A 576,716-nucleotide genomic window follows, 5' to 3' on the forward strand; every position below is an offset into this window, starting at 1 on the left:
CTTCTAACCAACCCAAGACCATCAGTGCAACCGAGGCAGCACCAGCTTTCATCAGAAAACGCAACAGACCTTCATCCTGTCCAACAATGAGCTCCCCCTTGGCACCACTGAATTCGACAATGGAAGAGGTTTTGGGGTAACTGGAATGCTCGCTACTTGGTCGTCTGGCTCGGAGCTGTCTTTGAAGTAAACGATTTGTAACATTTCGTTGCGTCACTGTGGTGCCAACTGCTGCTGAAATCGTTGCTGCAGATGTGGTACGATACTCCAGAGCCATACGACGAACACGATGGTCTTTCTTCTCGGTAGTGCTCAGTGGCCGTTCAGAGTCCGATCATCTTGTGATCGTACATTCTCGTGACACCGCTTCCAGCAATCATGTTCAGTGACTACATTCCTGTCAAGTCTTTCTGCAGTATCGCAGAAAGAACATCCAGCTTTTCGTAACCCTATTACATGACCTCGTCTAAACTCAGCGATGTGTTGACAATGGCCTGCCGCGCGCGATTAGCCGAGCAGTCTAAGGCGGTGCAGTCATGGACTGTGCGGCTGGTGCCGGCGGAAGTTCGAGTCCTCCCTCGGGCATGGGTGTGTGTGTTTGTCCTTAGGATGATTTAGATTAAGTGGTGTGTAAGCTTAGGGACTGATGACCTTAGCAGTTAAGTCCTATAAGATTTCACACACATTTGAACATTTGAACAGTGGCCTCTTTGTCGCCTTAAAGGCGCATCAAATATTCACTTCTTGTCTCATAAGTAACTAATGCCCACGAGCGTCGCAGCGTGTATTTAAAGCAAACCTGATCCTTTGACGGGTTTTGATGAATATCGTTTAAACAGCATCAGTGTGCTCGAGAACTGGCAAATGGGATAACTGTGATCACACCACCACCATGAGACGTGGCCGAGCGGTTCTAGGCGCTTCAGTCTGGAACCACGAGACCGCTACGGTCGTAGGTTCGAATCCTGCCTCGGGCATGGATGTGTGTGATGTCCTTAGGTTAGTTAGGTTTCAGTAGTTCTAAGTTATAGGGAAGTGATGACCTCAGATGTTAAGTCCCATAGTGCTCAGAGCCATTTGAACCATGAGACATTTGCATGCAATAGGGAATGTACCGCATGCTCTAAGCCAACATCACGAAAATCAGCGGGTGGCGGCCATGGGTGCAGCTCTGCTTGTTCGTCATCAATTGGCTCGTGGACAACACTGACCTTTCCTATACCGCTTCGTTACTGGTGACGAGAAATGGTGTTTTTATGCTAACATGAAGAACAAAAAGGAATGGGTGAGCCAAAACAAAGCAACAATTCCCCGTACAAAGACCTGTGCCCATCCACAAAAGATAATGTTATGCAACTGGTGGAAAAGTTACAACTGAGACGTTTTGCAGACGCAGTCCAAGAGCAACAAAAAGGAAGACTGCGTGAAGTCGTCGTACTCCATGATAACGAACGTCCGATTCTGCTGTATTCACAGAACACACCATTCAGGGGTTGAGTTGGAAAGTCACTCCGACCCTTATTATTCACCTGATCTTGCACCCTCAACTTTCGCCTTTTCCGCTCTCTATCCAACATTATTCAAGAAACTTCCTGTCCGGATGAAAATGCACTACGAACATGGCTCGACGAGTTCTTCGCTTCAAAGCCATGAGATTTCTACAATTGCGAAATCGAAAAGTCAATCCAGCGCTGGCAGACTTGCAAATAGCGAAGGAGAGTATATTATTGATGCCTAAATTTCTGTTGTGTTTATTAAACTTAGGAAAAACGCTACGAACTTATGCACCAACATAATACATAAAAAATAAAAAAAGTAGACTTTATGAAATTTTCGAAGAGGACTACCTCTTAAGTGAAGAATGTAGACGCATTCTTCAGTTCGCTCCGTATCACTCACCTAGGTTCCGTGATGACAAGATTAGACTAATTACAGGGCACACAGAGACATTCGAGGATGTGTTCTTCCCTCCATACAACGTTAGAACTGGAGGAAACTCTAAAATGTAATACGCTGCTCAGTACTCTCTCCCATACACTCCACTGTGAATTGCAAAGAATGTATATACATGTAGATATAAAATGGTGGATAATGTGTTGTTACAGCAGGACTGTGCCCTAGCACGCTTTATTATTGAGGTAAGTGAGTCCACCGCTGAATAGTTTCATGGCCACTGAATTGGGCGTGGTTCAGTGACACCTCTAGCCGCATTGAACTGGTCACCACGAAGTCCGGACCTTAACACGATAGGCAACCCAGAATAATTAACAAGTGTGCAAAAATATCGAGGAAGCCATTCGAAGCGTAACACCTGAGATGCTCCGCTAGAAGCCAAAGATATGGAGAAACACAGATTTCTGGTAAGGCGCGATGGCGTAGATATAAATCTGTTAGATACAAACACTGACTAGCCAAGATATTATGGCGACTGCCCACCCCAATACTGAATGCCCCCGGTGGCGTTGGGGGAATCTTGACGCGTAAGAAACGTACGTAAGCGGAGCAGAGACCAGTAGGGAATCATTCTAGCGACGATTATTATTTATTATGTAGCATTATGCCTAGTAAAAAGTCCGTGTCCTCATAGGGAGAATTTCTCATGTCAGTGTTACCTGTCTTTAGCATCATCGTTCTGTCTGCTGTATCAGTTCCATCTTTCATGTCATCCAGATGTTGAATTCTTCTTCTTCCTCGTCCTGTAGTTCCTTTGGTCTTCCCTTCGATAAAGTCGTGTATGAGATCCTCCTGTACAAGTATGTGTCCGATCACTTGAACTTTATCTGAAGAATTGTACGAGGGGCTTTCTATAAGCAATGCAACACATTTTTTTAAAGCATCTTGGTTTTATTCAGGGTTCCAATACACCATATTATTACTCACCCTTTTGGCTATAAAACCCTATTTTTCAATATAATCTCCGTTCAGTGCGACGGCCTTGTGCTACCTTACTAGAGGTTCTGTATAATCGTGTGGTACCACTCTATTGGTTGACGATGGAGCCAGCGTCTTCCTGTATCAATCACCTCCCCATCATCCACGTACTGCTTCCTGCGGAGTCCATCCTTGATTGGGCCAAACAGCTGGCAGTCGGAAGGTGCGAGCTCCAGACTGTAGGGTGGGTGAGGAAGAACAGTCCTTTGAAGTTTTGTGAGCTCCTCTCGGGTGCTCAAACTTGTGTGAGGCCTTGCGTTGTCATGGATAAGGTAAATTCGATTAATTTTTTTGTGGCGACGAACACGCTGAAGGAGAGCGTCCACAAGTTCCAACATTGCAGGAGTCACAACTGTCTGCAACTGACAGGCGCGCGGGAGATCGGACAGGTTTGTGCAACCTTGTTGCAATGATGACAGAGGCCTCGTCCAAAGACTCACCGTGCTTTTGTTAACTGACACGTCTCCGTAAACATTCTGCAAGCACCTATAAATGCCTACGACGCTCGTGTCTCCCGCAAAAAGAAACTGAATGGCAGCTTTCTGTTTGGAACTCACCTCTGTTGTTGTTGTTGTGGTCTTCAGTCCAGAGACTGGTTTGATGCAGCTCTCCATGCTACTCTATCCAGTGCAAGCTTCTTCATCTCCCAGTACCTCCTGCAACCTACATCCTTCTGAATCTGCTTAGTGTATTCATCTCTTGGTCCCTCTCTTCTATTTTTACCCTCCACGCTGCCCTCTAATACTAAATTTGTGATCCCTTGATGCCTCAGATACAGACGCCATTTTGAAGGCTACGTACAACGCCGCCACCTTTCGGAACTTCATGAAACTATAGGGGCTGAAGCGGGAATATTCCACGATGTCTCACAACGAACTCCGCAATTTTCAACCAAAACTGTGGCCATAAAGTTTTGACTTATAAGCGCAGTTTTTATATTTAAGTACTCCACTATGAAATATAAAGTTCTCACCCAAGGGTACGGGACTTCTCGGACGCACTGTAGGTTACTATATCGTTCGTAAGTGAGAGACGATATTTGGGGCACCAAATCATCCCATGTAAACGTCATCCACAAGAGAATACCTCTACATCTGCACAAATGGAGCCCTGTTAGCACCGGGATGCATCGTCTCGTGGCTTACTAAAAACGTGTAGGGTAAAGTCTCGTAAACTGTACAGCTTTCTGCTGTTTCCTGATTTTAATGAAATCTAATACACATTATCTAACTGTAAATACTAGCGATGTGTAGTTCAGTGTGTCGGGCACATATGCCGAAAGGTTCGAAAATAAATTTTCTGCAATTTAAAAGATATATCACAGCATGTGTAGAGGTCAAAGTGCTACAATTTACAAGCAGGTCTTCTAAATTGTACCACTAGTACTATCGATTATATCACAAAAAACATTCTCAGCCATAGCAAGAAACACAGAACTCGGGAGATTAAGATTAACATTTATTTTTGTTTTTAAGACATTAGCAAATAAATTTTAACCCTCGATACATATTCGTTATCTAAAAAATTAGTCTACTTTTAAACTCACAATGAACAGTTTCAGCGATAGCTACTTACTCAGGTTTATTCAGGTTTGTAGATATCACAATATAATGCATTTTTCGTCGCACTTACTTTCATATACCGTGAACAGAATCACACACAACATTTGACGAACTTAATAATTTCATCATACTGCTCAGCTTCGCAGATCTTTCAGAACAAGGATGAAGAGCTATTGCGACTACTTTTGGCAGTTTTAATTTTGTTACGCCTGATTTTGTTTTTCTCAGATTCTTTGCCAGGGAGGAGACGCTTGTAAGGACTGCCGGTGATGTCAGCAGCAGATGCTTTATAGAGTTAGGGTAGGGAAGGCTTTTTGTAGGCCTACTGCCTCTCCCACTACATTCTTGTGGGAAATGAAGCATTCAGGAGTCCATTACTTCGATTAGTTTGTCTTGATTTTCCTGGGAGTTCTTGACTTGTCTGTCCACTCATTTATTCTTCCTCATTTCTAGCTTTTTTAGTCGCCATAAAGCCTGAATCTTGGAAAATGTGTGGATCCAATGGCAAGACTGAAGTATTGGCCTAGCCACTGATAGTATTTTGTATGGTCGCAGGTCTGACATTTGATACTCCTAACAGCTGAGCATCCTTATCTGACTAACATTGCTGTGAGGACTTGTTCGGAGCCGTTTGTCAGCTGATTGGTTGTAATAAGCTGCAAGTGCCTTAAAAATGGAACATCTAGTGGCAGTGCTGGAGATAGGATAAGTGTGATTACACCAGTATCTCTAGCTTAAGTTACAAACTCATGTAGCAGTGCTATTATTAGATCAATTCAACTGTTAAAACACTTATAGTGAACATTGTTTTAAAATGTACCCGTACAATGTATAAAAAGTGGTGGTACAATTTATCCTTTTCTAGATATATGCTATGTAAATTACAAAGAGACTTTGCATACCAGTAAGGTACAGATACTTAGCATCGAGAACAAATATTTGCGTCCTCAGAGCACAAAATAAACAGGACCCACTCCACACAAAAATTCTCAGCTGTCTGTCGAGCTGACATGTGTAACAGCTAGATACAATCTAATACACATTTTTTTCCCAGCACGTGGCATCACCATGTAGATAGTCAACTAGATATTTCAGTGTTACAGCTTAAAAGGCGATAAGATTTATAAGACTTTTTCTTACTTAGCCACATGCATGTAGCCACACGTACCGCACCTCCTCAGTTCAGTCGACTGTTTACCATACCTCGAGCATTCAGCTGCTACCACGTTAATATCTGCAAAATGTCGTAGAGGAAGTGTTGGGCAATCGCTGGGTTTTATATATCAAAACAACCTTCGATGAAATTAAAACCTACGATGGTAACATTAAGAGTCCAATGACAATTCCTCTGTTAAACGCAGACGAGAGGGAATGAAAGGAAAGAGAACATTGAAGATCTCTGTTAAGGGGAGTGCTTGTCTGATGACGTGATAGAAAAAGAAACAGGAATCGGAAGGGAAGAGCTAGGGGAACCCGTATTAGAATCAGAATTTAAAAGAGCTCTAGATGAGTTAAGATCAGATAAGACAGAAGGCATGGATAGCATTCCATCGGATTTTCTGAAATTGTTGGGACAAGTGGCAACCAAACGACTATTCACGTTAGTGTGCAGAGTTTGTGAGGCTGTCGATATGCCGTCAGACTTTCGGAAAAGCATCATCCACACAATACCGAAGGTACCAAGAGCCGACAACTGCGAGAATTATAGCACAATCCGCTTAACAGCTCATGCGTCCAAGTTGTTGGCAAGAAGAATATACAGAAGAATGGAAAATAATATATTAAGAATCGATTGATGTCGATCAGTTTGGCTTTCGGAAAGGTAACGGCACCAGAGAGGCATTTCTGACGTTGCAGTTGATAATGGAAGCAAGACTGAAGAAAAATCAACAAATGTTTATGGGATTTGTCGACCTGGAAAAAGCATTCGACAATGTCAAGTGGCGCAAGATGTTCGAAATTCAGAGAAAAATAGGGGTAAACTACAGCGGAATATGGATAATATACACTGTGTACAATAATCAAGAGGGAGCAATAAGAGTGGAAGAACGAAGCGCTCTGATTAAAAAGGGCGTAAGACAAGGATGTAGTATTTCGCACTAGTGTTCAATTTATACATCGAAGAGGCAATGACCGAAATAAAATAACGGTTCAAGAATGAGATTAAAACTCAAGATTGAAGGAAATCAGTGATAATATACGCTGTGACATTGCTAATCTCAGTGAAAGTGAAGAAGAATTACAGGATCTGCTGAATAGAATGAACAGTCTACGAGTACAGAGTATGGGCTGAGAGTAAATCGAAGAAAGACGAGAGTAATGAGAATTACGAGAAAAGAGAGCAGCGAGGAACCCAACATATGAATTGGGGATCTCTCAATAGATGAAGGTAAAGAATTCTGCTACCCAGCCAACGAAATAACCCATAACAGACGGAACAAGGAGAACGTAAAAAGCAGGCTAACACTGGCAAAACGGCATTCTTGATCAAGAGAAGTCTACTAGTGACAAACATAGGCCTTAAGTTGAGGAAGAAATTTCTGAGAATGTACGTTTGTACATTGTATAGTAGTGAAACTTGGACTGTGGGAAAGCCGTAACAGAAGAGAATCGAAGCATTTGAGATGTGGTGGCACAAAAGAATGTTGAAAATGAGGGGAGCGGTTACAGCAGGGAATGAGGAGGTTCTCCGCGGAATCAGTGAGGAAAAGAATATATAGGAAACAGACAAGACCAAGGGGCAGGGTGATAGAACATCTGTTAAGACATCAGGGTATCACTTCCATTGTACTAGAAACAGCTGGAGAGGGCAAAAATGTAGAGGAAGACAGAGACTGAAATAAATTCAGCAAATAATTGAGGATGTAGGCTGATCAGAGCTACTCTGAGATGAAAATACTGGCATAGGAAAGGAATTATGGCTTTTTATATAAAAAATAAGACTAAAGTAAAATAAGAAGTCGTAGTGAGGAAGTATTTCTGGATGGCATAGTTGCTTCCCATTTGACTTCTAGCGTTGAACAGACAAGTGATTTGATGCCTTGTGAGGCATCTGTGGCCGAAATATCAGCTGTTTGAAACACCAATAGCAAGCAACGACCACTGTCATAAACACGTTGTGGCCAGTGTAAGTTAACTTTAGCACCGTCGATTTTCCCAGAATCGTGTTATTCAGGCTACGCCCTTGACAGGGTGTTACGTGAAATACTCGCTGTCTGCACTACACAGGAGATCGTGTGTCCAATGCGTCATGTACCAGCGATCTGGTCGCGATGGAATGCACTAGTATCGCATGTCTTGCTTACCCTGCGCTCGGCCACGATGTCGCCGGCTAGCACAAGGTATAATGGCAATCCAGACTTGTGAGTTACGTACCCAATTATTGCACTCTCCGTGGTGAGAAGCACTCCCTCTCCCTCCAGCGGCTATCTCTGTTTCAGTTTCTCATCAGTGCATCTCACTGCTGATACCAACTAACACAGGTGTCAATATTAACTTACTGGAGTTTCACTGTGCCTTTTACTGAGAAGATCGCGTGTGTGGACATTCGATACAGTTGTTGGATTTTACAAACAGTACATCAGCTATGCGATAAAACATCTGACAAGACTTTTCTTTCACTAATAGAAACACAAACAGAAACCTGGAGACGTCAACTCAACGGTGTATCAACGGTATGTTTCTCAGTTAAACAGAGTGGCAAGGTATTAACAGTGGCTGTGTTGTTATTGAATTACCTTAGTCATTGTTTTTCTCTCGTATTATCTCTCGTGGTTATTTCTAGCGCTTCCTCTGCTACTCATCACGGAGCTGTAGTTTTGGTTACCTGTTTAGAAACGGGAGTCATAAAAACACAATATTAACGAAGAATCTTTCTAGTTACAAAATTTGTATTATGATTTCTGCTTCCGATCTATATTTGCTTCAGTCGCCGCTAGCGTCTAGTATGGCAGGAATGGCGTCTTTCTCCTCCGGTACCGCACTGTTGTTTCTCCATAGAGACTCGGACTTAAACTGACTGGTACGAATGTAGTACTGTATCTTCAGCAATAGGCCATATAGAATTAAATAACGTAGTACTATCGGTTAGTATGGATACGTATTGTAATTTACATGAAGTCACTTCACATTCATTTCACAGGGCATTCGTAACTTCACAGTTAGAATCGCCGGGACTCTAACTCTATTAATAACCTCCAGATGGAAGTTCCTCCTTGTCTTATTTATATGGAAGGAAACTGAAATTGTTTCACATCGTCACACAACAGAAAATAAAGTGCAGTCATGCTTTCTTTCACACATTCTCGAAAAGATGCGATAAACATACAGCTACAAAAGCACTCACGTATTCGGTCTTAATTATGAAGTATTTCCATTAACCACAAAAAAATATGTGTACGTAGGCGATAGAGGGCAACTTTTAGTGTCGCATATTGTTCATTTTAAACAAGTACAAGCTGTCAAAAAGAGAATCAGTCAGAGTTAAATGTATTATGTTAGCAGTGTAAATATCACCGGCTCATTAAATACCGGTCTACATGAATTTCGTGATTTTACATATGGTGCGCTTCAGCCTTGAAAATATTCTTGGTGCCTGAACTGAGTCGCCCAGTACATAGTAATAACAAACATAGAAATGGAAGCATACAATGGTTCAAATGGCTCTGAGCGCTATGGGACTTAACAGCTGTGGTCATCAGTCCCCTAGAACTTAGAACTACTTAAATCTAACTAACCTAAGGACATCACACACATCCATGCCCGAGGCAGGATTCGAACCTGCGACCGTAGCAGTCGCACGGTTCCGGACTGCGCGCCTAGAACCGCGAGACCACCGCGGCCGGCAAGCATACAATGAAAACCGGTTATATACATAACCGATTTTGACACTGGAGTATATTCTATTAGTTAAAGTAAGTGCTTTCAGCTTGTACAGACGATCATGAATGTGTACCTGGAGTGGGGTTCACCATGTTTCTAAATTTCTAGAAATCGGATATACTCCATTTCACTAATCTTACGCGGGTTGTAAACGATTGAGGTGCCACTTGTGACAGAATTATGTTTGAGAAACTAGGTATGTAAAGCTTTATTGTTATTGGGAGTCAGCCTATCAGCTTTGAACTAGCTCTGTAATACATATTTACTTTGATATTCAGCTCCTGAAATAAATGTACAATACTTACGCTTATACCACCGGTCAATAAAAATACATTTGAGATGTTTGGTACACTCAGTGGTAAGCCACTGATGCATATTAGGGAAGAAAGTGGCCCACACACATTAAATCATAAGGAACTCCTCAAGTTACGAACCCTCAAGACAATCTGCACTTAATTTCTTGTTGTGTAGCGTTGTGAAACAGTTTCAGTTTCCTTCCATATAAGTAAGAGTTAAACAAACTCTGGCTACTGCTCTTGGGCACTCAGCCAGGTTGCATCATGCAGATGGTGTGACATTTCAACAAGGTGACTTGTTTGCCAGCCTTCAGCCGTCCTGATGACATCAGGACGCTACTAAATTTCGAGAGCTGATAACGATCTTTATATGCCGGAAAAGTCCGATATACGTCAGACTGCAAGGTTTCCCCTAATCTCATACTGCAGTAATTTGTTAGCCAGTTTACTGCAGCGTAAATAATCAAAAGTCCCTCTTAAGTTTGGAATGATATCAAGTAACAACTGTATATGCACTGAGTGGCCAGAAGTCACGGGAAGGAATTGGATGTGATTTTAATCGCGATCACTTCTCCATAGATATTGATCCTCATATCTTGCAGTGCTACTCACAAATGTTCCTATGTAATTGGCGCTGAGTTCATCGAACGTACAGGGGTTTCAACAGCATCTCAAAAAAGGTGTATTGGCTTACGATCATGTGATCTGAGGGTCAAAACCATGGTCGGTATTTACTAGAGTGTTCATCAAGCCACCTGTGCATAAGAAAGGCCTGTTGCATGTAGAATCCTCATGGTGAACTATGGTGTCTCCGTAAGGGTACTCTAATGCCAAAGTACCCAGCTCGTGGTCTCGCTGTCGCGTTCTCGCTTCGCGAGCAAGGGATCCCGGGTTCTATTCCCGGCGGGGGCAGTGATTTTCACCTCCATCGAGATGTCTGGGTGTTTGTGTTGTCCTCATAATTTCAACAACATTCCTGAAAGTGGCGAAATTGGACTGAGAAAAGGTTGGAAATTTGTACAGGCGTTGATAACCACGTAGTTGAGCCAAACATCATCACCATCAAATGCCAAAGAAGGATGCATATGGTCTGTAAGAACGTACAAATAATCTGCACCCCTCTTTAGTCTCTGTATCGCGACAACGGAGCTTATGTGCGACCACAAGGGGCATTGAAATCGGCGGCTATTTGTCTATTACTCACACGACTCTACATAGAGTATTCAAGACAACTTGCTCCTCATTTTTTGTAGTAGCAGTGTGTTCAATAGGTCGCTGGAGGAGCGAAACATTCCTAATGTTTGAAAAAAAGAGCGTGTCACTCCCGTTTTCAAGAAGTGTCGTCGAACAGACCTGTAGGCCTGTATCTCTAAAGTCTATCTGTTGCAGAATTTCGGAACATGTTTTACGCTCGCGTGTTATGACATTTCTGAAGACCGGAGATCTGCTCTAAAAATAACGATCGTGTGAAATACAGCCCAATCTGTTCGTTCACGAGACACAAAAAGCAGAAAATAGCAACACCGAGACTCATACCATGTTTATTGACTTCCGGAAGGTGTTCGATACAAAAGTGGTCCAACTAAAAGATTCATATTTCTTTACGTACTACACGAATATGTAATAAAAATGGGGGTTCCTATTTAAAAAAACGCAGATGGTAGCCGTTTGACCTATGGCAGCGCCATCTAGCGGGCCAACCACAGCGCCAACTGGTTTCCCCCTTCAAGCTAGACAAGTTTCATTCTTTGTAGTTTTTTCGTTTGACGCTTATTTCGTGAGATATTTGGCCCGGTCGAGATCAATGGACCACCCTGTATACCTGGCAGGTGATGGCTGGTGACTGGGGCACGTCAGTGCTACTGCTGAGTCGACTCTGCGCAGTATTGGCTATTATGTACCCAACAGGTGCTCGCAGGTGATGGGGGCATATCAGAGCTGCTGAACTGGCGCATCAGTGATTGATCTGCATGTACCTGGCAGGTGATAGCAGGGGCTCGGAATGTGTCAGTGCTGCTGAAGTGTCTCGGCGCATTATTGGTGTGTATGTACCCACCAGGTGATGGCTGGGGACGGGGGCGTGTCGGTGCTGCTGAACCGGCGCAGCTCGCAGCTGCAGCTGAGCGCCCCGCTGGGCGGCCTGCCGGAGCTGCGCTGCGGGCTGTCGGTGGGCGGCAGGTGGTGCGCGCCGCGCTGGCTGCAGCCGCTCGCCTGCCGCGCCGCGCTCGCCGCCCTGCTCGCCGCCCACGCGCTGCTGCACCGCGCTGCCGCCGGCGTGCTCGCCGCCAACCACAGGCTGCTTCACCACCGGCTCGGCCTGCCCAACGTCGCCACCGGTGAGTCCTCGTACGTCGCGCTGGCAAGTGTATCATTGGCATTATTTAGACTACTAACACCACGACTCGACAGTGTACAGTACAAAACATTCCTAGTGATTAAAATTTAACACCATGAAGGGGCAAGCAAAAACGTGGAACTGGTATGAAGTGTACTAAATAAATTTACATGAAAAACTTGGGCACTGCAGTGAAACTGTACAATGTAGATAGGAGTAACGCAATCTTCGTTCTCCGTACAGGGTGTTTAAAAAATTGTCACATATTCCTCCAGTAGATAGTATTAGTCGAAGGTAGAAGAAAATTTTGATTCGCTAAAACTAAAACTCTCCCTACAGCGTGGGGTTTGAGAGAGAGGAATTGGAGTTCAACAAATGGTGACCCAAACTTATCCGAATCTGCAGAAAAAATAATATTTGGGTCAACATTTGTAAAACTCTAATTCCTCTCCCTCAGACCCCACGCTATGGGGAGAGAGGGAGATTTTTAGTTTTAGCGAATCAAAATTTAGGAAGTAAATAAGTATTTTTTATTTATCTGTAACCATTTTCCACGCAGAAATGAGAACATGGATTTTATTGGACTACAGCGCCAACTACCAAGAATCAGAACAAATGTTTAAGACAAAATGTACGTTGTTTTTTTATGTAGAATCTGATTCTGCGATAAAAAATGGGGGCTCCCATTTGAAATTTCAAAGTTGCCTCCCACCCCACCCCCAGGGGGCTGGGGTGATGGGCAAATTTTAGCACCAGCAGATGTCCCCATCGAAAATAATCAACTTTGGATTCTACATATTTTTTCGTGTGAAGCTTATTTTTCGATTTATTCTGGTTTGTCAGCTTAAAATTTACGCCCTGTATATTACGTATGTTTGATTACTTTTGGTTGTGCATAACTTTTCGATCACCCTGTATTGCTGACATCTATTAGCTCGTGTAGAGACGTAGCACCGCCCTGTGCTGCAGACTGGCTGCTGGCGGCCGGTGACGTGGTGCAGGCGCTGTCGGCGCTCCCGCTGTCGCGCGTGGGCGGCGGCACGCGGCCGCAGTGGGTGGGCGGCATGGCGCTGCTGCAGGCCGTGGCGTGCGCGCTGCTCGCCCTGCCACACACCACGCACTGGGCGGCTGCCGGCGGCGACCAGCCGGCCAACGCCACGCGCTCGCTCGTCGAGACGCAACTCCTCATGGGTACGTACCGGCACTCGCCGTTCATAACTTACATTCTCCGACCAAAAGTATCCAGACATCCATTAGCGGACATTAATATGGGTTCTGAATGAATTTTCACTCTGCAGCGGAGTGTGCGCTGATGTGAAACTTCCTGGCAGATTAAAACTGTGTGCCGCAGCGAGACTCGAACTCGGGACTCGAATCGTAGAGCACTTGCCCGCGAAAGGCTAAGGTCCCGAGTTAGAGTTTCGGTCCGGCACACAGTTTTAATCTGCCAGGATGTTTCATTGATATGGGTTCTTTACAAAAATGTTTGCAAAAACGTCCCATAGTGTTCTGAGCACTATGGACTTTACATCTGAGGTCATCAGTCCCCTAGAACTTAGAACTACTTAAACCTAACTAACCTAAGGACATCACAAACATCCATGTCCGAGGCAGGATTCGAAACTGCGACTGTAGCGGTCGCGCGGTACAAGACTGAAGCGCCTAGAACCCCTCGGCCACAGCGGCCGGCTGGTTGTTTACACCGTTCGCTCTAATGACGGCTTGCACACTGTTCGGGACACTCTCTGTGAGGTGTCTGGGAGTCTGTGAAGGACTGGGAGCCCATTCTTCTTCAAGAGGTGAAACAAGAGAAGGTTGTGGTGTTGAGTTCTGGTTTATAAAACGGTTGACGTTCTAACTCTCAACAAGTGTTCTGTTCGGTTCAGGTCGGGTCTCTGGGGTGGCCAGAACATTTCAAGGACGTTAATGTCCTCAGACCGTTGCCTCACAGATGCTACTTTATGACACTGTCATGCTGATGCAAACAATCATCGGTCAGAGCTGTTCCTCTACTGTACACAGTGCTCATTTCTCTCAGATCATTTAGCGAATTCGAAGGCGCAATAACGTTACCACAGCTTAACCATGGAAAACAGCCCCTTAACAGAATACCACCTCCTCCATGCTTCATATGATGACAGGCAACTATCTCCAGGTCTTCACTAAACCCAAAATCCTTCCGTCGAATTTCCCCTGGTTATAGCATAATTCATCACTCCGAATCACTCGTTTCCTGCCAGCCTGTATAGCAGATTCGCTCATTACACCACATCAACGGCCGCTTAGCTCAGAAATGTATGGCTTACGAGAAGCTGCTGGATCACTGTGCCCCATTCTTTTTAATTCCCATCGAACAACGAGCTACCTGGACAGCTGTCAGCTCTCTCGAACTCACGACTGATTCCTTCCGCTGATTTCATGCGATTTTTTACAAGCACCTTCCGTAATTTTGTCCGTCAGTACACGAGAACTGGCTGATCCTGGTTCAGGTACGGTTGTTCCTTAACGTTTATACTTCACCTAGTGACCTCACCGACAGCCGACTTCGTCAGCTTCACAAGGTTTGAAATGACCCTAATGGACCTTGAAGGTCACATCCAATGATTAGTCCACGTTCGAAGTCACCAAGCTGTTCTGAAGGACCCATTGTGCTGTTACTGCTTCTGTGCTGACTCTACACGCCTCCTCCTCTTATAGTGACGAGTCGTTCTCTGGTGACATCCAGTGATCGATTCCGCATTAAACAGGGGTGTCCAGACACTTTAGATCAGGGTGAGACAGTTGAAAACGTTAAATTTGTAATAAAAAATCGAAATTTCGCGCCGTTATCCTGTAAGTTGGTAAGCGTGCTACAAATATCGTGCAGAATGGCCTGTAGGCGGAGCATAGTGCAGATGCACACATAGGGCCGCAGTATCAGTATAAAGATGGCCGCCCCACTTGCGACTTGCACCAGGGAAGAACAGCGTTCTGTTATTCGGTTTTTGCGTAGTGAAGGTGTGAAACCTACTGAGATTCATAGTCGAATGAAGGTTCAGTACGGTGATTCATGTTTGTCACAGCAGCATGTCTATGAGTGGAGTAATAAGTTCGCAGATAGTGTGACTTCAGTGGAAGATGCTCCTCGTCCAGGTCAGTCACAACGAGTTGTGTGAAGCCATAGTGAAGGAAAAACGCCGAGTGACACTGAATGACATTGCAGCATGTTTACAGATTAGTCATGGGTCAGCGCACCACATTGTGCATGATGTGCTCCAGTTTCGCAAAGTGTCTGCAAGATGGGTGCCACGGCAGGTGACTCCTGAAATGAGATAACGACGTGTTGATGCTTGTGAAGAACTACTTCGGCGCTTTGAACGAGAAGGTGATTGCTTCCTTGCAAGAATCGTTACTGGGGACGAAACCTGGGTTCACTTCCACCAACCGGAAACAAAGAGAGCGAGCAAGGAATGGCGCCATTCCTCATCACCAAAACCAAAGAAGTTTCGAACAGAACCATCAGCAGGGAAGGTTATGCTGACACTCTTTTGGGACGAAAAAGGCGTCATTTTTGTGCATTAGATGCAGACGCAATTTGAATCGCGCGCCAAAAACACATCAACCAATCAGAGACTGTGCTCGACATCTATTGAGCTTCCCAGGGTGACACAGACAGCATCCCAGAGTGCCCCAGAGAGCTACAACACTAAGAAGAATCGCTTCTCGGCTTTTGGCAAGATGCCTGTCACCAGTGCATCATACACAGATCTCCTAAAAAATCATCTGCGGCTTGCAATCAAACCAAAGCGACGTGGATTGCTGTCAGCAGGTGTCCTTTTGCAACATGATAATGCAAGGTCCCACACTGCCCGTACAACAGTTGCAACAATCACAGACCTGCATTTTGAGTGTCTTTCTCATCCACCATACTTTGCCCCAAGTGATTTCCATACGTTTGGACCACTCAAAGATGCAATGGGAGGAAAGAAGTTCCTTTCTGATGAAGAGGTACGCCACGCGGTGCATGAGTGGTTGCGCGGACTACCAAAAGATTTTTTTTGTGAAGGAATTTATGCACATTGTAAGCGCTGGAGGACTTGTATTGAGCGTGGGGGAGATTATGTTGAAAAGTGATACAGCTTTTTACCACTTCTGCACAATAAATAATATTTAGAAAAATATTTAAGGTTTCCATTTGACTCACCCTCGTAGTATAGACGCTGCGGTAGTGCAAGTAGCGTTACTTAATTCTCCTCTCCAGAACATCTCACGAAGCTTCGATGAATTGCTTCTAGCTACACTGATCATGACTAGCACTGGTGTTGACATTAGCCTTCCTGGTGACTTCCGTAATTTGTCTGCCTCCGTTGTTGGGCGGTCTTCACACGACCCTCCAAGTCGTTTTCAGTTTTCCAACCCTTCGAACCGCTACTTGTAATTGAAGTAGTTCCTCAGTTAGCATCACTGGGTTAAGTACATCCATTTACAGTCGTAGAGGTAAACGTGGATAAATGGGCCCCCCACTTTGTTTTCTTATATAACACCTTTTATTTTTCGTATAATCACCTGAAATTAACATAAAACATTTCTCTAGTATGTCCTGCAAAAGTTACATGTTTTGGTTCAAGTATTTAATATTTAAAACAAAATTTTATTTTTTTCCTGGTAGTCTGCATTTTGTTGCGTCAAGAATTTGTGCTGGTAATATGGGCCCCAAGGTAGTTTGAAATAAAAAGAAACAAAAATTTGAAAAAAATAATTTTATTTAATTTTTGTGCATAATGAAAGAAAGATTCACTCTGAACATTGTTAATTAGTCGTGGGATTATTTTCACAGTCTGTGCCTAGTCTATTTACAATGGTCACACACATAAGCATCTTTTTCGCATCCAGCGCATTCGTTGTGAGCCCACATCTCACAGGCTATACACTGGACCCAAAGCTCACATTTTGTGTCCTTTGAAAAAACCCCTTCACAAAATAGACATACAGCGTCGTCAACATCAGGCACAGAAACACCAACTTCAATGTCTGGGAGGGATTCTCCCGAATCAAAACCTACACTTGCCTCTTCACCTTCTTCATTTGATTCATGTTCATACACTAACTTATTTTTCCTACTTGTTCCAGAATTTGTTTTTCTTTCATTGCCGCCGTTCTTCGTTGTACTGCTCTTTCCTTTTCCGTCTTTTTTCTTCTTAGTTTTATTATTTTTCTTTTCTTCTGCCTCTTCTAGTGCACGTTTATAAAGAAAAGAAGTTACAACAGCACAAGTAATGGGTATAGGGCCTTTGTTTGTCAATTTTCTTTTTGGTCTTGGTATCGGTAATACGTCTTGGGGAGAAACATGACCAAAACGTTGTTGGGAAGAGAATCCTGAGGGCCCAGCTTCTGCCAAGTCTCTTGCAGATGGTGTAGTTAATGTCGATGATGTGCCAGGATGAATGCATTGAGCTAATTGTCTTGAAGGCTTGTCCTTAGGAGTTCGCCCTTTACTGGCTTTCAGAGCATCTACAGTCAGACTTAGAACGTCAATATCTTCAGAGGGAGCAAAGTCAATATCATTAAACACTTTGCGATTTACAGGAAAAATTCCTGTGACTCTGAACCCTGAAATGGCTATTTCATCTGTTTGATATTTCAGGAATGCATTACCAAGTAGCTCAGCAATATCGTATGGTCCAAGAGGCCTATTGTTGTGCAGCATCCATTGCCTTATGTAGTCATTATAATGATTCTTAAGGGGTCCCATGAAGCTCCTATCTAGTGGTTGCAGCTTGTGTGTAGTGTGCGGAGGCAAGCTAACTATTGTAACGTGGTGTTCACGAGCTGTGTCAATTACGTCAATATTCTTTGTGTCGGTATGGCGGCCATATAAAATAAGCAAAATAGGATCATCTTTTGATGGCTTTGTTTTAGAGATAAAATGGATTAACCAATCAGCGAGAAGTTTGCTCTGAATCCAACCAGAGGGATGACACCTTTCTGTAGAGCCAGGCAGAGCCCCTTTCATCAGTGTATCCGTCATATTTTTCCTGGGGAAAATTAGCATTGGTGGGACGAAAGTACCAGACGCATTCATGCAGAACACACACGTTACAAGTGATCCTCTTTCAGCTGCAGATAATGCACCAACTTGCCTTTTTCCTCTCAGGCCGATGACACGAGAAATTTTGCTTTGAACGACACTAAGGCCTGACTAGTGTACATTAAAAACTCTGTCCGCAGGATATTTGTAGTTACTGAAGGCAGCTTCAAGTAAATTGAAGAAATTGTCGACAGCTTGTTTGTTAAACCCATTAGCACGTGAAATCGAAGTTGCGGATGGCTTCAAAATAGACAAAATATTTTTGTGCCGTGACATAAAATGGTCAAACCAAGCTCGACCAGCAACTTCGCCCTTTACAAATGGATGAGGTATTTTATTTCTTGTGCAAAGCTGGTAGGCCATGCGCGCCTGACGTCATTTATGGTAAGGTCGTAGAATTTGGATTCCATAATGAGAAGATATTTAACCAGTCCGCCCTCAGGTCCCTGTGGTAAAACCGGTGGACGATCCAATTTAATGTTAATTATTTCTTCGACCGTTTTATCGATTCATGAAAGCCTTTGGATCGTAGAACGAGGCACAGAGTACACTTTAACCGCTTTTTTCAACCCCATTTTTTTCTCTTTAATAGCTACAATAGCATTTGCCATATTTGCTTTGTCCCATGATTGCCGTTTCGATTTTTTGGGGGGTACAAGATGTCTTAGAGGCATCTGAAACATAAAGAGTAGCAATATTTGTAAATGGTCCCATAAAATCTGATTTTACGGGGCCCATAATACCAGCAGCAAAACGGGCCCATATATCCACCCTCGACATCTAGGGAAAATCGATTATGCCTACGGTTAGTTTGGTTTGCAACCGACGTTAATTAATGTAAAACGGCATCCCAACAAGAAGCCAAATACGTACCTTACCTTAGTTTTACTAATAACATGTTAGAAGTTTGAGTTTTATTCAAGTAAACACTAACCTTTCAAACTTCTGATGACAGCGAAAAAATTCACAGCACAACTACTCACAAACCATGGCAGCTACTACGTCTGTGCACTCTACAGTGAAGTTTGGCAACTAGTTCTACTAGTTCGTGTGCTCTCTGCTAGAATTCGTGGCCTGTACTTCCAGATATGTAGGGGGCCCATAATACCAACAGGGGCCCATTTTTCCACCTTTGCCTCTACCATTAAATACCTCGGGGAGGAACGCGGGGTGAGCCCTGTTCCTACACACGGCTTTCAGAGGCTCTATGGTGGCAGACGAAATTAACTCGTTTTTTAAAATTTAATTTAGTTATCTTTTGATATACGTACTATAAAACCAGCACAATGAAGTGAAGCACTGTGCTCTAAGCGGTCTTGATGGTTATCCGAGAGTTTTCTAACACAAAAACGCCGGTGTTTGCTGCAGAGAGAGAACGTCTTCTGACTCCATTATAGAGCGAACGTATACATACCGGCTAATTCCACGACGATGTTACAAACTTTCATGGATGTTAAAAAAGGGCAAATGTATAAATTTGAGGTAACGGATCCTGTTCTGATACCTCTGACAGTGGAGTAAATGTGAAGTGTCAGTGGATGCCCCAGGATAAAGAAACAACTAAAAGAGCATGGGAAAGGTGCAGGCCATTTATCACAAGTCTTTTGTTATTTCGCAAAAGTCCAACAATCTTCTATTGTATACCAAAATAACTAATAAAATACAAATGATTCAGGCAGTTACTCAAAAATTTCTTCAGTTGAACCAATCGATGATTAATTAGTTAATTTAAACGAATAAAATGCACTAATTTAGGAATGACTGACAAGCAAGTAGTACAATCACAGCCCGCATCTCGTGGTCGTGCGGTAGCGTTCTCGCTTCCCACGCCCGGGTTCCCGGGTTCGATTCCCGGCGGGGTCAGGGATTTTCTCTGCCTCGTGATGGCTGGGTGTTGTGTGCTGTCCTTAGGTTAGTTAGGTTTAAGTAGTTCTAAGTTCTAGGGGACTTATGACCACAGCAGTTGAGTCCCATAGTGCTCAGAGCCATTTTTGAAGTACAATCAAATATAATTCAAACACGGGCTTAGCGCTGGGCAAACAATGACAGCAGTGAGGCTAAAGATTACAATTCCAACATTTGGCTGGCCAGAGGGGGTGCTTGACATTAACGAATATAACTTAACAAGATGTGTAGCAACATAAATTTACGCAAGCCTGGTATCAACACAAATATCCCATATTTGATCGATCGGAGAAGCCTCTTGGGTTTAATTAAGATACTGACGTTGAACAATAATAAAATATCATTTAACAAATTGAGCATTACACCAATAATGAAACTATTAGGTTAAAACCAAATTTCAGTCAGGGAAAACAGGGAAGGGGCAGGTAAGCAGGGCACGTCTGATTAAGATGGTTTAGAGTAACGGGCACTGCTGATTAAATTAACGCACGATTGCTGCGAGATAGAAACTCAGTTTATGAGGGATGCCGTAGCAAGCGAGAAAGCCGTAACGCCTGAGGCTACGGTGAGACGGGAAGCGGCGCGCCGCCGCGCGCACGTACACAGCGGCCGATGCGGACAGGCTACACTCGGTGAACCAGTGGGTAACAGACAACACCCCAGGATAGCGTCTCTAATCGCTACGAAAGTTCGGAAAGCCAATAGCAAACAAGCAGACATATAATTCATCCACAATAATCATAGAACAAATGAAAACCCGCCAGGTTAGCCGAGAGCGCTAATGCGCTGCTTCCTGGACTCGGGTAGGCGCGCCGGCCCCGGATCGAATCCGCCCGGCGGATTAATGACATGGGCCGGTGTGTCGGCCAGCCTCGATGTGGTTTTTAGGCGGTTTTCTACGTCCCGCTAGGTGAATACCGGGCTGGTCCCCACATCCCGCCTCAGTTACAGGTCACGCACACATTTGTAACACGTCCGCACTGTTTCATGGTTTACACAAGACGCAGACGGTTGGTGTACACTGCTTCCGCCCTGGGGGGTATGGGGTGGCGGCAGGAAGGGCATCCGGCCACCCCTTTAAATTAAACTTGCCAAATCCGTTGTTATCGCGCCGACCCTGCGAATATTGCGGGACAAAGGCGTAATTGAAAGAAAGAAAGAGGGTTAGGTTGGGTTGTTTGGGGAAGGAGACCAGACAGCGAGGTCGTCGGTCTCATCGGAATAGGGAAGGATGGGGAAGGAAGTCGGCCGTGCCCTTTGAAAGGAATCATCCTGGCATTTGCCTGGAGCGATTTAGGGAAATCACGGAAAACCTAAGTCAGGTTGGCCGGACGCGGGATTGAACCGTCGTCCTCCAGAGTGCGAGTCCAGTGTCTAACCAGTGCGCCACCTCGCTCGATAAAGAAAGAAAGAAGGAATCATAGCACAAATGAAAATGCTTAGACCAAGACAAGCAACTCAATGTGACTGTCGCCCCAAATCCCAACTAACCCTTACATATTACGACAAGAATATTACAATAAGAATTACTAAAAGCATTAACCGGTTAATCTTACAATGAAATCTAACAACATGTAATAGCCAAGAAAACACAAGATATTTAACACATTAATTTAAGTGACTTAAAATGTAACGGCATATGTTGAGGGCTAACTCTCAGACAACTACAATCGTAATTATATTTAAAACAATAAATATTACTTTTCTCGAAAGGGCAAAATCTCACTAGAGTTACGGAACTATATTACCCAAATGATCCAAGATTCCCTGGGCCGCTAGCGTTTGCTTACCACGGCCGTAGGCAATTTTGTAGTGGCTACATGAGTCAGGGAAGCAACAACTTCCAATACAAATAATACTCAGTCCCGACCTCAGTGGTCACTAATACACATACAGGTCTAGAACATGTGACACAACTAATTTCAGGCCCAACTCACACGACAAGCAGACATTGAACAAGTTGCACTGAAAAGGACACAAATATGGCACTCAGATAATTTCAGACACAGGCATAAAAAGGTAAATTTAACGCTTGAAACAGAGGGATGGAGAACCACAAGTAATCCACCGTAGCGGGAGCAACTTCAGCACGGGAGCACATGTGTCGATCAAGTAAGGAGTACCTAATCCCCCAAGGACAGAACAGAAGGCACCGGAAAATGAACAGCACTCCAACACCCACATCAGCAACTATGCCTCCCTAATCCAGGGTAAACCGGGTGCGCCGACATTAGGACGGGGTACTGTCAAACAACACAACTGCATCGACCAACGGCCGATTAGGCAGTCGTGCACCCGTAAGCTCCGTGAACAGCTTACCGTACGTCACATGTGCCTCTTGTCTCTCTCTCCCTGATCGCGACCGACTGCCTGCCCATGTGCTCAACAAGTTTCCCCCAGAAACTACAGCCAAGGACTCAACTAACAGGCGACAGAAACCCCATCCGGCCCTAGACAGAGGTGGATCGCGCCAGTAGGCAAAGATGTAAAATATAGAACGAGCCGTTACGGCTCAACATGTACGGGTACTGTTGTTATTGAGATTGTTGTGTAGGCAATTTTGAGAGGCGGTAGTGTGGGCCAGAACATGGAAAAAGTGTGGTAAACGTGGGATCCAAAGCGCATACCTTAAGAGCTATGAGTATTTGTTCGTCTTCGATACTGTGATACACACGTTTTCTAGTGCAAGTGATTTCTTTTTATTTTTAGAGAGGTTGGTATGGACCAAAACGTGGGCACTTGTTCAATAGAAGAGATGTAGAGTACGTCCAGGAGAGTTGGAATACCGGACAAGACGGACCATTGTCATGTTTTATAAATCAGTCACTGGAGAGCAGCTCCAGCTACTTGCAAGGAAGCTCTTCTGTGAAATTACGTGGTGCAGAAGTGCTGCTGTCATTTTCCTGTTAGTTCTGGAAAAAAGTCACTCTCTGTTCTGGTAATTTTTATCTTATAGTTACACAATTCTAGTCTTAATACTTTGCACAATATTGATTCAGTGTTTTATTGAGAGTTTGGCCACCGGCTTAGCTGCTCAGAGACAAAAGTCGGGGTGGTCCATATCTCCCAGACAATCGGGAGAGATGGATCAGTGTTATTTGGAAGAGATGGACCACGTGTTGTAATGTGAGAGACGGACCACTCCTAAGCATACAAAATTTTTGGAAAAATATAATTCGTTCCTCCTATTGATAAAACCCCGAATTTTAGGAGGAAGGCAGCAACTATATCCAAAGAGCTAAACTCTGCTGAAAATGTTGAAACTGTAAAGAAAAAGTCGGAAAGAAAATAAAGGAAACAGAAAAAGGCCCAAAAAGATCACCGTAGAGAAATGCTAGTGAAGAGAAGAACAAACTGAAGAAACTCAGTAAGAAAAATACTCCAAACAGGCCACTGCGTTCATCAGATGCAGACATTGTAGAAGATTACGAAAGTAACTTTGATAAATGAGAAGTGGATGAATGTGTTTTTCCGTGAAATCATAGTCTGAACAGGTATGGCGGTTACTTTTGAAATAATATACAGTTTACTTATTTTTTCCATATGTGAAGCCGCGCGGGGTAGTCGCGCGGTCTTGGGCGCCTTGACTCAGTGCGCGCGACTGCCCCGTCAGAGGTTCGAGTCCTGCCTCGGGCATGTGTGTGTTTGTTGTCCTTATATAACACTGTAACTGCATTTACGTAGCTTGTGCTACCTATTTACCAAATTTGGTATACTACGCACTCTGCCCTAACAAAACAAAATAGTCCTGTCACGGAAAAGCCACGTATAACACTACCACTGCTCTTTATTTACGTTCTGAAACTATATTGGTGACCAGTTATGGTATACAGGAACAGTGCAGTGTTACCCTCTAAAAGGAATTTTGTTATGAAGACCGTGATGTACCTAACGGAGATGGCTTATCGGAAGTGAAAGTCAGAATTACGTAAATATTTAAACAGTAACAAACAATATTTTACCTATCCACATTGTTTAAAGAATAAAGAAAAACGTTCGCCAGCCTAATTAAGCATAGAAATGTGTAACATCTCTTTTCAAAAAGTAAAATATAAACAACTTTAACGGACAGACACAGCCTACACTTTTTCACACGAGAGTGCAATGAACTCTGTCACTAGCAGATGTCGACGTTAAAGAAAGGGCTAACAGTTATAGAAGAACAAAGCTATTTGCGTAACTACAACAGATTATGACACACACTATTGCCTTCAGGGCTTAGTCAAACTGAATGGTTTCAATAATGTTGCTGTTAATAATTACTATAAAATTATAAATTGGACGTACTCGTAGATTTACTATCACTTTTCAAACACTTTCCTATCTGACATGAAATGTGAATAAAGTTCACTGCAAAATTATAAATTGGGCATAGGTTTAATCTCTCTTTTACCAATTGCTTTTCTATCTGACATGGGAATAACAAAAGAGTTCACTAGCAAACTATTTCTCACTGTGCTCTGAATAAAAGAAGTTACTGTTCTCGTAGATAGTGGTCTTTCTGTTAATTGTTATCTAGCACAAGCACAATAGACAAACTGTGGATCCCATGACATTATTAATATGCACTTTCAATACACAAGAGGAGCAAGCACTTAGCAAGCATGAGTATATCACTTTCCACAGTTACAGTTCTCAATCTTTACTGCAGTGAGACACAAAAGTTGACATATTTATAAATACTGACTTTACTTTTGCAATTGACAAAAGGCAGCACTATGATCATTTACTAAGCAAAACTTCATAGGCCTCAGTTTTGAGAACTTTTAATTTTGAAGTTAACAGCAACTGTTTTAATACCTGTTTGTACTACTTTATTACTTTGAATTCTATTTTTCACTTTAGCTTTTTAGCAAGCCCACAAGCTTTTAATAAGCAGTGTCAATTGCAAAATTACTTTCAGAAAACATTATTTACTTTAGCTCACTCTTTTGCCACATTAACTTTAACTTTATTTTTACTATGTTCAAGAGGCATTAATTAGTAAAACACTGGTCTTTAATGTTCGTTCAATAAAGACACTCGGTAATCACTTTGGCATGGGAAGGGTCCTAAGTGGAAATATGACAGAGGATAAATCAAAGTAAGTTTTCATAAATAGTCTTTTTATCTTCCTTATAACTGAAAACAAACAAATCACCCACATAAGCTGATCCTTCACTGTACATTTCTACAATTCCTTGGTTTCGTTACAGTGATTGCGCAACGTGGTGGCGAGTGCATGTTGGTGAGTGGATTTGCAGGCGAAAATGCTGGACTCTGTCATTTCTTTGTGGCGATTATAGATACCAATTCCAGAATGGTTCCAGCTCTTTATCCACCCATCCGAGGCTTTTGCACATTGGAAAACGGCATGAAAAGCCTCTCTCGGCCCCAGCACAATACAAAACTTTTACGTGAGCAGTTGACAGTTAGGTAGCTCGTTCCCGACTGACTCTTGGCTCCACCTTTCTATCCATGCCAACCACATTTTGCGCACGCTACACAGTTCCGTTCCCGAGGGGAAGCACACCACCTTTTACATACAAAATAACTAAGAAACCTAAGTGAAGGTCAGCAGTTTACGTAACAGCAAACAATCACTTTAAACAAAACATATCGTTTGCACATATTGTTAATTTTACACAAAATTATTTAAATAAAATTACAATTATATGCAATAAGTTTTGTTCCCTTCAAATGAGGCAAAGAATTTAAATAATAAAGGCAATACATTGCACAGTATTTTATCGAGACATCAAAGTTTTTACAAAGAAAGAAGTATACAATTTTTATACAGTACCGAATTAATCGTAGAATAATTACAGAAGTTGAACGATGGAATGTTGAATAAAACAGAAAGCAAAATACATCAGCAAGAAAAAGTTGGTAGGTTCTGGGCTGTGGTATTACACTTAGCGTAAATTAGTTTAAGTTAGATCGAGTAGTGCGTAAGCCTAGGGACCGATGAGCTCAGCAGTCCGGTCCCACCACCATAGGTCCAGTTTTCATTTGACTGTCCCTTATAGAACAGTGCCCGGTATCTAATCGGTTTCACTGAAAGCTTCAGTCTGTTAGTATCTTTGGAACAATGGTGCCCGGTACCCCGTCTGAATCATCTCAGCGCTTTTGCCTGGATGCACTGCTCTTTTGTTGCCGTGAGACGAGATGCGGTGTGGCGCCTGTTGCAGCGGACGGGGTGAACGCGACTCTGTGCGGCCAGACCCCTGCAGTGGCGGTGGAGCACCCGTGCTACATTACGGTGACGCTGCTGGCGATCCTGCAGCTGTCCCGCGGACTGGGAGGGGCGTCCAGTTTGGTGCACGGGCTCGTCTACCTCGACGACAACGTCGTCTCGGAGGCGGCGCCTGCACTCATAGGTAAGCTCTTCATTCACACTTTACATCACACTCCCCTAACTCTGCCTTAACTGTTTATACGCTCAAGCCATTCACTACAAATTTTGATGGTTTTTATTGCTATATCATCTTCAATTAAAAGGAAGGTCAGCGTTGGCCGTAATATTAATGTTTTATTGATAGCAGAATCGATTTTCGATCACATAGTGATCATCTTCAGTGCTGTACAAATTAAACACAGACACTGGTATCAAGTTATCAATAACCAAAACTGAGAAGCGAGTTTTTGTGATCGAGAGGGAAGGCCGTCGTGTTTGGCGTATGGCTCTAGGGCATCGTACTGCAACTGCAGCAGCAATATGAACAGCAGTTGGCTCGACATTGGCACAACGAACTGCTGCAAATCGGTTACTTCAAGGACACCGCCGAGACCGACGCCCTGCAGCGTGCATTTCACTGATCCCAAATCAACGCCATTTGCGAATTCAGTGGTGTCAATCGAGAGTTCATTGGAGGGCAGGGAGAAGGTCTGTTGTGTTTTCTGATGAAAGCTGGTTCTACTTCGGTGCAAGTGACGGTTGAGTGCTGGTTAGAGGGAGGGTAGTCGGAGGCCTGCAGTCAGCCTTTCTGCGTGCTATACGCACTGGACCTACTCTTGGATTTACGGTCTCGGGCGCGATTTCGTATGACAGCAGGAGCACTCTCATGATTATCCCACGCGCCACGCACCGTCTGTGAGTCTGGTGATTCGACCTGTTGTGCCGCAATTCATTAACAGTATTCCAAGGGGTGTTATCCAACAGGATAACGGCACACCCACATACCGCTGTTATAACCCAGTATGCTCTACAAAGTGTCGACATGTTACCTTAGTCTGCTACATCACCAAGTCTGTCTCCTGTCAGGAACATATGGAACTCGGACGACAACTCCAGCGTTGTCCACAAACAGCACTAACCGTCCATATTTTGACCGACCAGGTAGAGTAGGCAAGGAACTCCATCCCACAAACTGATATCCAGCACCTGTACTATGCAACGCATGCGCGTTTGTTTGCATGCTTGCAATGAACATTCTGGCGGTTACACCAACTTTTAATGTACCATCATTTTGCATTTGCAATGACGTATCTCGTGCTTACATTAACCTGTGATCTTACTATGTTAATTACTTAAATATGTTACCTAGACTAATGTATTCTCAAAATTTCATTACTCTACATTAAGTGTTTTTTGTTGTTGCAATTTTTTCCCGTCAGTGAATTTTATCCAAATTGGCCAGTTTATGATGAATTGAAGTCCCTACCATTGATGAAATAATGCCATTGCCGTCTAGCTGTGAACGGCAGAAGTCGGTGGAATCACCGATACTTGTTATAAAATAAAGTCTCCAGTCGCTATTTCTCTCTGTATGTGAAAGCTAATCTGAGGAACTATAGAAGCGATTTTGATACAGTGTTCATTAACAGGAACTAATGTAGGGTTTTTGATACGGTTTTCGCTAATAGGAAGACTGATTCACAAGAAAGATTTTGTTGGCACAGGAGGGACTGGTTCAAATGGCTCTGAGCACTATGCGACTTAACTTATGAGGTCATCAGTCACCTAGAACTTAGAACTACTTCAACGTAACTAACCTAAGGACATCGCACACATCCATGCCCGAGGCAGGATTCGAACCTGCGACCGTAGCGGTCGCTCGGTTCCAGACTGTAGCGCCTAGAACCGCACGGCCACTCCGGCCGGCCAGAAGGGACTGTGAGCCATCTGACTGCCGTGCCAAGCCGACTCGAGCTACTGCTACTGGCCGCATGTACGAGCTGCTGCTGGCTTCTTAAACGATCTGCGATCCAGAACATATCAAGCCGATAAGAACAGATTTTCTGTACTGAGTTGATGATTAGGGCGTATGAAGGGAAATGTGAGTTATGGATGCACAGAAAATGCAAGTCGTATTAGGCTTGGAGTGGATTCAGGCGGTCAGCAAGTGGCCGCAACTTGCACTGGTGCTGCGGTCAGGCGGATCGGCTGGCAATGTAGTTCGCATCTCACACGGGAGGTCATTCCAAATGCCAATTAAATGTCCAACAGATAACGTCCGTGCATCCTGAGAACTTCCCTGGCGTGTGCTGCTTAAACTTTTGAAGTTACGTAAAGGTAATGATACTTGGTTACCTAACGTCGTTCTTTGAATTTTAATCGTAACTCTACGCAGCTCCCCGTAAACAAAAGTACTGCTTCGTCAGCAGGGTCGTCCAGTCGCGGTTACATAGCACTATCCATGCGAAGCCTGGGGCAGATCGCTAGTAATCTAATAACAACTAGACGAAAACCACATTCGGTTGAATAGCAACCTCCGTTGATCTACTGAAACAAACACAATAATTGCCAGAATGAGATTTTCACTCTGCAGCGGAGTGTGCGCTGATATGAAACTTCCTGGCAGATTAAAACTGTGTGCCCGACCGAGACTCGAACTCGGGACCTTTTCCTTTCGCGGGCAAGTGCTCTACCAACTGAGCTACCGAAGCACGACTCACGCCCGGTACTCACAGCTGTACTTCTGCCAGTACCTCGTCTCCTACCTTCCAAACTTTACAGAAGCTCTCCTGCGAACCTGTTGGTTGTAATGGCATACTATAGTGGTCAACGGCAAGCATGCGCAACGATTAGCCTTCTACTGGTTTTGTACGTCACCCAACAGTCATGCTCTGACCAGTCTTTGCATATTCACAATTTACGCTCAGTAAAGATGAGGTTAACACTACACGTAGGTATCAGTTATAATGTGAACACAGCAGGTACTTTACTGTTTTTAATCCCTTAATATTTTAATAAAAATTATGTATTGTTAAAATGGTTAGATTTGTACATGAACTGCGAGGCAGTCTCTGCAGATCTGAGAGTGGTTGCTAGTCTACCGAAACCATTAATTTCCTACACTGCTCACCCAGAACATTATGAGCACCGACCTACTATCGGCATAAACCCATCCAAGCGATAACAGCGTCACCTGGCGAGGAATAACTGTTAGTGAGACACATGCACGGTCCATGCAGTATCAGTGGCGCGTGCTGTCCTTGTGTAGAATGGGGAAGGCGCATGATCTATCTGAGTTTGACCGAGGGCAGATAGTGATGCCCTAGAGCCTCGGCAGGAACACTTCGGAAACTGCACGACTTGTCGGGATTTCGAGGATTGCTGTGGTGAGTGTCTTCAACAACAAAGGTGAAATCACATCCAGACGTCGTGTTCGTTCTTACTGCCAACCATAATATGTCTGTAACTTGTCAGTTTCTGCGTCCCGTCAGTCGCCCTCTTCCTTTTATACCCTTCCCATCAGATGATTTCTTTCCTGGCAAATCTTGTCTCAATCTTCTAAGTCTACTGGCAAGTCTTTTCTGTACAAGTTGCACACATTCTAACTTCTGCACAATAGTTTCAGGTCCATAAGGAGCATATTTTTGAATCTCAAGGAAAGCTTTAGTACCACCATTACCAAGGTACTTCACATATCGCAGGCCACGGGAGGCAACAGATCTGGTAAACACCCTGACAGCTCCCAGTACTTCCATACCTCCTGTTGAGCCTTTATAGTTCATATTACATTCGTGATCTGGAATCCAAATGGTTCAAATGGCTCTGAGCACTATGGGACTCAACTGCTGAGGTCATTAGTCCCCTAGAACTTAGAACTAGTTAAACCTAACTAACCTAAGGACATCACAAACATCCATGCCCGAGGCAGGATTCGAACCTGCGACCGTAGCGGTCTTGCGGTTCCAGACTGCAGCGCCTTTAACCGCACGGCCACTTCGGCCGGCATCTGGAATCCCTTTCACACAAATACGACAAAATTTGCTCAACACTTCAACGTCTAGTGCTTTGCCGGTGTCAACAGATGTTGTTGTAACAACACTATTCAATGAAGTGTGCCCTCATTTTTGCCAGGTACGATCAAAAGCGGCCACTATGTTCCTGTCACCATCATTTTCGATAACAGATTCTTCTGCAGCACATTTCATTGATGATTCTGCAACTTCTTTTACAGCCCCAAGCAGTAAGCCATAATATATCTCAAATCTTGCTTGGGGAGGTGGAAGATTCATCATTGCACAAAGTGTTCTTGCTGCCTTCTGTCCCCTACCAAAACAGCGGATGCCATATGCTACCCTCCGATTCAAATCATAAACTTTGTTTGCGATCTTAGATGTCATGCAAGACGCACGAACGTTGCATTTGCTGCATATCAAAGATAAGCTCGTAGCAAGGCCTTTCCTGGCACTCTCATCTTCCACACAGAAACACACTGCACATCAGAGCAGTGCTTGCACATAACAGTGTCCAATATTAACTGTGACAGTATGTTAATATCAACAATAATATTACACGAACCTTCACCAGATTCACAGCCTCCATTTTCATTAGCACCAAAAACAAGTTTCCTTCTTGAAGCACTCGGCGGTGGTTTGTTACCGGCTCTGAGAGGTTGCAGTCTTGAGCCACTGATGTAACACTTTGTTGTGGTACCCTTTGCTCCGTATCTGTTGCCCTGGTGACATTGTTTACGGTTGAAGCAACGAATTCTAGGCATCTTGTGCGATAATACGCCACCGACGAACACAAAACAACACAGCCAAATGAAAATCGTTTCGAAAATCACAACACCACATTGCAGTTCTTTCAAAACAGAGAACAAACAAAATCAGCGATCAAAACAGTGCGCGTTGATAGCAGCAGAGAAAGTATCGATATCAAGAGTCCTATGTTTCACGTATGACAATCTCTGCCGCGAATGTAAACATTCGAATTCTACATAGCGAAATACACTTACATATGACAGAAGTATGCTGTCCAAAGGGGTGTGGCGCTGCATCTTGGTACATTAAGACCAAATAACGTGCCTTATAATCTCTCAAATATAATATATTATTCAGATGTGCGCTACAAAATAGAAATATTTTTGAAAAATCGATTTTTTAAAAAAAATTTTGAAGGTTAACTCTTATATGCTGCTGAACGTCGTCAGCATTTAAGAAGGTAATACAGATAAAATATCATTTATTACAGGAAGTAGCAATGGTATAACACACGTGACCACAAAATGTGACGGCAGAATTGTGGTCAGAAAAATGTCGTGAAAGGGGAACCGCAGACGCGTTTCATTGTTTGTGTATCAAAATCGCTTCCAAACCCGACAGGAATTCCTGCAGGCAGTGACTGGCGGTTCATCCCAACTTATTCGCGACAGAACATTGCGACAGGAGTCGCATGAAATGAACATTTGCAGTCGATCACCTTGCAAGAGGCCTTTGCTCGCACAGACACATACAGCTGCGCGTTTCCGATGGACTAGAAATCATCTAATGTCCACAGCAGGTGACTGGTGGAACGTAATGTGGTGTGACGAATCACGTTTTTACTTATATTCAGATGATGCATGTCGCTGAGTGCACGGAAAACCAAGTGAAGCATTTCACCCTGAATATGTGCAAGGTCAGGTGCAAGCCGGAGGTGAGTATGTGATGTTTAGGGGTTGTTTTTCTTATTACGAACTCGGCCTCTCACTGAAGTGGCTACTAAAATGAACCAGCATGTTTATTTAACATGCTAAATGATCACGTGTTGCCTTTCAGTCGCCATCTGCATGATTATGTTATTGACACCACTATTTTTCAAGACGACAACACCAAAGTTCATTGGGCTAGAAGGTAATGTGACTGGTTTTCTGAGCACTCCTCCAGCTTATTACATCTCGACTGACTCGCAGATTCATCTGCATCGAATCCCATAGGAAATCTGTGGAACATGAGGGAACAGTGGGATAAACACCGACATCAGCATGCTCGCAATTTGGTGAATTTGGTGGAACTGCACGATCAGACTTTCAGCGAGTAGTTTAACCTGGATATGAAGTACCTGCACAACCTTCAGGACTCACTTCCTAACGGAACCCAGGCGTTTATCAAGGCCAGGAACGGAATTACGCGCTATTAAATGGTGACTCTGATGATTTCTGTACGGGTAACTAATTTCTTGTCCGGTGAGTTTATCATTACAGTTAAGCGGTTATTCCATTCTTATCAATCGTCTCAACTTCTGTATCTGCGTGTGGTCGACTGCAGTTGGCAATTTTCTTTCAACAGACGCTTTTAGTTCGCGTTCAGAACGAAAAGAGTACCTGTTGTCATATTCATCAAGACACAAAGGAACTCATTTACATCAGTGGGAAAACTGAAGATCTGTGCGGTCCGGGATTCGAAGTCGTGTGTCTTGCTCACTAGGCAGACGCTCTGACCACTATGGCATCCGGGCACTGTGATCATTGTAGCTCCACGGACTACCCTAGCATGCTTCCCGTCAGACCCAAATCCGCAACTTATATCACAGACTACTGATGTTGTGTCCCTGTTCATTAGCCTTAATTACTCGCGGCATCTCTCTACACGGAAGGGGTTATTGGACAGCGTCACCTTAATTAGTGTGTTGTTTCGGACATGTCTGAAAGAGCTGACACCACATGTATCATATTCAGAATATATGGCTATCCGCTGATATTCTTGCACATACAGCTGACAACCATTGTCACATTATAAAGTTTAAAGGTAAACAACAAATAAATGATCTTTTACTTACCTACCTGTCTTTATTTTATTATGTGTTACCTATAACTCGTCGTCAGAAACCGAACAAAGTAGTTTTAATGGCACTAAACACTAGTCACGTCCAGCTGCAAGTGTTTTCTCCCCGTAAACGGCACTTTACAAGGCGCTTTGTGCTACTGCGTAAGCTCTCTTCTGTACCTGCTTAGAACACAGACAGGAAGAAATACAAGATTCGGATACTAAGGATAAATTTTGTCGAAAGCGAGGTCTCCAAATGTCTGTCTCGTTTTAAAACTTTAACAGGAAAAGTTCACCAATCCTTTTCTCTCAGTGCCACCTACACTTCAGTAAAAATGATATAATCGTATTTCTTTATTTGCCGTTGTACGGCCGCAAGTCTGTCCATTAAACGCCACTCTGACGACTCGGATCAAGTCACCGACCCGGCCAGGAATGTAACCCAGGGCCCCGCGATCCAGAGGCAGCACGCTAACCACTAGACCACGAGCTGCTGACGACGTGTCTTGGTGGTTGTGGGAAACCCACTAGCTAGTCATGCCGGTATCCGTGGTACGCATAACAGTATCGGTAAACTTCGGATACGTCAAAAGAGGGCCCCACTACAAAGACACTAACCAGCGCTGAAAACGATACGCGTGTGCAGTATAACTTTGGCGGCAACCGGAAAGAGGGAGTCACTTGAAAGTGATAATTTGCTAAAAGCTTCTCCAAACACTGTTACGTCGCGATACTCCTCGAAGGCTGTGCGTCTTCTTCATGTTCTCAGACATGTTAACATGAGAAGCGGCTTCTACGGCGGCGTGAAGTACTCATTAGAATTACAACTTACCTTCTCTCCATTATACCAATATTAATAATGTTTCCTAAAGATCTCATGATGGTGTATTTGAAATACAGAGACAAAATACAGTTAGGACATACAGGCTGGGCAAACGAAAACTTGAGTGGAAAATATTTGCAATGAGAATGACCTTAGTTAAGCTTTTTATTCTCTACAGAGCCCGATCACGTAATTTTGCCACTAAGTTTTGCACTACATACTTTGCTGGAGGTTTTGCTAAAACACTTCCAGTCTGAAACCCTTGCGCAAACAGTGTCGCACAAGTTTTTCACGAAGTGTGGTTCCCGTAACACTCAACAAGGAAGACGCACTCTTTTACCGTGAGCACCAATACTAGTCACTAAACACGTCTCCTCCTATTGCTCTCTCAACTATAAGGACACCGCGAAGAAACCTAGCTGGGACACAGCGTGCTAGAGATACGCGTGCTCAGACATGTGGCAGTACCCTACTGGAGCATCGAAAGTCGTTGGTTCCATCATTTTCTGTGGTGGGCAGCCCTCCTGTTCATTAACTAGGGTCACATCCGCATCATTCTTATAAATATTTTCCGCGTCATTTCTAGTTTGCTCATCCTGAATAAACACAAAATGAATGAATGCTTTTTTTTTTTTTAACTGACATTTGAGATTGATTCCTACGGCCATCAATGTAACATTGATAACGAATAATACAGTTGAATCAGATAAACAGGTTACATCTTATAACCAACCGCCCCAATAAGAGAGATATTACTGAAGTAGGCTGTGTACAGTTTATTTTTATTAAGACCTCACAACAGAACTTTTGTAGAGGTGCACCAAATTGTCCAGCCGAAGAAGATATTCTTAGAGTCCTCCTCTCCACTACATTCACGCTGTGTGGATAATGTAAAACCGATGTGATTCAAATATTTCTGGAAGCAACCGTTGTTGAATCCGAGACGTTGGACTGTGATTTTGAAACTCCTTAAACTTAGAGGCTTAAAGACTGTTAACTGTTGTATTAGCATGGACTCTTTATTTCAAAATTCCTTGACCTATTGTTTGACTCTCTAATGGAAGTCGGTAAATGGGGTTCTGCAATGACTTATCAGTCTATGATGACTGTCTTTACTCAAAAGGAGTTCAGTTTCGCTTCTCCCAATGCCGCAATCTGCCCAGTAAATGCTGGCCTCCTGCTAGCAGTTACAGTACGTCGTACGTAGCGGGGTAGTTACTACTTCCTATGTATAAATTCTTAATGAGGAAACGTGCTGATCTGGATTCACTAATATTAGTCGGTAAACATTTTTGAGACAATGTAGATGGCTGTCCGTTCCGCAGTTATTGTAGTCAAGTCCGGTGAAAGCATAACCACTCATAACCCAGACTGCCATACTGTACCCAGATTGAAGCCGCCATCTTGATTAAATAAATTCTTCACCGAAGGGCTTTCTTTAGCTTTCTTGACGAACGAGTGACAGTAAACTGATGTTCACGGCCTGTCCAAAAGGTTCCGAGACTGATTTTATTCCCTGCGTATTAGCGATGTCAGCGCAGTAGCTGCGGTGGTGTTTTGAACTAACAACTGTAAGCAGTAGATATACATTCGAGCAATCAGCTGTGAGCAGGCAGTGTTAGGTAGTGGACGTGCGGCCGTAGTGTGTCAATGTTGTTGTGTCACAAATCGCAATGGAGTAACATCTCTAAATCAATTGTTCAAGGCATTCTTCAAAAAGCTTTGAAGAAGAGAAAAGTGTGGTCAATGTTGGTCCCACACCCCTTGACTCCCACACAAAAACAGCGACGTGTGGACGCTTTGCCCGACTTGATTGAAAGGCGAAACGCGGAAAATTCTTTTCTGGAAAAACTCATCACAGGAGACGAGACTTGATGTTATCAATAGGAATACGAACCTTTCATAAAACCACAAGGTGCATTAATTTGCATGTGGGGTCAACGCTCAACGCTTTGACGGTATAAATGCAATTTTAAAACCACCATCATAACTTTTTGCAATTTTTTATTAATCCGGTCTGATGGGGTTACACACCAAATTTTGGGCATTATCGTCCTCTATAGAGACGTCCGTATTCAGTGTTCAGCTGCCTCTTAACTTTGCTATTTGTAAGACGTCTTACATCTTTTGGCTGTTAATCAGAAAATTTTGTCACAGCATAATTAATTCAATTATGAATGACTTTTTGTCAAATCTTTGACTGTAGAAATTATTATTCGTTTTGAACTAGGATAGGGTATTTAAAATAAAAATCATAAGCGATTATATGTAGTGGGGACTAGCAGTTAAAATACCTAACTCGTTTAAAAAGTGTCTCTGTGATTGCCGTAGATGGGTACTGCCAAATGTCCTTATGAAGCGGTTTGGTATTACGAAAACTTTCTTTTAGAGGATTTATACGAGAAAATTATTCCATATGACATAATGGTGTGATTATAAGGGAAATGTACTGATTTGTCTCCAAAACGTACAACGGCACGAACGAACATCGCTAAACTACGTTGTCCAGCTAAGGTGTTCAATCGTTCTTGGGTCGTTAAACCATAATTTACTTGTTTTTATTTTTCTCTGTTTCAAGTGTTTTAATAGGGTGGAGTACGTGTTTAGAGGCATAACATAGAGTTCTTTCAGTAGACTGTGACAAATACAATTAGGTTTGGTGTATCCAAATTTGAAACTGATTCTTGCTTGGAACGAAGTCGTGTGCTAACATTGTTAGCGCCAGTAGCGTTGTTAGTTGCACAACGAACGCTTTATATTTCGGCTTCCAAATGACATCTTGTCCCAGAATGAAGAAATTCATCCATGAAAGGAAGCATCCATCCTTCCCCAGCTCCTTGGTAAACTGGATATTACCGTGAATGGAATTCAGATGGTCCAAAAATTTATGAAGTTTCTCTTCACCACGCTACAAAAGTGTCATCCACATACTTCCAAAAGATGAGAGGTTTAAAATTTGTATAATTCAAAGCCGTGTCTTCAAAATTTTCCATAAAAAAGTTGTTCACAAAGGGTAACAAGGGCCTTACCATTACAACCCGTCAACTTGTTAATAAAACTCATTATTAAATAAAAAATTGAGGAAGGTATGAGGTGGAGGAAGGTCATAACGTGTTTCTTAAATTGTTTTTCAAACAACCATTAGGACATTGCGAGCGGAAATTTTGTAAATAATGTAAACTAAACAGCAAATCTGAGCTGCCGAGTCTCGTAATCTTAGCCTGTTGATAAAATCTGATAAACTCCCGATCTGGTGAGGAGACTTTCGAAAAGAAGGTCACATGAGTGAACCTTATATGTTTAGCAATGTAATACGAAGGCTGTTCGGAAAGTAAGGTCAGATCGATCGCGAAATGGAAACCACAATGAAAATCCGAGAAAGTTTTGCGTAGGTGTGTTGGACAGAATATCCAGTATACCCGTCGATCGCGTCACGACGCTCTCTTCAGTTCCGAGCGCACATTGAGCACGTAAAGATGCCTAGATAAATAGTGTCAGCTATCAAGTATGGGTCCCAGTGAGAGATTTCGCCTTATTTCGTGCAGTCCACACAACGGAACTGTCATGTATTTCATTGTTCGAGACAATCTCGGCTGCACACTTCAGGGGTAATGACGATGCTCCGATGGGATCATCCACCATACAGCCCGGACTAGGTTCCCTCTGATTTCCATCTCTGCTCACATGAACCGCTGGCTATGAAGACAGCATTTTGGGACATACACTCCTGGAAATTGAAATAAGAACACCGTGAATTCATTGTCCCAGGAAGGGGAAACTTTATTGACACATTCCTGGGGTCAGATACATCACCTGATCACACTGACAGAACCACAGGCACATAGACACAGGCAACAGAGCATGCACAATGTCGGCACTAGTACAGTGTATATCCACCTTTCGCAGCAATGCAGGCTGCTATTCTCCCATGGAGACGATCGTAGAGATGCTGGATGTAGTCCTGTGGAACGGCTTGCCATGCCATTTCCACCTGGCGCCTCAGTTGGACCAGCGTTCGTGCTGGACGTGCAGACCGCGTGAGACGACGCTTCATCCAGTCCCAAACAAGCTCAATGGGGGACAGATCCGGAGATCTTGCTGGCCAGGGTAGTTGACTTACACCTTCTAGAGCACGTTGGGTGGCACGGGATACATGCGGACGTGCATTGTCCTGTTGGAACAGCAAGTTCCCTTGCCGGTCTAGGAATGGTAGAACGATGGGTTCGATGACGGTTTGGATGTACCGTGCACTATTCAGTGTCCCCTCGACGATCACCAGTGGTGTACGGCCAGTGTAGGATATCGCTCCCCACACCATGATGCCGGGTGTTGGCCCTGTGTGCCTCGGTCGTATGCAGTCCTGATTGTGGCGCTCACCTGCACGGCGCCAAACACGCATACGACCATCATTGGCACCAAGGCAGAAGCGACTCTCATCGCTGAAGACGACACGTCTCCATTCGTCCCTCCATTCACGCCTGTCGCGACACCACTGGAGGCGGGCTGCACGATGTTGGGGCGTGAGCGGAAGACGGCCTAACGGTGTGCGGGACCGTAGCCCAGCTTCATGGAGACGGTTGTGAATGGTCCTCGCCGATACCCCAGGAGCAACAGTGTCCCTAATTTGCTGGGAAGTGGCGGTGCGGTCCCCTACGGCACTGCGTAGGATCCTACGGTCTTGGCGTGCATCCGTGCGTCGCTGCGGTCCGGTCCCAAGTCGACGGGCACGTGCACCTTCCGCCGACCACTGGCGACAACATCGATGTACTGTGGAGACCTCACGCCCCACGTGTTGAGCAATTCGGCGGTACGTCCACCCGGCCTCCCACATGCCCACTATACGCCCTCGCTCAAAGTCCGTCAACTGCACATACGGTTCACGTCCACGCTGTCGCGGCATGCTACCAGTGTTAAAGACTGCGATGGAGCTCCGTATGCCACGGCAAACTGGCTGACATTGACGGCGGCGGTGCACAAATGCTGCGCAGCTAGCGCCATTCGACGGCCAACACCGCGGTTCCTGGTGTGTCCGCTGTGCCGTGCGTGTGATCATTGCTTGTACAGCCCTCTCGCAGTGTCCGGAGCAAGTATGGTGGGTCTGACACACCGGTGTCAATGTGTTCTTTTTTCCATTTCCAGGAGTGTATGTAGATAGGCGTAGAGAATTTGCGGAAAGCACAGGCGGCAGCCTTCTATGACGAAGGTATTGGAAAGTTGGTACAATGCTGACAAATGTCTCAATCGGAGCGGCATCTGTATAGTTAAGTAGCTGGAAGGTGTAGCTAACTACTGCAAATAAAACAATTTTGATTTTCATTATGGTTTCCATTTCGCGACCGATCGGACCTTACTTTCCGAATAACCCTCGTATGTAGAAGACCCCACGTTACTTAATATCGGCCGCAGAGGTACATCTTTCTTGTGTCTCTTAGGAAGCCCATGTAATCTCGGAGGAACCGCGCCTCGTCTTTTCACGACTTCTTTAGGTAAGCAGGAGGATTTCAGGCGCTGGACCTTGTTCCGAACTACTGAGCTCGTAGAACGCTTTTGAACTTATGTGGTAACGTCCAACATTCTGCACATATTAGAATTGTAGGCGTAACGTGACAAGAACACAGCGGATCTTCCTTTATCAGCATAGAGAACAGCTGCGTTTGTACCGTCACTAAGCCTTCGTAGTGCCGCGCTCTCTGCACAGGAGATATTACTTCATTGAGGACGAGACAATCGCCCGACAAGCTTCCTACCTTACACTGGAAAAGGAGCATGCAGCTTCTTTCAAGGCAGTGATGACAATTGATATGGGCACAGTTGTTGGAGTGGGTGTAAAATTTTAACCCCTCCCTAGGACAGCCCATGTACCGTCGTCAAACTCTTTTATCTGTCAAATCAATAAGGCCGGCCGGAGTGGCCGTGCTGTTCTAGGCGCTACAGTCTGGAACCGAGCGACCGCTACGGACGCAGGTTCGAATCCTGCCTCGGGCATTGATGTGTATGATGTCCTTAGGTTAGTTTGGTTTAATTGGTTCTACGTTCTAGGCGACTGATGACCTCAGAAGGTAAGTCGCATAGTGCTCAGAGCCATTTGAACCAAATTAATAAGGAAAGTCCGGTAATCGTTCATTGCTGAGACGAAGTCACAAGACGGTCAAACTTTGCGGTTTGTGTAATTGTAGCCACCCGATGCGCCCTATCTGCTGTGGCACAAATATAACGATCAGTCTCATCCCATAAATAAAAAGACATATCGGTTTTCTAAATTGATACAGTACATATGTAATGAAATGGAACATCTGTAGCCATCCTTATGATGTCATTTATTATATGGCTAACAGTTTCGGTGCTTCAGTGTAACATCTTCAGGCCATAGCTGACGCTGAGGGGGTTAACACTATCCGTATACACGATGCATTACTGCATTACTGGTTTCGCAGACTACCTGTTGTAGCAATCGGCTATCAAGTTCCTTAGACCTCCAATCACAAGGAAGGACACACAAAGGTAAATGATACAGTTCTAAAGGAACAGAGTCCATTTTCCATCGAAAGAACCTGATCCTCACTTTATCAACACTAGCACCAGCTTTTCTTAACATTCTTCCAATTCTTTCAAAAATAATAATGTGGCTCTGATCAGACGGTCAGTTGTTGAGACGGAGTAACTATAATCCTTGCATTTTGCTGCCCCAAACGCCAGCTGCCTGCCTGTTCCTCAGAGGAGGCTTGTGTTGCAGGAGCGGTGCTGGCCGTGCAGCAGCTGGGCTTCCGCCTCGGCCACGCCCTGGCCTACCTCACTACAGGCGGCGCCGAAGACCCCATCAACGGCTGGTGGATTGGTGAGTGCATCAAATTCTGAAACATGCCTCTTTTTACATTGCTGCTGGCTGTTTTGTGGGACTAAGTTTAACAGGGGATAACTAAAGTCGGATAGTTCTCGACGAATGCGTCTCTTGATGTCAGTTGGTGAAGTTACGCAATGCGAGCAACGTACGATAAACAGACAGATGCAGAACTGGGAAGAGCGAGCACAGAATTGATCCAAATGAGTGTGATGATTAGACTCCCCTTGTCAGAGAAGCAGTTGAAAATGGGAATTGGGCCACGCGGAGTGGCAGCACGGTTAGAGGTGCCATGTCACTGACTGTGCGGCCCCTCCCACCGGAGGTTCGAGTCGTCCCTCGGGCATGGGTTTGTGTGTTGTTCTTAGCATAAGTTAGTTTAAGTTAATTTAAATAGTGTGTAAGATTAGGGACCGATGACGTAAGCAGTTTTGTCCCTTAGAAATTCACACACATTTGAACATTTTGAACAATGGGAATTGGAAAACAATATTCGCATTGTTAACACACACCACATAACATGAAAAATATATGTATCTCTCTCTGTCTCTGAATGTGTGTGGCTGGCAGGGCGTGAGCCAGTAGTGAGAGAGAGAGAGTGAGAGAGAGAGAGAGAGAGAGGGAGAGAGAGAGATAAAGGGAGAAAGGGAGAGAGGGACGACATCTACATCTACATCTATACTCCGCGAGCCACCTTACGGTGTGTGGCGGAGGGTACTTATTGTACCACTATCTGATCCCCCCTTCCCTGTTCCATTCACGAATTGTGCGTGGGAAGAACGACTGCTTGTAAGTCTCCGTATTTGCTCTAATTTCTCGGATCTTTTCGTTGTGATCATTACGCGAGATATATGTGGGCGGTAGTAATATGTTGCCCATCTCTTGCCGGAATGTGCTCTCTCGTAATTTCGATAATAAACCCCTGCGTATTGCGTAACGCCTTTCTTGAAGTGTCCGCCACTGGAGCTTGTTCAGCATCTCCGTAACGCTCTCGCGCTGACTAAATGTCCCCATGACGAATCGCGCTGCTTTTCGCTGGATCATGTCTATCTCTTCTATTAATCCAACCTGGTAAGGGTCCCATACTGATGAGCAATACTCAAGAATCGGACGAACAAGCGTTTTGTAAGCTACTTCTTTCGTCGATGAGTCACATTTTCTTAGAATTCTTCCTATGAATCTCAACCTGGCGCCTGCTTTTCCCACTATTTGTTTTATGTGATCATTCCACTTCAGATCGCTCCGGATAGTAACTCCTAAGTATTTTACGGTCGTTACCGCTTCCAATGATTTACCACCTATGGAATAATCGTACTGGAATGGATTTCTGCCCCTATGTATGCGCATTATATTACATTTATCTACGTTTAGGGAAAGCTGCCAGCTGTCGCACCATTCATTAATCCTCTGCAGGTCTTCCTGGAGTACGTACGAGTCTTCTGATGTTGCTACTTTCTTGTAGACAACCGTGTCATCTGCAAATAGCCTCACGGAGCTACCGATGTTGTCAACTAAGTCATTTATGTATATTGTAAACAATAAAGGTCCGATCACGCTTCCTTGCGGTACTCCCGAAATTACCTCTACATCTGCAGATTTTGAACCGTTAAGAATGACATGTTGTGTTCTTTCTTCTAGGAAATCCTGAATCCAATCACAAACCTGGTCCGATATTCCGTAAGCTCGTATTTTTTTCACTAAACGTAAGTGCGGAACCGTATCAAATGCCTTCCTGAAGTCCAGGAATACGGCATCAATCTGCTCGGCAGTGTCTACGGCACTGTGAATTTCTTGGGCAAATAGGGCGAGCTGAGTTTCACATGATCTCTGTTTGCGGAATCCATGTTGGTTATGATGAAGGAGATTTGTATTATCTAAGAACGTCATAATACGAGAACACAAAACATGTTCCATTATTCTACAACAGATTGACGTAAGCGAAATAGGCCTATAATTATTCGCATCTGATTTATGACCCTTCTTGAAAATGGGAACGACCTGCGCTTTCTTCCAGTCGCTAGGTACTTTACGTTCTTCCAGAGATCTACGATAAATTGCTGATAGAAAGGAGGCAAGTTCTTTAGCATAATCACTGTAGAATCTTAAGGGTATCTCGTCTGGTCCGGATGCTTTTCCGCTACTAAGTGATAGCAGTTGTTTTTCAATTCCGATATCGTTTATTTCAATATTTTCCATTTTGGCGTCCGTGCGACGGCTGAAGTCAGAGACCGTGTTACGATTTTCCGCAGTGAAACAGTTTCGGAACACTGAATTCAGTATTTCTGCCTTTCTTCGGTCGTCCTCTGTTTCGGTGCCATCGTGGTCAACGAGTGACTGAATAGGGGATTTAGATCCGCTTACCGATTTTACATATGACCAAAACTTTTTAGGGTTCTTGTTTAGATTGTTTGCCAATGTTTTATGTTCGAATTCGTTGAATGCTTCTCTCATTGCTCTCTTTACGCTCTTTTTCGCTTCGTTCAGCTTTTCCTTATCAGCTATGATTCGACTACTCTTAAACCTATGATGAAGCTTTCTTTGTTTCCGTAGTACCTTTCGTACATGATTGTTATACCACGTTGGATCTTTCCCCTCGCTTTGGACCTTAGTCGGTACGAACTTATCTAAGGCGTACTGGACGATGTTTCTGAATTTTTTCCATTTTTGTTCCACATCCTCTTCCTCAGAAATGAACGTTTGATGGTGGTCACTCAGATATTCTGCGATTTGTGCCCTATCACTCTTGTTAAGCAAATATATTTTCCTTCCTTTCTTGGCATTTCTTATTACACTTGTAGTCATTGATGCAACCACTGACTTATGATCACTGATACCCTCTTCTACATTCACGGAGTCGAAAAGTTCCGGTCTATTTGTTGCTATGAGGTCTAAAACGTTAGCTTCACGAGTTGGTTCTCTAACTATCTGCTCGAAGTAATTCTCGGACAAGGAAGTCAGGATAATGTCACAAGAGTCTCTGTCCCTGGCTCCAGTTCTGATTGTGTGACTATCCCATTCTATACCTGGTAGATTGAAGTCTCCCCCTATTACAATAGTATGATCACGAAACTTCTTCACGACGTTCTGCAGGTTCTCTCTGAGGCGCTCAACTACTACGGTTGCTGATGCAGGTGGTCTATAGAAGCATCCGACTATCATATCTGACCCATCTTTGATACTTAACTTAACCCAGATTATTTCACATTCGCATTCGCTAATAACTTCACTGGATATTATTGAATTCTTTACTGCTATAAATACTCCTCCACCATTGGCGTTTATCCTATCCTTGCGGTATATATTCCATTCTGTGTCTAGGATTTCGTTACTGTTCACTTCCGGTTTTAACCAACTTTCCGTTCCTAATACTATATGCGCACTATTTCCTTCAATAAGAGATACTAATTCAGGAACCTTGCCCTGGATACTCCTGCAGTTTACCAATATTACGTTAAATTTTCCTGTTTTTGGTCTCTGAGGACGGACGTTCTTTATCAACGATGATAATGTTCTCTCTGGTAAGCCGTCAGGTATTTTATCGTTTCGCCCAAGGGGGGGTCCCTCTAACCTAAAAAACCCCCGTGTGCACGCCACACGTACTCTGCTACCCTAGTAGCTGCTTCCGGTGTGTAGTGCACGCCTGACCTGTCTAGGGGGGCCCTACAGTTCTCCACCCAATAACGGAGGTCGATGTATTTGCAACCATTATAGTCGCAGAGTCGTCTGAGCCTCTGGTTTAGACCGTCCACACGGCTCCAAACCAGAGGACCGCGATCGACTCTGGGCACTATGCTGCAGATATTAAGCTCAGCTTGCACTCCGCGTGCGATGCTGGTTGTCTTCACCAAATCAGCCAGCCGCCGGAAGGAACCAAGGATGGCCTCAGAACCCAAGCGGCAGGCGTCATTCGTTCCGACATGTGCTACTATCTGCAGCCGGTCACACCCAGTGCGTTCAATAGCTGCCGGAAGGGCCTCCTCCACATTACGGACGAGACCCCCCGGCAAGCACACCGAGTGCACACTGGCATTCTTCCCCGACCTACCCGCTATTTTCCTGAGGGGCTCCATAACCCGCCTAACGTTGGAGCTCCCTATAACTAATAGGCCCGCCCTCTGTGACTGTCGGGACCTTGCCGGAGAATCGGCCACTGGCCCAACAGGCGAGGCATCCTGTGGTGGCTCGGAAACGATGTCATCACCACTAGGAAGCACCCCGTACCTGTTGGAAAGGGGTAAGGCAGCTGCCACGCGGCCAGATCCCACCTTCGCCTTTCGGCCAGGCACGCGCGAGCCCACCACTGTCCGCCATTCACCCTGGAGTGATGGCTGACCGGTAAGATGCTCACTGCCGGAAGACACAGCGACATCAGGGGTTCCATGTGATTCCAAGGCCACCGAAGTAGGCATAGGTCTCACCACAGTTGCCCCAACGCCACTACGAGCCGACGTCTGCGCCTCGAGCTCGATGAGCCTAACAGACAAAGCCTCCACCTGCCCCCGAAGAGTGGCCAATTCTCCTTGCGTCCGCTCACAACAACCACAGTCCCTACACATGACTATGTTTACCCTACTCTATACGGTGACAAATTCCCAAGATAATCTTCTGAGACGGGGGAAGGTAGGGTGACGATGAGCCTTGAGTAGATGACACAAATGTCAGCGTATGGTCAGAGATCGGTCCTATGTTCAGTCTTTTCTACCTGTTAAGTAGCTCATAAGCGACCACTTTCCGAATAAACGGAAGGATTATTCCAAACACCAATGAATTTGTGTATACGGCAGGAATATAGAGGGCACACAGTAGATACCATTTTCCAGATTTCTTTCATTTCTCATCTTATTGGAGTTGTTTGTCGGAAAAAAATTTGCTGTTTGGAAGTCTTGGACAGGTAAATATTTATATCTGATCTGGCACAGTTGCGGCGTCTTTCGTGTCAATTTCGTCGCTTGTTTATTCGAATAGCTTCTCATTGGGTCATATGAGGCTGAGAGGTTCTTTTTATCGTTGTTGATAGTGACTGAAGTGATAGTGGCTGGTTGTTGCTGTCGAGTAACATGTGTTGAAGTACTGCAGCTGCATTTGTAGGCTGTGTGAAGCTACTAGTAATGATTTTACATTATGTAAAATATTGCAGTACCTGTGTTATTCCGAATTACTATGTGAAGTTCCTTCGGTCAGGGGCGACCAGAGTCGTTATGAAATATATAAAATATATTCGCAGTTGTGAATGTGGACTACCGTCAACTGTTTAATGGAAAGACCATAATGAAAATTTGTGCCAGTCAGGGATTCGAACCCGGATTTATCGCTTATCGCGAGTGGTCGTCTTAGCATTTGGCTACCCGAGCGTAACTCACGGCCAGACCCAAACTTCCATATGTCGTCATCCCTGTGTCTACAACGTGTACTCGCACATTCATTATGCATATTCCAATACAGGGAAGATATTATAAATGAAAGTCGCTTGCCCGGTGTCCGTGAATAAGTACGACATTGCAGTGCCTGTGTTATTCCCAATTAAGATGTAAAGTTCCTTCGGGCATGCTGCGTTACCAGCAGCTTCACACAGCATACAGAAGCAGCAGCAGTACTTCAACACACATTAGTCAACAGCAGAAACCAGCCACTATCACTTCAGCCACAATCAACAACGATAAAAAGGACCTCTCAGCCTCATATGAGCCAACGAGAAGCTGTTTGAATAAACACGCAGCGAAACTGACGCGTAACGTGCCGTAACTGTGTCAGATCAAGGGAGCTCCACAAAAATTGTTTAATTTTATCCGATACAAATATTTACCTGCTCTGGATCTCTAACCAGCAAATTATTTGGCGACAAACCACTCCAGGAAGACGGAGAATGAAAGAAATGTGGAAAGTGTCATCTACTGTATCCCCTCCATTTTCTTGCCCTACACGCACACAAAGGGGTGTCCTTTGAACATACGTTGTCACATGTGTCATCTGCTCAAGTCTCATCGTCATGCATGCAAGTCCGAAGGAACTTTCCATCGTAATTCGGAATAACACAGGCACTGCAAAATCATACACTCCTGGAAATGGAAAAAAGAACACATTGACACCGGTGTGTCAGACCCACCATACTTGCTCCGGACACTGCGAGAGGGCTGTACAAGCAATGATCACACGCACGGCACAGCGGACACACCAGGAACCGCGGTGTTGGCCGTCGAATGGCGCTAGCTGCGCAGCATTTGTGCACCGCCGCCGTCAGTGTCAGCCAGTTTGCCGTGACATACGGAGCTCCATCGCAGTCTTTAACACTGATAGCATGCCGCGACAGCGTGGACGTGAACCGTATGTGCAGTTGACGGACTTTGAGCGAGGGCATATAGTGGGCATGCGGGAGGCCGGGTGGACGTACCGCCGAATTGCTCAACACGTGGGGCGTGAGGTCTCCACAGTACATCGATGTTATCGCCAGTGGTCGGCGGAAGGTGCACGTGCCCGTCGACCTGGGACCGGACCGCAGCGACGCACGGATGCACGCCAAGACCGTAGGATCCTACGCAGTGCCGTAGGGAACCGCACCGCCACTTCCCAGCAAATTAGGGACACTGTTGCTCCTGGGGTATCGGCGAGGACCATTCGCAACCGTCTCCATGAAGCTGGGCTACGGTCCCGCACACCGTTAGGCCGTCTTCCGCTCACGCCCCAACATCGTGCAGCCCGCCTCCAGTGGTGTCGCGACAGGCGTGAATGGAGGGACGAATGGAGACGTGTCGTCTTCAGCGATGAGACTCGCTTCTGCCTTGGTGCCAATGATGGTCGTATGCATGTTTGGCGCCGTGCAGGTGAGCGCCACAATCAGGACTGCATACGACCGAGGCACACAGGACCAACACCCGGCATCATGGTGTGGGGAGCGATCTCCTACACTGGCCGTACACCACTGGTGATCGTCGAGGGGACACTGAATAGTGCACGGTACATCCAAACCGTCATCGAACCCATCGTTCTACCATTCCTAGACCGGCAAGGGAACTTGCTGTTCCAACAGGACAATGCACGTCCGCAAGTATCCCGTGCCACCCAACGTGCTCTAGAAGGTGTAAGTCAACTACCCTGGCCAGCAAGATCTCCGGATCTGTCCCCCATTGAGCATGTTTGGGACTGGATGAAGCGTCGTCTCACGCGGTCTGCACGTCCAGCACGAACGCTGGTCCAACTGAGGCGCCAGGTGGAAATGGCATGGCAAGCCGTTCCACAGGACTACATCCAGCATCTCTACGATCGTCTCCATGGGAGAATAGCAGCCTGCATTGCTGCGAAAGGTGGATATACACTGTACTAGTGCCGACATTGTGCATGCTCTGTTGCCTGTGTCTATGTGCCTGTGGTTCTGTCAGTGTGATCATGTGATGTATCTGACCCCAGGAATGTGTCAACAAAGTTTCCCCTTCCTGGGACAATGAATTCACGGTGTTCTTATTTCAATTTCCAGGAGTGTATTTATCTGACGACATTGGGCAAGCGACTCTCAAATAAAATGTCTCCACTATTCGGCAATATACATAATGGGTTTACGAATACAGGTCGCAGACACATGGTTGACAACATAGGGAAGTTTGGGTCTGGCCGTGAGTCACGCACAGGTAGTCTCATCCTGTAACAGCAACAAATAACGTGAGGCTACAAAAAAGCGGCCAGAGAATTTAAAAAAAAAGTGTAGACGCTGACGGTAAAAAGAAATAAATAAACTTAAGCTCACCGAAAAAAAAAGCCAAATGGTAAGGCGAAATCCGGGTTCGAGTCTCTGTCCGACACAAATTTTCATTGTCGTCATTCCATTATACACCAGACGGTAGTCCACATTCGCAACGGCGAATACATTTCGTGCTAGTAATGAAGTGGCATTTGAGGCCAAGCGAAGCTGAGTTCGGAGATAGAGCTGTTGCTGTAATCAAAAAGAAGTGCGAATGTGTGAGGCTCATTAGACTAGATGGCACGCTGGTGGGAGTTAGATAATGGAATGTGTAAGGAGGAAAGATAAAGGAAACGTGTGTGAATACGGTTGCATGTTATAAACGCGAAAGGACAGTACGTATGGTTAGCGTGCTCATTCGGAAGTAACGTTCGGCGTCTGTGAGTCTGTCGAAATTTTCTTAAGAGAAGCCGGGCCTAATTGTCTAGTGCTAAGGCGCTTGCCTGGAAACCGAAAGGTCTCGGGGTCGAATCTAAGTCGGACACAGAATACCTGCATTTCCGTCTGGCTGTAATCTAGATTTCACCTCTCAATGAGAAGAAGATTCACCGGGAACGACACGTGGTTCGGACTCCACCTGAAACTGCACGTCTCCTTTCTCCGGTAGAGTTACTGGGGTTAGGATAGAGAAAAGTGAGTCCCAGAAGTGGCGTCGTAGCTTAAGAGTTGCACCAGGCCCTTGAGTCACACGACATTACTGTTCTTCCTCGAGAGAGAATGTGGATGTGATAGAGATGATGGCAGTGCATTTGTGGTGATGGGAGGAATATAGCGAATGCGACTGTCACGACTGCGGAAGGTGCTGGACTAGATGACACGTTGTTAAGCTAGTTTTGAGATACTAGCATCGTCGAGGAAGGAGAGGTTCTGGTACATCAGCGTACCTATACTATCGAACAGTAGACGAATGCTATACCCTTTGGTATAGGGTGGACCGTTTTGTATGTGCTGCTGACGGCGTGCGAAGTGCCGCTAGTGTTGTTTCCGCCTTCACCAGCTGTCAGCTGTGGGCGATAATTGCCGCAGAGGACGCTTTTGGGCCGTCTGTCTGGTGCCAATCGTGCTGCTAGATGAGTGCAGAGTGTTGATAGTCATGTAGCCCTCCCCCTCCCCCGTCCCCCCTTCCCTTGCCCCCTCTAATAATGGACTGTTATGGATGTAATTTATTACGGTGGACACCGCTGGGCTTGACAGATAATTCTTGTGCTCAGCTGACTCCATATTTGGTGATGAAATTAATGTATCCCCTCTAGTAGTAGACACGTGTAAAATTGATGTGGAGGAGACTGTTGGGCACGTAGTCTGTTTCGCTGCACGTCTCGGCGTGCTGCTGGTGATAACACTTCCATCCTTAGTCGTGAAAAACTGTGGCTGAATCTTCGTGGAGCCTTCCGAAATTCCTTCACCAAGACGACGAAGTAAATATTCCAGAATTCGAATCAAGAACAGCTGCCAACATGAGTAACTTAGAATTGTATATCCTCGGAGTAGGGAAGCAACTTGAATCAGTAAAAGCAAGTCTTCCGGTCCGGACTGTGTACCAGTTGGGTTCCCTTCGGAGTAGGCTGATGCAATAGCTAACAATCGCATACAACGCCTCGCTCGACGAAAGATCGTACCCAAAGACTGGAAAGGCGCACAGGTCACACCGATATTCGAGAAAGGCAATAAGAGCAATCCATTGAATTACTGGCCCATATCATTGACGTGGATATGCAGCAGGATTCTAGAACATATATTGTGTTCGAAAATTATGAATTACCTCGAAGAGGACCGTCTATTGACACATAGTCAACTCTGATTCAGAAAATATCGTTCTTGTGAAGCACTACTAGCTCCTTGGTCACATGAAGTGTCGAATGCTCTCGACAAGATATTTCAGATGGATTCTGTACTTTAGATTTACATAAAGTTTTTGACACCGCACCTCACAAGCGGCTTGTAATCAAATTACGTGCTTGTGGAATATCGTCTCCGTTATGTGACTAGATTCGCGATTTCCTGTCAGAGAGGTCACAGTTCGTAGCAACTGACGGAAAGTCATTGAGTAAAACAGAAGTGATTTCTGGCGTTCTCCAAGGTAGTAGGCCCTTTGCTGTTCCTTATCTGTATAACCGATTTAGGAGAGAATCTGAGGAGCCGCCTTAGGTTGTTTGCAGATGATGCTGTCGTTTATCGTCTAATAAAGTGATTGGAAGATCAAAACAAATTGCATAACGACTTAGATAAGCTATCTGTGTAGTGCAAAAATTGGCAGTTAATCGTAAATAATAAAACGTATGTGGTCATTCATATGTGTGCTAAAAGGAGTCCGTTAAACTTCGATTACACGATAAATCAATCAAATCTGAAGGTCGTAAATGCAGTTAAATACTTAGGAATCACAATTACGAACAGCTTGAATTGGAAAGAACACACAGACAATGTTGAGGAGAAGGCGAACCAAAGACTGCGTTCCATAAGCAGAACACTTGTAGAAGCAACACATCTGGTAAAGAGACTACCTACAATGCGCTTGTCGTCCTCATTTGGAGTACTGCTGCGCGGTGTGGGGTCCTTGCCAGATAGGATTAACGGGTACATCGAGAAACGTCAAAGAAGAGCAGCATGTTTTGTATTATCAAGAAATAGGGGAAAGAGTCTCACGGACATAATGCAGCATTTGGGGTTGAAATCATGAAAACAAAGGCGTTTCTCGTTGCGGCGGGATCTTATCACGAAATTTAAGTCACCAACTTCTCCTCCGAATGCGAAAATATTTTGTTGGTGCCGATCTACGTAGGGAGAAACGATCACCTTAATAAAATATGCGAAATCAGAACTCGCATGGAAAGATGTAAGTGTTCGTTTTTTCCGCCCTGTGTTCGAGAGTGGTATAACAGACAATTGGTGTGAAGGTGGTTCGATGAACCCTCTGCCAAGCACTTAAGTGTGATTCTCAGAGTAGGCAAGTAGATGTAGTTGAAAATTTAGACGCTGTTGGAAAACAGGAAATCACTTGTAACCATCTCATTTAGACAATGAACTGCAGTCATTTAGTTCTAGCACGATGGACGTAGAGGAATTATAGGAAAATTTTAGACTGCTTGTAAATGGTGCTCTGGACAAGTATGTGTCTAGTAAGTGGATTAAGGACGGAAAAGGCCCATCGTGGTTTAGCAACGAATTCAGAAAATGCTGAAGAAGCAAAGGTTGTTGTACTCTCGGTACAACAGAGAACGAACAAATGACGACAGACACGAGTTAGTGGAAATTCGTGCGTCTGTGAAAAGAGCTATGCGCGAAGGATACGAATATCACCGTCATACCTTAGCAAACTATCTGGCCGAGAAGGCTACAAAACTTTGGTCTTGTGAAAATTGCAAAGCGGATCTAAGGCATCCATCTAGTCACTCGTCGACCAGTCTGGTGTGGCAGATGAAGCATAACGAAAGCCGAAGTTTTAAATTACGCGTCTAAGAGGTTTTTAACGCAGGAGAATTGTACAGACATACTCTATCGTAGATTCACCAACACACGGAATGCCTTAAGGACTACATATTGCATCCCTGACATCCCTGGCGTAGAGAAACAACTGAAACAGTTGAAAACAAGTAAGTAGACAGGTCCGGCTGGAATCCCAGTTCGGTTTTATGCAATGTGCACTATGCCATTCGCCCCTCAGTCAGCTATCATTTACCGAGAATCTCTCTCCGAGCACAAAGTCCCTAGCCACTGGAAGAAAGTACAGGTGAGTCCTTATACAAAAATGGTAAAAGGACGGATCCACAAAATTTCACACCAGTCTTCTGAACATCGGTTTGCTGGAGAATTCTAGAACATATTGTTAGTTCGAATATAATAATTTTCCTAGAGATCTAAAAGCTTATGTCCGCGAGTCAGCATGGTCTTAGAAAGCATCACTAGTGCGAAACTCAGGTTTCCCTTTTCTCGTATGATATATGCGAACCGTTGATGAATTGTAAGAGGCAGAATCTATATTTCTAGATTTCCAAAAAGTCATTTGACCCGTTACCCAACTGCAGTCTGTTAACGAAGGTACGAGCATATGGAATAAGTTCACAGATACATGAGTGGCTCGAGGACTTCTTAAATAATACAATCCAAAATGTTGCCCTCGATGACAAGTGTTCATCAGAGACAATGGTATCGTCAGGATGGGCCCAGGGAAGTGTAAGAGGACCGCTATTATTTTCCAAATATATAAATGATCTGACGGACAGGATTGGCAGTAATGTGCGGTTGTCTGCTGATAATACTGTGGTGTACAGAAAGATGTCGAAAATAAGTAAATATAAAATGACTTAAACAAGATTTCTAGTTGGTGTGATGAATGGCAGCAGGCTCTAAGTGTAGAAAACTGTAAGTTAAGGGGACATTGCCGGCCGGTGTGGCTGAGCGGTTGCCGGCCGCGGTGGCCGTGCGGTTCTAGACGCTTCAGTCTGGAACCGCGCGACCGCTATGGTGCAGGTTCGAATCCTGCCTCGGGCATCGATGTGTGTGATGTCCTTAGGTTAGTTAGGTTTAAGTAGTTCTAAGTTCTAGTGGACTGATGACCTCAGATGTTAAGTTCCATAGTGCTCAGAGCCATTTGAACCATTTGAACGGGACATTGTACGTGAAATTCGTTGAAATTTGACATTTTCTGTTTTCTACTCCATAACGTACTTTCGACTTCCCTGAACATTTTGGTATATAATACATTAAAATCAGACAATTGTGAGACCTTCAAATAATATTTTAAATGTTGATGTGTTGCTGTCAAATGTCACAGCTACGCATATACTGCCACAGTTGAGCAGTCATATCTTTGGAACTACACAGTCTAGAAGGCTGTGAATTGCTTTGTTTTGTGCCTACTGCTACGTCTCAGAAGATGGCATTACGAATAAACAAACCAGTCCTTTTTTTCTGATACTAATTTTCGTTGAAAGTAGTTTGATTACCAGCTGTTTCTGTAGTAAGGTGACTTCTATTGCTTTTTATACTTAAATAAAATGACTAAGCCTAAAGGTAGCTTCAAGAAACGCAAATTTGTGGGTAACAGATATGTGAGACCTGCATTTTCTTGAAAACACGTGTGATGGCAGTGAAAGAAACTACAATAATGTTTCTGACGTGACCATGCCCCCTAGTGCATCGAAAAGGAAAGTAGCTTTAAAAACGGGTGACAGGGGTAAAAGTAATGATATTATGGACAACTTCATTATTAATCCGAAATGCTTGCACAAGTTCTTTCTGAAACTGTCTCTTTCTGTCTTTGTGGTGGTGAAGTTAAACTTTATTAGGTTATTGGAGCTAGAATAGGTGTTGTGTCTAAATTAATTATATTAAATGTCAGAAGTGCAGAAACGAAAAAGCATTTCATACTTCATCAAAGTGTCCAGGTAATGAATTGTATGAAACTAATGTGAGACTGTTCTACGGGCTTAGATGCATTGGTAAAGGTGCAAGCGCTGGTAATGTTCTCTGCACTGTGTTGAATTGTGTAAATATAGGCAAGCTCAATTTTCTGGCACCCTGCATGAATTTACACATAAACATTCTCTTCCTTTGGCAGTAATGGAGACAATCAAATCTATTTACAGAAATTTGGCAAATACTGAGCTACTAAAGTAATATTTACATGGGAAGACCCAGAATGTGAATGAGTCCTTCAATAATGTTGTGTGGTGCTGTGTGCCTAAAAATGTATTTGTTGGCCTTATGACTCTAAAGTTGGTAGTGTCTGATGCTGTAATAACTTTTAATGGTAGGAACTATGAAAGACTTAAGGTTCTGGAGAAGTTAAGGGTAAGATTTAGACAAAACACAGCTAAAGAACTGCGGAAACTGGATGAGGTTCATGTACAGAGTTATCTGCTCAGCAAATCACAAAAGAAGCAAGAAAGAAAAGGAGGTGGCAAGCACTGGGCTGTTGTGCACTGAAAAAGACACAGACTATGGGCTGGGGCAATTGTAGTGCATAAAAGACGCAGAAATGTAATTTGTATAAGAATTTGTAATAAAAAAGTTTTAAACCTCAGTATTGTAAGGTGTCAGGCAAATCCAACACCTTCCATGAAAACCCTGACATGATAAGCAATTCCAGTAGTATGTCACATAGCTCCGAATAAATCGTGACATTAAATTAACCAAAGTAATACGAGTAACGAGTGAGAAAATGGAATACCACAGACTAACACAAGAATGCCTAAATGCATGTCATACGTTCCCACCGTTTGACAGACGCAGTTCCGAGGGGAGAAACGAGAACAGAAGCCGAGAGCAGAACCGTGTTAAGCTAGAAGGCCCTACGATAAGGGACGGACACCCACGTCGCCTGCTAACCGCCAGGACCCCCCCCCCCCCCCCCAGCCCATGTTAAAAGCTAGAGCCCTCCAGAAGAACAGTATAGATCTTACGATAACACTAAAAGGGCCACACCAGCCGCAAGTTTTAGCGTGAGACTTTTTCGCGTCTCTGTTACGTTGCAAGCGTTAAAAACATTGCTCCACCACGAAAAGTAACCACCAGGACCAACCCCCAGCCCATGTTAAAAGCTAGAGCCCTCCAGAAGAACAGTATAGATCTTACAATAACACTAAAAGGGCCACACCAGCTGCAAGTTTTAGCGTGAGACTTTTTCGCGTCTCTGTTACGTTGCAAACTTTAAAAACATTGCCCCACCACGAAAAGTATAACGTTTCTCATTGGATAGACATAATTTTTGTAGGCGGAGCTTAAGGTTAACATTGAGACCCTGATTGGTCACATGAAAACACAGCCATATATATTTTTTTAAACCAACTTCGGTAAATTGTAGTAAGGAGAAGTTAGGACAGAGTTGCTTCCGAGTCGGCGAGGTGCGTGGAACTGTGCCGAACGACGCCCCCTGACACTGCCTAACCAACGACAAGGTAAAGAACGCGCGCGATGCCGCATAACAGCGCATAAAGCTTCACTCAGAACTGCAAAAGTCTCATCTGTTACACCCCCGTTTTGCGAAATACTAGTGTCGATCGTCAATTAAAGCTCATGGTATTCACATTTTCTACGTAAGTTAAAATCTGAAACGCAATGATTTTTCTGTTATATAATTATTGAGAAGCCACATCAGCCACTGTAATTTACGACAAGTTAGATAAGTAATTAAAGATAATTGAGGGTCACTATAGACCATTTGATAGTTTTCTCTTTTGTGAAACTTAATTTAAACCTAGATTATAGATGTGATATGGCATAGGTCATCCTTCGATCCATTGTAGAACTTGGAAACCCATTCAGGGAATATTCGTTCACATTTTTGTTGAACGCAGTTGGTTTTTATCATCCTGTATTAAAACATTTCCTTTTATCAATAGTGCAATTTATAAACAATGTTTTGTGAGTAGAATAAAATTTCCAATGGTAAACTTAACTGCTTTTTCGACGTTATTTTACCAGCTAACTAAAAATAGGAAAGCCTTGAACCCCTTCCACTAAATTTAGTTATTATTAAGATTCTTTTACAGGGAGTGCAGTGGAGCTGACGCTGAAATCATTAAGTATTTGGTTATATCATCGCTAGTCTCACTGAACTCTTCTGAATTCTACATGTCATGTGTGGTCTGGCGTCTCCTTACCAGCAACAGGTCCCAGGTTCAAACTAGTCAATTCCCTAAAAGACACGCTCAGAGCGTCGTTACGCGAAAGTGGTAGGGAGACACGACATAGAACAACAGACACCACGCAGAATGTTAGAGTATCTCTGAACTACATTTTTTACGATAAATGACCCGTTTTCTAAAAAAGAAGTGATGGTAGAGATATGAAATTTTCACAGCATGCCAAGTGCGAGATTCAACACATATGAAACTAGAATAATTAAAATATCCTGAGTTATTTATTTACAAATTCTGTCAAAAAATTGAGTGTTTGAAGAACAAAGATAACATGCCCTACAATAAAATTTTAGTAATGATTCTAGTTCAGTGTATCGAGAAAGGTGCATTCAATAATTATGAAAAATTGTATGTTAGTGTCTTAAAAAGTTTCCAAGGTAATGGGTGACAAAATTCGATGATTTAACGTTGGCGTCATAGGACATATAATTTCGCCTTAATGTGGAGAAGCACGAAAAACAAATTCTGTACTGTTCTGACACAGTACATACAGTATTACAAGTGTCCTGCTTGACACAGTCACATGGTTTAAATATCAGTGGGAAACGTTGTAAAGCGATATGAAATGGAACGAGCGTATGAGGACTGTGATAGGGATGGTGAATGGTGGACTTCGGTTTATAGGGAGAATTTTAGGAAAGTGTGGTTCATCTGTAAAGGAGGCCGCATGTAGGACGCTAGTGCGACCTATTCTTGAGTAATGCTCGAATGTTTGAGATCCGCACCCTGTCGTATTGAAAGAGGACATCGAAGCAATTCAGAGACGAATCGCTAGATTTGGTGGCTGTTGGTTCGAACATCAGACAAGTGTTACGGTAACTCAAATGGGGATCACTGGAGGAAGGCGACGTTGCTTTCGAGGAACACTTAAAGCGAAAATTCAGAGAACCGTCATTTGAAGCTGATTACAGAGCGATTCTACTGCCGCCAACATACATTTTACATAAGGACCACGAGGATTAGAAATTAGGGCTCGTATGGAAGTGTAGTCAGTCGTTGTTCCGTCGCTCTTGGTTCAAATGGCTCTGAGCAATATGGGACTTAACATCGGAGGTCATCAGTCCCCTAGAACTTAGAACTACTTAAACCTAACTAACCCAAGGACATCACACACATCCATGCCCGAGGCAAGATTCGAACCTGCGACCATAGCGGTAGCGCGGTTCCAGACTGAAGCGCCTAGAACCGCTCGGCCACACCGGCCGTCTCCGTCGCTCTATTTACGGGTGGAACAGGAAAGGAAACGAATAGCTGTGCTGCTGTGCTGCTACAGGTACTCTCTCCACTCACTGCACGGTGGCTTGCGGAATATGTGTGCAGATGTAGATGTAGATGTAAAAGCTTGGACACCACTGTGCCTTGTGTTCACTGTATGAGGTTTGGTGCTGATAATGTTCCTGACCCCAGTAGTGGATGGCTGTGGAGGGTAATATTGGCGGTGGTCGTTGTCGGCCAGGCTGGACGGTGCTGTCCGTGCTGCTGTGTGTGTGCGGCCTACTGCTCGTGATGTTCCCGGCGCGGCTGCCCGCGGCCGCCGTGCGCGACCGGGTGGACCACATCCTGAGCGAGGCCACCGCCGCTGCGCGGACGGCTCCACCGGACGGCGCACGCGTGCAGATCTCCAACAAGCGCTACGTCATCAGGGAGCCACCGGACACTTGTAAGTACCCAGAGCCAGTAGTTTGCTGCACTTACTCTGCTCGGTCGACCATTGCTGGTCGAATTATGGTGGTAAAAGAAATAATTTTCTAACGAGGGGAGCAGAGGTGATGGTGCTTACAAGGGAACCTCCCCCTCGCACCCCCCTCAGATTTAATTATAAGTTGGCACAGTGGATAGGCCTTGAAAAACTGAACACAGATCAATCGAGAAAACAGGAAGAAGTTGTGTAGAACTATGAAAAAAATAAGCAAAATAACAAACTGAGCAGTCCATGCGCAACATAGGCAACATCAAGAATCGCATGAGCTGAGGAGCGCCGTGGTCCCGTGGTTAGCGTGAGCAGCTGCGGAAAGAGAGGTCCTTGGTTCAAGTCTTCCCTCGAGTGAAAAGTTTACTTTCTTTATTTTCGCAAAGTTATGCTCTGTCCGTTCGTTCATTGACCTTGTTATTGAAGTCGCGAGCTAATTTGCTGGATTCATATTGCCCACGGAATACATCTCACGCATTTAATGCACTCTCGTCCAAAGTAGCGAACAGTCAACTGCCAGCCAGGGAGCCTCGTTAGCAGGAATACTCTCTCTTCCGTGCGCTGTAGTCGACTGACGTCGTGTGTTTCGATGTTTTTTTAGGTGTAGCGTCCCCATACTACGGCGCAGTTACCTCGCATCGGACAGACGGACAGATAATAATTGTCTGAAAATAAAAAATTAAACTTTTCACTCGAGGGAAGACTTATAGCTAAATCTGAGGGGGGTGCGATGGGGAGGTTCCTTTGTTAGTACAAGATCACCATGGCATTCCAAACCCTTGGGTTAAATCCAAACGTCTCTGCAACGTCTCATTGAGTGAGGGCGTGTGACAATTCATGATGACCGTCTACTTGCACGATGGAAGATGTGAGGGTGGTTCGTAAATCGTGCTTAGATAACTCATCGTCAAGATGACTGCCCACAGGAGACAAACTTGCTTGCAAGCGTACCGCTCCTGCGAGGAAGTTTTAAAATGGGGTGCACTACTCCGTGGAGCGAACGTCGTATTTTGGAGAGACTCTCAAGGCTATGGATAAATCATTTAACAGTAAACTGTAGTTCTTGGTACTAGGTCTGTGCTAGGAAACGGTCTGGAACATAGTGTCGTGGCTAAGAACAGATGTAGTGCTTCCATATCTTGTCTATTTTCTTTTTTGTTACAAGAGCTGTAACCTGAGGCATGCAAAACAGAAACAGTAGTCTTCACCTACGAGGATTGTGAAGACCATTTACTGAGAACTTATCAATAATTTTGCTGAATATTTCCGTCTTTCTATCTCCTTTGGCATTAATTACTTCTCAGCAAATGGTCTGTCACTGAGTAGAAAGACAGTTAATTGTGTTCTGTTTTGGAAGAACATATCGCCATCAATAACAACAGAGCAATGGAGAAAGGAAACATGTAAAACTGAATGTTAAAAATTCCTTGTTGTGTATATTGATCAGAACTGATTCCATCTTAATCTACTACTGTACGCACTGAAACTGCTAGGTCATCAGTTGTTTGTGAATGCGGAAAACGAACCAACTGGAGGAAGATAAACGACACGCAACGTCTCACCAGGGTTGTGAACTAGCAGAGTCAATGCGTCGTTCAGTCGCGACTCGACATCAAAAATTGTATTGCGTAAGCTCCCACGTCTCCAAAGCAACTTACACAACGAATGTTTGTGCCAGCTAATCAACGGTCGACACCTAGCTCTGGGTTATTTTTGCCTTCAACAAAATTTGTATTAAGAAGAAAAGGCTGAATTTCAAATTACTTAATTGTGCACTACCGATTTCGGGCCCGGCCCATTCGCAAATGTATTTGTTACAAGCGAAGTGGACATATCATCCATGCCTCGTCAACTAGAGAATGGGGCCGTGCTCGAAACCGGTAGTGCACAATGAACTAATTTGAATTACAGCCTGGTGAAACAATATCTTTCTTCAAATTTTCTGAAGCTGCGGTGCCCACCTAGAAGAAAATGACTAATTTATAACGTGCTGCGGCATTTACAGGAGAATGATCTTTCTGAGACCTCAGAACAGATGATTGCCTCCCTCGAGAACATTAGAAAAACGCAACTGTTGCGTTGCCGAAGACGTTTAAAAGCTTCACCATTGAAGCTATATGTGATATAGCAGAGTCCATTTGCAAAAATATTTGCAAGTTGTTATGAAAAGTGTATTTTCCGCTTTCGCATGTTGTGTCATCGAGGTAAGAATTAGCCGCACCGCGACGGTTACGCAATTAACCGGAATGGACTTGACCAAAATTCAGTGGAGATACTAATTGAGAGAGACGGAGATCTTTAAACTGTGTTCTGTTCAAATTCGTAAGTTGAGGTACTTTTGTTTGTATCTTTCGTTCGAATATCGTGTCGCGAGATCAACAGCCAGTCTCGTGAAACAATTACACGTACCCTCATGAATGTGATTGGTAACATCATTAGGATGAACTATTGTTAATTACAAGAAACTGTGCCATCTATTGAAAGTAGAAATAATTATGTGAACAGTGATTTTTGAGTGACTGAGGTGTTAGTAAACGAACAACGTGACAGAAAAACACGACTCTGAGTTTCAGTGTGCTCGAACAGACCACTGTGACTGAAGCACTAATTGCAACTGAAGTCTATTGGATGAACAAAACAGTTCGTCCACACTGCAACCCTCATTAACGTTTTCTACGAGTAGAATATACGTGGGTCTTTACTAAATATTTGTGGTGCTCATCATGCACATGCTCCCCTACATACAGCTAATGAAATACGTAATTATAGGATTAAAGTTTAATTGATGCTTGCGGAATTGAGAAGATAAGCACCGAGGGCGAACAGGTACGTGCGAATTAGGCACGTGCACATTAAATATTCCATCCACGTGCCAATACTGAATCGTGTAACGTTAGCTGGTGTGACTGAATGATACTTTTAACCCTTTGGGCCGCTTATGACTAAACGTTTTCACTAGATCAACTTGTTACAGCGATGTGCCATTTACAAGTGCTTATTCATATCCTCATAATTTTGTAAAGTCACCTTGTTTGTACACTAATCAGTCAGAACATTATGACCACCGAACTACTATCGATACGTGGAATGACTGCTACTCAGAGACCAGCACGGTGCATGTAGTGTCAGTGAGCGTGCTGGTCGTGTGTAGAAGCGGGAAGGCGCGCGATCTATCTGAGTTTTTCTATCCAGGACATACTGTGACGGTCCGGAGGCTCTGCACGAGCATTTAGAAAACTCCACGATTTGTAGGCTGTTCGAGGAGTGATGTGGTGAGTTGCTTTCAACTCGTGGCGAAACCAAGGTGAAAAGACGTCCAGACGTCGTGGGGTTGGACGGCCAGCTCCTCATTTCAGATGTCGGACGTAGTAGGCTGGTCAGAATGGTAAAACAGAGCAGGCGGAGAATTGTGGCGGAACGAACATCAGACTTTAAATGCTGGGCAGAGTACTAGTGTGTCTGAACGCATAGTGTTCAAAACATTCCTAACGGTGCGCCTCCGCAGCCGACAACCCATGCATGTGCCTATGTTAACACCACGACACAGGCAATTTCAACTGATATGAGCACGTGACCATCGGCACTGGACGCTTGCGCCGTGGCAGAGCGTTGTATGGTTTGATGAATCCCGATACATTCTTCACCATGCCGATGGGGTTGCACGAATCCTCGTCTTTCAGGGGAACAATCCTTGACACTTGTACGAGGGGCGCTTGAAATGTCAGCGCAAAAATAAAAACTACTTACGTGTTTGGGGTAAACCTTTTTTCTTTTTCGACATAGACTCCTTTCAGAATTATACACTTCGTCCAACGCTGTTCTAATTTGTTGATCCCTTCCGAATAATAGGAATTGTCCAAGCCTGTAAAATAGCTGTTAGTTGCTGCAATCACCTCCTAGTTTGAATAAAATCTTTGTCCCGCCAGCCATTTCTTCAAATTGGCGAACAAATAATGGTCCGAGGGAGGCAAGTCTGGAGAATAGGGGGTACGTGAAACGAGTTGGCATCCTACTTCCATTAATTTTGCGACCACAACTGCTGAGGTGTGTGCTGGTGCATTGTCGTCATGGAAAAGGACTTATTTGCGGTCCAATCACCAGTGTTTTTCTTGCAGCTCGGTGTTCAAACGGTCCAATAACGATGAATAATATGCACCTGTAGTAGTTTTACCCTTTTCCAGATAGTCGATGAGGATTATCCCTTGCGGATCCCAAAAGACAGTCCCATTACCTTTTCGGCCGAAGTACTCGTCTTCTCCTTTTGGTGCAGATTCTCCCTTGGTAACCCATTGTTTAGAGTATTGTTTGGTCTCATGAGTTAAGTAACGTATCCATGTTTCATCCACAGTGAGGAAACGTCCCTTAAAGTCCTGCCGGCCGAAGTGGCCGCGCGGTTCTGGCGCTGCAGTCTGGAACCGCGAGACCGCTACGGTCGCAGGTTCGAATCCTGCCTCGGGCATGGATGTGTGTGATGTCCTTAGGTTAGTTAGGTTTAACTAGTTCTAAGTTCTAGGGGACTAATGACCTCAGCAGTTGAGTCCCATAGTGCTCAGAGCCTTAAAGTCCTGCGGTTTCTTTCTGAACAGCTGCAAACCGTCGTTGCAACATTTCACACGATTCCGTTTTTGGTCAAGTGTGAGCAATCGCGGAACCCATCTTGCGGATAGCTTTTCCATGTCCTAATGTCTATGCAAAATATTATGTACCCGTTCATTCGAGATGCCCACAGCACTAGCAATCTCACAGACCTTAACTCTTCTGTCATCCATCACCATATCATGGATTTTACCAATGATTTCTGGGGTCGTAACCACCACAGGGCGTCCAGAACGTGTAGCATCACTTGTGCCCATATGGCCACTCCGAAAATTTTGAAACCACTTATAAACTGTTCTAATTGAATGTGCAGAGTCACCGTAATGTTTATCAAGCTTGTCTTTAGTCTCCTGAAGCGTTTTTCCTTTCATGAAGAAATGTTTAATCACCACACGAAATTCTTCTTCGTCAATTTTTTGACAATCACTCGACTTCCTTGATTCACACGAATGCCAAACACAAAGAAACAGACCAATATGGCTGAAACTTGGTGTGAATTCTTTCTAAAGATGCTACTAACTAAACATGATTTCGATACGCGCCAACTCTCGGATTTTGCACGGACTTTTCAAACGCCCCTCTCACTGCGGGACGGAGACAAGGTGGCGGCGGCTCCATTATGCTCTAGGGACGTTCACGTGGGCATCCATGGCTCCAGAGGAGCTCGTGCAAGGCACCATGACGGCCAAGGGATGTCGAACCCATTCATGACGATCATGTTTCCTGACACAGTGGCATTTTTCAACGAGATAATGCCAAGAATGTGATGGAGTGGTTCGAGGAACACAGTGGCGAGTTCCAATTGATATGCTGAGACCTGCCCCCTTGCCCCCCCCCCCCCCGTCCAGATCTGAACCCGGTCGAATACGTGATTAAACGTGGAGTCAGAGCTGACCGCCCCTCTCCCAGGAATTTACTGGAATTAGGTGACGTGCGTGTAGATGTGGTGACAACTCCCTGCAGCGATCTACTAACACTTCATTGTTTCCATACGCCGCTGTTATCCGTGGCAAAAGTGGACATGCCGGATGTTAGATAGGTGGTCATAATGTCCTGCTTGAGCAGTGCATGTATACAATTTATATATCTCATTTACATATACAGGGTGAGTCACCTAACGTTACCGCTGGATATATTTCCTAAACCACATCAAATACTGATGAACCGATTCCACAGACCGAACGTGAGGAGAGGGGCTTCTGTAATTGTTTAATACAAACCATACAAAAATGCACGGAAGTATGTTTTTTAACATAAACCTACGTTTTTTTAATGGAACGCCGTTAGTTTTGTTAGCACATCTGAACATATAAACAAATACGCAATCAGTGTCGTTTGTTGCATTCTAAAATGTTAATTACATCCGGAGATATTGTAACCTAAAGTTGACGCTTGAGTACCACTCCTCCGCTGTTCGATCGTGTGTATCGGAGAGCACCGAATTACGTAGGGATCCAAAGGGAACGGTGATGGACCTTAGGTACAGAAGAGACTGAAACAGCACATTACGTCCACATGCTAACACCTTTTTATTGGTCTTTTTCACTGACGCACATGTACATTACCATGAGGGGTGAGGTACACGTACACACGTGGTTTCCGTTTTCAATTACGAAGTGGAATAGAGTGTGTCCCGATATGTCAGGCCAATAGATGTTCAATGTAGTGGCCATCATTTGCTGCACACAATTGCAATCTCTGGCGTAATGAATATCGTACACGCCGCAGTATTTCTGGTGTACTGTCGCCGCAGGCTGCCACAATACGTTGTTTCATATCCTCTGGGGTTGTAGGCACATCACGGTACACATTCTCCTTTAACGTACCCCACATAAAGAAGTCCAGAGGTGTAAGATCAGGAGAACGGGCTGGCCAATTTATGCGTCCTCCACGTCCTATGAAACGCCCGTCGAACATCCTGTCAAGGGTCAGCCTAGTGTTAATTGCGGAATGTGCAGGTGCACCATCATTCTGATACCACATACGTCGACGCGTTTGCAGTGGGACATTTTCGAGCAACGTTGGCAGATCATTCTGTAGAAACGCGATGTATGTTGCAGTGCTCACCGATACACACGATCGAACAGCGGAGGAGTGGTACTCAAGCGTCAACTTTAGGTTACAATATCTCCGGATGTAATTAACATTTTACAATGCAACAAACGGCACTGAACACGTATTTGTTTATATGTTAAAATGTGCTAACAAAACTAACGTTGTTCCATCTAAAAAACGTAGGTTTGTGTTAAAAAACATACTTCCGTGCATTTTTGTATGGTTTGTATTAAACAATTATAGTAGCCCCTCTCCTCACGTTCGGTCTGTGGAATCGGTTCGTCAGTATTTGATGTGGTTTAGGAAATATATCCAGCGGTAACGTTAGGTGACTCACCCTGTATAACAGCTGTTGTAGTACACTTAAGAAAGAACAACAACATTTCACGCTTTTCAACGATTTAAGTAACACTATAGCTGTAGAAAAGTTTAAGTACGTATCACTTTATCTAAATGGTTGAAAAGCATGGCATGTTATTCCTATTTGAGTCTACTATGACAGCAGTTATATATTTAAGTGACAGACGTACATTCACTGACACAGGGTGACTTTGTAAAATTACGAGTAAGCTCTTGTAAATGCCAAAACACCGAAATAAGCTGATCGTGTATAACAGATGACTGTGATCATACTACAGCCAAAGTGGAAAATGAAATTATCTTCTGGAATGACTTGGCAAGAGACAGACCATCTTTGTCTGTTTATTTTGAATTAATATAATACTCTCTTCATAAATTCCTGTAGTGCAGGATTCCACTCGTCTGTGTACGAGTTAGTCTGGCTCCAAAACTCTTTGGCTTAAATGTGCACCTTTCACTCCCGAACGAGGTTCGCACCATTTTTTAGCGAAAACATAGCAGATGATATTAAACTGGTTGTCTCCTTTGTTATGTGTTCCATTCCATTAAAATTTCCGACATATGTTCCCTGTCAATGGCAGGAAGTAACCAAACAGTGTACTAAGTTGCAATAAAGTAAATGTCTTGAAATCTTACATCCGTGAAAATTGCTACGGGACAACAGATTTGCCAAATTATGTTCCAGGCTGCCTACAAAGCGTTGTCAGAGGGATTATGATCACGAAATGATAGCCCATCAATTTTAGACTCATAAAGGCCTTGCCACCGATATATGTGCAATAGAAGAAAGAAAAGTGTAACACCAAGTCAGAAAAAAGTTGCTGGTACAAAGGGTTCTGTGGTCAGCATTCTGGATATCGTGGGAGGCTTATAACTCGCGAATAGATCAAAACATAGACCAACTGGTGAAAAGAAACAGATCTGCCAATATGGCAATAAATGCTTCACATTTCGCCAGTGGTTCAGTCAGCCACGTCTCACTACACATTTTAACTATATTTGCGTTACGTCCATGCGGTTCCTACCACCAACTCTATCCTCCGTCGTATAAGACCGAAGTCGTACATCGGACCTCTTGATTGGCTTCAACAGTACGAGACGAATTAAAGTTCAGTGGAACGAATGATTCAGGGCAGGGGGAATCAGGAAAAAATTTGTGATAAAAAATACTGTTATCTAACAGTTACTGTGAACGTCCACGAATATGTGTATATTCACCAAACAGTCTCAACAAAAGCACTTACTTTAAGAGCACGTTATATTGTTTACCTTCGAAACTATATTGAGCTGTAGCTGTGGTATTTATACACAATTTGTTATCTGTAACTAATAAGGCTTTTCACGTTACTGCACTTTCTACTAAATGAAACTTTTGATTAAAAATTGAGTTAATGAGAACTCAGATACTTCTCACTTTGTTGTGGATATGTAACAGAACACTACCGTTTACTTGTTACCACTTCTGCCAAACCGCTTTATTAATTACGTTCACGATTTTCTAACAGATTAGGTGATCTGATGTTTAAACAGTGTCCATGAAAAGAAATGTAATTTCAGTATAGCTTCTCTGCGTATGGAACGGACGTGAGTGGATGTGTAACACAAAAATGTGCGCACTGTAGCCACACGTGTGCGATTGTAAATAAATAATTATTATGGTTGATAATCATGTTATTATAAAATGAAATTAAAATGTCTCTTTAATTATAACGTAACTTTATCCGTTTCAGCTTTCTGTCCGTCCCTGGGTCGTGTATTTAGTAATGCGGTGGCGCTCTGCAAGATGTTAGCCATTCTGTTTGCTGTCGCTGCGTTTCTCAACATGGAGGCTTTCCGGGACAAGTATCTGGAGTCCATTTACCACATTCCGTTGCCCAAAGACTTGTTGCAGGACCCCTGGCTATCAAGGATCACGACAAGTAAGTACAGAGTTCTACTGTAACGTCACAAACCACATTAAATCAGTTTCTCAGTTTTATTGTATTCATAATGGCACGGTGAAACATCTTGACTGTAGAATAACGAGTAACAAAATAAACTGCACCTACTCATATTTTACCATTTATTCCGATGGTTAATAACCCTATAACGGCTCCGAGATCTTTTAGCTCATCTATAGTGCTGAAACATACACATATTGTAAAAACATTGCGATATTTATGTTGTCTCACATTTCAGTGTTTTTTAAAGAAGTGATATTGTAAGTAGAGAGGAACTATGATAGCGATATTTTCCCAGGCAATCATGTGAGTTGTGATATCCAATGTATTATTGGATGGACTTCGGTACATAATCAATTTTTAATGGTTCTGAAGCGCTTTAGCGCGCCACAATTAAAATCAAAACACACTGCGCGATATATTTTCGGATTTTATTTTAGTTTATGCCATATGCTAAGGCACTTCATAACTGCTTGAAATTGCTTTTTATGTCGAAGTCGCAGGTGGTGTATAATGGGTATCATACTGTTACAGTCGTCTGGGCAAAAATGTTGCGATTTCATAAATACAGCGTGATAGTGTTAGCCAATAGACTGGGGCTCAATGAAGCAACCTATGTATACAGGCTATTCAAAAGTCATGTCCGACAGGACAAAGTCTGTGTTGGTGATAGAGTAGCCTTGGGCCATAGGACAAAGTCGTGTTCAGGGATATGACAGGAACGATTATTCAGAGCAGGAATGTAAACATGGGCTTCAAGATGCATGTCTGAAAAGCCAGGAGCACTTGTTCAGTAGAAGAGATGTGTTTTGCAACAGTGAAGGTGAACAAGTGCTCATAGCTTTTCAGGTACGTACTTTAGAGCCCATGTCTACGAGACGTTTTTTCTTGTTTTGGTCCATAGTGTCAGGTCTCAAAATATGGAAAACAAGAAGCTTGCTATAGATGACATTTGTTTCACAGTATCGAAGATGAATAAGTGGTCACAGCTCTTAAGGTATGCGTTTTAGAGCCCATGTTTACTACACTTTTTGCCTCGAATGATGGCTACTGTCATATCGAAGACTACTACTTTGTCCTATTGGTCAAGACTTTTGAGCCACCAATGTAGAGCTTTGTACTAAGGTGCGTGACTTTTGAATCGCCTTGTATGCAGGTTTATTCATAAGCCCCTCCGGGCTTTCAGAAGACGATTGCGTGAAAATTAAAAGACATACAGGAAACAGACAAATATCATTACTGCAGTTGCGCTCTACCAAAACTACATAAATGACATAGTAAATGTTAGGATTACCGGTGCTATTGGTTGCATTGTTAGGGAAAGAAACACAAACGAGAGTGTAAGAGAGAAACTGAGAACGGACGACTTCTCTTTGTTTTGCACATAAATAGAACCACACGTTATTGGGTGTTAGTTCATTCTATATATTACATTCTTACGGAATATGAATTGCGTTTTGTAAGTAATAAAAATTATTTGGCAGCGTAACTTCTGCGCTTTTATGTAACCAAAACAATTTCTTTTGCAACAAGTACAGTTTACATGCACAAATATATATGTACATATAATTGTTGTTTTTTGTATTCAGTAGAATGTTCTTCATCATGACCAAAGGTAAGAGATTCCTGTTATTATTGATAAATGTGAAAGGTGTTTATGAATAACAGAAACATGTTTTATGAAGTTCGACGAAGTATTGAAGCGATGGTAGATGTATTGTTGATTTGCAGTGCTTTATTTTATCTTCCTGTTGAGGAAATTGCGCTTTCTGGCGTTATACTATAAATATGTATTGTTCCCCTTATTTTTACTACAACATCCCGCTGTTTCACGTTACAGCTTAACAATGTTTGAATAAAACCTTATTTAAACGTTGACTATTTCAGTTTTGCTATAAATACTGTTTATTTTTAAGTAACAGACAGTAGGATAACTACATAGTACAAGAATATTCCATAGCCTGGCTCTCTACATACTCTCATTCAGTTTATAGCCGGTCTTTCAATTTGACGCCACTTCCGCGACCTGCAGTCGATGAGGATGATAGTATGATGATGAGGACAGCACAACACCCAGTCCCCGGGCGGAGAAACTTCCCCGTCAGGGAATCTAACCCGGGCCCAGAGGACGCTGACCATTCAGCTACCGGGGGCGGACATGATTGGTCATGAGTACCTCATGAAAGTCAGGATTTGAAAACAAATTTAGGGCTTTAGTTTTTAATCTACTGACTGATTTCAGTTCTCGAATGGTCGTCAACGGAGAAGCGACAGATATTTTATCGATCAAATGCTCAGTACAGATCTGCAGGCTTTCGTTGCTAGTTAGACCAACACGCAGGCACACAATCACACCTCGAATGGCCTGCTATGTAGGATATAATCATCAACGAGTGCTTTCAGCTGTATGTGGTGTACCTGAAGATTTTTGTGGACTCTCTTTCTCACTGAATAGATTCCGTTATGTAGGATAGAGGGCCCTTCCCTCAAGAAAACGACTATTCAAGTATGAATGAGTCTGGTGATATATCATCTGATTTTGCTGATAACAACATTCGCATAATTTCGACGATTTCAAGAGCCGACAAGTGCGAAATTTATCACACAATCAGCTTAACAGCTCATGCATCCAAGTTGCTGGCAAAAATAATATACAAAGAATGGAAAAGAAAAATGTATTACATGACCATCAATTTGCTTTAGGAAAAGTAAAGACATCACCAGGCAGTTCCGACATTGCTGTTGATAGTGGAAGCAAGACTGAAGAAATATCAACACACGTTCATAGGATTTATCGACCTGGAAAAAGGTTTAGACAATGTAAAATGGTGCAGGATGTTCGCAATTCAGAGAAAAATAGGGGTAAGCTATAGTGAAAGACGGGTAATACACAATACGCACGAAAGTTAAGAGGGATCAATAAAAGTGAAAGACCAAGGACGAAGTGCTTGAATTAAAAGGGTGTAAGATAGGGATGTAGAATTTCGCAGTACTATACGACCTATACACCAAAAGAGCAATGATGGATATAAAAGAAAAATTAAAGAGTGGAGTTAAAACTGAAAGTGAAATATATCAGTGATAAGATTCGCTTATGATATTGCTATCGTTAGTCAGTGCTGACCCTACGGCTACTCTTAGAAGATAGGTTGAGGAAAGACAAACGTACGTTTATAGCGTTTGGAGAATTAGATAAGGCTTTGGCATTGTTGACTGGAATCTCTCTTTGAAATGCTGAAAATAACAGGGGTAAAACACAGCGAGCGAAAGGCTGTTTACAACTTGTACAGAAACCTCAGAGCAGTTATAAGAGTCACGGACCATGAAAGAAAAGCAGTGGTTGAGAAGGGAGTGAGGCAGGGTTGTAGACTATCCACGACGTTACTTAATCTGTACATTGAGAAAGCAGTAAAGGAAACTAATGAAAACTTTGGAGAATAAATTTAGTTCCTGGGAGAAGGAATAAAAACTTTGAGGAAAGTAGTAGCTGAGTTTTTCTATTTGGGCAGCAAAATCACTGATGATGGGCGAAGTGGAGAGGATGTAAAATGTAGACTGGGAATGGCAAAAAAAGAAGAAAGAAAAACGCTTCTGAAGAAGAGAGATTCGTTAACATCAAATATAGATTTAAGTTTCAGGAAATCATATCTGAAAGGATTTGTATGCAATTTAGCCATATATTGAAGTGAAAGATGGATGATAAACAATTTAGAGAAGAAGAGAATAGAAGCCATAAAAAAGTGGTGCTACAGAAGAATGCTGAAGATCACAACGGTAGATAACGTAACTAGTCAGGAGGTACTGAATAGAACTGGGGAGAAAATAGAGTTGTAACACAACGTGACGAGAAGAAGGGATAGGTTGATAGGACACATTCTGAGACGTCAAGGGATCACCAGTTTACTACTGGAGGAAAGTGTGAGGGGTAAAAATCGTAGAGAGAGACCAAGAGATGATTACAGTAAACAGTTCAGGTAGGTTGCAGTAATTATTCGGTGCTAAAGAGGGTTGTACAGAATAGAGTAGCACGGAGAGCTGCAGCCTTCGGGCTGAAAACGACGACACAGTTTCCGGGAAGTGACATGTTTTTTGCCCAATGTTCCTGTATGTGGAAGAAATCTGTCTGTAGAGAGGTAGTTGCAGGCACAGTTTGTTCGCAGTTTTGTAGCATTACAGTTCCATGCACAGGTCACGTAATTCGCGGTGATGGCGCCACATAGCAACCCAGATGGGTTCCATAGGTTTTACATCAGGCGAATTTGGTCACCGAGATATCAACGTGAGTTCACTATAGAGGTCCTCGAACCACTGTAACACCATTGTGATTCCGAGACATGGACAGTAATACTGCTGAAAGATAACTTCACTGTCGGGGAAAGACATAAAACATGAAGGGATGCAGGTAGCTCACAGCTACACTATGTGATCAAAAGTATCCGGACACCCCCAAAAACATACGTTTTTCATATTAGGTGAATTGTGCTGCCACCTACTGCCAGGTACTCCGTATTTGCGACCTCAGTAGTCATTAGACATTGTGAGAGAGGAGAATGGGACGCTCCGCGGAACTCACGGACTTCGAACGTGGTCAGGTGATTGGATGTCACTTGTGTCATACGTCTGAACGCGAGAATTCCACACTCCTGAACATCCCTAGGTCCACTGTTTCCGATGTGATAGTGCAGTGGATACGTGACGGGACACGTGCAGCGTAAAAGCGTACAGGCCGACCTCGTCAATTGACTGGCAGAGACCGCCGACTGTTGAAGAGGGTCGTAATGTGTAATGTGCACACATCTATCCAGACCATCGCACAGGAATTCCAAAGTGCATCAGGATCCACTGCAAGTACTATGACAATTAGGCGGGTGGTGATAAAACTTGGATTTCATGGCCGAACGGGTGCTCATAAGCCATACATTACGCCAGTAAGTGCCAAACGACGCCTAGCTTGGTGTAAGGAGCGTAAACGTTGGACGATTGATCAGTGGAAAAGCGTTGTGTGGACTGGCAAATCAAGGTACACAATGTGGCGATCCGATCGCAGGGTGTGGGTATGGCGAATGCCCGGTAAACGTCACCTGCCCGAGTGTGTAGTGCCAACAGTAAAATTCGGAGGCAGTAGTGTTATGGTGTGATCGTGTTTTTCATGGAGGGGCTTGCATCCCATGTTGTTTTGCCTGGCACTATCACAGCACAGTGCTACATTGATATTTTAAGCATGGTCTTGCTTCCCACGTTTGAAGAGCAGCTCTGAGATGGTGATTGCATCTTTCAACACGGTCGAGCACATGTTCATAATGCACTTCCAGTGGCAGAGTGGTTACACGACAATAACATTCCTGTAATGGACTGACCCGCAAGGAGTCCTAACCTGAATCCTATGTGTGGGATGTTGTGGAACGCCGACTTCGTGCCAGGTCCCACCGACCGACATCGATACCTCTCCTCACTGCAGCATTCCGTGAAGAATGGGCTGCCATTCCCCAAGAAATCTTCCAGCACCTGAATGAACGTATGCCTGCGAGAGTGGAAGCTGTCATCAAGGCTAAGGGTGAGCCAACACCATATTGAATTCTAGCATTACAGATGGAGGGTGCTACGAACTTGTAAGTCATTTTCAGCTAGATGTCCGGATATTTTTGATCACGTAGTGTCTTCGATTACTGCCACAGGTGCCATGCAAGTGCAGGAGAATGTTTCCCATAGCATAATACTGCGTCCACCGGTCTGCGTCCGTGGCGCACTGCGCGTTTCGAGCCACCGTTCATCTCGGTGACGACGTTTGTGGAGACGACTAGTGACCCGCAGAGCCCAGACGTTTTCATTGAGCCGGCCGAAGTGTCCGTGCGGTTAAAGGCGCTGCAGTCTGGAACCGCAGGACCGCTACGGTCGCAGGTTCGAATCCTGCCTCGGGCATGGATGTTTGTGATGTCCTTAGGTTAGTTAGGTTTAACTAGTTCTAAGTTCTAGGGGACTAATGACCTCAGCAGTTGAGTCCCATAGTGCTCAGAGAAATTTGAAAATTTCGTTTTCATTGACCGCCGGTCGAGTCCTGATGGTCGTGTGCTCACTGCAGTCGTAGCTGACGACGTCGTGGGTCAACAAGCGAACATCTAGAAGTAGTCTGCTGTGGAGCTCCATGCTCAGCACTGTACAACGAGCGGTATGCTCTGAAACACATTTGAGTGCACCACCTTGTGCTCTTTTGGCAGAGATGCCACATCATCATCTGTCCTACTTTGCAGAGCAGACAAGCGTCTGAAGCGAGCCGTGGATGCATTCAGTACCTAGTTGTAGTTTCACTGTCCTTCCACCTCATTCTGTAGATACTCAAGAGTTACTCGTTCACAAGCTCTGCATAATAATAATATATGTTTTGATGAAGTCGCTTGTCTCAGTGGACTTCTGCATTTGCGACCCATATCTTCCCTAGGGTGACCCCCATCCGCGTCTGCTGCGCTTACATACTTTTCATAGAGCATTACGTGCCCACAACGTCACCAGGCTTACTTTAGTTTAGTTATGTCATGTTCCGTAGATCATTTTTACGATTATTTTATCAATATGATGTGGAACAAGTCAGAATACAAGATATACAGGGTGGTCCATTGATCGTGACGGGGCCAAATATCTCACGAAATAAGTGTCAAACGATACAAAGAACGAAACTCGTCTAGCTTGAAGGGGGAAACCATATGGCGCTATGGTTGGCCCACTACATGGCGCTTCCATAGGTCAAACGGATAGCAAATGTGTTTTTTTTTAATAGGAACCCCCATTGTTTATTACATATTCGTGTAGTACGTAAAGAAATATGAATGCTTTAGTTGGACCACTTTCTTCGCTTTGTGATAGATGGCGCTGTAACAGTCACAAACATATGGCTCATTATTTTAGACGAACAGTTGGTAACAGGTAGGTTTTCTAAATTAAAATACAGAACTTAGATACGTTTGAACATTTTATTTCGGTTGTTCCAGTGTGATACAACTACCTTTGTGAACTTACCACTTCTGAGATCGCATGCTGTTTTAGCGTGATTACCTGTAAATACCACATTAACGCAATAAATGCTCAAAATGATGTCCGTCAACCTCAATGCATTTGGCAATACGTGTAACGACATTCCTCTCAACAGCGAGTAGTTCGCCTTCCGTAATGTTCGCACATGCATTGACAATGCGCTGACGCATGTTGTCAGGCGTTGTCGGTGGATGACGATAGTAGATATCCTTCAACTTTCCCCACAGAAAGAAATCCTGGGACGTCAGATCCGGTGAACGTGCTGGCCATGGTATGGTGCTTCGACGACCAATCCACCTGTCATGAAATATGCTGTGTAACACCGCTTCAACCGCACGCGAGCTATGTACCGGACATCCATCATGTTAGAAGTACATCGCCATTCTGTCCTGCAGTGAAACATCTTGTAGTAACATCGGTAGAACATTACGTAGGAAATCAGCATACATTGCACCATTTAGATTGCCATCTATATAATGGGGGCCAATTATCCTTCCTCCCATAATGCCACACCATACATTAACCCGCCAATAAAATGGGAGCCAATTATCGTTCCTCCCATAATGCCACACCATACATTAACCCGCCAAGGTCGATGATGTTCCACTTGTCGCAGCCATCGTGGATTTTCCGTTCCCCAGTAGTGCATATTATGCCGGTTTACGTTACCGCTGTTGGTGAATGACGCTTCGTCGCTAAATAGAACGCGTGCAAACAATCTGTCACCGTCCCGTAATTTCTCTTGTGCCCAGTGGCAGAACTGTACACGACGTTCAGAGTTGTCGCCATGCAATTCCTGGTGCATAGAAATATGGTACGGGTGCAATCGATGTTGATACAGCATTATCAACGCCGACGTATTTGAGCTTCCCGATTTTCGCTTAGTTTCTCTGCTAATGATGTGCGGATTAGCCGCGACAGCAACTAAAAGACCTACTTGGGCATCATCATTTGTTGCAGGTCGTGGTTGACGTTTCACACGGGGCTGAACACTTCCTGTCTCCTTAAATAACGTAACTATCCGGTGAACGGTCCGGACACTTGGATGATGTCGTCCAGGATACCGAGAAGCATACATAGCACACACCCGTTGGACATTTTGATCAAAATAGCCATACATCAACACGATATCGGCCTTTTCGCAATTGGTAAACGGTCCATTTTAACACGGGTAATGTATCACGAATCAGATAACAAAAAATACCAACTGGCGATAATTTGTTATTTACAGCTTGTGCTATTTGATGGGTAAATGTGTAGAGTCAGTCGAGTAACCCTTCCGGAATCCGAATTGTGACATGCTGAGTAAATTATTTTCACTTAAGTGGGGTAGGACGTCAAACGGCCCGAGTTTGCGCAGGAGAGGCACCACAGGACATTTTAATTTCCACTGTCTATACTTTTACAAATAAATTCATGAACATTTATCAGCATGACCAGGAAGGATTCAGAATTCATGCTCATGTCATTCGAAGTTCAAAAACATAAGAATAAACTTTTTTTTACATGTGACATTTCCTCATATTTTCACTTACTATTGGCGGGCCGACTTTGAACAGGACAGGCACCACAGGACATGTTAATTTCCACTGTCTTTACTTTTACAAATAAATTCATAAAACTTTGTCAAATTGACCAGGAAGGATTGAGCATTCACAATCATAGCAGTGGGAGTTCAAAAACATAACAAAACTTTTTTTTTTTCACATGTGAAATTTCACCATTTTTTTGCTTACGATCGGTTGCATTTGTTGCCTTAGGTACAGTTTTCTTCATGAGTAAGAGAGATTCTTCAGTGAATTTTGCACAGGATACAAACCATACTTACAGCTGTATGAAACTCTAGAATTTATTTAATTTATGAATAAATGAATGAGCTGTTACATTTTAAACTTCATGTTTATAAAAAACTCAAATTTTATAGGTAATTAACTCAATTTTTACCACCATTTTTAATAGACTTGGAATATTCTAGATTTTCATGCACATGTAAGTATGGTTTGTATGCTGTGCTAAATTCATCGAACAACCTCTCTTACTCATGAAGAAAAGTGTACCTATAGCAACAAATGCAGCCGATCGTAAGCAAAAAAATGTTGAAATTTCACATGTGAAGAAAATTTATTTTGTTATATTTTTGAACTCCCACTGCTATGATTGTGAATGCTCAATCCTTCCTGGTCAATTTGACAAAGTTTTATGAATTTATTTGTAAAAGTAAAGACAGTGGAAATTAAAATGTCCTGTGGTGCCTGTCCTGTTCAAAGTCGGCCCGCTTGACGTCCTACCCCCATTAAATGTGAGACTACTCTTGAATACATAAGTTTTTCGAATATTTTAGAAAATGAAGTCAGCAATGAGATTGGTCTATAATTACTTAAGTCCCTCTTCTCGCCTTTCTTATGAAGGCGGTATCTAACCTCGCGGTGGGCAGTGGTCATAATGTTTTGGCTGATCACTGTACGTGCGGCAGGCCTGCTGGAGCCGGTGGTGTGCGCGCTGGTGGTGTCGTGCGCGGGCCTGGTGGTGTCATGGCGGCAGCCGGGCGCGCGCTGCCTGTCGGGCTGGGTGTGCGCGGCTCTGACCGGCTGCGCACTGCTGTCGCTGTCGCAGCTGTGGCTGGGCTGCCACCAGCTGTCGGTGAGCGGCGAGCGCGATGGCGCCCCGGCAGAGTTCCTGCAGCCCTGCAACTCCGCCTGCCGCTGCTCCAGGGACGCAGACTTCGCGCCCGTCTGCAGCGTCACCACCCGCCACACCTACTACTCTGCCTGCCTCGCCGGCTGCACCGAGATCGGCGCGTACACTGGTGTGAGTCGCTCAGCAGCCTCAGACTAACCTAGCTCTGCCAAGCTATTCCATTCCTCACATGCTCAGCATCAGACACTTTGTAATATATCGTTTCTGAATGCTCCCAAGGCTCATCCTCTTGGCTGTTGCAAACACCACAGGTGGTTTGTGTTATTATTTGGAAGATGGCTGTGTCCAGCATGTAGCTGATGTTTCAATCTTCGTTTAATCTTTCTACATTGTTTCTGTTCAGCGCATACTATCCTGGCTTAAAGGCTAATGAAATAGCATGAAGGCCGGTGCTTGTCAGACAGAGATCCTGGCAGGGTCGCCGGATGAAACATTCCTTATACTTGGTTCTCGAAGAACTTGAGGGATCACTCGAAGTCTCACTAGGGGCTGTGGCTACAATACATGCACTCCTAGTGATGAGCTGCATGTGAGACAAAATGTTAGATGTATGGACCCAAAGACTTAGTTTGAAATGCTTATTGACAGACCCAGATTATTCTCTGCACTGTTGCCCTGTTAAAAACGGCCTGTATCAGTTTGCTAGCATCACTTTCACTTATTCCAAATTGATAATTAATGTCCTTCAACTGTCCACGTGCATTCAGCAAGATTTCAAGGTCCAGTCACAGGACTAGAGAACATACAGGACTAGCAGCCATTACTTTGTCTCCAGATGACTTCTGTAAATGTCCACAGGTAAAATCCATAAAAAACTAGACATTATAACTGTTTCAAAGTCAAGAGATAAATAGTCACACAAAAATAATACTTTTCAGGTCTCTACCTAATCAAAAGTAATCAGTTACACTACTTTTATTAAACACCAACTCCAGCTAATGGCTTCACAGTCTGACACAAGGCCTCTTGCCAAATATGACCGTGCTTACTAAACTGCAACACTGGCCTAGGAAACTAGAAAATGACAAAGCAGATTTCTATGTCCACTGGAAAATGACGAAGCAGAATTCAACAACCACATAAGAGAACGCGCTTTCAAACTTTTATATCCTCCTCAACTTAGAAAAGCCACTAAGAATGACTTCTAACTTCAGAAATGTTAAGCACTTGAAAATACCACCTCCATCCCAGATAAAATATGACTTGCTTCCAACACCTGTGGTGGCTGCCAGCCGTACCTCAATTTTGCGATCTACTAGCAGCTTTTTGAAATTGGTTTAACATCCATGCCTTTTAGTCAGTTGCTATCAGGAGTAGTATGCAGGACACTTCATTCGCCATTTCCTGCTCCCATTAATAGCATTCCTTTGCAAGTACTGCTTCGTCCTACAGTCTCTTGCAAGTAAGTTTACTTTCAACCTCTTCTAGGAAAAATGTACCTTCATCAGAAAGTCACTAACACTTAAGCGATCAATTAGGCCCTGACCACAACCAACTTATGTAAAGACTCACCCATCATCTGCATCCTGGACGAACCATATTTTCCATGGAGTCCCCAACAACAGAAAAAAAACACACACACACACACACACACACACACACACACACACACACACACACACAAACACATGTATATACATAAAATGAGGAAAAATTATGTAGTTACATGCTGGTCATTTCTCAGAAATTTTATTTCAAAAATGGTTCAAATGGCTCTGAGCACTATGGGACTCAACTGCTGTGGTTATCAGTCCCCTAGAACTTAGAACTACTTAAACCTAACTAACCTAAGGACATAACACACATCCATGCCCGAGGCAGGATTCGAACCTGCGACCGTAGCAGTCGCACGGTTCCGGACTGCGCGCCTAGAACCGCGAGACCACCGCGGCCGGCTTTTATTTCTGTGGGTAGATTTCAGAGAATTTCTTAGCTGCATATTTGACCGCTTCCTTTGACGGAGTGAGATTCTTTAAAGAGTAGTGCATATCATTTTTCCTTCTAGAGTTGTAATTACGAATATCTCTTTTACTCTCAAACTCAGATGGATTGTTGATAACGGGATGTGTGTCAGGTAGAAGAAGCGTTTTCAGAAGTTTCTCCTTGGATTGGTGATAACATATATAGCAACTCGAGAACATCGTTCCTCAGCCTTTCTGAAATTTTTGTTTTTGTGTTCTGGAGAGCTTTACTTTCCTGGACACACTGGCCCTTAGAACGAGTTTACGTCCTAGCTGGCCCCTCACATCATCAACCGCAAACTGGTCTGGGGGTCTTATTGGCTTCAGGAGCACCTTAACATCACGCAGGCATTTCATAGTCAGATGTGCCGCGTGTGGACGAGCATTTCCTGCTAAAACATGGCACGGAGATACTGTCGCATTAGAAGCAACAAGTGAGGATACAGGATGTCTGCGACGTGCCGTTGTGCTCTCACAGTTCCCTCAGTCATCACTAGCCGTGACCTGAAGTTAAACCCGATTGCTTCCCACACTATGACCTTAGGAATAACTCTGCTGTGCCTCTCCAATACTTAAGAAGAAAGCAGCCTCTTACCCAATGGCCACCATAGCCACTGACGATAGTCATCTGGGGTAGCGCAGAACAGCGATTCGTCGCTGAACACAGTCCGACGCAATTCATCAAATTGATCGGCAGTCCATGCTTCCCTGTCGCGGCACCATCCAACGCCGTCCTTTTGTGTTGTGGTGTTAACGGCAGGCAAAGAGTGCAAGATGACTCAGAATATTCCAGGAATCCATTACATTCTCGGAATGCAGGCATACATACGAAGGAGTTGCAGTCTTCTTTGTGCACAATACGGCGATCGTCCCTTGTGTCGATCAGAAATGGGCGACCGGGACCTCGACGACTAGTGTATATGCCCTCGCGTCCCCATTCACTCCATTATTGGGCCACTGTCACAGTCGAATGCCATACAAATCTGGATATTGCATGATTCGACCAGCCTGCTATATGGAGACCGACTAAGAGGCGCTTATAGCGCTGTCTCACGACCGGCATCTTCGTGTCCTTGACAGTGATCAGGCAGCATTGCAGCTCCAACCACGTACCTACCCGCCAACGGTTTATATGTATGCGTATGAAATTGCATTCATATCCAACCATGTCTTCTGAGTAATTTGCTTTTTTTCTCGGGCAGTGCATTTTTTCAGATACACACTAGTAAAAATTTTTCCATCCCTCTCAACTGCCTTACGCTATCTTGGAACCAGCGCCTGTATACCTGCACAGTAAAATTCTGGACCAACCTGTTGGAACCACTGTTTGGCAGCGTGCGCAAGGGAGTCATCATCTTCAAACCTTGTTCCACGACGAGGGTCTTTCAGTTTCCCAAAGAGATGATAGTCACATGGAGCCAGTTCAGAACTGTAAGGCGGGTGTTTCAGTGTTGTCCATCCAAGCTTTTTGATCGCTTCCATGGTTTTTTGACTGACATGTGGCCGTGCATTGTCGTGCAACTGCAAAACATCCTGCTTTTGCCGATGTGGTGCAACACGACTCAGGCGAGCTTGAAGTTTCTTTAGTGTCGTCACATATGCATCAGAATTTATGGTGGTTCCACTTGGCATGATGTCCACAAGCAAGAGTCCTTCGGAATCGAAAAATATTGTAGCCATAACTTTTCCAGCGGAAGGTGTGGTTTTGAATTTTTTTTCTTCTTGGATCAATTTGCATGATGCCACTCCACTGATTGCCTCTTCGTCTCTGGTGAAAAATGATGGAGCCATGTTTCATCACGTGTCACAATTCTTCCAAGAAATATATCTCCACCATTCTCGTACTGTTCCAAAAGTTCGCTTCATACCGTTTTTTCTTGTTTCTTTGTGAGGCACTGTCAACATCCTGGGAACCCACCTGGCACAAACCTTTTCTGACACCAACACTTTCAGTATTCTGCAAACACTTCCTTCCCCTATTCCAACGTAGCGTGACAATTCGTTCACTGTGATGCGCCTGTCAGCAGTCACCAATTCGTTAACTCTCTGCACATTGTCTGGAGTGTGTGCAGTACGAGGCCTGCTACTGCGAGGACAATCATCAATATTGCCGTGCCCGCTTTCATCACGTAACCTGCTTGCCCACCGATTAACTGTACTGCGATCGACAGCAGCATCTCCATACACCTTTTTCAACCTCTTGTGGATATTTCCCACTGTCTCGTTTTCACGGCACAGGAATTCTATGACAGCACGTTGCTTCTGACGAACGTCAAGTGTAGCAGCCATCTCGAAGACATGCTGTGACTACGCCACTCAAGGGAATAGGTTGAACTAAGTTTGAAAACAAGTGGGAAGGGTGTATCTACACACTGTAAAACTTTCACAAATACAGAATGAAAACTATATTTTTACAAAAATAGTGTGCATTTCTTTTGGAGTGACCCTCGTATTTTTTCGGAAATACGTACTTTCTGATCACGCTACTCATAAAGTGATGGATAACGTTGTTACTGAAACTGATGTCTCTTGAGTTCATTGGATATGGCTGATCTTTAACAGCCGCGAACCTGCCCAGAGATAGTAACCAGCTGCTAGGGGTACTTTGCAGTTCCTGAAGAGCTGCTCGTGCATATCCGGCGGCGGCTTCGCGCAGCTGGGCTCCTGCGACTACGAACAGTGTTCGTCTCGCTGGGTGGTGCTGCAAGTGCTGTGGGTGCTCGCCGCCGTGCTGCGAAGCACCACCTACGTCGCCAGTGTCCTCATGGTGCTCAGGTAATGCCCGCAACCAGCGCTCGTAACTAGTGGCATCGTGGTACTCAGGTAACACCCACAGCCAGTGTCCCGATAGTACCCATAAGTAGTGACGTCATAGTATTAAGCTAAGGCGAGTAACAACTGCCATCATAGTACTCAGATAAAGTTCATAACCAGTGGTATCATAGTACTGTAATCAGTGTCCTCATGGTACTTAAGTAGGTCTCTAAGGCCCTAAGCAAAGTCCACGTAGCATGTTGCTAACACCCATAAACAATTCTCCAAAGTACTCAAGTAATACCCAGAACTTGTGTTCACATAGTACATAGCTAATACCAATAAAAAGTGGCTTCATAGCTCTGAGGTAAGACCCATAGCCATTGTCTTGGTGGTACCTGCGGGAGAGCCATAAACAGCGTCCTGAGAGTACTCAGTTAATACCCATAAACAGTGCTCTCATAACACTAAGCCAAGACCCATAACCAGTGTCCTCTAACTGGTAAAGTACGACCCATAACCACTATCGTCATATTACTTGGGTAACAACTGTAAATAGGGTCATCGTAGTACACAGGTGAGACCCATATCCATTGCCCCCGTAGTACTCCGGTAAGTGTCATAAACAGAGTCCTCACAGTCCTCAGGCAAGTACTGTAACCAGTATCCTCCACGAAGCCCTTAAACCATTGTCTTTACAGTGCAGAGTTAAGATCAATAATTGCAGTATTTCACCTGCAGCACTTATTTCGTTTAGTGGGACATTACTAGAAAGGCATGACAGAGACTGGACGATAGCATCCTTACATTGCCGAGTGGAGCATTCAGGAAATTAAATCATGGGAAAGAAGTCCCTCAGAACGACAGATACAGAGGGCGTTAATTATATTACAGATCGTTGCTAAACGTCCATCTCAAGACGATACAGAGAATCATGCGACGAGACATTTCACAGTAGTGATTCTGGACAGTGTTCAGAGCGACACTATTATTCCTCGTGTAACTACTCGGAGAGATCTTCCAGCGCCTGGAACGTTAGCTCGTGTTGAAGTAAACATCCTCCCAAAATTTGTTCGTTTGTTACCATGGCCAGAGAAATCTGACAACACTTGAGCTGGGCTGTTGTGTTGTCTTTGACCTAAGTAAACTGTAGCAGTCGTCTGCACAAAACATTGCGCTAATTCATCGTCGGATGAATGTTCGTTGCAAGGACTGACAATTAACCCGTAACATAAGCCACTGTGACGTACTGAACACAGACACCCGCAGACAACCATTATTTCTCGATTGCACGAATGACAAGCAGTCACTGGGAAATATAAAAACTATAAAAAACCTAGGAGCAAGCGTCTGTAGCAGTCCAAAACTGAACACACTCATAAAAGCAGTTGTAGGATAAAGAGATGCTAGACTGCGATGCGTTTGAAGAACCTTAACAAACATGTAACTTTTGATTTACGAAACCATGGTTTCCCGGCAGTCTACGACCGTTACCAAATAGATTAAAGGAGGAAACAGAAAGGGTTCGAAGAAGAGCAGCACCTTTTGCAAGGAGTTCGTCCAGGAAGTGCGAGAGCACACCCTTGATACTCCCCGGCTACCAGTGGCAGACAGTACAAGACAAGAGTCTTATCGTTCAACTTTGGACAGTTTGCGTTACAAGATGAGACACGCAACACGTAAATCTCACGAAATGATCATGACGAGAAAATCATGTAAATCAAAAAATGTTCAAATGTGTGTGAAACCATGTGGGACCTAACTGCTAAGGTCATCAGTCCCTACGCTTACACACTACTTAACCTAAATTATCCTAAGGACAAACACACACACACACACACACCCATGGATTGGAACCTCCGCCGGGACCAACCGCACAGTCCATGACTGCAGCGCCTGGGAAAAATCGTGTAAATTCTAGCTCGTACAGCGGTATAAAGACCTTCGTCATTCCTGTGCATGAAACAGCAAAAGTCGGGTGCGATAGAGGTACCAGAAATATTTGTAATGTTTCCGTTTGTTTTGTGGTTACAGGCCATAAATGTAGTAATGTATAATGTAATTAAACTACGCGTATGAAGGCGGAAGCATCAGCAATGATCGGCGACAGGAGGATGCAGAAAGCAATGGAAACCACTGCAACAAAGACACGTAATGTATATCGGCAGGGCATGAGGCATGTAGCTGAAAAAGTGTCATGATGATCTCTCCATTGGCAAAAGATTCCAGACTAGTCCCCCATTCGGAACACCGGGAAGAGACTGCCAAGGAGGAGGTGACCATGAGAAAGAGACTGAATAACTAACGCCTACGAGTAGGCACGTGAAGTGTCAAATTTTGAACGTGGTACGGAAGCTAGAAGATCTGAAAATGGAAATGTTAACGATCAATCTAGGTAGAGTGGGGGTCGGTGAAGTGAAATGGATAGAAGACAAGGATTTCTGCTCAGATGAGTATAGGGTAATATAAATAGCAGCAGGAAATGGTAGGATTCGTTATAAATAGGAAGGTAGAACAGCGAGTGAGTTACTGTGGTCAATTCAGTGATAGGGTTGTTCTCATGAGAATCGGCAGCAAACCAACACCGACAACGATAGTTGAGGTACACACGCCGACGCCGCAAACCGAAGTTGAAGAGATAGAGAAATTATATGAGGATATTGAACGGCTAATTCAGTACGTATAGGGACATGAAAATCTAATAATCATGTGGAATTGCAATGTGGTTGAAGGGGAAGGAATAGAAGACACGGCTACAGGAGACTATGGGCTTGGTAATAGGAATGAGAGAGGAGAAAGACTGAATTCTGCAATAAATTTCAGCTATGGTAGCGGATACTTTGTTCAGGAATCACAACAGGAGGAGGCATACTTGGGAAAGACCAGGAGAGACGGAAGGATTTCAGTTAGATTAAATCGTGGTCAGACAGAGATTCCGAAATGAAATACCACATTGTAAAGCGTACCCAAGGGCAGATATAGACTCAGATCGCTGTTTAGTAGTGATGAAGAGTAGGCTGAAGTTTAAAAGACTAGTCACGAAGAATCAAAGCACAAAGAGGAGGGGTACGGAAGTACTATGGAGTGACGAGATACACTTGAAGTTATCTGAGGATACAGATAATGCGATAGGGAATTGCTTAGTAGGTATTTTAATTGAAGGGGAATGGACATCTCTGTTAAGGGCAGTCACCGAAGTTGGAAAGAAATACGTAGGATCAAAGAAGGTAACTACAAAACAAACCATGGGTAACAGAAGAAATACTTAATTTGATCAATGAATGAAGGAAATACAAAAATGTTCAGGGAAATTCAGGAATACAGAAATACAAGTCATATAGGTATGAAATAAATAGGAAGTGCGGGGAAACTAAAGTGAAATGACTGCATGAGAAATGTTTAGAAATCGAAAAAGGAACGATTGTCGGAAGGACTGACTCAGCATACAGAAAAGTCAAAACCACCTTAGGTGGAATTAAAATCAAGGATGGTAGAATTAAGAGCGCAGTGAGAATTCCACTGTTAAATTCAGAGGAGTAGTGAAGACGTTCCCGATGAGGCCCTTACAACAGCACCAAATAGTCGCATTTCCTCTGTGGAAGAAACATGTAAGTGCTTGGGTGATCGTAAAGAGCCGTCCATTTCAGCAACAATCTTCACACCATCAATTGATAGCTTTCTAAGGGTGCGAAACTTGACGACGCCTGTGAAGAGAACATCCTCATATGGTGGTAAACAGAAAAGAGTAAAACGGAAGTCAAAGAACAATAAAATTAAAGACATCTACTCCGCTTGCAATAAGAGCTACTGCTGTGGAAAGAAAATTGATTGGATTGAGTGTCGGGGAGTGTTCTGTGAAAGATAGTCCATCGATTTACCCGATGCTACTACATTTACGTGTAACATTTATGCGTATTTTAGTAGCAATGACGCCGGTAGTGAAAATGAATGAGAAGTGTAGCACGTGAACTGTAATAATCCAAAATAAAGATAACACGGAATTAAGCACATAACCACAAAGTTAAATGTATAAGGTCACGGAATTTGGCATGCTATAACGAAATTTGGTAGCATACCCATTTCAATCAAAGAATTTCATAATCTCAACATTTATACATTTCTTGAATATTTTTGATCGTAGATTAGTAGAACAATGTCTTGCTTTCTTACATGTAAAACATAAAATTTCTAGATTGAATAATTTCTTTGGTTATTATTCACAATTCCTAATATCACGAAGCTAGATAGATTTACAAACCTTGTGTCTAAACACGCTGTCATCTATCTGTCTTCTCTATTAGCCCTGTCTAATATGTGTCCCAGACTGAGCACCAGTGTCGCAGTGTTGGTCGAACGAGTGTTTTGTAAGCTACCTCCGCGTGTGCACTACGTTTCGTGAGCATTGTTCAATGAAACTCATTCTGGCATCTGCCTTTCTTGTGACTGATTTTAAGTGTGCGCTCCACTTCTAATTGTTCCATATATTTACTACCAGGTATTTAACGGACATGACTACTTCCAGCGACTGTTTGGCGATGGTGAAATCATACACAAACGAAGACTTTTGCCTGTTTATGCGCCCTACGTTACATTTGTTTACGCGGAAGGCAAGATGCCGCTTCTTCCACCAAGCGTAGATTGTCTGCATGTCTTTCTGAATTTCGTTACGATTTTCTAATGATGCGAATTTGTAGATACAACAGCATCATCAGTGAACAGCCACAAACATTCAGATGATGCTGATGGCCTACTATTTGAACGATGTATTTCAGTCCGCTATTAAAAGTCTCCTCTCTGTAAAACTTCGACAGTACTTCCTTTAGGCTAATCCTGTAGAAAGGTATTCCTAAAAACTCAATAAGCTGTTACATTTTGCTTTCAACTTTTTATTTTTTCGTCTGCATTACAATGTCTATTTCCCCAGTCTTCTTGGTTATGGTGTTTTGGTATCAGTAAGCTTGCATACATTACCTGAAACAATCTTTGTGTGAGTTGCTGTGCTGGAGTGGGCTTTACCTGTTGCAGATGCCTTGAACCGGAGGACAAGGCCATCGGCCTGGGAAGTCTCAACACTGTGGTGGGCCTCCTAGCGCTGCTACCCATCTCCTTTGGTTTCAGAGCGTTAGTTGGTGAGTGACGACCCAACGCGCACATTTTATTTGACTTTTGGAAAAGATAATAAATCTGTCTTTGTGCTAATTAACTGTATCAAGATGATTTAGTAGGCACTATGAGCGAAATTAGGAGATTCGATCTCGTCTTAATGGATTAATAATAATTATTAGTTCAACATATGATCTAGGATGTGCAGTTTTTAGTTTGTTTTCTACATGTATTTTATCATCGAGTGTTGCATGAATCCCATTATAGCTTGTAAGATACAGTGTGACTAGTTGTATACGCTACACGGCAAAACGTAGCAAAAATATTTCACAGTTTCAGAAGTTGTCCATTAGGAGAATTTAAACCGTCAAATGTCGATCATGAAGAGTGAGATGCAGCGTTTTGGAGACTGTTATGGAGAACTGGCAGACAGCAGTAACGAAGAAGGAAGGAAGAATAATTTCCTGAATGCATCGGAAACGAGAAAACGACCAGGAAATTTGAAACTCAGAGCTCTCCATCTTCGGAACAGAACAGGAACATCAACTAAGGCAGGGAAAGCTGCTGTTTTCATTAGGGAGAGTTCCAGTAGCCACGACGTATCAGGCCCAGTACTGGCTGCCATCGTGATGGACGTAGCGGAAAGGTCAATACGTACGGTGTACCGTAGGTCTCTAGAAGAGCGTAGCGTTCCAAAAGATTGGAGAAGGGCACAGGTCATCCCCGTTTTCAGCAAGGGACGTCGAACAGATGTGCAGAACTATAGACCTATATCTCTAACGTCGATCAGTTGTAGAATTTTGGAACATGTATTATGTTTTCTGGAGACTAGAAATCTACTCTGTGGGAATCAGCATGGGTTTTGAAAAAGGCGATCGTGTGAAACCAAGCTCGCGCTATTCTTCCACGAGACTCATAGGGACAAAGACACGGGTTCCCAGGTAGATGCCGTGTTTCTTGGCTTCCGCAAGGAGTTTGATACAGTTCCCCACAGTCGTTTAATGAACAAAGTAAGACCATATGGACTATCAGACCAATTGGATTGAAGAGTTCCTAGAAAACTGAACGCAGCACGTCATTCTCAGTGGAGAGAAGTCTTCCGATGTACGAGTGATTTCCGGTGCGCCGCAGGGGAGTGTAGTAGGACTGTTGCTATTCACAATCTATATAAATGACCTTGTGGATAATATCGGAAATTCACTGAGGCTTTTTGCGGATGATGCTGTAGTATATCGAGAGGTTGCACAATGGAAATTTGTTCTGAAATGCAGGAGGATCTGCAACGAATTGTCGCATGGTGCAGGGAATGGAAATTGAATCTCAATACAGACAAGTCTAATGTGCTGCGAATACGTAGAAAGAAAGATCCTTTATCATTTAGCTACAATATAGCAGGTTAGCAACTGGAAGTAGTTAATTCCATAAATTATCTGGGAGTAGGCATTAGGAGTGATTTAAACTGGAATGACCATATAAAATTAATCGTCGGTAAAGTAGATGCCAGACTGAGATTCATTGGAAGAATCCTAAGGAAATGCAATCCGAAAACAAAGGAAGTAGGTTACAGTACACTTGTTCGCTCACTGCTTGAATACTGTTCACCTGTGTGGGATCCGTACCAGATAGGGTTGATAGAAGAGATAGAGAAGATCCAACTGCGAGCAGCGCGCTTCGTTACAGGATCATTTAGTAATCGCGAAAGCGTTACGGAGATGATAGATAAACTCCAGTGGAAGACTCTGCAAGAGAGACGCTCAGTAGCTCGGTACCGGCTTTTGTTGAAGTTCCGGGAAAATACCTTCATCGAGTAGTCAAGCAATATATTGCTCCCTCCGATGTATATCTCGCGAAGAGACCATGAGGATAAAATCAGAGAGATTAGAGCCTACACAGAGGCATACCGACAATCTTTCTTTCCACGAACAATATGAGACTGGAATAGAAGGGAGAGCCAATAGAGGTACTCAGGGTACCCTCCGCCACACACCGTCAGATGGGTTGCGGAGTATGAATGTAGATGTAGATGTACCTTTAAATCTAGACTCCACCTCATAATGGCTGGCACACAGTACATTTGTTACAGCTATCATATCCCTCGCCCTACACGCCCCCTTTTCCGGTTCCATTAGGAAACAACGTACACTAGGAACCACACCCGGTAAGCTCCCATATAGGCTTCAATCTCTGATTTGTTCGTCATTACCGTTCCATGAAATGTATGTAGCAAGACGTAATAAGTCGCTTGGCTCTCCTCCACCCTGCAGAACACTTCTCCTCTAGCCTCTACCGTTGGATTTCTACGAGCATCTCCGTAAAACACTTGCGTTATTAAACAAACCAGTACCGGAACGTGCTGCTCTTCTTTGGACCTTTTCTATTTTGTCCATTAGCTGTATCTGGTAAGTGTCCCAGACTGACGGACAACACTCAGTAATCGGTGAAGAATGGAACCTCGCCGGATCTTATAGCGGTGAGGTCGTGGGCGCTCGATGTACACTCTGTCTCCAGTGTTACGAGGTATGTGAAAAAATGATGGACTGATTTTTTGACTTCTAGAGTTTTTAGTTTTCAAACAACAATATTGTTCCCTTCACAGTAGTTCCTTTCAGCAGCTATACACTGGCGCAGTCGTTGTCCCCACTCTTGGTATCAGCGCTGAAAGGCTTCAACTGGTAGGGCGTTTAACATGTCGGTCGCATTCTTCTGAATGTTCTTCAGAGTCCCAGAATGACGTCCTTTTAAGAGATTTTTCAATTTCTGGAAACAAAAAAAGTCACATGGACTATGATAGTGGGGGGGGGGGGGGGACAACAACAACAACAACAATGCGTCTTGAGCTCAGAAATTTCACGATGGAAGTGGCCGTATGACATGGGCGTTGTCACGATGCAGCATCAACTTGTTCGCAATGTCTGGTCTCATTGGATTCACCCTTTTCCTGAGCCTTTCAAGCACGTCTTTGTAGGTTGTCCTGGAGGAACAAATTCTTTATGCACTATACCCTTACTATCAGCAATTCACCATAATTTTGATATTTGATTTGCTCATTCGAGCTTTTTTCGGTCGACATGTCTCAGTGTGGTATTCCTCACTTTACTGCTCTGTCTCAGCATCGTACTCAAGAACGCAGAATTCACCACCTGTGACCAAACGCCTCTACCATACGTGGTCATTGGCAGTCCGCTCAAGAAGATCTACACACACGTTTCTCCGATAGTCCTTCAGCTCAGTTGTGAGGTTTTTCGGCTCTGTTTTGGTACAAGCTATTCACATGTGCAAAACGTGGGTCAAAATTTGGTGTACGGTGGAAGCGTTTAAGTTTAACCGGTCACCCAATATACTTATTTTTAACGTCACTCTGATATCACAAGAGCACGCTACATTCTACGTTTTCGTCGGTTTTTGAAGGTGAAGCGAAGTTCACCTTCAACGTGTTCTTGGTCTCCAAAAAATGATTTGTGTCAGCGAAAAACGTGTGCTCTTGATGAGGAATGTTCCCCGTAGGCTTGCTTCAACTTTTCAGAGGTCATACTCGCGGATTCCCAAGTTTAACACAAAACTTGATGGCGTAACGTTGCTCTAAATTCCGCTGTTCCACTTTCGTAACACACAACAAAAATACAACTTCACTAATGGCGCTCTCAAAAATCAGGTGATGGTTGTACTGAGCTAAAACTCGGACTAAGCATCTGAAATGGATGGACACACCGAACTCAAGCAGAACAAGCAGCGTAGACAGACCCCTCCATGTATTTCAGTCTCATTACATTTCTCTCACACCTCGTATGCGGAAAATCACCCTCTTCCCACGGCTTTTGTGGCTTCGTTTCCTTCCTCCTCCTACTCCTTCTGTTACGTAATATTTCGCATGTTATTGTGATTCTGTTACGTTACTGTAATATCTTCCTGTTGAAATGCTGCTAAGATCTGCTACCTTTCCCCTTTTTTTGCTGTATACAGAGTTTCTCTATCTTCCAATACTTATCCGCATTTATACAATGATTTAGTCTGGCACTTTGCCGTTTATTTTCACGTTTATTTGTGACCTGTGCCCCGCTGAGTTGGTTCCCCTGGCTCCGCGCATGCACTGCTGTGCATTTTTGCTAGGACGGGATTTGTTAATCCAGTTTTTGCATAAGAGAAGACGTACCACGTATGTTCGGTAAGGTTAGGGGTTCTTCTCAACGTTTCATGATGCCGGTTGTTATTGAAAAAAATTATTTCTAGTGTTATGTCTTTCTCTAATTCAACCAATTTTGAGCACAAGAGACTTTTATTTTTTTATCCTTATGAAAAATTTCAGTACATTGTGTGTTGAAAGGTCCGTATACCTCACATGCAAATCTGTATTATATTAATTCTGTAGTTACTGTTTGAAGATAGTTCTAATTACGATTCAGCAGTTTGTCATCTGAAGAAGTGACTAAAGTGTCATGAATGTAGTCGTCATTAATAAATCATTTTGACGCAGCTAGTGCGGATTTCATCTTTTGAAATATACCATCACAGCTGTGGTTGCCACTCATACCAAGTGATTTGAAACAAAACAAAAAAAAAAAAAAAACCTTGTTGCGCTTCATTTTTATTGATGTTCCTGATTCGAATTAAAGACAAGCTAGGTATTGTCATGTAGGGGACGTTTACGTATGATAAAATGATACCACTGGTGCTTCTGACACTGTATCTCGCCGGCGAGCCATGTAAGATTAACGTTGTCAGAAACGTAATTAATTGGCATCCATTCATTCGCCTGCAGTGCGATACATAATGACTTGTGACGGAATGGTTTTATAAACACTTTACGCCCATCACAACGCTTTCGTAACTCTCTCCCCGTCACCCTCGCACCGCCGCTCCTCACGTCTCCCTTTCCCTCCCTCGGTAACGTCACGTCAGTCGTGTTCAACATTTCTGGCACGCATTTGAACGAGATTTGCGCGCCGTGATCAGTTTCCGAGAACTGTGGGCGGTGACTGACTGACACCAGGGCAGGATGTTCCGCAATGTTTTCGGTGCCTGTATCTGTATCAAGAAGCGCCAATGGCGTTATTACCCCCCGCCAAGAAAAGAGGACACTACACGATAGGTTTCTTCAGTTCACTTGACGTAACTCTAAATTGTTACTGATAACGATCAATAATACCTTGTGGTATGGCAACAAAGGCTGGGAATAAAGATATATTCCACCGTGGTTACACGTGCCGAAGATCTCGCGTTTGCCAACATGGCTTCTGGCATGTGGCATTTGACACAGCTACGCCGCACTCCTCTGGTCGTAAAGTTTACAGCGAGGCCATTTCCTGTAGTGTCGACAGTACATTCCTGGGCCACTGCTGCCCGTCATGAGGACGCAATTAAAGTTATGGCCTAGCCATCCTGCAAGCCAACCTCTGTTTACTTTTGTGCCAATCCCTCTGTATGTGATGCAAGTGTCAACGAGTTAATGAGATACCTGCAGACGCCGGCAGCAAGAGTAATTAGCTCTTTCTATGTTTGAGGTTTTAAAGTCATCTTTGGTTTGCGGTTGCTGGTGAAATTCTAGCGCTTACATCAACATAGCTGAGGCGGAACAGTGGCATTTCCCCATACAGTAACATTACGCAGGTGCGTCCCTATCCTACCAGGAAGTGTGAGATCATCGCAAGCATGGTACGCCTACCACTACAATTGTTCGTCCAAAGGGTTCGATGAGGCGTAAAGTAACGGAAATATGAATTAAAAGGCACTGGACACAAAAAATTAATAAATAAAATTAAAATTGAATTCGTAGATGCAAATGACAGAATGAATTCTGTTGTTCCACAAAATTTCATGGGAACTGCCGGATGTTTGCAACTTCCTTCCACAATATTTCGGCGCAGAGTCTTCTGGCCATCTTCAGGTGATACTGGCAAAAACTCTCTGAGCTCTCGTATTTAAGGCCCCTCCGGCACATGCGTAGTGGATTCACTTGGCGTTGCGTGTGCCCTACTTAAGCGCGTTTGATTCTGCTGCGCCGCGCGCTCTCCGTGGTCAAAACTCGCCGCATCGATATCAGTTCGATTGTCTCCCTGCGGTTCCATCACAGAACTACGCCGGCTACGGCGGACACGAAGAGTTTCGACGGCTGGATTCCATGCCGAATTCAACTGGCAACCGCCGTCACGATTAATGAGACTCATTGGCAGACATCCGTATTTCCACGGATTCATTAATAATAGAACTCCAAAAGTTAGACGTATGGGCCACAATTTTTGTCTCATCGTAATTCTTGCCACGACCAGTGGAAATTCAGTGTTCGGCGATGGCAGACTTACAAGGCTGAAGAAGGCGAGCATGCCGCTGATGTTCTACAACGCGATCCTGCACAGTAGGCGTCGTTTGCCCTATATAAGATTTGCCGCATTCACACGGAATCCTGTAAACACCAGCCTTGCGCAGCTCTAGGTCGTCTTTGACAGATCAAAACAACGATGAAATTTTTGCAGGAGGGCGAAAGATTGCTTTCACTTTATATTTTCATAGTATTCTGCCTATTTGCGCTGAAATATTACCAATATATGCTAAATAGGCAGTCGTTTTAAAGGCCTCTTCCTCTTCATTACTCCGTCGTTTACAGGTCTGCACTTCTGTCTCCACTTGCTGGGACGAATACCCATTGTTCAGAAATACGGTCTGCTGGTGCTCCAGTCCCGTTTGCAAACTATCGGTGTCAGAGATGACGTCGGCTCAGTGAATCAATGTCTTCAAAACACCCATCGTTTGTGCTGGATGTTGGCAACTAGCGGCTTGCAAGTAGAAGTCTGTGTGAGTGAGCGTTCTATATACCGAACGACCAAGTGTGCCATCGCTCTTACATCGCACCATTACGTCTAAGAACGGCTGGCAACCCTCCTTCTCAAACTCCATAGTAAATTTTATGTTTTCGTGTATGGATTTCAGATGTTGTAGGAACTCTCGCAGACGATCCAAACCATGAGGCCAAACTATAAAAGTATCGTCAACGTATCGCCAAAATACTGTTGGTTTAAAAGTGGCTGGGCGAGTGATCGCTCCTCAAAATCTTCCATAAAAAGATCGGCCACCAGGGGAGACAAAGGACTCACCATGGCGACGGCCGTCTGATTGTTCATAAAACTCGTTGTTAAATAAAAAATATGTAGAGGAGAGGGTGTGTTCAAACAGCGCTGCAATGTCAGCTCCAAACCTATTGCCAATGAGGTGTAGTGAGTCCACAAGAGGTACATTTATAAAAAAGTGGATCTACGTCAAAGCTGACCAACAAGTTATAACTTTGCAGCTCTAATAACTTAAGTCTGCTGATAAAATCACTAGAATTCTTTATGTGATGTGGATACTTTCCTACCATTGGTTTGAGCAAAGACGCCAAATACTTTGCTAAGTCGTAAGTGGCTGCTCCAATGTTACTCACAATTGGACGTAATGGCACGTTACCCTTGTGGATCTTCGGCAATCCGTATAGCCTAGGTGGAACTGAATTATTTGGTTTTAGTTTCTTCATTACCTCCTTTGGTAAGGAACTGTTAGTCAGAAGGTCTGCTATTTTCCTCACCACTCGGGTAGTAGGATCCTTATCTATTTTGCGATATGTTGAGTCGCTTAATAAAACATTAATCTAATTAATATAGTCCTCCCTCCTACTGCAAAAAATGGACCGAGAAATGGTTATCGTCTCTGCAAAAGAAGCATCTGGCATTTTCCTACAGTGATTTGGGGAGGGTTCCTGAAATTGAAGTCTGTATGCCTGGATGAAAATTTCAGTTGCATAAAGGATTTGTGAAAGAGACTGAATAAATTGCAAAGGTTTATAAGTTAGTACTGTTCGAAAAATTAGGATTGTAATAAATCTACGTCTACATCTACATCCATACTCCGCAAGCCACCTGACGGGGTGTGGCGGAGGGTACCTTGAGTACCTCTATCGTTTCTCCCTTCTATTCCCGTCTCGTATTGTTCGCGGAAAGAAAGATTGTCGATGTGCCTCTGTGTGGGCTCTAATCTCTCTGATTTTATCCTCATGGTCTCTTCGCGAGATATACTTAGGAGGGAACAATATACTGCTTGACTCCTCGGTGTAGGTATGTTCTCGAAAATTCAACAATAGTCCGTACCGAGCTACTGAGCGTCTCTCTTGCAGAGTCTTCCACTGGAGTTCATCTATCATCTCCGTAACGCTTTCGCGATTACTAAATGATCCTGTAACGAAGTACGCTGCTCTCCATTGGATCTTCTCTATCTCTTCTATCAACTCTATCTGGTACGGATCCCACACAGGTGAACAGTATTCAAGCAGTGAGCGAACAAGTGTACTGTAACCTACTCCCTTTGTTTTCGGACTACATTTCCTTGGGATTCTTCCAAAGAATCTCAGTCTGGCATCTGCTTTACCGACGATTAATTTTATATGGTCATTCCATTTTAAATCACTCCTAATGCCTACTCCCAGATATTGGGTGTATGACTTTTCTAGCGATGTAAATTTTCGTAGGGTAGACTGTATATTGTACGACTTCGTATAGTCGGAATTAATATGTCAACAAGAAAATAAAAAACTTCCTGATTAGACATTTGCTTTCATTAGAGCGGAAACTGGTTCTTCGTCTTCTTGAATATTATTCCATAATTCATCGTTGCATGTAAGATCATTCCTAATTTTTTCTGTTTAATTCCTGTTTCGCGTCGATAAGCGGTCAGTAGTTTTAGCCAAAAATCATAGTGTTGTGTATGTATTACTGTTCTAGATTCTCACTGTGAATTCTGGGACGAAGGAGAATACTCGTGTAAGCTGTACCACTCGAGAGGACTGGAGCTCAGCGTGACGTTCTTCGTCTTTGGTGAGTTTTGTGCTGCAAAACGTTAGCATTGCTAGCGCACTGCAGCCAGCCATTCTAAATGGTTGATAAAATTATGAGACCTAAAAATGAAAAGAAACGATGGAGTACACTCTCTAACTATCTTTGACATACCACTAAACAACATGCTTTGTCTTAAGAGTGCTGCGATTCGCCTGGTATCGTCAACATCGTAAATTATTCTCGTAGATTTTACAGCTTTTATTTTGTAGATTTTACAGTTTTTTACAGAGCTGGCGATAACTATTGTAACACCAGTAGCAGATGCTTATTGTGTGTGTACTGTATAACAGGAAGAATACATCTGTAGATGATTTGAGGGTACTCAGGGTGCGAAATTTAGTACACAGAGCTGCCATCTCGGGCAGACACGGGTACGCTTTATCCACACTGCTTCAGCTGTACGCCACACTCCATCAGTCGTAGCGGCTGGAATGCGGTGGCGTGCCTGTTATCTCGGCAATCCATGACCAGACGTTTTCGATTTTTTAATGGATGTGACATCAGGAGAAGGTGCTCTCCAGGGTGACAATCGAACACTATTTTTATATGCGTAGGTCAGACGGACACGTGCAACAGGCAGTCTTGTGTTACCTTGTTGAAAGATAAGGGCACTGAGCTCGGAGAGACACCGGTCCTAACATGTCAGATATGTAAATCTTGCTGACCAAATAACAGGCTATGCAAACTAGACGTGATCTTGAAAGTCTCTTCGGGTTTGCTGCCGGATCCTAAAATCAGCTTGATATTTCGGCGATCCAACTGGTCGCTATCTTCAGTAGAATGCTGCTTCTGCTGATGAGTCCCGCTGAGAACTGACGCCAGGCTGCAAAGCGACGTCCTTTATAGCCACGGTTCAGTACACGGGGCACGCCGCCCATCACGGGTACTGCCCAACAAGACAGGGAGGTGGCGCTGCCCTTAGTGAAACACTGCTGGCAACGATATATCGCACTCAGGGCCGCACCGAAGAACGTTCAGTTTTGATGCGGGACAATACAGGATTCCACGTCTTGCTAAGAGGAAACCCATTGTCGCTGTTGATCAAATTATCTGCCGACCTAATTTCGCTCGCCTCTTTATAGAAACTGTTCCAAAAACTGGAAATGTTGACAACTACCAGAGTTTCATCAAATTTCATACTGTGTCCCTCATTTAAGCAGTGTTCTGCTACTGTCGATTTTTCTGGCTGTTGTAGCCTCGTATGGCGGCGATGTTCCACACACCTGTCATGCACTGTGCGAATCGAACGGCCTATGTAAGCCTTCCCACAGTGACACGGAATTTCTACACACCGGATTTCCTAAGCCCCAAATCATCTTTCACAGAGCCGAGTAGTGCCCTAATCTTAGAAGGTGGACGGAACACACTCTTAATGTTAAAATTCCTTAAAATTAGTCCACTCTTAAACGATATGCCTCCAACATAAGGAAGAAAGTCCGCCGATGTATGCTCCTCTCCATGCACCTCCATAGATGGTCCAAACTCCATAGTCCGACGAATCTGCTTCTCGGAGTATCCAGAAGCAGCATTCTCCTGAAGATGCGACAAGTTGGATCGCCGAAATATCGAGTCAAGTTGATTTTAGGATCCGGCAGCAAACCCGAAGAGACGTTCTAGACTTATTACGCCGGGAAAGCCTATGTTATCACATAGACATGATTTTAGTTGCCCAGTGTCAGCTACACCATCAATCTAGTTGCTCTGCCCCTGTGGAAATGACGGAAGTAATCTGACAACATTCTTTCTCCCCGAGGGCTGCACAAACGGATACGGTCAGCGTGATGCCGTTCGCAGAATCGGGATTCATTTGAAGAGACGACGTGGTGCCAATCGTGTGTCCAGTGTTGTTGCTGATCGCACCAGTATAGACGTCAAAGAGAGCCGCAACAACGGTCGCCCTGCTGACCGTCCATGGTGCTATAGGCGTCGTCGCAATGTTATGTTTGGATGGGTATGTAGGTATGTATGTATTAAACCGGGGACCTAGAAACGACGGAGAGGCTCCGTCCCGCCGTAGCCCTCAGTGGTTCACAACAGGGCACAACAGTCCTGTGCAGTTCGGCTCCCAGTGGACCTTCCCCCGCCTCTGAGATGTCTCCAGCATCAGGAGACGAAACGATGCATAGAAGAATACACTTTTTGGCACAAAAGAAAAATCAACACGAACGCAACGGTTTGAAGCGGCGTCATACTCAAGCTTTCAGCAGCTGTCTCCGTCATCATCATTAAAAGTATAAACCACCGGCTGCCTGGGCTGGCACGGTGTTCTGATTATATAGGCGCAGCAGTAGCTTCTGGAACTTAGGTCTGGTACCACGCGCCGTGGAATTTGAATCCGCGCCAGACGGCATGGAGATCGAAGACCCCTAGAGGTCTCCACCAATAGCGGCGCCCCTGATCATGTATTTAAGTGCATGCCTCTCGCTCACTGGGTCCCCCCTTCCTTCCTCTTTTTTTTTCCCCACCTACCCTCTCTCTGCCCCCCTGCTCTCCCCCGAGTCCTTTTGCATTTCCCTCGTCTGTCTTTTCCCATTCCCTCTCGCGTCTGCTCTGCCCCTCTCCCCCCTTATGAGTCCTCTCCCTCCTTTGGTCCCCCCCCTTTCGTTTTTTCCTCTCCTCCCTCCTTGTTTTCCCCCTCATTCAGGCCCCACCCCCATCTGCCCTTGGCTAGGGAGTGTCATCTTTGTGCCGACTTTTTCGTGCAGTGTTTTACAGTGAGTGTTTTACAGTGAGTGTTCAGTGTTGTGTGTCTTTTGGGAAGTGTAGCGAACGGCCATCATACTGTAGCTGGGTGTGATTTTTTTATCTCTTGCGAACAGAAACCAGACTATCGCCATGTTTTTTTAATTGTGTGTCTACTATGTTATTTGTCTGATTCCTGTGTATTTTATTAACATTGCCAACCTCTTTGCTTTATGTTTTAACTTTCCACAATTTTCCGCCGTTTTACAATTTAAGTCACCGTTTTATCGCCTGTTTTTCTTGTTTCTTTTCTACTTACGTTTTTAAAAAGTCTGTAGGCTGCTTAGCAGCGTACTGAGCTGCTTCCAGCCCGCCCCCTTCGGGGGGAATCGAAATTCAATAAAAAAAAGCTCATTGGGTTTTACAAATGCCTTCAAATCCTAGAATGCAATGCGCTCTGCCTTGCTTATCGCATCCGTCTCCCCTCCCCCACACGGATCCTGTATGACCTTATTCCATTCCCTCACCTCCTCCTTTTCCTCGAACAGATACGGATCCTTTACACCTCCCGTAAACTTGATCCCCCTCACCCGCTTGTCTATCCCATCCTTTCCCACCCCCCTCCACTGCTGCGCCTGTATTCCCACATCCCACCTGCTCTCCATCTCTCCACTCTCCATACCCTCGCCCAAGATGGCTTCCACCAACTCCCCCTCCCTGATGATGCCCTCATTCCCTCCATCTACCCCTCCTACCAACTTTGATCCTCCCCTTATACACCCTGTGTTTTTTCCATAGGGCACCCTCTCTCCCTTCTCTCCCTCCTCCCTTCCTCCCTTCCTCACCCCTCCTCCCCCAGGCTTCCCCTACCCCCCATACCTTCTTTCCTCCCCCTCCCATCTCCTCTGCCACTGGCATCTACACCCTCCCCTCTCCCTCCTCCCCCACATTTTCCCCTTTTGGCAGGTCCCTGGACTCGTGCACGTGAAGTGAACATTAGCGCGCCGGAGATCATCGCCATCGTTTCTTTGTGTGTGCCATCGTGTTAGTGTTTCACCGCCGACGCTCCATCGTTTACGTGTATCATTTCAATCATCAGTGGTCCTGTACAAGTGCTGAACGTTTTTTATTTTACTACACCTGTGAACGGCTCTGTGTTTTTTACTCGTGTGTCTTCTGTTTTTTTTTGTCCACTATTATGTTTTGTTTTTCTGTATCTTCCTTGTATCTATATGTACTGTCTGTGGCCGAAGAGCGGCGTAATATTGCCGCTGCCAGCCCACCTTTTGTATAAGGTGTTAAAATAACAATAAAGAAAAAAAAAGCTCACAGGGCCAGTCTAATCTTGCTTGCGTCTCTGGACATACCGCCTCGCCTTAGACAGCGTATTAACTTTCTTGCTCTGTGGACGAGTGAATGTGGTTGTCTAGTTAGGTTTGCTTGTGACTCTGTTGTTCGTTTGGTCCTTCGTTGGTCGTGTCCGTTCTCTCCCGTTTGTATTGTCGTTCGCGGGCCAATCCGTGGGTCCCGCCGCGCTTTCCGTCACGTCAACACCGCGACCGTTCCGGTCGCAGATACAACATTAGGAGTGATGTTACAGAAGAAAACAGCTTATTCATAACAGTTGTGGTACTAACATTTACCACCATGGCCACAGTCAGTCACTTTGTTGAAACAGGAATTTCCAGAAAATTGATTTAATTTATCCAGTATCTAATATGATTGTTTCTGGAGTCATTCCCCTGTAGCGAACAAATGGTTCAAATTGCTCTGAGCACTATGGGACTTAACATCTGTGGTCATCAGTCCCCTAGACCTTAGAACTACTTAAACCTAACTAACCTAAGGACATCACACACATCCATGCCCGAGGCAGGATTCGAACCTGCGACCTGTAGCGAACACAGCGCTGTTGTTGTAGTGAAGCATTAGTGTGGTGATATTTGCAGTGCTGCTGCTGTGTTCCTCGGTGATGGACGCAGTGGTGTGCGTGCTGGCGCGACGCGTACGGATCTACCCGGACATGGAGGCGGAGGAGACCGAGTCTGGCAGGGGCGGCGGAGGCAGCGAGCTGAGCGCCAGCCAGCGCCAGAAGCTGCTGCGGCGGCGCGCCACGCCCCTGCCCAGGCGGCGCCGCGACGCCCCGGAGGTGCAGCTGCGGCGCCGCGCCGCCACCGGCGCCGAAGACGAGGACGACGACGACGGCGACGACGACGACGACGACGACGACGAGGTGCAGGAGCTGCGCGCCGTGCAGAGCCTGATGGCGCGAGGCAACGGCCAGCCGGGGCTCGCCACCACCGCCTTCTAGCAAGCCATCCGTAGCGGTCCGACTGTGGAAGGTCGCCGCTGTCCAAGAACTAGCGAGATACCGAAGAGGTGGCTCCGAGTGTTGGAGGTCCTCAGAGGGGAAGAGACTCATCGTACGTCGTGCTATTTGAGTCCATCGTGTTCTCAAGTGTCAACTTCCCATTACTGTGTTGTTATTTCTCTGAGGAGTACTCATAAAGTTTTAATTACCACCTTGAAAAATTAAAAATACGTAGTTACTGTTTTGTTTGTATGCAGGCAGATGTCGCCAGTGTTGGTCCAGACTGAAATACTTCCGCCACAGTACCGTAGCACGCCACTAGAGGAGCCCAAAGAAAATGGCTCAGGCGTGTAGTGGCGGTGGCTCCTCTAGCGGAGTTCTGCTGCACTGTGTGACGCATGGATTTCAATCTGGACCGTTACCGGACATGTACCCGCACATAAACAAAACGTTAATTACGTAAGTTTCAACACTCCCAGTGCGTTAGCAAGACCAGTCACAGAACCTATTGGTGACTCGGCGTGGTTGCTAGTGGGGACACGTACGTCTGTCGCATCTCGCTGTAGGTACCTGAAATACTGTGTCCTGTGTCTTTCTGATGATGGTGTCCCCTTTGCACAGTGGAAGTGCTGGTCGTGGATTCGCCAGACTTAGAATCAGGATGAATGGCTGTAATGGTATAGAACGATGTGAAGTATGTCAGGACTTAGTAGTCGAATAAAGAGCGCACGTTTTTTAAAGAGATTTACGAAATACGATTACACAATGACTTATTATCCATCTGCGCCGTATGCAGATTACACCGGTGTTACACTAGCGTATCGTGCCAAAACAATGACACTTACATTAAAAAAAAAACTCTAAACAGTGCAACAATTTAATTGATAAGGCATGTTGTACCGTGATCAGCTGGTTCTATACCCGACACGCAGCCGCTCACATCCGCCGTCCCTTCTCGCTTTGTTACTTTATCACACAGCCTTCTGGGGTGACCAGTGGCCGTCTTCTTACGTGGCTGATGTAATGCCACATCACCTAGGACGCTACGCAGGGCAGTCCTTGTCCCCCAGTTCATCTACCCTCTCTCTCACACACACAATCCACTGGGAACATATTGTCCAACAGTGCGTAATCTTAGGTATTACTCATTGAGTACCCCTAAAAACATAAACTTTATAAAGTTTAAAGTTTACGTTTTCGGGGTGAATATTAAACTTTTATGACAGCCCCTCGTGACATCACTACATGCCAGTGTCCACAGCACAATCGAATAGTTTGGCTTCACACGCGTGCATTACTAAAAGACTGTTTACACAAAGTGAGGCATCTTCGCTTCCGGTTATTTGATTTACAGTTTGATGGCGTACTGGGGACTAGTGCGTAGGTTTCTTCTTCATCTCTGTTCCTGTAGCTAGACTGAGGAGTAAAGCGGGAAAAAAACGTCGGTACTTGATGTAGAAGAGTCAAAGTGGGTGAAGCGTGCTGTTTTACATGCTGTAATCTCAATTCATCGTTCTACCCCTTGCATTTTAACTGTAAATTTTTCACGCTCTAACTACTAGCTAGTCAGTCATCGTTAAACGATACCGTAAGTAATAATACAAACTGTGCTCCAAAAAAATTTTCTGAATGAAAACCGGTCGCTCAATTTTTCTCATCTTATTGCGTTGATTGTGTCTGTCCTTCATAAAGCCATGTAGAAGCATGTAAAACAGAAGAAACAATTCGGATGGGAATGACACAGTTCTCACCGACCTGTTCATCAATATCAAGTGACACAACGTGGTTGAGATGTGGGAAGGATCAAGGTCCGGTCACATCTGAAAATATGTCATGGGCGAAAGTGCACCTATTTACAATGAAAATACATATTAGCAGACCTGTAGCTAACATTGCTGTACAAAAAGTTAAAGAGCATAGTTTTGGGTTTTCGTTGCTGTTTCCATCAATTTCAACACTCAAAGAAAGGAACAGGACGTTATAACAGAAGAGAGTAAATAATTTAGCGGATGTATCATGAAGCAATAATCTTTCTTTGCTTTGTAATGTTGAAGCTCTAGCATACTGTTGGACAGACGTGTAAGTTAACTGGCACTATACTTGGTTGCAAGTTTCGCAGCGCTTGTTTATTTTAGCCAGTACTGATAGATACTCTTAATTAGGACCAAAATACTGAAAGTAATTCATATACGTAGAAGCATCACGACAATATTTCGATGGGGTGGTTGGTGTGTCTGCGTCACATGGAGAAGAAAAATATGCGGCTAACATAAAATGAACAATCTACGTTAATTAAAAGATTGTAAGTATGAAGAAGAACATGCCCACAGGGATTGCCAAGAACCGATACTGCTGTTACATACTGTTATTCCAGGCGAAATAAAGGAAGGAAGGAATAATGCTCTTTAATGTCTCTTGTTCGTCAGCCTGATAACAATATACAGCTTCAAGCCCGTATGACTTATGTAGCTGCACGAGCCTTCCAGACTATGGCAACTGAAGGTGATCTCACTGAAATAATTGCCATCAGTAACGACTGATTCAAGATTACTGACCCCCTGAGATGGATTAGAGTAGGAAACTATTCATTTGCTGCCACAGTTGTCAATAAGTGGCGGTAAATATGACTGTAAAAATCATTTACGACAGTTATGATATGATTTAAAAGGCGTATGAATATTTCGTGAGCACTATACCCACACGATCGTGACATAATTATTTGTGGAATATAATGTGTGAACATAGTTGCTAAGACAGTACAAGGTAAACAATATACGGAGTGGACGAAGATGCTAAAAAGCAAATAATGCAATGAGTGGACGAAGTTTCTAAGACAATGCGAACTTAATCCAATTCACAATAGTTGAGATACTCATTTTCATATTCATATTTCTATATTTTTGAGAGGCGTCGAATTATAAAATGAAATACATTCGACTTTTAATTAACTTTTGACGAAGGAGACACATGTTAGATGAAAAAACTATACTTAAGGTAATCATTCCTACTGTTGGACAATAATGAGATATACATCAGTTCTGGTCAGGAAACAATTATTTTAGATAAAATTTTAGTGACTGTAAGTATCAGATCTCAGCCACTGTCTCCATCGTCTCGTTTACAAGCACGCAACTCATTGTTAGACATTTATTTATTATGTACTGTGATTAGCTGCAACACTAGGTCACACAGACAGTATCGAATATCCATTTGATACGATAAAATAACACTGAATAGAAATATTAGTCAAGTGAATCGAAAGTCTTCCGTGCTAAAACTAGCGTGTTTGTATGCCAAAATCTGCTAGCTTTTCAACGAGTTCCCGTTCCCAATAATTTATTTCATTACGTCTCACGGAAAAGGACAATAATTTGATACCTTGTTTGTAGAAAGAAATAGTGGATGACTGATGTGTATTGCTATGACATTTTAAATCTCTGGAGATGAAATGTAATTGCTCTTTTAATAAAAATTTTATTTTTCAGACTTACATATATAAACGTTTAACGACTTTCTCTTGCAAAACTGTATGCTTTATCCTTACAATAACACTTCCTTTTTAGTTACTGACTATTCCGTTGGGTGTCTGTTATGGGGACATATGATTACTGCAGTAATTACTCGAGCAGTGTTGTATATGGTAAGATTACAAGAATTTTGCGGTGTCGCACTTAAACTTTGATATGTTGACTGAGTCCTTTGCAAAGTCGTTTAACATAAGCATTTCATTTTAGTTATAAATAGTATCTGTCCTACATTTCATCAATACAATATTTTGGAGAGAGACAAGACAGTTGCAGAGACTTTGCTACTCGATAATTCTGCCTTCTGCCAAGCACTTCTTGACTCAAAATAAACGTAATTTCCAGTTGCTTCAGCTGTGATGGTTACAGACGGTAATGATCAAAGGTATTTTCTCCCACGGTTTCGTATAACCGTCATTCTTCCAAGACGATCTTCTCTTGCACCTCCTCCACTTCTTTCGGTTTCACTTCCTCGTCAAATATCTTCAGGTCCTTCACGAAGTACCACACACCAGCGTCAAACAGCGTCCCAATAGCTACAAAACCTGTCAAAGAAATAATAGGTTAGCATCAGCGTAAATTTGTCTTCTGTGCTAGATTTATTCATTTTCAACCAAACTATACAACGTCGGAAGTACCTCTAGACTTGTTTAACACAGGAATTTCCCAAATATAATTTAAAATCCTTGTACGTACGAAGGCTACAACTATTTTCTCGAATCCGCACTCATGGAGAGGTAACATTTCCTTTCCTCTCGAGCTTAGGGTATTGTTGGGTACGAACTAGTAGTGTGTTTCATTTTATTATCTCACGATGTACTGAACATTGACAGGATGGAGTCTATGTTTGAGAGAAGACATCCACTAGTTATCGCACTATCAAATCAAACTCCAAGGCGATAATTAAGCAGTAACACCTCGTTTCAAAAAAATTCTCCTAGGTGTGAGATCGCTTCGTAATTTACAATAAAATGACATTAGTTTCATGAGACTTCTAGCAGTATTTGCTTACTGTTGTATGTGTACCATATATATATATATGTACGACTGGATCCGCAAAGACGTTGTTAATGACAAGGTCTTCTTGGCAGCCCGAGGTATGTTTGCTTGTCAGGATCCACGTGGAGAAGGGACTATATACAGGGTGAAAATTAGTAACACCGACAAATTGCAGGGACGGATGGCTGACTGGAAATGGAGGAAAAAAGTTCTACGAATATTTGTCGCGAAATGGCCGGTATGCTGTAACAACAAAAAATCGTCCCGGAACAAAGGACAGAGGCGCATAGCATCCAAGTCACAACAGATGTTTCATGGGATTGCAGGTGACAGGGTTAGTAGCGTTTGTCATGCAAGATACTCATAACCGTACTTTGGTTATACCATGTTGGCGGGCCACTCGCCTAGAGCTTGTGTTAGGTTTCGTCTCAATATCCTGTAGAACATTGTCCTCCAAATCTGGTGTACGCACAGTCCGCCAACTCCACGGATGTTCGTCTGTCTGAAAGGACCCATAATAACATAAACGCCGTAGAAAGGGCTTGAAATATTGGGTGATGTGGTTGGTGTTTGCGAGGGTACTTGTTTTGGTACAGCAGTGCTGCGTCTCCGCCGGTTTCATCGGCATGGCCATACACAAACACCATCTCGGCTTGTTCCCAGCATGAACACCGGATCATATATATATATATATATATATATATATATATATATATATATATATATAGGGAAATGTAGCCTCATTTAATCATCCAGACACTTAGACACTTACCTTTCTTAATAACTGACAATAATAGTAGTAATGATAATAGTAACAGTAATAATAATAACTGTTTGTCTGAAAGTGCTGTTTATGATGCTTCCACATACAAAATATGCAGGCCGAAAATAAGTAAAAGAATCGTCGAATCTTTACAGTGCTTCGGTATTCGTAGGGATACTCTATATTAGTAACAAGAGTATAAACAGGTATTTCTTTTCGATGTCTACTGTTTCGGTATCCACATCAACTTCTCAATAGATTTTTAGACTACTAAGGCAAGAAATAATAAAGTACCGGCTTTGAAAGTATCAGATGATGCGCAGAAAAATATTTAATAGAAAAAATACTCGTATTTGTTACAGTTGTATTAACTGCACTTGAAAATATCTCTATTAAACATTTTCAACAAATTTTATGACAATTAAAGAGCTTGTAATTTCTATGTAGTATACTGGACAGATCAGCGCAGTAGTAAAGAGTAAATGCACATGCAGCCTCTAACTAACTTACCATATTTCAAGCACATATAGCGGGTTACATACGTTCTTTTTTTTGTGTAAACTCAGAAAATTTGGTGGATATTTCGTATGTATTTGAATTACATTCAGTTACTAGAAATCAGTAATAATTGAATGTTGTTTGTTACGTTCTGTTTTGGAATACGGTTTAAATAATTCGGAGTATGAAGACAAGGTGAACTGAACTTATTATATGACTGATACATTCCTAGACTTCGTGAGCATCGATTAAAGAAAATACGTATTTAGAATCGAGTTCCATGTGTAAAAGCAGTTAGTGAAATGAAAATATTTATTCTGCAATATGTTCTTCTGGTGAGTTTATATAAACGTACCCACAAAAGATTTTGATTTTAGGAAAATGTGTTACAATGTTTTCGATCGCAAGAAGCGTACCTATCTCTAATTTTAGAGAAATTTGTAAGTTCTCTGAAATAAATGACTGTGGCAAGAGCTAAACAACCAGGCAAGAATATATTTTCTCTACAAAGAACTTGTCTTGTTCAAGACAGGACCACATTCACTCGACAAATAAACTGGACTTCTGGCTAAACCATTAAAAGTATTAATTTTAGGCGATGTGTGGTAAGAGTCGTAGCCCAAGTAGACACGAGGTTTCATTATAAATATGTTTGCATTGCTGCAGCATAAAATCTATGTCAGGACCCTTATTTCTCTTTGTACTTGGAATATTAGAACCTTACTGCTGATTTTTATTTCATAATTCGCATATTTTGGCCTGCATTCTAGATTAGTACTTATCTACTATACAAAACATTGACAATTCAGTAAAGGACAGTCGGTGCCGTGCGATACGGCTGCTATCGATACTTTAATTGCAACTTTTTCAAAGTGTATGTGTCAACATCGATAGGAAATATTGCACCTGAGCGAACTGCGCTACGTCTTAGTTGCAGAGTGCCATTGTGCTGACTACGTGAATGACTGCGACTTACCTGCAGCCGTGAAGTTGAGCGTGTATCTCAGCGTCTCTCCGTTGTACAGCCAGCAATTGCCCGTACCCGAACACGTCTTACCCCATACCAGGCATGTAGAGTCTGCAACAACGACACAGTTTTTTATCCAAGATCGTTAACGAATATTTCTATATTTGAATATAAAAGAATTCACATGCACATCGATCTATAAACGACGAATCAATTTTTAGCGAGTTTAAGAGTATGAGTCAGCAATTCGAATATGACAACGAGAGAGAGAGAGAGTGTGTGAATATCCTGTCGAGGTTTATCTCAACAGTTCCTCCTAGGTTTCACTCGTAGATGACAGTCAAGGGTGCAGAAAGTGTTGCGGTTTATTGCTGTTAGACATTTTTCGTTAGATGGCGAGACGTTTAGTTGAAGTGGACATTTGGTGTGACAGCAACTCTGAGCGGGAACACAAGAGCGTATATTTCGGCAGAACTGCCATTTTCAAATCTGAGAGTTTAGGTGATAGCACGAAATATCGTGCGTGTATGCTGCCTATTCGTCCTTGTTACGCTACGAGTGACGGAGGGCGTGACAAAAACTCTGTATGTCTGATTTACAGCTGACAGTTGCTGCGTATGACAGACTGCACACGCCGATTAAGAAACGAAGTGTGGACTAAAGAAGCCCGGAGAAGAACGTTATATCACACCTTTATTTAATCTTTCCCCAGTGGTATTGCATAGTCGCGTTAGTGTCAAAAATTGATTGTTAATCTGTGTCTCTATGCTGGTGGCTTCGCTCACATTACATCTAGGATGAACTATTTTGTCCATTCATTACGCTTTACATCGATTCATTTTAAATCACTATAATACAAGTTTTGAGCTGTACATTAAAGGACAGGAAATCTGAACACGCAATGAACAATCTGATATCTTCTCTCAAAGACCGCTTTTTCTGTCTCTGTTTTCGATAACTGAAACCTTCATAGATGACGGAAGGCTAGAAGTTTCTCCGCATGGTGAAAGCAGTACAGTACTGCTCCCAGAAGGGGTTGAATGCGTCAGAAGTGTGAGAGCTATTCCCAACAATACTAATGCACGCAAATAAATCATCAACGGGTGTGCCTCATGACCCACTGGTAATGCATGTGGGCCTGTTAGTAGACAATGATGAAAACGACACCCCGCTTGTACACAAGTATCAAAGTGAGGAATAACAGCTAATACAGACTGATCTTTTAGAAAGTAAAATCTTCCAGGCTAAGATCAATCGATACAAGAACGAATTGAGTAATGTGATGTCGGAATGTGCTTCGGTGCCGTCAGAAACATCGGCTGCTGTTACAAAAGATTTACAAACAGTTCTGGGAACTTCTCTCTCCTATAGAATTTACAAGACTCTTGAAAGCTACTACGCATTCTAAAACTGTCCTGTAAGTGGAAAAGCCGGCCGAAGTGGCCGTACGGTTAAAGGCGCTGCAGTCTGGAACCGCAAGACCGCTACAGTCGCAGGTTCGAATCCTGCCTCGGGCATGGATGTTTGTGATGTCCTTAGGTTAGTTAGGTTTAACTAGTTCTAAGTTCTAGGGGACTAATGACCTCAGCAGTTGAGTCCCATAGTGCTCAGAGCCATTTGAACCATTTTTGTAAGTGGAAAAACTCTTCGAAACGGACATACTTGCCCTAAATCTGGAGGAAGAAAAGATAAACTGCAGAATGAAAGCTATCAAAACAAACCGAAATTGCAACTGTGTCGTGCCTTGGAAACAGAAAGTTCATCATGCCAGAAATCTGGTGCATTCAGATCATCCTGTAAAGATCCCACGCCGAAACATATTGTATTTTGCACCTTGTACGAGAAAACAATATAGATTTAGGTTTTGTTCGGGAGCCATATTGTACAAAAATAAAATATCTAGAATTATGTGGAAGTACCGAACTCTCAGTGCAGGAAACGAAAGGGAACTCGCCGCTGTTAACAATTATCAACAGAGGAGTAGACGCATTAATGTAAACCAGTATTCATACTAGTGTACTGTGGTGGTAGGAAAAGCAACTGTATGCTTACGATTCTATTCCGTTAGCATTTACTTCTATATGGCAAAGAATATACCATCTGATTTAGGAAAGTTTGATAAAATTTTGTCTATTAAGAACGAGGTTGCTATTTTAATTGCCACCGACAGTAATCCAAGGTTGAGTCTGCAGCATGATTCAGTAAGCGATAACAGAGGTAGAAATACGGAACAGGACTAAGAAGACACAGTCACTTACATGCTTGATTATTTTGCAACATCAGACGAGGAAACAGCAGATAGTGAGCACTAAAAACAAATACGGCGACAGACACAGAATCTATCAAATGACGGAACAAGAAATTCTTGAAATAATAAAAGGAACGAATCCAACTAAGAGCCCTGGCGAAAACGAAATCAGCAGGAAAGATTCCTTCGAATGTTCCGACTTGTTTTAGAGTATGTAACGATAGTGTACAGCATTTGTTTAGAATCATAGTTCTTTTCCTAACTAGTGGAAGACGGACAAAATAATACCAATAGCAAAACCTGCAAAGAAGTATAGTATAAAAATTACTAAATATCGCCATCAGACTCCTGTATACGGAGGAAAACTGTCAATAAACAAATGTATGCACTATGTTTCTTCAAAGGACTTTCTTCACATCAACCGATATTTGTTCACTCCGCATAAAAGCACTGTAGAGGCTTTAGAAGCAGCAAAAAAATTTTTCAAACCGTCTGGTGCTTGGCCTATTTGTATTAATGGTAAGCATGGAGGTACGAGAGGTTTTCGATACTGCTAGGTAGCCTTATATTCTCATTGCTCTACGGAAATTGTAGTTTCCCTGAAATTTACACAATTTAGTTAAACGTTATTTTGACGAGCTGATGCCGTTTCAGCCTGTCAACAACGTCAAGAGTGAGAGGTAAATAACGGAAGGGTGCTCAAAAGGCTTCTGTAGTGCACCAAGATTCTGGAACGTACAACACACCGTATTGTTAAAAATAAATTACACAACACAAACGATCTCCTCTGCTGACGATTTGGTGATACTGACAAAAGGAAGCAGCGACTAGGCACCTGAGAGCGCTTCTAATATTGAATTACGAAAAGTCGAAGAATGGGATGAAAATACAAATTTATTTCAGTGGGCAGGAATCGAAAGTACACTACTGGCCATTAAAATTGCTACACCAAGAAGAAATGCAGATGATAAACGGGTATTCATCTGACAAATATATTATACTAGAACTGACATGTGATTACGTTTTCACGCAATTCGGGTGCATAGATCCTGAGAAATCAGTGCCCAGAACAACCACCTCTGGACGTAATAACGGCCTTGATACGCCTGGGCATTGAGTCAAACAGAGATGGCGTGTACAGGTACAGCTGCCCATGCAGCTTCAACACGATACCACAGTTCATCAAGAGTAGTGACTGGCGTATTGTGACGAGCCAGTTGCTCGGCCACCGTTGACCAGACGTTTTCAGTTGGTGAGAGATCTGGAGAATGCGCTGGCCAAGGCAGCAGTCGGACATTTTCTGTATCCAGAAAGGCCCGTACGGGACCTGCAACATGCGATCGTGCATTATCCTGCTGAAATGTAGGGTTTCGCAGGGATCGAATGAAGGGTAGAGCCACAGTTCGTAAGACATCTGAAATGTAGCGTCCACTGTTCAAAGTGCCGTCAATGCGAACAAGAGGTGAACGAGACGTGTAACCAATGGCACCCCATACCATCACGCTGGGTTATACGCCAGTATGGCGATGACGAATACACGCTTCCAATGTGCGTTCACCGCGATGTCGCCATACACGGATGCGACCATCATGATGCTATAAGCAGAACCTGGATTCATCCGAAAAAATGACGTTTTGTCATTCGTGCACCCAGGAACGTCGTTGAGTACACCATCGCAGACGCTCCTGTCCGTGATGCAGCGTCAGGGGTAACCGCAGCCATGGTCTCCGAGCTGATAGTCAATGCTGCACCAAACGTCGTCGAACTGTTCGTGCAGATGGTTGTTGTCTTGCAAACGTCCCGATCTGTTGACTCAGGGTTCGAGACGTGGCTGCACGATCCGTTCCAGGCATTGGGATCCTGCACGGCGTTCCGTATTACCCTCCTGAACCTACCGATTCCATATTCTGCTAACAGTCATTGGATCTCGACCAACGCGAGCAATAATGTCGCGGTACGATAAACCGCAATCGCGACAGGGCTACAATCCGACCTTTATCAAAGTCGGAAACGTGATGGTACGCATTTCTCCTCCTTACACGAGGTATCACAACAACGTTTCACCAGGCAACGCCGGTCAACTGCTGTTTGTGTATGAGAAATCGGTTGGAAACTTTCCTCATGTCAGCACGTTTTAGGTGTCGCCACCGGCGCCAAACTCGTGTGAATGCTCTGAAAAGCTAATCATTTGCATATCACAGCATCTTCTTCGTGTCGGTTAAATTTCGCGTCTGTAGCACGTCATCTTCGCGGTGTAGCAATTTTAATGGCCAGTAGTGTAATACTAATAACAAGAAAAAGATAAAGGAGCAAAATAAAAGTTAGAGTTTTCTTGAACAAAAAAGAATTGGACAAGTTGATTTTCTAAAGTATCGTGGAATAACTACTGTCGTTAATTTCAGATTCAGTGACACACACACACACGCACACACACACACACACACACACGCACACACACACACACACACACACAGTAGTAATGAGAGGATAAAGACTAATTAAGTTGTGCAATAAATTTCAGCTAGTAGTAGCAAATAAACTGTTCAAACATTTCAAGAGGAGGAACTATACGTAGAAAACACCGGGAGGTCCGGGAAGATTCCAGCTGGATTACATCTTGTTCAAACAGTAATCGTGAAACAAAATATTGAAATGTAATGTGTATCCAGAAGCATATGTAGAATCAGATTAAAATTTAATAATGGTGAAGAATAGACTAAAATGTAAGAGAGTCGTTCGGAAGGTTCGGTGTGGAAAGAAATGGGATGTAGAAGTACTGAGAAATGATGAAACACATTTAACGTTCGCTGAAGACGTGGATACTGCGACAACAAATACCACAGTACGCTGTTCAATTCAAGAGAACCGGACATCTCTAAAAAATGTAATGTTGGAAAGACAAACGTAAATAATAGGAAGCTAACTGCGAAGAAACCTTCGGTAACAGATAAAATATTTCAATTGATCGACGAGAGGAGGAAGTGCAAAAATGTTTAGGGAAACACTGAAATACGGCAACATAAATTGCTCAGAAATTAAATAAATAAAAAGTACAAAGAAGCCACGGGGATAAGGCTGCAGGATGAATTTGAAGAAATCGAAAAAGAAATGGTTGTCAGAAGGAATGACTCAGCATATAGAGAAGTCAAAACAATTCTACTGTCAAACGCAGAGCAGAGAGCGGATACAAGGAAAGGGTACATTGAAGACCTCTGTGAGGGGATGAATACTTGTCTGAGGACGTGATAGAAGAAGAAATTGGAGTCGATATGGAAGATATAGCGGATCAAGTGTTAGAACCAGAATTTAAAATAGCTTTGGTACACTTGAGATGAAATAAGACAGAAGGTACAGATTGCACCTCACCGGAATTTCTAAAATCGTTGGCGGAAGTGGTAACCAAACGACTATTCGAGTTGATGTGTTGAATCTATGAGACTGGCGATACAGAATCAGACTTTTGGTATAGTAATGAAATGAAACACCCACAGCCGTCATTTAGATGTTATTTTATTATATGACAACCAGTTTCGGTGACTCATACACCATCTTCAGGTCTGTATTCGTAAACAGTAATGATACCATCATCAACTTACCAACCACGCAAATACGAAAGACAGATTAAAAACAGAATAATAATCAAGGACAATACTCTATAAGCGAATTTACAGTAATCACTTGACAAAATGTAAATGTCGTGTGTGACTAGAGCTTCCCGTCGGGTGTAGGTGTGTAAGATTTGACGCCACTTCGGCGACTTGCGAGTCGATGGGGATGAAATGATGATGTCTAGGACAACACAACATCCAGCCCCGGAGCGCAGAAAATCTCCGACCCTGCCGGGAATCGAACCCCGGCACGTTATTTTTTTTTTAATCTTATTTTGTTCGTTTTTGTTCGTTGTATCTGCTCGGGGCGGACGTCGCAAGACACCCGTTTCAGTTCGTCGTTGATCCATTAACTCAGTTTTTTTTATTACAGAGGGCAGATAACCCTCTGGCCGAACACGCTGAGTTACCGTGCCGGCATTCTATCCACTGCACCAACTGTACAGCACAGCCCTTAGGATTGACATTCTGTCGCGCTGACCACTCAGCTACCGGGGGCGGACAGCATTTGATAAAAATCAACAGATACATCGATCGATCGCCTCATATTTAAAACAGAATTATCTCATAACGAATTTCCACTATACGTTGTGAAAATGTTATTTATTAATAAAATCGTTAATTAAATATTTCATGGTTATAAATTTGTAAGGTAGGTGATACACTAAACTGAAAAATCCTGATGTAACCTACCTATGTACTAAAATGGCTGTAGAAAATGTAAGTAGGCTGTTTAGGTTTTTTTTTAATTGGTAACGCCACCTCTGTATGAAAATCACTGGCTGTGCTGTGTGCAGCCTGTGGCTGCTTTGCATTGTTGTAATACTCGCCATCGTAGTGTTAGGCAGCTGGCTGTGAACAGCGCGTAGCGTTGCGCAGTTGGAGGTGAGCCTTTAGCAGTGGTGGATGTGGGGAGAGAGATGGCGGAGTTTTGTAAAATTGTCCAATGGGGATATGATGATATCAAGGTAAATACATTGTTTGTTCTCTATTAATATCTTTCATTTGCTAACTATCCCTATCAGTAGTTAGTGCCTTCCATAGTTTGAATCTTTTATTTAGCTGGCAGTAGTGGCGCTTGCTGTATTGCAGTAGTGGGAGTAACGAAGATTTTTGTGAGGTAAGTGATTTAGTGATTTGTGAAAGGTATAGTTTAATGTTAGTCAGGGCCATTCTTTTGTAGGGATTTTGTGAAAGTCAGATCGCGTTGCGCTAAAAATATTGTGTGTCAGGTTAAGCACAGTCTTGTATAAATTTTTCAAAAGGGGACGTTTCAGAAATAATAGATATATGAAAGAAGCTAGAACATCAGAACTTAGTGATACCACACAGGATATAAGACGAGATTAGTGCTGGACTTGAACTTCTCTCCACTGAGAGATGCGCTTGAAAAACTGTAATTCGTTACAATGACAACTACGTGGTAATTCCTACATGTAGATATCATTTTTTCGAGGAAGCTGAAAGCTATTAATTTAGAGATACGTATGCCATTTATAGTAAGGGCAACTAAATCACCTGATTTTTATTTTCGTGAAACAACGTGTTCAGCAGTGAAAAACATGCATTTGTGATGCCAGTTGAAGGTCGTATGTGGTACCCTGCAGGCGACACCATGATTACCTGCGGCGCCCATCAGCCTTGAGTGTTGCCGTCCTATAAGGGGTTCCCCGTATGCACCTCTATCAACGTGCCGGCAGTGGTGTAACAGAGTTCATTTTGGTAGTCGTATATTTGACTGTGCATTGTGTGTTATAGTGTACTGCATTAGTACCTTTAAGTAAATCCTCCTGAAAAGAAAGATCGAGTTCCCATTTTTCTGACGTGCTTTTTGGCTTCGAACTTCACAGAAACACGATCTCTATTTCGTTAAGGAATGTCGAATTTGAGACGTATCTCTAACCACAACGAACACAGTATTTTGTTTTCCATGGTTCCGACTTTCCAATGCGCGAACGAAATTTTTTCTCTATGTTTCCGATTTTCCAGTATGCGAATGGTAGTGAGTGCGACATATTAACAAAAAACGATATATACAGCATTCTACAACTTTGTATAGTGTCAGTATATGAAAACACGTTTTTTTACCGAATCGTGAGGTAAGTGCTAGTTCACACCAAATAACGAAGTATCGGTTCCTGCTGATGTGTGTTACGTATGGTAGTCTTCAACTATGCAAGTTACCTGCAGTTCACTTTGAAATGTCTACGCGCATACATTAACTATTTGCTTCTGTGTTACACTATAACCACTGCATTCGTTTACTTGGATGAAAATATTTTAGTTGCCTTTTGTAACTTAATTTAGTTTACAGGTGAAACCCAGCATTTTTCAGATTTTGATTCAATGCAAGTAAGAAACAGCGATCTCATTTTGCTACTGCAATCGTGTACGCACAATGTCTTGATAATACAGCAGTTGTTAGCGTACATTCAGCCACCTTCAGTAACGGCCTGGTGCAAATTGTATTCAAATATTTGTGACGTGACACATAGTATACCACAGAAATGACGATGGGTAATGTAGGCCTGAAATCCTGTCAAGATATTATATAAATACGCCGCCTTTAATGACAATAAAAGTCCATAAATAATTCGTTCAACTGCGTTTTAGTCTTCCGGATTTCTCGCTGTTGTTGTCATTTCCCGATGGAACTTGGTCTTATGAAGTGTTAATGCAAATGTTCTATGTAGCATTTATCTACTTCTTATGATTATCGTCCTATTCACATTTACGTCTTATGTATGACAGTTATAATTTAAGCATTTATCTACTTCTTATGATTATCGTCCAATTCACATTTACATCTCATGTATGGCAGTTATAATTTAAGCATTTATCTACTTCTTATGATTATCGTCCTGTTCACATTCGTCTCCTGTATGGCAGTTGTAATTTAAGAGTATTTGATTTACTGTGAATTTCCTGTGGCTGTGAATTGAGTGTGCTATTTCATACACTTTCAGTTACTGCAGTTACGTGCTATCATGGAAGCGGAAATACAAGTGAAAATGTATTGTGTTTGTCATTGCAGAAATATGCATTTGTTAACTGGATTACACACAACTTAACAAAGAAAAAAAAACTCAATATTCTTCTCTACAGAGCGAAGTTTCGCTTCTGCTTGTCTGTAGCTGTAAGTTTTCTAAGCGAATAATGTTTACAGGAAGGCAGTGATTTTAGGACAGGACCATTATCACCTTTTTCACATCTCCACGATTTCTCTTAGTCATTCGATAGGTCATTCGTAAACTGTGTCAACTGAAGAAGGATGACTTAATTTTTAGTGAAAATTATGACTTCAGGAAACAAGAAAATTACTTAAAGATAGATAATTTTTTTTGTTAAAAGTAATATCATTTTTTAATCACTGTAAACGGCATGAAGTATTTAAGCTCTGTGGTATGTTAGTTTTGAGCAGGCTAAAGATTACGTTGAGTAAGCTGAATATTCTGTTGCTCTCTCAACACTGGTCTTACTGTACTCAAACTTTGATCTCCCTCTACAATATGTAACCCACATACTTCCCTACGTTATATAATTTGACCATTCATCGATATCTCAGGATGTGTCCAATCAAACGGTCTCTTCCTGTGTTTAAGTTGTGTCATAAATTTCTTTTCTCTTAAATTCGCCTGAATGTCTCAGAATCAGTTAGCCGATCTATCCACCTAATCTACCGCATTATAATGTGGCAACATACTGTAAAATTTTCTATTCTCTTCTTGTCTGAACTATTTACCGTCTATGTTTCACTTCCTAACACATGAATTTATACTTGACGTTAGAAAATTTCTCTTTTGTTGTTAATCTACATTTTATATCATCTCTTATTCGGCCATTGCCAAATATTTTTCGGCTCCTAATAACAAACCTCACTGACTACTTTCAGTGTCTCATTTCCTAACATAGTTCTCTCGGCATAATCTGATTTAGTTCGACTACATTGCGTTATACTTGTTTTAGTTTATCTTCTGAAGATACTAGCCACCCCGTTCAACTGACCCTCCAAGTTCTTTGCCATCTGTGACAGAGCTAGAATTTCATCGACAAACCTGAAAGAATGTTTGTTTTTTTTATTCCTGATTTTTAACATCTTTTCCAATTCTCTCCTTGATTTCCTTCAGTATTAGCTCAATGTATAAACTGAATAACATCGGGGATAGGCTACAACCTTGTCTCACTCCCTTCTCAACTGTTGCTTCCTCCTCGTGTTCTCGGTTTTCATAATTGCGTTCTTGTTTCCGCAAAAGCTGTAGATAACCTTTCTCTCCCCGTACTTTTTCCTTGCTACATTCAGAGTGTATTCCAGTCAAATCATCAAAACATTTCTCTAAATGTGTAGATGTTATAAACTTCGGCTGGGCTCTCTTCACTCTATCTTTTAAAAATCTCGTAGGGCTACTATTGCCCCGTCTTTGTGTGTCCATCTTTGTAGAAGATGATGGCTGCGACGTTGGCTGGTCAATTTGACTTAAACAGCCTTCAGCTGTAAATGATGAACTGTTTATTGAGCTACCGGTTTTAATGTTACATTACGACTTCATCAGGCCCCTGTACAAACAATGTAATCCAGCGTAATAATCAAAAATAATAAAAAGGTCAATAATCTGATGATGATGGGACAAGTAAATATTGCCAATGGGTCATGCCCAAAAGGTATATAAGAACATATAAAAATATATATGATCAACAAAATTCAGTTCAAGCAAGGTATCTCACCAATGCGAATGTCATAATTAGTAATATTAAAGTGGAATCAATGTAACGTAATTAAAAGTAATAGGGATCAAGTATACATGGTACCCATGCCATATAAAAAGTATAGAATAACAAGGATCAACACATATCAGTTGAAAGTTCACAGACGGTAAATGACAAGTTTCAAACAATATAGGGTGTTTCATTTCTGTAATAATAAAATAATTTGAAACGGACTGCCAGAGGTGGCTTTAACTAACTTCCAATACGTAAACTACCTGAGTAGCATGTAAAAGATAAATACGACGTTCACAAAAAAAATCATAACTACATAATACTATATTCATTAAGTGAATAAACCATGTGTGGGCATGTAGGCACTCGATCACGTTAAAACTGTTTGCACATGAAGTGACAACTTGATGTTGTACCTACGTACCCACCCATGCCTCATTTACTTCTACATCTACATCTACATCTATACTCCGCGAGCCACCTTACGGTGTGTGGCGGAGGGTACTTATTGTACCACTATCTGATCCCCCCTTCCCTGTTCCATTCACGAATTGTGCGTGGGAAGAACGACTGCTTGTAAGTCTCCGTATTTGCTCTAATTTCTCGGATCTTTTCATTGTGATCATTACGCGAGATATATGTGGGCGGTAGTAATATGTTACCCATCTCTTCCCGGAATGTGCTCTCTCGTAATTTCGATAATAAACCTCTCCGTATTGCGTAACGCCTTTCTTGAAGTGTCCGCCACTGGAGCTTGTTCAGCATCTCCGTAACGTTCTCGCGCTGACTAAATGTCCCCATGACGAATCGCGCTGCTTTTCGCTGGATCATGTCTATCTCTTCTATTAATCCAACCTGGTAAGGGTCCCATACTGATGAGCAATACTCAAGAATCGGACGAACAAGCGTTTTGTAAGCTACTTCTTTCGTCGATGAGTCACATTTTCTTAGAATTCTTCCTATGAATCTCAACCTGGCGCCTGCTTTTCCCACTATTTGTTTTATGTGATCATTCCACTTCAGATCGCTCCGGATAGTAACTCCTAAGTATTTTACGGTCGTTACCGCTTCCAATGATTTACCACCTATGGCATAATCGTACTGGAATGGATTTCTGCCCCTATGTATGCGCATTATATTACATTTATCTACGTTTAGGGAAAGCTGCCAGCTGTCGCACCATTCATTAATCCTCTGCAGGTCTTCCTGGAGTACGTACGAGTCTTCTGATGTTGCTACTTTCTTGTAGACAACCGTGTCATCTGCAAATAGCCTCACGGAGCTACCGATGTTGTCAACTAAGTCATTTATGTATATTGTAAACAATAAAGGTCCTATCACGCTTCCTTGCGGTACTCCCGAAATTACCTCTACATCTGCATATTTTGAACCGTTAAGAATGACATACTCTTTACCTAGTTATGATTTTATTCGTGATTCGTCTTTAACATGTTCCTTAGGTATTTTAAATAGTGGAAGTTCGGTACATTTAACTCTGGCAGACTGTTTCAGATTATTTTATTAGTACAGAAGTGAAAGACCATACATTGTTTCAGATTTGTCATTTACTGTCCCTTAACATCCAATACATTTGGGTTGATTGTTATTATTCAATAATTTCCATCTGATTTGGGTATAATATATACTTTTTCTCTATTGCTTTGAATTATTTTATACGGACTCCACTTTAATATTACTGATTATTACGTCCACATTGTGAGACACCCGGCTTAAATTGAATTTTGGAAATTACTTTCTTTTAACCTGCCTATTACATTAAGTTATTCTTATGTGTCTATTGTATGACCCGTCGACAATACTTACTTGCCCCAAACTGTCGTTCGTTCATCAGATAACACATAGATTACACACGTTACACAAATACACGCTGGAAACACGGTCTTGGTGAATAACGACCTCAGCATTTCACAGTGTCATTGCATTACCAAAGCTCTAAAATTTTATATAAGGGAAAAGTGAAAATTTTCTGTTCTCTTCATTATGGTTGATAGTTAGAGCCCAAATAGCAAAATTAATCTACTAGAAATGGTTCAAATGGCTCTGAGCACTACGGGACTTAACTTCTGAGGTCGTCAGTCCACTAGAACTCAGAACTACTTAAACCTAACAAACCTAAGGACATTACACACATCCATGCCCGAGGCAGGATTCGAACCTGCGACCGTAGAGGTCGCGCAGTTCCAGACTGAAGCGCCTAGAACCGATCGGCCACTCCGGCCGGCCTATCTACTCGTATATTATTTTTTATACAGCGCCTGATGACAATGTAATGCATCATCGGAACCGGTAGCTTAATAAAAAATTTAAAATTCACGACTGAAGGTGTACTGCTGTTTACTATTGCCTCTCGTGTCCCTAAATTTCTGCAGAATCCGAAATGATGTTCATCAAATCTGGCTTCTATCAGGCTTTCCATTCGTCTGAAAATAATTCGTGAATATTGTGAAACTCAAACCGGAGAAGAATGCCGAAACAGGATTTAGTGGAATGATATAAACGTGGAGAAGAGTCTGTTACGAATGATTTGGTCTGTGATGCTCTATGTACAGGTACGGACAGCACAAAGACAGGAGCCGATCTGTGAAACGTGAAAACACCCTCAGACTATACGGAAGCAACTGTGGGCGATGAAATCCAGAATGGCTGCAACGTTTTTATTTCCAAGTTGAAGAGTATGTGAAAGCAAAGTGGTGTTACTCACCGAGGAGGTTACCATAGAATATGGGGGCGGGAAGGAAGGCGAACAGGCTTATCAGGACGATGCCGACTCCCATGGCAGCAGACTTGTCCTTTTCGTCGACGCACCTGAAAACGTTAAAACAACGAAACAAATGTAAGATGTTTGGGCTTACGCATGACACCTTCTTTCTTACACTCAGACTAAGAGTCCAATAAAGATTTGTGCGAAATACACTGACGGAAAAGAAACCGCACCACCAGGAAGGAGCCGGCCGGAGTGGCCGAGCGGTTCTAGGCGCTACAGTCCGGAACCGCGCGACCGCTACGGTCGCAGGTTCGAATCCTGCCTCGGGCATAGATGTGTGTGATGTCCTTAGGTTAGTTAGGTTTAAGTAGTTCTAAGTTCTATGGGACTGATGACCTCAGACGTTAGGTCCCATAGTGGTTGAAATGGCTCTGAGCACTATGGGACTTAACATCTGTGGTCATCAGTCCCCTAGAACTTAGAACGACTTAAACCTAACTAACCTAAGGACATCACACACATCCATGTTCGAGGCAGGATTCGAACCTGCGACCGTAGCAGTCGCGCGGTTCCGGACTGAGCGCCTAGAACCGCGAGACCACCGCGGCCGCCGGTCCCATAGTGCTCAGAGCCATTTGAACCAAGAAGGAATTGTGTGACATAAACGGAAGTTGTTACGGATGTTTCTGCACCTGACGGATGATATCTCTTCAAATTTCGCTCCAGTCGCATAACAGTGGCGCCAGAATGCCTTTAAGACGACAAAGACACCATTGTCCACACCTCACTGAGTTTGAACGAGGTCGCGTAATAGGGCTACGAGAAGCTGGATGTTCCTTCTGCGATACTGCAGAAAGACTTGGCAGGAACGTAGCCGCTGTACATAACTGCTGTCCGCGGTGGTCACAAGAATGTACGGTCGCAAGAAGTACGGGCTCCGGATGGACACATGCCGGGAAAGAAGACCATAGTTTTCGGCGTATGGCTCTGGCGCATTGTATTACATCTGCAGCAGCAGTCTGGGCTGGCGCCACAGTGATACAACGAACTGTAACGAATCGGTTACTTCATGGACAGCTCCGATACAACCGCCCCATAGCGTGCATTCGACTGAACCCAGACCACCGCCATTTGTGACTGCAGTGGTGTCAAGCGATAGATCATTGGAAGGCAGGGTGGAGGTTTATTGTGTTTTCGGATGAAAGCTGGTTCTGCCTCGGTACTAGTGATGGCAGTGCAATGGTTCAAAGGAGACCAGTTGAGAGCCCAAACCAACCTGCCACCGGCCGCTGTGGCCGAACTGTTCTAAGCGCTTCAGTCTGGAACTGCACTGCTGCTACGGTCGCAGGTTCGAATCCTGCCTCGGGCATGGATGTGTGTGATGTCCTTAGGTTAGTTAGGTTTAAGTAGTTCTAAGTCTAGGGTACTGATGACCTCAGGTGTTAAGTCCCATTGTGCTTAGAGCCATTTGAACCAACCTGCCTGCGTGCAAAACGCACTGGGCCTACATCAGGATTTATGGTCTGTGGTGCGATTTTGTACTACAGCAGGTGTACTTTCGCGGTTATTTCGCGCACCCTGACTGCAAATTTGTACGTCAAGCGGTTATTCGACCTGTTGTACTGTAATTCAGAACAGCATTTCAAGGGTTGTTTTCCAACAGGAGAACTCTCGTCCACATGCATTTGCAGTGGCTTATCTCACGCTTACATTAACCTGTGACCTTGCTATGTTAATCACTTAAATATATTATCTGCACAACTATATTCCCAAAATTTCATTACTCTACATTAATAATTTTTTGGTGCTGCGATTTTTTTTCTGTCTACGTACTTATAACACAAAACAGCTCAACTATTGTCAATAACAAGAACGATGAAAGGTAATAAATAAATATAAAATGATAATTGCATTCATTAATTTATTTTGTCAAATGACCATGCATCAAGTAACTAACGTTCTCAAGGAAAAAAAATGAGATAAAGGAAGTCTTTGCTCAGAAGTATTCTGAGAGTGTAAGTCTGAATCGAATTTGCTGGTGTGCCTGGTGCATTTAGTAAAGAGTTAAAGCGCGTCCCTCCGTAACATCACGGCAGCATCACTTAGATGGACACTAACACGTGCATCGTAGACAAATTTTTAACTAGTGCTTTTAGAAGATCACTGTTAAAAGAAGACTCGAGACGCGACATACAGTGATATTAACGTCATCTTGTTGTGGTTACCGATAATTTAGTCTTTTACATTCTAGTTAAGAACAATCACGGTATGCGTAGCCTAACTATTTCTGTTTTCGAGACAGTTATTATATTATATGTAAATGAAATTAACTCAACCCTCTTTATTCTTTTAAATACATCCTACAAATTATCATTATCTTACCATTTCATTGTGAGGCTATCTAGTAATTATTCACTAAAACCGGGTTGATACCGTAGCCTACACAATATTGCAAATTATATATGAGTCACTCCTGTCCTTTTATGCACATACATAGACAGAATCAAAAATTTTAGAAAGAGATAAATGAAATAATAGTTACACAAATTAACTTAAACAAATAAAAAACCATTGTTTTGCAATTCTTCAGATCACTCAATACAAATAAAACAGTTATATATGAGACACAACAGGAATGATTAAGATGGAGAATAAACCAGTAACAAGCCTGAAATTTCCCGTATGACAACAAATACAGATAAAAGAGTGTAAGTGAGATAGCAACAAAACTAAAGTCATGCGTGTAAGCATAAAAGACAGCGGCGCTTATTCGTCTGACCTGTTTCAAGTTTAATAATACACGCAATTAATTGTGACATTAATTTAGTAATCACTGAATTAATCATGATATATGTTTACCAGGAACCGGCCTTCTTAATTCCATCGTTCTACTGTACTGCACAGAAATACACTGAATTTTTTTTTCTCTCAATTCAGTAGCTTCGTTCCCCGTGAATGGAGTTACTCTAGAGCAGCCTCTGTTAATTATAACTCACGCTGGATGAGTGTGATCAGCCGAATTCATCATTTTGACAAAAATCTTCTCGTTCTTCAAACGGATGACGCAGAGCATCCCTTCAATAATATGATTCTACACAAGTGAACCTTACGCAATGAAATTTAGGTAGCTACATGTTGGAATGACGAAACACAGTGATGGAAATTAGTATAAAGAGACGTTGTTATTTATGAAAAAAAATGTTTGTTCAAGTATTTGGTATTGCACGCATTTTTCTCGTACAGTTTATAACAAAGAAAAACAAAATACATTCCCATTTTACCATTAGTACTGGTACTTTAGAAATTTAATGAAACAAGACAACTTTAGAAGTGGAAGTTGATATAAACGCACTTCTGAATGTTGTTAGAATAATTTAACGTATACAATATACAATTATGAGCTAGTATTTAGTCGAACCTTTAACATTAGTACTGGTACTTAAGAAATTTAATGAAACAAGACAGCTGTAGAGGCGGACATTGATATAAAGGCACTTACGAAACCGAGCGAGGTGGCGCAATGGTTAGCACGCTGGACTCGCATTCGGAAGGACGATGGTTCAGACTCGCGCCCGGCCATCCTGATTTGGGTTTTCCATGATTTCCCTAAATTACTTCAGGCAAATGCCGGGATGGATCCTTTGAAAGGCCACTGCCGAATTCCTTCGCCATCCTTCCCTAATCCGATGGGACCTATTACCTCGCTGTTTGGTGCCCTCCCTCAAATCAACCAGCACTTACGAATGTTGTTAGAACAATCTAACATATACAGTGTGTATACCACAACTATCACCTACTAATTAGTCGAACCTCTATTGTTCTTAATAACTGCGGAACTCGTCTTAAACTACGACTGTATGAGGACAGTGATCTCATCTTCCGTGATTGAGGTCCACTCCACTCGAATTGTAGTTTTCAGCTCGGTCACAGTCCCAAATTGTCGTCAAACGAGTAAACACGTCGTGCAAGGATTCTACATAGATTCTTCATGGCATTCTTCTAGTCAGCTCAGGAGTGGAACTCCTTTATCATGAAACCACGACAGCCGTGCGGTTAAAGGCGCTGCAGTTTGAAACCGCAAGACCGCTACGGTCGCAGGTTCGAATCCTGCCTCGGGCATGGATGTTTGTGATGTCCTTAGGTTAGTTAGGTTTAACTAGTTCTAAGTTCTAGGGGACTAATGACCTCAGCAGTTGAGTCCCATAGTGCTCAGAGCCATTTGAACCATTTTTGAAACCACGACTGTGTCTTGGCAGACCTGTGACTCCCAGCGTTATTGTACTGGCATAGTAAACTGTCATCGTCGAATTCCTCATACATACGAACGAATTCAATGTCAAGCATTCCTGTATAATGATCGTACTTCATCTTGCAGTGCAGCCATGCTATGTTGGACGTACCATTAACACAAGATGCTTCCCAGATCTTAGCTTTGTCACCGCCAATATTTCTGCTCATCCGAACGTGCTCCTCTGTTTGGAGATCATGACAGTAATACCGAAAACCATCTGGCACATGGAAATTAAACTTCTTCTGATCACTAAAAATTACTTCGTTCCATTCTGCGGTCCACGGTATACGTTCTTCTTCAAACTTCATTCGAGCCTCCTTATGCGCATTGTTTAAAGGTGACTTACGTTGCTGTTTCTTGATTCGCATCTTGAACCAGGATTTGTCTAACATGTCTGGAAGTGACTGATAACTGCAGATCAGCCAAAATTTGAAAGGAGCACAAGCCGTCGACTTTTCATTTATGACAATCAAACGTGTATCTGATGCTGACAGTTTTCGTCTCCGGCCATATTTGCCATTTTTGCCAAACTGTGCACCCAATCGGACAAAATAATCAATAACACAAATGGAACGCCCTAATTTCTTAGCAATCTGGTGATTAGACAGGCCCACTTCTTTGTACGCCTTAATACTTGCTTGCTCGTTACCCGATAGAGGCTTTCCACGTGGCATTATCACAATAATTACCCCACGACGTTAGCAGACACACCTCCAAATTGTAACTCTAGCGACATGTTGACATTCACAATTGTGTGTGTCACCTAGTGGACCTGCCCTTATGCCACATCCCGCCCCTCCCCACCCGAAAGACCGAGTTTTTTTCAATTTTTAAGTACTCGGCCTAATTCTCATGGTGAAATGAGAATGTATTTTTTTTTGTTCTGTTGTGAACTGTACCGGAAAAATGCGCGCAATACCAAATAAGTATTTTAATTACAACCTTGGAGGCGGGGGGGTTGTGACCATGAAACTTTTAGTTGTTTTAGCACTTTTCCACACATTATCCCTTAGATGTGCCTAACTTTTCCAACGATGGTTGACTTGTCGATGACCTTGATGCAGAAGTCTGAACTTGGGTTATCCAGGAAACATTCCCCTTGAAAATCATCTCGCAGTCGTTCTGGAAATGTTTACCTCACAGTTGTTTCTGTGTACTGGATTACACCGATTACGCTGCGTAGTTTCCACGAGGTGCATTGTCTTGACAGCCTTCCTTCACCTTCTCCGGCATTAGTTAATCCACGTTTCCACTGCTTGCTTTGTTCCTTTGGCTCTCGGTCATAGTGACGAAGGACTGCTAATTCATGATGATTACGCTGCTAAAGAAGTCATCGGGATTCGCATGACAAGGCAGTAAAATTTCCGCTCGGTTTGGCGACCGTCTTCAGTGAGTATGAGCAGCCACGGAACCCAGCTGCCGGTGACTTTTGCTATGTTCAAAACGTCATACAAAATGTTGAAAACTGATTCATGACCGATTTCCACTCTTTGCACTCTAGTTTCTATTGTGATACGCCGGTATTCGAGTATCGGAGTCTCTTGTGTATGAGATGTTCTGTCACTTGAATGCTCATCATTCATCCTTTCTTTGGCGGCATCGGAACCGTTTGTGAAACTTAGCAGCTGTGTCATATTTAAACGAGCCTGCTATAATGAGATCAAAAAACATCGTGAGAAATTTCCCTTGCTTACTATTGTGCAGCGTAACTATGGGATACCGAGATGAACGCGTTCGAGACTATTGTTCAGTACATGCAGATATAGTGGGGCGATCTTCTGTCTAAAACAGAGAGAGACTCCCTTTCTTGTATTAAACCTTTAAACTATCGGTTGTTATAAGTACACTGACGGAAAACCAATAGCAACACCAAGAAGGAGCTGTGCGACAAAAGCGGAAGTTGGTAGGCGTGTTTCTACGTATGAAAGGTGACGTTTATTCAGATTCGTGCCAGCCGCAGTGGCCGAGCGGTTCTAGGCGCTTCAGTCTGGAATCGCGCGACCCCCACGGTCGCAGGTTAGAATCCCGCCTCGGGCATGAATGTGTGTGATGTCCTTAGGTTAGTTAGGTTTAAGTAGTTCTAAGTTCTAGGGGACTGATGACCTCAGATGTTCAGTCCCATAGTGCTCAGAGCCATTTTTCAGATTCGCGCCAATCGCATAAGAATGGCGGTATTAGCATCACTACGAGGATGCAAATCACAATACCTTACTGAGTTTGAACTAGGTCTTGTAATAGGGCTATGAGAAGTTGGATGTTCCTTCTGCGATACTGCAGAAAGACTTGGCAGGAATGCAGCCACTGTACAAACTCTTGTGGTTATCTCACGCACCCTGACTGCAAATTTGTACATTAATCTCGTGATTCGACCTGCTGAGCTGCAATTCATGAACAACATTCCAGATGTTTCCAACAGGATAACACTCTCTCACAACCGCTGTTGTAACCCAACATGATCTACAGAGTGTCGCCATGTTGCCTTGACCTGCTCGACCACCAGATCTGTCTCCAATCGAGCACATATGGGACAACATCGGGCGTCAACTCCAGCGTCATTCACAAACAGCGTTAACCGTTCCTGTACTGACTTACGAAGTGCAACAGGCATGGAAATCCATCGGACAAACTGACTTCTGGCACTTGTACAATACAATTCAACATTCTGGCGGCTACACGGGTTATTAATGTAGCACCACATCACATTTGCAATGGCTTATCTCGCACTTACATTAACCTGTGATCTTGTAATGTTAATCGCTTAAATATGTTACCTAGACAAATGTATTCCCTAAACTTCATTACTATATATTAATTATTTTTCGGTGTCGCCGCTGTTTGCAGCCCCAGTATTTATCTTATAGATATAGAACGTTAAATTACTCAGAGATTCTCCGCTGCCAATAGGGAGACTGTCGTAGTCAACTCGCCAAACTCACTGCCAAGAAGACGTGTATAAGCAGACTAGTTGAAAACATTTCCATAAGACTTTGCGTAGCTAGGACATTAAACTATAGTAGTATGAGCGGTTAAGATGTTCTTCCTACTTAAATAACCTTGTCACTTCATTTATGTGCTGCTGGAACACAGATACATTTTTACAGGTAAAATGCTTTTTTTTTGTTCTGAATAGGCGTTAGTTGCTAACCTCAGTAGACAACATTTATTATGTTCTGTTGTATTGTTAATTGCGATCGACTTCTTGCGCCATGAGAATCGTCTTGCAGCATTGTTGTAGAAAGTATTGCGCTTACTCCTCAGGTAAATCTGGAGTAATAGTACGAGTATAACAACTTTTATTTTCCTACAAGACAGTGCTAAACGCCAAGGCCAAACGTTAGGGTTGGAGGAATCTAGCAGGGAGTGAAGGTAAGGGTGCTCCCACAAACCTTGGCCGTTTGACAGGGTCAAATATTAGTTGCCCAACCTCGGGACGTGGCAGGGAATCTGAAACTCCACATGTTTACGTAGAACACGAGTTTCTATCGTCAATAACTTTTTTCGCATATGAGCACAAAGACGTCAACTCTGTTTGAATAACATAACCAAAACTACGTCTGATTACCCTATTATTATTGCGACCGTAGTAAGAAAAGAATTTAGTAACATTTTAACGATTGGTGAAGCCAGAAAATTAAGACTGGGAGTAGCTGGGCCTTTTTATCACCAACATGAAGATGTTTGAGGGGAAAACCAGAGACCATTGCAGAAGGTTCAAGGATATAGGTGTAGGGCAACATGTGATCGGAATAGCTGGGAGTACCGAGTTTATTACGGGTAGTGAAACGTTATCTCATCTACCGACATTCAGAGGGTACCTGTTTGCGATTGTACACTAATCGGTTTGTACGTAACCCAGAGTCTTCCGCTATTTCTGCGTTGAAAGAGAGGCAACCACAAGCGCCAACAGGTTGCAAAGGTTGCCTATCTCTCGGGCTTCGGGCATCAACTCCATGCGTTCCGTCCGTGCGCTCGAAGTTTTGAGGCGGTAAATTTCGGCGGAACGCTTTAATACGTTGACACAGCATTAGAATAAATGCCTGAAGTTGTTGATCTAAAGAAGGAGATTAGTCACGTAAATTTTACCAAATGGAAATTAAGTACATATGGAAACATACGGGGAATCCCAAGCCTCTATTGTTAAAATTATGCGGTCGGTAGATCCCATTTGGACTCTTAGGAAGTAATAGTCGGAAATTAATATTTATTTAATTACTGACATGAAAAATAGACATATTATAGCAAAAATTTAACCTTTTAGCAACTCTTGTAAGTGCTGGCTGCTAGTCACAATGAGTGCATTCCACCATAACAACTGACGCAACTGAGTACAAACACATTTGGCTTCATTGTTTGCATGCGTTTTGAACAATGTAGGTTTAGTTACAAGACTACTAGTTTCCTCTGCATTGCATTTTTTGAAGTGTGCATTCAACGCGCGAGCTGAAGCGTGCTTGTTGATTAATCTCCTCCGACAAGGTCCAATACCATTTCATCAAATTAGACTGTGCGAACAGTTCTATCTCGGCAGCTTCGGCCTCCTCTCTGTGTCTCGAAGGGTCCAATTTTGCCGTAAGCTTCAACCTGCGACGGTAAACACGTCTTCCAGAACCTCACTGCGAAAGTTCAAATGGCTCTGAGCACTATGCGACTTAACTTCTGGGGTCATCAGTCGCCTAGAACTTAGAACTAATTAAACCTAACTAACCTAAGGACATCACACACATCCGTGCCCGAGGCAGGATTCGAACCTGCGACCGTAGCGGTCACGCGGTTCCAGACTGAAGCGCCTAGAACCGCACGGCCACACCGGCCGGCCTCACTGCGAAAGTTACCCCTGCAAACTCGTTAGGATTTCTGGGTTGTACATCTTGCTGCTTGATTCAGTAAACGAATCCTGGAATCTCCTGTAAGGAGTGATTAACTATAAAGTGTTGTGAAATTCCACTGTGGGCATATTAAAGACCATTGTGTATTTTTTTTTAAGCAGTGTTGGCAACTTCGATGCAGAAACCAGCTGTTTGTTATGAAACCGGAGCAATTTACCATCACGAATCTCTCACACTCGTTCTCGTACAAGTCCTCGTAGCGCGTAAAATATCTACTACCCATTTCCTTCACTCACAATATTCAATTTGGGGGCTCTGTAACAACAGTATAATTTAGACCCTAAAACTTTGATATATCCCGTATGAAGATATTTTCAATAACTTAGCGCTGCGATACCGGTTTCATATGACGTAAGGACCAATCGTCATGCAGTTACAGAGTTTAGCATACAAATATTAGATCGCAGTTTTCGGATTGGCTTATGAAGGTACATCCATAATCTATCTTTGCAGACAAAAAGTAATTATTTTAAACTGTTTATTGCCATACATGTACGGTAGCGTAGAAACCTATTGTCATATTATAAGGGAAAAACATCGTGTCCTGTTATGCGAAGAAGCCCGTAAGTACCTGCTGCATGTCCTCGTGCGGCAGAAATTGCCAATTCTTCAAGGCCTTTTTGAAGGGTCGAAGGCGTGGTAATAACGTGGAGAAGGATCAGAACTATAGAGGGTGCTAGAGTGTCTGTCTACCACTTGAGTTGACGTAACTTCTGCGTTACGACATTTGCGATATGGGGAGGTGCGCTATCATGAAGCAACAGCGCCCCTTGGCGTACCATTCGAAAACGATGGTTTTCGACAGACCTTCTACCGTATACAAATCCCTCTTTCTCCGATAGATATCTACCGTTCTTTGCTCTTCGGCAGCCAAGAAAGGAACAGCAGCACGTTGAATGTGTTTGGACGCATTTGACAGTAATATCGCCATAGTTCACGAATCCGCATTTGCGACACGCACGTCGCAAAGACACGAATGCCTCACTAATCCCTTTCCTACATGGGAATACACGCATCGGAGTCTCGTATGTCGTATATACCCTCAAAGGAGTGATTAACTGCCGAGACAGAACCGTTCACATAGTGAAATTTCCCTCAAACGGAAACTTCTTGATCCGCCCTTATATATAAAACCAAATTACTGTGACTTTTCTTTTCATGTCAAAATAAAATTTTGCAGTTTATTTACTGATTTCAGCTGTAGTTTTAATGCAATTACTGACTGAATAAAAGTACTGGTTTTAGGCGTTATGTGGTAGAGAATATGGCGGGCCTCTACGTAGTGCTATCACCATTATTAGCGCTTCTGTGGTACCAGTACACCCCCCACTCTTTAAAGAATTGAAGTCTGGTGCATAAAATAGCTTCAAACCTCTGTTAAGTATTTGAGAAAACGTGTATTCCTAAACTACGAGCACAGCTTACACTACGTCGTCCTGTTAGTAATACAGCGGAAATACGCAGTTTAAGTTTTACCTTATTGGTTTTGTACAGCATCCTATGGGATGTTACTGGCCGGGCTCATTCAGCAGTAATGCTGTATAAATTTTGACAAGTATCCTTTGAGTGTATTTAGTTTTATTGTGACATCACACCATTGTGGTTCAACTGACAACGCCGATAACTTCCCGAAACCTGGAACTCCGTAATTGTCCATCTACGTTATGGAAATATAACCATTACAAACCTGAAGACGCGCCTGTGCCGACGTGAAATGAGTAGTTGCCCTCCCCAGAAAGTTGTTTGATAAATATTTGAATTTAAGCATGCCAACGATACAAAATTTAGGGACGGTTTGACATTACGCTTAGAATTTATTAGAAATCGCCAAATGGTGTGTAATTTGCACACCATTTTAAGCAAAAGCTTGTTTGTCACGCATCTCAATGTTTATGGCGTCGTATCTCCAAAGCTATGTGTCGTACAATGACATAATTTTGCAGTTAAGGTCAGTGGTTATGTGGAGACTGTGTGGAAACAGTGTTGCGTGTAGAGTCTGTAGGACAGAAGTAATAAATTAAAACATCCTGCCTGATCCTAAAGTTTGACTGCATGAACAGCGAACATATAGTAAGCGATAAACTTCATTCACATTGGTTCAAATGGCTCTGAGCACTATGGGACTTAACATCTGAGGGCATCAGTCCCCTAGACTTAGACCTACTTAAACCTAACTAACCTAAGGACATCACACACACCCATGCCCGAGGCAGGATTCGAACCTGCGACCGTAGCAGCAGCGCGGTTCTGGACTAAAGCGCCTAAAACCGCTAGGCCACAGCGGCCAGCAAACTTATTTCCTTTCATCATTTTGTGGAAGGGAGCTAATGTAAGCGACAAAAAGTTTTGTGAAGATTTGAAATTATGTGTAAAGTTTCTTGGAAGTCACTGAGTGCTCTGTTCCTCCAATAATGCATGAATAAATACGTGATATTTGCGTGTTGTCAGTTACGCTGTCCCAAGACAAACATACAGGTTCTTACTGTAATAATTGTCTTAGTGTGTTAATTTTTAATATGCGATTATACCTCTTCATAAGGAGATTATGATACAATTTTGAATTTTTAGCTTCGGTCAATAATTACGAAAAATATTGAAAATCAAATCTACATTGCCCCTGAAAGCCGTTAGATAGGTGGCCTGCACCTCGTATTGGGTTCTGGATGAGAGTTTAGTAATGAAGACGAATAATTTTAGACAGGAAGTCGTTGATTTTTATCGACCAACTACATTTATTCTATTTTGGGATTGCATCTGTGATTCAACAGTAAGCAAATGCAGACGTCCCGGCTTCGATGTCCGGTGATCCAGTTAGCGTTTACTGCAGTGATATCGTCTCATCTTCCTGATGTCAAACGAGAAATTGATGAATTAAACAGGCAGTGGTATTGGCACTCACGTTCCCGAAGTGGCGTCAGCTACATCATAAATGCTTTTATTTCCAAATGACGTACCCATTTTATAACTCGACTAGCTTACAAAACTTCTTAATATATTGCTCTGAAGTGTTCAAAATGAACCTAATAACATACTTAAAGAACAAGGAGGAACAAGTAAACAATGAAGTGCCCATTCTATTAATAGAAATCTCAGGGCTCCTTTCTTGGAAGGTGCTTATTTATGATTTCGAGGAAAACTTAGCACTGGTAAGTGGATGTACTGGGATATCTTAGAATACGTCATTATTAAACAGTGATTGGCTTGTTGGTGAGGTCGCCATCGCACGGTTCCTGGTTGCGTCACGCTGTGCTAAGATATGCAGCCGGCTTGACAGGACAAGAGCAATGGCTCTGACTCATTGCCGTCGCTTACTCTCGTGACAAAAGACTTCTGCAGACTTGCAACCGAGTGTAGTACTAATGTTTCATATGACGCACACCTGTTCTCAAGTTTTCCACAGTAGAGGTCTGTCGTGTCCCAGGTGCTATGCGAATCTTTCTCTGGACGCGACCAGCTAAGGGTTTGAGTTCTGTCATTAGAATTGAGTGTTAGCAATAATAGTTATTCTTTTCTCGCGATAAGAAGACAGATACTTGCAGAAAAATGTTACCTTCCAATGTATTTCATAGTTGGCCTAATAATTCGTTTGTCTTCATCTCTCCCAGAAACTTCAAGTCCTACTCCCCTCTGGCTTGCAATGATTCTGTCCCTTTGACAGAGTTCTCGTTCGTCCATTGTACCCTATCACTGACTCTCAGACGAGCACTGTGCGGCTCTCTCTCACAGTTGCCATCATGGCGGTCGGGATGTATCTGGGGTGTCACTAACTATGAAAGTCATCAGACGTGGTAACCATCAGCAGTTTTACATCGCTAGACAAACATAAAGACATTTTGCATAATTAGGCAGCGCTTACACTCTTTGCTTGCTTTTAAATGTGCTGAGACCCATCACCAGCTAGATCTGCATAGTTGACAGACAGCAACCCAAGAGGTGACGTCACACTGCTCGCTATGACGGGCAACAGTCGCAGCCGGTTGCAAAAGTAAGGGAAGGTAGGCATTCTATCCCCTGCTGTCACAGCCTCAGTGTCGTCAACATCTCGCTATCGTTGGATCCACAGTAATTTACCATGTTTTACACCCTTTTCAATCTGAGCACTTCGTTCTTGGTCTTCCAAGCTTTTTGTTCCCTACTGGCTCTTGTACATATCGCATATTACCAGTATTTCCCTACAGCCTATGCCTATTTTCACAGAATTTTGAACATCTTGCAGCGTTTGTCATTGTCAAACGCTTTTTCGAGGTCGACAAATCGTATGAACGTGTCTTGATTTTTCTTTAGCCTTGCTTCCATTAACAACCGTAATCTGAGAATTGCCTTTCTGGTGACTTTACCTTTCCTAAAGCCAAACTGATCGTCATCTAACACATCCTCAGTTTTCTTTTCCGTTCTTCTGTATATTATTCATGTCAGCAACTTAGATGCATGAGCTGTTAACCTGATTGTACGATAATTCTCAAACTTGTCAGTTCGTGCAGTCTTCAGAATTGTGCGGATCATATTTTTCCAAAAGCCAGATGATATGTCGCGAGATTCATGCATTATACACACCAACATGAATAGTCGTTTTGTTGCCACTTCCCCAATGATGTTAGAAATCCTGGTGGAGTGTTATTTATCCCTTTGGCTTATTTGATATTAAGGGGAGCCGGAGGTGCCTATGCTGCCCATGTTAAAATCACTAAGTTTGAGGAACATTTGTGAATAAACTACCAAATCGAAAAATTTGAATTTTTTTTTTACATATAGAGTGGTTTAGTATTGCAGTTATGACAGAGGGATTTTGGAGTATCTTTTCTAGTTTCCTTCCAATTATTTTTTTTATTAATGACCCAATTTTTTTACAAATAATTGCTTTATAATTAAACTGAAATGAAACTAATGAACATATTGCCAAATGGCTGTGTTACAAAGTAAGTTTGACCACTAGGAGTGCTGTATAAAAATTTCATCTCTCTAGCTTGAGTGGATTTTGAGAAAATCTTCCTTATATTCGAAAAATTCTAATTCACGGGAAATGGCTATCAAAGTTTCTCAATACATTCCTGCACTATAGGATAGATTATCAGGGTCTTCTTCTTCATCCTCCAAAAGTTTCCTCTTCTGTCTTCTTTTCTGGCCTGTTGTTCCATCATACTTCATATGCCTTTCTCTTCTTTCTGCTCCTCTTATCCTTTCTCTGTCAATATTTCTTAGTGCTCGTACAGTGTTCACCCCAGCTGTAAATCCTAATGCCTTCAGAACATCACATTTCACACTGTTCCCTTGGTTGTAGGTTGCTATTGCAACATGAATGCCAAAGTGCAGTGTTTTTATGCTTACAAACACCCTATTAGGAATCACTTTCCAAATCAAATCGTTTACGCTCTCATTAGGATTCTGCGTCTTTCCATGTAGACATTTGTGTAACAATTCTGGCTGTGCTAAGTCACGAAAAATTGGTTTTATTGTTCTCTACTGATTCTTGTACATACTGCATATTACCCGCTTTACACAAGAAGTATAACACTACCAACAACAGGCGCAACACTGAACTAATTCGAAACGGTAAACAGCAAAGAGACGATGTTCCGCGCTCTTATTCATTGTAGTATCGCAACTTGGTATTAGTGTTAATTTTCTTTTCCCTACGTTCTTCCTCTTCTTATATACACGGTTACTAAAACGTGGCATCGTAACCAGAACAAAAGTGTACGACAATATTAAATGGAGCAGGATGTTCGAAATTCTGAGGAAAATAGGAGTAAGCTGTAAGGAAATACGGGTAATATTTGTCACAGAAAACAATGTAGCCAACTTTTGCACACTCGCTGTATGCGTAACAGGCCGAGAAAATCCCAAGCAGTTCGCCAGGAAGTCACGAGAGGGTGTTAGATGCATTCAGCGGCCGCCCATTTCCTCTGCAGGCGTGGGGGAGAATGGTAATAACTCCACATCTAGGGCGAGTAGAACAATAATTCAAAGTTTACATTAAAGAGGAATGTTCCAATTAATTTTCGGTAGCAAAAAAAAAAAAACGTAATTTTTTGGATTTGACCACCTCCGGCTCCCCTTAAGTCCTCCAAAGCTCTCTTAAATTCTATTTCTAATACTGGATATCCTATCGCTTCTAAATCGACTAATGTTTCTTCTTTTATCGTGTCAGACAAATATTCCCCCTCATGGAGGCCTTCAATGTACTCTTTCAACCTATCTGCCGTCTCCTCTGCACTTGACAGTGGGATTCCCGTTACAGTTTTAATGTTGCCGCCCTTGCTTTTAATTTCACTGAAGGTTGTTTCGACTTTTCTATATGCTCAATCGGTCCTTTTGACAATAATTTCTTTTTCGATTTCTTCACATTTTTCATGGAGCCATTTCGTTTTAGCTTCCCTGCACTTCCTATTTATTTCATTCCTCAGCGACTTGTATTTGTGTACTCCTGAATCCCCTGAACATTTTTGTACTTCCTTCTTCCATCGACCAATTAAAATATTTCTTCTGTTACCCATGGTTTCTTCGCAATTATCTTCTTTGTACCTATGTTTTTCTTTCCAACTTCCGTGAGCGCTCTTTTTAGAGATGTCCATTCCTTTTCAACTGTACTGCCTACGAGCGGTTCCTTATTGCTGTATTTTTAGCCTTACAGATATTCAAGCGTATCTCTTCATTGCTTAGCACTTCCTTACCCCACTTCTTTGCATATTGTCTCTTCATGACTAATCTCTTAAACTTCAGGCTACTCTTCATCATTACTATATTGTGATCTCAATCAGTATCTGCTTCTGGGTACGCCTTACCATCCAGTAACTGATTTCGGAATCCCTGTGTGACCATGATGTAATCTAACTGAACTCCTCCGGTATCACCCGGCCTTTTCCTATTATTCTTCCTCCTCTTGTAATTCTTGAACAGAGTAATTGCTAATACTAGCTAGAATTTACTACAGAACTCAGACAGTCTTTCTCGTCTCTCATTCCTTGTCCCAAGCCCATATTCTCCTGTAATCTTTTCTTCGACTCCCGCTACAATTCCATTCCAGTCCCCCATGGCTATTAGATTTTCATCTCCCTTTAGGTACTGTACTACACTTCCGCTACTATACTTCCTCTATCTTTTATCTTCAGCTTGCGACGTCGGCATATACACCTGAACTGTCGTTATCGGGGTTGGTTTGCTGTCGATTCTGATAAGAACACCCCTGTCACCGAACTGTTCATAGTAACACACACTGTGCCCTACCTTCCTATTCATAACAAGTTCTGCTCTCATTATACCATTTTCTGATTCTATTGATTTTACCCTATGTTCATCTGACCAAAAACCCTTGTCTTCTTTCCATTTCACTTCACTGGCTCCTACTATATGTAGATTGAGTATTTGCATTTCCCTTTTCATATTTTCTAGGTTCCCTAAAACTTTGAAGCTTGTGACATTCCACGCCACGACTTATAGAACGCTATCCTTTCTTTGCTTATTCCATCTTTTTCTCATGGTCACCTATCACTTGCCAATCCTCTCCCGCAGATTCGAATTGGGGACTATTCCGGAATCTTTTGCCAATGGAGAGATCATCAGGACACGTTTTTTCAATTACTAGCCACATGCCCTATGTACACACGATATGTCTCTTTCATGCAATGGTTTCCAATCCCTTCTGCATCCTCATGACATTGATCATTGCTGATTGTTCTGCCAATAGGGGCAGTTTCCTACCCCACGGACAAGAGAGTATCCTGAACTTCTGTCTCCTACTCCACCCTCTTTGAAAAGGCCGTTGGCAGAATGAGGTTGACTTCTTATGCCGGAAGTCTTCGGGCGCCAATACAGATTATTATTCAAGATTTAAGCCGTGGTGGGTTTCGAACCCGGGACCGAGGACGTTTTGTTTACTAAACCCCTAGACCACGGGTGCAGTCCACATGAACTCACGAAAATTCAAAGAATTATTTATTGGCCATGTTGCTAATATATAATTCAGGCCGATGAAATAAAAACTTTGAGGTTTGTTGAAGACATTTCAATTTTGTCAGAGACAGCAAAGAACCTGGAAGCGCAGTTGAATGGAATGAACAGTGTTTTGAAAGGAGGATAAAAGATAAACATCAACGAAAGCAAAACAGGCATAATGGAACGTAGTCGAATTAAATCAAGTGATGCTAAGGAAATCAGATTAGGAAACGAGTTACATTAAGTAGTAGATGAGTTTTGCTATTTGTGTAGCAAAACAACTGATGACGGCCGAAGTAGAGAGGATATAAATTGTAGACTGGCAGTGATAAGAAAAGCATTTATGAAGAAGAGAAATTTGTTAACATCGATAGATTTAAGCAAAATGGTTCAAATGGCTCTGAGCACTATGGGACTTAACATCTGAGGTCATCAGTCCCCTAGAACTTAGAACTACTTAAACCTAACTAACCTAAGGACATCACACACATCCATACCCGAGGCAGGATTCGAAACTGCGACCGTAACGGTCGCGCGGTTCCAGACTGTTGCGCCTAGAACCGCTCGGACCCTCCGGCCGGCTGGATTTAAGCGTTGGGAAGTTTTTCCTGAAGGTATTTGTCTGAAGTGTAGCCATATATGGAAGTGAAACATGGACGATAAAGAGTTTAGTTAAAAGAGAATAGAAGCTTTCGAAATGTGGTGCTACAGAAGAATGCTGAAGAATAGATGGGTCGATCACGTAACTAATGAAGAAGTACTGATTAGAATTGGAGAGACAAGAAATTTGTGGCACACCTTGACATGAACAAGAGCTAGGTTGATAGGACACATTCTAAGACATCAAGGGATCACCAGTTTAGTACTGGAGGGAGTCTGGGGGGTAAAAATCGTAGAGGGAGACAGCAACAACAACAGTGTTGGACCAGTAACATTTGTAATTCTTGCACTTTTTACAAACGGTGAAGTACTCCCCCAAATTCTTTAAAGACTCGAACTCCCATTTATGAAATAGCTATAAGATTACTTTACAAATGAGTTAATGTGTTGAACATTTGACGTAAAGTATGTCAGTGAGAAAGAGTTTATAAAATGTTTGAAATAATGTTTAAAATTAAAGTGCAAAGTCGTTAAGTGTTATCACTATTAAACATTGGATTAATATAGTCTGCGCAAGTTACGCTCCATTTTATGCAAAAGCTAGTTTTTCACACATCTCTACATTTTCGTCGTTATATCTCCTGAACTGTGTGTCGTAAAATGATACAATTTTGCAGTCACATTCAGTAATTTATAGAAACACTTTCTGCAAAGTGTGTTGCGAAATTAGTTAGTAATAAGAAGTAATCAATTAATAAGTCATCCTTGCTGCTGAAGTTTTACCGTGCTCCACTAGCAAAAGCTAGTTTTTCACGCATCTCCTTGCTATGACGCCATAAATATAAATTATATAATTTTCATTACTCTAGCAGCTACAGTGCCGTCTCTCCCAAACGTCAGCTAGCTATTCACTCGACTGAGCATCAGCCATCATTTTGCCAATGACCTCGTATCGTGGCTTACCTGACGGAGACGAGGAAGTTGGAGGCGCGTCCGGTCGATCCGACGAACTTGAGTAGGCAGACGGTGCACAGGAAGATGATGAAGGGCCGCATGCAGTCGACGGGGCACGCCCCCTGCAGCACCTCGCCACCGCTCTCGGAGATAAGCGATCCGTTGACGCCGACTCGCGGCACGCACGAGCAGTCACTGAACACCTGCGGTGGACATTACAAGCTTCTCTACGACTGAAGACATCACCAACTCTTTTCCTCCAAGAAACATTGTAAACCAGAAACAGAAATGATACCTAGCTACAAACATTTATACGGTGTCGTGTTTGTCGTTTTTTTTTTTTTTTGTGCTAACACGGTACACAGGTGGTTGAAGGGTACAGTGATTATAGTGGTAAACACTTTTCTTTAGCTTTATTCGTTTTATGCTTGTTCATCGATCAGTGAAAGCTATTATCGGAGGCAACAGGGAAAAACTTAGGATCGACGGCGAGTGCTCTGTGGTAATAAGAAAATCCTTTGACCTTGGAACTGGAGACATTGATCTCGCACGTTATTTCTCGAAGCATCGTTAGGAACATGTTCATAAGAAACAGCTAAACAGAAATGGCGGAAGTTATTTCCACAAGTTGCACATGTCACTCCTATACCACGACAAATACACCGGTGAGCCAAGACGTGCTTAAAAGGGTGTTGGTCCAGCTTTGGAACGCATTGTAGCAGCGGTTCTGGCTCGTATTGACTCAATAACTTCCTGATAGGTTTCTGGAAGTACGCGGTATCAGATGTTTACATATAGGTCATGCACGTCAGGTAACATACGAGGTCGGTAGTTTGTGAGCGCGGAACCGGCGCCCGAGACTGCCCTAGATGTAGCCTATCTGGTACAGATCAGGCGAACTTTGTGGCCAAGACAATAGCGTGAGTTCAGTATCATGCTACTCAAATCACGGCAGCATGATTCTGACCTTGTGACAGGGACAGTTAGCCTTCCGGAAGATGCCATCGTCGTCGCGGAACGCATCAAGCCTGACGAAACACCTCCCGTAATTCATCGCTGCCATGGTGCCCTCGAGTACTACCAAATGTCTAACGGAAAACATGAAACTGCCCACGTCCGTGATGCGATGGATGTTTCAGGCAGCCTTTAACCTGAATGACGGCGTATGCGGACACGACCATGGACCTAGAGTAACAATAAAAGTGGGTCATCGAACCAGGCAACAAGTTTCCATTGATTCACTGTTCAATTTCAATGATCTCGTGTCCACTGCAATCGTAATTGTTGATGTCGTTGGGTCTTGGGAATACGTAGGGGTGATCTGCTATGGATCTCCACGTTCAACAATATGCACTAAACGGTGTATCTCAGAAGATACTTGTGCTTTCAACCACTTTACAGCGACGATTACGACAGAAGCACGCCGGTAGCCGAACAGCTCAGCCCAGATGGTTGTTCGTAGGCACCATGGCATGACGATCTACCCTTTGCCGTAGTCGCTTATGTCGGTAGATTTCACTATTTCCGGCCCGTGTAGTCGCTAGGATGATACCCCATTCGAATCTGCTCTGCTTACCACGTCACGTGCCCGAAACACCACGAGGAGAATTTAATTGTCGCGGTGGTCATTTTTTCTGCTCTTACGTGTAATTTCCCAGTTAAACGGGCAGTCTCGTTTCTTTGGCGTCGAGATAGTATGTACAATGCACAACTGAAGACGCAGGCAGTAAAATATTTGAAAAGTTGAAGAGTTAACCAGGAGACAGAAGGTAAAAGAAGGAGATATCAAACCAGTGCTTAGACAGACGACTACAAATTCTTGTCATTAAAGACATGTGCATAGATGGAGGCGTCCGGCGGCGGTCAGTGGTGTGCGGAACTCACCCTGGTGCCGTTGTCGTTGACGTAGGAGGAGAGGCAGCCGGCGTGGCATGCGGACACGAAGCTGGCGCGGCCGTCGGCGGTGCACACCGGGGAGTACGTGACGTAGTCGCAGTGGCACGCCGCGTTGCACTCCGTTAGCGTCGACAGCCTGTCAACAGCGTCCCGCTCAAAAGCCTGCCCACCTACATAGTTACTATGACGGTTTTAATGCTTCAGGTGTACAATGCATAAACGGTCATTAAACCACGCGAAACTGCCAGAGAAGCCGTTCTTTGGCGTGTCGTCAGATAGTTGAAGCTTAATTTCAGGTTGCGCACTTTATCGTTGTGTGGCAGGTTCGTAAGGATAACATCAAATCTCGCTACCCGTGACGATTCACAAAACAACCGTTTGCTTTCCGTGTATCAGTCAAGTCGCGGTAGGCGTGCACGCGTCGTTCTTCTTTTTCGGGAATCAAGGTGACAAAATTTGCACACACTTATCTCTTCTTAAAAACTTTCTGAAGAATATCTTAAACACTAAATTTAGAAACGATACTCCAACGCGATTTCTGATACAACACCTCTGACACACTACGGTCGCACGTCCACTGCTGAACACTGCCTGCTCGCAACTGACTGGTCGAATCCACATCCTTTGTTTACAACTGTTAGCTCACGTAGTTACAGAGTACATGTCACTCATACGCCACAAATAAAACGACTCTTGGAACTTTCTAGACGGTCGGTGTATAACTCAGTTGTCTACAGAGAACGTTACGTTATTTACGACGATCACGTTGATGCCTATTGAATACAGTGAATAACATCTATAGTGTAGGTATGAAGCCCAAGTTGATGGTAATTTTGGGCATACATTATTTCCTAAAGTTATTGAAGTTTAACTAATTGTGTTACGAGTGTGTAATCCACTGAGACGGACACAACAGTATTCACTAGGGTACATGTATTTGTGCTTTGGGATCATTTTGACCATCGCCAACTTAAGTTGTCGTTTGCAATGACTTGAAACAGCACGTATTCAGGTTTCTTATCATAAACTTACCATTTTCATTACTTTCTTATTATGCACCGGTTTAGCAGTCCTCGGGCTGAAGACAACAACAACAACAATAACCGTCTGTCGCAGGAGACCTATTGCATTCAGCATATACTTGATCCGACACCAAATGAGAATCATCCAAGTTATGACCAATCGATATAATGAATATAACTTACCTGTAGAGGCTAAGCTATGCACTGAATTAACCTGATGTAAATATAGCTACTACCAATAAAAACTGACAATTATTTTGTTGTTAATCGACCCGGAAATGTAAGATACGAAAGAGTAAGCTTCACGTTTCCTCGAGTCCGATCATACGTCAATGACGTTATTCAGGATCTGGCGGGACGGTAGCTTTAATTAGAGGTCATACGAGGGGGGCAGATAAATAAAATTCTTCTGGAATATTCATTTTTCAGAAAAGTTGGAGAAAGTTTCCCAGCAATTTGAGAATGTTTGTCAGACCGTTACTAGAACCCGGGACGTCGCCTTTCGCGAGCTATGCTCGTGCCTAATGAGCTCTCCAAACAGTAATAAAAGATCGTATTAAATTGTATGAACACTCCACACATCTGAAGCAAAACATTAAATCTTCAGTGACTGAGCAATATGAATTCTATTATCACGATGTAGATTTACGTTAAGGTAGTAATTACAGGCCGTCGAAATCTGTTAGAAAGAGCCAAATTCCAACGGATGTTACTGCTACAGGCTCCAGGGTTTATGGATTTCAGCTAGCATGCAACGGATAGTGGGGACAGTAAACAACTCTCTTGGAGCTGCCTTGGCCGTATTTTTGTTTTTGTACTGCCCATCACCCAACGGGAAATGACATAAAGGCAATATTATGAAAATGGAAGAAGAAATATATGAAGAGGAGACGAGAGGTATTGCGAGAATAAATTGACACAGAAGTGAAAGAGCGAAGTGAAAATTAGGTCCCTTTGGGTAGACAACATTCCCCCAGAATTACTGAATCCTTGGGAGAGCCCGCAAACACAAAACTATTTGTCGTGGTGTGCATGATATGTGAGAAAGGCGGATCACCCTCGGATTAAGAATGTAACAATTCCGATTACAGAGATAGCGGGAGGTGAATGTTTGGGAACCATCAATCTAATAAGTCATTGTAGCAAGACAGTGACAGGAATTAAATACAGAAGAATGGAATGATCAGTAGATACCGACGTCGGGGAGGATCAGTTTGGGTTCCGGAGAAATGTAGGAACATGCGAGGCAATACTGACCGTGTAACTTATCTTAGAACATGGACTGAGGAAAGATAAACCCATATTTATAGCTGAACCTATATTTATAGCTTTGGAGAAGGCTTTGACGGTGCTGATTGGACTACACGCTTTGAAATTTTGAAGAAAACAGTGGCAAAATACAGGGTGCGAAACGTTATTTATGATTTGTACAGAAACCAGACTGAAGTTATAAGAGTCGAACAACATGAAAGCGAAGCAGTGGTTCAGATGGGAACGAGTAGATTTGTAGCTTCAACCTGTACATTGAGCAACCAGTAAAGAAAATTAAGGAGAAATTAGGAAAAGAATTTAAAGTACTGGGAAAGAAATAAAAATTGAGAATTCCTGATGACACTGATTAAAAGCAATTGAAAAAGCAGTTGAAGGGAATGGACAGTGAAAGTAGATTATGAATGACCATCAACAAACGCAAAAAAAGGTAATGGAATTTAGTCAAATGTATCAAGCGATGCTGAGAGAATTAAATTAAGAAATGAGATAATAGGAGTAATAGATTAGTTTTTACTATTTGAGCTGCAAAATAAGTGATGATTGTCGAAGTAGAGAGGATAAAAAATTCAGGTTGGTAATAACAGAGAACGCATTTCTGAAAATGAGGGATCTGTTAATATTCAACACAAATTTAAGTGTTGGGAAGTCTTTTCTGAAGTTATTTGTCTACATTGTTAGCCCTGTACGGAAGTGAAACGTTGTCGATAAACAGTTCAGATTAGAAGAGAGTACAAGCTTTTGAAATGTGGTGTTGCAGAAAAATTCCTGGAAATCATATGGATAGATCGAACTGAGGGAAAAAGAATTTTACAGCACTATTTGACTGAAGGAAATGAACAGTTATTAGGACACGTCCTAAAGCATTAGGGAGTAGTCATCTTAGTAGTAGAGGTAGGTGTCGGGCAACAACTGTAGAGGGAGACTCGTAGATGAATACAGTAAGGAGGTCGAAGAGGATGTAGATTCCAGTAGTTATTCAGAGATGAAGACGTTTGCACAGGCTAATCAAACTAGTCTTTTGATGTAAACCACAACAATTACAAAAATTCTTAGTCTATCTGTAGTTTCTGCCATCCCTCTCTAACCAAATACCGATGACATGGTAATGGCAGCCTGAGAGATTTTTACACTACAGTTCAACTTCTTCGCGAAAAGCGCGCGAGAACCCGAAGCCGACTTTCGGCTGTATTAAACCCACTCCGTCAGCATTTGGCTACTACGAAACTCCTAAAGAAAATCCTAAAAGTGGCTCAAAACATGAAATTTGTTGAACAATTAAAAGAGGAAATTGTCGTGGTCTAAAAAAAACAGAACATTTTGCTCTCAAATAGAAGTGAATTTGTACCGCAATATTTCACCATAAAATAAAGCTGTCATCAAACCTATTGTTTGCTTGAATATTACTGTGGTTCAGCAGACATGATTCTGTTGTAAGCAGTATGCCCTTTCCTTCCTCTGAACTTCGAAATGACGTACCTAACCAGTTATCTGCTTAACGTGGACCCCTAACCACGTTGGAACTTGACGTTTCTCAACTGTACAAATCAAAGGTGAAAGACGCAGCAACTGACAGAAAAAATCCTCAATATCCGCCTAAGTACGTACCCAGAGTCTGGCACCCACCTGAGCACTTAGCGACTTACAGTACAGCTCAAGGAAATGATAAATGGGCTCACTCACTCTCCAGTGGGCAGCAAGGTCTTGTGCGTGTCCTCGCTGGTGTTGCAGCCGAGGAAGACGTAGGAGATCATGCCCATGACGGTGATGATGCCCACGAGCACGTTCCAGGCGGCCAGGTAGCGCGCGCGCGGCCGGAACTTGGAGATGACCAGCCCCGAGGTGAGGATGCCCACGGCCGAGAACAGCAGCCCCACCGTGCCCGTCACCAGGCTCGAGACGCTGGCCGACTGCCGGAACTGCGTCTCGATGTACTTGGGCATGAAGATCCAGTACGGCGCGTAGCCCACGAAGTAGAAGATGCCCGCCAGGTTGTTGCACATCAGCGTCGCGTTTCTCAGCAACCGCCAGAAAGTCTTCACCATGTCTGTTGGGTACACGAGAAGCAAGTAACAGCTTTATAGCTATATTACTGTTGATAGATTTAGCTATCACGTTTTGAATATGATGTACCTCACGAACGCATAGTAGGACCTATGGTCTTGACGTGCTTATTGTATTGAGCAAGCCGCAGACAGTAGGAGCAAAGTAAGGAGAAAACGGTACTTACTTCGTCCGTCCATGTTACTCAGAGATGTACAGAATGTAATTGTTGATTTACTGGTCCTTAAACATTTTCTCACACTGAACACATCTAAAGATATGTGCCCCATATACTAGAGGACTTGAAAAAGTGAGTTACACGTTACACTGAGGTGAAAAAAGTCATGGGATACATCCAAATATCGTATTGGACCTCCTTCTGCCAGACGCAGTGCAATAATTAGACGTGGCGTGGACTCAACAAGCCGCTGGAAGTCTCCTACAGAAATACTGAGTCATGCTGCCTCCATAGCCGTCCACAATTGCGTATGTGTTGCCAGTAATGGATGTTCTGCACGAACGGACCTCTCGATTATGTCCCATAAACGTTAGATGGGATTCATATCGGGCGATGTGGATGGCCAAATCATTCGCCGAATTTTCCATTCGTTCTTCAAACTAATCGTGAAAAATTGTGGCCCGATGACATGTCATCGTTGTTTGAGAACGTGAAGTCCATGAATGGCTGCAAATGGGAGTACAAGTAGCCGCGTAAACAGTTCCACTCAGTGATTGGTCCAGTTAGACCAGACGACTCCGTCCTTTCCATGTACAGGGTGTTTCAAAAATGACCGGTATATTTGAAACGGCAATAAAAACTAAACGAGCAGCGATAGAAATACACCGTTTGTTGCAATATGCTTGGGACAACAGTACATTTTCAGGCAGACAAACTTTCGAAATTACAGTAGTTACAATTTTCAACAACAGATGGCGCTGCGGTCTGGGAAACTCTATAGTACGATATTTTCCACATATCCACCATGCGTAGCAATAATATGGCGTAGTCTCTGAATGAAATTACCCGAAACCTTTGACGACGTGTCTGGCGGAATGGCTTCACATGCAGATGAGATGTACTGCTTCAGCTGTTCAATTGTTTCTGGATTCTGGCGGTACACCTGGTCTTTCAAGTGTCCCCACAGAAAGAAGTCACAGGGGTTCATGTCTGGCGAATAGGGAGGCCAATCCACGCCGCCTCCTGTATGTTTCGGATAGCCCAAAGCAATCACACGATCATCGAAATATTCATTCAGGAAATTAAAGACGTCGGCCGTGCGATGTGGCCGGGCACCATCTTGCATAAACCACGAGGTGTTCGCAGTGTCGTCTAAGGCAGTTTGTACCGCCACAAATTCACGAAGAATGTCCAGATAGCGTGATGCAGTAATCGTTTCGGATCTGAAAAATGGGCCAATGATTCCTTTGGAAGAAATGGCGGCCCAGACCAGTACTTTTTGAGGATGCAGGGACGAAGGGACTGCAACATGGGGCTTTTCGGTTCCCCATATGCGCCAGTTCTGTTTATTGACGAAGCCGTCCAGGTAAAAATAAGCTTCGTCAGTAAACCAAATGCTGCCCACATGCATATCGCCGTCATCAATCCTGTGCACTATATCGTTAGCGAATGTCTCTCGTGCAGCAATGGTAGCGGCGCTGAGGGGTTGCCGCGTTTGAATTTTGTATGGATAGAGGTGTAAACTCTGGCGCATGAGACGATACGTGGACGTTGACGTCATTTGGACCGCAGCTGCAACACGGAGAACGGAAACCCGAGGCCGCTGTTGGATCACCTGCTGCACTAGCTGCGCGTTGCCCTCTGTGGTTGCCGTACGCGGTCGCCCTACCTTTCCAGCACGTTCATCCGTCACGTTGTCAGTCCGTTGAAATTTTTCAAACAGATCCTTTATTGTATCGCTTTTCGGTCCTTTGGTTACATTAAACCTCCGTTGAAAAGTTCGTCTTGTTACAACAACACTGTGTTCTAGGCGGTGGAATTCCAACACCAGAAAAATCCTCTGTTCTAAGGAATAAACCATGTTGTCTACAGCACACTTGCACGTTGTGAACAGCACACGCTTACAGCAGAAAGACGACATACAGAATGGCGCACCCACAGACTGCGTTGTCTTCTATATCTTTCACATCACTTGCAGCGCCATCTGTTGTTGAAAATTGTAACTACTGTAATTTCGAAAGTTTGTCCGCCTGAAAATGTACTGTTGTCCCAAGCATATTGCAACAAACGGTGTATTTCTATCGCTGCTCGTTTAGTTTTTATTGCCGTTTCAAATATACCGGTCATTTTTGAAACACCCTGTAAACACAGCCCACACCATTATGGAACCACCAACACCTTGCGTAGTGCAGTTGGACCAGAGTGCCCGGTCCATTCCATCATCAGTTCTTAACAACTGAAAAAGGAACTCATCTGAGCAGGCCAAAGTTTTCCAGTTGTCTAGGGTCCAACCGATTTGGTCACGACCCCACGAGAGGCGCTGTAGGCGATGTGTTCTTAGCAAAGGCTCTCGCGTCTTGCGTCTACTGCCATAGCCGATTAACGCCAAATTTCGCCGCACTGTCCTAACGGATACATTCGTCGTACCTCCTACAATGTTTTCTACGGTTTTTTCACCCAGTGCTGCTTGCCTCTTAGCACTGACAACTCTACGTAGGCACCGTCGCTCTCGGTTGTTAAGTGAAGGCAGTCGGCCACTGCGTTGTCCATGGTGACATCTAAAGCCTGAAATTTGGTGTTCCTGGTACACTCGAGACACTGTGGATCTCCGAATACTGAGTTCCCTAACGATTTCTAAAATGGAATGTCCAGTGCGTCTAGGTCCAACTACTATTCGGTGTTCAACATCTGTTAATTCAGTCATGCAAGCATAACCACGTCGTAAACCTTTTCACATGAAATCACCTGAATAAAAATGACAGCTCCGCCAATGCACTGCCCTTTTATATCTTGTGTACACGATACTACCGCCATCCCTGTAAGTGCATATCGTTATACCAAGACATTTCTCACCTCAGTATAAGACACACATGAAATAACTAATCATGCTCATTATCCACAAATAAAATCGTTGTACACTAATTAAGATTGTAAAAACTGTCGTACATATTTCACAAATCAAATTACTCATCCTAAGCTCAATTGTTCTGCTTGCGTAGGCGCGATCTTGTATGTACACAGACATCCATTCGAATGTACTGTTCGTCGTATTACTAGCACGTTTGTAGCACAACTAGCTACTGAGATGGATTACATGAATCGCTTCCCTAGACTGTCATTCGACGGTAAGCTGATGGCCCAGGAAGTGATTTGGCTCCGTTTCATTTTTCAAATATACTCCAAAAATTAATATAAAAATGAAGTTTTGACAACTTGGTGAAAGTTTATTATTCAAATGGATCTGAGCACTATGCGACTTAACTTCTGAGGTCATCAGTCGCTTAGAACTTAGAACTAATTAAACCTAACTAACCTAAGGACATCACACACATCCATGCCCGAGGCAGGATTCGAACCTGCGACCGTAGCGGTCACGCGGTTCCAGACTGAAGCGCCTTTAACCGCACGGCCACACCGGCCGGCTTAGTTTATTATTGAGAAGTTTTTCCCTATGATTATAAAAGAAACCTGAAATATTCAGTATTAATAATTAAATAATGAACCCGCCGGGGTAACCGAGGGCGCTAATGCGCTGCTTCCTGGACTCGGGTAGGCGCGCCGGCCCCGGATCGGATCCGCCCGGTGGATTAACGACGAGGGCCGTTATCCTGGCCAGCCTGTATGTGGTTTTTAGGCGGTTTTCCACAGACCGCTAGGTGAATACCGGGCTGGTCCCCAAGTTCCGCCTCAGTTACACGACTCACAGACATTTGAAAACGTTCGCACTGTTTCATGACTTACACTAGACGCAGACAGCTGGGGTACACTACTTCCGTCACACGGGGTCGGGGTGGCGGCAGGATGGCCATCCGACCACCCTCTGCAAATAACACTGCCAAATCCGTCATAACACAGCCGACACCGCGTTGGAGCGGGACAAAGCCCCGAGAAAGAAAGAAAGAAAGAAAGAAAGAATTAAATAATGAAATTGCAGGATTTGACGCCCTGATCTGAGGATAATCACCTTCTACGACGGTAGCCACTCAGATTAAAAGACTCTTAAGTTGACACAATTTTTCACGGTTGTTGTACTAGTGCCGGCCACGGTGGTCTAGCGGTTCTAGGCGCTGAGTCCGGAACCGCGCGACTGCTACGGTCGCAGGTTCGAATCCTGCCTCGGGCATGGATGTGTGTGATGTCCTTAGGTTAGTTAGGTTTAACTAGTTCTAAGTTCTAGGGGACTAATGACCTCAGAAGTTGAGTCCCATAGTGCTCAGAGCCATTTGAACCATTTGTTGTACTAGTAGTAAAAATGGTTCAAATGGCTCTGAACACTATGGGACAACTTCTGAGGTTATCAGTCCCCTAGAACTTAGAACTATTTAAACGTAACTAACCTAAGGACATCACATACATCCATGCCATCGAGCGAGCGCAGCGGTTAGCACACTGGAGTCGCATTCGGAAGGACGACGGTACAATCCAACGTCCCGCCATCCTGATTTAGGTTTTTCGTTTTTTTTCTAAATCGCTCCAGGCAAATTCCGGGATGGTTCTTTTGAAAGGGCACGGCCGACATCCTTCCCCATCGTTCCCTAATCCGATGAGACCGATGACCTCGCTGTCTGGTCTCCTCCCCCAGAACAACCCCCCCAACATCCATGCCCGAGGCAGGATTCGAACCTGCGACCGTAGCCACAACGGCCGGCGTACTCGTAGTACCAGCTGTAGTTCGTTCCTAGTCCACTTCATTATGTCATGCATCAGTCACCGCAACTTCGTTCCACAGTGATATAAAGGGTGGGAATAAATCTTGTGACCCCCAGCGTAAGGGCTGTTTCGAAGTGTTACATGGCTTAACGACTTACTAGGATCTTCGCGATGCAACACCTGCCGTTGTGTTCGAGAACCGTGCCGGAGCGCCATGCGATGAACACACGCAACAACCTGTAGGTGTATGGGTTACCGCTCAATGTCGGACATAGTGCTTCAGTCACACGTGAAAAACCTCGCACTTTGGTGTAAACGGAATCACTGCCGCCTCAGTGATGTACCGAGGTGAACAGGCCTCTGTTTTCGCCAGCTGCGACCAGTGAGTGAAGGGCGGCTCACCTGAGAGCGACGTCCGGTGCGGCTGCTGCGCCGCCCTCAGCGCCTCCTTGTCGCCCTGCGCCTTCAGCCTCTCCTGCTCGATGAGGCGGCGCACGGCGGCCCGCGGCAGCTGCTTGGGGAACATGCCGGTCAGCGTCGACATCACGAACAGCACGCCCGCCATGATGATCCACCCTGCAACAGCAAACAGCCAGCTCGCTCCAGTCGCCGCAGTCGGCAAACAGTTTTGCTGCGCTGTACAGATACATAGCGGCAACCTATTGTTGTTCGTAGCCCTTCCCGACAGATAGAAGAATGATTTTCCAATGCAAAACATCCAGCTCTACCTCTGAGCTCTCGTTGGGACTGCCTTTTGGATGTCTTGGTGAGCCACCTATTTTATCCAATAGATAATATCAGGTTAGCATAGCGCTACTGACAAGGGAACCTCCCCATCGCACCCCCCTCAGATTTAGTTATAAGTCGGCACAGTGGATAGGCCTCGAAAAACTGAACACAGATCAATTGAGAAAACAGGAAGAAGTTTTGTGGAACTGTGAAAAAATAAGCAAAATATACAAACTGAGTAGTTCATGGGAAGATATGCAATATCTATGACATTACGAACGCAGGAGCGCTGTGGTCTCGTGGTAACGTGAGAAGCTGCGGAACGAAAGGTCCTTGGTTCAAATCTTCCATCGAGTGAAAATTTTAATTTTTTATTTTCAGTTTATGTGACAAACTCTTATGTTTTCATCACTTTTTTGGGAGTGATTATCACATCCACAAGAAAACCTAAATCGGGCAAGGTAGAAGAATCTTTTTAACCATTCGCCAAGTGTACAAGTTAGGTGGGTCGACAACATATTCCTGTCATGTGACGCACATGCCGTCACCAATGTCGTATAGAATATATCAGACATGTTTTCCTGTGGAGGAATCGGTTGACCTATGACCTTGCGATCAAATGTTTTCGGTTCCCATTGGAGAGGCACGTCCTTTCGTCTACTAATCGCACGGTTTTGCGATGCGGTCGCAAAACAAAGACACTAAACTTATTACAGTGAACAGAGACGTCAGTGAACGAACGGACAGATAATAACTATGCAAAAATAAAGAAAGTAAAATTTTCACTCGAGGGAAGACTTGAACCAAGGACCACTCGTACTGCAGCCGCTCACGCTACCACTGGACCACGCCGCTCCTGAGCTCACACTGTCGTGATGTTGCCCATGTGGTCCATGGACTACTCAGTTTGTGTATTTTGCTTATTTTTTCACAGTTCCACACAACTTCTTCCTGTTTTCTCAATTGATCTGTGTTCAGTTTATCAAGGCCTATCCACTGCGCCAACTTATAACTAAATCTGAGGGGGGTGCGATGGGGAGGTTCCCTTGTGAGGAACAAACGTGACCACCCACAACACCAAGAAGATAAGGAGATGTTCAGGTCTAGGGCGTTCCTTACATACGTCGGCAACCTTTCGTCTAAAGTAGGCTGGATCCTAAGAAAACATCAAGTTAAAATAGTATTCTGGTCATCGGTGAAGATTGGTGCCTTCCTCGGTTCGGTAAAGGACGATCCATGTCTGCGGAAGGCCGGAATTTGCAAAATTCCTTGTGGTCGAGCGGTTTCAGGCGCTTCAGTCTGGAACCGCGTGACCGCTACTGTCGCAGGTTCGAATCCTGCCTCGGGTATGGATGTATGTGATGTCCTTAGGTTAGTTAGGTTTAAGTAGCTTTACGTTCTAGGGGACTGATGACCTCAGATGTTAAGTCCCATAGTGCTCACAGCCATTTTTTTGAAAAATTCCTTGCCTGTTGGGCAAAGCTTACATGCATCAGATGATATGGACAGTGCATGAAAGGTACTTTGAATATGAGCTCCACACTCGCCGTTCGCAGCCCAGTAAGTTGGCCGTAGCTGATCATTGTATTAGCACATGACATTATGTGGGTCATCCTGCCACAAAAATCTTGACCCCGGCGAGATCCCTTTGGGACTCAGTAATTAAAGAATCTGTGGAAATACGGCAAGCACAAAATCTCATAAATTGGGTCGGCGGCTTTCAGCTGGGCATGGCTTAGGACCCAGTGAGCTCCTTAATTTCTTCTGAGAGAAAACATTTTATTCATAATGACACGTCTGAGGACGTCTGACGTTTGGTTTTAGCGACACGAGCGCGCACGCCGACAGAGGCGGTCATGTAGTTTCGTCTTCATGCATGTGCCTCCGCGCCGCAGATGGAACGGTTTTTGCAGAGGGCGCGGATTTTGGTAGAGGACGCTCCTAGACGGCCGCCAGTGCGCATGCGTTTCCGCGCCAATTTTTGCTATGAAGCCGACATCGTCTTCCCCCTCCTAAATTCCTATATTCTATAAAGCCCACCAAATCCTTGAACACAATGCGCTCCATCTCGCTTTCTGCATCCATCTCCCGTTCCCCACGAGGAACCTCCCATCCCCTTCCACTTTTCCTTGAACACGTCCGTATCCTCTACACCAGCCACCACCTCGATGCCCCTCACACCCTGGTGTCTCCTTTCCTCTTCACTCTCCGTCTGCTGCCGCGCCCCTACGGATGTGTCCCACCCACTCTCCATCTCCACATCCTCTCCCAAAGAAACTTCCGTCTTCCCGTCCCCGATGATGTACTTCGCCCCGATATTTATCCTTTCTTCCAACTGTAACCCTCCTCTTCCCCTCCCCTCCTCCCTAGGGATGCCTCCCCTTCCCCCTTCCCTGTGCTGTTTCCTCCCTCCTCCTCCCTGTCCTTCTCACTTCTCCTTTCCCAGTCTTTGCGCTCCTTTCCGCCGATCTCACTTCTCTCTTTCCACTCTCCTTCCCCTCTGGCCTCCCCTCCCTTGGAAGGTCCTTCCAATTTTAATCCAGTTACTTGGTCGTGTTTTGGTGCCCGCCATGCATGTAACATACGTGCAGTGTGTGTTCAGTGTCGCCGTCCCGTATGACTGCCACTACTGTGACGCCGTTTTTTAATTGTGCTCTTCGTGCCGCCAGGGTTTATGTGCTACGTCTTCGACGAGTATCATTTTAATTATATGTGGATTTTATGTAAACATGCCTCGTGAAACTACTCTTTTTCTTTTTTTGTATATTTTAACACCCATTGTACCCCCTTTTCGTGTGGAAACTTAATATTTTATCCCAGTCTTTTATTATTTAAACTGTAAGGTTTTATTTTATACAGTCTCTTGTCTGACCAGCGGCGAATTCTGCCGCTGCCATCCCACCCTGCCCACATGGGGCAGGGGCATTAAATAGAGATAAAGAAAGAAAAAAAAACTAGTAGTCTCCAGTGGCGGACACTCACCTGAAGATGGCTGGACGCTTTCCAGCCGAAATATTGTGGCAAGAAGTCAATATTATCCGACTGCAATCCCGAAACCTCATAGAAGATAAAAATCTGCTTTGAGAATCGTAGAACTTAATGAAATGCAGTCGGGTCACGTTGTCGACAACTGCCGATATTTCGACAAGAGCACGTCTTGCCATTTTCAAGGCTAAACGGTAGCAAGTAAGCGCTGTACAAGGGACTTTAAAACCTCGGTTTTCAGAGAAACTACGGGAAGGTAGCACACACACACACACACACACACACACACACACACACACACTGTAAACACTAGCGCCATTACAAACCAAAGGTGACCGAAGTCAGAAATTATGGATAGCCAAATTAATAATCAACGGATGAGATAGCATAAACTCTGTCCCTCTGTTCCTTGAGAACGGAGAGAAGATCATCGAAGATCAGGGTGCAGCGCCGCAATCTGCCTGTCTAAATATCTCTGTATTTGAATACGCATGCCTATACCAATTTCTTTGGCGCTTCAGTGTACAACGTGATGACAACTAAATACGAATATTCTGTAAACGCCAATATGACGTTTTCCATAGTGTTATTACAACAAATCGTACCAATAACGATTCGTCTTAGAATCATTCAGTGTGCTGCTGCTTAGTAACAGTATGGGGTGGAAAGTATAATATAAAACCTACCGTATATGGGCTTCTGCTGAACAAGACAACTACAATAGGGTGTCTTGCTTCCTCTTTCCGTGGGCCTCAAGATTTCTGCTTTTGCCGTAGGGAGCGTTCTTGCTTCTTATTGGTTCTGCTCTACATGACAATTCTCCGAAATATCGTATAAATTATTTGGTGTTTCATGTGACGAAATGGCTCCACATCGTGAAATATCCGGAAGAAACGTCACAAAACACGTAGAGCGCCACGTGAATGTTAGCTAATTCGTCCGTATGCTGACGGTTTAAGACAGGTGTCTACCGTACTCCATGCAGTCGTGGCATCTCGTATATTGGTAAGACTATCAGTACTATGCAGAACTTGTGTACTGAGCAGCACACACGTTTACAACAGCCGAGCAAAACCGCCATTGCAGAACATTGTCTTGGCACCGGTCGTCCTACGCAGTATAACAACACGAAGGTTCTGGCATGCACTTCCAGCTATTGAGACAGTGTTGCTGTTTAAATTAAATTAGCAGGTAACTTTATAAATAGACAGGGCGGTTTTTGTTTAAATTATGCATGGAATCTTGCTGTCATCCTGGTCAATGAATAGAGGGATAGAGTTTATGCTTGCTCACCTGTTGATTATTAATTCCATTGTCGATAACTTCTGACGTCGATCATCTTTGGTTTGTGATGACGCTAGAGTTTACAGTGCATGTGTGTTACCTAGGTTTTAAATTCCATTGCACAGCGCCTACTTCATGCATTTTTTGCCTTGAAAATGGCAGAGTGTGCTCCTGCCGAAATATCGGCTGTTGTCGACGTCACCCGGCTGCAATGCCGTAAGTTATTTGAACATTATATACGCCGCGAGAAACTCAGGTCTCACTTCACATTGTTCCTGCGTGTTCCTCCCGTAGTGGTTGGAGAAAGGTACAGAGTTCAGATATGTATCAAATGAGCATATGACGATTATTGCCACAGGTGTGGGGGTGCATTAGAAAAGACTTCGCGGAGTACATTTCGGAGGAGTGGACATCCTTCCGCGACCAATATACAAATTATGCGAGTCGTCTACAGGAGCAAAAGCTGTTATGTCGTATGCTAGCAGAGGAGCAGCTCAGTACGAAAACCTCTGTCCACATAATTTTGGGCGAGGTCAAGTGTAGCAAACATTTTGCGCAAAATATGTATAGCATTTTCCTGCCATAGGAAAGATCCAATTATAGTTGAAAAGTGCATTAATCTCAACGAAATAACAAAGATCGAAACCACTATCTTAACGTCGCCCTTTACTGGCGACGAAATGTTTTGTTTAGAGTTCAGACTGTAATCCACTCACGTAAGGACTAAGAAGCCAATGCGTGTGCCCGGAGAAACCAAAGCACACACGGGTGAGAACTCTGAAAGAGAAAATTAGAATGATACTCGTACTGTTGATAGATTACTACAGATGCAGAGAATTTACGTTCGAAGGACAAATTTTCGCCGGCTGTTTCTACAAAGACAAGTATGTCGTCCGATCTACAACGCAGCAAAAAGAGGTTGCTGCTCTACCTGAAAGCTGTACGACTTTTAAACTCTTTATGACCGAAATGTAATTGACAAAACTGCTTCATCTCCTACCATCACCGAATGGCGTTGGCGAATATCTTTTACTTCCTGAAAGTAGAATGTGTCCCATACGACTCCATGACTTCACATACAAAGATTAGTGACTGACCACCAGAAAGCTATTTGAAAAGAATATATCTCAGATTTGTTCCAAGTATTAGTTGACGTAAGCAAAGCACGTATTGACGGACTAGGTAAGTATGTAAAAAGTTAAATGACTAAAAGATTTTGCACATACACATGCGAGTCATTATTCGCAAATCCGCGAACTTTCCACGCAGATTGTGTAGTGAAGTAGGATATCGAACTGGGTTAAATAAAAGGCATTTTGTTTCTGTGGCGTAAATATTACGTACCTATGGAGTATAGTCTCAGTTGTGTGACCGGATTCGTGACTGCATGTCAGAGAGGTCACATTTCGTAATGACTGAAGGAAAGTCATTGAGCAGAACAGAAGTAATATCCGGCGTTCCCAAGAAGTGTCATGGACCCTCTGTTCTTACTGATCTAAATAATCGATTTCGGAAACAATCTAGGCAGCCCTCTTAGATTGTTTGCAGACGATGCTGTCATTTACCGTCATTTAAAGTCCTCAGATGATCAAAACGAATTGCAGAATGATTCAAACAACATCTCTGCAAGGTGCAAAAAGTGGCAGTTGACTGTAAGTCATGAAGTCATTCATATGAACACTAAAAATAATCCACTAATTTTCAATTACATGATGAATTAAACAAATATAAAGGCTGTAAACTCAACTAAAGTCTTAGGGAATACAATTACGAATGACTTAAATTGGAACGATCATATAAGAAACGTCGTGGGGAAAGCAAACCGAAAACTGCGGTTTATTGGCAGAACACTTAGAAAATGTAACAGGTCCACTAAAGGCACTGCTTACACTAAGCTTTTCCTCTCTCTTCTGGAGTACAGCTGTTCTGTGTGAGATGTGCATTAGTTAGGAATGACGGAGGACATCGAAAAGGATCAAAGAAGGGCTGCCCGTTTTGCATTACCGCAAAATAGAGGAGAGGGTACCACGGATATGATATAAGAATTGTGGTGACAGTTATTAAAGCAAATGCGTTTCTCGCTGCGGTAGAACTTTTTCATAATTTTTCAATCACCAAGTTTCTTCTCTGAGTGTGAAAATATTTTGTTGGCGCCCACGTACATAGGGTGAAATGATCATCGTAACAAAATAAGAGAAAGCAGAGCTCGCAGGAAAGATTTGAGTGTTGGTTTTTCTGTGTGCTGTTCGAGAATGGAACAACAGAGAAGTAGTTTAAAGGTGGTTCGATGAACGCTCTTCCAGGCACGTACTTTGAATTCCGGCGTAATCACGTAGACGTAGGTGCATATCATAATCATCTTCGTCATTATTCAGCAATCACCAGCCCTGTATACCAAGTGCTACCTCAATAAGTTATCTCCATCTCTGTGGGTTTGGATACTCTTTTGTTAACATGCTCTTGAACTGTCCTATCTTTTTACAGCTCAGCCCGCCAGCGTGCTCTTGGTCTGCTAAGTGGGCGTTTTTTAGTAGTACTTCCTTCACTATAACACACGGCATAGACCCGTGGGGCATTCTTGCCAAAGGGCCAGCCTCTCACTCCTCAATATATCTTTGATGATGATCTTCAATCACCATACTTCTCTTCGTTTTTCTAGTGTCTTCACTCTTTCCCAATCTTTCATTGAAACTACGAGCTGCTTTCAAAATTGTCCGGCTTCTTTTTATCTTCCTACTTGGTTGTTCACGTACGCTATAAAACAACAAGTGGTAGAATGGTGCCTTGTTGTATCTTGGCCTTACTGCTGCTTGAGAGCACACTGGATGCGATTATACTTCGCAGGCTGAAATAATACCAGACTCCTGTCTCCTAAATATTGCATAGGAACACAAAATATGTTGAATCACAGACGTGCTAGATGTATTCATGTGTACACTGGGTTGTAACTCTGTCTCTTCGGAGCTGGACTTCACGTTCTACACATATTACGCATTATTCTGACCTTCCAGTTTCTTTTGTAACGCCTTATTCTTTCGTGCATAAACGTCCATACCACATACCGTGTGTTAGACAGATGCTGCCAACGGATTTGTATAATTTTACCATCAACTAGGAGACTTTTTGACAGATATATTCCATGTTGTAAGACAACTGCAAGAAGGTAGCCATGCAACATCGGTAGCAGCATTGTTTGCGAACACGGCTCAGGCACAAATATAGAAAAAGATATTTTAGTTCACTTGAACAGTTTGGACGCAAATTCACTACCAACAAGAGCGCGGAACACTCTCATATCCTCATAAGATGGAACTGCGATCCGCGAGTCATACGCAAGGTCGGTATGAGCCTCGAGTCCTAATTACCAAGTTTAAAACTACAAATATAATGAACGAAGTATTATTACGTTGAAGCAGAAAATCAGTACCGTGCCGTTCGAAGCTCCAGGCATTTATAGAAGTTGTAGAACAGTGACTATGGAAATTCTATGAGAATATGGCAATAGACCTGATGTATCTGGTTATACCGCTTAAAACAATTTTTAAGAAGTGAACAGTGCAGATATGAAAGCACGACTCGGCTCTCAGAACACACCTAGATTAGCTATTCTGTAATAAGAGACTGGAGTGCTGTGCTCCTACCCTGCTGGTGGTTCACTGATAGTTCTGCCCTGTGCGCCAAGCGGCCGAGGGAGCAGGTTGTTGTTTACGTATTCGCTCCGCCGCAGCGTGGCAAGTGTTTGGGAGTTAAATGCTTCAGTGGTGTTTGTGCCTTAACGTCTGTGACATCGTCGTTGTCTCGTCCTTCGTTCGGTGTATGTCTGACAGCGGCCTAGTCCGCTCCTGTTTGTTCCTCATGGCGTCCAAGAGTTAAAAAATGGTTCAAATGGCTCTGAGCACTATGGGACTTAACATCTGAGGTCATCAGTCCCCTAGAACTTAGAACTACTTAAACCTAACTAACCTAAGGACATCACACACATCCATGCCCGAGACAGGATTAGAACCTGAGACCGAACTTCCAGACTGAAGTGCCGAGAACCGCTCGGCCACAACGACCGGTCGTCCAAGAGTGTTCCACGTAAAGGTACTGTGAGTTTTTCGTTTGAAGTGCAGCCTGTCCCTTCAGAAACCCATGACTGGTTAGTTGAAACTTTCCATGTTACTGCGGACCAAGTGCATACCGCAGACTTTGATACTGAGAATTGAGAGTTCTTCGTGAATTTCGAAGATGCCCTACAAGCTGACACGTTCCTATTCGAGCACGGTACTCACGTTCGTTTCCGGCATATCTACATCTACATCTACATGGATACTCTGCAAATCACATTTAAGTGCCTGGCAGAGGTTTCATGGAACCACCATCACAATTCTCTGTTATTCTAATCTCGTATAGCGCGCGGAAATAATGAACACCTATATCTTTCCGTACGAGCTCTGATTTCCCTTATTTGATCGTGGTGATCGTTCCTTCCTATGTAGGTCGGTGTCAACAAAATATTTTCGTATTCGGAGGAGAAAGTTGGTGATTGGAATTTCGTGAAGAGATTCCGTCGCAACGAAAAACGTCTTTCTTTTAATGATGTCCAGAAATGATTCTGTGAGTATGGTGCTGCTTGTGAATGTGTACATTGAATCTACATTTAATTTTCATCCTGAGGTAGAAGATATTTATCTTAAGGAAGATTCGGTGCCATATGATGACGCGAGAGGCATTAGCCGTGAACGTTGGCGAAGTCAACGCAAATTTGAAAATTTGTGGTATGGTCTTATGGGACAAAACTACTGAGTCATCGGTCTCTAAGCCTAACTTAAACTAACCTACGCTAAGGACGACACATACAGCTATGCCCGAGGGAGGACTCGAACCTCTGACGGGGGAAGTCCCGTGGACCGTGACAAGACGCCCTAGACCGCGCGGCTACCACGCGCGTCTGAAGTCAACACAAGCTACAATGTTATGGCGTGATACGCTCGGTGCAAATGCGAATCAAAAAGAACATTCCTTCTCATTTACATGCATTCTGGCTATAGTATTCCTGTTACGTATGGGGGACACGTGGGGACCTGTTTTCTGTACAAAGAAAGTGGCCATCTCTGAACCAACTGCCCGAGGTGAGTTTTTGTTTTACCGTCTTCCTTGGAACAGCGCCACAAGTTAACAGTTGCTGACCTTGTTCTCTCTAGAAACAACCTTGGGGCTAGACCTTCCCTCCTTTCTGGACATCATCTGACAGTTCCCACTATCACTGAGGGTGATTGTCCGCCGTTCCAAACAAAGCCTGGACCTGAGCCCATTCCTGCTCCTGCTTTGGCGGCGGTGCGCGCGATTCATAATAAGCGGCGCCACACTCAAGATGATGCTGAGTTAGTTGTGCCTTCCCCTGTCCCACCTTCCCCTGAGCCATGTTTGTCTGTTATTCCTACCAGGAGTGTTGTACCATTTGTCCTTGGCGAGGTGAAGATCGGGGAGGCAGTATCAGGTATTCCTGCCGCTGCAGGGTGGCTCCCATGGTGCCGTCTCGGTGCGAGTGTGTGTCAGAGTTGTCTCTTCCGCAACCTCCACTGTATGTCCAACCGGTAATACAGCAATGCCCTCCTGCTCCTCTGTGTGCTCTCGGCGATGGATTTGCCGCTCATTGCGACTCCGGCCGCTGGTGGCCGAGCGGTTCTGGCGCTACAGTCTGGAACCGCGCGACCGCTACGGTCGCAGGTTCGAATCCTGCCTCGGGCATGGATGTGTGTGTTGTCCTTAGGTTAGTTAGGTTTAAGTAGTTCTAAGTTCTAGGGGACTTATGACCTCAGCAGTTGAGTCCCATAGTGCTCAGAGCCATTTGAACCATTGCGACTCCCGTTGCGGAAGCTGTTATCCCAGAGTTGCCTCCCGCTATATTTGGGATTCACTTTGATTCCCCTCCATTAGGAAAGCATGCCTTGCAACGTGAACCTTCTGTCAGGCAGGCCTTGGACCCTGGTTAGTTACAGACTGATATGAATGTGGTGTATGATCCGCCTACGCCGCTACTGTAGAGGTTATTACGCCTCGCAGCCGACTTAAACAACGTGTACTGCCGAAACGTGCAGTGGCGCAAAAAACAGCCTTAGGTAAACATTCAGTTGTGGCCGGTACCGGCTCCCCGCTCTCGGATTAGTTATTGGTTTTCGCAATGGATTATGCCGGCTGACAGTACTGCTCTGTTTTTCTTTCTGTGTTCTTTCCTTTGACTAATGGCTCAGGCGTATACATCTGTCATACTAATTATTAACAGAGTGGTTTCAGAGCTGCCCCTAGATTCGCTGCGTCAGTGTGTATATGACTTCTGTGCAGATATAGTGTTTCTGAAAGAGATTTTATTTACTAGTTTCCTTCTTCGTGGATTTCGAATGTTTTTAATGTGGTGCCGGAGTTTTCTACGAAAACTGCCTTATTATTTCGAGAAGCCATTCCCATTGATGAGATAGAGGTTCTTGAATCTGATCTTGTTGACCTCACCTCGGTTGTCTTATATGCTCCGTCTGGAGACGCAGTGCAACTTTCGTCTTTATAAAGAGGAGATCATTAATTTTTTAAATAGGAGTTCGTGGGTCTTTTGTTGGGAGGTGATTTTGTCTATGTTCTGCGTCGTAATTATCAGTCTCTCCATTTTAATTATTGTTGAGATTTAAACGAATGATACGCTCGAAGCACTTGAAAGATGTTTGGTAGCGTAAATATCCGACGTTGGTTAAATTTACGCATTTTACTGCGATTTTTAGTAGCAGGATTGACCGATTCTAATCAGACTGGACGCGCGACCGCATTCTTGCAGTCGACGTTATCCCTGCTAGCTTTTTAGATCACTGTACTTTGGCCGCCACTCTCCAACTTGATCGGCAACGGGTGAAACTATTTCGTTCCCCGGGGATGTTAAATGTAGCTCAGCTGGGAGTTCCTTCTCTCTATGATGTGATACACAATGTGTGGGACCGTAATCCTCGATCCGCTGCGAGGTACTCTACCACTCTGGAATCGTCGTCTGCCCTGGCTAAACCGAAGCTCCGTCAAACTTTATTACTTATTGTACAGCTAGGGCAAGTAATTTTTGGAGAACATCTGAATTTTATTATTCTCTCTTGCGCGAATTGTATGACGGTGCGGATCGTAGCCCCCCCCCCCCCCACCCCCGCCACTGAGGATTGCAGATGTGCGATGCTTGAAAGCTAAGTTGTTGCAGTTGCAACGGCGGCAGGGTTGCGTGTACGGTCGAAACCACGGTCACTAGTGGCGGAGCAACTGGCTTCGTTACACCGTTTGCTTCGACATCAAGCTCGGCGTCACCGCTTTTGCACTACTTCTTTCACAGCAGCTGGCGGCCGTCAGCTAACAGCGCGAGCTGGCATACTTCACGCCTTTCATCAGTGCTATGTGGATCTTTACGACGTGAATGCACCTAGCGACTTTCCCTTCGACCTGGCTATTGGAACCCTAAGTACGCCACTAACACCTGAGCATAACACCGATTCTTGGCCACCTTTCACTCAGATAATGTACACGATCTTATAGTTACTTCTCCCTCTCACAAATCGCGAGGTATGGAAGCGCTCCATAAAGAATTTTATGTGCATTTTTAGCTCCTCTTGGGCGTCAAATTTATGTCCATGTTGAACGAGGTTACCGAGGGGGAAGGGGGACAGTTTGCCCATTCCATTCAAGCTGGGGAAAATTGTGTTGATACCTAAACATCCTGGTGGTAATGCTGTTGATAATTTTCGTCCTCTCACGTTACTGAATATTGGTTATAAGACAGTGGGGAGGGCGGTTAATCGATGATGTCTGCCTTGCTCGCAGCTGTTGGCCAGTATTAGAGTTGTCTCCCTGGTCGCTCTATTCTTACCCCTGTGACCGAACACCGTCATGTGGTTTCGGTTGCTGCCGTTACTTCTGTCCATCGTGCCTTTGCCTGTTTTGAATCTTAATAAATCTTTCGATCGTGTAAATCATAGCTTTCTGCTTCGAACTTTGGAGATGATCGGGTTTATTGTTGAGCCTAATAGAGTGTTATCGAACATGTTCAAGGGCATTGCAGATTCGGTGGTTGTGAATGGGAAACTAACACCCCCGATTCCCATCTGTGGGGAGTACCACAGGGGAGCCCATTCTCAATGTCTTTGTGTTATTTTTAGAGCCACTGCTTCTGAAAGTTGCATCCCATCTTCAGGGTTGGACGCTTTCTGGAAGGACCCTCGCTGATCGCGCGTACGCAAATGATGTGGTGGTTTTACTCCGTCGACGTGCAGAGACCTCTGCTAAAGACGATCACCGATGATTATTGCCTTGTCTCGGGAGCGCGACTTATCGAGGGTAAAAGTCAAGTCCTTAATTTAGGCGGTTTCGATGGAGCAGTAATCACGTGAGTCACTGCTGTGGAAAGTCACACGTCACTAGGATTGTTACTGATACTTGTCCGCTCTAAATGGCGACTCTCAATTGAAAATAGCCTAGTCATAAAATTCTGGGGGAACTACTGGAACATGAACGACTCTCTCTTGCGCTTCTTCAGAGGGTATGAATTTTGGATGCATATGTGCTGTGCAAGGCTTATTACACAGCACAATTTTCCCTCTTCCTTCTTTGATGGCTAAGAAACTGAAGCAGTTGTCTGGTCGCTTTTTATGGAAGCTTCATATCCTCAGATTGTGGTGAAGCCACATTCCCTCGGCAGATTGGGCCTTTCTAATATTAAGAGGAAGGCGCCTGTCTTATATGTTCGGCGCACCATTTTGACGATTACTCAGGAGTTACATACCTTTACATCTCGGCTGTTCGTCTTATTGCGTTCAGCGAGTCATGATCCCCTGTTGATGTTGGTCGTCTACATTTTACACTGATACACATTCGAGAGTTCTACTTAGCTGTGAGCTGTTTGGGAGCTGACGTGTTGCAGCGGCCGATGCTCACGACCAAGTTTTTGTTGACTCTCTGGTAAGGGATTCAATGCCCCAATACTGTTGAACAATTATCACCGCATATTTCCTGGGAAACTGTGTGGGCCAACATCAGCCTCTCAGTTCTATCAATGGCAGTAGTCTCCTCCTGGTACAGGGTGATCAGCAACTTGATTTCCACCAACGAGCATTTATATCATTTAGGGATGACACTGATAAAGGCAGTAGATGTGCGTTCCTAGATACGCTGCAGCACAGGTTTACTTGTCGTGTTCACCTAACGAACTGGTGTTGCATCAGGAAGCAATTGGCTTTCCTCACTCGCTCTGTTGAAGCTGCATGTTCCACTGATATCATTTTGCAGCTGGCTATTTCGTTTTACCGAGGACGAAGAATAATACGGTAATTTGTCTGGTTGGTCATTTTGTACATTTTGTCGTTGCTAGTGAGCGTTGACGGCCTTTCGTCTTTTACCCAATTTATGTCTACGGCTTACTGGTCTTTCTTGCAAATGCTCAGATTTCGAGAACTCTTTGCCAACATGCTGAATCTTACCTTTCAAAGACAGGACGTCGGATAGTTTCAGCAGCAGCTGCTATCCTCATTGTGCTTGTGTTTTCTCATCTCTGTTTTTCCTCTGTATTCCTTCCTTTCGCGCTACTGGTATTATTTACTTTTTACTTACTTACTTACTAACTAATAAAAATGTCGTGTGACTAGAGCCTTCCGTCGGGTAGACCGTTCGCCGGGTGCAAGTCTTTCGATTTGACGCCACATCGGCGATTTGCGCGTCGATGGGGATGAAATGATGATGATTAGGACAACACAACACCCAGTCCCTCAGCGGAGAAAAGCTCCGACCCAGCCGGGAATCGAACCCGGGCCCTTAGGATTGACATTCTGTCGCGCTGACCACTCAGCTACCGGGGGCGGACACTACTTACTTACTTACTTACTTTTTACTTACACAACACAAAGAAAACGGAAGATATCAAACTATCTATGTAAGGGGGCAGCTCAGTGACAGAAGAGTAGCTCAGTGACAGAGGAGGGAAAGGCATTCTGGCCAGGCCTCGGGGTTCGACGCCTGCCCACCTTGTCTCCACCAGCCTGAAGCTGCCTGTGACCGTTATTGCCAGCTTTTTGTAAAAACTATTACCTGTTTGCTGTAACGTCTCTTAGCAAAAGACATATTATGTAATAAAGAGAAAACATTGTGTATCATGTTTTGGTCTTGTATGGAATTATGTACTTTTTTTTTATTATTTATCTTAGATAATATCTGTGTCGGCGAGTACTGAAACCGCCACAGACGATAAATATCAAACAAAGATGAGAATATGTGACTAGTATAAATAATACAGAACGAACATTAATTTCTCTGTCTTCCTCTTGGAGTTACGTGAGAAGGATAGCCTGTGACGTGATATTGTATGCTAGCGTAGCATTCTTTTGTCAAGTTTCTAAGAGGGACGCCATTAAGCGAGATGTTAAAAAGGGGTGTAATAATTAAGATATTTAACTGTTTTGAATAGAGTTATTTAGTGAAACCTTGCATTATAATTTCTGTCAAGCTTGCCTGGTGTTTTATCCCATCTCTTTAAGACATTTTCAGTTGTTTAAATATTATTCGTGGTGCAGAGCGGCGCTACGAACGAGGCAGCCGCTGCCGCGGTTCATTTAAATTGCAGTAAATGAAATCTATCATACCGCAAAGAAGCGGTCAGGTAATAGTGAAGTAAAAAATTATTTCTTTCAGCTTTCGAAGTTGCAGAGCAGAGCAGCAGATTTTATGATGTGTTTTACAGGTTGACGCGGGCTGCTGATAATATAGTACTAATAGTGAAAAGAGATAATTTATTTTCATCACATAAAAGAAATCTTGCTGTGCGTAGTTCTGGTCTGGCAACCTTATAGTAAAAACATCATTTTTCTCACATAATAGTCTCATGTTCTCGTGTTAGCCGTGGTACTTACTGTTGTTTTACTATTAACAAAAATCCACTGCAGAATTATGATGTTGAACAATCATTGCGTACTATAACTGCTTAATAGAAAGCCAGATACATAACAATTGGAACATAATACATTTTGTTTTGTTGAAAATTAATGATCTAAAGAAAGGCATAGCACAGCATCACTAAAAGGTATTTCGGGTCTCTTTTCGTAGTAACATATTTCATTTAATATATGAGTTGTTACGCGAGTAATAATAATAATAATAAAATCAAACAAATAATAAAAGAGACGAGAAGAGAAATTGCACGAATATTCAGACTGAGCATTTTCTAATTAATTCTAATTTCCTATATTTAAACTTTGTCGAGCTCTTGTTTATAACCATTATTTCAATGTAAGTTAACTGTACATGTCACCTACTCAAAACATTCCTGTTATTAATTAAAAAAACTGGGAAAGGTACCTGCTTGGAAACCGGAAAGTCACGAGATCGAATCCCTGTCATACAGTCTGCATTTACCGTAGCTTTCACGTTTTAATGATGTGAAGATTTATCAGGAACAGCATTTGGTTAGAATTCTGCGTCAAGTTATGTATCACCTTTCCCAGACAGGATTATTAGGGTACGTTAGGGAGTCCAATTGAAAGACATGACCAGGTCATTGAGCCACGTCGAAGTGTTATTATAGTTCTGTGAAAGTTAGATTGTACGCGATGTTGATGTAGTGTTTAGAGCCGATGTAGCATGATGACAGCACGTGTGGATTGTAGGAGATAGATGAGATCCAAATAAAAGAGTGTAGCGTTTCATTACTGAACCGTGAAGCGAGCGCGAGAACGTTACGACAGTGCTCTCTCTGCTCGCAGGCTACAAGAGAGGCATTGTGTATAAGAGAAATGTTTATTGTTAAAAGTACGAAAGTTTGCTGTCTAAAAAGAGTCAGGCGACATATTGCTCTCAACTACCCACATCATGCGAATAATTACGATGAGAAACTCAGAGAAGTTTGCGCTCAGACAAAGATTTAATGTACCCTTCGCCACACGACTTGATTCCTGAGTGGAGGAGAAATAATATGTACGGTGCTATGAGTTACTCCTTTATTTCAAACGTGGGCTGATATTATTCCTATTATATCTCGGTGCTGATGCAGTTCGGACACCTAATTTCTTCAGTTCCATCATCGTAGAAGACTACAAAAAAATGGCTCTGAGCACTATGGGACTTAACATCTGTGGTCATTAGTCCCCTAGAACTTAGAACTACTTAAACCTAACTAACCTAAGGACATCACACACATCCATGCCCGAGGCAGGATTCGAACCTGCGACCGTAGCAGTCGCGCGGTTCCGGACTGCGCGCCTAGAACCGCTAGACCACCGCGGCCGGCAGTAGAAGACTACAATACTCATTAGAATACCGCCTAGAAGTAAAAACTGTTACTGTGTTTGTTTCCCGGAATTTGTCCATTACCAGTTCAATACCATGCCGGTGACATTATCACTGCTAATCTTCATGGTCTCTTTGCCGTCTTGCTTAAATGTGAAAATTTCATGTACTATAATTTTAAAATTTTTTATGTTTTTCGATATTAATAAACTGTAATCTTTAGACGAATAACCTCCCTATTTTCGACTTCTACAATCATATACATTTAGTTGTGGGTAGTTTTTAACGATATTAATAGTTTTTACAAGTACGACATACGTAAGTCAAAGTCCGGAATAAATGGCAGTTTTCTTTTCTGTTTTATGTTGACTTAAAAGGTATTTATAGCCAATAATTAATTTTAGAAATGTGTTCATACACGTAAAAATCAGCAACTCTTTACCATTTTTATGACGTCAGCAGAGCCAACATGAATGGTCTTCCTAATTTCCGTCTGGTTTAAATACGAAATTCCCTTCCAGTTTCAAATGTGTTACCTTCGTGGGCATAAGCAGATACGTACATGTACAAATATGTGATTTGTATATGTATATGTATGTTTTAAACACTTTAATCTCCATGTACCGCATTCCAACAGTTGTAGATGTGAGAAGAATTGTGCCACCACGTATGAATGGTACGTTTAATCTGCGTTATTATAGGTCAGTCTTAATGACATTAATAATATGTTATGCACATGACACGCGTGTTCACGCCTGTAAAAGTGGCAATTATAATTTTAATTTGTAATTTTACTATGTAGCCATAAAATTGTTTTAATAATTGTGTATGTTTTTTAGACTCGTATGTATGAACGCCCGAAAAAGCGGAGGATGTTTGCCATACTTTACTAATATTAGTGGTTTCTTTGTTACGCAGCGCTACATAGGGCTTCATGAGGTAGTTTCAACGATGCGCATATCGATAGAGCTTTGACTTTCTAGAGAAGAAATGGTATCTCTTGCTGTTTAATATCAAAATGCACCTGACAAGAGAATTTACTTCAACTGCACACAACCAAGTTACTCCGTTTTATGTGTAACGGTAGCGCTATACACATCCAGATATTTGTAACGAGGGAGCCTCAGCCACGTGATATGACTTACGTGGTTGTAAGTTGAATCTGTTGATTTATCGTATTGTACTGTGGTGTAACACATTGTAGTTCCACAGTTCTGAAGATCCTCGCATTGGGTAAGTGGAACACGTAAAATAAAGCTTCTGGCACCTCTAAAATATTAATTATCAATCACGTCAGTGAAACGCGACGTTAGCATTTCGACATTGTCAGCAGTTTTGTGGCTCGCTTGAGACTGAATGTTTCATTTACAAATTAGAAGAGATATCCGCCTCACACGCAACAGTCTTCTGAAGTAAACACGGCATTAAAACGCTGTTTAATTAAAAAGAGTGAATAGGGCTAAGACAAAAGGGAGCACTTACGAAGTCTTATCTTGGCCACGGGGATACCCGTAACGACAAGAAGCTTCCTGAAAATTTACAGCTCGTTGTCTATTCTCAAACTTATATAACGGCTCAAGGTCTCATTTTAACTCTCAAGTTGCGTATACAACAACAACGTTTCGTAGAGATGGAACAGTGCACAGTAATGGCATCAAAATATTCTTGTTGTACAGTTGTGAAAGTAAACACGTACGTAATGAAGAAAAGCACTACGACAATTGTTGCAGCAAGAGAGCGTCATTTGAGTATCTTTTTGAAAGTAAATCAGTTACCAGAAGATCGTTCCCAAACTGGGCTTGATCCTAATGAATTTAGTGTGTTTTCTCTTCCTCCGACATATAAATCTGCTTATACAGGGTGCAAATGTTAACAAAACAGAATAACTCGAAAAATAAGCTTCACAAGAAAAAATGTATAGAATCCAAAGTTGATTACTTTCGAAGAGGACATCTGCTGGTTCTAAAATTTGACCGCCCCCCCCCCCCCCGCCCTCCAGCCCCCTGGGGGTGGGGAGGGGGGAAACTTTAAAATCTCAAATGGGAACACCCATTTTCATTGCAGAATCAGATTCTGCGTAAGAAACTACCTACATTTTCTCTTAAACATTTGTTTTGATTCTTGGTAGTTGGCGCTGTAATTCAAGAAAATATATGTTCTTATTTTTGCATAGGATATGGCTACGAATAAATAAAAAATACTTATTTACTTCGTAAATTTTGAATCGCTAAAACTAAAAATCTCTCTCTCTCTCTCCATAGGGTGAGGTTTGAGAGAGAGGGATTAGAGTTCTACAAATGTTGACCCAAATATTAACTTAATATTTGGGTCAACATTTGTAAGTATTTTTAGGTATTTTTTATTTATCCGTAACCATATCCCACGCAAAAATAAGAACATGGATTTTCTTGAATTATAGTGCCAACTACCAAGAATCAAAACAAATATTTAAGACAAAATGTAGGTAGTTTGGTATGTAGAATCTGATTCTGCAACAAAAAATAGGGGTTACCATTTGAAATTTTAAAGTTACCTCCCGCCCCAGCCCCAGGGGACTGGGATGGTCGGCTAATCTTAGCAATAGCAGATGTCCTCTTCGAAAATAACCAATTTTGGGTTCTACACTTTTTTCGTGTGAAGCTTATTTTTCGAGTTATTCTGGTTTGTCAATTTAAAATTTACATCCTGTATAACAGAGCGCCCCTAATAACCTGTTAACGAGTATTCCGAATCACAGTGTGATATTGTATTTGACATATGTTTGTGACGCTTCCAGAATGAAAGCTATGTTTAAGCTCGTAAATAGCACTTGCATCAATGGTATATCAACTGCAGTTTTGTCGCTCATCACCATCATCATCTTCCATCTGACAGCATTGCTCCCGGCGTTCCCCAAGGAAGTGCTATAGGCCCTCTGTTGCTCCCGATCCATAATAACGAAATAGGAGACAATCTCAGTAGTCGTCTTAGATTGTTTGCAGATGACGCTGTCATTTACCATCTTGTAAAGTCATCAGATGACCAAAACGAATTGCAAAATGATTTAGATAAGATATCTGCATGGTGCGAAAAGTGGCAATTGACCCTGAATAAAGACAAGTGGGAGGTTATTCACATGAATACTAAAAGAAATCCGCTAAATTTCGATTAGAGATCAGGACCCGCACAGAAAAATTTAAGTGCTCGTTTTTCCAGCGCTCCGTTCGAGAGTGGAATGGTATAGAGACAGCTTGAAGGTGTTTCATTGAACCCTCTGCAAGGCACTTTATTGTGAACAGCAGAGTAATCATCTAGATGTAGATGTAGATGAAGCCTCCTTTAGATATTTGTATGTAAGTGGGGCGTTCAATAAGTAGCGGAACACTTTTTTTTTCTTTTTGTAAAAGCAGATTTGTTTTGTGTAGCATTCCCCATTCTTTTGGCTACAAAACCCTATTTTTGAATACTATCTCCGCTCAATGCGACGGCCTTACGTCATCTTACTGGGACGGCCTGTGTGCTCGTATGGTATCACTCAAATGGGTTACGTCGAAGCCAACGTCTTGATGCATCAATAACCTCCCATCCCTCATGTACTGCTTCCCGTGGAATGCATCCTTCATTGGGCCAAAGAGATGGAGGTCAGAGTGTGTGATGTCCGGGCTGCAGATGAATCAGGGGGAACAGACCAGTGAAGTTTTGTGAGCTCCTCTCAGGTACGCAGACTTGTGTGTAGCCTTGCGTTGTCATGGAAAAGGAGAAGTTCGTTTGCATGTTTGTGGCGAGAAACACGCTGAAGCGTTTCTTCAGTATCCTGAAGGTAGCGCGATACACTTTGGAGTTGATAATTGTACGATGAGGGACAACATCAAACAGCGTGACCCCTTTAGAGTCCTAGAGGACCGTCACCATTACTCTACCGCCTGAGGGTGCGGCTTTTCACTGTTTCTTTGGAGAAGAGGTGGTGTGGATTGCCGTTTTGTTTCCGGTTCGAAGTGGTGAACCCATATTTCATTAACGTGACGATGTGAAATTTTCACCATCATCCTCGTAATGGCAAGCAATTCCATACAGATGGTCCTTCATTGCTCTTTGTAGTTTTCTGTTAGGAGGAGAGGAAGCCGGAGGGCACAATCTTTTGAGTGCCCCAAGTGGTGGATGAGTTTGTCACCACTACTAACAGAAACATCAATTCAATCAGCGAGGTGTTTGATTGTGATCCGTTGATCAGAAGCCTTTGAGAGTGTCCACACGTTCCACGCACGAGGAGTCACAACTGTGTGTTGTCAGTCGGCACGCAGCACATCGGACAGGTTTGCGCTACCTTGTTGCGATGATGATAGACGCCTAACCCAACGACTCCCCGTGCTTTTGTTCACTGGCAGGTCATCGTAGACATTCTGAAAGAGCCTATGAACATGTACAATTCTCTGGTTGTCCGCCAAGAGAAACTCAATGACATTTCTCTGCTTGGAACTCATCTCCGTTACAGACGCCATTTTTAAGGCCACCTATGGTGAGTGGCTGAAGCGGGAATATTCCGCGATGTCTCAAAACAAATTCCGTATTTTTTCGACCTAAAGTGGCCGACAAAAATATGTTGCATTACATACTGAAAGCCCCTCGAACAACAGGCTGGAGATACACGCACCCGTGTTGCTCGTCCATTACTTCCACAGTCAGCTATCCCACTGCATTTACGTTGTGAGTGAACGAGGTGGTACAGTGTCTGAGACACTGGTCTCGCATGCGGGAGGACAGCGGTTCAAATCACGTCCATTGGTCCATGCATTCCGTAAATCACTTAAATCCAGTGCAGGGATAATCCCGTCGAAAGAGACACAGCCGGCTACCTTCGTTATCGGTCCCCAATAGGAGATTGTGCTACATCTCCAATGATCTCATCGTCGAAGGGACCATCAACCCCAGTATGCATGGATCTCTTAAAACCCAGCAAAGAGCTTCTCTGGTCCATCTACCATCTACTCAAATTACTGCAGTCTGATAAGTGGTCCCAAACCTTTCCACTCAGCGAAGAAGACACTCGTCGACCTTGCATCGCACTGAAATGAGTGGACACTAAAAAAAGGTAACAGTAAATCTCTGATGGTTTTGTTTGTGAAATATTCTAATAGAATATCACACCGTCACATATTGAACAATTTTTTTTTAGGTACGTTTCCGTTGTGATTCAGTCTTCAGGAATTCCTATGTTCGTGCAGTTAGAGGAAGAACACTGCTCCGTCACAGAAACCAGAAAATTACTTGAGAACGGAGTAGCTCATGGTATGTTCCCATACAACACTTGCCTACTCGTACAGCGCAACGCCCAGCGTGCTATCTTGAAATCCAAAAGGAGTGCCAGGCCCGCATCGAATCTGCACGACGGATTAGCGACCGTCATTGATGCAGTGCCGGGCCTGAGAGCGGTTTTTCAGCGGTTCCCCACGCTTCTTTAGGGAAATACTGGGCTGGTCCCCGATTTCCGCCTCACGATACACATACAGTTAAAATACGATCGCGCACATAACAAAGCTGGAGAAGGATGGAACCAGGGGTTTACATTGGCTGCAAATTAATGCACTAAATAATCACTTTCAGACACTATTGCCCAAGCGACAAGCATGGTGAAAAGTCATTGTAGAGGAGTTTGTCCTTAATTGTTGTGTCAGTAACATGTTTGCGCTTGTTTCCGCGCACATCGCAACATTAATAACTGTTTATCTGCAAGGTAAGCGAAAGTGCCTTACCTATTTGTTTTCTCTTTCATAAAATCTCTGAACACATGTTAAGTGTTTTATTTTAGTGCGTTTGGAGGACGTTTATTTTTTCAAAAGGCTTTGTGAATTCTGAACTGTACTTCACCTCAGAGGTCGGGGCGAAACGGAACGAAGTTCTGTTGTGCCCCAGGTAGCGTACCATTCTTCACTGATGTTTATTTATTAGTATTCATATTTATTGTAACACTTCTAAGATACGTTACTATATTTTCAGGTTTTTCGTATTGCTGATAGTGACAGTACTTCTTTCATAGATGGTTAGCAGATACGAACGCAAAACTAATCGTCAAAGTTGGTCTATAGAAAACATGGTGAAGGCAGTGACAGCTATTCTGAAAAAGGAAAGTCGATTTAGGAAAGCCAGTATTCAGCGCAGCCTTCCTAAAACAACTCTTCAGAGGGCAGTTCTGAACGAACTTCAAAATGAGACTTTCCAAACTGATAACTGAATGGGAAAATTTCGTTGTGTTATCTGGAGTGAGCTACTGTTAGAGAATGTCTGTTATTTAAAACACATAGATGGCAGATTGTTTGAATTGACAATGGAGGAGTTCACAGCGTTAGCTATTCAGTTGGCAGAGAAAAAGAAACAAAAGCACTCCTTTAATAACGAAATGAAACTGCCGGGTGATCAATGGATGCTTCAGTTTCTGTCGAGGAATCTAGAACTCTGCGGCTTGTAAATTCATATGCTTATTGTGTTTTTGCTAACTGTAGGAAATATGATTAGGTTTTAGTGTTTAACTCACACTACATTGGAGTTATGAATCAGGTTCCGTTCTGCCACCGGTATGGGGACCAGTTCTCATCCTGTTTCAATTTTTTTATACTATGTGCCATTGCGACTTTACACCTCATTCCTCTGTTTCACTGTTTAAAGTATGCATTAAATGTCATGCAGATTTTTTTGGCTTCTTCTCTGCTGTTTTAATTGAACTGCGGTCATTTTAATATTAGCGTCACCGTCCCACCCAGGGTCACCCTGCACAATTCACAGACTGGCGGAACACTCGACTTACATGCCTCAGGTTGTGGCGACAGGAAAAGCATCCGTCCTCAAAGTTAAATATTTAAAAAAAATTGCCAAATCTTGAGTGTAGCGAGCCCATCCTAGATGAGTAACCGTTAAGACGAAGAAGAACAAGGAGAAGAAGAACAAGAAGAAGATGAAGACTGTACTCGTATAACACTTAAAGACGAAAAAGTGCAAAAGCAAAAAACCCATGACAGGTTGTATGGTGTTTGTGCGGTGTCAAGTAATAAACTAACACCATTCACCGTACATGGTATCCGCCACGTTTATGAGTCAGATTTGTATAGATACATTTAGGGGTACGTTGCAGTATTGAATAAGGGATTTAGCCCACTAGAATTCAACATGCTAAGTTATCTGTTGATAATGCACAAATCAAAAAAAGTTTTGAATCAGCTCGGTTCCGAGAGTTCCGGAACCTCTATAGAAAATTGGAATAGAGGTCAACATAAACATCATTTCCGCCCTTTTTATTGCTCATGAAAACCACACATTGCATGTTATACCACCATACAGGGAGACCTTTAGAGATGGTGGTCCAGATTGCTGTGCACACCGGTACCTCTAATACCCCGTAGCACGTCCTCTTGCATTGATGCATGCCTGTATTCGCCGTGGTATACTATCCACAAGTTCATCAAGGTACTGTTGGTCCAGATCGTCCCACTCCTCAACGGCGATTCGGCGTAGATCCCTCAGAGTGGTTCGTGGATCACATCGTCCATAAACACCCCTTTTCAATCTATCACAGGCATGTTCCATAGGGTTCATGTCTGGAGAAGATGCCGGGCACTCTAGTCGAGCGATATCGTTATCCTGAAGGAAGTCATTCACAAGATATGCACAATGGGGGCGCTAATTCTCGTCCATGAAGACGAATGCCTCGCCAATATGCTGCCGATATGGTTGCACTATCGGTCGGAGGATGGTATTCACGTATCGTACAGCCGTTACGGCGCCTTCCATGACCACCAGCGGCGTACGTTGGCCCCACATAATGCCACCCCAAAACAGGAGGGAACCTCCACCTTGCTGCATTCGCTGGACAGTGTGTCTAAGACGTTCAGCCTGACCGGGTTGCCTCCAAACACGTCCCCAACGATTGTCTGGTAGAAGTCATATGCGACACTCATCAGGTGAAGAGAACTTGATGCCAATCCTGAGCGTTCCATTCGACATGTTGTTGGGCCCATCTGTACCGCGCTGCATGGTGTCGTGGTTGCAGAGATGGACTTCACCATGGACGTCGGGAGTGAAGCTGCGCATCATGCAGCCTAGCGCACAGTTTGAGTCGTAACACGACAACCTGTGGCTGCACGAAAAGCATTATTCAACATGGTGGCGTTGCTGTCAGGGTTCCTCCGAGCCATAATCCGTAGACAGCGGTCATCCTCTGCAGTAATAGCCCTTGGGCGGCCTGAGCGAGGCATGTCATCGACAGTTTCTATCTCTCTGTATCTCCTCCATGTCCGAACAACATCGCTTTGGTTCACTCCGGGACACTTCCCTTGTTGAAAGCCCTTCCTGGCACAAACCAGCAATGCGGACGCGATTGAACCGTTGGATTGACCGTCTAGGCATGGTTGATCTACAAACACGAGCCGTGTACCTCCTTCTTGGTCGAATGACTGGAACTAATCGGCTGTCGGACCCCCTTTGTCTAATAGGCGCTGCTAAAGCATGGTTGTTTACATCTTTGGACGGGTTTAGTGACGTCTCTGAACAGTCAAAGGGACTGTGTCTGCGATGAAATATCAACTGTCAACATCTATCTTCGGAAGTTCTGAGAACCGGGGTGATGCAAAACTTTTTTTGATGTGTGTATTTCAAATACCCTCTACAACCAGGTAGAGGCGGTGAGATAACCGACAGCAAAATCTTCCCCAGATGAGTACTAGTTCTTGTAAAAGTTCATACGGCAGTCCTTCCCTGCCATTAGTTTTTATTGTACTGAGAATTTCTTATTTGCATATCTTCTTTGAATTGATGGACGGTGATCGTAAATAAGAATGAGTTCACAAATGACAAGAGCGAGGGGCGTTCAATGAGGAATGCAACACCTTTCTTTTCTCGGAAAATCTGGGTTCAAATAATGCATAATTTGTTGTGAGAGATGGTGGCATATTCCCGCTTCATCCCCTATAGTTCCATGAAGTTCCGATAGGTGGTGGCGCTATAATTAGCTTTCACTATGACGTCTGTAGCGGAGGTGCGTTCGAAGTAGATAGCTGTCACCGAGTTTCTTTTCACAGAAAACCAGAGCGTTTCAGATATTCATAGCCGCTTGCAGAATGTCTACGGAGACCTGGCAGTGAACAAAAGAACGGTGTATCGTGTTGCTAGGTGCCTGTCATCATCGCAACAAGGTTGCGCAGACCTGTCTAATCTTCCGCGTGTCGACCGACCACGCGCAGAAGTGACTCCTGCAGTGTTAGAACGTGTGGTCCTCGACGGATCATAATCAGACGCCTCGTCGCACAACCTCTCAGTTGGTAATGCTGACATACTCGTCCATCATTTGCTGTACTCAAAGGGGTGTGCCCTCTGGTTTACTCGCCGCCTAAAAGAAGACCATAAAGAGCAACAACGCTTTTATGAACCAAATCGTTGATGTATCATATAGAGAAGTAGGCTACTTCATCGTTTGTATCTCTAGGAGCGAGCGACAACCACATTCTAAACATCTTCTTATTCTTTGTGACTCTCTTAAACAATTTTTCGGATTCGTTGAGATGTGTTCCGTCTATGCAACTAATTGAAGGCAGTTTATTCCCATAAGCGTTTCGCTTCTTTTATTTGTGACGCATGATCACAAATAAAGGAAGCGAAACGCATATGGCAATAAATAAACTGCCTTCAGTTAGTTGCATAGACGGAATGTACCTCCATGAATTTTCAAGCGACTAGGGAACGACGGAAAACAGAAAAAAATTACGAATTTTTCGGGCGTTTCTATAGATGTATTTGTACAATGTGGTACTACACTCCATTCATAACTCATATTCAGAAACGTAAAATCCAAAACAACACGTCGTCTGAATGAGAATAAAATGGCATAATGTGACATTTGCGACAGTTCCAATAACACAGAGAATACTGTGTCGTTATCATGCATTCATGGAAGCCCGTGGCCAGCGAAATCTAACAGTATTACATACTCTAATCACACTTTTCGGTACTGTGAAAAATGGTATGCCTGTGTCGGCCGCTAGCCGCTTCGAGTTCGTGCCGCTGTGGCGCTGCAGTGCGCATGCGCGGATCTGAGGCAGATTGCTTTTCATTGGCTGGCGCGAGGAGAATTGACAATAGCGTTTCGGTTCGCTAGGACCGTTCGGCATCGCTTTAGAAATGCTTACTGAATCATGTTGGGACTCTGTTTCGAAAACAAGACTGTTCGGTTCGGTCGAGTACCGAAACTATCGGCAAAATAGTGGAAAGGTCCAGAATAGGGCCCAAGGATATTGAAGAAAGGACTTCAGCCTGTTCGTCGCCACAAACATGCAAACAAGCTCCTCCTTCTGTAGAAAACGCGAGGCCTCACACAAGTCTGCGCACCCAAGAGGAGCTCACAAATCTTCATTGGACTGTTCTCCCTCATGCATCCAACCGCCTAAATCTCACACCCTCTGACCTCCATCTGTTTGGCCCAATGAAGGACACTCTCCATGGGAAGCAGTTCGTGGATGATGGGGACGTTATTGATGCAACAAGACGGTGGCTCCGACTTCGACCAGCAGAGTGGTACAGGAGGGCATACAGGGTCTCCCAGTAAGGTGGCTCGCACTGAAGGACGTTGAAAAAGAAGGTTTGGTTGCCTAATGATTGGTCAATAATATGATGTCTTGGGATCCTGAATAAAACCAATCTGCTTCAGAAAAGTGAGTTGCATTACTTCTTTATTACTGAATGGAGTGATTCCCACTAAATGGGATTTAAAATAAAAGAAATATTTTTGAACGGCAAAGCAACCATAATAACTCTATACAGTTGACGGCAACTGAACAGCTACTTATACTCTGATACTGACAATCGCAAGTTGCTAACAGAAGTACATTGGATTGACACTGCCATCATCAAACTCAGATAGCTCTCGAAACTTTTGGTGCGACCCCCATAGAGACGCTGGTTACTTACCAACCCACCAGGCACCGAGCCAGCGTGGGTCCTTAGTGGTGATGGTAGGCGTCAGGGCGGGCGCGATGAAAACTCTCAGGCACGCTGACGCCAGCGCGTAGCCGATGGCTGGTCCCAGCATTCGCAGGAAATACGAAAAACCTGCACATCGAAAACCAGCACACGTCAGAGGCTATTACAGTGAAGGAAGCTGAAGTCAGGACATCTGTAATGTTGCAATACTTAACCTTGACGAAACGCTTTTCAGATAATTGTGATTCAATTTTCTCCAGTAGGAAGCATGCTATTATCTAAACCGTTTTCATATGCCGCTAGTTTCTCTTTTCCGATGTATTTATTACGCCTCATGACCCTACCACTTCGGTAAATGCACATTCATTTTTAATTTTTATTGTAAGAAACACTAAAAATAAATTAAATTAGGATCAGTAGTCTTTTTCAATATATTTTTGTTTCTGAATCTAACAAAACTATCATCAAAAGCAAATATTTTTAAAAATACAAATACAGAATATGTTAGGGAAATTGATGTACGTTTTTATTTTCCAGTACAACTCTGGCACATCTAGAACAGTTGTTACATATATGATGTACTACTCTGGAAAGAACTGCTGGTAAGGTTCTTCTAGCATTCCTACATGTAAGGGTGAGAGTGAAATCACAGATTCCTGGAGTAATTCTAACCATACTCGACGCACGTATAATATACTGTCTTAAATAAAATGCTGCTGGAACGAGACCCCTAGCAGCTCTAGGTGTGGGAGTAATGGCGGAAGGAGATGACATATAAAAGCAAGAATAATTCTGGAACGTCTGGAACAATTTCTAAGACAAGTGATACACATTTCACACTCTAAATGGAAAAGAATAAATATGGAATAAAAGACTCCTAGCATGGCTAGAAGGGTATGGGGAGCAATAAAATCTCTGCAACAGGTACACAAATGACTTAATGCCAGGAAAAAATTAGTGTGGTAGTACGACATGTGGTGGCCCGCCCGGATAGTCGCACGGTCTCACGCATTGCTTCCCGACCGGGAAGGCGTGCCGGTCCCCGGTACGAATCTTCCCCGGCGGATTAGTGTCGAGGTCCGGTGTGCCGGCCAGCCTGTTGATGCTTTTTAAGGCTTGTTCCCCTTATTCCGCCTCAGTTACACTATGTCGGCGATTGCTGCGCAAACACTGTCTCCACGTACGAGTACACCATAATTACTCTACCACGCAAACATTTGGGTTTACACTCGTCTGGTATGAGACGGTCATGGGGGGGGGGGGGGGGGGGGAGGTGGTCCACTGTCGGCCGAACCGCACAATAACACTGATCTGGTGTGGGGCGGCGGTGGGGTGGGTGGACTGCTGTGGCCTGTTGTGGGGTTATGAAACACTGAGGGCTATGGCGGGACGAAGCCTCTCCATCGTTTCTATGTGCCCGGTTCAATACACCATACACACAACACATGCGGACCACTTCTAACGGTGGGAACTCAGGAGTCTGCGAGTAATTTCAACTAAAATTGTTTTACTGACTTGAGTGATAAGAAGAGAATTCAGTGAGGGTTATCACTCCATCGCCCTTACGTTAGGGGTGTGATGAGAAGGTAGTGAGATTCCGCTTCATAAAGTCCACAGTATAATAATCAGAAATAACAAATATCTGTATTGAACTCAAAGTATTATGTGTTGATAAGCTGATCGGTGACAGTCGCGATGTCACATTTGTTAAATTAATAGTAGGTAATTAATTTAGAGTTCATTTTATCACTGTTCGTCAGAGTTGCAAGTAAACAGATCAGAGATCTTAAAAATTCGACAGCCATCTGGCTTTGATCACTATCTATGAATAGTGAGGTTCGCTGCAAACTATAACTACTGTGGAAATAGGGTTCTGTTTCGAGTACACTTTTCTAATTAAACTTGTATACATGTTGGGAAAGGAGTGAGACAGGGTTGTAGCCTCTCCCCGATGTTATTCAATCTGTATATTGAGCAAGCAGTAAAGGAAACAAAAGAAAAATTCGGAGTAGGTATTAAAATTCATGGAGAAGAAGTAAAAACTTTGAGGTTCGCCGATGACATTGTAATTCTGTCAGAGACAGCAAAGGACTTGGAAGAGCAGTTGAACGGAATGGACAGTGTCTTGAAAGCAGGATATAAGATGAACATCAACAAAAGCAAAACGAGGATAATGGAATGTAGTCTAATTAAATCGGGTGACGCTGAGGGGATTAGATTAGGAAGTGAGACACTTAAAGTAGTAAAGGAGTTTTGCTATTTAGGGAGTAAAATAACTGATGATGGTCGAAGTAGAGAGGATATAAAATGTAGACTGGCAATGGCAAGGAAATCGTTTCTGAAGAAGAGAAATTTGTTAACATCGAGTATAGATTTAAGTGTCAGGAAGTCGTTTCTGAAAGTATTTGTATGGAGTGTAGCCATGTATGGAAGTGAAACATGGACGATAACCAGTTTGGACAAGAAGAGAATAGAAGCTTTCGAAATGTGGTGCTACAGAAGAATGCTGAAGATAAGGTGGGTAGATCACGTAACTAATGAGGAGGTATTGAATAGGATTGGGGAGAAGAGAAGTTTGTGGCACAACTTGACTAGAAGAAGGGATCGGTTGGTAGGACATGTTTTGAGGCATCAAGGGATCACAAATTTAGCATTGGAGGGCAGCGTGGAGGGTAAAAATCGTAGAGGGAGACCAAGAGATCAATACACTAAGCAGATTCAGAAGGATGTAGGTTGCAGTAGGTACTGGGAGATGAAGAAGCTTGCACAGGATAGAGTAGCATGGAGAGCTGCATCAAACCAGTCTCAGGACTGAAGACTACAACAACAACATGTTTCGGTGAAGTTTTATCAGACTCAGACACACGCACAAAGACACACACACCACAGAGCCTGCTGTCAATATAAAGTTCGAAATTACCGCCCATAGCATTTACAGATGAATACCTCGTAAACAGTTTTGCAGTGTGGCACGACAAAGTGGAAACAACAAAACGTGAGTGCACAGAAAAAAAAATGACTCTGAGCACTATGGGACTTAACAGCTGAAGTCATCAGTCCCCTAGAACTTAGGAATACTTAAACCTAATCAATCTAAGGACATCACACACATCCATGCCCGAGGCAGGATTCGAACCTGCGACCGTAACGGTCGAGTGCACAGAAATTACACTCACACTCTCCCACCATTCACCAATTTACAAAGCCCGTCACAAATAACATGCTCTCAAAACATTTTTGAAAGCTGTTACATTAACCAAGCAACAAACAGTTGAAGCAGGGCTGGCCACGGCTTGCCAAACTTCATGTGTGAAGCGTGTGCGGGCCCCATACGGGTCAACGCCTGCTACTCGGCTTTGTTCGGTCATTCTCGGTGGCAACCTCAAGAGCGCGACATTTCATTTAGCATTTCGATGCGGCATTTTTCTGTCAACACGACTCTGTGAGTTCGGCAGAATCGTGGTATCAGCGCTGTTCACATTTCGCTTTTTCTTCGTGTTATGAAGAACATTCACAGATCCAGTAGCTGTTTGCATAAAAAGAGGCAGTCCAGCGACCTACCGTGACAAGCCTTTAAAGTGAATGGGAATGACAGAAGTGACAGATGAGCATTCACAATTCACATAAGCGACGGGTACTGCATTTTTGCTGTGAAATGACATTACAACATCATGCAGATAGCATTTAAAGATTCATTTGACAATGAAATAGCAAAAAATTACAACCATCAACAGATTGTGTTCGTTGTCCTGTACGCAAGAAGAGCACTGAGCTAAATTTACAAGCATGCAGCATGTGAAGAAATTGGTGGTACGAATAGCAAAATTTCTGAAGTCGCACGCATTATTGTCACTTGCAACAGTTTTCAGTAGAACTGAATGAAGGGTATGAAGACTTCATTATGTTACTACACAGTACGTTGGTCAAGTCAACGGGCATGCCTGGAATGATTTTTCGATTTAAAACTCACTTTTGTTGACCTATTGAAGGAAAAACGAATTAACGAATTAACAGCCTTTGAACCCGGATGGTACTTGGAGCTAGATGCATGGGACATTTCATTTCGGAAATCGGTAGCGAAATCAGAGTACCGAGATCCACAGTGCCAAAAGTGTGCCGAGAGTACCAAATTTCAGGTGTTACCTCTCACCACGGACACCGCATTGGCCGACGGCCTTCACCTAACGACCGTGAGCAGCAGCATTTGTATAGAGTTATCAGAGCTAACAGACAAGTGACACTGTTAGAAATAACCGCAGAAATCAATGTGGGACATACGACGAACGTGTCATTTAGGAGAGTGCGGCAAAAATGGGTGTTAATGGGCTATGGCAGCAGATGAGAGACGCGAATGCCTTTGCTAACAGCACGATATAGTCAACAGCACCTCTCCTGGGTGGGTGTCCATATCGGTCGGACCCTAGACAAGTTCAAAACGGTGGCATTGGCAGATGAGTCCCGATTTCAGGTAGGGTTAGAGTGTGGTTCAAGCCCCACGAAGGCATGGACCCAGCTTGCCAGTAAGGTACTGTGCAAGCTGATGGTGACTCCACAAAGGTGTGCGCTGTGTTCACATGAAATGAACTGAGTCCTCTGGTCGAACTGAACCACTCATTGACCCTAAATGGTTATGTTCGGCTACCTGGAGACCGTTTGCACCTATTCATGGACTTTATGTTCCAACCAACGATGGAATTTTTATGGACGACAAAACGCCACGTCACTAGGCCAGAGTAGTTTGCGAATAGTTTGTCGAACATTCTGGAAAATACGGGCAAATGCTTTGGCCATCCACTTCGCCCGACATGAATCCCATCGAAGATTTATGGGACATAATCGAGAGGTCAATTCGCGCACAAAATCCTGCTCCTGCAACACTTTTGGCTATGGAGGTCGCGTCGTTCACTATTTCTTCAGGGGACAAAAAACGACTTGTTGACTCCATGCCACGTCGAAGTGCTGCTCTACGTCGGGAAAAATGAGGTTCGACCCGATATTAAGAGGTATCCCACGACTTTTGTCACCTCGGTGTATTTCACATACGTGCAAATACAACCTTGTGGTACTTTTAACAGTTAAGTTTGGGACCAAAATTTTCTTTTACCTTTCACAGTTGTTCAATGTATTCAGCCCGGATGTACACATAGAGTTCCTCACAAAAGAAAAAAAAAAAAAAAAAAAAAAAAAAAAAAAAAAAACTCCTACGGCTTACGGTGAGATCAGGCGACCTTGGTGGCCAGTGGTACAAAACAAGGCTCATACGCCGCTTACAGGCGATCCATCACTGAGACCGCTCGTTGTCAGGAAATATTCTTACAGGAATGCGTAACTGACTTCCACATGTTGAAATGGGGAACGCAAGATGTCTTTTGTTGCCGTGTTGATGTCATATCGAATCAACGGACATTGATAATGAACGATCAAGAGAACGAGCCAGCCGCACCAGAGAGATTGCAACTTACTATTCGTGCCAAGATAAACTTTTAATTTCCATGAGTAAGTTCAAATTCAGTCCAGATTTCTTTCTCGTTCATGTGGAAGATGTAGTCCTGTGAAATCAGATGCTTCTACTTAAAACAAATTTTAGTAAATAGCACTTGTAAATTATAGTTTTGGGACATCAGTTGCTCTAACAATAATTGATACCTGTGAAACTTTACTGACATACTGTATATATAGGCGTAGATTTTAGAGTGAATGCAGAGTAACATAAGCGCTTGTTTCTGTGTGACTCACTGATGAGCGCCGGCGTCTTGGACTTCTTGATGTTGTCGTCCATGTAGGTGGTGCCCAGCGTGTAGTAGACGGGGTTGCCGAGTCCGCCCAGCAGGCTGGCTGCGAACATGATGGCCTGCGGCGCGAAGCTGCCCGCCGTGTCGTCACAGGGCACGCCCCCCTCTGGCTGGCACAGCGCCTTGCGCCGCTCCTGCTCTGCAACAAGGCAGAGGCTATCACTTCACCACACCTGGCGTGTCCAAGCTGTCAGTAACCACAGGTGCCTATGCATCGGGTGTTAAGATGTAGGGCTGGTGGCGTCCGTATGGTGACTGTGGACAGGTGATTTTTCACAGTGATGGCACTGTGCAATACCTGTATTTCTCACCGAATATCGTATGGAAATCAATATGCATCATGGATGAGTCGTTTGAAGTGTGGGGCCTTTCATGTACATGGAGTCATCGGAATTGGTGAGCCCTTCCGGGCCATGACGAAGTCCCAAGGCAGATCGCAGAGTGTTTGTCGTTGCAACTGTATTCGGACTTTCCAATACTACACATGGTGGTAACGCATGTATGACGGCAACAGGGGCGTATGGTAGCATGAACGTGTAAGCATGCTTCCTGCGGAGTTGTCACATAAAATGAAAGGACTCATTCCGACACAAATATAACGTGGCCTTTGGTGAATGCTGAGACTGTCTTTTGGGGATTTCGCATTTGCTAGCAACCGATGTGCCACCGGGATTGTAACGTAGCCTCTAGTCAGACTGCAAAGAGTTTACCCTAAACGTACCTCTGGATTTGCCAGTTAAGTGTGTACTGACAGTGAAAGTGTGGTGTAGACGTAACGCAAAAATGTTCTCAACGGCGGCTCTTCTAGCGCGGGGAATGAAATCTCCGAAGATGAGTAATTCAGTATGAAAACCAAGGATTCCTAAGAAGTGTCAGAAGGCATGGGGTAGCGGGGTCTCAACAGTGGGGGGTGGGGACGGAGAGGGGAGAGGGGATGAGTGGGGAAGGGAGAGGGCTACGTTGAATGAAATCGCCGTGACAAGGGACTGGGATAACCTCAGACTTGGCATTAGTTGGGGAGTGCGTAGGACACTTCATCTCCAAGATCGCACGTCGCTTATAACGGACTAAGGTGACTTGAGTGGTGCTTGGACTAAAACGGGACATTACAAATCCCTAATGTGAGAGCTTGAGCACCAACCCGCTGACACGTTCGCAATGTAGTTTTATAATTAGAACTGAACCACTACAAGTTGTATGTCCGTTTTCTCATAAAATTCCGAGTGTCGAGCTAAAAGTAGAAGTATTTGATTTTTTTTCAGTTATGTATGTCTTGACGGATTGTCTTATAAATCATTGACTCAAAAGTACCAGACACGCAGAGTAAGTGCCTAAAATCCTTGAGGATCCTGGCAAGACGAAACCTGATGCAGAAAGTTGCACACACACACACACACACACACATATATATATATATACACACACAAACACATACACATGCACGTTGCGTTTCAGGTATCAGTTCAACAGTTCCCATAATGATTATAAAGCGATTGGTTGCAGAAGAAGCGTGCATGCGAGCAACGAGAATTTGATACTTACAAGGGAACCTCCCCATCGCACCCCCCTCAGATTTAGTTATAAATTGACACAGTGGATAGGCCTTGAAAAACTGAACACAGATCAATCGAGAAAACAGGAAGAAGTTGTGTGGAACTATGAAAAAATAAGCAAAATATACAAACTGAGTAGTCCATGTGCAAGATAGGCAACATAAAGGAGAACATTAGCCGATGAGCGCCATGGTCTCGTGGTTAGAGTGAGCAACTGCGGAACGAAAGGTCCTTGGTTCGAGTCTTCCCTCGAGTGAAAGTTTTACTTTCTTTATTTTCGCAAAGTTACGATCTGTCCGTTCATTCATTGACGTCTCTGTTCACTGTAATAAGTTTAGTGTCTGTGTTTTGCGACCGCACCGCAAAACCGTGCGATTAGTAGACGAAAGGACGTTCCTCTCCAATAGGAACCGAAAACATTTGATCGCAAGGTCATAGGTCAACCGATTCCTCCACAGGAAAACACGTCTGATATATTCTTTACGACACTGGTGACGGCATGTGCGTCACATGACAGGAATATGTTGTCGACCCACCTAACTTGCACACTTGTCGAATGGGTAAAAAGATTCTTCTACCTTGCCCGATTTAGGTTTTCTTGTGGATGTGATAATCACTCCAAAAAAAGTGATGAAAACATAAGAGTTTGTCACATAAACTGCATCAAATGAATGCAACAGTTTCGGAGTCGCACAGTTTTCCCTGTGCTCTGTCAAAACATATGTTTTTTACGTTTTCAAATGTTTCCGTGCGTAGACCGTCAAATTCTGTATATGTCCAAGCAAATCCGATCATGTCCTGGAATTTTGGAGAGCGAAGTTGATTATGTGTGAGTGCCTGAACTTTGATAATTATCTGAAAATAAGAAATTAAAATTTTCACCCGAGAGAAGATTTGAAGCAAGGATCTGTTGTTCCACAGCTGCTCACGCTAACCACGGGACCACGGCGCTCGTAAGCCAACGCTCTCCTTGATGTTGCCTACCTTGTGCATGGACTACTCAGTTTGTATATTTTGCTTATTTTTTTCATAGTTCCACACAACTTATTCCTGTTTTCTCGATTGATCTGTGTTCAGTTTTTCAAGGCCTATCCCTGTGCCAACTTATAACTAAATCTGAGGGGGGTGCGATGGGAAGGTTCCCTTGTTAGCTCGAGAATTCATAATTCCGTAGGAAAATTTGACACGTCGCCGTAATAATATTTTTTTAAGGTGAAAACGTACCGGCATCGACAAAACTGCAGAAGTTACACATCGCTTGAAAGAAAGAAGTATATTTGTTTCAAATTTTACTTACTCGTTCGGTTCGTACTTTTCTGATGTTTCTGATGGACTCTAGTTTGTCATCCCGTGTACTGAGTGTCTTAAGTGCGATTCTTTTTGGTGACGGGTTCGTACGGAGTGTAATGAACTGTGATGATGTCGAGGGAGATGATTGATGGTATGATTCATTGATTGCCATATTCATCCCAAACTGACAAAACGCAAGTTCCAAACAACATGATGACGAGAAATGTAGGAATATATTACAACTATTGCTCCTGTCATTATTGCAAAAAAGAATTAGGCTACTGTTAATTCTTGCAGCTGTCTTCAAAAAAACATAGAACCAATATAGCCTTCCAGACCGATAGCGCAATACAAAAAAATTAAAGTCTGTGACAGAAGAGGGAGATAAATGCTATTGTTCAGGGGTATATGGATTAAAATGTTATTGCTCCAACCATAAACATACTGGAAACTCTGTAATAAATTTTAATATCAGATACAAAGACCATATAGGGCCACTCTACATATACGGAACATCTAATGAAATAAAATCATCGCCTCTTTGGGGTAAAAAGAGACGTGCCAGTCTTACACCGTAATAAAAAAGGAGAAGGAATGCTCGCTTTCCGGGTCGAGTACTTCATACAGAAATCCATAAAGAAAAATGAAACTATGTTAAATGACGAAAAAGCAAAACCGGAGGACTATGTTGTCACTTAAAACGAAAGAAAATAAAACCTGGTTGAAACACGCAGAAAGAAAGAAAGAAAGAAACAAACAAACAAACACACACACACACACACACAGTGCCCCCACAACCCACCCTCCCAGCACGTCCACCCGAGCACATCGCTCCACTCTCAACCTCTACAGCTCCCATGATGCCTCAGTCAGGCACAGAGCAAGTGAGCGAGAGCATGTACAGTACATATCAGGACAGGTTATGTGTATTGAATTGTACAAATGTGACCTATCAATTAGAAAATTATACTCAGTGCAGCTGCTGCCTACAGAATAACTCATGGATACAAGGAAAGAATAGGAAAATGAAAGAGCGATAAATCACAACTGTATATTTGCAAATACTCATTGTCAGCTAATTTAAATGTGCATCTAAGAAATCCTACAGATCTCTTAATAAGGTACATAAAATTAAATAATTTTCTTTGTATTATAGATCACCGACGATATACATTTACTTAGAAACAAAATAAACAGTCATTGGCAAAGGATGAAATTTTTATTACACTTATAATAAACATAATTCAAGATTAAATTACAGCATGCACAGAGACATTTAAATAATCGTTTTGCCCTTTGCCCGCATGTGAAGGAACGGGAAGAAGCCATTTATTAAATAGCACAATTGGAAACGTGATCTGGCATGCACTTTAGAGAGTATAAAGGTGGACATCAGCAGCGGACGTGCTTACCGATGAGCTGCAAGGTCTCGCTGACGTTGATGGTGGCGCCGTACTCTTCGGTGAGCCTCAGCGACTCGTCGCCCGCGCCGTACAGCATGTGTGGCAGGGCGTTGAGCAGGCACGAGCCCACCACCAGGTACATGCCCAGCGTGATCCAGCGCGGCCGGTGCCCGCTGCCCCCGTAGTACGTCACCACCCCCGACACCAGCACAGTGCCGAGGTCGCCCGCGACGAAGATGATACCTGCCACGACAACATCACGTCTTCGTTACTCCCAACAATGTACGCAGTTGCCGTATATATACACGAACGGCGTGAGAAAATCAATCTGCAACTGCTTGCTGATGATGCCGTAATGTATGGTTATGTGTTCCCATTGAATTACTGTAGGATTGTAAAGGATGATTTAGAATTTCTATTCCGTATCATGAACGACAGCGTGCTCGGAATGTAGGGAAAATGAATAGGAAAAACTATCCCATAATTTTCGATTACAATATTAGTAAAGTGCCACTTGCCATAGTCACGTCAATTGAATATATATGTGTAACATTGCAAAAGCGACACGAAAGGGAACGAGTTCGTAAGATCAGCTACGGCGAATGCCCTATTTCCGTTTATTCGGAGAATTCTAGAAAAAGATCAGCTACGGCGAATGCCCTATTTCCGTTTATTCGGAGAATTCTAGAAAAATGTATCTAAGCCGGCCTACGGAACACTCGTGTGAATGAACATTTAAGGAGAGAAGAATAAGAAAGTGTACTTCATTTATAAAGGACAATACTTGTGCGACCTATTCTTGAGTACTGCTCGAGTGTTTGGGATCTCCACGAGGTCGGATGAAAGGAAGGCATCGGAGCAATTCAGCTACGTTTAGGTTTGAGCAATATGCGAGTCTTACTGAAATGCTCTGTGTACACAAATGAGAATCTCCGGAGGGAGGAAGACGTTCTTTTCACACAACCGTGTTCACAAAGTTTGGAGAACCGATATTTTTGATAGACTGCAGAACGATTCCACTCCACCAATATACATCTCGAGTAAGACAAGATAACAGATACCAAGGTTCGTACAGAACTATAAAGACACTTCTTTTTCTTTTGCTTTATTTGCGAGTGGAACAAGAAAAGGAACGACAAGTAGTGATACAAGCTACTTTCCGCCATGCGCCGTACGGTGGCTTGCGAGGTATGTAAGCAGATGGAAAGAACAGCTCTACGAAAAACAGGTTCAGCACCTACGGTATCAGCTTTCGGACTCCATGTCGAGAAACTCGTATTCATTTCCAACCACATTTTATTAATGACACAAGTTTAATTCGATGCACTTCCCCCCAGTTCACGTCACGATGGGAGGCCAATTTCATTTTACGGATGTCTTTAAATGAACGCCAAGAAATCCGGTGGCTCTTGCGGATTCGCGAGATGTTTACTATCGCTTCAAAAACCCTCGAAAAACGTGTGATAGTAATGAAATGTCTGATGCTTATATTGAAACGCGGCAGTCAATCCACCTTTCATAAGATTTTGTAGTTTTATACAGTTCGGTAGAGCGTCTTTTCTCTGCCTATGTTTTCTCGTACTTCTATCATACCGAGAGGGGGAAATCACTCTAAGAACTGAGATACGTGAGTGTTATTTTCATTATTATTATTATTGGTGGCCACCATCCCATTAAACTTTAACTACCTTTCCTAAATATGGGTGACTGTTTAATTGTATGAATGTGGGTGTAGTTGCAAACGCATGCACGTTAGTGAGTTCAGGTGGGCTTTCTTGGTTCAGCCTTGTAGCAGGGCCTGTGGAACGACCGCGGTGTTTGATTTTCGATCTTGGGTTGAGGCGCCAGTCTGTCGTGGTATTTATCTACCCGAGCTTTCTTCTCTCTTTACATGCAGCTTTGAGAATCGTTGCTTCAGACTCACGTGTAAAGCAAACACTTGTTCAAATTTTAGACATTTAACCGTTGAAAAATTTTGAGCAAAGGAGACAGATGTTGTTTCTCCTACCTTCTGACTGGAGGAGACACCGGGTATCACTAAAAAATCCGAGTTTTTTCGGTCTCTGCGCATGGAGGCGAGGCAGGTTGAATTTTCTGCGGGGTTACTTCGTAGCTGAGTAGACGCTGTGCTGGTGACTGATGAGTATGACATCTCGCTTCTGTACGCAATTGAGAAATAATTTTGGAGGCGAATTAGTTTAAGTTATTCGTGTTAGGAATTTTTTATAGTTTTTAAAGTCACTTACTAGAAGCATTATGGGTTTCTCATCAGAGATAATTTTGCTATGGTTTAAGTAGATTCAAAGCCGCCGACTTTGATCATTATAGAGTCACGGTTCATCTCATGTCGCTCCCAATTAAATTTCGTGCTTTGTTAGGCTGCAAGTCACAAGCAACGTTTGATTACTCAAGTTTTGCTAGAAAATGGTGAATTTTGCCGTCGGTTATTCTGTAAATGTTTGAACCTTGTGAATGAGCGTCCATGTTGCATTCCTTAGTCAATTGAATCCACGCTGAATAATGATGATAGCTTCTCAATTAAGGACTAAAAGTGTTAGGATTTTATTCATGTTAAATTTTTACTGAAGTTGAAGAGTACACTTCATAAATGTCAACTGGGAATCAACTCAGTTCGTTAAAAGTCTCCCTAATGTGCTTACCAGCGTGTCATCTCACCTCCTGTAGTCATTGACCTCTTGTACCAGTAAGAGAAAGATGCTACGAAGTATTTAGTAAAGTTTAATCCCAGATCGGACGATCTGAAGTCCAGTACTTACAATCATCTTGTGGTGTAGTTCTTCTTGTTACGTCCGTGCCTGCTACGAAAATAGGACGAGGTATTCCACCTTACGCAAGACATCTTTTTTCTGTTTTATTTACCCAGAAATGTTTCAGCGCTTTTTGTGCTATCTTCAGTGGGTTATTATTTTTATTTTCTGACTTACATGATGCTATTGGACATTTATTTTGGTAGCTATTCTGTTACACAATCTACAACTTCTCGTGGTTTTGATGTTGTATTGCTCTCTCATATTTGTTGGCGAAGTGAATAGGCTGATTTAGTGACCTATGGTCGCTTGACACTGCTCTTTCGCCGATTTTTCAAAACATAGACAAAGTTTTCGCCGCAATTACGTGTTGTTGTGGACGTAATTGCGGCGAAAACTCTGTCTATGTTTTGAAAAATATTGACTGAATGGCCGATGTGGGAAGATCGAGTTCGCTGAAAAGTCGGTAGAGGGCGAGAAACCTCTCGCTTCCGCAGTAATCGAAAATTTGTCCACGTACTGTTTAGCTGCCCACGTACGGTGTCGACAGGGCAGCATCTACAAGTACGTTGTTGCGGGGAGCAGGCGACTTCGAGGCATCGCCAGCAGTCGTGGGCAGTGGGCGCCTACGAGACAACGCCTACGGTCTTCGGCATACGACAGAGAGCAGCCGTCGGCAGTCCACCTGACTGCGGCGAGTCGGAGGCAGCAGGGTGGCGGTCATTGGCATCGTGAAACCAACTCACCGCAGTAGTAAAATATAACGGTGAGTCGTTTTCAAACCGGCAGCGACATTTATTACTGAAGTGCAAAAAGCTGTTTCTTGTAAACTTGACTGTTATGGGTATTAGTAATTCGCGTTGATAGACAAGAATGATATTTGTCTTATTTGTTATTAGCGCATGGTGCAGTATATTAATTAAAAATGGAATCCGATAGAATCCAGATGTTCAAAGAATTAAGAGGACAACTTGAAAAAGATCGAAGAGAAATGCGAAAAGAAAATAAGACATTTGAAAAGAAAACTCTCTCAGCAAATGTCCAATAATAATAGAGATTTAAAAAGGCAAATCTCTGAGCTAATATCTTGTCAGATATCTGAACAAATGTCTAATAGTTGTCAGGCTCTTTCCAAGCAATTATCTAATAAGATCTCAGAGCATGTGCCTGATAAGATCTATGAGATAACATTTAATAGTAATAATGCTGTTATTTAGAAAGTAACTGCTAAGAGCTCAGCGAAAACATCTAATGGTAATTTAATTTTGAAATTAGAGATTTCTGAGAATATATCCGAGGCTGGTGCTCAACTCCATTTTCACATTAATGAACCTCGAGCTGACAAAGCGAAGCTGCGTAATGACGTAAAGAAATCAGCATAGTATCTTCCCAGTTTAAGATTAAACCTGATCAACGATGTCCGAAAAGATAAAGACAATCTACGTACTGGAATAAATGCAAATATAAATATAGCTAGATGAGACGCCCTGACATACATTGACAGAGTAAAACTCACTTTTGGTAAGAAGCGAGAAAAAGGCTTGTCTAATTGGAGGAAAGAATTCCGAGCAGAAAGCGGTAGCCATTGATTTTGTAGTCTTCTAAGATTCAAACAGGTGGTTGTAGTACACTTGATAATTCACATAAGGGTGGTTAAGTACGTTAGGAGTGTCTCACGGAACTGGACAAAGAGAAGGAAGACCGTGAAGTGTAGAGAAATCCGGTTAGATCCTGAATGTAATCTCAGAGAGTTCATACTCTGAGTGAACATATAGGTGACGATTACATAATCCAGAGGCGTTTGGTGTATTTCTTCTTCCTTCTCTCTTATTTTTTGATGTTTTTACAGATCTCTTAACATCTTGTCCCTTCTTCTTGTCAGTGTTTTGCCGATTCTGCGCAGAACCTCATGCTTCGTATCTTATCACTCCACCTTATTTTCGACATTCGTCTGTAGCAGCACATCCCAAATGCTTCGATTCTCTTCTCTCTCTCTCTCTCACTCTCTCTCTCTCTCTCCCTCTCTGTGTGTGTGTGTGTGTGAATTCCTAAGGGAACAAACTGCTGAGGTCATGTGTCGATAGACTTACACACTACTTAACCTAACTGAAACTAACTTATGCCCTAGGGAGGACTCGAACCTCTGGCGGGAGGGGACACGCAATCCATGACATGGCGCCTCTAACCACGCGGCCACTCCGCGCGGCTCGATTCTCTTCTATTCCGGTTGTGCCACTGTCCATGTTTCACTACCTTACAATTCTATGCTCTCAACGTACATTCTCAGAAATTTATTCCTCAAATTATCATCTATATTCGACACTATCAGATTTTTCTTGGCCAGGCATGGCTTTTTCGCCAGTGCTAGTCTGCTTCTTACATCTTCCTTGCCCCGTCTGTCACGGGTTATTTTGCTGTCTAGGTATCAAATTTCCTTAACTTTCATCCACTTCGTTATCCCCAATTGCGATGTTAAGTTTCTCACTGTTTCTCATTTCTGCTACTTCTCATTAATTTCCTCTTCCTTTGATTTATTGTCAATCTGTATTCTGTACTCATTGGAATTTTAATTCCATTCAAAAGAGTCTGTAATTCTTCTTCACGTTCATAGAGTCCGCCCCCGGTAGCTTAGTGGCGCCGGCACGGTAGCGCAGCGTGTTCGGTCAGAGGGCTCTGTGCTCTCTGTAATAAAAAAACTGAGTCAAGAAATCAACGATCAACTTGAACGGATGTCTTGTGACGTCCACCCAGACCAAACATAACGAATTATATCGAAAAAAAAAATGTGGTCAGCGTGACAGAATGTCAATCCTAAGGGCCTGGGTTCGATTCCCGGCTGGGTCGAAGATTTTTCTCCTCTCAGAGACTAGGTGTTGTGTTGTCCTAATCATCATCATTTCATCCCCATCGACGCGCAAGTCGCCGAAGTGGCGTCAAATCGAAAGACTTGCAACCGGCGAACGGTCTATCCGACGGGAGGCCCCAGTCACACGACATTTACGTTTTTTACTTTCACAGAGAGTAGCAATGTCATCAACTAATCTTATCATTGATATTCTTTAACCTTTAATTTTAGTCGCACTCTTGAACCTTTCTTTTATTTCCGTATAGCTTCTTCGATGGATACACTGAACAATAGGAGCGAAAGACTACATTTCTGTTTTAAACCCTTTTTAATCCGTGACCATCGTTTTTGGTCTCCCACTCTTACTCTTCCTTCTTGTTTCTTGTACATATTGTACATTATCCGTCTTTCCCTATAGCTTACCCCAAGTTTTTCTCAGAATTTCTAACATATTGCATAATATTGCACTGGCGCTTTTCGAAGACGACAAATGCTATCAATGTCTTGATTTTTCTTCAGTCAACCGCAACGTGAGAACTGCCTCCCTGGTGTATCGTTCCTAACACCAAACTGGTGGTCGTCTAATAGTTCCTCAATTTTTTCCACTCTTCTGTATATTGCTCTTTTTCCATACTCCACCATGCTCCACTGATATCCTCTAAATATCATATATCAACTATCTGTAGTTTCTTCGACTATCCGAGGAAAAGATCAGTATGCAAGAAATAAAGCCCTCGTAAACCTACTGGCATACTGAATTGTAACCAAACAATATTATTGAGGAATAGATAACTAAATGAGTCATAATGCCCAAATATAAGTACGTTTATATTCAATTACGAGAAAGTAACACACACATCAAAAAAGGTGTTGCATCACTCCGGTTCCAGAACTCCTGAAGTTAGACGTTGACTGTGGATATGTCATCACAGACACAGTCCCTTTGAATGTTGGGAGATTCACTAAACCCGCTAAAAGATGTAAACAACCTTGCATGAGCAGCGCCTATTAGACGGAGGGAGTCCGACAGCCGACCAGTTCCAGTTATTCGACCAGGAAGGAGGTACACGGCTCGTGTTGTCTGTAGTTCAACCATGCCTAGACGGTCAATACCGCGGTTCGGTCGCGTCCGCATTGTTACTTTGTGCCAGTAAGGGCTCTCAACAAGGAAACTGTCCAGGCGTCTCGGAGTGAACCAAAGGGATGTTCTTCGGACATGGAAGAGATACAGAAAGACAGGAACTGTCGATGATGCCTCGCTCAGGCCGCCCAAGGGCTACTACTACCGTGGATGACCGCTACCTACGGATTATGGCCTGGAGGAACCCTGACAGCAACGCCACCATGTTGAATAATGCTTCTCTTGGAGCCACAGGACGTCTCGTTACGACCCAAACTGTACGCAGTAGGCTGCATGATGCCCACTTTCACTCCCAGCGTCCATGGCGAGGTCCATCTTTGCAACCATGACACCATGCAGCGCGGTACAGTAGGACTCAACGACATGTCGAATGGACCGCTCAGGATTGGCATCACGTTCTCTTCACCGATGAGTGTCGCATATGCCATCAACAAGATAATCGTCGGAGACGTATTTGGAGGCAACCCGGTCAGGCTGAACGCCTTAGGCACACTGTTCAGCTAGTGCAGCACGGTGGAGGTTCCCTGCTGTTTTGGGGTGGCATTATGTGGGGCCGACGCATGCCGCTGGTGGTCATGGAAGGCGCCGTAGTGGCTGTACCTTACGTGAATGCCATCCTCCGGCCGATAATGCAACCATATCGGCAGCATACTGAAAAAGCATTCGTCTTCATGGACGACAATTCGCGCCCACATCGTACACATCTTGTGAATGGCTTCCTTGAGGATAACGATATCGCTCGTCTAGAGTGGCCAGCATGCTCTCCAGACATGAACCTTATCGCACATGCCTGGGATGGATTGAAAAGGGCTGTTTATGGAAGAGGTGGCCCACCAAACACTCTGAGGGATCTACGCGGAATCTCCGTTGAGGAGTGGGACGATCTGGACCAACAGTGCATTGATGAACTAGAGGACATTACGCCACGACGAATAAAGGCATGCAACAATGCAAGAGGAGATGCTATTGAGTATTAGAGGTACCGTTGTGTACAGCAATCTCGACCATCACCTCTGAAGTTCCCACTGTATGGCGGTACAACACACAATTGTGATTTTCACGAGCAATAAAAAGGGCGGAAATGATGTTTATATTGATCTCTATCCCAGTTGACTGTACTGGTGCCGGAACTCTCGGAACCGAGGTGATGCAAAACTTTTCTGTAGTGTGTATTACCGAGATGTAACTTACATAAAAAAAGTAGTGCTCAACAGAGACTTAGACATAACGAAGTAGCTATAGATCCTTTGTTCCACGTTAGGGATAAAGATACGTTACAGACTCATGCTAGAGTTCTAAGCTCCATAAAGAAGTAGGAAAGTTTCCTCATTTATTTCAAGGAGCTTGGGAGGTAATAAGCATTCCGCAACCAAAGGCCTTACATTTATATTATGGTATGAGTCAGTCTATTAAAGGACTATGCTTTGCATCACACGTGCGGAATTATTTTGAGGCAGAATTTACAAGATACCTAGTTACGAAACAATGTAAAGAAAATAAAAAGCTCAACAGCATAGTAAAGACAATTTCTTTTGTAATTTCGTAGGTCCTTTACTGACCATAGTCAATATAGAAAACATTTAATTTTTTAAAAGGTATTGTTGGTGTAAAAAGAGCAAATAGTGGCCAGTACCACCAGTGGTCGATGGAAGTATGTAGTAGAAATAACGAAAAGTAGATGAGGTCTACATTAGAGTAATTAAGCCAAACACGGAGGAGTGAAAGCTAGTAACGACCCTGAATTTACCTTTTTTCTGGTAGGCTGTGCAGAAACCGGTTTTAAGCCTTTTACACAATTGTTCTTATTGCTAGGATCTTTCTTATTTCCATCATTGTACACAACTACACAGCAGAATAAGCAGCTGCTTCCAACCTGATAGCCAAGTAGGATTGGAGAATGTCGTAACATTCTGTCGCAAAGGCAGGAAAGTGAGAAATAAGAATGACTGAATTCTAAGAACTGTTGCCAGGCTTGATTAATGATCGTAATTAGTCACCCTGTAAGGAAGCGAAAAGAAAACTATGCCTATGCTTAATAATAATCGAGGTGAAAGTTAGGTAAAATAAGAATAATTCGAATATGTACATTAAAGTGTGCAAGAAAGAGGGGAGAAGGTTAGTTGGAAGTTGCCAAGTGCTCATATCCTCAAATACTGGACTGGAAAATTTGCCTGCCGAGTGTTACGCTGCCTCAAGAAACAAATACGATTTCCAACTTTAATACTTGACTTAATGCGTTAAACTTTTAACGTAACATTATTCCTCTTAATGAGTAGATTATGACAGCATTTAAAATGTCTAGATATGGTCACTCGTGTCAGAATATCTGAAAAAAAAATTGTTGGCCCTGAAAGCTGCTAGAGAGGCAATCTGCAGCTGTGATTTAGTGACCGCGTGACCGTTTTAGCGGTTTAGTAACATAGGTTCTTCAAATCCTCAGATAATCTGTTGGTAGCGTTCACGTTGATCCTGTGTGTTTGGAAATACTTTTCTCTTTATATCCACCAGTATGAAGTGAAAGTTTCATTCTGGAAGTATCCCGTAGCATATTTTCGTCATATGCGTGCTGCCTGGAGTTCTACAGTGCAGGAGGTCCTCAGTGTAGTTTGGAAGAAGGGGAGGCATAGAGGAAAGTCGGGTAGTACAGGATTCGTAGACTTTCTAAATACTGTTTTAAGTTTTTGAAGGTCTGTATCGGACATAAAAACTGTAATGTTTAAGTAACCATTTCGTTGCAAAAAAAAGTATTAATTCGATTGCATCCTACGATCCTATCGAGGAAACCGAAAGCCTTCTGTTTGGCGAACAAGTGCCAGGCACTTGAATGTGATTTGCAGAGTATCAGTGTAGATGTACACTCCTGGAAATGGAAAAAAGAACACATTGACACCGGTGTATCAGACCCACCATACTTGCTCCGGACACTGCGAGAGGGCTGTACAAGCAATGATCACACGCACGGCACAGCGGACACACCAGGAACCGTGGTGTTGGCCGTCGAATGGCGCTAGCTGCGCAGCATTTGTGCACCGCCGCCGTCAGTGTCAGCCAGTTTGCCGTGGCATACGGAGCTCCATCGCAGTCTTTAACACTGGTAGCATGCCGCGACAGCGTGGACGTGAACCGTATGTGCAGTTGACGGACTTTGAGCGAGGGCGTACAGTGGGCATGCGGGAGGCCGGGTGGACGTACCGCCGAATTGCTCAACACGTGGGGCGTGAGGTCTCCACAGTACATCGATGTTGTCGCCAGTGGTCGGCGGAAGGTGCACGTGCCCGTCGACCTGGGACCGGACCGCAGCGACGCACGGATGCACGCCAAGACCGTAGGATCCTACGCAGTGCCGTAGGGGACCGCACCGCCACTTCCCAGCAAATTAGGGACACTGTTGCTCCTGGGGTATCGGCGAGGACCATTCGCAACCGTCTCCATGAAGCTGGGCTACGGTCCCGCACACCGTTAGGCGCCGGCCGAAGTGGCCGTGCGGTTAAAGGCGCTGCAGTCTGGAACCGCAAGACCGCTACGGTCGCAGGTTCGAATCCTGCCTCGGGCATGGATGTTTGTGATGTCCTTAGGTTAGTTAGGTTTAACTAGTTCTAAGTTCTAGGGGACTAATGACCTCAGCAGTTGAGTCCCGTAGTGCTCAGAGCCATTTGAACACCGTTAGGCCGTCTTCCGCTCACGCCCCAACATGGTGCAGCCCGCCTCCAGTGGTGTCGCGACAGGCGTGAATGGAGGGACGAATGGAGACGTGTCGTCTTCAGCGATGAGAGTCGCTTCTGCCTTGGTGCCAATGATGGTCGTATGCGTGTTTGGCGCCGTGCAGGTGAGCGCCACAATCAGGACTGCATACGACCGAGGCACACAGGGCCAACACCCGGCATCATGGTGTGGGGAGCGATCTCCTACACTGGCCGTACACCACTGGTGATCGTCGAGGGGACACTGAATAGTGCACGGTACATCCAAACCGTCATCGAATCCATCGTTCTACCATTCCTAGACCGGCAAGGGAACTTGCTGTTCCAACAGGACAATGCACGTCCGCATGTATCCCGTGCCACCCAACGTGCTCTAGAAGGTGTAAGTCAACTACCCTGGCCAGCAAGATCTCCGGATCTGTCCCCCATTGAGCATGTTTGGGACTGGATGAAGCGTCGTCTCACGCGGTCTGCACGTCCAGCACGAACGCTGGTCCAACTGAGGCGCCAGGTGGAAATGGCGTGGCAAGCCGTTCCACAGGACTACATCCAGCATCTCTACGATCGTCTCCATGGGAGAATAGCAGCCTGCATTGCTGCGAAAGGTGGATATACACTGTACTAGTGCCGACATTGTGCATGCTCTGTTGCCTGTGTCTATGTGCCTGTGGTTCTGTCAGTGTGATCATGTGATGTATCTGACCCCAGGAATGTGTCAATAAAGTTTCCCTTTCCAGGGACAATGAATTCACGGTGTTCTTATTTCAATTTCCAGGAGTGTAGATATGCAGGAAGGTGGACTGCACCGGATCACTGCAGGGGTGTCGTCAGTGAGAGGGTGTTATGCTCTATAAACATTAACTTGTCCATCAGCTGACCCAGTCTGTCAAAGAACCTGACAACTTGTTCCTTAATGAAAACTGCTTCTCGCTGCAAACTGAAGGGTCCACCTGTTATCAGCCTTAATTCTTACTGTCTTTAAAAAAAGCTTAGGAATAGTTTTGCCACCATTTCCATTTCGTATAACCGAAGTTTCATGGATTCCTGTTTGTACTCATTTGGGTGACTTCACACTTTTCATAATTTCGAGTGAACTGGTATTTTTCGCTTCAGACAGATATCGTAACAGAATCGTTTTGCAATTTGTTTTTATTATTTGATGACTTTGTTAGACGTTAAACGACAGCATCATCTGCTAAAAATGCGTGAGTGCTCCATCCGCAGCTCGTGGTCGTGCGGTAGCGTTCTCGCTTCCCACGCCCGGGTTCCCGGGTTCGATTCCCGGCGGGGTCAGGGATTTTCTCTGCCTCGTGATGACTGCGTGTTGTGTGCTGTCCTTAGGTTAGTTAGGTTTAAGTAGTTCTAAGTCCTAGGGGACTGATGACCATAGATGTTAAGTCCCATAGTGCTCGGAGCCATTTGAACCATTTTTTGAGAGTGCTCCTCGGATTGTCTGCTAAACCGTTTATGTAGATAAGGAACAGCAGATGGCGTATAATACTATTTTGGGAACGCCAGAGATTACTTTCGTTGTATTCCATGACTTTCCGTCAGTTACTACGAACCGTGACTTTATTGACAGGAAATCACGTATCCAGTCTCACAACTGAGACGACAGTCCATAGGCACGTAATGTTATTAGAAATCGCTTGTGAGGTTCTGTGTCAAAAGCCTTCTAGAAATCTAAAAATATGGAATCAATTTAACATCCTCTGTCAATAGCACTCATTACTTCGTGAGAATAAAGAGCTACTTGTGTTTCACAAGAACGATATTGTCTGAATCCACGTTGGCTGTTAGTCGATAAATCGCTTTCTTGGACATAATACACAATTTTCAAATACACTATATGATCGAAATCCTACTGCAAATCGACGTTAGTGATATGGGTCTCTAATTCAGGAGATTACTCCTATTTTCTTTCTGGGGTATTGGCGTGACTTGTGCAAATTTCCAGTCTTTAGGTATGGGTCTTTCAACGAGCGCATCACCAAAACTGGCAAAGTTTTATAGAAGTTCGAATTACAGCGCGTACTTCAAGGCGCGGTGCATTTAATCATATCCACGACGAAACTCTGTTTCGAAATCTGGCAGAAAACCCAGAGTTTCTGGTCATGCATAAAGCACATTAAAGGCAAGACGCAATCAATACCTTCGCTGCGCGATAACAACGGTGAAGTCACTGATGACAGTGCCACTAAAGCAGAGTTATCAAACACGATTTTCCGAAACTCCTTCACCAAAGAAGACGAAGTAAATATTCCAGTGTAGAACAACCACCAAGATGAGAAACATAGAAGTAGATATCCTCGGTGTAGCAAAACAGCTTAAATCGCTTAATAAGGGCAAGGCCTCCGGTCCAGATCGTATACCAGTCAGGTACCTCTCAAGGTGTTCTGATACAATAGCTCCATGTTTAGCACTGACATACAACCGCTTGCTCACAGAAAGATCCGTACCTAAGGACTGTAAAATTGGTCAAGTCGCACCAATACCCAAAAAGGGAAGTAGGAGTAATCCGCTGAGTTACAGGCCCATATCACTAACGTCGATTTGCAGTAGGGTTTTGGAACATATACTGTATTCGAACATTATGAAGAACCTCGAAGAAAACGATTTATTGACACATATTCAGCACGAATTCAGAAAATATCGTTCTTGCGAAACACAACTAGCTCTTTATACTCATGAAGTACTGAGCGCTATCGACAGAGGATGTCAAATTGATTCCATATTTTTCTATTTCCAGAAGGCTTTCGACACAAGCGTCTTCTAACCAAATGCCTACGGAATATCGCCCCAGTTGTGCGACTGGATTCGTGATTTCCTATCAGAAACGTCACAGTTCGTAGTAATACACTGAAAGTCATTGAGCAAAACAGAAGTAATATCCGGCGTTCCCCAAGGAAGCGTTATAGGCCCTCTATTGTTCCTGATCTATATTAACGACATAGGAGACAATCTGAGTAGCCGTCTTAGACTGTTTGCAGATGATGCTGTCATTTACCGTCTTGTAAAGTCATCCGATGACCAAAACGAATTGCAAAATGAGATAGATAAGATATCTGTATGGTGCGAAAAGTGGCAGTTGACCCTGAATAAAGAAAAGTGTGAAGTTATTCACATGAGTACTAAAAGAAATGCGATAAATTTCGATTACACGATAGGTTACACAAATCTGAAGACTGTAAATTCAATTAAATACTTAGGGCTTACAACTACAGATAACCTAAATTGGAACGATCACATAGATAATTTTGTGGGTAGAGCAAACCAAAGACTGCGATTCATTGACAGAACACTTAGAAGGTGCAACAGGTCTCCTAAAGAGAATGCTTACACCGCGCTTGTCCGCCCTATTCTGGAGTATTACTGTGCGGTGTGGGATCCGCATCCGGTGGGACTGTTGGATGACATCGAAAAAGTACAGAGAAGGGCAGCTCATTTTGTATTATCGCGAAGTAGGGAAGATAGTGCCATAGACATGATACAGGGATTGGAGTGGCAATCATTAAAACAAAGGGGTTTTCCGTTGGGACGGGATCTTCTCATCAAATTTCAATCACCAGTTTTCTCCTTTGATTGCGAAGACATTCTGTTGGCACCCACCTATATAGGGAGAATTGATCATCACTATAAAATAAGAGAAATCAGGGCTCGCACAGAAAAATGTAAGTGCTCGTTTTTCCGCGAGCCGTTCGAGAGTGGAAAGGTGGTTCATCGAACCCTCTGCCAGGCACTTTATTGGGAATAGCAGAGTAATCACGTAGATGGAGATGTAGTTGTAGATCGGTTGTATATGATTGATAAATATGGAACTATTGTATCAGAACACCTTGAGAGGTACCTGACTCATATACAAACAGAACCGAAGACCTTGCCTTTAGTAAGTGATTTAAGCTGCTTTGCCACACCGAAAACATCTCCTTCCAAATTATTGATTTTGGCCGTTATTCTTGTTCCGAATTCTAGAATATTTACTTCGTCTTCTTTCGTGATGGAATTTCAGAAAACCGTATTTATTATCATTACTTTAGTGTCACTGTTGTCAGTAACATCACCATTGTTATCGCACAGCGAAGGTATTGATTGTGCCTTTCCGCCGGTGTACTTTACATGCGACCAGAAACTCTTTGGATTTTCTACCAGATTTCGAGCGTCGTAAGTAACTGATAACGCATTCGAACATAAGAAACTGAGAACACTCATATGTATGCCTCTGCACTTGAAGGAGAGATCTACGAAGCGTGTTTTTTAAGTAAGTACCGTTTTGAAATTTAAAAAAGACGTTCTAAGACATCTCAATAATTTTATTTTTACATGAAAGCCTGTACCATAATCTACTTTTCTACATAATGTCCGTCAATATTGGGGCACTTGTCATAACGTTGCACCAGTTTTGCAATACCCTCCTATAGAAGTCTGCTGACTGACTTGTTAACCACTGCATCACCACTTTTTTGACTTCGTCATAGTCTTGAAGACGCTGACCGTCCAGGTATTTCTTCAAGTGCATGAAAAGATGGGTAGTCACTGGGCGCAAGATCGGGGCTGTACGGAGGATGATCTAGAGCGCCCCATCGAAAAGATGTGATGAGATCTTTGGTCTGATTCGCCACATGCGGACGGGTATTGTCTTGCAGCAAAACGATGCCCTTGCTCAACTTCCATGGACTGTTGCTTTGACTCTGCTATGACGTAGGCCACTCATGTTTCATCACCCTCAACAATTTGGCTTAAGAAATCATCACCGTCGGTGTGGTACCGCTCAAGGAAAGCCAATGCACTGTCTAAACGTTTGGTTTTGTGCACATCCGTCAACATTTTCGGTACCCAACGTGCGCACAATTTTCGGTAATTCAAGTGGTCGGTCACAGTGCCATACAAGATGGTTCAAATGGCTCTGAGCACTATGGGACTTAACTTCTGAGGTCATCGGTCCCCTAGAACTTAGAACTACTTAAACTTAGCTACCCTAAGGACATCACACACATCCATGCCCGAGGAAGGATTCGAACCTGCGACCGTAGCAGTCGCGTGGTCCCATACTGTAGCTCCTAGAACCGTTCGGCTACATCGGCCGGCACAATGCCATGCAAAACACTACGAGAAACATTAGAAAAGTCATCCTGCAAAGAGGAAATCGTAAAGCGTCTGTTTTCTCTCATCTTATTGTTCACTTCCTACACCAAACTTTCGTTGCACATTGCGCGGCCGTCTTTAAATGCTCTCACCCACTTTCTTACCATTCCATCCCTCATAATGTTTTCTCCGCAAACTGCACAGATCTCACGATGAATATCGATCGCTTTTAGGCCTTTAGCACTAAGAAATCTTATAACAGCCCGTACTTCACAGTCGGCGGGACTCACGATTGTCGGAGGCAACTTAAACACTCAGTACACAACGTAAGCAAGGAAGAACCAGACTGTAATGGCGTCAGTGAGTAGTTTAAGGTACAGGCTTTCAAGTAAAAATAAAATTATTGAGATAGCTTAGCACGTCTTTTTTAATTTCAAAACGGTACTTATTTAAAAAACACGTCTCATATTACAACACAAAGGTCCTCGTCTACCTACCTATGTTGCGACTGGGTATCTTGAACCGCTTCTCCAGGGTGGTGATGGTGCCATTGTAGTAGGCGAATGTGGCAGACAGAATGCACCCCACGATGCCGTTGAGGAAGACGAAGGCCTTCTTGTTGGCGAACTTCTGCAGGAAGGCGGACCGCAGTGGACCGTAGCCGCACGTTGTGTCGTCGGTGAGGGGGTGGTCACGGTAGAGCTGTTCCTCCTCCTCGGCCGTCATTTCGCCCGGCCGTTTCTTGGTGGCTCCATTCGGCTCTGCCATTTTCCTGACAGGGAAAACTGTAACCTGTGGGAGAGGCCTCTAGCGGGATGCTGCTGCTTGTGCCACAATGAAATGGGTGTTCACAGGCAGCGGAGGTCCATGGTCTTTCTGAGGACCGGTGTAGGCGTGGTTCCCAAACGGAGCCGCAGAGAGCCCGAGGTACTTTGACACCGTTCTTATACCGTGTTGTCGGTTGTCGACGCACGGTAGGAGATAACGGGGCGCTGATCTCCTCTGCGTGTGGTGCCAACAAATCCTGCGAGATAATGCATCTTCCCGTGAAAGGCGGTGATGTCACAGGAGCTAACACACTAGTAACCTTGAAGATTATTCCAAATGAAATAGGGCACAAAAGTGGAGATCTTACATGTGGAATGACTCATCGACCCATCCAAACCATTCTGTATAGCTTTTGGAAACTAGTAACTGAAAGAGGAAGCGTATTCGATAATCAAGATGGGATTTTCAACGTACTTCCAAGCAGCAGGACAAAGCTGTCGCCGGCCGCTGTGGCAGAGCGGTTCTAGGTGCTTCAGTCCGGAACCGCGCTGCTGCTGCGGCCGCAGGTTCGAATCCTGCCTCGGGCATGGATGTGTGTGATGTCCTTCGGTTAGTTAGGTTTAAGTAGTTCTAAGTCTAGGGGACTGATGACCTCAGATGTTAAGTCCCATCGTGCTTAGAGCCATTTTTGAGCAAAGCTGTGACGTGGGCAACGGCACTTGTGTTACAATACCAGATATATGATTTACTAACGAGAAGATAAGGACATGTTATACACATGTACTGTCCAGAAACTGCAACAGATGATAATGTTTACTCACTGTTCCATTTATTCTTCGTCGGCGATGTTAAATGCAATCAAATTTCTTGCAGATAACTTTGAGAAATGAAAGGGACTGGTTGATGTTACGTTACGACAGCGCTTAATTTAACTTAATCGTCACTTCCTGCTTGTTTTTACGCCAGGACCATAAGTCGACAAAACAATGGAACCCTACTAAGCCCTTCATCTTGTGCGGCAGATTTATTTGCTTCAACTTGTTCTCGCTCTCAAGTGAATACCCCTGTTTATTAAATGAAAACCACAAGGTGTATTTTTGAGGGATGATTAAACAGCGCACATGAACAGGAAACAGATAATGCTCTGTTGAACAGTTTTAAAAATCGAAAGTTAGATTGAGGCTCTGCTTAAGAAGATACCGACATATGTATCCCTAGCAACATTCCGAAATGCTCTCCACAGTATTTAATTAAGTTTAATTCCACTCCGTTCACTTACTATATATAGTGAAGTATACACAGTACTCTATCTGATCAAAAGTATCCGTTACTTTTTAGTGAACATTAATACAAGGTGAGTCCGCCCTTCACCTTTATGATGGCTTGAACTCTGTTGGGGACACTTTCAGTGAGGTATCTGGGGGCTGCGGAGGAATGGCGGCTAATTCTTCATCAAGAGACGAAACCCGTAAAGATACTGATATAGGACGTCGGGGTCTGCGTTGAAGACGACTTAACTCATTGGTAAAGGATTCCATTGGATTCAGCACGGGACTCTGGGCAGATTAGTGCAAGGCAGGAATCATATTATCCGCAAACCATTGCCTCGCAGACACCACTTTACGACAGGGTACGTTGTCGTGCTAGTACAACCCCCATCAGCATTGTCCCTCTACTGTATACAATACACAGTGCTATAAACTGTACAATAGTTCATATCCTTCTGCATTTAAGGTTTTCTTAAGTGCAATAATGGGACCACTCCATGAAGATGAAAGAAAAAAAAAAAACGCTTCCGGTAATACCACCTCCTCCGTACTCACTGTTGGCACCACACTTGATGGCAGATAACACTCTCCAGGCATTCACCAAAACCACATGGTATAGAGTGATTTATCTTTCCGAATCACTCATTACCAGTCATCCACTGTCTTGTGAGGCGCTCTTTACATCACGTCAAGCCTCACTTAGCATTGACTACAGAGATTTGTGACTAATGAAGAGCTGTTCGTCCACTGTACCCCGTTTCTTTTAACTGCCTACATACAGTAACTGTGCTAGCTGGACTGCTGGTGGCACTTTGCGACTCGTGAGTGATTCCTTCTACTGATTTCAAGCCATTTTTTAGAAGTATCTACCGCAGTGCTCGACTGTCGCTGTCCGTCAGTATATGAGATCTGCCTGGTCTTGGTGAAGCAGGGGCATTCGACAAAGTCGGGTATGATGGCTTAATATACAAGTTATCCCAGTTAGGCAGTCCAGGACATATCATCAGCATGATTGACTCGTTTCTGGCGGGGAGGCAATACCGCGTCAGGTGCGGCAAATATGTAAGCGCGATCAGGGACACTGTGGCAGGAGTTCCGCAGGGCTCAGTTCTTCGCCCCATATTATACTCGCTATACACAAACGACGTGCCAAAGTCAGCAGGAGGTGAGATAGCGCTGTATGCCGATGACACGGCGATTTATAGGAGTAGCAGCAACCTCAGTTTCATAACAAAAAAGCTGCAGGAGCACTTGGACTAGATCGTAAAATGGCGCAATATTTGGAAAATAAAGGTAAATCCTGAAAAGGCCGTAGCAGTGATGTTTACAGGGAAACTGACCCCGCAAACAGACGTATTTTCGTAGCTGAAAAGGAAATAGAATGGAGTGGCTGAGCTACATACCTAGGCCTTGAACTAGACAAACGCTTAACCTTCGCAAAGCAGATAAACAGATCCAAAGGTAGAGGCTACACTGCTTTCATTCAAGCGCAGCCACTCGTAAAAGGTGGAGGACTCAGCATAGAAACGAAACTTAGATTATACAGGGCAGTTATCCTGCCAAGTATGTTATATGGATCGGAAGTTTGGTCCATGGCAGCAGACGGACATCTGCAAAAAATTCAGAGACTCCAAAACAGAATCCTCCGCGTCATCGCCGACGCAGACCGCTACACACCAAACACACACATTAAGGACCTCTTAGAGGAACCATCCATCTATACCTATGTTAAAAGAAAATCAGAAAATATGAAAAGGCACCTACCTCGACCCACCAACTAATAAATCAGTTAGGGTCCCATTATCCTGATGATGCAGACAAGCGTCCAATATCAACATTAACCAGAGAATACAGGGCATAAGAGTTACAGACAAAACAGGCAGACATGCAAACATGATTTAGATAAACTACAAAAGCTATTCCTCTAAATATCATAACGCCGTATTAGAAGTCAGACGGGCAAAGCCCTGTGGTGCTTCGGTGGAACATTAATGTAGATAAGCAAGTCTACGTGAAGCAGGGGTTGTTCCCTCGCGTCTACAGTTCGCAGTTACACTGCCAACAATCGACTTGGACGGCTTTAAAAGGGCTGAAGTGTCCCTGATATATTTGATACCCACGTGACATCCCCTGACTAGCCCACATTTGAAGTCGCTGAGCTCTCCGAGCCACTCTGCTGTTGAGTAGATTGATAAATGTATTTCAGCTGTAAGTGATGAAATTCATTGCACCACTAGTTTCCCAGACGATAGCTCCATCATCGGGTTCCACACACTGCAGAAAGAAGGGGAGGGCGTTGTACAAGACAGCGTTAACTTTACAAGAAAAACTGGTAAAGCATCGATTAATCGCAAATGATGTAACTCGCGCATACGCGTCATTAGGAGTTGCAACAGAAAACGCTACGCTAATGGGAGGGACACTGCGGAGATCCAATGCAGAAATATGAAAATGCGCACTTACACACAGGAACAGCGAGAGGAGCATCTGCCTCACCAGTACGCGGGAAACTATGTTGTTGTTGTTGTGGTCTTCAGTACTGAGACTGGTTTGATGCAGCTCTCCATGCTACTCCATCCTGTGCAAGCGTCTTCATCTCCCAGTACTTACTGCAACCTACATCCTTCTGAATCTGCTTAGTGTATTCATCTCTCTGTCTCCCTCTGCGATTTTTATCCTCCACGCTGCCCTCCAGTGCTAAATTTGTGATCCCTCAGCATTCTTCTGTAGCACCACTTTTCGAAAGCTTATATTCTCTTCTTGTCCAAACTACTTATCGTCCATGTTTCACTTCCATTCATGGCTACACTCCATACACATATTTTCAGAAACGACTTCCTGACACTTAAATCTATACTCGATGTTAACAAATTTCTCTTCTTCAGAAACGCTTTCCTTGCCGTTGCCAGTCTACATTTTATATCCTCTCTACTTCGACCATCATCAGTTATTTAGCTCCCCAAATGGCAAAACTCCTTTACTACTTTAAGTGTCTCATTTCCTAATCTAATTCCCTCAGCATCACCCGACTTAATTCGACCACATTCCATTATCCTCGTTTTGCTTTTGTTGATGTTCATCTTATATCCTCCTTTCAAGACACTGTCCATTCTGTTCAACTGCTCTTCCAAGTCCTTTGCTGTCTCTGACAGAAAATCAATGTGATCGGCGAACCTCAGAGTTTTTATTTCTTCTCCATGGATTTTAATTCATACTCCGAATTTTTCTTTTGTTTCCTCGGGAAGCTATAGTCTGTCCAAAATTTCTTTAAGTTTAACAGTTCGCCAAGAGCAGCTAGAGGCGCGGACATGGGTTGCCACGTCCTGCATGGAACGCACACGTAATCTTACCTTTCATTCAATTCGCTCAAACTCGCAACTTACTGTCTTCTGGAAGAGCTGCACTGTGTTTTCACTTTAGTTTTATTTGCTGCAACAAATTAATAAGACAATTTAAGGACAGTTTACGAAAATGCATTTTCTGAGGGCTGTTCCGAATTTCAACACGCGAAAACGTTTCCTTTCTTTAAAAAACTGTATTTCAATTGTAGTCAAGTGTACACATTCAATGAATGACACCTTGATAATACATCAAATTTTCATCTACTCCAAATCAAATTTCTGTCAGACTTTTCTAACACGAAATAATTTCAGTTAAATGTGATGCACAACGGACGGGTTGCTCGTCGAGTACTAAATGGTCGCCTGCATGGTTTCGTTATAAGAAATGTATTTGTAACACAGTAAAATATAAGACTTATACATGTTTATCACGGTGAGAAAACGTATTTTAAATAAGTCAACCATTATTAAGAGAAAGAACAAAAGCGATACAAATAACATTACTTAAGTACTGCAACAATTATGTTGTAAATAGTAATATTTATTTTGGGTGATGTAGACTGAATTCCTGAATCTAACTTCACATGGAGTTATTTATTTATAATGCTGTCTTATTAAATTGTAGAAACGTATGAAAATGCAATTTCGTAAATCGCGCACTGCAAGCATGTAGCAGCTGAATCCGCCTTAGCTTCATTTCTGTGTTGGTGATGGAAAATCTCCATGACATCACTTTCTTCGGTATAACAAGTGCCTAAAGTATCACTATAACTGTCGCTGCTGCTATTTAATGAAATGACAAACTGTGTGCGGCTGCCTTGAAAAAGACCCGATTCCTTGAGAGTGAAAACTAACTTGCCGAGTGACGGATATTCCTTTCTGCAATAATACTCGTAAACATGATGAGGAATCACATTCTCAGCAGATTCAACTACGTATACAGCTAATCCGGTTATCCGTAGACGTTTTTTCCCCAAGAGTTTCAAGCTTCGATATTACACCACCATACTTTTTATCTGGAAGCTATCCTTGCCAATCTTCTCAACAGAGTTTTCTTTATGTTCAGAGTGACTGCAGTTCTGTCGATTGCACCGTTAACGGAGGGCAGCGGGCCACTGTTAAGTATTTCAGTCTCACAAGGGGAGGCCGCCAATTGTGAAATTCAGATTCGATTCATATTGCGCATAATAAAAGCTCATAGCCAGAGGTGTAATGTGGCAAAGCACCAAGATGCACTTGTCAGCCGCTGTCGAGAAAATCGACAGTTAAAAGAAACCGTTGAGGTGGAATACTCTCTACGATTTGTAACTTCCTACAGCGTCGTGGCGCAGCGGTAAGCGCTCGGGTTCGTAATCCGAAGGTCGCCGGATCGAATCTCGCGCCATGCAACTTTTTTTTAGTATTTGTTATTTGTATAATACGTTGTTGAAAGTCGTTTGTCGTGGAAAAACTGGCGACTTCGAACATGATTATGTTTTGTGCAAACAAAGTTGTGTTTCACAAATGTTATTAATTGTCTTCATAATGTTTACACGTGTAGTTAACGGAAGACGTAGAAACGATATTCCGAAACGAATACGTATAGTGTAAGTCAAACGTTCGAATTAGAGACCCCATGATTATTTATATATATATATATATATATATATATATATATATATATATATATATATATATATATATATATTTGAATTACAAAAAACAAATACTAAAAAAAAAATTGCATGGCGCGAGGTTCGATCCGCCGACCTTTGACTTACGAACCCAAGCACTTACCGCTGCGCCACGACGCTATAGGAAGTCATATATCGTAGAGAGTATGTCACCACAACGGTTTCTATTAACTGTTGATTTTCTCGACAACGGCTGAGAAGTGCATCTTGGTGCTTTGCCACATTACACCTCTGGCCATGAACTTTTATTATGCGCTGTATGAATCGAATCTGAATTTCACAATTGGCGGCCTCCCCTTGTCAGAGTAGGTACGTAACGCGCAAACCATTTTTCTCGACCGATCTAGTACGGCAATTCACTGGTCAAGAGAAAGACGCGTAACTTTTCCGTCCATAGATTACGAAAATATTCTGACTCTGTTCAGTACCACACAACAAATAACAGGAACAGGAAATAAAATAATAGCTCCTGCAACAATAATAACGACAACAAATAAAATCTGAGAGTGCAGCCATCACACAGAACAGCCAAGCACCTTGAAACTCAAGTATGGAGCAAGCGGGAGGAGGTGTGGCGGTGGGTTGAGTGTTCGGCTGCTTCTGGTGGCTTCTGCGGCTACACGTATTGTGGGATTGAGATGAGCCTGTTGACTTACCGGATGGGCGTGGCGGTGCAGGCGACCAGCATATGTAATAGTGCGTTTTGAGGTGGAAAGGAAACCGCGGGAATTGCGAAGGCGCAGGACTAACTGGACCTTCCGCTTCCATTAATGTAAGATTCAGACAATAAAGATGAGGCAGAACGTTGGTGCTATGCAAAACATATAGCGGAAATATATGTGGAAAAAGCTTAATAGTTAAATAAGAACATCATATTTCGGCAATAAAATAAGGAGAGTGTGGTGAGATCATACAATGTATAGCAAACCTGTCTGCAGTGCTCATATGGACAATAAAGTTTAATAAAAAGCAGCTAATAACCAACAGCGACAAAAAAAGAAAAAAAAACAGAGGCCAGATCTGTGTTAAGAAGCACGTGAAGGATGCGCTAGGATTGTAAAACCTGGTGTGAGTCAAAATGTACATATTCGAAAATAAAACAGATACCAAAACACACAAGATTGAAAAGTATAAACCTAAACGTAAACTGGCCTGTCTTCGCATAAAACAGGTACAGATAAAACTAGAGTCAGCAAAGGTGTCCACAATCCTATATAAGTCAAAATAAAGGAATGCAAACATTAGAAAGATTTAACATAATAGCTAAAATACACACTTTATAGCGAAAGAAACTTTCGTGTGATCTGTAACAGCCAAGTAACATAGCTGTATAAAACCATACATAGGTGGAAGCATAAGCCGCCAAAGACACTACTAGCTAGGGCAAAACCGCCTATTGCAAGATAACATACACCAATAAGCGACAAACGTCGGTAAGCCCCTGCATATCAACAACGTTGACTGGATATACCAGCTGCTATTAAGGACGACCTGCAGGCTACGCCAGGGAAACCGACGAGATCGCTCACTAACGCACAAACAAATCGTCAACATCACCTTACACTGTGCATCTGATGTATGACCTATCGGACACAAAACAGTGATGAACCTGTTACAGGTATGCTGACGCTGACCGAGAGATCAACATCGGTACGCAGCGGCAGCCGCCGAGTAACAGCACCGCACAACGTCAAAGGTATCGACATGCATGATACCCACTACTAACTGAAACCTTCCCGTCTCCTCTATACCTCTTGTGGTTTTGATAACCTTCCCTTTTACAACAAACTATGTAACATTTTCTTAGGATTACTATCTCTTGCTTAATAATAACAAATGAAATCTTCCCTTTGAAATTCATTCTCTTTCTCTATCTTCGCATACAAATTTAATTGCTGCTTATTAAAAGTGATTTTCTGATTATTTCGACGAAACATAGAATGTATCGTCGTCGTGGCCCTCAGTCGTTATCTGCAATAACCCAAAATTGTTCCTTACCTTTTTTACTGTTACTGGATCGCCATCTGACTGCTACATCGAACTGCGACATGAATATACTTACTCTGTTTTACTATACTCTATTAGCTGCTGGTGGGCTTTCATAATGAGTCGCTGTATTTATTACCAAAGCTGACGTTATTCTTTAATAGCAAATCTGACGTTATTCTATAATTAATTTGACTGAAATTGCGTAATTCATAGTTAAACTTTTTCTTGACAACAATAAAATTTTGCAAAGTTTTACGTTGATGGTTTTTGGGATGGATTATAATTGGAAATGCAATATTGCTGGCAAAAGTTAATTATATTCTGAATGAAATGATTTTACAAACGTTCAAATGGGACTTACTTTTTACAATAATCTTACAACTAGCAATGCGCAAACATACCTTCAGTAGTCTTGAGTTTCTCAAAAAATTAATTCAATAATATTAGTTCCTCTTATTATAATAGTTAGCTGATGTCTCTGTACATCCGTTTATAATCTCTTGTAAATCATAGCTAGTGGTTGGCAGGCACACCGCTCCTCTCAACCTCTCGCTTCAGACCTATTACCTACTCACTTCACTTCTCGCTTACTACTGACTTTCTAAGAACGTTATTTTTTTTTAAGTGCGGTCTCTCCTGCCAACAATGTTTTCTGGTGCAGACATTCTCTGCTACCACAGTTATTTCCAACATGACAAATATTAATTATTCCTACGTAATCCTATTAATAAAATATAAGCATCTTTCATAAATTGTGGATTGACAATAGACAACAGAAATATACACGTCTTACATAACAAAGCCTACACTTGTATGATCTGTCGCAGGCAGCAAGACATCCGCTACTGCTCTTACTATCCGACCTAACTATAGCAGAGGTTTTTTTCCCTCGACTCTTGCCTTAGCACTTTTTCCCTTCTGCCCTTCAAACCGCTACTCTTCGTTCGACTTTCGACCCAATCTATCTCCAGATGAGCGCGTATTAATGGTTGACCTTAACCAGACGTACGCAAACATCGCAGTGCCCACATCCTGCGACACCTCACTTTAGAGAAAACTAACCCTTATGCAGAGAAGACAGTAGACCTTTTGAGTTGGCCATCATGCCAGTGTGGGCGTGGAGGGACTCCACCTCTTGGAAAAAAAAACTCTTGAAAAAAAGGAAAGAACTGCTACAGTATAATACAGAAGGCGACTGAAAGAAATACGCCATAAGACTATCAGAAATTACGCTTTAGGGCAAAGACAAAAATTAGACTGAAGTCACCATCATTACGTACATTCACGTGGCGGGAGGTGGGAACGAGTACTGCATCAGGGGCAATGTCGATCACGACTGTCTTGGTGGATCGGATGTTATGTCGGTGGCGCGCAAAATGACTCATGGGCGTACCGATGAATTCAAGTCTTTGAACGCAGTACACTGTAGAAGAGAGTTATAAAAAATTCGGTTTACGGATCAGACCGGGCACCTCCAAATCTCTGTGGCAAGTGCTGACATTAGTCTGGTAATCTTCGAAACTACTAACAACCGCCATTTCGCGGAGTTTTAGATAATCGTCGTTAGCGGATTCCTATTTCTTTGCTTTCAAGACTTTTTCGTGTTTCAGCTGAAATGTTCTTCGATATTTTTTAATTTATTGGCTTTCACGACGTGACCATATAGCCAATCTCAATAGTGAAATGTCAGGCATGTGGCGTAGTCTTCGCCTCCAATCACGTTTATTCACTGAGTGTTCCAGGTGCATACCTATGAATGTCTGAGAAGTTGCATTGAAAAGAGTTTTCCTTTGTTATTAAATCTTTATACTGTGGTAATGATAAATCCTTGTTTATCTGTGTCTTATTATGGCTTATCAACCGTTTCCCCGTGCTAGATATAGCAACAACATTCCAATTTGGTTGTAGATTCGTATTCTGCAGGAAAATAAGAGTAATTTTTGTATGTAAAACGTTTGCCATTCCATGATAGATGGTACTGATATCGACAAATAACACATTTGAGATCCAAAACGATATTATCTCAAGAAAAATGTATTGGATCAAAAAGAGAAAACCAGTAACCATTCATAAAGCCTGTTTGAAGAGTGCCCTCTCACCTCTCACCCACGGAGTGTCCGTTTGACGTTTTGCTCAAAAATGTTGCCGCCCACTTCAGTGCACTTACTTATCCAAACATAGTATGATTTGACACAACTAAGAAATGTTTTGAATGTAATCTGCTGACAAGTATATGCGGTATGCTGAATCATTTTATCATATGTTGTTAGCTATTAATTATAAACTTCACTCTTCAAGCAACCCTACAAACAAAAGTCAGATGAAGTAACAACATACGGCGATCCTGCAGGCTAAGACACTGGACCGCCTCTTTCGATCCACTGGCAATTGTACACGCTGTCTAGTACTACCCATGCTTCTACAGAATAATGCGCTGGACGATCATCACGTTGAAGCTACATTTTTTGTCGGAAATTCAAGCGAATAACGTCAAGCAATTCTAGAGGACTGCGCTCCAAGAACGTTCGATATTTATCACCATTTAAGTTGTCATCGATAAAGAATGGACCAATGAATTTATCATCAATTATTACAAACGAAATATTCAGGTTCCACAAACGCTGATGTTCTGCTTGGTGTAAATAATGTTCGAATAATCCATGTTCCGTCAATCAGTCACGCAGTGGTTCGTGAAAGTCGACTCGTTAGAAAACAATTCTTGAGCAGATATATTGGGGTCTCTCTGTATTTCCTGAAGCGACCATTGGCAAAATGTCATTCGATTCTGAAAATCACTGCCATAAACTTCCTGATGGAGGAAAATGTGAAAAGTATGATATTTGCCACGTTTCAAGATTCTCTACACAGTAGGTTCACGACTTAACTGCCAAGTGCTAATGTGCTAAAGTGCGCGTCATATATGTTGGCGGCCGAGTTTAGGTTCGTTCTGCGCATCTGACGTCACAAAACACAGTCAGCCAGTGAACAGAGAACGACATTGCCAGATCTCGACTGCAGTGCAGAGCACAGACGAGTGTCTCCAGTTTTAGAAACATTATCTTCAGTCATAAATAAAGTAATAGAACAAAAGCAATGTCTTGATAGCAGACTTTCTTTTATAGAAAGTTTGGAAAGAGCATTCTTTATACCAATTGCTTCATATTACATTAATTACTTAAACCAAACAAGCAATAAGACTCCTAACTCAGGCGATAGCAAGGAAAGGTGTTTGTATCAATTTCACGAACCGCTTTTTCGCAATAAAGAACAGCGGTAACTGTTTATTTCCTATTGTACTTCGACGAAGCATGAGTAATTCATAGTCATACAAACAGTGTTTGTCAGTATTTTGCGTAACGTGTTAGACTCCTCATGGATCATTGCAGCCCGACGAGTAACGTTAGCGTAACGGAAAAGGTGTTGGGCTACAAAGCGAAAGGTTAAGACTTCAAACCTTGTGCAGTGCATAATATTTTCTTTATTTAAAAACAATATCGAAGTGTCTTACTTCACGAATTTTATTCGTTTGAATACAGTTTTTTGAAATTTCTACTGCTTTGTCTCTTCATTAACCCTTTCGCTGCTGCAGACATGTGCTCCCCGCATTCCGCGCTGTGCGCGATTTTGTCATCACTGCACTGCTCGCCTGTGCAGACACATAGTGTTCCCATTCGATTTCACAAAAAGCATTTGGCCCAAAAATTTGATTTTTACACATCTTCTTGACTGATACCTTCCCCCATAAATGACTTAATTTTGAAGAGTTTGCAGAGGTAAAAGTCCATAGCGTATACTTTCCGTATGGTCGATTTTAGTTGCCATAATGTTGAGAATGAAGTGTGGACAAGACACCTAAATTTCATATAAAATTTACTGTATAACAATATCTCATTTAATCTAAGTACCACATAGGTGTCGTGTAATATTCCGTCTTTCGCGACTATAATAAAAGTTTTATTTACACTGGGCGCGTTTGGCTTTATTTTAAAGCATTTCAATCAATAGAAGGTATGGCACATACACAATGGTACTCATGTTCTCTTTCTTGTTTTTGTTCCACAGTCGCAGTTTTACCAATGGTATTGAAATATATTCCTCTTCTGCAACTGTAATAAGCGGCTTATTTAGACCAGACGCGTTTCTCTCTCTCGAAGCATCTTCAGTGGACAGTATTTTGCCTCCTCCATTGCCAAGTCACCTTTCGTAGTTTTGTGCTGCGGTAACACAATATTCAACGTTTGTGTCGGCTGATCAGTGTTTTAGAAAATAAATGCTGTTCGTGTGTGCCACACACAAAAATTATATTTGACATAGCTCAGAGCACTTCACTGATAGACGGTATATTCAAGTCCTAATGTTTTTGTAAGTCCACAGTTTTGTTTAATGTATTTTGTCTACTTCCTTTTGATTGATTGAAGTGCTTTAAAATAAAGCCAAACGTGCCCGGTGTAAATAAAACTTTTGTTACAGTTGCGAAAGATTGAATATTTCTCAATATTACATACGACACCTATGTGATACTTAAAATAAATGAGATAGTGTTATACAGTAAATTTTATATGAAATCTAGGTATCTTGTCCACATTTCATTCTCAACATCGTGGCAACTAAAATCGACCATATGGAAAGTATACTCTATGGACTATTACCTCTGCAAACTCTTCAAAATTTCGTGCATGGTTTACCATATTTAATGCTGCATAATAACTGCGTTGAACATCGAAACAAAATTAAGTCATTTATGGGGGAAGGTATCAGTCAAGAAGATGTGTAAAAATCGAATTTTTGGGCCAAATAGTTTTTGTGTAATCAAGTGATAAGAGTGTCAAAGCAGTCGGAACACCACGTGTCTGCACAGGCGAGCAGTGCAGTGAGAAAATCGCGCACAGCGCGAAGTGCACGGAGCACGTCTTTGTAGCAGCGAAAGGGTTAATGCGGCCGTGGTGGCTTTACTTTATGAACTGCGCGCTCCCCCCTAAACGTAAGCTTGCGAACTATACTATGGAGCTGCTTCTCTCGACGCGTGCGTCGTGTGCAACTGGCAACGCAGCAATCTCCCGCGTCTGGACGGGCATGCGCGAGCCGCCAAGATAAAAGAATTGAACTATAGTGTGCTAATGTGCTAATATCACAATTTCATTATTCTCTCTAGCAATTGTTCTTCGATGGCTTCTTTTTTATGGTTGTACAGTTCGTTCAGTGGAAAGCTGTCGGCTGACTTTACAAAAATAAGTGCATCATCTCATTCTGTTTGGAAAACGTTGCGCATAAAGGCTTACAGCATTTTAACATTCTTCCCACTTCTCCATTTCAGTTTCCTCTTCTATCGTAATAGCCTGCATTGTAATTCATAACGCAGTCTGGTTATAAATGAGCGCATGTAAGTAACGGGGGACGACATGCATACAGTGAGATCAAGTCAAATAATAAATAAGGAAAGCGGAAATAATAAATAGGGTTGAAACTTCAAAATTCTTTGATGTCTACGTTGATGAGATTTTGAACCGGTAAAAGCACTGCTTAGAACTGCTAAAGTAGCATAGTTCAGCATATCTGCATTTAGAGTCAGTGTAAATATTGGGAACAGACAAATCAGTAATTTGACGTACTTTGCACATTTTCATGCATTAATTTCATGCAGAGTGATGTTCTGGGGCAACTCATCTTTAAGAAAGAAATTCTTTGTTGCTCAAAAACGTGCTGTAAGTATAATATGTGATGCTCACCTGCGATCATCTTGTAGGTATCTATTTAAGGAATTGGAAATTCTGATTACTGCTTCACAGTATATTTGATCCTGCATGAAATTTGTTGTAAAAATCCACTACAATTCAAAAGGATCAATGATGTACATAATTACAACAGTAGAGGAAAAAATGACAGTCAGTAGACCACATTAAGTTTGCCAGCAGCACAAAAAGATGCGCATAATGCTTTGATTATTTAGCCAGAGAAAAAAATATCTGACAGACAGCAAAGAAAAATTCGAAAGCAAACAAAAATTGCTTCCTCTTCAAAATATCTTCTGTTCTGTAGAAGAATTTCCATTTCTGTAATGTGTAAAATGAGGGGGATAAGAACTGATAAGTCATATATGTATGTTAAAAAAATATATTAATAAAAATAAACCTATAAATTTTCAGCATATAGCCGTATCCACAAATTAGTTTGCAATGGCATGTACAATGACTTCATCCACATCATTAAGGTTTATTGTGAAAAACGATACATGGAATATGTAACTGAGTAACTAATTAATAATGAATGGATTTTGTTTCAAAACAGCTACATGAAGAAAAGTGAACAACAATGTCTTTTCCACACATGTCTGTTATTCTGTTTGTGATCAAACGCATTTGTTTCGAGATAATACCGTTTACGAAATCTACTGTGTTATTTGTCGATTACAGCGCCACTTATCGTACGACAAAAGTGTTACATACAAAAATTACGTATTTTTTCTCATACAATTCATATCTGCAATAAAAATGGACAGTACCTATTTTAGATTTAAAAGTTGCCTCCTGCACCATCACCTGTGGTGTCAACATTTTTATCACTGGACAGCATTTTCAGAAATATTGAAAAAGTAGTTTTTGAGTTAGTTCGTTGTCTCCGGATAAAAAAAATCACCCTGTGTATTAACAGTTATCGATAAATCGTAATATGATGTTCTTTCTTTTTTATATACAGGTGCAGTGAACGCACCGCAGCGGCAGCTAGCTAACGTGCAAATAACGTTCTTTAACTTCAGTGATAGTCTAAACAGCAGTGTCTGTAACATGTCAGCATGCGAATGATGTCGGATCATGAAATCTATCTGGTGTTGTTATTCGAAAATTGGTGTCACCAAACTAATATTATCCTGGATGTGTGGATTAGCCTATGTGGTGCTTCAATGCAGATTTCTGCTGTATTCCACAGAAAAACTCACTCTCCCTCAGTTTTACGGGGTGAGCATCCTGATCACTGCAAAGGACTTCCTGCAAACATTTAAACTATTTAACGAGACACAGTGCTCTCATATGTAGGAGAACACCTTTAAAAGTCTTATATATGCCAGTTATGCAGTCCCGCATGCTGTAGACTGTTCACTCTGCTGGCAACCACACGTCTTTCGATTCTACAGAGAGTGTGGGGCAGTCAGTTGTAGATGGTGCGCGAAACTCTTCACCCAATAGAAGAAACCATCGTTCAGCTTTACAGTTTATGTTGTGTGTCGATTCAAACAGACAGATGTAATACTGAACTACGATATTAATTCAGTATATTCATATACCCTGCTATTTGTAAGAGTTTATAAATAAACAAACAAGTGTAGGAGCTACAAGTGTGTTTTTAATTTGTATATAAACGTCCGCCCCCCCCCCCCCCCCCCTCTTTCCGTGTGCTAATGAAAACACACAGTCCTCAGCATGGCTGAGTGAACGAAACATTCTGATCACAATTTCCTTGTACCATCTAACGGGTCCTGCAGTGGTACTGGAAACTGGGAGAAAAGAATAATGGATTGCTACTTCCCGATAATGTACATGCTATAATTAATGGGCCAGACACCTAGGGAAGACTAAATTTAGTATCACAGTTAACACATTCTTACAGAATGTATTTCGAGCATGTATATATATTATTAAAAAGGCTATTTCAACCATAATACCAGCTTTTACAGCAGATTTTTCATTGCATTGATAGATTTACTTACCTTTCCATGGCATTGTTAGAGTTACCTATCTTTCAGTGAAAGCAGCGATATCCCACCAACCGAAAAAAATAAGGGCAAATAGTGTGTTCGTGTTTGATGATGTTGCAGTGAAAAACCAGGATCAGATACGCAAATATCTGGCGTTCCACATATCAGAGCGTGGAATGTTAGATCTCTTATTTAGGCAGGTAGGTTGTAAGATTTAAAATGGGAAATGGATAGGTTCAAGTTAGATGCAGTGGGAATAAGTGAAGTTCTATGGTGGCTCGAAAAGGACTTCTGGACAATTAAAGTGAGGGTCATAAATACAAAATCAAATAAGGATAATGCAGGAGTGGTTCAAAAATGAATTAGAAAATAGGAGTGCGGGAAGCTACTATGAACATCATAATTAATGCATTATTGTAGTGAAGATAGATGAGAAGGCCATATACATGACAGCAGAACAAGTTCAGATGTCATCTAGCTCTGCAGATCATAAAGAGATTGAAGAAATGTTTGATGAGACAAAAGAAATTCTTCAGGTAGTTAAGGGGGATGAAAATTTTATTGTGATGGGCGACTAGAATTCTATGGCAGGAAAAGAGAAAGAGAAAATGTAGGTGAATATGATCTGGGGTAAAGGGATAAAAGAGGAATTTGCCTGGTAGAATTTTGCACAGAGCATAACGTAATCATCGCTAACACATGGTTTAAGAATCATGGATGAAAGTTGTATATGTGGAAGAGACCTGGAGACACCAGAAGGTTTCAGACTGGTTATATAATTGTAAGACAGAGATTTCAGAACCATATTTTAAATTGTAAAACATTGACAGGGCCAGATCTTGAGTCTGACCACACTTCATTGGTTATGAGCTACAGATTAAAACTAAAGAAATTTCAAAAACGTAGGAAATTAAGGAGATGAGACCTGAATAAGTTGAAAGAACCAGAGGTTGTTTAGATTTTCAGAGGGAGTATTGAGTATGACTGACAAGAAGAGGGCAAAGGAATACAATAGAAGGTAAATAATTAGCTTTAAAAGATGAAATAGTCAAGACAGCAGAGGATCAAATAGGTAAAAAGACAAGCCCCAGTAAAATCCTTGGATAACATAGGAGATTCTGAATGTAACTGATGAAAGGAGCAAATATAAAAATGCATCAAATGAAGCTGACAAAAGAAAGTGCAAATGTCAAAAAGAAATGAGACTGATATGAAGTGCAAAATGGCTAAGCAAGAATGGATAGAGGACCAATTTAAGGGTATAGTAGGATATATCACTAGGGGAAAGACAGATACTGCCTATAGAACAATTAAAAAGGCCTTTGGAGAAAAGAGAAGCAGCTGTGTGATTACCAAGAGCTCAGATGGAAAACTAGTCCTAATCAAAGAAGGGAAAGCTGAAAAGTGGGAGGGTATATAGATAGTCTCTTCGAGGGAGATGAACTTGTAGGCGCTATTATAGAAATGGTAGAGTACATAGATGAAGATGAGATGGGAGACATGATACTACCAGAAGAATTTGAAAGAGCACTGAAAGATCTAAGTCAAAACATAGCCCTGAGAGTAGACGACACTCCGTCATACCTACTGAATAGCCTTGGGAGAGCTAGCCATAACAAAACCATTCCATCTGATGTGTGAGACACTTGAGACAGGTGAAATACTTTCGGAATTCCCAAGGAGAATGTAATTATTCCATTTCCAAAGAAAGCAGGTGCTGACGGGTATGAATATCGAACTATCAGTTTAGTAAATCATGGTTGCCAAATACTAACATGAATTCTATACAGAAGAATGGAAAAATTGGTAGAATCCTACCTCGGGGAAGTTCAGTTTGGATTCTGGAGAAATGTGGATACGAGCGAGACAACAGTGACCCTATGAGTTATCTTCTAAGGTAGGTTAAGGAAAGGCAAACCAACGTTTACAGCATTTGTGGACTTAGGGAAAGCATTTGACAATGTTGACTGAAATATTCTCTTAGAGATTATGAAGGTAGCAGGGGTAAATTACAGGGAGCAAAAGGCTATTTACAACTTGTACAGAAATGAGACTGCAGTTATAAGAGTCGAGGAGCACGTGAAGGAAGCAGTGATTGACAAAGGTGTGACACAGGGCTGTAGCTTATACCGATGTTATTCAACCTGTACATTGAGCATGAAGTAAACAAACCAAAGGAAACTTTAGAGAAGGAATTAAAATTAAGGGAGAAGAAATAAAAACTTTGAGGTTTACAGATGACACTGTAATTCTGTCAGAGACAGCAAAAGACTTGGAACAGCAGTTGAACAGATGGGACAATGTCTTCAAAGTTTGGTGTAAAATGAACATTAAACAAAAGCAAAACGAGGATAATGGTATGTAGTCGATTTAAATTAGGCGGTGCTGAGTGAATTAAATTAGGAAACGAGACAGTTGAAGTAGTAGATGAGTTTTGTTATTTGGGCAGAATATTAAGTGATGGTGGCCCCAGTAGAGAGGATGTAAAGTACAGGCTGACAATGGGAAGAAAAAGTTTCTGAAGAAAAAAAACTCTGAATATAGATTTAAGTGTTTGGAGGTCTTTTGTAAAATTATTTATATGGAGTGTTGCCGTGTATGAAAGTGAAACATGGGCAAGAATAGTTTAGACAGGAAGAGAAATGAAGCTTTTGAAATGTGATGCTACAGAAGAATACTGAAGATTATATTGGTAAATCACGTGACTAATGAGGAAGCACTGAATACAAATGGGGAGAGAAGAAATTTGTGGTACAACCCGAGTAGAAGAAGGGATCGGTTGATAGGACACATTCTGAGATATCAAGGGATCACCAGTTTAGTGTTGGAAGGAAATGTGGCGGAGGGGGGGGGGGGGGGGCAAAAGTTGTCGAGGGAGATCAGGAGATAACTACAATAAGCAAAATCAGAAGGCGTAAGTTGCATTCTCCCAGATTAAAGGGATCGTGGAATCATCCCGTTTCCAATTTCTGTGCTTCCGTGGCTATCAGCTGTTTAGTCGTTAGCAGGAGGGGCTACTGCCATAGTTTGAACAGGATGATAAAAGACCGTAAGTGGACGATATTTGGTCTTTGAGGATCATACAAATGGCTAGATGTTCTTCTACAAATTATTAGGGAGTACAATCGAAATAAAAATACGATTAAAATGAGGTTAGTTGATGTTCACGGTAATATGCTTATAAATAAAGTATGCAGTTGTAGTAAGATGGTAGATCCACGCCAACAGAAATTCAGTGTAGGTGCTTAAGGGGATAGTTCGAAATAAAAAGTGCATTTGAGAAATCATGCCTGCCAAACTGGTCAACAGAAATATTTGCAGTTTCCAAAACGCAGTGTACAAACCCGAGAACTTCCATCTTAAAGGACAGTGAAGGTGGAAGTTTTTACACAGAGGAATTACGTAATAACTCTGAACCAAACATGTTTTTCATAGAGAACGTCATAATACTCATAAAGGAAACAAGATTTTAGTTTTTTGGTCTAGTTTCCCATTAGGGCACAAGACTTGCGTGGAAGTTCATAATTTCTTATATAACATGGCACACAAACCTCAAATCATGGAGTAGCATGACATGAGTGTTACGATGTGCAGAGGTTGTGGCGGTATTCCGACTAAGTTATTAGTTGAATTGCGTAGCCATGAATAGAACTTCCGCGGATTTGCATTGAAGCTAAAAAAAGCATCTGCCTCGTAGTGATAACAGAATTAATATACTCGATGAAGCCCGGCAGCACCATATTTTATAGTATGCTGCACATCAAGATTTGGCAAAAGCCACACTGTAGATCGAATTTTAGCTGATAAATCAGTCAAATATATCGAAGAAAGGACATAGGCTGTAAGGTGTCAGGCAAATCCAACACCTTCCATGAAAACCCTGACATGATAAGCAAATCCAGTAGTATGCAATATAGCTCCGAATAAATTGTGACATTAAATTAACCAAAGTAATACGAGTAACGAGTGAGCAAATGGAATACCACAGACTAAAACAAGAATGCCTAAATGCATGTCATACCTTCCCACCATGAGACAGATGCAGTTCCGAGGGAAGAAACGAGAACACAAGCCGAGAGCAGAACCGTGATAAGCTGGAAGGCCCTACGATAAGGGACGGACGGACACCCACGTCGCCAGCTAACCGCTAGGACCACACCACCTGCAAGTTTAATCGTGAGACTTTTTCGCGTCTCTGTTACGTTAGGACCACCCCCCAGCCCATGTTAAAAGCTAGAGCCCTCGAGAAGAACAGTATAGATCTTACGATAACACAAAAAGGGCCACACCACCCGCAAGTTTTTAGCGTGAGACTTTTTCGCGTCTCTGTTACATCAGGACCACCCCCAGCCCATGTTAAAATATAGAGCCCTCCAGAAGAACGGTATAGATCTTACGATAACGCTAAAAGGACCACACCAGCTGCAAGTTTTAGCGTGAGACTTTTTCGCGTCTCTGTTGCGTTGCAAACGTTAAAAACATTGCCCCACCACGAAAAGTATAACGTTTCTCATTGGATAGACAGAATTTTTGTAGGCGAAGCTTAAGGTTAACATTGAGACCCTGATTGGTCAGATGAAAACACAGCCAGATAGTTTTTTTTAAACCAACTTCGGTAAATTGTAGTAAGGAGAAGTTAGGACAGAGTTGCTTCGGAGACGGCGAGGTGAGCGGAGCTGTGCTGCCCGCCGTCCCCTGACGAACACCGACAAGGTAATGAACGCACGCGATGCCGCATAACAGCGCATAAAGCTTCACTCAGAACTGCAGATGTCTCATCTGTTACACCCCCTTTTTGCGTAATACTAGTGACGATCGTCAATTAAAGCTCATGGTGTTCACATTTGCTACTTTTCTGTTATATAGTTATTGAGAAGCCACATCAGCCACTGTAATTTACGACAAGTTAGATAAGTAATTAAAGATAATTGAGGGTTACTGTAGACCATTTTGATAGTTTTCTCTTTTGTGAAACTTAATTTAAACCTAGATTATAGATGTGATATGGCATAGGTCATCCTTCGATCCATTGTAGAACTTGGAAACCCATTCAGCAAATATTCGTTCACATTTTTGTTGAACGCAGTTGGTTTTTACCATCCTGTATTAAAACATTTCCTTTTATCAATAGTGCAATTTATAAACAATGTTTTGTGAGTAGAATAAAATTTCCAATGGTAAACTTAACTGCTTTTTCGACGTTATTTTACCAGCTAACTAAAAGTAGGAAAGCCTTGAACCACTTCCACTAAATTTAGTCGGTATTAAGATTCTTTTACAGGGAGTGCAGTGGAGCTGACGCTGAAATCATTAAGTATTTGGTTATATCATCGCTAGTCTCACTGAACTCTTCTGAATTCTACATGTCATGTGTGGTCTGGCGTCTTCTTACCAGCAACAGGTCCCAGGTTCAAACTAGTCAATTCCCTAAAAAACACGCTCAGAGCGTCGTTGCGCGAAAGTGGTAGGGAGACACGATATAGAACAGACACCACGCAGAATGTTAGAAGGCATAGTGCACCGTACTGCAGCTATCCTACTTGATAAAGCAAAGCACTCTAAACCTAAATTGGGTATTGTCATAAATTTCCAACGAATTGTGAATTCAGCGCGTCATACACCAAAGAAACAGAGGAAAAAATCCGTAGCATGTTAAAAAATTGCGTGTAGTTAGAGGTGTAGCGGCTAAAAGTGTGTTGAGGCAGAAAGGAGTATGAAGAAAAATACATGCTAAAATGCCATCAGTTACTCACTCATTAGTCGGAGGGGATACTGCCATAGTGTGAAAAGTAAAAAAAAACGCACAAAATTCCGGGAAGAAACTACAGGTGGCTAAAAGGCATAACAGCTTGATGGTGGCTGTCACTATCAGTAAAGAATTCTATGAAGACAGTACAGCAAAAGGCTCGTTCTGTTCATTAAAAAACTCGTAGTGATACTACCCAACAGGCCACTTATAAATACAGATCTGCCTAAATGCTAAAAACTATTCCATTCCATTGTGGCGTGGTGATACTGACTGTAACCTTATTACAGCTAATACTGAAAGTAGTAACAGGCTGCACAATGTTCTTTGTTAATTCTATATATTTCGTTCATTACTATTTTAAGACTTTTTTGCTATTATCGAACCACACCGGGTCATCTTACATTGCCACCTAATGCCTCATTACTAATAGCCAATCAATTGCCCGTGTACTTATCTTTCATATCTTTCATATGTATGCTTTGTTTGTATGCAGAGGGGCCCTCCACCGCCGTTTCTGTCTGGGGCCATATTCACGGCTTACGAGCGTGTTCTTTTTCTGTGCTGATATGTCGTCACCAATGCAGTAACTCAGCTCTCTCATTTTCCCCTTCTGTTCTCTACTGCTTCCTGTTCCCGACGTGTTTCTCCAATCTGTTTTCCGTTTATTCCATTTGGTATCGTACCTATAACTGACACGTGTCTCTTGGCAGTAACTTTAGAACTTTTTATGGGCGTTATATATTTATACGCTATTTCATTCGGCCTGTTTTCTCGTTCTCACTTTGCTGTTGCATTGATACGGGATAGCACCACATCACGTTAATTGTAATGTCATCCTCTCTTAATATTTCCAGATGAGAAATCTTAATTATTGGGTGACACGTATGGTTGTCCAGTACCCTGTTGCAATATCACCGTCGGCAAGCTCCGAAGGTGTGGGACGACACAGATACCAGAACTTCAGGGATGTAGCGCTGGCTGGTTAGTGTACCGGCAATGCGTTCTAGGACGGCGCAGTAATGGAATCCAATACCACCCCAAACCATAGTACCCAGTGTAGGATCAGTATGGCGATGCGTAAGACAATAGTTAAACAGTCTCTCGTCACGGTGTCTCCAGACTCTAATCCGACCATCGTGGTAGTTCCATTCCGTTATGCGTATCCGTCGTTCATCGCGCCTTTGCCGGCGCAGACTCCTGTGGCTTTGACTCAGTGGTAAACGCAACAATGGACGCCTTACCGGGGGTCCACTCTGCTGCAAACGACATCGAAATGGTACACACGGACACTGCTTGTTGTTCAACAGACCGAATTTATTGTGCTATGGTTCGTGACGTGGCAGAGCGATGCATCACTGCCATGCACACAATATGCCTGTCATCACGTGTGGTGGTGCAACAATGTGGGTGCAATCGGTCCCGTAGGACCATCGTTCTTCCTGAACCCAGCGATTACAAGTCAGCATCCCCGTTGCTAGGTTCCGTCCGACACGATCAACGATTTCTCTGGAAGATAACACCCAATCCCTAAAGGCAACTATTCTTCCCCAATGGAACTCCGAAAAGTGCTCTAAAGACGCTCGTTGTCTTTGCAAGGCACACTGGAGCTGCTTACGCTAAACAACAGCACGAAATACAATTCAAGTGCGTCCACATGGTCGCCTGTTCCCCTTTATATAGCGCTTGCAGGTAACGACCGTGATGTGCGCCTACGCTGAAATGTTAATCATACGCATCTCTCGTCGCTGCAGCGCACGCTACAAATTTCAGCAGATCTACACGCTTCCTTCAGGATGTAGCTTTCCTAGTGGCCAGCAGCCTATGTCCGTCAAAGTTATTACTTCAAAGCTGACCGTCATGACTGTGTTTAGTGTCAGCGAATGAGAAGAAAATAAAAATTAAACTTGATAGTGCTGTTTACAATTATTTAAAAATTGTTTAAAACAGCAAATAATCATCAGCTAAAAGCCTGTCACTCATTTATAAACTGAACTTCAGTAATTACATACAATTGTGAACCTCGTTTCTGCTCTGAAATATATCGCCAGACACTGAACATGGCCCATCACCAATGCAGTCCGACTTCTGTTAAAGTTACCACTCGCGTTAAGCGAGAGATACGTGTTGGAGGCCCGGACTAGCACAAATTTTCAACTTTCACTATCGAATTATTTCGTCACCCGATTGCGACTGACATCGGTGTTTCCTTAGAGATTTGTTAATCACACATTCTATGTGAATATGTATTTTGAGATTTCTGTTTTCATTGCATTGCAATAATAAATCCTGTATCATTATGAGACAATCACTGGATCTATAAAATAAACAAAAATACATGAAACTGTAACTTTGCGCTTTCCGTATTGAACGTAAACAAACAGGATTAAACTGAAGTCATGAGACGCTTCCAGCTTGTTGCTGGCGGCACGTGCAGTACGCTTTGCCTACGCCGTAGGTATCTCTACTACATGGTGACTGCTGCACCACTGTAGCTTAAACCAAGGAGAAGGTAATAATTTTGCAGTTGTGGTGTTCATCAGTACGCATAAGGCCAGTTCTAAGGAAAATCTGTTTATTGTAGCCTCACTTGTATAAAAATATAATAAGAACAGCACATGGTCCCAGACATTACTGTTTGTACCACATTAAATACGAAACAGTCGCAACAATCGTATCACAAATCTCGTAACCGTTATATTACAGCAAGGAAACGGTTTCGGTAACATACGATTCTAATGTATTATGTTACAAAAACTATTTGTACAGATTCATTGCAGTAGATATTTGGCACTTTGGTATTATTGCTTACAAGTCTTACAATACAAATATGTACATGAATTTCAAAAAAAGCAACACAGAGGTACACTGTAAAGTCTCAGTTATGCTGCTCACGACCTGGGCAGAAACTCAAGCCTGTGTGGGTGTCTGCTTCGTGAAAGCTTCTTCAAGGTGGGAACTTATCGAGAGCGATGTCTTGCTTGTTTATTTTTCAGGTACGCTGTCTCCAAGAGTATCACTCCTCCAGAACTATTTTCTCTTGAACGTCCTCCACTTCTTTTGGCTTTACTTCTTCGTCAAATATCTTCAGGTCCTTCACGAAGTACCAGACGCCAACATCAAATATAGTGCCCACGGTCACAAAAGCTGTTAGAAATGAAGACTCTCATTAATGCAGTCATAAGAATATTTTTTTCTCAATTGAAGTCATTGAAACAATAACCAGATAAGTAAAGTTTACGTTATGTCGACTAAAACACAAAAAACTGTCCACAAGTTGGAAAAAGTTTTTCAGTCGGTCTTGTCTTTACTCAACCTCTATTTAGGCCATCAACACTTCGTAATACCTTATTACATAGGTAAGCAATATTTTATTATGATACTTATTAAATTTTTTAAAAAACGGACTTTTCTCCGTCTTGAACCAAACATCTTGTTCTATAGTCTTGATGTCAACTTAATAAGCAAATAACTAAGGAAACAACAACTGTTCACATTCTACAGATTACTGAGTATTATGAGTAGTCTGAAAATTACAAAGAAATGGATATCCTAATAAAAGTCACAGCTGTGGAAAGTTGACGTAGTCATTGAACTTCTACTTCCGATGAACTGTGTGTAGAATGTGTAACAGTTCTGTCACAGATCAGCTTATTATAAAATTCAATGTCTGAGGCTGATATATATTTCTTGACAAGCTTCAAGAAATCTTTATATTCCTCATATTTAACTGTCGGGGGCGCTTTACAATGTTTCTCCCTATGAAAAGTCAGTGAAGTTGAGCCTTTCTGGATGACGATACCAATGATAGAGAAGTTGCGACAGTGATACACTATAGCGAACAAGACGCTTGTGTTCAGTGGAGTATTTAAAGAACCTTTACTCTCAGATGGTAACTTCTCATTATCGGAATTCGTGATGTTAAACCGAATCGACTTTTTTAAGTGGGAAGAGAATAATCTTGTGTAATATCAACCACAGTGAACTTACTAGGTTTGGTTCTGACGAATTTTTTCCAGTAACTTGGAAGTACGATCTCTGAAGACTTGAGATGTCACTAGGAAGTGAAAACTCGCATTGCTGTAGAGAAGGAGGTATTCAGTACAAAGAAGAGATTATTATGTGGCAAAATAGATAAAAGTGCGAGGAAAAGAGTTGGCAAGTGTTTTGTCTGGAACGTGACACTCTATCGGGCAGGAACGTGGACACATCTGATGAAAGGATGGAGAAAAGCATTGGAGATGTCGATGTGAAAGAGAATGGAGAGGATAAGATGGAGGAAAAGAGTGACTAACGAATGATCCCCTGTGGTACACAAAACAGGTCCGAACGCTGTTGCAGAGGCAACGGAGAAAGCATGCGAAGTTCAGAAGAACGCGAAATCCCGAAGATTGGCTAAAATTTACAGACGCGCGAAATTTGGCACGGACTTCAATGCGAGATGCCTTTAATAGGTTCCACAACGAAACATTGTCTCGAAATTTGGTAGAATGAGTGTTGTAAAGGGTTGGTGAGAGGAAAGACTGTTGCATGTTGTAAGAGAAAGGAAGAAGAACTGGATGGGACCTTCGTGGAGACGGGAATGCTTGCTAACAGACGCTTTGGAAGGTCTAGTTTGTGGAACGAGATTGAGAGGACGGAGATACAAGATGATAGATGACCTCAAGGGAAGCGGAAATTACGCGGACCTGAAGACGATGGGAGAAGGCAAGAGAGCATGGAGAGTTACAAAATGAAAACCACCCTATGACAGAAAACTGATGATGATGATGATAGCGATGGTAGGTATAACCGATCATGTTTCCTTCTCTTCTTTTCAACTAACCCAAAGCTTCGTCCACAAGGTAAAAAGTTTTGTCCTGGGACAGGAAATGTATGACTATGTGTACAGATACTGCACCATGATATGATTTTCGTTTCGGGCAGTGAAGTTGTCAACAAATAAAAGCAAATTTTCCACATTTTTGTCAAGTGTGTTATTGATGAAATCGTGAGACAATTTATCGCTTCACTTGGCCCTTTTCTCTCACAAGTCTCATCGCACCGGTAGAAGTAACGGCTGCAAACTCTTTACAAGTTGCTATATTACATAAATTCAACAAAAATAAATAAATAAATGTTTTTTGTCTAGGAACCCCATTCTACACACAGAGATGTCACTAAAGAAATAACGTTGTACTCCCTTCGCGTGCCAGAATCTGACTACTGTTTGGGGCAATGGCAAGGCAAGTAACGGACATCTCTGGTTCTTGCCCTAAATAGACGACGTCTGTATTCTGAATTGGTCTCATGGACAGGTCTCATTCTCGCGCCATACGATCGAACAATTTTCAGACAATGAAATGGCAGTAAAATCTCATTTTCGGCCAAAGGTTGACGTATCTAGTTATTGTATCAATGCCTTCAATTCTTACAACCATCATTCACAACGAATACAAATGCGAGGTGAGTTAAACAACACAAAGTTGAAGCCGCCATTTTTAGGAGCTTCCAGAGTGAGAGGTTAGCCTCTTGAACTGACTTCATTGAACTGCTAAAATTTCTACCTGTACTTAGACTACTAATCTGAACCAACGTCAAAAAAATGTTGGATACGTATCAGTTACATTCTTATTTTCTTCCTCATCCTTATAATAATTTGCTTATAATTATACGCACAGACAGACAGCCACACATGCACACAAACACACACACACACACGCATACACACACAAATATGGATGCACAATACATCAGCAGACGAACGACTTCGGCTACAGGAAAAAGAGAAGAAGTCTGAATTTTCACCTGTACGGCACATCGTACCACAGTGAATTTTGTGTTACAAATTCATAGACCCAATATCAGAGAAAATCTGATTTGAATTCGAGTTAAAGCTACATCCGAACTCCCTTTAACTCGGACCATCATTTCTTGGGAAACTTACCGGCGGATGTGAGGTTGAGCATATAACGCAGGGATTCGCCATTGTACAACCAGCAGTTGCCCGTTCCGGCGCATGTCTTGCCCCACACCAGACACGTGGAATCTGTAACAGTATGCGTTCATTCTGCAGTTAACAGTCACAATGTTCAGTCTTAACTGCGGTTGAGTGTAAGTTTACTTCCACAGCTTTAATTCATTCTGATTTTATTGTCCTCATTAACTTATGTTACATTCACTAATGGACGCATTGATGAGAAGTCAGCTATTATAACTGTAACTGAAACGTAAGTACACAGGGTGTTCAATAATTCGATGCCCAAACTTGCATATATGATGACGAAGACGACAAATATACCTTGTTAAGCAACTAGGTGTTATAAACTCGTACTGACTGAGTGCTAAACATATGTAGGACATCTGTGGCAAGTAAATTTTTTAAATATCGTTATACAAAGTAGATCTAAGATACATCGTGCTGTGTAGTCTCAATGTCGCTTTGAGTCAGTAAACAGCACGTAACACTGTTGTGCGTACGCTACATGAAGTAAGTATACCGATGAGCTCAAACCCGTTTAATAATGTACTGGTCCACTTTTGAAAACCCAGTACAGCAGTGATTCTGCTTGGCACGGATTCTACAAGTCCTTGATAGATTTCCTGAACTATGTGGCACCAGATGTCTATTCACAAGTCTCTAAATTCCTGCAAATTCTGGGACGGTGGTTTGTGGGCACACAGTTCATATGTGCTCCATTGGGCACAGATCAGGGGAATCTGCTGCCTAAAACATCAATGTGAGTTCACTATCATGCTACTCAAACCACTGCATCACGATTTTGGCCCTGTTTCGTTAAGAGTTATCCTGCTGGAAGGTGTCATCGGCATCAGAGAAGACTGCTGTCATGGTGTCTTCGAGTACTACCATAGAGACCCAACTTAGTGTACCCCATAGTAGCGGCACCTCCGTTTAAGATAGGTAAGTTAGATTCAGTGCAATATTTCTGGGTGCACAAGTTACAGCCAGGTGCGGGCCTGTTGACAGTAAGTTACGGTGACCAGCGGTTGCGAAGTAGAATGGAGGCCACAGGGGCCGTTGAGCCACTGAAAAGAGGAAACGTAGCAGTTTGCATGGCGCAAGTTACAGACAGAAGGGGCCCTCTGGGCAACATAGGTGTTATGACTACGTAACTCGGAGTGGTGCGTTAGCAAAATAGAGGTGCACAGCCACATATAAATAGGCTCTAACGAAGAGGATTCAAGTGTGGCAGGTCTCTTGGACGGTGGAGCGTGTCACACCACCGGCTACACGCAGCAGCAGATGGGGCGCCAGCGTTCCAGTTCATGGCGGGTCACTGGTTCGACCCTCTGCTCTCACCACCCTGCTTCTGTCGTGCGGTGCACTTTTCAAGCAGCCATTCGCCTGGATGAAGGCATGTAAGGACTCAGCCATCGACCTGGTATAACAAGAAATGCGATTCATTCGACAGGCAATATGTTTTATTGATCCCAGGCGAAAACTCACTGACGCAGTGCCCACTGCAATCGTAAATGAAGATGTCGCTGGATCAACACAAGAACACCTAGGTGTCATGTGATGTGGAGCTCCATCTTCAACAATGGCCTTTGAAGGGTGTGCTCTGGAACACTTGTGCCTGCACCAGCATTGTACTCTGTCATCAGACCTGCCACAGATCGCTGTCTAAATGTTCAATTGTGTGTGAATTCCTAAGGGACAAAACTGCTTTGGTCACCGGTCCCTACACTTACACACTACTTAAACTAACCTATGCTAAGAACAATACACACCCATGCCCGAGGGAGGACTCGAACCTTCGGCAGGTGGGGCTGTGCAGTCCGTGACATGACGCCTCAAACCGCTAGGTCACTCCGGGCGGCGATCGCTGTCTGTCCTGGATTATATAGTGTGCGGTGGAGGGGGGGGGGGGCTGTTCCTCCGACCTCTACGTTTTGTGATGTGACATGGTCGTTATGGCCTACTCGTTATTTCATCATCCCTCAACTACTTTACACATGTGCTCACGACAGTAGTACACCAACAGGCCATCAGTTTCGCCTCGTCAGTGGATCTCTTTTTAATCTGCATCACAACAAGGATGTGCCCTTTGTCAAAACTGCTTATATCAGTGTGTTTCCGCATTTGCGGTCCGTATCTTCGCTGTAATGACTTCCCACTCGTTCACTCCCGCTAACATTGTTTCCTTGCTGCGTCACGTGCGCGAAACACCACCAGGAGGCATTCATCCTCGCGGTGGGCAGTGGTCATGGTGTTTTGACCCATCAGTGTAAAGTGGAGGTCTGCACATGGTCCTCAAGATTGACAGTCCCCATTGCACTGGACTTCTTTGGCTAGTGTTACATAAAAACTGAAGTGTGTTCTACCTCTATGGACCCAGAAGGAAAATAAATTGCAAGAAGTGTTGCAGCAGCCACAGATATAAAGAACATGTCACTCATTTTCCATCAAACATGGGGTGCCCTGTTACGTCGGTACCGCCTTTGTGCTGAAGTAGTTGTGCTCATTTTGAACAGTTACTGAAACACTGATCACAAGAATATAGTCTTCTGGGACGCATAATGGACTCGGGAAAGTGGCTGATCAGACAGTATATAGAACAAAAGCCAAACAACAGCCGCATTTCAATGTTTTATTTATTCTTCTTTAAGCTACCGGTTTCAGCATTGCACTAGTGCATGTGGATGGCATCAGTGAAGTGCCGAAGCTGATAGCTTAAAGAAAAGTAATCTATAACTGCTTTACATATGGCTGCTGTCTGTTGTTAGTCTATATACAAGAATAAAGGTCTGAAACAAATTATCTTGTTTTATTCTCCATCACATCCAATGCTCCTCATTCAATAGGTATTTCCAACACCGAGTTGCTTATCGAAATATATTTGACGTCGTCTCTCTTATCACATCTCCCATTTTGGCTACACAGTTTTTGAACACTCTTTACAAAGAATGAATTTTAGTTCTGCAATGGAGTGCAGCTGATCTGAAAATTGTTGGCAGATTAAAACTATGTGCCGGATAGGGATTCGAACCCGGGACATCGCCTTTTGTGTCGAAGTGCTCTGTCGACAGGGCATTCACAGCACGACCCACGACCCTCGCTCACATCTTCTGGCCCTCCATTACTTCATCTTTTACAATACAAACTTCACAGAAGTTCTCCTGCATACTTTGCGGGTCTAGCAATCCTGAAATAAACGGGATTAATGGTCCCAATTTTAAGCTCATATCCGGAACACAGTTCTAATCTGCCAGGAAATTTCTCCCTGTATACAGTCGAAGAGGGAACAGCGAGTTTTTTTGTTACCTGCCATAATCACGTCGGATACCATTTCACATTGATCACCCGAGTAGAAAAGACTGTTCTCCCAATACACTACACTTTTATATCGTATGTACGCGGTATTAACGCCATCTGTATGTGTGCATATCGCTATCCCATTACTCCGGTTGTCTCAGTGTAAGAAACGCATTCGCTGAATCCACTGGACTCAGTAATTACAGTAAAATATACTTTGAAAGCTGATTATCATTATAGTTGTTTAAGGAGCACGACTGTAAAGTCCAATTGGTGCCGTGACCCCTAATGCTACCATGTATCAGCTCAATCGAGCACATCTACGATGTCATTAGGCGCAAATTAGCAGCTGAAAGAGGGTCACCTTGTTGCCTCTAAAGCAATCGTGTTACATGTGATTAACATTATGTTGTCTGGTATCGGTCACGGTCACTTACCATATGTTTGTGAGATCCACGCCGCGCTGAAATTGTTTGTATGTTTTAGAGACCATCATGCAAGTAGCTGCGTTCTCATGATGTTTCTTGTAGTCCTGTGTATTTGTTTTGTGGATGGTTTCAATCATTTGGTATTTTATGCTGCAGCTCTGCTAACTTTATGAACTTTTTTGTGGCGTATTTTGTTTTTTTTTCCTTGTGCCTTGGTCTGTTATTTTAATATAGGTTAATATTATTAGCAGACACGAAAACGTTATAATATTTGTGCATCTTCATGTTTTCGCGTGGCAATGACTGCTCCATTAAATGCCGGGTGTGCAGCCGTATAAATTCCATTTCTTCTTCTGATATTTCAGCGCCTATCTTTCAGCCAGCTTCAGAGTGACCGAATGGTTCAATCATCTCAAGAGTGAGCAGAATGACGGCTCACTCTGAAGATGACAGAATCATACACAGTCGAAATATCAGAAGAAGAAATGGAATATATGCCGCTGCACGCCCGAAATGTAATGGAGCACTATAATATTTGAGCAATTATGACGAGAATAGCTAAAAGTAAGTCGAACATCTTGCTTAGGCAATGGTCAACAGCATGAACAAATTTTACAAAACGCGTAACACTGTGCTGTCTGTAATAATATTATTTCATTTTGCTATCGGTTTCGTTTCTGAACCATCATAAACGGCAGCTGCACAACATACAAAAGTGAACTGTAGTGGACTGTTAAGGCAGCCAGTCCACAGTGAAGTAGCCGAAAGGGCACGCGTCAACTCACGCCGTCGGGCGTTAAGTCTGGAACAGGATTCGTAATGAATGTGATAAAGAAAAGAACGTAGCTACTAGAACACTTAACTTTTATATCGTCCTTTGGTATACAGCATTCTTGATGATACAAGTGAGACTCTATCTTGAGGTACATGCAATGGTACAAATGGCGCCTTGCTAGGTCGTAGCCATTAACTTAGCTGAAGGCTATTCTAACTGTCTCTCGGCAAATGAGAGAAAGGCTTCGTACGTGTAGTCGCTAGCAATGCCGTCCGTACAACTGGGGCGAGTGCTCGTACGTCTCTCGAGACCTGCCATGTGGTGGCGCTCGGTCTGCGATCACACAGTGGCGACACGCGGGTCCGACATGTGCTAATGAACCGCGGCCGATTTAAGCTACCACCTAGCAAGTGTGGTGTCTGGCGGTGACACCACATGAACAATGTGACAATGCCAAACGAAATAAGAAACACAGAAGAAGTGTACAATCGATCAAAATACTCTATAAAATTATCACAGACTTATCAAGTGTCATACATGTTTTAAAAAAAGTTATCACAGGAAACCATAATTGCCAAGATAATATAAAATCAAAAATTATAACAAGATAAAAATATTATTGCACATTGACACGAGGACAGAAAGTGATGTACAACAACTTAGAGGTCAAAGATGACAATCTTGACCGAATCCAAAGAGGTTGCCGTTAAATAATTATTTGATAATCAAATTCAGAACTGAAGTATTAACAGCTCTATACCTGATTAACATTACGTAAACACACCAGTAAAATAGAATATAAAGTAGCAAACAGCCAAGATTTATGACATATTTTATATGCTTACATTTATCAGTCTTCTTTGTTACTTTATATTTTGTTTTATCAGTGTTTTTATGTAATGTCAGTCAAGTATATAATTATTTGTTTTGTAAATAAAACCGCCTTTTTTTGCTGCAACTTAATTTATTTTTCCCAGACGCGTTTCGCCTTTTTCTTGCTCTAAGGCATCTTCAGTGGGATCTATAACGATACAGTTTTCTTATTTTCAGATTATCAAACAATTCACGTCGCATTTTTTATGTAATTAAGTAATTACTTACAGTTTGCTGTGAACTGCATTTCCTTTCATCTGGTCTGGAGGTCGCACTACCACTTTATTTTCGATACATAAACACAATTTTGTATTCCGAACTTTGTCACAGTGTTCACCATGTTCCTCCTTTTTTTGGTGTACAATTATTCTTTTGCGATTATATATAGCTATTTGTTCGAACACTGTGCTTTTAACAACATAACTATTGTAACTCCATTGTTATCGTTGTTAAAAGCACAGTGTTCGAACAAATAGCTATATATAATGGCAAAAGAATTATTGTACACCAAAAAAAAAAAAAAAAAAAAAAAAGAAGGAGAAACATGGTGAACAGTGTGAAAAAGTTCGGAATACAAAACTGTGCTTATGTTTCGAAAATAAAGTGATAGTGCAACCTCCAGACCAAATGAGAGGAAAATACAGATGACGGCAAACTCTAAGTAATTGCTTAATTACACAAAAAAGCGACGTGAACTGTTTAATAATATAAAAATTACAGAACTGTATCGTTATAGGTTCCAATGGAGATGCCTTAGAGAAGGAAAAGACGAAACGCTTCTGGGAAAAATAAATTAAGGTGCAGAAAGAAAAAGAGGTTAAATTAAAAAACAAGTATTTCTGTGTTTGCTAAGGAGGATGGTCGCGGAAACAAACTTGTGTGTAGAATTATTAATACTTCAATTCTGAATTTGATTATCACACGATTATTTAATAGCAGCATCTTTGGACCCGGTCAAGATTTCATCTTTATCCTCGAAGTTCTTGGACTTGTATTGCTGTATATTGCTTACTGTCCTCGTCTCAATGTGCCATAACATTTTTATCTTGTTACAATTTTTGATTTTGTATTATTGGCAATTATGGTTTCCTGTAATAACTTATTTTTATAGCATGTATGACATGAGAGTATTTTGATCTATTAACACTTTTTCTGTTTTTCTTATTTCGTTTGGCATTGCCACATTATCCATTTTTGTATGTTGCACAGCTGCCGTTTATAATGGTTCAGAACCGAAACCGGTAGAAAAATAAAATAAAATTATTACTAACAGCACAGCGTTATGCGTTTTGTAAAAGAGAAGAAAGTTGTTTATAAAGCATCCGCTGGACAATTTCAAAGTCTTGTGACTGAAAATCGGCAGTTACCGAGCCATCATGTGTGTGCCACTTACCTAGGAGGTAGCCGAAGAATATGGGCGCTGGTACGAATGCTAGAAGGCTCATCAAGGTGAGACCGAACCCCATCGCAACTGGTTTGTCCTTCTCGTCCACGCATCTGAAAGAAGTCATGTTGTCAGACAGATATAAAAGTTCCGTTAGACTATAATTATGATCTTGGAAGGAGTAATAGTGCATCACATAACTACTGAAGCGAATGAAGTTCTAGTTTGTACTGATGAAATGAGAAATTATCAGTACTCTCGAGCTCGTCCATTATATTTTTTCCAATAACAGAATCGGACAAGAATGGTAGCTGTGTCTTCTCGCACTACTGGTTCTCTAAAAAATATGTTTTGGGAAATGTTTATCAGAAAAAAAGTTCATCTTCTGTGTACGTCATTAATATTTTATACAAGTTTGCTAGACTATCCTTGCTCGGGTCCACTATTCTTTAGGTAGTTTCAACAAGGAAGAATACGTAACTTAGGGAAAACGAAATATGTTCTATGCGTAATGTATTCTGATATACTCTGATGACTACAAAATGAAATAACGTTTTTTCCAAAAACAACACTACAGATTATGCTTTGCACAAGGGTCGCTATTATCTGTGTAGCGAAACCGAATTAGTTGGTTGAATTTGTTTCCTGATAAACTGGATGAGAGTTACTGTACTGTAGTGCCATCTGATAAAACTTTCTTGTCTGTTCCATTAGTATTGCAAAGGACGTAGCCATTATGATAGATATTATACAAGTAGTCAACTGATTTGGTACTCTCTTCTTTCCTCTATTGATTTTGTAAGCAATTGCCGTATCTGAGCGCCACATCACTTTCGAAGTGAAATAACGCTTGTTTGTATTACTATTTCGTTTTATTGTACGAACTTTCATAAATTAATTAGTCACAGAATTTTTTATGGTGTGCCGCTACAGTTACTTGCAAACAGATAGTACAGGTTAGTGAATAGTAATTTCTCTTTCGCAATATTTCAGAGCTCATTTGACAATACTTGCAGACAATACGGAGTCAAGGCCAGACACCCATCTCTTTAGCTCACAGAATATAGACTCAATGTCAACCATATGTCTGTTATTGGCTCGTAGCCAGCCAGCCCTGGAGATGACTCATGTGACCATATGCGCCTGACGTGCAGCTCATGATGCTTGCGGCTGAGAAATGAATGGTGGGAAGCGAGTAATATGGATGAAATCAATGCAAGCAGCCTGGTTTAAAATAAATCGACCGAATACTTGCACGTTGCCGGTATCAACGTTTACTACGCTGGAAACTAATCGACAGTCTAAAGTACCGGTATATAGCAAATTAAACTTCCTTTCTCGATTCCCTCGTACATAAACAAATTACATAATACAATATTTATTAATATTAAGTCGCTGCATTGTATTATGTTTAAATAAGATGTACAACACTGACTGCTTTCCACATCGCAGTGATTCCTCTCAGCGGGATTCTAGGATCAAAAGACCTTGTTTAATGCGTTATGTACTGATTTTATTCTAAGCGCAGCAGGCTGATGATAAAGACAGCAAGCCGTACTTTCCGTCTTCGCATTTCCTTGTAAGAGGACACCACATCATATTCTTCCTGTCTATACTGCCTGTAAGCGTGCGAACATTTAATACACGCGTAAATGTGACCAAGTCATGCAGGAGGCAGGCGACGATATTTATAATAATCAGTGGTTCTGTGTTGAGACTGACAGGGTATATCAGACAACGAAATGACTTTATTGCTCTTATGACGCATTTCGGAATTTATACAGGGTGGTCAGAAAATGTCTGAAACCCTGTAGCGATGTTGCAGGGCAGGTTGAACTGAGACATATATGTTAAGAAAAAATTTGATATGTTGTGCCGTTTCCTTGTTATTTAGCATTGAAATTAGTCAACCGGGGCGTCGCACTCTAGCATTCAGACGGTGTAGGACGGCGAGTGCTTTGTTTGGTTAGCTAAAACTTGAATTTGCGGGCGCAACGACCTGATTGGCTAACTTCAGTGCTAAATAACTCGAAAACGGCGCAACGCCTGGAATTTTTTTCTTAACATCTATGTTCCAGTACACTCTCCAGCATCCCTACAAGCGTTTGAGAGCCGGCCGAAGTGGCCGTGCGGTTACAGGCGCTGCAGTCTGGAACCGCAAGACCGCTACGGTCGCAGGTTCGAATCCTGCCTCGGGCATGGATGTTTGTGATGTCCTTAGGTTAGTTAGGTTTAACTAGTTCTAAGTTCTAGGGGACTAATGATCTCAGAAGTTGAGTCCCATAGTGCTCAGAGCCATTTTTTTTTTGAAGCGTTTGAGACATTTTCTGATACCCTGTATACCATCAAATATCAACAAAATATCAGATAAAAACTATTTTATAAAATCATCTAGTACAAACTGTGCTACACCTACCCAGGAACCATTTCCGCACATAGATATGACGTTTCAAGCTGTATGTGAAACGAACATTCGCAGACTATAGACACATTTCTACAGACAGCGGACCAGTACAAAATGTACAGTGGCACTAAGGCGCATCAACTTATGTACATTTATTACATCGTGTGCCTGATGGCTGTGAAGAGACTTCACAGTGATAAAGGGTTACTCAAAATATTTGTCTAAATTCGGGAGTATTATGTGGTGCTACACATCGTCAAAAGCTACAATTACAACTGTGCGGTATGTCAAACGACATAAAATGAAATATGAAATAGCACTGCAAATATATGTCACAAATTTAAATACAGGCAGTAAGGGAATTGGAACACAATATTTTTGTTAAAATTGGGATAGTCAATATGTCAGACACAAATCCGGCACCAGAAAGTACCCAATATGTTGTTTAGCGTACAAAATAGAAGAAAAATTTTCTGCTAGTGGCACAACAAGTTTTTTATGAAACATAAGAAATATTTTAGTACAACCAAATTCAGTCGTGGGGGATCACGCATCATGTCCATATAAAAGTAATAAATATTACCTGATTCCATGCACTGTCAAACGTTAAAATAGGAGCGCCTTGTGAGGCTTAACAAAAACTATTAACTAAAATCATAAAATACATAGTGTAAGCGTACACCCCAAACCATAAAACATAAAACACAGACAGTAGAAATTGGAGGGAGCTGGAGGGGGATGAAGAGAAGGGCAGAAGAGGTGCACTAACCGAAAATTATACGGAAACAGGAGCTTTCAGTGATGATGAGCCACAGTCATGCTATTGTTTAATTTTTTGTTCTTATTTTATTTTGTTTCATTGTATTTTGGTATATTTTAACAGCTGTGACAGGTTAATGATCCAAGAACTTTTACTATTGTACTTGATAATGGCATAAAAGCCGACATATAGGCAGTACAGAATATAAATACATTAGGCAGACTGGGCGTGATTTTTAACCTTATTCAGAGAACTCTGTAACAAAAACACTACTGCTATGGGTTGTCACTTCAGTAACAAGAGCATCGTTTCGACATGACTGAAAAATCTCTAACGAAGTTACGCACCGAGACAGAAGCCTTAGACTTTGACATTTTGGGAGAAACAGAAATTTATAAGTATTTTAGTACTAAGTAACATGGAATCTCGAATGAACAGAACCGCTCGCAGGGGACTTGGTTTTTCGATATTTTCCAGGATTTGTTTTGGGCGTGGCTGTGTGGTGCCAATGTTTGGTTCCAATTAAGCTCCTGTTTCCGAGTAATATTTATATAGTGCATCTCCCCTGTCGCCCTTAACCCTCTAATTTCTACTGTCTGTGTTTTTTTTTATTAACTGTTTAGGATTTACGATTACACTGCATATTTTATACTTTTAGTTTACAACTTTTGTAGCGTGTCATAAGACGTTACGATTTTAAAGCTTGACGGTGCATGGCACCAAGCAACGTTTCTTAGCTTTATGTGGATATAATGTTCAATTTTTGTCTGTACTAAAATAATGTTTCCTATGTTTTATAAACTATTGGTTTCCTCCTGAGAGAAGTCTGACGCACAAACAGAGAAGGAGAGTGTGTGATCTAGGTTATACTTCAGTCGTATTATTCGCTGCACTCGTGGTAGTCAGATATACACTTTCTGATCAAAAATATACGGACACAGCTACGTAATGCGGAATTGAGCACTAGATGTCACGAGAGGTTAGCCTGCCAGGATAAAAGGAGGCGGGCAGTAATGGGCACCAAGTAGAGAAGAAGTAACAAGACAATAGGTCGGCCACGAGAGCTCAGCGACTTCGAACGTGAACTAGTCATTGGATGTCACCTAACAAATCTATAAGGGACACTTCAACACTTATAAAGCCGCCAAAGCCGACTGTCGGTGGTGTGTGTGTGAAGTGGAAAATCGAAGGAAGAACCATAACTAAATCGAGACCCCGTAGACATCATGTACTGGTGGACACGGACTGAGGACCAGAACAGAAGGTTGCTGTAAAAATTCACAATAAATCGGCAAAACGAATCCCTCGGAAATTCCAAAGTTCTGCCAGCAGTTCAGCTAGCACAATGGCTATGCATCAGGAACCCAATAAATAAATAAATAAATGGGATACAGTGATCGAGCAGCTCCATGTAAGCCACACATTCTTGTAGTCAGTGCTAAGTGACGCGGATGTCTGGAAACGAGAGATCTCTGAGATGAATCACCCTGTACCCTGTGGCAGTCTGAAGGAAGGGATTGGGTTTAGCGAATTCCTAGAAAACGTTACCGGCTGTCATGTGTAACGCCTTCAGCGAAGTACCGGCGCTTGTTTGGCCCATTCTGGAGTACTGTTCTCGAGGAGGGGATTCTTACCAAGTAGGACTGATATAAGAGATACAGCAGATCCAACAAAGAGTGGCGTATGCCGTCTGAAATCGTTTTGTCGGTGGGGGAGCGTTAACGGATGCTCAACATTATCAGGTGTTACAAGAGAGGCGTTGTGCGTCACGGAGAGACGCACTTTTCGAGAAATGTCGGACAACATATTACTTCGTCCCACATAAATCTCTGGTAATGAGCACGGAGAGAAAATTCGAGAAATTAGAGCCAATATATAGGCCTACCGACAGTCATTCTTCATACGCGCCATTCAGGAGTGGACCAGGGTAGGAGGGATCAATTAGTGGTACTAGAAGTACCCCTCGTCACACACCACTAGGTGGCTTGCGGGGTACTGATACAGATGTGTGGATGTACAGAGGAAGTAGTGTTACAGTATGGGGCGGGGGGCAGTCCCCTTACTGCCCTTAAGAAAAGGTTAAATGAAGAAGGATATCAACACGTTTTACAGCATTGAAGACTGTGTACTGTTGAGGAAGAGCTAAGATACTATGGCTTTAAAGCAGTTGTCAGGTAATGGCTGTGAGCACTATGGGACTTAACTTCTTAGGTCATCAGTCCCCTAGAACTTAGAACTACTTAAACCTAACTAACATAAGGACATCACACACATCCATGCCCGAGGCAGTCTCCAGACTGTAGCGCCTAGAACCGCTCGGCCACTCCGACCGGCTGTGAGGTAATGATTTGTGGATAACAATAGTCCCGAAATTAATTGGCCTGAATCCAATAGAAGAGCTTTGAGATTAGTAAGAACGTCGACTTCGCTCCAGCCCCAAGGACTAACATCACTATCTACCCTGGATTCGGCTCCCGAGGGTGAATGGGCTGCCATTCCTCCAGAAACATTCCACCACCTCATTGAAAGTGTCCTCAGCCAAATTTAAGCCATCATAATGTTCACTAGCAGGTGTCCAGATACATTTGACCAGACTGTGGATGCACGTTGTAACAAGGTGCCATCAATGGATCAGGACCGAATATTAAACTTCAGGGGTCACTCAGTCTCCAGCAGATATTTCAGAGCAGCGATTGTTGTCAAGAGGAAGAATGAGCCATGATGTGTGTCTGCAGCTACTAACTGTCAACTACAATATCTCTCCTCTTGAATGGCACCAACAAAATGAAGTGTACTACGTCAAGACACCTGCGGTCTCGACATTTCTCAGGCGATACAAACAGGAGCTACAGAACTCCTTTATAATAAAGACAGGCGATATCTAGTTTGACCGTCTGGCGGGATCCCTTGTAGTCTGTAGAGCGCTCTGAGGATGTTGCTATGGAAGTTGCGGTAAGAGAAGAGGTTGACTCACCTGACAGAGACGAGGAAGTTGGAAGCCCGGCCGGTGGAGCCGACGAACTTGAGCAGGCAGACGATGGCCAGGAAGGTGATGAAGGGCCGCATGCAGTCGACGGGGCACGACCCCGCCAGCACCTCGCCGCCGCCCCCGCTGACCCAAGAGCCGTTCACGTTACCCCGCGACACGCACGAGCATTCGGTATACACCTGCAACAACAAGCAAAGAAATCAGTACATTAGTCTCTCGACTGTAATTAACGGCACTGATGTCTACGAAGTGAATCAAAAATATTTCATCATTGCTTCTACCTGCTTGTAGTACTATGGCGTAGGGTAGATTGCGGTTAGGATATGCCTTTGGTTGTGATTAAAATGAAGGGTAGGAGACCTCAAGACACATTTACTCCATGTGCAACATGTCTTTACAGGTCATATCGTTGATTTATCCTTTGGCTATCGTGGACTCTTGTGCTGGTTTTCGGTATCTGCGGGGAGGAAGCCTTGTCCAGCCCCTCGAGATGATGGGTCAGGCTATCTGCTGTCCTAAATGGGTTGTGGTCGGAGTCTAGTAGAGTGACTTACGGGCTTGTGACTTTCCATGACGGGCAGCGCTGTTCAGCACCTCCTGGAAAGAAACTTATGAAAAGCACTGGTAGTGAGCAACGTCTTCTGCAGTTGTTCTGTTTTCAGGAGAAGGAAAGGGCCAACGAAGGTGCCTACAGTCTGCCCTGTAGGCTGACTGGCTGGAAGTTGTAGATATTAAAACAATTTCGTGGATTGATTTTTGATCTCGAAGTGGAAAGTTGGCTGACAGCTTCTGGGCATGAGGAGCAAGACGTGGGATCGTTGAGTGTATCTACTTGCTGTCCCTCGCTACGTGATATTGATTTATTTAGAGTGTGCTGAGCGCATTTGCTATGAAGAAAGATTTGCGTTTTTCTCACTGGTAAGGTGTTCTCCCAGTGTGGTCTTTGGGTCCGCTTTTTCGGTAAGAGACAGTCAGTGAATTTCATTAGGAAGGGTTAACGTCCCGTGGGAGCTGGAAAATTTTCGCGGAATTGAGGTTGTGGCCCCCTTCATACTTTTTTCGGCAGAGCTGGCGCCTCGGCTAGCCCTGAACAGAAGGCGTGCTCCATCTTCATAGAATTTTTCCGCGTGACAATTTTGCCCATTCAGTTTGGACATCAAAAGACGACACACTGAGTTCTGTGCTGTGGGAGTTTTTGAAAAAGTTCGCCAGTGCGTTCCACTGTGCAGGTGTCGAATCAGATTTGCAGGCCTGCTGGGCGCTTGTTGCAATTTCGTGAATGCTGGTTAGGCAGAGGCCATGCAGAGCGTGGAGCCATTAGGTAGAAGGGTTGTCCTTGACTGAGTGAGCTGGACTTGTTGAGGTCAAATAAAAGACAATAAATTCCATTCTTTTCAGTAGAAACTAGAAGACTCGTGTTTATGTGTGTGCCCATCCATTTTGTCTCTAGAATGCTATCCTGTTTTGTTTATGAGGAGGTTATTTGGTGACCCCTATTTAGACTGATTTAATAGTGTAACAGTACTGAGGATTCGTCCAGACCTGTCAATAAAGGTATCTCAGTAAATCTGCGCGCGGATATTGTCTCACACGTCTCACGTCTCTAGGAAGTACGTAGACTCTGGCCCCAGCTGCGACTGATACATCTCGCGACACCACTGAAGCTCTCAGGATGAGGCAAAAGCAACGTTTCAGTTGTAATATTTAGTACATCCTCCCCCCATGAACCATGGACCTTGCCGTTGGTGGGGGGCTTGCGTGCCTCAGCGATACAGATGGCCGTACCATAGGTGCAACCACAACGGAGGGGTATCTGTTGAGAGGCCAGACAAACGTGTGGTTCCTGAAGAGAGGCAGCAGCCTTTTCAGTAGTTACAGGGGCAACAGTCTGGATGATTGACTGATCTGGCCTTGAAACACTTACCAAAACAGCCTTGCTGTGCTGGTACAGCGAACGGCTGAAAGCAAGGGGAAACTACTGCCGTAATTTTTTCCCGAAGGTATGCAGCTTTACTCTATGGATTAATGGTGATGGCGTCCTCTTGAGTAAAATATTCCAGAGGTAAAATAGTCCCCCCATTCGGATCTCCGGGTGGGGACTATTCGTGAGGACGTTATCAGGTTCAAAAATGGTTCAAATGGCTCTGAGCACTATGGGACTCAACTGCTGAGGTCATTAGTCCCCTTGAACTTAGAACTAGTTAAACCGAACTAACCTAAGGACATCACAAACATCCATGCCCGAGGCAGGATTCGAACCTGCGACAGTAGCGGTCTTGCGGTTCCAGACTGCAGCGCCTTTAACCGCACGGCCACTTCGGCCGGCGACGTTATCAGGAGAAAGGAAACTGGCGTTCTACGGATCGGAGCGTGGAATGTCAGATCCCTTAATCGGGCAGTAAGGTTAGAAAATTTAAGTAGGAAAGTGGATAGGTTAAAGTTAGATGTAGTGGGAATTAGTGACGTTCGGTGGCAGGAGGAACAAGACTTTTGGTCAGGTGAACACAGGGTTATAAATAAAAAAATCAAATAGGGGTAATACAGGAGTAGGTTTAATAATGAATAGGAAAATAGGAATGAATAGGAATGAATAGGAAAATAGGAATGCGGGTAAGCTGCTACAAACAGCACAGCGAACGCATTATTGTGACCAAGATAGATACGGAGCCCACACCTACTACAGTAGTACAAGTTAATATGCCAACTAGGTCCGCAGATGACGAAGAGATTGATGAAATGTATGATGAGATAAAAGAAATTATTCAGATAGTGAAGGGAGAAGAAAAGTTAATACTCATGGGTGACTGGAACTCGACAGTAGGAAAAGGAAGAGACGGAAACGTAGTAGGTGAATATGGATGATGGGGAAGGAATGAAAGAGGAAGCCGCCTGGTAGAACTTTGCACAAAGCATAACTTAATCGTAGTTAACACTTGGTTCACGAATCATAAAAGAAGGTTGTATACATGGAAGAAGCCTGGAGATACTAGAAGGTATCAGATGGATTTCATAATGGTAAGACAAAGATTGAGGAACCAGGTTTTAAAATGTAGGACATTTCCAGGGGCAGATGTGGACTCTGACCACAATCTATTGGTTATGAACTGTAGTTTAAACCGAAGAAATTGCAAACAGGTGGGAAATTGAGGAGATGGGACCTGGATAAACTGAAAGAACCAGAGGTTGTAGAGAGCTTCAGGGAGAGCATTAGGGAACGATTGACAAAAATGGGGAAAGAAATACAGTAGAAGAAGAATGGGTAGCTTTGAGACAAGGTAGCAGAGGTAGGGCTAGTAGAAATCCTTGGGTAACAGAAGAGATATTGAATTTAATTGATGAAAGGAGAAAATACAAAAATGCAGTAAATGAAGCAGGCAACAAGGAATACAAACGTCTCAAAAATGAGATCGACAGGAAGTGCAAAATGGCTAAGCAGGGATGGCTAGAGACCAAATGTAAGGCTGTAGAGGCACATATCACTAAGGGTAAGATAGATACTGCCAACAGGAAAATTAAAGAGACCTTTGGAGAAAAGAGAACCACTTGCTTGAATATCAGGAGCTCAGATGGAAACCCAGTTCTAAGCAAAGAAGGGAAAGCAGAAAGGTGGAAGGAGTATATAGAGGGTCTATACAAGCGCGATGTTCTTGAGGACAATATTACAGAAATGGAAGAGAATGTAGATGAAGATGAAATGGGAGATATGATACTGCGTGAAGAGTTTGACAGAGCACAGAAAGATCTAAGTCGAAACAAGGCCTCGGGAGTAGACAACATTCCATTAGAACTACTGATGGCCTTGGGAGAGCCAGTCCTAACAAAACTCTACCATCTGGTGGGCAAGATGTATGAGACAGGCGATATTCCCTCCGACTTCAAGAAGAATGTAATAATTCCAATCCCAAAGAAAGCAGGTGTTGACAGATGTGAAAATTACCGAACTATCAGTATAATAAGCCACGGCTGCAAAATACTAACACGAATTCTTTACAGACGAATGGAAAAACTGGTAGAAGCCGACCTCGGGGAAGGTCAGTTTGGATTCCGCAGATATGTTGGAACACGTGAGGCAATACTGACCTTACGACATACCTTAGAAAACAGATTAAGGAAAGGCAAACCTACGTTTCTAACATTTGTAGACTTAGAGAAAGCTTTTGACAATATTGAGTGGGATACTTTCTTTCAAAATTCTGAAGGTGGCAGGGGTAAAACACAGGGAGCGAAAGGCTATTCACAATTTGTACAGAAACCAGATGGCAGTTATAAGAGTCGAGGGGCATCAAAGGGAAGCAGTGGTTGGGTAGGGACTGAGACAGGGTTGTAGCCTATCCCCGATGTTATTCAATCTGTATATTGAACAAGCAGTAAAGGAAACAAAAGAAAAATTTTGAGTAGGTATTAAAATCCATGGAGAAGAAATAAAAACATTGAGGTTCACCAATGACATTGTAATTCTGTCAGAGACAGCAAAGGACCTGGAAGAGCAGTTGAACGGATTGGACAATGTCTTGAAAGGAGGATATAAGATGAACATCAACAAAAGCAAAACGAGGATAATGGAATGTAGTCGAATTAAGTCGGGCGATGCTGCCGGAATTAGATTAGAAAATGAGACACTTAAATTAGTAAAGGAGTTATTCTACACTCCTGGAAATGGAAAAAAGAACACATTGACACCGGTGTGTCAGACCCACCATACTTGCTCCGGACACTGCGAGAGGGCTGTACAAGCAATGATCACACGCACGGCACAGCGGACACACCAGGACCCGCGGTGTTGGCCGTCGAATGGCGCTAGCTGCGCAGCATTTGTGCACCGCCGCAGTCAGTGTCAGCCAGTTTGCCGTGGCATACGGAGCTCCATCGCAGTCTTTAACACTGGTAGCATGCCGCGACAGCGTGGACGTGAACCGTATGTGCAGTTGACGGACTTTGAGCGAGGGCGTATAGTGGGCATGCGGGAGGCCGTGTGGACGTACCACCGAATTGCTCAACACGTGGGGCGTGAGGTCTCCAGAGTACATCGATGTTGTCACCAGTGGTCGGCGGAAGGTGCACGTGCCCGTCGACCTGGGACCGGACCGCAGCGACGCACGGATGCACGCCAAGACCGTAGGATCCTACGCAGTGCCGTAGGGGACCGCACCGCCACTTCCCAGCAAATTAGGGACACTGTTGCTCCTGGGGTATCGGCGAGGACCATTCGCAACCGTCTCCATGAAGCTGGGCTACGGTCCCGCACACCGTTAGGCTGTCTTCCGCTCACGCCCCAACATCGTGCAGCCCGCCTCCAGTGGTGTCGCGACAGGCGTGAATGGAGGGACGAATGGAGACGTGTCGTCTTCAGCGATGAGAGTCGCTTCTGCCTTGGTGCCAATGATGGTCGTATGCGTGTTTGGCGCCGTGCAGGTGAGCGCCACAATCAGGACTGCATACGACCGAGGCACACAGGGCCAACACCCGGCATCATGGTGTGTGGAGCGATCTCCTACACTGGCCGTACACCACTGGTGATCGTCGAGGGGACACTGAATAGCGCACGGTACATCCAAACCGTCATCGAACCCATCGTTCTACCATTCCTAGACCGGCAAGGGAACTTGCTGTTCCAACAGAACAATGCACGTCCGCATGTATCCAGTGCCACCCAACGTGCTCTAGAAGGTGTAAGTCAACTACCCTGGCCAGCAAGATCTCCGGATCTGTCCCCCATTGAGCATGTTTGGGACTGGATGAAGCGTCGTCTCACGCGGTCTGCACGTCCAGCACGAACGCTGGTCCAACTGAGGCGCCAGGTGGAAATGGCATGGCAAGCCGTTCCACAGGACTACATCCAGCATCTCTACGATCGTCTCCATGGGAGAATAGCAGCCTGCATTGCTGCGAAAGGTGGATATACACTGTACTAGTGCCGACATTGTGCATGCTCTGTTGCCTGTGTCTATGTGCCTGTGGTTCTGTCAGTGTGATCATGTGATGTATCTGACCCCAGGAATGTGTCAATAAAGTTTCCCCTTCCTGGGACAATGAATTCACGGTGTTCTTATTTCAATTTCCAGGAGTGTATTTGGGGAGCAAAATAACTGATGATGGTCGAAGTTGAGAGGATATAAAATGTAGACTGGCAATGGCAAGGAAAGCGTTTCTGAAGAAGAGAAATTTGCTAACATCGAGTATACATTTAAGTGTCAGGAAGTCGTTTCTGAAAGTACTTGTATTGAGTTTAGCCATGTATGGAAGTGAAACATGGACGATAAATAGTTTGGACACGAAGAGAATAGAAGCGTTCGAAATGTGGTGCTACAGAAGAATGCTGAAGATTAGGTGGGTAGATCACATAACCAATGAGGAGGTATTGAACAGAACTGGGGAAAAGAGGAGCTTGTGGCACAACTTGGCAATAAGAAGGGACCGGTTGGGAGGGCATATTCTGAAGCATCAAGTGATCACCAATTTAGTATTGGGCGGCAACGTGGAGGGAAAAAATCGTAGACGGAGACCAAGGGAAGAGTACACTAAACAGATTGAGGAGGATGTAGGTTACAGTGGGTACTGGGAGATGAAGAAGCTTGCACGGGATAGAGTAGCATGGAGAGCTGCATCAAACCAGTCTCTGGACTGAAGACCACAACAACGTTTAGTACATTGTGACAGTAATGAAACATTTCGCTGTCACATATCGCTACGTGATATTGATTTATTTAGTGTGTGCTGGGCGCATTTTCTATGAAGAAAGCTTTGCGTTTTTCTCACTGGTAAGGTGCTCTCCGTGTGGTCTCTGGGTCCGCTTTTTCGGTAAGAGGCAGTCAGCGCTTCATGCTTTTTTCGGCAGAGCTGGTACCTGGCCTAGCCCTTAACAGAAGGCACCGCGCCACCATTGCCATCTTCAGAGAATTGTTCCCCATGACAGTTTTGCTCATTCTGTTTGGACATCAAAGGACGAGACACTGAGACGTCACACCACGAGTGTGGAAACGTCCGTTGCTTTCGCTCCAAATTTGGTTTACCCAAGCGACTTCAGTTCCCTCACTATTGCGCTTGGTGTGAGGAAGATGGCCATTCTCTTAGCAGCTCGCTACTTGTTTACCTTGCCATGCAACTTGTAATGCTTAATTTAGTTATAATTTGTGGAGTGTTTTATTGTTAAGTTTATTTTGCGAATTGTCCAGATAAACAGGTCCTGTTACACTTTCTCCAAACAATCTTCCATACTTTCTGGCACCTCTGTACAGTGTTAGTGTCATTTTATAATTTGATTTCAGTTTTAGAGAATTACGTTCTCCAGTAATTTTTATTGTGATTTTTGTCAGTCATGAGAGCATATAAATGTCTGTTAATCTTAGTCTTGGCTTAGATTTCAAGACCTCTTAGGTTGTCCTAAAAATTTTCCATGGTTGAGCTCTGCTCCGTCCGAACAGACCTCGGAAGCCCCAACGGTACCGTTCGACCGCCATGTCATACTCAACCGGTAATGTCATTGGATGCGGGGATGGAGGGACATGTGGTCAGCACACTGCTCTCCTGGCCACCGTCAGTTTTCGTGAACGAAGTAGCTGCTTCTCATTGACGTACTTCCTCCATTGACTTCACAAGGGCTGAGTGCACCCCATTTGCCAACAGCTCTCGTCAGACCTGGATGGTCACCCATCCAAATGTTAGCCAAGCCCGACAGCGCTTAACTTCCGTGTTCAGACGGCGACTGGTGCCACCACTGCGGCAAGCCCCTTGGCTTTCCAAGGTTAGGCGACCCAGTTAGGCGACCCACTATTAATAAACATAACCTCGTGCAAACCTCAGCTCGTTGTTCTCACTGTGATGGTGTTATCGTTCTGCACAGTGGCCAAACTGAATGATCAGTTATATTAAGAATTTGGAGAAAAGAACGAGCATTACACTCGTTCGTCTTTTTGTATGACCAAATATTTACTTTATAACGACCACTGAACTTACACTCCTCGATTGTAACACAGACTAGGATGCAACTATCAACATAAATAAATCAGTATATTATGGAATGATACAAGGAAGAAACGAGATTGATCACATTACTGACGAATTATTTGTCAGAGCTTAAGACTACCACTGTGCGACTGCTTTTCGTCCTTGACTGTGCTCTTGCACTACAATAAAATTCATTCTGTTTTATAGCTTCAGCCGCAATGGATCAGAACTTTGCTATAGACATAGACATAGTCTAGACCTTCATCGGACGGCAAATCCTCCAGCACAGCCTGGTGTAAAACCGTATCCGTAAACGTACTGACCATTGAAAGGAATGAATGTCGAATTTGCGGACTCAAATGGGTCCAATTCTGAAAGTGACCACAACCTAATGAACATATTTAATAAGAAAATTTTGCAGCACAAGCCTATCTTACTTCGTATCAGACGTCGTACACCTTTTTCAGAGGAGCACAAGAGAACATATATAGTAAATTCCTCGTCCATTGCCAATGAGTACATCGAGCCATTATGAACTGGACAGTGTTCCAGTCCAGAAACAGACACACTCTAACCCAACAAACAATTATTTTGTAATGCAAGGAATCGTTTATTTTTTTTAGAGCTTATGTTTACAGCTTAAAGTTCCTAAACGAACAAATTAGGACGCAGTTGTTGTTGAAAAAGTTTATACAGAAACTAAAAATTGACCTTATTCTTAAATAAGTCACTGCACCGATTTTATTGTCTATTACGTTATAATCTTTCATTTATTCGTTCCATATTCCTGGAGTAGCAGATCCATTCCACTGTCTTCAGTAAATATACTCATGATATTTACAAAACCTGTTGCAGCTGTATTTAAGGCTCGGATCACCCTTAGACGATATGGTATGCAGCACGACATCTTGAAAAAGAGGTCTGCCATGCGATGTTTGTCGGTGCGACACTTGTGTTCCCACTGAGAAGAGGGATATGCGTCAAGATGTGCAATGCGGCTCGCCATACGACAGGCAACAAGACAACACGAATCACATTTCTGTTTAAGTTTCGGTTGCAATCGTGAACTCTTCTGAGAGGATGTTGTTATGGCTTATTATTATTTAACGCTCAAGATACTGAAAAAGAAAGGTAAGTACTGGGAGCATCAGTGAAATGCTATAAATGTGAAACATTGTTGAGCTGTGGTTTCTCGCGAGCTGTCCAAGAAAGAATACAAATTCCACAAATTGTACAGGATGAGTCCGGACAGTTTCCAATCTTTGGAGCAACTACACTCTGACAAAAAAAAAAAAAAAAAAAAAAAGCTTGCACCACGACGGAGCTATGCAAATCCGTCACAAAATGATACTGATTCACGTATCGACCGAAATGCAAAACTGTGAACTTTGGCGACCGATGGAAAAATGTGTGACACTCCAGCGCAGTTTCATCGCGCAGTTGGCGAAGATAGTAAACTGGGGACGTGTCAGTACCAGGTACAAAGTCTTTGCGAATTTCATTCCTCGTGGACAACTGGGCAGCAGCTCTGTTTCGCAGACAGGGGTGTGTATAATACACGCAGAGCCGGGGTGGCCGAGCGGTTCTAGGTGCTTCAGGTTCGAATCCTGCCTCGGGCATGGATGTGTGTGATGTCCTTAGGTTCGTTAGGTTTAAGTAGTTCTAAGTTCTGGGGGACTGATGACCTCTGCAGTTAAGTCCCATGGTGCTCAGAACCATTTGAACCAATGCACGCAGATGTGCGCATTTGAGAGAGGACCTGTCGATGAGCTCAAAGAAGCCAGTTGGGGTAATCGGCGAGTCGCTCGACATTTGAATTGGAGAGACGACGCTGATCGACGATTTTGGCGGGAATGGGTGAACCGCTGTCGAGCACAACATCAAGAAGGAAGTGGTCGACCTAGAGGGACAAAGAATCTAAGGCCCGAGCAATCATCAGACAGGCCCCGGATTTATCATTATCATCGATTCCACGTGAAACTGGTACTTCAGTGACCACAAGCACCATTAATAGGAGGCACTCAAGGAACCCCCCCATACACGTTTACGGTGGTGAGGGGCACATTCGGCCTGGACTTTTATTGGCTGGAATTGTTTCCAGTAATGGTTTCCGCTTCGAGATAGGTCCTGATGACCAGCGAAGACGTCTCTGGAGACGCTCCGAACAGCAGTGGGATACCAACCTGATAATCGCTCGCCATAGGGCCCGACAGCCAGCAGTGATGGTCTGGAATGACATTTCTTTTCATAGCAGGGCCGATTTGGTTGTCATCCACGGTACCCTTACCGTACAGCGGTACGTCGACGATATTCTATGCCCCGTTTTGTTGCCATTCGTGGCAAGTCATTTCGGACTTACATTTCAGGAAGATGATGCCCGCCCGCATACGATGAGAGTTTCAAGTGTTCATGCTTGACAAACCCTACCTTGGCCGGCAAGGTCGCTGGATCTCTGTCTAATTGAGAACGTTTGGAGCATTATGGGCTGGGCCACCTCCGGATTTCGTCGATCTAACGCACTGATTGGACAGAATTTGGCACGAAATCCCCAAGGGATTAATCAGTGCGAAGCGGAATAACTGCTTGCATAAGGGTCAGACGTTCACCAGTGAGTTATTGACTTGCTCAATTTGTGAAGCTCTCTCTTGAATAAATCATCAAATTTTTCTGAAATTGTCATCATTTGCCTGTACATGTACGGCACATCTACCGATTTTCTTCAATTCGGATAACTCCTTCATGTTGCATTGTTTACTTTTTTTGCTTAAGAACATACTATCAGCTACTTTGAGAAAGCAGGATACAAATTTTCTTCCTGTTGCTTCTCCTTCTGAGAACCTACTCATTGCAGTATGTTAAGATGACGGAACTGTGTGAATGACGTTAGACAACACAATTTTTTTTTTGTAACACCACGTGGTATGGTACTTTGTTCAGTGTGATACGTACGTACATACATAAGTAATATTTACAGACTGATAAGGCTGAGATGGAATTTCTACAGCTTGTAAATTATAGTCTGCAGCGATCAGTCGTCCTTTCTAAATTTTTTTAAAATTTTATTGTGCAGATCTAGATTTTGAATAGAAGCTAGCCATTCTTAATGCACTATTATTTTCGCTCAGTGCATGTAATTCCCTGTTGTTCGGCCTACATCCACAGTTCATTGAATACTCAAGTCAATATAAGAGTCGCTAAGTGCAACAGCTTTCTGAATGGAAGGTAACCTGATTTCTACATCTGCTCATTTTCACAGAGTATTATATAATTCAGCATGGGGATTACTCAGAAGAAACATTGCTGGACTTGAAGTGAGATCAGTTACCATCGATGGTGTAGCTGTGGGTACTGTACTCTGTGCGCGTGTGGATTATGTTTTTGAAGAAATGAAAGTAGCCCATAATGACAGGGAAAATTCCAACGAGTCTACATTGGCTTCGTCCAGCTGTTCATTCGAAAGCAACAGGAATTTAGCTTTCAGTTCTATTTCACACCTGTGTCAAATTTTCCTAAAATCTGGAAGCCTAGATTGAAAAGATATCCAGTTAGCATCATCAGCTGATGGCTGCCGGTGTCTTTTCAGCTTCAGCTTAACTTTTGAGGACAACCTTTTGCATACAAAAACACTTGAAGCTTGCAAAATATTTTCAACTCAAATTACAACTATAAAATGATTATGTTCTATTCAATGCATAATTTGATCTTCCTGAAAGATTAGTTTCATCTAGAGAAAAGGTTGTGGTTATGGAATAGGTAGGGAGCCGGGGTATATGACTAATTTTTGTGATGAAATCTGCTGGTGACAGTTAAACTAACTCCTCGGAGACTATATTGATGTATCTTGACTGATGGTTGTTAGAGTTTCATGTGTATCTGCGAGATCTGATAATTCATACTGACAGGATTCGAAATTTTTACAGACTTGAAACCTTTATTTGCTCTTCAGAAGAGTATTACATATTAATTTATTAAGTTCCTCTTTTAAAGCTTTCGTGTGGCATTAGGTGATATATTTGAATTTTTATTGGTTACAGAGTGAAGGGAGTTATCTATCAGGACGGGAATTCCAACGGTTCAGCACATTGCTTGACTTCTTCACTCTACAGAAAGAAGTGGGAATCGTCACTGAAAGGAGCTGGAAAAGAAAAGAAAGCCGCAACTCCAGATTCTAGTGGTTCAGACATAGTGGAGCTGCAAGACTTCACTCACTGATGAAGATGGAGTCAGAAAGCATAATCTTGTTGATTATGCAATACAACGCGCTTATTTTGTGGGACAAAATTTTTCGGTGATATTTAGGGGAAAACATGTATACAATGTATCCAGTGCAAAACGTTGGCTCATGAAAATGTCCTGGTTGCCACTTATCGAATACCGTTTCTAGTACTCCATATCCCAATCGCTATTCTGTAGTCCCCACAATTTTTCTTTTTTCAAGTTTCCTAAAAGTTTGTTATTCTTTTTATTTGTGAATGACATAAATATGGAAGTAATTAGAACAGAAAATTTTCCAATAAATCTTTGTTAAAAGCCTGTATTTTGGATAGCTATGAGCCATTTATAACAACAAAACAGTATTCCGTGACTACCTCTTTTCCTCTATTAATAGTGCCAAACAGAAAAACAGTTGACGATCCCAATTTAGAAAGTACCCAAGTGAAGGTGTATGTGAATGCTTCTGCGAGCAGATGCGAGAGTTTGTTAATTAACATTCAATTAAATAAAAGGTATTCAGTCAACTTTTTAGTGAGTAGAAATAGGTGTCTCTGGAAATCTGCCAGATTTTGAAAACGCAACACTGACGGCATCGAACGCATTTACTTTCTTCCCTCAGGAAAGTACAGACAAGCTCTTTTTATTTCGGATCTCCGTATGCTTTACTTCCGAGCCTGTAATATGTTTTTAAATCAGCGACAATACCTAGTTTACAGTTTATTTGTTTGGGTAACAGAACGTTCGTAATTCAGCAGCAGCAGTGAATGTATATCACACATGTTTTCTTGATTTGAGCTTCTTTTATCTACGGTTCCGACGATTTGAGGGACAAATATCACTTAGGGTTCATCAAAGTAACAAAAAAAAAAAAAAATACCGTTTCGTATCATTCGTCGTCTGTTTGAGGAACTGAGGATTAACAAAACACGCATTATGGTCCTCAGAGGCTATTACAAATGTGGACGAGCATCATTCTTGACTGGAGAAACATCTTTAATCGTAGGAATAAAAGGTAAAAAAAGTTCATTGTATTGAAATGTTGACGACTGCAGTAACATAAACGCAAATTTCGATAGAATTAAACAGTTTTAAAGAAGTGGTTAGCTTCAAAGCGAAGATAAGTGTTAACAAATCTGGAAAGCTGTACGACATGTTTAAAAAGTTGAAATGTACTACAGAAAAAATAGAATCAGAAGCTGATGAGTGTGCGAATAAATTCATAGAGTTAGTTGCTTAGTCTTGATGTTGAATTTGTCGTGAAGAAACTTAATATGAAAATAGCGTCCTAGGTGTGACTGGGTTTTGAAAATCACATAGAGACTGTAGAGCTAAAATCGGTTAATCGTTATATTAGAGTGACTAACACTTCGAATTTTAAAATTTATTCAAACATTAACTCGGATGTGAGCTAGGTCAAAACAACCTCAATTAACAAAAGTTAATGGGCTGTGTGATTAAGTCCAGCGTTAGAAGTCACTCACTCTACAATAGTTAAATCGTAATGCTAAATGTATGTGTCTAATGTAAGCACAGTCACAAGTTATATCGGTTTCTAGTGCGCCAGTAACAGAAGTGCTTTTGTGACAGAATTCCTGACCGGCTATCCGTCTGCGAAGCATTGGCGCTCAAGAGATCGTCCTAGATGCAGTCAATGCCGGCCGCCATCTAACGGTCCTCGCTTGGAAGTTCTTTTTGCATCGAAGCAATTTCCTATGATCTCGTTAGAAACACAAAGCTATACTAGCAGACATATTGTGCTTATGAAATTCTCACGTTTGTTTACTTCTGCGTTCTGGTAGACGACAAAAGTAGTACAACTGTTCCAATCCTGGTACACATTGTCACTTAAGTGATATTGAAAAATGCAAGACCAGTGTGGATTGGCTATGTGTCAAGGGCAATGATGTCAAACGACCTTGAAAGCATGATGGCATCAAGATGGTGAAATCCAAGATGGAGTTGGTGGGAAATTAAAAAGATACAAGGTGGTAAATTACAAAGAATTCAAAAAATCCAAGGTGGAGCGGATAGCCCAGTTGTTAGTTACATGTTCTGTAGACCATTTCAATGATTATTTATCGAAATGATGTGGAATTAGTTTCTTTACAACATATGTAAACATGATTGGTGTTAACATAAATGAACACGTAACTTTTTTATTACTACTAATGCAACAACACTCAAAAATAATTTTTTTTATTTTTTTACAGGCTACCAGTTTTTAATCAGAAATTCGTCCACGCAGTAGATGGAGTTGTCCCGTAGAAATGATTTTAGGTTAGATTTAAAACTTGGTTTGGTTCCTGTCAGGCACTTTACGTTATTGGGCAAATAATCAAAAATTTTTGTTGCTGTATAATGATCTCTTTTCTGAGCCACTGACAGCTATAACAATCAGTAACAAAGGTCATTTTTTTGTACATTATTGTAGGTATCGACATCACTGGTCTCATATTGCAATGGATTATGCATAACGACTTTCATTAGCGAATATATGTGCTGCGATTGTATAGTTAAATGATTAACTCCTTGAAGATGTACCTACAGAACGACTGCAGATGAATTCTGCCTATTACTCTTACTGCTCGCTTTTGTGTAATCAATACTTTCTCTCTAAGTTTGGCAAATTTCACAGTATTAATACACAACTATAATGTCCAGAAAACTTTGTCAGCAACGAATGTTTATTTCAATATTAATTCGACAGCTTGTCAAAAAATCTGACAGTAACACACACAATACGTATGCCAAGTGTTAAAATGGTATATCCATATACAAAATATCTGCCAAAATGTGGAAAGAGCGTTGCCATTTCGATTTGAGGTACATGTTATTGCTGGTTTTACAAGATTTTCAATAATTCTTCACCCCAGCAAGCATCATTTTAGGGGGAAGACGATAATACATACCGTTCTACAACAGAAAAATGTAATCGATGTAAGTGGCAAGCTAATATTGCTTTTCATTTGCATTTCAACTACACTAAGTTAAGGTTATGTACAAATCTGGCTTTTGAGGAAGGCTGCAACATTTACCAACCACACGTATGGTGCCAAGGCTCTATAAAATATTTGTAGATTGTATCTCCCATAATAAACTACTAAATAATATAAAAAATCTAATCAAAGTACATGATGGAAAAACACACAGCATAGCCAAAAGACAAGCTAACTGACCAAACACCATTGGAGGAAGGAAGGAATAAGAGGTTTGGACATGATTTTTATTGCAACGTATCACTTACGTTGCATGTTTTAGTCAAACATATGAATATCATCAAAACACAAATTTTTTTACACACAAAACGAACACAATAAAGACAGTGATGGAAGAAGACAGAGATAAAACATAGCCACTGACGGTGGTGAGACAAGACAAAAACGAAAGTTTGGTAACAATCTTAACACAAAAAATATTTATCAAAATACCTCACAATTTCGAGTCCAAAGCAAACATAGGTTACTTTTTGCAATATACAAGTATATTAAAAGATTTATAATCGCAAATGCAAATTCGAACTTTGCAATGAAAAAAATATTATTTCTCAAACTATGTAAGACTTTGAGTACAAAACAGATGTGATATTACTGTCATAACGTAATTGTTGCATAAGACTAAAAAAAATACACGTGGCTTGCATATTGGCACTACAGATAAAAGCTTGTACATTTAACAGCATTTGTGAACATCCGTAGTTCAATTCTTGTACCACAGTTTGCAAGCGCAATGGACCCTCCAATCAAATATATCCATATCTGAATTGTCTGTATTACTCATCAAAAAACACGTGGCTCGCTTATTGGCACTACTCAAAAAAATTATAGGTTAGTCAGTAAGTATGGTTCGACCGCTGTACCATGAATTAACTTCATAAAAATATATAAAAATAGATTCTCTAACTTTGGAAAACACATATGGGTGCTACCGTGATCCAACTTGCAGCTTCAAGTGCATTTGCCAATTAGAATTACCAGAGTAAACGATGTTATTCCCGTGTCTAAATTCATCAAAAACTCGTCTCTACAATCGATATCAAAGTCAACTAACCAGGATAATGATCCCTCATGCTAAGGTTCATCTGGAAGTTGAAAACATTTATCGTCTTCTCCTGTCACACAGTGCAGTATACCGCCCTTTGATGAAAAAAGTCTACTAAACAATATAAATAAGCTTTCTTGTAGGTAATAAATGCTGTGAACAGTAACGATAAACATTCATGTAGGTAATAAATGTCATGCTTTCAGCTCGCCACTTTGAAAGTCGCTCAACATTATAGCGACTTTGTCATGTAATATAAAACATTCGGCATTTTTTACTGGTTAATGCTAACTTGTGTTGTTCCACCATGGAAAGTACATTATACTTTGATGAAATAGTTTACTGAACAGTAGAAATGCAAGAAATGAGGATTGTTGTGCTTTCAGCTACCCACTTTCATGCTAGACTGTTAACTCTATATTGAAATACAAACGTTTGTTATCCTCTGCCGATAATGCTGACTTATGTTATCGCGTAGTGGGAACTACAATTCTAAGGAGGCAAGACAGTGGTAGTTGACACACAAACATAGGCTTCCAGAATTGAACTGTCATTCGAAAACTAGCTGACCGTGTACGTGCCGTAATTTGCCATTGTATGTGTCATAACTTGACAGTGACTGTAAGCTAATGGAGCTTAAATCTGTATTGTAACATCTATAGCTAGCAGTATGTATGTGTGTGTATCTGCTGCTGAGGTGTCAGCTACTTGGGGTGTCAGCCAGTGGAAAGGGATCGAGATGTCGGCTACTGGGGGCAATTTTCCAGTGTCAACACTTTCGAGTGTAACCATTTCCCAGTGTAACCATTTCCCACTGTAACCGTGTTCCAGTGTAATGTTTCTAAAGAGATCAGTATAGAGTGGCATGTATGGGAATGGAAAGGAGCAGATCAGGATGGGATGGAAGAAACTGGAAACGAATTGAATGGAAATGGATTGGAATGGACTGCAGTAGAGTAGAACGGAATGGAACAGATCAGAATTTGTCACAATTTCCGAGGCTGTGGTTCGGTCCTAATAGCACAACTTCAATTCCTGCGAGTGATATGAACAATAGTGAAATGAATACTCTTGCTTGTCGCAAATGTTTCGCTGTTTCTTCAGAACAGGTCATGACTTTCAAAATTGTGGTTACGTTGGGATCTAATAGCACATCTTTCTTCGTTGCGAGAGTAACGAACAAGAGTGAAACTATAGTCATGAGGTCACAAACATTTCGCTATTTTTTCGGTATGTGTTTCAGTTTCCGAGGTGGTGGTTAGGGTGCGACCTGAGAGCGTAGATTATCACATATTTTCAACCAATTTTATCAGAAACGTTTGTTGCATAATGTATCGTATTCTCCGCGGAGGCGTTTGGGTTGGAAACTATTACTTTCTTTATTTTTGAGTAATCAGACTTTTGACTAATTTGATGCAGCCCGCCACGAATTTCTCTCCTGTGCCAACCTTCTCACGTCAGAGTAGCACGTGAAACATACGCCTGTATTTACTTGCTAGGTATATTCCAATGTCTGTCCTCCTCCAAAGTTTTTACCCTCTACAGATCCCTCTAGGAAAATCAAAGTTATTCCCTGATGTCTTAACAGATGTCCTATCACGCTGTCCTCTCTCCTTGTCAGTGATTTCCAGATATTCCCTCTCCCGCCGATTCTGAAGAGTATCCCCTCATTCCTTGCCCTATCAGTCCACCTAATTTTCGGCATTCTTCTGTAGCACCACATCTCAAATGCTTTGATTGTCTTCTTTTCTAGTTTACCCACAGTCCATGTTTCACTACCATACAATGCCGTGCTCCAAACGTACATCCTCAGAAATTTGTACCTCAAATTAGGGTCTATGTTTGATACTAGTAGACTTCTCTTGTCCAGGATGCCCTTTCTGCTAGTGCTTTTTATGTCCTCCTTGCTACGTCTGTCATGAGTTATTTTCCTGCGTAGGTAGTAGATTCCCTTAACTTTATCTACTTCGTGATCCTCAATTCTGTTAAGTATCTCGCTGTTCTCATTTCTTCTACTTCTCACTACTTTCGTCTTTCTACGATTTGCTCTCAGTCCGTATTCTGCACTCGTTAGACTATTGATTCCATTCAACAGACTCTGTAATTCTTAAGCACTCAAAAATGGTTCAGATGGCTCTGAGCAGTATGGGACTTAATATCTGAGGTCATCAGTCCCCTAGGCTTAGAACTACTTAAACCTAACTAACCTAAGGACATAACACACATCCATGCCCGAGGCAGGATTCGAACCTGCTACCGTAGCAGCCTCGTGCTTCCGGACTGAAGCGCCAAGAACCGCTTGGCCACAGCGGACGGCGATCAGCATAGTCCGCGTCTTTTCAGAGTTGATGGTGATGCGCCAGCGATGGGCTTAGGTTTCTGTGTCATCAGAAACCCTTTGTAGCCTACGGATGACAGGTCTTTGTTCGCATTTCGTGTGTAGAAGGCTGAGTCACCTGCGTACTGTGTGGTGTGTACCAGGGGGGCCGTTGGTGTGTCCGCAGTGTACAGACTGTATGAAACGGCCCCAAGGCCTAGCCCTGTGGCACCCCAGCACGAATACGCCTTTTGGTGGAGGTTTCTACTTTAACAGAGAAAGTTCTATTAACGAGATAGCTTTTAATCTGCTTAACTATGCTGCCGAGGACCCCTTGTGTAGCCCTCTATGCCATATTGAGTGGAAGGCTTTGGCTACGTCTAGTAGCACTATCCCGCAGTAGCCTCTGTTGTTGAAGCCCTCTGTGGCTGCTTCAACCACTCTCATGATCTGTTGTGGGTCAGAGTGGTTCCGCCGGAATCCGAATTGGAAATCCGGCAGAAGTTGCTCTCTGGTAATGTGTTCCTGTGTGGGTATTAGCAGGAGGCGCTCATAGATCTTGCTGAGAGTTGGCAAGAAGCTAATCGGCCTATAGTGCTGCGGGAATAGAGGGTCTTTCCCTGGTTTGTGTAAGGCGACCACTTCCGTGCGTTTCGAACCTGCGACCGTAGTAGCAGCGCGGTTCCTGACTGAAGCGCCTACAACCGCTCGGCCACAACGGCTGGCTCTTCTCTTTCACTGAGGACCTCAATATCATCAGCAAATCTTATCACTGATATCCTTTCACGTTGAATTTTAATCCCACTCTTGAACCTTTCTTTTACTTCCTTTCATTGGTTCTTCGATTTAACTGCTGTGATGGGCTACCAAGACCCGTTTCGTGATTAGTCGTGTTCGCCTCCCACCATGCATCATACTATCTGTTACCAACAGCAGCAAGCAATGGAAAGGCAGCGGACACTGTCAGCCCGCTGTGTACTGTAATACGACGGCAGACACTCACCTTGGTGCCGTTGTCGTTGATGTAGTAGTTGCCGCAGCCGGCGTGGCACGCCGATATGAACGTGGTGCGGCCGTCGGCGGTGCAGACGGGGGCGTAAGGCACGTAGTCGCAGTTGCAGTCCGCGTTGCACTTCGTCACCTCGGACAGCCTGCAACACGTATACAGTCACGAAAATCTGATCACCTATGTCTCATTTAAAGTAAAGCCTCTAGGAGCAGTGCACACGGAAACGTCATGGCGCTGATGTCTGTCAACTGTGGAGCGAGGACGTGGTGTGGACACAGCGTGGCTAAATCAGGCAGCATTGGCTCTGCCAGAAGACATGAGGTGGACGTTCTACATCTACATCTATCTACGGAATAGTGTACACATTTGTCCTCTCCATCAAGTAAAGATAGCGATGCACTGTATCTTTGGCAACTGGTAAATATACAGCAGCATTGTAATTGAAAAAAAAAACGTAAGAAATATGGCATATTCGACGTATAACGATGTTCATTTGCTCAATATAGGATGTACATAAAGTCCGGGAACACCTTCAATTATTAATTGGACAAGAACCAAACATTGTGCAGATATGATACATATGTCATTTTGAGAGGTATGTGCTAAGGTCTGATCAGGGTAGACCAGAAAAGAAAGTCGATAGTTGCCAACCGCAAGGTGGAATGAGTATAATATCTTTGAGTAGGAGGATCTTTGATGGTTAAGAGAGCCGGGCGCGCGCAGTAAAAAACTCGGTAGTCGCAGCTAGGTGCCCGGAGGAAGCAGACGTGTGGTGACAGCTTTAAGGTAGGATTCACGCTACGCAGTTTTCAGGTTGTACACTGAGCAAACTTTAGTACGTTAATGGGAGAAGCTATAAAATGATTTCAAAATGGTTTTTGTTGAATAATGTTCAGAGTTAGGATTTGTATGTCTAAGTTCTGACGAAGTAAGCGTTTCGTAAAAATGTTTTGTAAGAGTGATTTGTGCTTCAAAAACGTTGGAAATGGTAGTTTTTGTATATGGCTTAAAATTTTAACAATATATATATATTGAGATCAACATTGTGTTTAAATCTAACAGTCTGAATCATAATCCACATCCGTTGCTTGTATTGAATATGAAAATGAGTAGTAAAGTAAAGTTACCCACCATATGAAAGAATGTAAAGAAAATGAGACCTCTGTGCAATATATATGTGCAGTTCATGGTTTGAAATCGATTTTGGTATAACTAAAGTTATCAGAGCAAAGTTATTTCAGATAACTAATTTTATGCCATTGCACAACTGGCATTATTCAAATCAAGCTATAATTTCATTAAGTAAACATCAGAGCCAAAAGTTAATTTTTCAGTACCTCTTAATGCCATTGCACAAATGGCATTACTCGCTCAAACTTGATTGCTGAGTCAAATACATGCTTCATTACTGGCAAAATGGAGGAGTGCACGAAACAAGTTTGCAGACACAGTCAGATGCAGGTTTGTTGAATAATTATTTTGGAACAATTTTATTTTTGATAATTAAAAAGGAAATAATTTCGGTTAGATATTTTCACTTTTAGTGATAATTTTGGACATCATACTTTCAATTCTGAAGAGAAACCCCGAAAGTTTTTTTTTCATGTATACAGCCACAGAATAGTTTGGTAATTTGCCGATATTCAGCGCTAGTCGCAAACATGGAGAGTGTAGGTGCCGCGCTACAGAAGGGAACAGCCGGTTCATGAAATGGCCTCCCCGATCACCAGATTCCACACCGTGTGACTTTTTTCTGTGGGGACACATCAAAGATCTGGCGTATGTACCGCCTCTACCGCGTGATGTGGGAGAGAATACGGGAGAGAATACGGGAAATGACTGCCACAGTCGTCAATGCCATGCTGGGACAGGTATGGCAAGAATTCGATTAACGTATTGACGTCTGCCGGGTCACTCATGGTTCGCATTTCGAATGTTTGCAAAAATAAAATAACTTTCAGAGTTTCTCTTCAAAATGCAATATGTATGACATCTGTACAATTTTAGTTCTTTTGCGATAAATAATTGAAAGTGTTCGCGGACTTTATGTACACCCTGTACTTAAGGATGTCTCAAACGTGCATGCACTACTGGCCATTAAAATTGCTACACCACGAAAATGAAGTGCTACAGACGCAAAATTTTACCGACAGGAAGAAGATGCTGTGATATACAAATGATTACCTTTTCAGAGCATTCACAAAAGGCTGGCGCCGTTGGCGACACCTACAATGTGCTGACATGAGGAAAGTTTCCAACCGATTTCTCATACACAGACAGCAGTTGACCTGCGTTGTCTGGTGAAACGTTGTTGTGATGCCTCGTGTAAAGAGGAGAAATGCGTACCATCATGTTTCCGACTTTGATGAAGGTCGGATTGTAGCCTATCGCGATTGCGGTTTATCGTATCGCAACATTGCTGCTCGCGTTGGTCGAGATCCAATGACTGTTAGCAGAATATGGAATCGGTGGGTTCAGGAGGGTAATACGAAACGCCGTGCTGGATCCCAACGGCCTAGCAGTCGAGATGACAGGCATCTTATCCGCATGGCTGTAAAGGATCGTGCAGCCACGTCTCGATCCCTGAGTCAACAGATGGGGACGTTTGCAAGACAACAACCATCTGCACGATCAGTTCGACGACGTTTGCAGCAGCATGGACTATCCGCTCGGAGACCATGGCTGCTGTTACCCTTGACACTGCATCACAGACAGGAGCGCCTGCGATGGCGTACTCAACGACGAACCTGGGTGCACGAATCGCTAAACGTCATTTTTTCGGATGAATCCCGGTTCTGTTTACAGCATCATGATAGTTGCATCCGTGTGAACGCACATTGGAAGCGTGTATTTGTTATCGCCATACTGGCGTGATGGTATGGGATGCCATTGGTTACACGTCTCGGTCACCTCTTGTTCTCATTGACGGCTCTTTGAACAGTGGACGTTACATTTCAGATGTGCTACGACCCGTGGCTCTACTCTTCATTCGATCCCTGCGAAACGCTACATTTCAGCAGGATAATGCACGACCGCGTGTTGCATGTCCTGTACGTACCTTTTTGGATACAGAAAATGTTCGACTGCTGCCCTGGCCAGCACATTCTCCAGATCCCTCACCAATTGAAAACGTCTGGTCAATGGTGGCCGAGCAACTGGCTCGTCACAATACGCCAGTCACTACTCTTGATGAACTGTGGTATCGTGTTGAAGCTGCATGGGCAGCTGTACCTGTACACGCCATCCAAGCTCTGTTTGAGTGAATGCCCAGGCGTATCAAAGCCCTTATTACGTCTAGAAGTTGTTGTTCTGGGTACTGATTTCTCAGGATTTATGCATCCAAATTGCGTGAAAATGTAATCACATGTCAGTTCTAGTATAATATATATGTCCAATGAATACCCGTTTGTCATCTACATTTCTTCTTAGTGTAGCTATTTTAATGGCCAGTAGTGTATTATTAAAGAACGTGAAGGACAGCGGTGAGACAAGAAGCCAAATGGTAGGAATTATCCATCCTTTGCCATGCACCATGCACCTCCGCCAAGTGTATCGGTAGTTTAGACGGAAAACACATGGCAATAAAAATACAACCAATTTCGAGATCTTTCTTACCGATCTTTAAACAATACTTTTGAACGTCTTGTTAGTACTTCATCTATAGACGAGCATTTCAGTATAATTCTGCAGCGTTCCGGCGTAACAACAAGCTCCGGCACCACGATCAAGAACGATACAGCAGAGAGGATTGTGAGACGACGTCAGCAAATAGTACGCTGACTAGGACCGCACCATGACAGGGGCGGCCTCTATCCGAAGAGAATTTAAGCGCCTTCCCTGCCAGCCTCGGCCCGACAGTGGAAGACGCTCACTAGTAGACCTGGACTAGAAAAGAGCACAAGAAGAGCCGTGACTTGTGTTCCATTTGAACTTGTATGATTAATTTGCATGGACTTTGTGTATAGCGAAGGACATGACTATTTGCATGTCGCCAGTTGCTGGCGCCTATCATGTAGAAGCATAAGTTAAGTACTGTCAATTCAGTTACTGTAATAAACTCCATTAATATGATTTGCTTGTATGTTGTCTAGCTATCCGAGAACAGCTTCCTAGGCACCCTATGAGAGACGAGTACGCAGTATTCTACAGCAAGAATATCATAATTTACGTGAAACAGTTCGCTTACCAGGTAAAACGTTTAATATTCCTTTCCGTTTAGTGACCAATGAGTATTCCACATCGGCAGAAATGTAATGAAACCATATTTACAGCATCACTTGACAACAGAGGGAAGAATATTCAACAGCTTATTATTATGAAGAGAACGAAAATCAGTATATTACACATTTCGTATGCTGACATAAAAATTAAGAACCATAAACATAATAATTTGCTGGAACCCTTCCAAAATTAATTTTACCAATCAAGCTATATTTTATGTGCCACACAGCGTTACCTCGAATTGCGATTGAACATTGTCAAGATTTCGATGAGTCAATACCCCAAGAGGAAAGAAAACAATCCCTTAATTAGAACCACATCAGTTCAAAATGGGTTCAAATGGCTCTGAGCACTATGGGACTTAACATCTGAGGTCATAAGTCCCCTAGACTTAGAACTACTTAAACGTAACTAACCTAAGGACATCACACACATCCATGCCCGAAGCAGGATTCGAACCTGCGACTGTAGCAGCAGCGCGGTTCCGGACTGAATCGCCAAAAATCGCTCGGCCACAGCGGCCGGCACCACATCAGTCACCACCAAGATATGCTGAAGAATATCTTTGGGCATGCTTCCTATAACGCTGCCCACTTCACTTCAGAATACATGTTGCATTTGCCAAACACTCATAACCAGAAAAACAGTCGATTGTAGCTTATCAAGTTTTATTTGCAACAATAGTCCAAGAACTTTGTTTAGGTGCTTCACTTATGACTTGCGCTGAAATCGACAGTTTTTAGAAATTGATTTGATTCCACAAAAACTGTTTTAAGCATTTTGATGCCAGGTCTGAAACTTACGAAATCAGTCTAGTGAATGCTATTTCCGTGTTCAGTTTTGTTATCTTCGAGATTGCGCGGCGCCGCATTTGACACTAGAATGAAAACAGAAACGTGTGAATTGGACGACTCTGCCACTCGCCGCTTTGAGGCGCCATTCCCGACTTCAAACGGACGTGGCGCGGACGAAGGAGGAACGTATCGCTGACACGCCACCTGTCTGCATTGCTTCATTTATTAACACGGGGTGACCCGGAACAGCGCCCAATCCCAGCTGCGTCTCCGCGTCGCGTCGGTGCAGTACGCATCGACCCGTAGAACAAAAACTATCAGGTTAATGATTCCAAACATGCAGATTATATGCGACAGAGCACCAATTCTGACTGACCAACTATTCCGCCATTCCTATGAAGTGATTCAGTGAAGCCATACCAAGCCTTCACATAATGACTGATTGTGTATTTAAAGACCGCATATGAATATTGAATGTTGAGTGTCTTAACGGCTAGCATCTTCTCGCTCTCATAAAGACCTCTCGGATCTCATTCTCGACTGCGTAGCGAAACTTTGCTTATCTTCCAATGTACCTGCTAAGGCTTCTTCATTCTACGAAAGATAAATATCTCCTTACTATTGCCAAAAGCTCTCTCGACAATTCTCTGCACTACTTATTTGGTAAGCACTTCCTTCGTCGAAATTATTTTTGTTTGCAGTGGCTGATACGATTTACTTGGAATTAGGGCGACAAAACATCTGTTATTCGCGTATGAATTACTTAATTTACATTGTAAAAGGTACGTCTAAAACTTCTGATGAAGGTACTGATATCTAAAATGGCAATGAGCGTCAAAAAAATGCTTGGATACGCATGAGCCTGAAGGATGAAATGGGGAAACGCAGTGCACGAAGCGAATACAGATTTTTCCGCTGTGACCTGTCGTAGTAGGTATGAACAGCAGATTCACAATGCAAAAGCGTAACACATAAACTTCTAATTTGTTTACAATATGTAAAGAATGACAAACAACGCATGAAACTAAACCGTAAAACACGAGCAGAAAATCTGTTCACTACTGGCCCAGGATTTGAAACTGTTGATCATCGAGTCCTTCGTATCGATCATGAATCAGCATGAGAAAAAGTAATTAAAAATAACGAACAAATCCGAAGAGGTTTCGCGCTCTGACGGTTTCATGTAAACTTAATTCTGTAAACAGATTATAATATACTGCTCAAAAGAGTTAGGGCAACACGACTTTGGGCGTCTGTCACTCTCCACTGAGCAATAATTGAGGACTGGGTGTGTTCCTAAATTATACCTTAATTTTTCACAAATTAAGTAAACAACAAAATATCATTACATCTTCATAAGAAGAACTGAAAGCCGGCCGGTGTGGCCGAGCGGTTCTAGGCGCTTCAGTCTGGAACCGCGCGACCGCTACGGTCGCAGGTTCGAATCCTGCCTCGGGCATGGATGTGTGTGATGTTCTTAGGTTAGTTAGGTTTAAGTAGTTCTAAGTTGTAGGGGACTGATGACCGTAGATGTTGAGTCCCATAGTGCTCAGAGCCATTTGAACCATTTTTGAGCCTTCGTGAGCGTTAATCACAGCGTGACACCTACGTGGCTTGCTCCATGTAAGTCTACGGAGGTCACCCTGCGGTATCTACATCTATATCCACACGGTTACTCTGCAATTCACACTTCAGTGTCTGGCAGAGGGTTCATCGAACCATTTTCATACTACTTCTCTACCATTCCACTCTCGAATGGCGCGTGGGAAAAAGGAACACCTATATCTTTCCTTTCGAGCTCTGATTTCTCTAATTTAGTATGGTGATCATTTCACCCTACGTAGGTGGGAATCAAAGAAATATTTTCACATTCGGAAGAGAAAGTTGGTGATTGAAATTTCGTAAGTAGATCTTGCCGTAAAGAAAACAGCCTTTGTTTCAGTGACTGTCACCCCAACTCGGGTATCATTTCACCCCTAGTGCTCGATAACACGAAACGAGCTGCCCTTCTTTGCACTTTTTCGATGTCCTCCGTCAATCTCTCCTCGTAAGGACGCCCCACCGCCCAGCAATATTCCAGCTGAGGACGGACAAGTGTAATCTAGGCTGTCTCTTTAGTGGGTTTGTCGCATCTTTTAAGTGTTCTGCCAACAAAGCAAAGTCTTCGTTTCGCCTTCCCCACAATATTATCTATGTGGTCTTTCCAATTTAAGTTACTCGTAATAGTAATTCCTAGGTATTTAGTCAAACTGACAGCCCTTAGATTTGTGCGATACCCAAAATTTATCGCATTCCTTTTAGTACCCATGTGGATGACCTCGCACGTTTCTTTGTTTAGTGCCAATTCCCACTTTTCGCACCATACAGAAATTATCTCTCTTTAGATCATTTTGCAATTGGAATTGATCGTCTGATGATTTTACTAGACGGTAAATTACAGCGTCATCTGCAAACAATCTAAGGGGCCTGCTCAGATTACCACCAAGATCATTTATGTAAATGAGGAACAGCAGAGGGCCTATGACACTACCTTGCGGAACGCCAGATATCACTTCCGTTCTACTCGATGATTTACCGTCTATCACTACGAACTGTGACCTCGCTGAGAGGAAATCAGGAATCCAGTCACACAACTGAGACGATACTCCATATGCACGCAATTTGATTAATAGTCGCTTGTGAGGACGGTATCAAAAGCCTTCTGAAAATGTAGGAATATGGAATCGATCTGAGATCCCTTGTCGACAGCACTCATTACTTCATGGGAATAAAGAGCAAGCTGCGTTGTACAAGAACGATATTTTCTGAACCCGTGTTGGTTATGTATCAATAAGTCATTTTCTTCAAGGTGATTCATAATGTTCGAGCACAGTATATGTTGTGTCTAGACCATACAGCCTAGACACAATGAGGTAGCTAGGTGCACGCTAAACTAACGCAGACGGGCGTGAAGTCTGAAACAGGATACTGGATGAAAACTATAAAGAAAAGAAGGGAGCTTCTTTTATACTTAACTTTAATGAATCCTTGGAATACATCTCTCTTGAATATTCGTTAGCTATAAGCACTGATACAAATGGCGCCTTGCTAGGTAGTAGCTATGGACTAAGCTGAAGGCTATTCGATCTGTCTCTCGGCAAATGAGAGGAAGACTTGGTAGGTCTCGTCGCAAGCTATGTCGTCCGTACAACTGGGGCGAGGTCTAGTCCGTGTCTTGTGACCTGCCATGTGGTGGCGCTAGGATTGCGATTACACAGTGGCGACACGCGGGTCCGACATGTACTACAGGACCGCGGCCGATTTAAGTTACCACCTAGCAAGTGTGGTGTCTAGCGGTGACACCACAGTATATGCTCCAAAATCCTACTGCAAATTGACGTCAGTGATATGGGTCTGTAATTCAATGGGTTCCTCGTATTTCCTTTCTTGAATATTGGTGTGACCTGTGCTACTTTCCAGTTTTTAGGAACAGACCTTTCGTCAAGTGAGAGGTTGTATACGATTGCTAAGAATGGCGCTATTGTGTCTGCATACTCTGGGAGGAACCTGATTGGTATACCACCTGCACCGGAAGACTTGCCTTTCTTAAGTGATTTGAGTTTTTTCGCAACACCTAAGATATCTACTTTTATGTCACTCGTGCTAACAGCTGTTCTGGTTTCGAATTCTGGAATATCCGTTCCCATTCTTCAGTGAGAACCCATGAGAGTTGTTGGAGAGTCTGTTGTGGGACAGGACGACCTTAAACACGTCTGGCAATCCTGTCCGATATATGGACGATGGGTTTTAGGTCGGGACTCACCACTGGCCATTCCATAACTTCAATGTCCAAGCTTCGCAATGCATCCCCCGTCACGCCCGCCACATAGGCCCCGACATTAGAAGGAATTCAGGGACTTGTACGACGTACTGCCTGGCGATAAGGCGATGTGGATAACGACAAGATCCATATGGCCGTCGACACTGAAGCCTCCGAACAGCGCCTTGGAAATCTGTCGATTTCCTGGGCAGGTCCCACTCACCATGTGTCTTCGCACACGAACGCGGCCATAACATTGCGTCCGAGGATATCTGAACTCATCTGAAAATAACACGTTTCGTCAGTGGGAAAGTAACCAGTTGACATGAGAACGACAGAACCGAAGGCGAGCTGCAAGGTATTGACGTATCACGTGGGATACTGCAATAGAGAGTCTCAGTCGTGAGGTCGTTTCTCGTAACCTGTTCGTTATAGTCTAATCGGACACAGCTGCTCCAGTGGCCCTTTTGAAATCGTCTTGTAGTGCTCTGGCGGTATCCGTACTAAGCCGCAACACAGAATGGGCAGATATCGGACTTCAAGTGCGGTTGGAATGCGTCGGCGTCTTTGTCCATCTCGCCTTGTGTATGCGTAGCGTGTCCACAACCTATGAATGCCACATCGAGAGGCATTGGCATGCGCAGCAACACAAAAGGAATTCCATCCTTTCTGGATCAAACAGACCGCCCTTGTAAATTGCATTGCATTAACATGTCGCATCGCATGTGCGTGGCTGAATACAATGTCTAGAAATGAGAACCGCCATTTGTGTACCTCATTAGAAAACACTGAGACACTGGCAATCACTTCCTTCTGAGGGGTCATCTAACACTGTAACGTATAACACAGCCAATAGTTCGCGAATGATGTTAGTTGTTGCCTCCACTGAAAGCGGACATATCAAGCCTTGAAATAAGACCACAGGTACCACCTGTATCATCATATATTTAACATACCGGACATTGATACACGTGTTTCCCTAATTTTTTTGAGCAGTGTAATAATAATAATAATAATAATAATAATAATTTGTTGTGGCTTTGCAAGTATGCAGAGGATAAGGCAGTAGATAAACTAACAGAAATTACCAGCCAGATTTGGGAAACTGAAAGACTCCAACATGGCTGGAATTCTTCTCTAATTCATACTGTTCATAAGAAAGGCGACAGAACAGATGTAAATAACTATCGTGGTATCTCTCTCATATTAAGAAACTACAAGTTTCTGTCGAAATCACTGCAAACTAGGACTGAAGAACATCTAAACACACAGCTGGGAGAGAATGACGAAGGTTTCAGGAAGGAGCGATCGAACAGATAATGAACCTCAGATCCATCCTTTCGTACCTGAAGCTCAAGAATAAAAATTTTGCTGTGACCTTTGTGGATTTCAAAAAGCCATACGACTCGATTCATCTTAAAACCTGATCAGAATTCTAGAAGAACTTCTCCTAGACAAGAAGACCAAAGCGATAATCCAGCAAACACTAACCAACACAGGCTCAGAAATGAAATTTAGAGGAGAAACATCAGAAGCTTTTGAAATAAACACTGGAGTGAGGCAAGCAGATGGGCTCTCATCTCTGCTCTTCAACTGTGCCCTCGAGAAGGTGATTCATGAGTGGCGCAAAGAACTGGAAAGCCAAGGAATTAACAATGGTATCAGGTTGCGTTACAAGAAAAAAATCTTGAAATCGATTGCCTCGCTTTTGCAGATGATATTGCAATTTTTTCTCATCCCATGGAAACAGCTGAGAGGCAGATTAATGAGCTTAACGTACAAGCACGGAAGACTGGTCTCTAAATTTCATTTGAGAAAATGGAATTTGTAACGAACATAAATTCACCACCAAGGAAGCTTGTAGTGGGCCAAGGCAAAATTCAGCGAGTTGAAAAGTTTAAATATCTCGGAGAATGGATAACAGCCACCTTATCAGAGAAAGAAGCCTCCATATCACTCACGAACAAAATGGAAATGACATTCCACTAACCAAAAACATCTACAACAAAAGATCAGTATTCTTCAAAGCAAAGTTAAGGCGTTACTGCAGTGTTATCTGTCCAGAGGTCTTGTACGCTTCTGAAAGACCAGTAATGAATAAAAAAGGCCTAATCGAAAAACTGAAGTAAAGAAAGATTTTGAGGAAGATCTTGGTCCCATAAAAGAGAATGAGGAATACAGAAGACGTCGTAATCATGAACTGTATTCCTACATAGAGAAGATAATCGATACCATCCAGAAAAGAAGGATTATGTTTTTTGGGCATATGACCCGAATGATCCCTGAAAGACTAACCAATCGTATGATCACCCACTTTCAGAAAAGAAAACAAAATGGGCCTGATTCACAGACCTTAAAGAAGTGCGGATCACTCATGATGACATCTTGGAGCATGTCCCACTCAAGCAGAAACTTATGGTGCGGCAGGGTTTCCAAGAAAAGCCAAAACTAAAAACAGGAAAGGCTTGGACCCAGCAGAGGAACGAGCAACACTGAGAACGAATGCGGGAGCACTGGACAAACATCAGAACACGTAAAGCAAGACAGTTCAAATAACGTGGCCCAAACATGCCCCATACGAAATGAATGAATGAATTTGTAAAGGCTTAATGGATTGATGCAGGTATTTCTAGTGGACGACACTTGCGTGTCTGTAACATGCCCCTGTTATCCAACCAGGGTACGGGGCCTACAGTTTAACGTGGAATCCGAACCTCATCTGGCGACTTCTCATACCGTCGTGAGGTGTGGGCTACGTTAAAATGAAGACTGAAAACTACGTGGTCCGACCAAGGCTTGATCCCGGAAACTATCTGTTTCCCCGAACGCGGTTTACCACTAAACCACCAGACATGCAATGCAGAGAAAAATTGTTCAAATGGCTCTGAGCACTATGGGACTGAACATCTGGCGTCATCAGTCCCCTAGAACTTAGACCTACTTAAACCTAATTAACCTAAGGACATCACACACATCCATGCCCGAGGCAGGATTCGAACCTGCGACCGCAGCGGTCACACGGTTCCAGACTGAAGCGCCTAGAACCGCTCGGCCACTCCCGCCGGCTTGCAATGAAGAGCTCTTCTATAGGTTTTGATCAGTGAGTTTCCGAGTATCAAAATATGTGACAAGTTGCTGTATCTTTTAACTGTATTGACTTAGAAGCGTAAATTATTTACACAGCCAAGGAAGCGTGGAATTTAGCAATTGACATAAATTTAAACTTTATATTTCTACATATTCCTGAGAAAAAAGGATCTACGTAGACGGCCCTATCTTTTCATTGCGTTAACTTACAAGCTTAACATGTTTCCACCGCCAAGGGAGCGTAAACTTTAATACCTGACATAAATGTCAGATTGGTACCTCTACCAGTTCCTGAGTAAAAGCGGTCTTAACATACTTGCAGAGACAGCAAAAAAAAAAAAAAAAATAAAAAAAAAAAAAAAAAAAAAAAATAAAAATAAAAAAAAATGTAGTATTATTACAAATTTACAATTTTCGGTTTTTTCCTTTACTTATAATGTAAAATTTTGCTTCTTATCAGATTCCATGATTCCGGGTCAACAGGAAGTACGTTGTAGGTTTTGATGAGTGAGTTTGCAAGAAAAATGTGACATAAATGGCCATACCTTGTTGTTACAATAACGTATAAGCTTAAATTTTTCTCGCCTCAAAGGTCCATGGACACTAGTACGTGACACAAATTTCAATTTGGTACCTTTAACCGTTCCTGTGAAAAAGTGGTCTTAAGAGGGGGACAGCGTTCCGGTTTCACTGGCGGAGGAACAGCATTATATATAGCAACCATTTATTAAAATTTGGAATTAACAATGTACTCACAAAAACCCTACTACACAGACCAGAAAGCCTTGCAGACCATCAACTTGGAGGACACAAAGCATGTTTCAGGAATGGAAGACGCTACCTAAAACAAACGCTAAACTTTAAAAACCTGGTAGAATACCAAAAACCAAGAATAAAATATCTTGTTTCCACATACACTCCTGGAAATTGAAAAAAGAACACATTGACACCGGTGTGTCAGACCCACCATACTTGCTTCGGACACTGCGAGAGGGCTGTACAAGCAATGATCACACGCACGGCACAGCGGACACACCAGGAACCGCGGTGTTGGCCGTCGAATGGCGCTAGCTGCGCAGCATTTGTTCACCGCCGCCGTCAGTGTCAGCCAGTTTGCCGTGACACACGGAGCTCCATCGCAGTCTTTAACACTGGTAGCATGCCGCGACAGCGTGGACGTGAACCGTATGTGCAGTTGACGGACTTTGAGCGAGGGCGTATAGTGGGCATGCGGGAGGCCGGGTGGACGTACCGCCGAATTGCTCAACACGTGGGGCGTGAGGTCTCCACAGTACATCGATGTTGTCGCCAGTGGTCGGCGGAAGGTGCACGTGCCCGTCGACCTGGGACCGGACCGCAGCGACGCACGGATGCACGCCAAGACCGTAGGATCCTACGCAGTGCCGTAGGGGACCGCACCGCCACTTCCCAGCAAATTAGGGACACTGTTGCTGCTGGGGTATCGGCGAGGACCATTCGCAACCGTCTCCATGAAGCTGGGCTACGGTCCCGCACACCGTTAGGCCGTCTTCCGCTCACGCCCCAACATCGTGCAGCCCGCCTCCAGTGGTGTCGCGACAGGCGTGAATGGAGTGACGAATGGAGACGTGTCGTCTTCAGCGATGAGAGTCGCTTCTGCCTTGGTGCCAATGATGGTCGTATGCGTGTTTGGCGCCGTGCAGGTGAGCACCACAATCAGGACTGCATACGACCGAGGCACACAGGGCCAACGCCCGGCATCATGGTGTGGGGAGCGATCTCCTACACTGGCCGTACACCACTGGTGATCGTCGAGGGGACACTGAATAGTGCACGGTACATCCAAACCGTCATCGAACCCATCGTTCTACCATTCCTAGACCGGAAAGGGAACTTGCTGTTCCAACAGGACAATGCACGTCCGCATGTATCCCGTGCCACCCAACGTGCTCTAGAAGGTGTAAGTCAACTACCCTGGCCAGCAAGATCTCCGGATCTGTTCCCCATTGAGCATGTTTGGGACTGGATGAAGCGTCGTCTCACGCGGTCTGCACGTCCAGCACGAACGCTGGTCCAACTGAGGCGCCAGGTGGAAATGGCATGGCACGCCGTTCCACAGGACTACATCCAGCATCTCTACGATCGTCTCCATGGGAGAATAGCAGCCTGCATTGCTGCGAAAGGTGGATATACACTGTACTAGTGCCGACATTGTGCATGCTCTGTTGCCCGTGTCTATGTGCCTGTGGTTCTGTCAGTGTGATCATGTGATGTATCTGACCCCAGGAATGTGTCAATAAAGTTTCCCCTTCCTGGGACAATGAATTCACGGTGTTCTTATTTCAATTTCCAGGAGTGTACATTAACACCCAAAAAGTCAGAACTAGAATCTCTGATCACTGTACTAAAACATTAAACGCAGACAAGAAAACCACAAACCTAATAAGAGAAATCCTTACCCACATGTAATCTAAAGGTATATTAGTGTATTAGTGGAGCACTCTCTGTCTCTTTTTAGACAAAAACTGGTGTACGGCAAGGGGACGGACGCTTCCCACTGCTGTTTAAATGTGCCCTGGGAAAAGGAGTCAGAGAACGGGATACGAAGTCCATTAGTGGAATCTGACTAGGAACAAAAACAGAGACATTAATGTCAATTGCCTAGCTTTTGCTCATGGTACGGAATGTCAGAAGTTTCAACGTGGTATGGAAGCTCGAATATCAGAAAAGGGAAATGCTAAGATTTCTGGTCGGATGAGTTTACGTAATATCAACAACAGCAGAAAATGGTATAACAGCAGTAGGATCCGTTGTAAGTAGGAAGGTAGGACAGAGAATAAGTTACTGTGAACAGTTCAGTGATTGGGTTGTTCTTATGAGAATCGACAGCACACCAACAACGACAACGACAGTTCAGATAAACGTGCCGAGGTTGCAAGCCGAAGATCATGAGATAGAAAAAGTATACGAGGATATTGGACGGGTAATTCAGCAGGTGAATTAAGATGAAAATCTAACAGTCAAGGGGAACTGAAATGCGGTTGTAGATGATGGAGTAGAAGAACAGGTTACGAGAGAATGTGGACTAAGTACTAGGAATGAGAGAGGAGAAAGACTGAATTGAGTTCTGCAATAAATTTAAGTTTATAGGCGAATACTGTGTTCAAGAATCACAAGAGGAGGAGGTATGATCATGTTAGTGCTTCATACTCCCAGCTAGGGTGGCTGCGACCGGACAAATTGCGTGACTACCACACTCTATGTCTACTTCACCGACTCCTCGTCGCGCAAGCACCACAGTACCTTGCTTCAGAGATTAAAAACCTGTCATGCCATAATAATCGAAACACGAGGTCACTCTTATTTGGTATCTTAACTGTGCCTACTGACAAAACAAAAACTTTTGCAAACTCCTTCTCAGTTGCCACTGTCCGCCTCTGGAACAAACTGCCCCTTATCTTGCGCAAAATTCAATCTCCTGCTGCTTTTAAGAAGCTGAAGCATTTCCTACTATCATCCTCATAACGTTCTCCACAAAATTAATGTACAAGGCCAATCCTCTCATCTGTAAAATAGCATAGCTAGCGTCTCCTATCTTGCTCCTGAGATGCCTTCCTCTGCATCTATCTCTATTAGCCACGCAATCTTCTTTTCCTTTATATTTCCTTAATTATGTTTCATCATGTCTCTCTATTCTTCTCCTCCCTTCACCATCAGTCTCCCTCATACTCCCTGCTGCTAGCACTCCTATCTAAAATCCGTCTCTTCAATAATGTCTAATTATAACAGTACTTATGATCTACGAATATAAACTCTATATGTGTGTATTTTTCCAGGTGTGCCTTTGTAATTGTTTATTTCACTTTTTGTACTAGATGTAGTTTAACATGCCTACTAAAACATATGAATGTAAAATAAGTAGATTGCCTGGTTAGATGTAAGAGAGGGCCTGATGGCCCTAATCTTGCCAGGTTAAATAAATCAATAAATAAATAAATAAGTCTACTTGGAAAAGGCCGGCAGGTACGGGAAGATTTCAGCAATGAAATCCAGCAGTTTCAATCATGAAATCCGGCGCTTTCTGTAATAAACTCATAAAGACTTCGCAAGGATGCATCTCGCAGTGTTACATCTGTATCACCGTACGGATCGACCGCAAGTACACCTGGCTCTTACAGCCTAATAAATTGGCGGTGGCAGAGCACTGTATTGACACTGGGCACTCTACAGTGTGCTACAACGTCGAAATTTTAGCTTCGACTTCATCTTTCTGGGACTCAGTAGTGAAAGAAGCAACTGAAATTCGGTTGGCAACCAATTTAAGTAATAGAGATAGCGGCTTCAGCTTGGACAAATCATGGAGTCTGGCACTTTCTGTAAAGAACTTGTGACAAAGATGTCGCAGCGATGCAGCTCGCAGTTACACGCCAATATCACCGTGTGGATCGACTGTGCAGTCATAGATCTAATTTCATGGATATGTTGTACCGCGTCTTTGGCGCCTTGTGTGTCTCTGACCGCATGCACAGTAGCGAGGTCCGCAAGCTTCAAATGGTTCAAATGGCTCTGAGCACTATGCGACTTAACTTCTGAGGTCATCAGTCGCCTAGAACTTAGAACTAATTAAACCTAACCAACCTATGGACATCACACACATCCATGCCCGAGGCAGGATTCGAACCTGCGACTGTAGCGGTCGCTCGGTTCCAGACTGTAGCGCCTAGATCTGCACGGCCACTCCGGCCGGCCCTCAAGCTTAAAAGGACGGATCAGGTGCTGGAGCGTCAGTCACCCAGCTCACTCTGAACATGGCAGGACGGTATACAGTCGAAATATCAGAAGAAGAAGTGAAACTTCCGTAATTTTGTGGAACGGGAATTAGGGTTTCGTCGGCCAGGGCCATGGCTAGCTTAGTCAGACTAAAAAGGAAAAGGATCAAGGACAGGAATTCGCGGCCTAGGCGAATCCTCCGCCTCTCCACAGGGCAATGTGACACCTGCTGATTGACGTCCATCCTGGCATGATGCTGGAGGCAGCGATAACGACATTACCCAATGGGATAAGGACCGAGTGCACCGTGCCTCCAGCCACTGGTCACCAGTAACCATATCGATTCACGAAAGCCTTGTCCACAGCCCTGCGTAAGGGAACTATCTTCCACCTCGTCATCCGACGATTCCCATGGAGGCCTGGTGATAGACTTCTCACTCACTGACTGTCACGCCAAGTCGGCACCACACACTGGTGCACCCAGCCACCACGTGGACGTACGATCGAGAGTTGTTTCGTGTACAGCATCTCGTTGGCCCAGCAGGCCTTCTGGGGACTCCATACCTACCAGTCTCCCCATTGGCAGAAAATACAAACGGTCATCCACGGTGGCCGTGGTTCTTCTCCAGATGCCTTCCTACCAGGATCAGCCGCGCCTATTGGTGCCGTGGACCAGGTCATGAGTCGCCCTTTCCGACCCCACTTCTCAGTATCCACCGCCAACACCAAATAAGAAGGAGAAGATACCCTCTATCGCGGTTTATAATTCCACGAAGTACATTAAACTAAACACTGAACTGCAACGCCTTATTAAAGGCCAACTGTGGGTAGTGGGTAGTTTTTTCAGAAAGACCATGTCCATTACCTGCTCGACAGGAAGGATAACTACCCTATTGTGAAGTCGAGGGCTATGATTTACTACACAAAAATCATAATCAAATACCTTCTCTCCGAAGTTACAGAAACAGACGTGAAGGATGAGTTACTTTGTCTCAAGTTCCTGCATACTTTCGTCCACAAATACAACAAGACGGACCCTGACACACAGAAGTTAGTCCCATTAACAACCCATGTTGTCTGCCACTTTAGGAGAGCAGGCGTCGAATGTGTTTATCAAATCAGGTATCTCGCAAGTACGAACGTGCGTATTGAATCACATGAAGGCCGCAACACTTGCGACACATCAGTAAATAGTGTTCACTCTCTTTGTGGTGTGTCAGCTGTGCCGGCCCACATGCGTTGGAGTATGGCTAACTTCCAGACAAAACACCCACATGTGCCCAATGCTTGTGCACGACCCCCACTATCTAGCCTCCAGATGGCGATGAAGTCTTCTTGCCCTCCATGAAGGAAATCGAGGACTAATCAGCCACCCCTGCCATTGTGTGAATGCAGCCATTTCCCCATATTATTGGGCCAACCCAATGCTCATCGAACTACAGACGCTCTTGCACTAGACACACTTGTGACACAGGGATCCCTACAGCTCCTTCCTCTACTTTTGCCGCTGCAGCTCAGTCTCCTCCTGCTCAACCGTCTCCTGTGACGAATACGAACCTCCAAAGAGAAAAGCCATCTGCAGCCTCCTCACACTCACCTTTTTACATGTCCCAACCCTACACCGCTGCACCTTCTTCACGTGTCACAACACCAAATCCTGCCTGCTGTTGGGTCAAGATCCCCATCCAGGATCTCCCCTCGGTGGTCGAGACAGATGATTTGTTTTGGATGACATGCGAGAGGTCCTTCAGGTCATCTCCCTGCTCACGCAGCCCCGCGTCAGGCTGCATTCACGAAACGGCTCAGAAGATCCATCGGTCAGAGCATGGGCTCTCAAAGGTTATGGCTCTTGTTGAAGGTCTCAGCCAGATTTTGCTATAACGGCGAATCGCCCACCACACAACCACCAGCCCCTCTGGATCTAGTCATCTGATAGCATTTGACAGACTGATCTCAATGTCAAACATCTAACTTGGTTCTGCTCCAACTGCAAACCTGAAGTTCTGGATGTGGCCATTTTCAAGAATGCGAGTCCAGTGCCCTAACCACTTTGCCACCTCGCTCGGTAGGGTGCCTGATGAGGTCATCCCCAACGCTAATCATCCGCCCCCCCCCCCTTATGCGCCAAAAATAAAAAGAATAGATCTGTCTGTATGCCAGAATGCCGAGCATAGTGGAAAATTACCAGAAACAGCTTCTCTGACTCATAAGAAGAGTTCTGAGAATTTATACTCACTCTCCGGAATGCAGCAGCGACCTGGTGGTGGCGTCTCCAGCGTCGCAGCCGAGGAAGACGTAGGAGATCATACCCACGACGGTGATGATGCCGACGATGACGTTCCAGCCGGCGAGGTAGCGCGCGCGCGGCCGGAACTTGGAGATGACCAGCCCCGAGGTGAGGATGCCCACGGCCGAGAAGACGAGCCCGACCGTACCGGTCACCAGGCTGGAGACGCTGGCCGATTGCCGGTACTGCGTCTCGATGTACTTGGGCATGAAGATCCAGTAGGGGCTGTAGCCCACGAAGTAGAAGATGCCCGCCAGGTTGTTGCACATGAGGGTCGAGTTCCTCAGCAGCCTCTTGAAGGTCTTCATCATGTCTGATGAGAAAGGAAAACAAACAAAACAGCATGAACGGAGATTGCACTATTGTTCGTCAAGCAGGGCTGTAAGATTTTGAAGATAAATCCTATTGTGGCTCAAAGCGGGGTTATAGGTGACTTTTCAACCAGAGGTGTATCGAAAGAACATCTCTTTAGACTATAGTGAACCATAAATGGAAACTGCAGTCTAGGATACACTGGAAAATACTGTCCATACATCAGCGACCTATTCTGTACTCGCCAGTTACAAAAGTTTCCTAAATCTGGAGTTTTCTGAAGATCTTAGACGAATTTTTGACATTCAGACAACACTGCCTTAAGAGATGAACATTACAAACAGCTTCCTCTAAAAACTGACTTGGAAGTCGTGGGGGCATATCACTCAATCCGCAGGACATCAGCGTTGACACTCTGCTCCTATGTAGGCTAGTACAATGACCCTGCACGAGGACATCACACACAAAGCGCATTGATGTAGTCCTGATTTAAGTGGTATATCTCAGTAGTGAACGTCTCAAGACAACTTCACTCCGCCAGTTGTACCATACTGCTGGCCACTGGCGCCATATCACCTAGTATAAGGCTAGACGTTGCCGTGCAGGCAGAGAGAAAATCGACCCAAGGCACCCTCCTTAAAATGTTTGTCAACAAACTGGACCCATTTCCCATTCACATTATAGCTTCCTAGTAAGTTTAACAACTTCGTAAATGGGGCGTTAAAAGTCTTCAGAAAATGAAAGTTGAGAATCAATGCTCACGTCGCTACTGAAGGAATAATTACCATTCTCTTTCCATGTCTATTGAACGCTAAACCGACGACGCACTTGAGCCCCGAAATGGAACGTCTGAAACAATGGGTAATAATCCCTGAAAGTGAAGAAAATATTTCCACTTGAGGAGAACCACACATCGCCAAACACTTGCTGATGTATTAAAAAATGGGACAAACCTCCATAAAATACGAGGGCTATTCGGAAAGTAAGGAACGATAGGTCGCGAAATGGAAACCACAGTGAAAATCAAGATTTGCGACAGTTAGCTACAACTTCCAGCTACTTATCTCCATAGTCACCGATCCGACTTAGAAGTTTGTCGTAGCGTTGTACCAACTTTCCAATACCCTCATTACAGAAGGCAGCCGCCAGTGCTTTCCGCCAATTCTCTGCGCTGGCCTGCAGCTCGTTGTCTGTGCCAAAATGTTGTCTTCGTAGCCAGCGGTTCATGTGAGAAGAGATGAAACTCAGAGGGAGACAATTACGGGCTGTATTGTGGGTAATCAAACTTTTGCAACTGAAAACGATGCAGGAGCATCTTCATTGCCCCTGCAGAATGCGCCTGATAATTGTCTTGAAGAATAAAATGCACAACAGTTATATAATGTTGGCTGCATAGTTTCAGGCGAAATTTCTCACCAGGCCCTCGTACGTGGCGGGAGACACTATTGTTCTAGGTATATTTACGTGCACCCTGTGTGCTCAGAACTAAAAAGAACGACGTAATGCGATCGACGGGCATACTAGAGACACTACCAACACACCTGTGCAAAACTTCATCGGATTTTCACTATGTTTTCCTTTTCGCGACCGATCGTTCCTTACTTTCCGAATAACCCTCATATGATCTGATAATGCAGAATAACATGGCTGTCAATGTCGACACATCCTACCGTTCCCCCTCTTAAACACACACCATATCCTGTTGCAAAGCAGCTTTAACCGACTACCTCTCCCAAACAATGAAATTATTCACTACTCATCCCTTCTCCTTTTTATTCGACCATCCTGTCTGCACATCAAACTCCGCCTCACCTTTTTCTTCCCACTATCCACTCCAGCACCTACCCCATCTCCACAGTTACTACCCAACAGGCCCCCATATTCTTACAGCCCCCACCGCTGAACCGTGTACAACACATTTTCCCCGCCATAGACTCTTTTCTCCCAGTGATGGTCCTTCAGATTATATCCGAAAGTGTAGTACTGCTTTTAGGAGGACGTCACCATTTCAGTGATGTGTTTTTAACGTACATATTTCGGTTTTTGTCTTTTAGTCTTCCGCTTTTTAATTTAAAAAACCACAGTCTTAATATTTTTAATGCAAAAGCCAAAGACTTCATCCCTTGAGCAAAGCACAATTTCTTATTTTTCTTTTTATTCTCCAGACATATTTCGATGAAGTTACATCATCATCAATGGGTTTTATGTTATCTTCTATAAAACAAGAAAAATGTTTTTGATTGCTATTACACATATAAACTTGAGTTCATAAGGGCAGTATTTACATGTCTGAAAAATGGACAAAATTTTGTGTACCGGTATATACCTTGTTACCACATACTGCGGATTTCTTGGACTTTGTGTAATTCAGTGTAGATGTTTTGTTACCTTATAGAACTTAACTGTTCTACATTAAGTTCTAAGATGACAAACTGTGAAACAAAACATCTACTTCGAATTACGTAAAATCCAAGAAATTTACAGCATGTCGTAACAAGATATATACAAAATTTTGTCCATTTATTTGTGTAATAGTAGCAAGAAGTATTTTCCCTGTTTTATAAATAAAAATAAGAAACTGTGTGTCGCTCAAGACGGACCCTGTCCAGAAACGAATCTATTTGTAAGTAAACGCAGGCGGATGAGTTTCAACCTCAAGATCATTAATTCATCGCTTTTATGGCTTTTTAAATCACTCAGTTAACTTTTCATATTTTAATGTTTGGTTCGTCTCTGTTTCATATTTTTCTAAGATCTTGGCTGAAAAGCGGATGGAATTCTGTGCCGCTGAGGCCCGCCTCCCTCCCCACCCCCCTTCCCCAAACACCCGCCCGTATGGGATGAGGGGGATGAACAAAGAAAGAAGTAATACTATTTGGCTGTTGCTAGTTGTTCTTGTGACTCACATATGTAATGAAACTGACGTTTCTTCGTTTGGCTGTTACGGTACTCTAACGCTGTAGCTGAAGTCTAATAATGATGCTGTAATAATCGTGCGCTAGGTACGCTATTGTACTCACCTGGGCAAGATTTATGTCCAGCACGAAGGGGACTCCAATGAGGCAACGACAAAGGCGAAGGAATACGTGTCACAATGTTTAGTTCCATGTTGGACGTACGGTGAACAGAGTAACTTGTAGCAAAGGTTTTATTTTAGGTGGTCGTGTCACTTCCATATGAGGAGGACCAGAGGTGCAGACGCAGCGGTGGTGAGTGGGTTTACATACCGGACAGAGAGGTCCTCTCGGGCGGGCTCTCGGTTGCCGCCAGGGCCGCTTTGTCGCCCTTGGCCCTCAGCCGCTCCTGCTCGATCATCCGCCGGACGGCGGCGCGAGGCAGCTGCTTCGGGAACAGCCCGATCACCGTCGCCATCACGAACAGCATCACCGCCAGAACCATCCATCCTGCCGCACAAAGGAAGGACGTCACTGTCGCGAGTCTAGCGTCGTCAGTAGGCTAAGCAGTAGTGGAATGGGGACTAGCACACAGGCAGCATGACAAGCAATACTTCATCAGCTAGTGAAATGCTCTTATTATGGCCACAGGAAATTTAAAATAAATTCATAAAAATGAATTTAAAGTTTTCACCAACAGTTGTATATGACGAGAGTTGCATGCTATTCTCATGATGCCATTGTGGTATTTTACGTGTTGTCCAAAAATTCAGTATACAAAAGTTAAACGTTAGCGAGATAGCATATTGTCAGAAAAAGATATCCATGGCGTATCGTAATTAATATAGAAAACTGACACAGCTGAGAGGACACGATGACAGAAGCAAAAACGTTCGAGTAAAAGTTGATCCGCGACCGAGCTATTTGCTACAAAACGGCCAATGCGTGGTTACTGGCTGCCACACTTCGGTATGTAATACTCTCCTATGTGATTACGTAGGCTTTCCCGGCGTAATAAGTCTTGAAAGTCTCTTCGGGTTTGCTGCCGGATCCTAAAATCAACTCGACTCGATATTTCGGCGATCCAACTCTCCTAGTTAATAGAAATGCATTTGAAACGTAAAGTTTTCGATTAAGTTCCCATCTAATTAGCGTAAAGTTTCACTCAAGGCTTACCTTAACAAGAAATGCAACGCTTCTTCAGGACATTACATTTTACAATTTACTGTACGCTCCCAACTGTTAAAGAAACATTTATACGTGAAATCGTCGCAATTTGATGGAATACTGCATTCGCCCCTACAGAGAGCTACGAACTCTTTTAAACATCTCCGGACCTTCTCGTAAAGCACGATAAGTCTGTACAATCACTGCTTCGGTTCTTCGACAGTAGCAACCACACGCAGGAAAGAACCCAAAGGGTTGGACTTAGGTGATCTTGGAATCTAAGGCACAGATCCTTCTTCACCTATCCGCTTGGACCATAAATAATGGCACGTTACATGTACTCTTACCCTAGAAGCAAAGTGTACCGATGACTCATCATTCAGATACCACATAACCGAAGTATGGTATGGACTATGGGTGAAATTTGAGCGCAGTTAGATCAGGGCTTAACTCAAAAGCTGACATGTCAAATATATTTGCACTAAGACAACGTTTCACAGTAACGTCAGTAGCAGCTGATAACCATAATTTCATAATAATCTCGCAAAACTGCTAGTTTCTAGATCTATTTTTACTAGAATGTCTGTTACATTGTAATTTCACTGCCGTATTCGTAAAGAATTGTGATGTACATTGTCTGAAGTGTTATACATAAAGTCAAAATTTAATCGTCGGCATATAGCATACAGTAGTGCTCAAAACAATGAATTAGTTCTGAAACTGAGAATGGGGATGAAACTTCATAGCAGATTAAAATTGTGTGCCAGCCCGAGACTCGTTGTAGGCAAACGCTCTATGAACTGGCAAATGCCCAACCACGACTCACGAGCCGTCATCACTTCCGCCAGTACCTTCTCTTCTACCTTACAAACTTCACAATAGTTCTCCTGCGAATAGGGATGTTACAGTTTTCTTAGTGGTGGGTGTGACAAAACATCCTGTGAAACGTTACAAAATGCCTTATCCGAAAACTACCTAGAATAGGTAATTCGGAAACCCACTCACGGTGGAGGTATTAGAACTAATGGCAACAAATAGGCCTGACCTCTTTAAAGATATCCGCGTCAGAACTGGTATCAATGACCAGTAGGCAGTTATACCAACAATGAATACCAAAGTACAAAGGGGAACTAAAACAAGTAGAAATATTTATTTTCAGCTATACAAACTATACAAAGAAGCAATAATGTCATATCCCAATGAGGAAACTGACTCTTTTAGTTCAGAACAGAAGCCTATAGAGGAACTATGGCTGAAATTTAAAACAATATTTAACCCTTCGCTAGATAGTTACGTAACTAACAGGAATTTCATGATGACAGGGATCCTCCATGGAATACAATCACTATAAAGATGTGAACATACAGGAGCCAGTAAAATACCTGGCTTTCTACAACCGCACAAAGGGACTTACGAACATCTGTAGTGTTGGGAGCAAAACAAACACATAGCCCCCCCCCCCCCCCCCCGCTGTGCTATAATTTTTAAACGTCTGCAGATTATACCCCCAAGTCATTTACAAAATGAACACCAGTAAAATTACACAAAGAAGGGTATTCGTCAAGGAACATAAAATTAACATGTCATGGAAAAGGTTGTCATAAAATTAGTAATAGACATATATGCCACGTTATTAGAGAGAATGAAGTTGTCTCTGATTGATAAAGGAATAAAATCACATACCAGCAGCAGTATGAGGAGCGACAAGAACAGGAGGATTTAAGAGCTGGGCCACACTGCAGAAAATGAAGTGCTTTCGTCTCTGTCGTAGCAAAAATGTTAACTAGCTTTTGGCATAGTGAGCTACTTGCAAGAAACTGTGAAAAAATGCTTTTCTATCTCTTATTCACAAAATGTTTAGCGAATTAAAGTATTTTAATGCTACAAAACGTTTTGTGGTATCATTCTGAAGTATTGTTTACATACTAAGTCAAATTCCCTTTATTTTGCACGTAATAATTTCATTGTCATTAAATGTTTAAAGGTAAATACTGTTTGTACTTAAGGAATTAAAAGTTTTTAAAAATTATTTTGTTTTTATCAATGAATAATTTTTCATATTGACAACAATAAATATATTTTTTGATAACACTTATCTTTGCAGAAATATAATTTAAAATATATACATGAACACATAACGTCATTGCGCAAATAGAATCTAGCAAAGAAAAAACAGGGAGCCACAGTTTAGTAAGACAAGTCACTGGCCAGTTCAGTGCTGAAATTTGTTGAACCTTCTACGTCAGCATCTAGTATTCAAAAAATTCTAGACCAAAATGACGTGCAAGAAGATGTTGTAAGATTATCTCAGTCTGAGAGTGAATTTATAGGTAATGAAAAAAACTGACAGAAATAACAAAAATTAAGAGCCACTAAAAGAGGACATTCACGGAGAAACTGAAGAGCTCAAGGAAACTGTAGAAAATCTTGTAGACAATTGTAACTTGAATGAAAAAGACTGGAAAAGAGCGCACGAGATAGAGAGGGAGAAAATGAAGAAGAAAACTTATATTTTGTTTTCTGACGTCTTTTTGTTTCTGTACACAGGCAAGGCGATAAGTATAAGATGAAAGGTGCTAACCGACAGTTAATGTCTGGTTTGTTCTACATCAGTCTACCAAATGGTGAGAAAATTCAGAGAACCTAGATGGCATACTCAACTACAAACCAAAGTTTTTAATGTTTTTGCTGTAGGCTTTTTCGCACAGACGCAAACTTGAACAATACATCTAAATTTGCTACTGTTTTCAAGCTTAGTCCTAAGTTGTTCTAAGAAAGTATTTACGACCAACAGGCTTTTCCTAATATCTGTATTGGAGAAAGTGGCTTTTATTACTAAATATTTATTAAACAAAATTACTTGCTCCGCGCCAGAATGGCTGGGGTTTCCCTACGTACCGTGCGCTGGCGTAACTGTCTTTCTCACAGCCAGCCACAGAACTCAACCCCACTATCTACAAACATGAAATCTCAGGAAAACATCAAACTTGTTTTCCAAAATGGAGTACCTTAAGAACAAGTCTAATTGCCCATACAACAATTGACCATGTTACCCAGACAGCATGTGGAAACAGTAAACAGGAAAGGGAGACATATTTTAAAAAGGTTTCAAGACATCACGAGGGTTTTGCTTGAAAAAAGATCTTGCATTCCGCGGGCACAGAGAGTATACGCTGCGGGAAATAAAGGAATTTTCTATAGCTGACAAACTTATCTAAATATGATGCTGTACTGAGAGAAAACTTGATCAAGCTAGAACAGTCCACTCAGTCTCAATCGGGGCAAAAGACTTTCAAGCTATTGATACCCCACAACGCAAAGTGAACTGAGCTTCTGGCTGGAATTCTTAAATTTTAAGTGGTTACAAAAAATTCGAAGTATTTTTGTATCATCTATGACAGTATGTAAGGTACTCCTTATTTACAGATTACATTTTACTCTATTACTTCCCAAATTTACATTTTACACTGATTCAGTAACAGTCAATAAGCTCTGGCAGCAACGGGAAAGGCATAGCAGGCAGTAAGATTACGATTCCCACGCTGGCTGAAGAAGCCGCTGGACCGTCTGCATTGCCTGTAGACAGCGGGGTTAAGTGCTGTGGCTAGCTGTGAGGAAGACAGTTAGGTCAGCGCACGATACGTAGGGAAACCACAACCATTGTGGCGCGGAGCAAGTAATTTTGTTTAATAAATATTTACTCATAAAATGCACTTTTTTTTAATCGTCTCAGTTGTGCGACTGGATTCGTGATTTCCTGTCAGGAAGGTCGCAGTTCGTAGTAATAGACGGCAAATCATCGAGTAAAACTGAAGTGATATCAGGTGTTCCCCAGGGAAGCGTCCTGGGACCTCTGCTGTTCCTGATCTATATAAATGACCTGGGTGACAATCTGAGCAGTTCTCTTAGGTTGTTCGCAGATGATACTGTAATTTACCGTCTAGTAAGGTCATCCGAAGACCAGTTGCAAAGCGATTTAGAAAAGATTGCTGTATGGTGTGGCGGGTGGCAGTTGACGCTAAATAACGAAAAGTGTGAGGTGATCCACATGAGTTCCAAAAGAAATCCGTTGGAATTCGATTACTCGATAAATAGTACAATTCTCAAGGCTGTCAATTCAACTAAGTACCTGGGTGTTAAAATTACGAACAACTTCAGTTGGAAAGACCATAGATAATATTGTGGGGAAGGCTAGCCAAAGGTTGCGTTTCATTGGCAGGACACTTAGAAGATGCAACAAGTCCACTTAACAGACAGCTTACACTACACTCGTTCGTCCTCTGTTAGAATATTGCTGTGCGGTCTGGGATCCTTACCAGGTGGGATTGACGGAGGACATCGAAAGAGTGCAAAAAAGGGCAGCTCGTTTTGTATTATCACGTAGTAGGGGAGAGAGTGTGGCAGATATGACACGCGAATTGGGATGGAAGTCATTACAGCAAAGACGTTTTTCGTCGTGGCGAGATCTATTTACGAAATTTCAGTCACCAACTTTCTCTTCCGAATGCGAAAATATTTTGTTGAGCCCAACCTACATAGGTAGGAATGATCATCAAAATAAAATAAGAGAAATCAGAGCTCGAACAGAAAGGTTTAGGTGTTCGTTTTTCCCGCGCGCTCTTCGGGAGTGGAATGGTAGAGAGATAGTATGATTGTGGTTCGACGAACCCTCTGCCAAGCACTTAAATGTGAATTGCAGAGTAGTCATGTAGATGTAGATGTAGATGAAATACAGATATTAGGAAAAGCCTGTTGGTCGTAGCCGGCCGTAGTGGCCGTGCGGTTCTAGGCGCTACAGTCTGGAACCGCGTGACCGCTACGGTCGCAGGTTCGAATCCTGCCTCGGGCATGGATGTGTGCGATGTCCTTAGGTTAGTTAGGTTTAAGTAGTTCTATGTTCTAGGGGACTGATGACCTCAGAAGTTAAGTCCCATAGTGCTCAGATTCATTTGAACCATTTAAACCTGTTGGTCGTGAACACCTACTTAGAACAACTTTGTGTCGGAAGGAAGTAGTCATTTCAATAAAGAAATGAACAATGCTTAAGATATCGACGTTGTACGAAGAGTAACGACGTTCCACGGCTGTAATTACTACTTCTAAACTGTGCGCCATTCGCCAGTCGCCCATAGGATACCTTGGAATCTAGTTCCGTCGTAAGAAAATCCTCTCGGGAAATACCTTGTTTTGAGTTAAAAGTGATGGATTATTTCAACAGTGTCAGATAAAGGCGTTTGTAAATAAACATATCTTGAGGGCAAGCAACAATATTATTTCAACTAACATAGCTTCCCGCTTTCATCACTTAGAAAATACAGGATGCACTTTCCAGAGAACCCGATGGTGCTGATACTGCTTCTGCGTGGGGCATCAGTTACGAGAGGTTCTCGGCAGAACGGATAGGAGGAAATCGCAGGTGACAACTGACTTAGATAATCCGAAGACGGTTTGTCTTAATCTCTGTGAATCCCGGACGGAACTGCACGGCCAGTCATACTGTATGCCTCTTATGCCATCTTCTACAGACTTGCCAACTATACTGTGACACGTCTGGATATTTAGTAAAAAAAGAAGGGGGGATCCTAGAAGCACACCGGACATCTCGCACGTAGATCAAATCAGTGAAATCATTCTTTACGTTCACATAGAAAGCAGAAAAGCAAAAGTAAAGGAGTCATTTTTAGGTTATTTTCAGCAAACAGGGAAGAAAGCTGTTAACAGAACAGAAGATCTTTGTAGGTACTGAACAGGATCATTTGCACAAGACCTAGATTCAAGAGTTCATTCAGGAGTTCAAAGGAGGATTTATGAACTTAATCCAAAAGCCTTCGTGCAAACAACCCTCTCAGTCTGTGCGGATTAAACGATTTTGCAACAGCTGAGACCTTTGAGAAAAACTACTCTCATAATTTCAGTTTTCCGTCGCCTTCAATATCAGATTTCGATTTGTCTTAGTCCGGTTATTATTAACGTTGCTATTATAGTAAAACCGCATAGTTGTTTGTAAGGGTTTGACAATATCTTTCAGCTTGTCTTCGGCTATTCTGAGCCAACATTTTACTGTTTTTCGTCTGAGTGTTTATCTCATCTCCCTGCTGACTTTCCAGAGGCATATTTGAAAACCATCCCCATGTATGACTCCCATTTTGAACTCTGACAATTCCGAGATTTCTCCTATAAAATTGGCCATTTGTTGCTACATATTTTTTGATGGTGTTCCTTGTGTTATTATTGTTGATGTTGTTGTAGTGGTCTTCAGTCCTGAGCCTGGTTTGATACAACTCTCCATGCTACTCTATCCTGTGCAAGCTTCTTCATGTCCCAGTACCTACTTCAACCCACATACTTCTGAATCTGCTTAGTGTATTCATCTCTTGGTCTCCCTCTACGATTTTTACCCTCCACGCTGCCCTCTAATACTTAATTGGTGATCCCTTGATGCCTCAGAACATGTCCTACCAACCGATCCCTTCTTCTGGTCACGTTGTGCCACAACCTCCTGTTCTCCTCAATACTATTCAATACATCCTCATTAGTTATGAGATCTACCCATCTAACCTTCAGTATTCTTCTTTAGCACCACATTTCGAAAGCTTCTATTCTCTTCTTGTCTAAACTATTTATCGTCCATGTTTCACTTCCATAAATGGCTACACTCCATAAAAATACTTCCAGAAACGACTTCCTGACATATCTATACTCGATGTTAACAAATTTCTCTTCTTCAGAAACACCTTCCTTGCTATTGCCGATCTACATTTTATATCCTCTCTACGTCGACCATCATCAGTTATTTTGCTACCCAAATAGCAAAACTCCTTTACTATTTTAAGTGTCTCATTTCCTAATCTAATTCCCTCAGCACCATCCGACTTCATTCGACTACATTCCATTATCCTCGTTTTGCTTTTGTTGATGTTCATCTTATACCCTCCATTCAACACACTGCCCATTCCGTTCAACTGCTCTTCCAAGTCCTTTGCTGTCTCTGACAGAATTACAATGTCGTCGGCGAACCTCAAAGTTTTTATTTCTTCTCCATGGATTTAAATACCTACTCCGAACTTTTCTTTTGTTTCCTTTACTGCTTGCTCAATATACAGATTGAATAGCATTGGGGAGAGGCTACAACCCTGTCTCACTCCCTTCCCAACCACTGCTTCCGTTTCATGCCCCTCGACTCTAATAACTGCCTTCTGGTTTCTGTACAAATTGTAAATAGCCTTTCGCTCCCTGTATTTTACCCCTGCCACCTTCAGAATTTGAAAGAGACTATTCCAGTCAACATTGTCAAAAGCTTTCTCTAAGTCTACAAATGCTAGAATCGTAGGTTTGCCTTTCCTTGATCTTTCTTCTAAGATAAGTCGTAGGGTCAGTACTGCGTCACGTGTTCCAACATTTCTACGGAATCCAAACCGATCTTCCCCGACGTCGGCTTCTACCAGGTTTTCCATTCGTCTGTAAAGAATTCGCGTTAGTATTTTGCAGCTGTGACTGATTAAACTGATAGTTCGGTAATTTTCACATCTGTCAACACCTGATCTCTTTGGGATTGGAATTATTATATTCTTCTTGAAGTCCGAGGGAATTTCGCCTGTCTCATACATCTTGCTCACCAGATGGTAGAGTTTTGTCAGGACTGGCTCTCCCAAGGCCATCAGTAGTTCTAATGGAATGTTGTCTATTCCCTGGGCCTTGTTTCGACTTAGGTCTTTCAGTGTTCTGTCAAACTCTTCACGCAGTATCATATCTCCCATTTCATCCTCATCTACCTCCTCTTCCATATGCATAATATTGTCCTCAAGAACATCGCCCCTGTATAGACTCTCTATATACTCCTTCCACCTATCTGCTTTCCCTTCTTTGCTTAGAACTGGGTTTCCATCTGAGCTCTTCATATTCATGCAAGTGGTTCTCTTTTGTCCAAAGGTCTCTTTAATTTTCCTGTAGGCAGTATCTATCTTACCCCTAGTGAGATAAGCCTCTACATCTTTACATTTGTCCTCTAGCCATCCCTGCTTAGCCATTTTGCACTTCCTGTCGATCTCATTTTTGAGACGTTTGTATTCCTTGTTGCCTGATTCACTTACTGCATTTTTGTACTTTCTCCTTTCATCAATTAAATTCAATATTTCTTCTGTTACCCAAGGATTTCTACTAGCCCTCGTCTTTTTACCTACTTGGTCCTCTGCTGCCTTCACTACTTCATCCCTTAGAACCACCCATTCCTCTTCTACTGTATTTCTTTCCCCCATTCCTGTCAATTGTTCCCCGTATGCTCTCCCTGAAACTCTGTACAACCTCTGGTTTAGTCAGTTCATCCAGGTCCCATCTCCTTAAATTCCCACCTTTTTGCAGTTTCTTCAGTTTTAATCTACAGTTCATAACCAATAGATTGTGGCCAGAGTCCACATCTGCCCCCGGAAATGTCTTACAATTTAAAATCTGGTTCCTAAATCTCTGTCTTACCATTATATAATCTATCTGAAACCTTCTAGTATCTCCATGATGGACGCTATTTCATATTCTTGGTGACGTCGTCTTTCAGACTTACTTTTTTTGTTACCAGTAGCAGGAGATATTAAAAGTTTTAGAGACAACTGGCTGTGGGTAGTTAACAAGCACAGGTGGTAAACGGGAGATGTGTGTAGAGGGTGTGGAGCTGAGGCTGCGGGAGTCGTACTCACCTATCCACCAGGCGCCCAGCCAGCGCGGGTCCTTGGTCGTGATGGTGGGCGTCAGGCTGGGAGAGATGAAGAACTTGAGGCACAGCGAGGCGAGCGAGTAGCCGATAGCCGGGCCCAGCATCCGCAGGAAGTACGATAGGCCTGCAAGCAAAGTTCAAGTGCGTCACAGTACGTACTGCAAGTTTACGATCGAGCATATGCGTAGCTGGAACATCTGAGAGAGCAGTATTATTTTTCCCTTATAAACATCTAATTTATACTCTTTTACCTTATCGATCTACAAACATCCTTCTCCCTCTGTAACCTCTATTCTCCTCCAGTCAGACATTTCTCTCTCCCTCTGCAACCGAACTTCTCTGTCAACCTTCCTCACTACTCCTCTTCCACTCAATCTCCGATGATAGAGACTGCCAGACTGCTGTCTGTTGAACACGCTGTAAACACGAGGGCATAACAGTTGATCATCGATTACTAACTTACATTTGTAAACAAAGCTCCTAACAGTATGTGCTGGTGACATTCACAGGAGATAAAACCACGACATGCTGTAATCACGCCGAACTTCGTCTCCCTAATCCAATGAGTGGGAATGTCCATATAGTAAGTAGTGTAGTAGGAGAGGCTATTTTGTAGCTTAAGTATTCACTATCGTCGAAACACATACCCATTATGAAGTATCGCTATTCGTTACTTTAGTTACTGGTTACCAATGCCAATCTCTTCTATGTCCATGTGTGTAGATGTTGGTTGGGACGCCGGCTGATCAATTTGAAGTAAACAGCTGTACACCTCCAGTCGTAAATTTTGAACTCTATATTAAGCTACCGCTTTCTATGTTAACATTACATCGTCATCAGATCCGTTGGCAAGAATAAATCGGATAGTGGTCTGATGACGACGTATTGTTAGACCGAATCCAGTGGCTTAATAAAGAGTAGCAAATTTAACGCTGAAAGTGTACTGCTGCTTTCCTACATAATGGTTTCTTTTTTAAATTTTTTGTGAACCCTCATGTGGCAGTAAGACTGTCGATACAAATCACATTTCCTTTTACTTCCTGGCCCTTCTCTGAAAAAAAAAAATCACAACGTTTGCTTCATTTGCGCTACGTGATTACAGCATCACACAATGAGAAAATGTACTACGCTATCGTCAGAGAGCTCATGTGAATATTCTTTGTGCAACAGAAGTAATCTATCCTTTCAGCTCAGATCGTAATTTAATTTTAAGGTCAAACTAAACACTTTCAAGACAACGTAGGTAGTTCGAACTAATTATCGTCGTAGATATACAATTCCCACACAAGTTACTTAGCCAATCTTTTACCCGCGTTTTGTATCGTAGGGCAAATAATCGTGTCCGGGAGAAAGGAATTGGCGGCTTATGAAGACTCAGAAAGACCCGGACACGAACTGCGTGCGGCAAAGAAAGCACTGTGAATGACAAAATGTTTTCTTTAGCACGTATCACTACTAATCTGGCCCTGAAAAATAGCGGACTGGAGGAATTCGAAAACTTCCGAGGCGCCACGAATTGTCTACAGGGAATAAAACATGCGAGTGCCGAAAGGGTTTCAGGCAGTAACGACACGGTACTTTGAGTCTCGTGGCATATTCGTTATTCAGCGACGAATGCACATGATCACTTTATAAGAAATGAGTGAAACAAGCATATCAGCTTATATCACCTCTATTTTAGGTTTCACACCACACAAGCCTGTGCACTTTCCGAAGCTGGTGCTGTACTATGGAGGTTGCACGCCATTGCTATGATAAACGAGAAAGTAGTTGATTCGCGCTCCACAGTCTGATTCAGACCCTTACAATAGGCAGAAAGCCTAATGAGACAGTATCGTGACGAAGGTGGCCTTCAAAAATTCGGAAATATTCTGGCCTCCGTCTCAAAAACAATGATCTCACTCTCTCAAAGTCTTCTTCCGAAGTTTGGGCAGCTGTTCTTGTAAGGATATTTTGTGGTTTTCACATACAGTAACGTAATTAATATACAGAATGATTCAGAAGTAACTGTACACACTTCATGGGTGTAATGTGTGCAAAAAAATAAGAGTAAAATGGTAAATAAAATCTTGTCTGAATTTCCTTTATTTCAAGTCCTGATGCGTAACATCATTTGTGGCAGGCATTACATCCACAGCCGGTACAGGCTTTTGATGCGTTGCGTTCGCCCGCATAGCGACAGATTTTGCTTTGTACACACCCCTACACTGCTCATTTGATTCTGGCACGAAATGCCTTTGTGTACTGGACTTTGGTGTAGTCCATTGTACTCTACGGCGCTGTCGTAATGTCGTGGCACCAGACGAATACTACGTACATTAATTCTGTCGGTAGTTCATAGCCCACAATCATTGTGTATGGTACGATGACGTACTCAAACGGTGAATGTGAAGATATGCAGTTCCTTTATAGTGCAGCAGAAAGACAACGCACGAGTAGCAAGAAGACAGTATGTGGAAATGTTTCCAAACAGGAGAGTACCAAACCATCAAACTTTCAGAGCTGTGGACAAGGTTTAAGGGAATGTGGCACTCGTGGTGCGCAACTGTTAGGTCGGCCTTAATTGGATGGACTGCGTATAGAAAATATCCTGGAAATGATAGATGGAGATAAGTGCCACTGTGGGGGTTCCTCAGTCAAATGTATGGCTCCTGCTTCAGAGTCAGCAATTCCACCCATTTCAACTCAGGAGATGACCCCTGTAGACCACCCTAGACGTCAGGCTTTCTGTCAGTGGTTACTCGAGCGCCAGGCTGCTGATATAATGTTCGGTCGTCGGATACTGTTGACGGATGACAGCCTCTTTATCCAGGCGGGTATCGTGAACGCTCAAAAAGTGCACTTGTGGGAGTTTGAGAATCCTCAGCTAACTACAGTGCGAGGATATCAACATCTTTTTGCAGTGATCATAGGGTGTGGGATAATGGAGGATCAGTTATTCGAACCACGTGTTATTCCACAGCGTCTAACTGCAGGGTGTATCGACAGTTTTTGGAATATGAGTTGTGTGGTCTGTTTCATGATGTCAAGCTCACTACACGAACCAACTAACGTTTATGCACGACGGTGTCCCTGCCCATTTCAATCGAGGGGCAACAAAGTATCTCAATCTTACTTATCCCGGTAGGTGGGTAGGTCGTGCGGGACCGTTGCTTGGCCGGCATGATCTCCGAATCTTAACCCTGGACTTCTACCTTTGGGGCTGCCTCAAGGAGCTCGTGTATGGTGTTGCAATTGAGAATGTAGCACAACTACAGCAGCGAACTGAAAATGGCAGTGCAACTGTGCAGAATGAGATGAACGGAGCCTACAAGATCCCGAGAGCGTTAAGATGGTGAAAACATCGCGGTCTTCGACTACAGGGACATAATTTTGAAGATGTTCTGGGCTGAATGTACAGTACTAGTTGTGTTGAATTTTGGATCCCTTTGTGTCGTTGCTTTCTAAGAAGAACTAATTTTATGTTGTTTGTTTTGTTCTTGTAATGCTTCTCTACTACATAACTCTGAAATAAAACAATTTCAGGCAAAACTTTATTTAACACTTTACGCTTATTTTGATGCATGCATATCACCCACAACATGTGTATGGTTTTTAACCACCCTGTATATTCCAATAAAATCTCTGCTAGTCGTTGTGGTATTCCACTGGGTAGACGAAAATAAATTCTGTCTTTTACTGAAATAAATTTTTCCCTATATACAGTGTGGTTTCGGATACCACCGCTAAACGTTGACAGCTTGTTTGATGTGGGGAGCTTTTGGTGTCCAGTGGACGTTTCCAGGCTCATTTCTCCGGCTCACTCGAGAGTGCGGAACAGACTTTGAGCTGCAGGGCAGGATCGCCGGACACTGGGGCGGGCAGCGGTGACGGCACTTACTGATGAGCGCCGGCGTCTTGGACTTCTTGATGTTGTCGTCCATGTAGGAGGTGCCCAGCGTGTAGTAGAGCGAGCCGCCGATGCCCGCTATGAAGTTGGCGCCGAACAGGATGAGCTGCGGCGCGAGGCTGCCGGCAGAGCTGTCGCACGGCACGCCCCCCTCTGGCCGGCACAGTACCTTGCGCCGCTCCTCCTCTGCAAAGCGCGCGTTACTCATGAAGATGGGTGTCGAAACGTGCGAAACGCACGAAGTCAAATACAGTAGAAAAGCAAGTCAGAGTAGTCAATGTAACACTTCTCCTGAAGGTAACGCCAGAGACCTTCATTCCTTACTCTTACTAATTTTGAAATTAATAACATAACAGAATTAAAGTACAAGAAAAGATCATTATTTCTGATAATATTACAACAAAAACGACAGATGGCGATGACGTCACTTGCTGAATAGCGTAGATCAGCTTTTCTTGCACTGTGTTCCGTGGAACTCTGGGGTTGCGTGGAGACCGCTCAAGTGTTTCACGAAATTTGAATTTCTTTTTTTCAAACATTCAATAAAGTCCAGAATGAGATTTTCACTCTGCAGCGGAGTGTGCGCTGATATGAAACTCCGCTGCAGAGTGAAAATCTCATGCTGGAAACATCCCCCAGGCTGTGGCTAAGCCATGTCTCCACTGTTTCCTTTCTTTCAGGAGTGCTAGTTCTGCAAGGTTCGCAGGAGAGCTTCTGTAAAGTTTGGAAGGTAGGAGACGAGATAATGGCAGAAGTAAAGCTGTGAGTACCGGGCGTGAGTCATGCTTCGGTAGCTCAGATGGTGGAGCACTTGCCCGCGAAAGGCAAAGGTCCCGAGTTCGAGTCTCGGTCGGGCACACAGTTTTAATCTGCCAGGAAGTTTCATTCAATAAAGTAGCTAAAAAATAAAAATTAAAGATTTTCGATATCAGGAAACAGAATAACAACAGCCCTCACTTCTACTTACTAATTTACACAGTTGGTGCAATTGCGACACCAATACTGTATAACGCTGTATTTAATAGAGACCAGACGGTAACCTCCGACGAATCTTGTCCAGGGATGTGTCTGATCGATATCTGAAATTTTTAACAGGAAAGACTGAGGCTTGGGATATTGTGGTCTGGAGTCTCGGATGGGTACTGAAGTTTAGTTCTGAGGTGAGGATATGGGTCCTAGTTTTATTGCTGCTTGGTTGGGTAAATAGCGGCACGTAATTATAGATTAGGAAGAGGAAGAGATCTGAAGTTGTCTTTGGACAGAGTAAGGGGAGATTGGAGAGGGGAGGGAGGATATGTTAGAGTAGGAGCGGCAGCAGCCCAATGTTGAGGAGAACTGAGGAAACAATGGTGTTTTAAGCTTCGAGTTTATGGGGTGTATAGCACCTACCAAGATGTTCGAGAAAGTTCAGAAGAAAGCGTTGGGTGGCGAGGAGGTTGACGTAAGGGCGCATGAGGCTGGAGTTCAAATTCAGTCGGTAGCGGATGCGTTTAGGAAAATGAAGACAGATACAGCAGGAGATGTGGGAAACTTTACGGTCTAGGACCTGTAAGAGGTGCTAAAGTTTTGGAGGTGTGGAGATGTAAGCTTTGACTTCGAAGATAGAAACGCCATATTTAATTGTAGACATTTAAAATATATGCTTGCAGTTCTCAATCCGCATAATCTGTGCCGAGACAATTCTGAACGCATAAGCGTTTCATCATGTAAAGACATACGATGTTAAGGAAATAGTCTTTCTTTCTTGAAAGACATAAACTTAGTAGCACATTCACGAGATGTCTGTAATAAAGATTACACCACCTGGCAACAAGCTTTCTGCATCCTTGAGAGAAACCAGACTATTGCTTTCACCAGAACAACTGGAGACACCTGAGAACTAAGTATAAATATGGCCAGTTAGTTCATAACCAAAAGCATTGTATGTGATTCGGATTCACAGATCGAAAATTATGTAATTATGTATCACAAATGTAAAAGTGGTTTTATGTAAAACAGGTTACCACAATATTAAACTATTATTCTACACTACTTTCAATACTGCTTAGTCTTGTAATTAGTAGGGTTCAGGTACATGGCCGAGACTTACATACTAGGTGAACGAAACGTCGTAAAACGTGAGTGAAATTTTATGGGAATGGAATGATACGAGTCATTGATTAGTCGTTAAACTTTGCACACCGAAATCTTTTTATCAGGAATGCAATAATACTCAGTTGGTAATGTAACCTGTTGAACATACTTTATGGAGAGTGCTGATAAAGTGGTAGAGCAATGTTTTGTGATTTAAAAACTGGCTGAAAAATCTGAATACATGCCTGATGGCTTTGACATTAAATACAGGGTACGATGTTCGTAAAGAATCACATCTAAATTTTATTGCAGGATATTACGTAACAGTCTCACTATGTTGTTGTTGTTGTGGTCTTCAGTCCTGAGACTGGTTTGATGCATCTCTCCATGCTACTCTATCCTGTGCAAGCTGCTTCATCTCCCAGTACTTACTGCAACCTACATCCTTCTGAATCTGCTTAGTGTATTCATCTCTTGGTCTCCCTCTACGATTTTTACCCTCCTCGCTGCCCTCCAATGCTAAATCTGTGATCCCTTGATGCCTCAAAACATGTCCTACCAACCGGTCCCTTCTTTTTGTCAAGTTGTGCCACAAACTCCTCTTCTCCCCAATTTTATTCAATACCTCCTCATTAGTTATGTGATCTACCCATCTAATCTTCAGCATAGTCTCACTATAATCTAATGTAATGTCATTAATTAAATGGTAATTACTGTAGTGTGTGTATAAATGTCCGAATTCTACAACAAACGTAAACGGTATTCAGTACGTAACAAGTACTAGTAACTAATGGTGGAAATTGTTCTTAGAAATATTTAAATGACTGCAAAACCAGGAACAACAAACAACTCATCTGACATGATTTAAATAGTGCAACAAGACACCGGATCGCTATTGCAATATTATTCTCAGTTTCAAAGAGTCATTGTTTCTATACCATTGTGTTATATTAAAATGGTGGTTTCACGACAATATTTGATGTTACTGAATTATGCAGACACACACAAATGCGACTAGCTTTTTACATGACATCAGAGAAGCAGCATTTGATTCAATTTGCAGTTTCATGTCTTTACTACAGACTTGCCATAGCCATAGCTATAGATATCTAATATCGTATCTGCATACCACCATAATAATTTTGCTGGAAGCATGTGAATATTACGATACTAATAGCACATGGACGTAGAAAAATAGTAATCTGCTATGTTTTCAGTATTCACAGCGATCAGTTTAGTGCTTGTGCTTACAATCATAGAAAAATCTCTGTTGGGGAAGAAATAACCAGTTGGGGTCTACGTGAAGTGACCATTTTAACCACTGTACGCTGCCGGTTTTATTTATTCCTTTAATGCACCAGGCATTTAATTTACATTATTCGCCAGTTTTGACCTTATGCCATTATCAAACGTCATTAATATAATATCAAAAATAAATACAGTAAATAGGTAAGACAGATTAATGAACAACAATATTCTTGCATGTTACATTTGTTGTTTAAAATATTAAATGATGAGGCCGATTTGTGTGCCACATTTAAAAATTCTTTTATTTCATGTTATGTGGGAACCCTCACATATACACATATTAAATGCCACAAATACAGCCTTGTGCATACCATCAGCTTACAAGCACATCTTTCATAACACATCACACTGGCAAAGTTCTTACTGACAGCTAGCTTATTAGACCATAGACATTTAACAGCATACCTTGCACTTTTCTGCATTCATACATGAACATAACTGTTAAAAACTGCAGGTAACATGCATCATCCAAAGATAAAATACATGCATAATTTTGATCATCTTAACCAATCAGTTTTCCCTCTGATACGAATCTGTACAGGATAATAGTGCACAGTAATTCATCATAATTTTGTAGTTGAACTTAATGTCAGTTTTTCGAGATAAAGTAAATAAAAGTGTCAGTCTGCTATGCTCCTTTTAAAACTGCCATGTCCACAATCCGAGAACAATCATAGTGAACTGTATAAATCTGAAAGTTTCAAATATCAGTTAAATATCATGTAGTCATCTCCATAATTCTGTTCCAAACTAATATTGCTGTGTGCAGGATTAGGCTGAGAATATTCTCTCTTAATTTCAGGCCTTAGATGATTCGTACTTTGGCTAGAACTCGGTATCCTAGCTGCACTTTTGGCTGATGACCAATTAAAACAAGTAAAAGATAGGCTGTGAAGAAACTTTAATGTGTTCTAGTCCTACGGAAGCTATCAACTGTTACTATTTCACAAGTAATTATTGATTATGAATTCCAGATACTTTCAAAGATTTATACTACCACTAATTGGATTAAATCAACACTTACCTTTCATTCATGGCAACCCTGTCAGGATAGTGTTTTGTGAGAGCTTTTGATTTCTGCAGTGAATTTTGAAACGTAGTCATTATTACACAAATATATTAGAAAATTGTGAATACGTTTTGACGTCAGCTGAATGTTTTATTAGTGACACATGAAAATTTATGGAGGACCAGGACCTGAACACGGATACACCACTCATCGCGTGTGGTCGCATTTACCACTTTGGCTATCCGTACACGTCTCTTAGGTGGACCAAAACTTCCATTTGCCATGTTGTAACATACAGACACTGTATAACGACTAGCATTGTCAAAATGAGTGGTAAACGTATTCTGTCAGTTCAGTTCGTTTCCACAAGTTAAAAGATGATCATCAATGTGAAATTCGTGTTAAGCATCCTACATGTATAGATAGTTCGTTAATCACTACCATTTGTGAACTTTTTGAAAATTCTTGTAGGAGGTGTCACTTGCTGACCTATGGTACGATATATAGAGGTCGTTTAATTTACAAAGCTGACACTGAAATAAGCGGTGAATTAATGCACGTGAAGAGGAATTAAAACTAAATTGGACTGTGTTGTGTTGAGCATTTATGGTAACAGCTAATCACCATCAACAACCTCTGGAAGGAGATTAAAGGATTGATTCTAACAGACTTCTGAGGCAAAAGCATATTACCAGGTCGATAAGTTACATGATATTGAACAGTCCATTAATAATTCCACTAATCGGATCTTCTCATCAAATTTTGAGTGAATTAATATAGTGAACGTAGAAGGACGAAACCTCACAATTTCTTCCCAGAAATATGCCCCAGCCACAGAAAGTTAACTCACAGAAGATAAGCGAGAGAATGGTATCCAGTTCTTAATGCCAAGTGGATCGCACTCACCGATGAGCTCGCTGGTCTCGTTGGGGTTGGCGGTGGCGCCGTACTCCCGCGTCAGCATCAGCGAGTCCTGGCCGGCGCCGTACAGCAGGTGCGGCAGCGCGTTCAGCAGGCAGAACGCCACCACGGTGTACAGGCCGAGCGTCATCCAGCGCGGCCGGTGGCCGCGGCCCGCATAGTACGTGACCACCGCCGACACCAGCATCGTGCTGATGTCGTTGCCGATGGAAATGAAACCTGCCGCACACCAGCACGTCGTGTCTCAGGTCGTGGCGCAATCTACATGACCAGTAATCCCCCTGCCCCGATTCTTTACAGAAGCAAACTCCCATGTATAAAACAGACTCAGCCATCTGACTGCTTTAAATATTTGAAGTGAAGCATGTATCGGGTTCCCCCACCTTCTCCTTTTCCTTGAAAACTCCGCACACTATATATTGTCTGCCGCATTGATCCCCTTCACACTCTGATGCCTCCCTTCATCTCCACCCCCAGCCTGTTGCCGCGCCTGTACCGTTGTGTCCCACCCTTTCTCCATCTCCACACCCTCCGCCTCCTTTCCCAACGCAACTTCCACCAACTACCCCTCCCGGATCCTCCCCTGCTGCCCCTTGCTCTCCCCTCCTTTTCCATCCTCTCCTTCCTCTCCCTCAGCAGGTCCCACCTGGCAGTTTTATTCTTAATCATGTGTGCTCCAAGTGGGTTTTAAGTGTGTTGTTCTGGAGTTTTTTTAATACGGCGGCCAACTTTTAACCTGTGCGTGTGCCTTCAGTGTCTTCTTTCTGTTTTAAGAATCGCCAACTGCGTTTTTTAACTTTATGTCGACCTTTTTAATTGTCCACCCATGAACGTCTCCATGTCAGTGTATTTTTACCTCCATTATGTCCTCTTACTCTGTTTTATGTCCCTCTTTTTTATTGCCTTATATGTAACATTTTATTCTTGTCTTAGTTGTCATGTCACTCGCCTGAAGAGCGGCGGTTTGTGCCGCTGACAGCCCTCCCCTGCCCATATGGGGCAGAGGAATGAAATCACAATAAAGAAAAAAAAACATGTACCGGGTATTTGTAATTAGAGAAGCTCATGGAAGTCCAGTGCAGGCTATAATTATTGTATGACATCGAAACTCGACAGAAGTGCTAATGTGCTATTGTGGAACATATTTATGCTGGAAAAAAATAGTTTCAATTTTGGGCACCAGGTGCAAATCTGGCGCTGTACAGTATCTCATAGACTTCTCCATTGCTGATACTCAACAAATTGTGTTAGCGGTGGTTAATAATAAAATCAATATTATGCCTCTCTCACTTGTTTGACATTTTCTACCACCGTTCTGCTACTAATCCATTACAGAGGGAGACATTTTTATACGTATTTCTTGCATTCACAGCATCAGATATGCACTAATGGCGAAAATTGGATCTAATTTGTTTCGTGCGTAAATCCGTTGCGTATTAACACATTAGCATATCTACCAATTTTCGCTGAGATGAGATAATTACAGTGCACACTGGCCCTGTGTGAGTAGCTGCACTCAGGAATAAAAGTTTTATGATTGAAGACGCGAAGTTTCGGATTATCTTTCTTCTGTACCGCACAACGATACAAATTTCCAGCTGTCTTCGGAGTTATACGTGGATACTCTTGGAAAACTCATTAGCGCCAAGGGTTTAGTAGTAAGGAAATAACAAACTGAAATGTCATGCTGAATTTTTATCGTACGCAAAAAGGAACATTTAGCAAGTCATAAACTGCTTTCCTTCCATTATTTTGTGGGAGGTGCCTGTCAGCAAAAGTTTTGGGAAGGTTTGTAATTATGGGTAAAGTTTGTTGGAAGTCTGTAAGTGATCTGATTCTCAGATAATGGATGGATATAGTGTCGTTAATCTGCGTAAGTTAAGCTGGATCAATATCTATACACATTTCTAACTTTAGTACTTGAGTTACTCTGTTAAACCTTTAACGTAACATAACATCTCTTAATTCTTAGATAATGAGAGCACTTTAAGTTGTTAAATTAGGTCAATAATTAAAGGAAATTAGAAAATAAAAATTTTGTTGTCCCTGGAAACCGCCAAGTATGCAACCTGCAGTTGGGTCTGTGCACCATGTTAGTGGTTAGTAATACAGACACTGCTTTGTGGTGCCACGACTTTTGATGGAACACCCATGTTAGGCGATAAAGCCTGGTGTCCACGCAGCAAGGGATACCGGAACAAGTTGACGATGTTAGTGGTTAACCATACTTAATAAATTAATTTTTGGTAATAGATCTGATTTTCTTCAAATGTACGAGTAGAATGGCCTTTTATTCTCTGATGCGTGGTGATATAAATTTTTATTTCAAAAATCACAATTTTTTGGAAATTTTAAAACATAATGCCGAAACGTCATCATGCGCCTGATCTAGGGCAATATGGCTTTCACTATGGGGCAAGGTGACAATATTGATAAAATCTGAATACCTTTTATATTCATAGAAGGTATAAGACAGTGGACTGATTAATTAAAAATTTATGTACATTTACCATTGAATAGTACCAAATGAAATCTTCATTGTGTTGAAAATTAAAATAACTCTAGAAACAGTTTTTCTTTACCAAAAATTGTACACAAATTTTTTCTCCTTCAAAGCTGGAACTGCCTTCATGCCATCATGTGTGGCAGTTGCAACATACTATGCAACTTTTTGGTGCAGGGTCAGTGTAGATTTCATCACATGTACGACACTCCTCTACACTTTCTTCGGAGGTTTTCCTTTATTATTAGAAATATTCATTTCCATCTTCTCTACTTATCAATCAACATCTGTTTTATGGGGGTGCTTATTAAAACACTTAGCATAGTCTGGCTTTTCCTTTTGTTCGCAAATTGTCTTTTCGTAGTCAGCGTGTCTGCCTGCCATGCGGGATACCCGGCTTCAATTCCCGGTACTGATACGGAGCTTTCCTTGGTGTGAGTAATGGTGTGAGGTCCACTCAGCCTCCGGATGGCAGTTGAGGAGCCAGTTGAATGAGGAGTGGCAAAGCTGTCAGCGGCCGGGGCAGCATTGTGCTGAAACAGTGCCCCTCCATAACTCATTCGAATGATTATCACTGATGCCCTACGCCAACAACACAGCAAATACGGTTCATTAAGGACGTCAGATGACAACTGACGGAACTTTCTGGAATGTCAAATGCACTTCTAACAACGGTGTAAATCTCTGTAACGCTGGATATTGCTCTGTGATCCTCTGAGCATATTTACATGAGTGACACGAACAATTTTGATATATTTATATGATTTTTAATACAAAAAAATTATCACTAGACATACTTACTGCGTAAAAAATCCACACAGCCGCACAGAGTCAGTGATGTGGCAGTATTACTGATGGGCTGACCCTGGAAAGTGGTCGTAACATTGTCACGGGACGTTTATACTAACGAAGATTCTCCTGTCAGGTCTTGGAAAGAGCTGATATTGCACGAGATGAACTTTGCGAAACCAACTGGTCTGTTACGTGAATATGTAACATAAGGCTTTCAACCTGACTAGGATCTGCCAGGGTAAACGGTTCGGAAATAGAAAGATACAGATATTACTCCTCTGCTCTACCCTTCATTGCTCTGGAGCAATGAAGGGTCGACACGACAATGGACTGTACCTAAACAGTCAAACAAATATTTTTATCGTGCTCAGTGATCATTAACTGAATTATGACAAACCTGAAGTAACTCTAAGTAGTCCGAAACAGAACTTCGTGTCTTACCACGAGTCACAAATTTGGTAAACATACATGAACTAACCGAAATAGCTGAGGAGAACTGAAACGCCTTTGGAAAACGTCAGAAACAGAAATATGGACTTTTTCTGGGCGGTTGCAGTGCTAAGGAGCAACGAAAAGACATCTATAGATTCACAATAAAGAAAGAAACGATGGATTGTGGACAATTAGTTTAGTTGCAAGCTAAAGGTCTGTAATTATCTCAGGGTTGTTTAGTCACAAATATGTCTGACAGAAACAGTGAAATCTCCCTATGTCTTTAGAATCAAACAGATAGCCAACATACTGATTGATGCACTGCACAAGATGAACATTACTCATTAGACTGTTCAAAGGAGCGGATACTGACGTAACCACCTAGAAGATGAGATAAAGAAAACTAAAATATTACAAAGGCGCAAAAGAGTTTGATACAGAAAGATTAAATGATTCATAGATAAGTCAAAGATTCAGTTTGGTCGTCACAAATCGGTCTGTATTACTTGCAGATGTCGAAGAGTAAAGGGTAAGAAACACCATTACAACTGTGCAGATGTACGAGCAGCGTAACACGTTTCAAAGAATCCATAGTTGTATGAAGTGTGTCAGGAACACATGAAAAATAAAAAGGAAGCAGATGAGAGTCATCTAGTCAGTTTGAATAAAAGCCAAACATTAAAGAATGGAACAAATGTAAAGCTTAAATATCGTAAAATTGGAACAAGAAGTTGTTGAATGACATAATAAAGACAGTCCAGAGAACGAAATAGAAGTAAGAAAGCTCATATATGCTACAGAATATCAGGCTAATAAAGAATGACACAAAAACGAGACACTGATTAAAAATTGTTGATGTAAACATATGCTTACAGGAGAAGATATTAGGCAGACTGTGTGTTTATTTTGAGGAACTGCAGTAGGCAGAGGACATACATAACATATTATTATCACGTGAGAGTAGCGAATGGAAAAAAAAATAGAATGATGGGGAATCATAAACACGTTTCTTGAAATATGATATGATGTCACTGGGAAAATGCAATAGAACTGGAATTTATTGCAGGGAAATAGTCTTGACCGTGCAATATCTAATCGGTTTCAGTTTTCATAGAGTCATCATCCAATCAAAAAGCCACTGCAAGATGCAGTACATTCAAAAGGTTAGTAGTACACACATCAAAAAAAGTGTTCCATCACCTCGGTCCGAGGGTTCCGGAACCTGTACAGAAAATAGGAGTAGAGATCAACGTAAGCATCATTTACGCGCTTTTTATTGCTCATGAAAACCACACATTGCATGTTGTACCACCATACAGCGAGACCTTCAGAGGTGGTGGTCCAGATTGATGTACACACTGGTACCTCTAATCCCCAGCAGCACGTCCTCTTGCGTTGATGCATGCCTGTATTCGTCGTGGCATACTATCCACAAGTTGATCAAGGCACTGTTGGTCCACATTGTCCAACCTCTCAACGGTGATTTGGCATAAATCCCTCAGAGTGGTTGGTGGGTCACGTCGTCTATAAACATCCCTTTTCAATCTACGTTAGACTTGGTTAATGTCTGGAGAAAGTGCTGGCCAGTCTAGTCGAGCGATGTCGTTATGCTAAAGGAAGTCATTCACAAGATGTGCACAATGTGGGCGCGAATTGTCGTCCATGAAGACGAATGCCTCGCCAATATGCTGCCGATATGGTTGCACTATCGGTCGGAGGATTCCATTCACGTATCGTACAGCCGTTAAGGTGCCTTCCATGACCACCAGCGGCGTACGTCGGCCCCACATAATGCCACCTCAAAACAGCAGAAAACCTCCTCCTTGCTTCACTCGCTGGACAGTGTGTCTAAGGCGTTCAGCCTGACCGGGTTACCTCCAAACACGTCTCTGACGATTGTCTGGTCGAAGGGATATGGAACACTCATCGGTGAAGAAAACGTGATGCCAACCCTGATCGGCCCAATCGGCATGTTGTTGGGCCCATCTGTACCGCACTGCATGGTGTCGTGGTTGCAAAGATGGACCTCACCACGGACATGCGCATCTTGTAGCCTATTGCGCACAGTCTGAGTGGTAACACGACGTCCTGTGGCTGCACGAAAAGCATTATTCAACATCGTGGCGTTGCTGTCAGGGTTCCTCCGAGCCATAATCAGTAGGTGGCTGTCATCCACTGCAGTAGTAGCCCTTGGGCGGCCTGAGCGAGGCATGTCATCGACAGTTCCTGTCTCTCTGTACCTCCTCCACGCCCGAACAACATCGCTTTGGTTCACTCCGAGACGCCTGGACACTTCCCTTGGAGAGAGCCCTTCCTGGCACAAAGTAACAATGCGGAAGCGATCGAACCGCGGTATTGACCGTCTAGGCACGATTGAAGTACAGACAACACCAGTCGTGTACCTCCTTCCTGGTGGAATAACTGGAACTGATCAGTTATCGGACACTCTCCGTCTAATAGGCGCTGCTCATGCATGGTTGTTTACATCTTTGGGCAGGATTAGTTACATCTCTGAACAGTCAAAGGGACTTCGTCTATGATTCAATATCCATAGTCAACGTCTATCTTCAGGAGTTCTGGAAACCGGGCCGATGAAAAATTTATTTTCATGTGTGTATGTGACATACAAATAGTCAGTATCTAACAACCGACTAAGCGTTGGAAAGAAGTGTGCAGTCATCTTTCGATGTAAAGATTCTCTAAGAGTAGAAACCAGAAATCAGTTTAATTGTCGTGTGATGATGACGGTTTATTGCTAACGGTCTCGTGTTTTGTAATAAGCTTAAATAGTCAGCACCTGGGGAGAAAATTCACTTGGACGGATGTTTAACAATCCACCAGCGAGACGATCAACAGAACTGCAATCATAATTGCATACAATGGGTGGTAAAAACTCTTGAAATATCGGAAAGTCTGTACGAAGATGTATCTCATAACTGACATTCGATATGACTTGATCGAAAGTATTGGGACACACTTGGATAATGTGGAATTGCCCACTGGATGTCACGAGACGTGGACCCGTCACTGTAAAAGGAGGGCAGTAGAGATGCAGTAACAGTACACTGGGTGGATCAGGAGAGCTAAGTGACTTCGACGTGGGTCAGTCACTGGCTGTCACCTGAGCAACAAATCCATGAGGGACATGGCACCCCAGGTCGACTGTTGGTGATGCGAAGGAACAACCACAACTAAACCAAGACCAGGCATACCTTATGTACTGACGAATAGGGAGCATCGATCATTGCCGAGGATAACTGTAAAAAAATCGCATGAAATCAGTAGGAGAAATCACTCTTGAGATCCAAAGCGTTTCCAGGAGACTAGCTAGCACAAAGAGACTGCATAGTGAAATAAAAGGAAATGGATGCAATGTTCGAGCAACTCCTCATAACCCGTACATTTCTGTAGTCAGTGCTAAGCGACGCTTGAAGTGGCGTAAAGACTGACCAGTTGATGACTATAAACGAGTGATTTGGAGCGATGAATCACACTATTCTTTGTGGCAGTCCAGTGGGATGGTCTGGGTTTGGTGAATGTCTCGAGAACTTTTCCTGCCATTAGGTGTAGTGTCAACAGTGAAGGATGAAGAAGATGATTTTCAGGATTAAGACACGGTCCCTTTATTGCACTGCAGTAAACGCCAAATATGGACGGGTATGAACGCACTTCACAGCATTGTGTACTGCTTGCAGTAGGGGAGCAGTTCGAAGATGATGATGGGATCAATGCGAGGGAACGGTTTGTGGGTAATAACAGTCCTGACATGGACTGGCCTACCCATATGCCCTTTGGTACGAGTCAGAACGTCGACTTCGCTCCAGACCCTAGCGTCCAATATCGTCTACCGTCTCTGGTTTCGGCCCTTGAGGAAGAAATGGCTGCCATTCCTCCACAGACATTCAGAAAAGTCAACGAAAGTGACCTAGCAGAGTTCAAGCATTATAAATGCGAAGGGTGGACATATCTCACATTAATGTCCACTAAAATTGTCCGAATATATTTGATCAGATAGTGTACTCGCATACGAGAACCGAAGATGAAACGTCGTCGTGTCTTTATGATTCAGAAAGTTAGAATAAGGGCATGAAATGGTATCATACACCTCTACCAAGACCTAAGCAGTTTAAGGTCAAACGATCAGCGTAGAAACTTATGATAATGGATGGACTTCACGCTCCTAGATTTTTAGGAAAGTAGTGCAATGCCAACAGCGAGCTCTACAATAAAACTCTCCAGAACCGACAAGCAGCAATTAGCAGCTGGGGACAGCCCAGGACTGACAGTCATATACTTCTATCTTACGTTCCACATTGGATACACTCCAACGTCTACCTTGTGGCATAATGTCAGCTTCCGATGAGATGAAAGTGACGATGAAGAACTGCATATGACTTTTTAAAGTGGTTGATTTGATTGGTGGCAGAGGAACTTGAGGATAAAACAGATATCGATAAATTGCAATGCATCTTTGACAAGAATGGCCAGGGTGAGAGATCATGTGTTATGTACATCAGGGATAACTTTCGTGGTACTACAGTAGAAGCAGAGAGTACATCCAAATAAATGAGGACGTAGGGCGCAAGTGCTCCTCTGAGATGGAGACGTTGGCAGAGGACATGAGTTCATGGCGGGCCTTATTGCAAGTGGCAGAAGACGGACGACTAGACAATGATCCTAGTGAAGCAGAACTCTATGGCGATTATTTATTATATCGAGCTTCCGCAACGGCCCACATTTTAACAGGTCGACTACAGAGATCCATAGAACATGTCCATATGAACACTTTGACCAAAAGCTAAAAAACTGATACTTCGTATTTCCGCCCTTCTACGAGCTTATTTTTAGTTTTTCAGTACAGAAGAAACTCGTTTCTACCGAAAAAGAATGATAAGAGCATGTTACGGCTATTGGATGTATCTAACGTTACTGAAACTTTCGAGGTGGAGATCACAACTCAGCGTGCCCAGAGTTCGTGCTAGTGCAGGTCATCACCATCTTTCGAACTCTGAGGAAAGTCGAATCATGGCTATGGAGTATCATAAACGCAGATCAAACATACAGCTCGCTGCAGAGCAATGACTCCAGAACAAATGGTGGCGAGATGGACTAAGCCAATGGTGTGGTGAGAATAGCAGGTACTGTTCCTTCCAAACAGAAGCATGTCACGAGAAGACAACGGGATTGTTCGACTGGCTCTGACAAATAGACGAATGACAACAGCTGAAATTCGGGAAGAGGTTACAGGCGAAATGCCACCGGAAACCATCGGGTAGAGACTACCGAAGCTCAGTTGAGATCTCTAGTCCCTGTTAGAGGTTTACATTTGGCACCAATTGATAATATGGCGAAAGTTATACCTAAAGATCCAAACTACTCGATTTTTCCTCTTTCTTAACATACATATCAGAGATAATACCAAATCCTGGTAAAATTAAAATACACTCCTGGAAATGGAAAAAAGAACACATTGACACCGGTGTGTCAGACCCACCATACTTGCTCCGGACACTGCGAGAGGGCTGTACAAGCAATGATCACACGCACGGCACAGCGGACACACCAGGAACCGTGGTGTTGGCCGTCGAATGGCGCTAGCTGCGCAGCATTTGTGCACCGCCGCCGTCAGTGTCAGCCAGTTTGCCGTGGCGTACGGAGCTGCATCGCAGTCTTTAACACTGGTAGCATGCCGCGACAGCGTGGACGTGAACCGTATGTGCAGTTGACGGACTTTGAGCGAGGGCGTATAGTGGGCATGCGGGAGGCCGGGTGGACGTACCGCCGAATTGCTCAACACGTGGGGCGTGAGGTCTCCACAGTACATCGATGTTGTCGCCAGTGGTCGGCGGAAGGTGCACGTGCCCGTCGACCTGGGACCGGACCGCAGCGACGCACGGATGCACGCCAAGACCGTAGGATCCTACGCAGTGCCGTAGGGAACCGCACCGCCACTTCCCAGCAAATTAGGGACACTGTTGCTCCTGGGGTATCGGCGAGGACCATTCGCAACCGTCTCCATGAAGCTGGGCTACGGTCCCGCACACCGTTAGGCCGTCTTCCGCTCACGCCCCAACATCGTGCAGCCCGCCTCCAGTGGTGTCGCGACAGGCGTGAATGGAGGGACGAATGGAGACGTGTCGTCTTCAGCGATGAGAGTCGCTTCTGCCTTGGTGCCAATGATGGTCGTATGCGTGTTTGGCGCCGTGCAGGTGAGCGCCACAATCAGGACTGCATACGACCGAGGCACACAGGGCCAACACCCGGCATCATGGTGTGGGGAGCGATCTCCTACACTGGCCGTACACCACTGGTGATCGTCGAGGGGACACTGAATAGTGCACGGTACATCCAAACCGTCATCGAACCCATCGTTCTACCATTCCTAGACCGGCAAGGGAACTTGCTGTTCCAACAGGACAATGCACGTCCGCATGTATCCCGTGCCACCCAACGTGCTCTAGAAGGTGTAAGTCAACTACCCTGGCCAGCAAGATCTCCGGATCTGTCCCCCATTGAGCATGTTTGGGACTGGATGAAGCGTCGTCTCACGCGGTCTGCACGTCCAGCACGAACGCTGGTCCAACTGAGGCGCCAGGTGGAAATGGCATGGCAAGCCGTTCCACAGGACTACATCCAGCATCTCTACGATCGTCTCCATGGGAGAATAGCAGCCTGCATTGCTGCGAAAGGTGGATATACACTGTACTAGTGCCGACATTGTGCATGCTCTGTTGCCTGTGTCTATGTGCCTGTGGTTCTGTCAGTGTGATCATGTGATGTATCTGACCCCAGGAATGTGTCAATAAAGTTTCCCCTTCCTGGGACAATGAATTCACGGTGTTCTTATTTTAATTTCCAGGAGTGTATAAACCTCTATCACAGTCAACAGAGTCCTGTGCAGACCAAGAATTAAATGGGACATTGACTGTCATTAAATGGTGTTTAACTACGAACTTAGTTTCTGTTTGTACCTGTCACATCGCTGACAACGTGTCTCCTAACCTCCTGGTGAAATGCTACGGTCGCAGGTTCGAATCCTGCCTCGGGCATGGATGTGTGTGATGTCCTTAGGTTAGTTAGGTTTAAGTAGTTCTAAGTTCTAGGGGACTGATGACCACAGATGTTAAGTCCCATAGTGCTCAGAACCATTTGAACCATTTTTTTCCTGGTGAAATATGACATGTAGCAGGGATTTTGGAAATCCATACCTATCGAACTCTTGGAATCACGATGTGGGGAGCAGGTGGACGGTACCAAGTGGCATATTCCAGCAAGATAATGTAAGATCCTACACGGCAGTTCACACCACTGACGCTTTGAAGAATGGACGGACCTTTGACTGGCCTGCCCAGTCCCCCAAACAGCCAACCAAAGAGCAAGTCTAGTATGCAATGGAAAGACATAGACTTTCTTACTGGCCTGTGTCGGATATCAGTACGTGCTTCAGGCATGGAAAGATATTACAGAAGATGAAATTGGGAATTGCTTGCTTCCACACCTTAAAGAATACAATGTATATTTGCGGCTGTGGGCGTCACTTCTCATACTGATGTTGGCGATGAAGGAAGTTCAAAATGCAACTCATTCCATACCTTTCAAGTGATGAGCGACTCCACAAAATTTTATAAACATCGGAATGCTGCCTCGTGATGTGACCTTCTTGATTTCCATCGGTGTAACATTACTGTCAACAAAGCCCATAAGTGTTAGCCACAACTTGTGAAACCAAACTCTATGGAGGTTACTAGCTTCTACTCTGTGCCACTTTTTAACGGGCAACAGGACAAATCCACAAATCAGCGAATCCGTATCCTTATTATAGAGAAAAGTGATTTCTTTTCTTCACTTACACACATTATATTGTAGTTGTTATCGTCTTCAGCACGAAGATGGTTTGATCCAGCTCTCCATGCTAGTCTATCCTGTGCAAGCGTCTTCATCTCTGTCTAGCTGATGCAACCTATATGCCTTTGGACGTGCTTCCTGTAGTCCTGTAGTCCCCTTCGGTTACCAAATTCACGACTCATAGATGCCTTAGGAGAGGTCCTGTCAACCCCTTATTTCTTTTAATCAAGTTTTACCATAAACGTTTTATCTCTCAAAATCCGATTCCAAGCCCCGTCATTAGTTATTCGATTTACCCATCCAACTTTCACCACTCTTATGTGACATTACAACCCAAAAGCTTCCATTCTCTTTTTGTCTGAATTGCTCATCGTTCATGTTCCACCTCTGCTCAGTTCTACTAGCCAGTCAGCTTCAGACAAGTCTTTCTACCATTCAAATCTATATTCGGTATTGCCAAATTTCTCTTTTTCTAAAAATCTTTTCTTGCTATTGCCAGTCAACAAAAACTCAAAACTCGCCTATTACTTTGAGCGTCCCTTTTCCCAATATACACGCCCGGGTTCCCGGGTTCGATTCTCGGCGGGGTCAGGGATTTTCTCTGCCTCGTGATGACTGGGTGTTGTGTGACGTCCTTAGGTTATTAGGTTTAAGTAGTTCTAAGTTCTAGGGGACTGATGACCATAGATGTTAAGTCTCATCGTGCTCAGAGCCATTTGAACCATTTGAACCCAATATAGTTTCCTCGTTAGCAAATGGATTAATTTTTCTAATTTAAATATCCTTGTTCTCCTATTCTTGGTGTTCATCTTATAACCTCTTATCAAGGCACTGTCCATTCCATAAAACCGCTCGTCCGAGACCTTAGCCTTCTGTGACAAAATTACCATGTCATCGGCAAACTCTTCTTCCAGAACTTTAATCACGTTTCCAAAATTCTCTTTCTCTTGCTTTAGTGATTGCTCAATGTACAGACTGAATATCGGGGATAGGCTGCAACCACTTCTCACTCCGTTCTCTCTCTCTAATTCCCTTTATGTCCTTCGACTTACGCAACAGCAGCCTGATTTCTTACAAGTTGTAGATTTCGCCCCTTATTGTTTTCAGACAGGGTTCAACTAAATTCCCTTTATATATGTTGAGGAGTTGTACTGGGGAGCAAGACGGTTAAACTAGCAGAGGCATTCATGTACGGAAACTTACCGTTTCTCCGCTACAAGCGGAATACCGCAACACACGTTCAAATCACCAGCATTTTCGGCGCCACTGTCTAGGGTATTACATACGGTATCTATGCTGGATGCTGTGGCCTAGCGGTTCTAGGCGCTTCAGTCCGAAACCACGCGGTTGCTACGGTCGCAGGTTCGAATCCTGTCTCGGGCATGGCTGTGTGTGATGTCCTTAGGTTATTTAGGTTTAAGTAGTTCTAAGTCTATAGTGCTTAGAGCCATTTGAACCGCATCTATCTACAAGCCACTCAGTTGGGTTTGTGATCAACAGAAACTGGTTTGGCTGTTTCCTTGTGGTCTTCGTTCGTAATGTGCCGCTGTACCCGCCCAGAGAGGTTTGAACCTGCTGTTGTCCTTGTGATCTTGGTTCACATTGTCCTATTGTATCTGCCCAGAAACGTTTGTACATGCTGTTGAGCTTGTGGTGTCTGCTCACACTGTACTACTGTAAAGCTATTATCATTCGCTACAGTACACAATGTAAGCTGTACGTACATTTCATTTTTAGTGTGTTGCTGTTGACCATACCGAACTATACATTTGCGGCATACGCCGGCATGATGTTATTGTACGACTGCCTGAGGTGAACGTTCAAAAATGGCTCAAATGGCTCTGAGCACTATGGGACTTAACTACTGTGGTCATCAGTCCCTAACTAACCTAAGGACAGCACACACATCCATGCCCGAGGCAGGATTCGAACCTGCGACCGTAGCAGTCCCGCGGTTCCAGACTGCGCGCTTAGGACCGCTAGATCACCGCGGCCGGCTGAGGTGAACGTTTTCCCGACTTAAACCCGCTAGACTACTACTTGTCAGGCCACATGAAATCCTTGATTTACGAGACACCTTTGGCATTCGAGGAAAACCTACTGGCGCGTTTATGGCTGCGGCAGATGATGGAGGACCAGGCATTGGTCATCGTGTGTAGAGAAAGATGGTACGGAGGTAGCGCATCAGTGTTGACGTCGTGGTCGTAACATCGGGCTCTGCTTGTAAGAGGACTCAGACGAAAAGCAGCGGGAGTCGGAGACCAACGTTTATTGTGGTATTTTATGTGAATCGGGAAAACGGTACTTGTACGGACTTAGCTTTCATATACACTCCTGGAAATTGAAATAAGAACACCGTGAATTCATTGTCCCAGGAAGGGGAAACTTTATTGACACATTCCTGGGGTCAGATACATCACATGATCACACTGACAGAACCACAGGCACATAGACACAGGCAACGGAGCATGCACAATGTCGGCACTAGTACAGTGTATATCCACCTTTCGCAGCAATGCAGGCTGCTATTCTCCCATGGAGACGATCGTAGAGATGCTGGATGTAGTCCTGTGGAACGGCTTGCCATGCCATTTCCACCTGGCGCCTCAGTTGGACCAGCGTTCGTGCTGGACGTGCAGACCGCGTGAGACGACGCTTCATCCAGTCCCAAACATGCTCAATGGGGGACAGATCCGGAGATCTTGCTGGCCAGGGTAGTTGACTTACTCCTTCTAGAGCACGTTGGGTGGCACGGGATACATGCGGACGTGCATTGTCCTGTTGGAACAGCAAGTTCCCTTGCCGGTCTAGGAATGGTAGAACGATGGGTTCGATGACGGTTTGGATGTACCGTGCACTATTCAGTGTCCCCTCGACGATCACCAGTGGTGTACGGCCAGTGTAGGAGATCGCTCCCCACACCATGATGCCGGGTGTTGGCCCTGTGTGCCTCGGTCGTATGCAGTCCTGATTGTGGCGCTCACCTGCACGGCGCCAAACACGCATACGACCATCATTGGCACCAAGGCAGAAGCGACTCTCATCGCTGAAGACGACACGTCTCCATTCGTCCCTCCATTCACGCCTGTCGCGATACCACTGGAGGCGGGCTGCACGATGTTGGAGGGTGAGCGGAAGACGGCCTAACGGTGTGCGGGACCGTAGCCCAGCTTCACGGAGACGGTTGCGAATGGTCCTCGCCGATACCCCAGGAGCAACAGTGTCCCTAATTTGCTGGGAAGTGGCGGTGCGGTCCCCTACGGCACTGCGTAGGATCCTACGGTCTTGGCGTGCATCCGTGCGTCGCTGCGGTCCGGTCCCAGGTCGACGGGCACGTGCACCTTCCGCCGACCACTGGCGACAACATCGATGTACTGTGGAGACCTCACGCCCCACGTGTTGAGCAATTCGGCGGTACGTCCACCCGGCCTCCCGCATGCCCACTATACGCCCTCGCTCAAAGTCCGTCAACTGCACATACGGTTCACGTCCACGCTGTCGCGGCATGCTACCAGTGTTAAAGACTGCGATGGAGCTCCGTATGCCACGGCAAACTGGCTGACACTGACGGCGGCGGTGCACAAATGCTGCGCAGCTAGCGCCATTCGACGGCCAACACCGCGGTTCCTGTTGTGTCCGCTGTGCCGTGCGTGTGATCATTGCTTGTACAGCCCTCTCGCAGTGTCCGGAGCAAGTATGGTGGGTCTGACACACCTGTGTCAATGTGTTCTTTTTTCCATTTCCAGGAGTGTATTACGAACCGCACGCCGAGCCCAAAACAGTAAGCGATTGAAAAAAAGAGCAGCTGACACCTGTATACAAGAAGGATAGAAGAGCGGACCCGCAAAATTACAGACCAATGTCTTTAACATCGGTTTTCTGCAGAATCCTTGAGCACATTCTCATTTCGAATACAATAAATGTTCTTGAGGCAGAAAAGCTTCTGTCCACAAATCAGCACGCTTTTAGAGACCAGAGGCGTGAGTGGCTCGAAGACTTCTTAAGTAACAAAAACCAAGCATGTTGTCCTCGGAGGCGAGTGTACAGCAGAGACAAGGATATCGTCAGGAGTGCCACAAGGAAATGTGATATCGTTATTTTCTATATACACAAATGATCTGCCGAACGGGGCAAGCAGCAGTCTTCGGCTGTTTGGTGATGATGCTGTGGTGAATGGGAAGGTGTCGTGGCTGAGTGACTGTAGGAGGTTGGAAGATGATTTTAGTTGGTCTGATGAATGGGAGCCAACTCAAAATATAGAAAAATGTAAGTTAATGCAGATGACTAGGAAAAACAAACCCATGATGTTCGAGTAAAGCATTAGTGGTGTGGTGCTTGACACGGTCACGTCCATTATAATCTGGATATAGCGTTGTAAAGCAATATGAAATGGAATGAGCATCTAAGAATTGCGTTGGGTAGCCCATTGTTCATGGAGTGTGGCCATGTATGGAAGTGAAACGTCGACGATAAATCGTTTGGACAAGAAGAGAATAGAAGCTTTCGGAATGTGATGCTACAGAAGAATGCTGAAGATTAGATGGGTAGATAACATAACTAATGAGGAGGTATTGAATACAATTGGGGAGAAGAGAAGTTTGTGGCACAACTTGACAAAAAGAAGGGACTAGTTGGTAGGACATGTTCTGAGGCATCAAGAGATCCCAAATGTAGCATTGGAGGGCAGCGTGGAGGGTAAAAATTGTAGAGGGACACCAAGAGATGAATACACTGAGCAGATTCTGAAGGATGTAGGTTGCAGTAAGTACTGGGAGATGAAGAAGCTTGCACAGGATAGAGTAGCATGGTGAGCTGCATCAAATCAGTCTCAGGACTGAAGACCACAACAACAACAACATTGTTCGAATGTTTGGGATCCACACCAGGCCGTATTAAAGCAAGATATCGAAGCAATTCAGAAGTGGTCTGCTAGGTTTGTTACCGGTAGGTTCGAAGAACTCGCAAGTATTACAGGGATGCTACGAGAACTCAGATAGGAGTCACTGGAGGATGGGAATCATTGTAGGTAAAGTTGCGTTCTTGTCGAGGAGCACTGCTGAGAAAATTTAGAAAACCGGCATTTGAGGCTGACTGGAAAATGATTCTACTGCCGCTAACGGGCTTGCCCGACGAAGATTAGAGAGATTAGGGCTCGTACGGAGGCATTCAGATAATCCCTTTTCCCTCGCTCTGTTTTGAAAGGAACAGGAAAGGCAATGACTAGTGGTACAGGGTATTCTCTGCCACGCACCATACTGTGCTCACCATACTAGGCTCACCCTGTATAAGCACACTCCGTCTTCAGGCCACAAGTGGCCCATCGGGACCATCCGACCGCCGTGTCATCCTCACTGAGGATGCGGATAGGAGGGGCGTGTGGTCAGCACACCACTCTCCCAGTCGTTATGATGGTTTTCTTTGACCGGAGCCGCTACTATTCGGTCGAGTAGCTCCTCAATTGGTATCGCGAGGCTGAGTGCCCCCCGAAAAATGGCAACAGCGCATGACGGCCCGGATGGTCACCCATCCAAGTGCCGGCCATGCCCGACAGCGCTTAACTGCGGTGATCTCACGGGCACCGACGTATCCACTGCGACAAGACCGTTGCCCTCACCCTGTATAAGGTAGACCTTAAAAAAGTAATGCTAGTTATCGTATGACTTACCAATAGTCTTGCTAGGGATCTTGAACCGCTTCTCGATGGTGGTGATGGTGCCATTGTAGTAAGAGTACGTGGCCGAATAGACACATCCCAGGATACCGTACAGGAAGACGAAGGCCTTCTTGTTGGCGAACTTCTGCAGGAAGGCGGAGCGCAGCGGGCCGTAGCCGCAGGTGGTGTCGTCGGTGAGCGGGTGGTCGCGGTACAGCTGCTCCTCCTCCTCGGGCGTCAGCTCCCCGGGCCGCCTCTTGGCGTCGCCGTTCTTCTCGCTCTTGTCGGCCATGGCTGCCTCGCGGTGTGCTGCGGTGTGCCGCGGTGTGCTGCGGTGTGCTGCGGGCCGCTGCTGGCTGGTCTGGGGTCGGAGCGCTGCGCGGGACTCGGCCGGCTCAGAGGTGGCTGGGCGCCATGTGGCAGTTGGAGCAGCGGCCGCAGGGATGCCGCGCAGCGTCTGAGCGCCCAAGGCGCGCCGGCGCCGCTCTTATAACGGCCAGCCGCCGCTTGCCCCTGCGCAGATAGTGCCGGTCGTCACTCGCGTACCAGATACAGCGAGATAAAACAGGACCTCTTTCCTGGAAATGGCAAGGATCTCGGGAAGGTCGTGCCGATATTGGCTGGTGTATCAGGGAGGTCACACTCCGACGGCGATAAAACGGATGCTACCTGCAGACTGTAACATGTCACAACTAATGAAATGGTCCTGGCTAAGTAGCGTGCCAGGTATAACGGATCTTTTACGTTAGGATAAATTTATTTTATTTTTTGTTAGGTGTTTTCGTTAAGCAGCTGAATAAATTGTAATTAGGAATAATTTAATTAAGCAGAGTAGAGAAGATAAAGTCAAAGAGATGTTCATTGGGCGGACATTGTCGTAATGTAACGTCATTGCGTTGTTCGGTTGTTAAAACAAGTCGTTTGTGTTCCGTTCTGCTGTTCGGTCGTGCGCGTATCTGAAAGGAATTAATTCGGGGACTAGAATAAACTTTCACATAATAGTTACGATTCGATGTTCCGACAAAAGGGATTAATTTGAATTGTGGGCCACGGGATTAGTTTTGACAGATACGTGAAAACCGACGTAACGAAAGTTGAACGCATATCATCCTTGAACGAGACTTTTTATTTAATTAACGATTGCGGGCTCATTAAAAGCTATTATCTCATGATTAGGATCAATCCCTCTTTCCTCCTAGATAGTGATCATTCATTAACATTTACGTCATAAGAAAAAGGATTATTAATAAAAGTGATGTTAAATGACAATTACGTGTTATTCCGTTTGTGTGGGACCGACGTAATATCTCTGAAAGGACATTGATACATAATTTGTGATAAATACTGAACTGAGATACGAAGTATATTGAAATTAGTGAACATTTGATACTGAGACTATAGAAACAGAAGTGCTTAAGGTTTCTCTTCTCTAAAATGGCAAAATAGGTACGAACTTTAACTCAATAGTCGACATTATGTTTTGCAAGGACATTAGCATTTCATACTTATTTTGACGACGCGCTGTTAAACAAAGGAACGTTGAGCCTCTGTACGAGTAATAAAATTAAATCTGAAAACATAATTAATAACGGCGAACTCCGTTTTAACAAACTGTATTGCGTGTCGTCATCGGGCAGTAACTGATCAACCCTGGAGACTTGTGTGGAGAAATTAGAAGGCGGGCATATAAAACAAACTTAAAAATCCATTCAAGCTACAGTGGAGTCGGCACAACACGACGCGGGCAGTTATACAGGGAATGAATTGGACATTCAAAGTAGCTACATTCCTCCTTCAAAATGTCATCCGCAGACGGGGACGAAACGTTGGGTTCTAAGGTGAAATCTATTCGACCACGAGATCAAGAATAAGTTCAACCAATGTTACCTCGGGTTACGATGACAGTGTTCCTGTCGCTATCATACGAGGGTCTCTCCAAAAGAAATGCACACTATTTTTGTAAAAATACAGTTTTCATTCTGCATGTGTAAAAGTTTTACAGTGTGTAGATAAATCCTTCCCGCTTGTTTTCAGACTTATTGTTAGTTCAACCTGTTCTCGTGAGTGGCGCCGTCACAGCATGTCTTCAAGATGGCTGCTACACTTGACGTTCGTCAAAAGCAAAGTGCTGTCGTAGAATTCCTGTGCTGTGGAAACGAGACAGTGGGAAACATAGACAAGAGGTTGAAAAAGGTGTATGGAGATGCTGCTGTCGATCGCAGTACAGTTAGTCAGTGGGCAAGCAGGTTACGTGATGAAAGCGGGCACGGCAATATTGAGGATTGTTCTCGCAGCGGCAGGCCTCGTACTGCACACACTCCAGACAATGTGCAGAGAGTTAATGAATTGGTGACTGCTGACAGACGCATCACAGTGAACGAATTGTCACGCTACGTTGGCATAGAGGAAGGAAGTGTTTGCAGAATACTAAATGTGTTGGCGTTAAAAAAGTTTTGTGCTAGGTGGGTTCCCAGTATGTTGACAGTGGCTCACAAAGAAACAAGAAAAACTGTATGCATCGAACTTTTGGAACAGCACGAAAATGGTGGAGATGAATTTCTTGCAAGAATTATGACAGGTGATGAAACATGACTCCATCATTTTTCACCAGAGACGAAGAGGAGTGGCATCATGCAAATTCACCCAAGAAAAAAAATTCAAAACCACACCTTCTGCTGGAAAAGTTATGGCTACGGTGTTTTTAGATTCCGAAGGACTCTTGTTTGTGGACGTCATGCCAAGTGGAACCACCATAAATTCTGATGCATATGTGACGACACTGAAGAAACTTCAAGCTCGACTGAGTCGTGTTCGACCACATCGGCAAAAGCAGGATGTTTTGCTGTTGCAAGACAATGCACGGCCACATGTCAGTTAAAAAATCATGGAAGCGATCACAAACCTCTGATGGACAACTGTGAAACACCCGCCTTAGAGTCCTGACCTGGCTCTATGTGACTATCATCTCTTTGGGAAACTGAAAGACTCCCTTCGTGGAACAAGGTTTGAAGATGATGACTCCCATGTGCTCGCTGCCAAACAGTGGCTCCACCATTTTAAAATTTTCCCTGCGAACTGACTGTTCAAACAAATTTCGGGCTTGCAGCCGGTCGTCGTTCAATACTTCGCACAAAAGTATTGAACGACGAACGGCTGCAAGCCCGAAATTTGTTTGAACAGTGGCTCCAACGGCTTGGTGCAGAATTTTACCGTGCGTGTATACAGGTGCTGGTTAAAAGGTGCCGTAAGGCACTTGAGAGGGATGGAAATTGTGTGGAGAAATGAAATTATTGTTCCTGAGGAATCTACACCCTGTAAAACTTTCAAACATGTAGAATAAAACATGGATTAAAAAAGAAATAGTGTGCATTTCTTTTGGAGTGACCCTCGTATACAGGGTGTTTCACAGTTCATGTTACACTTTCCTAGAGGTTGTATGGTTCAAATGGCTCTGAGCACTATGGGACTCAACTGCTGTGGTCATTAGTCCCCTAGAACTTAGAACTACTTAAACCTAACTAACCTAAGGACATCACACACATCCATGCCCGAGGCAGGATTCGAACCTGCGACCGTAGCAGTCGCACGGTTCCGGACTGCGCGCCTAGAACCGCGAGACCACCGCGGCCGGCCCTAGAGGTTGTAGACCGGACCTAGTAGATCACGTTTTACATAGCAACCGACGTCTGGAAACGTCATCCGACGCCCCCTCATAGCGACAAAGTTACAGGCGTCGGCGCCTGTAAATGTGTGTATATATAGGTGATGATGGAGAAGAATAAATGTATCAATTTGAGGTAAGAGTCACTATACCGGAAACGAACCAGTCGAAAATTATAAGCGAAAACCGTTCTGATGCCTTTGACAGTGCACTACATATACTGTTGTTGCTAAGATTGTACCGTAGGTGGTTTGGGCATTCAGAGGAGATAATATGGACCAAAAACAAGGGAAAACGCCCAGTAAACATGGTAATAAAATACATACCTGAGGAGCTATGAGCACTTGTTCGATAGAGGAGACGTGTTTCATAGAAGCGAAGATGATCAAGTGCTCATAGCATCTAACGTATGCAGTTCAGAGCCGTTTTTTACTGTATTTTTTAGGTCCATGCTACCACCTCTGAAGGTTGCCTAGCCTACAATCCTAGAAACAACAGTGCCAATACATGTATTTCACCGTCAGAGGTACCAGAAAAGTTTTCGTTTAGAACTTTCGACTCGTTCGTTTCCGGTACAGGGACCCTTGCCTCACACTGTTACATTTATTCTTCTCCATCATCCTAGGAAGTTTGTAATATAATCACGGAACCACTCTGTATACACATACACATCTACAGCATCCGACACCTATAACTTCGACGCTCTATAACGTCGTTGGATGACGTTTCTGGATATAGATTCATATGTAAAACTGAAGGTGGCAGGGGTAAAATACAGGGAGCGAAAGGCTATTTACAATTTGTACAGAAACCAGATGGCAGTTATAAGAGTCGAGGGACATGAAAGGGAAGCAGTGGTTGGGAAGGGAGTGAGACAGGGTTGTAGCCTCTCCCCGATGCTATTCAATCTGTGTATTGAGCAAGCAGTAAAGGAAACAAAAGAAAAGTTCGGAGTAGGTACTAAAATCCATGGAGAAGAAATAAAAACTTTGAGGTTCGCCGACGACATTGTAATTCTGTCAGAGACAGCAAAGGACTTGGAAGAGCAGTTGAACGGAATGGACAGTGTCTTGAAAGAGGGATATAAGATGAACATCAACAAAAGCAGAACGAGGATAATGGAATTGTAGTCGAATTAAGTCGGGTGACGCTGAGGGAATTAGATTACGAAATGAGACACTTAAAGTAGTAGATGAGTTTTGCTATTTGGGGAGCAAAATAACTGATGATGGTCGAAGTAGAGAGGATATAAAATGTAGACTGGCAATGGCAAGGAAATCGTTTCGGAAAAAGAGAAATTTGTTAACATCGAGTATAGATTTAAGTGTCAGGAAGTCGTTTCTGAAAGTATTTGTATGGAGGGTAGCCATATATGGAAGTGAAATATGGACGATAAATCGTTTGGACAAGAAGAGAATAGAAGCTTTCGAAATGTGGTGCTACAGAAGAATGCTAAAGATTAGATGGGTTAATCACATAACTAATGAGGAGGTACTGAATAGAATTGGGGAGAAGAGGAGTTTGTGGCACAACTTGACTAGAAGAAGGGATCGGTTGGTAGGACATGTTCTGAGGCATCAAGGGATCACCAATTTAGTATTGGAGGGCAGCGTGCAGGGTAAGAATCGTAGAGGGAGACCAAGAGATGAATACACTAAGCAGATTCAGAAGGATGTATGTTGCAGTAGATTCTGGGAGATGAAGAAGCTTGCACAAGATAGAGTAGCATGGAGATTTGCATTAAACCAGTCTCAGGACTGAAGACCACACCAACAACAATAATGTAAAACTTGACTACTAAGTTCCCTCCACAGCCTCTAGAAGGTTGTAACATGAATTGTGAAACACCCCGGATTCACGTAAACATGTCGTCATTAAAAACGTAACACCAAGTTGGGTTTCGCACTCCTGCACTGCCACACAGTACAGAAAAGTGTGTAATGTAACACGTCCACATGCTGGAGATGACAGCAAACACATGGAAAAATAAGGAAAATGCACACCAATCATTCAGTCAACCATCTGCAGTTAAAGTCTTGCGTGGGCATACACAGTCTTGCGTGAGTGCCATACACATCATCGAAAAGAAAGTAGAAATGCTATTCATTTACGACAATGTGCATTTTCCTAGTGTTTGCGTTTGTACACTGTCAACTCTAGCAAGTGGACATATTACTTTACGCCGGATACCTGTACAGTTGCCGTAACAGGAGAGTCAAAGGCAATTTTGTGAAACAGTTTTAATAACTACGTGTTTCCGTCGATGGTACAGATTCAAACACTTCTGATCAATTCTTGAAGAAGTTCAATGGATTGCAGAATAGAAAGATAGAAAGCCATTTATAAAAAGATGTACTGCTGTTCATATCTTCGCAACGAACACAGGTATAAGAAAGACATTGGTGCCGGTTACTGTCTCTCTGGCAGATAAACATTTGCTTAATATCCTCTTTGTTTTACTTCTAGACAAGAAGTCATTTGAGGTGGTGAAGATAAGTAAGATGGAAGTAGGAACACTGAACACTGTCGCCATAACCTGAGGTAGCAGTGGTTGAACTTGTTCTTTATCGTAATTATTTGTCACCAGTTTATTTTCATACACCTTTCTTCAACTAGCCTGCACTTTATCCCCGTCGGAGTATGACCTGCTTAAAACTCTAGCCGATTTTCGTGCCGCCTTCGCGGAATCCTTGTCATTCAAGAAAAGAGGTCCTGTATAACCAAGCCTACTGTAGTAACTTCAATACCGGAAAGAAAAAAAATATTTTCTTCGTAATTAATAACTCGTTCTTTGCTAATGGAGTATTACTGAATTTCCATAGAACACAACACATGCAATCAAGTACTGCGTAAAGCCTGACTATACCACTAGAAATAATGGAAGAGGGTAAATCAATAATGAAACAGAATAGTCTAAATTCTTTTGGCGACAAGAACCTAAACTGGAGGTTATACGTTACTAAGATTCTTAAACGTCTAGGCCCATCAGCTTCTGTATTGGGAATAACATCATCGTTGGAGACGAAAATGTCAAAAAATTGATTTACTTTTCCTATTTTCATTAACTAATTTCTTACAGCATCATATTCTGGTATAACTCACCATTGAGAAAAAAATTGCCGCTCGGAATGACCGCGCGGTTAGAGGCACCATATCACTCCTTCGGACATGGGCGTGTGTGTTGTTCTTAGCATAAAGTAGTGTGTAAGTCTAGGGACCGATGACCTCAGCAGTTTGGTCCCATAGGAATTCACACACATTTGAACATTTTTAAGGAAAACATTGTTTATTGAACAGACGCGTGTAGTACGGATTATATGTATGTCCGCTTTAGTGGTTCATGTAGCCATCTATTTCAGCAGTTGAGTATTTTGATAACAACATGACAGTACACATACTCACTTGTAATGTTTTTTTCAACGATCACTCTCAATTTGAAAATAACATTAAGATTCGCAGTTGTAAAACTAGAAGGAAAAATGATTTACAATATACATCACCCAGATTAGTGTTGCACAGGAAGGCGTGAAGTATTTCAGCCATAAAAATCTTTGACCACCTACCCAGTGATATAAAGAATTGAATGGATAATATAACTAGCTCCAAACACAAACTAAAATCCTATCTTGTTTGTTTGTTTGTCTGAGTGTGTCTTGTATTTAAGAGAGGAAGAGGGAGATATTGAATACAGTTAACGTTATGCATCTAACAAAAAAATCCTTAAGAAATCCTGTAAATGGTCAGCATATTGTCATGCCTTCGTCTGGGAAGATGTAGTGTAATTGTCAAACTGACGTGTTCCACCTCACAGTGAGAGGTAGTGATCATGACACATGGAACACCCAAATAACTAATTTACATGAACGAAGACACTGACTCATACTAGTAGGGTTTTGTTGTACTAAAAGAAATACTATTGGCCTTCAGAGGTTGTCCCATCGCCAGGACTCTGTACACAAGGAGTGAAAAGTGAAAGTGTATCCATAATTTTTTCTCGTTGTCACAAGGAGTCTCTCTTCCCTAGCGTATATCCTTTCATATGGGATTACCTCTTTTCATGATTTGGCAGAACTATTTTGTTTTCAGTTTCACGTTGGCTACTCTTCTCTCGCCGTAATAGTCAATTACCACATGGACGGAAATGCGCCATCCGTCTGTAAATCGTGGAAGCTTCCTTCCGCGTGTTATCATATTCTGTTTGTTTGTGTACCGTATTTTCTAAATTGAAGAAGCTCTGAATACGACTAACTGCCTAAGAACTGCAATCCGGCTGAGCTGATGTACGAGACTAACGGTCATCATTGCGCCGTGGGTATTCGATGCGGTAGTTAAGTCATACAATCAAATCTAGTATAAAAACTAAATGAAATATATAATCGTTAACGAAGGAGATGAGTACTATTGCACTACGAGTTTTATGTTGTATTTGGAAGAATTCATCTCTGCAGTATTGTGATTGTATGCCTGACGCGGGGCAGAATGGTAATAGAGGAAATGGCGGCGCAGTGGCAGGAGGACGACCTTCCAAATCTCCGTCCGGCCATCCAGAATAAACTTTTCTGTGATTTCCATAAATCGCTTAAGACAAAAGCTGGCATGATTACTTTGAAAAGAACGCGGCTGATTTTTTCCTCCATCCTTTCTTTATCCGTGCTTGTGCTCTATCTCTAATGACCTCATTGCCGACGGAGCGTTAGATTCTAATCTCTAGTCTATCTAGTAGGAGAACTGGATTAATTTTGTGCAGCATATTTTATAATACATCCCAAATTTTATTGAGCATTAAAATTTACACAAGATAAATATTTTAGTTATGACGACCAGTTGTATTTTGGCCCAAATTGATAATTCAGCTTCTGAACAAATCAAAGTATCTAACACTGAGACCCTCAAATTCCTTTTAAGAACAAAATTAACTTAGAAAGACTTAAAATACAAAACGGAGAAGAACGATTCCGCCTTCATGATGTTGACATTTCTTTCGTGACAACAAATAGTTTTATGCCAAAGATCAGCGAGTGCAACAGCTTAATTAACGATGTTGTAAGTATCGGCAAGCACGTGAACACGAGTCCACCAACAGAAAACTATGGCAAGGAACCACTACTTAAGGTAGCCGAGGTGGCCTATCGATCAAAAGCACTCAACTCCATCAGTGTAGGTGCAGAGCTCAAGCCTGGATACGACCGGGGATTTTTCCTCGTTCCAGGCCCTCCAGAAGGGTATCGAATCCACTCAACCTACTGCTGTCAGAATGAGTCCTGGGGATACATCCAGGGAGTAAAAGGCAACTAGGGAGGCTCACCAACGCTCCCCCTCATAATGCCGCTGCGCTGCATCTGCAGAGAGGCCGACACGAGCTCACGTGCTTGCGTAACAGACTGCGCCTTTTTACCGTTACGTATGGTTGCACTGCAACTGTTGACTGTGGTGACAAAACGAAATAACTTAGGCAATCAGTTTACAGCGAACAATAGCAGACATGAAATACATGTCATAGCCATGGGAGGATCCCAGAAACATCCCGTACGAAGTCTACAGCGCCAAATCAGTCAGTGTCTATCACAGTAAGAGAATGAAATGTTGATTTAGTGTTTCCTTCGAAAATTTTGACTGCTGTGTTTTAAGAGTAGCGGTTCTTTTGATAGTGGGCTCTTATTATTCCATGTTAAGTGTTGTTCATGACAGAGTATGGAGACGGTGAAACAAGTTTTCCTTTCTACTCTTTTAGAAACCCACAACGAAGACTGACATGCCTAATGTCCTTAATAGCAGTCGGGTCACTATTATCAGTCCTGACACCGAGGGACAGTCGAAAGAGGCTTGGGATTTAACTGAAGGCTTAGGTGCCCTTGCTAACCAAATAATCCACCATTGTGATTCGAACTGGAATACTCGAAATTCAGTGCTGCTGAACTCGTGTGTTAGTGAATTGGACTAAGTGGGCAGATGTATACCAAGGGGGAAGGGCACGTGTGCCAGTGGTATTTCCTGCTTCAGTACAACAGTTCTCCTCAGATCACCGAAGGTCGGGCATGGCCGATACCTGGATGGATGGATGGATGGATGGATGGGTAACGGCCTGCAACGTGCAGTTGGCTGCTTTCCCTCTGCCATTATTGCACAGGAGACGAGAGATAGCGACGTCAAGTTACTGGTCACAAGACTTTACACAAATTACATCTCCACAGTGTCTCATAAAGTGATGGCGTGTGACAATGTTGATGGTGACCTGTCCATCGGATAGGGACGTTAAGTTCGGCGGCCCCCTTGGTGCCATTTGAGAGGAGTAGGCTATATGATGGCACAGGATTTCATCCTTCCCTTCTCTTGTAAACATGCAGCACAAACATTACACCACACTATACCATATCTATTACAGCCACCAACACTTATCAGATGCACTTACACACAGCTCTTTCATTTCGCGAAGGAAAGGTGCCATTATGTGCGAAGGACAGGTAAACTACATTATTAAGTGGTTGAACCTGCCGTTCGAGGCCTCCCTGCCAACAGTGAACTGGGATTTCATTTTAGGACTTATGTCACAGTTGCTGATCCGTCTATTGGACAGGGGTGTTGTAACATCTAGTTTTAAATAGTGTAAATGATCGTATAATCAAGTTATGGGCTAATCTCGTTATGTTTCAGTGAGTTACTGAACTGTCTTGGTTAACAGTGATTAATTTCCATTTTGAAATTCAGGTGAAAACAATGAAATTAAACTTACTGTGCACACTCGAAACCAATAAAATTGTACTAGTGTACTAACTCTGCACCTTTACACAAACATGTAAAAAGAATTAACAAGAAAACTGGATCATCATCATACTCTAGAAATTTTGTCCATTATGGATGAGGAAAACTGCGGCTGTAATGAATAAAGGTTTCTTGAAATTACTGCAACCAGTCGCCTTTTGTTTTGTTCTTCAATTTTTATTACCTCATTAGCGGTTTGGAATCGCCTAGAAAGTCATCATCAAATGGTACACAGTTATTGATATAGTTATCGATTGCAGCAGTGTAGGAGTCGTGTAGCTGTGGCAAGATGTGTAAACGAAGCATGTAAACACTGAGTGTGGCGACAATTATTCACATTAAGCGATCTATTTTTTTGCATTACTTACAGTTATAAATATCCATTGGTTGGTCGTTGTTGCACACAGTATTATGAAAAATGTAATGAAGTTTTCTAGTGACATTAATTTTACTGCACTTCACAAACTTAGCCACAGGTAAAATGTTCCACAAAACATAAATAAAGCAAGGAGTGTAGCTAAAGGTATGTAAAAAGAGTTTGTGTTAGGGCAGAGAGTCTCTCTGTTCGGCTCTTGTAATACACACTGGCGACAGTAAGTATGTGTCTATTTCTGTACTGCAAAAATAACTTGTAATTGTATGGCATAAGTGACATATGTTATTTGTAAAACCTATTAAACGATGAGTTTGGAAGATATTAAATCTGTAATTTATTGCACTGCTTGATATTTCATTTTGTCTTATGTTTAACTAACACTGATCAGTACTTATGAAACGAGCAATAAACATCACAGTTTTTTTTTTCAAATAATGAAATGTTACGTAGGGTGATGTGTGGGAGGAGGAGATTGTGCATGTGCGTGCGTGCGTGCGTGTGTCTGTGTGTGTCTGTGTGTGTGTGTGTACCCGCGCGTGTGTTTGTTGTACATTAGAAGGAGACAGAGTGCTGATTAGATTAACCAGTGTGAAGAGAGATATATAGATAGATAGATAGGTACAGAGCGAGAGTTTTTCGTGAATTATTTAGTTTTTCAAATTTAATGATTCTATGAAATTTTGGATAATGGAATATATGACAGGTTCGTTTGTTCATTTAAGATGGTGTGGGCTGATTATTGTTATGGGTGAAAATCTCTAATTGTTTCAGAAGGTCCATTTTTATTCCTTTGTTTGCAGTCTGTGGGATATGGAGTTTTGCTATGATGTTTGTAGCTGAATGACTGTTTTGCGCTTGTTGGGCTGCAGAACTAGATTTACTTAATTTTTTTAAACTTAGTGCACCTTTGTGTTCTTTGTATCGAATTTCGAAGTTTCGTCCTGTTTGCCTTATGTAATAACAAGAGCAGCTGTCGACTGTTGATTTATTATTTTTTATTATTATATTTATTATATTTTGTGAGAAAGTGGCTTGGCTGTTTCAGTGCTATGAATCATTTTTTGTATTTCGTTGTTTTTGTGGTACCTTAGTTTGACTGTGTGATTTAAACAATTTTTCAAGTTGGTATGAGATGTTACTGAGGAATGGCAAGAAGGTATATTTAGTTTCTTCCGCTATTCATGGATGTGTTTCTGATGCTCTTTTTCGGTTTTTATCTTTTCATTGAATTTATCAACTATGGATGGGTCTCAAGCGTTGTTGTGGGCTATTATTTTTAAAATATCTTAATTCTTTGGTTTTTACATCAGGTTCAGCATGAATTTTATTTACGCAGTTGAGTGCTGATCTAAAAAATGCTAATTTGTGATGATTTGAGTGGTATGATGCGTTATTTATAATGACGTAACTGATTTTTTAAAGGTAGTGCCAGCTTGCAAAACTGTTTAAACCACACAAAGTTAAAAAGAAGTTAGTACACAAACAGCGAAATACAGGCCAAGATAGTTTATCACGCCAAAACAGCCAAGTCACCTTTTCAGGAATCTGGTACACATGAATTAACGTGAGATAACTACTCCTGCTACTGCACAGGGCAAACAGGACGAAACTTCGAAATACGATACAAAGAACACACAGATGCACTATGTTTAAAAAATTTAAGTTTTTCAGCCGACCTAGCACAAAACAGTCATTCAGTTACAAACATCAAAATAAACCTCCATATCCTAAACATTCAGACAAAGGAATTAAAATGGACTTGCTGGAACAATGAGAGATTTTCGCACATCAATAAATCACCCCCATCAACTTAAATGAACAAACGGGCTTAGTAAATAACCCACTTAACCAAAATTTAAAAGAACTATTAAATTTGAAAAGCTAAATAACTCACAAACTGCCCCCTCTCTCTCTTTCTCTTTCTCTCTCTCTCTCTCTCTCTCTCTCTCTCTCTCTCTCTCTCTCTCTATCTGTCTAGCTATCTCTCTTTCACATTGACACACCTATTCAACACTCCTCCTGGTGCACAAGCAAACACAGACACAGACACACACACACACACACAGTCTCCTCCTCCCTCATACCACCCTGCTTAACATTTCATTATTTTTTAAAAAACAGTGATTTTTTCATAAGCATTGATCAATGTTATTTAAGGAAAGATAAATGAAATTTCAAATTAAATTTAAGTGCAAAAATTGTAGACATAATATCTTCCAAAATCATTGTTTAATAGATTTTATAAAAATCAAATGTAAATTTGTCATATTATTGGATGTTATTTTTGCAGTAGAGAAATAGATACATACTTATTGCCGCCAGTGTGTGTTAGAAGAGCTGGACAAAGACACAAACTCATTCACATAACTTAAGCTATACTCATTGGTTTATTTACGTTTTGTAAAGCATGTGGAACGTGGTACTTGTGGCTAAGTGTGGGAAGTGCAGTAATATTATCGTCAGTGGAAAACATTCATTATATTTTATAGAATACTTTGGGCACCAACAACCAACCAATGAATACTAATAACTGCAAGTAACGCAACAAAATTGATCTCATAACTATAATAATTCTCCTCACACTCGGTGCTTACATGTTTCGTTCATATATCTTACCGTACCTACACGACAACCACACTGCTGCAAACAATCTGTAAACATGTACCATCTGATGATGAATCGCTAGGTGGTTCGAAACCGCTAATGGGATAATAAAAATGGAAGAACAAAACAAAAGGCAACTGGTTGCAGTAATTTCAAGAAACCTTTATCATTATCTAGTATTAAATAAAATTTCCGCACGTTTTGGGAACCAATGATGTTGAAGCATAAGTATACATCACCTGGAACTACAATTACTCGAAATGCACTCACGCGCCCAACCCATGCAATACTCATAAAATCGTAAACAAACCAGCACCAAAGACGTGCACACCAGCTGCCATATTCGAATACCGCGCAGGCTGATGTTCTCCTCCAATCAGAACACAGAACATTTTGTGATAGGTTTGCGAACAGCCGTATAATGGAGGTTTGCAAATCCTGTCACTTCATGCCAGAAATCAGAATCTGAGAAATATGACGGATGTACTGAATGAATGTAAGTGCCAGTACTCTTTTGCAAATAACCAGAGAAACTTTAGGGAGGAATGTGAAGATTACAGTACATTTGTATGTTGGTATTGTTCTGGCGATAATGTTGTCGTAGACTGACAAATTATAGTACTATTACAACTGGTACAACATTTTATTTTAAGGAGGAAATAGGTAAAACATTTCTTTTGCAACTGAGAGCGTGATCGTATTTAGTAGCCTTTTTCAAAATTTTCCGCTTTGCCTGTACATCACCTCATTGCAGCATTCCGAGATAGTGTGGCAACGATGAAACGCTATATTTGTATTTGGTGATTCCGCGTTGAAAATAACGTCTCCAGATTTGTTATACATCTGTTGCAGGTAGTTAGACCCCGGTACCATCGCAGCTAACGTCGCTCACTTGATGTCGTGGACTTGAAAAAAATGGTTCAAATGGCTCTGAGCACTGTGGGACTTAACTTCTGAGGTCATCAGTCCCCCTAGAACTTAGAACTACTTAAACCTAATTAACCTAAGGACATCACAAACATCCATGCCCGAGGCAGGATTCGAACGTGGGACCGTAGCGGTCGCGCGGTTCCAGACTGTAGCGCCTAGAACCGCTTGTGGGCTTGAAGTTCCAGAGTGTGCAGAATTTGTAATATTTGGTAGTGACGTATTTACGGAGTTTACTCCTCCATACAATGCCCTACTCCATGGCACCCGCGAAACAGTTTCAATCCACTGATTGATACGACAGACAGTTCAAGGCTTATTCATATCAAACAACAGTCCTCGAAATGTTCATACCTGATATCGTGCTCACAAATTGTTTCACCGGTGGCCCCGCGACTTGCGTCCGTTGCAGAAACAAAAACTTTCTTAGTCCATCCACGAATAAAATCAGACAGCACAATTTGCTGTTTACACCATATTAATCTCCGCCTCTTTGCAGTTTCATCGATACGGTGTACACATTGATGTAAATTATTTATAAGTGTCTTCACACACGAAAGCTAACACATCACCCACGCCAGCATGTCAACAATCCGCGTCTCTTCTTCATCAACGTCCTACCTCTCGGTTGTTCAGTATCAAAACCGAGAACAGACTGTCTGATATAAAAGACAATTATATACAAATTCACTGAAACATTTACGCTCAGATAGACGTTTTATTTGAATGTATTGTTTCCTACTACGTATAGTGAATAAAACAAAACAATGAAGGAAAAAATTATGTAGTTGAGCGCAGGCGCCTCCCAGGGCAATCTGCTAGATGAGTAGGCTCTTCGTCTCCCCCTCTGCTTCGTCATCAACAATACAGACAGTATTATACACTACAAGCACTTTCTCAGTTATCTACGTCGCAACAGTTACAGTTAAGAAGTAACGCAACTGAATGAAAGATGTTAGTGTGGGTGAAGGAAGACGACATATTTTTTTCTAGGACAGTTTCGCGTATATTAACTCAGACGTTTGCAATTGGCTCGGCTCTAAGCACTATGGGACTCAACTGCTGTGGTCATCAGTCCCCTAGAACTTAGAACTACTTAAACCTAACTAACCTAAGGACATCACACACATCCATGCCCGAGGCAGGATTCGAACCTGCGACCGTAGCGGTCGCACGGTTCCGGACTGCGCTCCTAGAACCGCAAGACCACCGCGGCCGGCCGTTTGCAATTTCTTTTAAACATTTTTATAGCGTAGGTACATTTTCCTTAAAAAAGTACTTCCATTCAATTCCAAAAGAATACGCCTGCCCTGTAGAAACCGCTGCAACACCATGCAAAAGAATACCCGTTGAGGTAATAAGAATGGAAAAGGACCATCACAACAGAACTCTTTGACAGTCACCTATAGCAGGAAAACTCAAAATCAGCTACTTTCTTAAGAAACTAGTAAGTCTCATGTAATAATCAAGAAGCATACTGTGTCGCTCAAAAGGCCCAGCTTCAGCAACTTATATTCGAATGTTGTCGAACTTTCTTCTCGTAACTGTCCCCAATCTCGGCAACTGGTTCCGCCAGAAAATATATTAGCATTCGTAGTGTGTTATGACGAGCGGTACCCTACAGTAACATGGAGAAAGCTGCATGGTCCTAATAAGGAGCTTGCATAGAGAACGAGACGCTTAACGCTGTTTAATAAGAAACACGGCGCATAAGTGCATCCCGTTCCTGACGCGCTGCTTTTAGTGGAACCATTACAGAATGTTATTATAACCATCAGTTAGTCGTAACATTATTAATAAAGTGATGCAACATGAACACAGTATTGATGCTGAGCCAACATAGCCAAGCATCATAAGATACACTGACAAAGATTCTTGTCCATGTAAATGACCATATCCTTAGAAAACCGTGATGTATTTTAACAAATCCAAATACGTTTCTTCTTTCGAGTAACTAACGTGAAAACGCGCCTCATTAATGCCGGAATCATTATAACACAATGCGCAGTAGTATATTCTGTACCCCGCCAATGTAACTTCCGTTACTGTCAAAGTTTTAAAAATCAGATTTAAACTTAAAGGGACGATTTCGAATGCAGAGACCAATAATCGGCAATTGCAGTTTACCGGTAGATAATTATGTGCTGAAGTTAATACTCGACTTTGTTAAAAAATAAAATTCTGTGTAGCTGGCCACACCAATTGCTAGTTCCAGGCATTAAGCTACTACTAAGGCTCAAAGAAAAGTATAGTTACTTTAATTCTCACAGTTTCGTAACCAGAAGGAAGTGTACGCCTAAAGAAGAGCGGCAAACGCAGGTGTATTAGGCCGTGGAGGGTTTTGGCAGGACACTTAGAAAATGTAACAGACCTACTAAGGACACTGCCGACAATACACTTGTCCGTCCTCATTTAGAATACTGCTACACGGCGAGGGATCCTTACCAGAGAGGACTGATGGAGTACATCGAAAAATGCAAAGAAAGGCAGCACGTTTTGTATTATCGCGAAATATGGGAAAGAGTGTCACAGAAATGATACATGATTTGGGATGGACATCATTAAAAGAAAGGCGTTTTTCGTTTCGACGGAATCTTCTCACGAAATTCCAATCACCAACTTTCTCCTCCAAATACGAAAATATTTTGTTGACACCGACCTGCATAGGGAGGAACGATCACCACGATAAAATAAGGGAAATCAGAGCTCGTACGGAAAGATATAGATGTTCATTCTTTCCGCGCGATATACGAGACTGGAATAATAGAGAATTGTGAAGGTGGTTCGATGAACCCCTGCCAGACACTTAGATGTGATATTCTGAGTATCCATGTAGATGTAGATGTAGCATAGAAATGGAAATGTGTTCTCATTGCTCTCTTTTCACTGCTCAGCTAAAAAGTATGGTTCGCAGAAAGTCAAACTATTCATTGACACGCGGAAAACGACTTTTTTTTACTTCCTTATCGTATGCTATAACTCCTTTTCCGATGCAGTGTGTGTGGAAAAAATAGCTACTGACCGTAGAATAAATGTCACATGGACGTCATGAATAATTTCACCTAATATTTTATGGGTCCTGCATGATCAGTGTCTTTCAGCAAAATCGCTTGCTCGTGGCATTGATTGGTTCACAGCTCTCGTTCGCCGCTGCCCTCCCCCTCCCCCCCCCCCCCCTCTGAACACTGAAGACACTTGTGACTGTACTCTGAAAAAAGGTTTCCTTTTAAAAGATACCACTGAGGTAGTTGACCTTGGCATTGTATAATCCCCTCCAATAAATTAAGAGGACTTTCAGCTGTAGAGGTTGAATGCTACACGCTCTGTGTCGTAACGAAGTTGTGTCCCATGCTGATACAGGATACGTGAGGTGAACACACAATATAAGCGCCGAGCAAATATTATTTGCCTACTTCTATTTCCCCTCATGATGTGACTCCTTCTATTCCTAGACCATTACAGAACGGCAGAACCAGTGCGTTGCCAGTCCTGCAATTTTATACTGGTTTGTTCATTCTCTCGTAGTTCCACCCCCGTCTCTCAGCTCAACTTACGAATGTAGGATGCGCAAATATAGGTTTTTTGTTACATGTAAGTTGAAGCAATTAAGGCAGTCCTCGCCAAATATATCTAGAACAATAAATACATCAAGGTTTATAAAGGATTATCTACCAAATTATACGGCTTACGCAAGTAATAATTAATGTTTAATGCTACCGAATTATGACACGCCTTCCTTTGCAATGGAATTATTTACTCTTTTCTGTGTCACTGGAAACAGCCTTCGAAAAGAACTTCACCGACGTAACATGTGTGGAACTTAATCGAAAAGCAAGAAGATAACAGCGCCACAAAACACTTCCGCTACCAGGAATTACCACAAATGTATGTCCCATTGTACCAAATGTGAGCAAACAGCTTAATTAGTCACGGTTCGTTTGTTTATTACTATGACCGTCATATCAAATGCTCAGTGATACGAGCTATAATGCAGTACCAGTCGGACTGCACTGCATCTGAATTTCATCCGGACTCATAAGAGCACAGACCAGTGTCAGACTATATTTAATATCTTCGGGAGTTGTCTGTGTTTACCTGTAGACCTCTTGTTTTAATTTTAGCCACCTACTAAAGACCAGAGCTATTAAGTTCCGTGAACGGTCAGGACATCTCATGTTTCCCGAACTACTAATCCAAAGACCTCCAACCTTCTATTAAGAACTAATTATCTCTGCAGATTGGGCGCCGCGTCCATTATGTTGTAATAACATGAGTTGCCTCATGTGCAACGAGATGCCATCTAATAACTGCACCAGCGTATCTACACTACTGACCATTAAAATTGCTACACCACGAAGATGACGTGCTATAGACGTGAAATTTAACTGACAGGAAGAAGATGCTGTGATATGCAAATGATTAGCTTTTCAGAGCATTCACATAAGGTTTGTCGTCAGTGGCGACACCTACAACGTGCTGACATGGGGAAAAACTCCAACCGATTTCTCATACACAAAGAGCAATTGACCGGTGTTGCCTGGTGAAACGTTGTTGTGATGCCCCGTGTAAGGAGGAGAAATGCGTACCATCACGTTTCCGACTTTGATAAAGGTCGGATTGTAGCCTATCGCGATTGCAGTTTATCGTATCGCGACATTGCTGCTCGCGTTGGTCGAGATCCATTGGCTGTTAGCAGAATATGGAATCGTTAGGTTCAGGAGGGTAATACGGAACGGCCTCGTATCACTAGCAGTCGAGATGAGAGGCATCTTATCCTCATGACTGTAACGGATCGTGAAGCCACGTCTCGATACCTGAGTCAACAGATGGGGACGTTTGCAAGACAACAACCATCTGCACGAACAGTTCGACGACGTTTGCAGCAGTGTGGACTATCAGCTCGGAGACCATGGCTGTGGTTACCCTTGACGCTGCATCATAGACAGGAGCGCCTGCGATGGTGTACTCAACGACGAACCTGGTTGCACGAATGGCAAAACGTCATTTTCTCGGATGAATCCAGGTTCTGTTTACAGCATCATGATGCTCGCATCCGTGTTTGGCGACATCGCGGTGAATACACATTGGAATCGTGTATTCGACATCGCCATACTGGCATATCACCCGGCGTGATGGTATGGGGTGCCATTGGTTACACGTCTTGGTCACCTCTTGTTCGCATTGACGGCACTTTGAACAGTGGACGTTACATTTCAGATGTGTTACGACCCGTGGCTACATGCTTCATGCGATCCCTGCGAAACCCTACATTTTAGCAGGATAATGCACGACCGCATTTTGCAGGTCCTGTACTGGCCTTTCTGGATACAGAAAATGTTCGGCTGCTGCCCTGGCCAGCACAATCTCCAGATCTCTCACCAACTGAAAACGTCTGGTCAATGGTGGCCCAGCAACTGGGTCGTTACAATACGCCAGTCACTACTCTTGATGGACTGTGGTATCGTTTTGAAGCTGCATAGGCAGCTGTAGCTGTACACGCCGTCCAAGCTCTGTTTGACTCAATTCCCAGGCGTATCAAGGCCGTTTTTACTGATAGAGGTGGTTGTTTTGGGTACTGATTTCTCAGGATCTATGCACCCAAATTGCGTGAAAATGTAATCACATGTCAGTTGTAGTATAATATATTTGTCGACTAAATACTCGTTTATCATCTGCATTTCTTCTTGGTGTAGCAATTTTAATGGCCAGTAGTGTAGTAGGCTCTGCAGATACTTACGGCTATGCAGTGTCCATCAATAAAATAGGGACCAAAGGTGCGGTATTTGAAAAGCCCGCACCACACTCTTACAGAAAGACTTTTTTGTCCACTTCTTTCAGCCAGTGTGAAAATTCTTCTGACGTAATGTGCGTATGCCTCATCCGTGAACAAAGTTTTGCAGAGGAACGTCACCCCACTTAGCAGTTTTCGTAGACACCACACGAAGAACTATATTGAATTCTGACAGTCACTGCCCTGAAGTTGTTCACAGAGCCCGATGTGGAAAGGATTAAATGTGATGGAATCAGTGTACACAGAGCACTCCTTCGGCTGATCCAATTCGCGCATTCAAGCTGCCTCGTAATAAATTAGGACTGAATGCTGTAGCGTTCAAAAAGTTGACTGCATTTCTGTCATTAGTTACTGTTATTTTTTGTTATCGAATTCCTGTTTATTTTATAAAAAATAGTGACGGCGCAGACAGATCGTGAGGGCTTGGCATGATCCAGATAACTTTCAGCATACAGCCACACAGCTACTCCAGGAGTTTGACGACATTCACCGTAATCGGAGACCGTGTCCATTTCTTCGACTGTCATTCATTTTGTGAAAGTGTGTGAATAGCTTCGTGAGCAGTTTGTCCGGTCGCTACGATACCTGAGCACAGGCGATGCACTTCAAGCACACAGGTAAATAAACGAATCATACGTGAGTCAGGTGTCTGCTTTCATTTGGGACAGTAGAGCAGATATTTGTGGGACCTCTTCTCACGACAGCAGGGCTGTTTTGCGGCGCTGTTATCTTGACACTATTTGATCAAGTTCTGCACACGTTATGTCGGTAAAGTTCTCCTCAAAAGCTCTCTCCAATGACACAGGAACAAGTGTATTGTATTGTATTGTATGTTATCCGGGGGCCTATCAACGACGGAGAGGCTCCGTCCCCGCCGCAGCCGCAGTAGTCCACAACCCCACACAACCCCACTAGGACTACCGCAGTCCACGTCACCCCTCCGCAGCCCCACACCGAACCACTCTTTCAGGGTTATTGTGCGGTTCGGACCCCGGTGGACCCTCCCAGGGAACCACTCACACCAAACCAGTATAACCCCTATGTTTGCGTGGCAGAGTAATGGTGGTGTACGCGTACGTGGAGAGCTTGTTTGCGCAGCAATCGCTGACATGGTGTAGCTGAGGCGGAATAAATGGAACCAGCCCACATTCGCCGATGCACAAGGAAAACCGTCTAAAAACCATCCACAGACTGGCCGGCTCACCGGACCTCGACACAAGTACGGCGGGCGAATTCGTGCCAGGGACCAGGCGCTCCTTCCCAATCCGGAAAGCCGTGCGTTAGACCGAACGGCTAACCGGCTGGCAAAAACTGTATAGTTCCATTAAAAAAGGTCGGTGACATAATACGACATACAGTATGTGATCGTTAAAAACTAATTGCGTACGTCAGAAAAATCACCATATTGTCGATTACATCTTAGCGACAACCGGAGCTCAATATTCACTACCTGAGAAAAAAAGTGAAGCAACCAGAAGACATGGTCAGAGGTCGATGTAATTTCGTACATGTTCAGCATGTATGTAAATGACTGGAGTTGCACTTTCTATGACAGACAGAATAACCACCAGAGTAAATTAGAGTTTTTCGTGTTTAGTGTTGTTACCAGACCTGGTAGGGTATATAAGGGATATCAGCGTCAGTTTTCGGGTGATTACGATGAGGCTTTATACTCGTGTGAGACGGAGTTATCAGCACCTTACAAAGTTTCAAAACAACCCCATTGCGGGTCCCCATTTGGCCGACTGGTCGAATCGTGCGATATTCAGATCTGTGGGGCATTCGGATATGGCAGTGGCTCGATGTTGAACTGCTTGGGAACGTGATGGCTGGCATACTCGTTGTCAAGGTTCTGGTAGACCATGTTAGGAGGATCGCCTTACTACGCACCAAGCAAATCGTAACCCCCCCCCCCCCCCCAAAACTCCGCCTGCCATCCGAGAAAAAGTAATGTTCTCCCTGCAACTTCCTGTGTCACCCCGCATTGTTGGTCGGAGACTAGCAGCAGCCACACTAGGGACTTGCCATCCCATGCGTAGTTTCCCATTACCACCACAACACAAACCGCTGCGTTTGGAGGGTGCCGTGATAGGGTAACATACACTCCTCATGAGTGGCGTCACACTGTGTTCAGCAGTGGCGAATATGGCGACGATCTGTGGAAAAGCCCCAGTCTTCCAGCGTTCTTCAGAGGCACAGCGGTGGTACTCTGGCGCCTTGGTAGAGCGAGGCATCGGATCTGGTGTGACTTCCGGTCGCGGTTGGTAGCGATCGGGGAACTCTGAGGACACAACGATATGTTGCGCCCTTACGTGTTAGTTCCCATGCGAAAGTATGGTGGTGCCATTTTTCAACAGAACAATACTCTCACACATTGCACGACTCTCTATGAATTTTCTGCGTGATGTTGTGCTCCCGTGGCCAGCAAGACGCCCAGATCTGTCTCTGATAGAACATGCGTAGGACCAACTCGGACGTGAACTCCATCGTAATCATAATATCAAGGATCAATTACAACAGTTGTGGGTCAGCTTGCCTCAGGAAAGAATACAACTTCGTTATGACACCCTCTTCCCACCCGAACCAGTGCTTGCATTCAAGCCAGAGAGGCTGTAACGACATACTAGTAAGTGGGCATAAACTGCCAAATTCTGTGTATATGTTACTCCGTTTTATAACCACTCGAATAACATCACATACCCTCTCAACCAGTGAACTTTCATTTCGTTTAAGCCTTCCTCTATTTCTGAATGCTTCTGTTAGTTTGTCAGTCAGTATATTTACTCGTTCTGGATATGATATTTTAATTGGCCTCTCTTAGCTGCCTCACCCCATACCATATAGTCTTCGACAGAAAACAAATCACAGATATTACCATTGCAACGCGAATTACTGGAACTACAGAACGTTTGTTTATATTGCCTCCATTCCGCTTGTGTCACTTATACTGGGTGAACCAGAACTCCTACGACAAACAAATAGGACGCCGTTCCCACAGCAACTCTCGATGTACCTTCACTAGCAGCGTCTCACTATCGATATAGCAACCTTTGGTGCATCTTTTACAGAATTTACATTAAAGGGCAGCGTACTTTTAGCTGATCTTAAGTCTTTAACCTTTACAGTTTATATCTCATGACGAATAATGAGGCTTATGTGATGTTACGACATAGTACAACTATAATTCACTCCAACATGTTATATCGACAGAGGCCGTTGGTCCTCGTCTATTGTAATCTTTGACAGTACTGTAGACTGCCACATCGGAATACTCGTAGTACGCCGTTTCCACGGCAACCCTCGATGTATCTTTGCTAGCAGTGTCTCCCTGTCGATTTAGCAACCTTTGGTGCATCTTCGCAGAATAGACGTTAGATGGCAGCATACTTTTAGCTGATTTTAAACCAAGGAACCTTTATAGTTTATATTTTATGACGAACAGTCATTTATAATGATGCTACCATGCCGGCCGCGGTTCTGGGCGCTTCAGTCCGGAACCGCGCGACTGCTACTGTCGCAGGTCAGAATCCTGCCTCGGGCATGGATGTGAGTGACGTCCTTAGGTTAGTTAGGTTTAAGTAGTTCTAAGTTCTAGGGGACTGATGACCACAGCAGTTAAGTCCCATAGTGAACCGTTTTTGTTACCATGTATTTTAATTATAACGCACTTTTTAATCTACTTCTTGTGTTTACCTAATCATAGACGTCTTTCTGATTGGCTAGCAATGAGGTCACACTTAGGACGGTGGGCGTGACCAAGCCTATTTAATAACCGTTCCCTCCTTGTCCGATTAGCAGTTATTCCAACGTCAAGGGTCGGCGTAACTTGCTCTACGGACTCTACCCAGCGTTCTGGGTATCTTTATTTATTAGTTCTACATTTTGATATATATACTTACTATTATAACGATCCCTCTATCTGGTAATATGTTTTTTCAAAGTCTGTAGACGGTTCTTAAATAGAATCGAAATCGGTCACTCCAATAAGAATAAAAAAGTTGCTATCAACACTCTTTTTATTCTTTAAATTTTAAATTTTGAGACATTATTCGGAAATACCTTTAGAGTATTTTTGATCAAGGGACCCAAGAGACCAGTGGTCTCATTACAGAGTAATAACGTAATTATGATTTATATTAACAGAATCTTCCGTCGGTTCTTGGTAGAACAACATTATAATAAATGAAAAGCACCAGTTTTCTTTTGTTCTACAATATTACTTTTATTGTAAACCGGTTTTCGGCTTACAAGGCCATCTTCAGACATGTTTACAATAAAAGTAATATTGTAGAACAAAAGCAAACTGGTGCTTTTCATTTATTAATTATGATTTATTCTGTTTGCTGCCGCAGTCATCCTTGACTCAGCGTTACTACCTTCACGACAGTGAAGGAGCATGTAATATGCAATAACCAAAATGTACATCAGGCAACACAGAGTAATGGAACAACTCTCAGACGAAACACGTGCACTTTTATCACAGCGTGTTCAATCTGTTCTGTCGGTGTACAGCACAACGTACCAATGCAGAACTGTTCCCTTAAAGGTACTGTTCAAAATGTCGACCACCACAACCACAGCAGAATGTACGGCGACGCACCATCGAATGTTTTGCACGCCCAAATATTACAGGAGTTTAGTGTAATACTTTCGAGGCTACGATAATCCTAACCAGATCCATATGAGTATCGACCAGAGTCTGGTAAACTATGCTCTTCGTATGCCTCCAGAAGAAGAAGTTCATTAGCGTCATGGTGATGACAGAGTTAGCCACGAAATAGTCGAAATTCGCAGTCTTGAGCGGCTGTTGTGCGTTATTGTACCGCCAGACACGAAGCTAACTGGGGCAAGGAAACCAATCGAAACGCAATTTCTGTAACGAGCTGCCGGAGACCACGGGTTTTGAGCCGTGCGCCCTGGCTTCGCCGCCAGAGTAGTGCCTCCTTAGCTATCGATGGTCGTTCGTGGTTTAGTCTTCCGATCAGAGAAGCTGGTCTGAGGGTCTTTCACTGGAAGACTGTTGAAGCGTACGCGGTGTGTCGGTTGCTCTCGAGTCCTTTAAGTCTGGTTCCGCTGTGCTGCGAGGATAATCCACGAGGTGGTGCGGCATGTGGCTGCTGGCAGAGAGAGAGAGAGAGAGAGCAATTGGATGGTGCAATGAGGGGCGCGTTGTCCGCTGTGATTCTGAGGGGCCGGCTTGGTCGCTGAGTACGTGTCCGACGAAAGTACTGTAATCGGGTCTGAGGGGCTAATTTGCACTGGGGTCCACAAACAGCTGTGACCGTTTGTTAATTTGGTGTCTAAAAGGCTGTTTAAAACATTTGTGTATCCCATCTTCTGGTTAAAATGAAGAACGACTACAGTTGCGGTAGAATATACTATTCTCTGCCGGAACTGCACTTCTGAACATAAATATTATGAAACAGTTGGTTCATGTAAGTGATTTGACATTAGTAATTTGTCCGCGTTTTACTGTTCAAGTTTCTTTCAGCAGAAAAGAAATCTCTTAACTTAGGTTGGCTATGTTCATATTTAAAGAATTATGATGTACTGTTGTTATTGTTTTGCCATGCTTTACATATTGTGTGCTTTAAATGGAGTTTCTTTTACGCAACCATTACGTAATGATTAACTGGGTGGATGATCACTTAATTGTTTATACTTCTGGTATGGTTAAGTGGTCTGAGCCTGTTGCCTCTGGTAAACCGAGGAAGTGTTTGTGAACTAGCTGTTGACTTAATGAGTGCGTGTGGTTCAAAATGGTTCAAATGACTCTGAGCACTATGGGACTTAACAGCTGAGGTCATCAGTCTCCTAGAACTTAGAACTTCTTAAACCTAACTAACCTAAGGACATCACACACATCCATGCCCGCAGCACGATTCGAACCTGCGACCGTAGTGGTAGCGCGGTTCCAGACTGAAGCGCCTAGAACCGCTCGGCCAATCCGGCCGGCTCGTGCGTGTGGGATACGACTAACTGGTTTAAACGGTTTGTACCGCTGTCGATTCTGAATTGTTGCATAAAGGCAAGTCTCTTGGTCAAATAATCACTTCTTACCTGAAGTGTGTGGAAGTCACTCATATTGTTGGTTTGTGAAGTTGGTATGAGAGAGAGCAATCAGCTATTGGCTTTATGTACAGACAGCTAGATTAAGAAGTTAAAATTAAACAGGTTTGTGGCGTTTAACGCCAAGGGATAAGTCTAATACTTGTCATTGCTTTTTATTGCAAATTTCTGTATATGTTTGCATGTGGAGGGCGGGAGGGGGTTTACGTATGTTTGTTGCTGTTCTTAAGCACCCTAATCAAACGCTGTGACTTCTTGTCTATGCCTGGTGCTAATAGGTTTATGTTAGAGGTATGATAAGTTTATTATCAGCTATTCTGAGCAGAAGCGCCAAGAGGCGGACTATTGTAAACAGAAAGGCCAGCAAGTGCACCGAAGGACTTGCCATTTGTAAAACTAATACCAATATTGAGGCGCAAAAATCCCCAAAAGTTTAGTACTGTTATTTATCCTGTGGTTGTCAACAGATTCGCAAGCATTGTGTCTGTGGTTTAACTGATTGTCTTGAGTGATTCCTCTAGCCAGCCGTCTGTTAGGCTGTGAACTGGAATCATTTGTTTTGAAGGGAAAATTCATACTTGAAGATTCTTCGAATTCTTTGTGCATATTGTTTATTGTCAATATTATTTTACTGTCAGCAATCGGAGTTGTAAAGTTAATAATGTTCTTTAATGCTAGTTATCAGAGTTTTTGTTTAAAGTTTTCTAAACTTACCATCTCTGTTCAAGTGTTTAAAAGTTTTGAAGAGACTAATAAGTCTGTTTTTGAGGTTTGTTTGAATAGTGGCTCTGCACCTTACCACTCCCTCCCGTTCCTACCATTTCAGATTCCTTATACCAAAATACTCATAAGCTATCTCCGAATAACCTCTGAAAGCTTTTCGATGAAGCTGTGCTACACTCAGTATATCTACCAAGTGCCTCTTAAGTAGTTTACTTGTGCGTAATTTCTTGTGTCAATATTAACTCCGATAACACATTCCATTGTGGGAATTCTTTTTGTCCTGAAATATCTTGTTTAAGGAATTAGTTACTGATACAAATTGAATAAATGAATTTATGCCTCTAGAGCATGAATTTTAACCTCTTCTATCTATTCCCACTTACGCGGTTCTCAGTCCGTTGTATTATGTTTCAAATAATTTTTCGTGCTTTCCTTGGGATCTCAGTGACTACGGTCGCGATACATGTGACTTCCATCACACAGTCGCTCTCACCTGACTACGTCATGTGTACTGCACCACAGCCCATAGAAGACTGAGTTGGTATTAAAAACAAAATGCCTGTGAAAACTATATGCTTTATGACAACGTCGAAAAGGAACTCCACTACGTCACTGGAGATTAGCAAGTTACTGCCTGTAGTCAGAGCGGAGATACTCTGAGTGGGTTAACTTTTACGTTTGATTATTCAGATAGTGAACTAAATGATGAAAGTATAGATCTGTTTTATTTTGTATTTGTAGCTCTGCAGTGACACTGTGTCCGACAAGTGTGAGAAGAGTATTCCTACACGTGGTTCCTGTTATCAGGGTGACTCTTAGCATAGGAGTGAGACGGCACTTTGTACCTCACAGATGAACCTGTTTTTATCGTGCTGCACGTGGTACCTTGGAGTAAAATTATCGTAGAACAAAATTCTTACAAATGGGCAACGTCATAGAAGTACTAAGAGCGTGATAATAACCGCAGAAGATACAGAAATTCCTTTTTTCACACAGATATATCACAAAAAAAGTCTTCACTAAACGTTGTGTAGTTACTTGTCATAGCAATACTATTACAAAGTTATCGTTAACAACTGGTAAGCAGCCCACGCCTATACAAACTGCAATATATTTGCAAGATTCATGACGCCGCTCTGCACTGCACAGATAGGGGACATGAATGTTTAATAAGCGTTGCCTAAGGCACCTGTCTGTAGTTTATGGAAGGCTACTTCTTCCTCCACGGGACAACGATGATGCAGCTACTGTTATCAAGTACGAGGCAACAGTTCAGCACTGATGGAATTGCTGCTACTCAACTATTCAGAGCCACGCAGTTTTGGTAGAACATCAGTTCTATTCTAAATGCTACTTCACTTGGCTGCTTCTATTGTACTGAAATGACAAATTCAAAGTAGTTTCGGAAAAATTGCTGTGTTTAACGCTTAGGATTTTTCTGTTTTGAGTATCAAACTAATGGCTGTCAAATGCTTTTGTTAGGCTAAAATGCTACTTAGTTAGGGGGGGGGGGGTGAAATTATTTAGCAGTCTATTTTTGGGTTCACTGCGTAAATACGAAATGTTAAATTTCGTATTAATTAACAAGTACGTGTTTAAATGTCTGTTTTTGAGTGAAGATATGGAAATGAACTGTACAAAGAGGATATGGTGCTCCAGATACAGGTATGGAAGATTAATAGATAGTAAGAAATTTTCTTTCATGCAAAACCACTGCTAAATTATATTCTGGTCACCCGTGTTACAACGAAACTATCGTAGACATTGCCGTTTCAATAATACGAAGTTAAAGATTTTCTCTTTGAAAGATAACTTAAAATGTAAATATATTGCCATTTATAGTTATTAAATCCACGTCAGTACTCTTTTTTAAGTCTTTACGTCTGTGAGAGACGTCTACAGACGTTAAAGTAACTTCTGGCGTGCCACAGAGGAGTGTTATGGGACCATTGCTTTTCACAATATATATAAATGACCTAGTAGATAGGTCGGAAGTTCCATGCGGCTTTTCGCGGATGATGCTGTAGTATACAGAGAAGATGCAGCATTAGAAAATTGCAGCGAAATTCAGGAAGATCTGCAGCGGATAGGCACTTGGTGCAGGGAGTGGCAACTGACCCTTAACATAGACAAATGTAATGTACTGCGAATACATAGAAAGAAGGATCCTTTATTGAATGATTGTATGATAGCGGAACAAACACTGATAGCAGTTACTTCTGTAAAATATCTGGGAGTATGCGTGCGGAACGATTTGAAGTGGAATGACCATATAAAATTAATTGTTGGTAAGGCGGGTGCCAGGTTGAGATTCATTGGGAGAGTCCTTAGAAAATATAGTCCATCAACAAAGGAGGTGGCTCACAAAACACTCGTTCGACCTATAGTTGAGTATTGCTCATCAGTGTGGGATCCGTGCCAGGTCGGGTTGACAGAGGAGATAGAGAAGATCCAAAGAAGAGCGGCGCGTTTCGTCACGGGGTTATATGGTGGGCGTGATAGCGTTACGGAGATGTTTAGCAAACTCAAGTGGCAGTCTCTGCAAGAGAGGCGCTCTGCCTCGCGGTGTAGCTTGCAGTCCAAGTTTCGAGAGGGTGCGTTTCTGGATGAGGTATCGAATATATTGCTTCCCATTACTTATACCTCCCGAGGAGATCACGAATGTAAAATTAGAGAGATTAGAGCGCGCACGGAGGCTTTCCGGCAGTCGTTCTTCGCGCGAACCATACGCGATTGGAACAGGAAAGGGAGGTAATGACAGGGGCACGTAAAGTGCCCTCCGCCACACACCGTTGGTTGGCTTGCGGAGTATAAATGTAGATGTAGATGTAGACACCAATTCTGTGGATTGGCGGGAAGGCCTTTTTGTGTGTGCTACCGCACTGCATAATCGGGTGGCGTCGGTTATTCTGCCGGCGTGCGGCGTGTGAATTTCTCAGTGACAACCGCGACGGGACGCCATCAGCGTATGAGAGGCATCACCTGCAGGCGGACCTTACAAGAGCCACCGGCATCAGTAGCCATCGCACTGCGATCAAAGTCTTCAGGTAAGTCTCAAGACAAAACCAAACGTGTAATAACAAAGATCGGAAAGTTTCTCTGTCACTTGTTGTAGCGCAGAGTGTGTCTTACTGTCAAATTCCATTTCACCCAAATCGGCCAACGCTCATATATAGGGTCACAGGCCTGTCGGTGTCATAAAGGTTTATTTCCTGCTCTCAGTTTGTGATGGCTTCGGATACCCAATACTTGCCGTCTGCTCCGGCGACCACATCCGTCTCTCTTTCAGAAACGTTGGTGGTCATCATGCGCTATTGGGGCCTCATTTGACAAAAAGCATGTTCCATGTCTTGGGAGCCTCTCCTTGGATGGATATATATCTGTGTAACAGCCTTGACAAAGGTTCATGTCGGCCCCAAACAACATGGAATTTAATCACTTATTGAGACATGGTCGTGATTTAAAACACTGATCCAGATAGTGTAGAAATAAATAAAAGAAATTTATTCTACACTTCCTTAATCCCTTATTTCTGTCGTACTCTACTTCCTGATACAGAGCACAGTAAGTAAATACTGCTTCTGACATGTGATATCACACAGATTGGAAACGATTCTAAAGTCCGTTACTATTTTTTCTATTTTTTACATTTTAAGAGTGACATCACTGCTGTTGTCCTAAGTTAAAGCTCGGTTGTTGAAACAATTTCCTCCCACCCCTCTCTGACGTCATAGCTTGCATAGTTCGCACCCTAAGTTTGGAACCCAAGACAAATCATCTCCTAAGTTTAAAATGATGGGGAAAAACAGTGGGAAATTCTAAAGTTTATTTGCCCTAAGGATAAAAATGGTGAGAAATTCCAAAATCCACTTACCTCAAGCCCATCCGTTGTCAGAAATAGATCACCCCTCCTAAGTGTATAACTACAAGGCGGGCAAGAATTAACGCTCTGGTATAAAATTTTCTGTAACATTTTTATTACTTAACTAGTTTTCGTGAAACAAAAGACATTTTGTTCCTTACAGTGGTAGAATTTAGTACATCCTATCTCATTTATGTCATTGAAGATATTACTGGCGAATCAAGGAGAGACGTCTAACGTTGTGTGAGAGGGCTCGAATGGCTTCCGGGTAGAAAGACCATAAGTAAATGCCACTTTAAGCTAATGGACACACGTTCGGTGCAACCAGGATTGAGGGAAATGTGCAAGTGGATCAGGAAATGTGCACTCGAAGTCCTCGGAAGTCACAAAGACGGACGTCTCGCGACTGTTGTGTAACTGGACACACAATCCAAACTGTTCTGAAGAAAGAGTTGAATTTTCGTCCGTGAAATCCACATTATTGCCAGGAATTATCGCCGGAAGATCATGGAATATGGGGAGATACATGCTAAATGAAGACTAGTCCAATATTTTAAATGGTGTCAGATGAAGCAGTGTTTGGAGGAATGGGGTGTTGGTGGTAGTGGTGGCAAGTTCCTCTTGGACCAAACTGCTGAGGTCATCTGTCCCTAGGCTTAGAAACTACTGAACCTAATGTAAACTAACTTATGCTAAGGACAACACACACGCCTAGGCCGCGTGAACCATGGCAAAGCGCCCTATACTGCTCGGATACTCCACGCGGCTGGGGGTGTTGTTAACCGCCACAGTTGTTATTACTGGGGAGCAGAACATCCGAGGGTGGTTGTTGAACAAAGCAAATATCACCCAAAGGTCAAAATATTGTGCTGCAAGACAACCACGAAAGTTGTGGTTCCATATCTCATTCGGGACACAATGAATGCAGCACGGTATCTTGAATTGCTTGAAAATTATGTCCACAGTATTGAAACCACATGGGACAATTACAATAACATAATCTTTATGCAAGATGGGGCTCCGCCTTGGCATAACCTGCCGGCTCGACACTCTTGCCTGAATGGCCAGAAAGCTGTCCTAACCTGACACCTTGCGATTCCTTCCTCTGCTGGTAGGCGAGAAGTTCATTGCAAAAAAAAAAAAAAAAAAAAAGAATTCTTGATGAATTGGAGGAGTGGTGAATTCGCCAAGCTCCTGGCAACGCATAGCTGGATTATCTGCAAAAGACTGTCTCAAACATCGTCATCCGTTTATGGAAACTGTTAAATACGTTGTTGTTATGCTGAATTTTAGTAATGCATATCAAGTCTACCATTATGAGGAACAAAATGTTCTTTGCTTCATGAAAATTGTTTAAGTATTAAGAAAGTTATAAGCAATTGTCATCCTCCTAGCACCTAGCAGCGATTGCAAATCTATATCTCCCTTGTTTTCGAAACTATTGTTTTTAAAAAAATGTGAATTTCTCCTTCTAAATCAATTGTATTCAGTGATGCTTCGTTAATTTTTATATTTACAACACATTACAATTTATTCATGGTTTTTGCACTCAGCGTCACTGGGATTAATCTGAATCCAACTTAAATTGTTTCTTTCTGGAATGTTACGTTTATGAAAATAGAATGATAAGTGACAGATTGAACTGCTGTTACATGAAACACCTGCTACAATGAAAATATTATTTCCCGCTTATTTTGTACTTATTTTTGGGTTCTTGCATCAGCTTTTGTTATACCCTTCGTAGTACCACTGAGGTCAATATGACCGCTAATCAAATTTTAAAGTCTTATATCCCTTGCTATCTAATCTGCTTTTAATTTTATTCGAAAATATGATTTTCTTTCTTTGAGTCAATTGTATTCATTGATGTTTAGCTCAGTTTTATATTTACAACACACCAAAATTTATTCATGCTTGTTTGCATTGAGTAACACTGTGCTCATTATGATACCAGTCTGAATTTCTTTTTGTTTCTTGAACATGATGTTTATGAAAATAGAAGCATTACTTTTACATTGAACAACTGTAACGTATATTTTTATGTTAATTGATTAAAATACTGCAAATATATCCCGTGTAAATTACTTGGGGTCTGTAGGATCCCAGTGGCACTCTGCAAGGCAAAAAGACGCTGGTAGTAGAAGGGCTAACACGAACTTAATTATCCTCATGTGCAACACATACGCCAAACATTTGTCACAGTTGTGTACTGTAGGATAGGAATGGGGGAGTATGCACTTGCTTTTATTTGTTTGAACACACTAAGTCGATCCCCTCTCAGAACACGCAAAAACTCCGACCGCCCCGTGCAGCGCCAGTCTACCGCTAGGGCAGCACGAGTCTAGCCTGCCGCGGGCTCGGACAGATCACAGAGCGTGCCCGACGTCCTACCGCCGCAGCGCCGTATTCACAGCTGAATAAGAGAACACAGCAAGAGTGATTTCAGGTGTGCCGCAGGGGAGTGTCGTAGGACCGTTGCTATTCACAATACACATAAATGACCTTGTGGATAACATCGGAAGTTCACTGAGGCTTTTTGCGGATGATGCTGTAGTATATCGAGAGGTTGTAACAATGGAAAATTGTACTGAAATGCAGGAGGATCTGCAACGAATTGACTCATGGTGCAGGGAATAGCAATTGAATCTCATTGTAGACAAGTGTAATGTGCTGCGAATACATAGAAAAATAGATCCCTTATCATTTAGCTACAATATAGCAGGTCAGCAACTGGAAGCAGTTAATTCCATAAATTATCTGGGAGTAGGCATTAGGAGTGATTTAAAATGGAATGATCATAAAAAGTTGATCGCCGGTAAAGCAGATGCCAGACTGAGTGAGATTTGTTGGAAGAATCCTAAGGAAATGCAATCAGAAAACAAAGGAAGTAGGTTACAGTACACCTGTTCGCCCACTGCTTCAATATTGCTCACCAGTGTGGGATCCGTACCAGATAGGGTTGATAGAGGAGATAGAGAAGATCCAACAGAGAGCAGCGCGCTTCGTTACAGGATCATTTAGTAATCGCGAAAGCGTTACGGAGATGATAGATAAACTCCAGTGGAAGACTCTGCAGGAGAGACGCTCAGTAGCTCGGTACGGGCTTTTGTTGAAGTTTCGAGAACATGCTTTCACCGAGGAGTCAAGCAGTATATTCCTCCCTCCTACGTATATCTCGCGAAGAGACCATGAGGATAAAATCAGAGAGATTAGAGCCCACACAGAGGCATACCGACAATCCTTCTTTCCACGAACAATACGAGACTGGAATAGAAGGGAGAACCGATAGAGGTACTGAAGGTACCCTCCGCCACACACCGTCAGGTGGCTTGCGGAGTATGGATGTAGATGTAGATGTAGATGTACTATAACCCGATTTTCCGAAAACTTCGCTCAGTGGAAGATGGGTCAAAAGCGAATACGAGTCTCGGCTTACCCGTTGATATTCTACCGTTTCTGAGAAAACTACAATCAAAGTTTTCGAGGAATTATACGTGCCTTTTAGCGAGTAACAATTCAGTCGAAGCGTTGGCGCTGTGGCTAGCGTCCCAGCTTCACGGTTTCTGCGCCCCGTGTTCGAAACGCAGTTCTTATTTTAATTTTTGTTCTCCATTTATTTACCCATGTCCTTAAAAGATTACTACACGAATGTTTTCCAATGCACGTCGAAGTAACGTTGTCCTTGTTCGTCTACTAATCGTATGTCCGGTGAAGGAATTTAAAAAAAGATAAATAGTTTGAAAAATTATATTGAATCGTTTTCGGTGAACTTTCTTTAGTGTATCTTGATTCATAACCAACTGCAAACGGCACTTCCGCAAAAGTGACCCACTATGTGTGGTTTGCCGCGAAATTATGGCCAACGCGTGCGATCTTCGGCAGTATTATCGTCGTGTCTTTTCCGAGTGAGATTCATACGAAGAAATGTCGCAGTGCCAAACCTGCCTTAGCGCGATGCTCGTGGTGGTCAGAATTTCTATGTTTCGTGTATTTCCGAGGGAGTACACCAAATCTTCCTGAAGAGTAAAGAAAAGAATGAAACAGAAGAGGTAAGAATTAATAAAGGAATTTAAAATGACTGTAACCCCTGAAAATACTATACACATGTATTATACGATAAATGTATGACACTTATTATCAAAACCACCTGTAATTTTACGATTACTATAACACCCTTGTATCCCCTAATTTCATAAGAAACTTCTGTTTATTAACCTTTTACGGACATAGGAAGATAAACGAAGAAAATAAAATAAATAAAAACAGAAATAGGGCTTAGAAAACAGGATGCAAAAGTGAGAGGCTGCGACGCTAGGTGGGCTGAGATTATAGTGCGCTAGAAGGCATCTAAATTAAGTCGAAAATTTTGACGCTCGGTTTCTCAGAAACGATCGACTATCTACGGATGAGCCGAGAATTTGTTCGCTTATTTTGACTCCTCTTATACTGAACGAAGTTTCTGGGAAATCTGGTTGAGACACTAGCCGTGTTCTCCTCGTGAGTACGGGTAATGGAGTGCAGTCCTGCCGACTACTTCCTGCACAGGCACCTGCGCGGTGTCAGTGGTCTCTTGCACAGCTTTCACAAAGTGCTTGTCGGAGACAGCAGTATGTTTGCGTCGCTATGGCATGTCGTTAGGAATGCGGGCAGTCGTCAGTCGCTTGTAGTGCGCTATGGACAGAGCGCCGCACTAAAGACGGCTACATGACTTCACACTCAGCTCAGCTGTACTGAGAGGCGTGTGGTGGCCAGAGTCGATACCACAGCAATCACTGCGCCGGAAGCACCACTGCTTGCTGCTAAAGCCCTTCCTAGAAACATGCCTGAAACTACACTACTGGCCATTAAAATTTCTACACCACGAAGATGACGTGCTACAGACGCGAAATCTAACTGACAGGAAGAAGATGTTGTGATATGCGAGTGATTAGCTTTTCAGAGCATTCACACGAGGTTGGCGCCGGTGGCGACACCTACAACGAGCGGACATGAGGAAAGTTTCCAACCGATTTCTCATACACAAACAGCAGTTGACCGGCGTTGCCTGGTGAAACGTTGTTGTGATGCCTCGTGTAAGGAGAAGAAATGCGTACCATCACGTTTCCGACTTTGATAAACGTCGGATTCTAGCCTATCGCGATTGCGGTTTATCGTATCGCGACATTGCTGATCGCGTCGGTCGACTGTTAGCAGAATATGGAATCGGTGAGTTCAGGAGGGTAATACAGAACGCCGTGCTGGATCCCAACGGCCTTGTATCACTAGCAGTCGAGATGACAGGCATCTTATCCGCATGGCTGTAACGGATCGTGCAGCCACGTCTCGATCCCTGAGTCAACAGATGGGGACGTCTGCAAGACAATAACCATGTGCACGAACAGTTCGACGACGTTTGCAGCAGCAAGGACTATCGGCTCAGAGACCATGGCTGCAGTTACCCTTGACGCTGCATCACAGACAGGAGCGCCTGCGATGGTGTACTCAATGACGAACCTGGGTGCACGAATGGCTAAACGTCATTTTTTCGGATGAATCCAGGTCCCGTTTACAGCATCATGATGGTCATAACCGTGTTTGGCGACATAGCGGTGAACGCACATTGGAAGCGTGTATTCGTCATCGCCATACTGGCGTATCACCCGGCGTGATGGTATGGGTTGCCATTGGTTACACGTCTCGGTCACCTCTTGTTCGCAGTGTCGGCACTCTGAACAGTGGACGTTACATTTCAGATGTGTTACGACCCGTGGCTCTACCCTTCATTCGATCCCTGCGAAACCCTACATTTCAGCAGGATAATGCACGACCGCATGTTGCAGGTCCTGTACGGGCCTTTCTGGATACAGAAAATGTTCAACTTCTGCCCTGGCCAGCACATTCTCCAGATCTATCACCAACTGAAAACGTCTGGCCAATGGTGGCCGAGCAACTGGCTCGTCACAATAGGCCAGTCACTGCTCTTGATGAACTGTGGTATTGTGTTGAAGCTGCATGGGCAGCTGTACCAGTACACGCCATCCAAGCTCTGTTTGACTCAATACCCAGACGTATCAAGGCCGTTATTACGGCCAGAAAAAATGGTTCAAATGGCTCTGAGCACTATGGGACTCAACTGCTGTGGTCATAAGTCCCCTAGAACTTAGAACTACTTAAACCTAACTAACCTAAGGACAGCACACAACACCCAGCCATCACGAGGCAGAGAAAATCCCTGACCCCGCCGGGAATCGAACCCGGGAACCCGGGCGTGGGAAGCGAGAACGCTACCGCACGACCACGAGATGCGGGCTATTACGGCCAGAGATGGTTTTTCTGGGTACTGATTTCTTTGGATCTATGCACCCAAATTGCGTGACAATGTAATCACATGCTAGTTCTAGTATAATATATTTGTCCAATGAATACCCGCTTATCTATGAAACGTCCCCTTAGAAAAATTTATGGATTACTGTGCTGATAAACCTCTTACATTATTTGATTTTCAAACAGCTGAGCAGAACTGACCGTACTCAGACATTTCGCTCTTTGCCTATTCTGATCAACACTAAACTGGCTCACAATATTTTTAGCGCAACGCAATCTGACTTTCAAAAATCCCTACAAAAGAATGGCCCTGACTAACCATAATCTATACCTTTCATCAATCACTTACCTCACAAAAATCTTCGTTACTCGAACTACTGCAATACAGCGAGCGCCACTACTGCCAGCTAAATAAAAGAATCTAACTACTGAAGGCACTAACTACTGATAGGAATAGTTAGCAAATGAAATATTTTGATGGAGAACAAACAATGTATTTACCTTAATAGTGTTCAAAAGTTATAATTTATATAGCAGTTCATGGCATCCAGTCTTACAAATTTACTGACTGATGGACACACGTCCAGATCATCCGCTCTCAAAACTCCGCCATCTCTCTCCCCACATCCACCACTGCTGGCGGCTCACCTCCAACTGCGCAACGCTACTCGCTGTTAACAGCCAACTGCCCAACACTACAATAGCAAATTCCAACAATGCCACCCAGCCACAGACTGCACACAGCACTGCCAGTGATTTTCATACAGAGCGCTACGTGGCGGTGGCGTTACCAACATAAGAACCTAAACAGCCAACTTACAGTTCTAGTATAATATATTTGTCCAATGAATACCCGTTTATCATTTGCATTTCTTTATGGTGTAGCAATTTTAATGGCCAGTAGTGTACTTCTACACCTGAACTTTCCTCCCCGTTAAGAGGAGCATGATATCTCCTAAGAACTCTTCAATCCAACCACAAATCTGGTCTGAGATTCCGTAGTTTGTTCTTGTGGCGACAGTGCACAACTGTATTGACTGCCGACCGGATGGCAAGGAACACACTATCAACGTAGTATCTACTGCCATCCCGGGTCGTAAACCAAAGAGAACTAGTTTACTGACTGTTTAGAACAGTACGGTTTTTCCTGTGAACTCCTAAATCCAGGTGTTGTGAACTCAATCCAGTCATAAATCTGTCTTGATATTTCGTATTTTGCTCCTCCGGTGACATCACGGAAGCGCTTAATGAAGGTTTCAACTACCAGATGTGATAGTTGATAATGAGTCTTCCGGACTGTATGGCCGTTGTCAAAGAAACTTTTCGGCTCTTGACATTTCGTCCAGAGCTGTGCTGGGCGTCTTCGGAGGTGTTCCTGGTGACGATGAGTGCTGTCGACTAAGGAGCTGGACGTCCGTGAGCGACATAAATACTGTGTAAAGTAAGCGTGGTCGAGCTTACACATAAACAGCAGAGATAATCTTTGTCAGAAATAGAACTCAACTACCGATTATGCCTGTCAAGGACAAAAATTTATCTATCGATTTGGCACAGCCACTGTCCATGCATCATCGAATTTCAAGGCTTCCTCTTTTCTGTTAATAATTGTCACTATTGTTACATATTCTGATAGCAGCCCTATACAGTCGTGGATAATAGTTTGTCATAGTAGATAAAAATTTTGATTTCGGAAAATCCACTTTATGATTTCCAGACAATGGGTAACCCATTAGATCATGCGATCGCTAGTTTTTATATGGAAAAATTCGAACAGTCAACTCTAGAAAATGTAAGTAAGAAACCATGTCGATGGTATCGGTTTGTCGATGATACAGGCTACATTTGTTCACATGGTAAAAAAGCTTTAGAAGAATTCTTTTGTTATTTGGATGGTATAAACCCAAAAAGCTAGTTTGCCATGGAGATGGAAAAAGACAAAATAATATCCTGCTTGGATGTTTTAATTATGAGACAAGCTGATGGAAGTTTGAAACATAAGATTTCTCGGAACGTCACACATACGGATAGATATTTGCGTTAGAACCAACAATCATTCGCAAATGAAAACAGAGGTGCCAAAAAACTAGTTGAGAGATCCAAAAGGACTTGCATGCCGTGATACCGGGACGTTGAATTAAAATCTCTGAAGCAGGCTTTCTAGAATAATGGCTATTCAGGGAAAGAAGTAAATAGGATTCTAAGACTGAATAGCAGTATGAAAAGGACAACGATAGGACACGGCGATGGAAGAACACGGTTTCTGTCCCTTTTATCAAAAAAGGGCTGCTAAATTTTAGAGACACATGACGTCAGATAGGCTTTTAGACCAACTAAGAAAATATGTCAGGCACTCCAACGGGTACAAAACAAATGACCTCCTCTGTCAGAAGAGGAGTATATAAGAACCCGCGTACTTCTGGAAAGGTCTACATTGGAGCTACCAAGATAAGCGTAAATACAAGACCGAAATAACATAAAAGTCTATGCCGACTGGGAAAATAGACAAATCAGCTATAGCACAGCACGCTCTTCAGTCAGGAAATCATGAAGTGAACTTTTCTGTAACTCTGAAACCAAAATTTTATACTACGACAAACTATTATCCGCGTCTGTACAGAGAAGCCATCGAAATATATACCCACAGTGATAGTTTTACCAGAAAAATAGAAGCCATGAAACTCGATGATATATGGACAGTAGTTGTACAGACTCGATAGATTATTTTTTATTCTTGACAGACAACAGTCGGTAGTTAAATTCTATCTCTGATAAAGACTATCACTGTCGACAATGTGTGAACTCGACCACATTTGCTTTACACAGGGTTTATGTTGCTCTCCGACGTCCAAATCGTCAGGCGGTAAGATTCAGCGTTTCCCGGAGAGCCTCCGAAGATGTCCAGCGCAGCTTTGGAGGGAACGTCGGGAACAGAAATATTTCTTCGACAGCGTCCATACAGTCCGGACGACTCATCAGCAACCATGTATCAAACACTGACCAGATCTATTGCCTTCTGGATCTCTTGGATGAACAGAGTGAGCTGACTTGAGCGCGATCATTTTTTATCGAACGCATGTTGAACCTATACGCATCAGAAACTCAGTCATGATGAGCAAGCATAAGAAGTATCAATAAATTCCACGTTCAACAGTTGTTCAGCTGTGTGACTGTTCTTGAAAATGGCATGGTGGTCCACCTTCTTTGTACATAATACGTGGCTGAAATTCTGTGTTATATGAATTGGACAGGCCACTGATAGATTGAATGGGACTGAAACGTGTACTTTTTTAACCCGTAGATCATTGTTCGCCTTGGACTAAAACATGCAATTTTTGAACCCGCAGATCATTATTCGCCTTTCTTGAGTGAAATATAGTCAGATGAAAACGTTTCCTGTTAAATCCAGCATATGCATACAAGAGAAGAATTCAAAACTGACAACGTAAACGTGGCCATGATTTAACGCCCTCCTACAGTCCTTGGTTCCATATACACTCCTGGAAATTGAAATAAGAACATCGTGAATTCATTGTCCCAGGAAGGGGAAACTTTATAGACACATTCCTGGGGTCAGATACATCACATGATCACACTGACAGAACCACAGGCACATAGACACAGGCAACAGAGCATGCACAATGTCGGCACTAGTACAGTGTATATCCACCTTTCGCAGCAATGCAGGCTGCTATTCTCCCATGGAGACGATCGTAGAGATGCTGGATGTAGTCCTGTGGAACGGCTTGCCATGCCATTTCCACCTGGCGCCTCAGTTGGACCAGCGTTCGTGCTGGACGTGCAGACCGCGTGAGACGACGCTTCATCCAGTCCCAAACATGCTCAATGGGGGACAGATCCGGAGATCTTGCTGGCCAGGGTAGTTGACTTACACCTTCTAGAGCACGTTGGGTGGCACGGGATACATGCGGACGTGCATTGTCCTGTTGGAACAGCAAGTTCCCTTGCCGGTCTAGGAATGGTAGAACGATGGGTTCGATGACGGTTTGGATGTACCGTGCACTATTCAGTGTCCCCTCGACGATCACCAGTGGTGTACGGCCAGTGTAGGAGATCGCTCCCCACACGATGATGCCGGGTGTTGGCCCTGTGTGCCTCGGTCGTATGCAGTCCTGATTGTGGCGCTCACCTGCACGGCGCCAAACACGCATACGACCATCATTGGCACCAAGGCAGAAGCGACTCTCATCGCTGAAGACGACACGTCTCCATTCGTCCCTCCATTCACGCCTGTCGCGACACCACTGGAGGCGGGCTGCACGATGTTGGGGCGTGAGCGGAAGACGGCCTAACGGTGTGCGGGACCGTAGCCCAGCTTCATGGAGACGGTTGCGAATGGTCCTCGCCGATACCCCAGGAGCAACAGTGTCCCTAATTTGCTGGGAAGTGGCGGTGCGGTCCCCTACGGCACTGCGTAGGATCCTACGGTCTTGGCGTGCATCCGTGCGTCGCTGCGGTCCGGTCCCAGGTCGACGGGCACATGCACCTTCCGCCGACCACTGGCGACAACATCGATGTACTGTGGAGACCTCACGCCCCACGTGTTGAGCAATTCGGCGGTACGTCCACCCGGCCTCCCGCATGCCCACTATACGCCCTCGCTCAAAGTCCGTCAACTGCACATACGGTTCACGTCCACGCTGTCGCGGCATGCTACCAGTGTTAAAGACTGCGATGGAGCTCCGTATGCCACGGCAAACTGGCTGACACTGACGGCGGCGGTGCACAAATGCTGCGCAGCTAGCGCCATCCGACGGCCAACACCGCGGGTCCTGGTGTGTCCGCTGTGCCGTGCGTGTGATCATTGCTTGTACAGCCCACTCGCAGTGTCCGGAGCAAGTATGGTGGGTCTGACACACCGGTGTCCATGTGTTCTTTTTTCCATTTCCAGGAGTGTATTAAAGTACGAGGAGCGTTCAGTAAGTAATGCAACACATTTTTGTGGCCAATTTCAGTTGAAAACTTCGTAGTTTGTTGTAGGTGATGGTTCCATGAAGTTCCGATAGTAGGTGGCGTTTTTGTAGTCTTCAAAATAACGGAGGTATGTTCCAAGCAGAGAGCTGTCATTGAGTTTCTTTTATCAGAAAACCGGGGCATCACAGATATTCATAGACGCTTGCAGAAATGTCTGCGGAGACCCGGGAGTGAACAAAAGCATGGTGAGTCGTTGGGCGAGACATCTGTCATCATCGCAAGGCCGCACAAACATGTCGTATCTCTCACACGCCGGCGGCTGCACGCAGCTGTTCCTCCCGTAATGTTGAAACGTGCGGACACTCTCATTCGAGTTGATCGACGGATCACAATCGAACATCTCGCTGCTCAGTTTTGATATCTCTACTGGTAGTGCTGACACACTCGTCCACCAGTTGGGGTACTCGTAGGTGTGTGCCCGCTGTGTTTCGAAGCGCCTAACGGAAGAGAATAAAGAACAACGAAGGACCATTTGTGCGGAATTTCATGTGCGTTACGAGGCAGATCGTGATAATGTTTCTCGAACATTGCCACAGGCGGTGAGACATGGGTTCATCACTTCAAACCGGAAACAAAACGGTAACCCATGGAGTGGCTCCATAACACGTCTACTCAGAAGAAAAAGTTCAAAGCCTCACCCTCAGCTGGTAATGCCGTGGCCGCTGTCTTTTGGAACTCTGAAGGGGTTATTCCGTTGTGTCCTCCCTCACGGTGCAACAACCATATCTGAAGTATATTGTGATACCCTCAGGAAAATTAAGAAACATCTTCAGCGTATTTGTCGCCACAAACATGCAAACGAAGTACTCCTTCTCCATGACAACAGAAGGCCTTACATAAGTCTGCACACCCGAGAGGAGATCAAAAGACTTCAACGGACTGTTCTTTTTCAACCATCCTACAGCCCGGATCTCAGAACGTCCGACTTGCACCTGTTTGGCCCACTGAAAGATGCACTCCGCAGGGAGGAGTACATGGATGATGGGGAGGTAATTGATGCAGCAAAACGTTGGCTCTGACGCCCACCAGTAGGGTAGTACTATGCGGGCACACAGGGTCTCCCAGTTCAAAAGCCGGCCGGTGTGCCCGTGCGGTTCTAGGCGCTTCAGTCTGGAACCGCGTGACCGCTACGGTAGCAGGTTCGAATTCTGCCTCGGGCATGGATGTATGTGATGTCCTTAGGTTAGTTAGGTTTAAGTGGCTCTAAGTTCTAGGGGACTGATGACCTCAGATGTTAAGTCCCATAGTGCTCAGAGCCATTTGAACCAGTTCAAAATGGTTCAAATGGCTCTAAGCACTATGGGACTTAACATCTGAGGTCATCAGTCCCCTGGAACTTACGACTACTTAAACCTAACTAACCTAAGGACACCACACACAACCATGCCAGAGGCAGTATTCGAACCTGCGACCGTAGCGGTCGAGTGGATCCGGGCTGAAGAGCCTAGAACCGCTCGGCCACAGCGGCTAGCGGCCTCCCAGTATGGGGGCGTAAGGCTGTCGCATTGAGCCGATATTATATTGAAAATAGCGTTTTGTAACCAAAAACAGTTGGCAGTTACATGGTGTAGTGGAATCCTGAATAAACCCAACCTGCTTTCAGAAAAACAATGTGTTGCATTACTTACTGAACGGCGCTGGTAAAATCAAAAGAGCAGTGCCGCATTGGTCTGCTGTAGGTGCATCTGTAAGCACTGTATAGGCACCTGACGTTTTCCTCACAACGGAGACCAACCTACTTGACAGAGAACGCTGAACTTATGGTAGCACATAGTCACTCTCCCATCGCTCCATTTGCAAACAGAACAGGAATATTAGTGGATTCTCCCGTCGCTTCATTGCAAGCGGAACAGGACTATTAGTGGTACATGGTGCCGTCCACTATATGCTGTATGATAGCTTGCAGAACGTGTATACAGATGCGATTTCGAAACAGAAACTTATAGTGACACCGAGACGAACGTAGCTAAGACAACAGATCAGAGCACTTTAAGAAGAAAATTAAGTCAGTTGTTGAAATGCTGTGGGCGAAATGGCACCGTTTGCACAGACATTCGAAAAATACGATCTGCCACCACGCTGAGAAAAGGTTACGAATCACACTGTTCACTTGATTATCGTGAAGGAGAGTCGCTGCAGGCGATGTGGTGCTATTAGCAGAGATACTCACGTCGTCGTCTGATGCCACAGCCCATTAACGTCACATTTCGCCGCACTGTCCTGACGGATACGTTCGTCGTACTTCTCACGTTGATTTCCGTGGTTATTTCACGCATTGTTGATTGTCTGTTAACTGTGACATCTCTGCGCAAACGCCACTAGTCTCGGTCGAAGGTCATCGACCACTGCGTCGTCCGTGAGAGGCAATGACTGAAATTTGGCCGGCCGGGGTGGCCGAGCGGTTTCTTGGCGCTACAGTCTGGAACCCTTCGACCGCTACGGTCGCAGGTTCGAATCCTGCCTCGGGCATGGATGCGTGTGATGACCTTAGGTTAGTTAGGTTTAAGTAGTTCTAAGTTCTAGTGGACTGATGACCTTAGAAGTTCAGCCCCATAGTGCTCAGAGCCATTTGAACCATTTTGAACTGAAATTTGGTATTCTCGGCACACTCTTGACACTGTGGATCCAGAATTACTTAGTCCCCTGACGGTTTCCGAAATGGAGTGTCCCGTGCGTCTAGCTCTAACTAGTATTCCGGATTCTGTTAATTCCCGCCGTGCGGCCGTAATCACGTCGGAAACCTTTTCACATGGATCACCTTTGTACAAATGACAGAACGCACTGCCCTTTCATACATTACGTACGTCATACTACTGTATCGCTGTTCCATGACTTTTGTCACCTCATTCTATATTGCTGATACTGTACTAACATTACCAACAGAACACTAGCTCAGATCTCTTTCTCTCGCAATAAATGTCAAGCAAGTGGGTGGAGAGTGCTGACAGAATCGCTTCAAATCCTGTCACTGACACATCGCTAGAGCTATGAAACTGAATGCCTCCGTTTGTGCCCGGACTGCTTAAACGTATAGCAGAGATGATGGAGAACATTCTTTTAATACAGGTTTTCATACTACTTCATTTCCTGCAATTCATCTACACATAATTGCAACACCCTACACCCAATGACTTACAGTTAACGTCACTGACACATCGCTAGAGCTATGAAACTGAATGCCTCCGTTTGTGCCCGGACTGCTTAAACGTATAGCAGAGATGATGGAGAACATTCTTTTAATACAGGTTTTCATACTACTTCATTTCCTGCTATTCATCTACACATAATTGGCTCAAATGGCTCTGAGCACTATGGGACTCAACTGCTGAGGTCATTAGTCCCCTAGAACTTAGAACTAGTTAAACCTAACTAACCTAAGGACATCACAAACATCCATGCCCGAGGCAGGATTCGAACCTGCGACCGTAGCGGTCTTGCGGTTCCAGACTGCAGCGCCTTTAATCGCACGGCCACTTCGGCCGGCTCTACACATAATTGCAACACCCTACACCCAATGACTTACAGTTAACGTAGTGGGTATCAGGAATGCCACAGACAGCCGTCATCCTGGAAATATAGCACATACATACAGCAAACTTTACTCTTTTTCCTACGCAACTGCAGCGGTGTTGTATAGGTTTACGTAGAGAAGTCTCAGTAGCATGTTATTATCAACAACAGGCTAGGCAGCAGCATTTGAAGTCTGAATTTAACAGAATGCTGTCACCTCACCCATTCGCTCTTCGTTTGACAGACTCCTGTGTCCATAGGGATGCGATTTGATTTTTCAGTTTTGTGTCGAAATCAAGAATTCTTACGTTGAAATAGCCTTCCCAGCGGTATGGATCAATCTAAAGCAAACACAATTCTATAGTCACATTTCTAAGATCATAATTTGTAGCTTGGCAATAGTAGCGTCGAAACCTCTTACCTACAAATCCTGCAAATAATTCTAGACATGACAGACTGAAAGGCACGTCTTGGTACATAATAGATGAATGATGAAAAATGTTGTAATTTTGCGAACAAAGATAATTGGAGGCAGCCTATATCCGTTCAGAAATTCTATAGAAGAGGTGCAGTGAGTTATATATCAGGCACAGATATTGCATGTTCTAGGTAGTCATGATAGCTAGAGTCTGCTGTTATGATTTACTCTGGACTTAAGGTGGCCCCTTAGAATTCTCGATAGATCGAGAATGGAGATGAAACAGTGCTTATGTGGATTATCCAGGTTTCCTGACCTCACATGTTTACAAAGTTCCCTTGAATTTTGGTCCAGCCATCCAGATTTAGATTTTCCGTGATTTCCCTACATCGTTCCAGAGAAGTGCCGGGATAGTTCCTTTGGAAGGGCATGGCCGACTTTCTTCCCCATCCATCCCTAATCCGATGGGACCGATGACCTCACTGTTTGGCCGCTCCCCAAATGAACTAACCAACCCTAAATTTTTGATGAAGACCTGACCTCTGAGTGCACCTCAAACCACTGTAGCACGTGTTGGGCCTTGTTGTTGATGTGGTCGCCATTCCAGGGACTGGTTAGATGCAGCTCTCCATGCTAGTCTGTTCTGTGCACGATTCTTCACCTATAAGTACCTAATGCAACGTACATTATTCTGGATCTGCTTACTGTATTCATCTCTTGGTCTCCCTCTACGATTTTTACGCTACACGCTGCCCTTCAGTACTAAATTAGTGATCCCTTGATGCCTCACAACATGTCCTACCAACCGATCCCTTCTTCTAGACAAGTTGTGCCACAAATTCCTCTTCCCCGCAATTCTATTCAGTACCTCCTCATTAATTACCTGATCTACCCATCTAATGTTCAATATTCTTCTGTAGCACCACATTTGGAAAGCCCGTATTCTCTTCTTATCTAAACTATTTATCGTCCATGTTTCACTTTCATACGTGGCTACACTCCATACAAATACTTTCAGAAAAGACTTCCTAGCACTTAAATCTATACTCGACCTTAACAAATTTCTCTTCTTCAGAAAATCTTTCCTTGCCATTGGAAGTCAAGATTTTATATCCTCTCTACTTTCATCATCATCAGTTATTTTGCTCCCCAAGTAGCAAAACTCATCTACCATTTTAAGTGTCTCATTTCCAATTCTAATTTCCTCACTATCGTCTGATTTAATTCGACTACATTCCATTATCCTCGTTTTGCTTTTGTTGATGTTCATCTCATATCCTCCTTTCAAGACACTGTCCATTCCTTTCAACTGCTCTTCCAGGTCCTTTGCTGTCTCTGACAGAATTACAATGTTATCAGCAAATCTCAAAGTATTTATTTCTTCTCCGCGGACTTTAATTTCTACTCCAGATTTTTCTTTTGTTTCCTTTACCGCTTGCTCAATATACAGACTGAACAACCCTGGCCGGCCGGCGTGGCCGTGCGGTTAAAGGCGCTGCAGTCTGGAACCGCAAGACCGCTACGGTCGCAGGTTCGAATCCTGCCTCGGGCATGGATGTTTGTGATGTCCTTAGGTTAGTTAGGTTTAAGTAGTTCTAAGTTCTATGGGACTAATGACCTCAGCAGTTGAGTCCCATAGTGCTCAGAGCCATTTGAACCATTTTGAACAACCCTGTCTCTCTCCGTTCTCAACCACTGCTTCCCTTTCGTGCCCCTCAACTCTTATAACTGCCATCTGTTTTCTGTACAAATTATAAATAGCCTTTCGTTCCCTGTATTTTACCCGTGCCAACTTCAGAATCTGAAAGAGAATATTCCAGTCAACATTATCAAAAGCTTTCTCGAAGTCTAGAAATCGTAGAAACGTAGGTGTACCTTTTCTTAATCTGTCTTCCAAGGTAAGTCGTAGGGTCAGTATTACCTCACGTTTTCCATTATTTCTACGAAATTCAACTGATCTTGTCAGTCAGTTTGTCAATGTCAGTTTCTACCAGTTCTTCCATTCGTTTGTAAAGAATTCGTGTTAGTATTTTGCAACCATGACTCAATAAATTGATAGTTCGGTAATTTTCACACCTGTCAACACCTGCTTTCTTTGGGATTGGTATTATTATATTCTTCCTGAAGTCTGAGGGTATTTCGCCTGTCACATACATGTTACTCACCAGATGGAAAAGTTCTGTCAGGGCTGGCTCTCCCAAGGCTATCTGTAGTTCTAATGGAATGTTGTCTACTCCCGGGGCCTTGTTTCGACTCCGGTCTTTCAGTGCTCTGTCAATCGCGTCACGCTGTATCATATCTCCCATTTCATTTTCATGTACGTCCTATTCCATTTCCATAATATTGCCCTCAAGTACATCGCTCTTGTATAGACCTTCTATACACTCCTTCCACCTTTCTGCTTTCCCTTCTTTGCTTAGAACTGGTTTTTCATCTGAGTTATTCATAGTTATACAAGTGGTTCTCTTTTCTCCAAAGGTCTCTTTAATTTTCCTGTAGGCAGTATCTATCTTACCCCTAGTTATATATGCCTCTGCATCCTTACATTTGTCCTCTAGCCATCCTTGCTTAATTATTTTTCACTTCCTGTCGATCTCATTTTTGAGACGTTTGTATTCCTTTTTGTCTTCTTCATTTACTGCATTTTTGTATTTTCTCCTTTCATCAATTAAATTCAATATGTTTTCTGTTACCCGAGTATTTCTGTTAGCCCTTGTTTTTTTACCTACTTGATCCTCTGCAGCCTTCACTATTTCATCTCTCAAAGCTACCCATTCTTCTTCTATTGCATTTCTCTCCCTCGTTCTTGTCAATCGTTCCCTAATGCTCTCTCTGAAACTCCCTACAAATATGGTTCAAATGGCTCTGAGCACTATGGGACTTAACATCTCAGGTCATCAGTCCCCTAGAACGTAGTACTAATGAAACCTAACTTACCTAAGGACATCACACACATCCATGCCCGAGGCAGGATTCGAACCCGCGACCGTAGCGGTCGCGCGGTTCCAGACTGAAGCCACTCGGCCCGCAAACTTCCTACAACCTTCGGTTCCTTCAGTTTATCCAGGACCCCTTAAATTCTTATCTTTTCGCAGTTTTTTTAGTTTTAATCTACAGTTCGTAACCAATAAATTGTGGTCAGAGTCCACATCTGCTCCTGGAAATGTCTTACAATTTACACCTGGTTCCTAAATCTCTATCACCCAATTATATAATCTATCTGAAACCTTCCAGTGTCTCCAGGCCTCTTCCACGTATACAACCTTCTTACATGATTCCTAAACCAAGTGTTAGCTATGATTAAGTTAAGGTCTGTGCAAAATTCTACCAGGCGGCCTCCTCTTTCACTCCTTACCCCCATTCCATATTCACCTACTACTTTTCCTTCTCTTCCTTTTCCTACTATTGAATTCCAGTCCCCAATGACTATTAAATTTTCGTCTCCTCTCATATCTGAATGATTTATTTTATCTCGTCATACATTTCTTCAATCTCTTCGTCATCCGCGGTGTTAGTTGGCATATAAACCTGTATTACTGTGGTAGACGTGGGCTTCGTGTCCATCTTGGTTACAATAATGCGTTCACTATGTTGTTCGTAGTAGCTTAAACCGCGCTCCTATTTTTTAATTCATTATTAAACCAACTCCTGCATGACACCTATTTGATTTTTTATTGATACCCCTGTATTCAACTGACCACAAGTCTTGTTCCTCCTGCCACCGATCTTAACTAATTCCCACTGTATCTAACATTAACCTATCCATTTCCCTTGTTAAATTTATTAAACTTCCTGCCCGATAAGGGATCTGACATTCCACACTCGGATCCGTAGAACGCCAGTTTTGTTTCTCCTGATAAGGACGTCCTCCGGAGCCTTATACCATGGAAAACTACGAGGGCGCTTGTGTAGGAGTCTTTTTCTTGTGTATGTTCACGATAACGAGTATCAGGAGATGGCTACATTTGAGTACTTGGTGAATTTCAGCAAGTCTGATAGGTTGTGGCATGTTACAATATCGTGAGATGTAGTAAGACTTAGATGAAACTCACACTGTCTGATTCCATTGTGGAACTAATAAATGCAGTGGACTGATAATGCTGCCTTATGCTAACGCACCATGGAGACTATATGGCACTCAGCCAAGACGTCGACATGTTACAGCAAAAACTGTAAGAAAATTCCTGTGTTGCCGGAAAACAGTAACAAATTATCCCATGTCACAGCGAAATTTGAAACAAATTATCACACGATAAAACAAAGTTTCTACAGAATGCTCATGCTACAGTGAAATTGTAACAAATTACCTCATGTTACAGCAAAACTTGTAACAAAATGCCCTGTTACAGAGAAATTGTGACAATGTGCCTCATATTACACCAAAAATTTCGACAATTTCCCCAATACACTACTACGTTACAATAAAATTCACTGAACACCCGCAAGGTGTAGGGTCCCACGCGAATTGTGAGATAAACTTCAGACCAAGTGTAACAGGTTAGTACAAGCTGTGCATCACCCACATACCAATTGTGCTGATAGGGGGCCGTTAATAAATGCAGTGTCATAGTTTTCAAAAGTGCTCGGTGCTCTACCACAGACGTCTTAGCTTCTACAGAGTCGATACTACTATGTTTTTCCGTAATGTCGTGCAACATAACGATTGTGTCTCCATTTACAGCTCATTCATATTCCATAGCTGATACAACCTGCACAGTTGTCAGATTTGACTTATACTAGTGGTTTTTTCCATGATGTCACAGAGGAAATAGGTCACCTGTTGTAAGTATATAATCCAAGGCGGCAACTAAATTTAAAATTCAAGATGACACTGTAAGATGGCAGACCCTTTGATGTCACTGATTACATTAGAATTCAAGATGACGATCCTAGATGGCTGATCTGGGAATGTGTGTCCAGTCTGCAATGTTACACAAGTCCAAAATAGCTGTTCCAGTTTCTGTGATGGTACAACTGGATATCCCCTCAACTCATCCACAGCGTTTACTCTTCCTAGCCATCAGGTGGATTGGACACCCATGCTCTGAGCACCACAGTGAAATGTTATTAATCACGAAGCATCATCAGAGATTCACAACCCTCTATCTGAGTAAAGCAGGCTCACACAGTTGAACGTAAGTATCAATCGTTTTGGGTTTACTACTACTACTGCTACTACTACTATTGTTATTATTATTATTATTATTATTCAGTGTGTGTTGTCAAATGGTTCAAATGGCTCTGAGCACTATGGGACTTAACATCTATGTTCATCAGTCCCCTAGAACTTAGAACTACGTAAACCTAACTAACCTAAGGACAGCACACAACACCCAGTCATCACGAGGCAGAGAAAATCCCTAACCCCGCCGGGAATCGAACCCGGGAACCCGGGCGTGGGAAGCGAGAACGCTACCGCACGACCACGAGATGCGGACTGTGTGTTGTCTATATATATGGGTTTTCATGGTTTTCGTTTATTATTTCTCTCTCAGAGGGATGGCACCATGACGATGATAATACAGTGCCTGATACATTTGTACAGCAGCAGAAACCAACTCAGCACAAAGCAAGACTCCCTGACGCAGGGCCTATTATGCCGGACCGGGACACAGAACTGTTTCCAGACTTTGAGTTTCCCGAACATCCAACGTCTGCGCCGATCGCCGAGCCACCAGCACTGCACAGTGTACATGCTCACGCATAAATCAAGTCAGCACGCGAAATTTTTTCCCGTCTTTGAATTTCCATTATCACCAACCTCACAACCACTCATAGAGCCATTATCATTGTATAGTGCATCTATGTAGAGGTTATTCTCTGTACTGTATAAGCTGAATGTGAGTGACAGTAAGTGTGTCATTGATGGCTTGTTCTTCGGCAGTGAGTTAAATATAGCGGTAATTTTTGGAAGTTCATAATTTAGTGACTTGCGAATACTCCTTTCAGACTATGACTGGCATCAACAGTGTCGTAATTCAATAACTGAAATTCTTACTCAATCGCCTGCTTTGTTAAAGGATTGTCATACGACATGTGTTGGGGACTACCCAAGAACAGTGAAAACATACAACTCCGAGAATACCAGACAGTTCACTTACTTTTAAGAATCTAAATTCAGGAACTTGATGTGTGCTAACTTACCCATCCAGTGTGTGGTGTATGAACGTCTTTGGTGGTGTCCTTACGTGTACGGATTTTATGGAAATGTCTGGTGTGCACTTAAAGAGCTTACCCGTCAGAACACTTCAGAAGAAGTCTTTGCTGCGAATTTCGCTACACGTTCTGCTTTAGTATGTAGTATGTCGGAGGTATCAGCATCACTACCTGACACTGAGGAACAATTAAGTGCGTATTTATTCTTATTTGTACACCCTATTATGTTGGTCCAAATTTAAAAAGGTGAAGTAAATGGTTGTTGGTCTTTCTAAATTATGTTTCGTTTCACTAAAAACCTCAAACATGTTGAAATGTTGAATACAATATTCCGTGAAGATTACTAAATTGCATATGGCAACTACAATGGTTTACATGTCCAAGAATCTAGATAAAGAGGCAGTCGAGATATATCTCAAGGAGGAACATTTGCCTGTGGACAGAAGCATGTAGAAGAGCTGTAGCTCCAGTTTGAACGAATAGCTGTCAATGCAGAGTGTACATATCTACCTACTAGAACAATTCTTGATACGAGGGGCAAGACTTCATAGTCCAGTCATTGCTATATCGGAGAGATTTAGCACATTTTTACGTATAATGGAACTTAACATCTCAGCTGTTGTAATGTCAGCGAGTGAGAGTCTTAACAGTTGTTAAAAAATACAGCATGTTACACTAAAAATTGTATTAAAATACGTCATTTTACAGTAAATTTATCACAAAATCCAGCGTGTTACTGTAAAATTATAAGAAAATGCTACATGTTACAGCAAAAATCGTAGCAAAGTTACTCTCGATATACATAAATGTTCTGCGGTGTTATGTAGAGAACTTTCAAAACTGACTGCCTCAGACATCCACTACATAATAGGTGTAAAAGCATAAGACTACGCCTAGAGAGACACTTCACAATCCAGGTTGTTGCAGTGTCACGAGACTTAGTACATTCTACTGGAGGTGAAACTTAACAGTTCATCTGATGCAATGTCAGAGAGGGTGAGTGATTTAGCAGTGCAGGCACCTTTCAGCTCTTTTGGACACTGAAGTCTGTCAACCGAAGAAGCCGATGGGTGATGCGACAGCATCGTTTCAAGTTCAAACCACAAATGCTGCTGCCCTAGGTGTCGATAATAGCTTGTTGTTGAAAGTTCTCTATGTAAACCTGTACAATACCCTTGCATTTACATAGGAGAAACAATAAAATTAGCTGTATGTGTATGTACATTTCGGGGAGGATGGGTATCTATGATACTCCCGTCATCCACTGTGTGCTGTTTGCTGTTGGGTGCAAGATGTTGCAATTATGTATATGTCAACAGCAGGGAGTGCGCTACTGTCGAGGCCTGTATCAAACTACTAAAAAAATAAAAATTTTCTCTGCTGCATCTGATATACTTGAAAGCTAGCGCTGTAACGTTTAGTTCTATTGGACGTATGCTAATATAACCTAGTACGTCGACGACTCCCAAGGATTGTGTGTCTTTTAATTCTTGGTTTCTCTCTCGGATTTTGAGGATGGTTTTACCTTATCATACCTGGATTGTCATGTGCTGCCCGAGCTCGTCTTTTGACTGCGTTTTCGAGATGTATTAGTGATCGTGCATGGTTTGGATCGGGTGTCCATCAGTCGTTTGATCCAATATTTTACCGATGAGCGACGTGGTTTTACGCGCACTTGTACCTTGGAATTCATGGCACATGATGTATTAGTTGTATTTGACCTGAAGATACACCTTCATGGCATGAGACCGGTCGTCGTACAGTGAAAACACAATAAACAGCTGTTGCAGATTTGGACTTTCACTCAATTTTAATATAGACTATTTTACCATCGTAGATTTTAAATTGTTTTTATAGTCCTTCACATTATGTACAAGTTTTTCAGCTGTGATTGTCCGACCTATAAGATTATTTATATGGTTCAAATGGCTCTGAGCACTATGGGACTTAACATCTATGGTCATCAGTCCCCTAGAGCTTAGAATTACTTAAACCTAACTAACCTAAGGACATCACACAACACCCATTCATCACGAGGCAGAGAAAATCCCTGACCCCGCCGGGAATCGAACCCGGGAACAAGATTATTTATAGTATTTTCAAGCACTTTTGGACTCAAACCCAGTTGTTCCGTTTCATAGCTGTAGAGACGGTTGAGTCAGTGACAGGAATTAGTGAGACTGAAGTGAGCTAGTGCTCTGTTCCTGATAGCACGATATCAGCAGCATACTGTTCAGTTAGAGACCTCAAACGATGATGCCTATCATAAGTCTATTTCTGTCAAGAAACTTGCTGCCTGGACTCCAACCAGTGTGATTGGAGTCCTTGCTGCGAATATACGTAACATCAAATCTCGAACCGCCTAAAGATGATGGCTGGGTCGGTCGACGAAGTATTGTGCATAAAATGGAAACAATAACTTGGCAGAACGCCCGGAAGCAGACTGTTAATCAAACATGCCGAGAAAACTTGAGAAATGACATTAGTTTAAGTACTGCTGGTGGTCATGTTTGTACTTGCAACTGAAATCTGGGCTCTGTGGATATCGCCTTCCATTACGTAACGCCTGTTCTTGCAGTCTGTCTAGTAACTCCATGGCACTGTTATACAAAATCGATATTTACGACCATCAATTGACCACTGACTCGTGGACCGCCTGACAGCAATTTCTCGTCGTCTCCTTCGTGGGAAAAATGGCATTGAGATAAACAAGCTGGTCACAACTTGTCACCCTTTGCAGCGCTAAGCTCTCGGTCTGGCCAGTGCGTACCACAGTGTCAAGTAAAGAATCCTTCACGTGTTCATATTTTCATGGGATTGGTTTAGATATGCGTTTTCTAGACAAGAGGAAATTCTTCAATATAGTAAACGAAAATCAGTATTCTAATCAGTGTGCTTTAAGCGCTGGATATTGTACTGTGAAATAAATGAAGTTGATTGTTAAAATGCTGGAAATAAATTAAGAAAGGACTTCATTATTTTCTATCCAGATCTCACAAATGACTGTGGAAACAGGCTATCAGAAGAGTTAGAACCACAATGGATAAACTAACATGTTTAGTTTGTATTACAAATACTTCTTATTTATTTATTTATTTATTGTTCCGTGGGACCACATTTAGGAGAAGTCTCCATGGTCATGGAACGAGTCAATACATGAAATTATAACACAATTGTAGAAACAGATAAAATGAAATATAAGAAACATATTCAGGCGACAAGTCGTTAGTTTAAATAAAGAAAATCAAGAATGTAACACTGGAATTTGCTTAATTTTTTAGCTCTTCCAGGAGCTCCTCGACAGAATAGAAGGAGTGAGCCATGAGGAAACTCTTCAGTTTAGACTTAAAAGTGTTTGGGCTACTGCTAAGATTTTTGAGTTCTTGTGGTAGCTTATTGAAAATGGATGCAGCAGAATACTGCACTCCTTTCTGCACAAGAGTCAAGGAAGTGCATTCCACATGCAGATTTGATTTCTGCCTAGTATTAACTGAGTGAAAGCTGCTAACTCTTGGGAATAAGCTAATATTGCTAACAACAAACGACATTAAAGAAAATACATACTGTGAGGGCAATGTCAAAATTCCCAGACTATTGAATAGGGGTCGACAAGAGGTTTTCGAACTTACACCATACATAGCTCGAACAGCCCGTTTTTGAGCCAAAAATACCCTTTTTGAATCAGAAGAATTACCCCAAAAAATAATACCATATGACATAAGCGTATGAAAATATGCGAAGTATACTACTTTTCGTGTTGAAATGTCACTTATTTCAGATACTGTTCTAATGGTAAATAAAGCGGCATTTAGTTTCTGAACAAGATCCTGAACATGGGCTTTCCACAACAGCTTACTATCTATCCGTACGCCTAGGAACTTGAACTGTTCCGTCTCGCTTATAAAATGCCCATTCTGTCTGATTAAAATGTCAGTTCTTGTTGAATTGTGAGTTAGAAACTGTAAAAACTGAGTCTTACTGTGATTTAGCATCAAATTATTTTCCACAAGCCACGAACTTATATCATGAACTACATTATTTGATAATGTTTCAATATTACACACAAGATCCTTCACTGCCAAGGTGGTGTCATCAGCAAACAGAAATGTTTTTGAATCACCTGTAATACTAGAAGGCATATCATTTATATAAACAAGAAACAGCAGTGGCCCCAGCACCGACCCCTGGGGAACGCCCCATTTAACAGTGCCCCATTAGGACTGAACATCATTACCACTCTCAATATTGCGGAGGATTACCTTCTGCTTTCTGTTCTTAAAGTAGGAGGCGAACCAATTGTAAGCTACTCCCCTTACTCCATAATGTTCCAACTTCTGCAGTAATATTTTGTGGTCAACACAGTCAAAAGCCTTCGTTAAATCAAAGAAAACACCTAACGTTCGCAACCTTTTATTTAATCCGTCCAAAACCTCACAGAGAAAAGAGACTATAGCATTTTCAGTTGTTAAGCCATTTCTAAAACCAAACTGTACATTTGACAGCAAATTATGTGAATTTAAATGCTGCAGTAACCTTGTATATACAACACTCTCGATAATTTTAGCAAACACCGATGGCATAGAAATAGGTCTATAATTGTCAACATTATCCCTGTCTCCCTTTTTATAAAGTGGCTTCACTACCGAGTACTTTAATCGGTCAGGAAACCGACCACTCCTAAAGGAAAAGTTATAGATATGGCTAAGTACTGAGCTAACATACGTGGAACAATACTTCAGTATTCTGCTAGATACCCCGTCATATCCATGAGAGTTCTTGGTCTTTAGTGATTTAATTATTAACTCAATCTCCCTCTTGTCAGTATCATGGAGGAGCATTTCAGGTAACAGTCTCGGAACACTTTTTTCTAAGAGCGCTATATGATTCCCTGTTGGGACTAGGTTTCTATTTAGTTCACCTGCTATATTCAGAAAGTGATTATTAAGTACTGTACATATATGCGACTTATCAGTAACACGGACGTCCCCACTATGCACTGATTCTATATTCTCGACCTGTCTCTGCAGACCAGCCACTTCCTTTACGACTGACCATATGGTTTTAATTTTATCCTGAGACTTAGCTATTCTATCTGCATACCACATACTTTTTGCCTTCCTAATAACTTTTTTAAGCACCTTACAATACTGTTTGTAATGGGCTGCTGCATTTAGATTTTGACTGTTTCTAACGTTTTGATATAATTGCCACTTTGTTCTACAAGATATTCTTATCCCATTAGTCAGCCACCCAGGCTGCCTGTTTGTGCTAGTACCCTGTTTTGAACGTTCTAACGGAAAGCAACTTTCAAAGAGCACGAGGAAAGTCTTGAGGAAAGCATTATATTTATCGTCTACTGTATCAGCACTATAAACATCTTGCCACTCTTGTTCCTTGATAAGGTTTACAAAAGTCTGTACAGCAACTGGATCAGCTTTCCTAAAAAGTTGGTAACTATATTTAACATGTGTTGCAGCACAAAAATCTTTTAGACTTAAAATTTGTGCATCATGATCTGAAAGGCCATTCACCTTTTTGCTAACAGAATGCCCTTCTAATAATGGCGAATGAACAAAAATATTGTCTATGGTTGTTCTACTGTTCCCTTGCACTCTCGTTGGAAAGATTACGGTTTGCATAAGATTATATGAATTAAGGAGGTCTACCAGCATCCTTTTCCTTGCACAATCACTTATACAATTAATATTGAAGTCACCACATATAACTAACTTTTTGTATTTCCTATAAAGTGAACCAAGAACCTCCTCTAGCTTTAGCAAAAATGTTGTGAAATCGGAGTCTGGGGATCTATAAATAACAACAGTAAGAAATTTAGCTCCACTAAATTTAACCACACCTGCACAACATTCAAACACCTTTTCAGTGCAGTACTTTGAAACATCAATTGACTCAAATGGGATACCGTTTTTCACATACATGGCTACTCCCCCAGAGTAGCGTGAACTTGTCTTACTTTCTTTTAATTGCTAAGAACTATTAAATACAGTCACACAGCTAGTCTGATAGTCCCATAGCTCGTATTTTGTTCACTAGGTGATGGTACGAAAGTGTATCGAACGCCTTCCGGAAGTCAAAGAACATAGCACCAACTTATAGTCTCTGTATCTACCGCCTACTGAGTCTCTGGCATGAACAGACACAGGTGAGAGTTATGAAACACATAAGCATTTACATTTGGAATGAATTCTGCCTTTCAGAGATACGGCACTACGACGTAGCATATCTCAGAGAAACAATCTCGTACTGTGGTGCAGAACTGGGATCTCCGATGGAAAGGGGAATTGTCGAAATCGACCATATAATATAAATCGTTCGTGAATCAATTCTTCCGTACGTTTCTTTATAATGGGTTGAAATATGTACCGGCCTTTTCCATATCAAAATCAGCAAAAACTTTACTGTATGAGGAGAAGGGAAAGTTTCTTTCTCTTACAAAGTAAGTATTCTATATTGTGGCAATGATGTGATAATTCGTGCGGAATTTATTGTTGCCTCTCCAAGTATTTTTATACAGCAATTAATGTCGCTCATTCGCAATAAAAATCATTTGTGCTGTTACACCCTTTTGTAAAATAATATGGTTGCTGAACTGAAGAAATTTCGCCATTTTCGACCCTACATGTAAGAACATTAATTAAAGTGAGTAAAAAGTTGATACTCTTTCTCCTTTAAATCTAATTTTCTAATTACAGCTCTATTGCACTTTTAAGCCTTTGATTACTGCTGTGAGAGTAGTATTTATCTGTTTATCTGTTTTCTCCTTTACTTCCACGACACGAAAAATACGAATGTAGTAAACGTTTTGTGAGTGCCTTGATCGGTATTTGGGCATTTTCTATCTACACTGCCGCTCATTTATTTATCGTATGGCTTTCAAGGACGATACTAAATAAAATAAGTCGATTTGAACTGGTAATTTCGAAAATAGACATTTAAATTTTTAATGCAATCAGTTGTGTCGTTCGTTGACATCAGGAATTCGTTGAAAGTTCCATGATATGACAGTTTTGGACATTCTGTAGCCCTGTGGCGAAATGTTTATCTGGCTATTCCACAGTCGCATTTTGCAGATGAAGCCTTTCCCCATAAATTTTATAAGTCATGGTTGCAAAATACTTGCAGGAATTTTTCACAGAAGAATGGGAAAACTGGCAGAATCCGACCTCTGTGAAGATTAGTTTGGATTCCGGAGAAATGTAGGAGCACGCGAAGCAGTACTGACCCTAGACTTATCTTAGAAAATAGGTTAAGGAAAGGAAACCTTACGTTTAAAGCATTTGTAGACTTGAAGAAGGTTTTTGACAATATTGACTGTAATACTCTCTTTGAAATTCTGTAGGTAGCAGGGGGTGAAATATAGAGAGTGCAAGGCTGTTTACAACTTGTACAGAAACTAGATTACAGTTATAGGAATCGAGCAGCATGGAAGGGAAGATGTGGTTGAGAAACGAGTGGGACAGGATTGTAGCTTATCCCCGATGTTATTCAATCTGAACATTGAACAAGCAGTAAAAGAAACCAAAAAAAAATTTGGAGTAGGAATTAAAGTTCATAGAAAAGAAATAAAAACTTCAAGTTTGCTGATGATATTGTAATTCTGTCAGACACAGCAAAGGGCCTGGAAGAGCATTTAAAAGGAATAGACAGTGTCTTTGAAAGGCGGATATAAAACGAACACCAACAAAAGTGAAACTAGGATAATGGAATGTAGTCGAATTAACTCTGATGATGGTAAGGGAATCAGACTAGGATACGAGACACTTCAAGTAGTAAATGAGTTCTGCTGTTTGTGTAGCAAAATAACTGATGATGGCCGAAGTAGAGAGGAATAAAATGTAGACTGGCAGTGGCAAGAAAAGTATTTCTGAAGAAGACGAATTTGTTAGCACCAAATTCTATTCAGTGCCCCCTCATTAGTTATGTGATCTACCATTTAATCTTCAACATTCGTCCATATTTCACTTCCAAATATCGCTAGACTCCAGTCAAATACTTTCGGAAAAGACGTCCTAACACTTAAATCTATACAGGACGTTAACAAATTTCTCTTCTTCATAAACGCTTTTCTTGCCATTGCCACTCTACATTTTATATCCTCCCTGCTTCGATCATCATCAGTTATTTTGCTCCCCAAATAGCAAAACTCTCCTACTACTTTAAGTGTCTCATTTCCTAATCTAATTCCCTCAGCATCACCTGATTTAATTCGACTACATTCCATCATCCTCGTTTTGCTTTTGTTGATGTTCATCCTATATCCTCCTTTCAAGACACTGTCCATTCCGTTCAACTGCTCTTCCTAAGCGTTTGCTGTGTCTGACAGAATTACAATGTCATCGGTAACCCTCCAAGTTTTTATTTTTTCTCCCTGGACTTAAATTCCTACTTCAAATTTTTCTTTTGTTTCCTTTATTGCTTGCTCAATATACGGATTGAATAACATCTGGGATAAACTACAAACCTGTCTCCTCCCTTCTCAGCCACTACTTCTCTTTCGTGCCCCTCGAATCTTTTAACGCCATCTGGTTTCTGTACAAATTGCAAATATCCTTTCGCTCTCTGTATTTTACCCCTGCCACCTTCAGAATTTCAAAGAGAGTGTTCCAGTCAACATTGTCAAAAGCTTTCCTTAGGTCTGTAAATGCTATAAACGTAGGTTTGCCTTTCCTTAATTTATCTACTAAGATAAGTCGTAGGGTCAGTATATCCTACTCCGGAATCCAAACTGATCTTTTCCGAGGTCACCTTCTACCAATTTTTCCGTTCTTCTGTAAAGGATTCATGTTACTATTTTACAGCCGTGACTGATTAAAGAGATAGTTTTGTATTTTCACAACTGTCAGCATCTTCTTTCTATGGAATTGGGTTTATTATATTCTTGTTGAAGTCACTACTCGTAAACAACTTGAAATAGGCGTGACTTTTGGACACCACTTACGCCTCCTCCCTCCTCTTGCAGGGATCCAGGACTTGCTCCCTCACTTTCGAGTACTTGCTTCCAGTTCAGCCTCTGTTCCTGCTGACAACGCTTCTCTCGACAGTGCTGCCTCCTGCCAGAACTCCTCTCATTATTATTAGTGGATTGGGAAAACTCGAAGAATCAAATCCGAGTCTCGGAGCGGGGCCATCTAGGTGACTGTGTTCGGGGAAAACTCCACATTATACCGTCTCTTGCGTCATTAACAGCGAAGAACGTGATATCTTAGCCACGCCCATCAGTCACGCCCGATCCAAAAGAAACGTAAAATCCTCGCCTCATTTATGTCCAATTCAGATAATAATTCTTCCGAACACTCGCCCCTGCGCGCTAAGAAATGATATATTATAATTCGTTTCAACAATTGTTGGCTGGTTAATTTTCAGTACTTGAATGGACTTCATTTTAACGTAGGCACCCGACGTCACTCATTAAATTTTCATTGTGTCCGTCCGGACAGGTTCTCTTTAGAGAACACATTTCTTTTGGTTTCACCGTCGTCCATCCAATTTTTAAGATTCGTTCCTGAGTAAACCACTCGACGAGAGTTTTTGCACCAAAATAAGCAGCATGAATGTGTGTCATAATACTGGTTGATAATCTATCATTATCATAACCCTGTCAATGCCAGAGTCAAACAAAGCTTTCTTCTTATTTACGCCAGTTCCCTTTGTTATTAATCAAACGAGGAAATCTGTAGCTGCCTAAGAATGCTGATGGCGAGAACTACAAAGTAAAAAGCAAAAACCATATTAACCTCCTGCTGTTGGAGTAACTAGGAGGTGTACAGAAGGAAATATCCCACACGTTCTTTGTCTGCTGATATTTCTTTGTGCGATAGAATTTTTTGCAAATAGGGTGTGAACAGGAAGTACAGTATAAAGAAATTTCAGCTTAGCTCTGTGTTAATAATAGATACAGCATTCGTCAATGAGTTTCTTTTATTCCGAATTTCCTGTTCCCTTTGCTTCTGATTCCCCACGCACGAGCTCACTTGTGTGTGTGTGTGTGTGTGTGTGTGTGTGTGTGTGTGTGCGGTGTGGGGGAGGGAGAGTAGCTCAAGGAAGGAAAGCAGATTTCGGTTTGTCGTTCATTCATTAGATGATTTAGGAAAACAATGGATAATCTAAATGTGGATGGAAGGACAGGGTTTGAACACAGTTTCTTCCTAATACAAGCTGCTAAATATTAGGTAAGTTAGTTAAAAGTATAGTGCGCCACAAATGCCATAATGACAAGTTTTTATTTACGTAGTGCAAAGTGCAAAATAAGGCCTGAGTCCATAAGAAAATCCGCAGAAAGGTGAGGCCTGACCAACAACTTATAGGCAATATTTAAATATTTAATTGAGTGCAGAGTGTGCATTATATAGAGGTTGTCGATAATGACGGTACATAAACGCGGAAAGTTCCTCAAAAAAATGGTTCAAATGGCTCTGAGCACTATGGGACTCAACATCTTAGGTCATAAGTCCCCTAGAACTTAGAACTACTTAAACCTAACTAACCTAAGGACATCACACACACCCATGCCCGAGGCAGGATTCGAACCTGCGACCGTAGCAGTCCCGCGGTTCCGGACTGCAGCGCCAGAACCGCTAGACCACCGCGGCCGGCGAAAGTTCCTCACGTACATCGTTATCAGGATGTAGGCGCAGCAGCAGGTACCTAACGACTGGTGCAGTGGGCGAAGCTCTCACAGTGCGTGGCTAGACCACTTGTCAGGCTTCTGTGCCATTCATACTTTGCTAGCCCGCAGCTGTTCGGTTGCTTGTCACTCTTGCAGTTATACGTTAGTACACGTTCTCACTGTAGTAGCCATAGACACACACACACACACACACACACACACACATACACGCACGATATTTAAATTGTTGACTGGGACAATGGGCAACACTTGGAAACAACGAAGATATAAATAGTAGAAACCAGTAATACCTAAAGACTATAGTGGGACCAGGACTGAACGCTATGGCACTCCTGGGTGAACGAGATCCCAGGACGACATCTCAGTGCCAATACACTGGTCAGCCAGAACACTATGACCACATACTTAACAGCCGGTATGTCCAGCTTTGGGACGGATAACAGCTGTGAGGGGTCGTGCCATGCAAGCAATGACGCCTTGGTAGGTCGCTGGAGGGAGTTGCCACCTAATTCCCATAAATTCCAGAGAGGGGGGCCAATGGGGTCTCATGCCAGGCTGAGTCATATCCCATATAAGTTCGATCGGGTTCAGATCTAGCAAGTTTGGGCGACAGCAAATCGACTGGACCTCGCCACTGTGTTACTCGAACCACTTTATCACACTCCTGGCCTTGTGACTCGTCGCATTAACTTGTTGAGAAATGCCACTGCCGTAGGGAAACGTGGTCTGCAAGCACTGTACGATATTCCTTGGCCACTATGGCGCCTTGCACGAGTTCCACCGTACCCATGGATGCCCGTGTGGAATGTTCCCCAGAGCATAATGGAGCTACTGCCAGCTTGTCTCTGTCCCACAGTATAAGTGTCAAGGAACTGTTGCCTTGGAGGACGACGGATTCGTGCCCTCCCTTTGGCATGCCGTAGAAGGTATCGTGATTCATCAGACAATGTAACGCTCTGCGACTGCACCAACGTCCAGTTCCGATGGTCACGTGCCCCTGCGGAGGCCCATCGTTAGGTAATATTCGGTGCACTGTGTGTTCAGACACTCTTATACTCTGCCCAGCATTGAAGTCTGATGTTAGTTCCGCCACAGTTCGCCGCCTGTCCTGTTTTACCACTCTGTCGCAACTACAGCGTCCGACACCTGTAATGTGGGGTGGACGTCCAACCCCACGACGTCTGTACGTGGTTTCATTGGTTCCGCCACATGTTGAAGATACTACGACAGCACTCCTCGAACACCCGAAAAGTCCTGAAGCTTCAGAAATGCTCGTGCCGAGCCTCCGAGCTATCACAATCAGATAGATCACGTGCTTTCCCTATTCTACACACAGACAGCCACTCAGTGCTCCTACACGCACCGTGCATGTGTCTGACTAGCAGCCATTCCTCACCAGGTCATACTGCCTTCACCTGGACTGTTTTATAACGATAACAGGTCGGTGGTCATAATGTTCATGGCTGATCTGTCTAGATAAAGGCCACACTATGGCCGAAACCAGTAATAGCCGTGTAACGTTCTGTGATTGTGTATAAATAAAGGTAAGGGAATGAATGACAAAGTTTTCATCTTGTTAAAAAAAGGCATCACCTTAGGTATGACTATGACAAATGCAATCTGGCAACGTTAGTTTTCCCAAAGCATCCATATACGGATACGACGACTGTGATGCAGAACACAGAACGCTTGTCGGAGTAGAGGAGGTGGTGTCCGCCGTCCGGTGTTGCCATCGAGTGCCCCACAGTCGTCGTGCCTCTTCCTTCCCTCTCAAAGGACGCTGCGGCAACTCTCGTTGTGCTGACGGTGGTGGGGCTCCAGATGTCATCGCAGAGTCCGTGGGGATATTTGTTTTGCTGCAAACAAGATCAAGCCCTAACTGAACGTATGTGACGCGGCTGCACGATCTTGCACGACAAGGTGGACAAGACATTTGTCCTCTCGGGCACTTGATGAGTTGGACCATTGAGGTCCTACACGGTATTGAGTATGGCCCTCCAGAAACCATCGATTCAGTATTCGCATGATTGTCGTGGGATCCTGACCAAAGAGAACAGTTCTATCGCAGGACAATAGACTGCAGTCCCAATAGGCCACCATCCTGACTGTCTAACTCCGACGAATGCTCCTAGACGTTTCTCCATCTTACACGAGTTATAACACGATCTTCTCACAAGCAGCCAACATTCAAGTGCGATATCTAGATGTGAAACCCACAGCGAAATGTTCCTGATTTACAGAATACTATTTACGTATCTGCAGATCCAAGTATATAACACATTTCATTGCAATTGAACGTTTGTTGCATGCCGCCTTCATATAGTGAAATTTTAATGACATGTAGTGCTTCGACGTGCTTCGGTCAGGAGATCCGAAGATTGTCTGGCACCCAGCTCCTTAGTGTTACATAGAGTGCAGTACATGTGGAAATACCGTCTTCCCTGCAAATTCTCTCAAATAGGCACATGCAAAAGAGAAAAAAAATAAAAATCCAATTTATCATTACCATGTTGCCAGCACGTCATTTCAAATCATACTGGGCAATAGGTTAAGCTCCTCAATAATGCTAGAAGATGGGCTACTACAGGGACCTCTCCTCGCCCCACTGCTGCTTAAACTAGATCTCGTAAATTTGGGTACTCCTGTAACTGGGTGTTGGAATTAGGACACCGAAATTTTGTGAAAACATAAGCCAGCTTAACATCTATTCTGGCGATAACGGGAGCATACTTCCAGAGATGGAGACTGAAACCAAACCTCACCAACACAAAGAAGGTTTGCTTTCACTAGTGCATTGGAAAGTGGCGACGAGACACCTCCAGATCCATTTTGGTGACAGACTACTTCACCACAATCAGCACCAATGTATCTAGGGGTTACATTGGACAGGACACTGTCCTACAAGAAGCATCTGGAAAACACTGCAGCGAAGATGGGAACTACAAAGAACATCCTGCATAAGCTGCGCGGAACAACCTGGGGCTCTGCTGCTGAAACTCTGCATACTTCATCGCTTGCAAACCCATGAACGATGGTGGTAGGCGTAGGTCGAAAAACGCACGGGGACTGCATTGTTGCCGGTTCAAAGCGACAGTTACAATACGCCCATACACGTGCTTTGCGTTTGTTGCAAGCGTGTATCCTGCAAATTGTATTTGCTTGTGTAGAATTTCTCGCTTACCTCCTCCATCAGCCATGACAATTCGCAACAGGTTCAATAAAAATTCACTAAATAACTCGCTATGATCACATCACTCGTATTTGGTACGTAATTCACAGCAGAGCGCTCAGAACACTACTGAACGCTCAATGGCTGTCAAAGAATACGTGACTTAGGTGCGCAGAACGAGCCTAAACCCGACCGCCATTGTTGTGACTCCAACAGTCTACTCATCTGCGAAGTATGGTGCTCCTGTATGGCTGAATAACTCTCTCTCACACGCACACACACACCAATACTCGACGCACAGCTGAAAAACAAGTGAGAATTATCGGTGGTACAAAAAGGATTACACCCCGCTGAATAGCTTCCCATTCTGAATCACAATCCACCACCTTTTTCCCCCTCGCCGGCCTTCTTTAAAAACCAGCTCTTCTCCGTGCGATTAAACGCCTGCAAGACAACCCGCAACTCCCTGTCCATCAAGACGCGGCTATCCTTGAAAGAAACCAGCTTCGATCAAGAAAACCATTCATGAATACTGTGGTGTCACAGCCAGACACCACACGTCCTAGGTGGTAGCTTAAATCGGCCGCGGTCCTGTAGTACATGTCGGACCCGCGTGTCGCCACTGTGTGATCGCAAACCTAGCGCCACCACAAGGCAGGTCTCGAGAGACTGACTCGAACTCAGCCCAGTTGTACGGACGACAGAGCTAGCGACTAGACGTACTAAGCCTTTCTCTCTCATTAGCCGAGAGACAGAATAGCCTTCAGCTAAGTTAATGGCTACGAACTAGCAAGGCGCCATTAGCCTTACAGTGATTGTAATTAGAGTCTCACTTGTGTTCACCATAGAGATGTACAAGAAGACATTAAAGATAAGTATATGAGAAGCTCCGTTCTTTTCTTCATAGCATTAATTACGTATCCTGTTCCAGTACTTCACGCCCGTCTGCGTTAGTCTCGCGTGCCCTTTAAGCCACCTCTATTTACAAGGTGTTGGCCCAGCTGCCGACACATCAAATACAGCCATGAAACTGCACAGGTCTCATTTCAACTTAACTGGCTCATGGGAAAGAGACTATACAAAGTCTTGCCCTCCACATTGCCAAAACTGGCCCTGCGTATACAAAATGTAGACTGGGAATGTCAAGAAAAGCGTTTCTGAAGAAGAGATATTTGTTAACATTGATTATAGATTTAAGTGCCAGGAAGTCCGAAGGTATTTGCAAGGAGTATAGCCATGTACCACGCGACCGCTACGGTCGCAGGTTTGAATCCTGCCTCGGGCATGGATGTGTGTGATGTCCTTAGGTTAGTTAGGTTTAAGTAGTTCTAAGTTCTAGGGGACTGATGACCTCAGACGTTAAGTCCCATAATGCTCAGAGCCATTTGAACCATTTTTTTATAGCCATGTTTAGAGGTGGGACATAGTTTAGACAACTAGAGAATAGAAGCTTTTGAAATGTGGTACTATCAAAGAATGCTGAAGATTAGATGGGTCGATCACGTGCATAATGAGGAGGTACTAAATAGTATTGGGGAGAACAGAAATTTGTGGTACAACATAACTAAAAGAAGAGATCGCTTGGTATGACACATTCTGCAGTTTAGCAGTGGAGCTAAGCATGGGTGGTAAAAATCGTAGAGGGAGACCAAAGGATCAGTACAATAAGCAGATTCAGAGAGATGTAGGTTGCAGTAGTTACTCGGAGATGAAGAGGCTTGTTCAGGTTAGAGTAGCATGGAGAGCTGCATCAAACCAGTCTTTGGAATGAAGACCACAACAACAACACGAGTAGTGGACAGTGATCGATAACTCCTCTCTGTCAGACGAAACGTTTAAAAGAAGCTTTACCCGCAAAGGCATGGAATTCTGATTAGTCGTTTCTGATCTTGTGGCCTAGTGTCAGTGCATGTGGCGGCAGGCAGAAGCCATGGGGCCATGATCCATTTTGGAGGCGGTGTTTAATGAAAGAAAAGAGTTCTGTGGGGTCTAGTCGAAGTCTCTTGCATTCGTGAAAACTTTGTTTTCTTTCTTAATGTGATTTTTGACCTATGTAGCTATGAACTGATGACCTCTGCTTGCCCTTGCGGAGGTTCCTTTCACCTGTGCCTAGGAGCTTCACGAAGTCACACTTGCTGCCACGCTAGAATCCACGTATTCTAGGCAGTTTACGCGACGTACTGTTTATTCTAAGTTTATTTTTGGACCTGAATAAATTCTTTGCACTGCTACGCATTGTATTCAGTTTGAATAATCGCTTAACTTCACAACTCAAAAGTCAGTTAACCAAGAACTTGTACCAATCCAACTAGTTCCAGAATGACTACGAGATCCTATCACTGGACTGAAATACGTGCAATGCAAACCGTTCGTACACCGTCTCCAACTATCCACTATATACGCTGTAGCATTTAAGCTGAGAAAGTTAAGCCTTTTCCATCAATCAATTACTAAAAATTCCTGTATACTTACTCCCTACAACTGTAATAAAAATGCGAGTATAGCGTTATCGTAGGTAGCATGTCTCAAACACACTACTGGACATTAAAATTGCTACACCAAGAAGAAATGCAGATGATAAACGGGCATTCATTGGACAAATATATTATACTAGAACTGACATGTGATTACATATACACGCAATTTGGGTGCATAGATCCTGAGAAATCAGTACCCAGAAAAACCACGTCTGGCCGTAGTGGTTCAGAAGGCATATAAACCACTGGCCATTAAAATTGCTACACCACGAAGATAACGTACTACAGACGCAAAATTTAACCGACAGGAAGAAGATGCTGTGATATGCAAAGGAGTATTGAGTCAAAGAGAGCTTGGATGGCATGTAAAGGTACAGCTGCCCTTGCAGCTTCAACACGATACCGCAGTTCATCAGGAGTAGTGACTGGCGTATGGTGACGAGCCAGTTGCTCGGCCACCGTTGCCCAGACGTTTTCAATTGGTGAGAGATCTGGAAAATGTGCTGGCCAGAGCAGCAGTCGAACATTTTCTGTATCCAGAAAGGCCTGTACAGGACCTGCAACATGCGATCGTGCATTATACTGCTGAAATGTAGCCTTTTGCAGGGATCGAATGAAGGGTAGAGCCACGGGTCATAACACATCTGACATGTAGCGTCCACTGTTCAAAGTGCCGTCAATGCGAACAAGAGGTGACCGAGACGTGTAACCAATGGCACCCCACACCATCACGCCGGGTGATACGCCAGTATGGCGATGACGAACACTCGCTTCCAATGTGCGTTCACCGCGATGTCGCCAAACACGGATGCGACCATCATGATACCGTAAACAGAACCTGGATTCATCCGAAAAAATCACGTTATGCCATTCGTGCTCGCAGGTTCGTCGTTGAGTACACCATCGCAGGCGCTCCTGTCTGTGATGCGGCGTCAAGGGTAACCGCAGCCATGGTCTCCGAGCTGATAGTCCATGCTGCTGCAAACGTCGTCGAACTGTTCGTGCAGATGGTTGTTGTCTTGCAAACGTCCCCATCTGCTGACTCAGGGATCGAGACGTGGCTGCACGATCCGTTACAGCCATGCGGATAAGATGCCTGTCATCTCGACTGCTAGTGATACGAGGCCGTTGGGATCCAGCAAGGCGTTCCGTATTACCCTCCTGAACCCACCGATTCCATATCCTGCTAACAGTCATTGGATATCGACCAAGGCGAGCAGCAATGTCGCAATACGATAAACGGCAATCGCGATAGGCTACAATCCGACCTTTATCAAAGTCGGAAACGTGATGGTACGCATTTCTCCTCCTTACACGAGGCATCACAACAACGTTTCACCCGGCAACGCCGGTCAACTGCTGTCTCTGTATAAGAAATCGGTTGGAAGCTTTCCTCATGTCAGCACGTTGTAGGTGTCGCCAACGGCGCCAACCTTGTGTGAATGCTCTGAAAAGCTAATCCTTTGCATATCACAGCATCTTCTTCCTGTCGGTTAAATTTTGCGTCTGTAGTACGTTATCTTCGTGGTGTAGCAATTTTAATGGCCAGTGGTTTATATGCCTTCTGAACCCCCAGTACTAAACAATGAATAAGGGAACTAATTAAAATACAGATGGCAGCTTAATACTTGAAGGGGAAACATAGCAGAAGTAACGAAATGCGAATAACAGGAAGCAGTTAGTGGCCTAGCTGGCTGAATATATGGTAGTCTATAGTGTGTCTAGATAAGCATGAAAAGAAGTAAGAGATTTCATTCTTGAAGCGATTTTTAAGTCGCAGCCTGCTGTTTGGCAAAATGAAACCTCGTGGGTATAAAGTATCTGTATCGAATAGTTTCGGCTCCTCATTTCCATTGGACATTGAACATCCTGAAGCTGCTTTTACTTTGTCACTAACTCCCTTAGCGTACAACGACTGTGTATCTGAAATGTCACTGTTCACATTTTGATAGCCGCACCATTTCAAAGAGGAAAAAAATGAACCATTTCAGGAGATTCCCCTCCCCCGCCCCATCACGCTTCCTCCATCTTTTTCACTATCCATCCTACTGTTCACCACCGCCAGCAGCAACAAATATACACAGTGCAAATGAACGAAATTATTGGTAAACTGGAGCAGAAGAAACCGAAAGCATCTTAAAGTTGGGACTGTGGATCACTGTTAAAAATTAGATGAAAAGTAAAAAAGAACATAAACAAAATTAGGCATAGATATAAAGAAAGGTTAAATACTCCGTGCAGAAGAGGAAGTTTGTTGACTTATTTGCTCATGAACTTGCTAATTTGGCAGGTGAGGGCTCATTAGAGAATGGAGACTGCAGGTTAAGAGGGAGACAAAATTTGGTAGCACTTGTTACTAAATACGGCGGGTGCTGCAATCGTTCGTGTATGTTTATAACGCGACAAGGTGTAAACAAATGGATGGATGACATCATCCCGCTCACACACTCTTGACTTTCAAGCAAAGCCATGGGATAGAGTCAGTAAGACAGTTACTTTTCGGGGGAAAGCAAATAAACAGGTATAATAATCCTCTCTGCAACAGTTCCGTGAAGCGATAAAAGACGTAAATATGACTGGAGGCGTATGACGTGTGACAGAGGCAAGTATGATGTAAGCTACCACGTCATACTTTTGCCACACCGTTGTCACGTTTCAAAGGGCGACGGGACTTTACGAAAACTTTAATTAGTTCGTAATCAATTACTGAAATGGTACTTGCAAATCGAGAATTACATTTAACATCAAGTACACAAACCAGAAACACTCAGTGACTGAACCATAGTACTCATCTCAAGATTCTCTATTTCTAGTAGTCTGGTAGGGTGGCGTCTTGGTGAAGACACTGATCTCATGTTGTGTCTCAATTTCCTAATTGGTAATCTCGATTTAGGATTACTTGAGTAATTTCAGCACAAATTTAGGGGCCATGTCTTCAAAAAGGTTACAGTCCACAACACTCCCTCATCCTTATTCAAACCAAAGTAGTAGTCCGTCTGTTGTGAAGACAATACTACAGTACGATATACAGGTTCTTTTCTTTCTTCTGTGCTTCCGTTTTCCACTGTTTTCTGCTTTTGTTTTCTTGTCACGTCGGAAGACTTACTTGAGGAAAGGTTTTGTAACTTCATTTCCTTGTGCTACTCGTTTCTGTTTGCGTTCTGGAGTTGCTGCTAATAGAATTGCTGTTTTCATTTTTTGTGTGTTGTGTGTTCACACGTTTATTAACATATTACTTAAATTTATTTACTATGTACATGATATTTGCAGTTGTAGTTTTGCATGAAATTGTAAACTGTTATATTAAAGATTAGGTGTTCAGCTGTACACACTAGAGATGGGCAAAACCGATTTTTTCAGAGATCAGATCAGAACTACTCATTCACTGAAATGAAGTAGCTCTTTTTCATAACTCACTACTCATCATTCACTCAAAAAAGTAAATAAAAGGAAGTCACCTTGCCTTTTTAATTCACTTCATTGTATCTGTACTTTTATGTGATTCGTTTCTGTTTTAAAAGATCGCAGAAAGAGAAATAATAAGTTTATCTTACGTTCCTGGTAGTTTTACATATAAATCATCTGCTTTCCATCTACTGTAACAATTAAAAATATTACAGCACAAACTTAAATTTTTTATCAAGTGGAAAAATTTTAAAGTAAGACTAAAATTATGTAAGAAATTTCGTAATCTCTAATTAATTTAGCCATTTACAGTCTTCATTTACAACCAGTATGACAATTATGTATCCAAGAAGGAAAAATTATGAATATTATCACTTATAAATGAAATTTGATCTATTTTTCATGAAGTGATTCAGTTTCCTTTCTTAGTGCATATTTTTCCTGCTTTCGAAAAGATGCATTCACGGGGCACTGTCGTAGCTGATATACGTAGCCTTTTCAGAACCGGTACAGTGTTGGGTACAGCAATTTTCTGGTTTCGCACCAGTTTAAGGGATCGCTGTTTCTAGGCAAATATGGCTCAGATAAATATTTGTCTAGTTCGTCAATCGCTGCAGATGACTTCCTTGGAGCTGAGAACACACTCGAGAGAGCTGGTAATATTTTATGTATAACAGCTAAGGGATGTAATATGTTTGTATCTTCAAAGAAAACATTAGTTACGAATTGAGAGGTCAGAAACCAATTTCCTGCAAAATAACAGTAAATGATCAGAAAACAGAGACAAAAACTCGTTTAATCTCGTAGGAAATATTATCTCATTTATGAGAGAAGTGGACATACAAAAGAAAGTAGAAAGATCTACCTACATTTACAGAAAAATGTATAGAAGCAACAGAACTAAAATAAAAAAGGAAACTCTCCATAAGTTCTCCAAGACGACGTCAGAATAAGTTGTGACATTTGGAAGTGAATCGAAGACTGTAACAAAAAGCAATAAATAAAGAATACAAGGACTGGAGATGTGATTTGTAACAAGAGTAGTTGGGTACACACTATCTGACGGTAAGATGAATGCTGTCATCCGAGAAGAACAGGGAAAGAAAAGCTTACATGAGCAGATTAAGGAATACAAGAAAAACTAAATGGAATACGTCACAAGAATGGAAAGAGACAGAATACCCAAATTATTGATAAATTAGTACCCAGTGGGTATAAGGCCATTAGGAAGGCTGAGAAAAAGATGGAAAGATGAGTAATTTCAAACACGAGGCTGTAACAGGCAAATACATAATACATGCAGATAAAAGAAAACATTTCATATTAAAAATATTATTTTTTAAGTAACTGTGCCCCCCATGAACCATGGACTGATCTGGCCTTGTAACACTAACCAAAACAGCCTTGCTGTGCAGGTACTGAGAACGGTTGAAAGCAAGGGGAAACTACAGCCATATTTTCTCCCGAGGGCATGTAGCTTTACTGTATGGTTAATGATGATGGCGTCCTCTTGGGTAAAATATTCCGGAGGTAAAATAGTCCTCCATTCGGATCTCCGGGCGGGGACTACACAAGAGGACGTCGTTATCAGGAGAAAGAAAACTGGCGTTCTACGGATCGGAGTGTGGAATGTCAGATCCCTTAATCGGGCAGGTAGGTTAGAAAATTTAAAAAGGGAAATGGATAGGTTAAAGTTAGATATAGTGGGAATTAGTGAAGTTCGGTGGCAGGAGGAACAAGACTTTTGGTCAGGCGAATACAGCGTTGTAAATACAAAGTCAAATAGGGGTTATGCAGGAGTAGGTTTAATAATAAATAAAAAAATAGGAATGCGGGTAAGCTACTACAAACAGCATAGTGAACGCATTATTGTGGCCAAGATAGACACGTAGCCCACGCCTACTACAGTAGTACAAGTTTATATGCCAACTATCTCTGCAGAGGACGAAGAAATTGAAGAAATGTATGATGAAATAAAAGAAATTACTCAGATAGTGAAGGGAGACGAAAATTTAATAGTCATGGGTGACTGGAATTCGGTAGTAGGAAAAGGCAGAGAAGGAAACGTATTCGGTGAACATGGATTGGGGCTAAGAAATGAAAGAGGAAGCCGCCTGGTAGAATTTTGGGCAGAGCATAACTTAATCATAGCTAACACTTGGTTCAAGAGACATGAAAGAAGGTTGTATACATGGAAGAACCCTGGAGATACTAAACGGTATCAGATAGATTATATAATGGTCAGACAGAGATTTAGGAACCAGGTTTTAAATTGTAAGACATTTCCAGGGGCAGATGTGGACTCTGACCACAATATATTGGTTATGAACTGTAGATTAAAACTGAAGAAACTGCAAAAAGGTGGTAATTTAAGGAGATGGGACCTGGATGAACTGACTAAACCAGAGGTCGTACAGAGTTTCAGGGAGAGCGTAAGGGAACAAATGGCAGGAATGGGGGAATGAAATACAGTAGAAGAAGAATGGGTAGTTTTGAGGGATGAAGTAGTGAAGGCAGCAGAGGATCAAGTAGGTAAAAAGACGAGGGCTAGTAAAAATCCTTGGGTAATAGAAGAAATATTGAATTTAATTAATGAAAGGAGAAAATATAAAACTGCAGTAAATGAAGCAGGCAAATAGAAATACAAACGTCTCAAAAATGAGATCGACAGGAAGAGCAAAATGGGTTAGCAGGAATGGCTAGAGGATAAATGTAAGGATGTAGAGGCTTATCTCACTAGGGGTAAGATAGATACTGCCTACAGGAAAATTAAAGAGACCTTTGGAGAAAAGAGAACCACCTGTATGAATATCAAGAGCTCAGATGGAAACCCAGTTCTAAGCAAAGAGGGGAAAGCAGAGAGGTGGAAGGAGTATATAGAGGGTCTATACAAGGGCGATGTACTTAAGGACAATATTATGGAAATGGAAGAGGATGTAGATGAAGATGAAATGGGAGATATGATACTGCGTGAAGAGGTCGACAGAGCACTGAAAGACCTGAGTCGATACAAGGCCCCGGGAGTAGACAACATTCCATTAGAACTACTGACGGCCTTGGGAGAGCCAGTCCTGACAAAACTCTACCGTCTGGTGAGCAAGGTGAATGAGACAGGCGAAATAGCCTCAGACTGCAAGAAGAATATAATAATCCCAATCCCAAAGAAAGCAGATGTTGACATATGTGAAAATTACAGAACTATCAGTTTAATAAGTCACGGCTGCAAAATACTAACGCGAATTCTTTACAGACGAATGGAAGAATAGTAGAAGCCGACCTTGGGGAAGATCAGTTTGGATTCCGTAGAAATATTGGAACACGTGAGGCAATACTGACCGTACGGCTTATCTTAGAAGCTAGATTAAGGAAAGGAAAACCTACGTTTCTAGCATTTGTAGACTTAGAGAAAGCTTTTGACAATGTTGACTGGAATACTCTCTTTCAAATTCTGAAGGTGGCAGGGGTAAAATATAGGGAGCGAAAAGGTATTTACAATTTGTATAGAAACCACATGGCAGTTATAAGAGTTGAGGGGTATGAAAGGGAAGCAGTGGTTGGGAAGGGAGTGAGGCAGGGTTGTTGCCTCTCCCCGATGTTATTCGATCGGTATATTGATCAAGCAGTGGAGGAAACAAAAGAAAAATTCGGAGTAGGTAGTAATATCCACGGAGAAGAAATAAAAACTTTGAGGTTCGTCGATGACATTGTAATTCTGTCAGAGACAGCAAAGGACTTGGAAGAGAAGTTGAACGGAATGGATGGTGTCTTGAAGGGAGGATATAAGATGAACATCAACAAAAGTAAAACGAGGATAATGGAATGTAGTCGAATTAAGTCGAGTGATGTTGAGGATATTAGATTAGGAAATAAGAGACTTAAAGTAGTAAAGGAGTTTTGCTATTTGGGGAGCAAAATAACTGATGATGGTTGAAGTAGAGAGGATATAAAATGTAGAGTGGCAATGGCAAGGAAAGCGTTTCTGAAGAAGAGAAATTTGTTAATATCGAGTATTGATTTAAGTGTTAGGAAGTCGTTTCTGAAAGTATTTGTATGGAGTGTAGCCATGTATGGAAGTGAAACATGGACGACAAATAGTTTAGACAAGAGGAGAATAGAAGCTTTCGAAATATGTTGCTACAGAAGAATGCTGAAGATTAGATGGGTAGATCACATAACTAATGAGGAGGTGTTGAATAGGATTGGGGAAAAGAGACGTTTGTGGCACAACTTCACTAGAAGAAAGGATCGGTTGGTAGGACATGTTCTGAGGCATCAAAGGATCACCAATTCAGTATTGGAGGGCAGCGTGGAGGGTAAAAATCGTAGAGGGAGACCAAGAGATGAATACACCAAGCAGATTCAGAAGGATGTAGGTTGCAGTAGGTACTGGGAGATGAAACAGCTTGCACAGGATAAAGTAGCATGGAGAGCTGCATCAAACCAGTCTGAGGACTGAAGACCACAACAAAAACAACAACAAGTAACTGTGATGCAATAAGTTTTGAAATTACATTTAAAAATCTGTTCCGATGTAAGAGGTGTCCTTAGAGCGTCAATCTGGTCATGTTAAATAAATAAATAAATAAAACACAATAAAAGGATGACAGCCAAAACAGTTGCAGGATCAAATTTTTTATTAAAATTCTTGACCAAGGTTTCGGTACATATAAATATACCCTCATCAGAAGTAAAACTTCTAAAATTACATCATGCAATGGAGAATAATAAAACAATTATGCCAAAGGCGTCGTCAGTAATTAAGACATCATCTCCATTTGTACAACATATGTAATGGGCGCAGGGTCAAAGCGAACAGTTTAGCCTAGTTCATAGGCGAAGTAATGGTGCTAAACTGTTCGCTTTGACCCTGCGCCCATTACATATGTTGTACAAATGGAGATGATGTCTTAATTACTGACGACGCCTTTGGCATAATTGTTTTATCATTCTCCATTGCATGATGTAATTTTAGAAGTTTTACTTCTGATGAAGGTATATTTATATGTACCGAAACCTTGGTCAAGAATTTTAATAAAAAATTTGATCCTGCAACTGTTTTGGCTGTCATCCTTTTATTGTGAAGAATTTTAACAGTTGCTGCTGCAGCCATGTTTAAAATCTTGAAATAAATAAAAAGCAAAAACAATACATACTTGGACTATCATACATGTAAAAAAATTATATGAATACATACTCTTATTATGGTACAGACCAGTATTCAGTAAAGCGGAACTCAGATGGAGAGATACTGAGTCAAGAAACCGAGCTGGAAGCTAAGTCAGTGGGTGAGCCAAGAGCGTAGAGAGCAGACTGACTCCGCTTTTTTTTAAAAAATAGCCAGCGGTTGGGATCTGCCATCGATCGGGATCGGTCAGAGCGTGGCATCGCCCGGCAAGTGGGATCAGCTGATAAGCCATGGCCGTTACGTGAGATTTTCAGTATTCTCTCGTTCTCTTTGCACAAACTTTTAGCCCTAGAGAAAAAATGAACACAACCTTTTTTGCAGCAAATTTAATGTAGTTTAATTTTGAACTGGAATACATTATGCTACATGTTCCGTTTTTCCAGTTATTCAAGGCAAAGGTACAAAAGTGACTTTCAGATCCACTCCCATACTCATCTTCCGCTAGGAAGGATTTCCAGTACGCAGTTCATGGCTCTCCCACCTACCACTCTAGAAAAATTTGCGACTACAAAAAAAAAAAAAAAAAAAATGGTTCAAATGGCTCTGAGCACTATGGGACTTAACATCTGTGGTCATCAGTCCCCTAGAACTTAGAACTACTTAAACCTAACTAACGTAAGGACATCACTCACATCCATGCCCGAGGCAGGATTCGAACCTGCGACCATAGCAGTCGCGCGGTTTCGGACTGCGCGCCTAGAACCGCTAGACCACCGCGGCCGGCCTTGCGACTACACTGCCTGGGCTACTATGCTACAGGCTTTGTCAGCTATTGCCTTAACATCATTAATTTAAACTTTTCAGTGAGAGTAATGAAAGAGAAAGAGACTTTTGCATACGTTATGCAGAAGCTAATTACGTTTACAGATCAACCTAACCTTAATTCTTACTAGCACAGTAGATTCGTAGCAAAAATGCGAGACAAACAAATAATTTAATTGTTATTTTTATTCTGCCAAAATTCAAAAACAGTCAGGTAAAATGTACAGTAATGTCCATTTTACAATTTGAAAGTGCACAAATATGCTGGTGGCGTAACAGCCCAGTCAGTGAAGACCAAAAAGGTTGAATATGGGAAATAATACCTCTAGCTGCACAGTTTTATACTGTTTTAGGGTGGAGTGCCATCAACAACATACTATAAATATTGACTGGTGAAGGGCGGCGGTGTATTTGAATGTAGCTTTCGCGCGTTTATTCTTGAATAACTCTAATAATGTGGTCTCTAGCGAAATCATATACCAGTGCAAAATTAAAGTAGATTAGATTTCCTACAAAGAAGGTCCTATATGTTATTTATTGAGTATTAATAGTTTGTGCAGGCAGAGCGACAGAATACTGAAAACCCCACATGATGTACACTTGCTGTAGGTAATTTTTGTACGCCAGTTTGAGGCCGTTTCCTGACTTGACAGACAACAGGTGTTCTGCATCAAATTGTTGCATCTTGACTTCCTCTACATCACAGTGATACATTGTAAACAGTTACTATTTGCACCCAGTATAAGATGTAAAGTGTTTTTTGTGTTTATGCAGTATCCTGAAAAACTTATCTTTCTTCATTTTCTATTCTTTTCATGGCTAAGAAAAACTGCTCACATTAATAAGATATGCAAATCCATACGTGCACATGGCCTATAGCATATTTTTTGCCGCCTGGTAAAAGATTTCTCCAGCATATGAAGTGGAGCACTGTTGGAGCAGCCTGTTACAGAAACTTCATTCCGCTCACTAAAGTCTCCAGAAAGACAGTTCAGAACAGAAGAGCGTTTCTTTTTTCCAGATTGCCAGTCACTCACTCCTTAGAAGGATCTGGCTCTTTGAAGCAGCTCAGGAGTAGATACTTCAATTCTAGTACACACACACATTAATAGGTCTATGACGGACACCAGCAATGAGTATGGAGAGTAAGAACTTACGATGATTGTCGTAGAGCGTGTACGCGTGTGTGCTGTATAGTTGGCTGATGTTAAATAACTGGCACTTTTGATCTCGGTGTTTACTGTGCACAAGGGAATAATAATAAATGCGTCACGTTGGTTCTCATTCTGAATTGATATCTGGCACATTTATCTTAAAACTATGACATGCATATCGTGAAGCTGTATGCATGCTATACAAATACAGTTTTGACTGTGAACTGCACAGACTATTTAGCATATATCGCGGACTATCAAATTAAACTGGAAATACAGTAACACATTTTTTCTTCGTGAACTGATATTGGGAACATTAAACTTGAACAAAGAATGTGCCAGTCGCCGCGTGATTGATGTGAGCGTACTGTGACTATCGCACACAGTACGGACAGTTTGTCACATACAGGGGACTGTTAAATTAAATTATGAATGAATTCATGTAATTTCTTATTGTGATCTGTGGTTCTGTGAAACGTTCTGAATCACGACAGTAGAGGAAAATTTAAATGCAAAACTGTGGCTATTGACGGCAAAAAAGCATGATGACTTCTTGAGACGTCATGTGTTAACTGAATGAGCATGCCTCACCCAAGTCGCTGCATGTGGATTCTATAACCGAATAGATTCGAGAAACATCGAGCTGTTCTGCTGCATCTAAGAACGGGCAGCTACAATGAATAGGGAAAAAACAACAATATTTCACTGGAATACTCGCTATTGGATGATGATTCAACAATGCTGATGAAGATGACACAACAGCAGCACGAGGTAAGTGGAGACTAGCGTTACAGATATTACAATGGGCTCTGGAAAAATATCGTCCGAACAGGTCCTGAAGGTCCAACATTACCGACCAGCCGCCGTGTCATCCTCAGCCCTTAAGCATCAATGGATGCGGGTATGGAGAGCCTTGCAGTATATTGCTCTCCCAGCCGTTGACAGTTTTTGTGAGTGGCGCAGCTACTTCTCAGTCAGGTAGCTCCTCAACTGGTTTCACAAGGGCTGAGTGTATCCCGCTTACCAACAGCACTTGACATACCCGGACGGTGAACCATCCAAGAGCTCGCCAAGCTGCTCGCCAAGCTCGACAGCGCTTAACTTTGGTGGTCTAACAGGAACCGGTCTTGACACTGCGGCAAGGCCGTTGAGAAATGGATTCTGCCTTCGCGAACTATTACTGGGAAGCCTCTGTACGTCCATCTTTACCCAGATGGTTGCGAGACCTTCGCTTGTGAGATAAGAGGCGAGTTGTGGTGCCCTGGAAATATGATATGTTCGGAGATGGGGCGCCTGTACAGAATGCTCGTCAAAGCCGCGGCCCGGCAGCGACCACGTGGTGCCGAACGTTTGCTGATCTTGAGGGGAGCCCCAACGCGTGGTCCATCGAGCACGTGGCTGGGAATTCCTTGGTGACACTGTGCGCCAGGAGGGTCAAAGATAGCAGACTTTGTGAAACCATCATGGCAGGCACTTCACAGTTCATATAGAAATTAATAGTAGCCAGATGAATCATGATACCTCAAAAATCATGTACGTTACTATTATTTGCACGACGATTCTGATGGTTAGTCAGATTTTCAATATCTTTATTAGTTTAAAGTTTAGTATCTGACGGTAAATTATACAAGTAACACCCAGCAACGAATTTCCAGAATATAAACGCTTCATCCGATTTTGTCGATCGCCATGTCTTTGGAAAGCTATTAGCGTAAACCCAAATTGGTATGAATTACATGTATGTAACTTGCATAGTACATGAGTTGTTATAGGTCTAAGTGGCCGATTACTATCGCTCGCGTCAGGCCATAAGTACTCCACAATTACACGAAAAAACGGTAACAGCATGCTTATAAATATATTTACTCGTCTATGTCTTTGTTTATATCCGATATATACTATTCATGAAGAAATTGGTTAAATATTTACTGTATTTTAGAAAGAACAGAGACATTAGGCTACTGGCCAACATTTTGTTGCTATTCCTTTGATGTGTGTTTATTTAATTGCTTTATGTATTTAATAACGTGTGTTAGAGACGTGTTTATGGTCCAGCCGTAGGAACATTTATTTAATTTCAACGTATTTAAATGTAAATCCAGTATTTCGTATGGGTTTCAATATGTTTGTGAGTGCACCTTGGCTTCTACTGTCGTACTCATAATTTAAAGTCATTAAGATAGTACCTGCAGAATTTAATTGCAGTCATTCGTTTATAAATTCATATATTACTTTCATAATTCGCAATTGCCGAGTGATAGAAACCTTCGACCACTCAATTCATGTGTGTACTCTTATCGTATACTGTAGACTCAGCAGTATTTGGCCTCCAATGCGCAGCTACGTGTCTTAGTCCCTAGACAACGAAACCAGAGAAAACATGTAATAATGCAACTCTGAGTCGGAGGGTGCGTAGTTGGGGGCCACCACACACCACATCACGTCATTCACTTTATTATTTTTGAAAGCCTGCACGCTGTTAAGTATAGAACGTGGAATCAAAACGCCTTTCAGCCATCTAAATTTCCAGTTTTTATTTTATTGAGCTACCAGTTTCGGCGATATATTACTCCATCTTTAGGCCTTCCGACCGACGTGTAGGAAGATTCCCACCTCTGGTCCAGTTACAAATGCGCCAGCATTCAATGACCGGTATCCGTATATTTCTGATCAAAAGAAACGGAAATCTTTTCAACAGAAATCTACGGATACCAATCAGTGAATGCTGGCCCTTAGTTTGACTCTACCAGAGGTGGGAACCTTCCTACATGTCGGTCAGGAGGCCTGAAGATGCCGTAGTATATCGCCGAAAGCCGGCCGAAGTGGCCGTGCGGTTAAAGGCGCTTCAGTCTGGAACCGCAAGACCGCTACGGTCGCAGGTTCGAATCCTGCCTCGGGCATGGATGTTTGTGATGTCCTTAGGTTAGTTAGGTTTAACTAGTTCTAAGTTCTAGGGGACTAATGACCTCAGCAGTTGAGTCCCATAGTGCTCAGAGCCATTTGAACCATTTTTATCGCCGAAACTGGTTGCTCAGTAAAATAATATCTGGAAGTTTAGACAGCTGAACGTGTTGTGATTCAATATTCATTACTGGAATGAGTTCTGCATTAAAGTTTTGTGCTGAAATCATGTTAATTTTTCATTTTCACTCTCTTTCAGATAACAGAAATTCCACTCACTTTTGATCAGCACGTTCCATTTCCGTTCAGAATTAAAAATTAAAATCAGTTTCGCTCATCAAATAAATAAACTACAGTTACTGATGTTCTTTCTTTGAAAGCCTAGTTTCTCCCTATAGTATTCTTATTACTGCAAACATTAGCAGCGATACCGAAGTTTTCCTTTATTTCTCGTTCATTATATATATATATATATATATATATATATATATATATATATATATATATATATATATATATATATATATATACGCTTTGTTTCTGTGCGTTAATTTCTGCAGTTACCGGTTGTCTTGTTTTAGTGCCAATTTTCGTGTTAATTATTATCGTATGCTGAGCAAATATGCGCGATGGGCAGTGTCCGCCATTAAGCTAGCAGAAAGCAGTGAACCACAAATAACCAGTGTGTTTGGTGAAGTAAAGGAAAATGTTTGATGTCAGGAGATGCGTTAAAAAATCAGAAAATAAAAAAAATCCTGTGCTGCCTTTGTTCCTTCAGAGCTCGTGCACTGTCAATGAACATGCCGTCGATGGTGCTTTAAATCCTAATTTTCCTTCCTTTGTTTTTCGCCGTCGATCTTCTACTTTCTCTTTGTGGAATACATGTTTCGCGTCCATCTGTGATGAACTGCCTCTGTTACTGAAATGGTTACTGAACTACGCTAATGCCCCTATCTTCGAATGGTGAAACAGTACACGATCTTTACGAATATGGTTACTCATATTTTTCTTCGACAACTTGTCTACATGTTTCCAACTATCTATAGGACATAACATAAATATTGTATTTAGATTTAATCCTGATGCCTTCACAAAATGTATTGAAAACTTTTAAATTTGAACTGTACCATACGCATGTCGTACAAAACATTAATTTTCAAATTAGATTTTAAAGCTCGTGATGATTTTCGATTACATTAAACTACAAGAAGAGCAACCCCAGGGTCTGAGCTAGGAGCAGCAGCCATTATTAGTTCCAAGCTGCATGACGAAATTTTTCTGATATTTTGTGACAAAAGGCTCTGTGTAGATATTTTACTAGTCGATATCCATTATAAATTGAGGCTTTCTTCAGACAGATACTCACCTGATAGGTCCGTCTATTAATCTGGGGGAGGTGCAAGTTCCCTTGCCAAAGATTTTTTTTTCTCCCCACTCCTCGCTTGGTAGCTCTTGTGCATATAGTCACAAACTACATTCATTTTGTACCAAAAAAGACAGCGTCTATCGATTGCGATGTAAGAGAACTAAGTCACTTTCCTCAAACAAGGTCGCAGTCAATTTACTTCTTACCTCTTGTCCAATCTGGTACTGTCCACCACTCCCCCGAATGTTTTCGATGTCGAAGGGACATCCCTGATTGCAGTGTCTTATTCATTTCTTCTTACCATAAGTCAAAAGAGCGGAAATTGACTCAGCCCCAGGTACTCTACGCGGAAAAGCTTCAGTTTAAGTAACGTACGCGTTACGTCAGGATCAGTGTGACATAAGTACTATCAGAATATGGTCGAGTAATTAAATGACATCTGCTTAAAAATCTTAGATGGTAGAGTGCTCCCCAAGAATGGCAGACACCAGGTTCCGAACCGCGGTTCAGTACACAGTTCTGAGTTCCCGTATGCAGAGCGGAAGTTCCATTAGAAACTGTTATTTTTATTAATACTATCAGTTACAACTGAAGAAGACATTGGATTTACGGTTCTGGTACTGCAATGAAATAAATAAACATGAAAATAAAAAGAACGAAAAACAGGGGCGATAAATCTTAATAAAGTGACCCAGAAATTATTTCTGTTCCAGTGTCTGAATCCGAAAATCCGAGTAGAATCCACCTGTGTTATCAAACATTTAAGTGGCGAGAGATTCATTTTTTTTTAATGTTTCAAAGTAGTTCTCATTGAAATAAGTGTACCTCTGCGTACTTCAAAACCACTCATCAAATCACGTTTTCCAATTATCTATCAATGTCCACACATTGTCTCACGTCTGCAGAACAAATAGAAGCTGAAGTGGGACTCTGGATCGCAATAACAAGAAATATTTATCTGGACCTGAGGGACAAATTATCTGCGCAATTCTTCCTTGAATTACTTTCATTTTCTGAATGAAATGTAATTAAATTAAATACTCTGAATTAGTATATAGACATATATTTGAGCGCGAGGACGCCAGAGAAAACCGTGCTGTCACGAATTAAGAACGAGTTGCGAGTAGTCTTTGAATAAGGTAGGTATATCTTTGAGCTGAGCTCTTCTTGTTGTGGTTGTTAAGCCTAGGAGGACGCCACGGACTGTCAGTGGTGAATTGTCAGTCAGCGGGATACAATGTCACCTCTTATTATGTATAATTGCAATTGTGCGTTCTGTTCTGAAGTTAATGTTAAAAAGTGTTTTTTCATCAAGTGAAATAAGAAGTGAGTTACAGAAGAGTAAAATGTATATCAGAAATTATTTCAAATTGTGTCCGAAAAGAGCATTGAAGGAAAAAGAATTCTGCAACAAGGAAATGAAATCCATATAACTGCACGGTGACCGAACTTCTACACAGGATCCGACGAACAACTCATACGTCATCGCTTCTTAGACAAAATAAGAGATACAAGGTACTGTTACAACTGATTAGCGAAAGTTATAGCAATAGAGAACATTTCTGTATAAAAAAAAAAAGAGAATACTCTGTAGGTAGCAGATTTAATTACGATGCGATCTGGAGCTAAATGATAGTGTTGTAGGACTGTATCCACATGTATCACAACTTTTAGCTTAACACATTTAAATATAAACGTATTCTCCCATTTACATAATTAAATAACATCCCTTTATTATTCATTTTTATAATTTAATTACATCCTTTTTTATATCCTGCTACAATGCCTAAAAATTGTCATTCTTCCAAAATATTCACATAGCGAAATGTTACTGCAATAGACATGGTGTTCTCGAAGCAAAATAAAATTTGTAAGCTTTCCATCACTATGCTGAAAATCTTGGTGAAATAAACAATATGTAGGATATATTACTATAATCACAACTGCTACTGGAGGTGCGAATTGTTCTCCATTCACCTTCTGTATTATCCTTTTTTTATTTACATGCTTTTTTTTATATGCAGAAATTTCGACCTGCGACAGGTGCCCGCAATATAACTTCCTATTTTGCCACTTAGTAAAAAAAAGTCGAGTTACTGCCACTGTAACAACGTCACTACCGGACGTTCTTTGTGTTACATAACGACACTGTGCTCTAAACGAATTTCAATTTCCTTTTGTCATTTTGATGTCGCCTTGTCAAACGACGTGAATTTCATGTATAAACTGGGCCATAGATTGTCCTGCCTTTGGCTGTGCAATGCAGAAATATTTTTTTATTGTCGCTGAAGAATTTACGCCAGAGAGCGGAGGGATCCTGTCGGTAGAACTCTGAAAACTCTATGAACAATCTCTGTGTGATAATGGGACGTCTATACTCTTTTTTAAGCGCTGTAGACGGTTGTACTGAGGAATGATCTGTTGGCCAAATTGTAGCGCAGAACTGCTGCCACGCCAATGTTATTTCTTTCATGTCTTGATGCTGCCTGATAAACAGATGTAACAGTGCTGAGAGCCAAGGCAAAAATGCATATACAATTTTACAATACAACGGTTAAATAATGCTGTAAGTGACTGTGTTGCGAATTTCGCAATAAAGGTTCCATGTAGTCTCCATTCGATGTAGTAAACACACACATAACAGATGCTGGTCTGGCCAACTGAAACCCCATATTCCGAAATTTTTCTGCTATCCGTTGAAGTATCTAAAAAATAATCTCGCATTTAACTGCTATTCACCGATTCTGACCTTCTGCAAGCTGACTGTGATGGTACCAAGTCTTTTATGAGAAACGTTTTCTGCGTATGTTGCATTTCTTGGTAATAGCTCTAGCGGTTGGTCAATTTCGATGCCTTATTGGTTACTAAATATACAGTCAATGACCAAAGTGTCTTACGTTTTCTGTCGTTAGACTCATTGTGGATGGATGGCTCCCAGGAAGTAGTGAAGTTCAGAGAATTCATTTATCCCAACTTCCCAATCAAAGCAAGTTTACGACAGGGAGATGAACTTTCATGTATCCTCTTCAACCTTGCATTAGAAAAAGTGGTTAAAGAGAGTAATTTACAGCTATACAATGGTCTCCCATTCGAACAGATTGAAGTAAAACTCCTGGCTTTCACAGATGATATAGTCATACTCAGTGAAGCAGAGTTGAAGGACATGTACATATCTCTCTGGCACAGTGCCAGCAAAATGGGACTTTTAGTAAACCAAGAAAAATCAGAATACATGGAAAGGTCGAGTCGTGAACCCGAGTCCACACTTGGAAATTGACCATCATTCTGGGTTCAGAAAAGTTCATCAGTTTAATACCGTGGATCGTATTTCAGCAGTAAAAACACCGTAACTCTGAATATAAACGAGAAATTAGCCTCACGATCAAGATGTCTGTACGCTCTAAGTAGCCCACTCAAAAGTAAAGCTTTGTCAGTCAGCACTAGGATGTGGATGTAAACCGTCACAATCTGCCCAGTAGTACTGTATGGTTCGCAAAACTGGACACTTACCAAGAAAGAAGGAGAAAAACTGAATGTTTTCGAAAAAAAGTGATGAGAAAAAACTGGGGATATCTGTTAGAGAATGGCATATGGAGAGTTCAAAAGAACACTGAAATTTATCAGTTACGGAAGCAGCCCACTATCGGCCAGAAATTAAAAAGTGGGAGACTGCAACGGGCAGGGTATGGGGCTAGAATGGAAACCAACAGAACACCTAAGAAGGCACTTAAGGGCACTCTCCAAGCAACGACATCATTGGGCCGACCTCGCATACGGTGGAAAGATGAGATAGAGAAGGAATTCACAGCATTAAGAATTCCCGCAAGGTGGAGAGAGACAGTGAGAGACAGAAGAAAATGGGAGCAGATCATTGATACAGCGCGTGGTCTGCGGGGCCTATGATCGCTGAAAAGAAGAAGAAGAAAAAGAAGACGAAGACTCATTATTAATAAATATAGCCTCTACATGACCACGTATCTCATACAAGAAATTCATGACGGCTAAAAAATCAAGCATGGAAGTGACACATGGCAAAATTTTTTATCTATTTAATTGGCAACTGCGTAACTCAAAAAATTTAGCAATGGAAAATCAAATTTAACCACTCTTATCCTGGCTGATGCCTTACGTAGGCATTTTAAAGTAATTAAGACATTCACTGCTCTTACATTCGTTGAAACCCTGTGGTGCATGACGTTTCCAGCAGTGGACAGCTTTTAACAGGCACTTCTCTGACGTTTGCAGTCAGTCATGAGGCTGCAAATGCTTGGAGAATGCAATAGCAGTAGGAAGTGCCCATAAAGTGGGCTTTGTCCATCTGCAGTCTCACGACTGACTAAAAAGGCCAAAGAAGCAACCATTAACAGTTGTTCACTCTAATGGACTCTATGCGCCGCAAGGATAAAGAAATAAAAGTAACACGAAGCTAACAGACCAGGAATATGGTTGTTCTTTTTTTTGACACGCAGATGTTAGCGAATTTGTTTGTACACAGTCAACCCGAAATCCATAGACAAAATTTTGGAGGCTGTTTGAGGATACTGTCTGAGTATTTTGGTATAAGACCCGATAGTTTCTGATGGCTCATTACAGAGAAGTTCCTTTTTTTGGGACAAACTGAATAGTTTCTTGTGGGCGTTTCTTATATATTCTGCATATGCTATGATGCAGGTGGTTTCTTATGTATGGTCTTTTGAGAACTTTTGGACATTTATTTTATTTATATGACATAATTAGGTCCTTCTACGGTTTGCAACTCAGCGTTTTATACTTCGACGTGACGTATAGATGTATTTATACTGTCACTTCGACAGCTTACCACAATGACAAATAGATTTTGATGAGGCTATCCTGCAAGGGATATTTTCTCACGTACGTGTAGATGTTGTTCATCCTGAACATAATCTTGGGGTCTGTATGTTCTGTGTATGGTATGACATATGTGATTCTCTACATTTTGTCCCTTGACACGCTCTTGGACCATCATTTTATACATGTGACGTAACTATACCTAATTCAGTTCTCAGTTAGCGTTTCATAACTTGAAGTGACATATAGCTGTATTTATACTGCCATTTTCCTACACTTACTTATATTGACACTAAGATATTGCTGATACTGTCCTTGTCAAAGGACTACTTGTACATAGATCCATATTTCCTTATTTCTGAAGTTGTGGTTTCTTACATACATCTATCATTTTCTACAGCTATTTTTGTCGTTTAGTAGGTTATTTCAGGAATGAGCTGTTTAATTTATCATTCAGTTGACCAATAAAAATCGTGGAATATTTAATTAATGATTTTATTAATAAATAATACATTAGTACGAAGTATAGAGTGGAAACTCGTTATGGTATACTATATATAATTCTATTTTAGGTATGTGACAATGATGTATTTGTTGCTTTTATCAAATGATTACTGTAAATTCACATGTATAGTGCTGTCCTTGATTCTTATTCTGTTTTTAAACTGTCTTTGTATTTGAATGGTTGGTAAGTTGATGATGCTATCATTACTGTTTATGCATACAGGCCTGAAGATGGTATACTGAACCACCGAAACAAATAAGCATATAATAAATAACATCGAAAGAACGGCTGTAGGTGTTCCTTTTTATTTCGTAAAAATCAACTGGTCGTATTGGTCATGTAGCATGGCCAACCCATTCGCCAGACATGACACCTTTGAACTTACATTTCTCAGGGTGTGTGAAGAGCCTAGTTTATGGGGCCCGCCGAGGATTATGTGAAAAGGCTCACCAGACTGTGTAATTTTTATTCTCTAAAGCGGTGATGCTGTGTTCTAAGACACAGGGCCCTTGTCCACACAACTCGAATCGTCCAGGACTGGTCTCGTACGCACGAGGCCCATTGTCACGTCTCCCCTGGCCACCACGGTCACCATATCTCAAAGTTATTGAGTCTTTATGGTTGTTGTTGTTGTTGTTGTTGTTGTTGTTGTGGTCTTCAGTCCTCAGACTAGATGCAGCTCTCCATGCTACTCTATCCTGTGCAAGCTGCTTCATCTCCCAGTACCTACTGCAACCTACATCATTCTGAATCTGCTTGGTGTATTCATCTCTTGGTCTCCCTCTACGATTTTTAACCTCCACGCTGCACTCCAATACTAAATTGGTGATCCCTTGATGCCTCAGAACATGTCCTACCAACCGATCCCTTCTTCTAGTCAAGTTGTGCCACAAACTTCTCTTCTCCCCAATCCTATTCAACACCTCCTCATTAGTTATGTGATCTACCCATCTAATCTTCAGCATTCTTCTGTAGCACCACATTTCGAAAGCTTCTATTCTCTTCTTGTCTAAACTATTTATCGTCCATGTTTCACTTCCATACATGGCTACATTCCATAAAAATACTTTCAGAAACGACTTCCTGACACTTAAATCTATGTTAACAAATTTCTCTTCTTCAGAAACGCTTTCCTTCCCATTTCCAGTCTACATTTTATATCCTCTCTACTTCGACCATCATCAGTTATTTTGCTCCCCAAACAACAAAACTCCTTTGTAAGGTGTCAGGCAAATCCAACACCTTCCATGAAAACCCTGACATGATAAGCAAATCCAGTAGTATGTCACATAGCTCCCAATAAATCGTGACATTAAATTAACCAAAGTAATACGAGTAACGAGTGAGCAAATTGAATACCACAGACTAACACAAGAATGCCTAAATGCATGTCATACCTTCCCACCGTGAGACAGACGCAGTTACGAGGGGAGAAACGAGAACAGAAGCTGAGAGCAGAACCGTGTTAAGCTAGAAGGCCCTACCATAAGGGACGGAGACCCACGTCGCCAGCTAACCGCTAGGACCACACCCCAGCCGCAAGTTTTAGCGTGAGACTTTTTCGCGTCTCTGTTAGGTCAGGACCACCCCCCCAGCACATGTTAAAAGATAGAGCCCTCCAGAAGAACAGTATAGATCTTACGATAACACTAAAAGGACCACACCAGCTGCAAGTTTTAGCGTGAGACTTTTTCACGTCTCTGTTACGTTGAAAACTTTAAAAACATTGCCCCACCACGAAAAGTATAACGTTTCTCATTGCATACACAGAATTTTTGTAGGCGGAGCTTAAGGTTAACATTAAGACCCTGATTGGTCAGATGAAAACACAGCCAGATAGTTTTTTTAAACCAACTTCGGTAAATTGTAGTAAGGAGAAGTTAAGACAGAGTTGCTTCCGAGACGGCGAGGTGAGCGGAGCTGTGCTGTCCGCCGCCCCCTGACGAACACCGACAAGGTAATGAACGCACGCGATGCCGCATAACAGCGCATAAAGCTTCACTCAGAACTGCATAAGTCCCATCTGTTACACCCCCTTTTTGCGTAATACTAGTGTCGATCGTCAATTAAAGCTCATGGTGTTCACATTTGCCACTTGAAGTAAAAATCTGAAACGCGATGATTTTTCTGTTATATAGTTATTGAGAAGCCACATCAGCCACTGTAATTTACGACAAGTTAGATGAGTAATTAAAGATAATTGAGGGTCACTGTAGACCATTTTGATAGTTTTCTCTCTTGTGAAACTTAATTTAAACCTAGATTATAGATGTGATATGGCACAGGTCATCCTTCGATGCATTGTAGAACTTGGAAACCCATTCAGGGAATATTCGTTCACATTTTTGTTGAACGCAGTTGGTTTTTACCATCCTGTATTAAAACATTTCCTTTTATCAATAGTGCAATTTATAAACGATGTTTTTTGAGTAGAATAAAATTTCCAATGGTAAACTTAACTGCTTTTTCGACGTTATTTTACCAGCTAACTAAAAATAGGAAAGCCTTGAACCCCTTCCACTAAATTTAGTTAGTATTAAGATTCTTTTACAGGGAGTGCAGTGGAGCTGATGCTGAAATCATTAAGTATTTGGTTATATCATCGCTTGTCTCACTGAGGTCTTCTGAATACATGTCATGTGTGGTCTGGAGTCTCCTTACCAGCAACAGATCCCAGGTTCAAACTAGTCAATTCCCTAAAAAACACGCTCAGAGCGTCGTTGCGCGAAAGTGTTAGGGAGACACGATATAGAACAAACAGTCGCAGAAACCACGCAGAATGTTAGACCTTTACTACTTTAAGTGTCTATGGTCTTTATGGTCTACTTTGGAAAAGGGTGCCCGATCGCTGTCCATTTCCGTCATTGTTAACTGATCTCACTATTTTGCAGGACGAATGGCATAATAAACCCTTGACAACCACATAAGACCTGTTTCTATCCTTTCCGAGATGACTGGATGCTCATTTGAATGAAAATCCCTGTATATTGGCTTCAAATGTGAGCTTGAATATTTTCCTCACTTGAGTATCTTCACAGTATAAAGAGAAGATGGGAGAACTGTGTCTTCATTTGATAAGGAGCCATCTGAATCAATTTTGAGTCACTTGTATTGGAAATGGATGTTCGGTATCTACGCTGTTTTTATTTTATCTGTTTGGCTTTCTTTCTTGCTACTTGTGCGTCTGTGTATACCATACCATGGGTTATAGGTTGGCTGATGCGGCGAACTATATTTTGAAAATGGTACTTCGACCCCGAAACTAGTAGCAAGAAAGAACGATAAATAAATAAAATAAAAGCATTGTAACTGGGGATCATCATTTCCGAAACAAGTGTTTCATTAGCTATGGAACTGCAGGTAAAATACTCCTTGAAAGGTAATAGAGAAGATTAGGAAAAATTTTGAGGCAGGTGGTAGTGAATATTGAAAGTTTGTCCTGGGAAGAATTTCGAGTAGTTTAATCTCGCTTTTTGAGATATTAGGATATTTCGTGAATAATCAGTCTGCGTATGTACAATCTAAGACAAAAAAAAGGTCGTACCACGAAGGAATTATCCGAGTGGGACGGAAATCGGCAGAAGTGATGTAAATGTACAGTCAAACAAATTATTACAATTTCATAAAAACTGGATGACTTATTCAGGAGAAAGAGCTTCAGAAGTTGAAAAGTCAATAAAGCGTTGGTCCACCACTGGCCCTTACGCCACCAGTTATTCGGCTTGACAGTTATTGACAGAGTTGTTGGATATTATGTCAAAGTCTGTCCAACTGGGGCGTTAGATCGTCAATATCCCGAGCTGGTTCGAGGCCCCGGAGAGAGAGAGACGGTGAACTTGCTGGCCAAGGTATGGTTTGGGAAGCACGAAGAGAAGCAGGAGAGACCTTCGCTGAAAAGTAAACTCGGGATGACTTGCTATGAAGAGCAACAATACAGGACTTAGAAAATCGTCGACGTATCGCTGTGCTGTAAGGGTGCCGCAGATGACAATTAAATGGATGCTCCTGCGAAATGATGTGGTACTCCGGACTGTACGTCTGGCGACAATCAGATTGTTAATCTCGCTGTCCGGAGAGTGTTTCGCTGGTCATCGGGGCTCAGCAGCCCTCACCACTGAAGGCAGTTCTATTCCAGTTCAATGAGTTTCCCGTCGGACTAAGTCCGATACCACTGCAAAAGGGCTTGTTGATGTACAGAGATCAATGTTAGTCGGTGCAAGAGGCGCCGTGCCCCATTCTGTGAGTGGTCTATTAATGGTCCTTGTGGTCAATGAAGCACCAGTTGCACGTCGGATCGATGATAATAGTGAATCTGGGACTCCGAATGCCTCTCTAACGACTGTTGGGCCCTCAAGCTCTGACGTCTCTCTAGGTCAACCGCTTCCTTCTTGAAATTGTGTTCGACCATGGTTCGCCCATTCCTGCCATCGTCGAATAGTGTCGTCGCTCCTATTGAAATGTTGAGCGATTCGCCAATTACTCCAAATGGCTTCTTTGAGTCCAACTACACGTCCTTTCCAAACGCTGATATATGCGCATATTGTTCACGCGTCTGTGTGAGTACACGGAACGAAATTCGCCATAATTTTATGACCGGGTATCGACATGCTCTCTGTTAACTATCAGTGCCAGTTCACTGCATCGTCACAGACTCATCCATCTGCTGCCAAAGTTTACAGTTTTGAATTTTCTGTCGATACTTATATGAACATCAGTCTGTGACCAATTTGCGTTCAAAAATGGTTCAAACGGCTCTAAGCACTATGGGACTTAACATCTGAGGTCATCAGTCCCCTAGACTTAGATCTACTTAAACCTAACTAACCTAAGGTCATCACACACATCCATGCCCGAGGCAGGATTCGAACCTGCGACCGTAGCAGTCGCGTGGTTCCGGACTGAAGCGCCTAGAACCGCTCGGCCACAGCGGCCGGCCCAATTTGCATAAGTCCTTCGTAGTGTACAGTTTTTTTGTCCTAGAATGTATGTTGCGGTAGTTGTTGCTAGGCTCAGAAGCAATCAGAATAAACTGGAGCAATGTTGCTGTTTCCTTCTGACATGGAGAAGTAGAGGCAATTGACCTTACGGCTGTTAGCGGTGCGGTGCTACGCCGTACGTGTCACATAGAACATCAGAGCGTCAGCGCCGAAAACGGACGGTTACAATAGCAGCCATTTTGTGTCCAAACATGCACGTCTCCCGTCCTCGAGAGAAGAGCACAAAGTAAATAAGGCTGCCGCTGCTCAGACAATAGGAGGTAGCTATATATCAGGCAGGTCAGCAAACACGACCGGTGAGGCGGGTTATGCAAACCCTACTTCCGACGCCTCTCAAGTAGACGACATCTCTGCCGTTCCGTGACTGAAGACCCGCTGGGCATACACAATACTGGTAACCTCAGCACTGGTCACTTCCTGTATTACTGCCGGTCGCACCAGTTATTTTAATTGCGTCTCAAAGTCCCAGAACCGTGACACTGTGATAGAAATAATCATTTTGTCCTAAGAGGACTGCCCAGTCTTCCGTCAGACCATCTTGTAGCTTACTGAGGACAAAATGTATTATTCCACACGATTCTCAAGACTTGGTAGTAAACATTTGGAAAGTACTCTACTTTCCTCGTTAGCGTTCAAATAATAGAGCTCTTGCGATAAATGTAATTTTTTTAATATTGTGACGAAGTCCAGAATGAGTCTTTCAGTCTGCTATAAGAGTGCGCTGTTTTGAAATATCGTCGCCCTTCCCACGTAAGATTATGTGAAACACGAAAAGAAGGAGGTTGTTGTTGTTGTGGTCTTCAGTCCTGAGACTGGTTTGATGCAGCTCTCCATGCTACTCTATCCTGTGCAAGCTGCTTCATCTCCCAGTACCTACTGCAACCTACATCCTTTTGAATCTGCTTAGTGTATTCATCTCTTGGTCTCCGTCTACCATTTTTACCCTCCAAACTGCCCTCCAATGCAAAATTTGTGAACCCTTGATCCCTCAGAACATGTCCTACCAACCCTTCTTCTTGTCACGTTTTGCCACAAACTCCTCTTCTCCCCAATTCTATTCAATACCTCCTCATTAGTTATGTGATCTACCCATCTAATCTTCAGCATTCTTCTGTAGCACCTCACTTCGAAAGCTTCTCTTCTCTTCTTGTCCAAAGATGATAAACGGGTATTCATTGGACAAATATATTATACTAGAACTGACATGTGATTACATTTTCACGCAATTTGGGTGCATAGATCCTGAGAAATCAGTACCCAGAAAAACCACGTCTAGCCGTAATAACGGCCTTGATAAGCCTGGGCATTGAATCAAACGTAGCTTGGATGGCGTGTACAGGTACAGCTGCCCATGCAGCTTCAACACGATGCCACAGTTCATCAAGAGTAGCGACTGGCATATTGCGAGGAGCCAGTTGCTCGGCCACCATTGACCAGACGTTTTCATTTGGTGAGAGATGTGGAGAATGTGCTGGCCAGGGCAGCACTCGAACATTTTCTGTATCCAGAAAGGCCCGTACAGGACCCGCAATATGCGGTCGCGCATTATCCTGCTGAAATATAGGGTTTCGCAGGGATCGAATGAAGGGTAGAGGCACGGGTCGTAACACATCTGAAATGTAACGTCCACTGTTCAAAGTGCCGTCAATGTGAACAAGAGGTGACCGAGAGGTGTAACCAGTGGCACCCCATACCATCACGCCGGGTGATACGCCAGTATGGCGATGACGAATACACGCTTCCAATGTGCGTTCACCGCGATGTCACCAAACACGGATGCGGCCATCATGATGCTGTAAACAGAACCTGGATTTATCCGAAAAAATGACGTTTTGCCATTCGTGCAACCAGGTTCGTCGTTGAGTACACCATCGCGGGCGCTCCTGTCTGTGATGCAGCGTCAAGAGTAGCCGCAGCCACGGTCTCCGAGCTGATAGTCCATGCTGCTGCAAACGTTCTCCAACTGTTCGTGCGTATGGTTGTTGTCTTGCAAACGTCTCCATCTGTTGACTCAGGGATCGAGACGTGGCTGCACGATCCGTTACAGCCATGCGGATAAGATGCCTGTCATCTCGACTGCTAGTGATACGAGGCCTTTGGGATCCAGCACGGCGTTTCATATTACCCTCCTGAACCCACCGATTCCATATTCTGCTAACAGTCATTGGATCTCGACCAACGCGAGCAGCAATGTCGCGATACGATAAACCGCAATCGCGATAGGCTACAATCTGACCTTTATCAAAGTCGGAAACGTGATGGTACGCATTTCTCGTCCTTACACAACAACATTTCACCAGGCAATGCCGGTCAACTATGTATGAGTGGTTGGAAACTTTCCTCATGTCAGCAAGTTGTAGGTGTCGCCACCGGCACGAACCTTGTGTGAATGCTCTGAAAAGCTAGTCATGTGCATATCACGGCATGTTCTCCTGTCAGTTAAATTTCGCGTTGTAGCACGTCATCTTCGTGGTGTAGCAATTTTAGTGGTCAGTAGTGTACTAGACTGCCATACACTTGTAATCGGCCAGAAAGTTTAAAACGTCAGAAAGCTTTTCCAAATGTTCTCGCTATACTCTCTAATGCATAAACAGACTCGTAGCGAATGGATTACATCTACGTTGCTGAAGATTTGTAAGACGATTATTCGTAGTGCAAAGACAATGATCATGTCAATAACTTATTCGCTGAGCGTATTGACATTCTTTCCGTAAATCTCCTTCGACGTTACACTCGTGAGCAATTGTTGTTGCGGATATGGAGCACTCCTGTTCTCATATAATCTTTTGTATCGCGTGTCACGTGGCTGTGGTGTCAGCCGTTACTTTGAGCGTCGACGCGACGCTCGAATGCAGGAGAGGGCAAACGCGCCGCATTAGCACATACGGCCCTGGCCACGTCGTGTGTGCCCGGTGCTTGGGACTCCCTTATCTCTGACATCGTGCAGCCACTGAGCTCTTCACGTGACACTGTCTCAAGGGTGAGTACCCCACATCGGGGAAAAAACTCGCCGCTGAAGTTACGTGTCGTAGGCAATCATCTAGATTCTAGAACCTTCTCATCAACTCTGAGTCCAGAAGACACAGTGCACACGTTTACATTTACTCACCTCGCGTCATGCGGCACAGATATTAGGGAGAGTGTAGGAACCGTGCAATATGACACTTGAAGCGTGGATAAGCGTCGCTTCGGCTGATACGTCGCAGTACAAACTGACACACGAAGAAGGCAGAGCACGAGTGCTGAGTCATCCAGCTGTCTTATGCAGCTCGTGTAATCCCCAGCGGCACAAATGAAAGAAGCTTGCCCCAATTTTCGGACGTGGTAAATCTTAACAAGCCACTGTCAGTTTAGATTGATTACTTAGGGTGTGTCCGACGTGTAAGACATCGGCAGCGTTCCCAGTGGCAGGGGGTCCCTGATTTGTTTGGATAATGCGAAATGTGGGAGGATACCAAAACGCTAATAAGAATGAGATTCGGTAGTAATACAAAAAGACAGAAAGGGTGAGTCACGTAGGAATTAACACCCTTTTATTTCGTGAACGGTTACATACATCGAAACGTGATTTTCGGCAAATGTTAGAGCGTCGAGAGGCAGGTATTTTTTGTTTGGTTAATGTTTCTTGCGCTGGTGTCGACTGAGATATTGAAGCAAGCGCGCGTTTTTTTAATGGAACCGTGTACTTTTTATGACACCATTCAATAGCTCTAGAGGAGACAGTTACAGTGATGTAAAATTTGAGAAGCGCCCTAGAATTTGAGAGCACAGTGGTTGGAATCGGCATTAGCAGTGCAAACACCGCCAAGCAGAACTCTCGTGCTACGCGGTGTCAGAGAGTCAAAATATTTGGCTGTTTACTTGTCTGCACTGCAGGCCTCTCATTTCTGCTTCAGCATTCGTTTCGTGCGGACTTGTACATCAACAAGGAGAAGTTGGATATACAATTTTTATAAGCTGAATGTAAAAGAAATGCCGTAGAAACACTACAGCGGTATAAGGATATCTATCGCCAATTTCAAACGCGCCAGGAAATTGCACGAATTGTTAAGGCGCTAGTGAGGACGGGTTGCTTGAACGTCAAATAGACGACATTAAAGAAGTCTACAACTGACAGAGAACACGAAGAAGCTGTTCTGACTACGACGCTAACCAATCCGCACAGTGGTACGATACATATTGTCAAGGGATGTGGAATCAGCTAGACGAGTGTCATTCGCATCCTGCATCGACACAATTTTCATCCCCGTCATCTGTCAGTCTGTAATTACATCAGGCACTCGACGACCCTGATTTTGAAAGTCGTATAGAATTTTGTCGGTTTGCCCTTCAGCAACTGAGAGACCACCCTATATTTTTCCAGCGTGTGCTCTCTACCGATGAAGCATTGTTCAAATAAGCTAATATAAATTTGCATAACAAGCACTACAAGGCAGCCGAAAATCCACACTGTCTTCAACAGGTGCAACATCGACGGCCGTGTAATGTAAACGTATGGTGTGGCATCATAGGAAATTAAATTGTCGGACCTTACTTCCTCTCAGGCGTTCTAAGTGGACATTCGTACTTACACTTTCTGACGAACATCTGCCGGCTCTTGTAGAAGAGTGCACGTGACTGCAACACGACGGCTGTCCAGCTCACTCGGCCCGTGTTGCACAGCAAATTATGAACAAGACCTTGACTGCTGGAAGTTGGATAGGGCGAAAATCTGTAGTCAAATAGCCTGCCATGTCCCCCGATTTGACTCTTCTTGATTTCTTTCTTTGGAGAGCACTCATAGATGCAGTCTATGACGAAGCCCCAACTACGCCAGATGACACATGTCGTCGAATCGCCATCATCCACTGTAATTACATCTGTTCATCGATCTTTCGAACGGCGATTGTGCCTTTTAGTCCACGGTTAACAGTTCGAAGACATGCCTAAATGAAGGACAAAATTACTTTTTTGGAAGACAAAATTTATGTAATGTGATTTGCGTGGTTACCAAATCACTGTTAGTAAATTGTTCATATCATTTATGTGTGTACCACATTGAATAGCGGTGTCAAAAAAGTCGACAGTGTGCTGAACACGGCTGGTAACACTATCAGTACGCACTCAAGTGCATCAAGAAACGACGTTTCGTTAAGAAGAACATTTATTTTGCCATGTGCAGGTGGGCACCAAAGTATTTTTAATAAAATGTTTAATTCAACAAATGTATCCCATATGACGTAAGTTAGAACAGTGTAGTAGCGAGAGTTTTCCGACAGCATGTATTTTACCTCAGCGTATAAAACCTTTTTATTTTCGAAGAATGAACTGTTGATTTCTCTGGGTTTCAGCTTACGTAAATCTACGAGGATACACAAATGTGAAAGAGTTTACCTAAGCCATATTTGATACACTAGATTCTAGGCTATGTCGTATTTCAATAAACAACATTCGTAGGTGAACCTGAATCTTGGCCGTAAGTTGGTTGAAGAGGAAAGAACAAGCTTTATTCTCGTTACGGAGGCCTACATTAAGGTATACAACTACGCAACCTGGTAAGATATGCCGTTTCCGCCCACTGTGCTCCCACATTCAAGGACATTTCTCGAATTTTTTACGATAACTTTCAACCTTAACAAACGCTATGTCACTGTAATTCAATCCTCAAGAGTTACCGAATGCAGTTATGTAAAGTATACAGTTCAGTTTAAGAAAACGTACTTGCTTCAATATCTCCTTTGACACCCGAGCTTGAAACATTAGCCAACCAAAAGAATACGTATCCCTCGGTGCTCTGAAGTTGACGAAAACCGCGTTTCGATATGTGTAACCGTTCACGAAATGAAAGGGGTGTTACGTGTTACGTGACTCACCATGTGCGTTCTGAAACCAGAATTGAGGAAAACACATAGCTAAACAGAGAGCAACCTTTACCGAAGTTACACAATGACAGGTGACGATACACAGAATATATGTTCAAACCGAGGCTAGGTACGTACACAGGAGTATGATCAAATCGCAGAGACAATGCTGAACCATAAGAAGCAGATCAACGTGATAAAAAGGATATTTCAGAGAAAAGAGCAAATGGGGTTAATCATTGCAATACGTTGTTACAATGATAAACCTGTTTATCCTACACCTATCAGATAAAAAAATGGCTCTGAGAGCTATGGGACTTAACTTCTGAGGTCATCAGTCCCCTAGAACTTAGAACTAGTTAAACCTAACTAACCTAAGTACATCACACACATCCATGCCCGAGGCAGGATTCGAACCTGCGACCGTAGCGGTCGTGCGGTTCGAGACTGTAGCACCTAGAACCACTCGGCCACTCCGGCAGGCCTATCAGGAAAAAATAATGGTTTTAGATGTAGATAGATGGACTACAACAGATCCTTATTCAGGTTGCTGTGTTGGGATCTAGTTGACAAAAATCGTTATAAATTTCGTTCTCAAATGGTTGCATTTGATAAGACGGCAGTTCGAATTTCTATCCGGGGAAGGGGTGTGCGTTCTGGAGAACCGAGGTTGAAAACTTCGTCTGGTTACCTGTCGATTTCCTATATCGACGAACGCAAATACTGGGATGATTCCACTGAAAAGGGAGCGGCCGAGTTTTCTCTCCATCCTTCCATAGTCAGAACTTTTGCTAGGTCTGTGATGACGTCGTCGTCTACTTCACGTTAAATCCTAACCTCCGTTTCTTCTTTTTCAGACCAATGTTGTCTACTGAGTTATTTAGACGCGTATTGAGTAGAAGTAGTCGGGTCACATTTCCGTGAGCTATACGCACAGCTTCTTTCACTTCTCACCGTGCTTCTTGAACGATACATTAAGTTCTGCTTCCTCACAGAATCGTGCAGTACATTCCCATGCTAGTGTGATAATATATAAGCACGTATTTCACTCACTAAGAAACAGTGCGGAACTACACTCCTGGAAATTGAAATAAGAACACCGTGAATTCATTGTCCCAGGAAGGGGAAACTTTAATGACACATTCCTGGGGTCAGATACATCACATGATCACACTGACAGAACCACAGGCACATAGACACAGGCAACAGAGCATGCACAATGTCGGCACTAGTACAGTGTATATCCACCTTTCGCAGCAATGCAGGCTGCTATTCTCCCATGGAGACGATCGTAGAGACGCTGGATGTAGTCCTGTGGAACGGCTTGCCATGCCATTTCCACCTGGCGCCTCAGTTGGACCAGCGTTCGTGCTGGACGTGCAGACCGCGTGAGACGACGCTTCATCCAGTCCCAAACATGCTCAATGGGGGACAGATCCGGAGATCTTGCTGGCCAGGGTAGTTGACTTACACATTCTAGAGCACGTTGGGTGGCACGGGATACATGCGGACGTGCATTGTCCTGTTGGAACAGCAAGTTCCCTTGCCGGTCTAGGAATGGTAGAACGATGGGTTCGATGACGGTTTGGATGTACCGTGCACTATTCAGTGTCCCCTCGACGATCACCAGTGGTGTACGGCCAGTGTAGGAGATCGCTCCCCACACCATGATGCCGGGTGGTGGCCCTGCGTGCCTCGGTCGTATGCAGTCCTGATTGTGGCGCTCACCTGCACGGCGCCAAACACGCATACGACCATCATTGGCACCAAGGCAGAAGCGACTCTCATCGCTGAAGACGACACGTCTCCATTCGTCCCTCCATTCACGCCTGTCGCGACACCACTGGAGGCGGGCTGCACGATGTTGGGGCGTGAGCGGAAGACGGCCTAACGGTGTGCGGGACCGTAGCCCAGCTTCATGGAGACGGTTGCGAATGGTCCTCGCCGATACCCCAGGAGCAACAGTGTCCCTAATTTGCTGGGAAGTGGCGGTGCGGTCCCCTACGGCACTGCGTAGGATCCTACGGTCTTGGCGTGCATCCGTGCGTCGCTGCGGTCCGGTCCCAGGTCGACGGGCACGTGCACCTTCCGCCGACCACTGGCGACAACATCGATGTACTGTGGAGACCTCACGCCCCACGTGTTGAGCAATTCGGCGGTACGTCCACCCGGCCTCCCGCATGCCCACTATACGCCCTCGCTCAAAGTCCGTCAACTGCACATACGGTTCACCTCCACGCTGTCGCGGCATGCTACCAGTGTTAGAGACTGGGATGGAGCTCCGTATGCCACGGCAAACTGGCTGACACTGATGGCGGCGGTGCACAAATGCTGCGCAGCTAGCGCCATTCGACGGCCAACACCGCGGTTCCTGGTGTGTCCGCTGTGCCGTGCGTGTGATCATTGCTTGTACAGCCCTCTCGCAGTGTCCGGAGCAAGTATGGTGGGTCTGACACACCGGTGTCAATGTGTTCTTTTTTCCATTTCCAGGAGTGTATATCGCAGACTTCCGAAGGCCAGGCACGTTGACGTAATTTTGTGTTCTGTTAGCTGAGCCTTTTCGATCTTATGAGTGAGAAGATCGAGTCGTTCTGCACAGGATCCGTTTTTATGAAATTTTATGTCCACACCTATAGAGCTGTTACGTCTCGACAAAACAGCATCATATAAATCACATACAGTTGTGTTTCTAGGTTACAAATGCAATCATTACGTACTGCATTACACATTTCAGTTTACGAAGACATAACTGCACGTATAGTGTTGTATAATGTGTGGTTTTGCAGCTAAGTAAGTAGGTAACTACAAATTCAATGGTTCGGGGTCGATTCATTAGGCTGACATCAGTTCTTCCGTTGAATAATGGTTTACAAATGTGAAAAGTTGTCAACTGGACGGTGGTTCCTGGCTGGATAAATCAGTTCAAGGGTTGCCGGGAGGTAAATGCCTATCATCTCCCATAAAATTATTCCTAGCAAAGGGCTGTGGTGCTGAAACTAATCTACGGGTAATGGATTTGGGTTGTTTGGGGAAAGAGACCAAACAGCGAGGTCATCGGTCTCATCGATTTAGGGAAGGACGGGGAAGGAAGTCGGCGATGCCTTTTCAAAGGAACCATCCCAGCATTTGCCTGGAGTGATTTAGGGAAATCACGGAAAAGCTAAATCAGGATGGCCGGACGCGGGATTGAACCGTGATCCTCCCGAATGCACGGGTAATGGACAGCCTTACGTTACTGTGACAATTTATGCACTTAGCTTATATACACACTCCGCTCACGTGTGCAATAATCCATTGTAGCACTCCAATCACAGTCTATTGTAATGTAATAAATTGATCTCTCTCTCAAAATAAGAGATTAAATTGCACCCTGTGCTACTACTAATGTATACTGGCGTTTAAGTAATTCCGTTTTTACTTTTTTAAATAAGTGAGACACGAAACATCTCGTGCTCTTCAGCCATTTTGTTACGTCTTGCATCATGTAAGCTCGCCATTTTTCTTGCTCTCTGTAATATCGACATGGTAAAAATATCAATTACACTGAGATATGCTTTATTTCTTAGAAAAGAGACCAATAACCTTTACTAATAATACGTAAATACTTTTACTATGTTTCTGCATTCCAGTAACATTGGGAAGCGATTGGTTTGGCAACGTATCGATTACACGGCATCCGTGTACTTTGCAACCAACTTTCTTGTCACGAAATCCGTTTACTGTTTATGTATAGCGCAAAACATTCCGTTGTATTATACATCATATTATCTCGGTCCACCGTAACGAAGCTTTCCCGCTCCTCAATGACGCCTCTCTACCTGACTAAAAAAAAAAAAAGTCATAATAACAGGAAACATAGGCGTTTTGGACGAGTGAGAGGTTCGATATTAATGAACATCGATATTTTAATGGCATATATTTCTTTACTACACTCCTCTGTGGTCCTCTGTGATGTATCCCGACTTCGAATGCTTATCTTTTACAGGAATGAATTTCAATCATTTCCTTTCACAATAACTGTTCTTTTAGAGGGATACATTACAGTAACTAATCTCTTTTGTAAAACACGTTTGAGTAACAGCATCCTAGAGATTACCAATTCTACCACAGTGGCCTCACCTGAAAAACAAAACGTTCTTATCTTGAACCCTCAACTGTTCTGTTCTTTTTACCATACAAATATGCTGTTCTGGTCTATATGATCTGACATTAAAATACTCCAAAAATCTTCTACCAGCACATACTTTTCGTACACTTGTTGACATTCTTGTATTTCAATGAGTTGTTGAAAGTAATAATCAGAATATAATTTAGACAATTTCTTATACATATTAATAATGGTAATAATAATAACAATAATTATAATGAGAACTATGTGTAGAAAATTTCTTATTTTGATATTCATATAGGGTAAATATGAAGTAGGACACAGTTTTCACTAAGTCATTCCTCTTGAAAAGCATTACATAATTTTTTTCATACTTTTTTTGTTACTTTAGTTAAGTTTGGAAAGAATTAATCACTTAAGTATCGACAAAATAATAAATATCAAACAACGGTGTTCAGTTTAGGACATTATTTTTGAAACCATTAATATACATTTTCTAATTTCAGTTCTTACTCATTGCAGTTTGGAAACAAGTAGGTGACATGCTTTGCAAACATGTTTATTACATTTTCAACGCAATATATTTGTTTTATTGTCTTTGTTTGTCGGACAGAAATTACAGAGTGCAAGTTTAGTAGCTTTCTTTGTTATTACAGATTCTGACACACTTGCTACATCTTTGAGGTATTGGACACCCCTGATCATTCAGATGAAATATTCTGTTCTTGGGAAATGCGTCCTTGCTGCAGAGTGTCTGCTACCAGTGACTTTCCAATCCCTTCAAGGATATTCTCTTTCTAGCTGAATTTCTTGCATTCCAATTAGGGTCAATAGAAGCCCACATGACATATGCATTGTAAGCAGACACATCAAGAACATTTTGGAAAACTGTCAGGGTCACCTGCTGGTTTTTCATTTGCATGTATATGTATCTGTTACCTGATCAAGTGTGTCTACAGTCCCTTTCGATGAATTATAATCCAAACTCATCTTTAGCTTCTTATCAGCCCTGTCACAGGTTTCATCATCTGATTGGAGCGCGCTCATTCGCAAAACATTCTTGTTTCCGTTAGACATGTAATTGGACACAGTCCCTTTCGATGAATTATAATCCAAACTCATCTTTTGCTTCTTATCAGCCATGTCACAGGTTTCATCATCTGATTGGAGCGCGCTCATTCGCACAACATTCTTGTTTCCGTTAGACATGTAATTGGACACAGTAGTGTCATTTGTGAAGTAAAACGATGAGCTATGAACTACCTTGTTGGTCATATTTTGTGGAAGTTATGGCTTATTCTTACGTGTAATTCTCAACATTATTAAGTAATTATTTTCCCAGGAACAGCTGCACTAAATTGTGTGACATAAAAATATTGTCACATGTGATGTTTCGACCTCCAACTCAGAAATGTGATCAGCACGTACCCTCATTCCCTGATTTTTACCGGCGCTGCTCTGATCTGCTTTTTTGTGTAAATATGGGTTTTAGGTTCATAAGAATACATGCTGTTGCACAGAATCCATATTTTGATTCCATACTTTGTCGATTTACTTGGGATACACTGTTAGAATAGACGGTACCCTCTAAATGCTACTGACTGTTAGACGACAGCAACATTTTCACGTTGACTACAGAGTGTAAGAGAGACTTCTACCCACTTCTCCCAACTGTGGCAAGATTATAAGTACATCTTTCCTCTGTAGTGGATTTCTTATCAAATCACAGGACACGCAACCAATTGCAGGACGTTTCATTAGACATGATTGCTCGAAATACATTCCTCCCTTTATCCTTATCCCACTACCTTTGAGAAATGACATTGCGCCATTTAGCTCAGTATCGTTCTCTGAGGCTAACACGATGTAAACATGAAGGCTGCATGATCAGAAAGTCTTTTCTGCTTTCAGGAACACCTGCAAATGATCAGTACTTGATACAAAGACTAACAGTTTGGATTTTACTTAAGCAGATTTTATTTGTACATGTAAATAAGAAAATAAACTAGATATCATTTGATAGTGTCATCACCCATCCTCACTAGAATAATTGAGTTAGACAGCCTTATACACCCAAATTGATTTAAAATTATCTTCTTCATAAGCTGGAGGTCTTGGTTTCGACCTCTCTATTCCCGCGATTGTGTATGTGTCTTCTCTGGATAAATCAGAAGAAAACGTTAGATTTTAATTTAATGTGTGTTATGTACTTAAAGAGGTTGACCATATTTCTTGGCCCCGAGAATCTCGATTAACCCTGCTGTTGTCTTTGGTTCAGTACGACCTGGAAAGAAGTTTGTTCTTCCATAACGTTTTCATATTTAAACGTTGGTGTTCGAAAATTAGCAAGATCTATTATTGTGTCTGATGAGTCAGTGCTTCGAAAATTAGCAAGATCTATTATTGTGTCTGATGATTCAGTGCTCCTTAGTGGACTATTTACGTGCAGCTTCATGTTATAATTATTTACAACATCACGAAAACATTTTGTACAGATAGTCCCTTTCGATGTATTTATATTTAAGTTACCAGCAACTATTAAGTGTGGTAATTCTTTAATAACTTTGTTGAATGGTGCTGGTACTTCAAGTTCTGTTAGTAAATCTTTTATCCTAGAGCTTGGAGAGTGATACATATCTAACACTAGACATTTGTTCTTTCCAAAATTTGTTTGAACTGCTGCTATTGCAAAACACATTTCTCTACAGTTTGCAGCTGGCCATAGAACACATTTACGTATTGTGCTAATCACATACAGTGCTACCCTAACACTTATGTGTTTGATTCAGCGAAAATATGACACTCTATTATAACGCTGTAAACTGTACACTTTTATTTCATTTTCAGTCAGTCCTTGCTCTGTCATTATGAAGATATTGGTATCTCTGCAGCAAGTAAAAAGTCTATCTCCTGTGCTTTTTTTGCATCATACTGAACATTTTGTTAAAATATTTGGAACTCAAATTACTGTCAGCTTCTTTCCTATGTTTTGTTTCATTTATCTTTTACATGTTGATATCAGAATTCCTGGTCTTTCAGCTGTGTAACTTACTCCCTTTAAACTTAAATGGTCTTGGTGCCTAGAAGAAATATTGGTAATTCTCCGAGTTAATAACTCTTTATCACAATATGTTTCGGGTGTATAGCGTTACCCATTATGTTATCTCTAGGCTCAAAGTCACACTAACTTTGAAACTTTTACTTAGCCCCTTTGTTTCCATTTTTCAGCTGTAAACATGTTATGGTTAGAAAATGTCTTTAGCAGGAAATTAATAACATTTTCAGGAGCTGTCTCATTTTTGACTCTGCTCAGATGTAATCATGCTCTTTTCTCACCATACAGGATTCCTTGCTCATCTCCAGTACATACTACTGTCGTGATTCTGTTCTAGGGTCTGGCATTTCCAAATGCTACATAATTCTATTATAGTGAGCCTACATTCTGTTTGGTGCTTAATAGTGCGCTTTTGTACGAAAGCTTGTGTTTTTCAGACAAATTCTCAACGTATTTTTTCCTTCAGTACTCATGAAGGCTTTTGCTTCATTGCCAAAGCGTAGTTTCGTTTCCTTCTCCTGTGTAAATCTTGGAAAGGTGCCGCTGCATTTTCTGCAAGTTTTCGTCAGTGGTATTTGCAAGATTGTTTGGATTATGTGGATCGTAACACTGGTTTATTTCAGTTTCATTCGATAGTTTACTATTTACTTTTGGAGCGTGTTTTTGTTTACTTGGGAAGTTATTTGTACATATAAAGACACTACATACATTGTGTTAATTTTCTTGGGTTGTTTCCTACTTACATTTGAACTGTGTCCTTCTCTATCGTTTTGTTGTTGGATAGGAGTTAAATATCTTGGGAAATCATTGCAGATACGTAACGAACTGTTTTCTCAGATTTTTGATGTTTTGAGAGCTTTGATGCACAATAGTTAATTTGATTACTATTTACACTTTGGTTGTCTAGCTCACCAGTTACAGGTTTTTGCTTCATAGGATCACTTTCCACACACTTCACGCTGTTTTCAGGGGTTTCTTAACTTCGGTTTTCAGAACACTTTGACGGCTGCAGTAAATATTTCTCTTATCTTGCGACTAAATTGAGAATTACATCCAGCTTTGCATCTATTGCTGCGCTGTTGTTTGCTAGGTCACTTGTTATCTCGACAAGATTTTGAACTAACTCCAGTAGGCTGATGCAACTGTTAAAACAACTTTATAATTTTTTAGGTTCCCATGTCTTCATTCCATGGAAAAGATCGATGCCCAATCTCTTCTAGAAGGCTCCACAATGAAACTTAATTTTCTCTTTTGAACGTGTCACATCACGGGATTCACCGTTACTAAGGCCTACACGATCAATGTGGAAGGATTTTCTACACCACAATCCACACACAAAAACTATTTCCCTGCTTTTAACTGTTTTTTGTGCTTTACACTTGAATTACTATCGTTACTTGCCACCATCACTATTCCTTCATTACACTTACACAGTTTATAAATATACATCACTATAATTAAATAGAATAGCACACATATAATTAACTAGAAGACTAGGTATTGGTCAAAATCAAACTAGTGGTATTGTTGGAGACACTACAAAATACAATAACACTTAGAAGTATACAAATTAACATTAAACAATGGTGTACGAAAAAGTGTGCTGTGTAAAACAAAACAGAAAAATCAGACTACAAGTGCCATAGTCTAATGAAGAAAGAAACTGAAGATTTGCTGGCAGACAGTATTTTCTGATGTAAGAGAGAAACCAACAGAAATTACAGTAAGTAAACAGAAACATTATTAATGATCTGTTTATCGATTTAAAAACAAATCAAACTGTAAATACCTTTAATTACAGACGACTGATAATGCTTTACCTCAATAAAACGAAACGCCTGTAATCAGAAAAATACGCCTTTTCTCGTAGTTGTACAACACAACAAAAATATATTCAGGAATTGTTAAAAAACTACGACATTATGGCCACACAAATTAAGATTTTAATGACCACTTGTCAAGCATTCTGAGTTGACCTCTATTAACAGTTCAAGAAGATTCGTTTTAATTTGTATAAAACTGTGGAAACCATCAGGTATAATAACCAGTGTAAACGTAATGATCTGATGCCAAAATAAATAAATGTAATAATGAAAAACACTTCGTAAGCAGCAAAAGTAGCCAGCCAAGCTGCTAAAAACAGCTGGCTGAAACACGACATTAAGTCACTACATACGAAAAAACAGATGCTAAACTAATAATTACGCGAAGTTCACCTTCAGATAGCATAAAAATTAAATAATCATATAATTTTCGCTTATATCAGGGAAAACGACGAACGCTACGCTTGCACAGCAATAAACAAAATGTGACTAAAGCATAATAAGAAAATTGCAAATCTCAAATTGCACCACACAAAGCCCCACAACAACAAACACATTCACAGACACAATTTCTATCGAAGGGTGGGCAATTTTACAGATATACTACTAAATGGAAACGAACAACAGCTCGTAGAAAAAGGTTTAAAACTCTGTGTTAACTCATCAGCAAATGAACAACAAATAGAAGATCTCATTATGGAATCTGAATGCATTCTCTCTACACAAGGAAAGAATGACAACAGTAATGTAAATGTAGGACTAACTGGGGTATCAATAACAGGAGAAATTAAAAATATAACAACACAAATTTAAAAGACAGTAAATTCAAAAATAATTCTGTCAAAACAAAACTTAAAAATCTAAAGAAAAAACTGAAAGCGGTAAACATCACTATAATAAAATCTGACAAAGGTAATACTGTTATCTTCGTGGAAACAAAAGAATACATAAAAAAACATAAAAAGTCATCAGCAAAAACAACACAGAAAAATTAAAATCACACCCAACTATAGTTCAATTCCTTTATCTTGGCGGTTCGCGCATGCCCGCCCAGACGCAGGAGATTGCTGCATTGCCAGTTGTACGCACCAAGAGAAGCAGCGCCATAGGATAGTTCGCAAACTTAGTCTAGGGGGGAGCACGCAGTTTATGAAGTAAAGCCACCACGGCCGCATTAACCCTTTTGCTGCTTCACAGACGTGCTCCCCGCATTCCGCGATGTGCGCGATTTTGTCATCATTGCACTGCTCGCCTGTGCAGACACACGGTATTTCGACTGCTTTGACACACTTTATCATTCGATTTCACAAAAACTATTTGGCCCAAAAATTTGATTTTTACACATCTTCTTCACTGATTCCTTCCTCCCATAAATGACTTAATTTTGTTTCGATGTTCAACGCAGTTATTGTGCAGCATTAGATGTAGTAAACCATTGTACGAAATTTTGAAGAGTTTGCAGAGGTAAAAGTCCATAGCGTATACTTTCCGTATGGTCGATTTTAGTTGCCACTAGAAATTTCAAAAAATTACATTCAAACGAATAAAATTCATGAAGTAAGACACTTCGATATTGTTTTTAAAATAAAGAAAATATTAAATACCGATCAAGGTTTGAACTCAGAAACTTTCGCTTAGCACAAACCAATAATTACGCGAAGTTCACCTTCAGATAGCATAAAAATTAAATAATCATATAATTTTCGCTTCGATCAGGGAAAACGGCGAACGCTACGCTTGCACAGCAATAAACAATAAACGCAGCTCAGCATTCAATACATCTCCCGGAGAACTTTAAAATATCACGCAAAATACCGACAAACACTGTTGGTATGATTATGAACTACTCACGTTTTGTCGAAGTACAATAGGAAATACACAATTACCGCTGTTCTTTATTGCAAAAAAGCGGTTAGTGAGAATGATACAAACACCTTTCCTTGCTATCGCCTGAATTAGGTGGCTTATTGCTTGTTTGGTTTAATGAATTAATAGAATATGAAGCAATTGTTATAAAGAATCGTTTTTCCAAACTTTCTATAAAAGAAAGTCTGCTATCAAGACATTGCTTTTGTTCAATTACTTTATTTATGACTGAACGTTTCTAAAAGTGAAGACACTCGGCCGTGCTCTGCACTGCAGTCGAGCTCTGGCAACGTCGTTCTGTGTTCATTGGCTGACTGTGTTTTGTGACGTCAGATGCGCAGAACGAACCTAAACTCGGCCGCCATCATAAATGACGCGCACTTTAACAGCTTTGAAACACATGTTAAAAACACCCTCAAAAACATCGCGTATACATTTACAGACAGGGAGAAACAAAGATTTATACAAAGAAAAAATTCTTGAGCTCACAACATAAGATGTCCACCTAAGGTTCATGACGAAAATTACCCTGTCCATTCGATAGTTAACTTCAGATCAGGTCCCACATACCTTTAAGAAAAACAAATGCAGTCACATTTGATAGAATTATATTACTCATCTAGTAGAACACAACTGAGACATTAACATCCTTAGCACAGCAACACAGATCTCCTTTGATGTAAAAAGTATTTACAGCTGCATTCCTGTTAATGAAACCATAAAAGTGAATGAAGCGAACCTGAACACACTCAACTAGCTACCTCGTGAACACACACTGAAAAAGCAATAAAATTTCTACTGTTAGTAACAACAAAATTATTTAGAATTCAGTCAAGAATAGTACACAGAAGAAGGTTTACCCATAGGGTCGCCTATTTCAGGAATATTTGCCAACATCATCATGAATCATACAGAAATATTAATATTTAAAGACATAATAACAAAGGAAAGCTACAGATCATCTACTAGTACAGGTACATCGATGACATGATATGTATGGTAAATGAACCTAAATATAGAATACAGCAACTACATAACGACATAAATACTACAGACAAAACATAAAGTTCATAATAAAAGAATAACAAGGAAACTGTCTCAACTTTCTAGACATAATCGTAAGAAAACTATCATGAACACACATTTGACAGTCGCAAGTCCACATTTGACATTTACAGAAAACCCACAACAAGTGATACTATCTTATATGCAACCTTAAACCAAACACAGACTCAGAAAAAGGCTGCAGTGAGGTGCATGTTAAACAGGCTGCAATCAGGTACATGTTAAACAGACTGAATGGGATACCCCTAAGCATTTCTGATTACCAAAAAGTGCAGGCCATTATAAAAAAGGTAGCATTAAAATGGACACAAAGAAACAATAATACGCAAACTAAACAGAAAAATGAAGACACAAATAATGAAAAAAGCTAACCAAACCTCACTAACACATACAACCTGCACTACAACAAAAAATGGCACACAATGACCTACCATAATAAATTCAAGCATGGAATGAGTAACATATGCAAGAAACGTGGCATAATCATAGCTTACAGAACAAACAACTCAGTACGAAAGCACATCCCAAAACCGAAATCAGATAACAACAACCTGATGTTTATCAGTTCAGTCGCAGAAATTGTGAAAAATGTACAATGTAAACGCTGGCAGGACATTTGGCAATAGATATAAAGAACAAATCAGAGCAATGAATTACGGTGCAAACCATTCATCATTTGCAGATCATTTAAAATAGTAATACCACTGATCAAGCAATATTGAAAAAGATATGAATATCGTAACAATTAGTAACGAGCGACACCTCCTCCCTTTCCAAGAAAATTTCCACTTACATAAAGCATTAACACAAAATAAACAATTCTTCAATGACCAAAGAAATATCCGAAACCATCCACTATATAAAATAATTGAAAAAACTCCCCTTAAAAAGAAAACAGCCTTTTCCAGCCTTCACCCTCTCCGCCCATCACCCTGCCCTCCCAGTTTCATTTCACTTCTTGTTCCTCACCTTTTTCTCCAATTAACTCTCCATCACACTACCATGCCCTTATATCCACTCATCTTTGCTTCTCCATCTCCCACGTATTCACCACAAAAATAGCTACAAAACACAATAAACACTTAGAGGTCCACACATAAACATTAAACAGTGAATACGTAAAAGTGTGCTGTGTAAAACGTGAAAAGCGGATAGTTCTGCAAAGTAACGAAAAATTATGCTACAAGTATAAGTGTCTAATGAAGAAAGAAACCAAAGACATGCTAGCTGACAGCATTTCCTGATGTAGGCGAGAGACCAAGCAGAAATTACAGTAAATAAAAACTAAAAAACTGATAACGAACTGTTTTTCGATTTAAAAAGAAATCAAATTATAAATATCTTTCATTAAAAATCACTGATGATGCTTTGCCTCATTATAGCAAAAGCATCTGGTGAGAAACACTTGCATTTTCTGTAGTTGTAACGACAGAACAAAAATACTCTCACAAATCGATGGTGTCTCAGCAAAGAGTCTATGAGATCCAGAAAGATGTAGAATCATCTTTCTTGCTGTTGTGTCACAATACGATTCTGTTACCCCATGTGTTATGCTTGAGTGACGAATCCGATTGAAGAGTATGAAGAGACAAGAGTCCTGTGTGAAAAGTGGGTGGAAATACTTTCTAAATTCTTGCACAAATGTAACCATAGATGAGTAAATAGAACATAAATTTAAAACCACAATAACTTTTAAAAATTTACTACTGTTGTGCACTTAAAAAACAACCGGGTCATCATGACTCGAAAGAACATATTATGTGTATAGCTTTTTTAAGGACAGGAAAAAGGTGAAATAAATAGCTCCCTGTTCGCTGTCACACTCAAATGTTGACTAGCTGCATTACGAACCGCCGCTTGTAACAATCGTTTGTCAGCATTCTAGCTGTCTCAGTTAACACAAAGGGGCTTCACTGATGGTGGTGGTAAGTTCCTATGGGACCAACTGCTGGGGTCATCGGTCCCTAGGTTTACACAGTACTTAATCTGACCTAAACTAACTTATGCTAAGGACAATACACACACCCATGACCGAGGGAGGATCTCCGTGAACCGTGGCAAGATTCCTAAGACCGCGCGGCTACCCCGTGTGGCCAAGTTGGCCTCAAAAGATTCGGTTTCACAAGACTACATGTTTAACATTCTTCGTGGTTTCTGTTTGTTCTATATCGTGTCTCCCTACCACTTTCGCGCAACGACGCTCTGAGCGTGTTTTTTAGGGAATTGACTAGTTTGAACCATTGGAAATTTTATTCTACTCGCAAAACATCGTTTATAAATTGCACTATTGATAAAAGGAAATGTTTTAATACAGGATGGTAAAAACCAACTGCGTTCAACAAAAATGTGAACGAATATTCCCTGAATGGGTTTCCAAGTTCTACAATGGATCGAAGGATGATCTATGCCATATCACATCTATAATCTAGGTTTAAATTAAGTTTCACAAAAGAGAAAACTATCAAAATGGTCTACAGTGACCCTCAGTTATCTTTAATTACTTATCTAACTTGTTGTAAATTACAGTGGCTGATGTGGCTTCTCAATAACTATATAACAGAAAAATCATCGCGTTTCAGATTTTTACTTCAAGTGGCAAATGTGAACACCATGAGCTTTAATCGACGATCGTCACTAGTATTACGCAAAAACTGGGTGTAACAGATGAGACTTATGCAGTTCTGAGTGAAGCTTTATGCGCTGTTATGCGGCATCGCGTGCGTTCATTACCTTGTCGGTGTTCGTCAGGGGGTGGCGGACAGCACAGCTCCGCTCAACGTAACAGAGACGCAAAAAAGTCTCACGCTAAAACTTGCAGCTGGTGTGGTCCTTTTAGTGTTATCGTAAGATCTATACTGTTCTTCTGGAGGGCTCTATCTTTTTTAAGATGGGCTCGGGGGTGATCCTGACGTAACAGAGACGCGAAAAAGTCTCACACTAAAACTTGCGGCTGGGGTGACCCTTTTTGTGTTATCGTAAGATGTATACTGTTCTTCTGGAGGGCTCTAGCTTTTAACATGGGCTGGGGTGTGGTCCTAGCGGTTAGCTGGCGACGTGGGGGTCCGTCCCTTATCGTAGGGCCTTCTAGCTTAACACGGTTCTGCTCTCTGCTTCTGTTCTCGTTTCTCCCCTCGGAACTGCGTCTGTCTCACGGTGGGAAGGTATGACATGCATTTAGGCATTCTTGTGTTAGTCTGTGGTATTCCATTTGCTCACTCGTTACTCGTATTACTCTGGTTAATTTAATGTCACGATTTATTCGGAGCTGTGTGACATACTACTGGATTTGCTTATCATGTCAGGGTTTTCATGGAAGGTGTTGGATTTGCCTGACACCTTACACATGTTGTATTTGAATGACGATAGAAAGTTATGAATCCAAACTGAAAGTTTACCATTTGTGGTTCATGTGGTTAACGGCACGGGTCCTTCTGGGACGGTTATCTCTGCTATCCGCCCACTCGCTCGCTTATAGAGGAATAACGAACCTGGATGTATTGGATATCTGGATCTTTTTTAAATTGCGAGAACATGCCGAATGCTTCAATTTTCAAAAGGATGGACCGCTATCACATTGGGAAATGTATGTGAATGTACTGGGGTAAAACTCGTACACGGTCTTTCGGTAATATGACCTCGGTTCGCTGCCACATGGAGTGCTTCAATTTTATCGGTCTTTCACTGCCTCATTTTCTCACCGTGTGACTCAAAGTCTTCCATATTTTCTTTTGTTTCGTAGCAAACCGGAAGTCGTTCATCGGATTGTGTTTCTGATTATGATTATTCGTATATACTGCATGCAGTCTTTGAATTGCAATGTAATATTGTAGATCGTATTCTGCGTAATTTCTGCTCGCATCCGTAATATTGTGTGCAGCAGATAATTCCATATTTGCTTTTGTTTCATATAACACTGGTGCTGGTTTCGTTTACATTTGTTACCGCTTACGAATTAGCGTGAACTACTAGATTTTAAAGTATAGTAAGTATATTGCTTTCTTTCTGCTTTCACTGCCGCATTCTCTTGCCACTGAGTGCTACCTACATTTCACAGTGATTTGCACGGTATGGATATAGGTGTACATGAGTATACATTGTAGCCTTAGTGACTAGAGCACTCTTTCTTGCAAATGCTAACACTGCAACAATATACTCCGATCAGAATGGCAAAATGATTGACAGTTGAGCACGGGAGCAGGCTAGATTGTCGATTCTCGTTTGTGTGTCCACACAATACGGCTGTAGCAGAAACAGCTTCACCTTTCCGTTCTGGATACTTCTGCACGGTGCCAGTTAACTTGCACTACTGAGTTTTCTTAGCAGACTGGTAATAGCCTTATCACGTTTCTGTGTAGTTTCACAACTAGTTTAGGACGTTCTGTTGCGTGAAATAAGCACGCAGGACACAGAAACAATGCAACTAACGAAAACGAACCTCAATGTTACGTTGCTGGCCGTTAGCTTAATGTGCAATTGACCATGAAACCTGCCACCTGAGGTACAAGAGCGATACGAAAATGCTAAAAAGAAGAGAAACCACGTTCATGTGCATTCTCTGTTTGGTTGTTGCTACGCTGTCATCTAAATATGTAGCTGTCATTAACTTTTTTATTCTGATGGAGGTGTAGGTACGTAAATATTTTCACAGATCTACGTCTCCAGTACGTCTACATTTATACTTTGCGAACCCTTATGAAATGCAAGGCAGAGGGTATATCCCACTGAACCAGTTATTAGGACCTCTTCCCGTTCCATTTACGTATGAAGCGCGGGAAAAATGACTGTTTAAATGCATCTGTGTGTACTGTAATTAGTCTTACCCTCATCCTTTAAAGGGGCGATATGTAGGGAGTTGTAGTGTATTCCTAGACTCATTATTTAAGCTGGTTCTCGAAATTATGTCAGTAGACTTTCTCCGGATAGCTTCCGTCTATCTTAGAGTCTGCCAGCTCAGTTCTCTCGACATCTCAGTGGCACTTTCGCGCGGGTCAAACGAACCTATGACCAGTCGTGCTGCTCTTCTCTGTATATGTTCGATATCCCGTGCTAGTCCCATTTGGTATGGGTCCCACACACATGAGCGATATTCTAGGATGGGTCGCAAGAGTGTTTTGTAAGCAAACTACTTTCCAGAGTGATTGCATTTCGTTAGTATCCTACCAGTAAAACGAAGTCTGTTACCCCCAACTGAGCCTGAATTATCGTTCCACTTCACCCCTCTATTAAGTTTTACAGCCAATTACTTGTAAACAGTGACTCACTAATATTTGTTAAGTGCACAGTTTTACAGGTTACAACTGTGACTCACTAATATTATATTCATAGGATGCTACATTTTTCGGTTTGTGAAGAGCACAACTTTACATTCTGGAACTTTTAAAGCAAGCTGCCAATGATTGCACCACTTTGAAATATTATCAAGGTCTAAATAATTGTACAGCTTCGTTCACACTTTACGTCGCTGTGCATAACTGCATCCTCTTCAGAAAGTCTGAGGTTACTATTGATATTGACTACAAGATTATTAATATACAACGTGAACAGCAGGGCACCCAACACACTTCCCTCAGGTACACCCCAAGTTACTTCTATAGTTATCAATGACTCTTCATTCAAGATAACATGTTGCGTCCTGCCTACCAAAAACCCTCAATCCAGTCACAGATTTCGTCTGACACCCCATATGATCGTACTTTTAATAATAAGAATTGACTAAGTCAAATGCTTTTCGGAAATCGAGAAATAGTGTATCTACCTGACTGTGTTGATCCGAGGCTTTCAGGATGTTATGTGAGAAAAGTGCGAATTGAGTTTAACAAGAGCTGTATTTTCGAAATCCATGCTGATAGGCATGAATATCATTACGTTTGAGCGCACAATATGGTCTAAGATTCTACAACAAATGGATGCCAAGGATAAAGAACGGTAGTTTTGTGTATTACTTCAGTTACCCTTCATGGAGAGACCTGTGCTTTCTTCCCACTACTGGTCACAGTTTAATTGTTTGAAGGATATACGATAGATTTTTGTTAACAGAGGGGCTAACTCAGCTGCGAATTGGATGTAGAATCTGATAGGGATTTCATCGGGCCCATTTTTCCAGTGGTGCGAGAATAAAGTCGGGGCAATATCCCTGGGCTTTCCTTTCTTAACGAACATTTGAAAACAGAGAGAAGCGTTTCTCATTTTGTTTTGCTACTTTCTCAAGTTGAGTCCCAGTCTCATCCATGAGTGGCTGGAAACTAACTTTGGAGCCACTAACAGCCTTTACTAATGACCAGAACTTCTTTGGGTTCTGTGAAAGATCATTTGACAGTATTCTTCTACGGCAATCATTGAAGGCTTCATTCATTGCTCTCTTTACTGCCAAACACGTTTCATTCAGCGTCTCTCTATCCATAGCTCTATGCTTTGTTACAAGCCTATTATGCGGTAGCCTCCGTTTCTTTAAAATTTCCTTTGCAGTGAATGTATTCCGTAGAGGGTCCTTTCCTGCATGAGCTGTTCTACTGGGTGCATTTCTGTCCAGTGCATGGCCAACAATTCTTTTAATCTTGAGTCATAATTCCTTTACATGTTTCTCTCCTGAGCTAACATTCTAGCAGAAATCAATGTACTAGAGTTATCTTCCCACTCCATTGAAAATTTGGAGACCTCCCTTAATTGCGAGAAAGTATGAGAAACGGATGCGAACAAAAATAACGTAAAATATGAACAATATAATCGAGAAGCTCACATACGAATTCGGAAGCAGTAACAAATAGATATGAGTCCACAGAATACCAAGCAACGAAACAAGCTTCTGTTTTATATCAAACAGAAGGAAATATGAAATCATTTATCCGAACAACAGCGTATTAAGAAAGTGTGCAAAAACTAAGCTACAAGCGACGTGTTTACATTGCAATACAAAGAGTGCACAAACAAGAAGGTCGTAATCAAGAACGGAATGCGATGGAAGCATCTTATGTTTTATGTCGTGTCAGACTTTTGTTTTAGGCCCTGACAAATGCTAAAGCGTAACTATTTTCACTTGATAGCGGTCACACGGTCGAAATTGCAATATTGGGTTCTGCAAGTAAATAATTTTACAATCAAAAGGCGACCACGACTTTAGGTACAAAATTTTATATGACTGTGAACCCCACACACAAGAAGCTAATCATAGTTTTTGATTGAGATGTATCGAAATATTACTTTGTAACTGTTGTGAGGTCACAGAAAGTGACACATTTTACCATCAAACTGCGAGGCCCAACAGAAACATATAAATGAAAAATATTGTCATCTAATACTCGTATTTCGCAAAGCAAGAATACGAATTTTCCTGCCATTTTTCCAGTATTCGAAGTTCACTGCCAGATCACTAGGAGTGGAGCTAAGGTTCTCTGTTCCCGCATCGTAACACGGGTTTTACACTCCTTATAATTTGGTATTTTGTGATGTACTTTGTAAGAGGACATCTTACCAATGAGCTGCATAGGCTGTAACGAGCGTTCCGATCTCCCGTTGCCGGTCGCGGTGGCCGAGCGGTTCTAGGCGCTTCAGTCCGGGACCGCGCGACTGCTACGGTCGCAGGTTCAAATCCTGCCTCGGGCATGGATGTGTGTGATGTCCTTAGGTTAGTTAGGTTTAAGTAGTTTTAAGTTCTAGGGGACTGATGACCTCAGATGTTAAGTCCCATAGTACTCAGAGCCATTTGAACCATTTTTTTGATCTCCCGTTGCACCCTTGCACAATTGGCCTCCAAAGTTGGCTGGTTTCACAGTACATGGTTCTTTTCGTGGGAGCTTTCGAAAGGCTCCGTCTATGTGCCTCTTATTCCAACAAAATGGCGTAAAATGCGACGCGGCAGTGACTGCAGTTACCCTGGAATGCTCTGAAGAGTATTGAACGAATCTGATTATCGTCTGAGTGTTTGTCGTGCGTCTGGTGAAGAGCAAACTTACCAATTCCGAAAGGTAAATGAAAACTCCAATCCTAAACCTAATTGTACAAATTATCTGAATAGTGTGTGTTCAAGTATCTAAAAGATATACTCTTATAAAATTCGATAGTTCCTTTGGTAATAAAAACTATGAATAAGTCCAAATTTACTTCAAGTCTCTATCTTCATTCATGTAGAAGATACAGTCTTGAGCAATCGGATGAATATTTTGAAAGATCTTGTACATCTCCATGGCCGCGTAAGATACATCCACTATCTGAGGAAATTATCTCATACGCCAACATGCTTTGGAGCTGTCTGCCACTTTTTTTGTAGGTAACATATGTTTTAGAATATTTGGACATCTATTTCTTTTGTCCTAGAAATGAAGATACAGATCTACTTGGCAGATTGTTTTTTATGTTGTTGTGATCTTGGTGAAAATCAGTGTCCACTCTCAACTTAAGTAGGTGATGCAAGTCACACATCTGCTAGAGAGTACGACGTGTTTCATACACAAATGCGCTCGGTTGATTTTGTTATCATTTGCTTTTCCCTAAATTCGCTTCCCTTATAAGAGTTAAAATTGGTGACATCGGAAGAATTCGAAAATATTATACTATGGAGTGTAACAGTCACTCTCGGGAAACACTTCACAAAGAGGCCATTCGAGAGTCTTAATATGGGAGTAACTTTATGGCTTCTACAGAGCGATACGCGATAGTGTTAGCCGAAAATTATGTATGAGGGACTGCAAATGAACGTTAGCTTTCTGCCTTTCCTAAACAATATCAAGTCAGTGACCAGCGAAGGAAAGGATATTAGTCTGAGTCACCGTCAAACATCCCCTTAGAAAAATTTATAAATGACAGTGCTGGAAAACCTCTAAGTTATTTGATTTTCAACATTTTTTTTTTTTTTTTAGCCCAACGCAACCTGACTTTCAATAATCCCTACAAAAGAATGGCCCTGACTAACAATAACCTATACCTTTCATGAATCACCTCACAAAAATCTTCGTTACTCAAACTACTGCAATACAGCGTGCGCCAATACTGCCAGCTGAATAAAAGATTCTAACTACTTAAGGCACTAACTACTGATAGGCATAGTTAGCAAATGAAAGATTTTGATTGAGAACAAACAATGTATTTACCTTAATAGTGTTCAAAAGTCATAATATATATCAGTTCATGACATCCAGTCTTACAAATTTCCTTTCTCTGACGGACACACGTCCAGATCGTCCGTTCTCAAAACTCTGCCATCTCTCTCCCCACATCAATCACTGCTGGCGGCTCACCTCCAACTGCGCAACGCTACGCGCTGTTCACATCCACCTGCCCAACACTACACAAGCGAATATTCCAAAAATAAGTCCAACCAGCCACAGACTGCACAAAGTGCAGTCAGTGATATTCATACAGCGCGCTACTTGCGTTACCAACGTAAAAACCTGAACGGTCTACTTACACTGTTTGTTAACTGGCTGTTTCGAAAGGGCGCGCTTTGTAACAGAAAACAGGATTCCGAGATGTTTTCGGCAATAGATGATAAAGGCAATTAAACGAATTTTTGTCAGTGTTTGGCAGAAAATAGTTATAAAATAGAAACATTTCGTACTTTCTGCTTATCGATATAAGTCGCACGTCATTTCATCTGTGCTTGTGACATTCTATTGTCACCCAAAGATCGCATATGAATCCGAAAGCCCATTCATGACGAAATAAATGTAATTTTCCATAATATTAGGAAGTATTTCCTTTTTAATATGGTAAAGAGAAATTTATGACAGCCCTCTCGAAATTTTGTGGTTGAGAAGCCATGTTTAAAGTAATTACTAAATCGTAGAATTAGCTGAGGATATTGTAAATAATGTCTTTCAGAAAATTAGTAAGTGGTTCTCTGCAAATGGACTCTCACTAAATTTGAGAAAACGGAATAAGTGTAGTTCTGTAGGGTAAATGAAATGTCGTGTGGCTAAGGCCTCCCGTCGGGTAGACCGTTCGCCTGGTGCAGGTCTTTCGATTTGACGCCACTTCGGCGACCTGCGCGTCGATGGGGATGAAATGATGATGATTAGGACAACACAACACCCAGTCCCTGAGCGGAGAAAATCTCCGACCCAGCCGGGAATCGAACCCGGGACCTTACGATTGACATTCCGTCACGCTGACCACTCAGCTACCGGGGCCGGACTGTAGGGTAAATGGCATAACACGACTGACCAGCATTTACATTGAACAGAAGCCTGTTGCTACGGCAGAATATTCAAAATTTCGGGGCTTGTGCGCTGATGAGAAACTGAACTGAAGCACACCGATGATCTGCTGGAACGTTTCAGTTGAGCTACTTATGCTATTAGGGTTATTGCAAATTTTGGTGATAAAGATATCAGTAAATGTGCCTGTTTTCATTCACTGCTTTCACATGGCATTAAGAGAAAAAGTATTCATTGCACAAAAGCGTGTAATCAGAAACGCAGCTGGAGCCAACCAAAGATCAGGAACTGATGACCTCAGAAGTTTGGTCCCATAGAACTTACCGCAAAAAATCCAGAGATCACCCTGCAGGCATTTACTTAAGGAACTAGGGATATTCACAGTACATTCACAATACATATATTCTCTAATGAAATTTGTTAATTAGAACCCATCCCTATTCAAAAATAATAGCAAAGTACATAGTTACAACACTAGAAGAAAGGATGAGCTTCCATGTTTTACTTTGGCATAGAAAGGGGTAAAGGGGTGAATTATATTGCCAGAAAAGTCTTTGACCATTTACTAAATAACATGAAAGATCTACAGATAGCCAGACACCATTTAAAAACAAATTAAATGAATTTCTGAATGACAGCTCTACTCAATAGATGAATTTCTAGATATGAAATTGTAATTGTATAATGAGCACCACCAGAACATTAACATCACCGATCTGCTATCGATATAAAGCCGTCCACCGGCCGGTGTGGCCGAGTGGTTCTAGGCGCTTCAGTCTTGAACCGCGCGACCGCTACGGTCGCAGGTTCGAATCCTGCCTGGGGTATGGATGTGTGTTTGATGTCCTTAGGTTAGTTAGGTTTAAGTATTTCTAAGTTCTAGGGGACTGATGACCTCAGATGTTAAGTCCCATAGTGTTCAGAGCCATTTGAACCATAAAGCCGTCCAGGCCATAGCAGCGTTATCTGGCGAGGAATGACTGCTACTCAGACACACGCACGGTGCATGTAGTACCAGTGAGCGTGCTGTCTGTATGTAGAATGCGGAAGGCGCGCGATCTATGTAAGCTTGACCGAAGGCAGATTGTGATGGCCCGGGGGCTCGCCACGAAACTGTACAACTTGTCGGTTGTTCTAAGAGTGCTGTGGTGAGTTTCTTAGCACGTGGGGAAGCCAAGATGAAACAAAGTTGAGCAGCCACACCTCATTATAGGTGTCGGACGTCGTACGCTGGGCAGACTGATAAAACAGGAGAGGTGATGAACTGTGGTGGAACTAAAATCAGACTTTAATGCTGGGTAGAGTATAAATGTGTCTGCATACACAGTGCACCGTACACAACGACAGGCCTCTGCAGCCGGCCACCCATACATATGTCAATGTTAACACCACGAAATGGGCAACGTAACCATCGGAACTGGTCGTTGACACAGTAACAGAGAACTGGATAGTCTGATGAATTCCAGTACCTATTTCGAAAAATGGTTAAAATGGCTCTAAGCACTATGGGACTTAACGTCTGAGATCATCAGTCCCCTAGATTGGTTGGTTGTTTGGGGGAAGAGACCAAACAGCGAGGTTATCGGTCTCAGAGGGTTAGGGAAGGATGGGGAAGGAAGTCGGCCGTGCCCTTTCAAAGGAACCATCCCGGCATTTGCCTGGAGCGATTTAGGGAAATCACGGAAAACCTAAATCAGGATGGTCGGACGCGGGATTGAACCGTCGTCCTTCCTAATGCGAGTCCAGTGTGCTAACCACTGCGCCACCTCGCTCGGTAGTCCCCTAGACTTGGAACTAATTAAACCTAACTGACCTGAGGACATCACACACATCCATGCCCGATGCAGGATTCGAACCTGCGACCGTAGCAGCAGCGCGGTTCGGGACTGAAGTGCCTAGGACTGCTCGGCACAGCGGCCAGCAATACCTATTTCATCACTCCGATAGGAGGGCGCGCATCCATCGTCTTCCAGAGACACGTACACCCTTCATGACGATCATGTTTCCCGACGGCAGTTACATTTTTCAGTAAGATAATTCGCCATGTCACAAGGCAGGAGTGTGATGGAGTGGTTCGAGGAACACAGTGATGAGTTCTAATTGATGTGCTGGCCTCCCAACTCGCCAGATCTGAACCAGCTCGAACACATCTACCGAGCGAGGTGGCGCAGTGGTTAGCACACTGGACTCGCATTCGGGAGGACGACGGTTCAATCCCGTCTCCAGCCATCCTGATTTAGGTTTTCCGTGATTTCCCTAAATCGTTTCAGGCAAATGCCGGGATGGTTCCTTTGAAAGGGCACGGCCGATTTCCTTCCCAATCCTTCCCAAACCCGAGCTTGCCCTCCGTCCCTAATGACCTCGTTGTCGACGGGACGTTAAACACTAACCACCACCACCATCGAACACATCTAAGATGTCCAGAATGACATTTTCTCTCTGCAGTGGAGTGTGCGCTGATATGAAACTTCCTGGCAGATTAAAACAAGTTTGGAGGGTAGGAGACAAGGTACTGGCGGAAGTGAAGCTGTGAGGACGGGTCGTGAGTCGTGCTTCGGTAGCTCAGTCGGTAGAGCACTTGCCCGCGAAAGGCAAAGGTCCCGAGTTCGAGTCTCGGTCCGGCACACAGTTTTAATCTGCCAGGAAGTTTGACTTGTGGGATGTGATTGAACGTGGCGTGACAGCGCATCGCCCACTTCCCAGGAATTTACGGGAATTAGGTGACCTGTGCATGCAGATGCGGTGCGAGCTCCCTCCAGCGACCGACGATGGCCTCATTCTTCCCATCCTCCGAGGCGTCGCCGCTGTTATCCGTGCTAAGGGTGGACACATCGGCTATTTGGTAGGTGGTCGTAATGTTCTGGCTGACCTATGTAATGTAACTTAAATTACTTTTTATTGATATACTGGGTCTCTGTGAAACAAATTTGACTCTATTATTTGAATTTCAGATGTACATAGTTGTCTAAACAATTATCGCTTATTGACGAGGTCAAACCTAGTGCTAACGCAAACATTGCACGAAATGATCTTGAAGGGATTTTATTGCAATTAAAATAAGTTTCCCAACAGGTGATTATTCACACGTAAAACTATAACAAAGGAAATGTACAGAATGTCCTATTGATCTTGACCGCGCCAAATAACTCTTTGTCCAGAAGGAAAATGAAAAATCCATGAAGCAGACGTTGTTTAGCTGCCAGGGGGCATTTACCTATACGATTCCCCATCTTGTAGCTTTGTACAGCTGTACAGATTTTTAAATAGAAACCTATATTTTTTGTTCAATAATCCATTTCTTCTCCCCATGACTATTCAAAAACGTGTCACAGTGCATCATTCATTTAAAGATAGCGTTATTAAAAGCGTAACACAAAACTGACTTTTGACTTCTCTACTAGCACACAATAGTAGTACCCGAGGTAGCGTAACTTTTCCAGTTGATGGAGTTGACAGTTAACAAATAGAAGCGCAAGGAACGCTACCGCAATTACTGTTGTGCTAACTTAAATTCTCCATACAAGAGTAGAATTTCCAAGTTCTCTTCACTGGCGTACATCGTACTCTCACAGTCCTTCGACTGATGACAGTTGATTCAATAGTTGGAGTGTGTTTTCCTCGCATATGGATTGTTTATGTTAGCTCCAGCAAGTGGACGAGTTGCATTATCCCATTACAGGAAAGTCAAAGTCGGCTTTGTGTTACGTTTTCAAAAAACATCATCTTCACGTGTATGGTCCACTGTGTTATGTTTTTGATCAGGTCGTGAGGAAAGAAAGTGGACAACCTAACGAAAAATAGGGGATACTACTTAAAATAGACATACTGCTATTCACATCTTCGTAACGAACAATTCTGATGAGAGGATACTGAGAGTAAGTCCTTTACACCTGAAAAAATGTATGAAAAATGCGTTTGAAGAAAAATTTTAAAACATCACGTTATATTTAAACATACACTCTAAAACATGACGTATCGATATGCTTTGTTGAAGATTCTTTTTCTTGTCCCTACTGCTTCATTTTCTACTCACTCTGCCGCCTTTTTTTTTTTCTTTCTGAGGACTTATATATCTATGTTAATATTTTCTCCGTCCAACATCAAGGTTTTGCAGAGTTTCAATGCACTAAGAGCCCGCTTTCACACCCAGGATTAACTTAGAAGGTATATGTCACTGAAAGGAGAAAGCATCGAAAGCACCATTATAGCTTGTAAGGGTACACATATAGTTACTCATCTAGTATCGATGCCTCTACCTTACACGTAGCGGTCTAGTGCAGCAGCAGTGCCGCCAGGGGAAACCCCAGTGATCGAGTAGCCCGGTTTGGGCCCAAACTACGGGTGGCACGGAAAGCAAATAATATTTGGGATCGTGGATGGATGTGAGTTGTGGCTGCACGACTTGGCAGCCTGCCGTGAGAAATCAATAAATCTGTTAAATGTTGCAGTGTTCGTGGACAGAACTGATATCTCATCAATATTACAACCGAGTCGTTAACAAAGATCGGTAGAAGCAATGGTTACCTTAGAAAAGTAATAACAAGCAAAAATAAGAGTGAATGACAGTATGCGTGCGTAGAAAAGGTTGGGAACATGTATCGTGCCTTGTTTGAGAGACAATAAACTTTTCAGTTGTATTAAGTTAGTGTCTCCTTTCAAATCATTTTCATATCTATTAGACCTAACTGAATGTGAAGATCGTCAATAGGAAATGTGGCGATTTTGACAGGTCACGTACCGGTAGGCACACGGCCCCATTTTTAGTGTTCAGGTGCATGTTCCTTGAGGGGGCAGGGTGCCACTGTCAGCTGTGCAGCGTAAACAATAGTCCGATCGCCGTGGTTACATCAACACAGCTGATTTTAGAGAGAAACGTGGCCGTGAACGATTCGTATAAAGGAGTAGGCATCTTACAAGCTTTGGAGAAGAAGTCTGTTTTAGGACACTTTTCCTACATCGTTGCATTGACTGATACATTTATGTTATGGATTGAACGATTTCACACTGTGAATCCAGAAAAATATGTGGTTAATAAAAAAAAAAAAAAGACATTCAGTTTCGAAACCGAATATCATTCACTTCGTGTGTCCACAAGAAGATGTAGAGAATCTGTTGGAGCTACGCCTACTGGGTCGACAAACTTCAGAACGTAATAATTCAATAACTATGAAGGACATTCGCTTAAAACGCTGGCCCTGACATCTGTCGCCTCTGCAAAAAAAGCGGAGTTCGATTTTTTTCATGATAGTGTTAGGTTATCGCACCCTTAATCAAACTTGGTAGGGAATCGGACTAATGACAGACGCTTAAGAAACTGCCGGCAAAGTTTTCCCGAATTACCACGTCTGTTTCATGCTTAACACTTCCCTAGGACTCTTTTAATGAGTTTCAATGAATTTCTTAAAAATAATATAGATGATTTGTAAACCAGCCTTACTGCCTGTTAATTACTCTATTTTAGAAAATGATTAGATTTTGTATTTCTGTTTGTATTTTTGTATTTCCGTTACTCCTTGAAATTTATTCGCTTATCTTTCTCTAATTGCTGCCTACGAAACTGAAAGATAACGTAATGAGACTACTGACAAAGGATTAATGACGCCTGCTGCAGTGAATACGGGATGGTGATATCACCGAAAGTTGTGCAACGTCTGCCGACAATTTACATAATAGCGGCAGTTCAAGCAAATAGTTTATCTCTCATTTCCTTTTCACGTCATGATACGAAGGACGGATTTTGAAATACACTTTGTGCATTCTACTGTTTCTAAAAACTTGACGGTCATATCTTTTCTTTGTGTGTTTGTTATATATTTTATAGGAAATAACAATCAACAGGTTTGCTGGAAAGAATACGCCAATTAGTTTTGAAAGTGTAACAACTGAGTTCTCCTTATCTCAACTGCTGTGCAGGTGATGGTACACAAATAAGTAGAAATTCCCGATTCTGAGCATGGTCACGATGAAAAAATATATTACAGGTGTTCTGTAATGATAAGTACCCTCTCTTACGCATTTATCAGTGAGACCTGTTATGTAAATACCTCGAGAAAATTTGGTCAGCTTCTTTTATCTAATGCGTATAAGATAGTAAAATTCTAGAGGTGACACGTCATGAACTCGCTTTGTAGATTAACTCTGATAATGAAGAAAACATAAAACTGCGTTCACAAATAAAGATAACTGAGGATAGTTTTCTCTCTGTTCTTGAACGAACAACTTCAAGTTTGACTAACACAATCATTACCAGTTACCGCTGTCACTCAATCTAGCACTACAATAATGTAACAGGAATCACATGGAGATTGGAACGGGAAGAATTCTAGAGTACCAGTAAACACCTGACTCTTTAAGATTGTTTGGTTGGTTTGGAGTGAAAGGATTAAACTGAAGGGCCTCCAGTCTCTTCATCAGGTAAGTGGTAAACCAGGAGTGGTCCTCAAAGAAAGGAGGCGAAAGGCAAATACTGGAAAGCCTAGGTGTAACTAACACAATAAAAAACAGAGATAAAAGCCCAGAAAAAAAGTCATTGACATAGTATGAAACTTAGAATCGTATCTCTGAATTGGTATCTATAACATACATATAAAAATTCTACAGAGCCATGCTTAGCAGATGAAATTACGTTGTAAAGTAGCTAGAAGTTTATCAATAATCACTAACTGTCAGTGAGGTTAATATTTGACACGAAGAATGTGAGCGAGAAAAAGTTTAAAGAAGGTGTGAAAGTGTAGTTAAAGTTTGTTGGGCGTAGCGAAATACTCTCATTATGAAACTGTAGATCGATACCTAGTCTGTGTAATTGGGCTCCGTTTGAAGCGAAAGCTAGTTTTTCATGCGCCTCAGTGTTTAAGTATGTGTCGTACAATAACATAATTTTGCAAGTACTTTCGGTGGTACACGTGCATACTGTCTGCAAAATGTATTGCGATCAGGGGTAGTAGTAAAGAAGTGATACATTAAAACTCCTCGCCTGATGCTTAAATTTCGCTGCATAAACACCGAAAAAGTTTTGTCGGGGTATCAGTGGCAAAAAGTTTCGTAAAGGTTTGAAATTATGTGTAACGTTTGTTGGATGTCACTAAGTGCTGTCACGCTCAAACATATCATGAATGTAGTCTGGATAATTCGCACGTCGTGAGTTATGCATGTACATTGTTTCTGGCTGTAATCCTTAATGTGTTAAACCTTTAACATGAGATTATACCTCTTAATGAGTAGATTATGACACAATTTTAAGTTTTAAATTTGTTCAATAATTACATGAAATACGGCGCAAATCACATTTTTGTTGCACCTGGAAGCCATTAGATGGACAATTCGCAACCGGTACTGGGTAATCGTTAGACGTTAGGTAATATAGATGCTAAACATGCAGATTACAGCAAGCGCGAATGATTAGGACTCCAAAAGAAGTGATTATTCTCTTACAGCGTGAAACATGCCCTCAAGTACGAAGGCAAAGTGGAATTGCGATTCTCATTAAGTTCCTTGAGTGACGAAAGTTGCCCACACTACGTGTTCTGTTTGTCACATTTACGAAATAACTCCTCATTTTGCAACCATTCATCACTGAAGAAACGTAAAACGTGACTTAATATTTTATCTTACAGAAAATATTTTCAATGTAGCATATTATATTCACAACAACAAAAATCTTGAATTAAAGAGAATTTTCAAAAGAAATCTGTTTCCCTGATTCAATGCACTGAACGAAGATATTGCGAAATATATTACAAATCTTCATGAAAGCTTCCTTTTTCTTTATTAGGAGGTAATTCTTTTCATTTATCTTCCTCACCCTGAAAATAATTAATTGCTCTATTAGTTAAGTGCATTTGGCGTAATTCAAAGATTTATTTCAGAGTAAAACTGTAGATTAAAAGCACATTTTAACAATAACTCATTTTTGAAAATAGTGTATGAGCGTTCCAGCCGTTACATATTCTGATTTCTTGCATAGCTTCAAATAATTATTTCAGACCACAAAAGCTCTAAAAGGAACCTCTAAAAAGAACTGACGCAAATTGCACACATAACCTTTTTCCACTGAGTCATTACGTGCTACTGTATCTCATGCATAATTCTCTAAATGTTGAAGGTAATATTTGAATGCACAATTTCTTACAATACAAAGACACATGCGTAGTCATTCCAAAAAGCTGCTTGTTTCATCACGATTAGATTGGGTTAAATTATATCTTTGTCGGTCCATCCTATGATTTAAAAGACGTGATTTTCACGTATTTCATTTAGTCCGGGCGTGACATCTTCATAACATAGTTCATTTCCAACAATGATAAAACAACAACATGTAATCAGGACTTTAGATGTTACTCTTAATGATGTTCGTTCATCAGATTCATTATGTGATACGAAATTTCCTTCTGAAAACTGTACTTCTCAGGTAATATTTTAGACACTGTATCTGATAACAGCGTTAACTTCCTTCCACTATCACCGGCTTTATGTGAAGCCTAATCTGCTAATTTGATAGGTATACTGAACGAGACTGTTAATATGCAAGGAAAAACTACACTGTTCATTAAACTGGACGACTGTAAAACAAAATTCGCTGTCAGTGGCAAGTTATAAACTAGAATCGTAGCTCTGAACTGGTATCTATAGCATATACATACAATGTTCTACAGTGCCATGCTTTGCAAACGAAATTAGGCTGTGAAGTAACTAATAGTTTATCGATAAATCAAGTGCTGTCAGTGCATAAAGGCACGAAGCGGATAAGTAATGTGAAGATTGCATACCATGTATCCATAGGATGGCGCAAGTAGAGTTTTTCCAGGCGATATTTTAATCTGATTAAACGTTGGTCTTGGAACTGACCTTCTTTATATTGACATCGTGAAGGCAGTCCTTGTGCTAGATCCACTCTTTGTTAGACTTAGAATGTGTATATATTCATCACAACTAACGAAAGTAATTCCGTAAAATATAATGTCCCACCTGTCAAACAACACATGGAAGACACGTTATAGTTATTTCGACGTTGAACAGCTGCTTTAAGTTGATGGAAATGTGACATTTCGTCTTAGTAACACAGCCGGCCACTGTGGCGCTGCTGCATGAGGCGGCCTCCAGAGCCATCTACAAGCTGAAGTAAGAAGTAATGAGTTTGTTTCCATGGCCGACTCCCGCAGCAGCTGTCGAAATCAGTTATTACTGGTTTTTCCGTCTTACTTGTTAAGTTTACTGCAGTTTAATTAAAGAGAATTTTTACACCAGACGCGTTTCGCTTTTATTAAAGCATCTTCTGTGGTTAGTCTGCAAATGTTTGTACATGTTTGGTTGTTTTAGATTAAAAATAGCGTTTCACTTATAAAGCTCGTGTACAATTACGATGTTTCTGCCTCTTGTTTACGAAATGTCCAACCTTTTGCTTATTCCCTCCTTAGCAGCGACTGTGTCGTAATACTTCATTTCACATACACGTTTGGCAGTATTTGTATTTCTGCAGTATTTCTTGCGCTGCATTTGCGTTATTTACACTACACCTAGTTTTTGTAATCTGAACTGAAGTTCTCACTCAGCATAGTATTGCAGCGTTTGCGTCTGTTCGTTTTCTTGTAGGTTGTAAGCGTTGCTAACCTGTGACTAATTTTTTTAAAAAAATAATTGATTTGTTTGTGTGTATGTCCTTTTACATCTTTGCCAAACTCACGAGACATTTTTGCTTTCACTAACTTGCACTAATCCACAACCACACATTTACCCTCCACCCTCCCTCACTTTCTAATCTCTCTCTCTCTCTCACTCTCTCTCTCTCTCTCTCTCTCTCTCTCTCTCACACACACAAATTATATATTTAAAATGGCAACGCTCGTAACCTAGAAGAAAAGAAGCGAACAGAGATGAGCATTACAATATTGTGCTGAGTGAGAACACACATAATTTCAATTCAATTTGTAAAAGTGAGGTGAAGTGTGAAGTGCAAGTAACGCAATGCGACGCAAGAAATACTGCAGAAGGCAAAAGCTGCCAAGTGCACATCTGATCTGAAACGAAATCTTTCGACATGAACCTCCGCACTACTTTGGAAAATATGTAAACAAGAAACACCGCTAGTAATTTGAGCACCAAATTCATAAATAAAACGCTGTTTTTAATCTAAAATAACCAAAAACGTTCAGACATATACATGCAAATTGCAGAATAACCACGGAAGATGCTTTATAAATAAAAGCGTAACTCGTCTGGTTCAGAAATTCTCTTTGATTAAACTGCAATAAGCTTAAGCCGAAAAAACCAACAACTGAAGTAAGAAGCTTCTCTTGCCTTCCGCAACGCACGCAGCCGCTCGGTTCAGAGAATTACTTTTAGCATTGATGATTGAACTTATTTATTGTACACGATTTCCACAGTCACTGACTATCTACTCTACTTACTACGGCTCGTTTGATGATATGAAATGTGCATGTGTGCCATTCATATTATTTTACTATGGCCGCAACTTAGCTGATTCGTAGGGAATCATTCCGCTATTTAGAAGCTGCGGTTAAGGCACTTGAATAGAAACCATGGTCCTTAATTGAGCTATTCGGCAAGAATAACAACATGCGTAACTTAACAAAATTATGCGCCAGGTAGTTTTCATAGTTTAGACTGTTTTTTAAACGCTTAGCTCACTCAGTGTTAGTATCTAAAATGCTCAAAATAACTTTAAAATGCAACGTCACTAACGACTGAAGAGTTATAAGTTCATGGAATTTCACTATCAGTGACATTCCTAAATAATTAACAGATTATTATACGTACATGTTGTTATTTTTCTATCAATTCAGAATACGCTTTCTTGAATACAGAACGGCAGGATACTTTCTTTTACACAAAAATTTATACAAGTGTTTCTCTGTGACTAAAGCACAGTGGGCACGCCATTTCTTAGGTCTTGTACAACATCGAAGCGTACTCTACAACCTAATGCTGGAAATTTGTAGCTGCTAATAGACGCACTCCTTATAGTGTCGTGTGATGCCAGCAGAGAGCATGCGTCGCGCCTACTGCCACAGAGTTGCTACTTGCTACTTTACTGTCTCTGACAGGGACTTCCCCGCTCTCGCGCTTGCTCCAGCATGTAGACGATGTGCTAGTAGCACTGCGAATTTAGTGGTAGTGTGTTTGAGTGGATGGTGTTTGAAACATGCGGAAGGCAGTGTATTTCAGTACACTAATTATCGTTCATTTTTGACAAACACGTTATTTCTAATAAATGTCATGCCTTCCTGCGGTGCATTTAAAATCGTAAATTCATGACATAACAGTTGTCGGCCACATGAGCTTCGATGTTAATAGCGATATGTGCTGTAACAATATCATATCTGCCGATGATCTGCGCGAAATTAAAAAGGTAAGGATTTTACATTCGTTAAAAAGTTTACTTAATGCACGGAAAAAACATAAAACTGTACGCTTCATAAGAACTGCTTGCCATATTCCAGTCTTGTTAATATGTATAAAATAATATGTGTAAAATAATAAAATAATATTTAATTTCCCATTTATGCCAGTTTGCTGCGTAATCTAAACATAGGTTTCCGTTGGAAAATCAAACCAAGTCACTTTGTGTACAAACCTTCGTAAGCGTCTAGTGAATGAGACAGTGCCGTATCACCCCGTCCGTAAATCTAGATTTAATAAGCTTAAATGGGGCTCTCAAGTCCAGTTTCTCGTAAATCGATGTCGCGACACTGCTTCTGATAGTCGTGTAAATACTCCAGTACCGATTCTAGAAATACGGTCACAGCTGCTGCATATCCTCTTCCACATCGATTTTCGTTTTGAAACACGTTTTGGTTATAAGGCCCTGTCTTGTCGACTAATCTGGATAAAATGGCTTATTCTTCAGAAAAAAATATTAATCCGAGGAAAAAGCTATTAGCCACCTGCAAAACCGTAGCTAGCTGAAACTGTGCCGCTGGCAGATCTGCCAAAGCCAGCACCCCCTCCCATCCTCCTGTAGAACTACTTTTCGACAATTTTCTCCATACTGATTTGGCAAATTTTATAATTTATTATGTAGATTTAATAAAAATCAAGCATAATTGAAAAATATTGCTTAAATGGACTATTGCTGAAAAATACTGGTCACAGCAAATTAAATATATCGTAGAAGTAAATAAGTTACGAATTGTATAAACTTTCTACAGAATAAAAGTAAAGCAAAATCTGCATCTCATTGTTTGTGACGGTTACTCTACATTGACGAACAGATTGTATTTGCTCCCCATAAATTAATAATAGTGCACAATTTATTAATTATAAATACGAGAAATGATATATAATTGAGAATTATGAAACGATCACTTTCCAGGAATTGAGTTCTTGTTATAATTTTACTTTGTATTTCCTTGTTCACTGACTGTGTCTGTGAAGTCAAGTACAGCGGCTGTGTCGTATTATGTCAAGAAAATAGGTAAATTTAACAGTCTGTTTTCACCTGTTCTCGATCGTAAGCTATTGTTTGTCACCTTTAACTAATTAAACTTCGTTTACAAGATACTGCAGTCAGTGGCATTGACATAAATATCCTTTCAGCTGTTTCGGAGTGGCCTGGCCGTGGTGACTGTAATCTGCTAATTTCGGTGTATTTAATCTACAACAGCGTTTGCAACTCGCCACAACTGGCTCGGATATTCAAATAGCACCGACGTGCTCGTATAAGCACAACTGAGAGGCACAGCAAACCGACTGTACAATGAGATTTGATACAAGAACTACATAGTTAGCACAAGTAGTGATTAACAAAAGTAGTGATTAACAAAGAAACTTAAAACTCTCGAGTCTTTAGCATGTGTCGGAGTTTCGTTCGCGCTAAAATAACGACAAAACACCTAAGTACAGCCTGAATTAAGCGGCCTTACGACACCAGATGCTTGGTTAGTGCTGTCAATGATTTCAGCTTGGATGAACAAAGTACTGCTGTCTGTAGGCATTTGCGCTTACAAGGTTCGGAAAGCTGACAGTGTGTCTACGAGAGTGTGTAATCAAAAGGCCTCATGGTACAACATACGAATGACAACATTGACACATTATAACCTCGTTCGTAGAATTAGTTAATATTTTGTCTCCAGTGATTGATTAGCCAAGCCACTGAAAGCGAGGGTGGGTACAGTGGTTTACAAATTACACTGCTAGAAGGATACGAGGTAGAGCCTTTACATGAAGCTGGAAATGGTAATGGAAGCCTAAATCTGGCAGCCAAACCGTATTTCTAGAATCAATATTGGAATGCATAGCTAGAAGCGGAAATGGGAAACTGGTTTACGAAAAGCGTGTTTGAGAGCCCCTAACGAACGTAGAGTACTCTTGTGAAAATTTTCTGTTTTACTACCGTAAAGTATTTGTAATTTTGTGATATAGAAGCAAGTATCAACTTCACCTGTATAAACAATAACTAACTGACTGCAGAAATTATGTATGAAACCTTACGTAATGATGTTAATTTCCAAGACTGAATATCGATAAAGAAAAAAAAAAGAGACGGCATGTAACAAACCTGTGAAGTCTAACTTTTGTACGAAAGAGTTCTTGGCAAAGTGATGAAGTACATAATAATTGAATATGTTATTGCGTGGTTTTTAGCAGGTTGGACAGTACCGGCAACTTCAGTAGTTAATGTAAATAAGAGAAGCAAAGAAAATAACACCCATGCTAAGTTCGACATTAGCAGAATAGAATAGCGGCAGGGCTTGGCAAAGACTGGGCTGCAACGAGCAGCGGAAGTGTCTTATCTTTGAAGTTAGGATTCGGCATTTGTCAATACTTCTCGTTGCATCACTCTTTGGTCCATGACAAAAAATCTGCTAAATGGAGTTAGACGGTTTTAGTCATAGAGAATGAGCATTCATCAGACAATATTATTCTAAATCACGTAGACGAACTATGTGAGGCTCTTCCTGTCGCTTTAGCATTGCTCTACTGATTTACGCTACTTACTGGTACTGTTGAAGAGCAGCACCCCCTAGATCATGTCGTAAACTAACTGTTTAATAACTTGTTGCATCAGAGGAATATTGCGATTGTATATTGGATAAAAAAATTACGCGTTAAAAGGAGTTAACTTTTAGTTATAGTTTATCATGGACTTAATTTAGGCAGCAGTCAGGAAGAGAAATATACGTTAATTGAGGCTGGTGTTTGTTATTTTAAGATAAATTTGACTGATTGTTATCAGCAATTAATAGTGGCTAGTTAATACATATCAGTATTTCCGGCTCAGAATAACGAACTGACTGCAGGAAGTTCCTCATCAAGGACTGAGCTTGGACACATCTGCTGGTCTTACATGTTTATCATATTGCTTGGTCAGTACATGGTTGCCCTGTCGCTCTGCGTCATCAATTTCTGATTACCACAGTCAGCTGCGGTCGAGAATTGGGCGCTTACGTACCTGTTGTGATTAGTTTTCGTCGTGTACTTTGTTTCTGCTAGCTGATTTTTTAAAAAAATTTTAGGAGGCAGAATGTTTGAACCTAGCTCCAAAAATGCACAGAAAAGTTATAAGGCTATAGCGATCCTGGCGGACTTAGTACCTCATGTTAAGCGAAAGTTGAATCGCTTAGCTATTGTTGCTGTTGCCATATTGTACGCGGAACCGACAACGTTACCCTCTTCCGTGCCAACTAATAAGTCGGATATTACTTGCTCTTATCGCAAAGGGATATTGGGAGCGGAAGGATTGGTCGAAGTCGGCCGGTTTAAAATCGTTTTTGCTTGGAGTCAGCCTTAGTTGACGAACAACGCTGTTTTCTGTAACAGTGAATAGTAGTATTTTGTAATTTGTTGCAACCAGATGTAAGCTTTGATTGCATATAAAATCATTAAAACGTTCGTGTATCACCTCTGCTTTGGTGCAACACTTCTGTACCTTCGTGTAATATACTGTCTGCCCTCAGATAGCAATTTATGTGGGAGGCTGGGATCGTCTACATTGCTACAACGTTAGATTGCACCGGTCAATCTCTATTTTATTCTGATTCATATATTTATGCACTTTAAACTTAAAATAAATAATTAGCTTCCTTTGCATATTTACGTTTATTGATGTCATATGGATTAATTTTCTGTGGTAATACCATACACAGATATAAAGTATTTATTGCACAAAAAATGCTGTCAGAATAACTTCTGGTGTACATCCTTGAACTTCATGTTGGTAACTATACTAACACCAACTTGACAGTGCATTCACTGTGTCGTGACGTTTGTTGTCAAGGATCAAGCAAAATTTCAAATAACAGTAACATTCATAAACATAACACTAGGAACAAACAAAATCACTACCGTTTACAACCTAAGCTTACTCGTGCACAGAAGGGAACGACGTATGCAGTCATAAAAATGTTTGCCTACCTTCCTTGTGAATTAAAAGCGTTGATACATGATGAAAGTTAAAGGACAAACTGAAAAACGTTTCTACTTGCAACTCCTTCTGTTCTGTAGATGAATTTCTAAGTAGATAGGATGTATTTGGTTGGGTTATATTTGCGAAATTTTGTTGTAGGTTAAAACAAAGCATCCCGTAAAGCAAATGGCCATCGTGTGCCAGGTTTTCACAGAGAAACCTACCGGAATATCCCACGTCATGGCGAATTGTTGTAAAAATGATAATCTTAGACAATATTTCGGACATGTGTGATCAATAATTATGTTCAAGGTTGTAAGTAATGTAGCTGCGCGAAACGTATCGTTAAAGAAACATGCTACAGCAAACTCGGCGATTCAAACGCAAAACTACCTCTGATGTTAACTGCGCAGCACAGCCATATATTAGTAACTGAAGATATACATTGTACGTGTGATTACATTGTTACCAAAATGCCTTTCATGCCGTACCGAAAATCTGCATGGGACGAAATTTTGTAAGAGACATTTTGTACTGTTAGTACGCAGGGAATCGTTCTGTGGCCACCAAGTGTGTGAAAATTTCTGCACAGCAGAACTCAGTTGTCGTGTTCTTCAATCGACTGATCACTCTAACCACTCTATCCTCTCCCCCTCCCCCCAAATATGTCAGTTCGCCGATTGTCCGCTTACATACTCAACGCCCTGAAATTAATAATCGAGCGCGGGATAGTAGTTACAGCATTTCACTGGCTGTCATGAGGGGGAGGTTCAAACTCCCGACAGAACATTCAGAATCAGGTCTGGCGTAGTTTCGTATCGATCAGGACGAACGCCAAGATAGTAGCACTGATAAAGACAAGACCAATTCACTGCCCAGGCTTTTGTCAAATCTGAGATTTTGCTTCATCAAAATGGCTCTGAGCACTATAGGACTTAACATCTGAGGTCATCAGTCCCCTAGAACTTAGAACTACTTAAACCTAACTAACCGAAGGACATCACACACATCCATGCCCGAGGCAGGATTCGAACCTGCGACCGTAGCAGCAGCGCGGTTCCAGACTGAAGCGCCTAGAACCGCTCGGCCACACCGGCCGGCCTTTGCTTCATCTGCAGTGACTTCGTCGTCGGGAGGACGTAAACTTTAACCATACTCTCTCCTGTTGCTTAAAATTATCTTTCACTTGTACTTACGAATCCGCCGATTCACGTTGATTACTCGCCCCGTAAACGTTATTCGTTGTTAAACTTTTTCGCCACTACGCCCAGCAATGATTTGAATCCTGCTCGTTTTCACAAACACCTGTCACCATTCGAATGCGGTTCACAAGTAAATGGTAATTAATATTATCTTCACTATATTACGTATATAAATACAGGATGGAGCCACACCAGTATGGAGCTACAGAAATAAAACGAAAGCGAATCAGCGACAAGCGCGTGAATCCTGCATATTTAATCTAACTTGTCCCAGCTAATGCCTGTTATGCTACAGAACGCAGTTACTGATTAAATCATCTGAAGATAATGCTTTCAGCTGCACAGTAAAAGATAGGCAGACTTTAAATTCCTGTCCTTAGCTGGTTATATTACACGCGAATTTTTTGTGAGATTTACTTGAGAAAGCTTGACCATTAAATAAACTCAGCTAGGAATTACCGTAATGCCATTAATATATAAAGATAACCCGCACTGCATAACAGCACTGCAGTAACATATGGTACTGCAAGGTGGAATGTTATTAATAATGAAATCAAAAGCACACAGGTTTTTATTTTTGGTAATGTACAGTAAACATGAATGCACTCTCATTCTAACAAATATAGCTGAGTCGGAGAAAATCGCATTGCTAGAGACAACCAAACACATTAACTTTCGCTTAACAGATTAAACCTCCATGCACTTGCGGTGACTGGTTGTCATCTTATGACCGTAGTAGCTACACAATGGTGCAGTTCCGACCTAGGTTATCTGGGATATTTTACTTCAGCCCACATTACATACCCTGCCCTGACATTATTATGGGGTTTTTATATGCAGTGTTGAAAAGATTTATCGACGAAAGTTTAATTTCCCTGTTTTACGATACCTATACGTGTATTTTAGGCAGTAATACGACCATCATTTTAGAAAATGTGTCAGCATTTTATCCACAGATCAAGTTACAATGCCTGTAACAGTCTTGACGTGAAGTGACAAACTTTTAAGAAAGAACCTATTAGGTATAAGAAATATTAACGCGAAGGTCATACTGCTCAGCTTTGAGCAGTGATTTACGAATCGGCAAGGAAGTTGCATCTACACTTTCTAGGAAGCAAGTCTAGGACAAACGACTGTTTTAATTCGTGGTACTGTCAGGTGCCCTGTAGACAGCACCAGTTTCAAAGACAGATTGTGTACACACTTTGAATTTCAGACGTATTAATGAGTAGCATAGTGAGTATATTATAAAACAGGCATGAGCAACCGTTGGCGACCCACAAGCCTCATTACTGTATATAATTAACCCTCGCCATTGCGAGGGGTCATGCCGACCTTTACAAAATATTGTAATTTAGTCAGTTACTTTATATTTTAAAATTCTGAAACCAAGAATTTATTGTGTTTAATGAACTACATATATATTAGAAATTTTTCATTAAATCCTAACCTAAAAATTTATGTCTTATGGTATATGTCAGTTTTTCAATGAATCTCATATTATGTAATTCAATGCTCAGGACCTTATCAATATCTCTTTATCCTTATCAATATCTCTTTTAAAAGTAGTACACGTTATTAAAATTGCTAAGAAGGGATAGATTGATAGAACTCATATCGAGGTATCAAGGAGTAGCCAGTCTGGTGATGGAGGGTCGTGGGAGGGTTTAAATTTGTAGGTAGAGACCAAAGCTTGATTACAGGAAGCGGGTGCAAGTGTGTTTTAGTCGCAATAGTTATGCTGGGATGAACATACATGCACACGACAAGCTTGCGTGTACAGCTGAATTACGACAGTTTTCGGTGTGATAACCACAACTGCAATATTGAACTCTAATTTTGTTTACTTGTTTCTGACATTGGAGTATGCATTGCTAAGGGTGTGCGAAAATATATTTCCATGTTCTGGACACTACTAACACATTAGTACCTCTTCAAAAATAAGTTGTTAATATATGTTGACAAAAGTTTCTTTTTAATGTTTTAGGTTGGACGTAGAGAACCCTCCTTCCCCCCTAGGTAACATGTGTTATGGGAAATGCTTTGGTATTCTAGGATCAATCTCGTGGGCTGTCTCGTCAAATGAGTTTAAGCTCTCAGTATCGCTTGATTTTTTTCAGCTACATTCCATTACCCTACAGTCTTATAACTTTTTCTGATGACACTGTCTATTCCGCTCGACTGAGCTTCCAATGCCTGTGGCGTATGTAACAGATTTACAGTGTCAACGGCGAATGTCAACGTTTTTATTTTTTGTTTGACAACTTAAATTCCTCCGCAAAATTTCTCGCTATATTCCTTTACTACTGTCTCAGTATACAGATTAAATGACATTGGGATAAGCCACAACCCTGTCTTACTCCCTTCTCAATTACGATCGGTAATGGGAAGATTCGAGAGCAATGCGAAGAAATCGGGCTTTAATGTTCATGGCACATAGCGTTAAAGCAGATAGCAGCAAACCACAAGCCGTATGATTCATTGCCTTCCGTACCCCGTGTCCTGTACAGAGGGTGATGCCAAGTGCCTCGGAGATTGGGACGGTCTGGATACATCTTAATATGAAAATATTGCATTTTTCTGGCTAAGTATTCTAATTCCTAGTCGATTGTCAGTCTGCCTATTAGTACGTTCCTGACTCGACAGTAGAAAGCTCTTGTAATTACTGTCTGGTTTCATTCAGTACAAGCTATAGACAAACTTTTGCTCCCTTATCCTATCTTCAGAATTCCAAATGTATTCCAGGCAACATTATCGAAACCTTCCTCTAACCTTACAAATTCTACCAGCGTAAAGTTTAATATCCTTCGAAAATCGAGATCACTTGAGACATAAAACAGCATGGGAATTAAAATGTCCCATCCTCTTTGTCACCTCAGTGCAACTGTTTATGTATAACAGTAGTTTTCGCCTGTTTTCCCACACCATCTTGTGAGCCAGTAGCCCCGTGGCGGCCAAGGAGGCGGCGTCCTTGGCGGTAGTTTCCAGCTGGCCCGTCCCATCGCTCACATCCTCTTTACTGCCGACTAAGGGCGCTGCGTGATTTGGACAATGGCCGCCTCCCACGCGGCGCTCGCCGCAAATTGCGACCGCCCGGCTGCCGTCGCTGTGGCTGCCAGGCGGCGCTGCCTACACGCTTATCACTGGTGTTGGCTCAGGCCAGGAGATGCTATACCGTGTCTGCTAAATTCAATCCCGAACTTGTGTTAGAAGACGCCAAGACGTGTTTCGCTGTTTACTTACATACTTTGTCTGATATTCCTACTTCATTCTGCACCAGAGAGCCATTTAAAACATTACACAACCACCAAGGTGTCATTATATTGTAACCTTCATCGAATTTCTTCATATTTACAGCATTTGAACGCCTGAACATATTTATAGTACTGAGGTCTTCGCTGGAAAGGGATTGGATAGCGCTATCTTACTTATAGAGGATTTTTTTTTTTTTGCTTTTACTTGAATTCCTTATTTATTAACAAATGGAGAAATTACTCGAAAAAATATTGAATCATATTTCTTAAACAAGAATATCACCTTCAAATTTTTAATTACTATTTGTATGAACATCTAAGTATTAACAATAAATTAAAATTTAGTACAAATATGTGAAACATCGAACAACAACTAAAAGGCTTTTTTCCTTGAGACTGACCAATAATATTGACGTATATAATTTTTTTTTTCATTAAACACAAAGGTATTATGCATGTCTGTTACATTTTAATCCATTTTCATTGGGACAGTAATTAAAAATAAAACTGTTATCTTTATTAAAACTTGTTGTTGTTGTTGTTGTTGTGGTCTTCAGTCCTCAGACTGGTTTGATGCAGGTCTCCATGCTAATCTATCCTGTGCAAACTCCTTCATCCCCCAGTACCTACTGCAACCTACATCCTTCTGAATCTGCTTAGTGTATTCATCTCTTGGTCTCCCTCTACGATTTTTACCCTCCACGCTGCCCTCCAAAGCTAAATTAGTGATCCCTTGATGCCTCAGAACATGACCTACCAACCGATACCTTCTTCTAGTCAAGTTGTGCCACAAACTTCTCTTCTCCCCAATCCTATTCAATACCTCCTCATTAGTTACGTGATCTACCCACCTAATCTTCAACATTATTCTGTAGCACCACATTTCGAAAGCTTCTATTCTCTTCTTGTCCAAACTATTTATTGTCCATGCTTCACTTCCATACATGGCTACACCCCATACAAATATTTTCAGAAACATCTTCCTGACACTTAAATCTATACTCGATGTTAACAAATTTCTCTTCTTCAGAAACGCTTTCCTTGCCATTGCCAGTCTCTACTTCGATCATCATCAGTTATTATGCTCCCCAAATAGCAAAACTCCTTTACTACTTTAAGTGTCTCATTTCCCAATCTAATTCCCTCAGCATCACCCGACTTAATTCGACTACATTCCATTATCCTCGTTCTGCTTTTGTTGATGTTCATCTTATATCCTCCTTTAAAAACACTGTCCATTCCATTCAACTGCTCTTCCAAGTCCTTTGGTGTCTCTGTCAGAATTCAATGTCATCGGTGAACCTCAACGTTTTTATTTCTTCTCCCTGGATTTTAATACCTACTCCAAATTTTTCTTTTGTTTCCTTTACTGCTTGCTCAATATAGGAATTGAATAGCATCGGGGAGAGGCTACAACCCTGTCTCACTCCCTTCCCAACCACTGCTTCCCTTTCATGCGCCTCGACTCTTATAACTGCTATCGGGTGGTTTCTGTACAAATTGTAAATAGCCTTTCGCTCCCTGTATCTTACCCCTGCCACCTTTAGGATTTGAAAGAGAGTATTCCAGTCAACATTGTCAAAAGCTTTCTCTAAGTCTACAAATGCTAGAAACGTAGGTTTGACTTTTCTTAATCTTTCTTCTAAGATAAGTCGTAAGGTTATTATTGCCTCACGTGTTCCAACATTTCTACGAAATCCAAACTGATCTTCCCCAATGTCGGCTTCTACCAGTTTTTCTATTAGTCTGTAAATAATTCGCGTTATTATTTTACAGCTGTGACTAATTAAACTGATAGTTCGTTAATTTTCACATATGTCAACACCTGCTTTCTTTGGGATTGGAATTATTATATTCTTCTTATAGTCTGAGGGTATTTCGCCTGTCTCGTACATCTTGCTCACCAGATGGTAGAGTTTTGTCAGGACTGGCTCTCCCAAGGCCGTCAGTAGTTCTAATGGAATGTTGTCTACTCTGGGGCCTTGTTTCGACTCAAATCTTTCAGTGCTCTGTCAAACTCTTCACGCAGTATCGTATCTCCCATTTCATCTTCATCTACATCCATTTGCATAATATTATACTCAAATACATCGCCCTTGTATAGACACCCTATATAATCCTTCCACCTTTCTGCTTGACCCCTCTTTGCTTAGAACTGGGTTTCCATCTGAGCTCTTGATATTCTTACAAGTGGCTCTCTTTTCTCCAAAGGTCTCTTTAATTTTCCTGTAGGCTGTATCTATCTTACCCCTAGTGAGATAAGCCTCTACATCCTTACATTTGTCCTCTAGCCATACCTGCTTAGCCATTTTGCACTTCCTGTCAATCTCATTTTTGAGACGTTTGTATTCCTTTTTGCCTGCTTCATTTACTGCATTTTTTATATTTTCTCCTTTCATCAATTAAATTCAATATTTCTTCTGTTACCCAAGGATTTCTACTAGCCCTCGTCTTTTTACCTACTTGATCCTCTGCTGCCTTCTCTACTTCATCCCTCAAAGCTACCCATTCTTCTTCTACTGTATTTCTTTCCCCCATTCCTGTCAATTGTTCCCTTATGCAGTCCCTGAAACTCTGTACAGCCTCTGGTTTACTCAGTTTATCCAGGTTCCATCTCCTTAAATTCCCACCTTTTTGCAATTTTTTCAGTTTTAATCTACAGTTCATAACCAATAGATTGTGGTCAGAGTCCACATCTGCTCCTGGAAACGTCCTATAATTTAAAACCTGGTTCCTAAATCTCTGTCTTACCATTATATAATCTATCTGATACCTTTTAGTATCTCCAGGATTCCTCCATGTATACAACCTTCTTTTATGATTCTTGAACCAAGTGTTAGCTATGATTAAGTTATGCTCTGTGCAAAATTCTACCAGACGGCTTCCTATTTCATTTCTTAGCCCCAATCCATATTCACCTACTATGTTTCCTTCTCTCCCTTTTCCTACTGTCGAATTCCAGTCACCCATGACTATTAAATTTTCATCTCCCTTCACTACCTGAATAATTTCTTTTATCTCATCATACATTTCTTCAATTTCTTCGTCATCTGCGGAGCTAGTTGACATATAAACTTGTATTACTGTAGTGGGCATGGGATTCGTGTCTATCTTGGCCACTATAATATGTTCACTATGCTGTTTGTAGTAGCTTACCCGCACTCCTATTTTTTTATTCATTATTAAACCTACTCCTGCATTACCCCTATTTGATTTTGTATTTATAACCCTGTATTCACCTGACCAGAAGTCTTGTTCCTCCTGCCACCGAACTTCACTAATTCCCACTATATCTAACTTTATCCTATCCATTTCCCTTTTTAAATTTTCTAACCTACCTGCCCGATTAAGGGATCTGACATTCCACGCTCTGATCCGTAGAATGCCAGTTTTCTTTCTCCTGATAACGACGTCCTCTTGAGTAGTCCCCGCCGGGAGATCCGAATGGGGGACTATTTTACCTCCGGAATATTTTACCCAAGAGGACGCCATCATCATTTAACCATACAGTAAAGGTGCATGCCCTCGGGAAAAATTACGGCTGTAGTTTCCCCTTGGTTTCAGCCGTTCGCAGTACCGGCACTGCAAGGCCGTTTTGGTTAATGTTACAAGGCCAGATCAGTCAGTCATCCAGACTGTTGCCCCTGCAACTACTGAAAAGGCTGCTGCCCCTCTTCAGGAACCACACGTTTGTCTGGCCTCTCAACAGGTACCCCTCCGTTGTGGTTGCACCTACGGTACGGCTATCTGTATCGTTGAGGCACGCAAGCCTCCCCACCAACGGCAAGGTCCATGTTTCATGAGGGGAGGTATTAATACTTATAACATAATATTTGTTGATAGAAAATTTCTGTTTCTTAATACATACTGAATTTTAATAAAAGTAAAAAAATTGTTAGTAGCAAGGTTCACACCAAATGTTTAATGATTGCTAACCTATTTGGCTATGCATTCAGTTGCCTTTTTTTTTAAAATTAATGTTTCATTTTATTTAAACACAATGAATTAAAACGTTTTACAGATGTTAACATGTAGCTTAACCACTATCAATATATCAAAAGTTATTAATACTAAACAACTAATTAATAATGACAATGAAACGACATCTATAGCAGTGTTCGCTTCGTGCCCACGAAATCGTTTATTTAAACATTGCAAATTGTTTTTGAATTCTTCTTTATGTTATATTAATATATTGTTTGGAAAGCTTTTAGTAATAATTTAGACAAATTAAACAGCAGAATTGCAACAAATGCTCGAGGATTTAAGTTTGTCCCCAAAATAAGAATTTTATGTTTTGTACAAGGAAGGGAACATGAGGTGTTTGTTAATGAGAGAATAATTTGTTCACTTTTTTTTGTAGATGAAAGTAATTTATACAATTTTTGTTAACTGAACGGTATACATAAATTAGCTACCGGGAGTAGCGGTACGTTAACCTCCTAGAAAGATTAAACAGTTTCTGAGCGCTGTAATCTTCAAAGGTGATTTTTTTCCGATGTTTGGGAGCGTTGCGTCTTACTGCCTTAGGAAATAGATGTTACTTGAAGGACCATTGTTGATTGTCAGTTTAGTTTAGTTTTTCGTTGTTCCATGGATGATATTCGCAACAACTCACCAGGGCATGAAGTGAAATTAGGGTGATAATTGGTGATAATTAATTAATAATAAATCACCTGTCATAGGACAGTAATAACTACACTACTTAACAATGTGATGGTATTTAACTTACTACATTCAGAAAGAGCGGCCGGTTGTAATATCTTCAATACACTTTCAGTGACTGCTTGGCTTTCACAAAACATACATTGGTTTTCAATGCAGACGCTCAGAACGAGCTATCACATCTCTATTTAGTGACTCCCTGAATCACACTTCTCTGAACTATTCGCAACATAGCTGGATCTATATTTAAGAGAGCAGTATGGAAGCGTGCATGGAGATATTTCACATTCCCTATTTGTGGAAAAGCGCATGTAAACACTTCATTCGTTGAATTGAACTATTGTCCTTAACGTATGTTGTTTGGTAGCTCTTTTACATACATACTACTTTGAGTTTTTAAAACTGGACTTTTAAGTAGCAGCGCATTCCATGACAAAGCCAACGATGTTGCCAGTTCGAGAACACTTTGGGATGGTTTTGGAGAAACAGGTGATGATCAGTAATTAACAGTTCCCAAAGGGGGTCGCCGTAGCGTATGACTTTTTCAGGCCTGATGTGAACCAGTAGTCGGCTGTGCATATGATCTACAACTTGTAGAAACACGGCTTTTGTTCTGCGTCATTCGACCAAGCACTGATTCCAGTTATGTCGTTTCCCTAGAGGTAATGGACGATATTTTTCAAGTATCCATCAATATAGCCAATGTTAATAATATACAGAAAGCAGAAAGACACACCTAGTCATTACATGACGATAAGTAACAGAGTCCAGCAAATATGTCTGAATCGGTTGGCTCACCCTACTGCTGAGTAACTGGTCAACATATCAACACATTACTGAATGAAGATATTTATCATACATGACTGCAGTGTTGCCAAATTGCCTTGCTTTGACGTGCGTTTTCACCGAAAATATCCATGGCACGAAACTGTGTAAGGGGACGTCCGTTAATTACGTGAGGGGTTTCCTTTAAAATTTGGGGCCCCCTCCCTGCTTCATGAGATTTGGTGAGGTGTGGCGAGATCACCACCTCCCCTTCCTCTCAAACCAGGTTTGTAGCGTAGTCGGGATAAGTGGTTAAAAGCACTATTTTAAACATGTCAACTTTGAGTAATACTCGGTCGGACAGACAGACAAAGACAGCCCGAAAATAGTATTAACAGTTTCGATGATTCTCAAACAAATTTCTCTTCTATTGTAAATTATGTACATTAAATGCTACTGAACATTTTCTTACTTCGCAGATGAAAGACAACATATTTTTGTACCTTACTTTGAACTGTATGATTATGTAGCTTTTCAATGTCTTGATTTATATAATCACTAAGAGAATTCTTGCAGGCCAACTTCATATTAGCTTCCTTCCACAAACGATGACTTGTCACTGGCACGTTTGTTTCTATTAGTCGGCATGCAGCTTAACATAAACTTGTAAATGTATTGATACAAATTCACGTCGAGCACAAATACATGGGCTTCACATGCGATACAGAATACCACGACTGACTCACTAACAGACATGTACCGATTTTTACCGGCGCATCACAGAACTCCCGGGATGAAATCTGATACTTGTGTGGCACTCATTTCAGATCGGGGAATTCCAGGCATGCATACGTGAAAAGCATTCAGTTCAGTTCAGAGGCATGCACACGTGAAAAGCATTCAGTTCAGTCCAGAGAGGCCATAAAGATTTGTGGGAGCTGTAATATTGCCCGTTACAATAATATGTATCGTATGAATTAAAAAGCTGACGTAAGATTTTCACTCCTCCCGGCTCCCTCGTTAAATGAGATATGGTGATATTTTGCTGGACCCATCCCTACACATTTTAAGTTAACGTAATTAACGGACATCCGCTAAGAGACTTTTTTGTACTGTTAGTATGCAAGGAATCGTGCTGTGCCATTTACGTACATAATACAGAATATATTGGGTGCATTATACTTCATAGCTGTGCTGCATGGGAATTTTATTTGCTATTTTCCTTAGTTGCATTTTTTTATTTTTTCATTTCACGTAGTTCCAGGGGTACGAACATATTTTATCTGCATATTATTCGCCACTGCAAAGGATTAGTTAATTTTTCGTGATGAAACTACCAAGGAGGTACAATACCGTTTTGTTCGGTGATACGAAATGTAGAGGCGGTGACAAATGTCTCATGAAAAGCAATTGCAGGATTTTATGATTGGATGATTTGCCGTCAGTAGCACAGTTAAATATCTGATTAGGTCTTATGAAAAATAAATGTAGGGTGATTTTTTGTCATTAGTACGTTAAATATCGGATTAGACCTCATGAAAAACAGTTGTAGGAATTTTTGATTTGTTGTCAGTAGCACATTTAAATTCTGAGATTAGGATGTTTACCGACCACGTAAGGATTTACCTTAATTGATTTTTACGTCATTACTTGATGATCAATTTAATATTTGTGAACGCGAAAGTGAATATTTAGGTATCATGACACAGTTAGCCGGTGCTATCTACAAATTATGAACTTCTCACAACCAGTTCTCCACACTTCATAAACTTAGCTACTTCCTTCAATATTTTATTTCTTCTGGTATTTCTATATGCTCTACATTCGTGAATTATCTGCTATCTTACCATATTTATTTCCCTCTGCCGTAAAATGTTATTCTTCAAACTTATGTAGGCCAGTACCATTGTTTGTGACATTATTTTTAATTAATTGAGGTTTCGTCGATGAAAAGGTTTTTCCCATCAAAATAGCTTAAAAACTGTAACATATTAGCCTGCAAGGATTCAACACTGTCTCTTATAGAAGCTCCTCGTCGATCTAGTATAACCTATTCTTCTGTACTGTTGTCACTGACTACAGGTGTCTATACAGTTACAAATTACTTTTTGGTTGTAGCACAATTATTGTAACCCATAATAATATTAATTACGTTACTTGCACACGCCATCCCCGTCCCATTCTCTCTTTACGTACATTTATTCACAAATTACTTTTTTACGGATTTACTTCGACTGAATTCGAGATTAGGAAAAGGGAGAGAAGGAAACATAGTAGGTGAATATGGATTGGGGGGCTAAGAAATGAAAGAGGAAGCCGCCTGGTAGAGTTTTGCACAGAGCATAACTTAATCATAGCTAACACTTGGTTCAAGAATCATAAAAGAAGGTTGTATACCTGGAAGAATCCTGGAGATACTAAAAGGTATCAGATAGATTATATAATGGTAAGACAGAGATTTAGGAACCAGGTTTTAAATTGTAAGACATTTCCAGGGGCAGATGTGGACTCTGACCACAATCTATCGGTTATGAACTGTAGATTAAAACTGAAGAAACTGCAAAAACGTGGGAATTTAAGAATATGGGACCTAGATAAACTGAAGGAACCAGAGGTTGTACAGAGTTTCAAGGAGAGCATAAGGGAACAATTGACAGGAATGGGGGAAAGAAGTACAGTAGAAGAAGAATGGGTAGCTCTGGGGGATGAAGTAGTGAAGGCAGCAGAGGATCAAGTAGGTAAAAAAAACGAGGGCTAGTAGAACTCCTTGGGTAACAGAAGAAATATTGAACATAATTGACGAAAGGAGAAAATATAAAAATGCAGTAAATGAAGCAGGCAGAAAAGAATACAGACGTCTCAAAAATGAGATCGACAGGAAGTGCCATCTGGTGAGCAAGATGTATGAGACAGGCAAAATACCCTCAGACTTCAAGAAGAATACAATAATTCCAATCCCAAAGAAAGCAGGTGTTGACAGATGTGAAAATTAACGAACTATCAGGTTAATAAGTCACAGCTGCAAAATACTAACGCGAATTCTTTACAGACGAATGGAAAAACTGGAAGAAGCCGACCTCAGGGAAGATCAGTTTGCATTCCGTAGAAATATTGGAACATGTGAGGCAATACTGACCTTACGACTTGTCTTAGAAGAAAGATTAAGGAAAGGCAAACCTACGTTTCTAGCATTTGTAGACTTAGAGAAAGCTTTTGACAATGTTGACTGGAATACTCTCTTTCAAACCCTAAAGGTGGCAGGGGTAAAATACAGGATGCGAAAGGCTATTTACAATTTGTACAGAAACCAGATGGCAGTTATAAGAGTCGAGGCGCATGAAAGGGAAGCAGTAGTTGGGAAGGGAGTGAGACAGGGTTGTAGCCTCTCCCCGATGTTATTCAATCTGTATATTGAGCAAGCAGTAAAGGAAACAAAAGAAAAACTTGGAGTAGGTATTAAAATCCAGGGAGAAGGAATAAAAATGTTGAGGTTCGCCGATGACATTGTAATTCTGTCAGAGACAGCAAAGAACTTGGAAGAGCAGTTGAACGGAATGGACAGTGTCTTGAAAGGAGGATATAAGATGAACATCAACAAAAGCAAAACGAGGATAATGGAATGTAGTCGTATTAAGTCGGGTGATGCTGAGGGAATCAGATTAGGAAATGAGACAAAGTAGTAAAGGAGTTTTGCTATTTGGGGAGCAAAATAACTACTGATGGTCGAAGTAGAGAAGATATAAAATTAGATTGGCAATGGCAAGAAAGCGTTTCTGAAGAAGAGAAGTTTGTTAACATCGAGTATAGATTTAAGTGTCAGGAAGTCGTTTCTGAAAGTATTTGTATGGAGTGTAGCCATGTATGGAAGTGAATAGTTTGGACAAGAAGAGAATAGAAGCTTTCGAAATGTGGTGCTACATAAGAATGCTGAAGATTAGATGGGTAGATCACATAACTAATGATGAAGTATTGAATAGAATTGGGGAGAAGAGGAGTATGTGGCACAACTTGAAAAAAAGAAGGGACCGGTTAGTAGGACGTGTTCTGAGGCATCAAGGGATCACAAATTTAGCATTGGAGAGCAGCGTGGAGGGTAAAAATCATAGAGGGAGACCAAGAGATGAATACACTAAGCAGATTCAGAAGGATGTGGGTTGCAGTAAGTACTGGGAGATGAAGAAGCTTGCACAGGATAGGGCTGCATGGAGAGCTGCATCAACCAGTCTCAGGACTGAAGACCACAACAACATAATCTTTTTACCGTTGTTGTTCGCTATCATGTTGTCATGTGCGACGAAGATACTCACGTTCTGCCGAACGATCCGCTGTAAGACCCAAACCGCTTAGAAAGGTGTACAATTTGCACAATTAATGTTTCAATTGATAAACTTCCTGACAAACCAAAATATTTTGTACTAAAAGAACTGAGACTAGATAATTACTTTTGATTTGCATCTTCATTCACTTAGCAGGCGCCAAACATCAGTAACAGAACAAATAGCAGAATTTTGTTGTGTATATCTAGCAGCAGTCTCAGATTGTCAGATGCGTATGTTCTACACCTAAATACACACTTCGCAAGCTACCGTACGCTGCGTCGTAGAGGGTACGTTGTACCATTACTAGTCATTTCCCTTCCTGCTGCATTCGAAAATAGATCAAGGGTAAAATATAGCATCCTGCCACTGAATTGCTTCAATGTCTCCCTTTAATCCAACCTGATGGGTATCCCAAAAACTCGAGAAGTACTCAAAAAGGGGTCGCAACAGTATTCTATGTGCAATATCCTTTACAGATGAACGACACTTTTCTGTAACTCTCCCAATAAACTGAAGTCGACCATTCGCCTTCTCCACTGTAGTCCTGACATGCTCCTTCCATATGTTAGTAGACAATTATTTTAAGACAGCAAAACTATTGCGAATAGGGCGTCCTATGGACAGCATAAGTCAAAATTAGCGTTTGTGGTTCAGAAAGCATGTCAATAATATTTTGTGCTATACTTATCACAGACAGAGGCTACATCGCAAAAGACGCATACACTAGCTATCATAATACCCTGTTTCTACAAATAGTATTTCCCATTACCATCACCTGATTGTACGTAACTCTTTACGCAGGTGAAATATAATGGCATCTCTTATGGTCAGTGATTCTGGAGTTCCTACAAAGTGGATGTCTTCCCACACGGGACGACAAACAGAACGAAGTTTCGCTATGGTACATTTTAGTTACGGAAAACTATGTGTCTCTGATGGAAATTGCACGGTTTAGGTAATACGAGAGTATCGCTAAGCTGCTGTACAACACAAAGGAAATTGTTGGATGACATATTCTTCTCGCAAAAGGGTGTTAGAAAACCTAGAGACATAAAAAGTAAGCCTTACAATTCGTCTGTCGCACACTTCGCACTACGGCCATTAAGACAAGATTCGGGGCTCACGGCACTTGGTGGGGCATACAAATATTTCCCCGCATTGGTCTCTAATAACAGCATGAAGTATCTTCCACATGCAAAATTTGTTTAAGTAAAACTTGCAGGGTTTTGTGGCTGTTGTCATTGATCTTGTAGACTGTTATGCCGCGTCAGGTTCCTCTTCAGTTTCTTCTTATACAATCGACGTTTCGACCTTTCTACTAGCATCATCTTCTAGATCTTACGGTGTCCACGTTTAAGTAACTGCGAACATCAGAAGATCCTAAAGAGGATCCCAGCAGAGGGGTCGAAACGTCGGTTGTATAAGAAGAAGCAGAAGAGGAACATGACACGGCTTTACAACTGACAAGTTTTTATCTAAAGTACGTTTACTTGTGCAGCAGAAGATTTAATTCTGATTCCTCTGCGACATTACTTTTACTTGAGTGCTTTGCACAAAAGTAATCTGCTGGTATTTTGACATCGCAGGCCAGTTCTTGCTTGGCAAAAACGTAAGTCGTCGTATTTACACTGGACAGTTCGCGAAACCTCGTGAAGTAATAAACCAAACTGCCTTTCCCGATCTCCAAAACTTCAAGCATGGTTCACTAGCGAGAATAAATCCATCTTTCTTGTATGAACCTATACACAAACAATCACACCTGAAGAGGAGCAGCTCGTTTCGTCTTAACGTATGACTCTAACTTTAATCAACAGAAGAAGAAAACTGTATGTCTCTTCACACTGTTAACTTACACTAAAGCGACTGCTCTCATTTCACAATAGCAGAAACGAATTCTGCAATTTTTGCTGCCGTAGTTCAGTGAAGTGGGCAACGGTTTTTTTTAAAAAAAAACTGTTAGATAGTATGTGTAACAGTGACTGATTTGATACTAGTAGTTCGTCCAACTCCATACAAAAGCGAAGAGATGATCAGAAAGATGTAATCGTACGCTGTCTCTTTACTTAGCATTTTTAAATAAGTCTCGGCGTGATGACTTAGACGATCGGACCACCACGACACGTCACTATTATTATCCGATGCTTGGTTTCGAGATGCAGCAGTGACAGAAGGGCAAAAATGTGAAGGAACTGAAATCAAAATTCCATTTTGCAGAAACTGACGCATTGTCTTTTTGTTTCGAAAATTCGCTTTCCGTGGTTGTACAACAAACTTTATTGCCTCTTTAAGTTGCATATCTTTTCAGTTTTATGGCGCGGATCCGGTTCCATTGAACTATCAGCAGATTCGTAAACGTAAGAAATATAATATTCCATTGCCTGACTAAACGAACTGAAGACAAACTACAGGAATAATTTTATCTCTGTAATACAAAGAGAAAGAAATATCTTTTATTAGGCAGCTTTAATTCCAAACTCGACCTGACGTTCAATGTTCTCCCTATATGAAGTATATTTTTGGTGCAGTAATATGTAGGCAGCAAAAGCATGAGCTGACTAACCGTTACGCAGATTTGCTTGGGGTCTTCCAGCAAACATTTACGATCACATACCCAGTCATGCACCCTACAATACCACATCATTACCATCATCGTAAAAATCTTCAACTGAACCCATTAAGGTTTACTTTATCGTGGTTACTTTTTCCGGCACTATAGTCGTCCTCCGCTGCTTGTTGCTCCTCAACGGCAGTTTCACTGACCTAGAGAATACACTTGCAGCACTCATCTCAACGAACGATGCACTGGGCAGATATCGCCTTTCCGCCAATATCCAGCGATGCACGACCCATTCAGCGCGAACGAAGCCCGAAATCCGCACGATGTAGCACCGGATGTGCTTCCGCTGCTCGTTGCCGCTCGTCACCAGACTCGCGAAACACAAAGTGTGGTGTTACAGGTAGGAGAGGAGGAGAAAGGAGAGGACAGGGGAGGAGAGAGAGGCGCGTTGCGCGTCGCCGCCGGCCGCACTGACCTGGAGTCGCCGCAGGCTGCAGACGGCGCGCTCGGCCGCTCCACTTGTGGCAGGACGCGACCAGCCGGGACGGGACGCCACTTGCGGGTCCCCAGCGGCGACCGCAGCCACACTGACGGCACCGCATTATCCAATTTGGCGAACGCCAATTCAGTCCGGCTCCCACCGCCCGCCTGTGCCGCCCAGCCGTTGCCCTACGTGCCGCCTCGAGTTGCTACCACGATCGCGCTCGCGTCGTTAACTACAAGGCAAACACATCAAGCCCTAATGGGGTCTCCTGTTTGTGACCGACCACAGGTGGTCTGATTTTCCAGCCAGTTGCAGTCGCCTCGCTCAGCACATACATTGGATGCCCGGAAGTTTCCTAACCCACAGGGTGATCAAAAAGTCAGTATAAACTTGAAAACTTAATAAACCACGGAATAATGTAGATAGAGAGGTAAAAATTGAAACACATGCTTGGAATGACATGGGGTTTTATTAGAACAAAAAAGAAAAAAGTTCACAAAATGTCAGACAGATGGCGCTGGATAGCAAAACTGCTACCGTGACGGGTGAGAGGCACGCCGATATGTTACAGAATCGCATCATCCCCAGCCTGGCTGATAAACACCTGCTGGAACGTACGATGTTCATGCAGGATGGCGTTCCACCACACATTGATAGACGCGTGAAAGATCTCTTGCGCGCGTCGTTTGGTGATGCTCGTGTACTCAGCCGCCACTTTCGTCATGCTTGGCCTCCCAGGTCCCTAGACCTCAGTCCGTGCGATTATTGGCTTTGGGGTTACCTGAAGTCGCAAGTGAATCGTGATCGACCGACATCTCTAGGGATGCTGAAAGACAACATCCGACGCCAGTGCCTCACCATAACTCCGGACATGCTTTACAGTGCTGTTCACAACATTATTCCTCGACTACAGCTATTGTTGAGGAATGATATTGGACATATTGAACATTTCCTGTAAAGAACATCATCTTTTATTTGTATTACTTTGTTATCCTAATTATTGATATCCTAATCAGATGAAGCGACACCTGTCGGACAATTTTTGAACGTTTGTATTTTTTTGGTTCTAATAAAACCCCATGTTATTCCAAGCATGTGTGTCAATTTGTACCTCTCTATCTACATTATTCCGTGATTTATTCAGTTTTCAAATTTTACTCAGTTTTTGATCACCTGGGATATCAAAAAGTAGTCGAAATATGTCGTGAAGAACAGATGCAATTCGTCCACTGCCACCACTACATTTTTCGCCCGTTATTCATCTTCATTCTGTACTCTGCTTCCCTAGGCACACTTTTCATCTGGTGTCGAGCAATAAACCGAGACTTAAAATGGTGCGCCCTGGTCACATAGAACGGGGATGCGATTTATGAAAACAACAGTAATACCAGTAATTGTGACTGCACATGCCAGCATAAATGAAGACTATAGAAAGGACAAAGAAAAGGTGAAATGCTTCTCGCAAAATCTACATCACTTTGTGCCAAATATTCCAGAGAAACACCATGTCCTACTTGGAGGGGACTACAGTATCCAGGCAGGGAAGGTGAATAAATTTAAAAAAAAGGAGATGGAAACTACCCAGCATGTAACGGAACTAACCAAAATGCCGTCAGGTTGATAACACTACACCAAGCACAACATGATCCTAAAATCCACAGCCTTTAAAAACTACCTACAAAACATAAAAAATGGATGTGACCAGACCCATATCTACGTGAACTTCGACTCTATGACGTGGCAATGAAACTGAAGTTCCATAAACAGATATAAAATTTCACAGTCGTTAGTGGAGTCAGCATAGTTTCTGAACACTAGTTTTCCAAAATAAAATTCGAAATCATCCCCAAATGGAAAACCTGAACCAACTACCCCGAAATTATAAAATATCATTCATAAAACGACAATATGTGATTCATAAAACGTAATAAACTCCAGTGAGTTTTCCCTCGCATGAAGACATGCAAAACCAAAACTGGAATCAAATAAAAAAACTCCTAACAACTAAAACTGAACAAATAGCTCTCAAAACCAAAGCCAAAAAATATGCCTGATGGACAGAAACCGGCCGCTGTGGCCGAGCGGTTCTAGGTGCTTCAGTCCGGAACCGCGCTGCTGCTACGGTCGCTTGTTCGAATCCTGCCTCAGGCATGGATGTGTGTGATGTCCTTAGGTTAGTTAGGTTTAAGTAGTTCTAAGTCTAGGTGACTGATGACCTCAGATGTTAAGTCCCGTAGTGCCTAGAGCCATTTGAACCATATGATGGACAGAAGAATGAAACGCGCCTTGATCTAAGAAGAAAATCATTGCAGCAGTGGTAATCTCAGAAAAATGAACACACCAGACAAGACTCTTCATACATAAGAAAATTAACGGGCAGATATCTCAGAAGAATAAAAATAGGCTCAAGAAGACCTACTCCTTTTTCAGATCAATTAACACTTCATCAAAATTAACACAAGAAACTTTTGTAAGACTTTTAAACAAGAAATAGCCAAATATAGCCCGCCAACCCTATAACCCCAAGACAGAAACGGAAACGCCTACAACAACAACCAAAAATGCAAAATATTGGTAGAACATTCCAGAAATCTCCTCAACTGTGAAGATCCCACAGAAAAAAGGGACTTAGACACCAATGACAACCAACGCTAACTCTGAACTACCCAACAAAGAGCTACAGACTAATTTTAATTCACAAAAACTATAATGCCTCAGGAGAAAACAAAAGCACAGCTGAACTTTGGAAAAATATCAATGGAAATGGCATAGACTCTCACCAAAACGGCCTTGAAGAAATCTAGATTGCTGAAAGAAACCCAGATGAATGGAAGGCAGCCTTCATCCACCCACTTAGCAAGAAAACGTTCAAAACAGAACCCAACTGCTACAGAGCGAATCTCACTCCTAGATGTAACGTTAAGATATTCTCTAAAATCCTGCTAAATAGGGCAGAGCCCCACTTAGCCCATTAACGTGGAGAATATCGAGTGGATTTCAGGAAAAGAAGATCCTGTCCAGAGCAAATTCTAAACTTCAAAAAACTCATGGCCTACCAAAAATCAAGAGCGAACTTATTTGCTTCCAAAAAGCATACAACTCAGTAGAATCAGAATTCCTCATCTTTATACTAAAATGATTGAACCTAGACAACAAACCTACAAACCTAATCGGACAAATCCTTACCGATACATACTTCAAAGTCAAATTCATTGGAGAACCCTCCGACCCATATTAGATAACAATTGTTGTACAGCAAGGAGATGGAGTTCCCCCTCTGCTATTTTCCTGCACCCTAGAAAAGTTAGTCAGAGAGTGCAACACGAAGATCTCTAGGGGAATCCGACTAGGAACAAAACACGGGGCCAGCAAAGTTAACTGTCTAGGCTTTGCAGATGATATGGCCCTACTACCAAAGACATGGAAATGAACCAATAAACAGATCCTCAGATTACAAAGGCAAGCAGAAAAAATAGGTGTCAAAATCTCCTTTGAAAAGACCAAAATAATGACAAACATAAAAAAATCCAACAAAACGATTGAAAGTGCGGTAAAAAAATAGAGATCAAAGAATTGAAATATCTTGGAGAATGCCCTCGAGAAAATGACAATCGAATCCAGAAGAAGTCGAACTGGCCTTCCAGCTCACCAAAAACACATGTAACAAAAAGTCCCTGTCATGGAATGCAAAAAGAAGAAATTATAACATAGTAATGAAAGCGGAAGCCCCTTATCTAGTCGAAATATTGTCCTTCACCAAATATAGTCCAGTTGCAAGGCTGGAAATCAAACAATGGAAGATGTTCAAAAAAATACTTGGCCCCAGGTTGCACAACAACAAATTAACCACATCAGAAATGAAACCTTTTACCAATTTACCGAGAAACTTGAAGACACAGTGGGGAAAAAGAAGAACTGATTTCTATAGACATATGCTCAGAATGAATCCAAATGTTGTTGTTGTGGTCTTCAGTACTGAGACTGGTCTGATGCATCTCTCCATGCTACCCTATCCTGTGCAAGATTCTTCATCTCCCAGTACTTGCTGCAAACTACATCCTTCTGAATCTGCTTAGTGTATTCATCTCTTGGTCTCCCTCTACGATTTTTACCCTCCACGCTGCCCTCCAATTCTAAATTTGTGATCCCTTGATGACTCAGAACATGTCCTACCAACCGGTCCCTTCTTCTTGTCAAGTTGTGCCACAAACTCCTCTTCTCCCCACTTCTATTCAATACCTCCTCATTAGTTATGTGATCTACCCATCTAAACTTCAGCATTCTTCTGTAGCACCACACTTCGAATGCTTCGATTCTCTTCTTGTCCAAACTATTTATCGTCCATGTTTCACTTCCATACATGGCTACACTCCATACAAATATTTTCAGAAACGACTTCCTGACACTTGAATCTATACTCGATGTTAACAAATTTCTATTCTTCAGAAACGCTCTCTTGCCATTGCCAGTCTACATTTTATATCTTCTCTACTTCAACCATCCTCAGTTATTTTGCTCCCCAAATAGCAAAACTCCTTTACTGCTTTAGGTGTCACATTTCCTAATCTAATTCCCTCAGCATCACCAGACTTAATTCGATTACATTCCATTATCCTCGTTTTGTTTTTGGTCATCTTCATCTTATATCCTCATTTCAAGACACTGCCAATTCCGTTCAGCTGCTCTTCCAAGTCCTTTGCTGTCTCTGACAGAATTACAATGTCATCGGCGAACCTCAAAGTTTTTATTTCTTCTCCGTGGATTTTAATACCTACTCAGAATGTTTCTTTTGTTTCCTTTCTGCTTGCTCAATATACAGTTTGAATAACGTTGGGGAGAGGCTACAACCCTGTCTCACTCCCTTCCCAACCACTGCTTCCCTTTCATGCCCCTCGACTCTTATAATTGCCATCTGGCTTTTGTACAAATTGTAAATAGCTTTTCGCTCCATGTATTTTACCCCTGCCACCTTTAGAATTTGAAAGAGAGTATTCCAGTCAACATTGTCAAAAGCCTTCTCTAAGTCTACAAATGCTAGGAACGTAGGTTTACCTTTCCTTAATCTATTTTCTAAGATAAGTAGTAAGGTCAGTATTGCCTCACGTGTTCCAATATTTCTACGGAATCCAAACTGATCTTCTATTAGTTTTTCCATTCGTCTCTAAACAATTCGTGTTAGTATTTTGCAGCTGTGACTTATTAAACTGATAGTTCGGTAATTTTCACATCTGTCAACACCTGCTCTCTTTGGTATTGAAATTATTATATTCTTCTTGAAGTCTGTGGGTATTTCGCCTGTCTCAGACTTATTCCTCACCAGATGGCAGAGTTTTGTCAGGACTGGCTCTCCCAAGGCCGTCAGTAGTTCTAATGGAATGTTGTCTACTCCCGGGGTCTTGTTTCGACTTTGGTTTTTCAGTGCTACGTCAAACTCTTCACGAAGTATCGTATCTTTCATTTCATCATCATCTACATTCTCTTCCATTTCTATAATATTGTCCTCAGGTGCATCGCCCTTGTACAGACCCTCTATACACTCCTTCCACCTTTCTGCTTTCCCTTCTTTGCGTAGAACTGGGTTTCCATCTGAGCTCTTGATATTCATACAAGTGGTTCTCTTTTCTCCAAAGGTCTCTTTAATTTTCCTGTAGGCTGTATCTATCTTACCCCTAGCGAGATAAGCCTCTACATCCTTATATTTGTCCTCTAGACATCTCTGCTTAGTCATTTTGCACTTCCTGTCGATCTCATTTTTGAGACGTTTGTATTCCTTTTTGCCCGTTTCATTTACTGCATTTTTATATTTTCTCCTTTCATCAATTAAATTCAATATTTCTTCTGTTACCCAAGGATTTCTACTAGCCCTCGTCTTTTTACCTACTTGATCCTCTGCTGCCTTCACTACTTCATCCCTCAGAGCTACCCATTCTTCTTCTACTAAAAAAATCCGAATAGTTTTAAGGAAACAGAGAAGGTCTCTAGATAACTCCAAATCACAGAAAACATGCTCACAGATAAAACTGCAAAAGCAATAACCAAAGACAAGAAAGAAAGATTCCATGTCAAAATCAAAACCAAACAAACAAACCAAATCCTTTTGGAAGAAAGGAAAGCCAAATTAGAAAGAATGAAACAATAGTCGCTAATAGAAAGGCACAGAATATTAAAAAGTGTTTCTTTCCACGTAGCCCCAAAGTCGGACGAAACGAAACAATAATAATAAACTCCGACAGCAACATCTGTTTAATGGATTGTGTACCTCATTAGTTAGGGCCACTACTGTTAAGTCGGGAGACGACTTCTGTGTCTAATAAATTCAATAATAATGTATGTCTTAATGTCCTAAGCCAAATCAGTCAAAACTAACATGATGGTGCAACGCTTTTAGAACGTTGACCAAAGGGGTAAGCCCTCAGACGAACTCCTCTTCGTGAAAGCAGTAACCTTTGAGTCTGGATGTTATCGTTTCTTCAAGATTCAATCACAGGAATTGTGGTGTCACCGCTAGACACCACACTTGCTAGGTGGTAACTTAAATCGGCCGGGGTCCTGTAGTACATGTCGGACCCGCGTGTCGCCACTGTGTGATCGCAAACCTAGCGCCACCACATGGCAGGTCACAAGACACGGACTAGACCTCGCCCCAGTTGTAAGGAAGACATAGCTTGCGACCAGACGTACGAAGCTTTCCTCTCATTTGCCGAGAGGCAGATAGAATAGCCTTCAGCTTAGTCCATAGCTACTACCTAGCAAGGCGCCAATTGTATCAGTGCTAATAGCGTACTAATATTCAAGAGAGATGTATTCCAACAAGAGAATAAAGATAAGTATTAAACGCATCTACGTACTTTTCCTATTATTCATTAATAAGTCTCATGTTCCAGAACTTCAAGCCCGTCTGCGTTAGTTTAGCGTGCACCTAGCTACCTCATGGTGTCTATGCTGTAGGAAATAGACACAACAGGAATAACTCTCCAATTAGGCCCTCGTGCTGGGAATTGGGGGTATGCTGTGAGAACCAAACTCGTTAGATAAATCGCAAATTTAGAATCTATGAACGACAGACTATTCTTAATAACAGTCAAATCTGCCAGCTAGACTTCCACGTTAGTAAACTCCTATGCTCCTGTAAATGACAGTCGGCAAGTGTGGCTGAGCGGTTCTAGGCACTTCAGTCTGGAACCGCGCGACCGCTACGGTCGCAGGTTCGAATCCTGCCTCGGGCATGGCTGTTTGTGGTGTCCTTAGGTTAGTTAGGTTTAAGTAGTTCTAAGTTCTAGGGGACTGATGTTAAGTACCATAGTGCTCTGAGCCATTTGTAAATGACAAAATAGATCAGATCTATTATTGCGCCAGAGATAGTGCATATCTGTGACATTGTCATCATTTTAAAATTACGCCAGAGGTCTGCAGTTATATAGAATTCACGGAAGTTCAAATGGTTCAAATGGCTCTGAGCACTATGGAACTTAGCTGCTGTGGTCATCAGTCCCCTAGAACTTAGAGCTACTTAAACCTAGGAAAACTTGTGGATACCACCGGACGAAAGGCTGGTCAGTGTTCCCAAACACCATGTGAAGGTTCTTACATGCGACTTCAATGACCAACTTGGTCGACAACAGGAAAGTCACTGGCATGCGACTAGTCTACGTGTGTGATAATAGTAACTTTAAAGTCCAGTCAGCCCAGTTTCACTATTTGCACAGAAAGCAGATAACGGGGAGATCGCCTGTCCAATCCACCAGAGAAGTTCAGAAACATCATATTATGAATGTTTAAGTTAAAAATGTTGTGTACGGCTACAATACAGATCACATGCTTTGACAGCAACAAACTCAAAGAAGCAATGAATCTCAGAAAATTGCCACACCAACTTTTACTTTAATATCATCAACAGGCGACTGTCTGATAACAGTAAGAATCTTGTAGAAATAAAAGAAACAAACGACTCCTGCTGGAATGCTGCCTGAGAATCAGACATCAAGGAAAGACTTCACACCTGCAAACAATATTACCGGACAATATCGGAAGTTAACTGAGAAGCATTCAAACCCAACATGGCTCTAGCGATCCCAGAAGAGAAATGTATGAAAAATACCTTAGAGAAGGTGTAGAACAAAACAATGAGAGGAATGAAACCAGAGAAGTAATAACTGTATGGTGACTCTGGCGGAGTTAGAATGGACATAGTGCCGCCACCTGCGAATTCTGGTGCACTTAGAAATTGAAATGATCTTGAAGATAATCATATGATCATGATGCTAATGCATATCACTGATGACGTTGAACGTATGATGTCGTCATCCTAATCAGTGACATCATCATCCTCATCAGTGGTAAACCACACCTTTTTTCCTCCCGTTTCTCCCCTTATCTCCAGCCACTAATAGTGCAATACTAGAAGTTCAGAATGGCAGAAAAAGCCGAATTGTGTTATTGGAAAACTGAATACCATGTGCTTCTCCCATCCCCTATCTCCATACAATTACAGCGCAGCACTCCTTATCTCCAGCTGATCATAGTGCACTGTGAAAAATGAAAGAGCCATTCAAAAACGAAATTCAAGATGGTGGAATTACTAAAATTTCGCTCAGAACCATATCCAGCCAATTTTATTGCAGTATAAAAATCCAAGATAGCTGTACACATCCACCATCTCGTCTTTCCAAGCAATCAGATTTAGTATTTAGATGATGCGCTAGATGTGTTGTAAAAATTACGTAACCTCCATTTGAAGGTCAACGGTATTCATCACTTCCTAGAGAGTCAAAGATATGCGTTATTTATGAGATAAAAATAGTATCTGGCGTAATATTAAAATGACTCCAAGGTCAAAGGTACGAATTATTACGCAATAATTGTGTACACATACATACTGGTACATGTATTTAATCAGCATAACATTAAAATAATGCCAACCTTAAAGATATGCACTACTTCCGTGATGCCGGCCAAGGTGGCCGAGCGGTTCTAGGCGCTACAGTCTGGAACAGCGCGACCGCTACGGTCGCAGGTTCGAATCCTGCCTCGGGCATGGATGTGTGTGATGTCCTTAGGTTAGTTAGGTTTAAGTGGCTCTAAGTTCTAGGGGACTGGTGACCACAGCAGCTAAGTCCCATAGTGCTCAGAGCCATTTGAACCATTTGAACTTCCGTGATGTTTACGTATAATTCTATATAACTGCAAACCTCTGGCGTAGTTTTAAAATGATGACAATGTCACAAATATGCACTGTCTCTGGCGCAATGTTAAAAAATGACTCCAAGGCCAAAGATATGCATTGTTTATGCATAACTGATTTCCACCCAGAAAGGTATTATTCATTTCAAGTTGCTAACATTTTTAATATAAAATCCACCACCCTCCATTGTTTGTGATGATACACTCCTGGAAATTGAAATAAGAACACCGTGAATTCATTGTCCCAGGAAGGGGAAACTTTATTGACACATTCCTGGGGTCAGATACATCACATGATCACACTGACATTTTGTGTTATACACGCTTCTTACATAGAAATATATGTTTTTCGCATTTAATATTACAGAATCTGCGGCTCTGCTGACCGAGCAGCAAAGACTGTACGATGTCATTAGAGCGGATTTCAAATCTGCAAGAAGAAGAAGAAGAAATAGCAGCAAGAATTTTCAGAAGAATGTTTGTTGACAAACGTAATAACAATAATATTACAGTGGATGACCAACAGCAAAACGTATTAGATTAGATGAAAAATTCGAATGGCTTGATGCTAAGACTCCATGTAGAGGACGAATATGTACTGGTGTAATAGGTAAACGGCTTGGATTTAAGGCGCACAGTCATTTCTTGGATGCCAATTTTGCGATTTTCGAAAGCCAAGTTAAAGATATTAACCAACCAATTAAGACTGAGGGAAAACATATCTAAATCAGTATAAAGAATGGTACTCAATCGCTCTCTGCTGACATTAGTGACTGGTACTCAGTCAATGTTACAGAGGGTCTTAAAAAAATTGGATACTTTCCAAGCTCGTGGCTCTAGATGGGCATTGAAGAAAATACACTCCTGGAAATGGAAAAAAGAACACATTGACACCGGTGTGTCAGACCCACCATACTTGCTCCGGACACTGCGAGAGGGCTGTACAAGCAATGATCACACGCACGGCACAGCGGACACACCAGGAACCGCGGTGTTGGCCGTCGAATGGCGCTAGCTGCGCAGCATTTGTGCACCGCCGCCGTCAGTGTCAGCCAGTTTGCCGTGGCATACGGAGCTCCATCGCAGTCTTTAACACTGGTAGCATGCCGCGACAGCGTGGACGTGAACCGTATGTGCAGTTGACGGACTTTGAGCGAGGGCGTATAGTGGGCATGCGGGAGGCCGGGTGGACGTACCGCCGAATTGCTCAACACGTGGGGCGTGAGGTCTCCACAGTACATCGATGTTGTCGCCAGTGGTCGGCGGAAGGTGCACGTGCCCGTCGACCTGGGACCGGACCGCAGCGACGCACGGATGCACGCCAAGACCGTAGGATCCTACGCAGTGCCGTAGGGGACCGCACCGCCACTTCCCAGCAAATTAGGGACACTGTTGCTCCTGGGGTATCGGCGAGGACCATTCGCAACCGTCTCCATGAAGCTGGGCTACGGTCCCGCACACCGTTAGGCCGTCTTCCGCTCACGCCCCAACATCGTGCAGCCCGCCTCCAGTGGTGTCGCGACAGGCGTGAATGGAGGGACGAATGGAGACGTGTCGTCTTCAGCGATGAGAGTCGCTTCTGCCTTGGTGCCAATGATGGTCGTATGCGTGTTTGGCGCCGTGCAGGTGAGCGCCACAATCAGGACTGCATACGACCGAGGCACACAGGGCCAACACCCGGCATCATGGTGTGGGGAGCGATCTCCTACACTGGCCGTACACCACTGGTGATCGTCGAGGGGACACTGAATAGTGCACGGTACATCCAAACCGTCATCGAACCCATCGTTCTACCATTCCTAGACCGGCAAGGGAACTTGCTGTTCCAACAGGACAATGCACGTCCGCATGTATCCCGTGCCACCCAACGTGCTCTAGAAGGTGTAAGGCAACTACCCTGGCCAGCAAGATCTCCGGATCTGTCCCCCATTGAGCATGTTTGGGACTGGATGAAGCGTCGTCTCACGCGGTCTGCACGTCCAGCACGAACGCTGGTCCAACTGAGGCGCCAGGTGGAAGTGGCATGGCAAGCCGTTCCACAGGACTACATCCAGCATCTCTACGATCGTCTCCATGGGAGAATAGCAGCCTGCATTGCTGCGAAAGGTGGATATACACTGTACTAGTGCCGACATTGTGCATGCTCTGTTGCCTGTGTCTATGTGCCTGTGGTTCTGTCAGTGTGATCATGTGATGTATCTAACCCCAGGAATGTGTCAATAAAGTTTCCCCTTCCTGGGACAATGAATTCACGGTGTTCTTATTTCAATTTCCAGGAGTGTATTTCAATTGTGAGTTAATGTTAAAGAAAATAACCGATGTTTTCAGGAATACACACTAAGTTTCCTAAGTAATGACAGCTAAACATGCAATGATAAATACGAAATTAAAGAATAAGGTATTTTTTAAGTAGTCATTTCTAGCAAGATTGTATCCTGTAAATAAGGATGTGCAATGTGAGTCTAAATACCAGCAATATGATAAACAATCGAATTTTGCCAACATACCGCTGCCTGCATGGCTCAGTTATGTTCATGTTTTCGAGAAAGAGAATGAAGACAGGTCTATAAATGTCTACAGTATTCACGTTACCAACGAATGATTGCAGAAGACGAGAAGAAAGACAAAGAATTCCGAGTTGTACCACTGCATATTACAAAATACCGCTGAAAAAGACATAAAAAATATATTAATGTTGCAGGTTGCTAATAATACAGACACACGTAATTTCTGTTACACAAAAGCTTGTCAAGGCTTGCACAATGTAGCATTACCAATTACCAAAATTCGATTGTAGTATACGAACACTGACTGCGTTATTTTCATCCACAGGAAAGAATAGACGCACATTTAGTTTTCCGTCAGTTTAAACCAGTAATCGCTATAATACCTACTGGCAAAAATTAGTTTGTGAAATTTACAAAATTTACTAGTAAACTGAAACTGCCTTTCGTGATTGATGCTGATACGGAATGTATCTCGAAACCAATAGCTGGTTGCAGTCGTATTACTGACTCTGGTTCGTATTCCAGTCAGGTATATTTGCATAGCTCATTCAGTATCGTGTGCTAATACACTGCAGCTATATCCTGGAATATTCCCAGGTTAAATTATGTCGAGGCAACGATTGCTTGGAATCGTCTGCTCAACAGCTACATGCGATTGCTGAGTCAGTGAATACGATAACATTAAGTAATGAAGAGGTACTGACTTTTCGCTCTGCAAAACTCCGTCATATTTGTGAGAAACCGTTTGAAGAAGACCATGTGAATCAACGACATCATTGTCGTCTCACAGGTGCATACTGAAGTGCAGCGCATCCTGGTTGGCATCCTGGAGTTACAGGCATCACTTTACAGTGCCCATAGTAATCCACAATGTGAGCAGTTACAATCGGCATTTCTTGATCAGAAACATTTGCGAACAAACGACGCTAGATGAGAATAAAGGAGAAGTTAAACTAAATTCTTGTCACGTTTCTGTTCTGCAGTCAAACATGCAAAGATGTAAATCATCAACAAAAAATATTCCTTCGGTTCATCAAGAGAGGAGATGCAACATATATTTCAGAGTTATTGATTCACTAAATTTTCTGGCACTTTCCGTGTAAAATTGACCGTCATACTTAAAAAACCAGATGAAATCGATATAATGTAGACATGTAATAATCGTGAGTTCAGTCTTGTTAACCAGAAAATAATTTTCCTATGAAGGTATCTGAGCAACCAATCAAGTCTACTGGAAGATCAAATAATGGTTGAAATGGCTCTGAGCACTATGGGACTTAACATCTGAGGTCATCAGTCCCCTAGACTTAGAACTACGTAAACCTAACTAACCTAAGGACAGCACACACTTCCATGCTCGAGGCAGGATTCGAACCTGTGACCGTAGCAGCAGCGCGGTTCCGGACTGAGGCGCCTAGAACCGCTCGGCCACAACGGCCGGCTACTAGAAGATCGCCTGCCATCAATCGATAAGTGTAAAAGTCTTTTAACAGGCGAAACAATAATATAGGCTGAGCACTAAAGAGTGTGCATAGTATGGAAGGCATTCAGGTATAACACACATGGAGACTACTCCGATTTATGTTTAAAAATTGGTGTGCTTTTCCGTACTGACATCTTCGAAAACTTTCGTGATCTTTGACTTAAGAAATATGAACTGGATCCAGTGTACTATATTACCGCACCTTGTTTGGCAAGGGACCCTCTTCCAAAAATTACCAAAGAGGAGTTGCAGATAATAACCAATATTGAACAACCCGCAGTTAGTTGAGCGAGGCATCATAGGCTGATTTGCTCATTGTTCTTGCTGATATTGAATAGCCAATAACAAGTTACTGTCTCACATCATATATCTCGATGTTGCAACGTCTTCGTGGGTCTTATTTTGAATGGCTTTCTTCAGAGAGCGTATAAAATTTTGATGTGGGAAGTGTACCATATGATTGGAACATAGGATACATACTACGAGTAGATCTTCAGTATCCTGAAAGTAATCAACATTCGCATTCCCTTATGAGCGGAAAAAATGGTGGCACCATCTGATAATAAAAGATAAAGAAGTTGTTTTCGACCCTGAGTGATAAGAAAAATTGTCATTTGTTACAGAATTGTAGCCCAATGCTTGAAAAATAAATTAGTTAAGAAAGATTCAGCGATCTTAACATATATTCAAGCTCCCTGGATGAAATCGTACATAGAAATTAATGCACAAAATCACTTGAGTGCACAGAATATGTTCGAGAGAAATTTCTTCAAACTCGTGAGTAATGCTGTATTCGGCAAAACCATGTAAAATATGCCAGAGATTGAAGACGCTAGACTAGCAATATTATGGGGTGGGGCAGATTTGGGGAGCCAGCATTAATTACACAACCAAATTTCCAAAGGAGCGTTATTGTTAATTAAAATCTAGTCACAGTTGAATTTAGCATACTCAGTGCTACCTTTGATATCCTCCTTATAGTAGGAATGGCGATTTTAGATATTTAGGAAAGGCTTCTCTACGATTTTGAAACTGCAAGATCGCATCACGTAAAGTCTCCAAATATCTATGACGATATCAGGAGTGATGTGCATACGACGTTCGGTGCTTCGGGATTCCCAGCGAGTAACCTGTACAGTATTCCACTGCAGAATAAAAAAAAAATTGGATTGATGAAAGGCAAACTGAATGGTGAGCATATTGCAGAATTTATGGGCCTGCACACAAAAATATATGCTCTTGACTCTGAGTCCTAACACACAACACACAGAGCAAAAGGCATAAAATAATCATTTGCAAAAACGCTCCCCATTGGCGTTTATAAGCAGTGTGTCTTGGATTTCCAAATGGAAACCATTGAGCAGTTTGTCATTCACTCGAAGCAGCATGTTGTTTCGACTATTAATCAGCTCAGGATGATAAACAATATATAACCCCCAATAAATTAAATACACTGACCTGAGGACATTAGCACATCAAAAATTATGATGACCGGAAATAATGTAAATACTTGATTTTATTGTACAACATGTAAGTAACGTAACAACTTGAAGAACGATGAGTGTATAAATTGTGAATATCTGATTGTTTTTTTTTTTTCGTAAAAATGGTTGTTGTTGTTGTGGTCTTCAGTCCTGAGACTGGTTTGATGCAGCTCTCCATGCTACTCTATCCTGTGCAAGCTTCTTCATCTCCCAGTACCTACTGCAACCTACATCCTTCTGAATCTGCTTAGTGTATTCATGTCTTGGTCTCCCTCAACTACACTCCTGGAAATTGAAATAAGAACACCGTGAATTCATTGTCCCAGGAAGGGGAAACTTTATTGACACATTCCTGGGGTCAGATACATCACATGATCACACTGACAGAACCACAGGCACATAGACACAGGCAACAGAGCATGCACAATGTCGGCACTAGTACAGTGTATATCCAGCTTTCGCAGCAATGCAGGCTGCTATTCTCCCATGGAGACGATCGTAGAGATGCTGGATGTAGTCCTGTGGAACGGCTTGCCATGCCATTTCCACCTGGCACCTCAGTTGGACCACCGTTCGTGCTGGACGTGCAGACCGCGTGAGACGACGCTTCATCCAGTCCCAAACATGCTCAATGGGGGACAGATCCGGAGATCTTGCTGGCCAGGGTAGTTGACTTACACCTTCTAGAGCACGTTGGGTGGCACGGGATACATGCGGACGTGCATTGTCCTGTTGGAACAGCAAGTTCCCTTGCCGGTCTAGGAATGGTAGAACGATGGGTTCGATGACGGTTTGGATGTACCGTGCACTATTCAGTGTCCCCTCGACGATCACAGTGGTGTACGGCCAGTGTAGGAGATCGCTCCCCACACCATGATGCCGGGTGTTGGCCCTGTGTGCCTCGGTCGTATGCAGTCCTGATTGTGGCGCTCACCTGCACGGCGCCAAACACGCATACGACCATCATTGGCACCAAGGCAGAAGCGACTCTCATCGCTGAAGACGACACGTCTCCATTCGTCCCTCCATTCACGCCTGTCGCGACACCACTGGAGGCGGGCTGCACGATGTTGGGGCGTGAGCGGAAGACGGCCTAACGGTGTGCGGGACCGTAGCCCAGCTTCATGGAGACGGTTGCGAATGGTCCTCGCCGATACCCCAGGAGCAACAGTGTCCCTAATTTGCTGGGAAGTGGCGGTGCGGTCCCCTACGGCACTGCGTAGGATCCTACGGTCTTGGCGTGCATCCGTGCGTCGCTGCGGTCCGGTCCCAGGTCGACGGGCACGTGCACCTTCCGCCGACCACTGGCGACAACATCGATGTACTGTGGAGACCTCACGCCCCACGTGTTGAGCAATTCGGCGGTACGTCCACCCGGCCTCCCGCATGCCCACTATACGCCCTCGCTCAAAGTCCGTCAACTGCACATACGGTTCACGTCCACGCTGTCGCGGCATGCTACCAGTGTTAAAGACTGCGATGGAGCTCCGTATGCCACGGCAAACTGGCTGACACTGACGGCGGCGGTGCACAAATGCTGCGAAGCTAGCGCCATTCGACGGCCAACACCGCGGTTCCTGGTGTGTCCGCTGTGCCGTGCGTGTGATCATTGCTTGTACAGCCCTCTCGCAGTGTCCGGAGGAAGTATGGTGGGTCTGACACACCGGTGTCAATGTGTTCTTTTTTCCATTTCCAGGAGTGTATTTTTACCCTCCACGCTGCCCTCCAATGCTAAATTTGTGATCCCTTGATGCCTCAAAACATGTCCCACCAACCGATCCCTTCTTCTAGTCAAGTTGTGCCACAAACTTCTCTTCTCCCCAATCTTATTCAGTACCTCCTCATTAGTTACGTGATCTACCCACCTTATCTTCAGCATTCCTCTGTAGCACCACATTTCGAAAGCTTCTGTTCTCTTCTTGTCCGTACTAGTTATCGTCCATGTTTCACTTCCATACATGGCTACACTCCATACAAATACTTTCAGAAACGACATCCTGACACTTAAATCTATACTCGATGTTAACAAATTTCTCTTCTTCAGAAACGATTTCCTTGCCATTGCCAGTCTACATTTTATATCCTCTCTACTTCGACCATCATCAGTTATTTTGCTCCCTAAATAGCAAAACTCCTTTACTACTTTAAGTGTCTCATTTCCTAATCTAATTCCCTCAGCATCACCCGATTTAATTTGATACATTCCATTACCCTCGTTTTGCTTTTGTTGATATTCATCTTATATCCTCCTTTCAAGACACTGTCCATTCCGTTCAACTGCTCTTCCAAGTCCTTTGCTGTCTCTGACAGAATTACAATGTCATCGGCGAACCTCAAAGTTTTTACTTCTTCTCCATGAATTTTAATACCTACTCCGAATTTTTCTTTTGTTTCCTTTACTGCTTGCTCAATATACAGATTGAATCACATCGGGGAGAGGCTACAACCCTGTCTCACTCCTTTCCCAACCACTGCTTCCCTTTCATGCCCCTCGACTCTTATAACTGCCATCTGGTTTCTGTACAAATTGTAAATAGCCTTTCGCTTCCTGTATTTTCCCCCTGCCACCTTTAGAATGTGAAAGAAAGTATTCCAGTCAACATTGTCAAAAGCTTTCTCTAAGTCTACAAATGCTAGAAACGTAGGTTTGCCTTTTCATAATCTTTCTTCTAAGGTAAGTCGTAAGGTTAGTATTGCCTCACGTGTTCCAATATTTCTACGGAATCCAAACTGATCTTCCCCGAGGTCCGCTTCTACCAGTTTTTCCATTCGTCTGTAAAGAATTAGCGTTAGTATTTTGCAGCTGTGACTTATTAAACTGATAGTTCGGTAATTTTCACATCTGTCAACACCTGCTTTCTTTGGGATTGGAATTATTATATACTCCTTGAAGTCTGAGGGTATTTCACCTGTCTCATACATCTTGCTCACCAGATGGTAGAGTTTTGTCAGGACTGGCTCTCCCAAGGCCGTCAGTAGTTCTAATGGAATGTTGTCTACTCCCGGGGCCTTGTTTCGACTCAGGTCTTTCAGTGCTCTGTCAAACTCTTCACGCAGTATCGTATCTTCCATTTCATTTCATCTACATCCTCTTCCATTTCCATAATATTGTCCTCAAGTACATCGCCCTTGTATAAACCCTCTATATACTCCTGCCACCTTTCTGCCTTCCCTTCTTTGCTTAGAACTGGGTTTCCATCTGAGCTCTTGATATTCATACAAGTGGTTCTCTTCTCTCCAAAGGTCTCTTTAATTTTCCTGTAGGCAGTATCTATCTTACCCCTAGTGAGACAAGCCTCTACATCCTTACATTTGTCGTCTAACCATCCCTGCTTAGCCATTTTGCACTTCCTGTCGATCTCATTTTAGAGACGTTTGTATTCCTTTTTGCCTGCTTCATTTACTGCATTTTTTAATTTTCTCCTTTCATCAATTAAATTCAATATTTCTTCTGTTACCCAAGGATTTCTATTAGCCCTCGTCTTTTTACCTACTTGATCCTCTGCTGCTTTCACTACTTCATCCCTCAGAGCTATCCATTCTTCTTCTACTGCATTTCTTTCCCCCATTCCTGTCAATTGTTCCCTTATGCTCTCCCTGAAACTCTCTACAACCTCTCGTTGTTTCAGTTTATCCAGGTCCCATCTCCTTAAATTCCCATCTTTTTGCAGTTTCTTCAGTTTCAATCTGCAGTTCATAACCAAGAGATTGTGGTCAGGATCCATATCTGCCCCTGGAAATGTCTTACAATTTAAAACCTGGTTCCTAAATCTCTGTCTTACCATTATATAATCTATCTGATACCTTTTAGTATCTCCAGGATTCTTCCAGGTATACAACCTTCTTTTATGATTCTTGAACCAAGTGTTAGCTATGATTAAGTTATGCTCTGTGCAAAATTCTACAAGGCGGCTTCCTCTTTCATTTCTTCCCCCCAATCCATATTCACCTACGGGGTTTCCTTCTCTCCCTTTTCCTACTGACGAATTCCAGTCACCCATGACTATTAAATTTTCGTCTCGCTTCACTACCTGAATAATTTCTTTCATCTCGTCATACATTTCATCTATTTCTTCATCATCTGCAGAGCTAGTTGGCATATAAATTTGTAATACTGTAGTAGGTGTGGGCTTCGTATCTGTCTTGGCCACAATAATGCGTTCACAATGCTGTTTGTAGTAGCTAACCCGCACTCCTATTTTTTTATTCATTATTAAACCTACTCCTGCATTACCCCTATTTGATTTTGTATTTATAACCCTGTAATCACCTGACCAAAAGTCTTGTTCCTCCTACCACCGAACTTCACTAATTCCCACTAAATCTAACTTTAATCTATCCATTTCCCTTTTTAAATTTTCTAATCTACCTGCCCGATTAAGGGATCTGACATTCCACGCTCCGATCCGTAGAACGCCAGTTTTCTTTCTCCTGATAACGATGTCCTCTTGAGTAGTCCCCTCCCGGAGATCCGAATGAGGGACTATTTTACCTCCGGAATATTTTACCCAAGAGGACGCCATCATCATTTAATCATACAGTAAAGCTGCATTTCCTCGGGAAAAATTACGGCCGTAGTTTCCCTTTGCTTTCAGCCGTTCGCAGTACCAGCACAGCAAGGCCGTTTTGGTTAATGTTACAAGGCCAGATCAGTCAATCATCCAGACTGTTGCCCCTGCAACTACTGAAAAGGCTGCTGCCCCTCTTCAGGAACCACATGTTTGTCTGGCCTCTCAACAGCTACCCCTCCGTTGTGGTTGCACCTACGGTACGGCCATCTGTATCGCTGATACACGCAAGCCTCTCCACCAACGGAAAGGTCCATGGTTCATCAGGGGGCGGGGGGGGGGGGTAAAAATGGTAAATACCTAAACTATATGATGTGAAGAACATAAAAATGTAAATCATGTAAGCCTATGAAAAACGTTGTATGAAAAGGCAACTTGTTTTATAATGAATTTCTCATGAAGTATGTTTTTGTGTTTGAGTTTTCCTTCTTATTACCTCTATAGTCTGTTTCTTCACCGTTTCTCTGTCTGTCGGCAGAGCTACGTTTTATCAGAATAGCTGAGGCATGTGGAGAAATCTCTCTCTGGACTGGGCTTACTCTGGCTCTCAGCAGCAAGACTGCACTGCACTGACATTTGTATCTTATGCATGTCTATGACTAAAAAGCTTGAGAGGTTGGAATATATATACGTTTTTGGAACATAGCAAAAAAAGTTGACGTGTATTTTAAAGTTTTAACTTTAAATGCGAACATTTTAGGTTAGGATTTACCGTGACTGTTATTGACATTAAATGAAACAACAAGTTTACTGTTACCAGTCACCGTTTTATTTATTTCCAAGACGCGTTTCAAAGGTTTAAACCTCCATCATCGGGTGGATTTACATTAGTTAGTATGACATTTGTGTGTGTGTTGTGTTACGATTTTTTGGAGGAACTTGTGGCACTGTCTCCAGTGGTCACAGGTTCCTTTCGCTGTCGTAACACTTCACATGTATATTGTCATATTTGTAAACAAAAATAAATAAAACGGTGAATGGTAACAGTAAACTTGTTGTTTCATTTAATGTGTTTTAAAGTGTTGTGAGAAATGGAATCACTTTGTGTCTGAGGATTACAGTATTCTGATGAATGAAACACAGAAATATGTTTGAGAGAAGGAAGAAATTATTACTTTTGTATGGGAGGTCACATTTGTGTGTGTGTGTGTGTGTGTGTGTGTGTGTGTGTGTGTGTGTGTGTGTGTAAGAAAGAGAGAGAGACACACAGACAAATGATTGGTTAGTAGAGATCACGATATTTGACACGTTAAGTACAGAGATATGTGTACATATATAATACATATCTCTGACCTTGGAATCATTTTAATATTCTTATATGTAGGTATATAGTGCGTAGCTTTGACACTGATATCACGTCATTATTACATGAGAGGTATACATGTGTACAAAAACAATGTAATGTTATACCATTTTTATGTCATAAATAATGCATATTTTTGGCTTTCAAGGAAATTAAGAGTAACTTTTATTTTCAGGTAGATGTTATTTAACGTTTGCTACACGTCTAGCACATTATTTAAAGACTACACTTTAATTGGTTGGAAAAGGGGGGGTGGGGGTAAATTTACCACTAACATATGTAGCTATGTCAGAACTCAACAGACAAAATTTGTTTGCCGAAGAAATCAACTTTTTAAAATCTTCCGCAGAAAAATTGACGCAACGTGACACACGCTTTGGCAAGTGACCTTTCTCACCTTGTTATGCAATACGATTTCCCCACTCACATGGCAGCTGGATTGTTCTGCGTATAGTGACCTGTATGATGCAAAGGCATTCGTCCAACCGCCTTATGACGAACATATTTATTTTTTATCAAAAATTAAATTGTTTTCACGAACGGACTGCAATGTTTCTCCCTATCATCCCCTTCCCTTTATCAAACCAGTCTTTCGCTTATCAAATAGCGTAACAGCATCTCCATTCCATCCTGAATGTTTCTATCGCCATTTCTTTTCCCTCCTTTGTACGTTTTTGATACAATTATATGTTTCTTTTCCTCGTCTTCGGCTTTTACCTTCTATTTAGGTAATTTTTATCATGTGGGGCTATCGACAGCAATGGAAGGCACTCTTTACCGTAATCTGTATCACCACTTACGTATAAGCGTTTTGGTTACGATGACTATTAAGATTTTGAAAAGAAACGTTGCTATTACATATTGCATTGGGGGATTCTGGTGCACACGTTTAAGCTGGTTCTACAAATTCAGACGTGAAAGAAATTTTCTTGGAGGAAAATAATCGGTCAGGTCAGACCACAACCGCTGCATCTACCAGTACACACAGTTTGTAGCTGAAATTGTATCCACGGCGTTCTTTAAGCTCTGCCATGGAAATATTCTTGTGGAGAACGTACCTATATTCTGAATTGCAGCCGGGGAAGGGGGACGGTTCTAGTAGCAAACTAGCAGCGAAATGGTTCTTCTGTCTTTCGTAAAGCACAATACAGAAAGCGAGTTCGATTTACGAAAAAAAGTTCTAGTCTGGTGCAGGTGGGGAGGTGGGTTCAAAATGGCTCTGAGCACTATGGGACTCAACTGCTGAGGTCATTAGTCCCCTAGAACTTAGAACTAGTTAAACCTAACTAACCTAAGGACATCACAAACATCCATGCCCGAGGCAGGATTCGAACCTGCGACCGTAGTGGTCTTGCGGTTCCAGACTGCAGCGCCTTTAACCGCACGGCCACTTCGGCCGGCTGGGGAGGTGGGGAATTGGTGATAGGTGGGGGGGGGGGGGGGGGGGTAGCGCACATGTAGTCTTCTGCCTTCTCTGCTATGTACGACCTTGCTTGATTACAACAAATTTTGCTTTTGGTGCACACCGCTCTGTTCAGAAAGCCTAAAATTGGCGGTTCTGTCAGCAGATACGTGATGGATTTTCTCCCAGGTGAAGTTTAATACTCTGCATTAAAACCGGTGACGAAAGGCAACTGTCCTAATTTTTCATTTGCAGTATGCAATATGTAACATGGTGGGGCTCTATAAAGACACATCTCGTTAGTTAGGCAGCCACGCCCTGGGCTTATGAAGGGACCATTAGCCTTTCTGGAGGCCTCCAGGTAATCGAAAATCCCTATGGACACGGCATGCTCTGTACTAGAGCCATTTTTAGTGAGAGCGCAGAATCTGGGGCAGATACTATCAAGTTAAGAGCGTTGCCGCAGACCACTCTTAGCGGAAAGAAGGCAAGTGAATATTTGTAACATTAGAAAGAGGTTAGAGTTGTACGGCGATAAAACAATACGACAGCACACGCTGTCTGAAAATAATTAAATTTCGCAATCGAATGGAAACAGAAGTCAATGTTTAGTGCAACTTCGGCCCTGTCTATTCGCGCCTGTCCACATTTGCACTGTGAATGGAAAATGCGCGAGCTGCCTAGTTGTCCTCTGTACCATCAAAGCAGAACACAAAGTTTCAATGATTGTCCACCCATATGGTGTCGTCTATACATGTCCCCGAACAGAAACAACAGTCAAATCGTAGGTTCATGTTTTTTGACGTAATGCTGTAAGAAACTGTTTAGTGATTTGGCTACTTCTCTCAGTACTACTAAATGAACAGTCAAGTTTTTTTTTTAAGTTTTTGATACGGATGCTAGTGGCTTTTAATATTATAAACGGCACACGCAGCAGTAAAAGCTATAAAACAGCTAACGAACGATGTATAGAGTAACGCCTACAGTGTCACATGTAACACATTTCAAGTTCTTAACAATGATGATCCTTGTCCACAAAATACTATGCATGAAGTACAATCAGTTATCAGAATTATCGTCGTACTTACTCTCACTCTGCATTACTCGTAGCTCGCATAGACGCGATTCATTAAGATACTTCTATAGGCGGCTTGCTTGGCGCCTGCCGCCTACACCCATAGAGTGCAACCGCTTTACACCGGCGCGCTCACTCCACTCCACGAAACGCGACTTGACAGCCCGAAACACTCCTCTCGACTTGCGTTGTTGGCACCAGCCGAAGGAGCACGTAGTGCCTTATCTGTCTCTCTTAATACTATTGTTAATGAAGAAAAATAATCACGAAAATAAAACTGAACATAGTGCATGAGAGTTGACTTTCGAGAGAACCGCTGCAATAATCATCAATTAAATCTGAATTATGTAAAAGAAATATTAATAAATGAAAATACACTTGCGCATCACTCCACCTCTTACGTCACATATCAGCTAAGATTTCCTTTCTTAATTCGTAAGTCAGGTCTGGAGGCGCTCCCAGAGCGAGGAATGTTACTGACGGTGTTACATTGCAACTTTTAATATTTAACATTCGTTACCGCAGCGTTACTGCAAAGACGCTATCTGCGCCTAGTATCAACTACAAACAACCTATTTATGTTTGGGGTTCGTCTGTGAGGCACCCTGGAACTCCTCTTTGAGTTTTGGGTGAGCGAACCAACGAGTTCACTGTGCATTCTGATTTTGTGAAGCGAGTGTGTTCAGCGAGTCGGTACACAGTGTACTTGCTATTAATTCATCCGAATGGTGAGAAGTCAGTTTAGACAGACTCCCTATTAGTGAATCTTTGTTAGTTGTATGCGGCTTATATTGAATCATACACTGTTAAAGCTTTTTTTATACTTTCGCCGTCTGTCTACCACGTATTCTCTAGGCACAAGTAATACCAGAATCGTTATGATTTATTCACTTTCCCAAGATCTGATATACAAATTTACATTTAAACCTTCTTTAAAATCATCCTCCTTGCCGTGCACTTTCCTAATTAAGCCAATTGGCCGTTTTCTGCTCGACTGTTGAGAAATGGTTCAAATGGCTCTGAGCACTATGCGACTTAACTTCTGAGGTCTTCAGTCACCTAGAACTTAGAACTAATTAAACCTAACTCACCTAAGGACATCACACACATCCATGCCCGAGGCAGGATTCGAACCTGCGACCGTAGGGGTCGCTCGGTTCCAGACTGTAGCGCCCAGAAAAGCACGGCCACGCCGGCCGACTCGACTGTTGATATCGTGATAACTTTCTTAGTGTGAAGTGTGTTACTTGGCTACCCCAAGTAGCAGAATTTTCTGATTTTCTGAATGCAGTTCACATCAATAATAGTAGTAATATTGTACTTCACATTGCTGTGCAACTTCTCAGAAGACGAGGTAGGTTTTGATGTTGGCGCAGGTGGCAGAGATGCAATGCATTGTTCTTCAGAAGGTGAGCTGATTTAATGTCTTGTTTTGTGTATCACTACGCCAAACCTTGAGCACATTCCCATTGCACTGCAAATGGATGTAAGAAACGTTGCTTAACACTTTTATGCTTGGTGAGCTATCTGATACGACTGCCCATGTCCATTTAAATTCAGTTTTCGTATTGCTGTGTCCACCATATAGCGCGCAGCGCTTAGAGTTATTTTGAACGGTCCAGGTAATTTTCTATAATCTGCTTGCAGTCAGATCACTTTCCCAAGGTTGACTCATGGGTCCAAATTTTCATATAGGAGAAGGTATAATTTTCATATCAGGGCACATTCGGATTTACTTTTACAGATTATCCAAATTTGAAAACTAGCAGTAACCGTAAAGAAGATGTTATTCAGGGACAAATGAAGTTGCTATAAATAATTCTGTTGGCGAGGCTCAAACCTCAAGGAGGCCAATTAACAGTACAAATATTCCCTAGTCGAAATCTTGATAATCACCACGGAAGAAAATATATTTAAAAATATGCTGTTCGGTGCTACTTTGCTGTTATTGCTGATGTCAGTGATATCAAATTCTGCTAAAAATTCGCTTATGACTCCGGTCGTGAGCGTCAGTGATGATTGTCGGTCCAAGTCTTTGATTACATACGCCTGGTCCAGTCCGATCGTGCAGCAGCCACGCACGTAACAGCCATCACAGTGCTGCTTTCTCCCCCTTGCATCGTCAAAGCCTTAGACGCCTGACATCATATCAAATCGATCACTGCCTTGTAACGAAATGCCCTAAAATGTGTGATTGAAAACCCGTTGGGTGTTGAAGATATCGATGTCGTACGCACAGTTAATTTTTCTATAATCATCATGATCACCATCACCAATGTTCGCATATCGATGTCCAGTTTGTCTCAGTGATTAGTAACTGATTTCTCGTGCACCACTTTGTCGCTGGACAATGACAGTCGGTGAGCAGCCACACCATCCACAACCACCTCATCGTTATGGAGTACAGAAGCCACTGTCCCACACCTGCATCTCTGGTATTACTGACCCCAAAAGGTAACAGGGTGTGGGCACAATGCCAGTGAACGGTCAAAGAATGGAGAAAAGTCGTATGGATACATGAGTTGCAATACTCGCTAGTACTCGCTTGTGACGTAAGGTGATTCATTCAGCTTGTAATCAGGGTAAAGTTAGTGTGACCGAGTAGTTGTCACGTATGGAATGTTTAAATGGGATAAAGTGTGGTTTCTGATACGTCTGTCATCTGCCATTGGCAAGCGATGAAGGCACTTACTGTTCGATGTTTCATCCATTTTTACGCCTGTAGCGTATACTTTCAGCGAGACAGTGAATGCTGTTTTTCGTCTCTAACACAGAGGGGGTTGAAGCTGTCATAAGGCACTGTACTCGTATTCGGATCACCCTGCGGCCTTTCAGATGTAGCTTTTCCGTGGTTTCCCTAAACCACTTGAACAAACACCGGGACTGTTCCTTTGAAACGATATGAGCTACTTTTTTCCGCAGTCTAAGCTTTCAGCTGACTTCGTCGGGTCGCCGGTAGGTCAAACCCTAATCTTCCTTCTTGCCTTCGGCGACTCGTTTAGTGTGTCAGATTGGTTTGCAGAACTTTCTATCGATGTGAGGTTCCTCGTGTACTTCTTCCTAGCACCTTAACTCGACCCTATTCTACGCCTTCGACCAATATTCTTTCGTGGTAGGCAGTAGACGAGGAACCACAGATTAGGTTCGCTCACCAGTGAGTTTGGTGTCCTGTCTTATAGAATGTGTACTACGACGCTCACTAGTCATCAGAGCAATGTCGATGTTACACGTTATCGTGAAGTTATCTCTCATCCAGGAACTCCAGGTATTCTTAGAGTTCTTTTGACAGTTAACGTTACAGTTTGTATAATACACTGATTATGAGTAACCGTAATAATAATAATAATAATAATAATAATGATAATAATAAGTAATAATAATAAAAGAAGAAGAGTTTACGTAATAAAAGCTGACATTACAGTTATATGAGTACTGTTAACATTACATTAAGTGTAAGTCACATAATGCAATGGCCCTGTAGAAGGAGACTAATGATATTGGAGAAATACCATAACAAAAACATTTGGAGAATAACAAGGCATAATAGGCCAAAATTAGCAAGAACGGGAATTAAATCTGGGAGAATGGAGAGTGTTGGCAGTGTGACAGAGGTATTGGTTTCCTTCAACAAGGTAACTGTAGGAAACTAAGTGATGATAATAGAAAAGAAACTCATTCTGAATGGAGCGTGATTGAGACTCAGACATAATTCTGGACGTATCACCCCTAGTACTACACTTATGGAATGATGATACGTATCCGAAATGTAAAAATATTTATTAAGAACAGCAGGGAAGAAACCATGAAGAACACAGAGCGTCTGAAAATCTCGCCACCCGCCCCATCGCATCCAGCCTAACTGAGCTTGAGAAGGGCTAAATTGGAAAGTTTATTCTCGATTTTGGCACTGGAAATGTATTTAGTGATGTCGAAATCATTAAAAACCACACAGAAATGTACGAAAAACTCGGGACTGGAGAGTAAATCTGGAGAACGATGTATCAAAATTGTACAGTGGGTAGGTAAGAATATTTTTGAAAAGAAATTTCTATAGGTGCTATACTGCTCTAGGGCATATGACATACTGTGGCACTCATAATTACAGAACAGACTAGAATTTATAGGAATTTGGCTCCCGCTGTTACGCAAATAACTTATCTTATTATTTTTAGGTATATTTCGGTGCAGCTGTGCCACCACTAATGGGTCATGTTTCATTCATGCCTGGAAAACATATGTTTCAGTTAACAATCACTAAAACTAAATTTGGGCTTAAAACATTTTATCTACAGGGTGTTCCAAAATGGTCTTTACAACTTCGATCTCGTATATTTCAGAAATGGGAATAGGTAGAATGATGCGGTTTGCGGCAAAATGTTCACATACACCTAGCAGTTAAGCATCCATTTAGTAGAGTTCACTGTGTGCGCCATCTGAAGCACATAGGATATCTAACTGATATTTCGTTTCCTCCCACGTCCAGCCTAATGTGTTACCGAGCTTTGTCAGCCATTCCACACATAGTGCCATCTGGACGCTCTAGAATGCTAGGTTCTGTAGGACTTTCTTCACATTATCGTACAACTTACCTTCGGCAACAAAGTGATGTTCTTGTGAAGTTGGTTGGCGAGTTAGCATATCAGTTTATAGTTCACTATAATGTCATTGTTTTTTGTTTATTTATTTGCAACTGGCTCCATTACAATATTTGTAATACCAGATGTATGCATTGTGTGTGTGTGTGTGTGTGTGTGTGTGTGTGTGTGTGTGTGAAGTGTAGTGTAGTGCAATGATTGTGTTGTATGATGACGTCCCCATCCGACAGACGGATCACTGTAGCCAGTGTCACATGCCCTCAATCCATGAGACACTGCCGAGAGGTTTGATATCTAAATCAGGACATTGTCGCAAATTCTGGTGATCAGGAAATTTACGCCAACACCTCTCCTCCCCCTGGCTGCCAGATATTGGCAGTGGAATTTTTTCCACCACTGGGATTCGAAGTCACTTACCCCCGGGACTTGGGCTGCCGCACAAGCGTACGTTAGCGACCTCGGCCACGGAGACGGATTATAATTTCATTAAACTTACCTCCGCCCTAACAGGCCATGAAGGCCCAACGGGTACCGACCGGCCACCGTGTCATCAACAGCCCACAGGGGTCACTGGATGCGGATATGGAGGAGAATATGGTCAACACACCTTATGTCAGTTTACAAGACCTGAGCCGCTACTTCTGGATCAAGTAGCTCCTCAGTTTGCCTCACAAGGACTGAGTGCACCCGGCTTGCCAACAGCGCTCGACGGACTGGATGGTCACCCATCTAAGTGCTAGCCCAGCCCGACAGCGCATAATTTCGGTAATCTGATGGGAATTGGTTTTACCACTGCCACACGGCGGTTGGCTTGTAATTTCATTGCATGAATATATTTCACGATTGTATTTTGTGATCACTTCAAATTTTGCTCGTGGTTCTTGTCCTAATTTGCTTCTCCCTTTCTGTCAGAAATAGACGCATAAACACTACACATGTTTTAGTGAACAACACTCGAATGTTCAGATGTCAAACTTCACCAAACTCGATGTTTATGTTCCTACTGAGGGCGTCGTCCTTGGTCCCTGTCGATGTTCAACTGCTTGCCTGCTCGTTCTGGCGGCTTGTTTGAAACCTTTTTAGACACTTTTTTAAACTGTTCACCCTCTCTTTCTCTAACTCTCACTCACGCTTTGTGTATGACTGTGTTCTTACAGTTTTATTTTTTGTGCTGTCATTTTTGTACAGTTCCTTTAATATAAAACATTGTGCCATTGAAGTGTAGCCGTTTATAAAGTGTTCTCTTTCCAGTATTGTCTCAAGTAGGCGAGAGTTTTCTGCTAAGCAGTGACACAGCGTTTGGAACCTTAAAGGAATTGCACAACAATGGCAAAAGAAAGAGATAAAAACAAAAAGAACGCACAGCACATAAGCAAGCTCGGATAATAGGCGGAACAGAACTCCAGACACGGCTGCTTTTAAGCTTGTAAAAGCAAACGATGATGGGATTACAATCTAGTTCAGTAATAAATTTTAGCTCCAATATTAACTGTCGCTGTTCCAAAGAAAATGTTGTCGAAGTTATATGTAAACACTGAGTATATAAATAAAAGTACGTAGGCTTCCGCGGCCTTGGTGTGTCATTAAATCCTTCTGGGAGCATATAAGTGGTTGTGAAAGGGTCCACACCTTAAATACTATCTTTAACGAACAGCATTTATTTTCGTTATATGTGTGGACGAGGCAGCGTATATGCCTGGCACAACTCACATTCTTGGTATCCCCGACTCATTTAGCAGATATGTTCCTGTCCCTCGCCGTGCGTCGCGGAAGGAAAGCGCCATCGCAGGTCCACTCAGGCGTATTGCGGCGGCAGAGGTAATTATCTAATTGCCGGAAGGCTAACATTTCGTGCGCCCTCCTCCCGGTGACCGTTCTCACAGACCACGGCTCACAGAAGAGCCCGACACTCGGCACGTTGCTTCGCGGCAGCAGTTTCTCTTCTCTTAGCACTCGCCAGCTCACCATCTAAGTTCTGTTTTTAGGTATACCTGCAGAAATCGACATCATCGTGCCCCAAAGCTTTTTCCTCTGATCATTTTTGCTCAATTACTTTACTTTGTAGGAAGGTCACCTAGCAGCAACTTGTCTATCACTTAACCTTAAGATGACAAATTAGTAGTAAGCCTTGTTTAAACAGAGAAGTTTACTTGTTTTTGTGAACGTAACAGCTTCCTTAGCCGATATACGTGACACACGATTCACGATTTTTTCCTATCCGGAAGCAACAAAAAATTAGTAAAATGTTTATTGTAATGAAAATCATGACGTAAATAATCCATTGCACAGCAAATGACATCACGATATTGCTTATACTGAACAGACTGATGCTTTAGTTCACTAGAAAAAGAGCACTGATAGCCATTAACAACGCAATACCATGGAGGTGGCATGCAACAAATGTCAAATTGGCATGAAGTCTACTAGATTCTTGGTTATGCAAACAATTAGCATTTCAGTACCATCATCCAAACTAACTAGGAGTAACGCCATCTGAATTCTGTATGTAAGGAAAGGTTATGCAGCGATTTTCTCATGCAGAAATCATGTTTGAATTTTGGTTGTTTGTGGGAAGAAGGTATTGTACCTCACGTAAGAAGAACAAACGTGTATCAGCACATATTGTAATTCGAGACAGGTAGGATCGTGGTCTATCTAGACTGCAGGTAATCATTGCGCGATATTGCTGCTCGTGTTGTGTACGACTTCACATACAACGGTAAGGAGAGGTGGGCTACCGAGTGGTGCGGCAAATGTCATTGTAGGAGAGCTGGACCGAACCAGAAGTGATTAGTGAACAAGTTACCACAGCAAACTGAAAATTTACTTAACTTTTATTTCTCCAAGCGTACTAATTGTTGTGTCTAGACAAGACAGCCTAGACACAATGAGAGGAAGCCGAAAGGCACGCGCTTAGACTCACGCAGGCTGGCGTGAGGTCTGAAACAGGATACGTAATGAATGCTATAAATAAAAATACGTAGCTTCTGGAATACTTAACTTTAATCCACATTTGTAGAACATCGCTCTTGATGATACATGCTTCACAATATTACTTATCAAAGCTATGGCGCCTTGCTGGGTCGTAGCAAATGTAGCTGAAGGCTATGCTAACTATCGTCTCGGCAAATGAGAGCGTATTTGTCAGTAATCCATCTCAGGCAAAGTCGGCTGTACAACTGGGGCGAGTGCCAGGACGTCTCTCTAGACCTGCCGTGTGGTGGCGCTCGGTCTGCAATTACTGACAGTGGCGACACGCGGGTCCGGCGTATACTAATGGACCGCGGCCGATTTAAAGGCTACCACCTAGCAAGTGTGGTGTCTGGCGGTGACACCACACTAATAATCATTACAAATGATGCAGCAATGAACAGAGGCCAGCTATTACAAGGTCAACAAGTATAAGGCTCTCTATTCTAAAGCATAAACGACGGAGTCGGAGCTGCAACTAGGCGGCGTCTGCGTAGAGGCACGCAGAAGAAAGGCTCCAGTCCGAGTGGTTGTCAGGCTGCCGCCAGCGCTCTTGTATTGCGGCGGCAGAGGGCACTCACGGTACAGAGTTGCTGAAGGCGTGGCTCAGCGGGCGCGCACCATTGGGTCCGCCAGATCCTGCGTGACAGTCGTCAGTGTCTGACAGAAACTTGCAATTCCATTGCCAGTCTGATGTCTGTGGGGTCGTATCGGTATGTGATACCACACTTAACACTGGTCGGAATCCCATGACCTTCCTGCAAAGATGGAATCGATGGCTTCAGGAAAGCCACTCTTAATCCTATGCAGGAGGCCAGTGAATCCACGCAACTAGCGCCCAAGAGGACAGACATTTTGTTTGCTTCACAAGCAGCATCGTACAGCAAGTCACATACCTTGAGTTATAAAATGGCTTTGTTTGCAGCTTAGCAAGTATCTGTGCTGACTGTACGCAATGTCTGGAGCATCGCACATGTCAGCACGGTGACCATCGTTGCAGCATTCGCTAACGCAGCAGCATAGAGACGCGTGCTGGCGGGAGTGCCATCCCATAGTCTTTTCAGACGACACCCAGTTCTGCACATAACATCAAGATGGACACATCGTGTGTGGAGGCTCTGAGGAGCACGAACGTTCCCAGATTGCATTTGTTATCGTCAGGTGGACGTAACTTCTGTCGTCATCTATGGGTTGCCTTTGGGCGCAAAGCACGACAACATCCCGCTGGCAAGCGGGTAATTCGGCTCAAATGGTTCAAATGGCTCTGAGCACTATGGGACGTAACATCTGAGGTCATCAGTTCCCTAGAACTTAGAACTACTTTAATCTAACTAATCTACGGACATCACACACATCCATGCCCGAGGCAGGATTCGAACCTGCGACCGTAACGGTCGCGCGGTTCCAGACTGAAGCGCCTAGAACCGCTCGGCCACAACGGCCAATGGATAATTAGGAAGGAAACAGTTGCATATGTGATGTGATAGGGTCAATGGCTGCACTGTATCTCAAAACCTACGTAATGTTATCTTTCATGGAGATAACGCAACCCCTCATGTGGCCCTTTCTAGTGTGACACATCCAGATGCAACCAAAAAGTTCTAGAGGCCTCTCACCCACTGCAAACATCTGATTATGAGTTGCTGAGAGACTGGCGTGTGGGGCATTGTTGCTGTTAGAAGTAACAGCCTTGTATACAAAATTTCTCAGCTTAAATACCCCCAAAATCATCTACAAATTTAATCACATTGTCTTCGTACAGTACTGTATATGCGTGATAAAATTTTGTTATTTGCTATACTTCGTGGCCAGCAGTGTATCTTCACGTGCAAGGGCTCACTTTTGTATCCTTGGTAGGTAACCAGAGCAGTGTAGCGCAATATAGTATATCCTTGGAATTAAAATCAATAAGAACGTTCTTGGAAAGCCTGTTCCTAAAATCCTACAAAAGCTTAAATTTGTCACCTGCTCACTGATAACAGCATGCACCATTAATACGTGAGATAAACGAAATAGACTGATAAGAGCTACTTTAGATGTCGCTTGGTGGCGTTGCGTACACGTGACGCTGTAACAAAAGTATGTAAGCGGAACAGACACTGGCGGGTGATCATTCCAGCAAAGATATGGACTGTTGTTGTTGTTGTGGTCTTCAGTCCTCAGACTGGTTTGATGCAGCTCTCCATGCTACTCTATCCTGTGCAAGCTTCTTCATCTCCCAGTACCTACTGCAACCTACATCCTTCTGAATCTGCTTAGTGTATTGATCTCTTGGTCTCCCTCTACGATTTTTACCCTCCACGCTACCCTCCAATGCTAAATTTGTGATCCCTTGATGCCTCAAAACATGTCCTACCAACCGATCCCTTCTTCTAGTGAAGTCGTGCCACAAACTTCTCTTCTCCCCAATCCTATTCAATACCTCCTCATTAGTTACGTGATCTACCCACCTTATCTTCAGCATTCTTCTGTAGCACCACATTTCGAAAGCTTCTATTCTCTTCTTGTCCAAACTATTTATCGTCCATGTTTCACTTCCATACATGGCTACATTCCATACAAATACTTTCAGAAACGACTTCCTGACACTTAAATCTATACTCGATGTTAACAAATTTCTATTCTTCAGAAACGATTTCCTTGCCATTGCCAGTTTCTAGACACTCGTTCACAGGCTCTACGTAATAAAAATCTGCCATTTGTCAAAGTCTCGTATCTCAATGAATTCCCATTTGCAGTCCATTGAGCAAGCAGTAAAGGAAACAAAAGAAAAATTCGGAGTAGGTATTAAAATTCATGGAGAAGAAGTAAAAGCTTTGAGGTTCGCAGATGACATTGTAATTCTGTCAGAGACAGCAAAGGACTTGGAAGAGCAGTTGAACGGAATGGACAGTGTCTTGAAAGGAGGATATAAGATGAACATCAACAAAAGCAAAACGAGGATAATGGAATGTAGTCGAATTAAGTCGGGTGATGCTGAGGGAATTAGATTAGGAAATGAGACACTTAAAGTAGTAAAGGAGTTTTGCTATTTAGGGAGTAAAATAAATGATGATGGTCATCTTATATCCTCCTTTCAAGACACTGTCCATTCCGTTCAACTGCTCTTCCAAGTCCTTTGCTGTCTCTGACAGAATTACAATGTCATCTGCGAACCTCAAAGCTTTTACTTCTTCTCCATGAATTTTAATACCTACTCCGAATTTTTCTTTTGTTTCCTTTACTGCTTGCTCAATGGACTGCAAATGGGAATTCATTGAGATACGAGACTTTGACAAATGGCAGATTTTTATTACGCAGAGCCTGTGAACGAGTGTCTAGAAAACGGCATTGCTGGTCGAATGTCACGTGCTGCCGTCGTGAGCATCTTCGGGAAGAGGTAGAAGGCGAAACTACCACGGGGTGCTAAATAGCTGACGTCCACGGCTCTTCATAGAACGTGGGTTTCGGAGGTTTATCTGTTCCGCAGTATAAAGCAGGATAGATGGTGAACTGTGGCATCTGTGCCGAAAGAGCACAATGCTGGTTCATGCACAAGTGTATCGGAGCCCACCTTTTATCGTACATTGCTGAGCGTGAAGCTCCGCAGCAGACCACCCCTCCGTGCTAACATGTTGGCCCGATGATATCGTCAGCTACAACTCTAGTCGGCATTCGGGATTCGACCGTCGATCAATGGAAACGTGTCGGCTCTTCGGGTGAACCACATGTTTGCTACGGTAGGCCTACGGACATCTCCACAAACACCGTCATCGAGGTGAGAGCGTCTTGAAATGTGCAGCGCGCCATGGACGTAGGCTGGTGGGAGCCGTATCATGCTATGGGAAGCTTTCTCCTGAGCTTTCATGGGACCTGTGGTAGTAATCGAACACGCGCTGACAGCTGCAAACCACCTGCATCCCCTCATCCTAGATTTCTTCTCCGACACCGATGTCAGCTTTCAGCAGTATAATTGTCCGTGTCTCGAAGCCAGAACCGTCCTACAGTGGTTTGAGGAGCATTTAGTGAACTCAGACTGATGGCTCGGGGACCAAATTCGCTCGATGTAAATACAAATGGAATCCATCTGGGTCGCTCTCGGGAACCATCACCCCGTACACAAATCAGCGGCCCGTTATTTGCGTGAATTACAAGACCTGTGCGTAGACATCTAATGCCACATACCTCTCAAACCTACCAACAAACTGCCGGATCCCTGATGCGCGGAATCAGTGATTTCTTTCTTTCTAAAGACGGATAAACAATCTATTAAGCAGGTGGTCGTAATGTTTTGGCTTATCAATGTACGTTTGTTTTGCGTTCTCTTACATTGTGTTGCTTCAAATATTATATTATTGCCTCAAGTGAATTCCTACACCTTTAGCTCAAGTCCGACTTAGTTATACGAGTTCGTAATGTAAGTTTAAGATTATGATAACAGAGACATCATAACAATCGGGTGCGTTAACATTCTCGTTGAATGTATTGATAGTAATACGTTCTTGATCCGAGAAATGTTCAAATCCTCATCGGATCAAATTAATCTATACTTGTAGTAATTTATTGTTACATCATACTGCTGCAGAAGGGAAAAATAATTCTTGAATTCCGTATTCAGTGGCCTCAGTGGGTTTGCAAACCATAGGTATGTATACTAGCTGGTACTAAATTTTCAACACAGACATTGATTGTAAAATGTGTCCCACTCATGAGTAACAATAGAAAGAAAAGATTGAAGTAGCACACTAATTGTGGTGTCACCGCCAGACACCACACTTGCTAGGTGGTAGCTTTAAATCGGCCGCGGTCCATTAGTACATGTCGGACCCGCGTGTCGCCACTGTCAGTGACCGCAGACCGAGCGCCACCACACGGCAGGTCTCGAGAGACGGACTAGCACTCGCCCCAGTTGTACGGACGACGTAGCTAGCGATGCACACTGACGAAGCCTCGCTCATTTGCAGAGCCGATAGTTAGAATAGCCTTCAGTTAAGTCAATGGCTACGACCTAGCAAGGCGCCATTAGCATTACATAGCTTGCATCTAAAGAGTCTCACTTGTATCGTCAAGAGCGATGTACCACAAGGATGGATTAAAGTTAAGTATTCCAGGAGCTACGTACTTTTCTTTATAGCATTCATTACGTATCCTGTTTCAGACCTATCTACTAGCCTGCGTGAGTTAACGCGTGCCTTTCGGCTACTTCCGAGTGGCGTGGCTGTCTTGTTACGCCACAACACTAATAATAATATGTTATTATCAGGAAGTCATATTTTTATGGATGCCTCTCCTTTTGTAATAAGACTTTTTTACTTCAGCACATTAAGCCAGTCAGGATTTGACTGCGTTTCCGAGGTATTAACTAGCACTCTGTCGTGACGTAATTTTTCATTCCTACTTATTCAGCTAGTGTCTTTTCAAATCAGTTGCAGAGGGACAATCTCACAATTTCTCGTCGACGACACGCAACACTACCAGGCAAAGCCTCAATGTAGTTAAGAATGTTTAGACGTTCTAGCAGAGCAGTGACTGGCCATTTTTGCTATGAAGTATAGACTCAGGAGGCTTTTAGTGATGAAGTTGTAGCACATAACTTCCTCTCTTTCCAACGTGGACACTCCCGAAATTCGGTTTCGTCGATATTATCAATAACAATCAAGACATATGGCACCTCGACGCCTGTCATTCTCGCATGTTACGTTGCAAGCCGTCGCTCGCTTTTATAGTCTATATATGACCGAGTGAAGCTACTCGTGTACCACCACAATAAAAAATAAACAGTGAATAGTAGAGAGAATCTGAATGAGAACAGTGGCGTATTTAAGTTTACAAAATAATGACAAGCTTTATTAAACCTTTAGTAACTATAACTAGCTGATAACTCTTTCACAAAAATGACTAACATAAATCAGATAAGGAATGATGTTTGATAGGCAAAGCATAAATTGGAGTAGGAGCTGTAAAAATTCTCCCCTGAATTGATCCCAATTACAACGCAATCTGACTTCGTTTTCGCAAATCCACTGTGAGGCCCAACTCTGTTCAAATGGAACCAACCACGATCGACTGTACCATCCATAAACTATGGTTCACCTGAGAACAGGGAGCTGTGAATATCTTTTAACAACCCTACGCCGGTGAAGCAGCACCTTAGCCTTTCACGTTGACTCAAGCGTCAGCAGAAAATGGCGCGCTGTGGGCGAGGAGTGGTCGCTGCGGTATCTGTTATGTTCTGAAGCGACCACGAAAATATGCAAACTACGGGGTCTGGCGTTCTGATTATAAGAAAGCGGGTAACTTCCCTATCAGAGCCGTGAAATCTCGATAGATTTCAGTGTGGAGTGCACCCGTTCGCTGGTCTGGCCAAACCAATTTCACTCACAGGCAGGACGGTGCGTGCTGGAAGTGTCAAACGTGAGACAGCCAACTCAGGACGAATAAGTTCACCCTCCTGACACACGATATGACTGAGATGATATGCAGTTCCACTGTCGGTACAATTGGAAACTACCACAGGCTCTTAGTCCACCAGAAGATACAGACCGGAAGTCTCACCTACTAGGAAAGACCTGAAGTTCTCCACCAGGGGAGGTCCAGAAGATGAAGACCTCTAAAAATCACTACCAATTTCCACTAAGCGTCAGTATAGGAGCCGAATTAGTGGAACGAAGCCGCCCCTCACATCGCACAAACCAGTCTAACCGTCCTCAACTCCTTCAATCTTGCCTCTGGACTGTTCTTCTGGCCTGTTAGCCAACCCAGACATAGCACCTGGGTTCCAACACTGGGGAACAATTCTCTACTTTGAATATCCTGAGAGGAGCCAATCGGCGACTCCAAATCTCTCTTTTATGAAAAAAGAATAGACTAGCGAGGTGTCGTTCTCACGGTAAGCATACCCATGTTTTGGCAAGAAACATCTGCCTAAGTGGGACCACAGTCCCTCATTTAAAAGGTGTTTAATCTTTCCAGCCAGACCATTTCCAATTTCTGAATGAAAGCTGTTTAGCGTCCCAGAGAGTGGTTCCGGTGAAATATATGTTTTTGTCGCTCACTAAAAAACCCTGGCTACTTCTTGGCGTCTGGTCGGGGGCTGGGGAGGGGGGGGGGGGAGGGGGAGGACGTTACAGACCTACCTCTAGACACGTATGTTAGCTGCTCTGTCTGTATCATTCCAGGGTCTAACATGGGAATCAGCAGAGTTTTATGACCCTCTCACCATTTGCACAAAACCTCAGCTTACAGCAGCCTTTCTTAAATCGCTTGCTCCACCCACTTACAGACAAGTGGCTGTCATCTGCAACAGATAACCGCCAGGCCTAGGTAAAATGTTTTGCGAACTGTCGCCCTCCTGACCGAACGTAAGCAGAAGGAGGAGAGAGCTTTTGCCAGTAGTCCCTCTGCAGGTAAGAACCACTGAACACTGTTATTCAGTATCACTCTTATGGCCAGGTCGGTGCACACAGAATTTATGGCCCCAATTCATCTCGTTTCCTATTATCGTTCGCCTCCATTACGGCCAGCTGGGTCCAAGCTATCGATAGGGTACACATGCAATTGCAAGAACATTCTTCCCACAATTTCCTCATGTAGAAAAAGTCATTAACCACAAACAGCAAATGAATTACCAAGGAAGACTGAGATCATGTCCTAAAATATCAATTTGATCTGACTGTCAATGTTGTTAAAGCGAGAGAGTGGCGTGCCACCTCTCAATGTAATGTATAAGTACTCACCTGTAGTTCTGTCTTTTCAAATAAAGCTGCTTTGACGCTATTAATCTCTCCGTTCAAAAAGACAGTCTCGCTTAGGGGGAATAATTTTCTGAAGGCTTAAGTTCTTTATGACCAGAGAATTAGCAGAAGTGGTGAATGTTGACCTGTCATATACTATAGAACATTTGTATTCTGTGAATAGGACCTAAGATTTCAAATCTATTTGCCCCAGCCATAACAAAGAAAATTAGAGGAAATATTGGTTCGTTTGTGTATCTCTGCTTGTTGTTGAAAAATATCGACAATTCCTATCAATGATCATTAACAGTGAGAAGGAAATAGTGCCTTCAGATTGACATCAAGAAAAGAAATGAAATGTGCAAATTTTTACGCCGATCAGTAATGTCGTTAAGCGTCTGTTGCTATGAAGCAGGTGTCGTATAGTGAGAAATGCTCTTTTGTAGTCTCGTCGTCACAGCTGGTTAAGCCTTGCAGCCGGGACTGAAGAGCAAGGTTTCACCAAGTGCTGTTACACCACCTCGCTTCCCTCTCTCACACAATGCGACTGCTTATGAACTTGGTTCGTAGGTAAGTTCACATTTTCAACAGTCTCTTCACCTTAAACTAGTATCATTTCACTATGTAGTTTCAGAAACTTCTTCAGGAAACCTCTTCATTACCTCTTGCCCGACGACACTTCGAGATAAATTTCTCTACAGCGCGGTTCAGTTTGGAGTTCGCTGTCAGTGAATACTGTATTACAGTGTGTAAGTGAATATCCGTGAGTCAACGCCATTCAGTTTGTTCCTATTTTTAGATGATCACATACCAGCTCTACACCGTAGGTTTGTATTTACCCCAAGCAGAGTGGCACTCAAAAGTTTTAGTTATCACATCGAAAAAATCAAACTGCGACCATTATACATGGTGGCGGCAGTACTTCCTTTCATATTCACCTTCAATGCGTCACATTTTTCCAACGATGGGTGACGTGAAGAAGACTTTACCTGAAGAAGTCTGCGTTTTAGCTGTTAAGGGAACGTTCCACCTCGAAAATGACCACAGTTCCGGAAATGTCTGCCACGCATTGGTTTCTTGATCCGAGGTAAGAGGAATAGGTCCTGGAGGGGAAGTGGAACAAAGTCACGCCCTTGCAAAAGTTCCCACGATGCTGCATCTTGACAGCAAACCGTAACCCCGTCAGGACGTTTTGAAAGTATGGTACTGCGACGGCTTGCCCTTCACGAGCAAAATCTGATGGCATCACACCATGGCAATTGCAAAAACACTTTCAGTATCATTGTGCCAGGTGCTGGTTGGGTTTTCGTCTTTTCGCTGACGGTGAATCCATATATTTGCATTGCTTGCTTTTCTCCTTTGTCAGCGGACCATAGAATAAATCCTGAACTCGTCATATGATTAAGCGGCTAAAGAAGGCATCTGTATTACGTACCATGACACAGCGGCAACATTTACTCTGTAATCTCCGTTGGGAGGGCTTTTGAAATGGGCATGAGCAGTAGCAGAATCCAGCGGTCAGCTACATTCTCGTGTTAAAAATGTCGTACAAAGTAATGAATCTGATTCATGTCTGATTTTCATTTTTTCCAGTATCGCATAGATTGTGATACGCCGCCTTCCGAGCATCAGGGCCTCAATTGCTCTTGCTGTTACCGGTTATTCAGAGATTGATTTGCCACTTTCCTTACAGTCAGTCAGACTGTTTTGACCACACTGTATGTGTCTGCAGCAAGCACCTACTTAGCTGTATGATACTGCATTGTTGTCGTACATTTCCACCAACTCAACATGTACTGTTGCACCGTTGTTCCCCTTCAAATGCAGAAAATGCTATTTTGTTTTGGCTCGTCTAGCGTCGTGCTGCGTTACTTTGGCAGCGGGATATCAATATACAGGGTGTTACAAAAAGGTATGGCCACACTTTCAGGAAACATTCCTCACACACAAAGAAAGAAAATATGTTATGTGGACATGCGTCCGGAAATGCTTACTTTCCATGTTAGAGCTCATTTTATTACTTCTCTTCAAATCACATTAATCATGGAATGGAAACACACAGCAACAGAACGTACCAGCCTGACTTCAAACACTTTGTTACAGGAAATGTTCAAAATGTCCTCCGTTAGCGAGGATACATGCATCCACCCTCCGTCGTATGGAATCCCTGATGCGCTGATGCAGTCCAGGAGAATGGCGTATTGTATCACAGCCGTCCACAATACGAGCACGAAGTGTCTCTACGTTTGGTACCGGGGTTCCCTAGACAAGAGCTTTCAAATGCCACCATAAATGAAAGTCAAGAGAGTTGAGGTCAGGAGAGCGTGGAGGTCATGGAATTGGTCCGCTTCTACCAATCCATCGGTCACCGAATCTGTTGTTGAGAAGCGTACGAACACTTCGACTGAAATGTGCAGGAGCTCCATCGTGCATGAACCACATGTTGTGTCGTACTTTTAAAGGCGCATGTTCTAGCAGCACAGGTAGAGTATCCCGTATGAAATCATGATAACGTGCTCCATTGAGCGTAGGCGGAAGAACATACTGACGAAACGAAAATGAGCTCTAACATGGAAATTAAGCGTTTCCGGACACATGTCCACATAATATCTTTTCTTTATTTGTGTGTGAGAAATGTTTCCTGAAAGTTTGGCCGTACCTTTTTGTAACACCCTGTATACCAGGACTACAAACATGTAGCTGAAAAGAAACAGCTAAATTATGACGTAAATCTATTTTTTCGAGGTGATAATTCAATCTTTGTGACATACCGCTATATATTTCATGCTGATCTCACTGGCGATTAGAACAGTTTGTGGACTTATATTATGGAAAGTTGCTGCATCTTGAAATCCATAACTCACTGTTAGTCGTCCGGAATATTTGTAGCATTTTATTGACACAGAGAAGTTTTCTGTAAGAGAGCAACACGAGAAGAGGGCGGCAGCCGTGGGGCCTGGACAGTCCATGCGACAGATATCGGGATTAGGACGGAGGGACGCTTCCGGAGCAGGCCAATAAATCGCCAAGATGTGCCCATCTGTATGCTCGGCAGCCGGCACACATCCGAGATAAACACAGGCCCACATATTTCCGTCGTCCGTCTAAGAGATTCCCTCCCAAACGTGGATGAATCATTTCATATACGATCACGGTTTTCTCAAGACTACCGAGTAATTCAATTTCCGTCAAATATATAGGTGTTTCACCAGGAAAGGGACAAACCTTAGGAGGTGACGGTATGGACGGTGTCAAAGGAATAAATCACAGAAATGTACGGTCTTTTCTCAATGGTCGTCAAGATACAGCGTTTCGAGACATTTTCATATTCGTTACAAAAACTGCTGGCAATTGAAACTGCAACTCCATTTAACAGCGAAATGTTATTTATTGTTCGTATATAAGATTAGGAAGAAGACATAATTTCTAGATGATATGGAGGCATATGGGTTGCCACCTATGGCAGCGACAACGAGTGGGCATCTGAAAACTGAGTTTGGATGACAGATGCAGCGAAGTCATTCCATGCTACTTCATCTGTGAGAGATCTGGAGAAAATGATGTCAAGACGACAGACGAACACTCTCTGTGCAGAAGTAGGTCAGGACAGCATGGTCATCAGTGTGTCTTGCGTTATCTTGTTGGAAAACAACCAGAGACATCGAATATAGTACACACAGGCACCTTCTTACACGAAGCATAACACAACATTCTAACAAAAAAACAATATTTAAATCTGATTTCTGAATGAGAAATCTGATGCTTAATCTTTCCATGTATACAGAATGTAGATGGCGTTACCTGTTTTGTGCGTTTGCCCTGAAATGCTAATCATTTGCATATCGGAACATGCAGTGCACTTCATGAAAAGCTCAGTTGAGTGAAGGTAAACACACGTAGCTGATAAAAAGTGATGGAAGGTTGACGTTACCGTTATGAGTTGTCTAAGTTGGCAAAATTACTCAGTTCATATTTTGAGCTGCGGCACCAGTACCTTTGTCTTTCTTATGGAAAACAAAATAATGTTGCTGCGAGTAATGTTATCTTAATTTCAAAGCTATTTAGTCTTATGCTGTTTGTCTTTCCCGATGGGGTAAATGTTGTTGAGTCCTGGGAGACAGAAATTGAAGAAGAAAATGGTTCAAATGGCTTCAGTCTGGAACCGCGCGACCGTTACGGTCACAGGTTCGAATCCTGCCTCTGGCATGGATGTGTGTGCTGTCCTTAGGTTAGTTAGGTTTAAGTAGTTCTAAGTTCTAGGGGACTGATGACCTCAGATGTTAAGTCCCATAGTGCTCAGAGCCATTTGAACCATTTTTTGATCATTTTGGCTGGTCAGATCCATCCCATGCTTCAGTGTTTTTTCGATAGTGGTGATGCTGAGTTCCAAGACCTTCGTTCACACAGCTCGCATCATCCAAGACTGGTTTTGTTTGCATGAGAATAAATTGTCGCATATCCCCTAGACACCACAGTTACAATATCTCAACAGTATACAATATCTTGTATGGCGTAGTTTGTGTAGAAGGGTGCGTGACGTTATCCTCCTCCATCATCGTTGACCGAAATTTTTACTATTTTACAGGAGAAATGGTATAAGATTCCCCTTAAAAATCATACAGAACCTACATTTATCCATTACGCGACGACTGGAATCAGTTTTGAATGCCAACGGTTTTCCTACATAGTATTAGGCACGGTAATATGTTGTGGTTTTGGTGTTTCCGTATTTTCTCCATCTCCTATAGGGAGCATTAGTTAAATTGGATGAGCACAGACGAAGGACTCCCCTGTCATCTAGTTAAAGGAAATACCTCGACTTTACCTAGAGGGATTCAAGAACCAACTTGTATATCAGAATCGCAATTGTCCTCGAATTTGAATCTAACGTTGTAACAGAGGAGGAGAGGATTAATACTTTTTCAAATTTACCGGTATATAGCTCGTGGATATACCCTTTCCCATTCACTCCTTTACTCTCAATTACAAGAGCGTCCTGAATAGTAACACCTTCAATTCTTTTAAATGTGAAAACTCTTCAACCTGTTTAAATAAAACAATCTTTATTAACATTCTGCATCTTTATTCTTCATGTATACACATTTATTTTTCAATGTAGTCACCCTGTTGACGAACACATTTCTCCCAGCGAGAGACCAGCTTGTTGATACCATTACTATAGAGTGTCTGACATTACTGACGGAGCCACAACCTCACCTGTACTTGAACCACTTCACCACTATCAAAATGAAGTCTTCGAAGGTGTTCAAGGTTTGAAAACAGGTGAAAATCGTGTGGGGCCAAGTCGGAAATGTACGGAGGATGATCGATGACAGTGAACCCAAGGCACCGGATTGTTACAGATGTCACAGGGCTCTTGTCATGCTGAAACAGAGGGTGCTCCATGTGTGGACGAAGTCTTAGAATTTGGAACTGGATTAAAGCACCTGTTTCTCACGGATAGCCATCGTTGCGTTACACACCGCCTTGTGCACTTTGCACTTTGGAGACCTCTTGCGGCAGAAGGCTACAAAAATGTAGACGTGAAGAATAAAGATGTGTAATGCTAATAACTGTTGTTTCATTGTATAATCTTTAACGAGTTTTCAAAAAAAAATCAGAGGCATTACTTTTCAGCACGCCCTCTTATCTTCTACTAGACATGTAGTCTACTTTTCCATTTCCATTACTTTTCAGCACGCCCTCTTATCTTCTACTAGACATGTAGTCTATTTTTCCATTTGTTTGGAGGGAAGTTTAAGTTTAAAAGATCAAACGAAGGAGATACCTTGTTGATCGTTTCAGTCTTCTCCTCTCCGACAGAATGGTGTCGACATTTCTTCCTTTGTTTTAATACCAACTATTTAATCTTGATTAAAGTTTACCACCGTTGTTTTATTTTCGTCTGTGATCACGGAGCTAAATCTCCGCGTAGAAACAGTACGTTTGAACATGGATGTTAAGCTTCGTCTGTATGTACTTAACAGTTGCCATCAAACATGACGTGTTATAATTTTCTCAAATTTGGTTCCGCAGCTGCAAATGCCTTTCGAATGATTATATTGTTCGGCCGTGACTGTTCTATTACTACTAATGGCGCTAATTTATATTACACTTTAGGCTACTTTGGACTACAGAGCCATTTTCAAGTGACCTTCCAGGCGCGGAAGCATAAATGTACTTCTCAACGACGTCCGAAAGTTAGGGAAAGTCCTGACCGCAAATAAATTAGAAATTTTTTATGTAGACTTAAAATACTGCTTTACGTACCAAACGTTGAAATTTTATCCCTTTTCCGGCGAATTATAAACTCTGGGCTATATTAAAGTCGCGTTGTCGTGTCAGTTATATATTTTAAGATTCTGGATGTAGCTGCGTTATTTTCATATGACTACATAGAATTCTACAACCAACACAGTCCTTCCAGTATAAACTATATACGGACCAATGGGAAACTATATTGATTGGAAATGGGGAAACTATGCAATACTATAAAGCAAATTCTTGCAGTCAGGAGAAGTGAAGAATTTGATGTACAAATCACATGTCAAAGTCAAACTCGTTGTTTCAATAACTTTGATGCGTTATTTTCCGTAACGCATTATACACATCCGTAGTCGAGTTAGAATAGCTAGCTTCTAGCCTGCCCTCTTGCTTCTTAAGTCCTGTGATCTGTCGTGGAACTGACTATACAAGACGACATTGGGCAGCCAGCATAATCAACGCCGGCTCAACCGATGTTCGCAGGCGAGACTGATAAAGAGAAAGGGGGGCACATCTCATTTCGTAGTTTTCCGATCAACGAGTGAGCTTCCTGCCACACAAACACATATATGTAAAGCCTTCTTCAGAACAACGTGACAAAATTGGAGCGCGATTGGCTACTGTACAGCCTTCCTGAAGATATAGGCTCCTTGCAGGCCATAGTAAAGAATATCGTGGTACCACACGTGACACCGTGGTATGCCTGTGACAGATGTTTACTAGAGTATCATGGGCTCATTTCGTCGTCTCTAAACATGGGTTTACATACTCAGCGAAGCACTGTGAAGTTCATGGCAAAGGGTATTTTCCATTTTCCATTGTTCTAGACGGCGGTATTAGAGTTCATTGCCGTTCGATATGCGTTTGGAGCGCTGGAGGACGAGTGTTCAGGTCCAATTCCGGCCATCCAGACTTAGGTTTTCCGTGAGTTTGCTGCACGCAAATGCCAGTATGGTTCCTTTGAAAAGAGCACGGCCTGTTTCCTTCCCCATCTTTTCGGAAACTGACCTTGTGCTCCGCCACTAATGACATCGATGACGACGGGACGTTAAACTCTAGTCTTCCTTCCTTCCGGTACCTAGACGAAGAGGATGCCTGCTCTCACGTTTCCGCGGCGTCCAACATCTGACCACCGTTACGTCCGAATAGTACTCCACTGATCTGGATATTACATGATTCAACCAGTAGGCCAAACTGAGACCCACAGTGAAGCCGCTTTGAAAATCTGCCAGGTGCTCATAACACGAGAACGCGCCTTCTCCGTCCCCTCCAAAGAGATCACTCAACTTCTGTTGCTGCTCACGGCTCTTTTATACCTTACTAGGCCTGGAAACAACATTAAACACATATAATACTAATGAACTTTACTGTCCTTTCTAGTTGTTACAAAGAATTGCAACTCTAATCTATTACATGCGCGCCGATTATGTGTGCGCGTAAGAAGTTACATTGACATCTAACCATGTCTTCTCGGTGCTTCTCTTTTTTTTCAGGCAGTGTACATAACTACATCACATCCAAAAGTCTGAGGTTACAATTTATATTGCCAACTAGATCATTGATATATGACATAAACAGCGATCGAGCGTGTTACATATCCTACAATCGATCGTCACAGTGATAGCCAGTCATTTGAAATGCCGGGCTAGTCCGTTCCTAGTAGGGTTGCAAACAATACAATGAGCAATAAATGAAATATTCAAAAATATTATTTACTGTCTCTTTGTGCATTGTTTATGCCTCAAATAGTTCGTTGAAGTACGTTCGAAGTAAGATATTCATCATGAATAAAAAAATACAGTATGTGGCAAAGGGAATATTTAAAAATGATTGCTCAAAATTCCGTGTGTGAACACTGATGAGATCACTACATTTCTGGGAGTCGAAGCTGGGACCAGTTTTATAACTGCTCCCTGCTCGGAATGCAACAACGCACTGCAACTTTTATACATTATTAAAGCTTACAACGAAATGAATTGTAGGCACCAAATGATAATATAACAAACATAATGTAAAATAGAGGCATATCCTAGTTAATGCATAATTATAACACACTTAAATCTTAAAAGTTAATAAACAGGTCACTGCACTTGCTTAGGTAACTGCACTCAGCCATTAACACTCGGCTGTTCATGCCACTATATTTCTGTGACGAATAAATCTGAGTCAGCAAATGTTTGCTTCCCTTTACATTTAAAAGATCATAGAATTCCAGACTCTACTTATCATGAATGGATATCTGTATTAAAGGTAAATAAATTATATAATGTATGTGAATTCAATTCCCTAAATTTGATTTAATTAAAAACAGAGTTATATGACATTGTTTACGACATTGGTTTATGAATACTTATATACCTCTCCTGAAATTCCGAATTGAAAATGCAGTGCCGTTTGGGCGTTGCAGAGTTGCTTACGGTCCGCACAAAGCTAATAAAGAACCTATTAGCTGTGCTACATGTCTTACAGCACTTACACGAAAGAAAAACACGTGAAAACGTTAGGATTACCGCAAAGCGAATGGGGCTCAGCAATACCAACTTCAGCCCAACTACTACTGAGGATCCCGAACACATCATAACGTATGCCGTGTGAACGCATTTCTCAAAATGCCTGAAATGCAGTGCAGACACTTTTACAATGCTATAAATATAAAACGTTACGTGTTGAAACCGTATATGACCTAGAATTTGATTTGATTTCTAAAAACCGGATCATTTTATACATCCTGGCTTCCCCGATGGGGACAAGGAGACTATACTCCAAAAATCAAAACTGTCTGGGCCAAATCGGGACGTCTGGTCACTTCAACAATGATCATAAATTAAATTGTAAATCACGTGTTGTAGATATTCTGAAACACTTGAGTACAGCAACATATCCTTTAGAATAATTGTTGATTATGGTAAGAAAAGCATTAGAAAATTTGTTTGCTTTGCGTCCTTTCACTCATTGATGTCATATGGAATAATTTTCAGAGGCAATTCAACACAGCCACAAAATACAATTCCACAGAAATGAACTCCGGGAATAATATGAGGTGGCTATGCACGAAATCATGTAGACAAGTATATAAAAAAGTAGCATACCATCTCAAAATATGTCTACTCTCTTATGAAGTTTATTGTGAAGACTGAGCCACAATAGGAACTAATTTTGGCATTCATAAGTGTAACACAAAGGAAGAGGAACAGCATCCACTACCCATAACCATACTCTAGCACAGAAGGGGGCAAACTATGCAGCAGTAAAATATTTAGCCACCTCTCTTGTGAATTAAAGGTATTTTCAAATCATGAAAAATTTAAAAACAAATTGAAAGCATTTCTCTTTGACAACTACATCTACTCCTTAGATAAATTTCTGAACAGACAGTATGCATCTGATTGGATTACACTTACCAAATTCCATTGCAGATTAAGATTGGAACTAAAAGTTCGTTTAGGCAAATGATCGGCATGTAGCCATGTTCACACTGAGAAAATTTACCTTTTTTTAAATATAAAGCTATTTATTTGTTACGTACCATAGCGAGTTGTTGGGTATATGATTTACTAAACATGCAAGAAAAACTGAACTTCGATAGCGGCTAGCGGCTAGCGGCTAGCGGCTAGCGGCAGGAGTGCGCTCCTCCCCCCCCCCCCCCTGCTCCCACCCGTTCTCTCTTTTTCTGGGCGCCCCCCCCCCCCCTCCACATAGAAGCCATCTCCAATTCATCTGCTTGTGACTATTTGTTTTTATACACATTATGAATACGCTGGATAAAAATAATTAGGAATGGTCCTTGCAGAGTGACTATTCCCTCGATACTGCTTCATAGTTTCCTCGAGATATTTCTCAAAAGTGGATGAAACAGTAGATTTCCGTGCAGAGGGAACTGGATCACTATAATCTATGTAATTTTGGCTATGTAGGTGATTGCACTAATCTCTTTGCAGAGAAGTTTTGACTGAATATCTTCCAGACTTTTTCTGAATGAGTCGAAGAGTATCACTGTAATGCAGAGTACGACACTTAATATTAGCTGTTAATGAGAAAAATTTAACTTTTTTCTCAAGTTGTTGTTGTTTTTGTTGTCTTCAGTCGGCAGATTGGTTTGATGAAATCTCTGCGCTAGAGTATCCTGTGTAAGCCTCTCCATCCGTACATACAAACTGAAACATGCACTCACTTGAACTTGCTTGCTGTACTCGAGCTTGATAAGTAAGTCACGTCTGACGTATTTACAAATATTTGTTTTGTAATGATATCCTGTAAAGCTAACGATGTTATAGCTTCGTATCTTCTTTGAAATAATAACACCTGTTTATTCATATAAATGCAGATCTTTACATTTGAAAATCTTTGATTTGCATTTAACTGTTTTTAAAAAATGCGCTGAAAGTGCATGTTTTCTCATAATCTGCTTCAAAATCAGCATCCACCACTGTAAACAGTAAGTTATTTTAAGATTTGTAAACTTACATTCACAATGTGCCTCTTTGTAACATACCATTGTAATCCTATCAGGACCAGAATTAAGCCAAATCTGAAAAAAAAGATGTAGACTGACAAAACTTTTGAAGATGAACCCGCAGGGCTCCAAATGTTTCGTGCATTGAAATAAAATCACTATTGTGACTGAAGGCGTTTGTCCTTTCTTTTGAATATTTGTCACTGTCTCGCTCTCAAAACACGGAAACTCTATAACAGCACGTTACTTCAGACGAAAATTAAGTGTAGCAGCGATTTTGACGGTATGCTACGGAAGTCCGACGTACAGAAACAGGTTCAACTAAATTTGAAGATAAGCGAGAAGAATATTTCAATGCCTCACGTTAATAGCAAAGATGTAGGACGAAAATCGGATTTTTGATAAAATGTTGTGCATTTGGAATAACACACAAATCTTCCTTGTGAAAACCGTATCATAATTTCTATAGTACTCCCTGCGGGAGGCAGCGGTGGACTTTTCCTTATAATGTGTATATAATTATTCAACAAATGCCATAAGAATTAGCTGAAACAGCAGTAGTAGATGTTGCAGAGTACAAAATTGCTGCTCATAATCCAGGGCATCTATATTGACGCAAACAGAACCGCATTCGTTCTGGACTGCTCTCCGTTTGTGGGACACGCTAAAGCAGCAGGCGGCAGGGCTGTCTCGGAGCAGGGGCGCGGGTGCTGTGCTGGCTGGCTGCGTAGTGTATCGCATGTCGGCACACATTCATCCGCAGAAGAGCTCGCCGCTTTGTTTCAGAGAAGCCACTCTAAGCCGGCTGGGGACCGGCGCAATCAAAACAACGGCTTCTCTCAACTAAGCGTCTTTGTTATTTGCTTCCTAGGGTCACGCCGTTTTCTTGGAAGGAAGAGGAAAGGAGCAAAAAAATAAAAAAGCGTCTGTTTCCTTTCCGCGATCTTTGGAATCTCTTAAGTCTCACGAAGACTGCGGACTTTAATTTATTCAGAAAATACTGAGAAGAGAATAAGAGTAAGAGGAATATATTTTATACGAGATTCATTTATTTTCCGGCAAAAAGCTTTTAGATAGCTTAGGAATTGCAGAGATTAAAATGTCGTTTCTTGCGGAGCGGAGACGCTCCAGAAAACAGAGGAAAGAAAAAGGCAAGAAGCGTAAGACCTTCCCTTCATTTAAAGCCAATCTTTTGTGTTTCAGTCCTCCGTTAAGACCGTGGTGGAAAGAATAGCCTTCTCAAAGGTTTTAAGGGCACACTAAGAATAATTGCTACCATATTTAAGTAAGAAGATCATGTTGGTAGGCGAGGGTATTTAGCGGTTTCACAATGGAATCAGAAGAATTAGGGGGAGAACTCCGCGGAAAATGGGGCCCCGCTGGCTGGTCGCATTAATTACTATTAATACGGTCCTCGGACGGATCTAGGCGCTGTCGAAGCAGCCGCGGGTACTCCAGCGTTCGATGTGTCTGCCTCCCCCTTCATCGCGCGCTTACTCGTAATTCAATCCCGCCTCCAACTCTTGAGGACGTGACGTCACAAAGTGCGGGACGCGGACAGTCTCTGCGCAGCACAGAGCAGAAGAGGTGCGAATCAGCTTCCATTTGAACAATGCAGATAATAGAACACTCTATAGGAGGGCACCTAGCGATCAACGAATTGTAAAACTGCTTCTGACATTTTTCTCAATATTGTTTACCTACGGTACTTTCTTAAAAATTAATCTGACTTCCAATTCTGTTTAGTGGGTGACCTGGTTTTTTACTGTTTACTGCCGTTGCTGCGACTGCATTTATTACGAACGGAAAGGATGTACAGATGTACTTTTAAAAGGACCTATAAAAAACTTCTCCGCCACGATTGCTGAGTGGTCAGCGCGGCGGTCTGTCACGCCAAGGGGCCCGGGTTCGGTTCCCGGCTGGGTCGAAGATTTTCTCCTCTCAGCGACTGGATGTTGTATTGTCTTCATTATCATTTCATCATCGTCAGTGCAAGGCAACGGGAAACCACCATTGGAATCACTTCCGTAGACGCTCATGCAGTGGACCTCTCTGACGAGGCTTCCCCAATGACAAGACCTGCAGTAAGGCAGAACAGAAAGCTTTTTATAAGAAACTTAATAAGTTGGGGGGAGTGAAAATAATTTCACTCTGCTACGGAAAATTAAACAGACGAAAGAACTCAGCTTTTTAACTTCTAACACTGCTGATTAGGTCGCTAGAGATTTTTTTTTCGCTTATGTTCAGTAATTCACATTTGTTGATACGTTTATGCGTTTCGAGATTAACTCATCATCAGAACGTCAGTCAAAATATAACAAATGTCATAAACAGCAGAGTAATAAAGGTTTCCAGCATCATCATTAACGAAACTTTAAAAAAAAACATACAAGGCAAACTCTAGTCTAAACTACGCTCCTTACAAATACATCACTTGTTTTAAGCTCTGCAGTACATAGCACGTTAAACGTCACCGAGAATCACCGGAAAAACCCTAACTACATCGACAAAATTTCGGATCCTATTAAGGGATGTTTACGGACTGTTTTGGTGTAAGGCAGCTGTGTTATCCGATGCCTCTTCTACATTTAAATTACAGTCATCCGTTGGGTATTTCTGTCTGTATGAGAAGGCTACTCTCAGGAGCTACTGTAGGGATTTGGATACGATTATCACTAACAAATAGACTGATTCACAGGAAAGTTTGTGTGTGTAATTTATTATCAGTATGCCAGACATTCATCCGGCCGCAAGAATGTAGAGCTGCTCGTGCGAAGCTGGAGTAGGTTGCTAGACCCCTTCTAAATTTTCTTAGAGTTCACGTTCACCCTGCATGATTTTGAACATTAGCAAAATGAAAGTTTCAGGATCACTGTTTACTATTATAATTTGAGTAAAGTGAAAGTGGGACAGTTTTCAAATCACTTTTACTGCACTTTTAACACTTCGTCATTTGAGAAGTGGTATCTTCCTCCGTTTGACAACAATGTAGCTGTTTTACAGATTCTCTTCTCTTCCGTGCGATGAAAAGTGCTGCCAGGTGAATTCGTTTCTGACACAAATTGGCTTTTAATATTATTGGTTACAATAGGTCAGTATCGATTAGAAGTGAAATACTTGTCTCCTATTCCTCTTGTGACTGTTATTGGAGATCTTATTTCCTTGAGTGTCTGCCGATGTAGTCACGTGTGCTGCCTGTAAAGTCTTTGGACCGAAGATCACAACAACAACGCATTTGGTTAGCAGCGGGAAGAGATGATTTGTAAGTCTGAAGTTCGTGATCACTCATTTCTTTAGTCTTATTTTGGATTTCAAGCAGTTTGTTAAACATGTATTCAGTATGAGCAGTGATTGCTCCGTATGTATAAGCCCATTTATAAGCGAGTTAGCTAAGCAGTTCATGTAGCTACGTCATGTTGAGGGATAACGCTAGTAGATGCTCTGTAAACGCTTACTCACCCGGTAGACTACAAAACCTGAATGTATCATCATTTGAGTATGGAACTCACTTTTGTTTACCTTAAATTTCTGTTTTAAGTGGAAACACTATCAAATAGTGATACTTGGGAAAACCTGTGTATGTTTTAGCTATTATTTAATAATTACTTCTAATATTTTCCAAGGCTTCTCTGACAAACGAATAACACAACGTACTTGCAGGTCGCAGAGTGTAACTAAATGAGACCGACATAGAAATCGAGGAATCCGGCTCTTTGTCTGTTACTTCGCGACGAACCCACTCGTTGGTGCTTCGGTTTTTTTGGAGGGGTGGGGGGTGGGGGGGGGGGAGGGTCGCGGACCGTGAACAATTTGCAAATGGGTTAATTCTAGTACCAAAAGTTTATCTGCGTAGATGTCATGTTGTGCTAAAGTCGCAATGAATTTGTCATAGGCATCCAGGACTTATTTTTGAGGGGAACGGCCTGCCACTATACTCAGATTGTTAAGAAAACAACATGCAATGTAAATACCACTAAAGATTTATGTCGAGTGCTGTTGACAAGGCAGTATGAAGGAAAGTGAGGAACATAGATTATTAACATTCCCACCACCGCGAGGTCATTGTAACCGCAGCACAAGTATGGATTAGGACAGGATGGAGAAGGAAATCGGCCGTGCCCTTAAAAAGGAATCATCCTGGCATTTGCCTTAAGCGATTAGAGAAATCATAGAAAACCTTAATCTGGATTGCTGGACAGAGATTTGAACCGTCGTCCTCCCAAAAGCCAGCTCAGTGTGCTAACCACTGCGCCACCTCGCTCGCTAAGGCAGTACGGGGAGCGATGTATGACCGTAACACATGTGAGCATCGTGTCGCCAATCCGTCCAGACGGTACTGCTAGTAGACGAATCCTGATGATGCTCGTGCTCCGCTCAAGCAGCTCCTAGCACTGCTTTCTGGGCGGGAAGGAGCGCCTGTTCCCCGGCACGAATCCACCCTGCGAATTAGTGTAGAGGTACGGTGTGCCGGCCAGTCTGGGGATGGTTTTTAACGCGGTTTTCCATCTACCTCGGCGAATGCAGGCTGGTTCCCCTTATTCCGCCTCAGTTACGCTATGTCGGTGATTGCTGCGCAAACGCTTTCTCCATGTACGTGTACGCCATAATTACTCTACCATGCAAACATTTGGGGTTACACTCGTCTGTTGTAAGACGCTCCCGGGAGGGGGGGGGGGGTCCACTGGGGGCCGAACAGCACAATAACCCTGGGTTCGTTGTGGGACAGCGGTGGGGTGAGTGGACTGCTGCAGCCTGTTGTGGGGCTGTGTTGTGTACCACTGGGGGGGTCAACGGCGGGGGCACGAAGCCTCTCCGTCGTTTCTAGCTCCCCAGTTCCATACAATACAATACAGTACAAGCAGCTCCTCATTTGGCCCCACAAGGCTGAGTGCACCCCATTCCAGGCCTCCCTACCGCGATAAAAGTCTGAGGAGGTGCTGGGGATCGTTCCCAGATCCTTGCGCACCGAAGACAGCGACGCTAATGACGTTTTTTTTCTTTATATCTGTTTCTTCGTCATTTTTGCTTCTTCAGTTTTGTCTTGATGTCACATGACGCCTCTCAAATTCCACGGATGAAAATTTCGTTTTTTTATTTTTAATTTTTTTTATTATTACAGAGGGTGGCCAGTTTGCTGACCATTTCAGCACATTTCGCCTACGGAGGCGATGTAATAAGGGTAGTTTATCACCATATACAAGGATGTCTTCGTCACCTTTTCCAGATTGCTAATTCTACACGGTTCTTATCACAGATTATTCGTTTATCCGTATAGTTCGTTTATCCTTATAGTTCGTTTTCATTTCCGTCCATAATCATAACCATACTTATGAGTAATTTGCCGAGAACTTCCTCGAGGATCATTTACTCCATGATAAAGTGTAAGTTCAAGGGAGATGTTGTTGATACCCATACGATTCCTGAAGCTGCTCTTGTCATTCTGGACCTTAATTTATGTGCGTTATTTTGTTCTTGTTATAGAAAAATAGAAGCTGTTAATGTCAAACTGTCTAGCGATGGTATATGCATATATCTGAACAATAATAATAATAATGTCCTGTGACGAGGGCCTCCCGTCGGGTAGACCGTTCGCCTGGTGCAAGTCTTTCGATTTGACGCCACTTCGGCGACTTGCGCGTCGATGGGGATGAAATGATGATGATTAGGACAACACAACACCCAGTCCCTGAGCGGAGAGAATCTCCGACCCAGCCGGAAATCGAAATCGGGCCCTTAGGATTGACATTGTGTCACGCTGACCACTCAGCTACCGGGGACGGACATCTGAACAATAACGCATGCCGAGAAATACATATGATGACACATGAAAAGTGTCATATGTTGGACATGTACTTTCTACATCCATCTGGAGTTCATCATTTCAGAAATTATCTCATCGAAACATGTTGCCGTGTGAGACTTTAACATACTTTGATGGAAATGTGAAGTGTTATACCATGAAGCACCAGTCTGAAACTTTGCAGACACATCCATCACGCAACGGAGATTAAATTGTTAAACCTAAATTCTATTTGGAACGAATGTCCATCATCAACGTTAGAAAGAGGTGTGACCGCTCCCCCGCCACCCACGGGGACGTATATACTCTTGTATTCATAGGCCTTCGAATGTGATCTGGACGAACTTGTTGCCACAGATTGGCGAGCATCAGCCTTCCTTCAACAGTTACCAAGTCAGCCCAGTTGTCATGTCCTATAGCTTTCCACATCATAATTCTAGGAATTAGATATGTCTCGAGATCCGTGGTCTGGAGGTAGAGACTTTGACTTGTAATCAAAACGTCCTGAGCCCCGGTATCTAACTAGCCACTCCCCGAATTCTGAATAAAAATCACCAGCAACTGAGGCCGGAAACTTTCGGCTAAGCACTTACGCTCGTTCTGCCAACGGCCTTGTCAAAGAGGGCAGAGGAGCGGAAAGAGGTTCAGCACTACCTTTGGTATCCTGCACTACTCGCAAAGTTAAGACAAATGCAAATGCTAACAGCTCTATATAAAAGTTTTCTCGACTGTTGCAGAGACAGAGATGTAGAATGCCGAGCGGGCCACCGAAGGGTTCTCAATAAAATCACCAAAAATGCCCACAGGGGTTCAAAACGGACCTATATTCTGGGACATTGGCACTGAGCCGCTGATGACAACGTAGACAGAGGTGACAGAGCAAAGGAAATAGTAACGTGCGCCGATGGTTTGCTCGTAGTGGCATCGGCAGACGTCAATGAATGGTGTAACAACAATAAACTAATAATTGCAGTTAGTAAAACGGTGTATGTACCACTAAAAGGCGAACTTAAAAGAAACCGTAGAATCAAACTAAATGACGCAAACCTTGTAACACAAAAGAGTGACAGGATATCTAAGTTTACACATTGACGGCAAACTGAAGTTCACTGAACATACCAGACTTGCGACCGATAAAATAATGAAAATAATGCATAAATCATCAAGACTGAATACTACAAATCATATACTACCCATAAAGACAATATGTACACAACTTGTACTATTAGAATCCACAGTATGCTTTGTAGCGAGCACCTTGGTGCATCGACTGCGGCTTGCAACACACAAAATTATTGTGAGACGTGGCCAAAGAGGTGTTCTGCTCAGGATGTCGGATGCCTTCGGCACAACATCGGCGGAGGCACTGTGCGTGATGCTTGGAGCGTGACCCATTGACATCAAATGGTTCAAATTGGTTCTGAGCACTATGGGACTTAACATCTGAGGTCATCAGTACCCTATAACTTAGAACTACTTAAAACCTAACTAACCTAATGACATTACACACAGCCATTCCCGAGACAAGATTCGAACCTGCGACCGTAGCGGTCACGTGGTTCCAGACTGAAGCGCCTAGAACCGCTCGGCTACAGCGGCCGGCCCTTTGACATCATCATCCGTCAAAAAACACTAGCGTACTGGTTGAAGGAAGGAAGACGTGACAAGGTATTTAAAATTATAGGAGAGGACATCACAGAAAAGCGTCAACTTAACCGCTGACGAAATGACTTCTGGCAGAGAGTGTGGGATTAGACAAGGAATGAGACTAAAACATATAGATCGCGCACGGGGCACGGTCCATTTCCTCACGAGCCATGGTCCACACCCAGAACATCTCCATCGGTTTGGTCTCAGCGCCGGCCGTGGTGGTCTAGCGGTTCTAGGCGCTCAGTCCGTAGCCGCGCGACTGCTACGGTCGCAAGTTCGAATCCTGCCTCGGGCATGGATGTGTGTGATGTCCTTAGGTTAGTTAGGTTTAAGTAGTTCTAAGTTCTAGGGGACTGATGACCATAGTTGTTAAGTCCCATAGTGCTCAGAGCCATTTGAACCATTTTGGTCTCAGCTGAACGCCCGTGTGCACTTGCGGAGAACAAAGAACTCCTGAGCATGCCACTTTACAACGTGACAGACTGACAGATACACGACCCCGAACTGAGTATGACAACAAAGCACAAATTCTACGACAGCTGGACGATTGGTGCATACTAAATCACATAACCGATAATGTGGCACATACCTTACACAAAGTATACAGACAAGAACAGTCACATACATAAATAAAAGCAAACACACAAACACGGAAGAGGATACTTGGAATAACACAGACACAAGCACAAACAATGAAACAGACTCAGGTCCTGAAACAGATACACACAGTGAGAGCAATATACAGACCTATGTGTAAAATAAGACATAAATATTTTAACATATGTAGCAACGTATTGCGTAATACGTGTAAATTAAATAATGTACTGATTTATTAAGCTGAGGTAAAGTAACACTTGTAATGAAAATGAGATAATTGGGCATAAAGTTTTACCTAACAGACAATACCAACAGCATGTACACAACTCATAGAAATAAGGAAGCCGAAAATTCACAAATAATGTACCGATGATGCTATGTGTAAAGTACGAAGGACCTGTAACAAATGTAACATAAGAGTAATAAAAATATACATCTGTATATATAAATTTATCACATGAATATAAATGATATATTTTGTACGCTACCTGGAATGTGACAGGCTCAGTGAATTGCCAAGCCCTCACATACGAGAGAGCCAAATGGTGGGATCTCTAAAACAAATCTTTGTACTTACATATTATTTTTTATTTCTCCTTCCTAAATGCAAGAATCCTCTTATTTCATAAGATTTTCCGTATTTATAATATGTCATAAAGTTATAATATGCCATAATCTCTTTTCTATCTTCTTAAATTCCTAAATAAAGAATTTTAACATTTTCCTTTCCTTAATTACTTTTAAGTCTATAAGTATTTAAAGCTGCAACATTAGTAAACCTTATTAAAATTAAGTAATATCAAGTAAGTTTCCTAAACTGTACATGTTCGATTTCATACTGTGAAAATATGACAAGGTGGCAGGTTATTTGCAAATAAAATTGAAAAAAAGGAAAGCTCTTTTGCCATTGGAGTGGTAAACTGTCACTAAAAGGTGGATAAATAATCAATAACCAACCGCATGAAGATGCAGAAGGCAGTGGAAACCACTGGAATAAAATTACATTATGTGTAACCGTAGTACGGATTATGTGTAACTAGAAAAAGTGTCATGGTCTCTCTATGGTGAAAGATACCGGATTACTCCCTCTTCGGATCTCCGGGAGAGGGCTACCAATGGGGGAGGAACCATGAGAAAGAGATACAATCACAAACTAAAGGGTATCATCCTGTGGTCTAGGCATGGAACGTCAGAAGTCTGAATGTGTTAGGGAATCTAGAAATTCTGAAAATAGAAATGATAAGGCTGAATACGGATATAGAACACCGTTAAGACTGCAGTGGAGTTGCACTATAAACGGATAGCTGGAAGGAGTACGTTAAAAACCTCTGCGATGGGACGGAATTGTCTGATGACGTGATAGAAGAAGAAATTGGAGTCTTATGTGGATGAAATAAGGAATCCATTAACGGAGTCAGAGTTTAAAAGGGCTTTGGAAATATGGTAGAAGGAATAAATAAGATTCCAAGGAAATTTGTGAAATCGTTGGATAGTGGCAACAAAACGACTATTCAGACTGGCGTGCGGAAGATATGAGACTGGCGACAAATTATCAGACTTTCATCCACACAATTCCGAAAATAGCAATAGTTAATAAGTGCGAAAGCTATCCCACCACCAGCTTATTAGCTTATGTGCTCAAGCTTCCAAGTTGCTGACAAGAATAATATACAGAAGAATGTGATTATGTGTTAGATGATCTTCACTTAGGCTTTAGGAATGAAAAAGGTACCAGAGAGCGAGTCCTGATGTTGCGTTTGATAATGAAAGCCAGACCGAAGAAATATCAAAACATGTTCCCGGTATTTGTCGAACTGGTAAAAGCATTCGACAGCGTAAAATGGCGCAATGTGTTAGAAATTCTGCGAAAAATAGGAGTAAGCTATATGGAACGACGAGAGATATACAGTTGGTACAAGAACCGTGAGAGAACAATAGAATTGGAAGGCCAAGAACAAAGTGCACGGATTAAAAATGTTGTAAGACAGATGTACAGTCTTTCGCCCCTGCTGTTCAGTCTATATGTCGAAGAAGCTATGACGGATATAAAAGTGGGATTCAAGAGTGGGATTAAAATTCAGGGTAAAAGGATATCAATGACACGATACGCTGATGACATTTCTATTATAAGTGAAGGTGAAGAAAAGTTACAGGTTCTGTTGAATAGGTTGAGAGTACACAAAAGGAAGACGAAAATGATTAAGAATACGGAAATGAGATTAACGGTAAACTTAACGTCAGGATTGGTGATCGCGAAGTACACGAAGTTAAGGAATTCTGCTACGTTGGATGCAAAATATGGTAGTGAATCGCGGACAGTGGGAAAACCCGAACAGGAAAGAATAGAAGCGTTTGAGATGTGATGGAACAGAAGAATGTTGAAACTCAGATGGACTGATGAGCTAAGGAATGAGGAGGCCCTTTGCAGAATCGGCGAGGAAAGGAATATATGGAAATCACTGACAAGAAGGGACAGGAGAACAGAACATGTGTTAATACGTTATGGAATAACTTCTATAGTACTAGAGGGAGCTGTTAAGCTGTTCTTGTCAGCCTGGGGATAATTTCCCCCGAAGGGTAAAATGAAATCTTCTTATTTGATTATGATTCGATCAAGAAAGTAATCTTTTTTAAAGTATCGTTACTATTATGAATATTTAATAAAATTACATAAATTACCAATGATTACTTTTTTCAAATACTAACATTAAAATGTGACATATTGTGGTGGAGTTTATACAACTTGTCAGATGAATGTATGACCAACATCTTCCTCACATAGTCCTCCCAGTGCACACATACTGTTTAAATTTTACGGAGCACCTTCTTCTTCTTTTTTTTCGTTAGCGTTTACGCCGTATAGGTTTTAGCAAATTTATTTTGTTTGTGGTTGCTACTAGTTTCCTTTCTTGTCGTCGCAATCGTCAGTTACCTAAGGGACGGAATTCTTTTGCCCCACCTGTCTGTGGATTGTGTTAAATTTGATCTGTGTGCTGTCGTATATTAACTTTTTGTGTGTCATGTATTCTAAGGCAGAATGTGGGAAACACCCCAGCATTTGCCTGCACAAGCTTGAGAAACCGTCTAAAAAACACACACTGGCTGCCGTGTGCACCGTGCACGTTTGATCCATGTTTGGATTCACTTCCTGTCTCGTAAGCTAACGCACTGTGTGTTACACTGTACGAGCAGACACTTTGTGCCGTGCGTCTATGACAGAAAAATTGAGACATACGTCACATATACTTAAATGTGTCGTGAAAATGCCATGTCGGAACTGTTGGTTGTTCCCGCAATGGACTAGAAATTGCTCCATTATTGACGTCACAACACATAAAAGAACTAATTTACAACACAGCACAAAGTAATCATTGGTGTTTTATGTCATTTTGTGAAGTTTTCAAATAAGAAAATTTCATTCTTCCGTTAGGGGGTAAATACTCCCAGATTGCCAATAACAGCTCTACAGCTCCCTCTATTACCATGGAAGTTATCCCTTAAAGTATTAACACATGTTCTGTTATCCTGTCCCTTTTTGCAGTGATTTCCATATATTCCTTTCCTCGCCGATTCTGCGAAGGGCCTCCTCATTCCTTAGCTCATCAGTCCATCTGAGTTTCAACGTTCTTCTGTTCCATCATATCTCAAACGCTTCTATTCTTTCCTGTTCGGGTTTTCCCACTGCCCGTGATTCACTACCATAAAGTGCTGTGCTCCTGATGTACATTCTCACTAATTTCTTCCTCAAATTAAGGCCTAATAGACTTCTCTTGGCCCGAGATGCCCTTTTCGCCTGTGCTCGTCCGCTTTCTATGTCCTGCTTGCTTTGTCCGTCAGGGGTTAGTTTGCATCCAAGGTAAAAGAATTCCTTAACTTCGTCTACTTCGCGATCATCAATTTTGATGTTAATCTAGTTTCTGCTACACCTAATGACTTGTATTGCCCGACCACGATATTGTTGCAACTGGCCTTGTGTGGCCATTACCGGAAAGACACGGTGAGGTTACAGTACAAAAGTAATGGGTAGCGATATGCATATACTCATTTGGCCGCGGTATCGCATACACCAGGTATACGAGGTGTGGCTAGAAAAAAACCGGACTAGTACTGGTGAAACAATAAAACGAATGCAATAAGGCTGAAAGTCGCGTGGCCTGTCACGTGACTCTCGCTCCGCCTACTGCTCGAGTTTCATCTGCCTCCTGCACTCAGTCTGCCCGTGGCGTCTGTTTTAAGTAGTTGACGTTTTGTCTGTGCGTCGGAAAATGTTGAGTGTACAGAAAGAACAGCGTCTTAACATCAAATTTTGTTTCAAACTAGGAAAATCTGCAAGTGAAACGTTTGTAATGTTATAACAAGTGTACGGCGATGATTGTTTATCGCGAACACAAGTGTTTGAGTGGTTTAAACGATTTAAAGATGGCCGCGAAGACACCAGTGATGACACTCGCACTGGCAGACCATTGTCAGCAAAAACTGATGCAAACATTGAAAAAATCGGTAAACTTGTTCGACAAGATCGCCGTTTAACAATCAGAGCAGTGTCTGAGTTAACAGGAGTTGACAAGGAAAGTGTTAGGCAGATTCTTCATGAAAGTTTCAACATGAACAAAGTGTGTTCAAAAATGGTTCCAAAGTGTCTCACAATTGAACAGAAGGAACGCCGAAGAATGATTTGTTCTGACATCCTGGAAAACATTGAAAGTGATCCCACCTTCTTACAAAATGTTATTACTTGCGATGAATCGTGGTTTTTTACTTACGATCCCGAAACTAAACGCCAATCGATGCATTGGAAAACTCCTGGTTCTCCACGACAAAAAAACGCACGAATGTCAAAATCGAAATTCAAGGCAATGATGATTGTTTTTTTTTGACATCAAAGGGATTGTGCACATTGATTGGGTACCAGAGGGACAAACAGTGAATCAGCATTACGACATTAGCGTCCTGGCTACCCTACGTGAGCGAGTACGGAGAAAACGGAACGATTTGTGGAGAAAAAAGTCATGGATCCTTCACCAAGACAATGCCCCAGCTCACAGTGCGTTGTCAGTGAAGACGTTTTTGGCAAAACACAACATTCCCATCTTAGATCATCCACCCTACTCACCTGATTTGGCCCCCTGTGACGTTTTTCTTTTCCCTAAAGTCAAGTCAGCTTTGAAAGGAACTAGATTTGAGACTGTTGAAGCAGTAAAAGAAAAATCGACGGAAGTAATGTATGGACTTACCGAAAATGATCTGCAGCATTGCTATGAACAGTGGAAAATTCGTATGGAGCGGTGTAGACACCGAGGAGGAGAGTACATTGAAGGAGATAACATGAAATTGTAAATAATTGTAAATAAATGTTTTTTTCCAGCATCAGTCCGGTTTTTTTCTAGCCGCACCTCGTAAAAGGGCGGTACATTGGCGGAAATGTCATTTGTTCTCAGGTGATTCACGTGAAAAGGTTTCCGACGTGATTATGGCCGCACGTTGGGAATTAACAGACTCTGAACGCGGATTGTATGTTTAGCTTGACGCATGGGACATTCCATTTCGGTAATCGTTAAGGAATGCAGTATTCCGAAATCCACAACATCAAGAGTGTGCTGAGAATACCAATTTTCAGGCATTACCTCTCACCACGGACAACGCAGTGGCCGACGGCCTTCACTTAGCGACAGAGAGCAGCGGCGTTTTGCGTAGAGTTGTCAGGGCTAACAGACAAGCAATAGTGTGTGAAATAAGTGCAGAGATCAATGAGGGACGTACGACGAACTTGTTCATTAGGGCAGAACGGCGGAATTTAGCGTTAATGGGCTATGGCAGCAGACGACCGATGCGAGTGCCTTTGCTAACAGCACGACACCGCCTGCAGGGCTTCTCCTGGGCTCGTGACCATATCGGTTGGACCCTAGACGTCTGGAAAACCGTGGCCTGGACAATTTAACCCCGATTTCGATGGTAAGAGCTGATGGTAGTGTCGGAGTGTGGCGCAGACGCCAGGAAAACATGGACCCAAGTTGTCAACCAAAAAAAAAAAAAAAGGTTCAAATGGCTCTGAGCACTAAGGGACTTAACATCTGAGGTCATCAGTCCCCTAGACTTATAACTACTTAAACCTAACTAACCTAAGGACATGACACACATCCATGCCCGAGGCAGGATTCGAACCTGCGAACGTAGCGGTCGCGCGGTTCCAGACTGAAGCGCCTAGAACCGCTGGGCCACTCCAGCGGGCAAGTTGTCAACAAGGCACTGTGGAAGCTGGTGGTGGCTCCATAATGGTGTGGGCTCTTTTTACGTGGAAAAAACTCGATCCTCTGGATGTTCGGCTACTTGGAGACTCGGACTACTTTATATTCCGCGCAACCGCAGCAGTTCAAAGGTGTGGTGTTAGGATGAACTCCGCTTACAGCCAGTAATGTTGTTGTTTATTAAAACAAAACAGGTTTCGCGGTTTAAAGCCGCATCATCAGTTGTAACAACGTCAGCAGATCGTAGGCACAGCCATCGCTCCTAATCAAATTTTGACTAGGAAGAATGGGTAGGCCTATGGTCTTTTAATGTTGTTGCACCTGATGATGTAACTTTAAGGGGCTCCGGAACGCCCTATACTTGCAATGTTAAAATAACGCTTATAAATTACATCTTTCCTCACAAAGTATTTGAGGTAGGAAGTTGAACTTTTTACAGATTATTTATTGGAATATGGGCTACAACTTAACACAGGGATTTTTCAAAATTTTAGTTCAGTTATTAAAGATGATTTTTTTTCAATTGTAATGAAAATTCACAACATTTTTTTGCAATTTTTTATTTATGTATTCAAAAATATACAGTTTTTTCGAAAAAGGCTGTGTTAAATTATGCAGAAGGTACTGTGTAACATTTACTGAAAGTTTGAAACAAATATGTTTGGAAGATCCTTAGAAAACATGTAATTAGTATGAGAAAATAAAAGTTTTGGGAATCGAGCGACAAAGATTGGATTAACTTTTTAGTGCATTCCAGGTCCATAGGATGGATTATCTTCATCCTCTGCAAACTCCTCCTCCAGCTTCCTCTTGTTCCTCCTCCTGTTTACTCTTGCTTGTATTTCTAGACTCTTTACAGCCCTGTCTGCAGCCCGAAGGCGTTCCTTGTCTAAAGCAAGCATCGCTCGTACCATGTTAGAACCTATCTTCATTCCCATATTTCTAAATACCTTTGGCTTTCCAACATTTCTCCTTTTCTTAAAAGCCCTCAGAGGATTTCTAATAACTTTACTTTTACTCATTATTATACTTCAACAAAACAGAGACTCAAGAAACAGAATTAATTACGAATATTTTCGAGATAACGACAGAGTAAATAAACATGAAACAATCGACAATCACACCAGCGATATATATTGAACTATCACAGGTTAGCCACAACACATACTTTATCTCACATCACTAAAATGTACCTGATGAACACGGACGTTAATAATAACACCATTTGACAGCAGTTTAACAGCGCCACAGTGGGTCACGCCCATGTAGAACACATTTCAAAAAAAAAATTTAAAAATAGTTGTAGTCTTCGGAATTGAATAAATTATATATCTATTAAAAGGTAATAGTCTGCAGATTCAGAAAACGCAAAAAAGTAAAAATTGAACTTTTCATGATTTTGAGCCTTTCCGGAGCCCCTTAAGCCGTGAACCCGGTTTTGTTTTAATAAACAACAATTGGACCAGGTGTAAGCGGAGTTCTCTCTAATATCAAACTTGGAGACAATTCGCAGCCATTCATGGAACTCATGTTCCCAAACAACAATGGAATTTCTATGGATGACAATGCGCCATGTCACCGGGCGTCAGTTGCTCGCGTGTGTTTTGAAAAACGTTCTGGACAATTCGAGCGAATGACGTAACATTTATGGGATATAATAGAGAGGTCAGTTTTTTTGCACGAAATCCTGCATCGGCAATTCTTTCGCAGTTATAGCCGGCCATAGGGACAGCAGGGCTCAGTATTTCTGCAGGGGTCTTCGATCGACTTGTTGAGTCCATGCCACGTCGAGTTATTGCATTAAGCCGGGCAGAAGCAGGTCAACACGAGTGTTGCTAGGGTGAGGAGTGATGGAGAGCAAGCATGTTTTGTAAGAGGTGTCTACCCTCGATGTGGATAGTTATCTTTCTCGTCGGAGAAGGAGTTGTTGATAGAACATGCGGTACACTGAGAATTACTTAATCATTCTACAAGAAGAGGTTATTAGAAATAAGGAGTACTAATTATCTCGTTGACTCATTAGTGTGTGGTTTAATAAAACACCTTGAAAAATGAATGTTTGATCATTTTACTAATAAAAGTGTTCAAGGAAAACTTTTTCATTCTAGAGTTTAGTTAAGCACTAATGTTGATGAAGGTGGGAATGAATGTACTAGCTAACATATAATTGCACTCAGGGGTAGTGATCTAAAAGAAGGTTGGGAACTACTGTTGTAGAAGGTAATAACTGCAGAGGAACATGCAGATTGGAATACGTACCACAAATATTTGAGGACGCAGGTTGCAAATGCTAATCTTTGATGAACAGGTTGGCACAGGAAACTAAAAGAATTCGTGGCGGCCCGTATGAAACCAGTCAGCAGACCAAAAAAAAAGGAAATTCGAGGATCGGAAGTGTGACTCATTGCTGAACACCGCTGAATGACGCTTAGTCTCCCAGTCGATACCTGCGCTGGCCCTGGCGCTGCACCATTGAAGCCTCTGTTGTCGGTGGCATTGTGACGGTATTAAACAATGCACGGAAACTGGAGGTATCATCCCAGCTTCCAGTAATCTGCTCCGCACGGATCATGGTGACGTTCTGCCTATAACCTCCTTCTGGATTTTAGTCCTTCCTATCTGCATTTTCGTCAGAGCCAGCTGACCAATCTTCTACTGGTATAGTTCTTCTGGAAGGACGTGTTCCTACTCGTCTTGCCACACGGGTGTCCTGAGTCCGCCTCGTCACCACTCGTGCTGCATCTTGGCACTATGGCCAACTGTCCGTGCCATCTGTCAGTGCCGGCCGCGGTGGTCTCGCGGTTCTAGGCGCGCAGTCCGGAACCGTGCGACTGCTACGGTCGCAGGTTCGAATCCTGCCTCGGGCATGGATGTGTGTGATGTCCTTAGGTTAGTTAGGTTTAAGTAGTTCTAAATTATAGGGGACTTATGACCACAGCAGTTGAGTCCCATAGTGCTCAGAGCCATTTGAACCATCTGTCAGTAAGAAGCCTCCATATCCCTTTTATCACTGATTCGACTTTCCTCTAAGTCCGAAGGAAGCGGTTAAGCTGTGCGTGCACATCTTTGTCGGATTCAAACAACCTGTTGGATAGTATATCCTCGTTGTTTAAGTTTTATTTGTATTTTGGCACTTAGTCTGTTCTCTCTTTGGGGCTTAATACTGATTTCCCATGTGCTCAGCAGATAATGACATCTAGTTCTTTACTGAAAGAAACAAACTTCTAATGTTCCCATAGTCTTCACACACCTCTTTTACTTCCTCCAGTATTTTTTCTTTACTCTTTCTGATAAATTCCTTCCTAGGTAGTCTGTTCCCAACTACTGAATTCCACCCACATTCTACAGGGCTATTACAAATGATTGAAGCGATTTCATAAATTCACTGTAGCTCCATTCATTGACATAAGGTCACGACACACTACAGATACGTAGAAAAACTCATGAAGTTTTGTTCGGTTGAAGCCGCACTTCAGGTTTCTGCCGCAAGAGCGCTCGAGAGCGCAGTGAGACAAAATGGCGACAGGAGCCGAGAAAGCGTATGTCGTGCTTGAAATGCACTTACATCAGTCAGTCATAACAGTGCAACGACACTTCAGGACGAAGTTCAACAAAGATCCACCAACTGCTAACTCCATTCGGCGATGGTATGCGCAGTTTAAAGCTTTTGGATGCCTCTGTAAGGGAAAATCAACGGGTCGGTCTGCAGTGAGCGAAGAAACGGTTGAACGCGTGCGGGCAAGTTTCACGCGTAGCCCGCGGAAGTCGACGAATAAAGCAAGCACGGAGCTAAACGTACCACAGCCGACGGTTTGGAAAATCTTACGGAAAAGGCTAAAGCAGAAGCCTTACCGTTTACAATTGCTACAAGCCCTGATACCCGATGACAAAGTCAAACGCTTTGAATTTTCGGCGCGGTTGCAACAGCTCATGGAAGAGGAAGCGTTCAGTGCGAAACTTGTTTTCAGTGATGAAGCAACATTTTTTCTTAATGGTGAAGTGAACAGACACAATGTGCGAATCTGGGTGGTAGAGAATCCTCACGCATTCGTGCAGCAAATTCGCAATTCACCAAAAGTTAACGTGTTTTGTGCAATCTCACGGGTTAAAGTTTACGGCCCCTTTTTCTTCTGCGAAAAAAACGTTACAGGACACGTGTATCTGGACATGCTGGAAAATTGGCTCATGCCACAACTGGAGACCGACAGCGCCGACTTCATCTTTCAACAGGATGGTGCTCCACCGCACTTCCATCATGATGTTCGGCATTTCTTAAACAGGAGATTGGAAAACCGATGGATCGGTCGTGGTGGAGATCATGATCAGCAATTCATGTCATGGCCTCCACGCTCTCCCGACTTAACCACATACGATTTTTTTCTGTGGGGTTATGTGAAAGATTCAGTGTTCAAACCTCCTCTACCAAGAAACGTGTCAGAACTGCGAGCTCGCATCAACGATGCTTTCGAACACATTTATGGGGACATGCTGCGCCGAGTGTGGGAGGAACTTGATTATCGGCTTGATGTCTGCCGAATCACTAAAGGGGCACATATCGAACATTTGTGAATGCCTAAAAAAACTTTTTGAGTTTTTGTATGTGTGTGCAAAGCATTGTGAAAATATCTCAAATAATAAAGTTATTGTAGAGCTGTGAAATCGCTTCAATCATTTGCAATAACCCTGTATTTATTCTTGCATTTCCTTACTGTAGTAATAAGGTGCGCTTTTCCCTTTTCGTTTTTCAAATATCTTCAGTAATTGTTGTGACTTTGTGGTCGATCACCTCTTTATTACTATTTACCCTATTTGTAACAGACTTAGACAACTAGAATCAAATTATCAGTTTCTTCTATTAGCAGTACTTTACTTTATCTGCACGGACTTTGTTTCTTTTTCATCTGAATTTTTGGATACTTTTTGATCACTACTCTGTTAATGACCCAGACAATATCTGCATTTGCCTGTAAGCTGCATTTACATATAGTTTCTGATTCTTTCCGCACCGTGATGCAGTCTGGCAGCCACTCTCCTCAGAAACTTTAATTTCTGTCTTGTGTACTTGTGATTTCTGAAGAGTTTGTTTACCATAATTAGAGCATTTTTTTTCTTCTTCATTTCGTTTGTAGGTCTTCCACAATATAATTCTACTCATCTCCCCCTAATCACCAACATCACAACCGAATTGCGCTTCGGTTCCCTGAATGAAGACATCTGGATCTAGAAATCTTTCTCATTCAATCAACAGTTTGTCAATACAGAACAGAGAAGGAAATAAAGCCTCAGTATGTCCACTTGCCCTTTGCTACTGCACGTTACAAAGAAATCAGTGTTCAGTGCACAAGACAGCGAAATTCATCGCACTGCACAGACAAAAAATTATAATGTTTAATAGCGTTAACCAACAGAAAAATGCCCACGACGACGTTATTTAGTAGGGAGCAATCGGAAATTGTTTATAGAGGATTCCAGTCGTTTTATAAGAATAAATATAATTTTATAAAATACTGTCGAAAGAATTCGTATGTCATGAAACACTTTCAATTAACGAGAAGCATGTTAATAGAACTACGAACAGTAATACATTAGCATTTATTAAGACATCATCATAAAATTGTTATTATCATTTACGATACAGTGAAATTTCTGACAGGACTGGCAGTTTATAAGTGAACTGTATTAAGTCATTTTGCTTAGGTGTCAGATGCTGGGCATCGCATTTAAGAAGATTACAGCTGCATGATTAGAATTCTGCAGCAGGAGCTCATTGGAGACAATAAAGTCGTTGTAGTTATACTGTAGGCCTGAAAGGTATCTAAATAAATAAAAATAAAGTGAAAGTTCTCTTTGAAATAATTAAAAAATAAGACTGAAGTACTGCTTCTGATTGTAAGCCTGAGCTGTGATAATAAATGAACAGTCGAATTGTGAAAGCAAAGCTGCACTCTAATAATAATTAATTGTCGGAATGAAAAGGGAAGTCTTGCATTCTGTAAAAGTTAGCAATCTGACTGCAAGAATTTTAAACAGTATAAACTACCTGAATAATTAACTTCGACATGAATCCTAGAGTAATTGGCTTTGCAAAATTTGATCACAAAAACTGTCTCTGAATAACATAAGCTGGCCCTGACTGAATAAATTAAAAAAAAAACCGTAGTATTTTCTCTTTACCTCTATTCTGCGCAAATCTGGATAACGCGATGCAGTACTGCTCTGTCTTGCGCTCCGCTATTGTAAAGCTGCAAATGGTTCAAATGGCTCTGAGCACTATGGGACTCAACTTCTGTGGTCATTAGTCCCCTAGAACTTAGAACTAGTTAAACCTAACTAACCTACGGACATCACAAACATCCATGCCCGAGGCAGGATTCGAACCTGCGACCGTAGCGGTCTTGCGGTTCCAGACTGCAGCGCCTTTAACCGCACGGCCACTTCGGCCGGCTGTAAAGCTGCAAATTACTGTATCTGCGCAGAGACACTCGGAGGTGCAATGCGTTCTCTATTAATTGCAAATCGAACAGTTTATCGAACATACTTGGTTGGATGATCCATTAAAAAGAATTGTAAGAGAAAGGTTGGTAAGAAAATGAAATATGCACAAAAATGGCAACACTATTTTCGTTGTACACTGAGAAAAAGTGCTCCAGGCATATGTTAAATTTAATGAACTTCTTAACATCCAAACAGAACACTTTCCTATCTCTCAAAACTAACAACTTTCAGTAAAATAACCAAGTTAGTTCGATGGCGCTGCAATAGTGAAAGAAAAAGTAACATCATTATTGTATTTACGTGACATTCCACTTCCTTGACAAATCAGTCTCATAATCATGTTGGTTGAACAAAATGATAAACTGAAACGTTACATTTCAATCATAATATTCCCATAGCTTCGTCACTCTGACACTGCTTAACGCTCTCAGCCTAACTCTTTAACACAGCTGAACGTCGACTGCCTCACTCTACTAAAGCTTAACAATGACTGCTTCCACTGCACCCTCGCGCACATCAGCGATGTTAGCTGAATTTCTGCGATACAGCTTACAACATCGCTCCTCGCTCACAATCGATTTAGATACTAAACATTCAGGTACCAAAATTATGCATGACATCTATCAGGTCAAACATATTCACTGAAGGTGATGAACTCGACAATGTATGTTGGTGGTGAAGAGCTGCATCACTTCTGGTTCTCTGGTACCATTTCTGCGACGCTCAGAAGGAAAACATAACCGGAATCACAATTTCTCTTCTTACAACTTTTCCCATCATTAATAAGCCTTCTGTGATTAGCGCAAGTCCCAAAATGAAGGTGTCTAAATGTAAATAGCTGAAGATGGAGGCAATATAATACACGAGGAGCTTGAAAAATTATTTACAGAATGGCTATGGAGGAATATAACTGCGACAAATCAGAACAATTCAAAGATGCACAAGACGACTGTTGGTGACGTGACTGTGAAGTGGAAATGCGAAGGAACAGCCATAGATAAATGAAGACCAGGCCTACCTCATGTAATGAGATACAGGGACTATCGAGCAATATGAGGGTGGTTGTACAAAAAATCGCTTTCAACCAGCGGAAGGAGTTACTCTTGAGTGCTGTCAGCAGTCCAGATAACGACTTTGCGTAAGGAGATAAAAAAATGGAGTACAGTTGTGAAGCAGTGGAAGGATTGTGTGGCAACACTACAAAACACAAACAACAACACACACTTGAAGTACAAAAACAAACAGAATACAGTGGTGTGCATAAAAGTGTGTTGTGAAAAACATAGGAAGTGCATAGTGCAGCAGAACATCTAAAAATTGGACCAAAATCATCACTGTCTAACACAGAAAAACAACGATGTGATAGCAGACGGTGTTTCCCGATGTAAGCGAGAAATCAGCTGAAAAATCACCGTAAGTACAAATCAACCTATTTTTAACGAACTGTTTTTCGGTCTAAAAGCAAATATAAATGTAAATAAGTTAATTCCAGACCACTGGTTATGCTTTACCTCAATAAAGCAAAACACGTCTGATGAAAAAAGCACGCATTTTTGTAGTTGCAACGGCAGAACAAAAATACCCTCGAGGAGCATAAAAAACCATTCTAAACCAATAAGTGTTCTGATAGAAATGGGACGAAACAGACTGGAGAGAAAGATATAATTATGACTGTAAAAACATGTAGTTGTATGGCATATGTCTCGAAGCAAATATGTGAAATGTGGAGGAGATAGTTTGCTGGATTTCGGCTGATAAAAAAAGAGACATGCTAGAAGAGTAGTAGATGAACTTAGAAAAAATGCAGGTGCAAACATGAATGAAAGCTTTATTGTTTATGAAAATTTAGATCATTGGTAGTCATCCCGACCGCTAATGCCTACTAGTGGGCGTTCCAGCGTTCTTGTTGGTTGGTAGGCCGTAGGAATTTTATAAACAGTTTCATTAAGTATCACAAAATTTTGACTTGAAATATTTGGAAGAAATTATAATTATATGCTTTAACTGGCTTAATTGTACTTTATAAATTTTATAAATTAAAGTTATTTCCCTACTTTATAGATGTCCCCCTCTGCAGAAACAGTAGGCGGTTAGAAAATTTTACTAGTAACAGAGACACAAAAGTGGATGTTTGATGAAAAAGGTTGACTACCCCTGATTTAGACTATTATCAGCAGTGGGTGAGTAGTTGTCAGATGCGTTTTACACATACCATTGTTTTTTTCCACTAGCTCTGATTCAAGAACGGTACATCTTCTTCCCCTCCCCCCCCTCTCTCTCTCTCTGTCTCGTTCGCTGCCACAACTCTCATATCACGTAGGTTTGTTACAGCTATCGTGAGTTTAATTTTATCACTCTATTCTTCACATTAATACAATACAGGATGTTAAAAAGAGTGTCGAATATTTTGAGAGGTTCTGGTAATCATAAAAATAAGAAAAAGAAATCCTATGTCAAGGGCTCTACAAAGCATACCTTAAGAGCTATAAGCACTTGTTCATCTTAGATACTATGAAATACATCTCTTCTATTACAAGGTCTTTGCTTTCCATATTTTGACAGGTGGTAGTACGGACCAAAACAAGAAAAAATATCCAGTAGACATGAAGTCAAAAAAATGTATACTTTAAGAGCTATTAGCAGTTGTTCAATGAGACAGATGTTTTCCGCAATACCGAAACAGAAATCGTGCTTGTTCAGTAGAAGAGATGTTTTTCATATGCATTTTAGAGCCGATGTTTACTGGACATTTTTCTTGTTTTGTTCCAGACAACTTCCTCCTAGAATATGGAAAGCAAAGAGCTTGCAATCGAAGAGATGTGTGTTTCACAATAACGAAGATGAACAAGTTCTTGTAGCTCTTAAGTTATGCCTTTTAGAAGCCATGTTTATTGGACTCCTTTTTTCTTGTTTCACCTCTCAAAATATTCGACACTTTTTTAACGCCGTGTATGTTACAGTTCCAGATTTATAGGTTCAGATTCATAAGATTTTGAACTATCATAAGATTTTGTACACTAGTTGCTCCACAGAACGCCAGCACAGTAGTGTTTTCGTTCTTCCAATCTAATTGATTCTTGCTACCTTATCTTTTTCCTGTTCCTTCATTTCTAATCCTTCTATCACTTTCCATCTTTTCCAACTACAACCTTTTCCAAAGAAAGAGACCATACTTCATTGTACTCATCGAATATAGCTGTATTGAATCAAGCAATGACTAAGGAATTAAGTTATCAAATGAGACGCTAAAAGTAGTTGATGAAGTTAGCTTTAGGGTAGAAAAGTAAGTGACGATGATGGAAGTAGGGAAAATATAAAATGTAGACTAGCAAGAGCCAAAAATATTTCTGAAAAAAGAAATCTGTTAATGTCGAATATAAATTTAAGTTCTGATTGATTCAGCTGTGGGTTCTTTGTGGAACATTATATACTGCTTTAGCTAAAGGAAACATTTTAACCTTATTTTACAAACTATTTTTCGGGTTGTAAGCTCATTTTCTAGTACAGGCCTCATCCCATAGACGAGAACTAAGAAAAGATAAACATTACAACTTTCAAAACTATCAATTCTTTACTTAAGCTGCAAAAGTTACCTCTGTTAACAGTTATGACAAAATTACTTATGGATTTACAAAATTCGTTAGGAAAAAATGTACAGTAACTATGGCTAACCATATTTACAAAATTCTTTATGACACCATTTACGACAACTATGAGTAAATATACACTGGCGCAGAGCTATTCATAGGAATGGAATTTTACTATGCTAATGAGAGCACCAAGGTTTCTCTTCTGTGTAGGGTTTGCAGTATTGTCTAAAAAAGGTCAATAGTGGCACTGAGTTTGTTCATTCAGTAATAAATGTGGAGATACACGCATCTGTTCCTAAATTTCTGATTTAGTGGGCTTTATACCCTCTTCCCCTATGTGTGGGACGTCTGTATCTGTGACGTATTTATGCAGTGTTCAGCAAAGGATGAATCTGGATTCTTTGATCTTCACCTTCCATGATGTCCTCTGAGACTAGTGCAGATTGACTTCCCAGTCTGTCCAGTATGTTAACATTGACGCCAGTTTTAACTGCTCTGGAAATGTCCCTGATGTGAAGGATTCATTTATTATATTTGTTAAGGGGCCTTGTATAATCCCTATGCATTGTTTCAATACACACATTGGTGCTTCATCTAAGCCTACTGACTTTTTATTTTTTAGTTTTTGAACAGTTTTACTGACTTCATTCTCTGTGGTTGCAACTGACAACATTGTATTTAGTGCAAAATTATTTACAGGAGTTATATTTGTTTTGGGGAATTTTTGCTGTATATTCACTGCAATACTTGAAAAATGCTCGTTTACATAGTTTGCTAAGTGATGTGAATCATTTATTACCTTATCCCCCTTCCTTAGCAGTATGTTATTCTGCTTTTGTTTGCCTCTCCCCATTCCTTTTTTTAACATTCCAGATTGCTTTGCTTATATTCTCGGCATTATATATTATTTTGTCATTAAATGACTGTTTTCAGCAATCGGCACCTTCCTATAAATCTTTTTGTATTTTTGATAGAAATTTAAGTATTCTGGATCGTTGTGAATCTTTTTCATGGAACCTAGTTTCTCAATGAAGAATCGTTCTCTAATATTTGTACTAGTACTGCACTGAAGTTATCAGTTGTTATCTTACAATGGGTACTTTAGTGAATAGTTTCGAAGTAGTGCCTTCAGGTTTTTTTTATCAAGGTTAGCCCTTGTGTTTGACATTGTTTCTGTATCTTTCTGTCTTATTATAGACTCATCATCGTCATCATCATCAAGTGTTTGGGAGGACTTAATACCTGCTGTTTTTCATCTGTTTTTGTGAGATGTTGATACAGACATGCATACTTTTGGAAATGCCTCTTCAAAGTTCAATTTAAACGATGTGGAGAATTTAGAGAACTTCATATTCTCATTGGTTTCCTTATATACTTCATCCCAGCTTTGTGTTTCTAGTTCTAAATCAACGTCTGATATTAGTTGAGCTTTCTTCATCTGTGCCACTTTGTTATTATCTTCCTTGCATTGGACCTTATGTGTGATCTTACTCCCTAGTTCAGAGGTATCTTTCACTTCCTCCGCTACTGTGCCGTTCTCCATTCCAAATATAGTCCCATTTGGTTACTTCCACGTCAGTTTCCAATTTCTCCTCTTCTGAAAGAATTTTTTATGGGTTGTATTTTTGCTCTCGGTAAATTCTATTAATGACTTCTGTAATTTGTGCTGTCAACCTAGTTTCTCAATTAAGAATCGTTCTCTAATATCTGTACTAGTACTGCACTGAAATTATCAGTTGTTATCTTACAATGGGTACTTTAGTGAATAGTTTCGAAGTAGTGCCTTCAGGTTTTTTTTATCAAGGTTAGCCCTTGTGTTTGACATTGTTTCTGTATCTTTCTGTCTTATTATAGACTCATCATCGTCATCATCATCAAGTGTTTGGGAGGACTTAATACCTGCTGTTTTTCATCTGTTTTTGTGAGATGTTGATACAGACATGCATACTTTTGGAAATGCCTCTTCAAAGTTCAATTTAAACGATGTGGAGAATTTAGAGAACTTCATATTCTCATTGGTTTCCTTATATACTTCATCCCAGCTTTGTGTTTCTAGTTCTAAATCAACGTCTGATATTAGTTGAGCTTTCTTCATCTGTGCCACTTTGTTATTATCTTCCTTGCATTAGACCTTATGTGTGATCTTACTCCCTAGTTCAGAGGTATCTTTCACTTCCTCCGCTACTGTGCCGTTCTCCATTCCAAATATAGTCCCATTTGGTTACTTCCACGTCAGTTTCCAATTTCTCCTCTTCTGAAAGAATTTTTTATGGGTTGTATTTTTGCTCTCGGTAAATTCTATTAATGACTTCTGTAATTTGTGCTGTCAACCTAGTTTCTCAATTAAGAATCGTTCTCTAATATCTGTACTAGTACTGCACTGAAATTATCAGTTGTTATCTTACAATGGGTACTTTAGTGAATAGTTTCGAAGTAGTGCCTTCAGGTTTTTTTTATCAAGGTTAGCCCTTGTGTTTGACATTGTTTCTGTATCTTTCTGTCTTATTATAGACTCATCATCGTCATCATCATCAAGTGTTTGGGAGGACTTAATACCTGCTGTTTTTCATCTGTTTTTGTGAGATGTTGATACAGACATGCATACTTTTGGAAATGCCTCTTCAAAGTTCAATTTAAACGATGTGGAGAATTTAGAGAACTTCATATTCTCATTGGTTTCCTTATATACTTCATCCCAGCTTTGTGTTTCTAGTTCTAAATCAACGTCTGATATTAGTTGAGCTTTCTTCATCTGTGCCACTTTGTTATTATCTTCCTTGCATTAGACCTTATGTGTGATCTTACTCCCTAGTTCAGAGGTATCTTTCACTTCCTCCGCTACTGTGCCGTTCTCCATTCCAAATATAGTCCCATTTGGTTACTTCCACGTCAGTTTCCAATTTCTCCTCTTCTGAAAGAATTTTTTATGGGTTGTATTTTTGCTCTCGGTAAATTCTATTAATGACTTCTGTAATTTGTGCTGTCAACCTAGTTTCTCAATTAAGAATCGTTCTCTAATATCTGTACTAGTACTGCACTGAAATTATCAGTTGTTATCTTACAATGGGTACTTTAGTGAATAGTTTCGAAGTAGTGCCTTCAGGTTTTTTTAAATCAAGGTTAGCCCTTGTGTTTGACATTGTTTCTGTATCTTTCTGTCTTATTATAGACTCATCATCGTCATCATCATCATCATCATCATCCTGTTCTGCATGATGGCAAGCTCGTAACACCTTTCCTATCTCTATCTGATCCTGTTCCAGGGCAACGGCTTCGTAATCTGTTATCTTCCTCTTTTTACTTCATATGGCATTTTTTTTGTCTCCATCTTATTTTCATCCGTCCCTTATCTGTTCCAACGATAGCTGTCGTTAAAGTTCCTTTCTTCGCAGTTTGATTTCCTTTTCGTAACCAGCTTTAGAAGAGTTCTTTGCTTCTCTACCCTTTCCATTACTTCACTGTTTCATCTCGAATTCTTCAATTTTCTCTGTTTCTCTCTTATCCGCGCGAAGCATTTAACCAACGTTTTCCCGAACGTGAACCCTCTTTTGCTGGGTAATAAGCCTTCATTATCATGTCTTGATACATATGGTAAATAGAGTTGGCGAAAGACAAAAATCCTATCTTAACCTTCTTCTGATATCACATCAGTCTGTCGTACCATTTCTTAGCTTCATGGGTGCTTTTTGCTGTGTGTGTAATTCCTTAATTACTCTCCTGCGCTCCCAGTTTCACCTTCTCCAATTGCAGAATCTCAAACATCTTGCTCATTTCACTCAGTCAAAGACATTTTATAGATAAATCAACCACAAACTCATTCTTTTCCCTCTAATTAGTCCAGTAGCATCTCTTGGACCTCTCCCTTTCCTGTAACCAGATTGCACTTCCTTTATGTTCTCTACCATACTGCCTATGCCTACTAACTTACGATTCAATTACCGTTCTTTGTGGTAGCATGACAGATTACACTTCTTGCGCTGTATTTTTTTCATTTTTGGTACACCATGTTTTGGGGATTGGAAACATCAGTATGTTGACAAATTTTTGTGGCCATTTACCACTATCGTATATCGCATTGCTTAAAAGCGTATTTCCACGCTGATTTTTTCATCCACACATGAAATAATTCTATAGAAATGCCATCCAATCCAGCAGGTTTATTCTCTTCATTTCGTTTATCGCTTCAGAAGACAGAATTGAAGTTTCTTTTTCCCTTGCTTCTACGTCGTCTTCCATCTCAAATATTCGATTTGCTTTCTCCTTCGCTCTGTGTAAGACGTCCATATAACCTTTTCATCTCTTTCTTTCTTGTTGCTTCTTGTACAGTATCTTACATTTTCATCCTTAGCTGCTCTTCCTGTACAATTCACTGTCCATTTATCTGAAGTTACCGCCCGAACCTTCTTGTAAAGTAGGCCTTATTGCACTTTTCTCTCTCAGTCATCCACATCATCATACTCTTGGTTTAACCACTGCTCCCTTACCTTTCGGTCTCCCTTCTCAACTGATGATTTAGTCCTTTGCACATTGTCCGAATATTCTCCTCTCCTTTGTTTCTAAATCTCTTTTTTTACGATTTTCTTTACTATGAATGTCGTTGTTCACGGTTTCTTTACTCTATTTCCTTGGAAGTATCCTATTTCTTTTTCTTTTCTTTTGATTACAGTACTATTGCTTTTTGTCCATCTCTCCATTATTTCTTCCTTTCTTTTTCTGATTTCTAAGTTTTCGCTGTCTTGTTACGCTCATTTACATCGAGACTAACACGTGATCACTATTCGTATCAGCTCCTGATAGTCCATTAGAGTTTTTCACTGCCTTCCTGTAGCTGTTATGAACTAAAATATAATCTGTCTGGTATGTAACACTTTCTGCTGGTGAGATCCATATACACTCCTTAGCCAGAACATTGACCACCGATCTACTATCGACATAAACTCATTCAGGTGATAGCAGCGCCACCTATCAATGGATGGCTGCTAGTCAGACACACGCACGGTGCATGTAGTATCAATCAGCTTGCTCTCCGTGTGTAGGGTGATGAAGGCGCGCGATCTATCTGAGTTTCACCGAGGACACATTGTGATGGCCCGGAGCCCCGTAACGAGCATTTCGCAAACTGCACGACTTGTCGGGTGTTCGAGGAGAATTGTGGTTAGTGTCTTCAACAAGCGGCGAAACCAAGGTGAAACCATGCCCAGGCGTCGTGAGGTTAGCGCCCCTCATTACAGATGGCTGGGCAGATTGGTAAAAGTAGATATGCGGGGAACTGTAGCAGAACTAACACCAAACTTTAATGCAGGGCAGAGTACAAGCGTGTCTGAACACACAGTGCACCGAACAATCCTAATGATGGGCCTCCACAGCCGAAGACCCATGAATGTTTAACACCACGACATCGGCAACAACGACTGAAATAGGCTCACGACCATCGGCACTGGACATTGACGCCATGGAAGAGCGTTGCATGATCTAATGAATTCCAGTACCTTCTTCATCATGCCGATGGGAGGGCGTGAATCCGTCGTCTTCCAGGGGAATAGCTCCTCGAGACCTGTATTGCGGAATGGAGACAAGTTGGTGGCGGCTCCATTATGCTCGGGAGGGGGGGGCGGGGAGGGGGGGGGGAACCGTCACTTGGGGATCCATGCGTCCAGTGGACCAAGGTACCTGGACGGCCAAGGACTATCGTACACTTTTTACTGACTTACCCATACAAAAGTGACGTTCTTCTCTTCAACGTACACTCACTGTGGGCAGATACATACAACATTTTCCATACCTTCAGCACCAAAATTACGCAAGTGGTAGAGGATCCTAAACTGAATATTTTGTGATGATGAGCTAAAATATTAATTTTTTGTCAACATACATAACTTACACCTTATGCCAACAACTGAAGCTCATGTCGGTTGTTACAAGTGATGAGCACCAGTCTCAATTCATGAATTTGGCCGTAATCCATTAACAGTAATGAAATCTTGTCTCAAAATCAATTTTCCGTATTGCTTGCAAACGCGGTTAATGACAAGAGTGTAACTGCTGTTGTAACAGTACTCCACGCATTGTATACTTTTAAGTACGCATTTCACGAACGATTTGACAGACATTTGTTAATGAAAATTTTCGTCCGTTGTCTAGAGTCATTATGTCACACCGCGCACACATCACAAACGATTTTTTTTCGTGTATCGCCACGAATGTCGATATGAGTAGTTTCTTTTGAAATATAAGCAGCATAATCCGGTTTCATCTATATTTTACCGCTGTGGGTTTGACTATATTCAGTGCAGGGGAAGTATGAATAATAAGGTCTTCAGTCACAAAAATTTGTGTTTTTTTTTTAAAACACACGATGTATTCCGGACACTGAGCGTCCATCTTCAGGTGCAGATCGTTTAATACATTATTCACGTGTGCGCTTGAGCGACGTTATGCGAAATGTACATTCCAGTTTTGAGAAGGCTAGATGTTAACTTTCGAAATTCGTGAATCAAACAACGGAAATTAAGGCGAATAACAGTGAAAAAGGTACCAAGAGATCCAGAGGAAAGTTTTTAACGGTATAGTATAAGCTTCCTTGCTTCGTGCGTCATATGTTATTCTGCTTCCAAGGTAGCAGAATTCCTCTACATCATCTAATTCGTGCTCACCAATTTTGATGTTAATTTTATTGCTAACCTAATTTCTGGTACTCCTCATTACTTTCGCCTTTCTTTAGTTTACTCCCAGTCTATTCTCTGTACTCATTAGACTGTTCATTTCATTCAACCGATGCTGTAATTCTTGTGCACGTGCGCTGAGGATGGCACTGTCGATTTGTCCATTCCGTAACTGCAAGTTAAGTCACTCAATGCGTGCACTTGTTAGTATATTTCAGAACACTTCACGGATACCAAAGATGATGTCAATTATGTACTGTCCCTTATCAGAGCTATAAAATAATATGACATATGTAAGTCACTAAATTTACAGTAACTGTTCAAAATCACTAAAATAACTAGGGCAGATGAAATCAGCCTGTTTATTTAACACTGATTCAGACTTTGCGATTTTATTTAGGTGCATTTCCATCTGCTGTAACAGACCTAGAGTCTTATCATTGAGTCCATGGCGGAAAAATAAGAAATTGTTTTCTGTCTTGTTGATGTTGTTGTTGTGGTCTTCAGTCCAGACACTGGTTCGAGGCAGCTTTCCATGCTACTCTATCCTGTGCAAGCTTCTTCATCTCCCAGTACCTACTGCAACCTACATCCTTCTGAATCTGTTTAGTGTATTCATTTCTTGGTTCCCTCTACGACTTTTACCCTCCTCGCTGCCCTCCAATGCTAAATTTGTGATCCCTTGATGCCTCAGAATATGCCCTACCAACCGATCCGTTCTCTTAGTCAAGTTGTGCCACAAACTCCTCTTCTCTCCAATTCTATTCAATACCTCCTCATTAGTTATGTGATCTACCCATCTAATCTTCAGCATTCTTCTGTAGCACCACATGTAAAAAGCTTCTATTCTCTTATTGTCTAACTATTTATCGTCCACGTTTCATTTCCGTACACGGCTACACTCCATACAAATACTTTCAGAAACAACTTCTTGACACTTAAATCTATACTCGATATGTGTTTAGTTTAAACCATATGCTGTGCTATTGCTGATTTATCGAGGTAGTTGTGTCTGAAGCCATTCATGTGTTCCTGGAACAGGGTTTTGAAACTTCTGTCTGTTTTCACGACACAGTACGCTAGACGACCGCGACATGATATTTTACGAATCCAACTTTGCTGAATTTTTTTCGGAATCTGCTTCTTTTGCTTCTTCTTCTTCTTCTTCTTCTTCTTCTTCTTCTTATGTCCTCAGTTATTTGTTGGATGTATTCCAAAACTCTTGTCTTCGTCTACAGATTTGCCCTCTTCACTTCCCCCTAGTAGCATGGAGATTATTCCTTGATGTCGTAACAGATGTCATTCTGACCCATCTTCTTGTCACTGTTTCTCGTATGTTCCTTTCCTCGCTGATTCTGCAGAGAACCTCCTCATTCATTACCCTATCAGTCCACCTAATTTTCAACATCCTCTTCGATTCTCTTACTTTTCGTTTTCTGACATTCAGTGGTTCACTGCCGTACAGTGCTGTACAGCAAACTTACATTGTCAGAAATTTCTTCCTCAGGTTAAGGCCAATGTTTGATACTAGTAAACATCTTTTGTGCAGGAATGTCCTCGTCGCCAGCGCAAGTATGCCATTTATGTCCTCCTTGCTTCGTCCCTCATGTATTATTTTGTTTCCAAGGGAGCAGAATTCTTCCACTTCATCTACTTCGCAGTCACCAATTTTGATCTTATCGTTAATCTCGTTTCTGCTACTCCTCACTTCTTCCGTCTTTCTTCAGTTTACTCTCACTCTGTTCTCTGTATTCATTATACTTGATTCCCTTCAACCGATCCTGTAAATCTTCTGTATTTTTACTAAGGAGAGCACTGTCATTAGCGAAACTTATAACTGATATCCTTTCACCCTGCATTTCAAACCTACTTTCGAACTTCTTTTTGTTTCCGACGTTGTTTCTTCGATGTGCAGATTGACCAGTAGAGAGGAAAGACTGTGTGAGTCGATTTTGAGCCTTTCTCCACACATTTTACCTAATTTACGTACTGAATTTGCATATGAGATTCTTTTGCTTCATTTACTTTCCGATACAGTTTATATTTGTCGACTTTTTACCTGAATTGCACGCTGACGGCATGGGTGGTTAGGAGATAGTGTGTTGCAATGATGGTGGCCCACTCCTCTCTACCTAATATAACATTTCATTCCAGTAGTAGTATCACCTTTAAGTACATGTGACCTTGAGCAGGGGAATCTCTTTTCGTTGTGGCGAAAACAGCCTCATGCTAGCTAACTGCACGGTCAGTCGATGGAGCCTTTCAGGGGCTACCCTTCTGGTTCATCTTCCGCATACAATGAGCGGCAGAACAGAAGAACGGTCTCCTCAACAGCAGAACAGGAAACAACTGGTGGAAGGGGTGAGAACTCCGCTTGTTAGTAAACTTTTGGTGGAGACCTAAGCTGTCCATTTGCACCTATCCTGCTGTGTGTCGTCTCCAGACACGGTTCCTCAAGCAAAATATTTAGTCACTCTTGCGACTGCAAATGTTCAAACTTTTAAGACTTTGCGCTTCACCTGTGCGGAGCCCAACAAAGTTTCCAGAATTTCCAATAAACAAGTCTGCACGTGGGACGAGGCGACATTCGTTTCCCATTTCCTTACACACATATATCATTGGCGGGTATAACTATAATTTTATAGTGGGAGCTAGTGAAGTACCTTCCAGATATCTCGTGGAAGAGCCTTTCTGGGACTGGCAGGGAATGACTGTGCTGGGTGCCGTTCTGAGGTCTGAAGAAAAGCTACGAAAAATGTGATATCGACATTCGAATTCTGATTCGAACTTCTGCTTGGTGATGCTACTCTGGACTCTGCAATGGTACGTGTTTTTCATTGACTTCGCCCTTCCACCAAGTCATCGAAGTTTCACTTTGAACTTACGAGCATCTACAATTAGTATTCAAGAGGATGATGAAATCGGCAATGAGCCATGACATCGCATCAGCTCAGTCCAGGAACAGTTAGCAGCGGCAGTTCGGGGCACCGTACATTGTCTGCAACTGCCTCAGTTACACCCTCGACTTCGGGAATCGCGATATAGAGAGGCGAGAGGAATTCATTCCTGGTTTCTATTTTTTAGTCTTCCTAACTTGATCTATGCATTTCTCGCATTGGTATGCAAGTCTTTCTGCAGTCTAATTATTGTTTCAAAAGTTGTATTTTTCATAACCAATCATTTTTTGTTCCGTTATCGAGTTGATTTATTGGAGCTCACCCGCATGGCGATGTTTCTTTCTGATTCTTCCGGTGGTGTAATTATGTATTTTTGCAATCACAGTTGAAAACGTAATGTACTCGTATGTCCTTTATGTGTGTGGGTACCATCTCAATCGTAACTGTACAGCAACGTGATGGTAGAGGCCCCTAAAAAACATTCATTTTCTTATCGTTGTTCTATTTTAATCATATAAAGTCATTCTTAAATTGTTTTATGTCCTCAACATTAACGTGTCCTGACTACTTACACACCTTTTTTTAATAGATATTACTGTACTACATCAAACTCTGTCATTCGGCAACCATTAAAGTATATTATTCAGCTGAAATGGGCAGGTCCTCCAACCATAAGCAATAGGCGTGATCCCCTGAGGAGTTCAGGAGCTTATCAAATAATGTTTCCCGACGTGCACGGCAGTTGATTTTTCAAGTAGGCTGATAGATTCATGGGGGTAATCTATCATTTTACATGATGTGGGGTGACAGATTCAGCATTAGTCTAATCTGCGTACCCATGGAACACCTGATGCGCAATAGGTCGTGTTGACAGCACACCCGGCTTCTGATAACTGCATCTCTTCTTATACGCTTTTTAATCGGAGCACTGTGTTCTTAGTCTTCTCATCTTATTGTTCTCTCTCTTGTTTCTTGTGCATATTGTATGTTACCGTCTTTCTCTATAGCTTACTCCTACTTTTCTCAGAATTTAGAACATCTTGCACCATTTCATGTTGTCGAACGCTTTTTATGGGTCGACAAATGCTATGAGTGTGTCTTGATTTTTCCTCTCTTGCTTCCATTATCAAGCGCAATTTCCTCTCTGGTTCATTTTACTTCCTCAAGATAAACTGACCATCATGTAACTGATATTCAGTTTTCTCTTCCTTTCTTCTGTGTATTATTTTATTCAGCATCTTGGTTGCATGAGCAGTTAAGCACACTGTGCGATAGTTTTCGCACTTTTCTGCCCTTGCCATCTTCGGTATTGTGTGGATAATACTTTCCGAAAGTCTGATGGTACGTCGCCATCTTGAATATTCGTTTGGTTGCCACCTCCCTCAGTGAAATTAGAAACTCCGATGGAATGTCACGTATCCCTCCTGCCTTATTTGATCTCAAGTGTTTCAGAGCTCTTTTACATTCTATCTCTAATACTCGATCCCCTATGTCATCCATATCGACTCCAATTTTTCCTCTTATCACGTCATAAGACAAGTCAAGGGGCATTTAATGTACTCTTTCCACTTATCCGCTCTTACTTTTGCGTTCAACAGCGGAATTACACTGCACTTTTAAAGTTGCCCCTTGCTTTTAATTTGAGCGAGGGTTGTTTTGACTTTTTTCTATATGCTAAGTCAGGCCACCCTTTTTCTATTTCTTCACATCTTTCCTGTAGCCATTTCGCCTTGGTTGTCATGCACTTGCTATTTATTTCATTCCCAAGGGATTTATATTGCTGTATTACTGTCTTTCCCTGAACATTTTTGTACTTCCTTCTTTAGGCGATCCGTTGAAGTATTTCTTCTGTTACCCAAAGTTTTTTCGCAGTTGCCTTCTTGTGCCTGTGTTGGTCTGTCAAACATCTTTGATTGCAGTTTTTAGATACATCTACTCTTCAACTGAACTACCCAATCCGGTATTCCTTAACGCAGTATCCACATCCTCAGCTAACTTCGAACGAGTCTCACGTCTTCCACACAGATTTTTCTGGAAGATTCTTTTAAACTTGAGTGTACTCTTCATCGGTACTGATTCTGTATCTGCTCCTGGATAGTCTTACAATCCAATATCTCTTTTCGGGAGCCGCGCGGGACTAGCCGAGCGGTCTGAGGCGCTGCAGTGATGGACTGTGCGGCTGGTCCCGGCGGAGGTTCGAGTCCTCCCTCGGGCATGGGTGTGTGTTTGTCGTTAGGATAATTTACGTTAAGTAGTGTGTAAGCTTAAGGACTGATGACCTTAGCAGTTAAGTCCCATAAGATTTCACACACATTTGAACATTTTTGTTTTATTTTCGGGAACTCCCTGTGACCATGATGTACTCTAGCTGAGCCTTCCCGCAACTCTGGGTCTTTTTCTCGTATACTTCCCAATCCTCTTGTCGTTCTTGAACGTAGTATGCGCTGTTACATTGTGAAATTTATCTCAGAAATCAATTAGTCTTTCTCCTCTCTCATTCCTAATACCAGTCATATATTCTCCAATAACTGCTTTCTTTTTCTATTCGTTACCCTTCAACCGCGTTCTAATCGCCACGATAAATAGATTTTCATCTCCCTTTACGGAATTACTCGTTCAAAATCCTCACATACTCCATGTATCTCTAAATCTCCTGCTTGCTATGTTGACATGTGTCAAACCTTTACTATCATTATCGACGTTGGTTTGCTGTCGATTCTGGTGGGAAAACCTCTATAACTGCACTGCTCACAGTAGCTGACCCTTAAACCACTATCGTATTCATAACGAATCCTCCCGTTATACTATTTTCCGATACTGTTGATATTACCCTATATTCCTTATCTTCATTTCATTCCATTTCACTTCACTAAAGCGCACTGTATCTACACTAACGGAAACAAATCGCAACACCAAGAAGGAACCGTGCAACATAAACGGAACTTAGCACGTTTTATACAACTGAAAGATGATGTCCATTCACATTTCGCGGCAGTTGCATAAGAGTGGCGCTAGTAGCACCACTATGAGGATACAAATCACGTTTGCTTTACATACTCGCCGTAACGGTCGTGAGCGTTAGTTACCTTTGAGATTGGACATTGTGAACTGATGACAGTCAAGTATGCATTTATGGCGGCAAAGACGCTATTATCAGCACCTCACTAAGTTTGAAGGAGTTCGTGTAATGGGGCTACGAGAAGCGATGTTGCAGAAAGACTTGGCAGGAATGTAGCCACTGTACGTGATTGCTGACAGCGGTGGTCGCGAGAATGTACGGTCGCAAGACGAACGGGGTTCGGACGGCCACATGGCTCTATCGTGTCTGGCGTATTTTCTGGCGCATCGTACTGTATCTGCAGCAGCCATTTGAGCAGCGGTTGGCACCATAGTGACACAACGAACTGTTGCAAAACGGTTACTTTCACGATAGTTCCGAGTCAGACGCCCTGTGGCGTGCATTCCACTGATCCAAACCGCCTCCATTCCCAACTTCAGTGGTATGAAGGGAGAGCTCACTGGAGGGCAGAGTGGAGGTCTGTTGTGTTTTTTGATGGAAGTTCGTTCTGCCTCGGTGCCAGTGGTGACCAAGAGTTGGTTAGAAGGAGGCCAGTTGAGGGCTTGCAACCAATCTGTCTGCGTACGCTGGCCCTCTACCTGGAGTTACGGTCAGGGGTGTCATTTTGTGTGACAGCAAGAGCACTCTCGTCGTTATCCCATGCACCCTGAGTGCAAAACTGTGCGTGAATCGTGATTCGTACTGGCGTGCTGCCGTTCATGAACAGCATTCCAGGACGTGATTTCTAGCAGGATAACGCTCTCCTACATACCGCTATTATAACCAGACGTTCTCTGCAGATTGTCGACACGTTACCTTGGTCTGTTCGACCATCAGATCTGTCTCCAGTGGAGGACATATGATACATCATAGGACGACATCTCCAGCGTCATCTACAAACAGCATCCATTGTTCTTGTATTGCCGGCCGTTGTGGCCGAGCGGTTCTAGGCGCGCAGTCCGGAACCGTGCGACTGCTACGGTCGCAGGCTCGAATCCTGCCTCGGGCATGGATGTGTGTGTTGTCCTTAGGTTAGTTAGGTTTAAGTAGTTCTAAGTTCTAGGGGACTGATAACCACAGCAGTTGAGTCCCATAGTGCTCAGAGCCATTTGAACCATTTTGTTCTTGTATTGACTGGCCAAGTGCAACGGGCATGGAACTCCATCCCACAGACTGACATCGGGGACCTGTACAACACAATGCAAGCACGTTTGCATGTTTGAATTCAACGCTATGGCGGCTACACCGGTCAGCATTTCGCATTTGGAATGGCTTATCTCGCACCTCGCACCTTGCAGTGTTAACCACTTAATTATGTTACCTAGACAAATGTATTTCCGTTTCAATGCACCGAGTCGTTAAATATCATCCCTTGATGATTATTCCATCTTTTTCTCATTCTCACCTCTCTCTTGGCAGTCGTCTCCCAGAGATTCGAATGGAGGACTAATCCGAAATCTTTTGTCAGTGGACAGATCATCATTACTCTTTTTCAAATGAAGGCCATTCGTCTCGTTCATACAGATTACATATCTTCAATGCAGTGGTTTCCATTTGTTTCTGCATCTTCATACCGGTGACTATTGCTGAGTCTTCTGCCTTTTAGGGGCAGTTTCCCACGCCAAGGACAAGAGAGTGCCCAGAACCTCTGTCCATTCCTCCGCCCACTTTCACTAGGTCGTTTGTAGAGCGATGGAGACTTCTGACGGCGGAAGTCTATGGCCACCATTGATGGAGTTTTCTATTCAAAATATAAGCAGTGGGTGCATTCGAACGCGGGACGCAGAACGTTATGGCTCTGAGCACTATGGGACTTAACATCGGTCCCCTAGAACTTAGAACTACTTAAACCTAACTAACCTAAGGACATCACACACATCCATCCCCGAGGCAGGATTCGAACCTGCGACCGTAGCGGTCGCGCGGTTCCAAACTGAAGCGCCTAGAACCGCTTGGCCATACCGGCCGGCGCAGAACGTTATGATTGGTAGATAAAGGCGAACTTCATTGTATGCTGTGAATTAATAGATATCCTAACTTAATCTTACTGGAGACTGCTGTTGTTCTATTGTTGACAAGTTAGCATTTTTTTGCGAAATGGAACCTAGCTATGGGACGCTAGCAGATACGTTATTTTCTTTGTTATGTGACAATGGTGTAGTTGCTGTGGTCTTAAGTCCAGAAACTGGTTTGATGCAGGTCTCCAAGCTACTCTATCCTATGCAGTCTTCTTCATCTCCGAATAACTACTGCAACTTACATCATTCTGAATCTGCTTAGCGTATTCATCCATTGGTCTCCCTCTACGATTTTTACTCCCTAGGCTTCCCTCCAGTATTAAATTGGTGATCCCTTGATGCCTCAGAGCGTGTCCTGTCCCTTCTTCTTGTCAAGCTGTGCCACATATTCCTCTTCTCCCCAGTTCTATTCAGTACCTTCTCATTAGTTACGTGATCTACCCATCTAATCTCCAGAATTCTTCTGTAGCACCACATTTCGAAAGCTTCTATTCTCTTCTTGTCAACATTGTTTATCGTCCATGTTTCACTTCAGTACATAGCTACACTCATAAATTCTTTCAGTAAAGACTTTCTCACACTTAAATCGATACTTGATGTTAACAAACTTCTTTTCGCCAGAAACGCTTTCCTTGCCATAGCCAGTCTACATTTTATATCCTTTCTACTACAATCAAGATAAATTATTTTGCTCCCCAAATAGCAAAACTCGTTTACTACTGTGTCTCATTTCCTAATCTAGTACCCTCAGCATCACCTGATTTAATTCGACAACATTTCATTATCATCGTTTTGCTTTTGTTGATGTTCGTCTTATATCCTCCTTTCAAGACAATATCCATTCCGTTCAGCTGCTCTTCCAGGTCCTTTGGTGTCTCTGACAGAATTAAAATGTCGTTGGCAAACCGTGAAGTTTTTATTTCTTCTCCATGGATTTTAATTCCTACTCTAAATTTTCTTTTGTTTCCTTTACTGCTTGCTAAGTATACACATTGAATAACACAAGGGAGAGGCTACAACCCTGTCTCACTCCCTTCTCAACCACTGCTTCCCTTTCATGCCCCTCGACTCTTATGACTGCCATCTGGTTTCTGTACAAATTGTAAGTAGCCTTTCGCTCCCTGTATTTTACCCCTGCCACGATCAGAATCTGAAAAAGAGTATTCCATTCAACATTGTCAAAAGCTTTCTCTAAGTCTACTAATGCTAGTAACGTAGGTTTGCCTTTTCTTAATCTATCTCTTAAGATAAGACGTAGGGTCAGTATTGCCTCGTGTGTTCCAACATTTCTATGGAATCCTTACTGATCTTCCCTGAGGTCGGCTTCTACCAGTTTTTCCATTCGTCTGTAAAGAATTCGTGTTAGTATTTTGCAACCGTGACTTATTAAACTGATAGTTCGGTAATTTACACACCTGTCCACACCTGCTTTCTTTGGGATTGGGATTATTATATTCTTCTTGAAGCCTGAGGGTATTTCGCCTGTTTCCTACATCTTCCTCACTAGATGGAAGAGTTTTGTCATGACTGACCCTCCCAAGGGTATCGGTAGTTGTAATGGGATGTTGTCTACTCCCAGGGCCTTGTTTCGACGTAGGTCCTTCAAGCTCTGTCAAATTCTACATGCAGTATCGTATCTCCCATTTCCTCTTCATCTACGTCCTCTTCAATTTCCTTAAAATTTCCCTCAAGTACATCGCCCTTGCATAGTCCCTCTATATACTCCTTCCACCTTTCTGCTTTCCCTTCTTTGCTTAGGACGGATTTTCTATCTGAGGTCTTGATATTCACACAGGAGGTTCTCTTTTCTCCAAAGGTCTCTTTAATTTTCTTGTAGGCAATATCTACCTTGATCATTAAAATTTCAGGCGTACAGTGGCATAAATTCGAATTTATGCGAATGCACGCTCAAAATTTAATGGATCTGTCTTTACGCCGCGAAAATATGAAGTATCTATCTTACCCCTTGTGATATATGCTTCTACATCCTTACTTTGTCCTCAAGCCATTCCAGCTTAGCCATTTTGCACTTTCTGTTGATCTCGTTTTTGAGGAGTTTGTATTCCTTCATTTACTGCATTTTTATATTTTCTCCTTTCATCAGTTAATTTCAATGTATCTTCTGTTACCCGAGGATTTCTACTAGCCCTCTTCTTTTTACCTACTTGATCCTCTGTTGCCTTTACTATTTCATCTCTCAAACTACCCATTCTTCCTTTACTGTATTTCTTTCCCCTGTTCTTGTCAGTCGTTCCCAAATACTCTCTCTGAAACTCTCTATAACCTCTGGTTCTTTCAGTTTATCCAAACCCCATCTCCCTAAATTCCTACCTTTTTGTAATTTATTCAGTTTCAGCCTGCAGTTCATAACCAATTAATTGTGGTCAGAGTCCACATCTGCCCCTGGAAAAGTCTTACAATCAAAACCTCGTTCCTAAATCTCTGTCTTACCATTGTGTAATCTATCAGAATCCTTCCAGTGTCTCCAGGCCTCTTCCATGTATAAAACCTTATTTCACGATTCTTAAACCAAGTGTTAGCTATGATTAAGTTTTTCTCTGTGCAAAATTCTACCAAGCGGCTTCCTCGTTCATTCCTCACCCCTAGTCCATATTCACCTACTACTTTTTCTTGTATTCCTTTTCCTACAATAGCATTTCAGTCCCCCATGACACTAAATTTTCGTCTCCCTTAACTATCTGAATAATTTCTGTTATCGCACCATACCTTTCCTCAATCTCTTCATCATCTGCGGAGCTAGGTGGCACATAAACGTGTACTACTGTGATAGGAGTGGATTCGTGTCTATCTTGTCCACAATAATGCGTTCACTATGCTGTTCGCAGTAGCTTATCCACGATCCTATTTTTTTTATTAATTATTAAACCCACTCCTGCATTGCCGTTATTTGATTTTGTGTTCATAACCCTACATTCGCCTGACTAGAAATCTTGTTCCTCCTGTCACCGAACTTCACTAATTCCCACTATATCCAACTTTAAACTACCCATTTCTCTCTTTAAATTTTCTGACCTCCCTGTCTGATTAAGGGATCTGATATTCCACGCTGCGATCCTCAGAACGCCAGATTTGTTTCTCCTGATGTCAAAATATGTTGTCTTATTTCTTTGTATACATGTAAAAATTATTTATTGATTTGGCTGCATAGCTATTGTTTATGCCAGAAATTTTTATTATTTCTAATTCTGTTCTAAGGCTGTTGTTTCTATACTTAGAGGGACTACAGAGACACAAATTTACTAGGGATTACTAGAACCTTAGGCAGATGGGCTATGCACAGCTCTGTTTAAACATGATGCCTCGATTAAGACTGAGCGAGGTGGCGCAATGGTTAGCATACCGGACTCGCATTCGAGAGGACAACGGTTCAATTCCATGCCCGACCATCCTGATTTATGTTTTCCGTGATTTTCCTACATCGCTCCAGGCAAATGCCGGGATGGTTCCTCTGAAAGGGCACTGCCGACTTCCTTCCCCGTCCTTCCCTAATCCGATGACCTCGCAGTTTTGTCTCTTCCACCAAACAACGCAACCCAACCTTGATGAAGTCATAGGGTCGAACTCTACACGTTTGCTTTCATGCCCAGCACCTAAACTCGCTGCAAATAAAAACCTCTCTCTGTGAGTCTGCAGTAAAGTATTATACGCTTTGGTTAAAACTGCGAACTGATAAACACACATATTAAATAACTGATAAATGAATAACTGATAAAAAGGATTTTAATAGGGCCTCATGGAAGTTAAAGACCTTTCAAAAGTTAAACCATTCTAGCAGTCGTTCACTGCCATAATGTATAACCCACACGATCACATATCATCTGCTATCTCAGGCAGCTCTGACTTTTTCCAGAACTCGAAATAAAATGTCTCCAAAAGTTAAAGTACTGCAGCGGCCGTTCACTGCCCGTAATCTGTCACCTATATTGCTGAAACTCACACGCAACCTGAGGCAAGTCTTCCTTCTTCCAGGTCTGAGGTAAAAGTGTCCTGAATCGCTTCCTCGAGCGGACAACTTAAAGAGTGCCTGCCTCTACTGGATTCTATAGTGTTCCGCCACTACCTACTTTTCCATTGGCTGAAGGCCATCCCCACCAGAAATACATCGTTCGTGTCTTCTACAGGCATGATTTGACTTAACCTGACCACTTTCCACAGTAAACAAATATACCGGTATTATAACACTATTCAAATAGAAGAATGTTATAAATACACTCCTGGAAATGGAAAAAAGAACACATTGACACCGGTGTGTCAGACCCACCATACTTGCTCCGGACACTGCGAGAGGGCTGTACAAGCAATGATCACACGCACGGCACAGCGGACACACCAGGAACCGCGGTGTTGGCCGTCGAATGGCGCTAGCTGCGCAGCATTTGTGCACCGCCGCCGTCAGTGTCAGCCAGTTTGCCGTGGCATACGGAGCTCCATCGCAGTCTTTAACACTGGTAGCATGCCGCGACAGCGTGGACGTGAACCGTATGTGCAGTTGACGGACTTTGAGCGAGGGCGTATAGTGTGCATGCGGGAGGCCGGGTGGACGTACCGCCGAATTGCTCAACACGTGGGGCGTGAGGTCTCCACAGTACATCGATGTTGTCGCCAGTGGTCGGCGGAAGGTGCACGTGCCCGTCGACATCGGACCGGACCGCAGCGACGCACGGATGCACGCCAAGACCGTAGGATCCTACGCAGTGCCGTAGGGGACCGCACCGCCACTTCCCAGCAAATTAGGGACACTGTTGCTCCTGGGGTGTCGGCGAGGACCATTCGCAACCGTCTCCATGAAGCTGGGCTACGGTCTCGCACACCGTTAGGCCGTTTTCCGCTCACGCCCCAACATCGTGCAGCCCGCCTCCAGTGGTGTCGCGACAGGCGTGAATGGAGGGACGAATGGAGACGTGTCGTCTTCAGCGATGAGAGTCGCTTCTGCCTTGGTGCCAATGATGGTCGTATGCGTGTTTGGCGCCGTGCAGGTGAGCGCCACAATCAGGACTGCATACGACCGAGGCACACAGGGCCAACACCCGGCATCATGGTGTGGGGAGCGATCTCCTACACTGGCCGTACACCACTGGTGATCGTCGAGGGGACACTGAATAGTGCACGGTACATCCAAACCGTCATCGAACCCATCGTTCTACCATTCCTAGACCGGCAAGGGAACTTGCTGTTCCAACAGGACAATGCACGTCAGCATGTATCCCGTGCCACCCAACGTGCTCTAGAAGGTGTAAGTCAACTACCCTGGCCAGCAAGATCTCCGGATCTGTCCCCCATTGAGCATGTTTGGGACTGGATGAAGCGTCGTGTCACGCGGTCTGCACGTCCAGCACGAACGCTGGTCCAACTGAGGCGCCAGGTGGAAATGGCATGGCAAGCCGTTCCACAGGACTACATCCAGCATCTCTACGATCGTCTCCATGGGAGAATAGCAGCCTGCATTGCTGCGATAGGTGGATATACACTGTACTAGTGCCGACATTGTGCATGCTCTGTTGCCTGTGTCTATGTGCCTGTGGTTCTGTCAGTGCGATCATGTGATGTATCTGACCCCAGGAATGTGTCAATAAAGTTTCCCCTTCCTGGGACAATGAATTCACGGTGTTCTTATTTCAATTTCCCGGAGTGTATTTGGGCCCAATCAGACCATTCATAATAAATGTGTTCAATAAGCTGGCATTGCTGTATACGTGTGTTCACATTAAATGGTACCTGAATGCGGTTAAATATTTTTAAACAGTCATTTATGTCTACTTGTTAAAACTGTCTTTTGGCACTCTTTTAGAGGGTGGTGACAGCTAACACACGCGATTGGCCACTTTTAAATTACACTGGCTTTTAACATCGATTGTAATCATATTTAAATAATGTTAGTGGAAAAATAGTAACATATTCCTTTAAATAAAACACAAGTACAGCAAGAAATGATCTGTTCATGCTGCATGCAGCATGAGGATACAATTTCCTGACAGACATTTGCATAATGAAAAAAAATATTAAAAACGAAACAAATTAATAAATAAAATAGGTGTACATATGTAGTTTTCTGAGATGATAAGTGCAGTGCAATGCTATTATCTGAGATATCTTGTGTTGAAATCAAATGCAACGTTTGAAAGTTGTTAATTCTAAGGTTCATTGTGAAAATACTTAGTCACTGTAAAATATTGATTTTTTGTAGTTTGTAAGGTATTGAAAATATTATTATTTATTTTAATTAGGCTTAATTTTCTGAGCTTGCAAATGTATTCAGATTTTCTTTATTATGATACTGTGATTTATGATTAAATTTCTAATATTTGTAAATAACAATATTCCATAATTTTGCCCAGTTTCCTGTGACTGAAGATATATTTATATTTTCGTTATTATGGAATTGTGGTTATCACTAAGTTTGTAAGAGTTGTAAACAACAATGTTTCAACCTCTCTTGCGCTCTGGCGATGCGAGAAACTGCCGTCCAAATTCTCCCTGCTCTGGGGTTTACCCATTTCCAGCTATGTAGTGACCGCTTTTGTTCCTGGGCAGGCCAATTCCAGACGCTTCGCTGGTCATGTGTGGACCTCAGTATCACGCAGACAGTTCATAGAGACACATGCAATGAGTGGACAAACATTGTCCAATTGAAAAGTGGCACTACGATACTGCAGCATGAGAGGTAATGTGGTATCATCGTTCGATACCGCACTTGTTACGGGTTGCAGTTATCGACCGCGGTCCATATTAGTATCGTTGGCCCCGCGAGTCGCGACCAGCGCCGCTCCGCAGCTTGTACCAAGTTTGTAGCGAGCTCTCGTCCACTCTTGCTCGGGACGTCAAGTAGTCAAGTAGCACAGCCTTCAGCTGGTAGGAAGCAACCTCTAACAAGGCGCTTAGTAACGTATGGCGTAAGTGAGGCCTGAATAGCTATCTGTTTATAATTATATGCTTGCAGCCAAGAAGAATCCTGTACAACCAGTTAAGTACAATATATTATTTTTTACCAACGACTCCTAATTATTTTAGTCGTTGCAGATACAGACCATGCAGCCAGCACCTTATCGACGTTACTGACAAACCTGCTGTGAATTATATGTTTCTATTTAGCATTGGCCACCAGTCAATATTGGCGACGACTCGTTCGTCGTCATCACAACAGGTAACTCATGAGTATTCAGGATGTCCACGACGTACTGTTGTGGCGCCAGAGTGTACTCAATCAATATCAGCTGTAGCCTTACACCAAGACGTAATGAGTAACACTACTGTGTCTCTCCAAAACGTCAGAAGAATGGGATCCCTCCCCAACTCGCCGCTATACTCGAGGACGCTGGTCATATGGGGTAATGCAGGGTCTCGTCGTTTTGCTGAAAGCAATGCGACGCCATTCATCAACAGCCCGTGCTTCCAGTCGCTGCACTCCACTCCAGACACAGCCATTTGTGTTGTGATGTTAACGACAGCCTACGTATGGGACGGTAATTCCACAATCTGGCTGCTGCTGGTCGCCGACTAACAGTGTGGGGTAACACAGAACGTTGCAGGAAGTCTATTACATGTCCTTGTTTGATTTACACAGAAGTGAAGAGTTTCGGCGCTACTGGTGCACAGTACGGCGATCCTCCATTGTGGCGGTTCAGATGTGATACACTGGAAGCTGAACGACGAGTCCGCGTGCCATCATATTGACATCCAGTCCAGTATTGGGCGACTTTCACGTCCGAATGTCCCATAAGTTTTGATGTTACAGGATTCGATCAGCCAACTAAATGGAGAACCACGATTAGGCTCTTGCAAAACTGTCTCAGGTAGTGATAAAATTGTCTCACATGACTGTGCAGCATCTCCGTGTTCTTCACAGTGATCACTCAACATCTGATGCTGTTCAATCCCTTACGTATCCTACCACGCCTGGTAACAACACTAATGCACTCTGTTGGCCCTTCTACCTGTCGTAGAGAATTGCAACGATAATCAATTACAAACCCACTGTTGTTTTGTACGTGTCACTTAACTGAGACTGTTTGTAGCTACAAATACACAACAAAGTAAGTCGAGAGACTCACAGACTGGGCTTAATGAAGGGCTTGCTGTTCTCATAATTAACACTGCACTTTTTTTTTAAAAAAATGATGAAACTAATATGTTGAATTCACGAGTGAGTTACAGAACCATTATTTGGGGAAACTTGATATGCAGAGACAGATTTTTCATAACACAACAGCATGTTGTAGGAATTACATCTGGCGCTCAACCCAACATTTCAGACAATCAGACGTCGTTAAATAGCCCGGTATTTTGACACTTGTTTCACAATTCATAGAGTCGTTAGTGTCACTTTCTATTACCATACTTATCTTCAAAATGGTCCAAATGGCTCTGAGCACTATGGGACTCAACTGCTGAGGTCATTAGTCCCCTAGAACTTAGAACTAGTTAAACCTAACTAACCTAAGGACATCACAAACATCCATGCCCGAGGCAGGATTCGAACCTGCGACCGTAGCGGTCTTGCGGTTCCAGACTACAGCGCCTTTAACCGCACGGCCACTTCGGCCGGCATACTTTTCTTAACAAATACAAAGCGTTATAATAATACTTACACAGAAATTTGTCTCTGCAGTAGCATCAGTATAAAAAGGAATCAGACATATAGTTTTACAATAACCTGTTAGTGTCGGAGGGAGCTGAGCGGGTAATAACTCTTCTATGTAAAAGGCACATGAACCAACAACCATTAACGACACAATCTCGGAGCGTTATCTTGGGCTTAGAGTTCCCTTTCACACCGGGAATTGCTCCTTTCTTTTGGTGCGAGGTCAGAATCTATCACCGAGCGAGGTGGCGCAGTGGTTAGACACTGGACTCGCATTCGGGAGGACGACGGTTCAATCCCGCGTCCGGCCATCCTTATTTAGGTTTTCCGTGATTTCCCTAAATCGCTACAGGCAAATGCCGGGATGGTTCCTTTCAAAGGGCACGACCGACTTCCTTCCCTGTCCTTCCCTAATCCGATGAGACCGATGACCTCGCTGTCTGGTCTCCTTCCCCAACCGACCAAGAATTTATCAATATAATATTTCGCAAGTTAATAATTTAATCAAAGGTGTTCAGGTACATACTTGCGCGCACGTAACCCTACGCTCTTCGATACATTCTGTTGCTTAGACACAATTCCGCGTTCTGTCCATGCTAAGAATACAAATTTACTGTATGGAAAATAAGTAATTTTGGTTTTTGGATTACCCCCTTTAAAGAAGTGTAAATGGTATAATTACGGCTTCAGGTGGGATTACACAATTTATTCCTGCTCTGTTGTCGAGGCTGTAGTTATACAGCTCCAATATTGATAACGCGACCTCGTGTGTGCTCATGGAGATCGACATTCTGGTGCTTGCACTTTACCCCACTGTCACCCGAAACACCTCTTCCCATCATAGTCAGATTCACAGTCATTGTTTTTCTGCTCTCAGGAGAACACTTGAATTAGAAACCAGTACGTCTTGAACACTAAATTCACGTTGTTGGCAACCACAAGGCTGAACACTGCAGTACCTTACTAGGCGTGGGCCTATTAAGGTAATAAACATTCCGTAAACATCTACAGTCTAATGTTGACCGGAATCACTCTGCATCTAGGCGTTTATCACGATAACAACCCACTGCCAGAGTTGAAGCAGCTTGAGATCTGATGTTTGTCCAGACACGGAGCCTCACTCCTGAACACGCTGATCCAACGTCAGTACCAAAATAATTCGTTGTTATTCTATGGCCCACAATTTGCGACGCCAGTCTACAGCGTGTGAAACTGTCATTATACACTACTGGCCATTAAAATTGCTGCACTACGAAGATGAAGTGCCACTGACGCGAAATTTAACCGACAGGAAGAAGATGCTGTGATATGCAAATGATTAGCTTTTCAGAGCATTCACACAAAGTTCGCGCCGGTGACCACACCTACAACATGCTGACATGAGGAAACTTTCCAACCGATTTCTCATACACAAACAGCAGTTGACCGGCATTGCCAGGTGAAACGTTGTTGTCATGCTTAGTATAAGGAGGAGAAATGCGTTCCATCACGTATCCGACTTTGATAAAGGTCGGATTGTAGCCTATCGCGATTGCGATTTATCGTATCGCGACATTGCTGCTCGCGTTGGTCGAGATCCAATGACTGTTACCAGAATATGGAATCGGTGGGTTCAGGAGTGTAACACGGAACGCCGTGCTGGATCCCAACGGTCTCGTATCACTTGCAGTCGAGATGACAGGCATCTTAGCCGCATGGCTGTAACGGATCGTGCAGCCACGTCTCGATCCCTGAGTCAACAGTTGGGGACGTTTGCAAGACAACAACCATCTGCATGAACAGTTCGACGACATTTGCAACAGCATAGACTATCAGCTCGGAGACCATGGCTGCGGTTACACTTGACGCTGCATCACAGACAGGAGCGTCTGCGATGGTGTGCTCATCGATGAAGCTGGCTGCACGAATGGCAAAACGTCATTTTTCGGATAAATCCAGATTCTGTTTACAGCATCATGATGGTCGGATTCGTGTTTGGTGACATCGCGGTGAATGCACATTAGAAGAGTGTATTCGTCATCACCATACTGGCGTATCACCCGGCGTGATGGTATGGGGTGACACGTCTCGGTCACCTCTTGTTCACATTCACGGCACTTTGAACAGTGGACGTTACATTTCAGATATGTTACGACCCGTGGCTCTACCCTTCATTCGATCCCTGCGAAACCCTACATTTCAGCAGGATAATGCACGACCGCATGTTGCAGGTACTGTACGGGCCTTTCTGGATATAGAAAATGTTCGACTGCTGCCCTGGCCAGCACATTCTCCAGATCTCTCACCAATTGAAAACGTCGGGTCAATGGTGACCGAGCAACTGGCTCGTCACAATACGCCAGTCACTACTGTTGATGAACTGTGCTATCGTGTTGAAGGTGTATGGGCATCTGTACTTGTACACGCCATCCAAGCTCTGTTTGACTCAATGCCCAGGCGTATCAAGGCCGTTATTACGGTCAGAGGTGGTTGTTCTGGGTACTTTTTTCTCAGGATCTTTGCACCCATATTGCGTGAAAATGTAATCACATGTCAGTTCTAGTATAATATATTTGTCCAATTTATCATCTGCATTTATTCTTGCCGTAGCAATTTTAATGGCCAGTACTGTAGCAGTTATCGGAAGCAGTAAATCAGATATACTCAGTTCTGATACCTGTCCCTGCAGCCTGGGGAAAAGCAGGAGAGTACTTTGAAGGTTCAATATTCAGGTGAACCTTTACGTACTCTATAAATAAACGATTGTCTACAGTGCTTATAAATAAATGCGATTTTGTGGTGACGTGGAAAATGCTGATTTACGCTGTATTTCTAAAACCACGTTAAATTGTAGATCTCCCTGTAATCGACTGGGTAAGATCGGAGGAAGGCAACAACATGCCACCTGCAACAGAACTATGCCCAGCAAAGCACTGTGGCGTTCAAAACAGTCTTCGGATTCATGGCTGTTTTTCTTTATGTCGAAATAGAATGTCTTCCAGGTAAACAGTGCATTGGAATGTATGTTCCTGTTCTAATAAAAAAAATGCTGTACTGCACGTTGATGATAAGATCTTCTGAGTCGTTAGGTCACTTTATATTTCTCTTTAACTTTCTTCAGAGATCGACGTTTCGGTCCTTCACCTGGGATCAGCTTTAGGACGCCATGGGTGTGCCTTGACATTAAACATTGACGAAAGACAGTGTCGCATTCATTTACAAAAAGCTAT

At 42.4% G+C, this 576,716-nt stretch overlaps 3 protein-coding genes across 4 annotated transcripts; 1 reads left to right on the top strand and 2 right to left on the bottom strand.

The window, feature by feature from the left end:
• The first annotated feature begins 11,732 nt into the window (after positions 1–11,732).
• On the top strand, positions 11,733–103,341 carry LOC126236539 (solute carrier organic anion transporter family member 74D-like). Its single transcript, XM_049945962.1, has 11 exons — positions 11,733–11,851; positions 12,940–13,196; positions 26,148–26,336; positions 40,494–40,595; positions 57,427–57,630; positions 66,402–66,590; positions 76,111–76,445; positions 80,907–81,070; positions 86,075–86,178; positions 94,894–94,986; positions 99,639–103,341. The coding sequence occupies exons 1-11, from the start codon at positions 11,733–11,735 to the stop codon at positions 99,998–100,000; spliced, it is 2,118 nt and encodes a 705-aa protein (XP_049801919.1). The 3' UTR covers positions 100,001–103,341.
• A 140-nt stretch (positions 103,342–103,481) lies between these two features.
• LOC126245300 (solute carrier organic anion transporter family member 74D-like) lies at positions 103,482–204,454 on the bottom strand. The gene is made up of 11 exons (XM_049948303.1): positions 204,051–204,454; positions 188,026–188,259; positions 183,715–183,909; positions 177,967–178,107; positions 150,172–150,345; positions 144,582–144,945; positions 140,596–140,743; positions 138,721–138,914; positions 120,046–120,149; positions 106,761–106,862; positions 103,482–104,069 (listed from the first exon to the last, which is right to left on the bottom strand). The coding sequence occupies exons 1-11, from the start codon at positions 204,319–204,321 to the stop codon at positions 103,939–103,941; spliced, it is 2,058 nt and encodes a 685-aa protein (XP_049804260.1). The 5' UTR covers positions 204,322–204,454; the 3' UTR covers positions 103,482–103,938.
• A 24,132-nt stretch (positions 204,455–228,586) lies between these two features.
• LOC126245316 (solute carrier organic anion transporter family member 74D) lies at positions 228,587–477,000 on the bottom strand. 2 transcript variants are annotated; one of them, XM_049948305.1, is made up of 12 exons: positions 476,892–477,000; positions 322,872–323,372; positions 305,620–305,853; positions 300,315–300,509; positions 296,418–296,558; positions 286,897–287,073; positions 283,307–283,670; positions 264,415–264,562; positions 244,883–245,076; positions 238,754–238,857; positions 231,955–232,056; positions 228,587–229,175 (listed from the first exon to the last, which is right to left on the bottom strand). In XM_049948305.1, exons 2-12 carry the CDS (start codon positions 323,149–323,151, stop codon positions 229,045–229,047), a joined length of 2,070 nt encoding a protein of 689 aa, XP_049804262.1. In that variant the 5' UTR covers positions 323,152–323,372; positions 476,892–477,000; the 3' UTR covers positions 228,587–229,044. The 2 variants fall into 2 exon arrangements, with proteins under 2 accessions (XP_049804262.1, XP_049804261.1); XM_049948304.1 differs by lacking the exon at positions 476,892–477,000 and adding an exon at positions 453,059–453,273.
• Positions 477,001–576,716: the final 99,716 nt, after the last annotated feature.

This window comes from Schistocerca nitens, chromosome 1, assembly GCF_023898315.1.
Source record: "Schistocerca nitens isolate TAMUIC-IGC-003100 chromosome 1, iqSchNite1.1, whole genome shotgun sequence".
Lineage (NCBI taxonomy): Eukaryota > Metazoa > Arthropoda > Insecta > Orthoptera > Acrididae > Schistocerca > Schistocerca nitens.

Excerpts from the sequence above, each read along its gene's own strand:
- LOC126245316 (XM_049948305.1), bottom strand. The coding sequence starts at position 323,151 with ATGGCCGACAAGAGCGAGAAGAACGGCGACGCCAAGAGGCGGCCCGGG. Across the intron at positions 296,559-300,314 it reads CAAGACGCCGGCGCTCATCA|GCCTATCGTACTTCCTGCGG; the intron begins GTAAGTGCCGTC and ends CTTTGCTTGCAG. Across the intron at positions 287,074-296,417 it reads GCTGGGCGCCTGGTGGATAG|GATGGATGGTTCTGGCGGTG; the intron begins GTGAGTACGACT and ends TTTGTGCGGCAG.
- LOC126245300 (XM_049948303.1), bottom strand. The coding sequence starts at position 204,321 with ATGGCAGAGCCGAATGGAGCCACCAAGAAACGGCCGGGCGAAATGACG. Across the intron at positions 120,150-138,720 it reads AACTTCCTCGTCTCCGTCAG|GTGCGTCGACGAAAAGGACA; the intron begins GTAAGCCACGAT and ends TAACGTTTTCAG. Across the intron at positions 104,070-106,760 it reads GCTCAACTTCACGGCTGCAG|GTTTTGTAGCTATTGGGACG; the intron begins GTAAGTCGCAGT and ends TTTCTTTGACAG.
- LOC126236539 (XM_049945962.1), top strand. The coding sequence starts at position 11,733 with ATGGCTGGGGACGGGGGCGTGTCGGTGCTGCTGAACCGGCGCAGCTCG. Across the intron at positions 81,071-86,074 it reads AGTGTCCTCATGGTGCTCAG|ATGCCTTGAACCGGAGGACA; the intron begins GTAATGCCCGCA and ends TACCTGTTGCAG. Across the intron at positions 94,987-99,638 it reads CGTGACGTTCTTCGTCTTTG|TGCTGCTGCTGTGTTCCTCG; the intron begins GTGAGTTTTGTG and ends TGATATTTGCAG.